Raw genomic sequence first — 573092 nt, 5'->3', positions numbered from 1 at the left:
GTGACTGTTTTGCAAAACATTTGTGTTCAGCCTGCAGGAGCAATCCTACACCTCTCACTGGCTGCCACTGTAATTCTCTACTTCCCCTCTCCACCCAGCTCCTCTGACTTACAAGCCCGAGGCTTCCTGCATTGTTATAGCAACACCCTACACAACCCCAAGAAATGGTACTGCACGGTCTGGCTGGGCAAGTTACAGCCTTCTGGAGCTTTGAGTACTCACTTTGTGACTGTATCAGAACTAATGCAATATTTCTTCAGCTCTTCTCTCTCCCCGTTGTTCACTGGACTTGCTGAGACAGAGAGTCTCCACATTTCTGCATTTCACAGCTTTTACTTTCCTCTGTTCATGTCCTCTATTATCTATTCATCTGTCAGTCTGTTTGTCTATCCATCTATCTGTCTACCTCTCTGTCAGTCTATCTATTTACCTATCTGTCCGTCGATATATACATTTATCTTTCTGTCTGTCTGTATAGTTATCCATCTGTCTATCCATCTGTCTGTCTATCTCTCTATCAGTTTATCTATTTACCTATCTGTCTGTCCATCGATATATGCATTTACCTGTCTGTCTACCTGTATTGTTATCTATCAGTCTATCCATCTGTCTATCTACTCTTTGTCTCCTTTTCACTCAACCTCCCTCTCTAACTCTATATCTCTCTCACTATTTCACTCAAATTCCCTCACATCTTCACCAGCTTATCCCTTTGACAACCCTGGTCTCACCCTATCAAACACACTCTTCACCCTATCAAACACACTCCTCTCCCAACCTTCTCCATGACTTAAAATTGCTTTTCGCTTTCCCCAGTTTTCTCCACCCAGAAACATTAACTCTGTTTCTCTCTCCACAGAAGCTGACTGACTTGTTGAGTGTTTCGGACACTTTCTGATTTAAAGTTATAGAGCACTACAGCATGGGAACAGGACCACTGGCCAACCTAGTCCATGCCAAACTACTATTCTGCCTAGTCCCATCAACCTGCACCTGGACCATAACCCTCCACAGACCTCCCATACATGTACCTATCAAAACTTCTCTTAATTGTTCCAACTGAACCGGCATCCATCACTTTAACCACATTGCTGTGGCTTTGGAGTCTCATACATCTGAGACTTTATTAAGGACGGATGGTAGTGACTCAGACGGGATACAATAACAATCTGATGTTTCCTGCCTGGCTGTTTCTCCTTAAGATCATTCCCTCTTACAGAGCCACTAGGGCAGAGGTGGAGGCCTCTTGGCCGTTTGAGCTGTGTTGGCTTACTCTAAGCAGCCCTGTTCTGCAACTCTTGTCCCGGAGGATGGTTTCCAACTTGTAATTAATCATTTGCCCTTGAAAACGCACAGTCTAATTAACCCTCCCCTGATTTTGACCATCCAATTTCCTGTTAGCTTTCTAGGAAGACAGGTACCACCCTCTGTTGAATCCCTCACTGTCAATCTGTGGGGAAAGTTTCTGGAGAGGCTGAATTACCTCCCCAGGTGTGGAGATACAACCTCCTCCATCTGACATAGACAAACAGCATGATGATCTGGCAGTATTGGGCAATGAGGTTGGCGCAAGCTGAGCCCCTGTAATGAAAGGAGTGGACGCGTTAGTCACAGAGTCACCCGTCGGCCTACCGTGTCTGCTCTGACCGTTAGGCACAGGGAGGCGCTCCCCATGTTACAGTCACTTGGGTAACAGAAACGTGCCTTCACAGAGTTCACAGGTTAATGCCCAAAAAATGTGGGGTCAGGATTGAAATCATGGAATTAATAAGGGAAAGAAAAGAAAGAAGGAAGGAAGGAAAAACCAAGGTAGCACATACAAGGTAAATGGTAGGACACTGAGGAGTGCAGTAGAACAGAGGGATCTGGGAATACAGATACACAATTCCCTAAAAGTGGCATCACAGGTAGATAGGGTAGTAAAGAGAGCTTTTGGTACATTGGCCTTTATAAATCCAAGTATAAGAGTTGGAATGTTATGGTGAGGTTGTATAAGACATTGGTGAGACCGAATTTGGAGTATTGTGTGCAGTTTTAGTCACCGAATTACAGGAAGGATATTAATAAGGTTGAAAGAGTGCAGAGAAAGTTTACAAGGATGTTGCCGGGACTTGAGAAACTGAGTTACAGAGAAAGGTTGAATAGGTTAGGACTTTATTCCCTGGAATGTAGAAGAATGAGGGGAGATTTGATAGAGGTATATAAAATTATGATGGGTATAGATAGAATGAATGCAAGCAGGCTTTTTCCACTGAGGCTTGGGGAGAAAAAAACCAGAGGACATGGGTTAAGGGTGAAGGGGGAAAGTTTAAAGGGAACATTGGGGGGGGGGCTTCTTCACACAGAGAGTGGTGGGAATGTGGAATGAGCTGCCAGTTGAAGTGGTAAATGCGGGCTCACTTTTAACATTTAAGAAAAACTTGGACAGGTACGTGGATGAGAGGTGTATGGAGGGATATGGTCCAGGTGCAGGTCAGTGGGACTAGGCAGAAAAATGGTTCAGCACAGCCAAGAAGGTTCTATGGAAGAAGGAAAGGAACAAAGGAGGAAAGAAAGAATGAAAGAAATTAAATAAATACCACAAGAAACCGCAGAGAGGTGTGAACACAGCTTAGCGCATCACAGAAACCATCTCCCCTCTATGGGCTCTGTCTACACTTCTCACTGCCTTGGGAAAGCAGCCAACATAATCAAAGATCCCACCCAACCTGGACATTCCCTCTCCCATCAGGTTGACGATACACGAACCTGAAAGCACGTACCACCAGGCTCAAGGACAGCTTCTACCCTGCTGTTACAGAATATTGAACAACCCCCTTGTACGATAAGATGGACTCTTTACCTCACAGTCTATCTTGTTGTGACCTTGCAGCTTAGTGTCTGCCTGCACTGCAATTCCTTTGTAATTGTATCACCTTATTCTGCATTTTGTTAATATTTTACCTGGTACTACCTCCATGCACTGTTAGGATGAGTTGATCTGTGTAAACGGTATTCACGGCCAGTTCCTCACTGTACCTCAGTACAGGTGACACCAATTTACCAGCTTACCAAATTACCATCACTTCAGCCCAGCCGCCCACTGCTTTTGGCCTTTCTGGTGCCGAGCACCTTGCTATCCCTGCAGCATCACTGTAGAGTGGGAGCTCCGGGATAGGTGGGAGAGCCCCAGTTGTGGGCCTCTGATCCGATGATCTGCTGTAAGTGTCTGTGCCTCAGGAACGGACATGGGGATGAGATCAGCTGGTGTCTATTGAGTGAGTTTCAAATTGCTACCAGTTCTAATTCTTCAACACCCACATCTTGATACTGATTTAAGTTCTTCTTCAAAGTAACTTTTTAATAACCAATGAAGTGATTGCTCAGAATTATTTAGTGCCAAGCAACAGGGTCAAAGTTTACATGAATGGTCAATATGAAGACTAGTCAACTCACAGAGAGAACTACACAGGGCTTAAAAATATCAATGCATCTTAACATTTGTAGGAATGGACTGTTCATTGTTTAGAAACAAATTTATTGGAAATGAGGGAACGTAGATTGATCGATTGACAGTCAAGGTTATCCAGTCAGCTTTCCAAGACTCGTTTAGGTTTAGGAAGGCAATGACTTCACTAAGATGGGCATAAGGGGCAACCAATGGAGAGAAGCAGGGAGGGCTTCATCAGAGCAGATATGGGAGGCAACCAACAGAAAGAACAGCAGCAAGACTCCTTCATGATTGATGTGTCAGTCAGCCAATGGGATTAGTGAGGAGGATGAGCATTTGGAGAGGGGAGGGTGCACTTGTTATTTTACCTCAGACCTTAGATGGAGACAATATACTTGGTGCCAAAGCTCATGTTGTAAAGGATAGAGTGCCGACTTCAGTAAAGGACTTCCTAGCACAGAATTCAGAACAGCTTTGGAAGTAGATCATTTGCCATTTTGGGCAGGAATGAAGGAGATCAGATGGGCCAAGGTATTCACTCATAAAATCACAAGGAGGTTTGGTTTGTCACCAAACACTCTAACAAACTTCTATAGATGTACTGTTGAAAGTGTTCTGACTGGTTGTGTCAGGGTCTAGTATAGAAGATCAAATGCACAGGAACATACAAAGCTGCAGATAATGGTGGACTCAGCCCAGTGCATCATGGACACATCTCTCCCGCCCGCCAGTAGTATGTATAAGAAGCACTGCCTCAAAGAGGCATCATCGTCAAAGGTCCCTACCATGCCATCTTCAGGCAGAGGGAAAGGGGTGCCTGTTATGCCACTGGGGTTTAGGGCAGCAATGAAGGTCCCCCATCTCCGTCTGTCCTTGGCCATGAAAACCAACTTTGGTCTTGGTCCTGGCAGTGTTCAGGGCTTCCTTCGCCGTGCCAATAGCTTCCTTCACCATGCCAGTAGCTTCCTCTCGGTTTTCACTGCTGTCAGTCATGTAAGTCCCGGGTGGAGACTCAGGAATACCGTCGCACTCAGATGTAGAAGGATTCTTCGTTGCTGTTTCTGTAACAATTTTACTTTACCAGTCAGAGTTGTTAGTCCCAAAATTGTTACCAGTCAGAGTTGCTAACCCCTTGACCTGTTTGGTATGGGTGACCTGCAATCCCACATTACCAGGTTGAAAAACAGCTACTTCCCTTCAGCCATATGGTTCTCGAACCAATCCGCACAACCCTAATCACTGCATCCGTATAACACTATGACTATTCTGATTGCTGCACTAAAATAAATTATGAACCTTTTGTATTGTTGTAAAAATTGTGTAGTTTATGTTTAATTTATGTTTTTCTTGTGAATGTTGTGCATCTGAGGTTATATGCCTCTGATGCTGCTGCAGGAAGGTTTTTCATTGTGCATACACCTGTGCATACACGATAGTTCATCATGGGTAAAGCCCTCCCCACCTCAGTAAATAAGATAACAAACTCGTCTTTGTCTGGCAACACGGCCAATACTCACAGCACGCCCAATTTCAGTATCATCAGGAAGATGTAGTTCATTATCACGCTGAGGATGTTGGCCACCAGCCCAGTGAGTATCTGGGGCATAATGATTCCCTGGAGAGGGAGCAGAGAAACACATTCCCATCAGAGACCAGCACATCCAGCAGTGACCAGCCCATCAGAGACCAGCACATCCAGCAGCCCTTTCAGTGCCTCAGGCTTGCAGTTCAGGCCTCCCCTCCGTGGCCCACATCCTCCTAAGACTACCGATCCGTTCTGCCCCCACCGCCCCACTTCCCTTCTCCAGCCTAGACCCGTCATCCCCCCCCCTCCAGTCTAATCCCAGGCAGCGTTTCGACCTGAAACGTTGACAACTCCTTTCCATCCCACCAACCCCTCCACAGACGCTGCTCGACCTGGGTGAGTTTCTCTGGCAGGCCGTTTGTTATTCAAGGCCTCCTTGCTAGCTATCCTTAGCCAGCTGTGTTGCACGGTCCACATTGAACACCTTATTCTGAGCCCCGTCCTGGGAAGATGCTACCAGATGGACAGAGTGGAGGATTCAGCACTTTGAAGCCTCCTTGAAGGAATTCAACACCCCCCAGTGGACTCCCAAGAATGTCTAGCCCACGACAACTCAGATTGCAGTACCTGAGAACCTCAATCCCTGTATCAGATCCCACAAAAGTTCCGTCTACACTTCTCACCCCCTCGGTAAAGGTGCCAGCATAATCTAAGACCCCACGCACCCCAGATCTTCTCTGTTCTCCTCTCTCCCATCAGGCAGGAGATACTAAAGACTGGAAGCACGTACAACCAGGCTCACAGACAGCTTCTACCCCACTGTTGTAAAACTACTGAATGGTCCCTTTTGGTTTATTACAGTTACTACAGTGAAAAGCTTGTCTTGCATACTCTTCATACCCATCAGATCACTACACAGTGCACTGAGATAAAATGAGATAAAACAATAAAATATAGATTGTGAGGCCAAACCAAACAGGAAGCCCATTCAACAGTCTGATAACTCAACCTTATTGTGATCTTGCATCTTACTGTCTATCTGCACTGCCCTTTCTCTGTAGCTGTTACATGTTATTCTGCACTCTTCTTTTGATTTTATTTGACAAGATACGGGGCAGAATATGCATTTCCTGCCCTTTGAGCCATGCCGTCAATCAGCCCCCAATTCAACCCCAGCCTTATCATGGGACAATTTACAATGACCAGTTTGGACACGTGCCCAGAAGACACAGAAGGAGAATTAGGCCATTTAGCCCATCGAGTGTGCTCCACCATTTGATCATGGCTGATTTATTATCCCTCTTAATCCCATTCTTCTTCCTTCTTCCGTAACCTTTGATGCCTTTACTAATCAAGAACCTATCAACCTCTGCTTTAAATAAACCCAATGACTTGGCCTCCACAGCCGTCTGTGGTAATGAGTTCCATAAATTCACCTCCATCTGGCTAAAGAAATTCCTAATCTCTGATCTGTTGGCATTGTAAGGCCACGCCTCCTGTTCCTAGACTTTCCCACTACAGGAAACATTTCACTGCATCCACTCTATCTAGGCCTCTCAGACCCAGAACATCCCCACAGTTTAAAAGCAGCGTCATTAGGCATACCTGGTTCAGGAGATAGCGGACCTGGATCTGATACAGGAATACAGCCTGCACAACAGGGACACAGTAGTTAAAGCTCAGGGCAGGTAAACATTCCATCCCCCAGGCACACATTGAAAACGACAGCAACAGTAACACTCCAACAATCTGTTGTCCGATCATTGGGAAATCCCACTGCCTCCGTGTCCAATTTGCCGGTGACGCTGAGTAGTGTAAGTGGCAAAGGGGACACAGAGAGGCTTTGGGGGGGTTTTAGAAAGGAAGGCATGTGAAATATTAACAACACACACAAAATGCTGGAGGAACGCAGTAGGCCAGGCAGCGTCTATGGAAAAGATACAATCGATGTTTCAGGCCGAGACCCTTCAGCACATCGTGAAGTATTGTCAAGTGTTGGTGTCCACTGAGACTTGTCCTTATACATGAATTACTAAGATCTAATGTAAGGATACAGCAGGCGATCAGGGAGGTAAGTGCTAATACCAAGGACAGTATATTTCCTCTACCAAAGAATGCTGGTAAGGGACTTCTGTAGTTTGTAGGAAAAGACTCGCTTTATGTTCCAGAGTTTAATCCTCTCGCTGCCATGGTTCACATTTCAGATTTATTTACTTATTGAGATACAGTGTGGAACAGGCCGTTCCACCCATCGAGCCACGCTGTCTAGCAATCCCCCAATTTAATCCTAGCCTAATCACAGGAGAATTTACAATGACCAGTTAACCTACCAACCAGTATGTCTTTGAACTGCGCGGTCACAGGGAGAACATACAAACTCCTTACAGGCTGTTGGGGGAATTGAACCTGGGTTGTCTGTACTGTAAAGCATTGTGCTCACCATTACACCACCATTTCGCCCCAGATTTATTTATCACACGCACATTGAAACACACTCTGAAATGTGTCATCTGCATTAACAACGAATAATTCTGTTGGCCCCTGGACTCTGCAACTCACAGACATCAGCCCTCCAACCTCCCCTCCTTGGCCACAGAGACATCAGCCCTCCAACCTCCCCTCCTTGGCCACAGAGACATCAGCCTTCCAACCTCCCCTCCTTGGCCACAGAGACATCAGCCCTCCAACCTCCCCTCCTTGGCCACAGAGACATCAGCCCTCCAACCTCCCCTCCTTGGCCACAGAGACATCAGCCCTCCAACCTCCCCTCCTTGGCCACACAGACATCAGCCCTCCAACCTCCCCTCCTTGGCCACAGAGACATCAGCCCTCCAACCTCCCCTCCTTGGCCACAGAATCATCAAGCTTCCAACCTCCTCTCCTTGGCCTCAGTCTCTCAGATTTCGGGCCTCCAACCTCCCCTCCTTGGCCACAGAGACATCAAGCTTCCAACCTCCTCTCCTTGGCCTCAGTCTCTCAGATTTCGGGCCTCCAACCTCCCCTCCTTGGCCACAGAGACATCAGCCCTCCAACCTCCCCTCCTTGGCCACAGAGATATCAGCCCTCCAACCTCCCCTCCTTGGCCACAGAGACATCAAGCTTCCAACCTCCCCTCCTTGGCCACAGAGACATCAGCCCTCCAACCTCACCTCCTTGGCCACACAGACATCAGCCCTCCAACCTCCCCTCCTTGGCCACACAGACATCAAGCTTCCAACCTCCCCTCCTTGGCCACAGAGACATCAGCCCTCCAACCTCCCCTCCTTGGCCACAGAGACATCAGCCCTCCAACCTGCCCTCCTTGGCCACAGAGACATCAAGCTTCCAACCTCCCCTCCTTGGCCACAGAGACATCAAGCTTCCAACCTCCCCTCCTTGGCCACAGAGACATCAAGCTTCCAACCTCCCCTCCTTGGCCACAGAGACATCAGCCCTCCAACCTCCCCTCCTTGGCCACAGAGACATCAGCCCTCCAACCTCCCCTCCTTGGCCACAGAGATATCAGCCCTCCAACCTCCCCTCCTTGGCCACAGAGACATCAGCCCTCCAACCTCCCCTCCTTGGCCACAGAGACATCAGACCTCCAACCTCCCCTCCTTGGCCACAGAGACATCAGCCCTCCAACCTCCCCTCCTTGGCCACAGAGACATCAGCCCTCCAACCTCCCCTCCTTGGCCACAGAGACATCAGCCCTCCAACCTCCCCTCCTTGGCCACAGAGACATCAGCCCTCCAACCTCCCCTCCTTGGCCACAGAGACATCAAGCTTCCAACCTCCCCTCCTTGGCCACAGAGACATCAGCCCTCCAACCTCCCCTCCTTGGCCACAGAGACATCAGCCCTCCAACCTCCCCTCCTTGGCCACAGAGACATCAGACCTCCAACCTCCCCTCCTTGGCCACACAGACATCAGCCCTCCAACCTCCCCTCCTTGGCCACAGAGACATCAGCCCTCCAACCTCCCCTCCTTGGCCACAGAGACATCAGCCCTCCAACCTCCTCTCCTTGGCCACACAGACATCAGCCCTCCAACCTCCCCTCCTTGGCCACAGAGACATCAGCCCTCCAACCTCCCCTCCTTGACCACAGAGACATCAGCCCTCCAACCTCCTCTCCTTGGCCACAGAGACATCAGCCCTCCAACCTCCTCTCCTTGGCCACAGAGACATCAGCCCTCCAACCTCCTCTCCTTGGCCACAGAGACATCAGCCCTCCAACCTCCTCTCCTTGGCCACAGAGACATCAGCCCTCCAACCTCCTCTCCTTGGCCACAGAGACATCAGCCCTCCAACCTCCCCTCCTTGGCCACAGAGACATCAGCCCTCCAACCTCCCCTCCTTGGCCACAGAGACATCAGCCCTCCAACCTCCCCTCCTTGGCCACAGAGACATCAGCCCTCCAACCTGCCCTCCTTGGCCACAGAGACATCAGCCCTCCAACCTCCCCTCCTTGGCCACAGAGACATCAGCCTTCCAACCTCCCCTCCTTGGCCACAGAGACATCAGCCCTCCAACCTGCCCTCCTGGGCCACAGAGATATCAGCCCTCCAACCTCCTCTCCTTGGCCACAGAGACATCAAGCTTCCAACCTCCTCTCCTTGGCCTCAGTCTCTCAGATTTCGGGCCTCCAACCTCCCCTCCTTGGCCACAGAGACATCAGCCTTCCAACCTCCCCTCCTTGGCCACAGAGACATCAGCCCTCCAACCTCCTCTCCTTGGCCACAGAGACATCAAGCTTCCAACCTCCTCTCCTTGGCCTCAGTCTCTCAGATTTCGGGCCTCCAACCTGCCCTCCTTGGCGACAGAGACATCAGCCTTCCAACCTCCCCTCCTTGGCCACAGAGACATCAGCCTTCCAACCTCCCCTCCTTGGCCACAGAGACATCAGCCCTCCAACCTCCCCTCCTTGGCCACAGAGACATCAGCCTTCCAACCTCCCCTCCTTGGCCACAGAGACATCAGCCCTCCAACCTGCCCTCCTTGGCCACAGAGACATCAGCCCTCCAACCTCCTCTCCTTGGCCACAGAGACATCAAGCTTCCAACCTCCTCTCCTTGGCCTCAGTCTCTCAGATTTCGGGCCTCCAACCTCCCCTCCTTGGCCACAGAGACATCAGCCTTCCAACCTCCCCTCCTTGGCCACAGAGACATCAGCCCTCCAACCTCCTCTCCTTGGCCACAGAGACATCAAGCTTCCAACCTCCTCTCCTTGGCCTCAGTCTCTCAGATTTCGGGCCTCCAACCTCCCCTCCTTGGCCACAGAGACATCAGCCTTCCAACCTCCCCTCCTTGGCCACAGAGACATCAGCCCTCCAACCTGCCCTCCTTGGCCACAGAGACATCAGCCCTCCAACCTGCCCTCTTTGGTGACAGAGACATCAAGCTTCCAACCTCCCCTCCTTGGCCACAGAGACATCAAGCTTCCAACCTCCCCTCCTTGGCCACAGAGGCATCAAGCTTCCAACCTCCCCTCCTTGGCCACAGAGACATCAGCCCTCCAACCTCCCCTCCTTGGCCACACAGACATCAAGCTTCCAACATCCCCTCCTTGGCGACAGAAACATCAAGCTTCCAACCTCCCCTCCTTGGCCACACAGACATCAAGCTTCCAACCTCCCCTCCTTGGCGACAGAAACATCAAGCTTCCAACCTCCCCTCCTTGGCCACACAGACATCAAGCTTCCAACCTCCCCTCCTTGGCCACACAGACATCAAGCTTCCAACCTCCCCTCCTTGGCGACAGAAACATCAAGCTTCCAACCTCCCCTCCTTGGCCACAGAGACATCAAGCCTCCAACCTCCCCTCCTTGGCCACAGAGACATCAGCCTTCCAACCTCCCCTCCTTGGCCACAGAGACATCAGCCCTCCAACCTGCCCTCCTTGGCCACAGAGACATCAGCCCTCCAACCTCCTCTCCTTGGCCACAGAGACATCAAGCTTCCAACCTCCTCTCCTTGGCCTCAGTCTCTCAGATTTCGGGCCTCCAACCTCCCCTCCTTGGCCACAGAGACATCAGCCTTCCAACCTCCCCTCCTTGGCCACAGAGACATCAGCCCTCCAACCTCCTCTCCTTGGCCACAGAGACATCAAGCTTCCAACCTCCTCTCCTTGGCCTCAGTCTCTCAGATTTCGGGCCTCCAACCTCCCCTCCTTGGCCACAGAGACATCAGCCTTCCAACCTCCCCTCCTTGGCCACAGAGACATCAGCCCTCCAACCTGCCCTCCTTGGCGACAGAGACATCAGCCTTCCAACCTCCCCTCCTTGGCCACAGAGACATCAGCCTTCCAACCTCCCCTCCTTGGCCACAGAGACATCAGCCCTCCAACCTCCCCTCCTTGGCCACAGAGACATCAGCCTTCCAACCTCCCCTCCTTGGCCACAGAGACATCAGCCCTCCAACCTGCCCTCCTTGGCCACAGAGACATCAGCCCTCCAACCTCCTCTCCTTGGCCACAGAGACATCAAGCTTCCAACCTCCTCTCCTTGGCCTCAGTCTCTCAGATTTCGGGCCTCCAACCTCCCCTCCTTGGCCACAGAGACATCAGCCTTCCAACCTCCCCTCCTTGGCCACAGAGACATCAGCCCTCCAACCTCCTCTCCTTGGCCACAGAGACATCAAGCTTCCAACCTCCTCTCCTTGGCCTCAGTCTCTCAGATTTCGGGCCTCCAACCTCCCCTCCTTGGCCACAGAGACATCAGCCTTCCAACCTCCCCTCCTTGGCCACAGAGACATCAGCCCTCCAACCTGCCCTCCTTGGCGACAGAGACATCAAGCTTCCAACCTCCCCTCCTTGGCCACAGAGACATCAAGCTTCCAACCTCCCCTCCTTGGCCACAGAGGCATCAAGCTTCCAACCTCCCCTCCTTGGCCACAGAGACATCAGCCCTCCAACCTCCCCTCCTTGGCCACACAGACATCAATCTTCCAACCTCCCCTCCTTGGCGACAGAAACATCAAGCTTCCAACCTCCCCTCCTTGGCCACACAGACATCAAGCTTCCAACCTCCCCTCCTTGGCGACAGAAACATCAAGCTTCCAACCTCCCCTCCTTGGCCACACAGACATCAAGCTTCCAACCTCCCCTCCTTGGCCACACAGACATCAAGCTTCCAACCTCCCCTCCTTGGCGACAGAAACATCAAGCTTCCAACCTCCCCTCCTTGGCCACAGAGACATCAAGCTTCCAACCTCCCCTCCTTGGCCACAGAGACATCAAGCTTCCAACCTCCCCTCCTTGGCGACAGAAACATCAAGCTTCCAACCTCCCCTCCTTGGCCACAGAGACATCAAGCTTCCAACCTCCCCTCCTTGGCCACACAGACATCAAGCTTCCAACCTCCCCTCCTTGGCAACAGAAACATCAAGCTTCCAACCTCCCCTCCTTGGCCACAGAGACATCAAGCTTCCAACCTCCCCTCCTTAGTCTCAGACTCACAGACATTGAACCTTCAACCTCCCCTCCTTGGTTTTAGTGTCACAGACATCAGGCCTCCAACCTCTAGTCCTGGGTTGGACTCGCAGACTCGACCTTCGGGCTTCTACCTCCAGACTCCTGAATTCAGTTTAGGCTTTGATCTGTTTTTTATTCTTTCAGAAATAAAATAAAATTTCCAGAATCACTCAGTGTTTCCCATCCATCCCTAATACCCAGGCTGGGCAGGCAACCAGTCTAGTGTTGGGGGTAGCACAGTGATTAGCACAATGCTTTACCGTACCAGCGACCCGGGTTCAATTCCCGCTGCGGTTCAGGAGTTTGTACGTTCTCCCCGTGACTGCGTTGGTTGCCTCCGAGTGCTCCAGTTTCCTCCCACAGTCCAAAGATGTGCCGGTTGGTAGGTTAGTTGGTCATTGTACATTGATTGGGCTTGGATTAAGTTGGAGGTCGCTGTGCGGCACAGCTCAAAGGCCGGAAGGGCCTGTTCTGCCCTGCATCTCAATAAATAACTAAGTAAACCTGGAGACACATGTCTGGTAGACTGTGTACGGTCAGCAGAAGGAGTTTGGTGAAGCAGCTGGGTTTTGAGCAGATTCACAGACTCTTAATCTCCACGATCAAATCTGCTTCCACCACTCCCATCAGCAGCCTGTTCCGGGCACCCACCACTCCCTGTGTGTCCCCGCACATCCCTTTAAAACTTACTTCCTCCATTTCACTTCCAATTCATGTCCTCCAACACCTGATATTTCTACCGAGGTTAAAGACTCTGTCTACCCTATCTACAACATTGAATGGTACAGCACAGGAACAGGCCATCCAGCCCACAATACTGTGCCGCACAAATTAACATGATGCCTTATTCCAGTAATCACTTCTCCCTTTACATACCCTTCGGTTCTCTGCACGTTCAGGTACTTTTCTAACAGCCATTTAAACGCTGTTGATCTGCCTCAACCAGCACCACAGACAGCACATTCCGGGCATCCACCTCTCTCCATGTAAAAAAAATTATGCCTCACACCTCCTTTGAGCTAATAAACACAAGAGATTCTGCAGATTTTGCTGTAAATCTTGAAACACACACACACAAAATGCTGGAGGAACTCAGCAGGTCAAGCAGCTTCTGTTGATGGGAATAAACAGTCAACGTTTCGGGTTGAGATCCTTCAGCAAAGTTTGAAGTAAGTTTATTATTAAAGTGCGTACTGTATATGTTACCATATATACAATCCTGAGATTCATTTTCCTTTTCAGTCCTGATGAAGGATCTTGGCCTGAAACGTTTAGATGCTGCCTGACCTGCAGAGTTCTTCAAGAACTTTGTGTGTCTCTCCCTTGAAATATTCCCCTCTCACTTTAAACTCAGCCTCTACGCCTCTCATAATGTTTATAAATTTCTGTCAGCTCTCCTCTCAGGCTCTGACACTCCTAAGAGAACAACACAAGTGTGTCTAACCTCTCCTTATATCACCTGCCCTCTAATCCTTGGTGAACCTCTTCTGCACCCTCTCCAAAGTTTCCACATCCTTACTGTCATTTCTGGAAAACCAGAAATGCACACAATAAGACAAGCAAGGTAATTCATCCAGGAGGTCAACAAATAGAAATATTGATCCTGTTTTCTCTCCGCAGAAGCTGCCTGACCTTCCGGGTGCTCCCAGCGTTTTGTGTTTGTATTTCAGACTGCCAGCATCTGCAGATTTTTCCTTCCAGAGAATTCCTGACAAGAGTGTAGCGTTAACCCCATAACGTAGGGATGAACAGAACGAATACTCACAGGGAGAGCAGGGATAAATATCTTCACATAAAGCTGGCATAACCTAGAAGAGAACATTGTGCATCAATGTAGGTGCCCATGCTATCCTGGTCACTGAGAATATTCCCTTGCAATGGTGCATCTGCACACAGGAACCCCCCATCGCCAGGTTCCCCTCCAAGCCTGACTTGGAAATCAACCTCCCATTCTTTGCAAAATTATAAAACATAAAGTATAGAACACTACAGCATAGTACAGGCTCTTTAGCCCAAGGTGTACCAACATTATAACCTACTCTAAGATCAATCTAACCCTTCCCTCCTACATAACCCTCCATTTTTCTAACATCCATGTGCCTTTCTAACAGCTTCTTAAATGTATCTGCCTCTACCACCTCTCCTGGCAGGACATTTGACACACTCACCACACTTCTCCCTATACTTTCCTCCAATCACTTTAAAAATGTGCCCCCTCCTATTGGCCATTTCCACCCTGGGAAAAGACTCTATCTACTCTGCCTATGCCTCTTATCATCTCTATTAATTCACCTCTCACCCTCCTTCACTCCAAAAAAAGCCCCAGCTCGCTCAACCTTTCCTTATGACACGCTCTCTAATCCAGGCAGCATCCTGGTAAATCTACTCCACACCCTCTCTAAAGTTTCCATATCCTTCCTATAATGAGGTGACCAGAACTAAACACCTTTATTGTATGGCCGTATTTTACTGATATATTACATGTGCTTGCTATCTTATATGTGCTGTGTGTGATTGTTGCTATTGTGTTTTGTATCTTGGTCCCAGAGTAACGCTACTTCATTTGGCTGTAATCATGAGTATTCATGTACAGATGAATGACAACTAAATTTGAATTGAATTGAATACTCCAAGTGTGGTCTAACCAGAGTTTAATAGAGTTGCAACATTACCTTGTGATTCATTAGTCACTGAATTCCTCAGCTAACAAAGGCCAAAACACCACACATCTTCTTAACAACCCTAACAATTTGCACACCAGCTTTGAGAAATCGATAGGCCAATGCACTATATACCTTCTTAATAATCCTGTCAACTTTTAAGCCAACTTTGAGGATCTACGGGCATGAGTCCCAAGATCCCTCTGTTCCTCCACACTGCTACTAAATCCTGGAAGTTCACCTCCAACAGCACTGTGCGAGTTCACCAGAGAGGACTGCAGCAGTACAAGGCAGTTCACCACCACCTTCTCCAGGGCAGTCAGGGATGGGCGATAAATGTGACTTTTCAGTGGCACTCAGATCCTCATAAACAAATATGAGGTTCATGACTAACACGCACAAAATGCTGGAGAAGCTCAGCAGGTCAAGCAGCATCTGTGGAAAGAATTAACAGTCGATGTTTTGGGCTGCGACCCCTCATCATCTGATACATCGGCTCTTTATTCCTTTCCATAGATGATTTGCCTGGCCTGCTGAGTTCCTCCAGCGTTTTGTGTGTCTGTTACTCTAGATGTCCAGCATCTGCAGAACCTTTTGTATTTATAAAAGGTTCCAGACCTTGCAATGGAACAAGGGCAATGGTGGGACACAACAAATTAGGCACAGTATGACAGAGGACAAAAATTCATAGCAAATACCTTCACAAGATGTCCTGTAGGTCAATATTTAAGAAGCAGTCTCACTGACAGTGTTGCACTCCCCCAGCACTACATTGTGTGGGTCATGTTTCTGGAGTGTGACTTGAACAGAGAACCTCTGGACACGGCGACGTAAACAACGGTGGTCTTGTACAGCAGTTCGCACGCGCAGGAATACAAGAAGCTGCAGAGAGCAGTAGGCTCAGCCCAATATATCATGGGCACATTCCTCCACACCATCAGTAGAATCTACAGGAGATCCATCATCAAAGATCCCCACCATCTGGGACATGTTATCTTCTCACAGCTGCTGTTGGGCAGGAGGCCGATAGTCCTACACCACAAGGTTCAACCATTCAGCTCCTCAACCAACTGACATAACATTAACCACCTCCTCAGTACAGCAACAGTATGACCACTAGTTGCACTATAAGATATGATTTTTTTTGTTCCAATTGTATTCATCCCAGTAAAAATTATGTATAATTTATGTTTAATTTACATTTTCTTGTGAATGTTGTGCATCTAGAGTTAAATCCCTTTGATGCTGCTGCAAGTAAGTTTTTCACTGCATCCATGCATACGTGATATCTCCATAGTCCATCACGGGTAAAGCCCTCCCCACCACTGAGCACATCGACACAGAGCGTTGTCTCAGGAAAGCAGCGTCCATCATCAGGGACCCCACCATCCAGGAGATGCTCTCTTCTCACTGCTGCCATCAGGAGGAAGGTACAGGAGCCTCAGGACTCACACACCAGGTTCAGGAATAGTTTACACAAAGTACACTGCAGATGCTGTGGTCAAATCAAGACGTACAAAAAAGCTGGATGAACTCAGCAGGTCGGGCAGCATACATTGACTGCTTCTTTCAACGGATGCTGCCTGACCTGCTGAGTTCATCCAGCTTTTTTGTACATCAGGAATAGTTATTATCCCTTAACCATCAGGCTCCTGAACTAAATGGGGTAACTTCACTCAACTTCACTTACCCCATAATTGAGATGCTCCCACAACCAATAGACTCAGTTTCAGGGACTCTTTATCTCATGTTCTTGATCTTTAGTGCTTTTCTTTTTTTTCTTTTTGTATTTGCACAATTTGTAGTCTTTTGCACACTGGTTAAACACTAAAGTTTTCATTGATTCTATTATGGTTATTATTCTAATATGGATTTATTGAGTATGCTCGCAAGAAAATAGATCTCAGGGTTGTACATGGTGACATATATGTACTTTGATAATAAATTTACTTTGAACTTTGATGTAGCTGTACATATGACAGTAAACTTGATTTTGACTTGGACCCACGGCTGACATTTTGCAACACTGGGACCACAAGGAAAAGGGTTAACTGGTAATATTGTCGTGAGGGATTAGAGACAGAACTTGACAGAGAGTGAACTGCAGGTGGATGTGAAAGATTCTACACATCTGAATCAGAGGTGGCAGTGAGCTACAACCAAATATTTTTTAAAAGATTAGCTTTATTTGTCACATGTATATCAAAACATTGAAACATACAGTGAAATGCATTTGCATCAAATCAAATCAGTGAGGATTGCACCAGGTAGCCCACAAGTGTCACCTCACTTCTGGCACCCACATAGAATGTTCATACCTCACTAACCCTAACTGTACATCTTTTGTAATTAATTATTTGGTAATTAATGTAAAGTCAATGATTAATAAAATGTTTTTGCAATATGTGTTTGCCTGTTGTGTCTTGGTGGGTGAGCATGAAGTACATCTGACCTGGCCACCTCGGGGTCCTGTTTAGCAGCCAATAGGATTTTCTCTGTGTTGATAAAGATGGCCCAGCAGGGGCAGAGGAAGATCATGAGAATCAAGATGGCCCTCTGGATGACAATTCCAATTTGCTTCAGCTTTTTGCTGCCATACATCTGAAACAAGATAGAGATCGACTTAGTTGGCATCAAAGACCATCAGGAGGTGTTTCTAACAAATGTATGGGAGCAGGAGCTGGCCACTTTGATCCAGGAGACAGCAGAAGATCTTCTATCTGCAGTCTCTTCCCCACTTACACTGACTCTGCTTCCTAAAATAACCAAAGGTCCATCCATCTCAGGCCTGAATCTATTCACTGGCCAAGCAGCTGACTTTTCTGCAGGGAGAAGTCCAGAAGGAAGTTCTCATCCCAGATTTCAATGATATAGGAGCAGTATTAGGTCATCAGCCCATTGAGTCTGCTCTGCCATTCGATCATGGCTGATATGTTACCCCTATCAACCCCATCCTTCTGCCTTCTCCCCCCTAACCTTTGACACCCTTACTTTTGAACTTTGACATTTAAAGTGGAAGTGATCAAGAACCTATCAACCAGTGCTTTAAATGTCAAAGTTCAAAAGTTCAAAACTTTAATCTTTTGAACTTTGAACTTGAGAGACTGCTTCAATATCATCATCCTTCCAAATTCTAGATGATTTAGGCCCGTTCAACTCAACTTCTCTTCACACAACAACCCCCTAACCCTCATGATGATGAAAAGTGGCTACTTTTACCCACCTTGCCCGTCTCCCACTCAGTGTTCAATGCAAAGACTCGACTGCAGGTTCCTTCCACACCTCCCCGGTGTGTTTCTCTCTCTTTATCTTACAGAGGTGTCTTAATTGTGAGGGGCATAGATGGGTGAATGTACACAGTCTTTTCCCCCAGGGTTGTGTAATTAAGAACTAGGAGGCTGAGGTTTAAGGTGAGAGGGGAGAGATTTAATAGAAACCCAAGGGCAACAACTTCTCCCAGAGTGAGAGTCGGTTTATGGAACGAGCTGGCAGGGGAAGTGGTTAAGGATTGGTGGTCTGTCACATCCAATAATAACTTTTGAAATCTGTGCAGGAGATCTTCTTAAAGTGGAAAAGCCATTGCACTGGGGCAGTTCCACTCTCTCAACCTCAGAAGTCCAGGGTCCAGTGGGACGAGTAGTCATCACATCTGGGGTCTTCCCTGGTTACAGTGGATGACCAAGGCTTCTTCTGTGCCTTGCCATGCCCTTCGCTCTCCCTGAAGCATTGCAGAGTCACCTTTCTGGCCATTGAATCTCACCTGCCAAATCTGCAGGAGCTGGCTTCACATGCTAGGGTAAGCATGTGCCTATCTCACGGGGGTATGAAGCCCACTGGTTGAGACTGCCTGTCAAAGCGGTGTGGCAAGGTAACAGCCACCCAGAGCCACAGGGGAGAGCTGACTGCCCAGTGGGGGTCCTTGGTTGGCATCTACCAGTTGAGCCAAAGGGCCCAAGTGGGTGCAGTATAATTCTGCCAAATCCCTCCAGTCCATGGAATGTGGGTTCAAATTTGGATGGAAGCCTCTGCCCAGTACACTGAGAGTTCTGCTAAGTCCCAGTTGGTATGAATGTGAGATCTACATCTTTGGATCTTTCCCCTTTCCCAAACCTCCCAACCTCTCTCGCCTCCATAAAGGCATCCTATAACTGCTACTGTGACCTATCTGTCCTAATACCCCTCGTACATGCAGCTGCCCCTGGTCTTCGCCTGTGAACCATCTCCGGGAGCTACGCTACGTCAACATACAAGCTGGTGCAGAGTTTTACCTGCGATATCAGGGTGTCACACGCCATGGAGAGACCAGTTCCCACCGCCACTCCTGTCACACTGATCATCTTGGTCGCCGTTTTAGAAAGGATGGGGGTGGGGGAAGAAGGAGAGAGATAACATTCACTGAAGATGGTCATTGTAATCGATGGGTGAACGGTAGCATAACGCTTCACAGCTCCAGTTCTACTGTTGCCTGTAAGGAGTTTGTACGTTCTCTCTGGGACCGCATGCATTTCCTCCAGGTGCTCTGGTTTCCTCCCACAGTCCAAAGATATACAGGCTGATAGGTTAAGGGGTCACGTGGGTGCAATTGGGTGGAATGGGTCTGAAGGGCCCGTCACTGAGCTGTATCTCTAGATAGAAAGAAAAAGAGTGAGATAAACAGAGAGAAAGATAGAGAGAGAGAGATAGAGAAAGAGAGATGGCAATAAAGAGAGACAGATAGAGATAGAGAGATAGATGGAGATTAAAAAATAGAGAGATGGATATGAAGATGGAGAGATCAATGCACAGTTCTGTCTTGCCTCAGGAGGCTTCCCCAGTGGAGAGCTCACTCTTACCTGATCAAGTCACCAAACCCTTGCCATTCAGACCAAAGCAGGAGTCTCACCGGAGGAGATTTCAGATAGTCTTAACCTTCCTTCCACCAAGAAACAACTGCAGGTGCCACAAGGTCACCCCCCCCACCACCACCACACCTTTCATGCTATGTTTCTTGCCCTTTGCAAATCCCATCTGTAAGACGCTCTGGTACTGAGTCTCAGTCAGCAGTCTGAAGCAAGTCACTCAGCTGAAGCCCCTGCCTAGCACCAATGGAGTATCAGTGAGGGTCTCCACAAGGTGAAAGGTCAATGCCAATCATCAATCACTAAGTAACCAATGCACTGTATATATTGCTTCTGAATATCAAAAGGCTTATATAGAGTAGACATGTGGCAGGTGTTTCCAATAGTGAGAGAGTCTAGAACCAAAGTTTAGAAGGACATCCCTTTAGACCAGAGATGGAGAGGAATTGCTTTAGCCAGAGGGTGTTGAACCAGTGTAATTCATTGTCACAGATGGCTATGGAGGCCAAGTCATTGAGTATATTTAACGCAGAGGTTGATAGGTTCTGGATTAGTAAGGGGGGGGGGGGTTTGAGAGGGATAATAGATCAGCCATGATCAAACGGCGGAGCAGACTCGGATGGCTGAACATCCAATTCCACTGCAATGTCTTGTGGCCTTCAGCAGGAACTCCCCCCCCCCCAATCCTTCCCTTGCCCCGTATGGGTGACAGAGCGGGGCAGGTACCTACTGAAGTGGCAAGGGAGATGGCCCCCAGTTCGCACTTGCCAAGGTGTCCACTGAACACAGAGCTGATGAAGTTCAAGGTGTAGTTCATCACCTGGGTCAACACCTGTGGGAGGACATACAGAGAAGTGAGCTGACCGAGTCATCAACTGGACAAGTGAACATGGAAATCCCGCACCCAGGTAAACCCAACAGCACAGCACCCAGCTGGAGGTGGCCCCATCCACATCTCCCCTCAAACCATCGAGGCAATGGTTTCATAACCACTCAACAACCATATCATCAGCCAGAAAATAGTCTGCCCCTGCTTCATCTACTGACCCTCCAGCCCTCAGCCCATTGAAACTTCCCTCCTCCACTCACTGATGCCTTTCCCCCTCATCCACTCAACTCTCACTCCCTCTGCATTCACTGACTTCATCAACCCTCACTCCACTTACCAACTCCTCAGACCCCACATTCACTCAACACTCACTCCTCACTCTATCTACTGACCCTTCACTTCACTCATTCATTCAACACTCACTACCCACCCCATCTACTGACCTCTCACACCCCACATCCACTTAACACTCACACTCCTATCTACTCACCCACCAGCCACTGAACCCTCCGAATCCCTCCACCACTCACCCTGAACCCTATTCTCTTTCGATCATTCTGCCACATTTTCCAGCCATCTAAACCACCGGGGTAGCCTCATTCCCTCAACCTCATCTGTACGACCCACCTCTCCTCCTCCCTCCTTCCCTCCATTCCCTCCATCTTATTCTCAAGCTCTAGATTCTCTGGCGAATTCCCTAGATTTTAGGTGTGCAAACATGCACCTTGATTAGTAAGGGTTACAGGGAGAAGGCTGGAGAATGAGGCTGAGTAGAAAAATAAATCGGCCGTGAATGGAATGGCGAGACAGACTCGATGGGCCGAAAGGCCTAATCCTGTTCCTGTCTTATTAACTTAAACAACAACACACACAAAATGCTGGTGGAACACAGCAGGCCAGCATTTTGTGTGTGTGTTGTTGTTTGAATTTCCAGCATCTGCAGATTTCCTCATGTTTGCTTATTAACTTAAATGCCAGTTTAGAAGAACAGTTGAGTCGGACGTCCGAATCCTGGAGTACCTATACTTCTCACAACAACACACACAAAATGCTGGTGGAACACAGCAGGCCAGGCAGCATCTATAGGGAGAAGCGCTGTCGACGTTTTGGGCCGAGACCCTTCGTCAGGACTAACTGAAAGGAAAGATAGTAAGAGATTTGAAAGTAGTGGGGGGAGGGGAAAATGCGAAATGATAGGAGTAGACCGGAGGGGGTGGGATGAAGCTAAGAGCTGGAAAGGTGATCGGCGAAAGTGATACAGAGCTGGAGAAGGGAAAGGATCATGGGACGGGAGGCCTCAGGAGAAAGAAAGGGGGGGGGGAAGCACCAGAGGGAGATGGAGAACAGACAAACAACTAAATATGTCAGGGATGGGGTAAGAGGGGGAGGGGGGGCATTAACGGAAGTTAGAGAAGTCAATGTTCATGCCATCAGGTTGGAGGCTACCCAGCCAGTATATAAGGTGTTGTTCCTCCAACCTGAGTTTGGATTCATTTTGACAGTAGAGGAGGCCATGGATGGACATATCAGAATGGGAATGGGACATGGAATTAAAATGTGTGGCCACAGAACCTATACTTCTATTTAGTTGGATCGTCGCTGTATGTGACCCCTCTGTCAGGACAACCAGGACACGCGGGGCTGCCCCATCCACAAACAGCTGTCCCACTCACCAGAGGCCCCGCCATGAGAAACAGCTGCCTGACCTCCTCCCGAATCACCATGGGGACGCAACAGCTCCGGGTCCAGGCGGCGCTCCCGGCTCCCGTCAGCTGCTCTTGGTCGTCCATCCCCGGCTGGAAACCGTCCGGTCAGCTCTGGGGAGAGAAGTCCTTGTCCTTGTTGGGAGGAGTAGAAATGGAATGAGGGAGGGAGGGAGGGAGGACAAACAGCATGGGGGGGGGGGGGCGGGGGGAGAACACAGAAACAGAACTCAAGAGAAATGAGACTGAAGACCTGAATTTCCCAGAAGGATCTCCACGGAGACCACACTTACTTTGGGAGCCACGGACCTGACCGTGCACACCTCGCCTTGAGCGGGGCTGGCAGGCGGTGACCACCCGTATACAGCGAGACTCGCAGTTAATTCAATCAGACATAATCTATTCCTAAATGCTCGGAGTTAAGTATAACAAAGGGTGGCTTCACGGGGGAAAATTCACTAGACCGGGACAGTGAACTCTGATTTTAGAAAAAAAAACTGCACGAAAAATCACAACCTTCGTGCAAGCTGAATGTGGAGAACTGTATTGTGTACAGTTCTGGTCCCCTACCCACAGGGAAGATATCAATAAAATTCAAAGAGTACAGAGAAAATTTACATGGATTTCAGTCATTTTCTTTTGCACATTGGTTGTTTGTCAGCCTTCAGTAAACTTTTCATAAATTCTATTATATTCCTCTATTATCCTCTAAATGCCTGCAAGAAAATGAATCTCAGGGCAGCATATGGTGACTTGAGTGTCATAGGTTAAGGGTGAAAGGTGAAATACGTAACAGGAACCTGAGGGGGGGGGGACTTCACTCAGAGAGTGGCGAGTATGGAAGTGGTAGATGTGGGCTCGACTGCAATATTTAAAAGGAAGTTACCTGGATGGGAGGGGTACGGTCCGGGTGGACTGGGCAGAATAACGGGTTGGAAAGGACGAGATGTACCGAAGGGCCTGTTTGTTCACCGACTCCGTGGCCAGAGAGCTCTTTCAGGTGGAAGGAGTAGGGGGTGGGGAGAGGAAGGGTGGGAAGAGGGAGAGGAGGGGAGAGGGGAGGGAGAGGAGGGGAGAGGGGAGGGGTGGGGTTGGGGAAAAGGAGAGGAGGGGAGAGGGAGAAGGGTTGGGAGAGGGGAGGGGGGTTGGGAGAGGGAGAGGGGAATGGGAGGGGTTGGGGAAAAGGAGAGGAGGGGAGAGGGAGAAGGGTTGGGAGAGGGAGAGGGGAATGGGAGGGGTTGGGGAAAAGGAGAGGAGGGGAGAGGGAGAAGGGTTGGGAGAGGGGGAGACTACTGCTTCATGCCAGACAATGGAACAGAATGCCGGGATAAAGAGATGGTGGATTACTCAATGGGCAGCGAATAGAGTCAGCTGCCCATCTCACTGTTGCTGGTGAATTCCCGAGCGGCTAAATGATCTACTCTTAGGATCACCAGGGTCTTCCCCCGTCCCCCCTATTCGTGACATTGACCAGAAGCGTTGTTGAGGGCCCTTCCACTCATCCCACAATCTCTTTGACCCTCTACCATCAGGAAGGAGGTACAGACTGGGTAACAGCTTCCTTCCCCAGGCTGAGAGACTAATGGATACCCTGCCACTGTGAAGTTTTGTCACTAGGATAGCAAGCTATTTACAGTTTAATTGCACTACACATTTTACATGCATTTGAACTATACTTTATCAACCTATTAGTGGGAATATTTTGTGTCCATGTCGTGTGTGTGATATATGTACTGTGGTGCAGAGGAAAGTTGTTTTGTTTACTTGTAAATATGTAGTCACATGATGATAAACTTGAACTTGAAACAGAACAGTACATGTTCACGACCTTTTTAATCTACTCCAAGATCAATCGAACCCCTTCTTCATCACCCTCCATTTTCCTATCGACCATGTGCCTACTGCAGGCGGGGGGTGCGGGGAGGTCACTCTGCGGAGTTTCAGCACCCGGTGTCTCCACATTGCAAGTCACACAGGCTCATCCATCTTACAGTTTCCTGCTGCTGAGTTATCACTTGTTAGGACAAATCTTGGTGAGCGGCAACCAGGTCTTTGTTTCATAGTCATTCATTAATTAACTGCTACTGTAGTGTGATTGTGTAGAGGGTTCCCCCCCCCCCCCCCACCCCCTTCCACGAGGAAACAATTTCTAAATTGAGGCATTGTTTAATTCAGAATCAGGTTTCATATTGCTGGCAGATGTCATGAAATTTGTTGTTTTGTGCCAGCAGTACAGTGCAATATATAATAGAGAAAAATGTGAATTATACATTTAGTATAGGTACAAGTACAGATACATTAAGTATAAATATATTAAAGATTTAAATAAATAATGTAAAAAATTGAAATTAAAAAAGTAGTGAGGAAGTGTTCATGAGTCCATTTAGGAATCGGATGGCAGAGGGGAAGAAGCTAGTTCCTGAATCGCTGAGTGTGTGCCTTCAGGCTTCTGTACGTCCTTCCTGATGGTAACAATAAGAAGAGGGCCTGCCCTGGGTGATGGGGGTCCTTAATGATGGCCACCCCCATTTTGAGACGTCACTCCTTGAAGATGACCTGGATACTATGGCGGCTAGTGCCGATGAACGGTTGAGCTACAGGAAGCACAGAAGAGATTACTGAGCAAGGTTTTTCAAAAGGGGATGATGAGGTGGGGAGAGTGTCCAGAGATTGTGACTTCCAGCACTCTCTACGTTTCAGTTGTAGACGAACTGCCTCAATAGAAAGCTACTTAATACTGTCTAAGGGAGTTGATGAACAAACAAGCTCTGCAAACCAGTTTAAAGCAACTCAGATTTTCATATCTAACTAATCCCTGATTTCGAGACCTAACGTGGAGAATTTGTGGAATTCGTTGCCACAGATTGCTATGGAGGCCAAGTCATTGGGTATATTTAAGGCAGAGGTTGACAGATTCTTGATTAGTCAGGGCATGAAGGGTTATAGATAGATAGATAGATAGATAGATAGATACTTTATTCATCCCCATGGGGAAATTCAACTTTTTTCCAATGTCCCATACACTTGTTGTAGCAAAACTAATAACTCACTGTCAGGGGAGCTACGCGTGAAATAAGTCGGTTTTGCCGAAGCCAGCAACCAAATAATACCTCGGGTTGTTTAGTTTTGTGAAACAAATGGCTTTATTGTTCAATTGCAGATCGCCCAGGATCATGTGCTGGGCGGCCTAGGGCAAGGTCAAGACTAATTTGATGGGGCAGACATTAATCTGTCATGCAGAGGCTGGGTCACTAGGCCCCTCAGCTGTCTGGGGAAAGTACATCATAGATTCATATGGCAAGCAGGCCTTTCAGCCCATCATTTTCATGTCACTCCTTGTGCCTACCTACTGCAATCCCATTTACCTTTATTAATCCCATGTCCATCTATGCCTTGGCCATTCAGTATGCATCCAGATGATTCTTGTGAGAGTATTTGCCTCCACAAGCTCCTTCCAGGTTCCAGTCACCCTCGATGTGAAAGAAATCCCTCTCAGATCCCTTCCAAACTTATTGCCTCTCAATTAAACCTTTGTACTCTTGTTGCACTTGAAATTGTGACAACCTAAGGGATAATTATAGAACGAAGTACAGGCCCTTCTGGTCCACTTGTGCAGACCCACTAAGATTAATCTAATCCTTCCCTCCCACCTAGCCCTCCATTTTCTATCCTACACTTCTGTATCTAAATGTCCCTAATGCATCTGCCATCACCTGACAGCCCGTTCCACATACCTACCTTTGAGGTCCTCTGCTGGTTGGGCTCGATCATGGATGTTCCATCCCAGCTGTCTGTGTGATACCCAATCCTTGGGAGTGTGATATGGAGAGCAAGTTGTTAACCGTGCAGCAGGTCCCCCTTTTCCACGCAGCCGACAAATCCAAAGGTACATCAGAGACCGATACAGAATTGCACCAGTAGCTTTGCAGGAGTTGCCGATCAGTGACTGTCTCAGGGACTCCAGCTCCGGATGTTTCCCCTCGAGGTTTACTCCCGAAGCCTTCGCTATGAATGGGATAGCTGCAAGGCAGCTGAAGTTTGAGATCAGAGTTTTCCTTCCAGGTGAGCTGCCAACATGGCTGACGAGCCCCATCTGCCCTAAATGACCAGTTTTAAGGTGCCAGTAGCCTGTCTTTGCTCCTTCTCCTATCAGCAGAAACAGTTCCACCAGGCTTAGTGGCTAAGCCACATGTGAAGACCTGGAGCTGGACTTCTGGCTAATTGAGACGTATGCCATTGGGACCATTTACTGGGTAGTGGGAGCTTATCCCCACTACCACCCCCCCAGCTACAACAGCCTTAAGAAACCTTCCTACATATCTACTTTGTATGAGCCATTCCCGCCCTGGGAAGAAGTCTCTGGCAATCGACTCTATCTATGCCTCTTATCATCTTGTACACTTCTATCAAATCACTTCTCATCCTCCTATGCTCCAAAGAGGAAAGCCCCAGCCAGCTCAGAGTTTTCCCATAAGACCTGCTTCACAGAACATCTACAAAAAGCGACACAACATAGAGTGGCCGTTGGAGAAGGAAGTGGACATTTCATAGAGGGGAGTGTGTAATGGTGCAGAAGGGATGAAGGGCTGTGGACTAAATAGTGCCGGTCTAATGGGTGGGAGGTTGGTCTCCTTGGAACGAAAGAAAAAGTTTGGAAGATCCTGATGGCTCTCACATAGGGTGGGCATCGGGAAGCTGCCTCCTTGGTGGTTCAAGGGCCAGGAGATACAGATTTCAAATAGGGACAAAAGATACAGGGGATCATGAGCACATTCGTTTCTTCAGCCTGGTTGTTAAAAGGGTTTAGTATGGAGCAGTACTTGGGGGCCGTTGCTGGAGTTGTATACAGTAACTCATTTCTGTGCTGTAGGACTCCATACAGATTGACCAGGCGTGGTCACAGGATCACTCAGGGCCTTGAGAAGGTGACTGGATGGGCACTCTCTTCAGATAGGTGTAACTGCAGGTCTCACCTATGTAGATAAACCACTGAGGCTTGGGTAACCATGGATTTGGAGCGCAGTGGGGTGATTATGGGTTGAACAGCTTCCCATTAGTTCTTAGCCACTTCCTCTCAGGGGTTTTGTTAGAAGTGAGATAAAGCATTATGGCAGGAACGGCTGGGGAGATGACACAGCTTTGATAGTAGTCCTCACCAACAATGGCCCATTGGTTAACATCACGTCATCCCTATTAAAGGTCACTACAATCAAAAATGTTTTATTAAATTAGTACATAAATGCATGTTACATTATTCAACCATGGAGACATTTTGCTGAAAGCTTGCATTTCCCTTTCAGGGTTCCCAAGGTACTTGCTAGCAAATGAAGCAGCTTTTGCAGTGCAATTGCAATTAGCATCAACCCCCCCCCCAGAATGGTAGACAAATGATAAGCATAGGTTATAAACATGAGGATCTTACAGAGGTGGAAATCCAGAGGAACAAACACAAGATGCTAGAGGAACTCAGCAGGTCAGGCAGCATCTATGGAGATGAACAGTAGATTTTGGGCCAAGACCTGGGCTGATGATTAGTCTCAGCCTGAAATGTCAACTGTTCGTTCTTCATCATTGATGCTGCTGGGCCCACTGAGTTCCTCTAGCATCTTATGTTTGCTCCATAAGCAGAGTTCTGTTATTGAGAGGTATAGGTTCCAGCACACTGGGACAAATTCCCTTGTTTGGATGGAATTCATCATTCCCCCGAGGGTGGAGAGGCTTTTGTGGAGATGACATGCTGAAAGGGAAAGAGTGAGACTTGAACCCACAACCTTCTCACTTTAAGGCAAGAGTTCAACATGACACAAGGGTCTCTCTGGGTTATAACCCTGTGTTTTTTTTTACAAAACCTTGATACTAGATAAAAATATAACTGGACTTTCCACTTTGAACTCCATCAGCTTTCCTTGTAGCATACCACAATAGAATTTGTTTATTTTTTAACAACAGGTTTCTCTTCTTCCCAGTTTCTACAGAAACTCATTTCCAGCTCTGTCCAGTGGAATTGGACAGCATTTGAAGAAATGTATTCTGTGTTAAATCGATGGTAGAAGAGGAGTAATACAGGTATGCACATGTTTAGCACATAAAACGTTTTTAAAATACAAGTTTCTAATTAAGAATGCACAAGAATACAGAGTGCTGACAGAAAGGTCTCGCCGACAGTTTATTCCTCTCCATAGATGCTGCCTAGCCTGCTGAGTTCCTCCATCATTTTGTTCAGGATAACTGGATTCCAAATGACTAAAATTAGTTTGGGATTGAGAGGGAAAATGAATCAGCCATGATTTAATGGTGGAGCAGACCAGATGGGCCAAATGGCCTGGCTCTATTTCTATGTCTCATGGTCTAAGAATGTTAGAAATAGTCAGATTTGCATCAATCATTGCTTGGCAGCTAGTTACAAGTGAATTAACATTACATTCCAAGCATCCAAGGTTTAATTTTAAAATCCTCCTCATAAAGGTGAAAACAAATGTGCAATTAGGTTCCTGTGCAGAGTTTGCATGTTCTCCCAGTGACTCCGTGGGTTTCAAGGCGTGTTGTTTAGGTGGGTTTACTGGCCCTAATGTAGTTGGTAGAAGAGTTCAGGCCTCTGTGAAACAAGGAAGGTTATAAGAAACTTGCTGGGCAATGGGATTGCTGTGAGAGCCAGCCTAATTTCAGTGACCTACTACAACAAATAATACATTTTCAGAAATTCCCCATGACGATTAATTTCATCGAGGACTTTGGATAGTATTGTGGATAGGACCTGCTCCTAAGGAGATTATTTTTAAACACAAAAAAAAATGGTAGAAACTCAGTCTGAACTGAAGTGTAATTAGCACTGGGAATCTTTGATGCTAGTTTATCATAATTGAGGTAAAAAATGCTGGAAAAAATATCAATAAAATTTTTAAAGAACCATCTTCCCAACAGAAGCTCCCAGCTTGTGTTGTGAATGATGATGCAATGAATGTGAAATCACAGCAACCTGGGCAGGTGATCATACTCAGAAGTCAGAACAGTGATTATTAGATTTGTGATCTTATCTTAGAAAAGTAACATTGATATCATGTTGGAAAAATCTGATATTGCAGCCTGGGCCACCATATGGCTCACAAGCCTAATGTTAGTGCTACCTCCTTCATTGCGGTACCCCCATCACAAAAATGTGACAAAATAGTGTTTGTTACTGAAGAGTCCTGCGCTGTAAGTAGTTTCTTTCATTAGTTTTCTAATGAGATTAGTGATTCTTGATTCCATAAATCTGATAGTCCCATGTGCAGTGGCTGGGAGGTTATTGTGATGATATCGTGTTGATTACCACATCAAGAAAAACTGGAAGAAAAGAGATACAAAGTTAGAAAGAGCTGTTCCCCATGCGAGAGAGAGTATCCAAAATCACGCAGATGCTGCAAATCTGAAATGAATAACAGTGAGAAATTCTCAGCAAGTCAGGCAACATTGTGGACTTTAGGAGGGGAAAGTAGAGAGAACACACACCAGTCCTCATCAAAGGGTCAACAGTTCCTAGGTATCAACATCTCTGAAGATCTATCCTGGGCTGAACACACTGACGCAATTACAAAGACAGCACAACAGCAGCTATATTTCAAGGAAATTTGGTATGTCACTGAAGATTTTTTCAAATGCCCACCACCTCCCTATTTTTGCACTACACACACGGTGGCCACTTTATTAGATAAGTTACTTAAGTTACTTTACTTTATTGTCACCAAACAATTGATACTAGAGTGTACAATCATCACAGTGATATTTGTTGCTGCGCTTCGCGCTCCCTGAATACAAATCAAATTAAATATAATAAAAATTTAAATTATAAATCATAATTAGAAAATAGCAAAGGGAAAGTAAGGTAGTGCAAGTCAGGTCCGGATATTTGGAAGGTACGGCCCAGATCTGGGTCAGGATCTGTTCAGCAGTCTTATCACAGTTGGAAAGAAGCTGTTCCCAAATCTGGCCGTACGAATCTTCATGCTCCTGAACCTTCTCCCGGAGGGAAGTGGGACAAAAAGTGTGTTGGCTGGGTGGGTCGTGTCCTTGATTATCCTGGCAGGTACACCACGTTAATGCAAATATCTAAGCTGTCATCTATGGGGTAACAACTCAATGCATAAAATCATGCAGACACGGTAAGGAGGTCCAGTTGTTGTTCAGACCAAATATCAGAATGGGGAAGAAATGTGACTATGACTATGGAATGATTGTTGGTATCAGACAGGTTGTTTGAGTATCTCAAAAACTGCTGATCTTCTGGGATTTTCATGCACAATAGTTTCTAAAGTTTACAGAGAATGGGCAAAAATGCCTTGTTAATGAGAGAGATCAGAGGAGAATGCTCAGACTGGTTCAAACTGACAGGAAGGTGACAGTAACTCAAATAACCACGTGTTACAACAGTGGTGTGCAGAAGAGCATCTCTGAACATATTGAACCTTGAAGTAGATGGGCTACAGCAGGAGAAGACGACACTCTGATCCACTCCTGTACCTAATAGGGACACCACTGAATGGGTGTGTATATCTACTGTCTAAAAGTCTTAGGTACCCAAGATTTTTATACGGTTTCAGATGGTAGGGCCTCCACTGAGCCCTGATCTCAACATCATCGAGGCTGTCTGGGATTACCTGGAGAGACAGAAGCAAGCGAGACAGCCGAAGTCTGCAGAAGAACTGTGACAAGCTCTCCAAGATACTTAGAACAACCTACCAGCCGATTTTCTTATAAATCTGCACAACACAGTACCCAAGAGAACTGATGTAGTTTTAAAGGGAAAGCTTGGTCACACTATCTCACACACACACACACACACACACACATACATACACACACACACACACACACACATACATACACACACACACACACAGTATTCAGGCTGGGAGATGCCAAAAATAGCCAGGAGTAAAAATAAATCAATTTCACTAGATAGATAGATAGATAGATAGATAGATAGATAGATAGATAGATAGATAGATAGATAGATAGATACTTTATTCATCCCATGGGGAAATTCAACTTTTTTTTCCAATGTCCCATACACTTGTTGTAGCAAAACTAATTACATACAATACTTAACTCAGTAAAAAATATGATATGCATCTAAATCACTATCTCAAAAAGCATTAATAATAGCTTTTAAAAAGTTCTTAAGTCCTGGCGGTAGAATTGTAAAGCCTAATGGCATTGGGGAGTATTGACCTCTTCATCCTGTCTGAGGAGCATTGCATCGATGCTTCAACTTCAACAAGTTAGGAACTACGAAGAATTTGTAAGTATCAATAATCATCTTGAATGTTTCAATGAAAATTAAGACTTGGAGGATGCAATCATCGACAGCATTGTATGAATATAGTCCATTATCTGCAGTAGGTGACTGCACTGATTTTACTTATTTAGAGTCTATCAAAGGAACATGACTGCTTACACTGCACTAATTCCCCCATCCAGAAATATTAGGAACCAATACACAGTGCTATAGTAGTGTAGTAGTATTGATAGTGTTCTAATGAGCTCTGTATTTCATTTAGATGCTTAATTTGTTACTCAGTTAAACAATAATTTGTCTTTTTTATACCTTTTTAACAACCTCCGTGAAATTTTGGCTAATTGGGGCAGCCACGTAATTGGGCCAAAATGTACTGGTCCCGATGTGTCCCAATTAACCGGAACCTACTATCGTACATTTTTATGTATTGCACTATACTACTGCCACAAAACAAATTTTATAACATTCAGTACGTCAGTGATAGTAAACGTGATTCTCAGTGTGCTCAGAGAGCCAAGCAGAGTTAATGTTTTGGATCAAAGGCCAGAACTTGGAAGAGTTGGATACAAAGGGAGATACAACAGCCGTCAGATGCCGAGAACGGGGCAATGGAGACACTGCGAGAACAAAAGGCCTGGGGAAATTAAAATGGCAATAAGGTTAAAGAACCATTTGCCTTCCTTGCATTGCTTGGCTGTTTTCACTGACTTGTACACAACAACCTGATCCCTTCAAGCATCCTCTTTCCCCCAGTCGGTGCCGATTTTTCTAAAGTAATGCCTTTTCGTTTTGTGTCTCAGACCTCACAATTTCTTTTACATAGAGTCATGTTGTCACTCACTCAACACAGTTAATTTTCTGGAATATAATCAGAATCAGGTTTAACATCACCGGTATATGTCGTGAAATTTGTTAACTTTACAGCATCAGTACACAATAATAGAGAAAAAACGCTCTAGTCGAGAATATTTGTTTACTTACTTGCGGTGATGTTACTTTAGGTGTTATAGGTCTGAGTTATATGTACTGTGTTGTGAAGGAACACAGTACCTGGTCTGGAGGATTGTTGTTTTGTTTGGTGCTATGCATGTACAGCAACATACAAGCTACTCCCCCCCCCCCCCCCCCAAAGGCTGGTGAGACTAGAACAGAGGTCATAGGCTAAGGGTAAAAGGTGAAATGTTTAAGGGAAACCTGAGAGGGAGTGACTTTACTCAGAGGGAGGTGCGAATGTGGAACTGGTGAATGTTGGTTTGATTTCAACATGTATTTTGGGGACTGATTTTATCCAGATTAACGAATGGGATCAGTACTGGGTTACTATTTAAACAGAGACTCACTGGACTGAAGGGCCCGTTTCTTGCGCATCTCTGACTCTGCTTCAATTGGGAGAAATGGCTGTTGTTTCTACTTCTGCTCTTTGAACACAACCCATTCCCCCCCCCCCGAATAAACCACACCTATTTCCTGCACATTCCAATCGTGCACCTGGTTCTCGGCAAATCCGCTGGGAAAGCCGAAGGTCCGTCCAAATGACTGTGAATCCGCGGGTCTGCTGAGGACTGCGCTTGTGCGTAGGTGAGTGGGAGGGAGGAACGAGGCTTGTTTCGTTGTTGTTTTGTTGCTTGTCATGTTCTGTTTTATTGTGTTCTATGTTGTTCTGCCAAGCATTGTGGGCATTCTATGTTGGCACCGGATTGTGTGGTAACACTAGTGAACTGCCTCCAGCACATCCTTGGGGGTGTTGGTTGTTAACACACATTTCACTATATGTTTCGATGTACATGCCATAAATAAATCTGAATCGGACTCCAACAAGGTACACTAAATTATGAGGACAAATGCAAGCAGGTTTTTTTTGCACTGAAGCTGGGTGACACTATAAATTGGGGTCACAGGTTAAGGGTGAAGGGTGAAATGTTTAAGTGGACCTTGAGGAGGAACACTTTCACTTAGAGGGTGGTGAGCGTGTGGAAGAAACTGCCAACGGAAGTGATAGATGCAGATTCAATTTCAACATTTAAAAGAAATTTGGATAGCACGTGGTTCAGGGGGCTATGGTCCAGGTAGATTAATAGTTCAGCACAGACTAAATGTGCCGAAGAGTGTGTTTCTGTGCCGTAGTGCTCTATGACTCTAACTCATTAGCAAACATATCATTTCAGACTTACCTTCATCACAATGGAAAGCAGAGCTCCCAATGCCACAATCCAAATAAACCCCCATTTCTTCCCACCTCCACGATGCTTCAACAGCAACCTTATCCACTTCATTTTTGAGTCACTGGAGGGCGCGTACCGCATACTGTTCATTTTCTCCATGCCCAGTGACTTCAGCAGACAGGCTCGGCGATGGCTGAACAGTTCAAAGCTGTATCTGCCATGGTATGACCCAAAGCCACTTTTACCTGCGAACAGTACACATTGTGTGAAGGCAAAGATACTGCACAGAAACGCCACAAGTGAACACAAACCGCGATCATTCAGAATTCAGTTTTTTGTTTAAAGTTTTGTAAAGGTAAAATGCCCACCCGGAGCTATCAACCACACGGAGTGGAAACTGAAGGTTCTCATCAGGGGATCAGAGGTGGAGAGGCACCGTAACTTTAAATTCCTCTGTGTTATAATTTCAGAGAACTTGTCCTGGGTCCAGTCGCAAGTGCCTTCACAAAGAAAGCAGGGCAGCACCTCTACTTTGTTAGAAATCTGTGCAGATTTGCCACGTCACCAAAAACTTTGACAAACTTCTCGAGTTCCGCAGTGGAGAATACCCTGACTGGTTAATTCAGGGCCTGGTATGGAAACACAAATGTGCCTGAATGGAAAAGCCTACAAAAAGTAGTGAATACAGGTCAGTCCCTCACAGGCAAAGCCCTCCCCAACACTGAGGACATCAACAAGGAGTGCTGCCACAAAAAAGCAGCCTCCATTAGCAAGGAAGCCACCATCCAGGCCATACTCTCTTCTCACTACTGTAGGAAGTACAGGAGCCTGAGGTCCCACACCACCTGTACAGTGCTGTAGTGTCTGTGCTCTGTTCTAAAATAGTATGTTGGGGAGAAGTCTGTAAACGTCAGTATTACAGGCATTCAGTTTTAGATACAAGTACAATGCTGACTCTGGCAGTATGATCATAGATTTCCACTGATCCCAAAGGAAACTACGGTGTCACAGGACCGTAACTTGGTAACATGCCAAGTTACCTCAAACAGTCTAATAGGAGGGGGGTCATCACTTCCCTGGCTATAGATTCATTATAGAGCCTAGTGGCCAGGTACAAGAATGACACACAGCGCTCTTTGGAGCAGTGCAGTTGTCTTAGTTTATTACTAAAAGTGCTCCTCTGTTCAGCCAAGGTGGCATGCAGAGGATGAGAAACATTGTCCAGAATTGCCAGGGTTTTCCGTAGGGTCCTTTGTTCTACCACAGCCTCTGGTGTGTCCAGTTTGACTCCTATAACAGCCAGCCTTTCATCAGCTAACCAGGCTGCAGTTCAAAAGACACTCCGCATAGTGGCTTGTGAATCACTGGAGATGTGTTAATGCTGGTATTAGTAACAGCTCTCAGAGTTTGAGCATTATTTTGTTTAAATTCTGGAATGGTGCATGTGTGCGCTGCTTAACGTCCACTCGCAAAACGTCTGATCGCATATACATCCGTAGTCCCGATCGGCGAACATGACGTAGCAGACGGAACCAATCTCGAGTATCGCACGTCTCGAGTGTAGTAGCGTTATCGCTCTGTTTAATTTTCTTTCGAAAATATTACCATAAAGTGCATCATGGCTTCCAAACGCAGCAAAACCACTCCTAGCGGTAGCAGCAGCAGCAAGAGGCAAAGGAAAAGTATTGTTTTGGAAGTGAAACAAAAAGATATTGAACAATGTGAAGGTGGAAAACCAGTGCATGCTATTGCTCGGGATTTAGGCACGTCGCACTCGACGATCCTGAAAAACAGAAAAAAATTCTCGAGGCTGTTAAAGGATCGGCTTCACTGAAAACGACAAGGCTCACGAAAATGCGAGAGGGACCTATATCGGATATGGAGAAACTGCTAAGTATATAATATGGTGTTCCCAAAACGTCCGATTTCACAGAACATATCGTGGACGTTAAGCGACGCATACCTGTAATTCAACATAAACTAATCACCACGTTTTTTTACTTAACTGAGGTAACATCTACGCACTTATCATGGGCAAAAGCTTGTGATTGAAATGCCCAGGTAGAGTGGGTGTGGAGAGGATGTTTCCAATAGTGGGTAAGTCGAGGACCAGAGAGCACAGCCTGGAGGACAGTGGTGAGGAGGAACTTCTTTAGCCAGAGGTGGTGAATCTGTGGAATTAGTTGCCTCAGACAGACTGGAGACCAAGTCATTGGGTATATTTCAAGTGGATGTTGAAAGATTCTTGATTAGCAAGGTGTCAAAGGTTATGGAGAGAAGGCAGGAGAATGAGGAGAATAAATCAGCCATTATGGTATGGCAGAGCAGATTCAATGGGCCGAATGGTCCAATTCTGCTCCCTTGTCTTATGGAACCAAGAGGACAATTGTCCTATCAGTAATGGTCTATACCATCTGCCCCTCCCCCTTTACCGTACTTTTCTCTGTGATGTGAAGCCAGCCTGTCAAAGACAACAAGCTGTTCTTCTCACGGAGGAGAGCTTGGTCACATCATCAAAATGAGTTTTGGTAACAAAGGTGCACATCCATAGTGTGCAAAGCAAGATCTCACAAGCATCAATGAGTCAATCAGTTTTTAGCCATGCCAATTTGGAGAAGGGTCGTTGGCCCAGGACCTGCATTTTTAATGATTAACATTTTGTATGAGGGCATGTCTGACAATACAGCACCCCAGAAGCACTATATCAGAACAGAAGCCTGGTTTATATATTCAGCTCCCCCCACTGTCTAAAATCAGGTGCCCGGAGAAATTTCTCAAGATCCTGCGGCTCTTACACAATGATACGAGTGCAGCAGTCATTAGCAACAACAGCTCTGAATCAACACCCTTCAAGGTTGAGACCGGGGTCAAACAGGGCTACATCACTGCCCCAACTCTGTTTGCTGTTCTCATTGCAACCATTCTTCACCTCACAGGCCGAGACCTCCCACAAGGAGTCTCAATTCTCCACAGGACAGATGGGGGCTCTTCAACCTTGACAGATTCAAGGCAAAGAACAAGCTGTCAACCAGTTCCATCGTGGATCCCCAGTTTGCAGACAACACTGTCGTAGCTCACCCTGAGGAGAAGCTGCAGTGCATCATGGATGGTTTTGCATACGAGCTCCTAGGACTTGGTCTAAACATCAAGAAACCCCATGTCTTGCACCGACCTGTTGCAGATCAAGCTCCTAAATCTTCAACCTTCCAATTTGACAACGTCGCTCTGGAGAACACTGATCACTTCCCATATTTTGGCAGCCTTCTTTCTTCAAGAGCCAAAATTGACCAGAAGTAAATAGCACAATAGGCTATGCAAGTGGAGTTTTTGCCAGGCTGAGAAAGAGGGGTTTTTTTTGAAGATCGGGATATCAAGACCAACACTTCTGGTCTATAAAGCTATAGTTCTCCCCCTCCTTGCTATATGGAGCAGAGTCATGGACAACATACAGTAGTCACATAAAATCCCTAGAAACTTACCAAAGGACCCTTTCAAAAGATTCGAAGAGTTAGCTGGAAGAACAGGTCCAGCATCCTGGAGGAAACTAACATCAACTCCATAGCCACGATCGTGACTCAACATCATTTGCAATGGGTCAGCACATCATCTGTATGCCTGACTCCCACCACCCTAAACAACTCCTGTTCAGCCAACTCAAGGATGCAAAGCGCACTCCTAGAGGGGAGAAAAAGTGGTCCAAGGACAATATCAAGACCCACCTGAGGAAGAACCACATCAACCTGATTGGATGGGAGAAATTAGCACAGGTTAGGAAAAGCTGGAGAAGGACTGTCTGTTGACGGGACTGCACAGCTCAAAGAGTATACTGTACCACTAAGACAAGCAGCTTCAACATAAGGAGAGACGGGGAAAGGCCCGACCAGCCACATCCACCACCACCTCAATGACCTACACCTGCCAACACTGCAATAGGACCTGTTGGCCTCCTCAGTCGTCTCAAGACCCACCACCAGACGAATCATACTCGACTGCGAGTGATCGCTGATGATGACCTTGAAAGATCATGTGATAGCAGCCCAATAGGTTCAAAGTAAATTTATTATCTAAATATACATAAGTCACCATTAACAACCTGAAATTCATTTTATATGCAGGCATACTCAATAAATCCATAATAGAATCAATGAAAGACCGCACCAACTTGACAGTTCAACCAGTGTACTAAAGACAACAAACTGTACAAATACAAGAAGAAAATAACAATAATAAATAAATAAACATCAAGAACATAAGATGAAGGGCCCTTAAAAGTACGTCCACGGATTGTGGGCACACTTCAATGATGGGGCAAATGAAGCTGAGTGAAGTTTCTTCCTAGATGGGCTGAACAGCCTCTGCATTTGGTTTCTAACCAGTTCGATGCACAGACCAAGCCCAGAACCAGGAAATGGAATTATCTGTTCCATTTGCATCCCCTGAAGAGAGGCAAAGATGTAACTACAGTTGGTACAACTCCACCCTGTTGCTCAGATAAGAAGGGGACATTAACAAGAGAGATACACACACACACACAATTGATAGTTTGAGGGTGAGTGGTGAGTCTAGAACAAGGGGGAAGAAGCTGGAATCAGAGCTGGTCCTGAGATGATATCAGGTTGGAGGCAGAGTGGGCAGCCCAGAACAAGAGGGCAAGAGCTGGGAATCAGAGCTGGTCCTGGAAGTGATATCAGGAAGTACTTCTGCACAACGGAATCAGAAATGACTGTGCACTGATTGAAAATTTCAAAAACCAGAATAGTTTCCTTCAACAAAAATCAAGTTTACTGTCATTTAACTATATACATGTACATAATGTATATAGAAATGAGCCAACGTTTCTCCAAACCTGGGTGTAAAACAGTAGTACACATAACACACAATAACTTATGACAGGATGAAATCTACAGATGAATTACACATAAATAACAAACTAAAATACATAAATTAAATACTGTAAGGTATGGAACAGATTAACCAGTGACACTTCGAATACCGTGCAGCAGGGAATTCAAGCTTAATGGCCTGAGGGAAGAAACTGTCCCATCCTGACTATTCCAGTTTTTAATGCATCAGAGTCTCCTGCCTGACGGTAATACTGGATGGATGGATGAGAACCTTAATAACACTAAGGGCTCTGTGTACACGGCATTGATAAATGTCCCCGATGGATGGCAGGGAGATCCCTATGATCCTCTCAGCTGTTCTCAGTCTTTCGTAGGGTCTTCTGGTCCGATGTTCAGCTGCTCCCATACCAGATGGAGATGCAGCTTGTCAGGATGCTCTCAATGGTGCTTTTGTACAATGCAGTTAAGTTGGGTGAGGGGGGAAGCCTTGCTTGCCTCAATCTCCTTAGGAAGTAGAGGGCCTCCTGAACAAGTGCAGGTCAGCCTTAATTTAACAGACAGTAGTAGAGCTTAGAAAGGATAACAGGCCTCCTCCTATCCCTAGAAGAGTCTCACAACATTAGCCCCACGTGTTGTGTGATTAACATTTCATGCTCACTCAAACAACAAAGGAATCTTCAGACCCTTCTCCAGTTCAAGCCTCATTTAAGTTTTCATATCTCGATGCCTATTCCATGCACATATACCTCGATTTGCTTTGAAAACACGTAATGCCCCTCTTAGCTGAAGCGCTCCAAAGGTTGACTATCCTCGGGAAGAAGAAATTCTGTCTGAACAGCCAACCCTAATTCCAATGTTGACCGCTCAGTCGCCATTCTGCAGGGCAGACAAAAACCTGAAGGAAGTATCTCAAACTCACCCACGCCCCCAAACGGGAGTGCTGAGATGGAGTACTGGATTAAGCAGTCATTGGCCGTTACCCCACCACTAGATGTCTCTGCTATCATCTTCTTTACCAGCTGCGCAGACAAGAAACACAAACTTAATCACAGCATGCAGTAAATACTCTGATAATCTGGTGCACACAGGGACTCGGTTCTGTGGACTCTCAGACTTTAATGATAATTGAGTGCTAGTCCCATTAACCCGATACATTTTTGACATATTTTTCTGGATAATACACAATGCATTTTTAACACTCTTTTATGGATAATAACCTGGTAAGTTATAAGGAGCCCAGGTGGGTGTTAGAACAGCATGGGAATCATGGCCCAGGTGAGTGTTAGACCATAAGACATAAGACCAGAATTAGGCCATTTGGGTCTGCTCTACCTTTCAATAATAGCTGATTTATTTTCCCTCTTAACCCCATTCTCTTATCTTCTCCCCGTAACCTTTGATGGCCTTACTAATCAAGAACCTATCAAGCTCATCTTTAAGTATACTCGGTGACTTGGTCTCCACAACCGTCTGTGGCAATGAATTCCACAGATTCACCACCCCCTGGGACAATGCAGAAAAAACACCTGTGAGCCAGGTGACAAACATTCGGATTTTCTGAACAGTCATCGACAGGTTTTCAGAATTTACTGCTCCCCTGCCAAAAAGAGCAAAATATTTCTCACTTCTGACATCTGCAACATGAATAAAAAGTGTCAGGAATACAGAGCAGGTCAGAGGGCCACTGTTAGTGCTTCAAATGGACGAATTCTCTTTGCAACCATGTGGGTTTCCTCCAACATACCGGTTGGCAGGTTAATTAGTCATTATAAATTGTCCCGTGATTAGGCTAGAGTTAAATTGGGGATTGCTAAGCGATACGGCTCGAAGGGCCAGGAGGGAGGGATGGATGGATGAATGAATGGTACTGCTACTGAGTTCTGACCAGTGCTTTATATGGTCAGAAACACAAGGGACAGTAGACGCTGGAACCTGGACTGATAAACAAGATGCTGGGGGAAATCAGCAGGTCAGGAAGCAGCTATGGAGGGAAGTGGATAATAGACATTTTGGGCTGAGACCCTTTATTGGTAACATTTACTACACCGGAATGTCAAGACCAAGCACCGGCAATGAGCAGAGACAACAACCCTTACCTTCTTGTTGTGGGAGAAGACGTAGAGAGCCAGAGGCTTGTCCCGCTTGTTGATGAAAGCAATGGCCTTGTCCACACTACTGACCGTGACAATGGGCAACACCGGCCCAAAGATCTCCTCCTGCATAATCTTGGAGTCAGGATCCATGTCAGTCACAACTGTCGGAGCTGAGCGAGTTAACAAGAGGCTCTGGTCACACGCGAAAGAGATAACCGTTGCTGATCTGATTAAAACTGTGCCAGGTCCCCACTGCCCCGGTCTCTGTTGATCCACCAGCCATCAGCAGCAGGCTGTAGCTGCACTGGGTCAGTCTCTGCCAGGTCTCCACACAGGCAGCAGCTTTCCAGGGCAGCGTATGTGACTAGAACGGGTCTCCTTTCACACCTGACCTCAGCACCGGTGACGGACAGTCACCGAGGCAACAGTGGGCAGGGGGAGTCACACAAAGCACAGCACAGCACAGGCCCTTCAGCCCACAAAGTTGTGCTGACCTTCAATAGCAACTTTTTTGTGCTAGATAGCTCTCCATTTTCCCATCATCTATGTGCCTCTGTAAGAGTCCCTGATGTATCCACCTCTACCACCAACCCTGGCAGCGTGTTCCACACAGCCATCACTCTCTGTTTAAAAAAACTTACCTCTAATATACTTTCCTCCAGTCATCTTAAAAATATGCCTCCTCGTGTTAGCCATTTCCACCCTGGTTAAAAGTCTCTGGCTGTCCACAAACATATGCCTCTTATTAACTTTTACACCTCTATCAAGTCACCTCTCACTCTCCTGCACTCCAAAGAGAAAAGCCCTCACTCACCCATCCTTCCCTCAAAGGACATGCTCTCTAATCCAGACACATCCTGGGAAATCTCCACTGCGTCATCTCTAAAGCTTCCTTTCAATAACGAGAGGAGCAGAACTGAATACAATATTCCAAGTGTGGTATAACCAGGATTTTATAGAGCTGCAACATTACCTCTCTTATCTTGAACCCCATCCCTCAACTAATGACAACAAAACACACCACAAGATCCTTAACGACACCATCAACTTGAGGGATCTATGGATGTTAAACCTCACTTTGTCCTCCCATCAGTTCCAACTTCGCACACCCCGCTCTCCCACTATTCCTGACCCACAGACCAGACCTCTTTCCAGCTCCCACCCCTCTATGCCAAACCTAGATCTAGACCCTGCCCGGAGGCCACAGCCAGGAGGCAGACTGAACAGACAACTACACTGCCGGTGAAGTAAGAACTGGAGATCAGACAAAATGAGTTCATCTCCCCCACTGCAGTAACTCAGGAGATTAGAGGAAGGCCAGAGACTCTCAGAGGCAGTAGGGACAGGGGTTCTTCGAGAGCAGAGCAGGGAAGAGAAACGAACTCCCACCAGGGACTAGAGAAAGCCAAAGTCATGGATGAAGGAAGGAAATCAGCAGGAATTATTTCTGGTTCAATTCCTCAACAGGATAGTGACCTGTGCTGTGCCTTGCTAATCAGAGTGTGAACCAAGTAAATATTTGCTTGATAAACAAACAGCATACATCGTTACACTGGTACTTTGCTCCTTGTGGTACGATGTCTGTGTGGTGTAGTAGAATCAATGATAACATGACCTCCCACAGTCACAAGTACCTATGTAAAGATCTCCTTCGTCATTCTGACCGCCGTACGCCACATTCACTCCCTCCAGCAAGGACATAACTCTCCGAAAGTGTCGTTGGTTGATGATTCGTCCGTAGTCCGGGGATGTCTGGGGGTTGGATCCGTAAAATTCCTAGAAGAAAAGGAACCAGGAATATTAAAACAATAATAGTCAAACGGAGTCTAATGCAAAGGATGAATGGTGCCAGAGGCTGGGGAGGGACAATGATAAACCATTGCCCCATCACCAAAACTAGTTTCTTACATGGAAGACTGCACACTTTGAATATATCATGCAAACAGTCTTTCATCTCTTTAAGAATTTCAGTTCCATTTTAAGACAGGCAACCGTACCCAGTCTGGGTCTGTACGTGACTCCAGTCCCACTGCTTCTGAAACACTGAGCAGCTTCACTCTGTCTGTAGGATCAGCCGGCGGGTCACCCAAAACTCCTCAAAAGGTCAGACATCTTGCCACAGTTCATCAGGTCCTGACAAGACCACAGCAAGAATACCAAACAGGTCCTCACCAGTTTACGAATTTCAACCTATGTACACATGATAAATATGAACGAATGTTTAGGAGACGGGAGGGATGGTTTTACTCGCGGCCACTGGGCTGCAGGCACCTTCTGCCAGGTGGAGACCTGGTTCACGGCCACATTTCCACCTCACAAGCTGATCAGGTTATGGATGGTTCACAGGAACCAAGAGCGGACATGAATACAGATCTGGTTTCCCCAGGGATACTGAAGTGCCACAAAAGCTCAACAGATTTGGAATACAGAAGAGTTTCAAGTGGGATCAGAGAAAATTGCATGGTAGGTACTCAAGGATGTTGCTGAAAAATTTCTTGGCACTTACAGAGCACCAAACTACGTACTGTTTGGTTGACAACAGGCTTCAAGCATACAAAACCATCAAGTGCAACATGTCACTAAAGAATCACTCTCTGAATTTTCACTTAGACTTCTTCCCTGCAAATCCTGACACTGTCAGTGATGAGACGGTGAAAGCTTTCACCGGGACATTGTGGTCATGGAGAAATGGTATCAGAGCAACTGGAATCCATCAACGCTGGCTGATCATTGTTGGACACTTAAGTGAGAAGCCTCAGACACTGAGTACAAATGAAAATCATCTTCAAAACATTTTAGTTGAACTACTGCAAAACATCAGCACTGTTATGCAACTAAACATTATATTCAATAAAAGTTCATTTCTTGTTTCTCCAAATTCCTACATGATACAAGCAATCTGAAATTATATTCATGTTCAGCTTCAAGTGGTCTATCACGAACAAAATAGATACTGAGGAAGCAACAATTTTGAAAAACTTTGTTGTCCAGTGTAATAACACAATCGCACGTGCACTAATCTCCGCTGGCGTGGGGACCCAGAGACTGAGCTCGCATCCTAATGAGAATCTCACTCATTTTGTACAAGATGTAGTAAAGGAAGCACCTGCTACAGCCAAGTTGGACTTTCTTCTTTCAGATGCCAACCGCCCTCTGTTCCCCCTCACTTTGCACTCACCGTAATAGTGGAGCTGATCCGCTTCACCACCTCATCTTGGATACTTTTATCACACAGGATGTAGTCCGGGGCGATGCAGGTTTGCCCACAGTTGGTGTACCGACCCCATGCTATACGCCTAGAAGAAAAAAGAGCAAATATTCACAAATGACCAAAGGCGATGTCACTGAATGTTTAGCCAAGCTTGCCCACCTCTTCCTCTAGACCCTGCTCACTCCTATTGGTCAAGACTTCAAACATTGAGCCAATTTTTTATCAAAGGATGGAAGTGACCAACTCAACTACTTACCAGGAGAGTATGGATGCTGTAGGAAATTCATATTCAGTTATTCATCATATGCACAAAGTGAAATACATCACTTGTGTTAACAGCCGACACCCCCAAGGATGTGCTATGGGCAGGCAGCAAGTGTAACCAGGACTGTAAGAGGCTGCAGGTCAGCCAGCTCCATCGTAGGCAAAAGCCACCCTAGTGTACTTAGTAGCAGAATTAGGCTACTGAGCCTATCAGGTCTGCTTTGCTATTCCATCATGGCTGATTTATTATCCCCTTCCACCCCATTCTCCTGCCTTCATCCCATAACCTTTGACACTCTTACTAATCAAGAACCTATCAATCTCTGCCTTAAATATACCCAATAACTCTGCCTCCACGGCCGTCTGTGATGATGAATTCCACATATTTACCACCCTCTGGCTAAAGAGATTCCACCTCATCTCCGTTCTTAAAGGAACGTCCTGGTCTTCTGAGGTGTGCCCTCTGGTCCATCTCTCCATGTCCACTCTATCAAGGCCTTTCAATATTTGATAACTTTCAGTGAGATGCTCCTTCCCTCAACTCTTCTAAATTATGGTGTGTACAGGCCCAGAGCCATCAAACAGTCTTCATACGTTAACCCTTTTACTTTCAGGATCATTCTCACAAACCACAGAGGAAACCTTACCATTAAGGACCCTCACCATCTGGGATAGGCCCTCTTCTCACTATTACCATCAGGGAGGAGGTATAGGTTTACAAAGACCCACATTCAACATTTTAGGAACAGTTTTTTCCTGTCTACTATCAGATTTCTGAACAGTCCATGAATGCTAACACACTATTCCTCTTTTGCACTTTTTTTTAATTGCAACTTACAGTAACTTATTTTTATTTTAATTCAGAGATACAGCATGGTATCAGACTCTTCCGGCCCAATGAGCCTGCACCACTCAATTACACCCCTGTGACCAATTAACTTACTAGCCCCAGTGCCTTTAAAATGTGGGAGGAAACTAGAGAACCTGGAGTCATAGTCTTAGAGAAGTACAGCACAGAAACAGGCCCTTTGGCCCATCTAGTCCATGCCAAAACAATTTAAACTGCCTACTCCCAATGACCTGCGCCGGGATATCCCTACTATCCAGTTACCTATCTAAACTTCTCTTAAATGATAAAATCGAGCTTGCATGGACCACTTGTGCTGTAAGTTCATTCCACACTCACAACCCTCTGAGTGAAGTTCCCCCTCATGTTACCCTTAAACTTCTCACCTTTCACCCTTAAGCCATGATGTCTGATCGTAGTCCCACCCAACCTCAGTGGAAATTCCATTTACCCTATCTATACCCCTCATAATTTTATGTACCTCTGCAGTCTTCTACATTCTAAATAATACAGTCCTAACCTAATCAATCTTTCCTTATAACTCAGATCCTCCAGGCCTGGCAATATCCTTGTAAACTTTCTCTGCATTCTTTCAACTTTGTTTATATCTTTCCTGTAGGTAGGTGACCAAAGCTGCACACAGTACTTCATATTAAATCTCACCAATATCTTATACAACTTCAACATTATATCCCATCTTCTGTACTCAATACATTGATTTATGAAGGCCACTGTGGAAAAATACTTTCTTTATGGCCCTATCTACCTGTGACACCACTTTCAACAACATACCTGTATTCCCAGACACCTTTGTTCTATAATGTTCCTCAGTGCTCTACTATTCACTGTGCAAGACCGACTATGGTTGGTCCTACTGAAGTGCACTGGCCTACTTTAAGTTCCATCTGCCACTTTCAGCCTATTTTTCCAGCTGATGCAGATGCCTCTGCAAGTCATGATAGCGCCCTTCGCTATCCACTACACCCTCTGCTCCAACTAACTACACTATCATCCAGATCATTGATATAATGACAAACAACAATGGACCCAGCACCGATCCCTGTGGCACACCACCAGTCACAGGTCTCCAGTCAGACAGACAACCATCTACTACCACTCTCTGGCTTTTCCCACAAAGCCAATGTCTAATCTAATTTACAACCTCATCCTGAAGGCTGGGAGACTAAACCTTCTTCACCAGCCTCCCATGCGGGACCTTGTCAAATGCCTTGCTAAAGTCCATATAGACAACATCCACTTTCTTGGTAACTTCCTCAAAAAGTTCTATAAGATTGGTTAGACATGACCTACCACGCAAGCAACCATGACTACTATCTTTGATCAGTCCGAGTCTATCCAAATAGTTATATATCCAGTCCCTTTCCGATAACTTTCCCACAACTGGTGTCAGACTCACTGGCCTATAATTTCCTGGTTTATGGTCAAAGTCTTTCTTAAACAGTGGAACAACATTAGCTATCCTCCAAAACTCTGGCACCTCTCCTGTCGCTAAGATTGTTTTAAATATCTTTACTAGGACCCCGGCAGTTTCTATACTTGCCTCCCCTAGGGTCCGAGGGAACATCCGGGGGATCTACCCACCCTGTTTTGCCTCAAGGTAGCAAACACCTCCTCCTCTGTAATCTGTACAGGGTCCATGAAGTTTGCATCACTTCTTCAGACTGCATCTGTATTTATCCGAGACACAGATACAAAGAATGCATTCAAGATCTTCCTGATCTGTTTTGGCTCCATATGTGGATTACTATTCTGGTCTTCCAGAGGACCAATTGTGCCCCCAGCAATCCTTTTGCTCTTAACATGCCTGTAGAATTACTTAGGATTCTCCTTCACCTTATCTGCTAGAGCAGGGGTGTCAAACTCATTTTAGGTCACGGGCCGGATTGAGCAAAATGCAGCTTCATGCGGGCCGGATCAGTCGGACGCGTGCGAACGCAGCTTTCGTTGCCTCCGTTTTTTCAGCCTGCTCTCATGTGTCTCAGTCTCTGCTATAACTACAAGGTGTTTCACTTTACAAATTCCGTTTCTTATGAAGAAGACTGCTGAATAAACACTAAAAACCCTGAAAACCTGGTACCTGAATAAACTCAGCATTAGCCATATCATACGCCATAGGCGCTTCAATTACTGGGGCCAGCTTTAATAGTAATTAGATATTATCTCGCGGGCCAAAGATAATTCCACCGCGGGCCGGATTTGGCCCGCGGGCCTTGAGTTTGACATATATGTGCTAGAGCAACTTATTGCCTTCTTTTAGACTCCCTGATTTATTTCTTAAGTGTCTCTTGCATTTCTTATACTCCATGTGCACCTCATTTGTTTCTACTTGCCTGCTGTGTACCTCCTTTTTTCTCTTAACCGGGTCCTCAATTGTTCTTGAAAACCAAGGTTTGCTACTCTTTTCTAACAGGCACATACAAGCTTTGTACTCTCAATTTCCTTTCTGAAGGCCTCCCACTTTCCAAGCATACCTGCACCAGAAAACAGCCTGTCCCAATCCACACTTGCCGGATTATTTCTGATGCCTTCAAATTTGCCCTTTCTCCAACTATGAATTTCAACCCTCGGAACAGACCAATCTCTTTGTGTATTTTCTTTGAAAATAACTGCATTAGTGTTCCCCTACACCAACTTCTGCCATCTGCCCTGTCTCATTCCCTAATAGTAGATCTAGTAGTTCTATCCCATCTACTCCTTTTACAGTGTGGGATTCCCAGTCAGTATGTGGAAAGTTAAAATCACCTACTGTAACAACCTTATGCTTCTTGCAACACACTGGACCACAGTTACACCACCATTGGAAAGTCCGATCATCTGGCTGTACTTCTACTCCTAGAGTACAGGCAGAGACTGAAGTAGTGAGGACCAAGAAGGTATGGGCAACAGCACTTAGAGGACTGCTTTGAATTGATGGACTGGAGTATACTGGGATTCATCTTCGAATCTGAATGAGTATGCTGCAGTTGTTGCCAACTTCATTAAAACCTGTGTGGATGAGTGTGTGCCTATGAAAACTTGCTGTACATTCCCAAGCCAAAAGCTATGGATGAACCAGGAGGTTCATTGTCTGCTGAGGGCTAGATCTGTGGCACTTAAGTCTGGTGACCAAGTCTGTACTAGAGAACCAGGTGTGACTTGTAGAGGGCTAATTCAAGAGCCAAGAAACAATTCCGAGTGAGATAGGAGGTAACATCGGATGCATGTCAACACTGGCAGGGTTTGCAGGACATCACTTACTACAAAGCCTATGAATGGCAGCGATGCTTCACTACCAGGCGAGCTCAATGCCTATTATGCCCGCTTTGAAAGGGAGAATATAACTACAGCTGTGAAGATCCCTGTTGCAACTAGTGACCCTGTGATCGCTGTCTCAGAGGTTGCTATCAGTTTGGCCTTCAGAAGGGCGAGACCTCACAAGGCAGCAGGCCCTGATGGAGTACCTGGTAAGGCTCTGAAAACTTGTGCATTCAAGGACATTTTCAGCCTTGCAGTGCCATGGTTGTAAGTTCCCACCTGCTTCAAAAGTGCCCAAGGAGAGTAGTGTGAACTGTCTTAATGACCACCTTCCAGTAACGCTCACATTCATGGTGATGAAATACTTTGAGAGGTTGGTCATGGCTAAAATCAACACCTGCCTCAGCAAGGACCTTGACCCATTGCAATTTGCCTATTGCCACAATAGATCAACGGCTGACGCAATCTCAATGGCTCTCCACGTGGCCTTAGATCACCCGAACAATATAAACATCTGTGTTATGCTGTTCATTGATTATAGCTCCGTGTTTAACACATCATTCCTACAATCCTGATCGATAAGCTCCAGAACCTTGGCCTCTGTATCTCCCTCTGCGATTGGATTGTTGACTATTTATATCTGCATTTGCAGAGTTTATAGTTCCTGATGTTTACAGTTTATAGGTACTGTCTTATAGATTTGCTAAGTATTCCCGCAGAAAAAGAATCTCAGGGTTGTACGTGGTGACGTACTTGTACTCTGATAATAAATTTCACTTTGAACTAACCAGAGGACCACAATCTGTGCAGATCGGTAATAATATCAACTGCTCACTGACAATATACACAGGCGCACGTCAGGGACGTGTACATAGCCCACGGCTCTACTCTCTCTATACCCACGACTGTGTGGCTAGGTAGGCATAGCTCAAATGCTATCTATAAATTTGCTGATGATAAAACCATTGTTGACAGAATCTCAAATAGTGACAAGAAGGCGTACAGGAGCGAGATATACCAGCTAGATGAGTGGTTTCACAGCAATAACCTTGCACTCAAAGACCAAAGAAATGGCTGTGGACTTCAGAAAAGGTAGGATGAGGGAACGTGAACCAATCTTCACTGAGGGATTAGAAGTGGAGCGACTAAGCAATTTCAAGTTCCTGGGTATCGATCTCTGAGGATCTAACCTGGTCCCAATATATTGATGCAGCTATAAAGAAGGCAAGATAGTGGCTACAGTTCATTAGGAGTTTGAGGAGATTTGGTTTGTCACCTAAAACACTTGAAAACTTCTACAGACGTACCGTGGAGAGCATTCTGACAGGCTGCATCACTCCCTGGTATGGGAGTGCTACTGCACAGGATCAAAAGAAGCTACAGGAAGTTGTAAAATCAGTCCGTTCCATCTTGAGTACTAGCCTCCGTCTGAGTTGGACAAGCCATATCAGGGGTGTGTAAAAAGAGCTACCTTCCAATCAGGACAGCGATTGAGATTTTAAAGGCAGAGTTATGCGGCAGCTTCTGAGTTGAGGAGCGACCAACCAGCCAGCAAGAGGGATTCATTAGAAAGGGCCAATAAAAATAACTCCAGTGCAAGTGGAGTGGCCAGTTATTACCCCTCAACCATCAGGCTCTTGAACCAAAGGGGATAACTTCACTCAAGTTCACTTGCCCATCACTGAACTGTTCCCACAACCCATGGATTCACTTTCCAAGACTCTTTAGCTCATGTTTATTATTATTTCTTTCTTTTTCTGTCTGCAGTTTGCTGTCTTTTACACGCTGGATGAACGCCCAAGTTGGTGTGGTGTTTCAATGATTCTATTATGGTTATTATTTATACTTTGGTAATAAATTTACTTTGAACCTTGAAGTGGCGCCCTGCAGGGATCTGTACTGGGATATTTGTTGTTTGTGATGCACGTACAAAAGACTTGAATGAAAACGTAGAGGGGTGGGTTAGTAAGCCTGCAAACGTGTAGTGTGGCAACTTGGTAGGTCAAATGTAGAGACAGTACACTGTTAAGGGAAAGACTTGTGTTAATGAGCAAAAGGATTTTGAGGTCCAAGTTCATAGCTCCCCAAAAGTGGCTACACAGGTTGACAGGGTGGTTAAGAAGGCATATGGGTATGCTTGCCTTTATTAGAGGCATCGAGTTCATAAGTCAGAAGTTATGTATTGCATACAGTCTGGTCACCCTGTTATAGAAAGGATGTCGAGGCTTTGGAGAGGTTACCAGGGTACCGTCTGCATCAGAGGGATTGTGCTATACTGAGAAGGTGGACATCCTTGGGCAGTTTTCCCTGGAGCAGTGGAGGCAAGGGCAGATCTCATAGAGGCTTACAAGATCATGAGAGGCACAGATGAGACAGGCAATATCTTTTACTCCAGGGCTGAAATATTTATAATACCACTTTGAAAGAGATGTGAAAAGGCCCAGAGAATGGTGGGTGTGCTGCCTGAGGTGGTAGTAGAGGCAGATGCATTAGGGGCATTTAGATAAACACATGAATGTGAGGAAAAAGGGACAATATGGACATTGCACTGGCAGAGGGGATTAGTCTAGCTGGCCACGATTATTAATGGATTTGGTTCAGCACAACATTGTGGGCCAAAAGGCCTTTTCCTGTGCTGACTTGTGCTGTTCTGTGTCCGCTCCCTTCATCCCCACTTAGAGCACGTGCTCCCAAGGTGAAGTCTGAACCGCACTGTATCAGCCAGAGACCAACCTGCAGGCAACGTCCAGATTGCAGTCCTTATCGATGTAGCACGGGCTCTTCCCGCCGAGCTCCAGGGTCACCGGGGTCAGGTGCTTGGCAGCGGCCTCCATGACAATCCGGCCGATGGCAGCACTGCCCGTGTAGAGGATGTGGTCGAAGGGGTGCTTCAGCAGCTCAGCTGCCTCTTCTGGCCCTCCGGTGATCACGGGGTACAGATCCTTGAGGAAGGAAGTTTCACATCAACTATTTCAAGACGTATTACCCGCCAACTACAAGGCTCCCTTGGAAGTTGCCATTCAGCCCATCGAATGACCGACTGTGATTTTGACCAGTCCACCAACCTATCTTTTCCCAACGTACCCAGTCAAGCCGAGAGGAGGTCTGACAGAGGGGATCAGCTGTGCCCTGTGCCACAGGGCATTCTGGCCTCGTGTGAGACCTGTCACTGCTTTTGTGGAGGTCCCGGAGAGGCTGCAGGGAACAGTTACCAGGATGGTTCCAGGGCCAAGGGAGGCCAGCTACAGGGTTATGGAACCTCAGTATACGAGTGTAAAGGAGAATGAAATGTAAATGTAAATGAGTGTAAAGGAGAATCTGGTTATTCCAGATCCGATGCAGCACAAAAAAAACAAACAACTAAAAAAACCACAATAAATATAAATATCAAAGCAATCCTACAAAACACAGTGTACAAGGGTGAGTACCACAGATGGGCTGAATGGTCTCCTGGGTCACAGTGATTCTGACTGGCCTACACAGAGGCACAAAATGGGTCCGTGCCACAACACCTCAACCCAACCACCACCACCCTCCCACAGGTGACTTCCTATTGCGCCACGATAGGGGTGGGATGTCCTGTTCTTCCGCCTTCCCGGCAGGTGGTGAGCGGTGCAGGGGAGGTGGGGTGACCTGCTGTCCCGGTCGCGCAGTGCCCGCACTCACCTTGTCCAGGTAACGAGGGAGGAGATCCACCAGCAACTGGGCGGTATTCCCACTCACTTCCGACGGCTTCAGGACTGCGGCGTTTCCTGGGGGCGGGGTCACAACACCGATTGTCATTCTGGGTTTACAACAATACAGGCCATTCAGCCCAACAGAGCCGCCGCTGGCATTCCCACACTATTCAAGCCTTCTTCCCACCGTAATCAGCAGTCTTCCCTCATCTCCCTCCACCAGCTCTTCCTCACCCTCTGCTGAAGGCACCACTTCCATTCCCCCGCAATGCTTCCTGCAGAGTGGTGGAGTGAATGGAACTGACACCATAAGTTCCGTGCACTCAACACCAAGTTCCTCCTGAATTCTCCACTGGATTTCTCAGAGACACGCTTACATTTGTGCTTAGCTTTGCACCGTCACATGAGGTGACACCCCTCAAAACCAACAGAAGCCTGTCCCCATTCTACAGACCTCTGTTGCCTCCCCCCCTCCTTCACACGTTTCTTCTCTGGGGAAGGAGCCCCTCCCACCACACCCAGCCCCACAGAGCCTCCCTCGACACAATGAACACAGTTCCCCCCCCACCCCAATCACTCAGCAGAATCCCCTTGTGCATTCTCTTATCCAATTTATCTTTTAACATTGCAAATGATAAACACGCAGAAACTGAACCAAGGAGAAACAAGCCAACATTGCACTTTTAGTGAAAGTCACCAGATCCAGAAAAGCCTAAGAAAACTCGTGGATGTGAAATGGGCGTTGGCCCTTGAAAGTTCATCTTGTGACATCCAAGCTCTCCCTCTGTAATATTCTTAATAAGGCCCAATCTATTTCTGTCCACTGACTTGTCTATAAAGAGAGATCAGCTTTATTTGTCACGTGTACATCAAAACATACAGTGAAATGCGTTGTTGGCTTCAACGACCAACACGGGCTGCAGATGGGCTGGGGGCAGCCTGCAAGTGTTGCCACACTTCCAGCTTCAACATAGCACGCCTACAACTCACTAACCCGACCCGTACCTCTTTGGGATATAGGAGGAAACCCTCACGATCACAGGGAGCATGTACAACAGACAGTGGCGGGGATTGAACCACGATTGCTGGTGCTATAAAGCGTTATGCTAGCCACTATGCCACCGCGTCTGGTCGTTTTCTTTCTTAACTTTCATCACCTTCTATCACTGATTTGGACTTGACATCCTGTGGCTGGACTCACCTGATCCAACGAGGATGTTCAAACCGCTGCCAGATAGTTGACTAGAGTGAGAGAGAGAGGGAGGGAGGCGAGGCCTTCAAGATCAAACAGGATTTCTACTCCTGATCTCCACTGGGGTCAGAGTTATCAGACCCTGGATGAGTGCAAGTGAGTAAGCCGGCATTCCCAGAGGTAAGCAGTACCGGACATGGGTGGAGTGGCCCCCAACACACTCCCTTCCCACCAGAGAGACCAGGACCATCACCTCTGGACTAGACTGAACCGTGGTCCCAACATGGAGTGGTACCTCCCAGAGAAGGGACTGAAATAACTGCAGAATTCCAGGGAAGTTTAAAAAAGTGAAAGAAAACATCAGCAGGACACAAAATGCATCCCTCCCCATCAACAATAATATTATCAACAGAAATGCATGAGTAATTAAACCAAGACATACCTGCCGCGATGGCCCCAACTAAAGGCTGGAGCACGAGAGCCAACGGGTAGTTCCAAGCTCCAATGATGAGAACCACACCCAGAGGCTCTCGGTGGATGTAAACACTGTCCATTAGCGTCAATATGTTCTTTGTCACGTGCTCTGGTGCCGTCCACACAGGAAGCTTGTCTATAGCCAACGTGATCTCACTCAGAAGCCCCAATATTTCAAAAACTTCCACCGCAAACTCGTTCTGGCAATTCACAAAAGAAGGAAGTCATTTACCAGAGCACCTTTCACTCAAAGTCAGGCTGCCCATATCGTAGGCCTCACCCAGCCAATCTGTCCATTAGAGTAATCCCCTCACTTCCTCTGAAGCTAAACTCGGTCTAATGTAGATGTGGACTACAAGACATCGGAGCAGCAGTAGGCCTCTGGCCCATTGAGTCTACACCACCAATCAATCATGGCTCATTTATTTTCACGTTCAACCCCATTCTCCTGCCTTCTCCCTGTAACCTTTAACACCTCTACTTTACATAAACCCAGTGACCTGGTCTCCATAGCTGTCTGTGGCAATGAATTCCACAGATTCACCACCCTCTGGCTAAAGAAATTCTTCATCTCTGTTCTGAAGGGATGTCCTTGTATTCTGAGGCTATGCCCTTTGATCCTAGACTCCCCCTCGATAGGAAATATCATCGCCACATGTTGCTCAGACTTGTATCAGCCAAGAGTGGGTGTAGACCATTCAGGCCCTGAAGCCTGACCTGCCACGTAATAAATTACTGATATGACTAACTTCAATTTCATATACTTGTCTGTTGTTTCATCTCTGAAATAAATGACCCTCAAAGAGAGACAGCTCGATTCCTCACAAGAGAAACCATCCCTTTCATATCTACACTGTCAGAGAGTCAATCAACACAAAAACAGGTGCTTCGGCCCAACCAAGCTAGTCCCATTTCCCTACATTTGACCCATATCCCACCAAACCTTTCCTATGCACGTACTTGTCCAAATATCCTTTCAATGTTAATGTACCTGCCTAACCACTTCTTCTGGCAGCTCAGTCCATATATTGTCCATTCCTCAAGTGGAAAAGTCTCCCCTCTCACCTTAAACCTATTATCTCACCAATACACTAAGCACTAAAGCATACGTCAACCCTGTTTCTTGCTGTACCTGTATACCAACCATTCACAAATCAAGCACTAGGACTTCCAGATCCCTCTACTGTATATTCAAGAGCTTTGCAATCTGTCATTGCTTAGATAATATTCTTTTAACTATTTCCAATCAAAGTGACCAGTTTTACGGTTTCCCACATTATGCTTAATTTACCATATTTGGCCTTTAAATTAACAACTCTATACCCCTTTGTAGCCTCCTTATGTGACCCTCACACCTAAAGATTCAAATTAAAGATTCGCTTTATCATCTGTACATGGAAACATACAGTGAAGTGTGTCATGTGCATCAAATCAAATCAGTGAGGACTGTTCAATCACAAACAGGAGAAAATCATCAGATGCTGCAAGTCCAAGCATCACACACAAAATGCTGGAAGAACTCAGCAGGCCAGGCAGCGTCTATGGAGGTGAATAAGCATCGACTGTTTACTCTTTTGCCTGGATGCTGCCTGGCCTGCTGAGTTCCTCCAGCATTTTGTATGTGTTGCAGTGAGGATTGTGCTCGGTTGCCTGCAAATGTCACTGTGCTTCCAGCGCCAACAAAGCATTTCCAAAACCGTACGCTTACAGTGAAATGCGTGGTTTTACATGAACAACGCATGATCTCAGTGGGCTGGGAGGTCTGGACCACATACATGCATATTCTGCATTGTTGTATTTTAATGATATTCTACATGGGTTTGTTGACGTGTACGTGAGGGGACTGGGCTGCGGTGGCGTGGGGGGAGGGGGTTCGCGTGTTGGGACTCTTATTCCGTGAATGTGTTCCTGTGTGTGGCTGTCATCAGTGTGTTTTAGCACCTTGGCCCCATAGTAATGCCGTCCCGTTTGGCCGTATTCATGTATGTGGTTAAATGACAATTAAATTTGAATTGAATTGAAATGTACTGGGGACAATCCACAAGTGTTGCCATATTTCCAGCGCCAGTAGAGCAGAGCCTTTATTAATCCATTTGGAATGTGGGAGGAAACAGAAGCACCCGGAGAAACCCATACTGTGATGGGGAGAATGTACAAATTCCTTACAGGCAGATGTGGGAATCGAACCCCATTCTTACAACGGACACTGTACAGTGATACACCAACCACTACACTTTCAGGAACCCCCCCCCCACCCCCCCAGCTTACTTTCCCCATAAAATTTTAACTTCCCACCTCACTTTCAAGAACTCTAATTCATGTTCACAATATTTATTGTTTATTTATTTATTTCTATTGTTTTGTTCTTTGTGTATTTGCCCAATTTATTGCCTTTTGTCCATCTGTTTGTCGTGGGCAGTTTTTCTTGATTCTATTGTGTTTCTTTGTGTTTACTCTGAATGCCTGCAAGAAAATTAATCTCAGGGTGGTATACACTGACATATCACTTTGGTAGTAAATTTACTTTGAACTTTAATTTTGTGACTTTTTTTACTTAAGTGACTGTAATAACCTCGAACCTTACGACACATCTTGTCAGCCAGAGGCCCGCTCATACATGCACACTGCTCTCAACATCAAAGGCTGGCCAGCTAATTTGCAAATCAGTGCTATGTGTTCCCACCTACATCCTGAACTTTCGTTTTCCCCTCTGTTATCTTTGATGCAGCACCTTCTGGAAATCTGGAAAGTCAGTTTGGTGTTCAGTGTGCTCTCCATAAGGAATGGGGATAGCTTTTTGGTTAGTCAGGGCGTAAACGATTACAGGGAGAAGGCAGGAGAATGGGTTGAGAGGAAAATGGATCAGCCATGATCAAATGGTGGAGACGACTCGATGGGCCAAATGGCAGTTCTGTCTCCATGTCTCACAGACACTAGATATGTTACAAAAGCAACTGACAATCACAGAGTTAGCTCCCTTATGGCATTGATAGGAAGAGTGTGTAAGAGGCAGGAACCACCCTGACATGAACAGACCGGAGAGCGGGGAGCCATTAGGTGGATCAGCCTATTCGGAACTACTGAAGGACACAGGGGAGGAGGGGCTTTGAGACTCCGATCACACATCAAGAACGTTGTTTCCAACCTTGTGCAAGTCCTTGTAGATCGCCTCTGAGATTTGATCCTTCTTTTCGGCCAGCATCGTCTCCAGAGCCTTCAGCTGCTGAATGCGGAATTCCAGCGGCCGGGTTTTGCCCCGGTTAAATGCGGCTCGGGCACCAGCTACCACGGGCTTAATCCGATCCATGATGTGCCAAGCTCGCGCAGAGCAACAGCAAGGTGTCTCCTCGAAGGTACCACGGACACAGAGCAGAGCCTAGATAAAATCTGGACAGACGACAGGTTGTGTGTTAGATTCTGTTGCAAAACTGCGTTAATGATTCAGTAAGTGACAAAATTATAGAATCGCAATAACACAGGCAGCACAGAAACAGACCCTTTGGCCCATCTGGTCCATGCTAGCCTCAGCATTCTCCCTGCTAGTCCCAGTTGCCCAAGTCCAGCCCGTAACTCTCCAAGACCCTCCGTTCCCTGTACCTATACAACTGCCTCTTTAAAAGTGCAGTTACACCCACGAGGACCCTTCATCTGGCAGCTCACTACCCTGTGCGTCAAGAGGTTACCTCTCAGGTGACCTTTAAACCTCTCCTCTCTTACTGTGCCCTCTCATTTTGTACTCCCCAACTCTGCAGAAAAAGACTACGACCATCCACCTCATGATTTTAAACATCTATGAGGTGCCCTCTCATTCTCCTACATTCAAAGGAATTAAGATCCAGCACGGCCAACCTCGCCCTCTAGTCCAGGGATCATCCTTAGAAATCATAAAACTTGAGCAGGTCCGCAGATGCTGAAAATCCAGAGCAAAGCACACAAGATGCTGGAGGAACTCAGCAGGTCAGGCAGTCCCTATGGAAATGAATCAACAGTCGACGTTTCAGGCCGAGACCCTTCATCAGGTCTGGAAAGGAGGGGGGGAAGACACCAGAAGGTGTGGGGAGGGGAAGGAGGATAGCTGGAAGGTGATAGGTGAAGTCTGGTAGGTAGGTACAGTAAAGGGCTGGAGAGGAAGGAATCTGATTGGAGAGAAGAGTGGACCATAGGAGGAAGGGAAGGAGGAGGGGACCCTGAAGGAGAGGAGGCAAGAGGCGGAGTGGGGAATTGGAGGCTACCCAGACGGAATACAAGGTGTTGCTCCTCCACCCTGAGGGTGGCTTCATCTTGGCACAAGTAGAGGCCATGGACGGACATCTCAGAACAGGAACTAAAATGTTTGGCCACCAAAAAGTTCTGCTTTTGGTGGATCATCGTTGGAAGTCTCCTCTACACCCTCTCCAGCTTGACAATGTCTTTCCTGTACAAGGTGAATTGGACTACACAATACTCCAAGTGTGGCCTCGGCAACAACATACACTACTGCAACATAGTGTTTCTACTCTTAAACCCACTGGATCCTTAAGGTTGTCATGGCCAGGGAAGTCAGTGGGGAAAAGCTCCCACTACTTATTAAATGCTCCCAACTGTGTGCACCTCAGATAGCCTCTGGCAACCAAGTCCAGAATCTGCCCTTCACGTGTAGCTTAGTGACAAACCCCTGCAGAACTGTTTCTACTGACAGGAGAAGGGGCAAAAGCAGGTTACTGGCACCTTAAAGCCAGTCATTTCAGGCAGATGGGGCTCGTAGGCCATGGTTGGCAGTTCATCTTGGAGAAGAAAAACTCTTAGCTTAAACCTTCACTGCCTTGTGGCTCTACCCACTCACGAGGAAGGCTTCAGGAGTAAACCCCGAGGGAAAAATCCAGAGCTGGAATCCCTACGTTGAGTTCAACACTGACCGGCAACCCCTGTGACGCTGCTGGTGCCAAACTGTATCAGTCTCTGCCATTCCTTCAGGCTCATCAGATGCGTGGAGAGGGAAGCTTGCTACATGGGTAACAGTTTGCTCTCCGTATCGTACTGCTAAAGCTTGCATCTTACACACTGAGACACAACATCCATGGTCAACCCTGACCAATGGAAGCCTCGCCTCACCTTACTAAACCTATTGCCCTGAATGATTGTGAAAGGCTGAACAGCTTCTTCAACCCCCTCCCCTGCCTATTTGTGCGGCTGTTCTCAGCAAACTGTGCCTCTACTCCCGGGTCTCTCCGTTCCACAATAAATCAGTGCCAAGCCATTCCCTGTAGTAGAAGTCTTACTCTGGTTTGAATGTCCAGCTTCCGTCACCTCACGCTTAACCAGGCTGAACTCCATACGTCATTCCTCAGCCCATCTCCCTAACTGATCGAGATCTCTTTGCAACTCATTGTAACCCGTTTCATTCTCAATAAGACCCCTAATCAGTGTCATCAGCAAACGTGCATATCAGAAACATAATACGGTTTGATATCACTGGTATATGTCGTGAAATTTGTTAACTTTACAGCAGCAGTACATGATACATAGAGGAAAAAAAAGGGGGGGGTGTAAGCCACACGCTAACTTGAGACATGAGAGCTGACCGACCATTAGTAGAGCAGGCACTTTCAAAAAAGGATGAGGACCTGCAACTGAGGAAGAACCACAGCTCTGCAGGCGGTGAGCACGCGGCGTCACGACATGTCTGAAACTCGGCAGTCTCGTGCAACCTTACCAACCAGACCGACAGTATTGGGGACGCATAAATTAGCAACCAGGGTGCCCAGCAGAACAAGTCAGCTGGTAAGTCAGGTGCACTCAATTTTCTCTACAGATCTACGGAAATCAGGTTGCACAATGATACAGTGCTGGCTGGAACCAATCAGTGAACCTGCCGACCAAAGGATTCCTCTTGAGGTGTTCAAAGCGACCTTGGCCTCATACGTGCGGTCAAGAACCATCTTTGGGAATTATGAGACCTTACATGATTGGTCAACCGCACTAACTAAAGGTAGCTTGCCAAACACCAGTTCTATCCCAACTAACATTCAGATTCCAGTCTGAATCCTTGTCAACATGATTTTCACTGTTGTGATCATCTTCATCGTCGCCTCACTGTTCCACTGCATGCCACTACCGTCGCTCCATCCGTGTCAACCCGCTGTTGTCATCAATATCTGATAGGCATTCCCAGTTTGTGTTCATTTTTAATTTAGCCTCATTAATGATGGATAAATACGTTCAATGCAATCTCTATGAGTCTGAAGGCAGTGAAGCCTTGAATTCCAATCCTTCAAAGAAACAAACTACTGAAAGTGCGTCAATACGATGTTACATACTGGAGTATGGTTTTATTCCATTCCTGTCACATCAGTCTTATTAATAATACTGTACTGTCTAATGAAGCCATGAAATCAACAAGATTGCAGGAACACTTCCGTAAAAGACACCCTGAAAAGGCTACTTATGGTATTACTCAGTTCCAGAGGATGAAAGAGGCATTTGAAAAGTATTGCACACCAGAGTCATTTGCCAAGAAAGCTAAAAATAGCCTTGATAGCCCTATTGTTACTTCTTATAACATTTCCAAAATGATAGCAAAGTGTGGAAAATCTCACACAATTGGTGAAAGATCAATAATGTCTGCTGTATCAAAAGTGCTCACTACTGTTCTCAAAATGGATACCAGTATTTTAAAATCAATTCCTCGGAGTAGTAACTCTGGAGCTCCTCATATTGATGAAATGACTGAAGACATTGATTATCAACAATACACAGAGCTACAAACAACAGGATCTACAATATCACTAGATGAGTCAACTGTGTGAGACAACAAGGCATTGTTAATGACATATGTATGGTTTATCAAAAATTGAAAAGTTTATGAAGAGATTCTCTTGTAAAAAGTTAAAAACAACTATCAACGTAGATTCAATCTACAGCAAGCTCAAAAAGTATACTGAGGATTCAAGTATTCTGATTAGGAACATAACTTCTTTTGCAACAGATGGAGCACCATTTATGACATGTCACCATGCTGGTTTAGAGGCATTTATGAAAAAATAATTCCAAGTCTGTTTGAGTCCATTGTGTAATTAATCGTCAACATCTTGCAGCCAAAAACTCAGCCAGTGACTTTTTTCAAGCATGACTCTTGTAATATCCACTATCAACAAAATTAAATTTAATCTCTCAAATAGCAGAATATTTCGCCAATTATGCCGAGGAAGAGTTTGAATTCGTCACACTGAAGTGCAAGGAAGAGTTCGTCACACTGAACCCTCATTGGCTGTCAAAAGGCTGCTGTTTAAAACATTTCTTTGACCTTTCAGATACTGTGGTTGAACTTTTGCTCAAAGTCAACAAGAGCTTGGGAAACAAAACTGAACTTCTACGTGGAGATGTGGCATAACTAGCCGATCTGTATGACAAAATGAACACTCTAAATATGAAACTGAAGGGTGAGAATTTCAATTTAATCCATGAAAAAAGCACAGAGTCCACTTTCAGTCGGAAAATTATGAAGAATGTTCTCATAGTTTCTATGGTAAGTATGGCACTTTCTTCCACAGACGATTACCTTGCCTGCTGTCTCACGGCTGGCTCGGTCTACATTCTCACCACCCCCTACTCCTGGCACTCCTCTGCCACCTGTCCCACACCCCTCCCGTGGCACTCCACCCTCACCATCCCCAACATCCTTTGCTCCCACCAGATTTACAGACTCGCTCTCCACTCCACATTCACAAATACAGTACTGTGCAAATGTCTTGGGCACCCTCGCTATATATACATGTTTAAAACTTCTGCACAGTACTCTACAGCTAAATGCAAGAAAATTCCTTAGGGAACAAGGTGAAAGACACAGTACACACTGTACAGCGCGCAATAATACTAACGGATAAAGAAAAAGTATTCCACAGATGGATGACTGGCTAATGCTCATTGACAACAGGAACCCGCACCACCTCGTGGCAAGTGCGTTGCCTCAAAAGCAGCACATATCTAACAATATCCAGGGAGTTAACTGTTGCTGATAAACCAACTCGTCCGGGAAAGTACAGGCTCTGCATCTGGCACGGTGCGAGTTAGTGGAGGCTCTGCCTCATGCCTCCAGAGATCCAGGTACAATCCTGATCTCGGGGGCAGCACGCGTGGGATTTTTTCACATTCTCCGTGCGGGTGCCACAGCTTCCTCCCACATCCCACAGACATGCAGACTGGTGGGTTAATAGGCTGGCATAAGTTACCCTCGGTGTGTACGAGTGGTAAAATCTATGGGCGGTTGAAAGATTAAATGTGTTATATTAGGACGTGTAATAAAAGCCCAGACCATAAGATATAGGAGCAGAATTAGGCCATTTAGCCCATCGAGGCTGCTCTGCCATTTCATCACGGCTGATCCAATTTTCCTCTTAGCCTTCTCCCCGTATCCATGCCCTGACCAATCAAGAATCTATCAACCTCCGCCTTAAATATACATGAAGACTTGGCCTCCACAGAATTCTGCAGATTCACCACCATCTGGCTAAAGAAATTCCTCATCGCCATTCTAAAAGGACAGCCACCTATTCTGAGGCTGTGTCCACTGGTCTTAGACTCTCCACTATAGGAAATATCCTCTCCACATCCACTCTATCGAGGCCTTTTACCAGTCAATAGGTTTCAATGAGGTCACCCTTCATTCACTCTTTTGAATTCCAGCAAATCCAGGCCCAGAGCCATCAGACACTCTTCACATAACAAGCTATTCAATCCTGGAATCATTTTCGTGAACCTCCTTTGAACCCTCTCCAGTTTCAGCACATCCTTTCTAAGATAAAGGGCCCAAACCTGCTCACAGTACTCCCAGTGAGGCCTCACCAGTGCTTTATAAAGTCTCAACTTTATATCCTTGCTTTTACTGTATATTCTAGTCTTCTTGAAATGAATGCTAACATTGCATTTTTACAATTTGTTACGTACCCCGTAACTGGGTGTCTAACCAGCAGAGAAAGAAGAATTTGTTGGAGTCTGGTGGTACTAAATGTGTTTATTAATAAAAAAATAAGCAAAACCATATCAATAATGCAAATATACATATAAAACAAGTTAGCAGTAATAAACCTAAAAGTGTAGGAAAAATAATAATCAATAATAAACAAGCTCTATCGATGTCTAGGGGTAAATAAATTGTCATAGAAAAGTATAAAGTTCAGGTCAGTTCATGAGTGCTGATGTAGATATAGTTGTTGTATTGTAGTCGTTGGAGAGAGAGAGAGAGAGAGAGAGAGAGAGAGCGAGATGTAGCAGCTACAGTCAGGCAAACCTTTCTTTGCTTTCTTAATCCGTCATATCGGTGTGGTCATTCAGTTATGACCTCTCCGTCCTTCTGCTAGACTGTTCTTCTGTGGTGGACTCGTCACTCTGGCATGAGTGGACACACACACAAGTCCCCACCGGCCCTGCGTTAACACCGATAGCCTTAATGACCGACCTCCTGGTTCGGTCTTCGAAGCCCCCACCTTTCTTGTGGGTTCCAACACTCAATCAGTGTCCACTGGTGTGTCTGAAGGGTGTCTCTCCAGACCTGTCTTTTATCCCCACTCACGGGGTCTCAGCTATTCATCACTCCTGAATGACTGTGTCCATCAAATAAGGCCACTCCTTCAGTCCACTGAGGAATGTTTATGAGCAAACTATTGTCTTTGCAGCGAAACAGTAAATAATTTAAAAAGGAGTCACAATATGGTTAATCAGCAATTTCCCCCTCTCTCTTATCTGTCGCCGATGTTCTTGCTTGTTTTTCCGTCTCTCTTTCTCATGGTCAGCATAGCAACAGTAATAGTTCGTGTTTCTCATGGTTAACTCTGTACCCTTCCTCACAACCTCAAGCTGCAAATTAACCTGTAGGGAATCCTGCACAAGGACTCCCAAGTCCCTTTGCGTCTCCATTTTTTTTTGTATTTTGGCTCCATTTAGAAAATAGTCAACCCTTTCATTTCTTCTACCAGAGTGCATGGCCTTACACTTCCCGATCAGTACTTTGAAGTTCATCAAACAAACATTTCCATAAGATGTATTTCAGACATTGTACATATATATCATATAATCATATATATCACAAATCTCCACAAAGTATTTATCTGGGGTATACACTTATAGAAAAGAGTGGAAAGAAAAAAACAAGCAAAAGGAAAGAACTGTCTCTCTCCAGACAAGATGTTGGTGAGGGCTAACCAGTATTATACGCAATTTCTGTTCACCTACCTCCAGGAAAGATATTAATAAGATTGAAAGAGTGCAGAGAAGATTTACAAGGCTGTTGCTGAGACTTGAGAACCTGACTTATAGGGAAAGTTTGAATAGGGTTAGGACTTTATACACTGGAGCATAGGAAAATGAGGGGGGGATTTGTTGGAATTATACAAGATTATGAGGGGTACAGATAGGGTAAATGCAAGCAGGCTTTTTCCACTGAGTTGGGTGAGACTTGGTTAAGGGTGAAGTGTGAAATTTGTAATTTAATTTTGTTTAGAGAGACAGTGAGAAACAGGCCCTTCTAGCTCAACAATGAGCTTGGACGGGAGGGGTATGGTCCACGTGCAGGTCAGTGGCACTGGGCAGAGTAATGGCTCACCATGGACTAGATGGGCCAAAGGGCCTGTTTCTGTGCGGTGGTGCTCCATGATTATGACCCCCCCCTCCCTACTCTTTCGCATTTAGATGCCCCTGTCTTGTGGCACTTCTCAATGCTGCGGCCATGCCCTCCCTGAGAACACGATGCTTAAGCAAACGTGGAAAAATTTCAAAACAAGTCAAAGAGCAATATATGAAAATTAAAACGTCTAATCAACCTTGGCTTCAGTTATTGAACAAAAAACCAAATAAACAAAGAAAATAAAATTAAATATGCTGTAACCGTGATTAATATTTGCCATGACAGCAGAAATGGAGAAATCTTGGTACTGGACTAGAATTACGAATTCTTATCAGGTGCAGCTCAGCAAAGCTTCCACATCGAAGCTTGTGGGGACAAAAGGGCACAATAATATCACAGGAAGGTGCTGAGAAAAAAAAAACAGATAAAAGGGAAAACCTTTGGCCGGGGAGAGCACACAAACTGGAAAACAGCAGTGAACGCTGCCAACCTCACTGATATCCATGAAGAAACATGGAAAATCTTTCCCTCCCCCGTCCGAACAAATACGACAGTGCTCTCCAGGAAATGAGGCAGCTCCTAATCACTTGTCGAGCTACCTTCAAAATTCAAAGTGAACTTATTTTCCAACTATGTACAAGTCACCAGATACGACCTTGAAATTTCTTCCAGGCATTCTCAGTAAAAGAAATAGAATAGAATTAATTAAAAACTAGAAAGACTGACAAACAACCAATGTGAAAAAGAGAAAACAAATGCCAAATACAAAAAAAAAGATTGATAACATGAGTTGTAAAGTCCTTGCAAGAGAGCACATAAGTTTTGAAATCAGTTCAGTGTTGAGGTGAGTAAAGTTATCCTCACTGGTTCATATGCCTGATGGTTGAAGAGTATTAACCATTCCTGAACCTGTTGGTGTGGGACCTGAAGCTGATCTTGGTCTGTTTCAGCAAGATGGTGACACATTCATTGAACTTTGACTGTCACTCCTGTGCATCTGTTAAATTTGGAACTTAAAATGAAGAGAACTTAATAAAGCTTGGAAAGCTATAACATAATTTCATTAAAATTTGAGGGGAATGAAAGATGAGAGAGAAAAAAAATCACAGACACCAAAAAAATGTCTCACCTTACACATCAACACTCCCTACTCCATAATGAAACCAAGTTTGCAAGCTTCATCTCAAAGCCATCAAGTAATATTGGTCAACACGCACCGAATGTTGGAGAAATTCAGCAAGTCAGGCAGCATTCAGGGAAAGGAATAAACAATCGAGATCATTCACCAGGGCTGGAAAGGAATGAGGAAGAGGCTGGATTAAGAAAATGGGGGAGGAGAACAAGCTGGCAGGTGATTGGTGAAACGGGGTGAGAGAGGAGGGATGAAGCGAGAAGTCAGGAGGTAATAGGTGGAAGAGTTAAAGGCCTACAGGAAATTTCAAAGCATCTTAGTTTTATGAGATCGACATCTCATGTTGTTACAACCTCCCCTGAGTTTGATCTCCCTGTGGTGAAAACATCTCTACATCTACCCTGTCAAGGGTGCATAGTAGGATATTAATGAATGCCTCTTAATGAAATTTCACAACACATGCCAGTGATAATAAACTCCAATGCCTGTGCACAATTTCTTTAACAGAAGGTAACCATCAAACATTAGTTACTAGGTGAACTTGGCAGAACATTGTCCTTGTGCAGGAAGGATAGAGACTGGGGCCCAACTGCACTTATCCTGTTCAACGTCCATCTGCTCTCTCTCACACTGACAGCAATGTATGATCTGGCTCATGCTTACTCTTACACTTACACACGCACACACACACACTTTCCCTAAACTCCCTCCCTCAAACATTCTTATCTTGGCTTTCTCTTCTCCAAGGACAATAAACCTAGCCGATCTTCAGCGGCAGGTTGCTATCGATGCAATGCTCCTCAGACAGGATGAAGAGATCATTACTCCCCAATGCCATTCGGCTTTACAATTCAACCGCCAGGGGCAAGATATGTTAAAGTGTCGGGGTTAGGACTGAGCTTAAGTTACCATTCAATGTATTTTAGTAAACTATTTAAGAACTTTTTAAAAGCTATTTATTAATGCTTTTTGAGAGGGTGATTTTAGATGCATATCATATTTATACTGAGTTAAGTATTGTATGTAATTAGTTTTGCTACAATAAGTGTATGGGACATTGGAAAAAATGTTGAATTTCCCCATGGGGATGAATAAAGTATCTATCAATCTATCTATCTATCTAGCCTCTCCTTCCCCGCATGGCCACTCTCTCTCTCTCTGCTGATCAACCTCTCTCCCCTCAACCCACGGCGTTCCTATTCCCCACCCCCAACCAATACCAGCCCTTTCTCCAAATCCAACCCAACATCCACGCACTTACCCCCTCCAATCCTGAGCTCTTGTTCCTCCAGGGAATGACCCAATTCTCCCGCTCCTCTCCATTCATTCCCCTCTCCACCACCTTCCTCTCCCTTCCTCTCCTCCTCGTCCCCTCCCCTCACCTCTCCCCAGATCCCATCCCTTCTCCTCTCCACATCCCCTCCCTGTCCGGTTACGTCCCCTCCCATATCCCCCGTCCCTCCCATCCCCTCTCCCTCATCCCTCTCCTCCATCCCTCCCTCCCCTCTCCCTCATCCCTCTCCTCCATCCCTCCCTCTCCTCTCCCTCATCCCTCCCTCTCCTCTCCCTCATCCCTCTCCTTCATCCCCCCCTCTCCTCTCCCTCATCCCTCTCCTCCATCCCTCCCTCCCCTCTCCCTCATCCCTCCCTCCCCTCTCCCTCATCCCTCTCCTCCATCCCTCCCTCCCCTCTCCCTCATCCCTCTCCTCCATCCCTCCCTCCCCTCTCCCTCATCCCTCTCCTCCATCCCTCCCTCTCCTCCATCCCTCCCTCCCCTCTCCCTCATCCCTCCCTCTCCTCTCCCTCATCCCTCTCCTCCATCCCTCCCTCCCCTCTCCCTCATCCCTCTCCTCCATCCCTCCCTCTCCTCTCCCTCATCCCTCTCCTCCATCCCTCCCTCTCCCTCATCCCTCTCCTCCATCCCTCCCTCCCCTCTCCCTCATCCCTCCCTCTCCTCTCCCTCATCCCTCTCCTCCATCCCTCCCTCCCCTCTCCCTCATCCCTCTCCTCCATCCCTCCCTCTCCTCTCCCTCATCCCTCTCCTCCATCCCTCCCTCTCCCTCATCCCTCTCCTCCATCCCTCCCTCCCCTCTCCCTCATCCCTCCCTCTCCTCTCCCTCATCCCTCCCTCTCCTCTCCCTCATCCCTCTCCTCCATCCCCTCTCCCTCTCCTCCATCCCTCCCTCATCCCTCTCCTCCATCCCTCCCTCCCCTCTCCCTCATCCCTCCCTCTCCTCTCCCTCATCCCTCTCCTCCATCCCTCCCTCTCCTCTCCCTCATCCCTCCCTCTCCTCTCCCTCATCCCTCCCTCTCCTCTCCGCGCTCCTTACTTCCGTGCTCCTTACTTCCGTACCGACTTAATGCAGCCGTCAGGGTTGCGTTCCGGCGGCCGGCGAGGGACAAACCAACAGCGACTCAAAACGCGACCGCGATCACTGGTGTTGCTGTGAATGTGCCTCAACTCGGCGCCTCCCACTCTTCTCCGTGGTCTTCACGTGTGGAAATTAATGCACATTTACCTGACAAAACTTAGCGAGACTTTGATTTTTTTTTATACCGACCTCAACGTTTTTTGTAATAAACCTTCCTTTTCCAAATAAACCATAAGGAAGCCTTAGATAACCGGCAGCAGCCGTTTGGGATCACGGTTTTAGGAGGGTTAACATAGAACAGTGATGATTTTATTGTCAAATTCACATGTATATTGCACAGGTGCAATGAAAAACTTAGTTGCACCAGAAGCTCATAATGTTAGAGAGACAGCATACAGGAAGACAGCGTAACTTATTCAAGAAAAGACTACTAGAATTTTTAAAAAGTCCATTGTACTGCAGAGCTGCTATTAAAGTTTCTTTATATTTTTTACTGACATTCAGTACAGAGTAGGCCCTTCTGACCTTTTGAGCTACGCCACCCACAAATCCCCAATTAAATCCTCGCCTAATCACAGGACAATTTACAATGACCAATTAACCGGAATGTCTTTGGACTGTGGAAGGAAACCCTCGGGGTCAAGGGGAGAAAGTACAAACTCCTTACAGGGAGCACGGGAATTGAACCCAGGTCGCTGGTACTGTAAGGCATTGCGCCATGGGGACGGGATGGTTGAAGGGTGTGGTGAACTACATATACCTGTCTGGACTGCTCCTGTGGCTCCTCCCACAGACCCCTGTATAAAGGCAGTTGAGGCCTGAGCCCGGCCTCATTCTCCAGGATGTAGTGTTGTTCATTCTTCCAGTCAATAAAAGCCGATATCTTGCTTCTTACGCCTCAGAGTGAGTTATTGATGGTGCATCAAAGGGAAGTAGCTTTTCCTCAGTCTGGTGGAGAGGGACTTCAGGGCTGTGTATCACCAGCCTGATGGTCATAGAATGCTACAGCACAGAGCCAGACACTTAGGAGAGGGGAGGGGAGGAGGGTGGGAGAGTAGGGTGAGAGGGAGAGGGGGTGAGAGAGAGAAAAAAACTTTGCTGTTTAAAATAAAAACTCAGCTGATTAGTAAGTTAAGCTTGTTCAATTAGCCAATGGAATTTGTCTTAACTTTTTTGCCAATAAGATGCCCCAGAAAAAAAGGGGTCAGCGGGGTAGACATTCTCAAGAGAGAGCAGGATTGAAGAAGGAGAAAAGGAGTGGAAGAACATGGTGGAAATGCTCACAGAATCCAATTTGTAAAGACAAACGAATATCAGAAAATCCTCATTCAGACCACCGACCAGGAATGTTAGCCTGTGGGCACACAATATTGGAGAAATGGACAAGAAGGATACAGTTCACAGCTTTCCTTGGATGTTGTGTGGATATTTATTTGTTTTTAATTTATTTTTGCTTGGGCTGGTTCTTCAGCGCAGAATGGTTTCAGTGCTGTGATTAAACAAAGTGAAGCAAACTGAATTGATTACCCGGCATCAGCTCCAACACTGGGCTCAGTTCTGGTCGCCTCACTACAGGAAGGATGTGGAAGCCATAGAAAGGGTGCAGAGGAGATTTACAAGGATGTTGCCTGGATTGGGAAGCATGCCTTATGAGAATAGATTGAGTGAACTCAGCCTTTTCTCCTTGGAGTGATGGAGGATGAGAAGTGACCTGATAGAGGTGTACAAGATGATGAGAGGCATTGATCGTGTGGATAGTCAGAGGCTTTTTCCCAGAGCTGAAATGGTTGCCACAAGGGGGCACAGGTTTAAGGTGCTGGGGAGTAGGTACAGAGGAGATGTCAGGGGTAAGTTTTTTACTGAGAGATTGGTGAGTGCATGGAATGGGCTGCTGGAAACAGACTTTTGGATGGGTACATGGAGCTTAGAAAAATAGAGGACTATGGGTAAGCCTAGTAATTTCTAAGGTAGGTACATGTTCGGCTCAACTTTGTGGGCCAAACGGCCTGTATTGTGCTATAGGTTTTCTATGTTTCTGTGTTTCTAGTTATAGACTGACCAATATGTGATAGGCCTTTGTGTTAATTTGTTTGTTATAGCTTAAAATATTTTGTCAACACAATTTCAATCTAAGTTTGTACTAGTGTGAGCTAAATTTTTGCTTCCTTGGTAAACATTAAATTTGCTTGGATGCCTGTCAGTATTAATACAGGTAATTGTCTTATTTTCCATAAGATGTAGGAGCAAAATTAGGCCATTTGGCCCATCGAGTCTGTTCCACAATTTCATCATGGCTGATCCAATTTTCCTCTAGGTTCAATCTCCTGACTTCTCCCCATATCTCTTCATGCCATGACCAATCAAGAATCTATTGACTTCTGCCTTAAATATACATAAAGACTTGGGCTCCACATCCACCTGTGTCAATAAATTCCACAGATTCACCACTCACTGGCTAAAGAAATTCCTCCTCATCTCTGTTCTAAAAGGATGTCCCTCTATTCTCAAGCTGTGTCCTCCTCTCTTAGACTCTCCCACCATAGGAAACATCCTCTCCACCTCCAAGGTCTTTCACCATTCATTAGGATTCAATGGAGTCACCCCTCATTCTTGTGAATTCCAGTGAATGCAGGCCCAGAGCCATCAAACACTCTTCATATGACAAGCCATTCAATCCTGGAATCATTTTCATGAACCTCCTTTGAACCCTCTGCAGTTTCAGCACATCCTTTCTTAGATATGGGGCCCAAAACTGCTCACAATACTTAAGTGAGACCTCATCAGTGCTTTATAATCTCTCAACATTACATCCTTCTTTTTATATTCTAGTCCAGTGGTCCCCAACCTCTGGTCGCCTCTGATCTGGGCCGACATTTAAACGCCAGGTGGCACCTAATTAATTAGCTTGTTTATTTTGGCTTTTTTCTTAAAAATGTGCCGGGTGCGTTCCGCCTACCACTGCACCCCTGCATGCTTCGCGGCCCGGTATCGGTCCATGGCCCGGAGGCTGTCGACCACTGTTCTAGTCCTCTTGGAATGAATACTAACATTGCATTTGCCTTCCTCACCACGGCCTCAACCTGCAAATTAACCTTTAGGGAATCCTGCGCAAGGACTCCCAAGTCCCTTTGTGTCTCCGTTTTTTTTGTATTTTCTCTCCATTTAGAAAATAGTCAACCCTTTCATTTCTTCTAACTAAAGTGCATGACCTTTATCCCAAACCCGTATTACATCTGCCATTTCTTTGCCCATATTCCTAATCTGTCTAAGTTCTTCTGTAGCCACTCTTATTTCCTCAAAACTACCTGCCCCTCCACCTATCTTCATAGTGCCTGCAAACTTTGCAATAAAGTCATCCAAATCATTGACATATAACATTAATAAAATCGGTCCCAACACAGACCCCTGTGGAACACCACTAGTCACTGACAGCCAATCAGAAAAGGCCCCCTTTATTCCCACTCTTTGCCTCCTGCCAATCAGCCATTGCTTTATCCATGCTGGAATCTCCCGTTACACCATGGGCTCAGCTGCTTGTCAAGCAGCCTCGTGTCTGGCACCTGTCCAAGGTCTTCTGAAAGTTCAAAAACACAACCTCAACCGATTCTCCTTTGTCTATCCTGCTTGTTATTTCTTCAAAGAATTCCAAGAAATTTGTCAGGCAAGATCTTCCCTTGAGGAAACTGCTCTGGTGACGGTCTATTTTACTATGTGCCTCCAAGTATTCTAAAACCACATCCTTAACAATTGACTCCAACATCTTCCCAACTACTTTGGTTTGACTAACTGGCCTATAGTTTCCTTTCATCTGCCGCTCTCCCTTCTTGCAGAGTGGAGTGACATTTGCAATTTTCTAGTCTTCCGCAACCATTCCAGAATCAAGTGTTTCTTGAAAGATCATTACTAATGCCTTTACAATCTCTTCAGCCACCTCTTTCAGAACTCTAGGGCGTACACCTTCTGGTCCAGGTGACTTATTTACCTTCAGACCTTCTCTCTAGTTACTTCATATCCGCTGACACCTGGAACTTACACCACACTGCTAGTGTCTTCCACAGTGAAGACTGATGCACAAATCCCAGCCGTTGCTGCTCTGCCATCATCCCTGCCTGTGTTCTTTTCCAATCAATTCTGGCCAACTCCTCTCTCTTGCCTCTGTAATTCCCTTTACTCCACTGTAACACTGATACATTTGACTTTAGCTATTCCTCAAATTTCAGGGTGAATTTGATCATATTACGATCACTTTCCCCTAAGGGTTCTGATGCACCATCAATAACTCTGAGACGTGGGTTAAGGTAGGCTTTTATTGGCTGGAAGAAAGCACAAGCAGCAATTGACCACCACACAACATCCTGGAGACGGAGGGAGGGTCTGTGCCTCCAATCGCCTTTATACCGGGGTCTGTGGGAGGAGCCACAGGAGCAGTCAGCGGGGGGGGCGTGTCTTCAGGGGGACAGGTATACGTAGTTCACCACAGGTTCTTTTGCCTTAAGCTCTCTAATCAATTCCGATTCATTGCACAGCATCCAATCCAGAATAGCTGATCTCCTAGTGGGCTCAACCATGAGCTGCTCTAAAAAGCCGTCTCATAGGCATTCTAGAAAGTCCCCCAATAAAAAACATTCAAACTTTCATGTTTTTGTCGTAATCTGAATTATTTTAGACCTATTTATTGACTAGTAATGGCCTTCTCATCATTGTTCCTATGCATCGTAGAGTTATGTTGCTGTTAGCTTGTATTCACAGTAATAGCTAACTCATTTCGGCCTACAGTGTACACATATAGCTTGTATTTTTCATAATATGTGGTGTTAGACTCCACCTACTGGTAGTAAAAAACATAACAGTTGATCACCTTTCATTTCTCATTGGCTAACTGTTAAACATGCTATGTCTGGAGAAATTGTAATAGGAGATAAGGAGATGGCAGAGGAACTGAACGAGTATTTTGCATTAGTCTTCACTGAGGAAGACATCAGCAGTATATCGGACACTCAAGGGTGTCAGGGAAGAGAAGTGTGCACAGTCACAATTACGACAGAGAAAGTACTCAGGAAGCTGAATAGTCTAAGGGTAGATAAATCTCCCTGACCAGATGGAATGAACCCTCGTGTTCTGAAGGAAGTAGCTGTGGAGATTGTGGAGGCATTAGCAATGATCTTTCAAAAGTCGATAGATTCTGGCCTGGTTCCGGAGGATTGGAAGATTGCAAATGTCACTCCGCTATTTAAGAAGGGGGCAAGGAAGCAAAAAGGAAATTATAGACCTGTTAGCTTGACATCGGTGGTTGGGAAGTTGTTGGAGTCGATTGTCAAGGATGAGGTTACGGAGTACCTGGAGGCATATGACAAGATAGGCAGAACTCAGCATGGTTTCCTTAAAGGAAAATCCCGCCTGACAAACCTATTGCAATTTTTTGAGGAAATTACAAGTAGGCTAGACAAGGGAGATGCAGTGGATGTTGTGTATTTGGATTTTCAGAAGGCCTTTGACAAGGTGCCGCACATGAGGCTGCTAAACAAGATAAGAGCCCATGGAATTACGGGAAAGTTACATACATGGATAGAGCATTGGCTGATTGGCAGGAAACAGAGAGTGGGAATAAAGGGATCCCATTCTGATTGGCTGCCAGTTACCAGTGGTGTTCCACAGGGGTCTGTGTTGGGGCCGCTTCTTTTTACGTTGTATATCAACGATTTGGATTATGGAATTGATGGCTTTGTGGCTAAGTTTGCTGATGATACAAAGATAGGTGGAGGGGCCGGTAGTGCTGAGGAAATAGAGAGTCTGCAGAGAGACTTGGATAGATTGGGAGAATGGGCAAAGAAGTGGCAAATGAAATACAATGTTGGAAAGTGTACGGTCATGCACTTTGGTAGAAGAAATAAACGGGCAGACAATTATTTAAATGGGGAGAGAATTCAAAGTTCTGAGATGCAACGGGACTTGGGAGTCCTCGTGCAGGATACCCTTAAGGTTAACCTCCAGGTTGAGTCGGTGGTGAAGAAGGCGAATGCAATGTTGGCATTCATTTCTAGAGGAATAGAGTATAGGAGCAGGGATGTGATGTTGAGGCTCTATAAGGCACTGGTAAGACCTCACTTGGAGTACTGTGTGCAGTTTTGGGCTCCTTATTTAAGAAAGGATGTGCTGACATTGCAGAGGGTTCAGGGAAGATTCACTAGAATGATTCTGGGAATGAGAGGGTTAACATATGAGGAACATTTGACCGCTCTTGGACTGTACTCCTTGGAGTTTAGAAGAATGAGGGGGGACCTCATAGAAACATTTTGAATGTTGAAAGGCATGGACAGAGTGGATGTGGCAAAGTTGTTTCCCATGGTGGGAGAGTCTAGTATGAGAGGACATGACTTGAGGATTGCAGGGTGCCCATTCAGAACAGAGATGCGAAGAAATTATTTTAGCCAGAGGGTGGTGAACCTGTGGAATTTGTTGCCACAGGCGGCAGTGGAGGTCAAGTCATTGGGTGTATTTAAGGCAGAGATTGATAGGTATCTGAGTAGCCAGGGTATCAAAGGTTATGGTGAGAAGGCGGGGGAATGGGACTAAAGGGGAGATTGGATCAGCTCATGATAAAATGGCAGAGCAGACTCAATAGGCCGAATGGCCGACTTCTGCTCCTTTGTCTTATGGTCTTCCAATGGGCCCTCAGGAACTTAGCTTAACTCAATATAAAAGTGTCTGTCTCTGCAAAAATCACCATCCTAGTTCTCTTAGTTCTTACATTCTTTAGTTTCTGTTCAACTGTGCTTTGTGCTTGTTTCTTTGTTTTAAACTTTCAGTAAACTTCCAGTAAATCTAGCCTTTCAGTATTCTATCCTGACTTATGGAAGTGAATGGGACCATTTCCTCAGCAATGGAAAAGAGACTAGAAGCAGCTGAATTATGGTTCTACAGGAGAATGTTATAAGTATCATGGACTACACACACATCAAATGAAGAAGTTCTCAGAAGAGCCCAGGCAGTTAGATCACTCATACCAACAATGAGAGAAAGACAACGCAGATTCCTAGGACACATCATGTGGAAAGATGAACTCACACTCTCTGGAAAGATCGAGGGGAGCAAACCGAGAGGAAGACCTCGGCTGATGTACATCAAAAGCCTAGCCTGGTGGCTACACATCGAGGAAATGGAAGTCATCCAAAGAACGAGGGATAGATCTGTATGGAAAACCATGATCACCAACGTCCACATTGGATATGGTACCTAGACAGACAGACAGAAATTGTCGTGAAGCAACAAGTCTTGACTCATTCTTGGACTCCTTAACAAAACCTGCAGATCAGAAATCACAAGATCCAACACCATGTCGACTATCCCTAATCAGTCGTATATCTGGTCCCTTGGAGCAATAACTTTCCCAAAACCAATGGCAGGCTCACCAGCCTATCATTTCCTGGTCTATTCTTTGGGCCTTTCTTAAACAATGGAACAACATAAATCCTCTGGCACCTCACTGTGGCTAAGGATGATTTAAATATCCCTGCAGTTTCTGCACTAGCCTTCCACAGGGTGTGAAGAAACACATTGTCAGGCCCTGGGGATCTATCCTGCCTAATTTGCCTGAAGACAGCAAACACCTCCTCCTCAGTAATCTATATGGGGCCCATGATCTCATTGTTGTATTACCTTACACCTGTAGACTCTGTACCCGTCTCCCAGGTACATACAAATGCAAACATATCCATCTAAGATCTCCCCCATCTCTTTCGGCTCTGTGCATAGATTGATCTCCCAGAGGACCAATTTTGTTATTTACTGAGATAGGCCAGTGACCTCCCCTAGCCTAATCAAGGGACAATTTACACTGGCCAACTAACCTATCAACTGGAAAGTCTCTGGACTGTGGGGAGAAACTGGAGCACCCAGAGGAAACCCACGCAGTCACGGGGAGAATGTACAGACTCTTTTGTCCCTTGCTGTCCTTTTGTTCTTAATATATCTTCGGAAGCCCTTGGGGTTCCCCTTCACATTGTCTGCGAGGGCAACCCCATGCATTCTTCTTGCCCTCCTGATCTCCCTCTTTCATTTCTTATACTCCTCAAGTGCCTCATTTGTTCCTGCCCTCCCATACCTGCTATGCACTGCCATCTTTTTCTTAACCAGCGACTCAATATCTCTCAAAAACCAAGGTTCCATTACATGTTATCCTTGCTTTTTCTTCTAACAGGAACATACCCCGTACTCTCAAAATTTCACTTTTGAAGGCTTCCCACTTACCCATGTACGCCTTTGCCAGAAAACGACCTGTTCCAATCCACGCTTGCCAGATCATTTCAGATACCACCAAAATTGGCCTTCCCCTAGACCCGGCCTTTTCACTAATTAACTTGAAACTAATGGCATTATGAGCGCTAGATGCAAAGTGTTCCCCTACACAAACTTCTGTCACCTGTCCTGTCTCATTCCTTAATAGGAGATTTAGAATCACTCTCTCTCTAGTTGGGACTTCTATGTATTGATTAAGGAAACATTCCTGACACATTTGACAAACTCATTCCCATCCAGCCCTTTTACAGTATAGGGAGTTCCAGTTAATATGTGGAAAGTTAAAATCACCTACTATCACAATCTCAAACACGAGGAAATCTGCAGATGCTGAAAATTCAAGCAACACACACAAAATGCTGGTGGAACGCAGCAGGCCAGGCAGCGTCTATGGGAAGAAGTTCAGTCAACGTTTCAGGCAGAGATACCATCTCTTCTTTCAGTTACCAAAGCGTCAACTGTACTTCTCCCCATAGATGCTGCCCGGCCTGCTGCGTTCCACCAGCATGTTGTGTGTGTTGCTTGAATTTCCAGCGTCTGCAGATTTCCTCGTGTTTACCTAACTCCCTGAACTCACTTTGCAGGACCTCATCACCCTTCCTACCCATGACCTCTGGCCGCTCACCTTCCCACTGGAGAATGTCGTAGACTCGATCTGAGATGCCTCTGAACCTGGCACCCAGGAGGCAACAAAGTCATCTGGGAATCTCACTGTCATCCACAGAACCTCCTTTCTGTTCCCCAAACCAACAAGTCCCCATCACTGCAGATCGCCTCTTGTCTCCCCTTCCCTTTGGAGTCAGAGAGCCAGACGCAGTGCCTGAAACCTGACTGCTGTGTCTTACCTGTGCTAGGTCATTACCCCCGAAAAACATGCAAACCTGCTGTTGAGTGGAATGGCACACGGGGGTACTTGGCATTGGCTGTCTATCCCCTTTTCCCCTCCTAATTGTCACCCAGTTACCTGTGTCCTGCACCTTGGGCGTAACTACCTCCCTGTATGTCTTATCCGTCAACCACTCAGCCTCCCGAATGATACGGAGTTTATCCAGTTCCAGCTCTAACTCCCTCACTTGGAGTGTTAGAAGCTGCAGCTGTAGTCATCAGGGGCACTGGGCGGTCTACCTGCCTCCCTCATCCCACAGGAGGAGCACTCCAGTACCCTGTCCGACATCCCCATCCCCATCCCCATCCCCATCCACTCCATCCCCATCCCCATCCCCATCCCCATCCACTCCATCCCCATCCACTCCATCCCCATCCCCATCCACTCCATCCCCATCCACTCCATCCCCATCCACTCCATCCCCATCCCCATCCACTCCATCCACTCCATCCCCATCCCCATCCACTCCATCCCCACTACTCTAAATGCGCAGTAAGAAAGAACAAAAGAATAAATAACCAAACAGATCTCCCCGCAGGCCTACTCCCTCCTCACCGAAAACTTCATGAGCCAAGACCTGAACTCCCCACTCTAACACTGGCCCGCTCTCCCACAATGGCAACTACACCTTCTCCTTTTTATTGGTCCTTGCCAAGTTGTCTTTGGTAGCTTATTCTGCATTGTTGTTGATTTACCTTTTTCTAGATCAATGCGCTGTGTAATGATTTGATCTGTATAAATAGTAGGCAAGACAAGGTGTTTAATAAAGCAATACCAATGCCAATCGTACTGTATGGAGAATAGGCCTGTGCTCCAAAGAGCCTACTCCCACTTCAGTTATCTTCCTAAAATGTGCAGTGAGTATGGTGGGGATGTGAAAGAAAGAAATAGATGCAAAACTTCATTCCTCAGTTCTAGTTTAGACATAAAAGCCAGCCTTTCAGCTCCGAGCTGTTACATTGGGAATATTTGATCATGTGACACTCAGTCATGTGACACCACTCTGCCAAAAAGGACCACAAGAGATTCGATCAGCTGATATTTCTTCTCTGTTTGGCAAAACTTCTATTTTCAGTAATTGAGTGTCCCAGGATGCTGAGTCACAGGGAAAATACTGTTTCCTTGCAAAACAGTTTGTAATTCAAAGAAAGAAGCCAGTACAAATATTTAAGAAAGCAATGTTGAAATAAATCGACCTTCTGTGATTTTCCATCAGGACTCAGTAATAACAACCCCACTTTCGGCTTCTAGCTGTGATCTTCCTCCCCAGTGACCTTTCATTTTCTCTCTCTCCCCAACTGCTCTTTGAGTCCGGAGACACTGGGAGATGAGAGACTGGGGACACTGGAATACGGGAGACTAGGGACACTGGGATATGGGAGACTGGGAACACTGGGATACGGGAGACTAGGGACACTGGGATACGGGAGACTGGGATCACTGGGATACGGGAGACTGGGAACACTGGGATACGGGAGACTGGAGACGCTGGGATACGGGAGACTGGAGATGCTGGGATACAGGAGACTGGGAACACTGGGATACGGGAGACTGGCGACATTGGGATACGGGAGACTGGAGACGCTGGGATACAGCTGAAACTTTCCCTTGGGGCTCAGCTGGGACGGGTTCACCCGGACACTAGCTCCTGGAGCCTTTGCAACAGTGCCTCTCTTTCTGGGTGAGGGGTGACCCCTCTGTCCTGGGATCAGAGGCTGCAGTAGCAGCAGTGCCCACCAGGGAGCGGTAGATCACTCCGTTACCCCGGGCCTCGAGTCCTGGACCTGGCTTGAGTGTGAGAGATTAAAGATTAGTTTTATTTATCACGTGAACTTCGAAATCCAGTGCCAACACAGCATGCCCACAACTCACCAGCCCTAATCTGTACGTCTTCAAGATGTGGGAGGAAACCGGAGCACCCAGAGGAAACCCACACGGTCATGGGGAGAACGTACAAACTCCTCACAGATAATAACGGGAATCGAACCTCGATCACAGGACAGGTGCCTGTCCCATGTCCTGTGGTGGATTCACGGCAAAACCTCCACTGCCTCGGGATAGAGTTGAATTTCATGTTGGCACATGGCACAAGTTCACTAATACCATCCCTACCCGAGTCATGTCTCAGCGAGTTTTACCAACTGTGGGAGTAATCACTGTGGTGTTTGATCACTCTGCCCTCTGTCTGACCGTGGGGAGCTGGAGATCGGACATGGGATGCCAAGACACCAGGATTCAATAACGGGAGATATACTCATCTCCTCAGCCTCCATCCATCCCCTCCCCTCCCCTCCCATCACCACCCATCTCCTCCACTCCCCTCCCCTCCCATCTCCATCCATCCCCTCCACTCCCTTCCCCTCTCCCTCCCCTCCCCTCCCATCTCCATCCATCAATCCCTTCCCCACCCCTCCCATCTCCACCCCTCCTCCACTCCCCTCTCCCTCCCCTCCTGTCTCCATCCCTCCCCTCCCATCTCCATCCATCCCTTCCCCTCCCCTCCCATCACCACCCCTCCTCCACTCCCCTCCCCTCCCATCTCCACCCATCTCCTCCACTCCCCTCCCCTCCCATCTCCATCCATCCCCTCCACTCCCTTCCCCTCTCCCTCCCCTCCCCTCCCATCTCCATCCATCCATCCCTTCCCCACCCCTCCCCTCCCATCTCCACCCATCTCCTCCACTCCCCCCTCCCCTCCTGTCTCCATCCTTCCCCTCCCATCTCCATCCATCCCCTCCACTCCCTTCCCCTCTCCCTTCCCTCCCCTCCCATCTCCATCCATCCATCCCTTCCCCCCCTCCTTTCCCACCCCTCCCCTCACCACCCATCTCCATCCATCCCCTCCACTCCCTTCCCCCCCTCCTTTCCCACCCCTCCCCTCCCATCACCACCCATCTCCATCCATCCCCTCCACTCCCTTCCCCTCTCCCTTCCCTCCCCTCCCATCTCCATCCATCCCTTCCCCTCCCCTCCCATCACCACCCATCTCCTCCACTCCCCTCCCCTCCCATCTCCTCCACCCCTCTTCCTCCCCTCCTTTCTCCATCCCTTCCCCTCCCCTCTCCCTCCTTTCCCACCCTTCCCCTCCACCCATCTCCTCCACTCCCCTCCCATCTCCATCCATCCCCTCCACTCCCTTCCCTCCCCTCCCATCTCCATCCATCCATCCCTTCCCCTCCCCTCCCATCACCACCCATCTCCACCCAACTCCTCCACTCCCCTCTCCCTCCCCTCCTGTCTCCATCCTTCCCCTCCCATCTCCATCCATCCCCTCCACTCCCTTCCCCTCTCCCTTCCCTCCCCTCCCATCTCCATCCATCCATCCCTTCCCCTCCCCTCTCCCTCCTTCCCCACCCCTCCCCCATCTCCACCCATCTCCTCCACTCCCCTCTCCCTCCCCTCCTGTCTCCATCCTTCCCCTCCCATCTCCATCCATCCCCTCCACTTCCTTCCCCTCTCTCTCCCCTCCCCTCCCCTCCCATCTACATCCATCCCCTCCCCTCTCCCTCCCCTCCTGTCTCCATCCTTCCTCTCCCCTCTCCTCCCATCTCCATTCTTCCCCTCCCCTCTCCTCCCATCTCCATCCATCCCCTCCCCTCCTGTCCCCACCCTTCCCCTCCCCTCCCTCTCTCCCCTTCCATTGAAACCTACCGGATACTGATAGGCCTGGATCGAGTGGACGTGGAGAGGATGTTTCCATCAGTACAGGACACAGCCCCAGAATGGAGGGTTGTCCCTTTAGAATAGAGATGAGGAGGAATTTTTTTAGCCACAGAGTGGTGAATCACTACAGACACCTGCGACTCTGCAGGTGCTGGAAATCCGGAGTAACACACACTGAGGGCCAGGCGGCCCTTACCGAGAGGAATAAAGAGGCCGAGACCCTTCACCAGGACTGGAGGGGAAGGGGAGGAAGCGAGGATAAGAAGGTGGGGGAGGGAAGGAGTAGGCGCGGGTGTGCAGAGCACATGGTCAGATTCCACATGGACACTGTGCTTTTCCATTAGGGAAAGTTTGGGGGGGGGGGAAGGGAAGCTGGAACCAGCTTGGGGCGCTCTCGTTGTTCTCGGAAACAAGGGCTGACTCGTATCCTCAAAATTAAGTCTATTTAAATGCAAAATGATTGAAGTGTTGGGAATGGTGAGGATAGAGTGCTACAGGAGGAGTGTGGGACAGATGGTGGAGAAGGAGTGTCAGGGATGTGGGGATGGCACAGGTGCAGATACACCCAGCCCTGAGACACCAGGCAAGGTCGACTGCAAACAATTGGTTTATTGATCATTACAGAATGGTGATTCCCACTCCCTCCCCTCTCCCTTCCCCTTTTCCCACTCTCAGTCCACAATAGAGCCCCATTTCAGAATCAGGTTTATCATCACTCACAGAGGTCATGAAATTTGTTTTTTTTCTCGCAGCAGCAGTACAGTGCGACACGTAAGATTACTACAGTACCGTGCAGAAGTCTTAGCCACTCTAGCTATGTAGAGGTGCCTATGATTTTTGCACAGTCCTGTAACATGCCCACAATGCTCAGCAGAACAGCAAAGAACACGACAAGCAACAAAACAACCCCGTTCCTCCCTCCCATCCACCAGCACACAGAGTCTTTTAACCACAGGACAGGCTTCCAGCCTCTGGTGACAAGCAGACATCGGTCCTCGACTTCCTCTCAGACTCTCTTTATGGAAGTAATCCAAAATTAACCCCACTGCTCCGCTCTCCTGGTTGTTGAGATAACATCTTCGAATTCATACCCAGTAACAAGACTTCATAAGTCTTGAGATTGGCTGTGTTCACGCTGGGGATGTTTAAGGTAATAATGGAATCTGACTTATTGTTAAATCCATTTGTTTCTGGGAAGCAAATTTGTTAAAGGGTGTTACAAGATGAGAGAAGGAAAGATTAGCTTTATTTGTCTCAAGTACTACACATTGAAATGTTGAAACTTACAGGGAAATGCGTTTCAACACATGCAAAATGCTGGAGGAACTCAGCAGGTCTGGAAGCAGAGAAATGAACAGTCCATGTTTCAGGGTCTTCGCCCAAGACATCGACTATTTATTCCTCTCCATAGATGCTGCCTGATCTGCTGAGTTTCTCCAGCATTTTGTGTGCGTTGCTCTGGATTTCCAGCATCTGCAGAATCTCCTGTGTTAGTAAGATGTGTTGTTTGCATCACTGACCGACACAGCTGGAGATGTGTGGGGGACGGACTGCAAGTGTCACCAGGCGTACAGCACCAACACATTGCATACTCACAGCTTACTAACCCTAACTCATATGTCTTTGGGACATGGGAAGAAATGGGAGCATCTGGAGGAAACCCACACGATCACGGGGAGAACGTACAAACACCTTACAGGTAGCGGTGGGAATTGAACCCAGGTCACTAGTGCCGTGAAGCCTTACACTAACTGTTACGCTACTGTGTCACACATATAATGCGGCAAGGGAGGGGTGCCCTCGAGTTCTGGGTGCGGAAGACTAATCTCCTGCACTTCTGGAGAACATTTACACAGCGTTAGACTTCCGTTTTATCTTTCCTTCTTCCTCAGAAGTTTACTTGCTCGGGGAGTACGAGGGAGGGAAAAGCAGTTTTACTATACCGAGCCACGAGAAGATCCAGGAGCAGGTCCACCAGGGCCGGGGCTGGGCTAAGGGTTGATTCGTCAGACAGCCCCGAGAGGGGTAACAGCAAACAATTAAAACCCCTCCCGGGCAGATGAGTAGGTTGGGAGTCGAGTTTATTGTCACGTGCACGAGTACAGTGAGGTACAGGTGCGATGAAAACCTAGCTTGCAGAGAGGGACAGACAACACTCAGAACGTAAAGAGACATAGAGCACACCAGCACAGAAACAGACCCTTTGGCCCATCTAGTCCGTGCCAAACTGTTATTCTACCTAGCCCCATTGACCCAGACCTGGACCATATCCCTCCAGTCCATGTACCTATCCAAACTTCTCTTCTTAATATTGCAGTCGAGCCCACATCCACCAGCTCCTTCCACACTCACATCGCCCTCTGAGTGAAGAAAGTCCCCTCAGATACCTCTTAAATATTTCACTTTCACCCTTAACCTAGTTCTAGTCGTACCCAAACTCAGTGGGAAAAGCCTGCTTGTATTTACCCTGTGAATGGCAGTCCTTTCTGCCTGACGACAGGAGATCAGAGAGACTTGTGGGAGGGATGAGAGGGGCCCTTGACAATGCTGCGAATAAATCTGATTCTGATGGAAAACTGTCTGAGATTTTTAAATTTAATCAGCTGGAGATAATTTCCCAGCATTGGGAATTGAATTAGCTTCCCTTGATAATCAATCCAAAATGTTGGATGAGTCATCCAGCCATTGTTTAACCACACCTGGTCCTTGTCATGGAGACTACTGATAAACCAACATTTGGAAATAAAAGTCAGTAAAATGAAACAGTAGGATATTGAATTATTAGTTGGCAGATCTTACAGGCTAGGATCAAGTCTGACTTTTATACGCTGGAGGCAATTAGTCTAAACCAGGGGTTCTCGATGCCATGGACCCCTTGTTTAATGGTATTGGTCCATGGCATAAAAAAGGTTGGGAGCCTTTTTGTGTAGACCTGCTACACAATAAAAGGAATGATTATGTGTGTGGGGCAGTTGCACTTGTTATTGTGTTGGGGTTATGCGCTAGTGTGGTGGCTAGTGGAATCAATTTTCAGCACCAGCAATCGCCACTGAGCTTTGATCCCTGCTGCTGTCTGTAAGGAGTCTGGATGATCTTCACATGACCACATGGGTTTCTCCTTCCAGTTTCCTCTCAAGTTGTACGGGTGAGAGTCGGTAAATTGTGGGTACACTACTGAAAGTTGGCATCGAGAGCTTGTGGGCTGCCCCCAGCATCCTCAGACTGCCTGTTGGTGGCTGATGCAAACAATGCATGTCTCAAATAAAGCTAATCTTTAAAATGCTGTTGAGAATTTCTCCAGAGGACAATTGAGCACGTGTGAGAGAAATGTTTCCAGGGAATTAAGTAGGAAATTGGGACCAATGCGATTGTGTGGGGCTAGTACAGACTCTGTGCTGAATGGACTCCTTTACAATAAGATGGATGCTTGACCTCATAGTCTGATTCATCGTGACCTTGCATCTTAAAATCTGTTCCACATCCCGAAAGGGATGCACCAGTAGATGTTCTGAACATGAAACAGAATAACACAGGCACAGGCCATTTGGCCCACAATGTCTGCGCTAAGTTACTGCTTTTCCCCTGGTGCTACCTCGATGTGCTGATGTGATGAACAGTTTACTTGGATGACATGCCAAACCATGTCTTTCAATGATCCAGTTGAGTTGTTCTCAGATCTTGGCAATTTACCTACGAACATTTTGCCATCTTCGTCAGTGCGCTGTTGATTGTGGGCAAGTCCTCCGAATGCTTGGCCTTGCTGGAATTCTCCATCATCTGACTGGATGTCAGTTGTGATGTGGGGGAGGAAATCCCGTCGCAGATTGGTTGTGTGGCGAGCGGTGGTCCGGAATTTTGCCCACCTTGCCTCGTAAGCAAACCTGTAGACCTCGATCCAAGCATTCGGAGGACACACCACAATCAGCAGCGCGCTGACGATGTCTCCGTGCGTGGCGACGAAACATTTGCAAGTAAATTGCCAAGATCAGGAAGCAGCTCAGCTGGACCATTGGCCAATGCCTTTCACAGTACATTTGACAACAATAAACCATCTCTGCTGCCCTAATGGATACACAACTGACTTCAGATGGCCACAATCTACACCAGGGGTTCACAGACTCCTTACTTAATGGTAGGGGTCCATGGCAAAAAGAGCTGGGTACTCCTGGCATAGAGCAACAAACAAGACTGGAAGAATTCAGCGTTGAGCAGCGTCTGTGGGAATTTGGAGGGCAGGGGAGGGTTGTCGACATTTTGGGCTTGAAACCTAGCATCGGCACAGTCCAGTAGCACTTTCAGGGAAATAGCTAAGTGTTCAGAAGTTTTTGTTTCCTGGCAACACTCGGCACATGCCAAGTTAGTAATGGCTAAACATTGCCAGCTGGGCCGGGTCTGCGTACGGGTTTATTTAACTGAATGGCAGAATCAGGGTGAGTGATGGCTATTTGTGCAAGAATAGGAGGGCTGTGTTGGAGGGAAGGTTGGATTGATCTTACAGTAGGTTGAAGAGCAATGTTGCCTCCAATTTTTTTTTCCCCCATAGCTATGCAGAGAAATCATTGCTCTGAGTTGGTAATTTTTCTATGGCCCGATAAATGTTTGTTTTTATAATATGCAAACAAATACAAACCACAACTCAACACAAGTAAACAGTGTCAGGCAGTCAGAACAACCGACAGGCACGATGGCGAAAGTGAACGGTTTTGACTAGATGGTGTCAGTATTCAGTGAGCCGTTGGTTATTAACAATGAGTTACTGATTTCCATTGTGTTTATTATCACAATTTGTAACATTGTTGTAACTTGAAACGCTGACAATGTAAATACATTGAAGCTCTGAAACGGCGGTTCTTAACCATGGGTATGTGGATAGATTCCAGGGGGTCCATGAACTTGGATGGTGAAAAAATTTACATCTTTATTTTCACTAGTCTCTAACTGAAATTTAGCATTTCCTTCAATGATGAATGCAGGCAACAAACCACAGCAGTACCGGCAACAGAAATCACAGATATTTTCATATCACATTACAGTCATTACAAGTATCTCAAGATATCAACACTATTTTGAAATTACAGTACTTATTTAATACACAAATATCACAAATTAGCTTTTTAATATTTTGATAATAGTATTTCAATACAAAAGCTTAAGAACCCCTGATCTAAAATGTTTCAAAGTAATACTTGTGTTAGATTCATTATTTAGAAAATTTATGGACTTATTCATTAACACATAATTAATTACAGGGTATTTCACAATTATGTTACACAGATTTAAAAATTATACTAACATTATATAAAAGAAAACTCCAGTTGCGTGGCAACAAAGGCTATGTGCACGGGAGCTTTTCCATCACCGTGTGGCTTACAGGGAACAGTGTTAAAGGGTCAGCACATCATCGTAGGCTGAAGTTGTTCTACGTTCGATTTGATTAGGTGTGGGGATGGGACCGATGGGAAGTCCTCAGAGCTAGTAGGGGCTCGATGGGCTACATTGTCTCTACCTTTGTCTTCCTTCATGAGCGCAACAGTATTTAGTGTTCCTTAACAGGGGTGGTGGACGAAATGGACCCAGCAGAGCTCAGATACTCCTTTTAGGGTCACATTGCTTTTGCTAACAAAAACCACTGGGGAGAAACTAATTAACACAGCATTCCATTCCTCCCTGTGCATTTGCTGTGACAAGGATTATCGAATCGGTTCAGAGCTGGCATCAAACTGTCAACACTACATCTACACCAGGGTTTTTAACCCAACAAGTCAGTATGGTGGGCCAACACCACATGTTGACAGAGGGACTGCGGTCTGGGTGGCGTGGTAGCAAAGCGGTTAGCGTAAAGCTTTACAGAATCAGAGTCAGAAGATTGAGGTTCAATTCCCCCCAACGTCAGTAAGGTGTTTGTATGTTTTCCATGGGTCGCCCCTGGGTGCTCCGGGTTCCTCCTACAGTCTGAAGATGTGCAGGTTACAGTTAGTGAGTACTGGGCATGGTGTGTATGAGTTGGAAGCGTGGGCTGTGTTAGTCGTTGATGCAAATGATGTATTTCATGTTTCGATGTACATGCGATGAAGCTGACCTTTAATCTTTAAAAAGGAAACACCAAACTACTTGTTAAATAGTAGAGACGGCATTCGAACGGAGAATTCTGGACAGTAAGAGTGTTTTCATAAGGAACAAAAAAAAAGGGAAGTGAGCATTGGAAAGTAAAATTGATGAAGACGACTTTTTGTTGTTCGTGGGGTGCGGGGAGCCATGAGCTGTAATGTGACACAAAAATACGGAATCATAGGGCAAAGGAAAAGTCACTGTGTACATCTACAAGGAGTGGTGTCGCAAGAAAGCAACCTCCAGCATTGGGGAGCCCCACCATCCAGGCTATGCTTTCTGTTCACTACTATCATCAAACAGGAGGTACAGGAGCCTTCTTAGCACCACACCATCAGTTTCAAGAACAATTATTACCCTTTAACCATCAGGCTCCTGAACCAGTGCAGATAACTCAGCCCAACACTGCACTGATTCCACAGCCTATGCGCCTCGCTTTCAGTGACTCTACAACACATGTTCTCAGTATTATTTGGTATTTCTTTTTTTGTATTTGCATAGTTGGTCTTCTTTTGCACGTTGATTTTCCGTCCGTCTGTGTGTGTAGTTTTTCACTGATTCTACTGTGCTCTTTGTACCTACTGTGAATGCCCACAAGAAAATGAATCTCGGGGTTGTGTATGGTGACATGTACTGTTCATGCACTTTGATAATAAAGTTACTTTGAACATTGAGCAATTAAGGCACTGGGCAAGGACCTATGAACTCCAATCCAAAGGTTAGTAAATAACTAGCCTTGGATGGAATTAAAAACACAATAATTTCACCAACATCCTTCAGGAAGGGCACCGGACTCAATCAACTTGGTGCAATATGTTAGTGGTATCTAGCTGAGTCCTAATAAGACTCTAAGACCATCAGATAGACAATTATCATCTTACAGGGCAGGGAAACCTATTTCACAGAGTTCAGTCCACTATAGTCTTCACCAGCTCAGGATAGCAAATTAATGCAATAAGGTCATAAGAAATAGGAGCAGAATTGGGCCATTCAGGCCATCGAGTATTCTCCACCATTCCATCATGGCTGATTTATTATCCTCTCAACCTGTCTCCTGCCTTCTCCACATAAACTCCGAGGTCCTTGCTAATCAAGAACCTTATCAACCTCTGCTTTAAATATATCCATTGACTTGTTCTCTACAGCTGTCTGTGGCAATTAATTCCACAGATTCACCACCCTCTGGCTAAAGAAATTCCTCCTCATCTCTGTTCTAAATGGATGTCCCTCTTCTGAGGCTGTGGCCTCTGACCCTAGACTCCCTCACTACAGGACACATTCTCTCGGTGTTGTTGAAGTAATGTAACCCTCAGCTGTGTAGGGCTGATTTGATTGAGGTATACCAAATTAAGAGGGGGAGGGTAAACGCAAACAGGATTTTTCCATTGAATCTAGGTGAGACCAAAACTAGAGGTCATGGGTTAAGGGTGGAAGGTGAAATGTTTATTTTTTACTTTTTCACTCAGAGGGTGGTGAGAGTGTGGAATGAGCAGCCAGAGGGTTCAACTTTATAATTTAAGGGTTTGGATAGGTACATGGATGGGAGGGATTTAAAACCATAAGAGCAGAATTAGGCCATTCAGCCCATCGAGTCTGCTCCTTCATTCCATTATGGGTGATTTATTATCCTCTCAACCCCATTATCCTGCCCTCTACCCATAATCTTTAATGCCCATACTAATCAAGAAGCTATCAACCTTCACCTTAACTATAACCAGAGAAATGGCCTGACAGCTCTCTGGCAAAGAATTTCACAGATTCACCATCCTGTGGCTAAAGAAACGTTCCCTCATCTGTTCTAAATGGATGCCCCTCGATTCTGAGGCTGTGCCCTCTGATCCTAGACTGCCCCCACTGTAGGAAACATGTTCTCCACATCCTCAATCTAGGCCTTTCAATATTCAATGATTTGATGAGCTTTCCCTCATTTTCTAAACTCCAGTGAGTGCAAGCCTAGAGCCAAACCCTCCTGATTTTAACCCTTTCATTTCATTCTTGTGAACCCCCCCCCCCCCCCAATATCAGCTCTTAGATAGGGGCCAAGAACTGCTCACAATACTCCAAGTGCAGCCTGAACAATGCTGTATATGGAAGGTGAGTACAGGCCAATGAGACTAGGCAAATGGTTCAGCACAGTCTGAATGGGCCAAAGAGCCTGTTTCAGTGCTGCATGTATTGACAAATGCAAATTGCAGCTCTGTCTGTGCCTCCTCTCCACTACACTTTTTGTTATTCACAAGAGAATAGGTTCTTCTGGAACAGGAGCATGCAGGTCTGAACCTACTTTCCACACATGTGGCATTGCTTCTCAGATGCTGTGTGACAGGTGAATGCAGAACGTTACCGGGTACTCTCCACAAAGAGTGCCGGCTGGCTGCAGAGCGCTTGGCAGGAAACAGCTTCGCCCTTTGTGGGCATCCACCCTTTCCCCATCCAACATACATGTTCAGATTTCATAGAACATAGAAAACCTACAGCACAATACAAGCCCTTCGGCCCTCAAAGTTGTGCCAAACATGTCCCTACCTTAGAAATTACTAGGGTTACCCATAGCCCCCTATTTTTCTAAGCTCCATGTACCCATCCAAAAGTCTCTTAAAAGACCCTATTGTATCCACCTCCACCACCGTTGCCGGTAGCCCATTCCACACACTCACCACTCTCTGCATAAAAAACTTACCCCCGACATCTCCTCTGTACCTACTTCCCAGCACCTTAAACTTGTGTCCTCTTGTGGCAACCATTTCAGCCCTGGGAAAAAGCCTCTGACTATCCACATGATCAATGCCTCTCATCACCTTATACACCTCTATCAGGTCACCTCTCATCCTCTGTCGCTCCAAGGAGAAAAGGCCAAGTTCACTCAACCTATTCTCATAAGGCATGTTCCCCAATCCAGGCAACATCCTTGTAAATCTCCTCTGCACCCTTTCTATGGCTTCCATATCCTTCCTGTAGTGAGGTGACCAGAACTGAGCACAGTACTCCAAGTGGGGTCTGACCAGGGTCCGATATAGCTGTAACATTACCTCTCAGCTCCTAAATTCAATTCCACGATTAATGAAGACCAATACACCGTGTGCCTTCTTAACCACAGAGTCAAACTGCGCAGCTGCTTTGAGCGTCCTATGGACTCAGATCCCAAGATCCCTCTGATCCTCCACACTGCCAAGAGTCTTACCATTAATACTATATTCTGCCACCATATTCGACCTACCAAAATGAACCACTTCAACACTTATCAGGGTTGAACTCCATCTGCCACTTCTCAGCCCGGTTTTCATACAACTTTACTGAAATCTACACTGACAAAAGCCTCAGAATAGAGGGATGCCCCTTTACAATAAAGTTGAGGAGGAATTTCTTTAGCCAGGGGTGGTGAATCTGTGGAATTTATTGAATAGGCCCTTCCAGCCCTTTAAGCCATGCTGCCCAGCAACCTGATTTAACTTGAGTCTAATCACGGGACAATTTACAATGACCAATCAACCTACCAATCGGTAGGTCTTTGGACTGTGGGAGGGAACTGGAGCACCCGGAGGAAACCCACGCAGTCACGGGGAGAACGTACAAACTCCTTACAGGCCATTGCCACAGACGGCTGCGGAGGCCAAGTCATCTGGTATATTTAAAACAGAGGTCGATAGGTACTTGATTAGTCAGGGCATCAAAGGCTATGGGAAAAAGACAGGAGAATGGGGTTGAAAGGAAAATAAATCAGCAATCATGGAATGATGGAGCAGATATGATGGGCCAAAATGGCCGAGTTCTGCTCCTATGGAAATGTGCCCTCTGAATCGAAAAATATATGGTGCCAAGCTAGTAAAATGTAACTAGAACACTCACTGCTCAAAGCAAATCAATATAAGTCAATCTATTAATATTCCAGGTCAATTTTATTTCTGCCTTTTAATGTACATCTATACAGGCCATATTAAAAAGGCTGCTACATAACAAATGACTGTCTGCAACCTGATTTCTTAAAGAGAATGCATGCTGTTATACACAATGAGAGGTAGAAACACTATTAAAGATCTAATAGTACAAATATTTTATAAATAAAAAGTCTTCAAAATTAATGGAATCGCTTACAGATAAATAAATGTACACATTGGTTACTTTTCATAATATAAAGTGTGTGTGTGTGTGTGTGTGTGTGTGGGGGGAGGGAACGAAAGGGGTGACAAGCTTCATAAACAAGCCAAATCCATTGCTACATTGGAAATATTTCCACAAACTGTCTCTGGGAAATTAAACATGATTGTTAATGTTTAATATTCAAGTACTTGAGCAGCTGAGAAACATTAAAAAAAAAGAACAAAAATGCCCAAGGGTGGAAAAGATATTGAACAGCTCTGGAACAGAATGCTGGAGAGGTTGTTCTGCGTGCAGTGGTCAACGCTGCTCCTGGTCTGTTGGGGCAGTTAAACAACGGTATACATTCAGTGGTCACTTTTTAATTAGGTACACCTGAACATCTGCCTGTTAACGCAAATATCTGATCAGCCAATCACGTGGCAGCAATTCAATGTAGAAAATCAAGCTGACGTAGTCAAGAGGTTCAGTTGTTGCTCAGACCAAACATCAGACCGGGAAAGAAATGTGATCCAAGTGATTTTTACCGTGGAATGATTGTTGGTGCCAAATGGGGTGGCTTGAGTATTTCAGAATCTGCGGATCTCCTGGGATTTTCACGCACAACAGTCTCTAGAGTTTACAGAGAGTGGGGCAAGAAACAAAAAAAAAAATCCAGTGAGCAGCAGTTCTGTGGGTGAAAATGCCTCGTTAATGAGGGAGGTCAGAGGAGAATGGCCAGACTGGTTCAAGCTGACAAGATGGTGTTACAACAGTGGTGTACGTTAGAGTACCTCTGAACTCACAACATGTCAAACCTCTCAGTGGTTGGGATACAGCAGCAGGAGAGCACGCCAGGTTCCACAGGAGCGGTAATCGGTGTGGTATTCTGCGGCTCCCTTTGGGTACAGGAGTGTACCTAACAAAGTGGCCACTGAGTGTACAAATCACCGAGAACCCAATTTCAAAAGGTAAGAGTTGATGCACGGACAGAAAGAAACAGAATAGTTGCAATTCTTCTCATTCCCAACCTGAGAAATCACATATCACAAATGTCTATTCCTTTCCTAAGCTACTATTTTAAGAAATAAAATTTATAATCACTACTCTCAGAAACTTCTCCTTTTATAAGTTACACTAGCTAGCTCAGCTGTAGTCCTCCACACAGCTACCCAAGACTGATCCTGATTCATCCTAACTCAATCACACATAATACAAAGAGATGATTGTGCTTGTTGGATTGGTTACCAGAGTCCCAATACTTTTTTCCACCCCTGAAAATACCCAAGGATTATGTTAGTCTGTACAATAGGTTCTCATTCTACAGGAAAAATGCTTATCTACATAATACTGTCTGCAGAAACAGCATCATCAGCAATATTATTAGGCCCAATGGCACAGTCACACTAATCACATGCATAACATAAAGACAGCCAAAAAATATTGTTTAAAAGTCAGCAATCAATGGCAAAATAAGAGGAAAAATACTAGTTTCATTATATACAGATAGTTGCTCTATATGAACTACTCAAGTATTTAATATGTAAAAAAAATGGAAAGGCTTGTAATAATACAGGCTTTTTTTTGCAGTCTTTTGCGTTGAAGTGTCAAGCACTCTGTGCCTTTGGCTCCAAAGCAAACGTTAAAATGTCCTCTGTCGAATGCCTTTCGAGCTTATACTACCCGGATGGTTTACTCTTTTCCGTTACTGTTCATTAACTTTTCTCCATTCCTTTTAAGATGCTCCATTCTGTGAGGAGTTCTGCATAATGTTATGAAAGGTCCACAGTAGTGCAATCAGAAGTGGTTGTCTATAGGAGCACAGTCTTCGCCATTTCAGAAACTCCTGCCCAGGGAGCTACACAAAAAAGTAAAATCAAGGAAGTCCCCTCTCTCCAGTCCATCCAGTGTGGCATCTGGTTTGCAGTTTATGCGATGGGGTGGGCCACTCCATCTCTTACTGTCCTTTTGTTAACTTCTTAGTCACATAAAGTGCTCTTCTCCATCATCAGTTTGTGGGTGGAGGTGAATTTGATGAAACATCTGAAGACACAAGGCACCACGCGTGCCTCTGAACGGCTGTGCAAGGATCGTGGTAAAACATATAAATTCCATAACATCTATTCACTTATCACACCATTAGTGTCTCTTAATAGTTTCAGTGACAGGAGTCCAATCTGTCAGCGTGACCCATGCACAACAGACAGGGCACAAAGTTCCTTTGTAAGCCTTGCTGTTTATTCTGAACACACGTTTCTAAGTACCCCTTGAGTTTTCAATGAACGTGGAGTACAGGCTTCAGCTTCAATCATGCTTATCTTAACAAATTCCAGCAATCGGGTGGCTTTGGCAGCCAGAAGCAGTCACTGCCCCACACGTTACCTCTTTAAGGTAAACTGAAATGAAAGAATATGCTACATGTCTGTGGGGGCTTTCAGAATTATTAATCTGTATTTATACATACATTTCCTTTCTCTTGAAACAACTCCTCCTCTTTGGTAACTCTTCTAAAACAAAAATTGATCGTTCTTCACCTGGTGGATTGGCATAGGCTGTGGAGAACAAAACAAACCCAGTGTGGACCGTTTTCCAAATAACGGGTGGGTGGGTTGTTGGGAGCAGGGTTGGGGAAAAAAGGCAACTCCAAGATTCTAGGAGAGGCAGTGGTCCCTGCATTGTTGCACGTGGTCCATTCTGGAAGGCTAGTTGTCGTACAAAGCCACTGGGGCATGACACAGAGCTGAGAGTCTGCGCTCAATGTTGGCTTTGTCTGCAAAACAAACAGACATTTTTATTTCAACGTTAATTTTTCCAGCAGGTCTGACTCCACATACAACTCTAATTCATGCAGAACTGGTTATATTTTTTCTCAACACAAAGGACTCATCAATCTCCCTGTCCATTCAGGGCAGCACTTTCTCCAGATCACACCTCAGCTGTGTTACCCAAGTACTCCCAGCTGACACAAACTCACAACCCAATTTTACAAAACTTAACATGGTTCCAATAGATCTATAGTATCACACAGCAGACTAGAAGGAAGGCGCTGTCATCGCCGATAACTGGACTCAGAACACAAACACATTTACTTTTCAAGCATACTTTATTTTGCTTGTGCACAAGAACAGCACAGCCCCCGTCACCCACACTGCTCTAAAACCAGGTCGGAAAAATACTATTTTTATATAGAATTGGCCTATTAGGTACAGATATTGACCATTTGGTAAACTGTGGAGTCCTTACGTGCAAGATCAATCGCCATTCGTAATAGAGGTATTAAAAGTCAATGGAAATGACAAGTGGACAACTGATGATACTTTGAAGTTAATAAGGTTTAACTGTCTCTTAGCATTTGGTGTGTTTCATATCCTTCTGCTATATTTCCTATCTTGTTTGTCCTCTGCACCCCCTCAATAAGCACAAAATGCCCGAGAAACTCAGCAGGCCAGGTAGCATCCATGGAAAAGAGTAATCAGTCATCATTTCAGGCCAAGACCCTTCATCAGGACTTATCCCTACTGTATAACAGGAAGTTATATTCTTCAAAGACCTTTCTAGGAAAGGTCTCATTTCAGAGGCTCCCACTTGTCTGGGTTGAAGGCACACTGCCACAGACATCCTCGCTTATCTCGTCTGCAGTAAGCAGGGGTGGCTTTGGCTGGTCTCACTTGTCTGGGAATGACTACACACCTCAGCAGTCATCCTTGCCTGGATGTCGTCTTTAACCCTTACTTTACTGCAACTCCCACTGTGCAGCTGTGAGTAGATTTAAAAAAAAACATGGGATGGACTAGATGAACAAAATACACCATCCTGGACTTTGTTTATCCCACTAATTTATTCCAACTGCTCGGAAAGCGGAACGGCTGACAGGCAGGAGGTAGTCAGTGGGAATAAAAGGGGCCTTTTCTGGTTGGCTTCCCCTTGACTAGCGGTGTTCCTCAGGGATCAGTATTGGGACCGCTATTTTTCACATTGTTTGTCAGTGATTTGGCTAATGGAATTGATGGCTCTGTGGCAAAGTTTGCAGATGATGTGAAGACAGGTGGAGGGGTGGGTAGTGCTGAGGAAGCAATGCGATTGCAGCAGGACTTAGATAAATTGGAAGAACGGGCAAAAAAGTGGCAGATGTAAAAAAGTATTGGGAAATGTACAATAATGCACTTTGGTAAAAGGAACTGGACAATTATCTAAATGGGGAGAAGGTTCAAACATCAGAGATGCAGTTAGCGTAACTCTTTACGATGCCAGCATTCAATTCCACTGCTGTCTGTAAGGAGTTTGTACGTTTTCCCCGTGGCCGTGTGGGTTTTGTCCAGGTGTTCAGCTTCCTCCCACATTCCAAAGACATAAGGGTTAGGTTAGTAAGTTGTGGACATGCTACTCTGGCGCTGGAAGCGTGCTGCCCCCAGCACATCTTTGGATTGAGCTGATCATCAATAAAAAACATATGTTTTGATGTACTGGTGACAAACAGAGCTAATCTTTAATCTTTAAAAACTGCAGAATTAATCTCTTAAGAGTGGTGGAGTGTATAGCATGTCAGCCGTGGTCTTACAACAGAGAGGTACTTGCACTCAGCAGCCATGCAGTTTCAGAACTTGTTTTTAATTGACCCAGCTTTTTGTTCTTACATTTGAGGATGTTGTCAATATCTGCAGGATCTTGTAGTGTCTTCGTTAAGCCTTCCAACAGCAATGCTGCTTTATGGTACCGGTACATAATGTCTTCTGTTTGCTGGAACATTTCGTCCAATGCTGCTGACTGCACCTAGAGTTGCAACAGAGACAGAGCTGACAATTCGAGAGTTTAGTGCACTGTACTAACCCAGTACTGTGCCTGTATACCAGAGCAGATATTGCCATTAGAGATTCAAGCTGTTATTGAAAAAGCAAAGGTGTGGGATTAAACAGAATGGAAGTATGACTGGCTGAATGTTATTGTATGGTGTCATTCTATTTAGAATTAAATTATTGCTTTCGAAATGTACACAGACATACTTTCAGTGGCCACTTTAGTAGGTACAGGAATGGAACCCATTCTGGTCTTTTGCTACTGTAACCCATCCACTTCAGGGTTCGATGTGTTGTACATTCAGAGATGTTCTTCTGCACACTAATGCTGTGTGCATGGTTATCATGTTACGGCACCTTCCTTTTCATGTGTCTGTCTAAATGTTTCTTAGACGTTGCTATCATTATCTACTTACCCACCTGTATGTTGCGAGGCCCTACCACTCTGTGGAAAACCCTCTTGTAAATCTCCTTTAAACTTCTGTTCCCCTCACCCCTCACCTTAAAGCTATGTTCTCAAGTACTTCATATATCTACCCTGGGGGAAGAAAACTGACTCTACACTCTCAGAGTTTTATATACTTCTATCAGGTCATCCTTCAGCCTCTGACAATGCTATATTAAAAAGAAAATTGAGACAAAATTTTAAAACGTAGCCCCAAATTACTATTGTAATACACAAAATGGCATTAGTGACCAACAGTGACATCCTGCTGACTGCTCACAAAACTACTATGTCTTCTTTTAAATTTGTTTCTTCTCCTGAACTGCAATCGGTTGCAGCCTGTAATTTCCATTTTGTTGATGTGTTTTTGAGCTGACTCCTGGGGAACTTGGTGAGGCTGTGAGCGGAGTGTGCGACCATAATTTCTCAATGGCAGAACAAGATCCCACAGCTGGCTCAATTACTCCTTGCCGATTGAAATTGACAAGGACGAGAGCAGAAGACAAGTGGGTGTTCAGCACCGCCTGCCTGCGCTTGATCAGTCTCCCTCTCGCTGCTTTCAGAGGAGGCTACAGGTCTTGTCTGCGGGGACTTTGTGCAACGTGCTCTTCAGCTGTGGACTTGTTTTTGGAGGACTCTGAGGTTCATGTCCCATGTGCTTCTGGTCACTCCTTTTGCTAATTGTGCAATTTGACTGCAGCACTGGGAGTGGACTGGCTCTGCGGCTGAGTCCTGCACTCAATGACACAGTGCAGAACTGAACTGACTCAGTGGCTATCACTCCTGGACCATTTCAGGGTCTCTGTGGTGTTTAATATTCCGTATGTTTTCTGCTTGCTTTGTGCTGTTTCCATGATTTGGTCTTTTTTTGTTGTGCATTGGGTGTTTGATGTTTTCTTTGAACGGGTTCCATGGTGTTTCTTTGTTTCATGGCTGCCCGTGGGAGGACGAATCTCAGGATTGTAAACTGTACACTTTCATAATAAATGTTCTTTGAAACTATTCACCTGACAACTGTATGCATCAGTTCCCCATGCATGATTCTTGGGAGTATCATGAGTCACTGAGAACAGATTAACTATGGATATGTAAGAAAATCTTAAGACACATAGATGATAGAACAATTGAGAGCTATATAGGAGGGAAGAGTTAGACCGGCGTGAGGGTAGGTTACAAGACCAGCACAACACTGTACACTGAAGGACCTGAACTATGCTGCACTGTTCACATCATCCAATCCTTAGTTATATCACTTGTTATAAAAATCAAATCATTCTCTCCTCTGTCAGAACAACACTTGGCAACAGAGATGGTAGCAAAAACACGTGACAATTACCATTTCTACAGCGTAGCTGTAAATCAGTTTCTCTGCAGTGACACTGTTGATTTCATCCACAAACCTCTGCTTGTCGGAGAAGAAGCGATTCAGTTTCTCAGTAAGTTTCTTGCAAAACGAGATGCAACACTTGTAGCGTTCATTCAGATTTTTAACAACTGTCCAAGAAAACACAGGGGGTGAATAGTGCAACACATTATACTAACTTCAGCCAACGAAAACATTTTTAATTTTAAGCCCGTCATTATTACTGTATACAATAATCTATGCACACAACAGTAGTCCAATAAACAGCTTTGATATTAGTGCTTGGCTTTAACGCTGTAACCAATGATTCACCCACAAATCGGCATTGTGCAATGTTTAGCTCTCTGCCTCTCCTGCAGACAGCTGTACAGTGGGAATTAACATTTTTTTCTGCTTCAATGGCAAATGCAAGTAGAGCAAGGTCAGGTGAACCACAAGGGACTGAATATGGAGCTTGTGTTATGCTTCATCTTCTGAAACCCATGGCGTACTAGTTGAGTAAACGACAACAGAAATGAGGGAAGGTATTAAATTGCAAAGCACCAAGTTAGAAGAGAAATTAGAAACCTTTCCCATTTAAGAATAAATCTGGCTTTCGACTTAGTTTTGTCCTTACTTGACAAGCCTACTCCACCCTATTGAAACAGTTCCTTTTCCTTTTGGGAACTTAATATAAAGAATTAAAAACATGTCAATAATCCAATGCTTTGAATTTTCATACGAAGTGCTACCAAATACCTTGCTTAACTGCTGTGGATGGGTTCAGCTTGCCTGATTTAACCCGGTCTTTGGCGAGGTGCAAAGATGACGCCAGAAGTTGTGCTCCTTTCATGTATAGCACCAACTGCTCCACTTGTCTGCAGAATAAACAGCATTAACTTAAATGTAACATTCAGCCAACCCACAAATACCTTCGGGAACCTTCAACTCCTCAGAAAAGTTACACTTTGGCCGTTACTGGCAACAGACTGCAGTAATCTGTTTTTTACACCAATTTCAAATGAACAATAGGACAGAACCACTATGTTTTAACATTTACCAATTGGTCAGAGTGACAAATCCAGAAGAAATTTTTCAGTTAGTTGTTCCTTAAGGTTGTTATAGGTACACTTTCATAATAAGTGTTCTTTGAAACTATTCACCTGACAACTGTATGCATCAGTTCCCCATGCATGATTCCTGGAGTATCACGAATCACTGAGAACAGATTATCTATGGATATTTAAGATATCCATAGGGGGTGGTAGTAGTATGCGTACTGACTACCTAATAAATGCTCCCAATGGTGTGTATCTCAAATAACTTCTAAACCATCAGGTCCAACTCCAGGTCTTCATATGTGGCTTAGCTAATAAGCCAAGCAGAACCATTTCTACTGTCAGAAGTGACAAAGGCAAGTTATTGATGCAGAACTGTATCAGTCTCTGCCATTTCTCTGGATTTATCAGCAGCGTGGAGAGAGGTAGTCTGTTGCATGGGTAACAGCTTGCTCTCTATATCGTATTACCTGGCTTGTGTATCGACTTCGACATCTAGGACACAATGACCACAGTCGACCTGCCCAATGTAGGCCATCACTTAGATAGGGAATGTTGCAATATAAACAGAAGCTTAAGGGTGTTTTTATGTTTTTAAGACGACAAATATTTCAATTACTATCATGTCACTTCATAGGCAGAAAGTAGTTCATGTTTACATAGCTACAGAGAAAGGCTCTATCCATCTATTCGAACCAAGATGCCCATTTCAAATGCTCCCGTTTGTCTCATTTCACTCCAAACCAGGGGTTCCCAACCTTTTTTATGCCATGGACCAATAACATTCAGCAAGGAGTTAGCGAACTACAGGCCGGGAACTCCTGTGTTAAACGTTCCTAATCGTTAACAGCTTCTTCCCCTATGCCATTAGATTTCTGAATGGACAATGAACACCACCTCACTATTTTTGCTCTCTTTTTGCACTACTTATTTCATTTATTTTTAATGTATATTTATTACAATTTATAGTTTTTAATGCATTGCACTGTACTGCTGCTGCAAAATAACAAATTTCACGACATGTCAGTGATATTAAATCTGATTCTGATACATGTCTAAACATCTTTAAATGTTGATATCAATGTCTTGCATAAAAGTTTACAGCACTTAATTCAATCCATAGACTGTAAGACACAGGAGCAGAATCTGGCCATTTGGCCCATCAAGTTTGCTCTACCATTTGATCATGGCTGATTCATTTCCCTCTTAATTTCATTCACCTGCCATCTCCCCATAATCTTTCATGCCGACTCACAAAGAACCGATTAACCTCTGCCCTAACTACACCCAATGACCTGGCCTCCACAGCTGCCTATGGCAATGAATTTCACAGGGTCACCACCCTCCAGCTAAAGAAATTCCTCCTCATCTCTGTTCTAAGTGGACGTCCATCTATTCTGAGGCTGTGCCCTCTGGTCCTAGACTCTCCTCTCGGGTCATTGACCCCCCTTAACTAGAGTTCTTGCGATTTTCACAAAGGAGGGGGCTGGTATCATAACACCTCCCCTCTTAAAAAGGTTTTTACCAGCGGTTAAAACCCAGAGTGGTACAGTCTTACAGAAATTTTGAATCTAATACAATACAGAAGCTTTTCTTTTCACTACAGAGTAATACAGTTATACATTCGATGAGGCGGCAGGAGCAGTCCTATTGCAGCAAGCGGGGGATGGAGTGGAGCACCCGGTAGCATATTTCTCTCGGAAGTTCAATAGACACCAGAGGAATTACTCTACCGTGGAAAAGGAATTGTTAGCGCTTGTGTTAGCGATACAACATTTCGAAGTGTACATTTGTCCGGCGCAAAGACCCCTAGTGGTCTATACCGATCACAACCCGCTGGTATTCTTGAACAATATGAAAAACAAAAACAGAAGGTTATTAAGCTGGAGTCTGATGCTACAAGAATTTGATATTAAGATCCAGCACATAAAGGGGAGTGATAATGTGCTAGCGGATTGCTTATCCAGGTGTTGAATTGAGTATGCGATGTAGGGCACGGTAGGGTAAGGTATTAAAGAAAAGGGGCACTGTACTTGTTAACTGTTTAGATGCTGACTTGAATGTATAACTGTATTACTCTGTAGTGAAAAGAAAAGCTTCTGTATTGTATTAGATTCAAAATTTCTGTAAGACTGTACCACTCTGGGTTTTAACCGCTGGTAAAAACCTTTTTAAGAGGGGAGGTGTTATGATACCAGCCCCCTCCTTTGTGAGAATTGCAAGAGCCCTAGTAAAAGGGGGGTCAACGACCCAAGAGAGAGAGAGAGAGACAGGCTGAATGGACACAGGAAATGGAAAGACATTCCACTGGGACAAAAGCTGGTGACTGTGGCATTGTTCTCAGGAGACACCTGGGGACTGCAGACGTGCCAACTCGCAGGGACATTGTAAAGCCCTCGGGCAAAGTGGGCTGGTTGAGAGAGAGATTGCACCACCTGCAACCTGATTGACACCTGAGATCCCGTGAGGCAGTATAAAGAAGGGTCTGAAAGAGGACGACCCTCAGACGCACCAAGGAGACACCAAGAAGCACGATAACACTTCCCGTGGGAACGGGAAGCCATTTTGAAATAAGCCACGTGCGTTAAATTCCGAATGCGGGGTTTGTGGCTGGAACCAACGGAAGATCGCTTTATTTAACACCAGGGAAGCCAAATCCCCTGAGGCTGAGGATTTGATTCATAAAGACAACGGCAAGTGTTATCTTTTCCTAACAATCTCTCTCTCTCTCCAACACGTGAAACCAAAAAGGGAAAAGCCTGCAGACTTCAGAGTGACTCTTTATATTTCCAATTGGACTCAGTATTATATACCCTAGACAACGAAAGAGCTTATTTCTGATTGATTATGGTTACACCGGTGTTTTAGATTGAGTTTTGACGATTTGAATGTTTTGTATTAACCATACGTTTGTGCCCTTATTGAATAAAACGTTTGAAAATAGTAGCATCCGACTCAGCTGATCCATCTATCTTTGCTGGTAAGTTACCTGGTTACGGGGTTTTCGTAACAAGTCACTATAGGAAACATCCTCTCCACACCCACTCTGTCTAGGCCTTTCAACATTCAATAGGTTTAACTCTTCTAAATTCCAGTGAGTACAGGTCCAGAGCCACCAAGCGCTCCTCATGTGATGAGCCTTTTATTCCTGGAATCATTCTTGTCAATCTCCTTTTAACTCTCTCCAATGTCAGCACATCAATACAATTTTAAAAGCAGTTGTAGATAAGGAGATTTGTAATGATGCAGATACGAACCCCCACTCCTTGCTGAGACGGCTGATCTGGTCAACCACGATGCTCTCCTGGATTTGGTACAGAGAGGCAGCAGAGGTCCCCAGGTCTAAGCTACCTCCTTTTGTTGCTGCAATGTCCATAATGCACTCTGCAAACGTCAGCATTGTATTCAGGTGGCGCAAGGTATCCGTATGCTCTCTCTGTTAATCAAAGGACAAAAGGAAAAGTTACTTTAGTTTCCAATTTTTATTGAAAACAATTCCAGACAAAAGAAATCAGTAATAGTGCATCAACTTCACTTCAATACGTCATTATAAGACTTTAGATCTGAATTAAAGTTATATTGGAGATCATATGTTAAGAACCATAGAGAAGCACAGTACAGAAACAGACCCTTCGGCCCATCTAGTCCATGCCAAACCATTTAAACTGCCTACTCTCATTGACCTGCACCAGGACCATAGCCCTCCATGCCCCTGTCATCCAGGTATCTTAAGAGTACTGCCTCTCAGTAGATAACTATAAACACAGTTTTGACTTTCAACTATTTGGATTTAGATTTAAAAAATAGAATAAACGGAATATTTTAAAATGACCATCTGTATAGTTAACAAAAGGCAGAGGAGTGGGGGGGGGGTTGGTTCTGATTTGGAGCTAAGTGGCACAATGTGGTTTGCACTGTGCAGCCGGAGGAATTTATGCCTGTTACCTATAGAACCAAAATAACTAAGTGGCAAACACGAGGAAATCTGCAGATGCTGGAAATTCAAGCAAAACACACAAAATGCTGGTGGAACACAGCAGGCCAAGCAGCATCTATAGAAAGAAGTACAGGCAACGTTCTCGGCCTGAAACGTCGCCTGTACTTCCTCCTATAGATGCTGCCTGGCCTGCTGCGTTCCACCAGCATTGTGTGTGGATAAGTAAGTGGCACCCATTTTAAACAGGAAACACATGCCAAGAACAGAACAAAAACACAATTTCTCAGATTGGAACAACAATCAACATCAGTTTTATTTTGATGCGTTTTCACTGTCCCCAGAAGTCATTAAGAAACAGTGGAAGTGATAAAGGGCATGGTCCACTATTTTCAGGAAGATCTCAGCTTTCTGAAATAAGACACTGTTGGTTTGCTTATACTCAGCTGTTCTTTATCCTCGTGAGACTGGAAGGATGCAGCAGCTGCTGATGTTCTACACAGCATATGTAATAAAGGTCTCAGGATTGGAGCATGCTCAGGGAGAAAACTCAGCAAGAGACCTGGGAAGAGATCTACTGTTTCTGTCGTATAAACCATCTGAGTCTCTCAAGAATTTAATTGTATGGTCACCTCCATTATTCAATGAAACAGAAACTTTAAGCCTAGTTTTAACACACACAAAATGTTGGAGGTACTCAGTAAGCCAGGGAGACCCTAAGGAAATGAATGAACAGTCAACATAGGACTGATGAAAGATCTTGGTTTGTAACGCTGACTGTTTACTCCTTTCCATAGATACTGCCTGACCTGATGAGTTCCTCCAGCACTATGTGTGCACTATTCTGGATTTCCAGCATCTGATTAAATCTAGTTGTAAACTAACTTATTACCACTTATGGTAATATAAAAGACCAGAACAAAACAATCCAAGCAACAATTTCTCCATATAAGCTTGTCTCCTTCAATTCTGCCTCTACCAAAGCACGTTATTACAGTCCAGAACTATAATTCCACCTAATCTTTTTCGTGTCATGGTGCCACAGAAAGTTATGGTTTGAGAAATGGTTCTGCTTGTGCCTCCTCTAAGACACCAGGAATCCTAGTGCTGCTTGTGCTATAATTGTAAATCACGACAACCTGGGAGGTTGTGGAATTCACATGGCAAACATCCGTTGTTAACCTCAGGAAACCCACAGTGTGTGCGCTGCTCTACCAGCATTTTACTGTGGCGATCCAAGATGTGCACAGTCCTTGCAGCTCGTGTTCTATTTTGCAGCACTGTGGTTGACATAATTCCCAGATATAGTGCAATGAGGTAAACATGACACCACCACAGAGAAGCCTGGGGACATTAACAGGTTTATTTTTGCTGTGCCTTTGGTGGGAGTACCACTTCAAGCAGCTTCATAAGGTCTGCCACTAAAACAGAGCCAAAAATCTATACTGGTTGTATCGGGGGATTCAGTGCAGGCCTATCATAAGAGTTTTTCACACCGTTTGGATGTGTCGGTAGCAACCATTACTAGGCTACCACTGACATTTTGAGCAGTGTGAATTTGTATTTTCTGCACGGGCTCCCAGCCAATATCACAGCACTGTTTCCTGAAGCTCGTCCACATTGAAAATAGGCCAGAAATCTTAGTAACAGTGTAAAGAATATAGGGTCAAACATTTGGAATATTCAAACAGTTCATGGGATTTTCAGACTGTTGGCTTTAATACCATTAAACCTCCCTTTGTCATCCATCCCAACACTATGAGCTATGGCATTGTGATGGAAAGGGGTTTTGGTTTTGTTCATGAACATCAAGACTGACTTGTAGAGAAGTAAACAATGACTTAAACACAGCACAGGTCAGTTTATTAAGTTGGCGTAGAGCAGGCATCAAACTGTGAATACTGCACCTACACTGGACAATTCAAAACAGTATGCCAGCACTATGTATTGAGAGATCTGGGTGACACGGTTGTGTAACGGTTATGGTAATAACTCTTTACAGCGCCAGAGTCAGAAGATTAAGGTTTGATTCTTGCCACTGTCTGTAAGGAGTTTGTATGTTCTCCCCGTGGCCGCATGGGTTTCCCCTGACTGCTGCAGTTTCCTGCCACAGTTCAAAAACGCATGGGTTAGGGTTAGTAAGTTGTAGGCATGCTATGTCAGGGCCAGAAAGATGATACCACTTGCAGGCTGCCCCCATCATGTACTCAAACTGTGTTGGTCATTGATGCGAATAAAGCATTTCACTGTAGGCTTTGATGTTTCTGTGTAGATGTGATATTAAAAAAAAGTTAATTTTTAAATCTTTAACACAGTATCAGGTTGCATTCACTCATAACAAAAGACCAGTTCAACAATTTAGGAATTGCAAAAATAATCTAAATCCACAATCATTAAGGCTCAGCACAGGACAATTATACTTTCTGCTGTAGAGATTATAATGTTTGTTTACACTCAGGTGATGTGAAAATGTACTCTATGATTAATGTTAGCCTGTGTAGATTACAATATGAGCTTTGCTCTGTTACAACACTTAAAACGGAACAAATTTGGAAGTTGGCAGCTCTCACTCACGTTATGGATTAATAGAATGGTTCAATCATCATGGTTTTTTAAATTCAAAGAACATACAGAACAGTACAGGCCCTTCAGTCCACAAAGTTGTGCCAGCTTCCTCTTTCCCTCCTACACGGTCTTCCATTTTCTAACATTCATGTGTCTATCTAAGGGCTTCTTAAATGTCCCTGATGAATCTGCCTCTAACCCAACTCCCCTACATTTTCCTCCAATACCTTAAAATTATGCCCCCTCGTATTAGCTATTCCTGCCCTGGTAAAGAAATCATTGGCTGTCCACGCAATGTATGGCTTTTATCATCTTGTATCAAGTCTCCTTTCACTCTCCTTCATTCCAAAAGTACCTAGCTTGCTCAAACTTTACTCATAAGACATGCTCTCTAATCCAGGCAGCATCCTTGTAAACTTGCTCTGCACCCTAAAACTTCCACATCTTTCCTATAAAGAGGTGACTGGAACTAACACAATATTCCAAATGTGGTCTGCCAGGGTTTTACAGAGCTGCAACATTTCTTCGCAGCTCTTGAACTCAATCTCTTAACCAATGAACCACTAAAATGAGCTCACCTCCATTAAAGTCTCTTCTGGAAGTTCAGGAGCTTCAAATGTGATAAATCCTTCCAAACTGGGAGGCGAGGTTCCAAACGTCATGTACTTCAAACTTGAGGGAGCCTCTGCTCCGGGAGGGGAGGTGCCCATTGAACCACCGGGCGGGGAACCCATGTAAATTCGCCCACTGTTAGAGCAGAGAGATCCCAGCGGGCTTCCCGAGCCAACTGTAAGAAACCGAGGACAAAAAAAAAGGAACAAAATAAAATAAGGTATTGTGGCAACCCACTTTCTGCGCAGGCAAACCGGCTCACAACTAGCCAGCGCGTGGGGGGAGACTTTGTTAATGCACCTCTGATGTCATTTCTGCCCGGACAGGGCGGGTGCTAGGGATTTAAATGCCAGCACCACGAAGTTTGAATAAACTAGTCTCAAAACGACTTACCGACTACGTGTCATTATTTCAGCGCTGTGTGTAGCACATCGCTACATTGGTGACCCCAACGGTCCAAATGGGATTTGGACCAAAGATGACCGACTCTTCATCTGTTCACGCAGTTTCGCTAAAACTGCCGACTTTCTGGACGCTGCGACCACGTGTGTGGTTTAGCCAAGCAGAAGCCCAGTTCCAGATTCGGCAGATATCCTCTGATTCCACGCGTTACTACAACGTGGTGAGCGCCCTTGACCAGGAGACAGCCGCCCAGGTTGCGGATTTCATACAGTCGCCCCCGGAAGAAGGCAAATATGAAGTATTCAAAGCGCTGCTCATTGGGACCTTTGGCCTCTCACGGCGTGAGCGGGGTGCCTGCTTGCTTCACCTGGATGGTTTGGGAGACAGACTGCCGTCAGCATTGATGAACGAGATGCTGGCCCTGGCTGACGGACACAAGCCCTGCCTCATGTTCGAGCAAGCGTTCCTAGAGTGACTGACCGAGGACATACATCTGCTGCTGGCCGATGCAGATTTCAGCGACCCCCAGAAGGTGGCGGCCAGGGCAGACGTGCTGTGGAAAGCCAAGAGGGAGAGCGTGGCGTCCGTCGGTCAGATTACCAGGCCACGCGCCCAACAGCAGATCAGACCAGGCCTGGCAGGGGGCGCACACAACACAGAGGCAGGAGTGAGGAGGCCAGTGAACAGTGGTGTTTCTACCACCAGCGATGGGGCACAAAAGCCCGCCGTTGTCGCCCGCCCTGCCATGGCCAGGGCCAGCTGCCGCTAATGACTATGGCGGCTGGCCACCAGGACAGCCTCTTGTACATCTGGGACAAACAGTCAACACACTGCTTCTTGGTTGACACCAGAGCGGAGATCAGCGTCTTGCCCCCGACGGGGTACGACACCTGCAACAGGAAGCCAGGACCCACCCTGAGGGTGGCAAACAGCAGCACGATACGGATCTACGGCACCCGCATAGTGCAGCTGCAGTTCGGCGCCAGCCGGTTCACGTGGGACTTCAAACTGGCCACGGTGGCCCAACCACTCCTGGGGCGGGAAAAGACTGGTACATGCCGAGACTTTCCAGATGTTGTCCCTGGGTGAAGCCAAGTTGCCGGCCCCACACCTGGACTCCATCACACTGTCGGACAACAAATTCACCAGAATCCTGGCGGACTTTCCATCGATTCTAGCACCGCAGTTCATGGCAGCCATGCCCAGACACGGGGTACAGCACCACATTCCGACCCAGGGACCACCCCTCCATGCCAGCGCACGAAGGCTCCCCCCAGAAAAGCTCCGCCTGGCGAAGGAGAAGTTCAAGAGGATGGAGGAATTGGGGATCGTACGGAGGTCCAACAGCCCTTGGGCCTCCCCCCTTCACATGGTGCCCAAAGCAGCCAGGGGTTGGAGACCATGCGGCGACTACTGCAGACTGAACGAGGCTACCACTCCAGACCACTACCCCGTGCCGCAGATACAGGACTTTGCAGCTAACCTGCATGGGGCAAGAATCTTTTCCAAAGTAGACCTCGTCCGGGGATACCATCAAATCCGGTGCACCCTGAAGACATCCCCAAAACAGCACTCATCACCCCGTTCGGCCTGAAGAATGCCACACAGACGTTCCAGCGGCTAATGGACGTGGTGGGCCGCAACCTGGACTTTGCGTTCATCTACTTGGACGACATCCTTATAGCCAGCAGCATCTGTCCCACCTTCGCCAGCTCTACTCCCGCCTGAGTGATTTCGGCTTCACGATCAACCCGGCCAAATACCAGTTCGGTCTCGATACCATCGACTTCCTGGGCCACAGGATTATCAAAGACGGGGCAACACTTCTGCCCGCCAAGGTAGATGCAATCCACCACTTTGCCCGGCCCAACACGGTCAAAGGCCTGCAGGAGTTCGTTGGTATGGTGAACTTCTACCACCGTTTCCTCCCCTCAGCAGCCCGTATCATGCGCCCTTTGCACACCCTGATGTCGGGTAAAGGCAAGGACATTACTTGGGACGAGGAGGCCGCAGCCGCTTTCGTTAAAGCCAAGGAAGCCTTGGCAGATGCCGCGATGCTGGTGCACCCCAGAACGGATGTTCTGACCGCCCTCACGGTGGACGCATCTGACACAGCAGTCGGTGGGGTGCTGGAGCAGCTCATCAAGGGGCGCTGGCAACCCCTGGCGTTCTTCAGCAAGCACCTACGACCACCCGAACTCAAGTACAGTGCTTTTGACCAGGAGCTGTTGGCACTGTATCTGGCAATCCGGCATTTCAGGTACTTCTTAGAAGGCAGGCCGTTCACCGTGTTCAGAGACCACAAACCATTGACCTTCGCGTTCAGGAAGGTGTCCGATCCCTACAAGCAGTGACATCTGTCCTACATCTCCGAGTACACGACGGACATCCAGCATGTCTCAGGAAAGGACAATGTCGTGGCGGACGCACTCTCCAGACCAGCTGTCCAGGCCCTGTCCCTGGGGGTGGACTATGCAGCACTGGCGGAGGCGCAGCAGGCAGACGACGAGATGCCCAGCTACAGGACCGCAGTCTCGGGTTTGCAGCTGCAGGACTTTCTCGTAGGCCCAGGTGAGAGGACCCTCCTGTGAGACGTGACTACTGGCCAACCTCGCCCCATCGTCCTGGCAGCCTGGAGGCGGCGAGTTTTCGACTCCATACACGGTTTGGCGCACCCATCTATCAGGACAACCGTCTGGCTGGTCTCCAGCAAGTTCGCGTGGCACAGACTTTGCAAGCAGGTCAGTGAATGGGCCAGAACGTGCACGCAGTGCCAAACAGCCAAGGTGCAGCGGCACACTAAAGCCCCGCCACAGCAGTTCGAACCCACCCACCGGAGGTTCGACCACATTCATGTGGATATCGTGGGCCCCCTACCAGTGTCCCGAGGAGCGCGGTATCTCCTAATGATGGTAGACCGGTTCACGAGGTGGCCAGAGGCAGTCCCGCTCACTGACACATCTGCCGATTCCTGCGCCCGAGCACTGATCGCAACCTGGGTAGCACGCTTCGGGGTACCGGCCCACATTACCTCCAACAGAGACGCCCAGTTCACCTCCAGCCTGTTGGGAACGCAGCTGCGCCACACAACTGCCTACCACCCGCAGTCGAACGGACTGGTGGAACGCTTCCACTGTCACTTGAAGTCCGCTCTCATGGCCCGCCTGAGGGGACCTAACTGGGTGGATGAGCTTCCCTGGGTCCTGCTTGGAATTCGTACAGCGCCCAAAGAGGATCTGCACGCCTTGTCGGCCGAGTTGGTATACGGCACGCCCCTGGCCATCCCGGGAGAGTTCATATCAGCCCCAAGGGGGCAAGAGGAAGAACCCGCAGCAGTCCTGGACAGGCTACACAAAAGGCTCGGCAACCTGGCCCCCGTACCAACTTCACAGCACGGACGGACCCCGACCCATGTACCCAAAGACCTACAGAACTGTAAGTTTGTGTTTGTACGAAGGGGCGGACACCGGGCACCGCTACAGCGGCCGTACGAGGGGCTGTTCAGGGTGATCAACAACAACGGGTCCACATACGTTCTGGACATTGGGGGGAGAGAGAAGGTTTGCATGGTGGACCGACTCAAACCAGCCCATGTGGACTTGGCGCAGTCGGTCGAAGTTCAGGCACCGCGGCACAGAGGCAGACCTCCCAAACAGAGGCTGATCCAGACTGTGGACATTGGGGGTTGTATCGCCGGTTCTGGGGGGGGGGGGGGGGGGGTTATGTGGCGACCCACTTTCTGCGCAGGCGAACCGGCTCACAAATAGCCAGCGCACGGGGGGGAAGACTTTGGTAATGCACCTCTGACGTCATTTCCGCCCGGAGAGGGTGGGCACTAGGGATTTAAATGCCAGCACCGCGAAGTTTGAATAAACTAGTCTCGAAACGACTTACCGACTGCGTGTCATTATTTCAGCGCTGTGTGTAGCACATCGCTACAGTATATTTTAATGGAGGTGGAATACAGTTATAAACTAGAGCTAAATTAGCATTATTTCAAATCACACAATTCCCTGAAAACAGAAATAAAGAAAATGGCAAACAGATCTAATCTTCTTAGCACTCATTCTAGGGGCGGTATGGCAGTGTACTGGCTAGTGCAATCGCTTTACAGTGTCAGCTGTAAGATCGGGGTTCAATTTCCGCCGCTGTCTGTAAGGAGTTTGTACATTCTCCCTGTGACCGTGGGTTTCCTCTGGGTGCTCCAGTTTCCTCCCACATTCCCAAAAAGGACAAGGTAGTGCTAGTGAGTTGTGGGCATGCTATGTTGAGGCTGGAAGCGTGGTGACAGTTGTGGGCTGCCCTGTACAAACCTCATTAATTTGATCTGATACAAAAAACATTTCACTCTATGTTCCAATGTATATGTGACAAATAAAGCTAATTTTACAATGTATGAGAAAAATCAAGGCCATTTACAAATGATATTCTTCCTGTAATATTACTGCAAAATAAAGGCTGACTGGTTTACTTGGAATAATGTCAGCTCTCTTCCCCATACCAGTTGGCACGTTCTGAAAGGATGAAGGGCGAATTGCGTGCCACAGTAGCTTAGCCGTTAGCCCTAGGCTATTACATTTCAGTGTGTCAGAGTTCACAGTCTGCTTCCAGTGCTGTTTATAAGGACATGCTCCCTGTCAATGTGTGGGTTTCCTCAAGGAGCTCCAGTTTCCTCTCTCAGTCCAAAGACATATCGGTTAGTAGGTTAATTGGTCATTGCAAATTGTAAAGTGATTAGGCCAGTGTTAAATAGGTGGGTTGTTGGGCAGTACAGCTCATTGGGCTGGAAAGGCTTTTCCGTGTTGCATCTCTAAATACACACCCATGCAAATAAATAATAAATAAAATTAAATTAATGCCAATGTTATTCTTGACAGCAACCAAGGCTTACCTGACATGGTCCTTGCTCTGGTGACCATGTGACTGCTATGGGGAGGGGTGACACTGCTTGGTGGTGAGCCGACAGTGAACACCACAGTCCTTGGGCTCACTCCTATCACTGTGGCAGGGGAACCCATTGCCAAACCGGAAGCACCTGCTGGAGCTGGGCAGTAACAAAAATAAATCACACAAACAGGAATAAAGATTGCAACATACACTAACCATATAACAATCACAGCACGGAAACAGGCCATTCCGGCCCTCCTAGTCCGTGCCGAACTCTTAATCTCACCTAGTCCCACCTACCCGTACTCAGCCCATAACCCTCCACTCCTTTCCTGTCCATATACCTATCCAATTTTACCTTAAATGACACAACTGAACTGGCCTCTACTACTTCTACAGGAAGCTCATTCCACACAGCTATCACTCTGAGTAAAGAAATACCCCCTCGTGTTTCCCTTAAACTTTTGCCCCCTAACTCTCAAATCATGTCCTCTCGTTTGAATCTCCCCTACTCTCAATGGAAACAGCCTATTCACGTCAACTCTATCTATCCCTCTCAACATTTTAAATACCTCGATCAAATCCCCCCTCAACCTTCTACGCTCCAATGAATAGAGACCTAACTTGTTCAACCTTTCTCTGTAACTTAAGTGCTGAAACCCAGGTAACATCCTTGTAAATCGTCTCTGCACTCTCTCTAATTTATTGATATCTTTCCTATAATTCAGTGACCAGAACTGTACACAGTATTCCAAATTTGGCCTTACCAATGCCTTGTACAATTTTAACATTTTAACTAAATGCTGGAGGAACTCAGCAAGTAAGGTAGCATCTGTGAAGAAGAATAAACACTCAATGTTTTGGGCCAAGACTTCTCATCAGGACTGGAAAAGATGGTGGAAGAAGCCAGGAGTTAGAAGATGGGGGAGCGAGAGGGAGGGAGGAGTCAAGTGAGAAGCTGGGAGGTGACAGTGGAAGAGGTAAAGAGGTTAAGAAGTAACACACACAAAATGCTGGAGGAGCTCAGCAGGCCGGGCAGCATCTATGGAAAAAAAGTATAGTCGACATTTTGGGCTGAGACCCCTCAGTAGGACTGGAGAAAAAAAAAGATGGAGTCATCTGCTGAAGGGTCTCAGCTCAAAATGTCGACTGTACTTTTCTTCCATAGATGCTGCTTGGCCTGCTGAGTTCCTCTAGCATTTTACGTGTGTTGCTCTGATTTTCTGCATCTGTAGATTCTCTCTTATTTAAGTAGTAATCTGATCCATGGGAGAGAGCGGAGGAGGAGGGGCACCAGAGAGAGGCGATAAGCAGGTGAGGAGAGAAGGGGTAAGAGAGGAGTCGGAATGGGGAATGGAAAAAGAGGGAAGGGGGCAGGTGTGAAATTACTGGAAAATAGAGAATTTGAGGTGTGCAAATCACAAAAGGCACAGACTTGCCTCAGTTGAACTCTGTGCACTATTACCACTCTGCACATAATTAGAATCTATACTGATTGGGCTTATGTGTGCTCCAAGTACATTTCAAATTATTCTAACATGATGAATTTTTGATGCCAGTCCGTCAGAGAGAGAGAGAGGGGGCATCACCATTGCTGAAAAAAGACCTTTCAGGTGCAATTATGCACTCTATCAAGGTTTTGTGGCTTCAGACTGTCCATTCATTTGGACTGGGTGTAGGAAAGACCCGAAGTAGATTAATTCAGATATCTGTAACAGAACAAGTTTAAACTATCCATTCTAGTTTTTCCACTGGAATTCCTCTCCCCGCCCTATTTCTTCATTCACTTCAGCACCTCCCTCCAGTGCAGGTGATGCACTGAACTCAGGCCAGGTAAGTCCTAGCAGGCTTCAGCCCCAGCCCCCCCCCCCCTCCCCACTCTTTTCTCATTTAGTCATTCCTGATGGCATGTGCAATGCTGGACAGTGGAAGTTCATTCAGGTGGTTTAACAGTGGATGCTAAATAATACACTGCAAGTCTAAAGCTGCCATCACTTTGTGTGCCTGGTCCAACACCAGCAGCAGCGTGGCCAGCTGACCTTCCTTCCTTTCTGCTCCAGGGTTAACCCTAAAACTATATTTCTGACCCAGCTTAGCACTTCACAGGAAGCTGGAAGACAGCCTGTTCCAAAGTACCGCAGCAGACCAAAAAGAAATTGCTGGAAGAACTCAGAAGGTCAGGCAGTACCTATTAGAAAGAATTAACAGTCAACGTTTCAGCCAAGACCCTTCATTACCTACCGAAAGTTTAAAGGACTGGATAGGGTGGATGTGTAGAGGATGTTTCCTGTGGTGGAAGTATCCAGAACTAGAGGGAACAGCCTCAAGACTCAGTGGCGACCTTCTCGAACAGAGGTAAGGAGGAATTTTTTTTAGATAGAGTAGTGAATCTGTGGAATGCTCTGCCACAGACTGCAGTGGAGGCCAAGTCCGTGGGTGTATTTATGGCGGAAGTTGATAATATCCTGATTGGTCAAGTCATCAAAGGATATGGCGAGAAGGCAGATGTATGGGGTTGAGTGGAGTCCGGGATCAGCCATGATGGAATGGCGGAGCAGACTCGATGGGCTGAATGGCCTAATTCTGCTCCGATGTCTTATGGACTCAACCCAAAACAACTGCTTATTCCATCCCATAGATGCTGTTTGACCTGCTGAGTTCTTCCAGCGTTGTGTGTGTTGCCTTGGATTTCTAGCATCTTCAGAATCTCTTGTGTTTACTACAACGGCATACCAGTGTTCTACAGCCTCCTTACCTACCTATCACCTATGCACCAAACAGTGTTTCAAAGACTGTCTTTGCAAAACTCACAGAAAGAAATTGTTGTTAAAAAAACACAAGAGATTCTGCAGATGTTAGAAATCCAGAATAACCCACACAAAATGCTGGAGGAACTCAGCAGATCTGGCAGCGTCTATGGAGAAAAACAGTAAATCAGTGTCATGGGCAGAACAGTCCTGATGAAGGGTCTGGGCCTGAAACATAGATGGTTTATTCTCTCCATAGGTGCTGCTCGACTTGCTGAGCTCCTCAGGCATTTTATTTAGAGATGTACCGCAGTTCAGGCCCTTCTGGCCCAACGAGTCACATCACTCAGCAACCCACCTATTTAACCCTAGTCTAATCACAGGACAATTTACAATGTCCAATTAGCCTACTAACTGGTACATCTTTGGAATGTGGGAGGAAAGTGGAGCACTCATGAGACCTATGCGCTCATGAGAAGGACGTACAGACTTCTTACAGACAGCATCGGAATCGAACCTGAACTGTGCTGGTGTGTGCGCGTGCGTGCGTTGTATTTGCTGCTGCTACCTGTATTGCTCTGCTGAACTTTGTGGGCCTGCTGTGTTGGCGCGCCAGAAAGTGTGGCGACACTTGCGGGCTACCTCCCAGCGTATCCTTGGGCGTGCTGGTTGCTTACGCGAATGCCGGCATTTCACTAGATGTTTTGGTGTACGTGATACATTTGAAGGAAAGCAAACCAGAGGTTTGCAGCAGTTGCTGCAGAATGAATATGGAAAAGGTCACCTCACTGTTCTATTGATGGAGAAAGTCAGATTACAAATATCAGTGACCTTAAACAAGAGGACAGGAAGGAACTTGTAAATATTTGTTGCCCCCAGAGCAGATATAAAAGATGAAACACAAAATAGTCATATCTGAAAGGAGGGGAGAATTGAAGAGATATTATCATAATATTGTGATGAGAAATTTTCTTTACCTATATCCATTGGACGCTCAGTATTCAGACTGTCAGTACTTCCTTGATAGGTCTGTCCTCCAAATGTGGCCTTTGTTGCTTGATCAGATAATTTTCCAGTACTTACAGATCTACAAAAAGGTTCAAAACATATTTTATCAGATGGAGATCCAAAGCAACACACACACACAAAACGCTGGAGGATACCAGCAGGCTAGGCAGCATCTATGGAAAGGAACAAACCGTCGAGCTTAGGGCCGAGACCCTTCTTCAGGAATGTGTTGGCTTAACATTATTTTATCAGGTTTTGAGTAATTTACTTATGGCTGAACAGTGAACTAAAATATGCCAACATATTAGGGTTACTTGGGGCGGGGGCGGATTTTTAGCTTGGCTTTACATCAAGAAATTGATAACTTCAAGACAAAGTTATTTACAGCCAATTAGATGAGGTCACTGTTATAAAGAAACAAGAAACACACCAAATAATTTAAACACGGCTGGCCCACAAACAGCAAAGAGATATGTGACCAAATGACCTTGTTTCAGTATTGTTGGACAGAACATAACCAGAACACCACCACTAAGGACAGTCAGTAGCTGGGTACAAAGTAAATTTATCAGAATTAGGAAAACCCAAGTCAATTATAGCTCAGACTACGTACTCCCTCTATTCCACATCAGCAGACATTACGAGATCGGCACCAACCCTGGGGGCACTTGTCTGTCTTGCCCAGAAAAAATATATATTGTTTGCTCATAATACTAGACATGGGCTACTGTAGATCGCGCAGACACCAGACAATAAGGAGAAGGATACCTGCCAAAAGTAGTTTTGTTCTCAGAGGCTGTTCGTTTAGCACTCGCTTGTGGATGGTAGATGCAGAACTCTCTAGCCTCCAGCATGGCTTTGGACTGTACTGCTGGACTCTCAGTTAATTCTTGCTGTGCAGCCAAGGCAAGTAAATTGGAAGATGCTTGAGTTTTAGGTAGCTTGAGTGGAGCAGTAGTCTATGACAGCACACACATGTTAAACTGAAATTCATCTGAAAGGTATTGGAACACCTATCCCAACCTCCAAAGCAAATTTGAATATAAATTTCATTCTATGGAAGCGACTAATATAACCAAATACATTTACGCACCTTTGTTGGTGACCCAATGATAGTGGGCAAGGGAGTTTTATGTAGCCAGTCAGACGTTCGTGGAGATGTTCCCATATGTTTCGTAGGAGAAGTACCCAGGCTAACAGGTCTACCAGGTTGTGGAGAATGGCTACATCCATAGCCCGCTGATGGAGGATATAACGGCTCTGAGTGCTGCTTACGGAGTTTCTGTTTGCTCTGGTAGATGTCAGTAAGAGTCGGGGCACTTTGGAGTCTTGCACCCATTAAGTGTGATTGAGGGGATGGTGAACCTGGAAACAGTATTCGAGTTTAAGTCTCACAAAATCAACAAAATAAATCTCCAGTGATATTGTATCACAGTGAAAACATAGTTGTATATTTCCTACTGTAACTTATAGCTTCCTTTAATGTATCACATTGTACTTCTGTTGCAAAATAACAAATTTCGTGACATATGTCAGTGACAATAAACCTGATTCTGATTCAGTGACAATGCCCTAAATTCATTCCTTAAACCAAATCTACTTGGTTATCAATGTACTTAACTTACTGTAGACCACATTATTTAACTACATTCCTGAGAATTATCAATTAAAAAGCTGATTTTTAAATATCAAATTATAACCAAGCAGGTTCTTAAATTCTTTCACAGAATTTATCTCCAAAAACAAATTCACAGCAAATGATGGATAATAGCACAAGCAAAAGTAATAAATAGAAGTGGGAGATATTAGAAGGTTAATTATATATTCCAGATACAGCAGAAGAACATCATGTTTAGTTCGGGCAGATAGAGAATATTTTTAGAATTATACATATTGGTTAGAACTTTGAACATTCGTTTGGGAGATCTTCATATTTTTATATCTACGTAGTCCGAACTCCAGAAGCTTCTAAAAAGCACACTTGCAAACACAAAGTACATTATAAGTTGCACAATTTATAAAATCCTCTAATTAGCACCTCCTCAACTAATATCAAAATGTCAGCAAAAACACTTGAAATGCAATTCATCTATAAAAAGTATACAATGTTTTGATGCAAACGGTACCGTATTTGTAAATTCATTTGATCCTGAACTAGCTTACTTCAAACAGACAGCAATAACTTCACAAGTTATTCATAAAATAACTTGTAGGAAAGAAATAATTCTTTAGTATAATCTTAATGAAACATTCTCATTCAGCACTCACACCGGTAAAAGGCTGCCATCAGGTATGAACTGTAATGATAACTACAAGTAGTTTTATTCTTAAATATACAAGGACCAAACTGGCTTAAATGTGCACAATTTCAACGGAACTAAAAACACAAAGTGGTGTCCTCTAAACTGTTTAACCAACATTCCCTCTACTTTGTTTCCCCCCCCCACAGCTGCGGAGACTAACCATTGCACTGAGCAGATAATTTCTACATGGCCTGAAAACTGCGCGGCACTTTAAATGTTTATTCTTGTAATATGCATACTATGAATAGTTAGAATGAAAAAAAAATTACATACTCTTGCTTTTATTTATTAATTGAAAGGTATAATGAAACAGCAAAGAAAATCTTTCACTTTTCATAAACCTTTTCTCATCTATCTTTATTACAAATACGTCATCTATACACAGATTTATTTAGCATTAAATAATTAATAATGTTTTAATCCTCATTAGATCATCTAAATGTTCCACTTCTAGTCTAGCCTATTACAGGAAAGTTACTGGCATGGTTAGAGTATTGGCTGATTCGCAGGAGGCAGCGAGTGGGAATAAAAGGATCCTTTTCTGGTTGGCTGCCAGTGACCAACGGTGTTCCACAGGGGTTGGTGTTCGGACCGCTTCTTTTTATGCTGTATATCATTGATTTAGATGATGGAATGGATGGCTTTGTTGCCAAGTTTGCAGATGATGTGAAGGTTGGAGGAGGGGCAGATAGTATTGAGGAAACAGATGGGCTGTAGAAGGATTTAGACTGATTAGGAGAATTGGCAAAAAAATGGCAAATGAAATAAAATGTTGGAAAATACATTGACATGTACTTTGGTAGTAGAAATAAACGTGCAGACTATTTTCTAATCGGGGAGAAAATCCAGAAATCTGAGATGCAAAGGGACTTGGGAGTCCTTGTGCAGAATACCCTAAAGGTTAACTTGCAGGTAGAATCGGTAGTGAGGGAGAAAATGCAATGTCAGCATTCATCTGAAGAGGTCTAGAACACAAGAGCAGGATGTGAGGCTTTATAAGGCACTGTTGAGGCCTCATGTTGAGTATTGTGAACAGTTTTAGGCTCCTCTTCCAAGTAAGGATGTAATGGCATTGGGGAGGATTCAGAGGAGTTCACAAGGATGATTCTGGGAATGAAAGGGTTATCATGCGAGGAACATTTGACAGCCCTGGGTCTGTACTCACCGGAATTTAGAAGGATCGGGTGGGGGGGGGGGAGGGGAGGGAGGGAGGAGAATCTCATTGAAAGGCCTAGACAGAGTAGAAGTAGAAAGGATGTTTTCCATGGTGGGTGAGTCTAGGACAAGACAGAATAGCCTCAGGATAGAGGGGCATCCATTTAGAACAGAAGTGGTAGTGAATCTGTGGTAGCTGTGGAGGCCAGGTCGTTGGGTGAAATTAAGGTAGAGCTTGATACGTTCTTAATTGGACACGATATCAAAGGTTATGGGGAATCAAAGGTTGGGGAGTGGGGCTGACGAGGGGAGGAAAAAAAAGAATCAGCCATGATTGAATGGCAAGCAGAGTCGATGGGTCAAATGGCCTAATTCTGCTCAAATGTCTTTTGGTCTTGTGATTATGGATAAGCCTTGTCACCTTGATCCTATGATCATCTGAACAGATACTTGCCCCAATATAGTTGATACTTAGTCACATTTCATAAAGCAACTGGCATGAAGGAACTTGACTTCTACTTTTTATAGTGCTCACCTGATGGTGTTCTGGATCGTGAGTCATGTCCTGGGGGCAGACCACAGCAGCAGTGGCTAAGCTGCTCAGGAATCGTGCCAACTGCAGAAACGGAACGATTAATAAGGCAAATTTCCATCATTTTAAATTGATGCAGTTTCATATATGCATTTCTGACTGTCTTGAAAACTTTTCAAAACTAACAGCAATATTTTTATATACAAGTGTACGTGGTAACTACAGATCCACACCAAATGTTGGTGCAAAACCACAAAAGAAAAAAAAAGCATGCTCATTAAATTAGCACTTTCAATGAGATTTCACAGTGAAGGAAGTAACAGATTACTAAAACCAAGGGAACCAAAATAAATCATTTGGAAAAGCATCGCAAAGACTATACAAAGACAGAATGGGAATTAAAATAACTAAATCTCTGCCTGTCACTTTCTATTCCATGGTACTAAAATGAATGAAATAGTGGATGAATTAGGTATAATGTCCAAAGCTCTAAAGGATCAGGAATTTTCCTCTTGGGATTGGAAAATTACAAATGTCATTACATCATTTGATTACAGAAGAAAGGAAATCTAGATTCTACATGCATGGAACCTTAAATTAATAAAGGACCTGCACAGTATCAGATCGACTGCGAGATCGTGGCGAGTGTACACATAACCAATAAATTGCGTGGTGAGTCGACTGGGCCTCCTATTTGCGGGAGGCACTCTCTTTTGGGTGCGCTTGTTTTTCATCTCAGTGGGCTTGGCTCATAGCTCCCACACTGAGTTGCCTAGTGTGCACCACTGCCAACAAGATTCAGTAAAAACTTTTAATCCTGCTACTCCACGCAATATGTAACAGGGCTGTTACATGCATAGAAGAACAAAGAAGTGGGCAGGTACAGACTGATCAAGCAGAGTCAGAATGGATGTGGGTCAAAGACAACATGTTTGAGGATAGGCATTGTCTTTATACAATGTTCTCGACAGATCTGTACCCGAGTAGGCTAAAAATGGACGAGTACTGACTTCCTGCAGCTTGCAACAGAACAGACAAAATATAATACAATTGAAAGTATTCCATTGACACACCTAAAGGTGAAGGGGAATATGGCCTGGAGGATCCAGTGGAGAGTCTGCGGCCTGGGTTTTGTGGTGCATCAGCTGCAGCTGGTGACCCTCCTGTAAGCTTCATGAAACCCATTGGGCTTGTATTAGATCTCTTTACCATTCCAGACCTGAAAGGTTCAAAAGGAAAACAATGAATCACAACAGACATTTGCATTGTGGTGAGACAGGACACTGCAGAAGCTGGAATCTGGAGCAAAATCCAATAAATCCATCTAACTGAGGTGTTGGGAACTTTTGAACTCCCTCATTCCTTCCCCTATCAGTGTCTGCACTCACAAATCACAGGAGCTCAGTAAATGTACATGTTGCACTCCCAAGAGCAGTTTTCGACCTTTGATCTATGACATGACGTGCTGGCATTGGAGATGGTCCAGACGAGGTTTACCAGAATTATTTGGGCAATGAAAGGGTTAATGTATGAGGACTGTTAAATGGCTTTGGGCCTGTACTTGCTGGAGTTTGGAAGAATGGGGGTGGGGGAGAAGAGATCTCATTGAAACCTGTCAAAGATTGAAAGGCCTTGATAGAGTGGACATGGAGAGGATGTCTCCAATAGTGGGAGAGTCTAGGACCAGAGGGCACAGCCTCAGAATAGAAGGACATTCCTTCAGAACAGAGATTAGGAGAATGTTTTTTAGCCAGAAGGTGGTTGAACCTATTGAATTCACTGCCACAGATGGCTGCTGAGGCCAGGTCATTCGGTATATTTAAAATGGAGATTGTTAGGATATTGATTAGTAAGACTGTCAAAGGTTACTGGGAGAAGGAAAGAGAATGGGGTTGAGCAAGATAATACATCAACCAAAATGAAATGCCGGAAGAGACCTGACGGGTCAAATGACTTAATTCTGCTCCTATGTCCTATGGTCTAAAAAAAAATGAGCTGCTGGAAGAACTCAGCACGTGCGGTGGCAGTCTTGCTAAAATCCCAACACAAAATATAAGAGCGAGTGAGGCCATGGAGACAGCTGAAAGTGGATCTGAATTTTAACAGTGAAGGACTGCTGGACAGAAAGCCAATCAAGTTAACAAGCACCAAGAAGATCGGTTAGTAGGGCATAACTAGTTAAGTTCAAAGCATTAGAGTCCTGGATAAGCTATTGATAATCAGTGAAACTCTCAATGGTACTATCATTTTATTCAGCCTGTTTCTGAAAATGAACAATTATTTATACAGCTCCAACTAAATGCTGGCGGAACTCAGCAGGCCAGGCAGCATCTACGGTAAACATTTCGGGCCCAGACCCTTCTATAGTTTGGGAAAAAAAATGAGATTGGAAGGCAAGAAGTACAGGTGGTAGGTGATAGGTGAAACCAGGAGAGGAGGACGGGGTGAAGTAAAGAGCTGGGGAGTTGATTGGAGAAAGAGATAAAGGGGTGGAGAGGGGGAATCTGATAGGAGAAGACAGAAGACCATAGAAGAAAGGGAAGTGGGAGGAGCACTAGGTGGAAGTGATAGGCTGGTAAGGAGATACAGTGAGAAGGGGAAAACAGGAATGGGGAAAGGTAAATGGCAATTACCAGAAGTTAGAATAATCTATGTTCATGCTATCAGGCTACCCAGACGGAATACAAGGTGTTGCTCCTCCAAGCTGAGTGTGGCCTCAACATGACAGTAGAGAAGGCCATGGACTGATGCTGGAATGGGAATTTCGAGCATCTGTAGATTTTCTCATGGTTCTATAGTTCCAAGTCTGACTCCTCAAATACATTACCTTAGTGTAGTCTTATGGACGTCTAGTTTACAAAAGCAATGGGCAAAAATAGAGGGATAGAATCTTGTTTTAATTCCTGTATTACTGCTTGGAAGCACTGAACTCCACTGCTGTATACTGTACAAAAGTAATGAGCAAAGACCCACAAATTGAATATTCTCAGGGATGAGGAGAACATCGATTTACCAGATCACTAGAATTCATTTTCTCTTGGTTCATTTCTAATAACCAAATCTCAGCTGCTCTGAAGTCTAGCTCCTTTATGATATTAAGGGCCTCTTACTCCATCATCTTACTCTTATTCACTTATTCCATCATCTGACTCCTTCTTCAGCCCTTTAGCTCTTCCACAATCAGCTCCCAACTTCTCACTTCATCCTCCTCTCCCCCAGCCACCCACCTTCCCGCTCACCTGGTCTCACCCATCACCTGGCCAGCTTGTACTCCTCCCCCCTCCCCCTATTCTGGCTTCTTCCCCCTTCCTCTCCAGTCCTGATGAAGGGTCTCAGCCCGAAAGATTGACTGCTTATTCCCCTCCACAGACGCTGCCTGACTCGTTGTGCTCCTCCAGCATTTTGTGCTTATTGCTCTGGAATTCCAGCATCTGCAGAATGTCACGTGTTTATGGGCATCCTATATTTATCTCTCAGTTATAAAAGACTTCCTGACTTATGTATAATTATCTTCTACGTAAATTACCAGCTAATGGATAATTTGTCCTATTTATAATCACACCTTTCCATGGATTGACAACTGGTTATAGCATGGGTTTTCAGTAAAAGCCGACCCAGCAGCACAACACATAACTTCCACAACTAAGATTGTTTCTGTCTTTATGATCTATAGTTTAACAGATTTTTACTAACAATGGCTCAAACAGGTATGCCTATGTTGAAATAAAACGATCATTTCCACCTTTATTCTGAACCTCCAGGCAATAGACCCACGAATTCCAATGTCAAGAAGGCTGAAAGACCTGTTAAACAACTATATCTCTGCCAATGTTTTCCTTTGGCTTTGTCATCATGAGCAGGCCAGTTCTTGTAGCAACTTTAAAAATCATAAATGAGACTGGAAAATTGTTAGATTATATAAAACAAGAGAAATATGTAGTCAGTGGCCACTTTATTAGCTACACCTGTACACCTTGTTAATGCAAATGTCTAATCAGCCAATCACGTGCCAGCATCTCAATACATAAAAGAATGCAGGATGAGGAGGTTCAGCTGTTGTCCGGACCAAACTTCAGAATGGGGAAGAAATATGATCTAAGTGACTTTGACCATGGAAAATTGTTGGTGCCAGGCAGGGTGGTTTGACGATCTCAGAAACCGCTAATCTCCTGGGATTTTCACACACAACAGTCTCTCGAATTTACAGAGAGTGGTGCAAAAAAAAATCCCATGAGCAGCTGCTCTGTGGTTAAAAATGCCTTGTTAATGAGAAGTCAGAGGAGAATGGTCAGACTGATTCAGGCTGATAGGAAGGCGACAATAACTCAAATACAACCGTGATGTGCAGAAGAGCATCTCTTAACAGACAGCATGTCGAGCCTTAAGGTGGAGGGGCTACAGCAATAGAAGACCGCACTGGTTACCACTCCTGTACCTAATAAAGTGGACACAGAGTAATTCCTAATAACGTTGCTACTGACTTTGCATACTGCAGTTTGAACAAAACGAAGTCAAGCAACAACATAGAGGCCTATTCAGCCTCAAGGCAAATAAAGGAAACGCAAAGGATGTTTTCTCATTCCTCACATGCTAACAATTGCCCACCATCATATCTTCCAATATTTTAGCAACATGGTGAGAGTGTGTGGAATGAGCTGCCTGCAGGGGTGGTGGATGCGAATTCAATTCCAACACTTAAAGAGAAATTTGGACGGGTACGTGGATGGCAGGCTATGGTCCAGGTGCAGGTTTGGGGACCAGGCAGATTAATAGTTCAGTACAGGTGAGATGGGCCGAATGGCCTGTTTCTGTGCTTAGTGCTCCATGACTTCATCTTTCTCAGCATTTTAGTAACTAGCAGAGACACAATCTAAGCCACAGGATGCACGGTGATAAACTCTGAAATAATTGGTTTACTTTCAGTCTGACTGAGGTTCTGATGATATGTTTGGACAAGAACCTTGCTGGTGGAGGCATAGAGGTCTAAACTCAGTGTGACTTCCTCTTCTCAACTACCTACTCCATCCACCTCGCATTCAAGAGGTATTTCCTCCTCAGTTAGAGATCTAATATTTTAAAATATAGAGTGCAACTTAAACTTTGTCTCCTCAGAAGTGGATTTATTAGAAAGATAACAGGCAACACGTTTAGAATCATAAAACACTACAACACCAAAACAGGCCCTTTGGCCCATCTAGTCTGTGCTGAGCTATTATTTTGCTTAATCCCATTGACCGGCATCAATAAACCTGCCATCCATGTATGTATCCAAACTTCTCAAATGTAGCAATCGAACCTGCTTTCACTACCTCTGCTGGCAGCTTGTTTACACATTCTTATCACCCTTTGAATGAAGAAGTTTCCCAAGTTGCCATTAAACATTTCACCCTTAACCTACGACCACTAAGTCAAGTCTCACCCAACCTCAGTGGAAAAAGCCTACTTGCAATGACCCTATCAAGACCCCTCATATTTTCATACACCTCTACCAAGTTGACCCTTAATCTTCCACATTCCAGGGAATAAAGTCCTAACCTATTCAATCTTTCCCAGGTACTCCAGACCTGGCAACATCCTTGTCAATGTTCTCTGTACTCTTTCAAGCTTATTGATATCCAATACTTAAAAGGCAAGTAATTTTTGGTCACTTTGAGTTACTTTGTCAAGATGGTAGTCGAGACTCTGGAAGCGCTACAAAACTTTGCAGCCTGGTCGTTAACTTCAAATGTAGCTGGAGTCAATCACAATGATATGAGTGTGATACCACAACAGCCTCACTTTCAAGGCCTTTACAACTCATGCTCTCAGCATTACTTCCTTTATTTGTACAATTTGTCTTTTTTTGCACATTGGTTGTTTGTCAGTCTTTATGGATAGTTTTTCATGAGTTCTATTTCTTTTAAATCTCCCTGTAAATGCTTGCAAGAAAATGAATCTCAAGGTAGTAGTTGGTGACATATCAATACTTTGATCATTTACTTTTGACATTTGACTTGAATTTAATCCATCTAGTTTAAGACTTTGCTTCTGTTCCATTCATACAACTGTGAAACAAACACAGAGCACTGCAAACTTTATCAGTTTAGATTGTAACCTAGTAACCTAAAAACTTTTGCCGATAGGAAATTTGGAAGTGGAAACATTTTAGGACCGCACTGTAAGCTACACAGAATACCAACAAACGACATACCTGGGTGATCCATAGGGATTAGTGTTGTGGCCAGAAATGACATGCAGGTTCTGTTCAATCCGCTGGTAGTTTCTAATCTGCGTCGGGACAGGAATTGGAGCTGACTCAGTACGTGGGGACACTGGAGGTGGACACTGCCTGGAGTCAAACACAAGAGTTGGTCATGAAGCAGGATTTCTGGCTGCTCAATATACCAGAACAATTAAAAACCCAGTATTTTGAGTAAGGTAAAAAGTCCTGAGCTGCTGCTGTGTGACATCAATCTGGCAAGCTGCAGTCAAGAGCTGGTTCAGTCTTGTAAACAACATCCTATTTGGAATACGACTATACTTTGCATAAAACCCTCACAAATCTTTCAATTTTGTCTGGGTTAAACAAATGATCTTTACCTCAGAGCAGTCTGGTGTCTACAGGATAGGGCAGCAATACATGTATGTAAGCTTTATAGACCACCTTTCATTCCCCATGCAACTTTAATTACATAAAACCAACAAGTTCTAAGAAAACAAATACAGGGAATGCTACTGGGAACACGTTGTCCAAAGGCAGCAGTGATGGCATTCTAGAAATAAAAGGTGGCAATCAACATAACAAGGGAAATGAGTCACAAGCGGAAAAGAAATCAAAACAACCAACAGTTCAAGAAAAGGTCAGCAGCATATGCTGACGAATTTATCTCAGACTGCCTGTTGACATTCAGTGTCTCGGATTCAGGTTAAACCAGTGACGTCTGCAAAAGCACTCCTGCTTCAAGCTATTCATGGAGTCACCCCTCAAATGAATTTCCAAGAATTTCAGCCTAATGAAAACACAAGCTGGATTCTCAAGCAAAGCAAAGAAACAGTTAACCCTTTGCTGGTCAAATGGAAGATGTATTCTAGACCATAAGACAAAGGAGGAGAATTAGGCCATCTGGCTCATTGAGTCTGTTCTGCCATTCCATCGTGGCTGATTTATTATCCCCCTCAATCCCATTCTCCTGACTTGTAACTTTTGATGCCCCGACTAAAAAATAACTTTGTATTTTCTATCTTAAATTTAGCACAGTAATTAAAAATCCTAAGCAAACATATCAACTTGTGTAGTAGTTCTGATGAGATGTTGGTGAGCCAAAACATCATATATGCTTCTCTCTCCACAGATGCTGCCTGACCAGTTCCAGTTCTTGTTTATGCAACCTTTTGAAAACTGCTGAAATGTTTTGAATCCCTTAACATTCTCTTTGCAGTATCTATCACAGATTGTTCCATACAGAATGTTCTGTTTGCAAAGTAAATCAAATAGGCTTTCAAGGTTACAAATGGGATGGCCTTTATTTTAATGCAACTAGAATATGAAAGGAAGGGTTTTTGGTCTGATGGTACTAGCCTTGGACTAGTGGGAAAATCAAGATTGAAGATTCAATAAAATGATACCACATTTTAAAGGGTGATCAAAAGGTGGTAATGGGGCAACCCAACTTTAACTATCTTTTTCAGAAATCAAAGGAAAAATTCTAATTAGCTACTTTAAGAATTAGTAAGAGATTTAACCTCCAAAGGATCACATCCTTGTCATGGTTTGCAAGCTTGCGTGCCTCAATGACCCAGAGAACCATGTTGGCTGGGGTCAGGGCTTTTATGCTTTGGCTCTTGTAGGGTCACTCCTCCCAAACAGGTCAAAGGGTAGAGGACAGACTAAGAGTGGTCCACCAGTCCTCCAGGTTCGGGGGTTCGGCTCAGGGCTAACACCCCGACTGGTAAAACAAAACTGTTATGGAAACAGCAAAGAAGAATACAGTCACATCTGAGTGTGACAGTATTCCTGACCCTCAGTACTTCCGAGGTTGGAAATTAGATGATAATGGAAAATGCTGGTCACCAGGTTAAACAGTGTTTCTGAACCCATATTGTTTTAGAGCTGAAACATATGCTGCCCATCTTGCTGAGTGTTTCTAGAACACTTGTTTCAGAAGACAGTGACAAGTGTTCAAAAACAACACACACAAAATGCTAAAGGAGCTCAGCACATCAGACAGCATCTACGGACAGGAATAAACAGTCAATGTTTGGGCCAAAGACATTGACTGCTTATGCTCTCTACAGCTGCCACCTGGTCTGCTGAGTTTCTCCAGCATTTTGTCTGTGTTGCTGTGGATTTCCAGCATCTGCCGAACCTCGTGTTCAAATATATCAGGTTCAATTTGCTGGAAATTAGACAGCAACGTACAGAAGTTGCTGAGCGTAATCTTTTATTTCGAACACTTCCATTACCTTTTGACATACTCTGGCAAAGGGAGTGGCCAGTCTCTAATACCTTTATGCTGTATTGTAAACAGCTGCTAGGTATGTACAGTACTGTGGAAAAGGGGAGAGACAGACAGAGCCCAAGACTTTTGCACAGTACTATAGTAATTTTATGAGTGATGATAAACCTGATTCTGATATGGGTCTCCATTGTGGACTGAGAGTGGGAAGGGGGCAGGGAGAGAGAGGAATCATGGTTGGGAAAAGGGGAAGGGAGAGGGAACAGGAAGCACCATGGAGACATTCTGTAATGAACAATGAACACCAATTGTTTGGAATCAAATAATCTTGCCTGGTGTCTCAGTGCTGGATGTGTCTGCACCTGTGCCACCCCCCCGACCACTTCTGGTGCTCCTCCACTGCCTCTTGTCCCACACACCCCTCCTGCAGCGTGCCACCCTCGCCATTCCCAACATCTTCTCCCCCCACCAGATTTACAAACTTGCTCCCCACTCCACTTTGACAAATACAGTACTGTGCAAGTATCTCAGGCACTGTAGACATGTGCATTTTTGTTTGGCACCTTGCCAACTATTTAACCTAAACCTGGAAACTCACCAGTGAGAGTACACATCGCATTTAATCTGTGGTACAATGCATTGATACAACAACCTGCTGTGCCACAGAGTGCTTAAAGGAAGGGAAAATGGTTAGCAGCCTGCACTTTCTCAACTTCCAGTCATAATTTCTCAGCAGCAAAACATACATTATATACATGTGGAAATATTCTGAACTAAAATTTATTACTGAATAGAGCACTAACAGCAGTTTTACTCATAAATTAATGTATAGCTTTATATATCTCAAGAGTATTTAAAATGCACTATTTGCTTCATTAAATTACCCATTTTACTTACATTATAGGGAGTTGTCAAGTTGTACTATGGGAAACAGAACCAAAAAGGGATATAACAACAACAATAATAATAATGGCCAGCCAAAACAAATTTGCAATACTACTGTAGAGGATGAATTCCTGGAGTATATACGATGTGGATTTTTAGACTAAGTTGTTGAAGAGTCAACAAGGAAGTGAACTGTGATTGGTTAAATACAAACACAAGTGATTTTGCAGATGCTAGAAATCTTGAACAATGCACACAAAGTGCTGAAAGAACTAACTCAGCACGGCAGGCAGCACCTATGGAGGGGATTAAACAAACTTTTCAGGCCAAGACCCTTCATCAGGACTGGAGAGGAAGGAGGCAGAAGTTGGAATAGGAAGATGGAGGAGGAGTACAAGATGGCAGGTGATAGGTGAAACTGGGTGAAGGTGGATGAAGTAAGAAACTAGGAGGGGTTAGGTGGAAGAGAAATTTAATAGGAGAGGACAGTAAAAAGGTCAATGGACTGTGGAAGAAAGGGAAGGAGGAGGGTAACCAGGGGGAGGTGATGGGCAGGTGAGAAGAGAAGGGGTAACCAGAAGGTTAGGTTATATGTTGTGCAATGATCTTTATAATTGTCTTTTTATAAAAAAGTTATCATAGTAAGATAGAATTTTTCATTATAAGGCAAAGTAATTCAATCTGTAACTAGAGCTACAAAGATCAAAATAAATTACAAAAGTGTGCTAAGTGTGTTAGCTAAGAGAGATAATGAAGCTTCATTAAAAGTTATGATGTAGTAGATAGGGAGGAAATGCACGCTCTTAGAGCAAGACCATCAAAGTCAAAGTGAATGAATCAGTCCTTAAAGCCACAGCAGCAGATCCAAAATGGAGAAAGGTAACATTGCCAGAAAAAGCAAGGATCAAATAGGACTTTTGGAAGTTACAACTTAGCTAGGAACGAGCTTTAGAATGGACTTGGGAGAGCTAGAAGGGGACATGTGAAAGCTTGGTGAGTAGGATTAAGGAAAACCCTAAGGTGCTCTACACGTAAATGAAGATCTGGAGGACGACTAGAGTGAGGGTAGGATCAATCAGGGATAAATGCAGAAATACGTTTGGAGTTGGAAGAGGCTGGGGGTGGTACTTAATGAAATCTTTACTTCAGTACCTATCAGTGGGAGGGACTTTGATAAATATGAGGTCAGTGTAAAACAGGCTAATATGCTGGAAAATGCCATGGTTAAGAAAGAGGACTGTTATCTCTTCTAGGTAGAACTGCAACAAGATAATGATTTAGAAAACCAATCATTGTTGCAAAAGTTCTAACAAATACTTGATGTCACTCACTGAACTAACATGCCTGTACTAAATAAAAAATTTGCAAATATGATCAATACCAGTGATTTTTATCAACAGTGATGTCATTTGATGAGGACATGAGTTACTTTGATATATTTTTTAAAACGTTTATTCATTTAATAGGGACAAAGTTTTAACATTAAGAGAATGTTATGGATATTGGGTCCTACCTTCCAAGTTCCCTTCCTACCCCAAAAGGTATGAAATTTCTTCTCAAATATTGGGTTAATGGTCAAATCTCTGAAGTATGCTAATTTGAAACACTAATAGTTAACAGAAATTCTTAAGCCACACCCCATTACAAATGTCAGTTAACAGTATCTGTGTACCAATGACAAAAACAAGTTCGAAATTTATTTCTTTAAATCTACTCTGAGGACTTCAGCATCTTAGTGACAATTGGGAGGGGGGGAGAATTTCTGCTGGTTCCAACACAAAGCTTTGTGATTGTGTTTTCCACTATATTTTACAACAGTTCAAGGTTCAATTCTCCAGGTCAGGTCCCATCCACAAAGATCCCAGATCACAAGGTTCTGCTGATTTAAGGTGGTATCTTAAATTGAGTAGCCAGGGCATCAAAGGTTATGGTGAAAAGGTGGGGGAGTGGGACTAAATGGGAGAATGGATCAGCTCATGATAAAATGGTGGAGCAGACTCGATGGGCCAAATGGCCAACTTCTGCTCCTTTGTCTTATGATCTTGTCTTATGGTCTAAATTATGCTTGATTTTTCCATTTTTATTTCAAATATATATTTCAATTTATTAAGAAACCAACCATTGTACAAAAATTAAGCTATTGTATGTTCATATGGTTTTTCTTCATAATAAAATAGTCATCTTCAATTGTTTTACATCTGGTTGTCCACACAGCTGGACTCGACATTATAGAGGACTAACTTTGCTGATGAATACATTGCCAACTCCATGAGTAAACAGAGTAACATTCTTTCATATGTCAAATGTTCTACTGGAAGAAGTAAATAATGTTCAATTACACCACAACTACAGTAGCTCATGGAAGATCATCACAAGTGTACAATGACTTTTAGAGTACTTTGATGTAACTTAAGTAGTGCTAATTCACACAGATTTTGTGTATAGTCTCTTGATTGGGTGCCAAGCTGTTTATCCCTTTATAAACTCGATGTAAGGTCCTACCTGTTGGCTGAGCTAGAAGAGCTTGACCTGGATGAGGCTGAGGAAGGTCTCTGCAGTGCTAATGAGCCCCCTGAAGAGTTTAAAGGTGACTGCCTAACAAGTTTGTGAGGAAAGAAAATCAAAATACACATTTACTCTTCTATTTAGAATTTGCTATAAATTCTTGACTATTTTCAACCCAACACTGCCTTCTTTGGTTGGATAAGTTCTAATACCTTCGGGTGTGTTGGTTGTTAATGCAAATGACACATTTCACCGTATGTTTTGATTTCACTGTGTGTTTTGATGTACAAGTGATAAATAAATTAGAATCTGAATATCTGCCATAACTTCTTTGCAGGATTTACACTACTCTGGTGGAAGTAATAAAGATCTTCATTTTGCAGCCTATTTATGATATTTTATGAGCCGTGATGACTCTGGATTTGGAAAACAATGTACTTCTTTAATATTTCCCACTGACTGTGTTGTTATTTAAACCTCAGAAGTAAAAATAAAATATTTACTAAACATAAGTACATTATTCAGGTCAGAGGTAGCTAAATTATTGGAAGAATAAAACTTTTAAACTATCCACTATTTAAGGGTCTTATTGGATGTTTTCCACTGCAAAGATTCTTTAACTTTCCTCCGATCATCTCCAAGAGACCATTTCGACAATTGCCTCTGCCACTTCTCCTCATCGAACAAATTAGATTTCTAACGTTCATCTTGAGTTAGTCTCATACTTGCATGTTTCTTTGCAAACTCATCAGTCCATGACATACTCCTTTACCTGTTCCTAATAAAGTAGCAGCATTTTACTGCAAAAACAGCCAACATGCTGAAGAAACACTTAGTGGGTCAAGCAGCTTCCATGGGGATGGAGTGTGGTATGACAGCATTATAGCAGAGGATCAGGAGAAGGGAAATTGTCAGTATAAAGAGGAGACGGGGGAAATGGTGAGACAGAGACCAGAGGTGATTGGTGCACTGGTTATGTTGAAGGATACAGGCAGATTGGGCCAGGAAGGGGAGGGGCGATTTCGGCACATGATAGAGGCAAAAAAAATGAGGAGGAAGACACGATCAGAAGAAAGGTGGAAAGATTAAAGTAGCAACAAGTGCTGGATAGTAAGTGTCAGAATGTTTTCAATTTCATGATCCAAAATCCATGACATCTCCTAGGCTGTTCACTTCTGTCTCCAAAGCACCCCCTTATTCAGGAAACAATACCTCACCTGCTGCTGAAACCCTCTTCCATGTTAGCTTCTGACTGCACTTATTCTGATACACCCCTGGCTGGCCTCCCATTCTACTCTCTGTAATACCTCTATCTATAAAATTACACAGTCCACCCATTCCCACTCCTGTGTTACCTTAATTCACTTAACCCTCTGATATACCCGTGGCCCTCCAACTCTATAATCTTGAGCACATATAATTTAAATTATTGTGTTGTGAGGGCTCATCCCTTCAGATGCTGAGTCTAGAACACATGTCCAAGCCCATCTCCTGGTTTTTGCTTTGCTTCTTTAAAATATAAAATCTATTTTTGTACCAAGCACTTAATCACCTGCCCCAGTTACCTCAGTGCCATTTTGCACGACATCATTTTTCTGATAACGTTCTTAAAGATCTGGGAATGTTTTTTGCTGATTCATTCTACAAACATGTTGATCAAATATCATCTAATATAGCACTCTGCTGTTCGCAAGAGTTTGTAAAACAGTACATTTTCATACAGTTATTCAAATAAAACAACATTGTTCGAGCCACACATTTCCTGTCTGTATTGTATTTTGTGCTGTGCGTTCAGTATGGGTAATTTGTCACGTGGTATGGGGCACGGTAGAAGCAAATGAGTATACTTATGTATTAATGCTTTGTCCTAGTATAGTTGAGAAGGAATGAGCCATGGGGAGATATTTCTTTAGACTATTAACTTCGCTTAATTTATTTATGATCTTTGTTATATTGCTAGTTTTTTAAATCACTATAAAATTATTCGTCTTTGCTGGTTTCATAATAAAGGACTGAACAATTTTTTGGACTTGAAACTCAGTTATTTGTGTCAACTCCCGTACTCAGTTTCTCAACGGCTTTGGTCTGTTTTCAAGTAACTGCTACGTGATAATGAACAAAGCTATCACCTTCAGCAAAGTTCACACATGCAAACACAATATGGCATTGGACCTAATACTAACAGGAGACATATTTCTATCAAGTTCATCTACTTTCTTTTTTCATCTAAGGTTGCATTATCAAAAGAAAATGCACCTCACCCAAATGTCAGGGGGCTGAACTTAAATACAGTAAGACGCTGATTAATTGCCATTATATCACAAAACATACCGTCTCTCAAGTGTTTATGGCAAACATTCTGTGGAATTCTAAACTAGACATTTTGAGCTCAGATACAGAATCAGAGTAATTTTGTGGTTGGACATTGAATAAAATCCAATATAAAGGGTCCACTGACCCATCCTGCCAAAGACCTACACCCAAGTATAGTATACCCTTCCCCACTGCTTCCCTTCTCCCCCAATCACTTTGCCAATTCAGTAAAGGAACAAATAAGCCTTGAAGTGCCGGAATTATTAATGGCAATGTATTCAGTTGCATATTTTTATCGTAAACCTATATTGTCATTAGGCCAACACCTCTGTTACAAAATGCAAGAAGGGAAAGTTCATACTAAACAATAAAAGCTTTTTAGGAATACTTTTGACACTTGCATTTCTTCTACCATTTTCTTTAGGGAAAAATAATTTCTCATTTCTCTGATTATTAACATGGGTTGAAGGGTGAAGAATGGACAAATACAGCCCATAACCATGTTTAAATCTTGAACACGGTCACTGTCAAAACTACCCCCCCCACCAAAATAAAACACTACTCAAGTGACATCAACTTAATTGACTTAACTGACCTAAAAGTATATTCTGAAACAACAGAATTCCTCTGTATGAAGCCTGTTTAACTTCATGGCTCTAATGAGTGTATTACTCCAGGTCATTCCCCTCTCAGGTATAACAGTATTAAAGCATAGAATTTAAAAATTTCTACTTACCCTCCACACATCAAGAACTCACTGGAAGCTCGTCTGCCAACTGTTCCCAATGGCATATCATCTAAATAAAATTTCAAAATAGATTAGAGGCATAAACTTTGTTGGAAAAACCAAAATTATTTTCAATAAAGACAAAACAGTTAAGATAACCCACGTATTTACATATTTTGTTTCAAATGAATGCTATAGCTCTTGTAAGAAGTTGGATTTTGAAAATGACTATGCAATTCTGTAAGCACAATCTAATTTTTTTCTACTGATCCTGTAGTTATCAAACATAAGCAATGGTTACTATGGGAAAAAGTCTCGTAACATATTACAGAGTCATAGAAAAGTACTGCATAAAAACATGCCAAAACTATTTAAACTGCCTACTCCCATCGACCTGCTAGAATCATCACTCTCCATACCCCTACAATAAATAAGAATTAGGCCATTTGGCCCATTAAGGCTGCTCCATCATTTATTATCCTTCCCAACCCCATTGTCCTGCCTTCTCCCTGTAACCTTTGACATCCTTACTAATAAAGAATCAATCTACCTCCACTTAAACATATGTGGCAATGACTTGGCCTCAAGTAAAGATAAATCACCTTTCAAGCAGAGGACAGTTCTTCAATTGGTCCACTTCAGACAAAGCCAGAAAGTCTAAATTTAGACCAACTCAACTCACTGTAATTTTTTTTCTATATGCATGAGTTTACCCTTTTGAGCGTCAGCTCTTGGGTCAATAGTTGGCTTTTTACCTCTTTGTGGGTTAAGGGCCAACATGACATTGGTGTCGTACAGTAACAAGAAAGTGGTGTATTGCTGGAGATGCCACCTTTCAGTAATTAAAACCAAACACTCACCCACCCCTCCAAATGAATATAACAGATCCTATGGAACTACTGTATGTGAAGAGCAAGGAGTTCTTCCACTAAGCAAACTATTTTACTGTCTGATTGGATCAGCTTCTACAGCCACTTGAGGACCCAATAACGGACAACCCCTCGAGTCCCAGGGGTTCCAAACCTGGGGTCCACAGACCAGGTGGTTAATGGTTGGGGCTCCATGGCATAAGATAGGTTGGGAATCCTTGCCTTTGAACACCATACTCAAATCGAGTGACTGCACTACTAACAGTACTACCCCTCTGACTGCATTAATGTAACAGATCAAGCAGTTAGTAGGAACTATGAGAGCAGTTAAATAACAGCCTTAATAGAATGAAAAATCCTCTTAAGTAATCATGGTGAATCTTCAATATTTGTCATGGCTCAGTTCAATTTCAAAATAAAGTCAACTGCTGCTTTCAAACTGTAATCAATAATCTTCAAAAAAAAAATCACTCACACAAGGCTGGGAAACATCTACAACCAACTTTATTGCCAGTTCATTCCAAGCCACAGCGCTTACAAAAGGAAGAAACTCTTGCAAATTATTTGGACTTACTAATTTGAAATATATCTTTTAAAACCAGATACTGCTACATTTAATCCAATATAAAAAAATTAACATATAAAGTTTCAAAGGTTTACTTATTATCAAAGTATACAACTCTGAAAATCTTCTTTTCCAGATAGCCACAAAATCAAGAAAAGAACGGCAGCTGATCATCAACCCCAAATCCCCCTCCCTCACACACAAAAAAAACCTGAGAAAGATCAGGCAAAGAACACAGGATATAAAAACTATGTCAGGAAAAAAAAAGTCCATATCCAAAATGCAGAAAAACTGGGTAACATTCTCTGGGAACAGCAGTAGCCTCTCCCCTTCCTGATAGCAGCGCGGTTCCAACAGTGATCCAAAGGTAGCCTTTCCTGTCTGGTAGCAGAGTAATTCCACCAGCGATCAAAAGAGAGTCACCCTTCTCCAGCAGCAGAGTGATCCCACCAGCCATCTAAAGGCAGTCTCCCCTCTCCAGCAGCAGAGTGATCCCACCAGCCATCAAAAGGCAGTCTCCCCTCTCCAGCAGCAGAGTGATCCCACCAGCAATCAAAAGGCAGTCTCCCCTCTCCAGCAGCAGAGTGATCCCATCAGCAATCAAAAGGCAGGCAGTCACCTTCCACATTCGCCTTGATGTTTCAATCTCTCTTGTTGCTTTAATTGGTGGACAATGGAAGCTTTAATCACGAAATGAGGTTGAACATTGGCTCACACAGCCTTCTTAGCACGAGGTTCACCATGCTACCTCTGCCTCCCAGAATCCTCTCAGAGACTGCAAAGTGCTGAAACACCCAAACGATCTCCAGACTGGAGATCACAGGCCTCAAAAGTTCCACAACAAACATAAAAGCGAAATGTATGTTTTCATGACCTATCCAGAAAATGTCGACCGTGGGAGTGTTGTATGCAGCTGCCATCTTGACCAGAGCAGTCAAGTATAGGTATATAGGTAAACATGCATATACTTCGCACAACAGAAGTGTAAATTTGAGCTTCTGAAACCAGCAAGTGATTTGTTTAAAAATAGAGGGATTGGAATATGACTGCACATCAGTCGATGCTCACAGTTGTACAAAGTACCACAATTACATATGAACAAACTAAACTGGATAAATCATGACAATGTAAACATCTATTTGTCATTTACACAGAGTGTTTTGAAGTATTTAGCACTGTACTAATGTGTAATGGAGAATATATTGACTGGCTGCATCGTGGCCTGGTATGAACACCAAAGCCTTTGAATGGAAAATCCTACAAAAGGTAGTGATTTCAGCCCAGTATATATCACAGGTAAAGCCCTCCCAACCATTGAGCACATCTACATGATGCACTGCCATAGAAAAGCAGCATCCATCAACAGAGATCATCATCACCTAGGCCAAGTTCTTTTCCTGCTGCTACCATCAGGTTAAAGGTGCTGGAACCTCAGGACTCACACCACTAGGTTCAAGAACAGTCACTACCCCTCAACCATCGGGCTCTTGAACAAAAGGGATAACTACACTCACTTGCCCATCCACTGAGATGCTCCCACAACTAATGATCTCACTTTAAGCACTCTTCATCTTGTTATTTCATGCCCTCGTTATTTATTGTAATTTATTTACATCTCCATTTGCAGAGTTTGTTGTCTTCTGCACTCTGGTTGATCTTTCATTGATCCTTTTATAGTTATTATTCTATAGTATTGAGTATGTCTACAGGAAAATGAATCTCAGGGTTGGATGTGGTGACATACACGTACTTTGATAATAAATTTACTTTGATGATCAAGTGAACTAAGATGTAGCATTTATTTAAAAATGAATGGAATCCAATTATTAAATTGCCATTAAACATTGCCAATCCTACATAAACACAAATCAGAACTTGGATTATTTAAGTTACCTTTAACCAAATAGATCGATTGCAAATGATTGAATAGCATTTTCAAATCCAAGTCCTAGAATGTTGATAAAAAACCTGAAACATTTAGTAATTCAAAGCTTTAAGCAGACTCACTGGAAATGGTGATTTTAAAAAAAAAAAAAAGATTTTATTCAGCATATTTACATTTATGGAAAACCAATTTGCAGGCAATTTATTTGATTGCTGGGGATTGCATCACTTCTACTTTGGGCATCCTCAGTCATTAGAATGAGGCATTTTAAATTCAATGCAGCTATACACTTTAACCTTAAATGCAAAAGAAATTTATAAAAATATTACTGAGGAAGACAAAATTTTTTACAGTCAGTAAGTAGGATTCCAACAGCCAATGCTGTCAACCTGCTCAGGAATTCTCAGGTTTTCCCAAGAATTATGATGACAATTATAAAGATTCAAAATGAGCAAAACAAAACCAACAAAATAAGGAACAGTTGCTTACATGACTGATCAGAGGAGATGCTATGTGGAACAAGAACAAAGTCATCTGTGTCGCATGAAGAGTTCTTACTGCCACTGCTTGCAGAGTCTTTGGAAACCTGCAGATAGTTAGGAGGACCCAAAGGTGGGGAAGACAGAGTGTCCTCCTGTATCCGTTGCATGTCTGGCAATGACTGAAGGCAGGAAAAAAATCAAGTTGTGAGATATTAATAATATCAGTATACAATATTTGACCTTGGCCTAATAACCTTAAAACTCCACTAACACCACAAATTTCAGCTATTCTACAAGTTTTTTTTGTAGAAAAAAAGGTTCAGACCCTATATTATGGAAATTATCCATCGTTGATTTCAATTACACATTTAATTCATTGTGAAATAAACTCATGAGGTAATGTTAGAATAATCTATTTTCTTTGCAAAACATCATTTATCCTCTGTTCACAGAAGAATTACCAGAAATTATGCTGATCCTGGAAAGGGCAGCAAACAAAAATTGACCAAGAAACCTACAATCTCAAATAGAATAAAAACTATCATTAAAGGAAAGAAGTATTTGGTTCCAATCTGCCTCTATCTGATATGAATTGTTGAGAACTATGTCAATCAAAACGTAGTTTGAACAGAAACATCCATTTTAAGTGTAAAGGATTAACCAGCCAAGAAGATGTGACATCCATGACAGAAAGCTGCTGTGACATTGTCATTTACAATGATAGTCATCAGTCGTGAGATAGGGCTGCTTATACTATTGATCACTGTATTTTCAGCTAATAAAAATCTGAAATATGTAGTTTCTGGAGATCTGAAATGCTGGGACACTAAGCAAGCCAGGCAGCTTCATTAAATGAAAGATATCTGATCTGAAATGCTAACGTGAATTTCCTCCTACATTCCAAAAATGTATGGGTTAAGGTAAGCTTGGGGCATGCAAAGTTCGCACTGGAAGCATGGTGATCTCCAGAGGTCTTGAACTTTTGAACAATTACAGGCCGTCCCCAGCACATCATGGACTGTGTTGGTCATTAATGTGGACAATGCACTTCACTGTATGATTCAAAGTACATATGAAAAATAAAGCTAATTTTTTAAAAAAGACTAAGTCTGTTGCCTATGACGCTTATAGTATTTGTTGTACATTTATTATTTCAATAATATTGTAGTAACCTTGTGTAAATATCTATACACACACACACATATCACACTTCTCCACGATACACGCGCCCCTCACTTAAAGACAAAGTTACACCTGCATTTCTTGGACTCCCGTGTTTCCCTGAATTAATTTAATGTTTTGAGGTTACAAAACATAAGAGTATTAGACAAAGTGCAGCTTTTATCTGCAGATGTTAAAGGAATACAAATCACTGTACATGGTATGGTATAGCTAGCATTTTGGTTTAAAATGTTTCAATGTACATGTGATAAATAAAGCTAACCTTTATACCGTTAAACTCACTGTCTGCATCGTCTGCTGAGCGTGTTCAGCATTTTTGGTTTTTTTTCTATTTTCAAGTTAACTCGTCACACTTTAGAGGTTGCAGCTTAAAAGTGATTGACCTAAAGTTCCATAGGCTGGAATTTCAGCAAAACTGCTCACAAAGTAAAATTTCTTCATTCAGTAAAGTATAACTTTTGTACAAAACCACACCATGAAGAGGCACAGAAACAAAAGGAATCTGCCTCAAGTGTCAGAAATATTTGTCACAAACTATCACAAAAGAATCATAGTTTACCTTACTTTCTAAGCTTCAGGACTGTCTAAAGATGAGGACAATTGGCAGTAAAACATATTAAAGGAGATGGTGAGGATTATGCATCCAGATAATTTAAATTGACAGGAGAGACATCGCCAAATTTCTGTCATTCCAACTGGTATCCAAGCTTCAAAGACAGATCAGCATTAAAGGATGGATGTTGCTTTGGTATGGTGTGACTGATTTGCTTATTCAAGCATCAATAAAATAAAGCCCCTCAGGATAGGTACAGCCATGTTTAAATCACACAATTACAACTTGTAAGCAATTTTAAAATCTAATTTAAAAAATCTGATTTAGCTAGAACACAAGTTACACTGGCATAAAAGAGCATTAGTTTGATGGGCAATAAAGCTGGTGCCCAGCTAATTAAACTTCAAATAATTATAACCCTGCAAACTGGTTCAAGTTTTTGCTCCTAAAACTCAAGGTTAAATGGAGATTTTTTTTTATCAACCTCACTTCTCTAGAATTGACTATGCATGAAAGCAACTAATCTTTACATTGCTTTGAATGATTCATTTAGTGAAGCACAACAGGGCCATATTAACTTATCATTTGACATCAATGACAAAATGTTAATCAGATACAACATGGATGGAACAATGTATCAACAAATAATGCTACTTACTGGAGGAGAGGCAAAATGACAGGACGGAGAGCTGCCGCAAGAACTACCAGACACAGAACCAGGGCACGTGGGCACAGGCATAGGGCATGCTGTAGATAGAATCAATTAGATTCTAAGTACTATAAATCTATTACAGCTCTATATTTGAATATCTAATTTATTTAATTAATGTATTTAAGGCACTCTCGTTATTCAACTGCAGGGCAAGATAAAGTAACAACCATAAAAGAGAAAAATACAATTCCCATCATTTAAAATTTCCTTTTCCATTGAAAAGCCTGTTGGTGGTGCAGTGGCATCTATGCCAGACCTACAGGGAGCGGTCCCGGGTTTGGATTCAGCTGGCTCCTTGCACACATTCCATCCCTGCTGGGTTGAGTGTAGAACTAGCAACTCAGCTCTATAAAACACAGACAAAAATGCTGAACTGAAGGAGCAGCAAGGTTGCCACCTGATGCTCCACAAGGTGCGGGATGGAACAACAGTTACCCTTGAAGTCATTTACAAAGATTTAAAGGGAAGGTTGAACAAAACTGGAAGTAGCTGGTATATATTGCTTTTCCTTGCAACACAGAACTACCACTATACTCACAAAAATAAACTTAACTGTGAAACAAGCCCTTTGCCACCTTCTGTTTCTATGATTCTATCATCAATTTTATTTTGTGACCTTGCATAATGATCTATATTAAATAAAGTGATATTGGTAATTTATATTAGCAACTGAAGCTATAGTTAAGTGTTTGATTACCTTCCCAGATTACAGGAGAATTTACTCATCCAATTTCTGTCAGGCTTTAGGTACTGATACTAGAGATCACATGCAGGGCACGTCACGTAGGAGTTCTTTGTAGTTCTAGGTTTCAAAGCCTGACCAGATCCATTTCATGAATGGTCCATATCAATTGTTTTAATTTCAATGGCTGAAAGAACAAGGTTTAGTTAAACCTTAATGGTTAGGGTTCCCAACTTGCATTATGCCATGGACCCCTACCATAAACTGAGGGGTTGGTGGACCCCAGGTTGGGAACTTCTGCTGTAACCTGTGAAATCTAGCAGTCAGCAGATACAGAACAACTAAATAAATAGATAACCACCAAGGAAAACCCAGTAAAGGCCCTAAACATCATGCCTGATTAATCTCCCATACACATGTACAGTATGCAGACTACTGATGTCACCAGTGGTTTATTCCATCCAATCCAATTATTACCACCCAATGAATTATCCCACTTCCTCCAAACAGAATCTCATACAGAACTGCCTAGTCAGTGTCTAGGCAAGTTGGCTTCCTTTGAACGAGTGTTATTGATCAGGAATGATGAAGCAGCAATGAGAGAGGTACAAGGTTGCAACATATAATCCAAGCATTGAGATATCAATCAATAAAAAGGGTTGAACGATATTAAACTCAATAACCATTTCAGACTGAGATAAAAAAGATCAATCCATACAAGCTGATAGCTTTCAGTGAAACAAAATGGAAGAAATGTTCATCTCTGCAATATCTCCACAAGAGATCAAGTCTTATTCTTACAGGCACTAATTATCTCAATGGTACTCTGGCCATTTCCTTTGAGAGTGAGATAATAAGATGTTTGAGGCACAGTCTCGTTCTCCACAGCAAAGTACAATCTATTACAGTAATCATTAAATGGTAGAATTTTACCATTTTGACATTAATGCCAAAAGCAATATTATTTATGCAGTGCCCAATTTTGCCTGTAAGTTGTTTAGGAGTGGCACAATAGCACAAGGGGAGAACAGACACTACCCCGACTCCCAACATGTAAAAGTTACTAATAAATGAAAGACTTACATTTTTTGACTGATGATGCCTGATCCATGAAAGGATGGTTGAAGAATGTTTCTACAAAATGAAAATAATTCTTTAATGTCAGTCAATTCTGAGAGTTTAGAGTTGCCACAAGCTGCAAGCAATAAACAATTACTGAAAGCTGCAAATCTGTTCGTAAAACATTTGGCTTAAGAGTGTTGCAAAAATACACACTTTCCATTTTAAACTTCCCATTCAATACATTCTGATACCAATGCATATCTATGGCATCATTACACCATAGAAGCCTTTTAGGGTTAAAGAGAAAAACTTAAAAGTAAGTTTGTACTGCATAAAAGTTGAAAGAACTTCCATGTGAAGCACCAAGTTCGCTTCAATGAAGAATTTATGTATAAGCTCCAATACTGACAACCAGAGACATTGATGTCAAAAGCAATATTATTATTTATGCAGTGCCCAATTTTGCCTGTAAGTTGTTTAGGAGCGGCACGCACAGTAGCACAAGGGTTAGCATAATACAGTGCCAGCAACCCAGGTTCAATTCCTGCGATCGCATGGGTTTCCTCTGGGTGCACTGGAAATGCATGTTACCATGCTGTATCTCTAAATAAATAAATTAATACAATAGGTTGACTCACATACAGCAAGGATCCAGGTAGGTCTTATCTCATCTCAAGACTGGAGAAGAAAAGCCCAGGTCATGGGGAAAACTTTCTTCCAAATAAAAATGTAAATCAGAAGGATGGCATCTAAACTCTAATTTGTCAGTATACTGCTGAGAAACAGCACCTTTAACATAGAAAAAAGATTCATGCTGTGCTTCCTGTCCTGAAGTGGTCTGGAGTCAAATTTTGTTCCACAATGTTTCTTTGGGAAATTTTGCTAAACTGGAAATGCTTGTAACAAAGTCTTATCCAACAGAGGGGCCTCTAAAGGTCTTAAAAGCAAGTTGGAGAAGCTGACAGGTTAAGGGAGAGAATTCCAGAGCTTGTAAATTAAACAGATGACAGTATGGTCTCTACAGTGAGGTGAAGACAGCTGAAGATGTACTGGCCCAAAATTGCTGGAACACAAAGACCTTAGAGGACTGAAAAATTGAAGATAACAGATACATACAGATTAAGGAGAAGTTTGAAAATAAAGTCCAAATATTAACTTGCAGACATCAAGAGATCAAGAGTGACCAGTAAACTCATTTGGTGTGAACTGCAATAAGAATGGAAGTGCTCTGAAGGGAGTTTAAATTTACAGAAGGCATAAATTAGATTGGAATTAGTTTATTATTGTCACATGTATTGGAATAGTGAAAAGCTCATCTTGCATATTGTTCAATTACAGATCAACTCATTACACAGTGTATTGAGGTAGAACAAGGTGAAACCATAAAAGAATGCAGGATAAAGAGCAACAGCTACAGAGAAAGTGCAGTGGAAGTAGACAATATAGAATCACTGACACCAGCTGCAACAAGATCCAGACCTTTCTCAACAAATGCCTCCGGCAGATCCTCCGCCTCAAGTGGTACGACAGAGTGTCAAACCTAGACCTATGGAAGAGAGCAAACCAAGAGCCCATTGTATTCCAGATAAGGAGGAGGAAGTGGAGATGGGTCGGCCACACCTTGAGGAAGAGCCAGTCGAATGTCACTCGACAATCACTCGAATGGAATCCACAAGGGAAGAGAAGAAGAGGTCGCCCGAAGCAAACCTGGAGGCGTAGGCTTTTGGATGAACTGAAAGCCACCGGCCAAACTTGGGAGACTGCAAAAACATTTGTTAGAGATCGCAGGAAGTGGAGGACTTTTGTTGAGGCCCTATGCTCCATAAGGAGCGAAAAGGATTAAAGTAGACGACAATATGCTGCAAGATCAAATGGAGGTAGACTGTGAGATCGAGTTCACCTATTTACTAGGGAGCCATTCAATACTGGGATAGGAGCTGTCCTTGAGCCTGGTGGTCCATGCCCTCAGGCTTCTGCATTTTCTGCCTGATATTAGAAGGGAGAAGAATGAAGATTTGGGTTGCCGGCTGCTTTACTGGAGCAGAGGGAAGCATAGACAGAGCCCATGAAATCTGGCTTCCGTGATGTGCTGAGCTATGTACACAACTCTGCAGTTTCTTGCGATCATGTGACCATACCAAGCGGATGTGCATCCAGATACGAAGCTTTCTAAGTTGCATCAATAAAAAAAAGGCCATTAGGAGGAATTAGAATAGTTGAGCCTACACATAAAGGCATAAATGAGGGCTTCAGCATTAGATAAGCTGAAGCAAAGTCAATATTATAGATTAGAAGCAGGTAGCTTTTTAACAATAGAAGATACAAGGACAAGATACAAAATCTGATTAATTGACTTGAAATCTGCTGAATCCAGAATGCCAGTTGTAATAATATCTGAATAGAAAGAAAGCTAACAGCTCACCAAAATCCATCCTGTCCTTCTGGTTTCTCTGAAGTAAGCCGAGTAGAAGCTCACCAAGATGAGCAGAGGTTTCACTTGGGATGCTGTCACCAATAGAAAACAAACAAAAGGAGTAATGCAAAACATAGAACATAACTCAGTGCAGGCTCTTCAGCACAGGATGTTGTGCCGACTTTTTAACCTACTGCAAGCTCAAACTTACAAATCCCTCCCACATTGCCCTCTATCATCCATGTGCCAATCTAAGAATCACTTACCACCCCTGGCAGTGCATTCCACACACCCACCACTGGGTAAAAAAACCTATGGGTGGGGGATGGGGTGCAGACACACCCAGCCCTGAGACACCAAGCAAGGTCATTTGATTCCATACAATTAGTTTATTGATCATTACAGAATGTAATGTGTCTCTGGTGTTTCCCATTCCCTTCCCTCTCCCTTTTACCCCACCATGATTCTCCTCTCCCTGCCGCCATCCGACTCTCAGAACACAATAGAGACCCATATCAGAATCAGGTTTACTATCACTCACATATGTCATTAAATTTGGTTTTTTCCACAGCAGTATAGTGCAATACATAAGTACTGTGCAAAAGTCTTAGGCACGCTAGCTATCTAGGGTTAGTGCCTAACACTTCAGTACTGTGCATCTAAAAATACGATATGTATTTTAAAAAGCAAGTTAATTTAATTATTAAATTTAATTCCTCTTATACTTTCCTCCAATCACCTTAAAGTTATGCCTTTTTAAAAAAGGCATGGGAGTCTTTCAAATAGTAGTGGAGAAAATTAATGCTCTCATTGAAGCTCCCCACACTACACAACTGCATAATTATTATTGATCATCCACCCTATGAATTAGATCCTCAGAATGAACATCAGAACATTATCCATGCAACACACACAAAATGCTGGTGGAACACAGCAGGCCAGGCAGCATCTATAGGGAGAAGCACTATCGATGTTTCAGGCCAAGACCCTTCGTCAGGATATTATCCATTCAGTTTTCTCCAGTTAAGTGAATCATTAAAAGCTCTGATCTTGGATTTAACAGTTTTATGCAGAGTATATGAAATCTGGCTTTAGAGGAAAGAGCCACACATAATTTCTTTCAAATTAACAAACTCACTTAGAAAGACTTTAAGGGTATATGGTGTGAAAGAATGGAAAAACTTAAATGTTGCAATGTGGAGGGTGCTTCTCAGATGAAAGTCAGATCACGAAACTGAAGCTGTAGGAGAGCTTACGGTCTGCATGCTCAATAACGACCATGTCGAAAATGGAGGCATCATGGAGTTAGAGAACTGGACAAGTCTGAATAGTTTGCTCGGCAGCATGCTAATGTAGTGGTTAGTGGAATGTTATTATAGTGCCAGCAACCTAGTTTTGATTCCTGCTGGTGTCTGCGAAGAGTATGTACATTCCCCATAACCGCTTGGGTTCACCCTGGGTGTTCCACTTTCCACCCATATTCCAAAAATGCACAGATTAGTTGGGTAATTGGTCTCATAGCTGTAACTGTGTGGTGTGGATTTGTTGGCCAGATGGGCCTGTTACTGCTCTGTATCTCTAAATAAATAAAGGACAATTAAACAAAAGGCACATGATAGCAGTATAATGCTCACCAGTGAATAAATGAGAATTTAATTCAAAGTAAATTTATTATCAAAGTACATCCATATCTGAAAGTTGCCTCACAGGTAGATAGTGTAGTTAAGAAAGCTTATGGGGTGTTGGCTTTCATAAGTCGAGGGATAGAGTTTGAGAGACGCGATGTTATGATGCAGCTCTATAAAACTCTGATTAGGCCACACTTGGAGTACTGTGTCCAGTTCTGGTCGCCTCACTATAAGGAAGGATGTGGAAGCATTGGAAAGGTACAGAGGAGATTTACCAGGATGCTGCCTGGTTTAAAGAGTATGGATTATAATCAGAGATTAAGGGAGCTAGGGCTTTACTCTTTGGAGAGGAGGAGGATGAGAGGAGACATGATAGAGGTGTACAAGATATTAAGAGGAATAGATAGAGTGAACAGCTAGCGCCTCTTCCCCAGGGCACCACTGCTCAGTACAAGAGGACATGGCTTTAAGTTAAGGGGAGGGAAGTTCAAGGCGGTTATTAGAGGAAGGTTTTTTACTCACAGAGTGGTTGCACTGCCTGAGTCAGTGGTGGAGGCAGATACACTAGTGAAGTTTAAGAGACTACTAGACAGGTATATGGAGGAATTTAAGGTGGGGGGTTATATGGGAGGCAGGGTTTGAGGGTCAGCACAACATTGTGGGTTGAAGGGCCTGTTCTATATCCAACCCTGAAACTCATTTTCTTGTGGGCACTCACAGTAAATACAAGAAACTCAATAGAATCAATGGAAGACCACACCCAACAGGGCAGATAACAACCAACATGCAAAAAAAAAAAGCAGACTGTGCAAATACCTAAAAAAAAGAGAAAAAATAAATAATAAACAAACAAACAACAGGTTTTGAGAGCATGAGGTGAAAAGTCCTTGAAAGCAAGTCCAGTTCGGTGGGAGTAGTTCAGAGATAGGGTGAGTGAAATTGAGTGTAGTTATCCCCTCTGGTTTAATAGCCCGATGGTTGAGGGGTAATAACTGATCCTGAATCTGGTGGCATGGGTCCTGAGGCTCTTGTATCTTCTTCCTGATGGCAGCCGCGAGAAGAAACAATGGCTTAGATAGTGGGGGCCCCGATGATGGATACTGCTTTCCTGTGAAAGTGCTCCGTGCAGATGTGCTCAATGGTGGGGAGGTCTTTAGCTGTGATGGACCGGGCCATATTCACCGTCTTTTGTAGGCTTTCCGGACCAAGACATGGTGCAACAGTCAATATACTCACACAGCATACATCTATAAGAAGTTTGTCAGAGTTTTTGATGTCATGCCAAATCTCTGCAAGCTTCTAAAGAAGTAGAAACGCTGCCATGCTTTCTTTGTAATTGTACACGTGCTGGGCCCAGAACAGATCCTCTGTGATGTAACGTTGCTGACTCTCTCCACCTCTGACCTCCTGATTTCTCCTCAACATCAATAATCATCTCCTTGGTCTTGCTGACATTGAATGAGAGGTTGTTACTCAGCCAAATTTTCAATCTCCCTCCTATATGCTGATTTGTCACCATTCTTGATTTGGCCAAAGATAGTGGTGTCGTTGGAGAATTTAATTACGGCTTTGGAGCTGTGCTTAGCCAAATAGTCATAAGTATAAAGTGAGTAGAGCAGGTGTCTAAGCACACTGCCTTGTGGTGCACCTGTGCTGATGGAGATTGTGGAGAAGCTGTTGTTGCCAATCTGAACAGACTGGATTTGTTAAATTCTGATTTTGTTGGACAATAATCAACATTAGTAGCCACAACTCCTGAAAATATGGACAGTAGAGAGACTGCTGCATATGTAGATTAATGCACAACCTTTCACTTGTGTCTGTTCTACAAAGAAAATGTGGAATTAGCGACCAAGGTTTGTGACTGTAACAGCATCAAAACTGTCATTTTCCTCATGAATGCTGGCACTGTTGGGAGTGGCACATGCTGGGATAAGCCAAGAAAGCTCAAAGGTTGTGGTCAGTGATTTCCAACTGATCCACATGGTAACTGCTGTGAAGCCTTCTGCAGTATAATCCTTAGAAGTCAGCAAACTCAGTACTTCCACATACTTACTTATTCCTGTTGTAAAATACACCCAAAAGGTCACTTTATCTATTCTGATATTTCAGAGTTAAGGTTCTATCTTAAAATATATCTTGTAAAAATATTTATCGCTACTTCTACCACAACTGCATGCTTTGTCATGTTGTTAAGGTTTGCACTATTTTAAAAATGTGTAAATCATGTGTTGGATTGCAGTCAAAGGAAAGTTTTTCCATTATGACTAGATGCCCAGCCAGTTTGCTGACATCACTGCTGCTTAGTGTTGGGATAACTATGAACTGAATCCTCACAGCAACAAGTGTCATAATAATGAGTTCTGCTCAACAGGAGTTTGCTAGATCTGTGTTGGAAGGATTTCTCACGGTCACTGGTGAACACTGGCATTTTACAACTGGATGCAAAATCCAGATCAATACTTTCGGTTCATTCAGGTTCTGTGAACAATTCTGCAGACAATTCTACTAAAATCAATGAAATAATGTTGGTCAATATCTCATTGTTAAAAAAACAAAACCAGAGTTGAGGCCATCTATACTTAGTGGCCACTTTATTAGGTACACCTGCACATCTGTTCATTAATGCAAATATCTGATCAGCCAATCATGTGGCAACAACTCAATGCACAAAAGCATGCAGACATAGTTAAGAGGTTCTATTGTTGTTCACACAAAACATCAGAATGAGGAAGAAATGTGATCTAAGTGACTTTGACTGGAATAATTGATGGTGCCAGATGGGGTGGTTTGAGTATCTGTTGTGATGGAAAATAACTGGTTCTTTGAGTCTCAACAGTAGAGGCCTGGACACACACAGTTTTAATAATAAGGAATTTATTTACAAGGGGAAGTCCGGTCAACACAAGCAACTACAATACACAGGAAGCGGTGTGGGAACAGGGTACGGTTACACAAACAAAGGACAAGGGAAAAGCACTACAACAGCTATCCCCCTTGACCTTGGATAGCTGCAGCTCCCTTAACAGGACAAATGATAGACCTTCCCAAGCATAAATCAATGCACTTACCTCCAATGTGGTAGTCTGTAAGAGAGCTAGCCAAGGGCAAGTCTCACCTTTTAAAGCATGAGGCTGGGCGAGATAATCAATTAAGGTGACCAATAATTTAGGTGTGCATTGATTAGTTGGGAGGGACCAAATGTTGATTGGCATGTGGTGTGTCCTCTGACCAGCCAGGTGGCAGTGCATCTGTCACGTGGCCGGTATCTCTGGATACAGTATCTCACAAATTGCTGACCTCCTGGGATTTTCACACACAACAGGCTCCAGAGTTTACAGAGGATAGTGTGAGAAACAAAAAACATACAATGAGTGGCAGTTCTGTGGTTGAAAACACTTTGCTAATGAAAGAGATCAGAGAAGAATGGTTGGACTGGTTCAAATCGACAGGAAGGAAACAGTAATTCAAGTGACCGCTCATTACAACAGTGGTGTTTAGAACAGCATCTGTGAATGTACAACTGGTTGAACCTGATGTGGATGGGCTACAGCAGTAGAAAATAAAAGAAGTGCGCTCACTGGCCACTTTATTAGTTTAGGAGGTAGCTAATATAGTGGCCAATGAGTGTACAGTGTATTTTCTAAGTAGCCCCATTCTATAATATAAACGCATTTCTCGCAGGCTCAGGCCCTGCCACTTTGACTGAGCCCCAAGCCCACACCAGCAATGGCCAAACATCAGTCATTTTCACTCTTGGGCCCAGTCCCATCGCTCCGATCGGACCTGGTCCCCGCTGCCTCGATCGGGCACCAAGTCTGCCACAGCCGTTCCTGCATTCCTGAAATTCTAGTTCACTGAATCCTTCAGGATACCACAAAACTGCTAGTTGTACAGACTGTTGAAAAGCACAGCCCCCAAAGGGAAATTAGAGGCTGCGGATTGCAGTGATCATTGTCCAGAAAAAGTGTCATTAATAGAACAGTCAGAAGTTTGTTTGCTGTGACTCGCCAGTACTATCTTTACCAGCTGTTTGAATCAGCCAGCCTGCGCTGCTCCAAAGAGAGCCATATGACTTTATTGTTACCCTCAGACATTAGGCTCTATCATGAGTCAACTTACAGCCGGGGATGTGAAACCCCCTCCTGTTAGATTGTTTGAGTTAACTTATTTTTTTTTACTCTTTCTTACTTCTCTTCTAAGATTTGTATATCTGCGCATTTGTAATACTACCGTGATACTGTAATTTCCTTAGGGATCAATAAAGCATCTATCTCCATCTTAGAATGAATTGTACCAGCACCTGGATTAAATTTTATTTTTCAAGATTGTTTTAAAGGAAATTATACAAGGTAAGCAGCCACTTACTTGGGGACCAGACTTTTGTTCTTCTCATAGAAGAGCCTTAAATCCTGTGGGCTGTTTGCCTGCAATAGAGAGTTTCAAATTTTAGAAATAAATTCTGATTTGAACTTCTCGGGCTTCCAGCCAGGTACAGAAACCAATTTTAACTGACGTTTCGATGACAAATTCTATCATCATCAGTTAAAATCGATACCTATATCCAACTGGAAGCCCAAGAAGAACTTATTTGTCATATATCCCAGGAAAGCACTAGATCCTTTTTCAAGTTCTGAATTAGTTATTCAAGAGAATAATATCAAAAAGAAGCTGATCTGGTGATTGTAAGGCAAATAATAAGATACCAGATATTTCCAGTTCTATATTCTAAACAACTGATCAGTTGAACAAACATACAGGTAGCTATATTCATTAGTGTGATACATGACCCACTTCCAATGTCACAATAAACGTATGTTAATTAGCTTTTATTCTGAAGCTAATGCAAACATTTTTAAAAGGCATTATTTTTCTTATTTTGTGCACATGACAGTTTTAAAACAAAAAGGAAATTCAATATATGTTTTGATTTGCCCCATAAGCATAAAAAACAATATGCAAATGGAAATATGCCTGCCATTCACCTACTGCTCATTAGGATGGTATCGGCATCAGCATCTGCAATATAACCCCAATATTTTTCCTGCTGCTACTGCTAGGTTCTTCAGCAATATTAAACCATTCTCTTCCCCCTGAGAATTATCTGTCTCCTATCAGGGCAGTGCTCAACTCGTGTCAGTACTTTGTAGCTAACGAACACCATGAACGAGCCTTAGTGCCAAAAACTTGAGATTAATTTGTTTAAATGGCTAAATGTTACAAGTCACATTTAGTTCAATGTTTACCAGTTGCATTGCAGTGACGCATTTCTTTTGACCAGTCTTGCTCAATATGCTAAACTACCTTTCAAATCAATCAAGTAATTTTTTTAAAAACATTTATAATTTTTTTCCCCTCTCATGTGTACAAATATAAAACCAGAGATTCTGACGATGCAGGAAATCCAGAGCAACACAATCAAAATGCTGGAGGAGCTCAGCAGGTCAGGCAGCACCAATGGTAATGAATAAACAGTCAGCATTTTGGGCAGAGAGGACTAGAAAGGAAGGGGGGAGAAGCCAGAATAAGGGAAGGGGAGAGGGAGAGGAATATAAGCTAGAACAGGGGTTTTCAACCTGGGGTCCATGGACCCCTCAGTTAATGGTAGAGGTCCATGTGAGGCCAGGTTTATGAAGGAGGGGAAATGAACTGAGAAGCTGGGTGGGGGGAAACAGGTGGAAAAGACAAAGGGCTGGAGAAGAAGCAATCCTATAGGAGAGAGTGGACCATGAAAGAAAGGGAAGGAGCAGGGGCACCAGGGGAGAGTGATCAGCAGGTGAGAAGTAGTAAGAGTAGTAAGAGTAAGTAGAAGAAGAATGAAGGGGGAGGGGGAAAAAGAAATTACCCCTGATTGGAGAGATCGCTGTTCATGCTATTAGGTTGGAGACTACCTAGATGGAATAGGAGGTGTGGCTTGTCCAACCTGAGAGTGGACTCGTTGTGGCAGAATATAAAAATTTGTTTAACCCTGGTTGTTCAACTACCAGTATTCATAAAATGTCAGCAGATAATGGGGATTTCTGGTAGGCACTCCACTAACTTCTAGGCCACTTCAAAAACTGTCTGCATCAGTAAAAGATATAACTTAAATTATCTTCTTTTTCTCAAAATCTACCTGGAAAGGAGGCTTGCCAACAAGGCACTGAAATATCACAGTGCCTATACTCCAGAGATCTGCCTTAGCATCATAGTGTTGTGACATGATAACCTCAGGTGCCTGAAAGAAAAGAGAATATTAATAGTATTGAAGAGGGATGAGGCTTTTGAATCTTATTACGGTTCAAATCTTATTTTCAATTATGAATTCTAATAAACTCCGGAACAGCAGCTCGGTGGTGTGGTGGTTAGCACACGTTTTACAGTGCAGGCGACCAGGGTGCAATTCCCATCGCTGTCTGTAAGGAGTTCTCCCCATGACCGCATGGATTTCCTCCATGTGCTCCGGTTTCCTCCCACAGTCCAAAGACATCCTGGACAGTAGGTTAATTGGTCATTGTAAATTGTCCTGTGATTAGGCCAGTGTTAAATCAGGGAATTGCTGGGCGGGGTGGCTTGAAGGACCGGAAGGGCCTGTACTATGTTGTATCTCAATAAATTTAAAAAAAGAAAAAAAATTTGCACCAGGTAGAGTATATTTTCCAATTTGAACGTTTGTTGTCCTGATAAATATCAAAAGATTCACATGGATCCCTCTTTCACTCTCCTGCCATCACTTCCACCATCTATTTCATGTGTATCAAGGAAGAACATTCTTCCATCATTCTCCAGGTTATCTAGAACAGTCCCATAGACAGAAAGTGAGAAAAAAAAGCACTGTTTTTCTAGAAAGCAGAGCAAGGGAAAAAGGGGATCTGTCAACAAGTTTGCCTGATTTCAGTTGGCAACATACTGAAACCTATTTAGGACGCAAAACTTGGGAAAATCATATCAATAACTTTATAAACAAGAGGAAATTGTGGTTGGCAAATGCAAGATTGTTTTTTGAGGATGTAATTAAGGTAAAAGATAAATTGGAATGAATGAATGTTCTGTTCCTGGATCTTAGGGACCTCACAAAAGGCTGTTAGAGAGAGTAAAATATTACATTGGTTGAAGGACAGGGGGAAATACAATAGCTTGATTCACTGTGGCAAGCTTTTATTAAGGCCTTCATTAATTCAGGCTCTGAATTAATCATTTAAATGCAAAGAAAGCTGATACAAAGTCTGGTGCCAGAATAATTTGTGAATAGCAAACAAAGAGGCATAGGCATGTTGAACAAGTGGGCAAAAACTGGCAGTCAAAAGTTGAAAACTTATACAAAGTATAAAGCTGGGCACCATTGTAGGGTAGTGGTAAGTGCAATGCTATTACAGTTTGGGGCATTCCTGAATTCAAAGTTCAATTCCAGTGCCATTCTGTAAGGAGTATCTCCAAGTTCTCCCTGTGGAATATGTTGTTTTTTTCCCCACTGTCCAAAGACATGCTAGCAAGGTTAACTGGCCATTGTAAATTTATTCATAATTAGGTTGAGGTTAATTGGGGGTGTAGGGTTGCATAACTCAAAGGGCCGCAAGGGCCTATTCTGTGCTGTATCGCTAAATAAAATCAGAGGCTAGGAACATTAACAAATTGATGTGGAAGTGACTTTCAAATTTTGACAACACTGTTCTCATTTTCCAACTTTTGCCCTCTCTTTACTGACTTTTTTCTTGCTATTTTGGGGCTATGATAAGTGACTAAGATCCAATATAAACCCAGACTCGATAAAATGAACCAGGCACATGATTACTACTGAACTTGCTGAATGAAAGAGCATGGCAAAAGTCCAGATGGTTTTTCCCTGCTGCTTTTCCATATGTTCAACTTGCTGCCGGGTTCACCAAAAATAAACTGGACAACTCACTTCTGTCTTTTTTTTAAAAAAAAAATATATAAATCTTGACTGCCCAAGAGAAACACTGGAGACACCAATGCCCTTGAATGAAAAAGCCTACAAAAATTAGTGGATACAACCCAGCCCATCACAGGTAAAGCACTCCACCACTGAGCACATCTACAAGGAATGCTATTGTAGGAAAACAGCATCTATCATCCAGGACGCCCACCATCCAATCCACGGTGTGCTCACTTCTCGCTGCTGCCATCAGGAACCTTAGCCCCCATACCACCAGGTTCAATCATCAGGCTCCTGAACCAGAGTGGATAACTTCACTCACTTCAGCACTGAACTGATCCCACAACCTGTGGACTCTCTTTCAAAGTCACTACAACTCAAGCTCTCAATATTACGTCTTTTTATTATTATTTTGTTTTTCTTTTTGTATTTGAACAAGTTGCTGTCTTTTGCAATTGGTTGTTTGCCAGTTATATGCCATTTTTCATTGATTCTATTGTGTTTCTTTGTACTTACTGTGAATGCCCACAAGAAAATGAATCTCAGGGTTGTACATCATGGGCCGAAGGGCCCGTACTGTGTTGTATTGTTCTATGTTTTATGTTCTATATGGTGACATACATGTACTTTGATAATAAATTTACTGCGAACTTTGAACATTACACAACATTTGCTTCAATAATGAACATGAAGTACACATGGAACAATATGAAGAGGGGAATACAGGGAGTGCTGGAACTATTTCTCACAGATTTTTTTGCCACCTACAGGGGATAAGAAGGTTGGATAATATATGCAAGACAAGCACAGATTGTAAAAACAAGTGTACAGATTTGCTTAAAGCAGATTGCTGCATCAGATATACAACATTTTCACAACAATCTCCACCAATTTAGATGAAAACAAATGGACTCTTCACTCACCATGTACATGGGAGAACCACAGAGTGTGGCAGCCATCATGTTACTCTGTAAATATCGGGCAAAGCCAAAATCAGCTGCAAAGAAATAGAAAGAAATGTATTGCAATACTTAAAAATGATTTTAGCAACCTTTTATCAAAAATACCTTATGAAAAACAAATCTGAAGGAAGTGTAGAAGTGCATTATGTGTTAATACCTTTTATATACAGTAAATTATTTTGAACTGCAGGGAGTTTAAAAGACAGTTGAACAGGTACATAAATTGTAAAGTTTTAGAAGAATATGGACCAAATGGAACTAGCTTGCATGGGCATTTTAAAAATGAAGCAATGCCAAGAGTGTACATTTAAACAGCTTCATTTGTAAATGTTCAGAAGCTATCGCCCTTTTAAGAAATCAGCCACTTCTTTTTGGACAAGCCAGATAAAAGAAAATGAATTTGAATAAAAACAGAAAATACTGGATATGCAAAACCAGTTCAACAGCTTGCAACGGGGTAAGTGAGTACCTTCAGCAAGTGGTCTGGAATTGTGTTTAAACTGAACAGAGTATTTACTTCAGTTAATCCAGTATGAACCGAATGACTGTTTACTAAATAATTGCCATAAGTGGAGCATAACATTGCTTCCTGCAGGATGAGCGTGTTCTTTCCATCAGGGTGCTTACACCCCCAATAAATTCACACTTGTCTTTTAGCGAAAGTTGTAAATAACATGTGCTTGGAATTGCTTGGCAATGCACATGAATTCTTGGAACATTTCATTAGGATGTCTAGTGCAGTAAAGAACAAATAATAAAGTGTTTGTGTCAAGTTCTCAGAGAGAATTCCAAATCACTTGCTTTAACTGGTGGCAAAATATCCATTCCCTTAGTGATTTTTTTTAAATATAAGTATCTACTCTCCTAAATGTCATGAACAACCATTTGTCATGAGTGAGAGCCTGTTGCAAAGTTGTTGGGACTTTTACACCCAGGCAGTCCTGCTGGTCGCCAGATAACCTAAATGTTTTCTAGCATAAGTCACTGAACACAAAACAGTCACAAGAATTCAGTCTGTTGGGGCAGCACAGTAGCCTAGCTGTTACAGCATCATCAATCAGGGTTCGATTCTCGTCGCTGTCTGTAAGGAGTTTGTGCGCTCTTGTCGTGACCTCCGGTTTCCTCCCACATTCCAAAGGCTTGCGGGTTTGAATTAATTAATAAGTTGTGGGCATGCTAAGTTGATGCCAGAAGTGTGGTGACATTTGTAGGCTGCCCACAGCAGATCCCTGGACCGTATTTGGTCACTGCTTCAATACACATGTGATAAGTAAACCTAATCTGTTTTTAAAATCTCTTCCTCACTAGTGGACTGGGAGCATTCAGCTCCAGGGTTCCCCAACCTGTGGCCCACAGACCACTTGGCTAAAGATAGGGGTCAATGGCGTAAAATAAAAGGTTGGGTACCCCTGATTTAAGCAATGGCATTGCACTCCACTGCTACTAAAACTAACTTCCTTCTAAAGTGCTTCAGGCATTTGAGAAGCACTGCAAGATGACTTTTAAAAAAAAACACACCCCCCGAACTCAACACAAGCAACAAACTCACAAGCTTTTGATAGTACTCTGGTTTCACTCAAGGTGAGAAACACCCACATCATAACTGCTAGCACATTTGACCTTAAATCTAACAATTCTGTCTGTGAAACCCACACAGTTCAGTAGTTTAATTCTATATTTCTTGTTAAATTATTTTGACCTATTCAAAGCTTGAAAGCTCTGTCCTCTCATTAGTGGATACAAATCCAAGCATAGTACCACAAATGGTTGCAATCAGAGGTCAAGAACTATATATAAAAAAATCTAGATAACATGGAGATTTACAGCAGCTTAGACTTAGAACAATCTTGTGCAAAGCTGTTTGGAAACCATTTGGAATACTCTGAAACAGGACAGTGCAATGTCATATTCTTTAGTACATTGACTGGAAGCAAACACACAAACCAATTTTGCAACAGACATCAATCTTTTAGCTTTACCTATTTTGACACGAATGCCATTCATATTGGACTTTTTCCGGCTAACATAAGAAAGTAGGATATTCTGTGGTTTCAAATCACGATGGATTATTCCCTTGTTGTGAAGTATTCGCATCGCGGCTGCAATCTGCTGGAGGAAGATTCTAATGGTGTCTTCACTAAGTGTTCCTTTGACTATTTAAAATGGAAAAAAAAAATACAAGGAACTGAGTTTTCATAAAATCATTATTGAACAGACTGTGAGGCTTCAGTGCCATTTACCGAAATGTAAACATTTAATTAAATGAAGCAAATAGAAATCTCTATAATTGTACGAAATCTGAAAACAAGAGTCAGGCCAGCCAACACCCACTGAAAGATCAGAATGTTAATATTTTCAATGGGAATGATTTGATGAGGACAAATCAGAAACATCAACTCTCCTATAGCTTTCATGTGTGCTGCATGACTTGTTCAATATTTTCAGATTTTCATACACCCTGCACACGCAATTAATCAGCACAACACTGGCTCCAATGGCCTGTCCAGTGCCGTTCCATTCTTTGGAATTTGCGACAAGAGTTTAAAAAGCAGGTCAGGAGTAAAGATGTGTTTCCCTATCAGTTATTGAGATGAAGGATTATAGAAAGAACATTTTTAGCTCTACAGAATGATGTACGATTTACAGGTTAACTTCTAAACCCCAAATAAATACATTGAGTCCCAAAGAAGGGTCACGGTCCAAAACATCGACTATCTATTCTTTTCTATAGATGCTGCCTGGCCTGCTAAGTTCCTCCAGCATTTTGTGTGTTGCTTTAATTTCCATCATCTGCAAATGTTATTGTGTTTATAATAAATGCATTTGACCTGAATGGCCAGAAAAAGTCTGTCTCAATAATTATTCAATTTTGATTCAGGCAGAGGATCAGTCATGAAGAGGAAGGCAAGTCCAATGAAGACATGTTTCTGGCTCAAGGTTTGGGGGAAATTGCACATCGTGCTTCAGTTACCCTGCTGTCACTATTAGGTTCATTTAAGGATAAATATACTCAAGCGCCATGGCATGACTGGAACTCAGAATGGAAACAACATCCATAAAAAGATTTCAAAAGTACTTTGTGATTAACATTCTATTGCAGAGCGCCAGCAACTGCTGAACAATTAGAATGTGGAACATTACAGCACAGTACAGCCCCTTTGGCCCACAATAACGTCTCTTAACCTACCCAAAGATCAACCTAACTCTTCCCTCCTACATAGCCCTCCATTTTCATATCAAACAAACTTAAATCATAAAAATGGAGTACAGCAAAAAAAAGTGCAGTATTTTGCTCACATGACACATTCTACCTCCTTATGGTAATTGAAATTGGACTAGAGGCTGTTACTATTGCAGACTCAGATTAGCTTACAGATCATATGCTCTGACCTACTAACACTGCCATAAGGTGAAAGTAAGTGTGTAACTGACTCCTAGTTGAATTCGATTCACATAAGCAACCTCCACTTGCTCTCAGGGAAGTTAAGGAACAGGGCTGAATCTTGACACCAATGGTGTCAGAGGATAAACAAGGGCCCAGCGTTACAAACAAAACTCATTTACAAACGGGAAACTGAAATCAGAGGGTTTTTCAACTAAATACTTAAATCACTACATTTCAAACTCAATGACCACCTCCCCCCAGTGATCTCAAGTTTTTGATGTTCAGCTTCAAAGTTCCATCATATGAACAATTGTACACACATGGTGATGCTGAATATATTACTTGTACTTTAATGAGCTCAGCAGCCACACTTTATGGGAGCAATTCTTTGAACACCACTCAGAGAAAGGAATGAATACATCAACACCTACATTCAAAAATGTTTCAACTTACCTTGCAGATAATCTGCCAGGTCACCACCATTGCAGTACTGTGGGGAATTAAAAAAAATGAAATCAGCACAATATGTTCAAACCACTATTCTTCAGTAAATAGTATTAAATACCATTTATTATTGACACAATAAAAAAATTATACTTTTCTCTTCCAGTTCTACCCAAGAGAATGAAATTACCATTTACAAATTTTAAATTTCTAATTTCACTGATCACAATAATCTATCCAAAGTCTAAGTAACACAAGTTCTAAGTAAATTTATTATCAAAGTACATTTATGTCACCATATACAATTTTGAGATTTATTTTCTTGTGGGCATACTCAGCAAATCCATAATAGAATAATAATCATAATAGAATCAATGAAAGATTGTGTCAACTTGGGGGTTCAACCAGTGTGCAAAAGACAACAAACTGTGCAAATACAAAAAGAAATAATAGTAATAAATATCGAGAGCATGAGATGAACAGTCCTTCAAAGAGAGTCTGTAGGCTTATTTCAATGCTGGGGCAAGTGAAATTATCCCTTTGGTTCAAGAGCCTGATGAGGGTTCCTGATGACGAAGCAGTTTATGGCTCTGAATACTCGGCATGTTGCATCATGCCTTTTGGACCAAGTAATACCCCCACACCATCTAGGCCATGCTCTCTTCTCACTGCGACCATCGGGCAGGAGAGGTACAGGAACCTTAAGTCCCACACCACCAGGTTCAGGAACAGTTACGATCCTACAACCATCAGGCTCCTGAACTGACATGGATAACTTCACTCACCTCCATTCTGAACTGATCCCACAACCTACAGATTCATTTTCATGGACTCGACAACTCAAGTCTACAAACTCATGTTCTTAGCAATATTTATTTTTGTTTGCACAATTTGTCTTCTTTTCCCATTAGTTTTTTTTATTAGTCTTTGTTTATGTGTAGTTTTCATAAATTCTACTGCATTTCTTTATTTCCCCAACAGAAAATGAATCTCAAGGTAGTATATAGTGATGTACTATATAGTCTATGTACTTTGACAATAGATTTACTTTGATTTTGAAGAATGAATGCATCCTATGGAGGATTTAGAGCATAACAGGGAACCACAGTTAAAAGATCAATTCTCCATTTTCATCTTACCCAGCAAAACGTATAATTAGATGAATGTATTTGAATATTTTTAGATCAAAAGATACTTCCCAATTCTAAAAACTGCTGTACTTAAAAGCAAAACACTGCAGATGGAAGAAATCAGAATTAAAACCAGAAAATTTTAGAAAAATGCAGCAGCTCAGTAGCATAGGTAGAGAGAGAATCATTTCAGGTCAATTATTCTGAATGGTCATCAAGATTGAGACACACTTCTCCACAGATGCTGCCTGACTTGCTTTGTATTTTCAGCAATTTTATTGTCAGTTAAGATTTCAATATTATAATAAAACAACACTCAAAAATACAGACTTGAAAAGGTGCTGTATTACAACCCTCATTATTTTGGTGGTGTGTATATTTGGAATGAGCTGCCAGAATTAATGATTGAGGTGGGTGCATTAGCAAGATGAAAAACCCATCTAGTTCAGCACATGGACAGCAGAGTTGCAGAGTACCAAGGGCCAAACACAGACAGATTGGCCTGGATCACTGGGTAACAGAGTCAGCATGGACAAGTTGGGCCGAAGACCCTGTTTCCATGCTATATAGCTCTACAAGTTGGATAGCAAAGCAAAAGAAATCTAGCTCCCTAGGAAGACATAAAAAGCAGCAAAGCGTAACAAACCGTGACTTGAAACTCTAACTTTCATCAGCGTTACCCTGAGTGAAATTAATAAGTCTACCTCAGGGAAGACCAATGCAACACAGAGAAGTAAGAATAGGTTGTGGGCTTAGTAAATATCGAAACTAATTTTTGCATTGATCATATAATACGAAAGGAAAAGAAATAGCTGCAATTGCCAAAATTCATGTTGGTCAATGGTACTGAATCACTGGATGCAATCTTTAACCTCTTTCTGCTGTTTTAAAATGAAATAGTGGATTTCAAAATGACTTTAAAGCTAAGTGTGAGAGTAAAAGTCTTTCAATTTTCTCCTGTACTTGAAGGCAAGTGACCTGCATCCAGGCCCACGAGTTTTCCATGTTCTGACATGTGCTCGTTAACAGGATTTACTTGCAATGTGGCAGACTAAAGTGTTAGGAGTGATGAACAGACCTGATGGAGAACTCTGTTATTTTGGCCAACTTTGCTGATAAAGTCAGTCACTTGGAGCCTGAACAAAGAGAGCAACTGACACAGCTAATTAACCGGCATGCAGATTTATGCCCAGATGTTCCTAGGAGGTGCAAAGTAACAGAGCATGATGTTATTGTTACCTCAGCCCAGCCGATTAAACAATCCCCTTAATCGGATGAATTTGGAAAAGCACAAGTTAGTGGAAAAAGAAATTGAGCGCATGCTAGCTGCTGGTATCTTCCTCTGCATGGGCATCTCCATGCGTGGTTGTACCAAAGCCGGACGGTAGTATAAGATTCTGTACAGATTACAGAAAGGTGAATGCCATCACACAATCAGATACTTATCCTATCCCCAGGGTGGATGATTGTATTGATAAAGTGGGTAAAACGAGATACGTCACTAAGAAAATGGATACTGGTGTGTTCCTTTGACAGGGCTCGAGAAATTTCAGCCTTTGTCACACCATCAGGGTTTTATGAATACAGTGTGTTGCCATTTGGAATGGAAAAACTCTCCAGGGACATTTCAAAGAATGATTGATGCTGTGATTAAAGGGTTAACAAACACAAAGGCTTACATTGATGATGTAGTAATTTGGAGTGATACTTGGGATGAGCACATTGAAGCTGGGGAGAAACTGTTTAAAAGAATGTCTGCAGCCCACCTCACAGTGAACCTCGCAAAAAGCGAGTCTGGCCATGCCACGATCACGTACCTGGGGTATGTGGTAGGACAGGGGCAATTGGCTCCTGTGCAGGCTAAAGTACAGGCTATTTCCGAGGTTCCTGTCCCAACAAATAAGAGGGCATTGAGAAGGTTTTTGGGCATGGTGGGGTACTATCGAAAATTTTGTAAGAACTTTGTGGACATTGCCCTCCCGCTTACAAAGCTCCTAGAGAAGGAAGAAAAATTTGAGTGGAGCAGTCCTTGTCAGGAAGCTTTTGAGAAGTTGAAAACCATATTGTGCCACCACCCTGTGTTAAAAGCACCTGATCTCTTGAAACCTTTCTCCCTGGCGACTGATGCAAGTGATGAGGCTGCAGGGGCAGTCCTATTGCTGAAAGCAGGGGATGGAGTGGAACGCCCAGTGGCGTATTTCTCTCGAAAGTTCAATGTGCAGCAGAGAAATTACTCCACCGTGGAGAAAGAATTGTTGGCACTTATCTTGGCAATTCAGCATTTTGAGGTCTACATCTGTGCAGCACAGAGACCATTCATTGTTTATACTGATCACAACCCTTTGGTATTCTTGGCTAACATGAAAAATAAAAATAGGAGGTTATTAAGTTGGAGTCTGTTGTTACAGGAATTCGATATTAAAATACAATATGTAAAGGGGAGTGACAATGCAGTTGCTGATTGTTTATCTAGATGTTAATTTGAAAGTGTATCTGTACTATTCTTGTAGTTAAGACCACTTCTGTATTTTGTTAAACTCTGTAATTCAGTAATATGCTTTATTAGTTAATTTTCACTCTGGTGAAAATTCCCAGAAGGATGGGGGTGTTATGAGTGATGAACAGACCTGATGGTCAGTGGGGTGCAGAGTTAACCATTCCCAACCCCCCTCCTGAGAACTACGAACTATTGCTGTTGCTATGCTGCTCATGAGAGAGATAGAGATGAAACACAGGCGAGAACATCTGCTACAGATAAGAGGGGGGGGAGAGACTGTTGATTTACAGTATTTTGACTCTTCCTGGATTATATACCTTCCACTACAAGGATTTTACTTTGCTCGTTAACATTCCTCAGGAGATAGCAGGAGTGGCCTGATTTGATGGACACGATCATTCAGAGTTGATGGATAGCTGAGACCCTGTGAGTGGGGATAAAAGACAGGTCTGGAGAGACACCCTTCAGACACACCAGTGGACACAGTGTTGGGAACCCACAGAAAGGTGGGGGCTGCGGAGACCGAATCAGGAGATCGGTCAGTAAAGCTCACAGTGTTACAGCAGGGCCGATGGGGACTTGTGTGTGTGTCCACTCATGCCAGAGTGACGAGTCCACCACAGAAGAACGGTCTAGCTGAAGACCAGAGCGGTCATAACTGAATGACCACAGCGACACGACGGATTAAGAAAGCCACAAAAGGTTTGCCTGCCGCAGCTGTTGCTGTTACACCTCGCTCGCTCTCGCTCTCTCCCCAACGATTTCAATACAACCATAACTACCCTCAGCATTTATGAACTGAACTCTATACTTTCCTATGACAATTCATTTACCCCTAGACATCGATAGAGCTTGTTTATTATTATTCCTACACTTTTAGGTGTATTACTGCTAACCTGTTTTATATGTATATTTGCATTGTTGATATTGTATTGTGTAGTTTACTAATAAACACCTTTAGTTTGATACCACCAGACTCCAACGGATTCTTCTTTCTCTGCTGGTCAGACACCCAGTTACGGGGTACATAACAAAAGCAACATGGAAGATTGAGCCATTGGGGCAAATGCGGAAGGTGAGCAAAAGTTCAATGCTGACTGCCTTCCATTTATTCGCTGCTGAAGAGGGAATTTGTGAGTGGCCTGTCGCTGTGTGGCTCGCTGTGGCATGCGGGTAGGCCTCAGCACTCGTGTGATGTCCCTCTCTATCAATGAATTCGGTGATACTGTAAGGTGGTATCGTGGTTCTGTGCTTATAGATTGGACTATTGCATTTATGGACTATGGACTTTTTTCCCCAGACTTGATTTTTATATTTTGTGTTTTTTTTTTTTAAATCACCAGTTCCTTTTCCATATTGTTGTGTGGGGGGAGTGGGGTTGATGATGGGGATGTCTTTTTTTGTGCGGGGGAATTGTTGTTTCTATATGAATGTCTTTTATGTTTTCCCTTTGATTCATGGCTACTTGGAGAAAACAAATTTCAGAGTTGTATATGGATACATGCTTTGACAATAAATGAACCTTTGTGACATCAATGACTGAGTGACGAGGAGGGAATTCTTCTCTCTGATATGGAAATACAGTTTCATACATCAGTCACTATATTGTGTTGTTACAGCTGGTGACATTACAGGTTCAGGTCCCCTGCTTTACGAATGTTTGCTTTACACCACTTCGCTTTTACAAAAGACCTACATTAGTAACCTGTTTTCACATTACAAAGAGGATTTTCACTTTTATGAAAATTTTCCCCACATAAATTAATGTTTCTTCGCTTTATGCCGTTTCAGCTTAAGGAAGGTTTCATAGGAACGCTCTACCTTTGTAAAAGGGGGGGGGCACCTGTATTGGCTAATTAATGGGTTAATCCAGCATGATTAAAATGGCAAGTAGCTTTGACCAGAACTAAAAGAGCACAAGAATATCCAAGTGTTTTACTCGTCAACTTGCTTGTCAGAGTTGAGCCTTTGAACTGCCTGTACGACCTGGTACTTTTGCAGTGTGAACTGAAGGTGCAGGACAATGGTTGCGTTGCAACGTGTACGGGCCAAGTCAAGGTCCAGGCTGGGGACTGGGGAATGAACCAATGTATGGCGCTGCTGGAGTGGATACGACAGAACCAAGTTGAGGCTGAGCCTGGGCCCAAGAACGGGGAAAGACCAGACGTTTGGCCAATTTAAACGGTCAGATACGGGCCGAATCAGTGCGGTGGGCTTGGGCCCATAAACGTTATCAAAGCGTCAGGGTCTGGGCTGAGAGCAAAAAATGACCTGAGGTTTGGACGATTTAAGCGCCAGACCAGATTGAAAAGGTCAGGATGTCGGGACTGGAGGCGAAGACAGGCCATTCAGCTCGCTGCTCCACGAGGTTTACTTGTCACTGCACTGAACTGAGATGTGGCCTGCACCAAAATGGGCCCCTATAAACAGGCCTGAGTGAAGCCTGGAACTTCCGTTCTCAATGCTATTTGCTTACTTCTATTGTTTGCACAATTTGATTATTTTCTCTCTCTGCACATAGGGTGTTTGATGGCCTCATATTTTTAATGGCTTCAGTTGCATCTCTTTTGTTTCGTGGCTGCCTGTAGGGAGATGAATCTCAAGGTTGTATAAAGAATACATACTTTGATAATAAAATGAACTTTGAATATAATTACCAAGACAGCTGAGTGGCCACTTATAAAATTATGCAATGCACTGTAGATTGCACTGGTATGATAAATTTATAGCCAAAGTCTTTTTTAGGCTTACCTCCATCACCAAATGAACAGAGTTTGGAGTCTCCTAAAATGAAAAGAAAACATCCAATTAATGACTTCTGTGGCAGGTTTTCCCCTTTATGGGACGGAAAATGCTTACTCCTGAACATGCTGCATAGGAACAAATGTTACAAAAAAAACAGCTTACTTCAGCTGATTTAAACCATACACAGCTGAGCACCACTAAGCCAACTCCACAACACTCCTAAAGAATAAGTGTTTGTATTAAGACCCAAGAACAATACTGAACGAGGATTTGCTCTGGCATTTGTAAGCTACACATTCAGATTTTAAAATTTTCACAAAGCCAGTTGCTGAAAGGGCTAATTGATAATAGCTGCTAACTTTGCCAACTGCATGTCCCGGACTGTCCCATTTGCTGTTTGTTGTATTATTGCCTCCCTTAATTCCAACATGAGACATCAATCTTCCAGCCATTGTGCTCTCTGGAATTTTAACATGAAACTATTTCAACTTAGCTATTTTCCTCACCTGCCTATAAAACTCTACCAGGGGTTTCCAAACATTTTCATGCCATCGAGCCTTACCATTAACCAAAGGGTCTGTGGACCCCAGCTTGGGCGCCTTGCAATACTTGGCTTTTGTTCTTTTATTTTACATTCTCTCCTTTGGGCTAACCCCCACCCTCTCCATTCCCCTCAGTACTCATTCATTTCTTTGACTAGCAAATACTTCTTTTGATCAAATGTTCTTTTTCACGAACTCCGTGAAAAGTATCACTATACATTGCGGAGAATCCAAACCACCCAGTCCTCAAATAACAGACTGTAGGAAGATACAGTCAGGATGGTTTTTATTACATGTTTGCTTCAGACAAATTAATTCAAATATTTTAAACAGCAGCTATAAAATCAAATTGAACACTTATCACAAATATTTGTTTTAACTGACAACTATTTACATTTATGCCACTTTGCTCACCACTGATTCTATTAGACAGTGAACATAGTGATAAATCAGAATCAAAATCAGGTTTAATATCGGCACGTCGTGAAATTTGTTAACTTTGCAGCAGCAGTGCAAAGCAATGCATGATAAATATTGGCAAAAGGCTGAATTACAGTAGTATGTATATGTATATTAAATAGTTAAGTTAAACAAATAGTGCAAAAACAGAAATAAAAAGTAGTGAGGTAGTGTTCACAGATTCGGTGTCCATTTAGAAATCGGATGGTGGGGGTGGGGGGAAGCTGTTCATAAATTGCTGAGTGTGCACCTTTAGGCTTCTGTACTTCTTCCCTAACAGTAACAATGAGAAAATGACCCCAAGTCAGGGGTTCACCACCTTTTTTTATACCATGGACCCCTACCATTAACTTGAGGGGCCCGTGAACCTCAGGCTGGAAACCTCTGAATCAGAATCAGGTTTATTATCACCGGCAAGTGACGTGAAATTTGGTAAATTTGGTAACTTAGCAGCAGCAGTTCAAAGCAATACATCATCTAGCAGAGAAAAAAAACAAGTAAATCAATTACATATATTGAATGTATTTTTTAAAAAGTACAAAAACAGAAAGTGTATATTAAAAAAAAGTAAGGTAGTGTCCATTCAATGTCCATTTAGGAATCGGATGGCAGAGGGGAAGAAGCTGTTCCAGAATCACTGAGTGTGTGCCTTCTGGCTTCTGTACCTCCTACCTGACGGTAACAGTGAGAAAAGGGCTTGCCCTGGGTGCTGGACACCCTTAATAATGGACACTGCCTTTCTGAGCGTCCTGGGTACTTTCGAGGCTAGAACCTACAAAGGTGGAGGCTCACCTTTGGAGCTGACTAGATGGAGTTGACTAGATTTACAACCCTCTGCAGCTTCTTTCGGTCCTGTGCAGAAGCCTGTCAGAATGCTCTCCACAGTACAACTATAGAAGTATTTGAGTGTATTTGTTGACATGCCAAATCTCTTCAAACTCCTAATGAAGTATAGCCGTTGTCTTGTCTTCTTTATAACTACATCAATATGTTAGGACCAGGTTCGATCCTCAGAGATCTTGACACCCAGGAACTTGAAGCTGCTCATCTTCTCCACTTCTCCTCTATGAGGATTGGTATGTGTTCCTTTGTCTTACCCTTCCTGAAGTCCACAATCAGCTCTCTCATCTTACTGATGTTGAGTGTCAGTTTGTTGCGGCAGTACCACTCCACTAGTAGGAGCATCTCACTCCTGTACGCCCTCTCATCACCAACTGAGATTCTACCAACAATGGTTGTATCGTCAGCAAATTTCTAGATGGCATTTGAGCTATGCCTAGCCATACAGTCATGTGTATATAGAGTAGAGTAGTGGGCTAAGCACTCACCCCTGAGGTGCACCAGTGTTATCGTCAGCGAGGAGGATATGTTATCACCAACCACACTGAATGCGCCTACAGAGTGTAGAAATTCAGGACTGTTTCATAGCTCTACAAAGTATAAGCTGGCACAATTCCTCAACTACTTCTCTTGGGTCAGCACAGAAAAAAAGGAATATGTTTCTCAGTAGATTCTGTCTCTGAAAAGCGGAAAAAATATAACAACCCAACAATCTTAAACAGTTGGGAGTCAAAAATATCCACAATTGAACGAGTGACAATTCATTCTGGACAGTGTTAACATTTGCTAGTGCAAACAATTCTTACTGTCTTTAGACTTGGGTTATGGAGAGGAAAATATTGTTTGCATTTGTTCACAGAAAGAACAAACTAAACACAAAGTGCTCACATTTATTTTCAGTATCTGTAACACTCTAAAATTAAATCAGCCATGCAACTTGGTCATATTTAGAATTTTTGAAAAAATAAGAACACAATTTTTTTCTCTGTTTACAAGCATTAATGTTTTGCAATCGAGTCTTGCTCAGAGAAGCAGGCAAAATACCAAAAGCCAGCAGCTGGCAACCAACTATAAATATTCCCAGTGTGCATGCACATGATTAGTCACATGGCAGAAAGTACAAAGTTCTTCCGAGTATTGAAACTAAATCCATTTACATCAAGTATCAGCAAATAGAACACCAATGTTATTTATCTGTACTATGTCTCATTTTAAAGTCTGCATTCTGAATTTTAATTCCTATGTAAGCAAAGCTGCTAATGAATCCATGAGAAACAAAAAAGAACATCAAAGCCAATGCTTTTCTCGTAAAACAACTGAACAAAATAAAACAAATCAAAATGCATTGTTCAACACCAGTTCAGATTAACACAGTTTCAAAACTCAAGCTCAAAAAACATTCAGAACCAAGTACCTTTCTAGACTGGTAACCCATCTATTACCCTAAACATTCATTCTCTCTGCCAGATGGCTGCAATCTATCACCTGCAAAATACACAGCAGTTACTTCAGAATCAGGTTTATTATCACTAACATATATAACAACCCAAACTTGTGAAACTTGCTGCTTTGTGGCACCATTCAATCTTTTACCAAACCCTTCAATCATTGCTACTAAGGACAAGGGCTTCAGATGCACGGGAACAGAGATTGTAAATTCCCATTCTTTAATTGTTGCTCGGTTTGGCTCACCACCGCTTTCTCATGGGTAACAACAGATCCGACAATAAATGTTTGCCTTACCAATGATCACAAGATCCCCAAAAACAGATAAGTAAAGGACCCTGACCAAGGCAAACTTTAGGAATAAAACAAAGTTATACATGTCAAGTGGATAAGGAATGACACAGAAGATTTCAGTGGAACACCCAGCAATTTGGTGCATTGTCAGACATCAATCATTGGATCTTTCTGCAGGTTTCCTCAGGGAAACATTGCCAAACCAACATTCTTTAGTTATTTCATCAATAGCTGCGAAAACAGTAGCAAATGGAAATAGCAATTGGCTGCCTAAGCTGAATTCAATACCTAACTTCCATCACAGACCAGGACAAAATACATGCTATTTACATTATGAATTCCAACAACTGATTATTTTGAGAACATTTCAGCTATGTCAAAGGAGGGAAAAAGCAGAAGAAATAACCAGTTGATATCAATATACACAAACCCAAGACACTATACTCTATTATTGCTTTTGTAGTTCAAAGTAAATTTATTATCGAAGTACATACATGTCATCATATACAATCCTGAGATTTGTTTTCTTGCAGGCATTCACAGTAAATCCAAGAAACATAATTGAATCAATGAAAGATTGTGCCCAACAGGGCACACAAACAAGCAATGTGCAAAAGACAACAAAATATGCATATAAATAAACAAATAAGCAATAAAGATCAAGAATGTGAGATGAAGTGAGTCCTTTAAAGTGAGCCAATAGGTTGTGGGAACTGTTCAACGATGGGGCGAGTAAAGTTATCATCTCTGGTTCAACAGCCTGGTTGAGGGGTAATAACTGTTCCTGAACTTGGTGGTGTGGGTCCTGAGGCTCCTCTACCATCTTCTTGATGGCAGCAGTGAGAAGAGAGCATGGCCTGGATGATGTGGGTCCTTGATGACGGATACTGCTTTCCTGCAACAGTGCTCTGTGTAGATGTGCTCAATGTTGGCAAGGGCTTTATCCATGAAGGACTGGACTGTATCCACTACTTTTTGGTTTCAAATCAAGGGCTTTAGTGTTTCCATATCAGGCCATGATGCAATGAGTGAAAATACTCTCCAGCACACATCTATAAAAGTTTGCCAAAGTTTTAGACATCATGCCCATTCTTCGCAAACTTCTAAGGAAGTAGAGGCATGCGATGCTTTCTTTGTGATGGATTTTACTTGCTGGACCCACGACAGATCCTCCGAAATGATAACACTGAGGAATTTAAAGTTGCTGACCCTCTCCACTTCTGATCTCCTGATGAGGATTGGCTCTTGGACCTCTGGTTTCTTCTTCCTGAAGTCACTAATCAGCTGCTTGTTCTTGATGACATTGAGTATGAGGCTGTTGTTCTAACACCACTCAGACATTTTCAATCTCTCTCCTATATGCTGATTCATCACCACCTTTGATTCGGCCTATGACAGTGGTGGCATCAGCAAACTTATATATGGCATTGGACGTCACATGCCGGTGATAGTAAACCTGATTCTGAGCTGTGCTTCGCCTCAGTTATTAGTGTAAAGTGAGTAGAGCAGGAGACCAAGCACCTGTGCTGATGGAAATCGTGGAGCAGAAGTTGTTGCCAATCCAAACTGTCCAGGATCTGCAAGTGAGGAAATCAAGGATCTAATTGCACTGAAAGGTATTAAGGCCAAGGTCTTGAAGCTTATTGATTAGTTTTGAGGGGATGATAGCATTGAATGCCAAGCTGTAGTAGATAAAGAGCATCCTGATGTATGAATCTTCACTGTCCAGATGTTCCAGGGTTGAGTGAGGAGACAATGAAATGGCATCTGCTGTGGACCAGTTGTTCTGATAGGCAAATTGAAGCAGATCCAAGTTGTTTCCCAGGCAGGAGTTGATATGTTTCATCAGCAACCACCAGTTGGAGGTTGAATATCCTAGAAGTCTTTACCCAATACCTTCGAAGAAGCAAAGAATGTAAGGTTCAAAGAATATTTATTATCAAAATATGTATGCAGCATACAACTTCGTGATTTGTCTTTTGAGGATAAAATGTGCCATCACATTTTCACTAACCTCATTCATACATGAAACCTGGTCATAATTCCGAATTCAGAAAATCTGTGCATGAATTACCAGGGATTAACCAGTCAAGTTTGTCATCATCACCAATATTCAAAAAAAGCTGACTTCCAAGTCCACTTATAACTTTATTCCAACTTTTGAAAGCTTGTACACATTCCAGTCTTCCTTCAGCCAAACTGCTTTTAGTGTGTCTGCTTTGATCAGATTCTGTTCTAGGCCACACAGTGGTGGAGCAAGCAGCAACGGTACCTTGCATCTTCAGTCAGGGTCGAACCAGTCCTATCAGTGTGGGGACTGGCCATGTGGGCTTGCTCCAGATGCTCCAGTTTCTGCTCACATCCCCAAAATATGAGTTGGTGGATTCATTGGTTACTGTAAACTAGTGGTCACCAACCTTTTTAAGCCCAAGATCCCCTACCTCAGCCTTAGTGAAAGGCGAGATCAACCACAGAGCGATTAGTTATACACATGTGCACTGGGGCAGAAAAGACCGGAAGTAAAACCCCGCAACCTGGAAGTAGAGATAATGCATAAACACCAGGGGTACTCAACCTTTTTTTGCATCGCGGACAAGTTTAATATTGACAATATTCTTGCGGACTGGCCGATGCGGGCCAGTAGCATTGGCGGTTCTCACCAGCCACGCAAGGGTATCACGGCATTTAGGCGACTGATGACCTCGCGTGGGTTCAAGTTCAACAGTGGCCGTGACAGGGAATGAGGAAAGGTGCAACTGACTTACATTGTTTCCTCGCGGCCCGGTGGTTGAGGACCACTGAAGTACACTGTGCAGTGCGCACTGGGCAGAAAGAACAGAACGAAAACCCCGCAACCCAGAAACAATCTCTCAACAGTATTTGTGTATTTATTTTTGGGGATCTACTGGGAATGTCTCAAAGATCGACCAGTCGATCGCGATCAACGGGTTGGCGACCATTACTGTAAACCATCCCTAGAGTAGGCAGGTGGTAAGAGAATCAGTAAGGAGTTAATGGGCATATGGGGAAAAACTGGATTACAGAGAAATAGGTGGGATGATGACATTGACTGAATCGTTCATGGTGCTGGCATAAACTTGATCGAATGGTCTCCTGAACCGTATGACAGTAAAGAACCTACCAGAGGCTTCTTTGCTAAAATTTAGAATCCTCAAAGTTCCAGTGGATTCCAGTTAATTCAGATATCAGTTAATCAGGGCAGCTGCTTATTTGGGCCAACTCTTAAAGAACAGAAACTAATCAAAGAAACAGCCAGGATTCTCTTCATTTATTTGAGATACTCCGCTGCTTAATTGGGACTGGAGACTGCTGTCAAACAGCTTTTAACTATCTTCAGATGTGTGCACTTGTGTGGCTATTAGTAACTACACTGTGCTTGGAGCAAACAGCTTTTAAATAGTGACAGTTGAGAGTGTTTATGTTCAAAAAAGCAGTGATTTCAGTTACTGATTGTTGGTGAGAAATAAGCAGTTAGATAATTCAGAATTATTTTGCTCACCACAGTTTTAGGCACTCAAGTCAGAGATGCCAGAAACAGCCAGGAGTGAAAATTAAACCATTTCACTGCAAACAAGATAGGAACTACAAAGCATCTGGAGATATTGGCAACCATCTTGAATATTACCATGAAAATGAAGATTTGGAGGATGCAGTTGTTGGTAGCATTGTATGAAGGCAGCCCATATTTGCACTAGATGTCTGCACTGATTTTGTTCATTTACAGTTAATCAAAAGAACACGACAGCGTACGCCAAATTATTTTAGGAACTAATAGTTTTACAGCACTGTAGTAGTTTTGATAGTGTTCTAATTTGTTCTGTACTTCATTTAAATATATAATTTGTTACTCAAACTGTAGTTTGTCTTTTTTTATACCTTTTTAACCATTTCCATGAAACTTCAGTTAATTGGGCGAGCTGCTTAATTGAGCCAAAATGTATTGGTCCTAATGTGCCCCAATTAACCGGAATCCATTGGTATACTGCCTTCTTGACAACATGCAATGTCCTCTTAATCTCTCTCAAAAGTTAATCTTCCAACTGTAATTTTAGAGATCACCAGAATGACGAAGTGAATAGGATAAATTAATTTGTTTTAAAACAAATTAAAAACTCTGACAATTATTGTGCCAAATGTACAAATGGTACATTTTTGAGAAAATAATATGCTATCTAGGGGAAACAAAATATTTCTTCCTTAGACATTCTGAACCAGCATTCACACATCTGTCACAACTCACCATATCGGCTACCAGATAGCTATTGATTACCAAGCTGTCAGATAACCATAGATAACCAAGACGCCAAATAACTATTGATTACCAAGCCGCCAAATAACTACCAATTACCAAGCCGCCAAATAACACTCGATTACCAAGAATTCATTACTTGGCTACTTTCCACCTGTCTACTGTTTGATGATAGACTGAATGTAATACGTTATGATTTATCTACTTTGTGCTGAAAAATATCCCACTCCATCATTGGTTTCATCCATCCAAGACTTACAGATGTGTCACAACATTTACTGAGTGCACTTTTCCAGATTACTGAACATATTTGAAATATCAAACTAAAAGAACATTAGAACAATGCCATCCAATCAGCCTTGGAGAAATTGGCTGCCAGCCATCTTGCTGCACTATCATCAGCACTGGAGTCTAAGCTAATGTAGGAGAACAAATTAGCAATAATATGATTTACAAAGTACAGCTCGAAATACACTGATCTCACACGATATGGAATTCTAAAAGTGGTCAGTGAACACTGAATAGGTTTATCTTTGATAAAGTAATTCAGAAAAATGTTCCAAGTCAAATGAGTCCGTTAGCTTTGAACCAGTGCTTAGTTTTTTCAGGATTTGCTTTGCAAATTAATTGCATATATCTGTCAGAAGGGACATCTGCCTCCTGCACTGCATGTATAAATGTGCAGGGCAAGAATGGGTGTAACAGGGCAGAGGTCAGCTGGAAAGATGGGCAAGGCACTTGCAGGGAGAATTTAATCCAGACATGTGAGGAATTGTGTACATTGTGTAGTTTTCTGATTGCACACTAGAGCAAGGGTTCCAACCCTGGGGTCCAAGGGGTCCCTTAATGGCACTGGTCCTGGCATAAAAAAGGTTGGGAACCCTTGCTCTAGAGAAAGGATATGGCAGAAATAGAGAGAATGCAGAACAGGTTTCACCAGGATATTACCTCAAATAAAGGGTTTAGTTATAAGGGGAGAATGGATAGTCTGGATTTGTTCTCACAGTAAGATAAGAGGGAAGAAGTGATTTTATGAAGGTCTACAAAATTATGAAGGGCACAGAAAAGACAAAATTGGTAGTTTCTTTTTCCTCATGGCAGGGGAGTCTAGAGAACTGGCGGGCACAGGTAAGTGGATAAAAATTTAAAGGAGATCAGAGAGATAGGTTTTTCAAGCAGAAGATGATGGGTTTCTGGAAGGAGCCGCCAAAGTAGATAGAAGAGGCAGATACAATTACAATAGTTCAAAAGGCATTTGAACAGGTACTTGTATTTAATACTGATAATATTTTGCAAGGAAAGGCCGAAAGAGGAATATGGGTATTATGCTGGCAAATAACATTAGCACTGGCATCAGTCAGCATGAGTGAGGTGGGCTGAAAGTGCAATTCTGTGATTGTTTATCATGCATGAGAATATCTCACTATGTTAATGTCAGTAGGATTAGACTCATTACATCAAAATAAATTAAAACATTGCCTGTACTAGCTAAAATAATGTTTGCAACATACTCTCACATGGAAAGTATTCATTACTCTGGGGTTAGGGTATAACAATCAGAACACCATTTCTACTTCAGATCACTATATATTTGTTCTTCAAACTCTTAAAAGTTTTGCCTGCTTCAAAATACAAGCATAAACAAATAATGAATTTGCAAACCCATGTAAAGCTTGCTTCACCATGTAATAAGATCCAATGTGATTGTAACCTCAACTCCCAACTACCTGTGGTAATCGTTCACTTTGCTGTTTAACAAAAACCCAATAACCTCTGACTTGAAAATATATTCAAATTCATTGTTTCCACCGCCCATTGGGGAAGTTACATTATTTCAGAGTGCCTCTCTTAAATTGGCAATACTTTATTTTTAAACAGTGCCTACCCGTCCATTCAGCATTTTCCCACAAGATAATCAGAATCAGGTTTAATATCACTGGCATATGTTGTGAAATTTGTTGTTAATCAGCAGCAGTACGCTGCATTACCTAATAAAAAAACTAAATTACAGTAAGCATATGTATTTTAAAAAGCTAAATTAAATAAGTAGTGCAAAAAAAAAGGAAAAAATTACTGGGATAATAGGGCAGGGAAACACCGTGTACATATGGTAAGGTTGTGACTCACAGAAACACCGTGCGCACACGGTGAGGTCGCAGATCACAGGAACACTGTGCGCACACAGTGAGGTCGCAGATCACAGGAACACTGTGCGCACACAGTGAGGTCGCGGCTCATGGAAACACCGCGGTGAGATAACGGTTCTCCTCTTCTGAACTGCATCGTCATCGTGGCTATCCCTTGAGGTCAAGGATGATGGTTTTCGTTCCGTTAATCTACTTACAGGCTCTCAAGTGGCTTTTATGAGTCCAATCTTGGCTTTGAATGTTCTTCTGCATTCAGGATAGGTAGTTCCAGATGGCAGATCGGGCTTTGGTTGTTGCTGCTTCTCTTTCCATTTTCTCCTCTTTTCTTCTAATTCTGCACATCTGTTGGCTTCGAAAGTTGCTGTTCCTTCTCGGATGATGGCTTGCCAGAGTTTTCTGTCCTTGTCATTAGTTTCCCAATTGTTGATGTCGATGTTACATTTCTTCACATTGGCTTTTAAGACTTCTTTGAATCTCTTCTGTTGTCCATCTCTTTTACGTTTGCCTTCTTTAAGCTGGGAGTAGAAGACTTGTTTCGGCAGACGTTCATCTTTCATCCGAACAACATGACCGCTTCATCTTAGTTGGCTCTTGATGACGTAGGCTTCAATGCTTGTTGTTTTTGCTTCATTTTACACACTGACGTTGGTTCTTCTACCTTCCCAGCTGATATTTAAGAAGTTTTGAAGACAGCGTTGATGGAACTTTTCAAGTGCCTTCAGAAGGGAACTCCTATCCACCTATGGATGCCCTGAAAAGTACATTCGAATCCTGAAACTCCTCCACAATGGCATGGTTGCCACAGTCATGGTCAGCAACAGTAACTGTGAGCTTTTTCAAGACAGATCAGGAGTAAAACGGGGATGCGTGATTGCCCCAACTTTGTTCACCATCTTCACTGCGACAATCATCCACATCATCAAGGACGACCTACCCCCAGGAATCAAAATTGTCTACAGAACAGATGGCAGACTTTTCAATCTTCTCAAACCTGAACTGCAGATGTTATATAAAAGTAGCTGTCCAACCCTTTCTCACGAGACAACCCACCCATTCTAGTTATTAGCTTAAACTTTTCTCTGAACTGCTTTCTCCGAACTCTCTTCCTTAAAAATGGAGAGCAATGTTGCCTCACTGCTGCCCTATATAATTGAAGTATAACCTCCCTACTTTTATATTCTAATCTCACAGTAACAAATGAAAACACTTTACAATCACGGAATCCATATAAACAATCCCACACCCCTGAAACTCATCTAGTTTTAAAATAGATAAACATTAGGTAGTGGGTTAATAAACAATTACATTAAAATAATAAATTTAATAAACCAGAGAGAAGCTGCACTTTGGTTTAATCACTGCAGTGTCTTTTAATATTCCAATCCAATTCTCTTAAACCAGCGTCAGATCTGTGCTCATTAGGAAAGTACTTTTCTTGTGGACTGGGAAATGTTCTGGAAGAAAATAGCTTTCAATATCAGAATCCATGAGGGGGCTAAAACTATGAATTTAAAGCTGAGAATTTTATTACCTGATTCAGCTAAAGACATTTTATGGAAAATGAGGGTTGGAGGAGAGGCAAGAACAACTAATTAAAATGAGGAACTGAATTGTGATTTAAAACTCACAGGCCTTGCAACACTGAGGGGAGAAAAACCTCTAATGCTGTATTACCTTACAATTTCACATGTTGAGCAGTTGTATGAACAATTTTGATAGTGTCCTAAATTTGTTTTGACAAATTTGAACCAGTTTCATACTCGCCTGGGACAACTTAACTTGTAAGTATTTTACATTTACCTTTACAAGTATAGTTATTCAACTATATCAAGTACATTCCACATCAGTTAATGGCACAAAGTGCTAGCTAGATACAAGTCTTTTTAAATACTGCAGCTACAAATCCACACATTTCATGGACAATTATCAGATTGTATTGTCAATTAGATGCAGAGTTTGTTAATAGGTACTCATAACATACTACGTATATTATCAAATGTTTGGCACAGCATTGTGGGCCAAAGGGCCTGTATTGTGCTGTAGGTTTTCTATGTTTTTCTATGCTTCTATCACAATAACTCAAGACAAGTACGCTCATTAAAAAAAATCATCTTAAATGAAACTGTAATCCAATAAATGTAATAATATTCTTAGAAACAAATATTAAACCACTGGTTGGTGTCATAAACACAATTAGTTTTGAATTACCGCAAACAATTTCACCCACAACCATGGTACTTTAAACGCATCTCATCCACTATAATTTAATCTGGTTTAACAGTTGAAATTGTTGTTTTACGGCACTGAGCAAAAGTTGCCCAAACTCACTACCTGCTGTTGCCTAACGACTGTATAATGCGAAATTAGAGCATTCACAATACCAAAACATTGGTCTGCCTAACTAAACTTGAACTCCACCTTCACCTCACTACAAATTACATGTTTACACCATCATCCATCTTTGTCTGATAGCGAAGCCATTGTGCGTACCTTAACCATCACTAGACTCAACTGCTCAAATGCTTTTTAGCAAATGCTTTTTAGGCTGAATCTTAAAGTATATGCCACATATCTCACCTAACTCATGCACCCCATCCAATTTCAAGTTCAACTTCCCCATTATACTTGCCCACTCTGATAGTCACTAATTCCTAGTAACCATGCACCATGCCCAACTTTAGCTTTCCATGCCTCATACAAAATGCCTCAGTTTTTGTTCATGGGTTTAAATCTCCCTGCAATTTCAATCCAATCCACTCCCTGATCCACTTCCCCAGTATCCTTGCAAATGGAGACTTAGTAGCAGTCCCCCATTTGGCATTTGTAAAACTAACAAAAACCAATCAATAATTAGCCATAAGCTATAGTTACCAAACATATCCATTCTTTTGTAATCACATCTGCTTTATTTTAAATATACTCTTCAAAAGGCCCTCTGGTTACCTTCGCGTTTGGTAAAGTCCAGGCTGTAAAGAAGTAAAGGTAAAGTCCCCCCCATGCCTTGTTTGGCAAATTGGGTGGCAGCCTTACCAATTCTTTAGCATTTGTTTCCTTACAAGGCTGAGTTACTAGTTTTTCACTCTACCCAGCAGACGGAAAGCTTGCAAGGAGCCAGCTGGGTTTGAACCCGGGACCACCTGTTACGAAGCTTGGGTGCAGGTACCACTACACCACCAGTACAGACAAAAATCCACACTGTAGAGGGCCAAAGTTCTAGTCCCCAAATTAAAAACTGCTGTACAAATATCCTTATGTAGCTTAGGAGATAAAATTGAATGCCGACACATGAAATTTGGAATTTTAAGAGATTGATCAATCACTCTGCCTGTTCTCCATCTCCCTCTGGTGCTCCCCCCACCCCTTGCTTTCTCCCGAGGCCTCCTGTCCCATGATCCTTACCCTTCTCCAACTCTGTATCACTTTTGCCAATCACCTTTCCAGCTCTTAGCTTCATCCCACCCCCTCCGGTCTTCTCCTATCATTTCATATTCCCCCCTCCCCCAACTACTTTCAAATCACTTAGTATCTTTCCTGTCAGTTAGTCCTGACGAAAGGTCTCAGCCCGAAACGTCGACAGTGCTTCTTCTTATAGATGCTGCCTGGCCTGCTGTTCCACCAGCATTTTGTGTGTGTTGTGGGAAGAATAAACTTGCCACTTTCACTAAAATAACCATCTGCTGTGGTTACAAGTGTGGTAAATGTACAAAAACATAGTTGCTTTACTACGTACTTTACAGCTAATAAGATTATGATGTTGACATCGGTGTAAACTGCAAAACAATCCAGTCATGTACAGTAGCCTACTTTTAAATGGCAGTCAAGGGTAAGTATTGACTTAGAACACCAGAACCAATTCACTGACTTTCTTGCAAAACAGCACTGTGATTTTTTTTGAAATTCACCTCACCGAGGAGATGGACTATGTTAGTCATTTCATCTAATATAACGCACCCTCATGTGGCATTCCCTTATTACTGTAACGGAGAATCAGCCTGTATTTTAGTGCAGCAGGTTCTTAAGTAGAACTTGAACCCAAAACTTTCTATTAGAGTATAAGACACAGAAGTAGAATTAGGCCATTTGACCCACTGAGTCTGCACCACCATTTCATCATGCTGATCCAGTTTTACTCTTATTCCCAATCTCTGGCCTTCTCCCTGTGTCCCTTCATGTCTTGACCACTCAAGAATCTATCAACTTCAGTCTTAAATATACATAAAGACCTGGTCTACACAGCTGCCTTCGGCAAAGAATGCAACAGATTCACCTCTATTTGGCTAAAGAAATTCCTCATCTCCATTCTAAAAGGATGTTCTTCTGAGGCTGTGTCCTTTGGTCTTAGTCTCACACAAAGGTAACACTCTCTCCACATCCATTCTATCAAGGCCTTTCACGATTTGATAGCTTTCAATGAGGTCACCCCTCATTCTTCTGAATTCTAGTGAATACAGGCCCAGAGATATCAAAGGCACTTCATATGACAAGCCATTCAATCTTGCAATCATTTTTGTGAACCTCCTTTGAACCCTCTGCAGTTTCAGCACACACTTTCTAAGGGGCCCAAAACTGTTCACATACTCCAAGTGAGGCCTCACCAGTGCTTTGTAAAGCCTCAACATTACATCCTTGCTTTTATATTTTACTCCTCTTGCAATGAATGCTAACATTGCCTTTACTTTCTTCACCACAGACTCAACCTGCAAATTAACCTTTAGGGAATCCTGCACAAGGACTCCCAAATCTCTTTGCAGCTCAGTTTTTTGTATTTTCTCTCCATTTAGAAAATAGTCAACCCTTTCTTCTACCAAAGTGCATGACCGTACATTTCTGAACAAAGTATTCCAACTGCCATTTCTTTGCTTATTTTTCTAATCTAAGTCCTCCTGTAGTCCCTCAACTTCCTCAAGACTACCTGCCTCTCCATCTATCTTCATATCATCTGCAAACTTTGCAACAAAGCCATCAATTCCATCATCCAAATCATTGACATATAACGTCAAAAGAAGTAGTCCCAACACAGACCCCTGTGGAACACCACTAGTCACCGGCAGCCAGCCAGAAAAGGCTTCCTTTATTCCCACTCTTTGCCTCTTGCCAATTAGCCACTGCTTTATCCATGCTGTAATCTTCCCTGTAATACCATGGGCTCATTGCTTGTTAAACAGCTTCATGTGTGGCACCTTGTCAAAGGCTTTCTGAAAATCCAAGTACATAACATCAACCAATTCTCCTTTGTCTATCCTGCTTGTTATTTCTTCAAAGAATTCCAACAGATTTGTCAGGCAAGATTTTCCCCTTGAGGAAACCATGCTGACTATGACCCTCTTTTATCATGTGCCTCCAAATACCCCAAGACTTCATCTTTAATAATCGACACCAACATCTTCCCAAACACTGAGGTCAGACGAACTGGCCCATAGTTTCCTTTCCTGTGCCTCTCTCCCTTCTTGAACGGTGGAGCGACATTTGCAATTTTCCAGTTTCTGGAACCATTCCAGAACCTATGAATTCTTGAAGGATCATTACTAATGTCTCCACGATCTTTTCAGCCACCTCGTTCAGAACTCGGTGTACACCATCTGGTCCAGGTGTATGGACTGTCTTACGCAGAGGTTAGAGAGACTGGGCTTGTACACGCTGGAATTAAGGAGATTGAGAGGGGATCTGATTGAAACATATAAGATTATTAAGGGATTGGACAAGATAGAGGCAGGAAATATGTTCCAGATGCTGGGAGAGTCCAGTACCAGAGGGCATGGTTTGAGAATAAGGGGTAGGTCATTTAGGACAGAGTTAAGGAAAAACTTCTTCTCCCAGAGAGTTGTGGGGGTCTGGAATGCACTGCCTCGGAAGGTAGTAGAGGCCAATTCTCTGGATGCCTTCAAGAAGGAGCTAGATAGGTATCTTATGGATAGGGGAATCAAGGGATATGGGGACAAGGCAGGAACCGGGTATTGATAGGAATTGATCAGCCATGATCTCAAAATGGCGGTGCAGGCTCGAAGGGCCGAATGGTCTACTTCTGCACCTATTGCCTATTGTCTATAGTTACCTACCTTCAGACCTTTGTTTCCTAAGAACCTTCTAATAACAGTAACATCACACACTTCATGATCCCTGACACCATACTGCTAGTGTCTTCAACAGTGAAAACTGACACAAAATACCATCTGCCATTTCATTGTCCCCCATTACTACCTCTCTAGCTTAATTTTCCAGTGATCCGATACCCACAGTTGCCTCTCTTTTACATTTTATTTATCAGAAGAAACTTTTGGTATCCTCTGTAATATTACTGGTTAGCTTACTTTTTTATTCCACCTTTACCTACTTAATGACTCTTTTAGTTGCCTTCTGTTGGTTTTTAAAAGGACCCCAATCCTACACAACGTAAGAAATAGGAACAGGAGTAGACCATCTGGCTCATCGAGCCTGCTCTGTCATTCAATAAGATCATGGATAATCTAGCAATGGACTCATCACCACCTACCTACCTTTTCCCTATAACCTTTAATTCCCCTACTATGCAAGAATCTATCCAACCAATTGATTCACAAGTAATACATATCTCTGATTACACCTTCAGTACATCATGTACAAACGTAAAATTCTTTATAGCTGGTTTTAAATAGGATAAAGCCTTCCATTGTTAGAAATGTGTATATTCTACCCTTGTAATATTTCAATGTCAAAGCTATAATTTGACCAAAATTTACAAAAGATGCCAAAATAAGCAAGTTAAAAGAACATCAAATATGCTTGTAAAGGACACTGGGTCATTTCAGTGATTGTTTTATTACATACACTGATAAAGCAAAGTCAAACTCCATAAGTTAGTTTTAAATTTGGCCAACAAATTAAGATGAGTGACAAGGCTCCTAGCAGCTCAACTCTACATACACAAGTCATAGGAGCAGAATCAGGTCATTTGGCCCATCGAGTCGGCTCTGCCATTCTATCTTGGCTGAGTTGTTATCCTTCTAAACTCCATTTTAATAAATTTGTATAACTTGAAATGTGAGAGTTGAGAAATAAAGCTGGATATTACATAACATTTAATTCAGTAACAGTTGGGAAAAGAAGTTATTAACTTTCAAAGCGATTTGTTTGACTGATTTGAACATTTCTTAAATATTACAGCAGCAATAAGCTCCATGCTCTGATGAAAGGTCTTCCAACTGGAAACATTGGCTTTTTTTCTCTCCCCACAGATGTGGCTTGGCCTGATGAGTATTTCCAACATTTTATGTTTTTTTGTTATTTTAGATTTCCAGCACTGCAGTTCTTTATTTTAATTTTCAGATACAAGCTAACTAGATTTTCAAACATCCTGACAAGGTTCCACATCAGTGATTAGAAACCAGTTCTCAAAAAGACTGCATGGGTTTAAAACAGACCATAACCAGAACTCAAGTGTGTTCAAGCAGGGTTAACTAGGGCTTAGTATGGAAATTTGCTTTTGTACAGCTGGGATAAAATATGTCGGGTTACAGAGTCTGGATAAATACAAAAATCAGGAAAGGGTAATGAATGGTGATAATAATAAGCTGACTCGTAGGATTTGACAGTACAAGACAAAGAAATAGATTGAGGACACTGGACAACAGATCAATGAAGCCATTAGTACAAGAGTATATTTACAGAAAAGATGAATGACAGAGATTAACAGTGTTGATAATGAATTGATTATGAGTTCATGGACTTCTGATCTGACAGCATACAATTCTATAACAATACCATGGGAAACTAACCTAGGTACTGAAATTAGCAATGTTAAAAACTACTATCTCCATTAGGTACACAAGTCATTGCAAGAGACTGCAGAGTTTATACAGGAGAAACCCAAGATTAAATGTGACTGAATTACTCAAGAACAACATTAATGATTAACATTTTTGTTCACTTTGAAATTTTTTTGAAGGCTTTGTTTAGCCTTTGAAAAATATTGTTCATTTTGTTCATTCAGCTACATCATCAATGGGTCTCTAAAATTACAATTAAATGCAAATAACCACTTGTAAGTCTGTTATAAAGCTGATAAAAGATTGAGGATGAATGGATACAAATAAGTACAGAAAATGGTGGAAATCCTGTCTGCAGACAGGCTGCATCAATGGAAAAGAAAGCAGACTGCTTAATGTTTCAGATTGCTGATCTTTCATGTTATAAGTTGAAACAATAGTCCAGATCTTATGGGAAAATGCCAAGAGTTTAGCACAGAAATGCCATCAGTTCTCTACACAAGTTCCTTCAAGTTCAAATGATGGCACAAAGTGCCAAACTTCTGAACTTGCTGGACACAACTTTGTTGGCAATTTTCCTACTGTCTAATGGAATCTAGCGACAGAGGCCAAACTTGCTACAACTCCCCAGCAGTTATGCTACGGAATCTGTCCTTGAACTGGCACAGGTCTAACTTGGCATGGGTGTAGCAACTCAATTTATTTGGACGGGGATGAACACCTTAAGGGAAGCATGTAGTATAGATCTTTTTTTTTTGCTTTCAGTTGCAAGGGTTCTTTTAAAAAGTTACAAATTTACATTTTATACACAAGAGATTCTGCAGATGCTGGCAATCCAGAATAACACCCACAAAATGCTGGACAAACTCAGCAAATCAGGCATCATCTGAATTAGATCACATTAGATGCTGCCTGACTTGAGTTCCTCTAGCATTGTGCGTGTTACTATGTATTTGCATTTTTTTAAATTGTTAATGATATTTAATATTTAATGGTTGATTTTTGATTGCTTTTGTACATTTCTGTATGTCAGAGAAAGTGTTAACAGTAGGCCAAGTCAGAACATGAAATAGCCTAGCTAATTTCATGGACAAGTTTATTCTGTTCTCCTGTCTCTATCCTTCCTATTATCTCACACAGGCTCAGTGCCAAGCAGAAACTGGGGATCAGATCAGCACACAAAATGCTGGAGAAAATAAGAGGCCCAGGCAGCATTCACAAAGGGGAAGAAGCAGTCAACGTTTGGGGTGAAGACCCTTCATCGGGACTAGAAAGGGAGGAAGGGAGTGAGATGAACTTCAACTACATGATGATATCAGTCAACCATAAGAGGCAAGATCATACTTACCAAATAAATCAACAAGTACAGATAGCTCATCGCTAGCAATAAATCCTGGTCAGTTGCCCAATAGACACTACTTAACCTGCAGTTTTTCCAGGCATTTTTCCCCCCATTATTGTTCCTAAATGGCTCAGATCCTCAAAATGAGGATAATTATATTTGTCCTTTTACTCAAACTGAACAATTAATCTTTCAGGATGAAAACCATATTAAAGACTAATGGCATTGGTCAAAAGCACAGGAAAATGAAACAAAATTGTAATTTTCTGAGCTGGTAAAGCACTCACAAAAAAACTGAGAAAAGGAATAAAGCAGCACACGTCCATCTCTGGGACCTAATGCACAGGAAGCATTCATAACCAACTACTGTAGGAATGGAGAGAAATTTCAAAAATCTGAGGCACAGAATGACTATGGAGTCCTTGTGCACAATTCTCCAAGGTTAATTTGCAGGTTGAGTCTGTGGTGAGGAAGGCAAATATGATATAATTTCAAGAGGATTAAAATATAAGAACAAGGATGGAATGTTGAGACATTATAAAGCACTGGTGAAGCCTCACGGAGTATTGCAAGTAGTTTTGGCCCTTTATCTTGGAAAGTATGTGTTAACACGGGAGAGGGTTCAAAGGAGGTTCACGAAAATGATTCCAGGATTCAACAGCATGTCACATCAAGAGCATTTGATGGCTCTGGGCCTGTATTCATTAGAATTCAGAAGAATGAGGTGTGAACTCATTGAAACCTATTGAATGGTGAAGGGCCTTGATAGAGTGGATGTGGAGAGGCTGTTTTTTTATGATGGGAAAAATCCCAAGACCCGAGGACACAGAATAGAGGGGCGTCCTTTTAGAACAGAGATGAGGAGGAATTCCTTTAGCCAGATGGTGAATCTGTGGAATTCTTTGCTACATGCAGTTGTGGAGGCAAAGGTTTTTATGTATATTTAAGGCAGAGGTTGATAAGATTCTTGATTGGTCAGGGCACAAAGGGATATGGGAAGAAGAAAGGAGGCTGGGGCCAAAAGGAAAAATGGATCAGCCATGATGAAATGGTAGAGGCTCAATGGGCCAAATGGCCTAATTCTGCTTCTATATCTTATGGAATATTTGCATCGAAGTTCAACTATGAGTAACATAAACCTGATCTAACTCTACTGCAATACTAAAACATGTTCAAGAATTTTACTGTATCTGTAATGTAAAACGTGTCACCAATTTCATAAATTAGAATAAATAAGATTTTTCAATTCTCCATTTTGATTCATACTATGCAGCTAAGCAGCATTAGAATCCTAAATTTATAAACCTACTATTGCTGCATTGGTAAAAAAAAAATATTTTGAAAACTAGTAAGGGTTCTGCATCATGATTTTTTAATACACAAAAAAGGAAGACACTCATTGTACATAATGAGAAAAAACTACATTAATGGAACCCTGAAAGCCAAACTGAACAAAATCTGTGCAGACACTAAACTTAATTGGGTCGATGCTTTACCGTTAGCATTGATGAGTTACCGCATGCAAACTAATCGAATGACATGCCTGACACCGCATGAGATGCTCACTGGGAGGCCCATGCCAGTGCCCCAGTGGAGAGGGTCGTATAAAGGACCTAGTTTGGAACAATTGGAAATAGAATTGAAACAATACATACAGCAGCTAACTATGATATATAGGTCTACTTATGCACAGGAAAAACAGAAAGAGCCGGAGACCGTACAAGGGGAAGGACCGATCAAACCAGGAGACCAGGTTTATGTGCGAATTTTTCGGAGAAAGTGGAACGAGCCAAAAATGGAAGGACCCTTTACGGTGACCAAGGCATCATCCACCACAGTTCAAGTAGAAGGACGCTCCACCTGGTACCATCTGAACCACAGCACGAGGGCAGTCCTGCAAGGGCAATCAGGTGAGGTGTCCGAGGTAAGTGATGCGGAACAGCAGTTAGCAGGAGACAGACAGGAGGAACAAGAAGCTGACACTGCACCTCAGGACTTTGATCAATTAGTAATGGAAATTTTTGATTCTGAGGACGGGCCTGAAGACCCTCAGGATGTGGTGGTGGAAAGTAGTGCTTCTTCAGATAATGGGGATGAGCTGGGAACGACCAGTCGTGCCCCTGGGGTCAAAGCACCCACATACTCCAGTGCAGACTTGGAAACCATTGGTGTGGCAGATATGGAATGGGACTGTTAAGTCCCCACAGAACCTACAGAAAAGAAGCAAGAGGAGCACAACACTTACCTCCTCGCCATGGTTACAGACACGTACTAGTCAGTGGTATCAATGGGCAACTTACACGGCAGGAATGATGAAGAGACAGAATTGTTACCTGTGCTCAAGGGAAAGCCCCACTCAGCATGTAGTTCCCATGCCTTGTAACTCCTCCACTTGCACGTGGTGGCGAAGAGAGTATAGGGAGCAATGTGAACGACAGTGTTCAGGTTCGATTAAGGCATGCTTCCTGAAGCTTTGTGTTAAAACAGATCCCTGCTATCAAAGCTGTATGAGAAACGCACCAATGCGCCCATATTGGTGTATGTTATATCAGGCTTCCTCGCAGTTTGACCAACGCAAGCTTGCCTCTGACTGCAACTACAGCAGACCATGGGCTGTAAACAAAAAGCAAGACACCTACACTGGAACAGCTTATAATGCAGTATAAGTTGAGTTATGAATGTTTTATGAGGAAAGGTGCTCGTCCAGTGGGTCATTTCAGAGGTAGCTGCACTCAGATGTGGGATGTAACCCCAGGCGAAAGACACATAGTAGGTTCCCCTCCACCCGAAGGTGCATTGGACGCTCAGACCATCCCCTTAGCGGACACCTGGTGGCTATGTGGTAAGGAAGGAGGTCTAAGATCCACGCTTCCCATCAATTGGGCAGGTACGTGTACACGTGTTATGCTACTTCAAGAAGTTATAGTATCCCCTGAAGTACACTTCAACACTGATATTTCTGAACAACAGACACTATTGCGGAAAAGGAGAAAATATGAACCCGACTTGACGATCTGGATAGATAGTATAGGACAGCCAAGAGGTAAACCTAACGAATTTAAGGCGAGAAATGAGATTGCTGCAGGCTTTGAAACATTTCTACCCTTGATAGGAACTATTAAGAATGTTGAATGGATAAATTATATATATTACAATCAGCAAAGATTCATCAACTACACCAATGATGCACTGGAGGCCTTGGGAGAACAGTTAGATGCAACTAGCAAAATGGCGTGGCAGAATAGACAAGCATTGGACTGGCTGTTGGCAGAAAAAGGAGTTTGTGTGATGTTTGGAGAGAAGTGCTATACTTTTATACCAAATAACACTAGTCCAGAAGGATCGTTTACTAAGGCAATGTATAAGTTGAAAAGTCTAAGAAAGGAAGTTAAACAGAATGCAAGGTTCGGACATCAGTTATCTGACTGGTTAGAAAGTAGACTCGGAGGATGGGGAGCATGGCTGACTAAAATGGCAATAACTGTCAGTATTGTATTGTTGAGTTGTGCGCTTGTGCTGTGCTGTTTTCTTCCTTGTCTCGATTCTCTTGTAGTGCATGCTGCAACCAAACAATTTCCGATGCTCGTGGCAATTACTGAAGCAAGCTTAGTGGAGAAAGAAGCACCGAAGATGTATTGTTACAGCCTACAACACCTGCAGGATGAACAAGAGCAAAACGACAGTGTGGGAGTAGATTGTAAGGGCTTCTGAGTTTTTTTTCCCGTCTCAGGTACAAAGGGACAGGTTTTTGGCTCAGCGGCCCAGTGTAACAGGGAGAGAATACTTTGAGGTCTTGGCGCAGAAAATTATAGTTTAACGCGAGATTTGGGAATAAGTGCTTGAGTTTATTGGGCTTTTGTGTGCGGACTCTTAGTCTTCTTTCTGTGTGAGACCCTATGGGTCTCAAGGGGGGATATATTGGAGTATAAAGTTGCACTGTTTGCTGTGTAACCAAAACTTTGTAGTCAGCTTTGTATTTGCTATGTATGTATCCAATTTAGTAGAATGAAATCTCTATTGTCTCTGTACTATTGAACACATCAGTGACTTAAGAATGTAGCCAAATAAGAAGATAATGGTGTGTTAATGAGAGGGGTAACCAAAACTATGTAGTCAGCTTTGTGTTTGCTATATGCTATGTACGTATCCAATTTAGTAGACTGAAATCTCTGTATTGTCTCTGTACTATTGAACACATCAATGCCTTGAGAATGTAGCTAATTTATACTTACTATGTATCCAAATTATCAGCCAGAATGAAATCTCTGTATTGTCTCTGTACTATTGAACACATCAGTATCTTAAGAATGTAGCCAAATAAGAAGATAATGGTGTGTTAATGAGAGGCTAACTGTGTTAATAAGAGATAACTGTGGCCAGGGATGAGGTAACACGTGGCCCAAAAAGTAGATTAGAACATGATTAAGTCAATGGGTAGAAACAATAGTGGCGGATGTACTTGTGATACGCAACTATAAAAAAATGCTATGCACAAGGATCGGTGGGCAATCAATGACTAGCTCACTGACTGCCTCAGCTTTGATTTGCAAATTAAAGTTTAACACTTCTTGAAGAATCTTCTGCGTCTCCTGGTCGTTTGTGGGGCACAAGAAACCACGACACCAGCTGGTATCAGCAGTGCTTGGCCACTAACAAGAGGGTGATAATCCAAATTTATTCATAAATTTAGTAACTCCCTTTTGCTGGATTGAAAAATCTTGTAAAGAAATAGTACTTGTGGAATTGACAGGTTAAGTTTAGATTCCACATTCAATTTGTAGAGCTCCCCAATGTTATAAGAAATAATCCCTGTTGCTTTCATCAGGATAATTACCACAATTTATCATCTCGTGGAAAGTGGAAGACTGCCAGTTTCACCAGTTCTCAACACTGACATTGTGCAACTAGAAATTCAGATGTCTTATTGACGCGAGTTTCCTCTAAAGCTTCTTATATATGCAAGAAATTGCCAACTGCAACAACGAAAATTGCTGACCTTGTTAGTTGTACCCGACATCAATCTTGGAAACATTGAAGTCACACAAGTACAAAGCATGAACACAAACTTCCATTGCCATAAGAGCTACGTGATAGTCTCTGAACTTTCCTTTGTCACACATTAAGAATATTGCAGTTTAGTTTAGGAGGACTGGCTAGTTATTTTACTCAAGAATTATTTACCATTACTTTAACATGGAGGTTCAAAAATTACTTAAAATAATTCTGTAGTAGCATCTATCACTAAGAACCCTCAACATTTGGGACATGCCCTCTTCTCACTGTCACCATCAGAAAGGCAGTACAGGAGCCTGAAGAACCAGACTCAAAGATTCTGAAATGGCTTCTTTCCTTCCACTATCAGATTCTTAAACAGCCCATGAAGTCATAAGGACTACTACTTTGTTATTCCTTTTTATTTATTTTTGTAATAGTAACTTTGTCTTTGCACTGCACTGTTGCCACAAAACAACGAAGTTCACATCATCCACGTCTGTGATATTTAAATTCTGATTCAAAATGTCAAGCTAACATAATAACAGATAGAAATCAATTAGTATATTAATTTATTAGATACTAGAAGACCACAAACTCCCACCTTGTAATTATATTGCACTGATCACAATTATGTAGATTGTAATCAAACATGAACTAAAGTTGAATGTTTTTGTTTTGCAGGATTACTCACAAGGGTGTGGTTACAGTATGAAACCCCAAGTTAACATCTAACATCTACTCAGTACTACAGTATACTTTGACACACCTGTGCTCCGTATAAGGGTTTCAAAGGGATGAGCAGACACAGCAGAAGGCACCAACTGCTTTTTATTTGGTTCACTGTGTCAGATGCTGTGAAAGCATTCTAGGGTGATGGAGCAGGAAGTTTTTATTTAAAGAAAATATGTTACTGTTAAAAGAATATTTAGGATTCCAAATTAACACATCTTTAATTTAAAAGAATGACATAAAGAACAACATTTGTAAAATAAAAAGGCCAAATTAAACTGGACAAACTTGAGTTGTTTTCTCTGGAATGGAAGAGGCCAAGGTTTATGAGATTATAAAATAGAGTTATGAGATAGATGAGTAGCCATTCAGTATCTTTTCCCCATGGTTGAAATGTCCAATACCAGAGGGCACACATTTCAGGTGAGAGGGGTCATTTCAAAGGAGATGGGAGGGGCGTTTGCTTATTTTTTAAAAATATGTAAGGGGATTTCTTCTTTTTCTTTGCTACTGTGTATGTAATCAAAATGGCTGTTTTGTTAAAAGTAGGAATGCTTCTTTGTTGCGAGAGAGTGCTGGAAGCTTGTTTGGGTTAAAATTTACTGATAACGAGAATTGTATTCCTTTGTAAACCAATTGGGATTAATGTTGTTCTTTCTTCTGAGTCTGTAAGCTACTGTTGGAGGGCTTTTGGGGAGATTGGCGCGAGGGGTTGAGAGAGAGAGGACGCGATGCTGTAAGCTGGGTGAGGAACGGACCCCAAGCGGGGGTCCAAGGCCAGGAGGTACTCCGAGGAGAGGAGATAAAGCGAGATGTGCTTGGTTGACCACTTCAGGTGGTCCTAAGCTGCGAGACGAGGAGTTCAAAGGGGATCGAATGGTGGCCAGAAGACTTCAGTAATTGAGCTCCAACGGTTGTGCACGAAGTGGTTTGGACTTTGATAAGTTTGGCACCTTTTCTTTATTGTTTTCCCTTCACATATATTGTATCATTATTAATCACTTATAGTAACCTTTATAAATTGTACTCATTTACCGTAGATTCCGGATTTTAAGCCGCTACTTTTTTCCCACATTTTGAACTGCTTTGAACTTTGCGGCCTTTAATACAGAGCGGCTAATGCATTATTTTTTTTCATGCCGCCTCGTAAACATTTTGCCTCGTAACAGTAGACCAATAAAATTGATGAGTAGTTCACAGAGGTCCAATGAAATTGTACGATAAATCAAGCGCACTTTCACAATTAAATTATTGTAAATCAGTCATTTGTACTCACCCTCATCAACATGGAAAACACTCGAAGAAAAGCATTGTGCTGCCTTTATGGCAGTTATTTAGTTTATAATATTTTCGCTTAGTAATTCATTTTCTAGTTAAAGTTAGAAGAGTTTTAACTATATTTGTTTTCTGTACTACATCGCGGGATGCTATGACGTCACACCCGGTTTCGCCGCGTCTTGTGGGATACCAGTTTGCGATAAACGGAAAGGAGAGGGGGAGCGGCGGAGCCAAAACGCTGCTTTTAAGTTAAAGGCAATCAATAACTTTTCCTGGTAGGCTGCAGTATATATATTTTTTACCAGTCGTTAGGAGATATTGGAATGTTGTTCAGTAAAGAAGTATACGCAACGTATATTTAAAAGTAGCCGCGTTACGGGCACGGTTCGAAAAAAAGCATTTGCAATATGTATTTGTTTTTGTTACCATATGGATTTAATTAAAAGTTAAAAAATCCTCACGTGTAATATCTTTCTGTGTAAATATCTCATATTACAACGTGGGACACCTGCGGCCGAAAATCCGGTGCGGCCTTTACAAGTAAAAAATTGATTTTATTTCTAAAATTAGAGCCAGCGGCTTTTAATCAGGTGCGCTCTGTAGTCCGGAATCTACGGTAATCGCATATGGTGTACTGTCTGTTTTTGGGCGAGGCAGGGACATCACACAGCATCCACACCAGCTGATTACCCAGTTTGGCGGGGCCGAAGGCTGCTCCCCCTAGACGAGAACGAGCCTGAGGCGACCCAGAGGGTTACAAATATAAACACAGAGTGGTAGGTGCCTAGAATGCCCTGCCTGGGGTGGTGGTAGAGGCAGATACATTAGAGACTTTTAAGAGAAGTTTAAATATGCACATGAATTTGAGGAAAATGGAAGGATACAGACATTGTGTAAACAGAAGAGATTAATTTAAGTTGGCCATTGAATTGGTTTGGCATCACACTGTGCACCGGAAATGGACACGTGTACTTTGATAATAAATTTACTTGACTGACGATCATTAATAATTAAGCTTACAGTGTACATGCTTAATTACAGGACAATTTCTATGGCAAGTTTAGTTTATAATTTTTTACGACTGCAGCAACTTCATGAAAATCAAAAGGAACTTAAAGGTAGAATGTCATTTCTAGGAAGAAAATGATGACAAACATAATTGTCCAACAACTTTCGGGAGTTTGCAATTCACAGTTATTTGATTCTACTCACAAGTTGCTAGCTAGTTTACTCATTGTCAATGATATTTCTTGACACTGTTTATTATCTATCTATTTATTTAGTGTTACAGCATGGAACAGGCTCTTTCGGTCCAACAAGCCACACTATCCAGCAAACCACCGATTTAACGCTAGCCTAATCAGAGGACAATTTACAATGACCAATTAACCTACCAACTGTTATGCTAGAGAAAGCCTGTGCGGTTCACAGGAAGAGCGTACAAACTCCTTACAGACAGCATTGGAACTGAACTCTGGAACGTCCCGAGTTGTAATAGCATCACACTAACTGCTATACTACCATGGCACCTTGGTACTTTGCTATCTATGTAATTTTGTACTCTGTTTAATATCATTCTTCAAATGAAATACAGTAGAGTGGAGTACAAAGTCAAATGTGATATTAGCCAATGGAAATCAAAGGTACTGCAGACGCTGAAAGTCTAAAATTAAAAATAAAACAGGGAATGCAGGAAACACTAAGCAGATCAGGTTTTTCCCTCTTTTGTTCAGTTCTCATGAAGAGTGTAGGATTTGAAAAGTTAACCATTTCTCTTTCCACAAATGCTGCCGGATCTGCTGAGAACTTATGGCCTCTTCTGTATTCATATGATGCTTACAATGTTCAGCTTGTTGATAATCTAACACAACACGAGTGAATCTGCAGATGCTGGAAATAAATTAAAAAACACGAAATGCTGGCAGAACTCAGCAGGCCAGACAGCAACTTATGGGAGGAGGTAATAACGATGTTTCGGGCCGAAACCTTTCATCAGGAGTGAAGTGTTACTTCCCATGTTCCCATAGATGCTGTCTGGCCTGCTGAGTTCCACCAGCATTTTGTGTTTTTTTGTTGATAATCTAATTCGTTGGGAAGGTATACAAGGATGCTACCAGGACTTGTGGAATAAGATTGAATAGGTTAGGACTTTAATTCCTTGAAAGTGCCGTCACAGGTAGATAGGATCGTAAAGAGAGCTTTTGGCACATTGACCTTCATAAATCAAATTGCTGAGTACAGGAGTTGGGTTGTTATGTTGAAATTGCATAAGATGATGTTGTGGTCTAATATGGAGCACTGTGTGTAGTTCTAGTCACCTACCTATAGGAAAGATATCAGTAAGACTGAAACTGCACAGAAAACTTACAAGCATACTGTTGGTTAGTTTACTCATTGTCAATGATATCTCTTGACATTGTTTATTTTGATTTTATTTAGAGATACAGCGCGCACAGACTCTTGAGTGATAAAGAAACGTTGAATAAGTTAGGACTTTACTTACTGGAGCATGGGAGAATGAAGGGAGATTTGATAGAAATATACAAAATGTTGAGGGGTATTGATAGGATAAATGTAAGAAGGTTGAAAACTCAGGTTGTGAGTGAGGGGTGAAATATTTAAGGGGAATACCTCTTCAATCAGAGATTATGCGAATGTGGAGCAAACTGCCAGTGGAAGTGGTGGGTGCAGGATTGATTACAACATTTTAACTGAAGTTTTGCAAGTACATGAATGGGAGGGTATAGAAAGCTGTGGTCAATGGTACTAGTGAGAATAACAGCTTGGTATGGAATAGGTGGACCAATGAACTTGTTTCTGTGCTGTAATGCTCTATGACTCTGCATGCTTTTCTTCTACCAGGATTGTATTTTGGTAGTGCGACTTACAACAAATATGTTCATGTTCACACAATGGTTTGTAACTGCAGTTAAATGATATAATTCAAGTCAACAATCAAGGGCAACATTGGACAAAGTACAATTAGACTACCGTAGATTCCGGATTATAAGCCGCTACTTTTTTCCCACATTTTGAACAGCTTTGAACTCTGCGGCCTATAATCCAGAGCGGCTAATACATGGTTTTTTTTTCATGCCGCCTCGTAAACATTTTGCCTCGTAACAGTAGACCAATAAAATTGATGAGTAGTTCACAGAGGTCCAATGAAATTGTACGATAAATCAAGCGCACTTTCACAATTAAATTATTGTAAATCAGTCATTTGTACTCACCCTCATCAACATGGAAAATACTCGAAGCAAGACCCGAGCGCGTCAGACCCGATTAGACCCGATCGCAATGCGCAAGCGTCAGACCCGATTAGACCCGAGCGCATTGCGCAAGCGTCAGACCCGATTAGACCCGATCGCAATGCGCAAGCGTCAGACCCGATTAGACCCGAGCGCATTGCGCAAGCGCGTCAGACCCGATTAGACCCGATCGCATTGCGCAAGCGTGTCAGACCCGATTAGACCCGATCGCATTGCGCAAGCGTCAGACCCGATTAGACCCGATCGCATTGCGCAAGCGTGTCAGACCCGATTAGACCCGATCGCATTGCGCAAGCGTGTCAGACCCGATTAGACCCGATCGCATTGCGCAAGCGTCAGATCCGATTAGACCCGATCGCAATGCGCAAGCGTCAGACCCGATTAGACCCGATCGCATTGCGCAAGCGTCAGACCCGATCGCATTGCGCAAGCGTGTCAGACCCGATTAGACCCGATCGCATTGCGCAAGCGTCAGACCCGATTAGACCCGATCGAAAACGCTGCTTTTAAGTTAAAGTCGATCAATAACTTTTCCTGGTAGGCTGCAATATATATATTTTTACCAGTCGCTAGGAGATATTGGAATGTTGTTCGTGCTGTTCAGTAAAAAAGTATATGCAACGTAATTTGTGTTACCGATACGTATGTATATTTAAAAGTAGCGGTGCGGCCTAAAATCCGGTGCGGCCTTTACAATTAAAAAATTGATTTTATTTCTAAAATTAGAGCCTGCGGCTAATAATCAGGTGCGCTCTGTAGTCCGGAATCTACGGTAAATAACGTATACACATTTTATTGCTGAAAATCTGCCATTAAAACACTGACATTACTAACACTGTTATAGTACACATTATTAAAAACAGTCCTGATTATAAAACATCTTACAGATAAAAAGTGAAAAGGTCATTCCTTCCTTAACAAATTTATACTATTTAGTACAGAAATTCCTAGTGATGAAATCAATTTAACACCTGTCCATTATTCCTCGGTACATGTATATTAAATTTTTGCACATTTAACTAGTTCTGGCAATAAACAATATTTACAATAAATTATCTTTGAAAGAATTATGTGAGTGAAAGAAACAGACTATTAACTTACCTGAACATCATAAAGTGCAACGATGTTTTCATGTTGAAGCTCCTAAAATGAAGAGCACAAAATTATCTTTGAAATTATATTGCTACATTCCTACCAACAGATCTGTTCATCAGCCATCAGAAAGGACATAGTACATTCCAAAGTTCTCTTCATATTTTCCACATATCTCACACAGCTGAAAACTCTCGATAAAAGTGCTTATTGCTTCTAGTTAGCAAGTTCCAAACATTTTAAATAAAATTTATGAAAGGTACACAAAATATATGAAAGAATTCAAAACTTCGTTTCAATACTTTTAGCACTGTATCCCACTACTTCGGGAATAAGGCCCAAAAAAAGATATCGCAAAGTTTAATTGACTATCTTCTCATTCTGTGCACCATGAAGATGTATTAGAGTCAGAAACTGGAATTAAAACTAGATAAAGGGGAATTAATACATCAGACTAATGTCACAACATGACAAATTTTAAAAGAAAGGTTATAAAAAGAATATATCTGAACTAAAATAGTTGGCCAAATATGAAGAATGTTTGCTCTGGCATGTCCAAAAACTTCAGCTCTGCAAACATTTTACCAAGTCTGCAAAGAGAAGTAACGGCAATAGTACTCTGGTCTCCACAGCTCTAATGAATCTGGCTGTTCAAACTACTTCTAGGCACAATACCAATCACTCAACTGAGTTTATCAGTCATGGTGAATGGCACTTGTACGTAATTTGTTAGATCTAATTTATGTAGAATCAAAATCATTGTCGGAACCACTAAAGTACTGGGCATCAATTCTGCATGAAGGCAATATTCCCTATCTTTTCAAAATAATATTGAGAAAGATTTATCACCAAATAGAAAACTATCTTTCTTTTCAGTGTGATTATCGATCCATTTATTGCTCTGTTTACAACTGTGCATTTGAAAAGGAATTTGAAAACATAGGTTTATATAAAGGCATCTAAGATTGCCTAAGGATTTATCAAATAGGGTCCTGCAAGCAACATACACAATGTATGTTGTGACTGGGTAACTGACCACAAGCCATACTAGCTTCAAAAGTCAACTTTTGCAGTACTGAATTTGATTAACTTCAAACGGCAGAAATATTGAATTAAAAATGAACCTGGGTAATGAACACAGTATCACTGATGCACTTGGATTAAAAAAAATCACATCACATGCCCGATATTACTTAACTAACAAAACCAGCTGCTGACTCCTGACATTTGAATTTAAATATCAGAGTGGGCATTCAGATTTAATTGTCGGAGGTCAAGGGAGGTACAGTGGTGTTACAAGTTAACGCCCATTGTTTCCAGAAGCCCGGATTCAATCTTGACCTCAGATGCAATGTGGAGTTTGCATGTTTACCTGGGGCCACATGGGTTTTCTCCAGGAGCTCTGGTTTCCTCCCACATACCAAAGATGCATTGGTTAATAGGTTAAATGACCATTGTAAATTGCCACAAGTTCAGAAGGTTAGAAAAAAATGGATTAATGGGTGGTATGGTAGTGTAGCAGTTAGTGTTAACTTTACAGCAGAAGCAATTGGGATACAATTCCTGCCACTATCTGTAGGGAGTTCGTATGTTCTCCCATTGACCATATAGGTTTCTTCCCACATTCCAAAAGTGCTTGAGTTAGGTCAAGTAAATTGTGGACATGTTGCCACTGGAAGCATGGCGACACTTGCAGGCTGCCCCCAGCACATCCTTGGACTGTGTTGGTCATTTGGGAAAAATAAAACATTTGTTTGTTGCGATGTAGATGTGACAAATAAACCTAAGGCATATGGGTGCTTAAAGGCCAGGATGAACAGGTCAGTGTCTGTTTTCATGTACAGGAGAGCAGGATCCAATCTTGACAGTGCTATCACTGCAGTTTTGGCGTGATGGTAGTGGCACGAAAGGTAGTAGATTCAGCCCAATACATCACAGGTAAAGCCCTCCCAAGCATTCAGTACATTTACATGAAACCCTGTTGTAGGAAAGCAGCATCAATCATCAGAAATCCTCACTGCCCAGGCCTTGCTCCTTTCTCGCTGCTGCAATCAGGTAGAAGGTACAGGAGCCTCAGGACTCGCACCACCAGGTTCAAGAACAGTTACTACCCCTCAGCCATCAGGCATGTGAACAAAAGGGGATAACTACACTCACTTGCCCATCCTTCGAGATGTCCCCACAACCAATGATCTCATTTTAAGGACACAATCTTGTTATTTAATGTTCTCATTAGTTATTGCTATTTATTTATATTTGCATTTGCACAATTTGTTGTCTTCTGTACTCTGATTGATCTTTCATTGATCCTGTTATAATTACTATTCTATGGATTTGCTGAGCAGGCCCGTAAGAAATGAATCTCAGCGTTGTATATGGTGACTTTGATAATAAAATTTACTTTGAATTTTGATGAGACAAACAACTGTGTACATTTGGAGAAACCCAAAATCATATTTTGACTGCAATTTATCATTTTTACCAACTATTGACTTCAAACACAAGGAGTGGTCGTACCTTTAATATCTTTATTTCTTTACCCAGCAAGATTTGAGATTTTGACAAATTTTTCTTGTTTATACATTTCACTGCTACTTCCCAATCCGCTTTCTGAGGGAAGATAAACAAAAACATTTATAAAAGCAAATGAGATTAAACTTAATTCAGTAAAAACATGTTCCAACACTTTGACATGCACAATATTAATTTTCTTCACTTAAGTAACATGCAAGGAGATTAGACTGAACAAGACAGAATTAATAATGACCATTGTTGGTTCTCACTGAACATCTGCAAAATTATGCTAACAATTAGTCCTGAGCCTTTGACAACCAGACACAACATTAAGTACACTTAAGAGACCAGAGGACTGAAATAACTAAAATAAATAGTTTAAAATTAGTTTATCCCAAAAACTGGTAAGAGTTAAAGAAAATTATGAGAAGTTATAGTTTAATCTGAAAATTTCATATTTCAAAAAACACAATGTCCTCCCCACCATTGAGCACATCTACAAGCAGAGAACAGCATCTATCATCAAGGATCCCACTGTCCACCAGGAAGGAGGTACAGGAGCCTTAGGTCCCACACCACGAGGTTCAGAAACAATTACCCTAGATTCCTGAACACCAGCATGGATAAACTTCACTGACCTCAGCACTGAACTGATTCCACAACCTATGGACTCGCTTTCAAGGACTCTACAACTCACGTTTCCAATATTAAATATTTATTTATTATTTGCACAGATTGTCTTCTTTTAAAACCATAAGATATAAGAGCATAAGTGAGCCTCAGAAATGTGGCCTCATCACAACAGCAGAGGAGGCCATGAATGGATATATCAGAATGGGAAGTGGAATTAAAATGGGTGGCCCCTGGGAGATCCCGCTTGTTCTGGCAGACGGAGCATAGGTGCTTGGGTCTCACCGATATACAGGAGGCCATATCAGGAATACCAAACACAGTAAATGATGCCAACAGACTCACAGATGAAGCGTCACCTCACCTGGAGGGACTGTTTAGGGCCCTGAATGGTAGTGAGGGAGGAGGTGTATGGGCAGGTGTAGTACTTGTATCGCTTGTGTCACTTGTGGGCAAGTGCCAGGAGGGAGCTCAGTGGGGAAGGATGAATGGACAAGGGAGTCGTGTAGGGAGCAACGCGTGTGGCCTGGCCTGCTGTGTTCCTCCAGCATTTTGTGTGTGTTGCTCGGATTTCCTGTATCTGCAGATTTTCTCTTGTTTGAGATTTATGAAAAGTATAAGCAAATAGCATTAGAGATGTACCAGAGATCATCGTTTGTGGTGCCAGAGAGAAAGAGGTTTTGGAAAGTTGTGAACAAATAGGGGCTTAGTGGGAGGGGTGCTTGTAGAAGGAAAGAAAGTATCAGGGATGGATGAGGCCATGATTCGAAGGTTGTGAGCTTTAAGCTTGAAAGGCCTGACACTAGTGAAACTAGCAAGTCTAGGAGGGATAAGTAAACAAGAACTGATAATCACTTTAAGGTAAGGATGGATTGGATGAGAATTCAGCACACTGAACAGAAGTCATATAATCCTACCAAATTCACACCTTTGATGATGCATCAAAAGTTTAACTCAGGGTAAAATAGGATATCTTAATTGTGATGTAGTACAGCAGTTACAGTACTTGAAAGGAAAGTGATTATTCATCTGTAGAACCTGAAGTTTCTAATACAATTATGAGCACCTCAATGGTCAGGAACAGTCCTACTGGAATCAATTTGGAGAATAAGTGTTCAGTTTCAGGTGATTCAGTCTGAAAGAGTTACGGTGAATGCACTTGCTATTTTGTTTAGCTGTATCTCAGAAACCAACTAACTGTGGATTTGCTCCATACACAAGCTCATCATTAAGTTACTGTGAGGAGAACTGGACATCACATTTTTCTTACACTAAAAGATCTCTCAACAGATAACACTCAGTGTCCACTTTATTAGATCCAGAGGGTACGTAATAGAGTGGCATGAGTTCTTCTGCTGCTTTAGTCCATCCACTTCAAGGTTCGACATGTTGAGCATTCAAACATGCTCTTCTGCACAGCACTGTTGTAATGCATGGTTATTTGAGTTACTGTCACCTTCCTGTCAGTTTGAACCAGTCTGGCCACTCTCCACTGACCTGTCTCCTTAAAAAGGCACTTTCACACACAGAACTGCCACTCACTGGATGTTTTTGTACCATTCTCTGTATAAGAACATAAGAAATAGGAGTAGGCCATCTGGCCTGTCCAGCCTGCTCTGTCATTCAATAAGATCGTGGCTGATCTGGCCATGGACTCATCTCCACCTACCTGCCTTTTCCCCATAACTTAATTCCCCTACTATGCAAAAACCTATCCAACCTGGTCTTAAATAAGTTTACTGTGGTAACCCACACTGCTTCATTAGGCAGAGAATTCCAAAGATTCACCACTCTCTGGGAAAAGCAGTTCCTCTAGCGAGTACAGTCCCAGGTGACTCAATCTCTCCTCGTAGTCTAACTCTTCATCTCTGAAATCAACCTGGTGAACCTCCTCTGCACCGCCTCCAAAGCGCCTTATAACCGCCTCCTTCCTCAAGTAAGGAGACCAGAACTGCACACAGTACTCCAGGGAGCAGGGAGGTTACAGCATAACCTCCCTGTTCTTAAGTTCAATCCCTCTAGCAATGAAGGCCAATATTCCATTTGCTTTCTTGATAACCTGCTGTACCTGCAAATCAATCTTTTGTGATTTGTACACAAGCACTCCCAAGTCCCTCTGCACAGCAGCATGCTGCAATTTTTTAATCATTTAAATAATAATCTGTTCTTCCAATTTTCCTTCCAAAGTGGATGACCTCACATTTACCAATATTGTACTCCATCTATCAGACCCTTGCTCACTCACTTAACCTTTCTATGACTGTGTACTCTAGAGACTTGTGTGTGAAAATCCCAAGAGACCAGCAGCTTCTGAGATACTCAAACCACCCCATCTGGCACCAACAATTATTCCATGGGGGCAAATTCACTTAGATCTCATTTTTTCTTCATTCTGGTTTGTCTGAACAATAACTGAACCTCTTGATCACATCTGCATGCTTTTATGCATTGAGTTGTTGCCGCAATTGGCTAACTAAATATTTGTGTTAATGAGATGCATACAGGTACACCTAGTGGAGGCCACTGAGTGCACATTGGATGCCTTCTTTAAAAATTAATCAGGACGAACAAAAGAAATGTTTACAAAGGCTGAACTAATGCCTAATAAATAACATAACAATGTGGAATTGAAATTGTTGTCACATAAACCTAATACTTCAAATACAACCTCAGCTGACACTATTCCATATCGTCCAATTGCTAAATTGAATGTCGTTTAGTGCCAAAAGAAAGTTGAACCTTGTCTAGCTGAGCCTGCAAAAGTACAAAGCTTGCAACAAGGTTAAATATTTTCCGTGCAGATCCATATACTGCACAAATCCTAAAAGGTACTTAAGCTCACTGTTGGGATACAGTAATTGGGAACTGAATAGGTGTTCTTTAACACAAAAGATTCTGCTGTTGCTGGAAATCCAGAGTACCACACACAGATTCCAAATATCAGTGGGGCAGGCAGCATCTACGGAGGGGAATAAACAGTCAACGTCTCAGGTTGAGACCCTTTATCAGGGCTGGAAAGGAAGGGGACAGAATCTCAACTCTGCATTTCCTCAGGCTTTTTCTCCCTCACTTTCCAGTCCTGATGAAGAATCTTGGCCCAAAACGTCTACTGTTTATTCCCAACCAAAGGTGCTGCCAGACTGACTGAGTTCCTCTAACATTCTGTGTGTTTAACAGTGTTCTTTCTTTTCTGGAACCCCACTTTGAAATCCAGATCATTAGAAAAGATGGTTTTATTTCCCATGACAGTTTACGTGAGTCAATACTAAAAATCAGTTACACACGTAAGCAGTCATTCCAAGTAAAATGAGACCACGCCAGTATGAAATATTCTTAAAGAGAGCCACAAGTCTGCAGCTTACATTTAAATTCCGAAAAATTGTAAATTTAATTGAAGATTTTCAAAGTTATTCTGAAGTTAAGGAATATAAATAGGGTTAGCTAAAAGGTTCCCCGAGCCCTTTAATAAGATCAAATCCAATCCTACATTTTGTCTTCTTCACCCTATTCCCATATTCCCTAACTTGCTCCATATATTTACTCCTAACAGCCTTGAATAAGCTTTATGACAAAGCATCTGCAATTTTTTGAGGCAAAGAATTCCAGAGGCTTACAATGCTCTTGCACTGAGTTCCAGATTCTCTGTTACAGTAAACAGGCTCTTGGCATCTACCCAGTCACTCCTCAAAATCAATAATGTCTCAATGAAGTCATCCATCATTCTTATAAACTATGTGTATATAAATCCATTTTATATCTGTTACTTAACATAGGACAACCACCCAGGAATCAATCTAGTGAATCTACAATACACTGCTCCAAGGCACACAAAATTCTTCTTTAGATATGGAGACAAAGCTATACAGTACTGTTGATGAGGCTTTACTGAAGCAATTTTAGCAAGCTCACCTTATGTTTGTATTCCTGCTCCCTTGAGATAAAAGCAAACTTTTCTTCACCACATTATAATTCATCTGCCATCTTCTCGCCTCCTTACTTAACTTATCTATTCCCCTTTCGGTTCTCTACCAAGTTTTGCATCGTCATCAAACATCAATTCACTGCAGAAAGCCTTTTCATCCGAGGCTTCAACACTAATTGCAAATAGCTAAGGGTACACAACAGTAAAGCAGCAGATGTCTAAAAAGTTGTCATTTTAATATACATCTTCATCTGATTTGAGAAATAAACACACACACAAATGTGAAACATTTACCCACCAATCAGACTCCCGTTAAATTACAAAGCCCAAAGCTGTAAGAAAATTGAATGCAGCACAGAACCTTTAGAAATATTGTTTATGCAGGCCTCTAAGGTTTTGAGAAATTCTCTGCAAGATGTTAACTCATTCATTCTCTCTGCTGAATGTTGTCGGCACCTGCAGGCAATCTTATTCATTTAGATTTTACAGAAATAGATTCAATTTCAGTAGCATCAAAATGAAAGAAGAGAAGCCTTGTGTTTGCCCAACATTCTGTTCACAACTAACAGCATATTTCCAAAGGTAGGAGAGAGGGGGCAGAAGAGAAGTGATATAGATAGAAAATGTTTCACAATGACTCTCTGTGTCTACACTGTCTCTGTCACAAGCTGCATTCTGTAGCCACTGATTTCATCCTTTCCCCAACAACACAAAGACTCTTCTCATGAGTTTCTTTCCACTGTTTTCCTGTCTGATACAGGAATTTACAATGTGGGCATTTCTAGTCATTCTGTGGCCCATATTTTAAATGAAATGAAATTGAGTTTCCAACCCAATCAGTCCATATTCTTGCCCCACCTATGTTAATTGCTCTCTCCAAGGGTGTTGGCATGCCCAATTTTATTCCACAACTGCAATTACTTCACTGGGGAACATTACTAATGACAGTGCTGGAAAACGCGTCAACAGATAACATGCCATTGTGGGCTGGCAAACAAAAGCAAGAATTACACAAGAATCTTAAAGATCAAATAGGATTGGAAATATGGAAGGAATTACATTCCTAGGGAATGACAGATATTAAATGCATCCAATCATGGAATATAGACATAGAGGTTGTTCTGCACAAAATGGAACATTAAGTTAAATGATTACAAAAACAAAAACAGAACAAGCATTCCCAAACCTTAAAACATTGCAGTAATTTGTAAAAGAAATAGGAATGTTGCAGGCTGGTGTTAATTAGAAAAGGTAATTTCCATCCTCTAATAACAGCAAATCAATTATATTGCTACAATGTGAATTAATAAACTACTAAGTCCTTGCAGCAGCCTTTATAATGGCTTGGCACTGTCCATATGGACACACAACTACCTGTATACACTCACTGGCCATTTTATTAGGTACACCTGCTCATTAATGCAAATACCTAATCAGCCAATCAAGTGGCAACAATTCAATCAAAAAAGCACTGGCCAAGAGGTTAAGTTGTTGTTGAGACCAATCATTGGAATGGGGAAGAAATGTGATCTAAGTGACTGTGACCGTGGAATGATTGTTGGTGCCAGACGGGGTGGTTTGAGTATCTCAGAAACTGATCCCCTGGGATTTTCATATACAACTGTCTATAGAGTTTACAGAGAGTGGTGTGGGGGGGGGGGGGGGGGGGGGGAGAGAGAACCATACAGTGACAAAACAAGAGAAAATCTGCAGATGCTGGAAATCCAAGCAACACACACACAAATGTTGGAGGAACTCAGCAGGTCAGGCAGCATCTGTGGAATAGAGTACTTTCAGCCCGAGACCCTTCATTAGACAGTCCCGAAATGTCAAATGTACGCTTTTCCATAAATGCTGTCTGGTCTGCTGAGATCCCCCCAGCTTTTTGTGTGTTGCTGACATACAGTGAGCAACACATCTGTGGGTGAAACACCTGGTCAATGAGAGAGGTCGGAGAAGAATAGCCAGACACGTCACAACGGTGGTGTGCAGAAGAGCATTTCTGAATGCACAACACCTCAAACCTTGAAATGGATAGGCTACAGCAGTACAAGACCGTGGCCATACATTCAGTGGCCACTTTATTAGGTACAGGAGGTACTTAAGTGGCCACTGAATGTATATTCTCACCTCTCACATTACTCATCTCCTTCACCAAGGTGTTACGTTCTATATGGAATTGCTTTCCTAGCCGTAGAGTTATACACCAAGATAGAATCAAATAAAATAAAATCACTATTTCCCCATGTGCCTCTTTGAATGACTGAATACACTAAACTTAGGTACACCATACAATTAAATCCACACCTTTCTTTTCTTGTGAGGTCATTCCAAGTATCACATGTTCCTGTTTTGAAAAGATCTCATCCATTGCTGCTGGGTCTGATATTTTCTTTAATTTTATCTAGTTTTCAAAGCAGGGGACCAGTGGCAAGCTCAGTAATCATCACTAATTTCCCCATGACAACACTGTTCTGAGGAACTCCTGCAGTGATTCCCTTGGGCTCCAATAACACTGGACAACACAGATTTTACTTCCTGAATATTTTTGGGTGTATCTTCTGCAGTTTGGGCTACTGGTCATGAAATTTCCCTATCACGCACCATTTTAAAAAATCACCTGTATTTATTACAATTCATAATTGAAGTCAATTAAAATGTTGCCCACAATGTAAGCTGAAAAGTTTTCAATCTTGTCCAGGCATACTTTGCCAGGTGGAGGCTGCAAAACAGGTTTTAGAAAAGCTATAAATTTCCATGAAGGATTTTGATATTTGAGACAGCTGTTTTCCAGAATAACTGATGCCAAGATTAAGGAAGACACATTTCTGTTGGTCCACAAATCAAACAGATCATCAATGAACAGACAATTTAAAAAACAGTGGAACGAGAGAAAATTTCACAGAAGGCATTCAAGAATGTTGTTGAAAATTTTCATGCCAAGTACAGATCATCAAACTACATGCAGCAGCTTGACAACATGTTTCAAGCAGTGTTTCCCTGCTGTCAGTGCTAAAATGTTTCACTAAGACAATGTGGATATGGAGACACTGTCAGGGCAACTGTAATCCATCAATGTTGGCTGATCATTGTTGGGACACTTAAGGAAGAAGTACACCAAGTACAAATGAAAATCATCAACAAAACATTTTAGCTTAGTTGAATTATTACAAAGCGTCAGCACTGTTATGGAATTAAATACATTATATTCAATAAAACTTAATTTCTTGTTTCTTCAAATTCCCAAGTGATACAAGTAGTCTGAAATTATATTTGTGTAAAGCTTCAAGCAGTCAATCATAACCAAAAACAATTTCTGAGGAAGCAACTCTTCCAAAAAAATTTGTTTTTCAGTGTAATCACAATCATCAGACTTCTGTGAAGTCCCACTCCATCTTTCTTTTCCCTTTGGCTTCAGTTTTGCCAAGGATCCTTGATGAAATACTGACTTGATGTCAAGGGTCTTCATGTTCTCTAATTCAGCCCTTTGGTTTGTATTTGGACCACAGTTGTCAGGAGGTCCAGAGCCTGGTGCTCCTGGTCAAGCCCAAATTGGGCAGCAGTCAACAGTTTATTGGTGAGTAGGTGCCAGTTCAGAGCAATATCAGTTACAGCTTTTATCACCGGTGTTTGAGAAGTGACCAACTGGGCCAGGTTTATCCTTAAGGACAGAATAGGGTACCCGCCAGAGTAGTACAACTGCAATTCGCTCACCATCACCTTCCCAAGATAACCACCTACAGCAATGCCAGTGACATTCATATCCAGAAAAATTAACAAAAACAGTTCCCCTCAGTTCCTCAAATAGTACCAATGGTAATGTAGAACTGCACCACAAACACATCCAACAGTATATAAAAATGTCTGAAAAATCTAAAACACATTTTGTTAAAAGTCAGCAGATCAGGCAGCATCTGTGGAGAAAAATAAATTGCTGATGAGGGTCTCAGTTTGAAACGTTGGCTCTTTTTTATTCCCCTCCATAGGTGCTGCCTGACCTGCTGAGTTCCTCCAATATTTTGTGTGTGTTGCTCTGGATTTCCAGCATCTGCAGAATCTCGTGTTTAAGTTTTGCTATAAACAGGTTCTGTTTTGGTAAATGCAGATAGTATTCAAACTGCAGTGCTTATCCAAACTCTCTTGTGACAACTCTGTTAACTGCTTTAACTTTAATAAGTTTACTACAATCTAAACTATGTTTCAGCAAAACCACTAATGGACTGAAATAAATATTTGCCACACTATTACAGAGCTGTGCTGCAATGTCAAGTCAACCTCTCAGGTTTACAACTTTAAAGAAACATTAGTTTCTTGTAACAATTCAGAGCTTGTGGAAAAAGTCACCATTCACTGATAATAGATAAAGTTAAGTGAGCCATTCTTTACAATTCATGAAGCGCAACACACACTTCTGGCACAGCCCTACAGAAGGAAATGCTGATCCAAACTCTGCTTCATCTACCCGTACACACAAATCTTGTGCTCTCCCTGCTTCAGTGATTTTTGTCCCAATGTCTGTGCCTGGAAGAACTTGAACACAGTTTATGCATTCATACAGTTCATCATCTCCTCCGAGAACTCAGCCAGTACAGTGAGGCGCATCACAAGTCAAATTGAGCACTGGTGATATCTTCCTTCTTCAAATTAGCTTCTTTCAAACAATCCTGGAAATATAACATGGATGTGGCCTACACGTACACTAGGAGAGGAGGATTTTGTGGTGTAACACAGGCAAAGTGCTGGAGGAACTCAGCATGTCAGACAGCATCTGTGGATAAAGAATAAAGAGCCAATCTTCCCAGCTGAGACCCTTCACCAAGACCAGAAAGGAAGGGGGAAGAAAAAGGATCTAGTGCTTTCTCAGTGTATATGATAAATAAACTCTTCTTAGGCTTCCAGTCAGATACAGATATTGACTTTAGCCAACATTCAATGAGAAACTCCACCACCTTCATCAGGGATGATGCCTGGGCATGTCTAGTTGTGTGTGTGTGCATGCGTGCACACACACACACCCCCACCCCCCTATCGTCTATCCCTCCTGATTGGTTAGTCCTCATACAATCAGGTTTCTACTGTCCCACCTTGTTTACAATTGAATTTGAGTTCTTACTTACAGCGAGACCTTCATATTTGTTAAAATTCTCATTCACTAGACTCATTTCAATGGCTTCCTTCAGCATTGGCACTGCACGGAACAGAAGCACAACATTATATTCGCAATGGTCATACGATTGATTGACTTCGACAGCACAAAACTACCGTGCCATGCCAATGGCTTTAGGGATCACCTGGTAAAGGAAGGCACTGAAATAAGACCAGAGTATAAGAACTTTAACAAAGATGAAGGTTTCGCTCTAAGAACTGAAACTCGATTATTAACAAGATGGGACAGCAGAAACCTGACTGGTTGAGAACTAATCAGTCATGAGGGACAGACGACAGGGAGTATATATGTACACCACCAGGCTAGACGTACCTAAGCAGCATGCCTGATGAAGATGGCGGAGTTTGTCCGAGAAACATTGGATAAAATTGATACTTGTACAGACATACTTTATTGATCCAGAAGGAAATTGGGTTTCGTTACAGCCGCACCAACCAAGAATAGTGAAGAAATATAGCAATATAAAACTATAAATAATAAGTTAATCATGCCAAGTGGAAATAGGTCCAGGACCAGCCTATTGACACAGGGTGTCTGACACTCCGAGGGAGGAGTTGTAAAGTTTGATGGCCACAGGTAGGAATGACTTCCTATGACGCTCAGTGTTACATCTCAGTGGAATGAGTCTCTGGATGAATATAATCCTGTGCCTAACCAGTACATTATGGAGTGGATGGGAGTCATTGTCCAAGATGGCATGCAACTTGGACCGCATCCTCTTTTCAGACACCACCATCAGTTATGTCCAACTGGAAGCCCGAGAAGGTTTATTCGAAGGGGGAAGAAGCCAATATAAAAAGGTAAGGTGAGGGAAGGGGAGGGGGAAGGAGTTGGAACTGGAAGGTGATAGGTGAAGCCAGCAGAGGCAGGGGGAAGATAGGTGAGTTTGAAGTAAGAAGGTGGGAGGTAATAGGTGCAAAGGTATAAGGGCTGAAGAAGGAATCTGATAGGCGAGGACAGTGAACCATGGGAGACGGAGCACTAGAGGGAGGTGACTGGAGAAGGGAAGGGGAGAGAGAATGGAGAATGGAAAAAGGGGGAGAGGGAAGAAATGACCATAAGTCAGAGAAATCGACTGTGATAGAGGACATGGGTTCTACAGTGAACAAAAGATATAAACTGCAATTGCTCTGGTGAACACATTTTGGGAGCAGTGCAGCAGAACCAAAAGAATATCAGCAATTAGCACTCACGATCCAAAATATCTAGAACCTTGCAAGGAAAGGCCATTGTTAAGTAGAGCCAGTTACACTGGCAAAGGATCTTCTTCACCCAAAGAAATTAAAGCAATTCTTGAAGCTCTGTATAAACAGGCTCTGTGATGCATAGCTGCAAAAGGAACAGAAAAATCACAGGCTGCAGAAATGGGAATTATGCCTAAAACCAATGTTTCAATTATATCTATTCCAACAAAAAAAAAGCAAATACCACAAAGGAATTTTACCTCTGTGAAAACTCACTAAGAAGCTCGAAGAAATTCATTGTCGTTTCAAGGCAAACGAAGATGGACAACCTACTTCTATTCCAATGCCATTCATACATTTGATTATAAGATGCAGGAACAGAATTTAGCAATTCAGCCCAGCACAAAGAATCACAAAGTAGGAGTCTACACCTCAGTGACCCCCAAAATGGTGGATGCTTGTCTTCAGCCAATTTGATTCACTCCATGTGATAGCAAGAAACGTCCAAAAGGCTGTGAGCCCCAACAAGATTAGACCAACAGGACTGAAGACGTGCTGACCAGGTAGGTCCTGTTCACACGAAACGGTGCATGTTTAAAACCAAACAACCACTATCCAGTTCATCAATACATTCCAATTCAAGTGAAGGGAGGGACAAATGATGGTGCTATCAAGCAGCACTTGCTTAGCAGTGACCCGCTCCCAGAGGTTCAGATTTTGTTCTGCAAAAGTCACTCAGTTCCTGACCTCATTACTAGCCTTAGTCCAAGCATGGACAAACGAGCTGAACTCCACAGCGGAAGTGAGAGTAACTGTCCTTGACAGCAACTGAGGGAACAAGTAGCACATCAAGAAGATCTGGCTAACATGAAGTCAATGGCAATCAGGGGAAAACTCACTGCTGGTTGGAAACACACCTAGCAGAAAATAAGATGGGTGCAGTGGCTGAAGGACAATAATCTCAAGTCAAACCATCTTGGGCAGGGATGTTTGCTGTTGACTGAATAATGTTCAGAGCTATTACATCTCTTCAGATAATGAAATAGATCACATCCAAATGCACCAAAATCTGCACAGCCCTGGGTTAATGGGTGGCAATTAACATTTGTGGCACACCAGTACCAGGCCATGACAACATCCAGCAAGTGAAAATCCAGCCATTACCCCCCCCGACATTCAATGGCCTTATAATGTTGCTAGTGGAGCACTGAGTGATCACAAGTGTTACCACTGATCAGAAAGTGTGGAGACACAACAAGCCTCCCCAGCATACCCTCAGGGTATGCCGGTTGTTAGTGCAAATGACATTTCAATGAATGCTTTGAAGTCCACTTCATAAATAAACTTGAATCTTGGGTATAGTTAAGGCAGAAGTTGATTAGTCAGGACATGAAGATTACAGGGAGAAGGCGGAGATTGGGGCTGAGGGGGAAATGGATCAGGCTTGATCAAATGGCCTAATTCTGCTCCTATATCTTATGGCCTAAACCACAATGTGGCTGCAAGAACAGGCCAGAGACTAGGAATTCTGTAACAACTAACTCACCTTTTCTTACTCCTCAAAACCTGCTCACCTTCTACAAGACTCAAGTCAGGAGTGTGTTGGATGTAGTAAGAAATAACCACTTTCAATGACTGGACTGTTTCACTCTGGATTGACAATTAAACAATAAAAATCTTTAGTTTTTCTTATTTTTCCAAAATTATATCTTCACATGCAAATCCATGGATCAGAAAACTCCCAGGAGTGGTTCAACACATCCAAGACAGGATATCCCCAAGGTCACAGTATTTGATCTCTATGTCTGACTAAAGTGGTGACGTGGGAGGAAGAAAAACAGATATTACCCCAAGTCTGCAATGGAAATTGTGTACAGAAAAACTCTGAGGTTGACTATTGCTGCTCTCTACATAACCAAACATCCTGTCAGTGTGCATCATCCAGGGTCACCTTTGAAGAACAGTCATTTGGCAGGAATACCAGAAACAACCAGTGAAACCATATCCCAATGCAAACTGCTATGCTCAGGAGAAACAAAGACACTAGCTTAATCTTTTTTGCTAAAAATAATATATGAACCTTCATGCTATACATCACTTACCTTAAACCAAAGAAACAAACAGGAAGCCAACTGGACAGCAGAACAGTTCACTTGCGTGCCAGATTTCCCTTTACTTATTAGAGCTTTACAGCAGGGAAACAGGCCATTTGGCCCAACCGAAGGTTCCCTTATAAGCTAGTCCCATTTACCTGGGTTATGTCCAGTCTCCCATATCCTTCTAAACCAGGGGATTCCCAAACTATTTTGTGCCATGGACCAATACCATTAAGCAAGGGGTTCATGGACCCAGGCTGAGCTCCTCTGTTCTGTTCTATCCAGTTACCTGTCCAAATGTCTTTAACATGTCAAATGTTCCACACAGGCATCATCCGTCCGTTCGAAAGAGAGCTTGGTTTGATATCCTGGCACTGAGGTTTTCATAGATGCCAGTACCCCTGTATGTGATCCTTGATAACAAGTGCTAGTGAGGAGGGAGGGGTTTAGTTACTGAAACGCTGTAAAAATCCTGACTCACCCAACATTTCACTAACAGCAGCAATCAGCTAACAAGAGCAAGAGCTCAAGGTGATATGACCCAGGGAATGTGTGCAGGCAATCAATACAATCTTTTAACTCTGTCATTCAGTGCAATATCATCTTACATACAGAGGAGGTAGAAGCCAGCACTTCCTGTTTACTATTTCAAAATATTTGTGAAGACCAGTGCCAGAGTGGACATTCAGAATTCCAGTCACTTGCCCAAAAAAAAAGGGTAAAATGCAAACTCTCCCTGTCATTCAGTAACTAATGAGAAAGTTGTTTCAGAGCATTGAAGTCAGCTGACAGGGGAGCAAAGAAATAGAACATAACCACACACAGTACAGGCCCTTCGGCCCACTGTTTAACCTACTGCAAGATCTAACCCTTCTCTACCGAAGAGCCTCTTTTTTTTCTGTTATCCATGGGACCATCTAAGAGTCTATTAAATGGCTAACGTGTCTGCCCCTCTACCACAAACCCGGGCAGTGCATTCCATACACCTCACCAACATCTCTGACATCCCTCCTGTACCGTTCTCCAATGACAGTGTCACAGAAAAGTACAGCGCAGGATCAGACCCTTCAGCCCATCTAGTCTGTGCTGAACCGTTTAAACTGCCTACTCACATCGACTTGCACCAGGACAATAGCCCTCCATTCCTCTACCATCCATGTACCTATTCAAACTTCTCTTAAACATTGAAATTGAGCTCATATACATCACTTGTACTGGCAGCTCGTTCCACATTGTCATCCCCCTTCGAGTGAAGAAATTACCCGTGTTCTCCTTAAACTTTTCTCCTTTCACCCTTAAACTATGATCTTTAGTTGTAGTCCCACCCAATCTCAGTGGGTAAAGCCTGCATTTACCTTATAATTTTGAATACCTCTGTCAAATCTCTCTTCAATCTTCTATGTTCCAAGGAGTAAAGTCTAAACCTATTCAGTCTGCTTGTAACTCAGGTCCTCCAGTTCCGGCAACATCCTTGTAAATGTCTTCTCTACCCTTTCAAACTTATTTACATCTTTCCTGTAGGTAGGTGACCAAAACTCCACACAGTATTCCAAATTAAGCTCCCCAATATCTTATACAACTTCAACATAACATCTCAACTCCAATACTCAATACTTCAATCTATGAAGGCCAATGTGCCAAAAGTTTTCTTCATGACCCTCAATTACATTAAAATTATGCCCTTTATTGTTACCTTTATCTACCCTGGGAAAAAGTCTCTGTCTATCCACTCAATATAAGCCTCTTTCTTGTACACCTCTCATCCTCCTCCTTTGCTCCTCATAAGATATGCACTCTAATCCATTCAGCAAACGATCACACGCTGCTTTAAAGTACACTGCATCCGATTTGTTTTTTAAAAAATTGGTTAATAATAACCAATGTCATGACGAACTAAGAGTCATTCGTCTGTTCTTCAGACATTGAGATCATAGCTCATCTTTTACCTCAGAGTTACATTCCTGTACTAAACTTTGATGTTAAAAATACCCCAACCCTGTTGACCTCTGTCTTGGAATCAAACACGTGTGGTGGACGTCTATCTGTGAATAACCCTTCTTGCTCATTTTAATCAACTGTTTAACACTGGCTTTAAACTACTAAATCAAGGCATAAAAACACATTTAATGCAATGTACTTATTTTAAGAAAAAAAGAATGAAAAGGAAATAAAGCACACTTTAGCAAAATGGCATCTCTATTATTCACGAGGTATACTGCACCACCGGAGAGAAGGCGTCAGATGACAAAACACAAGACCACAACAGTGCAAAAATAGTTAGCACGAACAATCAGCAATGAAATGTCACAACTCCTGGCAGCAACGAGTTCCACAAAAGATCTGTACGTGCACTCACGAACATGCAACATTAGAGCCACACTCATACAACATTCACTTGATTGTAATTTACAGCAAATTTGTATGCCGTCGAGTCTGCAAACGAGCCCATAGTTGAGGGTTCGAATACCGATGCCGGCTGAAGTTTGCAAAAGCACATCAACTCACAACCCAGCAAGCGATGGATTATTACCTTCCTGTGGCGGCCTTTAAAGACCACAGCGAAGGCTCCGTGTCCTATGAGATCTTTCCTGTTGTACTCGAATTCCCCCACTACCTCCATAGCCGGCACTGCCGAGGGGCTAAGAGGAAAAAAAGGACGAGATAGAAGTGGTGATTGAAGCTGCTGCTGCTGCTGGCAGTGTTTGTTGCTCTTTCATGAAACAGGCGGCACGGCAGAGCCCGAGCTTTCCAGCGAGCGGCATCAGCTGTGAAGGAGCAGAGGCGGCTCTGCCACCATAATCCCATTCCACTGGCGCTCGGTTGCTGCGCATAGTTAGCAACTATGCGGTGTATGGAGAGGGGGGGGAGTTACATGCGTGTGTTAGAAATCAGGCTGATGTGGAGGAATCCACCTTCCTGCTACAGAGCTTTTGCAGCATTTTTGTTTTATTGTTTCTTTTGTTCCGGCAGCGGGACACCCCCGCGTCGCTCCGCCCGCCGCCGACCAACTAACTCTGCATTGCCAGGCGGCCGCGGCGCCCTTTATAAAGAGCGTGGCACACCCGCCCTACGTCACCGTCTCCTTGCCCGTGCCAGCAAGAAGTGCAGCCTTTCCCCCCCCACACCTCCTCCGAAAGCGCTGGGAGGCGGCTGTGCCCCTTATTTTCTGTCACAGTTCGGAAAATGACGACAAGACACTGCCCGCTTCGGGCGGCGGCGAGACTGGAAGCGGACACCGAGCGGAATAACGGTTGGTTTTATTCCACCCCCGCCCCCCCCCCCCGCCATCGCTACCTTCGCACTCTCCGTCCAAAGCGGTATCGATCCGCGCGGTTTGTTTACATGGCGCACGCGGTGCACTCCGGCCCGTGCCCATCCGCCCGTTACAAAGTAATCCGCCCCCCCCAACTCCGTTTTCAGTGAGGAGCATCCGAGCCGGTCAGCTCACCAACCTGCTTCAGCGCCTTGCTGCATTCTGCGGGCGGAGTGGCAGGAGTGGAAGCCTAAGAATCTTCGTGTAACTTAATCCTAGCATGATTTGTTTTTATATAAAAAAGCGATGCTCTGTGTATTACGTTCCCTGGTTCCGTGCGTCACTTCCGGTCCTTATGTAAACGCGCGACTTGATTGACAGGCACCAGAGGCCACTCGGCCTTTGCATTGGGCGATTGCTCCCTCTGTAAGGGCATAAGACTAGTCAGCCTTTCCCCACCCCACCCCCCAATTCCTATCGCGTATTTTCTAGGAACAAACACGCAAGCAAGACCATGTTGCACAACTTGATACAAGAGAAAAGTATTTTGCTGAACTTGCTATTATTAAACTTAACAACTTTCATAATGTAGCTGAGATACAAGACCATCCCATAGGTTATTAGAACTACTATTATTTCTGCTGTCTTATTGAGTCCACTGCTGAGCAACGTCAGAGCCTGATTTATTATTACTGAAGCATGGAATACTTTGCAGCAGCAGTAGTGCAAAAACATAAAAGGGATAAAGTACAAAATTAAATAGTGCAAAAATATAATCAGGTAGTGATCATAGGTTCATTGTGCATTCAGAGGGCAGGGAGCTGTTCCTAAATCATTGTGGGTGGGTCTTCAAGCTCCTCCTCTCTGGTGTAACAAGAGAGCATATACCGGGATAGTGAGGATCACTGTCTTGTGGCACCATCTCTTGAAAATGTCTACAACCTTACATTGCAATCCCTGTGGCTAGGAGGGTCCAAACCAGGCCATGATGCTCTGCACCTCACATCTGTTGAATTGTGCAAGAGCCTTTGGTCCTGCACCAAATCTCCTCAAACTCTCAAACAAAGTTAAGCTGCTGGCATGCCTTCTTCATCACTGCATCAATGTGCTGGACCCAGGACAGATACTCTGAGATGTTGATACCCAAGAACTTGAAGCTGTTCACCCATTCCACCAATGACTGTCCATATAAAGACTAATACAACATGTATCAATGCTTCACACATGTATCACCAGACAAAATACAGCAAATGGTCACCTAATGGGTTATTAGGATAGATAACCCAAAGCTTGATTAAAAAGACTGATTTTAGGGAGACTCAGGCAGACTAGGGAGAGAAATGTTCAAGTTCAACCATACATGAATACCCTTCACAAACAAGAGAAAATCTGCTGCTGTCAATCCAAGCAACACACACAGATTGCTGGAGGTACTCAGCAGGCCAAGGCAGCATCATTTCAGGCTGAAACCCTTCATCAGGACACATGAATACAGCCAAACGAAACAGCATTCCTCTGAATCCAAGGTGCAAAACACATTACCAACAGTCATGCACAGCACAAGACAACAAGTGAACAGCCAGTCACACAAATTAGATATGTAGCCTGTCCCTGAGTGGCATGTCCTGTAAATTGACAGTGCGTAGGTGTCATCAGCAAGAACAAGCAGTTCTCAGCAGTACACAGGCGTAAGTACATACTAACTCAATCCAACTTGTCATTCTACTGAGCAAACACTAGAGGGCAGCACAGATGGAAGGGGGCCAACCCCACCCCAACACCCCAGTCTCCTATGTCTCTCCTCTTGGACTGCTGCAACAGGCAAGCCTAATCTTCACTACAACAGAAGCCACGTAGCTCCCCTGCCATCTGTCTCACCAAAAAAAAACAGGGGTTAAGGACTTGCAGCATTGTACATTATCTTGCAATCGCACGAGAAACAACCAAAACAATCACTCACAGTTGGACTGCGCACCGACTCCAATGCCTTCCTACAGCGGGCAGTGACCTTCCACACCAAATCCGGCTCCTCCGCAAACGAGCAACTCGCTGGAGGGGTAGACCTGCAGTACCTGAAGTTCTTAATGTTCAGCATTGTCCTGTGATCATAAAAAGACTTTAAAATAAAACATTAAAACCTTTAGCTGACCTCTGAACACGCTGCCTTACCACCAGAATTCCCAAAATCGAGGACATCTGCAAGGAGGCACCCATCCAGGATGTGCTGACTTGTGGCTTCCGGCTCGAGAGGAGGTACAGGGGCCCACACTCAACTGTTCAGAAACAGCTTCTTCCCCTCTGCCATCAGATTTCATGAACACTGTCCCTTAAGAGCATGGTTCCATTTTTAATATTACTTTTGTATTTTATAGCAAGTTTATCTTTGCACTCCAAAGCAACAATCAGAATCAGGTTCATCATCATGACATACACTCAATGCTCACTTTATTAGGTACAGAAGTGGAACCTGGTGGGGCCTTCTACTGCTGAAGCCCAGCTGCTTCAAGCATCAACAAGTTGTGCGTTCAGAGATGCTCTTCTGCACACCACTGTTATAACGTGTGGTTATTTGAGTTACTGTCGCCTTCCTGTCAGCTTGAACCAGTCTGGCCATTCTCCTCTGACCTCTCCCATTAACAGGGTGTTTTCAAACACAGAACTGCTGCTCACCAGATTTTTTTTTTGTTTTTCGCACCATTCTCTGTAAACTAGAGACTGCTATGTGTGAAAATCCCAGCAAGTCAGCAGTTTCTGAGATACTCAAACCACCCCATCTGGCACCAACAATCATTCCACAGCCAAAGTCACTTAGATCACATTTCTTCCCCCATTCTAATGTTTGGTCTGAATGACAATTAAATCTCTTGACCATGTTTGCGTGCTTTTACGCATTGAACTGCTGCTCCATGATAGACTGATTAGATATTTGCATTAACAAGCAGGCATACCTAAAAGTAGCCACAGTTGTGGGGTGGAGATACATCTCTACCAAAGCAGTAAGGTGCTCTTTCCCTCCACTAGCCTGCAGGTCACCCTTGGGCAAGTTGTAGCACCTGCTTAGCCAACCACCCCCACCCTCCCCCCACCAAATCAGGGTCACATGAAGCCACGGGAGCAGCTGGTGCACATCACAAGTCCTGGTTATGTGACCACTGAGGCCAGGCAGACAACCTCTGAAGAGTATTGATAACGGCTGGGGGTCACCCTTCTTGTAAAGACACTGCCCAGAAGGCAGCAATGGCAAACCACCTCCGTAGAACAATTTGCCAAGAACACTCATGGTCATGGATAGAGAAAAGACCATATCATCCACATCACACGACACAGCATGTGATGATAACGACAGCGTACAATCTGAATGGCAACTTATTAGGTACAAAGTGTGTAATCTTTGGCCTTTGCAATAGAAGAAACAGTCGCTAAGAGTAGAGAAATTAACAAGGATATAAAACAAAGGGAAATAGTGGCAAGAGGAAGATTCTTGGCTCTTTTTCATAACCTATAGAATTTAGGAACAAGACAGCTGCTTCTATGGCCACCTCTTATAGTACTGTGAGATGCAGGTTATTAATCCTTTACAATTTACTGGTGGCTCTGCAGCAATTTTCCAGCACCATTTTAAACAAATTTCCTTTATTTGTTCTTTTTCAAATTCAAGGTCGGGTTTAATTGTCATTGAACCATACACTTGAATACAGCTAAACGAAGCAGCATTCCTCTGGGGCCAAGGTGCAAAACACAGAACTAAGTCACACACTGCACATAATTATGATAGCAGATATACATAGCTACAAAATAGATATAAAATAATAACGTAGTCTAACTCCCTGAGTGCCATGGCCTGCAGATTGATATACCAATTTATTGGAGTTTTTGTTTGAAAAATCTCTGGCTAGGGGCCAGCAGTGGAGGATCGTTAAGTCTCAAAAGGTAATTGGAAAACGTTTCAGAGATGGTGAAACAGGAGAGATTGTGAAGAGGATTAAAAATTCTCATACCTCCCTGTGTGCCTTCACGCAAAGCTGGCATGTGTTGCTATCACAAAAACACTAAATGTAAACACTTTTGTCATTGAGGTTGAAATTAATCATGAGAATTAATCTAATTTTCATTTGAAAATTACAAATTAACTTGTTTCACCACACCTTCAGGCAACTGACTCCTGATTCTTAGAAGCTCATAACTCTTGCTAATGCAAGCCAAGTATTTTCAAATATAGTAAATTAAGTTCAGGGCTAGTGCCACTTCAAGCCTTGATTGGACCATAAGACATAGGCCATTCAGCATATCAAGTCTGATCTGACATTCCATCATAGCTGATTATCCCTCCCAATCCAATTATCCTGCCTTCTCCCTGTAACCTTTGATGCCATTACTAATCAAGAACTTATCAAGCTCTGCTTTACATACGAGAGAAAATCTGCAGATGCTAGAAATCTGAGCAACAGACACAAAGTGCTGGAGGAATTCAGCAGCTTCTATGGAAAAAAGTACAGAAACACTTCAAGCCGAAACTTCAACTGTACCTTTTTCCATAGATGCTGCCTGGCCTACTGAGATCCTCCAGCATTTTGTGTGTGTTGCTCCACTTACATATATCCAATGACTTGGCCTCCACAGCCATCTGTGGCAATGAATTCCATAGATTCACCATCTGGCTAAAGAAATTCCTCCTCATCATTGTTCCAAAGGGACATCTTTGTATTCTGAGGCTGTGCCCTCTGGTCCTAGACTCTCCTGCTATAAGAAACATCCTGTCCACGTCCACTCTATCTAGGCATTTCAATCCTGTCTTCCACAACAAACCAATGGTGTCCTGTATTGGTCTTCCAACAGGTTTCTCAATGAAATACATGCATGATGCCAAGTAATTAAGTTCACATGTGGGACAAAGGAAGAATATAAGAATGCTTGTGCACAGGGTATTAGTTCCATTAACAGCTCTGAATCCCAACATAACATTGCAGGTGAAGCCAGAAGGTTGATGGGAAGTCCTGAAATAGAGACCCATTGGCCACAGCCCCAACTCTGAGAATTGAATTAATTGAAATTAACTTATTTTGGTCAGCATAAACACAAGTCTGCCCGTGCTGGGTTTGGAGGGCTGTGTATATGTGCGTGAGGCCCACTTTGCTGCTGCCCGTCTGTTACTTGTGCTGTGTTGTTCGGCCGAGCACCGCGGATATGCCATGTTGGCACTAGAATGTGGCGCCCCCTGCTGCTACCTCCAGCGCATTCTCAGGTGTGTTGGTTATTAAAGCAAATGGTGCATTTTACTACTCTATGCTTCAACGTACAAGTGACAAATGAACTTCAATCTTGAGCTTGTAATTCAATCTAGCTCCAGCTATTTCACAAAATGCAGTTAATTTGCTGTAAATACATACTGTTGACACTCATAACTGTCCTAAAGTTGAGAGTTTTTAAAACCATAAGACAGATGGAAATCCTTAGTCTGCAGCAAGCCTTTTGAATATCATTCTACATCTGAGCAATTACTATTATCAATGGAGCAGTTAGAAAGGCTGAGACAGCGGACTCGGACACACAGACACTGGGCCTTCAGCAACTCCATCAGACTTGCAGAGTTTCGCAATGCACTTGCAAGAGAAGAGAACCGTCTACATTTGATCACATTACAGTTCGCAGGAGCTTGGTGTACACACATTGCCACGCCTCCAGAGTAATGAACATACAAATAGGGAGGAGCAGGCCACTTGGCCTTTCAAGCATGCTTCACCATTAAGTGAGACCATGGCCAATCTGACTGCAACTTTGAGCTTCCACTTATTCCGGTAACCTTTCACCCTATGCTTCTCGAGAATCTGTCCACCCCAATCTTAAAAATATTTGGAACCTGCTTTCATTGACCGCACAGAGAGATTTCCAAAGACTCACAAGTTCGAGAGAGAATATTTTTCATAAAGACAATTAGAAGTGAAAAAACAGGTATGCCACCCTCAAAGCCTGCTCTGCCACTCGATAAGATCGTGGTGATATTTCCTTGCAACGAAGGAGGCAATTTCAGCTCATCACCCCCCCCCCCCCCACCCCAGATTCTATCACACTTACACCCAGGTAAAAGTTGCACATCTTGGCAAAAGCCAAGCTGTCACAGGGAGAATGTGTAAACACCATACACCTGAAGATATTGGAGTATAAAGTTGCATTGTTTGCTGTGTAACCAAAACTATGTAGTCAGCTTTGTATTTGCTATTTGCTATGTATGTATCCAATTTAGTAGAATGAAATCTCTGTATTATCTCTGTACTATTGAACACATCAGTAACTTAGGAATGTAGCCAAATAAGATAATGGTGTGTTAATGAGGCTAGCTAAGAGATAACTGTGGCCAGGGATGAGGTAACACGTGACTCAAAAAGTAGATTAGAACATGATTAAGTTAATGGGTAGAAACAATAGTGGGAAGTCGGGAGCTGATGTACTGGTGATATGCTAATGCAACTAAACCAGGAGATTGCTATAAAAAATGCTATGCACAAGGATCGGTGCGTCTCCTGGTCGTTTGTGGGGCACAAGAAACCACGACAAAAATTGGCGTAGTCGGCAGGATCGGAAAGACACCCGCGGAAAGGAAACGGCAGATTGGGGACGCTTCCCAGTCCTCTAGGGAACCCCACAGGGCTAACAGAATTAAGGGTGCACCCAAACAAAAGGTAAGCGCTTTTTGCGACAATTTGGACTAAGAATTCTGTTGGTTTTGGGGAGGTCTTGGAATCTCAGAAGTGTGGAACCACTGCTGAAGGGTCTCTCCAGTCCAAAGAATCTGGCAAAATTGGGGGTTATCAGGAGGCTCAGAGGATTGATCAAGAACACTGCAGTGAGGGTAAGTACAAATAAGTTATAAGTTAAGTGAAGAAAAATTCCATGTGGTGTTGATAAGTCCCTGCTTCGTATGAAATGAAGGTCTGAACGGGCAGGGAAAGGGAAAATAGAGAAAATACTCGTGGATACCGCCTTAAGAGATAAGAGTCTGAATAGATGAGGTGCAAAGAGAAAGTTCTGTGGATACGTAGAGGTCTGTACAGGCAGAACAGAATAGGAAACAAGGATAGTCCAATATATAGTAAATAATATTTTCCAGTAAACGAACTGTGAATCTCTGAAATACCTTAAAAAGAGAGAACAACATGACAGGTAAAGGAATGGCAGTAGAGATTCTGAGCAAAAAAATCCCGGTAAATAAATGAGATCACAAAAACTTCAGAACAATGGGAAAAAAGAACGAAAAACCTGGTCACAAAATGGCCAAGAGAAGGAACGTTTGATGTAAGCTTGTGTGAAGAAATGGAGGCACTAATTAAAAATTACAAACCAAAAGATAAATCTAAAAGAGGGCAAAAAAGAGAATAAAAATGGAAGTGCTAAAACTCTTCAGAACGGAGGGAGAAAGGCTGAGTAGGACAGATAGAATATTGATTACAAGCGAGGAAGACACTAAGGTGCTGGAGAAACAGCCTGTTAAAGAGAAAGAAGGGTACGGTGAGAAGCTGGCTTCAGCTCCGTACCCGGACGTGAAAGAAACAGTAAACCCCCCTCCCTATAATGAGGAAGGAACCCCTAAGCAGTGCCCCTTGCTGACGGGAACAGTAAACATGCTGGGAGAAGTCCAAATTTGGGATAATGAGGAGGAAAAAAGACAATACGAGAAGGAAAAAGCGGCGATATGGAAGGAGATACAGGCAGAAAGGATAAAGGTGGAACAGGCAAAGAGAGAAATGAAAGAAGAGATTGAACGGATGAAATACTTGAGAGGAAAAGGAGAATGAGGAGTATCGGTTATACCATAGAAATAAACAGACTAGAAAAGAAAGTGGCTCATCAGGGCAGGAAGAGATGAGGCATTCAAGATGAAGTGGAAAAAAGATAGGAGATGAGAGTCTTGGAGAAACACAAGAGAAGGGAATCAAGCATGAGTAAGGATCATGAGGAGTCCCTGCCACAGGTGTACAGACACGGACAGGAAGAAAGAGAAGGTGACTCATTGGAGGAACAAGAGTTAAGTGGAGAGAGAGGGGATGCAAGAATTTGTGGGGAAGAGGTAGGAGGCAGAAGCCTAGAAGAGCAGAAGGAGGCGGTAGGGAAGCGACTTGCGGAAGTAGAGAGAGAGCTAGATAAGTTACTGAGAGGGGATTGCCAGAGGAGATGTGAAAAATACTCCAGGGGCCAACCAAGTATTGAATCAGGACAGAAAGGAAGGACTCCACAGGGAGACCGAGGGAAGAAGAGGACCCCGGAGAAATTTGTGTGGGAGGCAGTAAAGACATACCCTGAGACAGATGGGGAGTCAGGTGAGGAGGAGAGCCAGGGCAGGTGGGAAGAAGGAGGAAGAATGATGCCGTTGTTAGTAAAAGGATCAGGACAAGTGCAGTATATCCCTTGGGGATCCCAGGACCTAGAAGGGCTGAAAAACACTCTGCCCAATCTACATGAAGGAGCAGGGAAATGGATTAGAGCCTTTGAAGAAGAAACGGCGGGACGATTATTGGCTATGGGAGATTTGAAGGCACTATTGATAAGGTTGATGGGAACCTCCAAATTTAACGAACTAATGGAAATGGCTGGCATGGTAAACTCGAACGACCCAAGAACTGATGGAGACTGGTTACACAGAGTGAAGCAGAGGGTATGGCAGGCCCTCAGGAAGCTTTATCCACCCAAAGTGGATCCCAAAGCCTTAAAGTGGGATCCACTGAAAACCCAGCAGCCTACGTAGAAAACCAGTTGAAAAGGTGGAGACTGGAGACTGAGCAACAGGTGGAAAATAGCTTATTTATCACCACACTGTTCCGACATAGCATTTTGGATGCAATGCCTCCGCAAGTAAAATCCAAACTGGAGGAAGTGGTTGGGCTGACATCAATGACCCCACAAGAATTTAGAGACCACGTAGTCCATGCGGTTGAGAAATACCAGAAAGACAAACGAAGGTTGGCTGAGCAGCAGGAAGAGGTGCAAAGAAAGTTAATACAAATGCAGCTCGAAGAACTCAAAAAGGAAAAAGAGAAAAGCAAAAAGATGCTGCCGGCAACCACCGGTCCGAGTACAGCCATCGAACTGGATGAAGAACCGTTATATGGAGGAACCGATCATACTGTAAGACAAGGGCCGGAAAACCCCATGCCAATAATCAACGTCTTTGGAGGAGCATTCCCACAAATGCCCTATCAGGAACAGACTAAATTCAAACAGCCCAGACAGGACTGGAAGTTCCAAGGAGGGGGACAGAGGAGCTATGGGCAGAGGGGACCAGTGAGGAAACGGGGAAAGAGGTGGAGAGACTGTGCTGGGGATGTAATCAGCCAGGTCACATGAGAAGAGATTGTCCGTTTACACCATGGCCTGTCACACACCAGCAGGAACTGATTAGAAGGGAACTAAAGTTTAGCCAAGGCGCCATATTGGGACCACAGCTGTTTACAATTTACGTCAACGATTTAGATGAAGGCATTGAGAATAACATCAGCAAATTTGCTGCTGATACTAAGCTGGGTGGCAGTGTGACATGTGATGAGGATGTTAGGAGAATTCAGGGTGACTTGGATAGGCTGGGTGAGTGGGCAGATACTTGGCAGATGACGTTTAATGTGAATAAGTGTGAGGTTATCCACTTTGGGAGTAAGAACAGGAAGGCAGATTATTATCTGAACGGTGTAGAGTTAGGTAAGGGAGAAATACAAAGAGATCTCGGAGTCCTTGTTCATCAGTCACTAAAGGTGAATGAGCAAGTGCAGCAGGCAGTGAAGAAGGCTAATGGAATGTTGGCCTTTATTACAAAGGGAATTGAGTACAAGAGCAAGGAAATCCTCTTGCATTTGTACAGAGCCCTGGTGGGACCACACCTGGAGTATTGTGTTCAGTTTTGGTCTCCAGGGTTAAGGAAGGACATCCTGGCTGTAGAGGAAGTGCAGCGTAGATTCACGAGGTTAATTCCTGGGATGTCTGGACTGTCTTATGCAGAGAGGTTAGAGAGACTGGGCTTGTACACGCTGGAATTAAGGAGACTGAGAGGGGATCTGATTGAAACATATAAGATTATGAAGGGATAGGACAAGATAGAGGCAGGAAATATGTTTCAGATGCAGGGAGAGTCCAGTACCAGAGGGCATGGTTTGAGAATAAGGGGTACATTTAGGACAGAGTTAAGGAAAAACTTCTTCTCCCAGAGAGTTGTGGGGGTCTGGAATGCACTGCCTTGGAAGGTAGTGGAGGCCAATTCTCTGGATGCTTTCAAGAAGGAGCTAGATAGGTATCTTATGGATAGGGGAATCAAGGGATATGGGGACAAGGCAGGAACAGGGTATTAATAGTAGATGATCAGCCATGATCTCAAAATGGCAGTGCAGGCTCAAAGGGCCGAATGGTCTACTTCTGCACCTATTGTCTATTGTCACCCTGTCTGGCACCATCATTCCACAGCCACGGTCAAAATCACTTAGATCACATTTCTTCCCTCTTCTGTTCTGACCAACAACTCTTGACCGTGTCTGCGTGCTTTCCTGCATTGAGTAGCTGCCACATGATTGACTGCTTAGATATTTGCAGTAATAAACAGGTGTACCTAAAAAACTGCTCACCGAGCGTAGGATCACATTGTACGTATAACTGGTAGCTTCAAACTTTAAACAGTAACAACACTTCAGTACAATAGAACTTTACTAACTCAAAAGTGTTTTGGGGAATCGCAAGAAGAATACTGCCAGAATGCTCAGTAACAATCTGTTTTGTATCCCTTCAGGGTGTTGTTCTCTGCTGATTTCTACTATTCTTGGAGCAGCTCGAAGTGTGCTGGGTTATGTGTTCACCACTGACAAGTTAGTGAGAGCAAGTTTTCAAACTTCAGATTTGAGTGAATGTCTCTAGCCTGTCCGGACAGCCCTGTGACACTTTCCCCTCTCCGTCCTGCAGAGAGATTGTTCAGCTGGTTGCCAATGTGGACCCAGTCATTGCCACTTTCCACTGGTTTGAAGCCATTGCCGTGAGTATTTCAGCACAGCTGTTTGAGAAATGGAAGGAACAATCTTTATAGAAAGTAACAGTGGCGATGGGGAACAGAATAGTTTCTGCTAAATTGGAAATACAGTAGGAGAATGAATAGCTCCTCCTTGCCAGAACGTGTCTGTGTTAGTGCTGACCATCACACAGTCTAACTCATCCCATCTGTCTGCATGTGATCTACATGCCTCCTAAACATATAGAGTCATATAGCAGAGAAACAGACCTTTCAGCCCATCTAGTCCATGCTGAACCATTTAAACTGCCTACACTCATCGACCTACAGGGACCATAGCCCTCCATACCCCTACCATCCCTAAAGATCCAAACATCTCTTAAGTGTTGAAATTGAGCTCACATGCACCACTTGCACTGGCAGCTCGATCCACACTCTCACAACCCTCTGAGAGATTGTTTCCCCTCATGTTCCCCTTAAACTTTTCACCTTTCACCTTCAACCCATGACCTCTAGCTGTAATCCCACCCAACCTCAGTGGAAAAGCCTGTCTGTCTATACCCCTCATAATTTTGTATGCCTCCATCAAAGTTCCCCTCAGTCTTCTATGTTCCAAGGAATAAAGCCCTGACCTATTCATTCTTTCCTTGTAACTCAGGTCCTCCCGTCTTCTTCTTCCCTGAGCTTTTACGGCAGTTGGCATCCACACTGTTGCATTACTGCCATCTTCAGGATTTACTGTCCCTTGTCCAGTCACTTGACTGCCAGGTCCTCCGGTCCGGGCAACATCCTCGTGCTCTTTCAACCTGATTCACATGATGATTCACACCGTCTGGAAGGAGGACACGTTACTCACTGGGTAAAATTCTCAGCCCGAGTTCAGAAATCGAAATTCATGTGCAAGGCAGTGCGAGGGAGTGTCGTGCAGTTACAGGGGCTAAAGTCGGGGGTTTAAACTAATCCATTCCCAAGAATGTTCCCCTATGGCGCAGCCAAACACGTTGGCATGTGCTGGAGGGGATGCAAATCCCTTTCTCCTTAAGCAGATGGTTAAGGTATCCCTGGAGTGGCTGGTGATGATACTTTAGAGTCATAGAGCAATACAGTATGGAAACAGGCCCTTTGGCCCATTCAATTCCTGCCAGTCTGTAATTCTTCCTACTCCCCATCCGCCTGTGTTTTTGCACGGGGCAGCCTGCATCACTTCCCTGGCTCTCAGAGGAGGGAGGTCTTGTATTATGGGTCCAAGTTCGTTCCCACATAATGTTGCTGTGGTGACTGGTGGCAGGGCCTATCTATAGTTGGACTGTCCGTCGCAGGGAGTCCCTAGTCCAGCAGACGGGCCTCTGTGTTCACTGCACTGTTCCGCCTTTGCAGGTCTTTGGTCTGGGTTCTTCGTCTGTGTGGTGGTGCAAGCTGCTTTCTTCTTGGTTGTGATCTACAAAATGAACTGGAGGAAGGCCTCTGAACAGGTAGCTAGCCCTCCCCGAGATTGGCTGCTGCACCCTTGGCAGCTCTGTGCGTGGCTTTCTCTGCTCTCGTTGTCTGTCCTGATGCGATGCTCCCACGACTACACCCCGACTGGGGAGGAACTGGCCACCCCATCCCACTTGTCCCTTCCCCTGTAAACTTACCTGGTTCAAAACTTCATACGCTAAATCACAGCAATGAGTTTTCTCTAGACCGCTTAAACGGTTGTTACATAGAACAGTACAGCACAGGAAACAGGCCATTTGGCCCATGGAATCTGTGCTGTATATGATGCTAAATTAAACTAAAACATACTGAGAATGCTGGAGGAAGCCAGCAAATTGGGCAGCATCTACAGAGAGCAATAAAGATTCGATGCAGGCCAAGATGATGAAGGATCTCAGCCCAGAACCTCGACTGTTTACTCCTCTCCATAGATGCTGCCTGACCTGCTGAGTTCCTCCACCATTTGTGTGTGTTCTTCTGGATTTCCTGCCTGTCTTATTCTGGATTTGCAGAATCTCGTGTTGAAAATCAAACTAATCCCTTATCTCTCCAATCACTACCTAGTCATGTGTCTGTCGAAAAGCCTCTTAATCTCCAATATTGTGTCTGCTTCCACTACCACCTCAGAGAGTGAGCTCCAGACAGTGTTTAACAAAGAAATCTTTCCCCCTCCCACCTCAAAATGTATGCCTGCTTAGTATTTAATATTGCTACCCTGGGGGAAAAAAAGATTCTTACTCTCCGCCCTATCTACTTTATAAACTTATCTCCAGTCGTCGCTCTGCTTCTGATGTGCCAGAGAAGGAAATCCAAGTTTGTCCAACCTCTCCTTACAGCTGATACCCTCCAATCCAGGCACCATCCTGGGGAACCTCTGCACCCCCTCCAAAGTGTCCACATCCTTCCTGTAATGGGGGCGACCAGAACTGTACACAACACTCTAAGTGCAGCCTAACCAGACTTCAATACAGCTGCTGACCCTTACACTCCATGCCCAGACTGATGCCATAAACCTCCCTTTACACTTGTGTGGAAATTGTCAGGGAGCTATGGACTCTCTACATGAACACTGTTAAGAGTTCTGCCATTAATTATATCCTTTCCCACTGGGCAGAGGATGCAAAAGCTTGAAAACATATACCACCAAGCCCAAGGACAGTTCTTACCCCACTGTTATAAAACTATTGAATAGTTCCCTGGTATGATAAGATGGATTCTTGACCTCACAATCTACCTCATCATGATCTTGCACTTTATTGTCTGTCTGCACTGCACTTTGTTCTGCATTGTTATTGTTTTACCCTGTTCCAGCTCAATGCACCGTCTCACAGTGGATCCATGTTAAATTATTTGTCTGCACTTCGTTTTATTCGCTGTACTCTCTGTAAATGTAACACTACACTCAGTGGCCACTTTATTAGGTACACCTGTATGCCTGTTCATCAATGCAAGTATCTAATCAGCCAATCATGTGGCAGCAACTCAATGCATGAAAGCATGCAGACATGGTCAAGAGGTTCAGTTGTTGTTCAGACCAAACATCAGAATGGGGAGGAAATGAGATCTAAGTGACTTTCACTATAATTGTTGGTGCCAGACAAGGTGGTTTGAGTATCTCAGAAACTGCTGATCTCCTGGGATTTGTATGCACAACAGTCTCTAGAGTTTACAGAGAATGGTGCAAAAAAATTCAGTGAATGGCAGTTTTGTGGGCAAAAGTGCCCTGTTAATGAGAGAGGTCAAAGAAGAATGGCCAGAGTGGTTCAAGCTGACAGGAAGGTGACAGTAACTTAAGTAATCTCTGAATGCACAACACTTTGAATTTTGAGGTGATGGACTACACCAGCAGAAGGCCACAAACATACACCCAGTGGCTACTTTATTAGATACAGGCGGTACAGAATAAAATGGCCACTGGGTGTAGCTTCAGCATTCTGTGATCGCTTTTCCCTTTCCATTATGTTTGTAATGATCAGTGCGGGAGGCACACAAGCAATAGTTTTTTTACTGTATCTTGGTACATGTGACAATAATAAAATGATTCCCAGTTAATGAGAGTGGAGACCATCAAGTTCCTCACCCTTGGCTTATTTTACTGTAATCCCCTCTGCCTGCCTGCCTTCCTGCCAACAGCCACACGTATAATCCTCCGTAACTTCCGCCACCTCCTACGGGATCCCACCACCAGACACATCTTCCCCTCCCCCCCACTCTCGGCTTTCCGCAGGGATCGCTCCCTACACGACTCCCTTGTCCATTCATCCCCCCATCTCTCCCCACCGACCTCCCTCCAGGCACTTATCCCTGCAAACGGAGTAAGTGCTACACCTGCGAGTCAGCTGGGGTGATATACTGTATCCGGTGCTCCCGATGTGGCCATTTATACATTGGGGACTGGGAGACCGTTTCGCCGAACACCAGCGCTCGGTCCTCCAGCAGTGGCAGGATCTCCGTGGCCACACACTTCAATTCCACAGACCACTCCCACTCCGACATGTCTGTCCATGGCCTCCTCTACCATCAAGATGAGGCATCACGCAGGTCGATGGAGCAATACCTTATCTCCCGCCTAGGTAGCCTCCTACCTGCCGGCATGAACATTCAACTCACAGACCTCCGTTGATACCCCTGCCCCCCCCCACCCCATCCCTATCTATAATTTTAGTCTGGTTCTCTTTCTCCCTCTTTTTCCCCCCTCACTACCTTTCTTTCTTTTATTTCCCATAATTCTCCACCTTCCCCTAGCCCATTTCCCTTCAGCCTATCACTTCCCTGCTCTCTACTTCATCCCTCCCCCCACGACCATCCCATGTTACTTCACTCCTGATGAAGGGTTTCGTCCCGAAACGTCGTCACTACCTCCTCCCATAGATGCTGTCTGGCCTGCTGAGTTCTGCCAGCATTTTGTGTTATTTATTTCCAGCATCTGCAGATTCACTCGTGTTGCCTAACAAAATCTGTCTATTTTGTACAGTGGGGAGTATCCTAACTGATTGCATCACAGCCTAGTGTGGAAACACCAATGCCCTATGAATGGAAAAGCACAAAAAGTAGATGATACGGCCCAGTCCATCACAGCAGAGGCCTTCCCACCATTGAGCACATCTACATGGAGGGCTGTCACCAGAAAGCAGCATTTACCTTCTAGAACCATCCATGCCATGATCTCTTCTTGTCATAGGAAAGAGGTCCAGGAGCCTTAGGTCCCACCGCACCAGGTTCAGGAAGTTATTATTCTGTAACCAGCAGGCTCCTGAACCGGTGTGGATAACTTCACTCACCTCAACAATGAACTGATTCCACAACCTACAGGCTCACTATCGAGGACTCTATAACTCATGTTCTTTGTATTTATTTGTTATTATTTTGTATTTGCAGTTTGTCTTCTTTTCCATAGACTGATTTTAATGTGTTTAGTTTTTCATTGATTCTATTGTATTTCTTTATTCTACGTTGAATGCCTGCATGAAAAGGAATCTCGGGATATTATATGCTGATATATGTATGTTTACTTTGAACTTTGAGCCATTTGCTTTCAACTCCATGAGCAATATAACACCTGCATTTATCAGACTGCAGATGGATCGTTCCTTTGCACAGAAAACTTGTTCTTCTCTTCTAATGAAGCTTTTCTGTTCCCCTTGAAGGCAATGATCAACGCTGGTATGAGGCTAAATGTGGACACTACTTACAGCTCCAGTAACAGCCAGGCAAACGATATTCCAACAGGTACCATGAATTTAGTCACTTACCCTTTGAAAAGTGATTGCCTGAGCCCATCAAGATTAGTTTTGTCACCTGAAATTGAAACTTTGAAACATACAGTGAAATGCGTCGACTTGCATCAACATGGTCAAAGGATTGTGCTGGGGGGCAGCCCACAAGTGTCGCCAAGCTTAGACGCCAGCGTAGGTTGCCGACAACTCACTAACCCCAACCTTTCTTCCAAACTTTCTTTGGAATGAGGGTGGAAACCCACGCAGTCACGGGGAGAACGTACAAACTGCTTACAGACAGTGACGGGAATTGAACTGAGGTCATTGGCACTTTAATAGTGTTATGCTAACCACTAGACTACCGTGCCACCCCTAGCATTTTTCTGGTAAAAGGCAATGCAAAGAAATAGCAGTATCGTTGTATCTCTTACTCAACAAATAGGAGTGGAATGCCATTCAGCCCATCAGCTCTGTACCTGTCTAATCTGCATCTTTACTTCTGTATCAGCTCTCCATAGCCTTTGAATTGATTATCTTTCTTAAATTTATCTGCCTTCACTCCAGAAAAGTGTATAGTGATAGATCTTGGAAGGTTGAACTTGAAGACTGAGTACAGGAGTAACAGCAGGATTCTTAACAATGTGAAGGAACAGAGGGACCCTGAAGTCCTCATCCACAGACCCCTCAAAGTTGCCCTGCAGTTTGATAGGGTGGTTAAGAAGGTGTATGGTGTTTTCATTAGTCAGGAAATTGAGTTCCAGAGCAACAGGGTAATGTTGCATCTCTATAAAACCCTGGTTAGACTGCACTTGGAGAATTGTGTTCTAGGAAGGATGTGGAAGCTCTAGAGAAGGCCCAGAGGAGATTTACCGGCATGCTACCTGGTTTACAGAGCACGTCTTCTGAGAAAAGGTTGAGCTAGCTCGGGAGCAGGGGAGCAGGAAAGGTCACTTAATAGAGGCATACAAGATGATGAGAGGCATAGATTGAGCATACAACCAGAGACATTTTTCCAGGGTGGAAATGGCTAATATGAAGGGGCATTATTTTAAGATGATGGGTTGTCCGAGGTAGGTTATTTTAAAAACACAAGAGTGGTGGGTGCAGCATGGAATGTGTTGGTAAATGCAGATACTTTAGGGGCATTTAAGAAACACTTCAAAAGGTAGAGGATGAAAGGAGAATGGAGGGTTATGGAGGAGGGAAGGGTCGGATTGATTTTGGACTAGGTTAAAAATTTGGCACTTCATTATGGGCAATTCTCTGGGTAGGGAATTGCCGAGACTCACTGCTCTCTGCAGGTGGAGGTTCCTACACACCCTGGGCTCACCCAGCTCACCTGGAGCTATATCATTATAACAAGGTATAAATCATGAACCACCCTTCCCAGCAGAACTAGCAGGCCACCTTCACCAGACAGGACACAATGGCAAGTTACTTTTCAGTGATTGATTTGTGTTCGGCTTTCTTCAGCATTCCTCTGGCCGACCAGTGTCAGTATCTGTTTGCATTTACTTACAGAGGTGCTCAGTATACCTATACCAGAATGCCACAAGGGTTTAAACATTCACCACATGTTTTTAATCAGGTGTTGAAGGCAGACCTGCAGGGCATACCATTGGAAAGTACATTGTTACAGTATGTGGATGACCTGCTGATTTGCTCCCACAGTAAGGAACAGTGTGAGCAGGACACTATAACTCTGTTAGAGAAGCTAGCGCACGGAGGACATAAAGTATCCAAAAAGAAATTTTGCACACAGCAAGTGGAATACTTAGGCAGGGTAATATCCAAGGGAGTGAAGGCGGTAGCACCAGATCAGATTGAGGCAATAACTAAGGCCCCAAAACCCCAGACTGTAGGGCAGATGACGTTTTTGGGAATGGCAGGGTACAGCTCAGATTGGATAGGAGAATATGCTGAGATTGTGGCACCTTTGAGTAAGATAATGAAAGCAGGACATACAAATTTGAAGAATGGCTTACAGTGGAATGGAGAGGTGGAGATAGCTTTCAATACTATTAAGCAGGAATTGCAGTCAGCACCAGCATTAGCTTTGCCTAACTACGAGAAGGTTTTTCATTTGTATGTATCCAACCGACAGGAGGGTTATGTCACAGCGGTTCTAACACAAGAGACAGGCACAGGAAAAGCAAAGCAGCCGATAGCATACTACAGTATGAGACTAGATGAGGTGGCTCAGGGGATCCACCCTGTTATCAGGGATTGGCGGCGCTGTACTATGCATATGAAAAGGCATCATCTGTAACCCTGGGCTATCCTGTGACTCTACACACACCACAAAGTAGCAGAATTGCTGGAAAGAGGGAAATTTGTGCTGACGCCAGCCAGGATAGCAGCGTATCAGATGCTATTGACATTTCCAGACATAACTATACAGAGATGCACTACCAGTAATATAGCCGATTTTGTCCCTTTGGGCTATGAAGGAGAACCCAATGATTGTGTAGGGAAGACGATGGCATTTGCCAAATTGAGAGCAGATTTACGGTCAGAACCACTAGAGGATGCAGATAAAAAGGTTCTGTTCGTAGATGGCTCTTGTTATAGGGATTATGATGGAAATCACGCAGGATTCTCAGTGGTGCAGCAGGATTAGTTGAGCTATAAGATTATTAGGATGGAGTCCTGTCCCCAACCGTGTTCCACCCAACTAGCGGAAATCAAAGTCCTGACAGCTGCGTGTGAAATGATGGAAGGTGAGAAAGTAGACATACTGATTCGGCATATGCTCACGGAGTATGCCATTTGTTCGGGGCAGTGTGGTGGAGATCCCATACAACATTGTCAGCAAATTCTAGACTTAATAAAAGCCATAATGAAACGTAAAGCATTGGCTATAGTAAAATGCCAGGCACATAAAAAGGGAAATGATGTAATAACAAAGGGAAATCAAGCTGCGGACGAGGCAGCCAGAAAAGCGTCTGAATGTACATCAGCTGTCATTGCCCCCCAGGTAAGCCTAGCTCCAGAACCTGTGGTAGAGGACCTAATTGAAATACAAGGCAAGGCAACTTTGGCAGAACAGACAATGTGGAGACGAAGGGGGGCCAAGCAGAACCCAGAAGGCTTGTGGAGCATGGAAGATGGTTTGTTGGTAGCGCCCCCCTGCCTCTACTGACGATTCTGATTTCAGAAGTGCATGGGATCGACCATTGTGCAAGGGGGGATGTGATAAAGAAAATAAAGGATGGTTTTTGGTCACCATATTTACAGGCTTCAGTGGACTTTGTCTTGTCACAGTGCGAGGTATGCACACAGAATGCAGGGTTCGGACATCAGTTATTTGACTGGTTAGAAAGTAGACTCGGAGGATGGGAAGCATGGCTGACTAAGATGGCAATAACTGTCAGTATTGTATTGTTGAGCTGTGCGCCTGTGCTATGCTGTTTTCTTCCTTGTCTCAAGTCTCTTGTAGTGCGTGCTGCAACCAAACAATTTCCGATGCTCGTGGCAATTACTGAAGCAAGCTTAGTGGAGAAACAAACACCGAAAATGTATCGTTACAGCCTACAACACCTGCAGGACAGTGTGGGAATAGATTGTAAGGGCTTCTAAGTCTTTTTCCCTGTCTCAGGTACAAAGGGACAGGTTTTTGGCTCAGCGGCCCAAGGTAACAGGGAGAGAATTCTTTGAGGTCTTGGCGCAGAAAATTATAGTTTAACCCAAGATTTGGGAATAAGTGCTTGAGTTTATTGGGGCTTTTGTGCGCGGACTCTTAGTCTTCTTTCTGTGTGAGACCCTATGGGTCTCAAAGGGGGATATATTGGAGTATAAAAGTTGCATTGTTTGCTGTGTAACCAAAACTATGTAGTCAGCTTTGAGTTTGCTATTTGCTATGCATGTATCCAATTTAGTAGGAGAATGAAATCTTAAGAATGTAGAAGATAATGGTGTTTATTTAAAAACTTTTTTTATTGAGTTTTCAAATGACAGAAAAAATATATACCCTTCCCCCTCCCCCCTATAGAAAAAAAAGAAGAGTGCCTGGATATCGGAAGATCCCCACATGCTCCACGGAGTTCATAATAACTTTAGTATATATATTTATTTATTTCCCCAAATAACCAATTATTTTATCTTCGGAGCACCTATATATTTAATCCTGTCTTTTGTAAATAAGGGCGCCAAATTTTCAAAAATGTTTCATATTTATCTCTTAAATTATAAGTAATTTTTTCAGGTGGAATACAGCTGGAAATTTCATTCTTCCAACGATCTATACTTAAATATGAATCTGATTTCCAAGTAACTGCAATAGCCTTTTTGGCTATTTGCAATTGGCCAGTTACAATTTTTATAAATTCTTTCTGATATTTATTCAATTTGGGTTTCGATTTTATCCCTTCAATATGCCTAATAAAAATATTGGATTATGTGAAAGTTGTGTTCCAATAAAACTCTTAAATTTGTCCAAAAAGGTTGGATTTTAGAACAAGACCAAGTAGAATGTAAAAAAGTACCGATTTCTTGTATTTGTTACATCGGAAACACTGATCAGATAAATTTGGATTTAATTTATTTATTTTTTGTGGTGTAATATATCATCGATGTAAAAAATTATATTGCACTAATCTTAACCGGACATTTATTGTATTTGTCATACTATCAAGACATAGTCTTGACTAATTTGTTTCTTCAATTTTAATATTCAAGTCACTTTCCCATTTGTCTTGACTTATGGATTCCTTGTATAATTGCCTGTTTTTGAATCAAGCTATTCATACAAGAAATAAATTTTTTAGTTTTTCCTTTTTGAATTAAAGTTTCTATTTCATTAGATTTTGGCAATAACATTGTTTGACCTAATTTTTCTCTTAAATAAGCCCTTAATTGGAAGTAACAAAAAAAGTTGTTTGATACTTTATATTTATTCTTTAATTGATCAAATGACATTAATATACCTCCTTCAAAACAATCTATATATCTAATCCCTTTTTGAAACCAATTATATAAAAGTTGATTATCCATTGTAAAAGGAATAAGTCTATTTTGAATTAAAGATCTCTTTGTTAATAAAGATTTCTTTGTCTCATCAACATTTATTTTATTCCACAAGTCAATCAAATGTCAGATGGAGAAGGTGTCGTGATGGAAAATAACTGGTTCTATGAGTCTCAACAGTAGAGGCCTGGACACATAATAAGGACAAATAATAAGGAATTTATTTACAAGGGGAAGTCGGGTCAACACAAGCAACTACCATACACAGGAAGCAGTGTGGGGACAGGGTACGGTTACACAAACAAAGAACAAGGGAAAAGCACAACAACAGCTATCCCCCTTGACCTTGGATAACTGCGGCTCCCTTAACAGGACAAATGATAGACCTTCCCAAGCATAAATCAATGCACTTACCTCCAATGTGGTGGTCTGTAAGAGAGGGCTAGCCAAGCGCAAGTCTCACCTTTTAAAGCATGGGGCTGGGTGAGATAATCCAATTAAGGTGACCAATAATTTAGGTGTGCATTAATTAGTTGGGAGGGACCAAATGTTGATTGGCATGTGGTGTGTCCTCCGACCAGCCAGGCCTATCAGCTGGCATGCGCAACATAGTATAGAAATGGCTATGAGTACAGGAATGAGTGGGATGGACCAGTGAATGACAGTTGCCCACCACCCCCCCGAGGGACCCAAACGGCCACCAATTGCCCCATGAGGTGTTGTGCTGGAGCAGCTGGTCCCTTGATTTTTGAATTTTAGCCACTGAGTCCCGAATGTGAGCGGCCAAGTGGGTGATGTTGCTGGACTCATCAGGGATAAAGGTACAGCATTCCTTACCAACCACCGCACACGTTCCACCATCAGCAGCGAGTAGGTAGTCCAGTGGCATTCGGTTCTGCAGGGCGACCATCCTGACAGCTGTCAGTTCTGCCGCCGTTCGGGTGAGGGCATCCTCCGTGTGTTGCAGTGCCACTGCTGTCTCGTTGGCCAGAGTCTCGAGCACGTTGGTCATCTGGAGCACCTCCCGGGACAGCCATAACTGGGAAAGGCTATCATCCAGAACCTCTCTGCCTCTGTAATGGCCCTCTTGTCCCGGTGGCCGCTGTACGCCGGATGCTCCCCAAGGTCATTCAGGGGGTGGATGAAGGGCACCACATATGCTGGAAAGCAGCAGCCGTACCAGCTGGTGGGGAGCCACGGTGGTCGCAGATCCAATGGGTCCCGTTCAGGGTCCAGGGAGCTCCCAGCTTAGCGGCATCGGCGGCAGTGGTCACTGGGGCACCCAGGTACCAGTTTCGCTGGCAGTTGCTGTGACCAACGGAAAGGTTAGAAGTGTGCGCATTGCGGAGTCTGCACCAGCATTCGTTACGTCTACTCAGTGGCTGTGGAATAACTCTGAGGGTGGGGACTCGGGTGGAGGTCAAATTGTAGGGAGGGAAATACCAGTTCCTGAAGCACCCACCCCATCGGGGGTCAAGGGAAGAGATGTTGTGGAGTGGGGAGGAGAGTGGTGGGGGACTGCCAGCAGGCCCCCGCCCAAACAGATATACCAAAACCAGCAGGAGCAAACAGTCTGTGTAAACAGTTCATCTCAATGTCATCCAGCGGGGTCGGCGTGAGTGGCAGCGCATCATCAGCGTGTGCTGGGGCCCGCAAGCAGATCCAGCAGTCCGATCTGTTGGTGTTGCCGGCAAACTCGTAAGCGACCCTGAGGAAGGTGTTGGCAGCTGTCACGGAGCCGAGCATCGCAGCGACCAGGAGGGATGACTGGAGTCGCACCATTGTCCTGTAGAGGGGTGGGGGTAGGTGTAGGAGGAAACTCATTCCCATCTGGTTAAATGCTGGGTATGTATACAGGACAAATCAGATTTGCCCGGAATGGACCCCTGGAACACGCGAGACAATTTCTCCCTTTCTGGGGAGGCTCTGCGGCTGTCGGATCCATACTCTGCCCGAGTCCTCGGTCTCGGGGGGTTCGGTGGTTTCCCAGTCGGGAGATGGGGACTGTGCCAGGTGGCGGGCCAGTGGGGATCCCCCTTGGCTAGTGGGCCGTGTGTTTAACTGGTCGACGGCCTGCTGAAGGACACTTAGCCACCCCTGCAGCGTGCGAGAGGGTGTCAGAGTGCGGATTTGTCCTTGAGCAGGCTGTTCATTCTTTCAATTAAGCCCGATGCCTGGGGTTGGTGGGGTATATGGAACAGCCACGAGATCCCCTCCTCAGCCGCCCAGGTCTGGGCTTTGGTCCCAGCAAAGTGTGAGCCCTGATCGGATTGTACCTCCCATGGGACCCCAGAGAGAGAGGAGAGGTGCTGTAATCCTCTGATGGTGCCGTTCCGGTCGGCCCTCTCACAGGGCACCGCCACCAGGACACCCGAGTATGTGACCACCATCGTGAGGACATACTGCTTCTTATTCTGTCGCGGGAGCGGTCCGATATAGTCAATTTGCCATACCTGACCCGCTCCCGTGCCGCGACGAATGTGGCCCGGTGGCACTATCGGCCAGTCCCGTGGCTTGACTTGCTGGCAGATGGGGCAGTTATCTACAGAGGTTTTACACTGATCGAGTGTCAAGGCGACATCCAATTGTTCAGCCCAGCACCGCGTGCCATCGGGGTCGGTGTGCCCACGCAGCTAGTGCACTGGGGTCTGTGTGCCCACGCAGCTAGTGCACTGGGGTCGGTGTGCCCACGCAGCTAGTGCACTGGGGTCGGTGTGCCCACGCAGCTAGTGCACTGGGGTCTGTGTGCCCACGCAGCTAGTGCACTGGGGTCTGTGTGTCCACGCAGATCGTGCACTGGGGTCGGTGTGCCCACGCAGCTAGTGCACTGGGGTCTGTGTGTCCACGCAGCTAGTGCACTGGGGTCGGTGTGCCCACGCAGCTAGTGCACTGGGGTCTGTGTGCCCACGCAGATCGTGCACTGGGGTCGGTGTGCCCACGCAGCTAGTGCACTGGGGTCGGTGTGCCCACGCAGCTAGTGCACTGGGGTCTGTGTGCCCACGCAGCTAGTGCACTGGGGTCGGTGTGCCCACGCAGCTAGTGCACTGGGGTCTGTGTGCCCACGCAGCTAGTGCACTGGGGTCGGTGTGCCCACGCAGCTAGTGCACTGGGGTCGGTGTGCCCACGCAGCTCGTGCACTGGGGTCTGTGTGCCCACGCAGCTAGTGCACTGGGGTCAGTGTGCCCACGCAGCTAGTGCACTGGGGTCGGTGTGCCCACGCAGCTAGTGCACTGGGGTCGGTGTGCCCACGCAGCTAGTGCACTGGGGTCTGTGTGCCCACGCAGCTAGTGCACTGGGGTCTGTGTCAGGGGAGGAAGTGGTGGCAGATGATATTTGGGCAGCCTAGTCCACAGCAGCATTAAACGTTGCCTCTTCATTATCGTTCCCGGTATGGGCATCCACATGGTGGACAGAAATTTTTCTGTGGGTAGCCTGGTCCCAAATGAAACGCCAGTGGTGCTGTCCCCAGAGGGGACGTCCGTGTATTTCCCATCCCATGTCTTGCCACCGGGCCATCCACACTGCAATGCCGTTAGCTACTGCCCAAGAGTCAGTATAGATGTGGACTGGTCCGGTAGTGTTTTGGAGCTACTGCCACCAGCTCGGCAAGTTGACTGGAACCCCCCTCTCCCTTGGTGGTTAAAATTCTACCCGTGGCGGGATGAAGTGCTGCCGCTTTACAAAATTGTTTAGCCCCTTTCCAGCGGCTGGAGCCGTCTGTGAACCAGGCACGCAGTTTGCTGTCGGGGTCGAGGGAATGGAAGGGTGGACGCCAACATGCTGGGGAGGGTTGTACCTCGGGGATGTCCGGGGTGGGGTCCTGGGACTGGGGGAAAGCCACGACTTGTTCATGGAGGCAGCTGACCCCTTCAGGACCGGGCTCAGCCCGGTCCGCAATGTACCACTTCCACTTGACAATGGAGGACCTCTGGGCACGGCCCTCCTTGTGGGTAGAATCGGGGGACTTGACCCATCGCATTATGGGGAGGTGGGGGCGAAGGACGACAGGGTCGGTGCCTGTTTGGTGTTCTGTGGTGAGGAGCGCCAGGTAGCAGGCTAGTAGCTGGCGCTCGAAGGGGCTGTAGCGCACTGCCGCTTCAGGTAGGGACTTAGTCCAGAAACCGAGGGGGACTCTACGCCCTGGGGTCTTCTGCCAGAGGCTCCACTCGGCGACCGTCTCGCTCGCTGAGACCTGTAACTCAAAAGGCAGACCCGCCTGGCGGGAAGAAAGTGGCATGGCTTGTTCCACCGTATCAAAGGCAGCCTGTTCCGCTGGCCCCCAGAGAAATGTGGATTTTGTCCTGGAGATCCTATAGAGCAGCCGGAGAAGCATGGTCAAGTGGGGTATCTGCTGCCGCCAATAGCCCAGGAGCCCCACAAATCTCTGTGTGTCAGTTTTATTCGAGGGGACAGCAAAATTTAAAATTTTATTTTTGGCGGCATCTGGCATGCTTCTGTGCCCGGAGTTCCATTGTACTCCAAGGAAAGACAGGAGGTCGGCAAATAGGTGACAGTCAAGAGAGGCAGGGGGAACAGACAGAGAGAGAAGAGCACCCCTGTGGCCTTTCCCATCAAAAATAAGTATGCCGTTTTGGATACTGTTGGTGGGGATGACCTACCAGGAACAAGCTGCAGTGGTCCTGTCTCTGGCACTGAGGTTGGACCCTTGACTAGGAAGGGGAGGAGGGAAGAGAAGAGAGCGGTATTGATAGGGGATTCTATAGTCAGGGGGGCGGATAGGAGATTTTGTGGGGAAGATCGGGAGTCTCGGATGGTATGTTGCCTCCCTGGTGCCGGGGTCCGAGACATCTCAGATCGGGTGCAGGTTATTCTCGAGAGGGAGGGCAAGAATCCAGATGTTGTGGTCCATGTAGGGACCAATAACGTGGGTAGGATGAGTGAGGGGGTCCTGCGTAGGGAGTTCAGGGAGTTAGGTGCGAAGCTGAAGAGCAGGACCTCCAGGGTAACAATCTCAGGATTGCTACCTGTGCCAGGTGTGAGTGAGGCAAGGAACAGGAGGATTATAAAGATTAATACGTGGCTGAGAGGATGGTGCAGGAGGGAGGGCTTCAGGTTTGTAGATAATTGGGCTTTGTTCCAGGGAAGGTGGGATCTGTTCCGAAGGGACGGTTTACACCTGAACTGGAGCGGTACTAACATTCTTGCAGGGAAGTTTGCTAGAACTTCTTGGGGGGGTTTAAACTAAATTTGCAGGTGGCGGGGATCCAGAATGTGAGAGAGGATAGCGAGAGGAAGAATAAAGGACAGGTGGGGACTACACGGTTCCGGAATATTAAGTGTGTAGTAGAGGAAGGTGGGGCAGAACAAGTGATAAGGAGGACTCATGTGCAGAGGGATGGTCTGACGGAACATGGAGTTAAATGTGTTGAAAGAATAAGTAAATTTAGGAAGGACAACAAAATTCTAGGGGCGTATAGCCCGATGGGAGTTCGGGGAGCTGGGTTAAGCACGATAGGCAGCGATTTAAACAGAGAGAGGAGAAATGGGCTAAAAATTATATATCTGAATGCATGAAGTGTCAGAAATAAGGCAGATGAGCTTGAAGCCCAGGTGCGAATGGGTAACTATGATGTTGTTGGGATAACGGAGACATGGCTGCAGGGAGATCAAACCTGGGAAATGAATGTACAAGGGTATACGTGCTATCGTAGGGACAGAAATGTGGGCAGAGGGGGTGGGGTGGCCCTGTTGGTGAGGAATGAGATTCAGTCCTTTGCAAGGGGGGACACAGGGTCAGGAGAAGTAGAGTCTGTGTGGATAGAACTGAGGAACAGTAAGGGCAAAGGGACCCAAATGGGTGTTGTCTACAGGCCACCAAACAGTAGCATGGATATTGGGTACAAGTTGAATAGGGAGTTAACATTGGCATGTAGCAAAGGTAATGTCGCAGTAGTTATGGGGGATTTCAACATGCAGGTGAACTGGGAGAATCAGGTTGGTGCTGGACCCCAGGATAGGGAGTTTGTAGAGTGCCTACGGGATGCATTCTTGGAACAGCTTGTACGAGAGCCGACCAGGGACAAGACTATTCTGGATTTAGTGTTATGTCATGAACAGGATTTGATAGGCGATCTTGCAGTAAAGGAGCCATTAGGAGGTAGTGATCACAATATGATAAGCTTTTATCTGCAATTTGAGAAGGATAAGGGCAGCTCGGAGGTGTCATTGTTGCAGATGAACAGGGGAAACTATGGAGCCATGAGGGAGGAGCTGGCCAAAGTTGACTGGACGGATAGCCTAGCAGAAAAGACAGTGGAACAGCAATTCCCAGTATTCTTGGGAATAATGCACAAGGTGCAAAATCAGTTCATCCCCCAGAGAAGGAAGGATTCAAAGGGGGGAAAGGGGCCACAGTGGTTGACAAAGGAAGTCAGAGATTGCATAGCATTAAAAAAAAGGAAATATAACAGAGCTAAGGTGAGTGGGAGGACAGATGATTGGGAAGTGTTTAAGGAACAACAGAACTTAACTAAAAAGACAATACGGGGAGAAAAAATGAGGTACGGACTCAAGCTAGCCAGGAATATAAAGGAAGATAGCAAAAGCTTTTTTTAGGTATGTGAAGAGAAAGAAGATAGTTAAGAACAACGTTGGGCCCTTGAAGAATGAATTGGGTGAAATTGTTATGGGAAACAGAGAAATGGCAGAAGAATTTAATGAGTACTTTAGATCTGTTTTCACTAAGACACAAGCAATCTCCCAGATGTATGGATGGGCTAAGGACATAGGGTAACAGAGGAAATGAAACAGATTGAATCAGAATCAGAATCAGACTTTAATCGCCAAGTACCTATGCACATACAAGGAATTTACTTCCGGCAGATGTTGTCTCTCTGCTCATAACAATAATAATGATAAATATAAATGAAAATATAGATTCTACATACATTCGGAAGGAAACAGTGATGAGAAGGCTGATGGGACTGAAGGCTGACAAATCCCCAGGTCCAGATGGTCTGCACCCTAGGGTACTAAAGGAGGTGGCCCTGGAAATTGCGGATGCATTCGTAATCATTTTCCAATGTTCCTTAGATTCAGGATCAGTCCCTGAGGATTGGAGAATGGCTAATGTTATCCCACTTTTTAAGAAAGGAGGGAGGGAGAAAACAGAGAACTATCGACCTGTCAGCCTGACATCGGTGGTGGGAAAGATGCTAGAGTCCATTATTAAGGATGAAATAGTGGCATATCTAGATAGCAGTGATAGGATTGGGCCGAGCCAGCATGGATTTACCAAGGGTAAATCATGCTTGATTAATCTGTTGGAGTTTTTCGAGGATGTAACCAGGAAGTTAGGCGGGGGAGATCCAGTGGATATAGTGTACCTCGATTTTCAGAAGGTATTTGATAAGGTCCCACATAGAAGATTGGTGGGTAAAATCAAAGCTCAGGGCATCGGGGGGAAGGCATTGACATGGATAGAAAACTGGTTGGCAGATAGAAAGCAAAGGGTAGCGGTGAATGGGTGTTTCTCGGAATGGCAGGTGGTGACTATTGGGGTGCCACAGGGCTTGGTATTGGGACCACAGCTGTTTACCATTTACGTTAACGATTTGGATGAAGGCATAGAAAATATCAGCAAATTTGCTGATGATACTAAGCTGGGTGGCAGTGTGACATGTGATGAGGATGTTAGGAGAATTCAGGGTGACTTGGATAGGCTGGGTGAGTGGGCAGATACTTGGCAGATGGCGTTTAATGTGAATAAGTGTAAGGTTATCCACTTTGGGAGTAAGAACAGGAAGCAGATTATTATCTGAACGGTATAGAGTTGGGTAAGGGAGAAATACAAAGAGATCTCGGAGTCCTTGTTCATCAGTCACTGAAGGTGAATGAGCAAGTGCAGCAGGCAGTGAAGAAGGCTAATGGAATGTTGGCCTTTATTACAAAGGGAATTGAGTACAAGAGCAAGGAAATCCTCTTGCATTTGTACAGAGCCCTGGTGAGACCACACCTGGAGTATTGTGTACAGTTTTGGTCTCCAGGGTTAAGGAAGGACATCCTGGCTGTAGAGGAAGTGCAGCGTAGATTCACGAGGTTAATTCCTGGGATGTCTGGACTGTCTTACGCAGAGAGGTTAGAGAGACTGGGCTTGTACACGCTGGAATTGAGGAGATTGAGAGGGGATCTGATTGGAACATATAAGATTATTAAGGGATTGGACAAGATAGAGGCAGGAAATATGTTCCAGATGCTGGGAGAGTCCAGTACCAGAGGGCATGGTTTGAGAATAAGGGGTAGGTCATTTAGGACAGAGTTAAGGAAAAACTTCTTCTCCCAGAGAGTTGTGGGGGTCTGGAATGCACTGCCTCTGAAGGTAGTGGAGGCCAATTCTCTGGATGCTTTCAAGAAGGAGCTAGATAGGTATCTTATGGATAGGGGAATCAAGGGATATGGGGACAAGGCAGGAACCGGGTATTGATAGTAATTGATCAGCCATGATCTCAAAATGGCGGTGCAGGCTCGAAGGGCCGAATGGTCTACTTCTGCACCTATTGTCTATTGAAAATGACACCCTGGCTGGGGCCCTGTATTTTTTCCATATTAATGGCCCAGCCCCGTCCCCTGAGGGATTCGATTAGCATGTGAAGGGCCTTGGAGAAAGATATCGTCTATATAATGGGCAATCGAAATCTCCGGTGGGAATTGGATGTTGTGTAAATCGCGGGAGACAAGACCATGGCAGATTGTGGGGCTATGAATATAGCCTTGGGGTAAGCGACAAAATGTGTATTGTCTGCTATCCCAAGTAAAGGCAAACTGGTCTTGGCTATCTGAGTGCAGGGGAATCGAGAAAAATGCATTCGCTAAATCGACAACAGCGTACCAGGGTTTCTGGGGACGGCCTGCGATGTCTTCAGTAAGGGTGACAATGTCAGGTACAGCGGCGGCGAGGGTGGGTGCAGCCTTGTTCAATTGCCTATAATCAACGGTCATCCGCCAGGAGCCGTTCCTCTTACGGACGGGCCAAATGGGGCTATTGAAAGGCGAGGCAGCGGTTCTAATAATTCCCTCCCGTAACAGGGCTTGAATGGAGTCTGCGATTTCTTGGCGCACCCCCCCCCCCCCGGCACTCTGTACTAACTGTTACAGATGATCTTGGAGGGAGGGGGATAACAATTGGCTCCCACTTAGCCGCCCCGACGACAATAGTGGCTCGCGCGATGCCGAAGGTGAACTTACCCGTTTGTTTCAAGTGATTGTCCCTTTAAAACGTTGATCCCGAGGATACATTCTGGGGAGGAGGCAATAAGGACTTGTAAACGTCTGGGGGAATGGTTGCCTATGGCGAGGCGAAGGGTGACCTCCCTAGCTGGTAACAGGGAGCCCCCCAATCCCTCTATCTGCATGTCCGTACCCCTCCATAAGGCAGGATTGCCTGGGATAATCGTGTGCTGGGCGCCTGTGTCGACAAGCGCCATCCACCTCTGTGTGTTTCCCTTTCCCCAATGTACTGTGATCGGTATATGTGGCCTCAGGTCCCCCGGGCGGGAAAGGGCGAGAGAGCAAATGCGCCGGGGGCCCTAGCCTTCATCCTATGGGGGGGGGGGGGGGGGAGGGGAGAAGAGGGCTGCCACGCCGGGGGTGAGGCACTTTGCTGGTGGAGGTGGGACATTTCCTGCCTGACGAGCTGTCTAGGTTCTGCTTCGAGGGCCTTCGAGACAGTTTCGGGCAGGGGAGGCGCGGAGGGTGGCTCCGTGTGGGTGGTCTTTTTGTAAGTAGTCTTCCCCCTGCAATGCTCCTTCCACAGGGCATATAGGTTGGGGGTGGGGATGCCATCTATCTGGTTACGATCCACCCCTGCACGCAGCAGGTCCGTGTACAGCTGTCTGCGTGTGTATCTGAGAGAGATAGTGTCTAGGGTCCTTGTCTCGGTCTTCCGGACCTGCGTAGGTGCCCCCCTCTGCATATATTCTAATCCCTCCAGGAGGGTGATGGCATCCCGTATGGTCCTACCGCTGGCTGGTGCCATGAGGGGCAGGATTACCGACTTCAGATCGGGGCGTGCGGTAGTGACCAAGTATCCCGCTAGGGCACCGGTCACTCGTGTGTTTTCAAGGAAGTTACGGTCGCAGGCACCTTGATAGATGCCGTTGACCAGTGCCCATTCCCTGATAACCCGGGTGCCCTCACTGACCGTACCCCATTGCGGCCGCCCGTGTAGATCCCACTCCACAAGTGTGGGATAGCGAGCTCGTACCGCGGTCACTACCCGATCCCACAGGGTTGTGCCGTCGCGAATTTCTGCTTGTGGCGCCCGCAGCGCATTGTTTATGTTCTGCGGGTCAGAGAGGCTTCCCAGGGCACTTGCCTCCTGATGGGAGAGGCTGAGGTTGGGCCCCCCCTCGTCCCACAGCCGGAGCAGCCAGGCCGCGAGGTGCTCGCCTGGTTGTTGGCTGTAGCGATCCGCCAACTGGGTCAGCTCCTTGGGGGACAAGTCCCGGGTCTCCGAGTGACTAGGGGAAGGTCCGAGCGTCTCCCCCTCGTTCCCTTCCTCCCTGCGGTGAACCTGGGACCGCGTGGTGACGGGTCGGGCATGTTGGAGCTCGGGTGAGAAGGGGGAAGGGTGGTTGTGGGACCTTGGTTCCTCGGGCACCCCATCGTCGTCACTATCCAGCCAGATGTCCCCATCCCCCAGCCATGTGTCCAGCTTGTCGCCACACTGGACTAAGGCTCGAATCTTTAATGGGTCCGGCTGCCAGCCAGACCGACGGGCTGCCCTGGCCTGCTGAAGTTTTATGAGGCCACAGGCAAGTTCAGTTCCCCTAACTTCAAGGTCATTGGCTCGGGCCTGGGCAGCCTGTGCTGCTTCCTTCAGCGTGCAACATCGCTGACTGAGGTCTTCAATTTCCCTGTCCTTCTGACCACACAAGTGCTGCAGGTGATCAGTAATTCTAACCTGGGCAAACAACCAGAAGGCACGCCTTTGACTCCCCTTGGCTTTGGGGAACCCTGATTCCTTCAGGAGGGAGACCACATGATGGCCCAGCTTCTCTCCACAGGGGCTCTAACTGCTCAGACCAGTCCACTGGTTTTCCGTAGTCTGCCAGCATGCTGGCCAGACTCTCAAATCCCTCCCTTTCATCAGCCCACCCGGGGATCTTATCCTGGGTGCCTGCACTGGCTTTCTTCCCCTTATTCCAGAACATTATCCCCTGTGCTTGTGTCCAGCCAAAACCTATGAGACCCTGCTCGCAGCGCCAAATGTGATGGCAAATAACTGGTTCTTTGAGTCTCAACAGTAGAGGCCTGGACACACACAGTTTTAATAATAAGGAATTTATTTACAAGGGGAAGTCAGGTCAACACAAGCAACTACAATACACAGGAAGCGGTGTGGGGACAGGGTACGGTTACACAAACAAAGAGCAAGGGAAAAGCACTACAACAGCTATCCCCCTTGACCTTGGATAGCTGCGGCTCCCTTACCAGGACAAATGATAGACCTTCCCAAGCATAAATCAATGCACTTACCTCCTCTGTGGTGGTCTGTAAGAGAGAGCTAGCCAAGGGCAAGTCTGCATCTATAGGGAGAAGTGATGTCAACTTTTGGGCCAAGACCCCTGACGAAGGGTCTTGGCCCGAAAGTCGACCGCTTCTCCCTATAGATGCTGCCTAGCCTGCTGAGTTCTACCAGCATTTTGTGTGTGTTCTTGTTTGAATTTCCAGCATCTGCAGATTTCCTCGTGTTTGCAAGGGCAAGTCTCACCTTTTAAAGCATGGGGCTGGGTGAGATAATCCAATTAAGGTGACCAATAATTTAGGTGTGCATTGATTAGTTGGGAGGGACCAAATGTTGATTGGCATGTGGTGTGTCCTCCGACCAGCCAGGTGGCAGTGCATCTGTCACGTGGCCGGTATCTCTGGATACAGAAGGATATCAGGCTAATTTGTCCTTATGGAAGAAATTGACAACAATTGGTAGTGAGTGGTTATAACCTTGACCACTTGGAGAAGGAATGAAGTATGAGAGAGAAGGAATAAACCAGAATGGGTAAGATTCATCATGGGTGCCAGAGAGTCCTGCACAAATCCCAATATAGACCAAGACTCTATAAGTGCAGTAACTATATTTCAATGCACTGATCATGAATAATGAATTTATTGCAGGACTATAGTGAAAAGGTTTTTCTGCCGTGATATTAATAGATGCGTGTAGGATTCCAACATGCCTCTCTGTGGATTATATACTATGTAAGTCATTCTAACTGTTCAAGGAACCCGTCCAATTCCTGCCCTGGACTCCAGGACAATCATTTCGACTTCAAAAAATAATCCACAATGAAGTATTTCTAGTACAGTGAGTAAAAGCTTTCCCACTGTGGGTGAGAACAAAATTAATGTCAGAAAAATTAGGAATTTCTTCCCAAATCTCTTCACCTTTCTCCTGTAAGATGTTCCTCAGAACCTGCCTCCTTGATCGATATTCTGGTCACTTGAACTACAAGCTCCTTCTTTGTCTCTGTTATATTTTGTTTGACACCTCTCCTGTCAAACACTTGGGGATATGGTTCCATCAAGACCATGCCAAAGGTGAGATCACTGTGTCATTTAATTAAAGTCAAAATTGAGATATATCTCCTAACTATAACTTCTCAACCTTCTGCTTCCTTTAACTCCATAATCCATAGTCATCCTATAAAATGCTTTATCAATAGCATTTTAAAATAACAATTTTTAAATTCAGAGATTTAACTTATTTTGAGATACGGCGTGGAACAAGTCCAGCAAGCCATAACACCCAGCAACCCACCTATTTAGCACCATCCTAATCACAGAACAATTTACAATCACCAATTAACCGTCACGACTTTGGACAATGGAAAGCAGCCAGAGCACCCAGACGAAACTCACATTGTCACGGGGAGAACTTTATGGAATTCTGATGCTTCAAAGTGTAGTAGCATTGTGCCAACTATGCTACTGTGTTTATTGAAATGTTGTGCTATTCCTCTGAACAGACTGTAGAGCACTGACGTTCTCAAGAATAAGGGGAAATAACCTTTATTTTCGCCCTTGCTCTTCTTTTGGAAAATGTCCTTCCTGCAGAATTGTTTCAGCCCAGCTGAGAATCTCTTGATCAGCCTCCACTCGCATTGCTCTAACACTGGCAGCACGTTAACTCTGAATCAATGAGCGATACAGGTCCTTCAGCCCCCTGCATCCACACCAGCACCAAACATCCATCTACAATGATACCATTTTGTCTCCCGCATCATCTACTAACTCCTGACCCCACCGATTCCCCTGCCACCCATTTACACTTAAGTCAACTTATAAGAGCTGGTATCAACCAACACAACTTTGGGATGCCGAAAGAAACCCAAGCACCGGAGGAAATCCATATTATCTCCACACAGCCAGCACTCAAAGCCAGGTCACTGAAGCCAAGGCTGCTTCAACTGCACGTCCTCAATGAGACCAATCAAAAACAACAACAACTCCTCGCCTAGATATTATTTGGTGACCACCAGCAATATTGAGGTAACAACAACTACCTCTTCCAGCCTTCAATGGAGAAATTTAATTGCTCTCTATCTGTTGGAAAATCTGAATTTGAACTTAAACTGAACTTAAACGCAGACATATAATCTTCTTCCTGACTGTTTTGTCCAAACAAATTTGTGGTTGATTGACACAATGGAGTAGCAGAGAGGTTGGAGAGATAGATGCAAGCAGAGAAATTTGTCCTAGGTCAGCACAGCTAAATCTGTGTGCCGAGGTCAGCCTCAGGTTACAAAGGCAGAGACCATTCGCTAATCGGCAGAGTGCGTTTCTACTCTCTCAGTAATGAAGCTCCCAAGCAGTAACATTGCAAAAAGGTCCATGTTTCCAAGTGTTTGGCCACTGACTCGAGGCTTTCTTGGAAGTGGGCGATGGGACAGATGATAGATGAAATTAGGGAATGATATCTCCTCTATCCCCACAAATATGCTGGCATAACTCCTGGAATCGCACATGGTTAAAAATGGACTTTGGTTTATTTTGTCACTGTGAGTTCAGGAACCCATTTCCTTCACTGAAAGTCAGTCTGGTGAAGTTGACATCCAGGCAGAAGTCCATGATTGCTTCAAAACGGTGGATCTGTTCTACACCATCACCATCTCCAGCTGTAAAATAGGATACACAGTGCAACTTGAGTCCAGGTATTCTTCTGGGCATTACATTATGCACTGACAAGCAAATTAAATATTCCCTTAAACCTGGATCCCTCTTTATATTGAACCATGAAGTGTCATTTATATCTTAAAGCCAGATATACCCATTGCAACTTGTGTCCATATTTTTTTTGAATCCACTGAAAGAATAACCCAACATTTTGGCTGTTAATGGTTAGGAATATGTTACACTAATTTGTGCTGCAATTCAACACATTGCAATATTTTCCCAGTTTGGCTACCCCTAAACACTTCTCCTCTGTTGATATCACCATTTACCCATGGACTGCAATAGTTTCAATTCTATTTTTAACACAGAGGTATATCCACCCTAGTTTCCAACAAGGCCATTTTGCCTGGGCTCCAAACATTGTCAGTTTAGCACTAATTTATGGAAGGGTTTCTTTAATCTATTTAGGTTTAACTTTCACTCAACTCCGCTTTTTTAAAAAATCTACCCTCGCTTACTGCCATCATGAGGCCAAACTCAGGCTGGAGGATCAACACCTAATGTTCAATCTGTGTAGCCTCCAACATTGGCATGAACATCGATTTCTCCTACTTCCAGTAATTTCTGCCCCCCTCTTCTCTCTTTTTCCATTCCCCATTCTGGTAACCCTCTCTCCACTTCCCTGCTCATCTGAACATTACCTCCCTCTGGTGCCCCTCTTCAGCTTCGGAATCAGAATCAGGTTTACTATCACTGACATATGGTGTGAATTACATTGTCCTATATAACCATATAACAATTACAGCACGGAAACAGGCCATCTCGGCCCTTCTAATCCGTGCCGAACGCTTACTCTCACCTAGTCCCACCGACCTGCACTCAGCCCATAACCCTCCATTCCTTTCCTGTCCATATACCTATCCATTTTTTTTTAAATGACAATATCAAACCTGCCTCTACCACTTCTACTGGAAGCTCGTTCCACACAGCTACCACTGTCTGAGTAAAGAAATTCCCTCTTGTGCTACCCTTAAACTTTTGCCCCCTAACTCTCAACTCATGTCCTCTTGTTTGTATCTCCCCTACTCTCAATGGAAAAAGCCTATCCACATCAGCTCTATCTATTCCCCTCATAATTTTAAATACCTCTATCAAGTCCCCCCTCAACCTTCTACGCTCCAAAGAATAAAGACCTAACTTGTTCAACCTTTCTCTGTCCTGTGGCAGCAGTACATTGCAATGCATAATTAAAATGATAAATTATAACACAATATAAATATATAAAAATTAAATAAGTAGTGCAAACAGAGCAAAGAAAGAAAAAAAAAGTACACGAGTTCATTGTCCAGAAATCTGATGGCAGTGAGGAAGAAGCTGTTCCTAAAACACTGAGTGTTGTCTTCAGGTTCCTGTACCTACTCCCTGATGGTAGCAATGAGAAGAGGGCACGTCCTGGGTGGTGCGGGGCCTCAATGATGGATTCCACCTTTTTGAGGCATTGACTTTTAAGGATATCTTCGATGATGCCATGATGCAACTTTCAGCATCTTTTTCTGATCCTATACTGTGCCCCCCCCCCCCCGTACCAGACGGTGATGAAATCAGTTACAATGCTCTCTACAGTACATCCTAGAAATTTGCAAGAGTTTTTGGTGATATACCAAGTCTCCTCAAGCTTCTAATAAAATATAGCTGCTGTCGTGCCTTCTTTGTAATTACATCAATATGTTGGGTCACATTAGATCTTCAGAAATGTTGACACCCAGGAACCTGAAACTGCTCACCCTTTCCATTGCTGATCCCTCAATGAGGACTGGTGTGCGTTCACTCGATTTTTGGATACTTCATATGTAGAAGTATCCTTCCCTTCAATTCCTTTGTCTTACTGAGGATGAGCGCGAGGTTGTTGTGACACCACTCCACCAGCTGATCTACCTTGCTCCTAATGCCTCCTCATCACCATGTGATACTCTGCCAACAAGAGTGGTGTCATCGGCAAATTTATAGATGTTTGAGCTCTACTGAGTCATACAATCGTGGGTGTAGAGAGAGTAAAGCAGTGGGCTAAGCACGCATCCTGAAGGTGTGCCAGTGTTGTCAGCAAGGAGATGTTATTTCTGATTTGCACGGACTGTGGTCTCCTGACAGGGAAGTCAAGGATCCAGTTGCAAAGGAAAGTACACAGACCCAGGTTCCCTTTCTTACGTAGTTCACTGTCCACCTATCCATCTAAACTTCTCACTGTCACCCACCTACCTTCTCCCTCACCCGGTCTCACCCATCACTTGCCAGCACATACTCCTTCCATGCTAACCCCCATTCTTATTCAAGCTTCTGCCCCTTCCTTTCCTATCCTGATGAAGGGTCTCTGCCCAAAACATCTCCTGTTTCATCCTCTGCGTAGATGCTGCCTGACCTGCTCAGTTCTTCCAGCACTTTGCGTATTGTGCTCAAGAGTTCCAGCATCTGCGGAATCTTGTGTTCGTAAAAAGTTTTCGTTTGCTTTGAAAGCAAGGCAACAATTCCTCATTACAAATTCAACTTGAAACCTACAAGAAGGAATTGGTACTATATACGTTACAATTATGCAAAGCAAGTATTCTGTTTTGGGTCAATGGCTTTTATCAGGTGGTGTGAAATACTAACTCTGCTTCTTTCCAGTGATGCTATCTGGTGCAGTGTCCCCGGCATTTCTGTGCTCTACTGACGCTTATTTCAACTTTCAGCCACTTATTTCATGACATTACAGAGGCACAGGCACAGACGTCTGAAGACATCTAAAACTGGATTAGCAAAATGACATTATTTTTATGAAAAGGTTTGATAGGTCCAGTAAGTTTAATTGATAACCCAGTCCTAATTCATGCAAACTGTTCAATGGACCACTCAGTTCTCGGTCCTTACTTACATTCTCAACACTTTGTCTTTTCCACCGCTTGCCACCCTTTGTCCATCAGGACTCCAATCAACAGCGAAAACCTGAAAGTTTAAATCAAGCATTATTGTTCTCTTGAGTACTTACAGATCAACACCAGGTACTGAAATGGTTCAGTTTTTACAGATGTCGCTAAGTTGATTTTGTCCATAAACTGGAAAATACACAACTTTTGTTTGAAATAGTAAATACACCTTCATAGTGTTGTTTTGAATAGCAAGGAAAGTTCATGAAACTAATGAGAATAACTACAGAAGGAAGGTGGAGGGGGCACAGATATATCATGGAAGCTTGATCAAATGTAGAAGTTTCCAAAAGCTGTGATATCCTGTATTGTGGATCACCCAATTGCATAGAGTTAGATGATTTAATAAATCCGACTGACATAAAGAGCTAATTGATCTATTATTGTCCAAAAACATTATATTTAAACAACAATTACAAATGGCAGATCAGTATCAACAGCTCTGAACTCATTCATATGTTTTAACACAAAGTTCTTAGACACTTACTTCAACACTAAGAGTTTCCAGTTTTCTTTTAATTTATATCCAGGTATCAGAATTTAAGAAACAGGAGCAGGAGTCAGTCACCAGAGCCGTCAACCCTGCTGCACCATTCAATAAGTATATGGCTAATCTAGCTTGAGACTCAACCTCCCCCCCCCCCCTTTTCTCCATAACTCTTAATTCCCCTGCTATACAAAAATCTAACTGTCTTAAATATGTTTAATGAGGCAGCTTCTACTGCTTCCCTGGGCAGAGAATTCCAGATTCACTGCTCTCCAGGTTATTCTGGTTTAATGGGTAATTGCATCTCCTGCTGGCAGGCCACCTTACCTCATCTGCATGACCAGGCAAGTCCACGGACAGCTTCTGTGCCTTCACATCCCACACTTTCAATGTGCTGTCACTGCTGCCGCTTGCCAGCAACCGACTGTCAGCTGACCACGCAATCTGATACACAGCCGACACATGACCACGGAGAGATGCCAAATATCTGGAAACAAGCAGTGAGCTCAATCACTTCTGCGTCCTTTTTTAAATGACACAAAAATGTCTTGCCTCTGTAGAGCAAACAACTAGCGTCAGCAATAAAACAATGCCAGGATCAACAACAAATCGCATTTCTGTGGCATCTTCCAAACTAGAAATATGCTGAGGAAATCAAAGGTAGGTTACCAAACAAAATCTGAGACTGCATCATGTAGAAAGGTTTTGGGATTGCTGACTGTCTTACTGCCCATTATGCTGCTAGTGTCTACAGACAGACAGACATACTTTATTGATCCCGAGGGAAATTGGGTTTCGTTACAGTCGCACCAAGAATAGTGTAGAAATATAGCAATATAAAACCATAAATAATTAAATGATAATAAGTAAATTATGCCAAGTGGAAATAAGTCCAGGACCAGCCTATTGGCTCAGGGTGTCTGACACTCTGAGGGAGGAGTTGTAAAGTTTGATGGCCACAGGCAGGAATGACTTCCTATGACGCTCAGTGTTACATCTCGGTGTAATGAGTCTCTGGCTGAATGTACTCCTGTGCCTAACCAGTACATTATGGAGTGGATGGGAGTCATTGCCCAAGATGGCATGCAACTTGGACAGCATCCTCTTTTCAGACACCACCGTCAGAGAGTCCAGTTCCACCCCCACAACATCACTGGCCTTGCAGGTCCTCCACTTCTGGCAGTGTTCAGTCCTTCCTTCACCATGTCAGTAGCTTCCTCTCGCTTTTCACTACTGTCAGTCATGCAAGTCCCGGGTGGAGACTCAGGAATACCGTCACACACAGATGTAGGAGGACTCTTTATGGCTGTTTCCGTAACAATTTTGCTTTAGAAAGATAGATAGATACTTTATTCATCCCCATGGGGAAATTCAACTTTTTTCCAATGTCCCATACACTTGTTGTAGCAAAACTAATTACATACAATACTTAACTCAGTAAAAAAATATGATATGCATCTAAATCACTATCTCAAAAAGCATTAATAATAGCTTTTAAAAAGTTCTTAAGTCCTGGCGGTAGAATTGTAAAGCCTAATGGCACTGGGGAGTATTGACCTCTTCATCCTGTCTGAGGAGCATTGCATCGATAGTAACCTGTCGCTGAAACTGCTTCTCTGTCTCTGGATGGTGCTATGTAGAGGATGTTCAGAGTTATCCATAATTGACCGTAGCCTACTCAGTGCCCTTCGCTCAGCTACCGATGTTAAACTCTCCAGTACTTTGCCCACGACAGAGCCCGCCTTCCTTACCAGCTTATTAAGACGTGAGGCGTCCCTCTTCTTAATGCTTCCTCCCCAACACGCCACCACAAAGAAGAGGGCGCTCTCCACAACTAACCTATAGAACATCTTCAGCATCTCACTACAGACATTGAATGACGCCAACCTTCTTAGGAAGTACAGTCGACTCTGTGCCTTCCTGCACAAGGCATCTGTGTTGGCAGTCCAGTCTAGCTTCTCGTCTAACTGTACACCCAGATACTTGTAGGTCTTAACCTGCTCCACACATTCTCCATTAATGATCACTGGCTCCATATGAGTTACCAGTTAGTAGTGTTCATCCTGAGCTGAACCTCCGAATCTGGAGATCCGGTAGACCACTCTTAGTCTGGCTTCTACCCTTTGACCTGTTCGGCACGAGTGGCCCCACCAAGAGCCAAACCATAAAGCCCTGACTCCAGCCAGCAGAGCCCTCCAGGTCATTGAGGCATACAAGCCTCCAAAGCATGACAAGGTTGTGTTCCTCTTAGAGGATTGGTGATCAAAAGCTTGGTTAAAGAGATGGGAAGTGTCGAGAGAGAGAGATGGGAGTAATTTCAGAGCTTTATCCACTGGGAACCTGAGGCACAGTTACAGATTGAGTAAACCAAGTCAGAAGGGTCCTGACGAAGGGTCTCGGCCTGAAACGTCGACAGTGCTTCTCCTTATAGATGCTGCCTGGCCTGCTGTGTTCCACCAGCATTTTGTGTGTGTTGTTTGAATTTCCAGCATCTGCAGATTTCCTCGTGTTTGCTCTGTGAATCCAAGTCAGAGTTTGCAAGAGGGTGAGATGAGAAGAATGTGGAGATCTCAGCAGGCTATTGGGTCAACTGCAGAGTAGATAAATTCCATCAATGCTTCCCCCCCCCCCCCAAAAAAAAAATTTACCTTCATGTCTAATTTCAGGAGAGCAGCCCCCTGGCCCCGAGTCATTATTTTGTTTCCTTTTCCATCACCTGTCACTCTCACCATGGCCTCCCTGAGTTAGCAAATTGGAAATTTCAGTCTGCAGGCAGTTAGGACTGGACTGAAAATGCCAAAGTTCACATCACTCTGTGGCTGCCATGGAAAAAGATCAACACAATAAGCGGTGTTTGAATGAGTACTGCAAGAACATACAGTGTACAGTACAGAAGTAGGTCCTTAAGATCACAACATCTATGCCAACCAGAATGTTAAATCAACTAACCCTACGTGCCGGCACATGTTCCGTATCTCTCCACTCCCTCATTTTCATAGGCCTGTCTAAAAGCCTCTTAATTTTACCAACAGCTGTGGCAGCACATTTCAGGCACCTCCCCTTTAAACCACCAACCCCCCCCTCCCCCCCCACCATATTAAAGTTATATCCTATAGTATTTGACATTTCTACCCTGGGAAAGAAGACTCTGAATATCTACCCTATCTGTACCTCTCATCATTTTATACACTTCTAGCAGGTTGCTGAGGCCCCAGAGAAATCAACCCAACTTGTCCAACACACAAAATGTTGCAGGAGCGGAGACCATCAACTGATTACTGATAAGTTCCAGTAAGATGGCTGCACGCTCTGATGCTTCAGTTCCTACATGGCCTATCAAAGGTGTTGTTGTCTTTTTTAGACTTTTTTTTGCGATTGCAAGACCCTGTTGGACATTAAGAACTTAAAGTACTCCAGGTTTACCCCTTCAGCAAGTGGCTCGCTGTCAGATATATACTGAAGGAGCTGGACTGGTGCGGATTGTGCTGTTGCCTGCGGCAGAGGAGTCAGTGTGCGAAGGTGGCGTGCAGTCTAACAGCAAGCGATCATCTTAGCCACTTGAGCTGTGTCCTGCTGGGCACTGTTAATGTGGAAGGCCGCCAGTCCGTTTCACTGATTTTTGGCAGAGGAAAGGGCTCACGGCGGGACAGCCACGTTGCCTCAGTCATGGTGAGGACAAGGCTTCAAGCCGTGGGGTTACCTGTTGCTCAGGAGAGAGGAGTTGGAGTCACTGCGTTCCACCAGAATGCCAGGTGCATGTGGCACGGTGCCCAAACTGGAGTTGGTGCTGCCTCCCAGTGTTCACTTTGCAGAAGAAAAGCTGCATTGTGTTCGACTGTAGACCTCTGTAAACATTCATGGACTCAGGGTCTTGGACTATATTTTTTTTGTATGGCTGTGTTTTACATGTGCTACATGTCCCTTGAGCTGTGTCTGACTGCTGGTACTGTGTTTTGCACCTTGGCCCTGGAGTTTTGCACCCCGGCTGTATTTGTGAACTTGAACTTGATGAAAGGTCTTGACCCGTTGAGTTCCTCCAGCAGTTCGTGTGTACTCCCGATTTTCAGCATCTGCAGTCTGAAAGGTTATTTGGGCAGTGGGAAAATCATCCCTCTTGCACTCCTTGATCTCTTCACTCGAGATTCAGCGTCACGCAACCCTGCCACTTTGATCTGGCCCACGCCTTCATTAACCAGGTCCAACACTTGCCTTTATTGCCTTCCTCTTCCTTACACAAGTCAGTGGGTTTGTGGGGGTGTGTGCCCCCTTGACATTAGGATTAGGTTTGAGGGTAAAGCTGGTGGATGTTTATGTGGGGCTGGGAGAGACAAGGTTCTGGAGTTTAGTGTGGTGAGGTATGTTGGACTGTGGTGAATAGGGTAGTGGAGCCACTTTAGTCTGGTCCATGCCTGGTCCGACACCACTTGGCTTAATCAGCCGGGTGTGCACTGGGACACATCATCAGTAATGGAAACTGGGATCGTCAGGTGTTCCAGGTCTTTAATCGTTAGACATCCTCACCCAGGTGACCCCGCAGGGCTGATCAGACCCGGCTTGTGTTTATCCCATGGTTCAAGATAATGAGAGGCATGTAATTTTGAGGTTTATTGTGTTTTAGACCTCGTTACTTGGCTTTAATTTCACCATTTGGGGAGTAGAATGTTCTGAGGCCTAGTTATGAGGCTTCATCTCAAAGGAAGGTTCAACTTCCCTACTTTAAACTTACATTGGTCTTTATTTTGCATCTGTATGCCTGATTTCCAGCACCTGCAGTCTCTCGTGTCTCCAAGCTTGTCGAACCTCTCCTTATACACTTTCTATTGTTCACTGTCCTGCTGAACCGTTCCTACACTTTCTCCAGAGCCTCCCCATCCTATTTGTAATGGAGTGGGGGTGTAACCAGAATTGCACTTATTTCTCCAAATGCCACCTACTCAAAGCTGCAAAGTGACTTCTTGCTGTATGCTCAGGGCCCTGACCAATGAAGACAAGCATGGCATATGCTTTTTTAAAGCACCCTATCTACTTCTGTTGCCAATTATAGGGAACTATGAACTTGGACCCCAAAATCAGTGGATTTTTCCATCCTACCTTAGTTCTATTTATCCCTTAAGCATGTTTACCAAAAACTGAAAAAAAGAGTTATCACATTACTCAAGAAGTACTGCATTGGATGTAATATGCTTTGAGATAACGTGGGATAGATAGCAAGAGGCAGCACACAAATGCAAGTTCCTTTTGTTTTGAGGTTTGCCAGCAGTAAACCCACAAGATTTCCAAAAGTTCCATGAATACTACCTCATTATTCCTTTTCCTGCACTATTTGTGTAATTTATAAAAATGTTACATCTTTGCATTGTTCCGCTGCCACAGAACAAGTACATTTCATATAATTCAATTCAGTGGTAATAAATCTGATTCAAAAATATCCTCCATGCAAAGAACCTTCCCTCCACAATAAGCTTCGGATCGCTCCCAGTACACCTTTCATTTCGTTGCCTCTTCACCACCCTGCTAACTATTTCAACAAGCCACTCAGCTGCAGTAGGTATAGCAGCACTCTGATTGTACCGTCAGGAAGGCAGCCAGCCCTCAGCTTTGCAAAGTTAGCCCACAGGTAATAGATAATTTAGATTTAGATACATGGCATGATAATGTGCTTTTCCGGCTTTAGCCAGTGCCACTCAATTACACCCACGTGACCAATTAACCTACTAACCCGTATATCTCTGGAATGCGGGAGGAAACTGGAGCACCTCATGGACACAAGGAAAACGTACAGACTTCTTACAGAAAGCAGAGAGAATTGAACCCGGGTCGCTGGCACTCTAATAGCATTGAGCTAACCACTATGCCGGAAATAAATGCATTGATAAATGCTGAATTTACCAGTGACACTCAAATCCCACCATCCCACCTGGGAACAAACAAAAACTATTAGCGTGCTTACTTGCCAGTCCGGCCATCCCACAGTTTTACTGACTTGTCGAATGATGCGCTGGCAATAAGCCTGGTGTCTGGAGAGAAGCAGACTTCATTTATTAGAGCCTGGTGGCCCGTCATTCGGGCCAAGGGCTTCTTGTCCTCCGCGGGCTTCCAGAGAAAAAGGGTGAAGTCATCTGACCCCGAAACCAGCCGCTCATGCCCCTGCCCCTGAAAGAAAACCCAGCTCATTAGGATCAGTTCACCAACACAGAAATCAGTATAAAAAGTATATTCCAACATGGGACCTCAGAAGATCTTCGTTTGGTCCTTAGAAAGAAACTTAACTCAGACCTGCTCTGATGTTTCTCCTAACAAGCACACAGGACTGGTCAAAAGTGGAACCCGGCCTCTACTCCCTAAGTGCAATAGTGCAGGAAGCTTTGAGAGCACTTTGTAACCTCTGGCATACCTGTGGCACAGTGGTACTACAGGTAGCACTGAGCAGCTTACAGCTCCAGTGACTCAGGTTCGATCCTGACCTCAGGTGCTATTGCCACATAGGTTCCCTGTGTGCTCCAGTCTCTTTACACACCCTAATGACGTGCTGGTTGGCTACTGTAAATTACCCCTAGTGTCGGAGAATTAGGGTGGAGTTGATTAGCATGTGAGATCATCTTCAGCACCCTCTCCATAACCTTCATCCTTTCAATAACAGGATGACCAGAACTGAATGCAATACCCCAGATACTGTCTAACCAGTTTTATAAAGCTGCAACATAACTTCCTGACTTGAATACAAAGCCTCAACTAAAAAAGGCAAGCATGCCATACCCCTTTCTCTACCACTCTATTGACCTGTGAAGTCACTTTCAGGGAGCCATAGAATTGGACCCCAAGATCCCTCTGTGCATCAACACTGTTGGGGGTCCAGCCATTGTGTACTTTCCTGTGCACAGATTTTCCTCAAGACGGCCAGAGGCCGTGTTGGTGCGCTGAAGATAACGGTGAACATGACCTGTGGTGCACGATGACCAAGGGAAATGCTTTCCTCCTGGTGTTGAGTAGACCACAGCAGTATTTCTTTAAGCAACCGATAGGTGTGATGAAACGCTGTAGGGGTGATACAGGCCACTGGGTGAATGTCACTTATAGCACCCCCGTTTTTCTGCCTGGTGCCTCCCAACCAATTAACAATTCATGGCTTCATGTCATCTGGAGCTTCGGCTTTATTTTAAACTAATAACCAAGTGCCGAGCAAATCAAATAAAGCTTAAATGTCAGACCACCTCCTGCAGGGCTCGGCAATCAATAGCTCTGAACTTTTATTCTCTTTTGTTCGCTTACCCGTGTTTGCTCGTATCGCTGCAAAGCTTTGTGCTTCAGTCCTTCCACTGCAAAATAAACCAATAAGAGGAAGTGAGAGCAGTGGCTTTATCTTTTAATCAACAGATCTTTATCTGCTTGATGGCCATTTGTTAAGCAACATCGCAGATCTTCAGATTAATTCACAAATGCACTAACTCGCAGAGAAGGGTGGCCTTCCACCTGCATTGTTTCCTAGCTCACTGCCTGACCTGACTACCATGAACTATATTTAGAACATCTTATGAATTGTGGGAAGAACAGGCTTTCGCTTTTGGCTGCCTTTCATACAAGGTCTGCGCTGGCTCAACAACAAAGCTATCTTTATAAAGTCTTTGAATATCATAAAACATCCCTAGTTATTTCACTGGAACAATAAAAAAATGAAATTTGGTAAGAAGTCACATCAATCCGTGGTACGAGGGGTGATTGATAAGTTTGTGGTCTATGGTAGGAGTCAATTTTAGAAAACCTAGCACATTTATTTTTCCTACATTTACACACTTAGTCCAGCGGCCGTGGAGCATACGGATCCCTTCTTTGCAGAAGTCGGTGTCTTGGACCTCCAGAAGTGGTCCACAGCATGGGGTGATTGATAAGTTTGTGGCCTAAGGGAGAAGGAGATGAATTATTAACTTCAAACTTGCTGCATTTTCACTCAAAGAGTTGAAATGCATGTGCATGTAATGAGAGCTGTACAACTCATCTCCTTCTACCTTAGGCCACAAACTTATCAATCACCCTGCTGTGGACCACTTCTACAAAGGGATCCGTATGCTCCACGACCTCTGGACTAAGTGTGTACATGTAGGAGGGGACTATGTTGAAAAATAAATGTGCTAGGTTTTCTAAAATTGACTCCTACCATAGACCATGAACTTATCAATCACCCCTCGTGGTGTAACGGTTAGCATAACGCTACTGCAGCATCAGCAATCCGGATTAAATTCCACCGCAGTCTGAAAGGAGATTGTCCGTTTTCCCCAGCGCTGTGTGAGTTTTCTCTGGGTAATCCAGTTTCCTTCCACATTTCAAAGGTGCATGGGTTAGTAGGTTAATTGGTCACATGACGGTAACTGGACAGTACGGACTCATTGGGCTGAAAGGACCTTTTACCCTGCTGTATCACTAAATAAAATAAATCCTGTTCCACCCTTTAAAGAATTTATAACTGTTTCTCCATTTCTTATACCCTCCTGACCTTATGACATGGCAGCAGAATTAGGCCACTCGACTCATCGAGTCTGCTCCACCAAACTATCATGGCTGATTTATTATCCCTTTCAACCCCATTCTCCTGCCTTCTCCCCATAACCTTTGACGCCCTTTCTAATCAAGATGCTATAAACCAACGCTTTACAAATACCCTATCACTTGACCTCCACAGCCATCTGTAGCAATAAATTCCACAGATTCACCACCACCTGGATAAAGAAATTCCTCCACATCTCCGTTCTAAATGGACGTCTCTCTAATCTGAGGCTGTGCTCTTTGATCCTAGACTCACCCACTATAGGAAACATCCTCTACACATCCACACTAATTAAGCCTTTCAATATTCAATTGGTTTCAATGAGATCCCCTCTCATTCTTCTAAACTCCAGATAGTACAGGCTCAGAGCCATCAAATGCTCTTCATATGTTAACCCTTGCATTCCCGAAAGAATTCTCATGAATTTCCTCTGAACTCTCTCCAATGTCAGCACATCTTTTCTTAGATAAGGGGTCCAAAACTGCTCAGAATACTCCAAATGCAGTCTGACCAATGCCTTATAAAGTGCCAGCATTACATCCTTGCTTTTATATTCTAGTCCTCTTGAAATGAACGGTAACATTGCATTTGCCTTCCTCACCACTGACTCAACCTGAAAGTTAATCTTTAGGGAATCCCGCACGTCCCTTTGCAGTTGATTTCTTACAAATTTTCTCCGTTTAGAAAATAGTCTTCGCCTTCATTCCTTCTACCAAAGTGCATGACCATACATTTCCCTATATTCTATCTGCCACTTCTTTGCCCACTCTCCCAATTTGTCTAAGACCTCTGCAGACTCCCTGCTTCCTCCACCTATCTTTGTGTTGTCCACAAACTTGCCACAAAGCCATCAAGTCCATAATCCAAATCATTGACGTATAACGTGAAGTGGTCCCAATTCCTGCGTAACACCACTAGTCACTGACAGCCAATCAGAAAAAGCCCCCTTTATTCCCAGTTTTTGCCTCCTGCCGGTCAGCCAATATTCTATCCATGCTAGTATCTTTCCTATAATACCATGGGGCTCTTATTAAGCAACCTCACGTATGGAACCTTGTCAAAAGCCTTCTGAAAATCCAAGTAAATAACATCCACTGACTCTCCATTGCCTATCTTACCTGTTACTACGTCAAAGAATTCCAACCAATTCCAAAGACTTGTCAGGTAAGATTTCCCCTTCAGGAAATTATATTGACTTTGACCTATTTTATCATGTGCGTCCAAAAACCCTGAAACCTTATCCTTAATAATGGACTCCAATGTCTGTCCAAACACTGGAGTCTGGCTAACTGACTTAGAAGTTCCTTTCTTCCCTCTCGCTCCCTTCTTTAACAAGATTCAATAATTATATCTCCAAGTGCTCTAAGTGTTCGAAGGTGTGCCAGTCTCAACCTTAGATGCATTCAATAACTAAGCATACACAGCTTACTGGGGCAGGAACTTCAAGGATTCTTAACCCTTTGACAGAAAAAAATTCTTTCATCTGGATGCTGTATCAGTCAATTACTAACTGTGACATTTTGACTTTTAAGTTGTGAACTTTCCAGCTGGAGGAGACAAATTGCTAAGCAAAGGTTGGATTAAAGTGGCTGCTTTTATGAGATTTGTTAAAGGAAAGTGAGGTAGGAAGATTGAGGGAGGGACTTGTTGAAGAGCTGCCCTTGATAGAGTGGCAAAAAACTGGTCAGGTGCAAGAGGTCAGAAATGGAGTAGAGAAGTTTCAAGAGGATTGTTGGGGCTGGAAGGTGACAAGAGAGAGGGTGGAGCACACAGGAAGGAGGCATAAGTTGAGTTGTGCATAAAGAATGAGTGTTTTAAATGAGAAATAAGATCAGCAGGCCTATGGCTAGCCATGATGGATAAATAGGATATACTTGAGTGAACATGCAAGCAGTAAATGTCTAAGGAATAGTCTTGTTGGGAGAACATTCAGCTTGTTATTTTTAACTGGTCAGCAGACTCTACCCTTCTCCACAGAAATGAACTTTTAGTTGGGTTTGCCGTTGGGAATGAAGTGAGATGGATTTAGCAGAACAAGCTCTCAAGTTAAAGAGCACTGATGTGAAACCAACCTGATTTACAGAAAATTGTATGAGATCAGAAACTGTGTCCTTAATCCCTGTGATGGAAAATGCGAGAGTACTTGGCAAGGGTATGAAAAAAGGTTTACAAAAATAATAAAAATATGGAACTGTTATTACATGGAAGAGATGACAAGGTTGTAAGTTTGTTCTGTGGGAACTAAGATGCTTCAGGATTGACCGATTGTTATTAATATAATGAAGGGTTTGATTCGGAGATATAGGGAAATCGGCTATTTAACTTATTGAGCCTATTAGTTATTGAGTAAAAAACTCCTCGTAATTGCCCCAAATCTGTTTGTACCTTTAATTTACATAGACACTACAGTACAGGCCCTTCAGCCCACGATATTGTACTGATCTTTTAATGTACTCCAAGACCATTCTAACCCTTCCCTCCTACATAATCCTCGGTTTTTCTATCATCCATGCACTTCCCCGATCTTTCATTAATTCATAATTGAGTTTAGAATATACGATTCAGCATCAATTGTTGTTCAGAAGACAGCCCCACATTATTACCATCGTTTGTACATAGAAATGTTTCTAAATGTTACTCCCAAGCAGAAAACACCCAAACCACTCATGAGACTTGAATACGTATAAAGTGCAGAGCATCAACTTAGTTTACAGAGCAACTGATACTGGCAGTAAATGTCAGACTCCGAGATAACATCTAATGCTTGCTTTTAGTATTTTGGAGTGCAAAGGACATGAAATCCTAAACATAACAGATTCTGCAGATGTTGGAAATCCAGAGCAACAAACATACAAAATTCTGGAGAAATTCAACAGGTCAGGCAGTATTGAAAGAGAAAAATCCTGACATTGTGGAACAGTAGTAGTAAAAACAAGATTTGCATTTATAGAGTGCATTTGTGACATGATGGTTATAAAATAGGAAATGTAGCACTAAATTTATACACTATTGTACAATTTTATGAGAACTTTATTCTCACAAATAGCTATAACAATATGATCTGCATTAATGAGTTTGATTTAAAGATAAATATTAGTTATGGGAGATAATGCCTGTTCAGAATATTGTCATGGGATCTTTTCGTCCATCTGCCTTAGTCTAAATCTCATCCAAAAAGATGGATCGTTCAAAATGTAGCAATGCTATGCTGGTAGCATCAGCAAAAACGTTGTGCTGAAGTGGTTGGTGTGTGGTACGCTCTGCCGGGGTGGTGGTAGAGGCAGATACATTAGTGGCATTTAAAAAACTTAAATAGGTAGGCCAAATTTTACAGACAATTGTACAAAAGTTGCAAAGCACTTATCTATGAAAAGATCTTCAAAGCACCTAATGCCCTTCCTGTGCCAGTCTAGAAATGTTAAATCCTGCATAAAAGGCAGAAAAAGACGATTATGTAGAATAGGACTAGAGAAGAGAAAAACCGTGAAGCCCGTTCTTATTTTCTGAACTGAGCCCATATTCTCAGAGTGTGTCTGATAACCGGATTAACAATTGATTTAGGCAAATGGCAAGGAAGTGCGGAGATGGAGAGATTTTATTAAGAGTCAGCTCCATTGCCACCCATCAGACCGATTATAAAAGCAAGACCAAAAGACAAGACAATGTATGTTGGCTGCCCGGTAATATAAATGAAAATTGGGCAAGGCCATACCAACTACCCTTTTAGGTTTCTGTTAGTCTGGGATGTTTGCCCTTCCATAGATAGGATGAAGTAATAGAATCTAATGAATCACAAACAAGCTTTAGAAACAAAAATTGGTAAAGATTGAAATAAGTATAAAAATTTAGGAAGGATATACATTTTTACATTAATTCAACCTGTCAGAGACATGGACAAAGGTGACCACTGTGCTAAACTGTTTTGTATGATTTAAAAGATTAGTGAAATTTTCTCCAAAAAAGATGCTTATAATTTCTTGTTACTGTAATGCCAAGGTAAGTAAATTGATTATTTACTACTTTAAAAGGGAGGTTATAAATTCTAGTAATTGTGCCTCTCTATTTATTGGGAGAGAGTTCGCTCTTATGTAAATTAAGTTTCTCATTTCTTTAAGTATCTCCAAATTAGACATTTTATCAACCCTTTAATACCAAACTTTCCTGAGGTACCCATTAAAAATGTTGTGGATTTGTTTCTTCATGTGAATCCATTGGGTAAAGGTTTAATTTCTACCATTCGAGATATGTTAACGATGTTGAGGCGAGCCCTCTTCCACAAAATTAAAACTACCTGGGAGCATAATTTAATTTAAATCTTTCTTTGTCCAACAAGGTTTGGGATTCAATTCTCAAGTCAGAGATTTTTTTTAAACTTTATCTCATATACTTAATTGCCATTTGGAACCTAACCCTCTGATTGCTCTTTTCAGTACTTCGGGAGAAGTTGACACACATCTGACTCCGACCAAGCGTTGTACATTGTCTTTTGCCTCTCTTTTGGCCAGACGTGCGGTCCTTCTTAGGTGGACAGATGCTGCCCCACCCACTCATGCTCAATAGCTCAGAGATATTATGTCCTGCTTAGACCTTCAAAAGATTCATTATTCACTTCTTAATTCGGACATAAAGTTCCAAAAGGTGTGAGGACCTTTTCTTGAATATTTTCATAATTCCCATTTAGATTAAGGGTGCATCCCTCCTTTTTTTTTCTCTTTTGCATTTAAATTCCTTACTTCCAGCTTCCTACGGTTAAGATTTATGTTTTTTTTAATGTGTAAACATATTATAGATTAGGTAGTAGGCAATATACCCTCTTTTTATAAATACAGCTCTGTGGTGATAAAGTTCTGATGAACTTATTTTATACATCGTAAGGTTGGCTTGGAGTTGGATAGTGGGGGGGGGTGGGGTGGTAACTAACTTTATATGATTCTACTATGGGTGCTTTTCTTAATTGTTATGAACTGTACTTTTGATATGTTTATTTTGCACTGTATAAATCTCTTCTTTTTAAAAACTTTTTTTTTGCTTTGTCGCAGTGTAGAAACTTATTTTAAAAAAACTTAAATAGGCATGTAACTCCACCACGGATGGTCCCAAGTTCAGCTGCAAAAGGAAGAGGGTTGGGTTGAGACTAGCAGACCCCATCCCATAAAAACCCAGAGCTACAGAAGCTCCAAAGGCTTGAAGCCTGGGACAGAAAGGTTCTTTGCCCAGAACACACCAAGAAGATGGGCTACATCTGGGAACAACTTGAAAGACAGTCCCAGTTCAGAAGATTCTAATGCACTGCTGTCAGTGACATATGCCCCAGTAGGGGTGATATGTTTAACTAACTAAATCAGCACAGGGATGATAGAAACATGGAGGGCAATATAGGAGGAAAGGTTGGATTAATCTCAGAGGAGGTTAAAATGTTGACACAGCATTGTGGGTCAAAGGACCAAACTCTTCTATATCGTCTAAGTCTCTTGAATCAACAACCTTCCACAGCAGTGACAAGAGTGCTACTCGCTGCACCTTGGCTTACACTATGAACAGCATAAAGACAACAGAGTTTCTAACAGTTTCAATATAAACAGTGGTTAAGAAAACAGGTTGAGTAAGGTTAGCAACATCACCCACAAGAATCATTCGCGTCCCGGGGTACAATGGTGGCTTCAGCAGGTTCAAAGGCTCCAGTTCGCAGTACGTAGTCTGTACTAAGTGCCATTGTGTTTACCCAGTGTGCATGACCCTGTAACGTTCGACACATGACCCCCTGAAACCAGAACAGAGCAACAGTTACCAAATTGATGTGAATTAATACCTTGACTTCCTAAAAGAAACAAAAGTGTTATTGAGACACAACAGAGCAGATGCATATCATCATGCACACAATTGATAACATACATTTTTTATTTCGATGTTTTAGCACTAAACACTCTGAACAGCAGCTCCCAACAAGTTAACCCATAAACCATATCAACATTTTGAAGATAGTCTGTAAATGCACCTTTGGGAGTGAAAGGACCGAAAGGTATTAGAAAGGATCAGAGATACTCTGCATTTATGGAGAAGTCTGAACTAGAGATCATAAAAGGGCTTGTTCGTTATGTGCTGTGTTGTATGATGTGGACAATCATGGTCTTTCCATGGCCATGGATGTTCTTGGCAATTTGTTCTATACAGGCAGTCCACGGGTTACGAACGAGTTCCATTCCTGAGTCCATCTTTACTTAAGTCGAAACAGATACATCCAGTATTATTTAGCGTCAGTTAGTCAAATGTTTGTCTTAATATATAGTATATATTTTACCTTTTTATGCATATACAACACTAAAGAAACATATGTATTTCAATAATTAAACCACTGTGTTGCTTAGTAATAATTGTAGCTTTCATCGGGGCAGGGCCTTTCACATGCTCCAGTATTCTCACTTTATCCTTTACCTGTATCCTTTAAAATTGTTCCGATCATTGACCGACTGTTGCCTAACGCTTTTCCAATGACTGATGGCGTTTCGCCTCTTTCTGATCGCTTTATTATTTCCATTTTATTTTCAATCGTGATCGTTTTCCGTCAAGGGAACAGAAAACTGCAGATAACTGCAGATTCAGCAGCAGCTGCGGGTGGTGGGTCCTCTTCTCCCCTGGGTCCTAAAGTCCACCTGCACTGAGACAGGTTAAATGGGACAAGTAGAGGCAGTGCTGACTGGGGGGGGGGGGGGGGGGGGTCAGGGTGAATCTTGCTAAGAAATATTTAAGCCAAATACAAAGTTACACACTCAACACAGTGTTAATGGCAACGATATAAAGTGGCGGACGGCGTCGTGATCCGACTTAAAATGGCGGACGGCATTCTCCTCCCTCCATTCATAAGTATGAGTTGTTTGTAAGTCGGACGTTCGTAACTCGGGGACTGCCTGTATTCTACGTAATTGGATTGCCATTACCTTCTTTTGGGCCAGTGTCCTTACAAGACGGGTGACCCCAGCCATTATCAATACTCTTCAGAGAGATTGCCACCTGGCATTAGTGGTTGCATAACCAGGATGTGATATGCACCAGCTGCTATTTGACCATCCACCACCATGGCTTCATGTGACCTTGATTGGCTTGAATGGGGGGCACTAAGCAGGTACTACACCTCGCTCATGGGTGACCTGGAGGCTAGCGGAGGAAAGGAGCACCTTACACCTCCTTACATAGAGATGTACTGTACCTCCACCCCGCCACCCACATCAAAGGGTAGCCCCTAATAAATCCAATCCAGGAGAAAGGTTGTTGCTCTAGGGTTAGTGAGAAAGTGGAATTCACCACCACAGGGAGTACAGGTGAATTTAAGGATAAAGGAGTGAATAGATATGTTGATGAGTGAGATGAGCGTGGAGGGAAGAGGCTCATCTGGAGCACAAATACTAGCATGGCTAAGATGGGCAAAATGGAATAGATTGCACATAAATCTATATAGAAATCAAAGGAGACTGCACAATACTTCTGTACTTCCATTTATTTTGAATCGGAATCAGGTTTAATATTACTGAGATATGTCATGAGATTTGTTGTTCTACGGCAAAAGAAAAATCAAATTATAAGTTACAATAAGAAACAGTAAAAATTTAAATAACTAGTGCAAATAGAGAGCAAAAAGAGTGGGGTAGTGTTCATGGGTTGCTTTATTGTCCATTCAGAAATCTGATGGTGGATGGGAAGAAGCTGTTCCTAATAATGTTGAGTATCTTCAGTCTCCCATATCCCCTCCCTGATGGCAGCAATGAGAATTGAAGTATTGCCTCAGTTTTGTTGAATTACAACCATCAAAAAGGTCAGTGCTTAGAGCCAATTCTCACAGCAAATACTTATTCACTTCAGGCTGTTTTCTGTTGCATCAGATTCCTGCAAAGATAGTTCAGGATCCTACTTACAGTAAACCGAAGCGACACACACAAAATGCTAGAGGAACTCAGGAGGTCAAGCAGCATCTATGCTGGGAAATAAACAGTCCATGTTTTGGGCTGAGATGCTTCAACATGTCTCTGTGGTTAAGAAGGCACACAGTGCACTGGCCTTCATTAATCATGGGATTGAGTTTAGGAGCCAAGCAGTAATGTTGCAGCTATACAGGACCCTGGTTAGACCCCACTTGGAGTACTGTGCTCAGTTCTGGTCACCTCACTACAGGAAGGATGTGGGAACCATAGAAAGGGTGCAGAGGAGATTTACAAGGATGTTGCTTGGATTGCGGTGCATGCCTTATGAGGATGAGTCAACTCGGCCTTTTCATGTTGGAGCAATGGAGTATGAGAGGTGACCCAACAGAGGTGTATAAGATAATGAGAGGCATTAATCATGTGGATAGTCAGAGGCTTTTTCCCAGGGCTGAAATGGCTAGCATGAGAGGGCACAGTTTTAAGGTGCTTGGAAGAGGTACAGAAAAAATGTCAGGGGTAAGGTTTTCTTACACAGAGAGTGGCGAGTGCGTGGAATGAGCTGCCGGCAATGGTGGTGGAGGCAAATACGATAGGATCATTTAAGAGACTCCTGGATAGGTACATGGAGCTTAGGAAAATAGAAGGCTATGGGTAATACTAAGTAATTTCTAAAGTAAGGATATGTTCAGCACAGCTTTGTGGGCCAAAAGGCCTGTTTTGTGTTGTAAGTTTTCTAACATCAACTATTTATTTCTCTCTGCAAATACTGCCTGGCCAGCTGTGTTCCTTCATTATTTTGTGTTTGCAAGATTTCCAAAATCTGCAGTCTCTTGTATCTCAGAAAATCAACAACATCCAGGAAACCAGTGCAAAATGCTGGAGGAACTCAGCAGGTCAGGCAGTATCTATGCAGAGGGATGAACAGTCGGCATTTTGGGCTGAAAGCATTTCATCATGGCCCAGAAAGGTGGCAAGCTGCACAGAAACATATGCTCAGTGGCCATTTCATTAGATACCTCCTGTATATATCCGTGGTTATTTGCTGTGTAGCCCATCCACTTCAAGGTTTGATATACTGTGTGTTCTGCACACCACTGTTATAACACGTGGTTATTTGAATTACTGTCGCCTTCCTGTCAGCTTCAACCAGTCTGACCATTCTCCTTCCTGACTTCTCTCATTAACAAGGCAGTCTCGCCCACAGAACTGCTGCTCACTGGAGGGTTTTTTTGCTTTTTGCATCATTCCCTGTACACTCCAGAAATGGCTGTGCATAAAAATCTCAGGAGATCAGCAGTTTCTGAGGTACTCAAAGTACCTCATCTGGCACCAACAATCATACCACGGTCAGTCACCTAGATCACATTTCTTCCCTCTCTTGATGTTTGGTCTGAACAACTGAACCTATTAAACACGAGAAATTCTGCAGATTCTGGAAATCCAAAGCAGTACACACAAAATGCTGGAGTAACTCTGCAAGTCAGGCAGCATCTATGGAAATGAATAAGCTATCGCCGTTTTGGGCTGAGATCCTTCTTCAGAATTGAACCTCTTGACCATATCTACATGCTTTTATGCTTTGAGCTGCTGCCACATGATTGGTTATTTAGATATTTGCATTAATGAGCAAGTGTGCCTAATAGAGTGGTCACTGAGTGTATGACTTCTCTTCAGCTAAAATTATCATTTGGTCTAAACCATTAACTACCTTTTCAATCTGGACACAAACAATGCATCAATTCAACAATAAATTTTATGCCAGCTACGTATGCTTTTTTTTGAGAAATCGTAAAAAGTCAATTCTACTCACATCTTCGGCCCGCCACACTTTAATAGTCCTATCTTGCGAGGATGAATAGAGGAGACCATCACCACCCCACTTCACGCAGGTTACTGACTGTGTGTGCCCAGTTAGGATTTTATCGCAACGCCCCAGCAATGTGTCCCATATCCGGATACTGCAGTCCTTTGATGAACTGGCCAGGTAACGACACTGTGGATTCCTAACAGCACAAGAAGAGACATTACCTCATTACAAAGTCAATTCAGAGCAGCAAATGCAAAATATTTAATAAAATTTTAAGCATTTGAACCATGGAATGACAGATCTTCAGCATATCTGGCTGACAATTCATGCTGTCTATAAGCAAGATTTCAGCCTTACCCTACTTTCCAGTTGTAGCTTTGGAAGTTATAGTTCATCTCATATTCTAGATATTTATTGCTCATCTATTATTATTATTTCTTTTCGTTTGTTGTCTTTTGCACACGGGTTGTCTGCCCTGTTGGTGCAGTCTTTCATTGATTCTACTATGGTTACTGAATTTATTGAGTATGCCCACAAGAAAGTGAATCTCAGGGTTGTATATAGTGACATATATGGACTTTGATAATAAATTTACTTTGAACTTTGAACATCCAAGGACTTAAATTTTTCCAAAGCCACTTCTTTCCAGGCAGTGAGCTGCAAAATAATCTGTTGCTTTGATCATCAGCTCTTTCTACCTATTAACTTAAATAGTCCCCCTCGTTATTGGCATATGTCCCCACACATCAAATGGAAACACTAAAGGCTCAAAGGATTGAGAATTTAGGATGCGGCCGCTCCAAACACCAAGCTAATGTATTCTCTGTGCTCAAACAAAAGATTCCAGCAGGTGCATAATAATATTAAAACATTCATTGTAGAGGATTACAATTTGTGTTTTTTTAAATTTATTTAGAGATACAGCACAGAGCCCTTCTGGCTCAACAAGCCTGCACTGCCCAATTACACCTATGTGACTAATTAACCTGAACATGTAGGTCTTTGGACAGTGGGAGGAAACCGGAGCACCCAGAGGAAACCCACATGGTCACAGGGAGAATGTACAAACTCTTACAGGCAGTGGCAGGAATTGAACCTGGGTCACTGGCATTGTAGTAGTGTTACACTAACTGCTACGCTACTATGCCACCCACAGTAGATTTGTTATAAACACAGAAAATACTAATAGTTCTCAGGTCAGACTGCATCTTATCGAGAAAGAAACTAAGTTAAAACTTCAGGCAATTAATCTTTCAAATGAACAAGTAAATGTGCAACATCAGAAGTGTTTTTTAAGTCATGGAGGGGTGTAAAGAGAATAAAAGGAAAGTCTTTTGATAAGGTGTACACTAAGAGAGACTGAAGAATACAAATCATGGCGTTACTGGCTGAGGAAACCAAGTTAATGGAGTCGATGCGGAAGAGTTTTGATGCCCATTCACTTAAACCAGGTGCAAGGCTGGATCATTCCAAGCGCCGAACCGATTTGGTGAGATCGAGAATAACTTCGGGCTGGGAGGCCCAACTGTATTGTGGCACTGGGATCCAGCCCCAGAGCAAGGCACTACCCAGGGCTTGGACAATTTTAATGCTGGCACAGATAATGTGGAAGCCCAAAGGTCAGGCTGATTTTCACTCACTCTCCACAAAGGTACAATTCCTTTCTCTGTGGAAGAGGCTGTGAACTGATCTGGCTGTTCTGCACTTTTGCCCCGCAGATCTGGGTCTCAGTCTGGTTAAATGTTGCTGGCTTTTATTGTTTGCATGATTTGTGTTTTCTCTCTTTCTCTGCACAGTGGCTTTTGGTCTTTCTTTTTTTAAATGGGGTATTTCAGGTTTCTTGCTGTGTAACTGCCTGTAAGGAGACAAATTTCAAGCTGTGTATTTAATGCATTCTTTGATAATAAATGTGCTTTGAATGTTTGAATATTAAAATATATATGGGGGGGGGAGGAGGAGGAGGGGGGAGGGAGAGACAGAGCGCTAAGCAGGTGGTACACCTTGTCCAAGGGTGACTTGTAGGCTAGCAGAGGAAAGGAACAGCTTACACCTTCTTTGGTAGAGACGTCTCTCCGTCCTGCCAACCAAAGATTGGGGAAGACTGGGAAGTTATTCATGAGTTAATGGTGAATGGCAGAGTTCTTTTTAAGAGAAACTGGAAAATACAAGAGGAAAAGGAGAAGAAAATGCTGAAAGTGTAAGATCCTTGTGAGGAGTGTAAACACAAGGATAGACCAGATGGGCCTCATAACTTGCTTCTCCACCATAAATCTAACATCAAAAAGAACCTGCATGCAAGTTACTGTACCTCAATATTGAATTTTGTCTGGGGTTGCTGACTGTTAACAGTGAAACAACTGCTTACAGAATAACACACACAACAATGATGAGGCTTTATAAGGCATTAGACAGATCATACTTGGAGCACTGTGAGCAGTTTTGGGCCCCTTATCTAAGAAGGGATCAGTCAGCATTGGAGAGAGTCTTGGGGGGGGGGGGGTTCATGAGATTGATCCCAGAGCTGAAAGGGTTAACATATGAGGAAAGTTTGATGGCTCTGGGCCTGTACTCGCTGCAGTTTAGAAGAATGGGGGGGGGGGGGGAATATCATCGTAACCTTTTGAATATTAAAAAGCATAGACAAAGTGGAAGTGGAGAGGATGGCATGAGTCTAAGACCAGAGAGCACAGCCTCAGAATAGAGGGACGTCCATTTAGAACAGAGATAAGGAAGAATTTCTTCAGCAAAGAGTGATGAATCCGTGGAATTCATTGCCACAGAAGGCTGGAGGCCAAATCATTGAGTATATTTAAAGCGGAGGTTGATAGATAGAATCTTGATTAGTCAGGGTGTCAAAGGTTACAGGGAGAAGGCAGGAGCAAAGGGTTGAGAGGGATAATGAATCAGCCATGATTGAATGGCGGAGCAGACTCGATGGGACAAATGGCACAATTCTGCTCCACATCATTGTCTTTAAAATGCTGGAGGAACTTAGCAGGTCAAGCAGCATCTAGAGGGGAATAAACAGTTGACATTTCAGGACAAGACCAAAAAAAGAGGAGGGAAGAAGCCAGAAGGTGGTGGTGGAGGGAGTCGGAGGAGTACAAGATGGCAGGTCACAGGTGAGTGGGGAGGAGACTGAAATAAGAAGCTGAGAGGGGATAGGAGGAAAAGGTAAAGGGCTGAAGAAGAAAGTGGACCATGGGAGAAAGGGTCCCATGAGAGAGGTAAGCGAGAATAAGAACAGGGGCAAGAGGGGAACTAGAAATTGGAATGGAAAGAGAGAAGGGAGAGGGGGAGGAATTCTGGAAGTTAAAGTTGTTGATGTTTATGCCAACAGGATGGCAGGAGAGATTGGGAGAGGCTAGGTCTGCTTTCGCTGGAGTGAAGGAAGCTGAGAGGTGATATACAAAACAATGAGGGGCATAAAAAGGGGACACAGGTGGAGTCTGTTCCCCATGATACAAGAATCTAAAACTACCGGGTAGCAGTTTAAAGAGAGAAGGAGGAGGGTTACAGTGGATTGGTGTGTGTCCAGAGGAGGTTCATGAGAATAATCTCAGGAATTAATGGGTTAATAATTGAGAAGACTTGATGGCTCCTGGCCTGTACTCAACGGAGTTCAGAAGAATGTCAAGAATATCACTGAAACCTACCGAATATTGAAAGGCCTAGAGCAGATGTGGAGAGGATAGTGGGCGAGTCTCGGACCAGAGGACATAGCCTCAGAATTTAAGAACAGAGATGAGGAGGAATTTCTTCAGCTAGAGGGTGGTGAATTGGATGAATTCATTGCCACTTGCCGTGGAGGCCAGGTCATTGGGTATATTTAAAGCAGAGGCAGATAGGTTCGTGATTAGTGAGGATGGCAAAGGTTATGGGGAAATGGCAGGAGAATGAGGTTGAGAGGGATAATAAATCAGCCATGATCAAACAGCAGAGCAAATTGGATGTGCTAAAATGGCCTAATTCAGCTCCTATATCTTATAGTCATATGGAATCAGGAGAAAATTTTTCTCCTGATTGTCATCTGTAATGAGTTGCCATAGGTGGCAGTGGGAGCAAGAACAGTAACAAAATTTAAGGAGGGTCAGGAGGGGTAACTGAATGAGTAAGGCTCAGAGGGACATGGAATTTATGTCAATATTAGTACAGGCATGGTGGTCAGCACCAATGCGATGGGCTGAAGAGCCTGTTGATATGTTGTATGATTCTATGAGCACTGGTGAACTTGACCTTATGAATTATTCACTCACACATGTAGCGGTTCCCAGCAGAGATACGTGATCCACTTAGAGTGTCCCGTCAAAACCTTTCCAATATGTTTTCCTGTGCTGGGATCCCATAGGAATATCTGAAATTACACAGGGAACATTTAACTTTATCTAGAAAAATATATATGGCCTTTAATTAAAAATACAAACTCTGGTAATGATTCAACAGCAACTAGTTACAAAGATCTTCAGCTAGCCCACACAGACAATGCTTGGCTGCCTCAAGCTGTTCAACATTAACAACTGTTTCTCTGAGAATGCTCACGTCTGAGGCAGGGGTTTCCAACCTGGAGTCCGCAGACCGCTCAGTTAATGGTAGGGGTCCATGGCATAAAAAAGATTGGGAACCCCTGGCCTAAGGGAATCAAAATGGCAGTAAGTAAAAATTTGCCCCCATCCGATATCCAGATGTTTTAACAACATCTCCCTTTTCTGTAAACGTACTGCAGGAAGATTAGGGATGGTGTGGTATTCAAGAGTAAGATGACAAGCAGAGGATAAGCAAGATCTGTGGTCATTAGCGTAGCATTATTACAGTGCCTGCAACCCCAATGCAATTCCCACCGCTGTCTGTAAGGAGTTTGTATGTTCTCCCCCATATGGGTTTCCTCTGGATACTCTGGCTTCCTCCATATTCCAAAGACACAGGAGTGAGTAGGTTAGTTAGTCACATGGGTCTAACTGGGCAGCACAAGCTCATTGGGCCGGAACAGCCCAACACCGTGCTGCATCTCTAACAATAAAATAAAAAGATGAACTTCATAACAGGCAGCCGAGATGAGGGGTCTCAACCCAACACGGTAACTGTCCGTCTCCTTTCAGCCTGACCTGCTGAGTTCCTCCGGCTTTTCATGCATTGAACAGCCTGATAAGTATAAATAAGTCTAGGAGAGGAGTTATTAAAAGCTTCAATACCTGACTATTCTTGCATCCAGATGCTAGCCGTTTCCCGTCAGGAGACCAGGCTATGCTCAATACCCAGTGCTTGTGACCTGAGGAAAGAAATTAAATTCACTGTAGACATGTTAACTCAAAATGATTCCTCCAACCCCGAATTATTAATAAAACACATCACTCAAGTGGAACACTATTGCATTCATGGTAATTTATTGAGGCTTTTTGACAAGTTATTGGTTGATAGGATTATATTTCATTACATTTGCAAAAGGAAGTTTCATAACAGGAGTTGGTCAGCTGGCATGCAGAGGAAGCTCAATTCATTACCACACAGAACTGTCTTCAAATTCAGTTAGTCAGACAGCAGCACAGACAAAACTAATGTAGCCCACTATTTTAAATAGCTTGACGCATCCCTTATATGGTAAAAAGATCAGTAGATACCAATTATGACCTTGGATGGCAAAGTTCAAAGTGAACCGATGTTTATTCATGATTATTAGCTGGAGCAGAACAGTTTCAGAGTTGAAGATAAAGGAGTAATTTGCATTTCAAAGCTCACGTCATAGCTTCAGGGTGCCTCAAAGTGATGGTTTTAAAGCACTGAAGTTATTTAAGTGTTGATATTGTTGCCATCTGGGAATGGTGATGAGCAATCCTTGTAATTAAGATAATCCTGTTAATGACACCTCATATTCCCATATTCCTGGGTGATCTCCAATGTGATGGCATGAACATTCATTTCTCTAACATGCGGTAATTTCTCCCCCTCCCCTTTCCCTTTTTCCATTCCCCATTCGGCCTCCCCTCTTACCCTTCTCACCTGCCCATCTCCACCCTCTGGTGTACCTCTCTTTCCCTCCCCTTTCTCTCAAGGTCCACTCACTTCTCCGTTCAGATCCCTTCTTCTTCAGCCCTTTATCTTTTCCAACTATCTCCTCCCAACATCTTCCCTTCCCCACCCACCCACAACTTCTTCCTAAACTGGCTTCACCTATCTCCCGCCAGCTTGTACTCCGTCCTCCCTCCAGACCTTCTTATTCTGACTTCTGCCCCTTCCTTTCCAGTCCTAATGAAAGGCCTCTGCCTGAATTATCAACTGTTTATTCCCTTCCATATATTACCTGACCTCCTGAGTTCCTCCAACATTTTGTCTCTCTTACTCTGGATTTCCAGCATCTGCAGAACCTCTTGTGTTTATTAAGTCATTTAAGTGTTGATCAGGTTGCAATTTGAGAACAATGATCTTTGGAATTACAATAGTCCTTTTTTTTTGGTGTTGGCAGAGGGGATAAAGTACTGGAATCCTTGTACTCTTAACTTTTAAAGAGAAAAAAGATGAAGATCGGCTTTATTTGTCACATGTACATCAAAACATACAGTGAAATGGGTCGTCTGCATCACATCAAGTCTGTGAGGATCCTGCTGGGCAGCCTGCAAATGTTGCCACACTTTTGGCGTCAACGTACCATGCCCAAGACTTACTAACCCTAACACGGGCATACTTTGGAACATGGGAGGAAACCAGAGCACCTGGACAAAACCCAGCAGCAGGAATTAAAACTTCAATCACATCACAGCCAGCACTAACTGCGACGGTAGAGTTGTTAGTCCTGTAAAATGATTGCATTAACTATTACACTACCTTGCAACCCCTTTTACGCCCACCTTGGAAAGCAGATAAGCTGGAGTTTGACATCTCACCCAAGAGCTGACATGGTGCTCCATCTGTAGTGCACTGGCTTGCTCTCTGCACTCAAGTCTCCATGAGGGATATGAAACTGCAAATCTCGACTTAGAGGTTAAATTCAACCAACTGAGCCACAGCTGACACAGATTCTATGTTGCAATAATTAGCTTCTTCGGATGAATAAGTACATTTCTCCCCCCTCCCCTGATAACTATTGCAGTCATTACAGTGAACTCGGTGTTGGGAGATAAACTGCTCAGTATTTCCTCTGCATCAAGTATTCTCAGACTGACTGTGGAGCCACTGTACCGAAGTTAGCTCTCGCCCCACGGGACTTCAAACTCAAATGGAGGAAGAGCACGCCATCTGTTGCTTCTAGCCTGTCATTGTTCAATTTTATCCCATTATCATCAACCAAGCTTGCCAATTGCAATTTCATGCTATCGTAAAGCATTTATCAGCCAATAACATAATTCTGAACTGTAGCCAACGTTATAATACAGGAACTGCAGCAGACAGCGAAGGATGAACATTAATTGATGGCTTGTCCAGCATGAGCCACAAGCTATAATATCAGCTACTGATCCTCATTGTAATGCACCTTGTGTTTTTGTACACAGAGGGTGTGTGTGCACGCACACACAGATTTGTATGTGCCTACATTATGGAGACACTAGTCATACATCTGTACACAAAGTGGTGCAAACTCATCTACAGATGGGTATGTACGTGATATACATAAACATGTGAGTTTGAGTGCACGAGTACACGTACATGCGTGCACTCACACACACACACTTGCTACTGGGGGAGGGGGAGAAATATACTTATTCATTTGAAGAAGCTGATTATTGCAGTATAGAATCTGCTGTGTTAGCTGCGGCTCAGTTGGTTGAATTTGACCTCCAGGTCAAAAGTTGCAGTTTCATATCCCACTTGGAGACTTGCGTGCAGAGAGCAAGCCAAACCTGCCACTGAGGGCCTTAAGCCTACATAAACAAGATTTTGTGTGAATATGCTTCTTTGCGCGCTATTTTGTTCCTTTTGCACCTTGTTCCAGAGGAACACTGTTTCATTCACTGTATCTATTAGAGTTGAATGATAATTAAACTTCATTTGATTTGAGTGCATTTTTTTGAAAAGTCTGGAAAGACAGACAATTTGTTAAAAAGCAAGTGGTTAATAGCAGCTTAAATATACAGCTGTACACAACAAACCAAGTTAAACAGCATGTAGGTGTATTTCTGAAAAGAAATCTTGTGTTCTTTACTAAACAAGACTAATTTGGACTTGGATCCTACTTTCATGCATTTTTAATTAATACATTTATGAATCCAAATCTTTAAGGAGACACTCAACTCCCAGCTTTGGGTCTCAAGCTATTTATTTCATTTCTTACTTCAAGATACAGCATGGCATCAGGTCCTACTGGCCCAACAAGCGAGCACCACCCAATTACACAGACTGAATGTCACCAATTAATCTACTAACCCAAATGTCTCTGAAATGCGGGAGGAGGAAACCCACAGGGAGAAGGTACAAACTCCAGACAGATAGTGGCCAGAATTGAATCCATTATGTTAGCCACTACACAACTGTGCTGACCTGAAGTTGCACAGCACCATTGAGTCACAAATAGGAGAGATGAGAATTACATTGGCGCTGGCGATTCACGTGATGCTTTGCAGACAACACACAAAACTTATATATATTACTTTGAAAGTTTTGTGTAGGGAATATAAAATTAGCATAATCAAGATGAACTTGCCTTTGGCCGTAAATTGTGGAGTTTCTGTCGACAGATCCCAGAACCGCACAGTGGTATCTCCTGATCCACTAGCTAGGTACCTTTAAAATCAGAGATATTTGGTCAAAAATATGCACAACAACTATTCACAATAAAGCAGTACAAGAAAAAGAAGAATGACCAACATCTTATACAATAAGCAACACACACAAAAATGCTGGAGAAACTCAGCAGCCCAGGCAGCATCCATAGAAAAGTGTATAGTCAACGTGTCGGGCCAAGACTCTTCATCAAGACTGGGTTAAAATAAGATGAGGTGTCAGAGTAAGAAAGTGGGGGGGGGGGGGGAAACCACAAGGTGAAAGGTGAAACCAGGAGGGGGAGTAGTGCAGTAAAGAGCTGGGAAGTTGATGGGTGAAAGAGATAAAGACCTGGAGAAGGGGGAATATTCCCTGAACATTTGGCACATCTGTTCCCAATTAATTAATGCTTCCAAGTTCTTGCCTCATATCTCCCCTCACTCCAAATAAAACACTTTCCTAACTTGTCTGTTCCTATCCTTCTCCAATGCTATGGTAAGAAGATGGAATTGTGATCACTCCTGTATCTTCAAAATGCTCTCCCATTGAGAGACCTGACACCTGACCAGGTTCATTTCCCAATACCAGATCAAGTACAGCCTCTCCTCTTGTAGGCTTATCTACATATTCTGTCAGGAAACCTTCCTGAACACACCTAACAAATTCCACTCCATATTATCCTCTTGCTCTAGGGAGATGCCAATCAATATTTGGGAAATTAAAATCTCCCACCATGCCAACCCAGCTATTACTACGCCTTTCCAGAATCTGTCTCCCTATCTGCTCCTTGATGTCCCTGTTACTATTGGGTGTAAATTGATGATAAATTTATTTTGAACATTAGCATAGGTAGGCAATGGCCAGTATGAACGAGGTGGGCTGCACGTTTCAATGACACTCAGGGACGTGGGCTATATCTTTTGTGTCACTGAATGTCTACTGATATCTTATGTGTTCAATGTGCCTTGCACTATGTATGACAGTTGGTACTGCATTTTGCACTTAGGACCTGGAGGAACACTGTATTGTTTGGCTGTATTCATGCATGCTTGAATGATAATTAAATTTTAACTTGTACATCACCTCTTACCACATAGATGGAGGCCAGTTGATTGTGTTAATGTTGGCAGGAAACCAGCCCCAGGACTTTCTTCAGAAAATCTGGGATATAAAATAGGAGGATAGCTGAACCACCTCCAGTGCCGTCACTGAGGCTGGTACAATCAGCACAGAGAGTCCGCTTATCTGCAGCATAGAACAGTTACAGTACATCCAGCTTTCAGTTTGGGTGAGGAACTAAGGAAGCCAAAAGAAATAAGGAACCCTCAGAACAAATGTGAAACATTACAGCCTGGGGCTCAGAACAAGGCAAAATGACAAGTATAGAATAATTAGCTGCAGAAAGGGTGGACATCATGAAGGGATCATTGACTGAGTCAGTGGGGCAGAAGTCAAAAACAGGAAGGGAACAACACTCTATTGGGACTATTCTATAGAACCCCACCCCCCACAAATAACAACAGAAACAATGAGTTGCAGATCAGGAAGCAGATTTTGATGCAAAAGTAACAGGGTTGTGGTCATGGGGATTTCAACTTCACTAATTTTACTGGCACCTCCTCAGTGCAAAAGGTTTAGATGAAGCAGAATTTGTTAGGTGTGAACAGGCCGATTACAGGAGAGAACATACAAGGCAATGAACCTGGTAAAGTATCAGGTCTCTCAGTGGATAAGAACTTCAGAAACAGCGACCAACACTCACTGATGGAGAAGTCCAGGAAGGATAAGATTGTCAGTCTTTATGTATAGTTTTCATAAATTCTATTGCATTTCTGTATTCCCTGTAAATTTATTTTTCCTGCAAAAAAATGCAAGGTAGCATCAAGTGACATAATAGTACTTCGATAATAAATTTATTTTGACTTTTAGGGTCTGTACTGCTCTATGTTCTAAAGAGATCGCTATAGTAAAAAAGTGAAGGTGATACACAAGTCCAGCTGTAAAGTTACCGCATGATGGAGGAGACTCCAGCAATTGTACAACGTTTTCAAGTTTCTTGCTCTTCAGTCATCTCCCACCTATCTGGTGTGTGTCGGGGATGCAAAGTCAAGAGGCATTTCAGATTCAAAGAGGTGATTATCGGTGCCCTGGTCAACAACAACTATTAGGTCTATTGAATCCAGGCTGCCCCCTAAAAATCCAAATATCTGTTCAGTCCCATTCCTTTGCTGTTTTCCTGACTCCCTATGAATTAGTTTCCTTCAAGTACTTTCCAAATCCCCAATTGACTTCAAACAGCCCTCCACATAATGTTTAGATCATCAGTACTCTGTAAGGCTAAGTCTCTACCTTAAATATTTCTCTCTTACGCTTACATTTGTCTCTTCTAATCAAGCACAGACTCTGATAATGTAGAAAGAGTGATGCATTAAAAAGATCTTAACAGTTCTTAGAACTAAGTTCTGTGTTTGACCAGTCTCCCTCTCCCTCACTGCTGCTGGAGGAAGGCCCAGGAGTCTTGGGTCTTGGGCAAGGTTTGATTGGCATGGTTTGTGGATTGGACCTGTTTTTAAAAGAACTGCAGTTCATGTTATATGTGTTTCTGGCTACTATTTTAAAAATCCCTATTTTGCGCGATTTTTATTAGGGTGGACTGGCTCTGCAGTCAACAACTTACACAGTGCTAAATTGAACTAAACTGAACCCACCAAGACTGTTTCCAAGAACTCTGTTTAATATTTTGTGTTATTTGCTCATTTCATTGCGTTTGCATGACCTGTTTTTTTTCACGTTTTGGGTGTCTGATGTTTCTTTGTTTCGTGGCTGTCTGCAGGAGGACGAATCTCTGGGTTGTATATTGCATACATAGTTTGAAAGATTCAAAAATCAAAGTACATTTATTATCAAAGGACTTACTTTCCAGAGGGACTAAAGGCCACAGAAATGACAGCCTCCGTGTGTCCTTCCAAGGAGCTTGTACATCGTGTCACTGCCCGAACCCGAAACACTGCTTGTGGTTGGTAAATTATGTCAATAATCTTTTCAGTCTCCACTTGCTGCTCTTGCAGCGTCTTCTCGAGTGAAGTGACGATTTCAGTTTCATTCACGTAGAAAGCCAAAGGCAATGGATCCTCCTGAAGGTAAAAGAGCAAAAGGAAATTTTCCTACTTAGGCTGTTCATTTCTGTACCCATTCCCAATGGAATATTCTATTTTTACAAACACAACAACGACAAAGGGTAAAGGCTCTAATAATCCAGCCCGACTGACAAAATTTGTGAAGTTTAGTACACTCTGTGCAAAGGTATGCATTTAGGCTATGGTCTTGGGTACAGGTCAATGAGACTAGGCAGATTAATAGTTTGGCATGTACTAGATGGGCTGAGGGGCCTGTTTCTTTGCTGTAGTGTTTTGTGATTTCCTTCAATCTGAGGAGGATAAAAATTTAGAATACTTCTCAGGTGATCAGAACTAGATCTGACCTTGATTACACTTTCTCAGAACCGACCCTGCACCCAAATTGGAAACTGGTCCAACATTTGATTGAAGGAATTCAGTGTACCTGTGTCTAATGTACCAAGCTTGCAACTTGGGTCACGTGGCCACTATTTGCTGTGGAGAAGTAGTAGCTCCCAATGTCTTAACTAATCGCTTGGTAAAATTGTGATCTTGTGCTCACTAAGCAGTTTCATTCCAATAGTCCACTCGAAGCAAACATGAACTTATAAAATTTACTCAGGTTTCAGTTCCACAAGTCTCAGTAAGATGTTTTATACTGGGAATTAGTCTTTTGACCTTCCTTTTCATCTTTCCCATCACATCACCATCTTGCAAGATTCAAACTGACCTTAGCAGTTTGATAATAAAGCTCTAAATCATTGCACAAACAGAAACCCTTGCACTTACCGAACACTTTTCATGATCTCAGGAGAGCTGAGTATTTTTGCTATTTCACAATTCTTTATAACATGGGGAGGAGGCCATTCTGCACATTGAGTTCATGCTGCCTGTCGTATATCCATTCAACCCCTCTCACCCATTCATTTCCTATATCTTATTATCCCAAAATACACACCACCTCGATAAAGGATAGCTTCTATCTCATTGTTATAAGACTCTTGAACAGACCTTTTATTTTTTTATATTTATTTAGACATACAGCACAGTAACAGGCCCTTCTGACGCAACAAGCCCACACCCCCCAAATACACCCATGTGACCTATTAACCCTTTCTTTGCACTGTGGGAGGAATCCGGAGCACCCGGAGGAAAACAATGCAGTCACGGGGAGAACAAATGTCTTACTGACGGCGGCAGAAATTGAACCCACATCACTTGGCGCTGTAAAGCAATATGCTAACTGCTACGCTACCACACCACCGCCGTGTGAAGAAGAACTCTTGATCTTTCAATCTACCTCATCATAGGCTTTGCGCCTTATTTGGATTCATGACTGCACTTGCACTCTAACTGCAACACTATATTACAGGACGGGCACAGTAGCATAGCAGTTAGCATAATGTCATTACAGTGCCAATGACCTGAGTTCAAGGAGTCATGTAAGGAGTTTGTACATTCTCCTCCTCCCACATTCCAAAAATGTACTTTTAAAAAAAACCCAAAATGAACTTTATTCATAATTAACAATTACAATAATAAACCATTCAAAGCCTTTTCAATTTTTGCATGCATAGCCTATGCTTTCCATACTACATTCATACAGATTACTAGCGTTGCTGCCACTCACATGGCTCTCTGGGGAGGTATACTACCAACCACATTAACTGAGGGGCTTCCTCCTCCCACTGGCCCTCCCCTTCCAGTAGAAGAACCCCACACCATGATCCTTCCCCACCAAACCCTCCGAAGTCGTACGGATTAGTATGTTAATCGATCACATGGATGTAATTGAACAGCATGGTTGCATTGGGCTGGAAGGGCTTGTGACCATGCTGTAACTGCTTTTACCTTTGGTCTATTTCAATGTACTTATGTTTCGAATGATCTCTATGAATGGCATGTCGAAGGAAGATTTTCACTATCTCAGTCCACCTGACAATAACAAACCAACTACACCACAACCTCCCCACTGATTCTTCTACCGTCCATCTTAGCTGGAAATAATTACATTTTGCCAATTGATCAACCAAATCTGTGAGTAACAGGAAACCAAAGTACCTGAGGGAAAGCCATATGGTCACAGGGAGAACTGCAGACAACATCTAAGGTCAGAATCAAAGACAGGGTGCTGTGAAACCTCAACACCACCTTTACTGCTACAGTTCCACTCACTGTGCTGTTGAAATGTGGATTAAGTGTGGAAAAGACTGATTCCCAGAAATCTCTCTCCATTATCCTAAGCAGAGCGGTCAACTATAGAGCAAATACCCTGTCAATGTTCCTGCTATAAGGTACTACCAGTTTTTCAGTGCACTTTGCCTCACTTCAGCAAGGTGCCTCACCAAGAAAGGACTCGTCGCTTTGTGAACCCAACTCCCATTGTGACTGTGTCAGCTGTGGCTCATTGTATCATCCTCTCATCCAGACTGGTACGTTTCGGATACGAGAAATTCAGCACAAAGACCCAGGTTGACAACTGAATGCAGTACTGAGGGAGTATTGTATTTCTGATGGCGCAGTCTCTCAGGATTATTAGTCCTGATGAAAGGTCCCAGCCTGAAACATCAATTGTTTATTCCTCTCCATATATACCTGCCTGACCTGCTGAGTTCCTCCAGCATTTTATGGGAGTTACTCTAGATTTGCAGCATCCGTAGAATCTCTCATGGTTAAAAAAGACTAGCTTTATTTGTCACATGTATATCAATACACACACTGAAATGCATCGTTTGTGTCAAATTAAATCAGCGCGGATTGTGCTGGGCAGCCCACAAGTGTCTCCAAGTTTGGGGCACCAACATAGCATGCCCACACCTTACTAATCCTAACCCATATGTCTCTGGAATGTGGGAGGAAACTGGAGCACCCAAAGGAATCCCACATAATCATGAGGAAAACATACTAACTCATTATAGGCAGTAGCAGGAATTGAACCACAATCGCCGATCTTTGATTGGAGCTGTAAAGTGATGCATTAACTGTTATGCTACCATGCCGCCCACATTTAGAATGGAGATCTAACAATGAAGGTAAACCATCCCAGTATTTTAAACATGAACGGGAAAGCCATCCAACATTCTTTCTAATGTTAAATTCTTACTTGGCATCATTTTAAAAAGGTTTAACTGGTTATAATTGCCTGTATGGTAGCAGAGCTATTGTCTCTGAGCTCCAGTGTTCCGTCTGAGCAATACACAGAAAGTGCTGGAGGAGCTCAGCGGGTCAGACAGCATTTATGTCCATATGAAGGGTGTTGGCCCGAAACGTCGACTGTTATTCCCACCCATAGATGCTGCCTGACCTGCTGAGCTCCTCCAGCACATTGTGTGAATTACTCCAGATTTCATCTGTGTTTATGTTCTTCCTATTATCGCTTTCCTCTCACCTCTTGTGTTTATTTTTTTCCTGTGATCGCTTTCCTCCCACATCCTATGGACAGCAGGTTAATCTGAATGAGTGGTAGAATGGGAGGAGTAGATGGGAACGATACAGTGAAAATTAGTAGCAAATGGCATTACGGGGGGGGGGGGGAATCTTAGACTCGATGGACTAAAGTTACTACCTTCTATGTCATGAGAAAAGTTGATATTATAATACTGGCGTATAGGGAAGACACAGCGATCTATAAACAATATAAATGGGGTCGTGTAGTGGTTAACACAATGCTTTACAGCAGCAGTGACCCTGGTTCATTTCCTGTCGCTGTCTGTAAGGAGTTTGTATGTTCTCTTCCATGATCACCTGGGTTTCCTCCAGGTGCTCCGGTTTCCTCCCACAGTCCAAAGACGTACCAGTTGGTAGGTTAATTGGTCATCGTAAATTGCCCCTTGATTAGGCTAGGGTTAAATTAGGGGATTACTGGGCGGCACAGCCCATTCTGCGCCACATCTCAATAAACAAATAAAATCCTCAATGTACAGTAGTAGCTAGCTTCGTTGCAATAATGAACACACCAAAAGCACTTCATGGCTCATTAGATCTGTGGGATGTCCTCAGATCAGGGGAAGTGCTATATTAATGCACGTTGATTTCATAACAAGTTTGCTTGTCTTCATTTTCCTATGGGGACTAAAGAAATGAAATCATCTACCCGTTAATAATTTTAAAGTAATAAAAACTGCACCAGTGTGTTTCACAAAATAAATCTGGACACCAGACCTTGAAGACTTTGGGTGAATAGACAACTAAAGGGCAAGTTTTAAAGAATCATCTGATAAAATATAGAGACAGTGATGTTCAGGGATGAATTCCAAACCTTGGGACAGAGACCTGGGGAAACCTCAGGCAGTACTCAGAAAGAAAGATTAGCTTTATTTGTCACATGCACGTGAAAACGTACAGTGAAATCCACTGCTTGTGTCAATGACTAACACAGTTGAAGGAGGTTCTGGGGGCAGCTCACAAGTTGCCATGCTTCCAGCGCCAACATAGGATGCCCACAATTTACTAACCCTCTATCTTTCGAATGTGGGAAGAAACGGGAGCACCCGGAGGAAAATTGCGGTACGATCTCTTTACAGACCGCGGCAGGAATTCAAACCCAATTGCTGGTGTTGTAAAGCATTACATATGCAGTGAACTTAATTAACCCTCAACAACTATCACTACAAAAATCTGATTATTACCACATTAATGCTTGTGGGAACTTGCTGTCTTCAACCTGGCTGCCATTATAATAATGACAAACATTCATGGAAGATTTTATTAGCAGCAAATTACTTCAGGACTTTATAGAAAGGGATGTGAAAGGCACTCAGGAAATGCAAGTCTTGGTTTGCTCTTAAGACAACGAAGGCCAGTTGCCATTCGAAGGATGCCAGAGGCTGCATGAGACATATAAAGGCTTTTACCTTGGGCAGCAGAACATTGCACACGAGTTGCAGTTTGTCAGGTGTTATGTCAATGGGCACATCGAAAGGTGACCCCAGAACCTCCCCACTCTCATCCTTGAACTGCACCAGCAGTCGCTGAATTTCTTCCTTCATTGTCAAACAGTAAAAAATCTGGGGGGAGAAATAACGGTAAAAGATTATTAAACTTATAGGTCTGGACAGCAGTCCTCAACATCAATGCTATTCACCTGCACAGAATAATGAGTTAACAAATATGGACACTGACAAAAATTTTAAAAACCCCGACTTACATACAGGTATCCCCCACTTTACAAATGTACACTTTACGCCACGTCACTTTTTACAAAAGACCTACATTAGTAACCTGTTTTCGCATTACCAAGAGGATTTTCGCTTTTATGAAAGTTTCCCCCTAATAAATTAATGGTTCTTCGCTTTATGCCATTTCAGCTTAAGAAAGGTTTCATAGGAACGCTCTACCTCTGTAAAGGGGGGGGGGGGGGAACACCTGTATTAAGCACAATAATAACCTGTTTAACTAGTTTCCACATCTCTATTTATTTAGATATTATGCAGAACAAACCTTTCCAGCCCAATGAGCCACTACACCAGTGAACCAACTATTTAACCCCAGCCTAATCACAGGACAATTTACAAGGACCAATTAACCTACCGTAGATTCCGGATTTTAAACCGCTACTTTTTTCCCACATTTTGAACAGCTTTGAACTTTGCGGCCTATAATCCGGAGCGGCTAATGCATGGTTTTTTTTCATGCCGCCTCGTAAACATTTTGCCTCGTAACAGTAGACCAATAAAATTGATGAGTAGTTCACAGAGGTCCAATGAAATTGTACGATAAATCAAGCGCACTTTCACAATTAAATTATTGTAAATCAGTCATTTGTACTCACCCTCATCAACATGGAAAACACTCGAAGCATTGTGCTGCCTTATGGCAGTTACTTAGTTTATAATATTTTCGCTTAGTAATTCATTTTCTAGTTAAAGTTAGAAGAGTTTTAACTATATTTGTTTTCTGTACTACATCGCGGGATGCTATGACGTCACACCCGGTTTCGCGGTGTCTTGTGGGAAAATGCCGGTTTGCGATGAAACGGGACGGAGGGAGGGAGCGCATTACGCAAGCGGCTTTGGATCTGAGCGAACGCTGCTTTTAAATGCCGGTTTGCGATGAAACGGGACGGAGGGAGGGAGCGCATTACGCGAGCGGCTTTGGATCTGAGCGAACGCTGCTTTTAAATGCCGGTTTGCGATGAAACGGGACGGAGGGAGGGAGCGCATTACGCGAGCGGCTTTGGATCTGAGCGAACGCTGCTTTTAAGTTAAAGGTGATCAATAACTTTTCCTGGTAGGCTGCAATATATATATTTTTTACCAGTCGTTAGGAGATATTGGAATGTTGTTCAGTAAAGAAGTATACGCAACGTATATTTAAAAGTAGCCGCGTACGGGCACGGTTCGAAAAAAAGCATTTGCAATATGTATTTGTTTCTGTTACCATATGGATTTAATTAAAAGTTAAAAAAATCCTCACGTGTAATATCTTTCTGTGTAAATATCTCATATTACAACGTGGGACACCTGCGGCCGAAAATCCGGTGCGGCCTTTACAATTAAAAAATTGATTTTATTTCTAAAATTAGAGCCAGCGGCTTTTAATCAGGTGCGCTCTGTAGTCCGGAATCTACGGTACTAACCGGTATGTCTTTGAACTATGGGAGAAAATTGGAGCACCTGGAGGAAACCCAAGCACTTATTAGAAGGACATACTGAATCTGCAGACAGGTCAAAATTGAGCTATAATAGTGTCACGCTGACTGCTGCACTGCCGTGGCACCCCATACCATATTAACAAAATGTCGATAGGAATTTTATAACTATACAGGATTTTGTAATAATTCATATTGAACATTTGTTTACACACTAATGTTGCTACTTAACAAAAAATCTCAATGTATAGTAGTAGTCTTTGGCTATAATAAGTCCCAAGCAAACTGAGACCTTGGTGTCATTCCACTGCAAATATGAAATTAATACCCAAAAATTGGGGGATGGGATTAAATTGCAAGGCTACAAAGAAAGAGCAAGAAGTGGGACTAACTAGGCAATTCTTTCAAAGACCCAAAGACATGTTCTCCTATTTATATTCTAATGTATTATTTTCCATTAAACAGGAATCTGATGGATTGGAAAATGTGATACGTCTGATAATAATATTTAGTTATCAGTGTTCTACTGCACCACATTCCTGTGTCATCTTATATATTCAGAATTTAATATTCTATGGATCCATACATGGATGAGAGGTGTATGGAGGGATATGGTCCAGGTAGTCAGAAAAATGGTTTGGCACAGACAAGAAGGGCCAAAAGGCCTGTTTCTGTGCTGTAATGTTCTATGGATCCATGGGGTTGCTTATAGTTTAACTTGCTATTCAGTACAGTATTAAACCAGATGTAATAGGATAGGATGACATGGTAGCATGGCAGTTGATGTAATATTATTGCAGTGCCTCTACGTTGGATTCAATTCCTGCTGCTATCAGTAAGGAATTTAAACTTTCTCCTGTGACTGTACCGGGTGGTCAGATTTCCATTCACATCCCTAAAACGTACTGATTAGTAGGTTAATTGGTCAAAAGTGTAAATTGGAAGTGCAGGTTTGTTGGGCCGGGAGGGCCTGTTACAGTGCTGTTTCTCTAAATGAAAAAATTGCTGTAAATTGCCTAAGCACCACAGGATCTGTAAACTAAACTATCTGCTAGCACAGATTACCGTAGATTCCGGACTACAGAGCGCACCTGATTAAAAGCCGCTGGCTCTAATTTTAGAAATAAAATCAATTTTTTAATTGTAAAGGCCGCACCGGATTTTCGGCCGCAGGTGTCCCACGTTGTAATATGAGATATTTACACAGAAAGATATTACACGTGAGGATTTTTTAACTTTTAATTAAATCCATATGGTAACAAACAAATATATATTGCAAATGCTTTTTTTCAAACCGTGCCTGTAATACGGCTACTTTTAAATATACATACGTATCGGTAACACAAATTACGTTGCATATACTTTTTTTACTGAACAGCACGAACAACATTCCAATATCTCCTAGCGACTGGTAAAAATATATATACTGCAGCCTACCAGGAAAAGTTATTGATCGCCTTTAACTTAAAAGCAGCGTTTTCGCTCGGGTCTGATGAGCTCGCGTAACGCGATCGGGTCTGATGTGCTCGGGTCTGACGCGCTCGGGTCTGATGAGCTCGCGTAATGCCCCCACCTTCCCATATATCGCAAACCGGTATCCCACAAGACGCGGCGAAACCGGGTGTGACGTCATAGCATCCCGGGATGTAGTACAGAAAACAAATATAGTTAAAACACTTCTAACTTTAACTAACAAATGAATTACTAAGCGAAAATATTATAAACTAAGTAACTGCCATAAAGGCAGCACAATGCTTTTCTTCGAGTGTTTTCCATGTTGATGAGGGTGAGTACAAATGACTGATTTACAATAATTTAATTGTGAAAGTGCGCTTGATTTATCGTACAATTTCATTGGACCTCTGTGAACTACTCATCAATTTTATTGGTCTACTGTTACGAGGCAAAATGTTTACGAGGCGGCATGAAAAAAACCCATGTATTAGCCGCTCTGGATTAAAGGCCGCAGAGTTCAAAGCTGTTCAAAATGTGGGGAAAAAGTAGCGGCTTATAATCCGGAATCTACGGTAATACTGATTGGACTGAACTTTGCGGCAAGATGGCACAAGTGCCAACAAGGTTGGGATGCTGTTTACACATCTTAATTTAAAAAAAAAGCCCTCAACTTGTTCACCCATGATTGACCGTCTTTCTTGGATACAGTGCCACCTGAAACTGGACTTCATCTGTTGGGATGCTACAACAGTGAGACCTGATGAAGGGAGTTATCATCTACTTAAGAACAGCTTGCAGCAAGCTTTTCAAAGGACAGAGCAGTTATTATATTGCACTCCCAAGCCTTTTACCTTTTCGAGTTTTATATTAAATTTAACTGAAGCTGCAATGTGTGTCTGTTTTCAGGTCAAGAGTCAAATTTAAATATGACAGTCCTTGGTGAGGAATGTTAAAGATGAATACAAGACATATAACACTCATATACTCACTCACACGTTAGGTATACCTGTTCATCAATGCAAATATCTAATCAGCCAATCATTTGGCAGCAACTCAATGCATAAAAGCATGCAGACACGGTCAAGAAGTTCAGTTGTTGTCCAGACCAAACATCAGACTGGGGAAGAAATGTGATCTAAGTGACTCCGATTGTAGGTGCCAGAAGGGGTGGTTTGAGTATCTCAGAAACTGCTGATCTCCTGAAATCATCACACACAACAGTCTCTAGAATTTACTGAGAATGGGGTGAAAAAAAAATCCAGGGAGTAGCAGTTGTGTAGGCAAAACCACCTTGAGAGCGCAGAGGAGAATAGTCAAACTGGTTCAACAGGAAGGTGACAGTAACTCAAATAACCACATATTACAACAGTGTTGTGCAGAAGAGCATCTCTGAATACACAACACATTGAGGCTTGAAGTGGATGGGCGGCAGCACAGGAAGACCACACTGGGTTCCACTCCTGTACCTAATAATGTGGCCACTAGGTGCATGCACCCATCTTCAATGCAAGTATGTTTTTGTTATCACCTGTGTCTCTATTGCTTCCCTCCCCTTGAGCATGCCTATTTCTTTTCCCCTATACTCAGAAAACAAGGGCACAGGAGATCTACCAGGACATTAAAATCATGCCATACAGACTGAGCATTCAACAAGAATTTGCCACATCTACCAGAGCTGCTGTCTCATAGTTCCAGTCACCTGGCTTTAATCTTGATCTCAAGTGCTGTAGTTAGGGAGTTTGTATTTTCTCCTTGTGAGCACGTAGGTTTCCTCTCGGTACTCTGGTTCCCTCCCACCTTCCAAGGATCAATTGGCCATCAAGTATGTAATTAAGTGGGAGAATTTGGGGAAGTTAATGGGAATGAGTAGAGAATAAAATTGGATTCAAACAATCTCAGTCAATATAGATATAATTAAAGTCCTTCAACTCTGAACTGATATAGACTCACTCCCAAGGACTCGTCAATTCATGATCTCAGTATTTTTATTATTTGCACAATGTCTTATTTTGCACATTGACATATATTGGAGTATAAAAGAATAAACTTTAACTATGAAGTCAGTTATTTGCTATGCATGTACTCAATTTAGTAGAATGAATTCTTAGGAATGTAGAGGTAGCTAAAGAGCTAAAGAAATGTAGATTAGAACATTGCTCAGTTCTGAGTTTCCTATTTGCTATGCAGGTACCCAATTTGGTAGGAGACTGCAGTCTTAAGATGACAATGGTGTGTTAATGAGAGGTAGCTAAAGAACTAAAGAAATGTATATTAGAACATTGCTCAGTTCTGAGTTTATTATTTGCTATGCACAATGTACGTGCAGCACGTGTAAAATGCAACTAGAGATGGCTATAAAAAGCTGCTGTGTCCGAGGATCGGTGGGCAATCAGCGACTAGCTCAATGACTGTCTCAGCTTTGATTTGCAAATTAAAGTTTAACCCTTCTTGAAGAATCTTCTGCGTCTCCTGGTCATTGGTAAGGCACGAAAAACCACGACACTGCTTGCATTTGTTATTTATGATCTTATTATGAAATTCAACTGTATTCTATTTTCCTGTAAATGCCCACAAGAAAATTAATCTCAAGGTAGTATATAGTGACATATATTGTATACATTTTTATAATAAATTTACTTTACCCTAACCTTTCTGCTGTCTGCTTACACATCTGTACCTCTTGTTGCTGTTGAAAATTGGGAGGCCGAAAGAATAAACCAGATTAAACCCAGACAACTGATTGTCCATCTTTTATTCCTGAATTCTATCCAAGAGGACTCATTGGATGATCATTGAGTACTATAGCTATGCTCTCCCTAATCAATAGAGTGACACCCCATCCTCTTTTGTAAACCCCCTGTTATATATGAAACTTCCATACCCCAGAACATTTGCTGTCAGCCCTGTCCTTCCCACAAACACATTTTTGTGACTGGAATATTATTATTCCAAGCACTCATCCATGCTCCAAGTTAGGGGTTCCCAATCTTTTTTTTATGCCATGGACCAATACCATTAAGCAAGGGGTCCATGGACCCCAGTTTGGGAACCCCTGATCTGAGCTGACGACGCAGACTCGAGATTTTGGGAACAGCTTCTTCTCCTCCACCATAAGATTTCTGAATAGTTCATGAGCACTATCTCATTATTCTTTTTCTACATGTTATTGATTTTGTAATTTATAGTAATTTTATGTCTTTGCCCTGTTCTAGTGTCACAAACAACAAAGTTCACACCACGCAAAACAGTGATAATAAACCTAGTTCTGATATTGAGAAACAAACACGAATACCTGCATTACAAGCAAACAATGACATAATTTTGGAACCCCTCAAGATCTACACCTTAATTCCATTTCCACAACACGACTTTGCACCACAGCCAAAGAGAAACCTACTTCGCCGACGCTCACGTCCTTCACGGAGACATCCTGTGAGCAGCCAGTGCTTCAGTTTCCTCTCACTATCAAATTTAGGGGGCGGCACAGTAACAGTGGTTAGCACAATACTTTATCACACCAGCTATCATCAACTGGAGTTCCATTCTTGCTGTTGTCTATAAGGAGTCTGTGACACACGTGGGGTTTTTTTCCTGGAGTTTCCTCCAACATTCCAGATGTATGGGTTACAGTTAGTAAGTTGTGAACATGTTATATTGGCACCAGAAGCATGGCAACACTTGCGGCCTGCCCCCAGCACATCCCTGGACTGCTAAATAAAGCTAATCTTTACTTCATGATTGAACAGCATCGGAGAGAGGTCCGAGGATGAATCATAGCCGTGAAGTCAGCGAGATACAGCATGGGAATAGGCCCTTCAGCCACTGAGACCGTCAATTACACTTATTTACCCTACACTCTACCAGCCACCTATTCTCTTGAAGTGACTGAAACAGCATGCATGCTCTTGACATATGGAAGGAAAGAGAAGGACTCAGGCGAAACTTCTGCAGTCAAAGAAAATGGGCGAGTTCCACACAGACAAACCCAATGCCTCTCCTTTCCCAGGAGGCCAAAGGAATTCAGCATGTCCCTGTTGACTGTTAACAACTTGTATCAAAACACCATGGATGCATAACCGCTTGGTATGGCATAACTGCTCTGCAAGTGACGTCAAGAAATTGCACGGTAGTGACAGAGCACAGCACATGATGGAAACCAACCTCCCTTCTATGAAATCTGTCTATACTTCTCGCTGCTTCTGTAAAGCAGCCAGCATAATCAAAGACCCCAATCACCCTGGACATTCAAAAGCCTGAAAGCATATACCAACCAGGTTCAAGGACAGCTTCTATCCAGTTAGATAGATAGATAGATAGATACTTTATTCATCCCCATGGGGAAATTCAACATTTTTTCCAATGTCCCATACACTTGTTGTAGCAAAACTAATTATATACAATACTTAACTCAGTAAAAATATATGCATCTAAATCACTCTCTCCAAAAGCATTAATAATAGCTTTTAAAAAGTTCTTAAGTAGTTTACTTAAATACATTAAATACAATCAACCCCGGCACTTTAACATATCTTACTCCTGGCTGTTGAATTGTAAAGCCTAATGGCATTGGGGAGTATTGACCTCTTCATCCTGTCTGAGGAGCATTGCATTGATAGCAGCCTGTCGCTGAAACTGCTTCTCTGTCTCTGGATGGTGCTATGTAGAGGATGTTCAGGGTTTTCCATAATTGACCGTAGCCTACTCAGCGCCCTTCGCTCAGCTACCGATGTTATACTCTCCAGTACTTTGCCCACGACAGAGCCCGCCTTCCTTACCAGCTTATTAAGATGTGAGGCGTCCCTCTTCTTAATGCTGCCTCCCCAACACGCCACCACAAAGAAGAGGGCGCTCTCCACAACTGACCTATAGAACATCTTCAGCATCTCACTACAGACATTGAATGACGCCAACCTTCTAAGGAAGTACAGTCGACTCTGTGCCTTCCTGCACAAGGCATCTTGAACATACCCTTTGTTTTACAAAGTGAACTCTTGACTCCACCATCTACCTCATTATGAACTTGCACTTTGTAGCTGTTACACTTTATTCTGCACCGTTTTTGTGGTACCTCAATACACTGTGTAATGATTTGATCTGTATGAACATTGTTCAAGACAACTTTTTCCCTGTATCTTCATTACGGCAGTATAGCAGCTAGCCTAACGCTTTACAGTGCCAGCCACTCGGGTTCAATTCCCACCGCTGCCTGTAAATTTGTACTTTCTCCCTGTGAACGCATGGGTTTCCTCCGAGTTCTCCGGTTTCTGCCCACATTGCAAAGACATACAAGTTAGGGTTACAAATTGTGGTCACCGGAATGCTACGTTGGCATTGGAAGCATGGTGACATTTGCGGGCTGCCCGAAGCACATCCCTGGAATGTACTGGCACACACACCCTATGTTTTGATAGACAGATGACAAATAAAGCTCATCTTTATAACGTAGATACATGCGACAATAAAACCAATCTCAAAACCAACGTCAGGTTTGAACGCGGATCTCTGGTGCTGTGAGGCAATGCTCCATCAGCTGTGCCATTGTACATCAATACAAAACTTCAAGAATTGTCTGAATTTGCTTCAGTAACGTGCTGTAAGCTTACACAAAGAGTAGCAGAACCAATCTGTGCAGGTGATCAACTCACCCAGATCAGCTAGGTAGGGAGAGCACGATCTCGGTAATCAGGATCTGGTTTCTAACCTCTGCCAAACATCTACTAAAGGGCTTATATAAATGAGGGCATGATTTGGACAGTCTATCCACGAGCTACCAGCTACTTTGGGGAAAAGAGACAGCAACATCTTGTCTGCCATGGTCCCCAGGGAATGAGGTTGGGGAAAATCTGACCAAGTGGAAATACAGATAGGGAACCTGTGGAGGTCCTGATTAGTATTGTAATGGACATTTCAATCCTTCAAACAGTTGAAAACCATACTCATTCTAAGCACTGAAAGCAAAACACACTCACACCACCAGCAAAGAGTGCTTAAAGCATGGCAAGGGACCTGGGGAACATAATGAGTGGACAAACTGTGGAGCTTGGAGTCATCCTGTGGCCCAGTCTGCAGAGGGGCTTATTACAGACCCCAAGACCCTAACATAATACGATCCTGTACCGTGGGGTTTCTAACGTATTGCAGAGCCCCTCACCCCAGAGCTGTCCAACACCATACAGGACCCCACACAGCTCCCAGACAGAGACAGACACCCCAGACACAAGCTCCACGACCCCGGCCTCCTTTAGCCACTGCCCCGTGCTCTGTAACAGAGCACCGACTACAACCCACCCCGCGGCCGCAGGTTTCATACCGAACATGACACTCAAAGCCCCGCCACAGACGGACGCCCGGGCCTGAGCACGAAAAGACATCGGAGCCACCAGTTACTGACCTAAGGATGCAGCGGGCCGCCGTCACTCGCGAAGCCGGGGGGGCGAAGCGTGTCCACGCGGTCGGCCAGTAAGCCGAGCAGCCGCCTCGCTGGCAGACCCGCCACAGCGCCTCCTGCGGCCGGGAGGACGCCAACAGTGGTGGGACAGAAACCGCTATACATGACTGCTTTTCTCGGGATTTCTCAGCGCACGTCAGGTGGGAAAGATAAGCTAAGTAACAAGAAATAACCGGACCCATTGAACAAGCGCTTCTATTTCAGGATCGTGGACCGAAAATTAGATTTCAGCTGTTGCTTGCACAGATGTTGTTTGATCAGCTGAGTACTTCCAGCATATTTATTTTTCGTTGAAGCTTTAGAGCAGTAGTGGAAGGTAGGAACGTAAGTAGAGAGAAGCGACAAGCGGAGCACAGCCCCGGGAATGGGGTGGAAAGCGAGATGATGGTTGCAGGAATATACCTCAGCCCGACGTTTCGGAAACACACAGAACTCTTAACCAAGTTCAACTGGGTAAATGGGGAGGAGGAGGAGGCTCCCCTGGACTGACTACCCTAGAATTAGGGTTTGCATTCTAAACATTAAGGGTCACCCAGCTCCCGGGCCGTGCGCACTGTGACTTCCAGCCAATCAGGTGGCACGGGGCGTGATCGCGCCCAGTGGGCGTGCACGCGGGGTCGCGCATTGATGAGTCGGGATCCTGCAGCGCAGCGGTTGCATCCGCGATCACGGTGAAGCGGGTCAGGCCGCGGATCGACCCCGGTCTCCCCTCAGGCTGCCGGCGGCCTCTCCCTTTCCCTCCCGAAGCGGTAAGTCCCGCCGTTAAATAGCGGAAGGTGCGCGGTCTGGGAACGCCGCCGGTCTCAGAGCAACTAGTCATCTACATCAACAAGCATCTTCTGTTAACTTTCCGAATGGCAGGTGTTGTTTGGGCTTGATAAGAGATTTTAACTGTATCCCACTCTGGGGCAAGGCAATCAAGCCTTACAATTTGTCTCTGGTGTTGACTCAGTGAATACTACAGGATAGTTCAAGCCCATACTCCAGGAAACATCCTAATTCATGATCAGATCTGCTGAAAACCGCGCTTCTTATTGTCTGTGAGAACATCGCCTCTCACCTCCTCCAAGTTTTAATCGTGTTAGAGATCCAACAAGTATCCCACCTCTAGCTCATTCATCTCGCAGGTAGAACTTCGTCTCTGCTCGTCCTTCCATCCCACTCCACTTTCCCCCGATCAGAGGTGTAGCTCTGGGACACCTCTCTATTGTGGGATGTGCGCCTAGGGTTCTTTGTTTCGATGCTATTCATGTTCCCCAACACACCCAATGCCTCTACTCTCAAACTGAACTCAAAATTATCATCACTTCAGTCGCCAATTTCCACCCTGTTGGTGTAATATGGTGCAACTCAAACTACCTGCGTCTTAATATCACCAAGACCAAGGAGATGGTGGACTTTAGGAGATCTAGGCCTCATATGGAGCCAGTGATCATTAATGGAGAATGTGTGGAGCAGGTTAAGACCTACAAGTATCTGGGAGTACAGTTAGACGAGAAGCTAGACTGGACTGCCAACACAGATGCCTTGTGCAGGAAGGCACAGAGTCGACTACTTCCTTAGAAGGTTGGCGTCATTCAATGTCTGTAGTGAGATGCTGAAGATGTTCTATAGGTCAGTTGTGGAGAGCGCCCTCTTCTTTGTGGTGGCGTGTTGGGGAGGCAGCATTAAGAAGAGGGACGCCTCACATCTTAATAAGCTGGTAAGGAAGGCGGGCTCTGTCGTGGGCAAAGTACTGGAGAGTATAACATCGGTAGCTGAGCGAAGGGCGCTGAGTAGGCTACGGTCAATTATGGAAAACCCTGAACATCCTCTACATAGCACCATCCAGAGACAGAGAAGCAGTTTCAGCGACAGGCTGCTATCGATGCAATGCTCCTCAGACAGGATGAAGAAGTCAATACTCCCCAATGCCATTAGGCTTTACAATTCAACCGCCAGGAGTAAGATATGTTAAAGTGCCGGGGTTGATTGTATTTAATGTATTTAAGTAAACTACTTAAGAACTTTTTAAAAGCTATTATTAATGCTTTTTGAGATAGTGATTTAGATGCATATCATATTTTTTACTGAGTTAAGTATTGTATGTAATTAGTTTTGCTACAACAAGTGTATGGGACATTGGAAAAAATGTTGAATTTCCCCATGGGGATGAATAAAGTATCTATCTATCTATCTATCTATCTATCTATCTATCTATCTCAAAGGATAGACCAGGCACAATAAACCCATAGATTTCCACAGCTATCTCCAACATACTTGTTCCCACCCTAGCTCCTTTTCATTTCCTCTGCTGGTGAAGGCTTTCCACTGTAGGTGTCAGTTAGATATCGTCTTTCTCCCTGAACCATGGCTCTCAACTACATATAATGACATATTTTACACATCTTTGTTCTCACTTCCTGGCCGAAGCAAGGCTAGAACTCCCTGGTCTGATACCCCCTCCTCTACTCCTGTTACCCCAAGCACCCCTCATACAAACTCTTCTTCCTCCTGTCATCTGGCAAAAGGTACCGAAGCATTCGGGCTCTCACAACCAGACTGTGCAACAGTTTCTTCCCCCCAAGCCATCAGACTCCTCAATACCCAGAGACTAGATTAACATCTACATTATTTATGATAATATTGAAATTTGTCCTCTACTGTGCCTATTGTTTGTTTGTTTATTTATTAATTATTGTACTGCCCTGCACTTATTTGTGCACTTTACATTGTCCTGTGTAGGTCTGTAGTCTCGTGTACTTTTGTGTTGTTTCATGTAGCACCATGGTCCTGGAGGAACGTTGTTTCATTTTTACTGTGTACTGTACCAGCAGTTTATGGTCAAAATGACAATAAAAAGTGACTTGACTTGATCTGACTTGTTACACCCTCGACTGTGCTGCCACACACAGCTGCAATCTGCTGATCAAACCTGCAGATGACACGACAGTGATCAGCTTTATTTCTAGCGGTGACGAGACAGCCTGCAAAGGAGAGGTTGGCATCCTGACACTGTAGTGCCAAGATAACAACCTCTCCCTCAATGTCCAAAAAACAAAAAGAGCTGATTGTGGATTACAAGAGGAACGGAGACAGGCTTGCCCCGATCAACATCAATGGGTCTGCAGTCGACAGGGTGAGTAGTTTCAAGTTCCACAGTAAACAAATCACTGAAGATCTGACCGGGACTGTACACACCAGCTGTGTGGCAAAAAAAACACAACAAAGTCTCTTCCACCTCAGGTAACTGAAGAAGTTCGGCATGAGGCCCCAAATCCTCGAGATCTTCTACAAGGGCCCCTTTGAGAACATCCTGACTCTATTGTTATGAGTGATGAACAGACCTGATGGACAATGGGGTGCAGAGTTAACCATTCCCAACCCCCCTCCTGAGAACTATGAACTATTGCTGTTGTTATGCTGCTATTGAGAGAGAGAGAGATAAAGCCCAGGCAAGAACATCTGCTACGGATAAGAGGGGGAGAGAGACTGTTTGATGTACTGTATTATCACTCTTCCTGGATTATTTACCTTTTACTACAAGGACTTTGCTCGTTAACATTCCTCAGGAGACAGCAGGAGTGGCCTGATTTGATGGACACGATCATTCAGAGTTGATGGATAGCTGAGACCCCGTGAGTGGGGATAAAAAGACAGGTCTGGAGAGACACCCTTCAGACACACCAGTGGACACAGTGTTGGGAACCCACAGAAAGGTGGGGGCTTTGGAGACCGAACCAGGAGATCGGTCAGTAAAGCTCACAGTGTTACAGCAGGGCTGGTGGGGACTTGTGTGTGTGTCCACTCATGCCAGAGTGACGAGTCCACCACAGAAGAACGGTCTAGCTGAAGACCAGAGCGGTCATAACTGAATGAGCACAACGATACGACGGATTAAGAAAGCAAAGGAATGTTTGGCTGCTGTAGCTGTTACCTATTGCTCGCTCTCTCTCTCTCCAATGCTTTCAACACAACAACCATAACTACTTCAGTATTTATGAACTGAACTTTATACTTTTCTATGACAATTCAGTTACCCCTAGACATCGATAGAGCTTGTTTATTATTGATTATTATTATTCCTACACTTTTAGGTTTATTACTGCTAACTTGTTTTATATGTATATTTGCATTTTTGATATTGTATTGTGTAGTTTACTAATAAACACCTTTAGTTTGGTACCACCTGACTCCAACGGATTCTTCTTTCTCTGCTGGTCAGACACCCAGTTACTGGGTACGTAACAGTATCATCGCTTGGTACGGGAACTGCACCAACATTGATCACTGGGCACTACAGAGTACGGACAGCCCAGCAAATCTGGGGATGTGAACTTCCCTCCTTTGAGGACTTTTACAGCAGCAGGTGTAGAAAGAAGGCCTGGAAGATCATCAGGGACTCCAACCACAAACTGTTCCAGCTGCTTCTGTCTGGCAAATGTTACTGCAGCATTAAAGCCAGGACCAAAAGGCTATGGGACAGCTTCTTTCTACAAGCCATTTGAGGTAGAAATTCACGTGTCTGTACATTGCGACGGAGTCATAACACAAACATTTTTACTCCCTCACGTTGTGGGATGGATGTAAGATTTAAATACATTCAAATTCATAAATACAAGAGATACTGCAGTTGCTGGAAATCGTGGGCAAATCACACAAAATGATGGAAGAACTTAGAATCTATGAAGGGGAATGAACAGTCAATGTTTCAGACTGAGACACTTTGTCAGGACTGGGAAGAAAGCAGGCAGAAGACTGAATAAGCAGGTTGCTAGAGGGGAAGGATAAGACCAGGTGAGGGGGAGGTGGTTGGATCAGGGTGGGGTTAGGTAGAAGAGATATAAAGAATGGAAGATAATATCTAATAGGAGAGGACAGTGGACCGTCGGAAGGTGGAAGGGAACCAGAGGGAGGTGAGGACGGAGAAGGGGTGAGAGGGCAACAAGATCTTCTCCTCACCTTCTGGTTTCCCTCCTCCTTCCCGTGATCCACTGTCCTCTCCTATTGGATTCTTCTTCAGCTCTCCCCCTCTCCAATAATACAGTATTGCCTCAGTTTTTCTCTTTCCTGTAGAGCAGTCTGGCTTTTCGTAGCATTTTATGCTCTTTTTTTGCTCTCTCACTGTTCCATTAACTGACCAACTAGATGACCTTTTATCCCCCTGGGCAATGCTCACTTCATCTAATCAGAGGTCAGATGCATCTTCTCTCTCCCTTTTCTGCAAATTTAAAATTAATGCATTTTCTCTCTTTCCAGTTCTGAAGAAGAGGCTTTGTCCTGAAGCATTATCACTGTTTCTCTTTCTGTGAATGGTGCTCGACTTACTGAGTCCTTTGTCCATATTTCACGTTTCCAGCATATGTAATTCTTTTTGATTTTTATTTAATTTTGATAGGTTATTTAGAACTTAGAACACTACAGGACAGTACAGGCCCTTCAGCTGACAACATTATGCTGACCTTTTAACCAACTGTAAGATTAATCTAACCCTTCCCACCCCCCCTGACATAGCCCTCCATTTTTTAAAATCATTTCACAGTTTATTTAAGTTCCTTAAATGAAACCTCGATTTTAGAGACGTGGCCTTAGTGGTTTCCTGGAGTTTTAAAAGGAAATCAATGGAATGTGAATAAAAAGGGAGTTTGTATTACCAAGGCCATTGAGGCGGAGCGTTGGTTTAAATTTGATACTGAGGAAAACCTGATTAATATTTAGGAGTTGGTTTGTTTCCTGGAGAAAGTTGAATTTCAAGAAGAGGCTTGTGGTTGAAGCAGTGATTTGCTAATCTCCTGTTTCCTGTTCGGGCTAAGTATCATTTCAAACAAAAAGCAGGTACGAATTGATCTTTGGGATAGTTAGAAACAACGAATTATTTGGAGAAAAATAATCTGGTTTTATCTGAAAGGTGTGGTCGTCTAATGTATCTGGTGCTCCCGATGCAGCTTCCTCTACATTGGTGAGACTGTCGTAAGTTGGGGGATTACTTCGTCGAGCACCTCTGCACCATCTGTCACTTTCCGGTGGCCGAACATTTTAACTCCAATTCCCGTCCTGACGTGTTGATCCATGGCCACGTTTTGTGCCAAGCTGAGGTCACCCTCAGGGTGGAGTAGCAACATTTTATATTCCGCCAGGGTACACTACAACCTGATGGCATGAATATCGATTTCTCCTTCCAGTTAACTAATTCGCCTCCCCCTCGAATCCTCACATTGACCTTTCACTTCATCTCACCTGCCTATTACTTCCACTCGTGTCCCTCCTCCTTCTTCTCCTTGACCTTTTCCACCCACCTGGCTTTACCTGTCACCTTCCAGCTAGCCTCCTTCCCCTCCCCTCTCCTTATAATTCAGGCATCTTCCCCCTTCCTTCTCAGTCCTGAAGAAGTGTCTCGACTCGAAACATCGACTGTTTACTCTTTTCCATAGACACTGCCTGACCTGCTGAGTTCCTCCAGCGTTTTGTGTGTGTATGCTTTGGATTTCCAGCATCTGCAGACTTTCTTGTGGTTGGAATCATAGTTGTTTCTGCTGTCTCATAGTACAAATTTGAGCTGGAGCTGGGAATCCATAGGTTTATATGTGTTCCACATTGGAAACACTATAGGGTATTGAGAGGATATAAATGATTGAGACTATAGGATACATAGTTTAAATAATTTGCATTTGCTGCCCCCCTTTCAATCCCAAGTGCAGAGATTTCTGTTCATCACCATTTTAAGCAGCAAATTAAGAATGACTCCTGTTCAAGGTCCTTGTGTCAAAGGAAACATCTTATCAAGATCTGGGAAGAACTTTGTTTCAGTAAAATATTTCCTTCTCTTGACAATCACTGTGAAGCTTTCTTCTTATCTATAACATTTTTAACATCTGTTCTTTATTGTTCCTTTTGTTCTTTGGATTTGAAATTTATGCAAAACATCTTCCAGATAAGAATTAAGAATTAGCATTAGCTGCACAATTTGCCACACATTCCTATTTATGCCTCAGTTCCATACATTCTGCTTCTGTTGCCATGGTGAACTTTTCTGAAAGGATACAGATTTATTTATTTAGCTTCACTTGTTTTGCTTCTTGGCAGAGGATAACAGATGATGCGTCAATTAATTAGCTCCATTATTCTGATAAGTAATCATGGGCTTCCACATCAAAATGTGACCAACAACATTTCTAAGCATTTCTGGCTGAGAGTGAAAGCATATATGGACTAGCTCTATTAGCCTTTAGAAATTCCAAATAAGTAATCCTTTCTCTTCTTTAATTATGTGCAGTACTTTTTGTATTGTTTTGCATTATAAGAACTTACCTGCAACAATAAAAAAGTAAAGTAATGATACTGGTGCCTGTTGCCTATAAATGTTTTCTATAAAACTGTAGTTGGAAAAAGTCTGAAATAAAAACAGAAAATGCAAGGTCAGGCAGCATCTGTGGAAAGAGAAACAGACTGGAAGTCTGTCAAGTGGAAGCCTCATTGTCATAACTGAGAAGTTGAGAAAACAAGTTAGTATTAAGATATGTGGAGATGGGGAGGAGGGATGGATAGAACAAAGAGAATATTTGTGATAGGATGTCAAAGGTTATGCAGGGGATATGCTGTAAACAAGATCAACTGCTGGTAGGCTACTGAGAGTAGTTAGGGGAGAGAGAACTTTTGGGAGAATATGTAGAGCAGTGTTTAGCCCTGGCAGGACTCAGCTCCAACACATGGCATGTGGAATGGCATCTAACCCTGGGGAAGGAGTACGGAACACAGCTGTCCGTTCATGAGGGCAATGAACTGATGACAACTAGAGAGATGGAACACAAAGAAGAGTCACTCAACTTTCAGCATCTTCTGCTGATCAGATAGTTCATTGTTGATTGATAGCTTGGATTCTAGCTGGGTAAATGAAAGTGATCTACCATGAATTAACTAGACCCTTCATATAGAAACATAGAAAACCTTTAGCACAATACAGGCCCTTCGGCCCACAAAGTTGTGCTGAACATGTCCCTACCTTAGAAATTACTAGGGTTACCCATAACCCTCTATTTTTCTAAGCTCCATGTACCTGTCCAAAAGTCTCTTAAGAGATCCTATTGTATCTGCCTCCACCACTGTTGCTGACAGCTCATTCCACGCACTCACCACTCTCTGTGTAAAAAACTTACCCTGACATCTCCTCTGTACCTACTCCCCAGCACCTTAAACCTGTGCCCTCTTGTGGCAGCCATTACAGCCCTGGGAAAAAGCCTCTGACTATCCACACGATCAATGCCTCTCATCATCTTATACACCTCTCATCCTCTGTCGCTTCAAGAAGAAAAGGCCGAGTTCACTCAACTTGTTTTCATAAGGCATGCTCCCCAATCCAGGCAACATCCTTGTAAATCTCCTCTGCACCCTTTCTATGGTTTCCACATCCTTCCTGTAGTGAGGCGACCAGAACTGAGCACAGTACTCCAAGTGAGGTCTCATCGGAGTCTGACCAGGGTCCTAAATTCAGATCCACAATTGATGAAGGCCAATACACCGTATGCCTTCTTAACCACAGAGTCAACCTGTGCAGCTGCTTTGAGCATCCTATGGACTTGGACCCCAAGATCCCTTTGATCTTCCACATTGCCAAGAGTCTTACCATTAATACTATATTCTGCCATCATCTTTGACCTACCAAAATGAACCACTTCACACTTATCTGGATTGAACTCCATCTGCCACTTCTCAGCCCAGTTTGCATCCTATCAATGTCCCGCTGTAACCTCTAACAGCCCTCCACACTATCCACAACACCCCCAAGTGGACATCATCCAGGTCGATATCTAATAAGGTTCAAGCCCTTAATCAGAGGATGACCTTGAGTTAGTCTTTGAATTTTGGATTCTGATCAATGAGTTTAGAGTGGGAAGTTTTACTGTTTTATTACTCTATGCTTCAGCATTATCTGTTTATCTAAGTTTTCTATTTTCCTAATCATGCAAGCATGAGAAACTGGACCTGCAGCAGGCCTTTTAGCCCCTTGAACCTACCTCAACATTCATCAAGATCATGGCTGACCTTCCTTCTCAGCACCACCAGTTCCTTTCAGTCTCTTAATTTTCAGAAATCTATCCACTTCTGCTTTGAATTAACTTAGTGATCCCCTCTCCCCATCCCTTCAGAGTAAAGTATTCCGAAGATTTGGACTACCGAGGGGAAAACATCCCTTATGCTGAAGCTGTGACCATGGTCCTGGAAGATTCAGCCAGGGGGAGGGATTCTCTTTGCATCTAGCTTGTTGACCCCTGTAGGGATTTTGTAAGTTTCAATAAGATCTCTCAGCTTTAATTATACTGAATCTAAGCCTTGCCTGCTCAAATCCACCATCCCCTCGGAGAATCTTCATTGCACTCCCTGCATAGCAAGAATGTTAATGAGCATAAGTTAATGAGTAGCTAGGGAAGAGAGAACTTCTGGGGGAATATGTGGAGCGGTGCTTTTGATTTACTTTTTGAGGCAAGGAGACCAAAACTTTATACAATGCTCCATGCTTTGTCTCACCTTGATCCTATTTCAATAATGTGTCTTAATTCCTGTACTTAAAACCTTTCACAATAAAGTTATTAAGCTAACTTTATGATGGCAGAATATAGTATGAAAGGTAAGACTCTTGACAATGTGGAGGATCAGAGGGATTTTGGGGTCCGAGTCCATAGGACACTCAAAGCACCTGTACAGATTGACTCTGGTTAAGAAAGCATACGGTGCATTGGCCTTCATCAATCGTGGGATTGAGTTTAGGAGCCAGGAGGTAATGTTGCAGCAATATAGGCCCCTGGTCAGACCCCACTTGGAGTACTGTGCTCAGTTCTGGTCGCCTCTCTACAGGAAGGATGAGGAAGCCATAGAAAGGGTGCAGAGGAGATTTACAAGGATGTTGCCTGGATTGGGGAGCATGGCTTATGAGAATAGGTTGAGTGAACTCAGCCTTTTTTCCTTGGAGCAACGGAGGATGAGAGGTGACCTGATGGAGGTGTATAAAATGATAAGAGGCATTGATCATGTGGATAGTCAGAGGCTTTTTCCCAGTGCTGAAATGGCTAACACGAGAGGGCACAGTTTTAAGGTGCTTGAAAGTAGGTACAGAGGAGATATCAGGGATAAGATTTTTATGCAGAGAATGGTGAGTGTGTGGAATGGGCTGCCAGCAACGGTGGTGGAGGTGGATATGATAGGGTCTTTTAAGAGACTCCTGGACAGATACATGGAGCTTAGAAAAATAGAGGGCTATGGGCAACCCTAGGTAATTTCTAAGATAAGGAGATTTTCGGCACAGCTTTGTGGGCTGAAGGACCTGTATTGTGCTGTAGGTTTTCTATGCTTCTATATTTCTAACTAGCAACTCAAATGGTCAAAACTAACTGTACTTCACAATCCCCATGTGGTGTACAAATTTCCAGATCTCAAAAGAACACTGGCTGTGTTGTATGATTGAAGTGGGTTGAGACTAATTGAGACTGGATGAGAGTTGTAGGAATCTGTAGGGCAATTACAACTCCTTCTAAGGAGCAGCAGGTGATGTCACCATGCCCCTTATCCTGATGCATGTGCTGCTTGGAGGTTGTAGGGACAGTGTGGAGGCTGCGGCTGAATATTTGAGGTCAGAACTTGACTTTGTTTGATCCACCCAATGTAGGACCAAGTCTTTCATGCCTGGGTCCCCAGTACCCAGCTGTGATCTATGCAACTTACCATCTTGAGGCTCGCTCCCAAACAGCAACATGAGTGGACCCAGACTTCAAAGAGTGCAGCAGTTCAGGAAGGCAACTCACAATTAAACACTGGCTCATCCTGTGAAGTCCACACCTCTTGAATAAATGCAAAAAATAACATACAAATGACAACTATACTAGTCAGTGCAGGACTTTTATTGTATAACCCTAGGGCAGGGGATTCCCAACCTGGGGTCCATGGATTCCTCGGTTAACGGTAGGGGTCCATGGCATAAAAAAGGTTGAGAACCCCTGCTAGGTTATAACTCTGAAGTAGAGACCTGTCACTGTCTAACATACTGTACATATGCTTCTTTTTCTGAATAACCTGGAGCTTTGACTTGAGACTGCATTATTTTCAAAAAGTAGATTAATTCTAGAATGGACAAATAGCAGCTCTTGTGTTATATATTGTATGTTCTTTGTTTATTATCATTTTCAAACAGTATCTTTGCAGACGTGTGTGGCGGGGTGGAGATACGTCTCTACCAAAGGTGTAAGGCGCTCCTTCCCTCTGCTAGTCTGCAGCAGGTTACCCTTGAGCAAGGTGTTGCACCTGCTTAGCCCCCCCCCCCCCCGCCACATCAGGGTCACGTGAGGCACGGGAGCAGGAGATGCATGGTTGAATAAGCAGCCGGTGCATATCGCAACTCCTGGTTATGCGACCACTGACGCCAGGCAGACTGTCTCTGAAGAGTATTGATAATGGCTGGGGTCACCTGTTTTGTAAAGACACTGGCTGGAAGAAGGCAATGGCAAACCACTTCTGTAGAAAAATTTGCCAAGAACAGTCGTGGTCATGGAAAGACGGTGATCACCCACGTCATATGATACGGCACAGAATGATGATGATCCTGCCAGACAGCAGACCACTTGGCATTTGAGACTGTACAATTCTTCTGTCCTTCGTGAAGTTTGTTATGGCTCTGTGCACCACATGCCTCACCCATAACCCATTGCTAAATTGTTGGAATACAGTGCTGGTACCTAGAACTCTAACACACAACCTGTTGTATGTTCATATTTTATCTAGATCTTGTTCTGCGCTCGTGGTACCTTTGAGGAGACACCTTGCTATTGGTCTGTGCGAGCTTGGCACATCATGGATCAGATTAAGCCCGTGGTAGCTGGTGCCCGAGCTGCGTTTAACCAGGGCAAAACCCAGCCACTGGAATTCCGCATTCAGCAGCTGAAGGCTCTGGAGAGAATGCTGACCAACAAGAAGGATCAAATCTCAGAGGCGCTCTACAAGGACTTGCACAAGGTTGGAAATAAAGCTTTTGATGGGTGATCTGAATCTTAACAAAGCCCTTCCACTGAATATGGTCCCCTGTCCTTTTGAGACTGTATAAGGCACTGGTGAGCAGTTTTGGGTTCCTGATTTAAAGGATGTGCTGACATTGATGAGGGTTCAGAGGAGGTTTACGAGAATGAATCCAGGAATGAAAAGGTTATCATATGAGCGGTGATTAAAGGCTCTGTGCTGGTACTTGCTGGAATTTAGAAGAATGAGGGGGATCTCATTGAAATCTATCGAATGTTGAAACGCCTGGATAGAGTGGATGTGAAGAGGATGTTTCATTTGGTGGGGAAATCTAGGACCAGAGGGCACAGCCTCAAAATAGTGGGACGTCCAGTTGCAGCAGAGATGAAGAGGAATTTCTTTAGCCAGAGGGTGGTGAATCTGTGGAATTCTTTGCCACAGGTGGCCTTGGAGGCCAGGTCACCAGGTGCATTTAAGCCGGAGGTTGATAGATTCTTGGTAAGCGTTGGTGTGAAAGGTTATCTGGAGAAGGCAGGAGATTGGGGTTGAGAGGGAAATCGACTGGCTATGATGAAATGATGGAGCAGACTCAATGGGCTAAATAGCCTAATTCTGCTCCGAGGTCATATGGTCTTTGTCAAGTGGATCAGGTTTCTTCTTGGGTCTTGAGTGTGCCGACCATGGAAAGTGATTAGGGTCATATTGTTAGATCCCGGCAATTTGAGTGTCAATGTGAGCAAGAGATGATTGTGGACTTTAGGAAGTTGCAGGCTGACTATTGCTCACTGCACAGAAATGGCTGTCCTGTGGAAACATTTAGTAGCACTGAGTTTCTGGAAGTGCACGTAACAATCTCACCCGATCCCTTAACACAACATCTCCACTTCCTGATGAGATTGAGGCAAGTGTGGCACCCCCCCCCCCCCCCCCATCCCAAACGATTCTTTTTACAGGAGCCCCATTGTGAGGCACACCATCTAGTATGGGAAATGTAAAGCATCTCACTGCAAGTCTCTACAAAGGATTGCGAGTACGGCAGAGAGGATCATCAGGGTCTCTCTTCCACCCATCCAAGATATTTATCAGTAGTGCTGTATACGCAGGGCCACTAGCATTGTCAACAATTCCTCCCATCCGTCCAACAATCTTTTTGACCCACTACCATCAAACAGGAGGTACTGTAGCATTAGGACAAGAACTGTTGGGATGGGACAGGAGCTTCTTTCCCCAGGCTGTGAAACTGTTGAACTACCTGCCACCACCCAGGTCTAACTGTGTATGAAGTGCCAGTAGATAATATTGTTTACTTTTTAACTTGTGTCATAAATGCACCTCATTATTTGTGGTAATATTACCTGGTGTTGTGTGTGGGTTATATGTTCTGTGTTGTGCACCCGGGTCCGGAGGAACGTTGTTTCATTTGGTGATATACATGTATATGGTTGAGTGGCTATGAACTTGAACTTGAACAGATGTATTAAACAGCTAGTGTCCTTATATTCCTGTTGCATGTGGGAGAGTGGCAGAGCCATTGAGTGAGATGTTCCAGGCAATTGTTAAATAATGTTTTTCTCTTCAAAGTGAGAGATACCCGAGACCATCAAATTTTCCTGGCCCTCTTGAGGGGAGGAAGGGAAAAAGGAAAAGGTGCTAAACAAAATGACTTTCCTCCTGTCTGAATTTGCAGGAAAAATTTGAAGCGGAAATATTTGAAATCTTGGGCATTCTGAATGACATTACTGTGACTTTGAACAAGCTCCCTGAGTGGATGGCACCAGAGTATGTGTCAAAAAGCATGACAACGCTAATGGACAGTGTTTACATTCACCGAGAGCCTCTGGGTGTAGTTCTCATCATTGGAGCTTGGAACTACCCGTTGGCCCTCGTGCTCCAGCCGTTAGTTGGAGCCATTGCGGCAGGTATGCCTTGGTTTAAAAAATTACTCTCACATTTCTATCAATAATAATATTGTTGATGGGGAGGGATGCACTTTGTGTGCTGCTGATGTTTCCCTTCATTTTTAAAAAAAACTACTGTGGAATTCTACGGTTACTTCAGTTCCTTCTCTGGAAGATAGCATTCCATGTTGGGACCACGGTTCAGTTTGTGGTCCAGAGGTGATGGTCCTGGTCTCTCTGGTGGGAAGTGAGTGGGTTGGAGACCGCTCCACGCTTGTCTGGTACTGCTTACATCTGGGGATGCCAGCTCACTCAATTGTACTCACCCAGAGTCTGATAACTAACCTGGAGTCTGAATAGAGATCAGGAGTAGGGACCCTGGCTGATTTCTAAGGCCTCACCTCCCCTCTCCCTCACTCCAACCAACTATCTGGCAGAGGTTGAACAAGGGAACATCCTTGTTGCATCAGTTCACTGTTGACATACCCCTTTTATCCAGGTGAGTTCAAACATAAGATATCAGAATAAAGTTTATTATTACTGACGTATACCATGATTTTTGTTGTTTTGCAGTAGCTATACAGGCAGTACAGTGCAATACATAAAATATACAATAAAATATACTAAGGTATATCGTAGTGTCAAGAAGTCCTAGACACACTTAGCTGGAGAGCCTCACACTTTTGCACTGTTCTGCATTTGTAAATGCAGAGCAGAGAGCGAGTTTGTAAATCTGGGAGGAACAAAGGCCTTTGGGAATGCAGAGGGTGGTGTGCCGTTGGAGGGGTGTGGGGCAGCTGGCAGAGGAGGAGTGTCAGGGGCAGGGTATGCTGCAGGTACAGACAAACCCAGCCCTGAGACAAGGTCATTTGATTCCATACAATGGGTTTATTAATCATTACAAAATGTCTCTTTGGCGCTTCCTGCTCTCTCCCTCTCTCCCCCTTTTCCCAACCATGATACCCCTCTCCCTGCCCTCTTCCCACTCTCAGTCCACAATGGAGACCCATGTCAGAGAAGAGAGCATGGCCTGGATTGATGCTGGTTTGTGTTTTCTTGAATCAGTTTCTGCATATTTATCATTTGGAATGTTTAAAGGTAAACTTGATAAGCTCATGAGAGAGAAAAGATGAGGGGATTCTGTTGAGTAAGTAGGATGGAGAAAAGGAAGTTATGCTGATTGTGTCAAGGAAGGCTTAGTGGGGCTGATGGTGGCGGGAGGAGCTCTTTCTCCAGAGAAAAGATGGGGGAAGGCGACCAAACAGAGATCTTCAGAATGGGGACAGGCTTCTTTTGGTTTTGAGGGGGGTTGCCACTTGTGACAAACATACTAGGCACAAGTATAAGTGTGTCTCTGAAAGATCCAGTGGGGAACTCAGGAGAGTGTGGAGCTCCACACCACACAGAGTGTTGGCATAAATGGAAAAGACACCTTCAACTGAACAACTGTTGGAAGAGAATGTATTGATGGGATGTGAGGAGGCTTGAATGGAACAGGAATGCTAGCATGATTGCTTTGGGCCAAAGTGGCCTGCTTAGAAGTTCTAAATCCAGTGTAACTAGAGTTATAATCCTGTCCCCAGGAAACGCCGCCGTCCTGAAGCCGTCGGAAGTGAGTGGGAATACCGCCCAGTTGCTGGCGGATCTCCTCCCTCAGTACCTAGACAAGGTGAGTGCCGCCAGAGCTGTGCATCCAGACAACGCAGTAACCAGGACAACATGACACCCCGACTCCCTCGCACCGCTCACGCCAGATCTCAGGAAGGCAGAGGTGTTGCAGAACAAGAAAACCTGACCCACTGAAGTTACCAGTCACAGATGGAGGTGGTAGGGGTGGGCAGCAGATGCCAGATGCAGTATGGAGCCAGTTTCTTTCAGCTTGTTCCTAGCTGTATGGTGGAAACTGGAAGAAACTGTGAATCCAAATGAGTAACTGTCAGAAACGTCCTGCCCCCGAATAATGGCCAAGGACAAATTCAAGGAAACAAAGTTTATTAGAACAGGTCTGCAGAGCTGGGTGCCTTTAAAAAAAAGGAACCCCGAGCCTTACACAGTTCCAGAGCTGTTTGATTTGTTATTACCTCCACCACCGCCTGCAATCTAATGATTCGGTTTAACATGTAGACAGGAGTGCGATACCCCCACGACCCATCCTGGGCCCAGGTCGCTGGCCCATAGTATTCAATGGCCACTCATCACCCCACTCGCCCACCTTTACTTTCCCTTTCCTTTCAACACATACTTGTCCCTCCGGGTAATTGGGCAATTTCCACTTTTGCTTCTTCCGGTCTGGGACATTTGTCCAATTGTGCGCAAGCAATTCCCACACACTCAAGCTCTCACCCCTCCACGGCCACTGTTCACTCATGTGCGGTCCCCCACAGACCCAACAACTACTCACATTTAGGCTCGTGGCAATCCGAGTCGCTAAGTCTATAAAGAGGTTCTCTTTAATATCGGGGAGGACTATATCTTTCTCTATCTCCTGATATATAGACGGGTCCGTGGAGACCACTGCTGCCTTCCTTTGCTTGCGCTCTTCCACCTCCTTTTTCTTCTCATTTTGTATTATAATCTCCTTTACCTTATCTACATGTTCCTTCACCAGTGTAGATGGGATGTCCCACTGCCCTCCCTTGTTTATACACAACCACCGGTCTTTCCTGGGACAGCTGAGACTTCTCATGATTCCCCCCTGTCCCATGTATCCTTTATTATAGACTTGGTAATAAGGTTTACTATTCTCCCAACATGTTTCTCTCTTGCTTAGATCATAGCATCGATCATTCACATGCGAGTGGGACACAAATGATCCTGGGAACACCATCTGCCCCACTCGTACCATGGTTCTACACTTGTCACATCTCCCCTTCAATTTCCCCGACATATAGAATCAAATATATTACAGTCAATAATGTTACAGTCCACATAGAGTTCATTTTTGCTGCCTTTTTTGCTTCACCACCAACAGTTCTTCACCGGGAACACAGGTCCACTCAGTGCGGCTTTCGGGCTTCACCGGTCCTTTTACCCTGGATGCTTGTGTCCACCCTTTTTCTTTTGTCCGTACAGCCGCCTCTGTTGTTAGCAGGACCTGGAAAGGACCTTCCCACTGTGGCTGTAACTTCTCCTGCTTCCAGGTCCTTACCAGAACCCAATCTCCAGGCACGATCTGATGTAAAGCAAAGTCGAGCGGCGGAGTCTGGGCCAAGAGACCCTTTTTCCGCAGTTCTGCAAAGGAACGGGACAAGGCCAGTAAATTGTTCTTTACAAATAAATCACCCCCCTGTAGTGTGGGATACCCCTCTATTTTATTCCAATATGGCAGTCCAAAGAGCATTTCATAAGGAGATACTCCTATGTCCTTCCGGGGCGCTGTACGTATTCTCAGGAGAGCGATCGGCAAACACTTGGTCCATGGTAGCTTGGTTTCCAACATCAACTTGGTCAGTTGTGCCTTTAGGGTGCTGTTCATTCTTTCTACTCGTCCCGAACTATGGGGTTGCCACGGGGTATGGTATTTCCATTGGATACTCAGTGCATCACAAATTAACTGGTGCGTCTTGGAGGCGAAGTGTGTCCCCCGGTCAGAGTCTATGGACCCCATGATCCCACATCTGGGGATTATGTTCTCAAGTAGTATCCGGGCTACCGTAGGCGCATCAGCTTTGGTAGTCGGGTATGCTTCCACCCAGTGGGTAAAATGATCCACTATTACTAACAGGTACTTCCATCTCTGCACTGGGGGTAGCTCGGTAAAGTCAATTTGGACTCTATGGAACGGTCTCATAGCCAGAGGCTGGCCACCTTTTGGAGTAGATCGCATCACTTTCTTGTTTATTCGCTGACAGGTCGGGCATCCAATTACCTCTTGCTGGGCCAGTGTGTATATTCCTTTGCATACATAGTCCCTCAGAATTGTATCACACATGGCCTGTACTCCCCAGTGGGTTTGATGGTGCAACTGTTGGAGGATGTTGCGGGTTACTTCTAGGCCTCATATGGAGCCAGTGATCATTAATGGAGAATGTGTGGAGCAGGTTAAGACCTACAAGTATCTGGGAGTACAGTTAGACGAGAAGCTAGACTGGACTGCCAACACAGATGCCTTGTGCAGGAAGGCACAGAGTAGACTGTACTTCCTAAGAAGGTTGGCGTCATTCAATGTCTGTAGTGAGATGCTGAAGATGTTCTATAGGTCAGTTGTGGAGAGCGCCCTCTTCTTTGTGGAGGAAGCATTAAGAAGAGGGACGCCTCACGTCTTAATAAGCTGGTAAGGAAGGTGGGCTCTGTCGTGGGCAAAGTACTGGAGAGTTTAACATCGGTAGCTGAGCGAAGGGCGCTGAGTAGGCTACGGTCAATTATGGATAACTCTGAACATCCTCTACATAGCACCATCCAGAGACAGAGAAGCAGTTTCAGCGACAGGTTACTATCGATGCAATACTCCTCAGACAGGATGAAGAGGTCAATACTCCCCAATGCCATTAGGCTTTACAATTCTACCGCCAGGACTTAAGAACTTTTTAAAAGCTATTATTAATGCTTTTTGAGATAGTGATTTAGATGCATATCATATTTTTTACTGAGTTAAGTATTGTATGTAATTAGTTTTGCTACAACAAGTGTATGGGACATTGGAAAAAAAGTTGAATTTCCCCATGGGGATGAATAAAGTATCTATCTATCTATCTATTTAGTACCTGTCTCCCATCAGGGACCGTCCATTTACCATCAGCGTCACTTTGGGCTCCTAGTTGGTTCATGTTATCAATCTCCATTCGAGTAAACACTGGTTGTTTAGTAAGTCCTTCCCTCACTGGTATCAAGGTCAGGAGTTGGATCGGTTCTTCAACTGCTGCTCATTTGGCCTCCCCGTCTGCTAGACGGTTCCCCACCGCTTCAAGTGTTGACCCTTTTTGGTGTCCGGGTACATGTACTACTGCAATCTCAGTTGGTAAGGCCAGGGCTTCCAGTGTCATACTTTTCATTTGTTCATGTGCCAGTCCCTTTCCCCTGGCCGTTATCAGTCCTCTTTCTTTCCATATCTTCCCAAAGGTATGTACTATCCCATAGGCATACGAGCGCACTTCCCGTCGGTATCTGGGGCACTCGCGCCTGAAGTGTCCCTCTTCGTTGCAGTGAAAACATCTTAAAGCCTTCCTTAGCCCTCCTCCTTGCTTATCCCAGCCTGGGTCCACAAGAGGGAATTTCTGTTGCGGCTCTGCTTGGCCTGGCTGTTCCCTTTCCTACATTACCATGGCCGCCTGTCTTATCATTTGTCTTTCTTGGGTGGAAAACAAGGTTCCCATAATTGAGTGCATTTCATCCCAGGTATATGTGTTGGGTCCTAGAAATTGATCCAACTGTTCAGCCAGGCCCATGGGGTCTTCAAATAGGCCTTTCATTTCCTTTTTAAAATTCCGTACTTCAGTACTAGTCAGGGGAACATTAACATACCCCGTCCCTCCAACTTCTCCCCCCATGGGCACTTCTCTCAGAGGAAATAGTTTGCTGGTCTGTCCGACTTCCTCTTTGTTAGTTTCAGCTGTCTGTGACCTGGTTTGCACCCTCCTAGCTCCTGTAACCTGCAGTTTTGCGCGCTCCGTTTGCACTTCACCCTGGTCTGCATATCCTCCAGCTGCAGCTGCCGTCTCATTTTCACTTCCCCTTTCCTCGAGGTCCTCGATTTCTGGAGCGGTAGGGGGCACATAGGGGGGCGGCAGATGGTCGAGCACCTCCCATGCATTCTTTTTCTGTTCCCCTTCCTTTATCATTTTCAACTTATAACTATTTGTCGTTGGTAACCAGCATAGGGCATAATCACTTTCTTCGGGTTTAACGTTGGGTTTTGAATTCACGTACAGATTAAGGGCTTGTTGTACCCAATCCTCGCTAGACCCGAACTTAGGCCACCACACAGCCGACCCTTGGATCGGCTGGCGGGACCAGAATTCACAGTACTGTATCATCTTTTTCTTTGACTTCCCTTTTCGCCTCCCGTAATTCCAATTTTCTAACATCCATCCCAACGGACTATCAGGGGGTACCCCGGGGTATTTTTCATCGTTGGCGCCTGGATTTCCTTTACCCTTTTCTCGTTTAGACCCCTCATTCCCCATCTCGAGGACTTGCCCGGTTCCAATCCACCCGCAGGCACCCCGTAATTCCACAATTTTCGTGCACTACATCTCTGCAGGAATTTAATTTGAATGTGACCCACCTAGCTCGGTCACTCCTGTCCAATTCCGGAACCTGTATTCCCGCGATTGCCCAGGAATCCACCTGCAGGCACCCCGTAATTCCACAATTCTCGTGCACTACGTCTCTACAGGAGAAATTACCTGCAGGAACCCTGCAGCTCCACGATTCTTGTGTACTACGTCTCTACAGGAATTTAATTTCTTACCTGGGTCCTGTGCACAGGAATTACTCGATCGCACACTGTCTCGACTGCCTCGACAACCCCTCTTTGTTTCCTTGAGTCCGCCGGATATCACTCACTCAAGCCGCACGGGGCGATGAGCAAGGAATCAGGGACTGCCGAACTCGGCAGGGTACACCTTCTCCGATGTCCTTCCTTACCCCCCTCACGGCCGGAGTGTGGATCCCGGACGAGCCCCCAAGTTGTCAGAAACGTCCTGCCCCCGAATAATGGCCAAGGACAAATTCAAGGAAACAAAGTTTATTAGAACAGGTCTGCAGAGCTGGGTGCCTTAAAAAAAAGGAACCCCGAGCCTTACACAGTTCAGATTTTTATATGTCTCTCTTAACTCCTCCCCTCCCGGCTCAGAAGAGCTAGGAGGTGCACAATTTTGAGCTCAGTACTTTTCCATGCCATACTTAGGGTTGTCTTTTGTTAGGACCCACGATCAACCGTTACATCCTTTATTTTATTATCAGTAACTTACTTCACCATCTTTATGGTTACATGTCTGGAATTCAGCATTTTGGCTACAAGCAGTTAGTCACGTACGTATTAACAGTTTAGCAGAAGCTTAAAATTTTAACTACGTGTTAATTTAATGCACATCTTAACAGCTTAATCACCTCTTACAGTAACAATGGGAAAGCCAATAGTAACTAAAAAGATGATAGATTGCACTGTCCATCCAGGAATAGTTTGTGCCTGAGCCTAAAGGGATTGCAGCTGAAAACTTTCCTGCCCCCAGCTCTTAGCTCCCAAGTATCTGTAGCATGTTCAGTTTTCACACAGCTGAGTAGATATGTTCTGGAGGTGCTTTAAGTGCTCCTATACTGTATAATTCAACAGCAAAGGACTGGTGGAAATAATAAACTACTATTTTAAGTAATTTCACTGTTCATAAAAGCGGCTCTGGCACCCATCTATACTCACTTGATCCATCTCTGCTGTTAATGGTACATAATGCAGTAACTTTTCTTCACTACACCAATTTTATATTTTTCAGCCTGATGGCCATTGTTTCATTTTGTAACCAATCCCACAAGATACTATTGATCTATATCTGATAGCTCCAAAAACTTACTGTTCAGAATATTTGGGCCCCTTATCTAAAAAAGCTGGCATTGGAGAGGGTCCATAGAAGATTCATGAGAATGATCCTGGGAGTGAAATGGTTAATGCTGGAAGTTAGAAGGATGAGGGGGAATTTCATTGAAACCTATCAAATATTGAAAGGCCTGGATAGAGTGAACGTGGAGAGGCTGGTTCCTATAGTGGGAGAGTCTGGGACCAGAGGACACAACCTCAGAATAGAAGGATGTCCCTTTAGAACAGAGATGAGGAGGAATTTCTTTAGCCAGAGGGTGGTGAATCTGTGGAATTCATTGCCACAGCCAGCTGTGGAGGCCAGGTCATTGGGTATATTTAAAGCAGCAGTTGATAGGTTCTTGACTAGTCAGGGCATTAAAGGTTATGGAGAGAAGGCAGGAGAATGGGGTTAAGAGTAATGGTAAATCAGCCGTGAAGGAATGGCAGAGCAGACTTGATGGGCTGAATGGCCTAATTCTGTTCTAGTGTCCTATGTTCTTGTGTTTTATTTTCTTTGTGATATGGCCATTTCCTGACTATCCATGACTGTCTTGGGAAGGTGGCAGTGAGTCTTCATAAAACAGTTTGAAACTACTGAATGGCTGGTTAATAACTTGTTCAATTATTCACATAACCAGCATTTCTAGTCAGCTTTCAAACTATCTAGATTAGATAGATCAGCTTTATTTGTCAAATGTCCTGTGCATCAAAACATCCAGTGGCATGCACCATTTGCATCAATGACCAATGCAGTCTGATATACGCTGAGGGCAGCCTGCACGTGTCACCGTGCTTCTGGCGGCAGCTTAGCATGCCCACAACTCAGTATCCCAAACCTCATGTCTTTGAAAAATTGGAGGAAACCAGAGTACCCGGAAGAAATCCACTCTGTCATGTGGATTATGTGGAAATTCCTTACAGGTGCAGGAACTGAACTCTGATCACTGGCACTGTAAAGCGTCATGTTAACTGCTACACTACCATCCTACCCATCCTGTCTGAAGTAAGGTTATAAACCTGTGACATTAACACCATTTTTTCTCTCCATAGAGATGAAAATATTTTAGTTTCATTACTGGCTGTTTCCTTCATCTCACAGCTCCCCCATTTCCTTTCCCCCTGTCATCCTCCTCACCCTCCCCCCTATTTCCACTCCTCCAGACAGAGCAGCTGCAATAAACAGTCCTTCATTCCTCTCTCAGCACCATCTGTAACAATCACTCTTCAGAGATTCTCCTGCTGATCGTGCATTCCCTCCCACTTCACTGCAACTTACTTATCTTCCAGTTCTTCCTAGTTCTGTTGCAGGGTCATCGACCTAAAGTTCTGTTTCTTTTTGATTTCACATTCCTTTGATGGTCACAAGGGACGGCAGATGCCACAATCTGAAGTGGCAAACAATCTGCTGGAGAAACACAGTAGGGTGAGCAGCGTCATTGGGAAAGATTTGGGTGGGGGGAGGTCAACGTTTCAGGTTCAAACCCTAGATTAGGACCTTGCATTAGGAGTGAAGAAGGGAGAATGCTGTATAAAGAAGAAAGGGGAAGTTGTGATAGTCACCGGTATAGAGAAGGGAGTGGTGGGCTGGGGCCAGTGCATGTTTGATGGATCAATGAGTTGTGAAAGAAACTGTTCCTGGTTCCAAATTTGTGTTGCTTTAATCAGCTATACACACCAGGTGGATGGGAGCTCTTGTTTTAATGTCACATAATTTGATGAGAAGGCAGCAGTCTAACTGTGGCTTTCCGGGCAAGTTGAGGCACAGCTCATCGGGCTGGTTTGTTTTCATTGAACCAAATGTCTTCCTTCTTCAAGGAGCTCTACCCTGTAATTAACGGAGCGGAAAAGGAGGCCACTGAACTCCTGAGCATTCACTTTGATCACATCTTCTTCACGGGCAGTGCTACCATCGGCCGGATTGTCATGGAGGCCGCTGCCAAGCACCTGACGCCAGTGACCCTGGAGCTCGGCGGGAAGAGCCCGTGCTACATCGATAAGGACTGCAATCTGGACGTTGCCTGCAGGTCCCTGTGGTGGTGGGGGGGGGGGGGGGGGGAGGGATGTGTAAAATGTCACATTTGTAACACTGTAGAGACAGCTTTGCTTCAATATGACTGCTGAGAGGTTAGTTAGCTCGGCATGAGGAAACCTCTGGGCAGAAGGATTCATTAAGTGACGAATAGCCTTTGTTGAACAGAGCAGAGGTTGAATTTTTCAGCCATCACCTTTGGCTGTTTATGAATAACGCACACAAAATGCTGAGGAACTCAGCAGGTCGGGCAGCATCCTTGCATGGGAATGAATATTCAACGTTTCAAGCAAGACCCTTTATCTGGTCTGGAAAGGAAGGAGAAAGAAGATGAGGAGGGGAAGAAGTACAAGCTGGCGGGTGATAGGTGAGACTGGGTGAGGGAAAAGGTGTTTTGGTGGGGGAGGGGATGAAGTGAGAAGCAGGGAGATGATACGTGGAAGAAGTAAAGAAGAAGAAGAGGTAAAGGCTGAAGAAGAAGGAATCTGATAGGGGAGAGGATGGTGGACAATGGGAGAAAGAGAAGAAGGGGGAGATGGGAAGGTGAGGAGAAGAGAAGGGGTTGTTTATGAATAACTGGTTGTCCTTTCTAGGCGTATAGCATGGGCCAAATACGTTAACTGTGGCCAAACCTGCATCGCCCCGGACTACATCCTGTGTGACAAAAGTATCCAAGATAAAGTGGCAGAGAAGATCAGCTCCACTACTGCAGTGAGTGCAAAGGGGAACAGCAGGTCAAACAGCATCTGACCTACTTGGGTGTGGGGGGTGCTTTCGTTTAAGCTTAGCAAGATGAGTGAGATCCTTGATGGGATGTGAATTTGTTCTGGTAGCTGGATCCCCAGTTTCTCCACTCACCTTTTCATGCAGATATTTGGTTGTTGTGAGTAAGGTCAGGGTTCCTGTCCATCTGTACATCTCCTGTTGGGCTTCATCCCTGAGTCTGTGGCAGAACTTTTATGAGCCCAGCAACTTGCTATTCCATTTCAAAACAGTAGTTGGGGGTGGTGATGAGGTGTGGAACTGTTGTCATATATAGACATAGTCTGGGCTAGGATGGCAGGTCTTAAAATGGAACTCGGATTCTCAGTCCCATGAAATGCTAAAGAAGATTCAGATTCAGATTTATTTATCAGATGTACATCAAAACATAGAGTGAAATGCATCATTTGTGTTAACAAGGGTGTGCTGGGAGCAGCCCGCAAGTGTTGCCACACATTCCGGCGCCAACATAACATGCCCACAATGTTCAACAGAACAGCACAATCAACAACAACAATAATGTTACAAGACAACCCCTTTCTCACCCTCCCACTTATCCACCCACTACTCAGACAGACCTCCAACCCTGAGCCTGCGGCCCTTGGCCCTGGAGTCACAGACTTGCAGACAACGGGCCTCCAACTTAGGATTTTGAGTTCAGATGTTGAGTGCAGTCTGTACTTTGTCTTCCACTTAAGAGATTAGTTTTGGTGATGGGGCAGTGGTCTATTGTTTATCCTTCCCAGCCTCTGGTACCATTGATCCTTTGCGTTAGACTGTTTCCTCATGGTTTGACCACTAAAGTATTGTTTTAATATTCCTGTTTCCTTTTCTTCTAGGAATTTTATGGATCCAACCCCCAGACATCCCCGGACTATGGACGAATCATCAACCAGCGACATTTTCGGAGAATTATGTCCTTGCTGGAGGGAGCGAATGTGGTGTACGGCGGTCAGAATGACGAAGGAGATCTCTACATAGGTACTTGTGGCTGTGGGAGGTCGTGTAATCATTGATTCTACTACACCACACAGACACCGTACCACAAGGAGCAAAGTACCAGTGTAACGATGTATGCTGTTGGTTTATCAAGCCAATATTTATGAGTTCACACTCTGATTAGCAAGGCACAGCCCAGGTCATTGTCCTATTGAGGAAATGAACCAGAAATAATTCCTGCTGATTTCCTTCCCTCATCCATGACTTTGGCTTTCTCTAGTCCCTGGTGGGAGTTTGTTTCTCTTTCCTGCTCTGCTCTGAAAGAGCCCCTGCCCTTGACCGTCCCTGGAGAGTGACTGCCTCTGAGAGTCCTTGGCCTTCCTCTGATCTCCCAAGTTACAACAATGGGGAGATCATTTTGTCTGATCTCCAGTTCTTATTTCACCAGCAGTGACTTTAGAAATGGCTGTGCAGTTGTCTGTTCGGTCTGCCTCCTGGCTGTGGCCACGATTCGGGCAGGGTCCAGACTAGGTTTGGCGTAGAGGGGTGGCAGCTGGAAAAGGGTCTGAGCTGTGGGTCAGCACTGGTGGAGGGGAGACGCAGAATTGGAAGCAGTGGGAGGACAGAGTGAGGTTTAACATGTTGTCTGTACGTCCCTAATGGTTACACACATCCTCACTTTGGTGGCTATCTAAGACAATGCTGAGGTCAGGAGTGAAAGGAGACCCATTCCATTCACCTGCCAGTCCTACATGCGCTACACCAGGGAGGTGCTGAGTGGAGAACTGCCCCCTGTATGGGCACCTGGCAGAGACTGACCCAGTGCAACCACAACCAGCTGCTGAGGGCAGGTGGATCAACACAGGCTCAGGTGGGCCTTGGCATGGTTTTAATCAGCTCAGCAACAGTTCACATCTTTTGCGTGTGTGACCGGAGCCTCTTGTTAACTTGCTCAGCTCCGACAGTTGTGACTGACGCGGATCCTAACTCCAAGATTATGCAGGAGGAGATCTTTGGGCCGGTGTTGCCCATTGTCACGGTCAGTAGTGTGGACGAGGCCATTGCTTTCATCAACAAGCGGGACAAGCCTCTGGCTCTCTATGTCTTCTCCCACAACAAGAAGGTGAGGTTGTTGTCTCTGCTCATTGCTGGTGCTTGTGCTTGCCATTCCTGAAATAATGAATGCTACAGACCAATCACCATTTAGAACATAGAACATAGAATAGTACAGCACATTACAGGCCCTTCAGCCCATAATGTTGTGCTGACCCTCAAACCCTGCCTCAATATAACCCCCCACCTTAAATTCCTCCATATACCTGTCTCGTAGTCTCTTAAACTTCACTAGTGTATCTGCCTCCACCACTGACTCAGGCAGTGCATTCCACGCACCAACCACTCTCTGAGAGAAAAACCTTCCTCTAATATCCCCCTTGAACTTCCCTCCCCTTAACTTAAAAGCCATGTCCTCTTGTACTGAGCAGTGGTGCCCTGGGGAAGAGGCGCTGGCTATCCACTCTGTCTGTTCCTCTTAATATCTTGTACACCTCTATCATGTCTCCTCTCATCCTCCTTCTCTCCAAAGAGTAAAGCCCTAGCTCCCTTAATTTTTTGATCATAATCCATACTCTCTAAACCAGGCAGCATCCTGGTAAATCTCCTCTGTACCCTTTCCAATGCTTCCACATCCTTCCTAAAGTGAGGCAACCAGAACTGGACACAGTACTCCAAGTGTGGCCTAACTAGAGTTTTATAGAGCTGCATCATTACATCACGTCTCTTAAACTCTATCCCTCGACTTATGAAAGCTAACACCCCATAAGCTTTCTTTACTACCCTATCTACCTGTGAGGCAACTTTCAGGGATCCGTGGACATGTACCCCCAGATCCCTCTGCTCCTCCGCACTACCAAGTACCCTGCCATTTACTTTGTACTCTGCCTTGGAGTTTGTCCTTCCAAAGTATACCGCCTCACACTTCTCCGTGTTGAACTCCATCTGCCACTTCTCAGCCCACTTCTGCATCCTATCAATGTCTCTCTGCAATCTTCGACAATCCTCTACACTATCTACAACACCACCAACCTTTGTGTCATCTGCAAACTTGCCAACCCACCCTTCTACCCCCACATCCAGGTCGTTAATAAAAATCACGAAAAGTAGAGGTCCCAGAACAGATCCTTGTGGGACACCACTAGTCACAGCCCTCTAATCTGAATGTACTCCCTCCACCACGACCCTCTGCCTTCTGCAGGCAAGCCAATTCTGAATCCACCTGGCCAAACTTCCCTGGATCCCATGCCTTCTGAATAAGCCTACCATGTGGAGGGCCTTACTAAAATCCATGTAGATCACATCCACTGCACTACCTTCATCCTTATGCCTGGTCACCTCCTCAAAGAACTCTATCAGGCTTGTTAGACACAATCTGCCCTTCACAAAGCCATGCTGACTTTCCCTGATCAGACCATGATTCTCTAAATGCCCATAGATCCTATCTCTAAGAATCTTTTCCAACAGCTTTCCCACCACAGACGTAAGGCTCACTTCACTGGTCTATAATTACCCAGACTATCCCTACTACCTTTTTTGAACAAGGGGACAACATACGCTTCCCTTCAATCCTCCAGTACCATTCCTGTGGACAACAAGGACATGAAGATCCTAGCCAGAGGCTCAGCAATCTCTTCCCTTGCCTCGTGGAGCAGCTTGGGGAATATTCCTTCAGGCCCCGGGGACTTATCCATCCTAATGTATTTTAACAACTCCAACACCTCCTGTCCCTTAATATCAACATGCTCCAGAACATCAACCTCACTCATATTGTCCTCACCGTCATCAAGTTCCCTCTCATTGGTGAATACCGAAGAGAAGTATTCATTGAGGACCTCACTCACTTCCACAGCCTCCAGGCACATCTTCCCACTTTTATCTCGAATCGGTTCTCCCCTTACTCCTGTCATCCTTTTGTTCTTCACATAATTGAAGAATGCCTTGGGATTTTCCTTTACCCTACTTGCCAAGGCCTTCTCATGCCCCCTTCTTGCTCTTTTCAGCCCCTTCTTAAGCTCCTTTCTTGCTACCTTATATTCCTCAATAGACCCATCTGATCCTTGCTTCCTAAACCTCATGTATGCTGCCTTCTTCCACCTGACTAGATTTTCCACTTCACTTGTCACCCATGGTTCCTTCATCCTACCATTCTTTATCTTCCTCACTGGGACAAATTTATCCCTAACATCCTGCAAAAAGATCCTTAAACATCGACCACATGTCCATAGTACATTTCCCTGCGAAAACATCATCCCAATTCACACCCGCAAGTTCCAGCCTTATAGCCTCATAATTTGCCCTTCCCCAATTAAAAATTTTCCTGTCCTCTCTGATTCTATCCTTTTCCATGATAATGCTAAAAGCCAGGGAGCAGTGATCACTGTCCCCCAGATGCTCACCCACTGTGACCTGACCCGGTTCATTACCTAATACTAGATCTAGTATGGCATTCCCCCTGGTCGGCCTGTCAACATACTGTGACAGGAATCCATCCTGGACACACTTGACAAACCCTGCCCCATCTAAACCCTTGGAACTAATCAAGTGCCAATCAATATTAGGGAAGTTAAAGTCACCCATGATAACAACCCTGTTATTTTTGCACCTTTCCAAAATCCTGCCTCCCAATCTGCGCCTCGGTATCTCTGCTGCTACCAGGGGGCCTATGGAATACCCCCAGTAGAGTAACTCCTCCCTTCCTGTTCCTGACTTCTACCCATACTGACTCAAAAGAGGATCCTGCTACATTATCCACCCTTTCTTGCACCTTCAGTTCCCAAACCTTAAGCTCTGCAAATTCCTCCCTAAGCATCTCCCCCTCTGCTCTTTCCAGATGCTCAGTTAAGCTCAGATCTCTGAGCAAGCTTTCTGTCTCATCCCTAACACCTCCAAATGTGGCTTGAAATCAAATTCTATTTAGCAATGCTCTAAGAAGTGCTTTGCTCTGTTAAAGATGTCATTTAACTGGAAATGGATGATCACAACTCTTGTTCTAGAGTGGGAGGACGAGACTTTAGAAGCCAGTTAATCCCACGATTGGTTGAGAGAGATTAACCAGGAAAAGGGTTCAGCCTTAATTCATCGCGCAGTGGGGCATGATCAGAGCAAAGGATAAAGGTGAGTCCCTGGTTGTAATCACTGCTTGATAACAGACAAGGGACACACACCTGCCAGAGTCCAAATGAGTAGGGTGAGTTCCCAGGGACCGTGGTGCCGAAGGGCACTATCACAACAGGGTTTCACCACTTTGGGATGGAAGGGAGCGGGAGAAGAAGCCTGATGGAGATCACTTTTTATTCCTAGTTTCCTCCAAGCCTATTTCTTTAAGTCCAGAGGATAGTCTCTCAGTCCTGATCAGCCCATAAAGCTGCTGTGTCAGAAGACCCGTTTGAAATCTAAGAACCTCCTCATTCTTCTTGCCTTCCTCCCATCGAGAAAGTACCTGACCTAGAGCTGATAGCCTCCCTGCAGTGATAAGGAAATGGCTGAACATAAATGTTCCCACAAACTGCAAACGTAAAGCTAATTTGAACATGGCCTTTTCATTTGGGAGATGGAGATAGAAAGGGTGGGGCAATTTCTTCTGCATTCTGTGTAGTAAATCCTAACCTTAGACGTTTATCATGCAAGTCCATAACCCTGCTGCTGTAAAGTAGCTTTGTGGAAGAAGTAGGGTTGACAATATTTCTGCAATAACAATCAAATTCTATTTAGCAATGCTCTAAGAAGACCTTTGCTCTGTTAAAGATGTCATTTAACTGGAAATGGATGATCACAACTCTTGTTCTAGAGTGGGAGGACTAGACTTCCCACTGGACTTTATCCACTGGATTTCCCTTTCCTTTGCCGAATCACTTTTATCATCTTAAGCTGATGATATTAAAATTCTTGGTAATTAACCCCTTCAAAGAAATGGGCAAGAAAATCATTGTGGACACTTCCTATCCTGCAAACCGCCTTTTCCAAAAGCTGCCTTCTGGAATGCACTATAGGGCTATTAAAACAAAAACATCATGCCATCTTTAAAGTTTCTTCTCCCAGGGAAGTTGATCTGATCAACCATTCTAGTTCACAACCCTCCCCATCCATCACCCCATCACTGAACTTTGCATCATCAGTGGGGACTGGAGAGGTTCTGGAGGATTGGAGGGTTGCAGATGTTGTTCCCTTATTCAAGAAAGGGAGTAGATAGCCCAGGAAATTACAGACCAGTGAGTCCTACTTCGGTGATTGGTAAGTTGATTGAAAAGATCTTGAGAGGCAGGATTTATAAACATTTGAAAAGGGATAATATGATTAGTAATAGTCAGCATGGCTTTGTCAAAGGCAGGTCGTGTCTTATGAGCCTGACTGAATTTTTTGAGGATGTGTCTAAACACGTTGATGAAGGTAGAGCAGTAGATGTAGTGTATGTTGATTTCAGCAAGGCATTTGATAAGGTACCCCATGCAAGCCTTATTGAGAAAGGAAGGAGACATGGGATCCATGGGGACCTTGCTTTGTGGATCCAGAATTGACTTGCCCACAGAAGGCAAAGAGTGGTTGAAGACGGGTCATATTCTGCATGGAGTTCGGTGCCCAGTGGTGTGCCTCAGAGATCTGTTCTGGGACCCCCTTCTCTTTGTGATTTTTATAAATGACCTGAATGAGGAAGTGGAGGGATGGGTTAGTAAATTTGCTGATGACACAAGGATTGGGGATATTGTGGATAGTGTGGAGGGCTGTCGAAGGTTACATTGATAGGATGGAAAACTGGGGTGAGAAGTGGCAGATGGAGTTCAACCCAGATAAGTGTAAGGTGGTTCATTTTGGTAGGATATGATGGCAGAATATAGTATTAATGGTAAGGCTCTTGGCAGTGTTGAGGATCAGAGGGATCTTAGGGTCCCAGTCCATAGGACATTCAAGGCTGCTGCGCAGGTTGACTCTGTAGTTAAGAAGGCATTCAGTGCATTGGCCTTCATCAATTGTGGGATTGAGTTATAAGAGCCGAGAGGTAATATTACAGCTATATAGGACTCCGATGAGACCTCACTTGGAGTACTGTGCTCAGATCTGGTCACCTCACTACAGGAAGGATGTGGAAACTATAGAAAGGGTACAGAGGAGATTTACAAGGATGTTGCCTGGATTGGGGAGCATGCCTTAAGAGAAAAGGTTGAGTGAACTTGGCCTTTTTTCCTTGGAGCGGTGGAGGATGAGAGGTGACCTGATAGAGGTGTATAAGATGGTGAGAGGCATTGATCATGTGAGTAGTCAGAGGGTTTTTTCCCAGGGCTGAATTGGCTAACATGAGAGGGCATAGTTTTAAGGTGCTTGGAAGTAGAGACAGAGGAGATGTCAGGGGTAAAATTTTTACACAGAGAGTGGTGAGTGCATGGAATAGGCTGCCAGCGATGGTAGTGGAGGTGGATACGATGGGGTCTTTTAAGAGACTCCTGGATAGGTACATGGAGCTTAAAAAAATAGAGGGCTATGGGTAACCCTACGTAATTTCTAAAGTACATGTTTGGCACAGCATTGTGGGCCACAGGGCCTGTATTGTGCTGTAGGTTTTCTATGTTCTATGTTTGTATAGGCACTGTAAACACTTTAAACAACTTTTTATAAAGCTGTTTACATGCTGGTATTTACATAATTATTCGTATTTTATTCCATATTATATCTGTACTATAACAGAAGTTTTATCTGTACTATAACCTCTAACATTTTTAATATAATTTTTGATTATTATTGAATGTTGTTGATTTTGTGGCATATCTCGCCAACACACCACAACAAATTCCTAATACATGTAAATGTACAGTATATGGTGAATAAAGTTGATCCTTCATCCTGAAACCCAACATCTCCTGCTTTGGCTCACAATGTAAATGCTCCTGTCCAAAGCCTTGCAATGTTGGAGTGGCTCAAGGCGATGATGGAAAGGGTGCACAGTGGCTAATCTCCAGCTCTGGGATAGATCTAACCAGGCAGTGCATGTTCTAATTGTGTTTTGCATGTTCCTCTTTTTCTTTATGCAGTTGATAAAGCAGATGATCACAAAGACGTCCAGTGGTGGAGTCACAGCCAACGACTGCCTCATTCATTATACTCTCCACACTCTGCCGTTTGGAGGCGTGGGTGAGTTCAAGATATGCACTGAGCCTCCAGTTCATAGGTTGGACTTGACAGGCTGCACTGGGAAGGAAAGGGAATATGTTTCTCCAGGGACAAACCAGGGCCTGTAAGGAAGCAGTAGATTTATAGATTTGTACAGCACAAAAATAGGTCCTTTGGTTCAACAGGTTGTCCATCTACACCAGCCTCAGTATATTAGTACATCTTTCAGCTGAGGTAGCCGAGATCAGTCGTTATGAAAGATGCGATGCAATAAATTAGAGGAAATTTTTTTTTCTGAAATGCCATTCATGGAACCTTGCCATAGACAAATTGTCTGCCTTTCCCTTCCTATATTGTAAAGTTGCTCATTTGGTTTGCTTTCTCCCACTTTATTCTCCTTCTTTGGAATACCTGGAGTAGGAATAGTGATGGGTGAATTAGCAAAGAAAGCTTACTATTTGTTCCCATGGAAGAGTGCTACAATTCATTACTCATTATTCAACAGAGGACCATCTTTGCTCTTGTACTGCCCAAGTTCAGAAGATCAATGGGATTGACCAGTATAGGACTATAGCTACTTTTTGCCCCCTCCCCTTTTTAATACATAGAGTCATAGAGGTTTAGAGCACAGCCTTTTCAGCCCAACTCATCCATGTTGACAAAGAAGCCTATCTACACTAAACGAATTTGCTTGAGTTTCGCCCACTTCCTTCTGAACTTTTCTTAACCGTGTACATGCCAAAATACCTTTTAAATATGGTAATTGTACCTATCCCTACCAGAACATACCCAGCACTATCAGTGTGGAGGAACATGCTCCTCAGATCCCCTTTGCATCTTTCTCCTCTCACTTTAAAGATATACTGATTATACCAGTTTACTCGATTTTCCTTGTGACCTTGGATCACAGAATAAATATGGATGATTGAATGGCAGAGGAGACTTGATGGGCCGAGTGGCCCACTTCTGCTCCTATATCGTATGGTCTTATGGATGAAATAGGCCACTCAGTCCATCTAGAAAACAGCTCTTCTATCTTCTAAATAAATATTGCAACACTCCAGAATTCATAGCACTTCTGTATCACAAGCTGAACCCAGAGGCATCTTTCAATCTGCTACAGCGCAAAATAACCTCTGGTTCAAATCAGTCAGATTTTATTTACTAACTTGTACATCGATCTTAAAGGGATTAAATTACACTGTAGCAGCATAATAATTTATGTCTCTAGTAATGATAAGACCAATGACATAGGAACAGAATTAGGCCATTCAGCCCATCAGATCTGCTCCACCATGGCTGATTTATTATCCCTCTGATCTCATTCTCCTGCCTTCTCCTCGTTACCTGCCTTTACTAGTCAAGAACTTATCAACCTCCGCTTTAAATATACCCAATGACTTGGCCTTCACAGCTATCCATGGCAATGAATTTCACAGATTCACCACCCTACGGCTAAAGAAATTCCTCCTCATCTCTATTCTAAAGGGTCATCCCTCTATTCTGAGTCTGTGCCCTCTGGTCCTAGACCCTCCCACTGTTGGAAACATCCTCTCTACATCCACCCTATCTTGGGCCTTTCGATATTCAGTAACTTTCAATGAGATTCCCTCTCATTCTTCTAAACTCCAGTGAGCACAGGCCCAGAGGCACCAAGCGTTCCTGGGGAAGGGAGATCCAGGGAATTCAGCAATGGGTTTCCAGAGTACAAACAACACTTACAAAGATACTGTCAGGACTCAAGGGCCTGAGTTATAGGGAGAGGTTGAAGGCTGGGACTTAATTCCTTGGAATAAGGTAGAGGTGTACAAGATCACATGGGGCATAGAAAAGGTGAATATACACAGTTTTTTCTCAGGGAAGGGGAAATAAAAACCAGAGCACATCGGTTTAAGTTGAGATGTGAGGATTTAAAAGGCACCTGGAGGGAACTACTTCACACAGAGAGTGTGGTGATATATAGGTAATGAATTGCCAGAGAAAGTGGTTCATGCAGTTATCATAACAACATACAAAAGATATTTGAATAAGTACATGGTTAGGAGGAGTTTATAGACCATATTGTAAGGGTGCAAAATGTCTAAAAACTCACATATATCACTAATGGTTTGCTTCAGAAAGAAATATTGATATTTCAGATATTGATGTCATGTGAATATTATGTAAATTGTGTACAACTTGTAAAGTGATGTGGGGATGTGTCCTGAATTGTATTTTGGCAATTTTTACAAATAATGCATAATCTTGCAAAGGTAAGTGTTCTGCCTGTTTACAGGTACAAGTGGCTTTGGGGCATACCATGGCAAATACAGCTTTGAAACATTCAGTCATCGCCGAGCATGTGTGCTAAAGTCACTGGGCATGGAAAAACTTAACAGTGTCCGGTACGCGCCCGCTACTGAATCAAAGCAAAAGTGGACGCACTGGTTACTGAAGAAGTAATGAAAAGTGTGGCATGGTAAGTACTGGTTGTCGTTGAGATTCAAAGGTAGTTTGTTTAGTTCTCTAGATGCCGGCAACTCTGGCTTTACTGCCCACATCTCCCATTTTTGCTTCTGTGAAAGAGGACAGAATAGCTCTTGAAGCCTTGCCCATATTTCCATCAAGGTCTCCCCAAACAGCTATTGAATAGGAAATGCTAAGATCCTAGCCAGAGGCAAAGGAGGAGAGGAAATGTGTTTTAAAATGGGGAGATTAAGGTGGTTCCATTCCAACATACCTGTAGACGTAAAGAATTCACATCAACCCCTTTTCAATTCACTTCAGAACAAACAGTCTCTTTATTACAAGCTGATGTCAAAAAGGGGGTCACATGCCCTAAAATGAATATTCCCCAATCCAAAGCTTTTATTAATCTTATACTATTTCCTGTCTATTTTTCTCCCACTATCTCTATCCCACATGTGCTGTGTATACTTTTTCTTTGTCTATAATTGAGATTTAGCGTGGAATAAGCCCTCTCAGCTCTTCAAGCCGCACCATGCAGCAATTCCCCCGATTTAATCCTAGCCTAATCATGGGACAGTTTACACTGACCAATAAACCTACCAACTGGTTTGTCTTTGGACTGTGGGAGGAAATTGGAGCACCTGGAGGAAACCCAGATGGTGTTTGGGAGAACGTACAAACCTCTCACAGGTAGCAGCAGGAATTGAATCCCGGCCGCCTGTACTGTAGAGCGTGGTGCTAACCAATATGCTACGGCGCCATCCTATACATAGAGCGAAGTAAGCCTTTTGCAATATCAAGCTTCAGCACCTATGTTTGATGTGGGCTGTGTGCAGTTCTGCTTTTACCTGGTACTGTATGTACAATGGCGAGCTTCTGTCCTGGAGTTTTAAGAAACTGTTGGTAGGCTGGTATCCAGAAATGAGTTTACTCCAGTTCACCTTGTACTACAGATTGTGGCTTGATTCAAGCCTTTTGCAGACTTTTGCTGCTTGCTACCAATCTGTTTGGGTCTCCTTTATCTCTCTACAACATGCTCATTCCTCCATCATCGTACTCTGAATATCCTGTCCCTACTACAATACTGTACTTGATCTCGCTTGCTAGCTTTGGGAGATGCTACCAAAGAACTTTGGGAGATGCTACCAAAGAACTTTGGCAAGTTGCCACAGAGCCATTTGGAGGTGGAATGGTAGTTGGGACACTAATCAAATGAATATCTTTATGGTTTATTAGTGCCAGGAGGCTAAGGGCTTACTTTTATATTTTATAATCTATTGATTTCCTAGTCTCCAATGGAAGGATGGGTGAGGAGGCCATGAATGACAGACCTGTATTTACATGTGGCACACATGTTGGTTTCCTGTGTTGTCATTTGGTTAGTAAGGAAGAGAATACAAGGACATTCCTTTAGAACAGAGATGAGGAGGAATTTCTATAGCCAGAAGGTGGTGAATCTGTGGAATTTATCACCACAGGCCAAATCATTGGGTATATGTAAATCGGATGTTCATAACTTTTGATTACTCAGGGCATCAAAGGTTACTTTGAAGGCAGGAGAATGGAATTGATTGGGAAAATAAATCAGCCATGATAGAATGGTGGAGCAGACTCGATGGGCCAAATGGCCTAATTCTGCTCCTATATCTTATGGTCTTAATTGGTTCTTGAGTTGGGTATTCCCATGTGTGAGATTAGAATGCGTGATGCGGAGTTGGAAAGATTTAGGAATAGGATTGACTGGTCCAGGCTGTGTATAGGGAACCAAACTTCATTTCTAGACATGATCCATACTTGCTACCATGTTGGAAGTGCTGAACCAAAAACACATTTAATGGAGGAGGGAGGTTTGCGGTTAATTTCCTATGCCTATTTTTCAAGACGTCTGTCACCAGCTGAGGTAAATTACGACATCAGGGATGAAGAACTCTCGGTGGTGAAGTTGGCACTAGAGGAGTGAGGGCTTTGGCTTGAGGAGTTAGATACCCATTCATCATCTGGATGGACCTTAAGAACTTAGCTTATATTCAGGATGTGAAAAAGACTGAATTCCCTGCTAGCACACCGGTCATTGTTTTTAAATCGTTTTAATTTTATTATAACATATCGTCCTGGGTCTAAAAATCAGAAACGTGATATATTATTGAGACAATTCGGGTCCCCCTCAGATATAGTGGAAAATTTGGAATCCCTTATATTTGGCAAAAGGTTAATGGCCCCCTTCTTGTAGGGTGTAGGTTCCTAAACTAGACAAGCACCAGAAGGGATTAACCAGGTTGCAGAAGGAGGTCCCTCGGTCGGTTATTTGTTACGCCTGAGTTATGACCTGGGGTTCTTAGCTGGGGTCACACTTAAGATAACAGGTCACTCTGGTGTCTTGCGGACTGTAGAGTTCATTAAAGGTAGGTACTGGTGGGCCGGTATATATAAGGACATTAAGCTTGTGACATATGTGTTCTTTACGAAGATGCTACTTCTCCTCCTCAAGGCCTACTTCAACCTCTACCCATTCCTTCACACCCCTGGTCTCACCTTTCTCTAGATCAGTTTCTTTAACACTATTTTAGTTGTGGTCGATATGTTTTCAAAGGCTTGCAATTCATTCTTTTAACAAAGCTACCTTCAACCTGAGAGAACACAGGAACGATCATGCACCAGGTTTTCCACGTTTTCTCAGAGGTCCTCAATTCACCTCAAAATTCCGGCAGTCCGGTCTTTCCTTGGGGTTCCATCCATAGAGAATAATGCACAACAAACCAGGACCTGGAGCAAACTCTTTGCTGCCTAGTTTGCGGTAATCCGTCCTCTTGGAGTGACCGTTTAGTCTGGGCGATTTCGCCCACAACGTTCATCATTGGGTGTGACCCCTCTTGAATGTCAATTTGGGTTGCAACTCCCTCTCTTCTCTGATCAGGAGGCTGAGGTTGGTGTTCCCTCATCTGAACAATTTATTCCAAGGTGCAAATAAAGGTGACTGAAGGCCAAAGGGACTCTGGAAGCAAGTTCAGCCTGGCAACAGGCCAACAGAAAGAGGCGGCTAGATCCCTCTTTCTATATCGGTCAGCAGGTCTGGCCTTCAACTAAAGACCTTCCACTCAAACTAGAATCATACCACCTAGCCCTTCACTTTATCAGTCCCTTTAAAGTCATTAGGAAAATTAACCCGGTAACATACAAGTTACAACTTCCCCGTTCTGTGAGAATTCATCTCTGCTTTTGTGTATCCAAATTGAAACCTTTACATTGTAGCCCCTCGGCCCTGATTCCCAAGCCTCCACTCCCACCAAGGATCAAGAGGATGAAACTGCTTAATTCAAGGAAATTAAGGGGACATCTACAATACTTGGTAGACTGAGAGGGATATGGTCCAGAGGAACGGTGTTGGCTTTCTTCCAGGGATATTTTGGATCTTGACTTCATTTCAGAATTCCATTATTTACATCCAGATAGTCCTGTGCCATCAGATGCTGGCTGTAGGGGGGCAGGGGTTCTCTCACGACCTTGGGTCATCGGTACATTATTCTGAGGGCTATGAGCTTTTTTGTTGTGGATTTTTTTGTATTCTCTGTGTTTTATTAATTGTATTGTTGCGCTTTGGGATTTTTATGTGTTGTTCAGTCTTCTTCAGTTCAATAATTCCATTTAATATTGGAGAATGTATACAATACACAACCTGAAATTCTTACTCTCCACAGACACCCTCAAAACTGAAGAAAAAGCCCCAAAGAATGAATGGCAGAAAAAAGACTTTAAGAACCCCAAAGCCGCTTGCCTCTCCCACACCCAAGCAGCAGCAAACAACATCAACTATCCCCCCCTTCCCCTCTCCCAAATTATTCTACCATAAAGCATCAGCATTCCCACCACCCACCATGCAAGCAACAGCAAAGCCCTCGAAGAGAGACCATGGTCTACAGTCCATCAAAACTTGTTCACTTCAACATTTTGACATCCCTCAGGCTCGCTCTCTCTCTCTCTCTCTCTCTCTCTGTCTAACAAGAGACAGATACCGCTCCTTCCAGACTGACTGATTGTCCTTGAATATTTACAATTAATTCTCTGAGACTTTGCAGGTATTCTATATTGTTGCACTTTATGTTTTATTTTGTGTTATTGTTGGATCTTCTCTAATTTACATTTAAATTGCAATTGTCCTTGATTACTTTCAATTAATTCTCTGAGACTTTGCAGGTGACCAATTAAGTATCCTTGGACTTTAGTCTCTTATTAGAATAATTACATATTAGACTCTGGGGTTTTATCAACTGAGCACAGATTCTTTCGTGCCCTGGAGTGTATTTAAAGGGGCAGTGTTTGACCCTTGCCTTGTGTGGTTCTGGCTGAGTTATCCAAGACCTTGTAAGTTCAACTATTCTGTTTTGTTAAAAAAATTCCTAGATTTATTTAACCCTTCCAAATCTCTGTGTGATCCTGCACTTGGGTCCAAAGATGCAGTGTGACAGTTATATTCTACAGACTGACAACTCATTCTAATGCTGTATGTTTCTTCTTTCTTTACTTCAGATGATAAACAGGCCAACTTCATTGGCATTGACCTTCTGACAACCTTGGAATTGAGGCCTAATGGGATTCTTCCCATTATTTTGTGGGAAGAATGGGCTGAACAAACTGCACAGAAATCCAACCAAATCAGCAACCGGCTCTTGGAATCTAAACTCTTCCATTGGAGCATCCCAATCAACTGTGACAAACTTCTGACATTCTTAGTGACTAAGATGCACGATGGAGGAACGAGTGCCAGCAATGGCAAAGTAAGCCAAATGGCCTCCCATAATCTAACTTCTGATTCAGCATTTAATTTTTTAACATTGAATCTTTTGGACTTTACAACTACATCTTACTTATTTTAATCATATAATGTGTTCTTATTTACTAAGGTTGAATCATATACAGAAATAGACTATCTGTCTCTAAATCAGCTACTGAACTGTTATACAGTACACACAAAATGCTGTGAGGAACTCAGCAGGTCAGGCAGTATCTATGGGAAGGAATAAAAAGCCACGCCCTGATCAAGGGTTTCGGCCCAAGATGTCAACTCTTTATTCATTTCCATAGATGCTGCCTGACCTGCTGAGTTTCTCCAGCATTTTGTGTGTGTTACTCTGGATTTCCAGCACCTGCAGAATCTCTTGTGCTTAACTGCTATCACGGCCTATAGACTTTATCCCCCTGAATGCATTAACATGATGAATAGATGTTTTAATGATGAGAATTCAGAGAAGTATTGAATATAGATGAGTTGTGCACGAGTTTCACTCTTCATGCCTGCTTGTGCACTTTCTCCTCTACCGCGTTCCTTCTTGACCTCTTTTTTTTCTTTCCTTCCTTTTGACACTCAGTGATTGTAATTTCAGAATGTTCTGATTTACCCATGGGAAGTGTTTGGGACTTCCTGAGGTTATGAAAGGTGTTCCTTAGGCAATACACATTGTTTGTCTGACTCGAGTCTCCAAGAACAGACACTACTGCAAGTTCTGTCATGTGAAGAGTCAAACAGGTGGGGAAAGAAAAAGGTTCAAGAACGTGCCTTTTTCATGAAATGCACCTTTTCTCAGGGGAATGTCTGGCTCCTGGCCACTCAAAGTGGAGGAAGGGAATTTGGGATGGTATTGAGAACCTGGTAGTCATAGAAGTCTACAGTTGGTGGAAGGAGTGCATCAACTCACAGATTATCTACCTGGTCAGTCATCCCTGCCTCATCTGAGGAAGAGCCTGCAGTTTCCATCTGAGTCACTGAACCCGAAGTATGAAATAGGACTAAGTCAAACTCAGTCTCGAAGGAATGCAAGGGGTTCTCTCAATTAAGAAGAAGGGATGCGATGTAAAGGAGGAAGGTGACAACGAAACATCCGGGAAAAAGGGATCTCAAAAAGGATTGTGGAATGTTCCTGGATTTCTGTCGGACTCCCTGATCTTGGTACCCAAACTCTCTTCTGAAGTCAGACTCAAAACTGCACGTAGCTGTGGCCACGCGGAAAAATCCATGTTCCATCTCTCTTGGATTGATACATCTTTTCCAGGGAGAAATCTTCCCCAGTATCAGGCCCAAATATATTAGGGAGTTCAATTTTATTTCACTGCTTTGTTTACTTAGGACAGTCATTCTATTTCATTTAACTGAACACTTGATTTTGCCATTAAATTTCATTATCTCAAGTAATGGATCTTGGTGGTCTGATTTATTATCTGAAAACAGCCTGCAGTCTCTTAAAAAAAAATCCAAAGAACTGCCTAGTTGATTAGACTGAAGATCCTCTCCTCACCTCCTGTCCGTCACTGAGCTTTACTACAAATCAAAATGATATTTTTAAAGAGTAAATAGTCTTTGATGGAAGTAATCTTTCAGGCTGGTGGCATGTGTGCACAGTCGTGACCAACATGAGTTAATGAAGTCAGAAATGATTTCTGCTCTGTTCCACGTTTTAGACTCGAGGCTGGTCAGGTGGTACATTTCTCCCCAGGAGGTTGGAGCCTTCGGCTGCCATTCCCAGAGTGATGGGGACAAGTGTTGCACAGCCAGGGAGACCTCTTTCAAACAGGATATTAAACTCAGGCCCAATCTTGCCTATTAAGACCAAAGACATAGGAGCAGAATTAGGCCATTCGGTCCATCGGGTCTGCTCCACCATTCCATCACTGCTGATTTACTATCCCTCTTAACCCCATTCTCCTGCTTTCTCCCTGTAACCTTTGACACCCTGACTAATCAAAAACCCATCAACCTCTGCTTTAAATATTCCCAATGACTTGGTCTCCACATCCATCTGTGGCAAAGAATTCTACAGATTTCCAATTCAGGTTGGTGTATTTTTTGGAAAAGAAATTCAAGTTGGTTGGTGGAAATTCCCATGATCCATAAGACACGGAAACAGAATTAGGCCATTCAGCCCATTGAGTCTGCTCTGCTATTCTATCGTGGCTAATTCTTTATCCCTCTCAAGCAGTAACATTTGATACCTTTATTAATCAGGAACCTATCAATCTCTGTTTAAATATTAAATGACTTGGTCTCCACAATTGTCTATGGTAATAAATTCCAGTTTCACCCACTCTCTAGCTAAAGAAATTCCTTCTCATCTCTGTTCTAAATGGACATCCCTCTATTCTGGGGCTGTGCCTTTTGGTCTTAGGCTCCCCACTATAGGAAATATCCTTTCCATATACACTGACTCTCCTGCTTGCTAAGTAGATGTGTTTACAAACGTCTTGCTATACTAAGCAACGTCACTAAAAATTGATCATCTGATTACTCCCACTGTACAGATCGGGGGAGTTTGTTGGGTACAGGCTGATATTCCCTGTATTATAATAGTGACTACACTTCTTAAATCACACTACCTCACTATGTTGCATGATTTATTTTTATATATTATTGTAATTTACAGTAATTTTAAAAATGTATTGCCTGTACTACTGCTGCAAAACAACAAAGTTCACACATCCGTCAGTGATAATAATCCTGATTCTGATCCTGAGCACTGGTGGCAAGCCCATTATTTTTTTTACCCATCCCTAATTGCCCCAGAGGAGATATTGAGCCACTTTGAGTCTCTACAGCCCTTTTGGTGAAGGTGCCATTGGGAAGAAGTGAGCTTCTAGATTTAGAACCAGTGACCATGAATGCGCAGTGATACACTTACAGGTCAGGGTGACATATGACTCCAAGGGGAACCTGCAGAGGATGATTGCCTTGCTTGGGAGGTATTGTCAGAGTAGCTGCGGCACATAACTGCAGTGCATTTTGTCAGTGGTACATTGGGCAGTCGTGAGCCAGTGGGAAAGGGGATGAATGCTTAAGGAGGTGGATGCAGTGCTAATCAAGTGTGATGCTGTTGAGCTTCTTCAAGAGTTCAGGAAATGCAAGAAACCAGGCAAGCAACGAGGTTTTCTTCATACTCTGAATTCTTGATGATGAAAAGGTAGCAGGAGGTGAGTTGCTTGCCACAGGATCAGAATCACCGGTATTTGTTGTTCAGGTGTTTAGTCGAGTCCAACTATTCATGTCCTCATGGACCATACAGTCCATAAGGTTTTCATGCAAGATATGGAAGTAGATTTCCAGGCCTTTCTTCCACACAGGTACTGCTGCTGCCCAGGTTGGGACCCAGCTGGCTTTGAACTCAGGACCATCTGCCTTGAAGTCCAGTGCTGATACCACTACACCACCAGCCAGCCCATCACTGGCATATGTCTTGAACTTTGTTAACTTTGTGGGAGCAGTACAATGCAATACATGATAATATAGGAAAAAAAAACGAATTACAGTAAGTATGTATATATATATATATATATATATATATAAAAAAAGTTAAAATAAGTAGTGTAAAAACAGAAACAAAAAGTAGTGAGATCATATTCATGGGTTAGAAATCAGATGGCAGAGGGGAAGAAGCTGTTCCTGAATCACTGAGTGCATGCCTTCAAGTTTCTGTATGAAAAGAGGGCATGTCCTGGATGGTGGGTGTCCTTAATGATGGACGCTACCATCCTGAGGCACCACACCTTGAAAATGTCTACGATACTATGGAGGCTAGTGCTCATGATGGAGTTGACTAATTTTACAACTTTCTCACCTGTTCTCGACTCCACAAAATTTATGTGGCTGCCCCAGATGAGTTTCAGGTTAATGTTAAACTGGTGGATGTTCATGATAGGAACTGAGTAATGGTGATGCTATTTGATGTAAAAGGTAAGTGGGGAGACTATCTGGTTGGAAATGGTCAGTGCCTGCCATGTTTGTGGTGATTTATTCATTGCCATTTCCAAGCCTATGCCTGCATGCTGTCTAGGTCGTAATACATGCAGGCATGGGCTGCCTCATTTGGGTGGAGTTGAGCATTGTGCAGTCAGATAGAAGGAGGGTCACTGATGGGCCAGGGACACTGCCCTGAGAAACTTCTGCAGAGATGTTGATAAAGTTATTTTTCTTTGTGTCACAGTTGCATTTTGTTTTATTTATTTAGAGACACAGCACAGTAATAAGCCCTTCTGACCCAACAAGCTCACCCTGCCCAATTACACATATGTGACCAGTTAACCTACAAACCCATGAGCCTTTGGAATGTGGGAGGAAATCCACAAGGTCATAAGGAAAGCAGACAGCAGTGGTGTTAAACCCAAGTCCCGAACGGAGCATTTCTTTCCTTGGTGCTGATTGACTTCAGTTATCCAGGGTTCCCTAGCATCCCATCAGTCTTAATGCCACTCTCGCCTCATCCTGAGGATTTTGATCCATGGTGGAACCAAGATATGTGGATACACAGTTGTAACAATGAGAAGAGGGCATGTCCTGGATGGTGGCGGTCCTTAATGATCGATGCCACCATCCTGAGGCACCTGAGGAAAACCCAGACTGACATTGGGTGAGCAGGTTATTCATGACTTGAGTGCCCGGCGTGACACGTTAGTGTTACTATGGCTCAGTTTGGAGTTCAATTCTGGCACCGTCTATAAGGAGTTTGTTTGTCCCCCACTGTGAGTGCACCGATTGCCTGTGGGTGCTCCGGTTTCTCCCCACAGGCCGGTTAGTAGGTTAAATGGTCATTGTAAGTTGTCCTGTGATTAGGCTAGTGTTGAATAGGTGAGTTGCTGGGCAGGGTGGCTCATTGGACCAGCAGGGCCTGTTCCATGCTGTATCTCTAAATGGGTGGCGGGGCGGAGATATGTCTCTACCAAAGGAGGTGTAAGATGCTCCTTCCCTCCACTAGACTGCAGGTCACACTTGGGCAAAGTGTAGCATCTGCTTACCCCCCCCCCCCCCCACCTTGATCAGGGTCACTTGAAGCCTTGGGAGCAGGTGGTGGATGGTCGTATAAGCAGCCGGTGCATATCACAAGTCCTGGTTGTGCGACCACTGACACCAGGCAGACAATCTCTGAAGTGCATTGATAACGGCTGGGGTCGCCCATCTTGTAAAGACACTGGCCCAGAATAAGGCAATGACAAACCACTTCTGAAGAAAACCTTGCCAAGAACAATCCTGGTAATAGAAAGACCATGATTGCCCACATTATATAGCATGGCATATAAAGATGATGATCTTTAAGTAAAGTAAAATAATAATAAATGCTCACTGAATAAACTAAGTGCCTCTTTCTAACATTGCTGATGACAAATTCTTTCACGATGCTGATAACTGAGAGGACTGATTGGCTTTATCCTGCTTGTTGTTATCAGGAAGTATCCGGGCAATTTTCCACGTTGTTGGGTGTTGTAACTATTGGAACAGTTCAGGCAGGGCGCTGCAAGTTCTGAAATGCTGATCTTCATAGGATGTTGCTTGGTCTTGTCACCTATGTTGTATCCAGTTCTCTCAACTATTTCTTGATATCCTGTTAAGATTCTGATTCAGATTCATTTATTTATCACACACATATCAACATACAGCTTAATGCGTCACTTGTGCTAGCAACCAACATGTACAGATTTGCTGGGGGCAGCACGCAAGTGTTGCCACACAATCATTCAGTGCCAGCGTACCTTGCCCACACTGCTCAGCAGAACAAGCCAGGCAACGACAACACCACCAGCAAAACAAGCTCTTCTTCCTCCCTTCCACCCTTCCACCCACCCACACAACCCCAAGACAGGCTGCCTCCAGTGCACTCACAGATCCAGCACTTCAGCCACCCTGTAGACTGATGTAAGACATATTATGGCAGCCGAGGTAGATGACCCTGCATTTCCAGCCTCGGCTGCTTCTCAATTTCAGCACTTGTACACCGGCCCTGTCTCTTGAGGATAGAGGTGTTCTTAAAGCCCCCTGCTGTTATCTGTAGAACCATTCCTAAATGGGTGTGACAGGACTGCAGATTTCCAACCTGATTCACTGAATATAAAGTGTATTGAAACATTCTGCCCCAAAAGTGTTTTTTGATACAAATGAAAGTCCTTTTCACTTTTCCCAGATGGTCTGGCTGTTGTTGATCCTTTGATTTTGGTTACACAGAGTACAGCATCATCATGATTATTTGATTGGACTGGTGATCAGGGACTTAAGTATATTATTTACAGTGGTACATAGTTGAGTACACAGGGAAGGGTGACTTATTAGTTATGGTGACCTTGAGATCAAATGTATTACTTATTGAGATACAGTGTGTAATATGCCCTTCTGGCCCTTCGAATCTCGCTGCCCAGTAACCCCACGATTATCCCTAGCCTAATCACGGGGCAATTTACAAATTAACCTACCAACCAGAAAACCCATGCATTCCAAAGGGAGGACATACAAACACTTTACAGACAGGGTCTGAATTGAACTCTGGACTCTTGACGCTTTGAGTTGTAATAGCATTGCACCAGCTGCTATGCTACTGTGGCACCTAGATTGTAATATAACCATATGGCTGACAAGTGCTGCTCTTGCCCAGTCTGGCTGACCCTACTTTCCCCTCAGTTTTGAGCCATACTATTTTATATATGTTAAAGACATTGATACGACATCCCATAATGAACTGGAATAAAATCCCTATGCTCCCAGAAGAGAATAGGTTTTCACCCTATTATGTTACTTCTAATACCCCACATAGTTCACCTCACAAATACAAGGTAGGCACAAAACAAATTTATGTCTGCAGATAGTCTGGTGATTCTGCATTGTACCCTATCCCAATCTATTGTACTTGAGTCCAATAAAGATTAGGACTGCTGGCGGCATCTAACACCCTGAGATATCTCTTCAGAAAATGAGTGACATGCACAACTCTGCCACCGGGAGGGAGTGAGCAAACTAAGAGCCCACTGATAGTGGAATGCTGTGGCCCAGCAGCAAGTCGCCTTTCTTAGATAGTCAAAGATCCAGTAGCACCGGGTAAAGGACTGAGTTCAAAGATCAAAGAAAAATTATTATCAAAGTACCTGTATGTCCTGAGTTTCCTTTTCTTGTGGGCAATCACAGTAAATATAAGAAACGCAACAGAATCAATGAAAGACCGTACCCAACAATGCGGAGTTCTTGTTCCTCAGCCAACAGGAAATAAAGTTATATAATCACTTATTCCACGGTTGGTGGGTGGTTTCTTGAAGGCATTTGTTCTGCTCTGTCATCCAACTTCACCGTAACTTAGAGTTAGAGTTAATGTTTCAGATTTGAAAAGCTTCATCAGAACTGCAGGACCGTGAGTAACGTGGAGAAAGGGAAGGCAAGGATGGAGAGTTATTTGAAGTAGGTATGCTGAAGCAGGCAGAGCTGGAAATGGGTAATCCTTGGTAATGGAGCAGATCTTTGCTCAGGAGCTCATCTCCATGTCAACTAGGATACCAAAGGTTGTGAAAGACACTGTATTAATCCATGTATATTGGCCGTCCCTCAGGGTCAAGAATGACTGACTTCCACCGCGGTTCTGTGGGTTCCGAGCAATGTTCCCTCTAGTTTGTGATGACCAGTGTGTGCAAAAATCTTGTGCTGTGCAAATTTTTGCACAGTGACAACAACACGTGCACACTGAATAACTTCTTCAATAAAAATAGAGCAAATAAGCCAGTTCTTAAATCTGCAGACCAATCATCGCAAGCTCCACGTTGTCAACACCATCCGAGTCAGAAACCAGAAAAGAAAATATTATGTATGATTGTGAAATATACTTAATATGCTAATGGAGTAGAGGATGATGACCTTTTGTGCACAGCTTAAATGTCTTTGTGCGTTATAGCAAAAGATGGGTGCACGCACACCCTAAAGGGAACATTGGTTCCAAGGTGACTAACGAATTTAATATGGAACTGCAGGCTCTTGCACAATTGGGGCAGGTGGGTTTTTAATATGTGGGGTAATCCATTCCAATTGCCATTTATGGCAGACTTCTGGATGGTTTGGATCACAAACACGAGAACATTTTCAGATGCTGGAAATCCAAACACGCAAAATGCAGGAGGAACTCAGCAGGTCAGACAGCATCTATGGAAAAGAGTAAACAGTTGACATCTCTGGTCAAGACAGTCCTGAAGAAGGTTTCAGCCTGAAACGTCGACTGTTTATTCTTTTCCTATAGATGCTGCCTGGCCTGCTGAGTTCCTCTGGCATTTTGTGGATGGTCGGGATGCCTGGTCTTGAAGTTCTCAACACCATCACTAACATTCCTCCACCCCTTTGAGTGGCTGTGCACCACAGATCCCCAGGAATCATGTTCCTCTGAGGAAATACGAACGCATGCTTGAACTCCAGGTCTCAGAAACACATGGGAAGGCAGGGATCTGGTCCTTCTTTGTTAAAGCATACATATCTTGTACTTCTCCACGAGGTGGCAGTGTCCACTAAGTTTTGTGCTTTATTCAGCCAAGCTTTGACTAGGAGTAGATGTCAAGACGCAAGACTATTTATTGTCATCAGTACTCAAGTGTAAAGGAGAACGAAATGATTGTTACTCTAGATCCAAAACATTAGAAGCTTAAAGTACACAATAAATATAAATACATATGGTTAGCTTATATACATAGACTAAATGTGTTTGGGTTGAGTTGTTCTCCAATCTCAGCAATCCATTTGCTGTTAATGGATGAAGGTGTTGATCAGCCTGACGGCATAGGGGAAGTAACTGTTTTTGAGTCTGGTGAACATGACGTGAATGCTACGTAGCCTGTAAAGTTCAGTCTGAGACCTGCACCGATGACAGAGGAAGCTCCCATCTTCCTTCTGGTGACAAGATGGCATCCTAACTTATGTTACCAATGACCGCTGATCAAAGTCAGTCACTTGTGGATGAATTGAATGCTTTTGAGTTCTGAGCCTGAAATCACACACTCTGCGTGTGTTCAATAGGTACATTAAATGTCAGAGAAATGTATTCAATACACATCCTGAAATTCTTTTTCTTCACAAACATCCACAAAAACAGAGAAGTGCCCCAAAGAACAAATGATAGTTAAACATTAGAACCCCAAAATCACCCCTAGCTGCCCCCACCCATGCACAAGCAGCAGCAAAGCAACGATCCTCCCCCACCAACAAAAATGCATCAGCACCCCCCAAGAAGCGTGCAGCAAAGCATCAGTAAAGATACAGACTTGCAATACCCCAAAGACCACTCGTTCACCCAGTAGTTCGACATACCACAGGCTCTCTCCCTCCCAAATAAGGGAAAAAGAGGTGTCCCAGTTTCACAGCGAGAGGGGAGACATAACAAACAACTCGCTGATTTATGATGTTAAAAGTCTGTTGCGTCACTTTTCCTGAGCTCCGCGCCCAGAGAGTCGGCCCCAGGGCTCAGGTCTCTGGACACACAGCCCACGGCAGCTAACCCGCTGCTCCTGACATTCCGTAATCTCCAGCGACGCCTCAGTCAGGGGCACCGGCCATGAATCAGCCCGTCACCAGAGCCACGGAAATCCGGCACCCTGAAGGTGTGTTAAATTACTGTTTGATTTTAAGAGCTGATTTATTTGCTTCAATTAATTAAAATAAATAAACTCGAGGTTATAATGCTGCCACCTTTCACAGGAGATCCTGAATCCTCTCCCAGCCATTGAAATTCTCCCAATGTTTAGTGGGAAACCTTACAGCCAATAGTATTACTGTAAGCTTCTGCAAACAGAATTATGAAAATTACCACATAATATGCTTTTAGTAATGGCTGTGGAGATTTATATTGGTTAAGTCATTTAACCCTAGCCCTCTATCTCCTCAGTGTTTTTCAAACTAAATGGATATTATAAAATATATAATTTTAGGCAGTGTCACTAATGGCAGGATGATACTTTAACCCCACTAATGCAGCTGAATGTGAATGAAATTTGGTCTTTACATTGGCCTGCTTCAGATTAACATATCAATTGAATTTAAAGGGAGCAATACTTCAACCAATGATTAAAGAACAGAAAATCAGTCCTGGTTTCCTTTTTATTTTGTTCCATCCCTCAATTTATTAAGTGATATTAAGTTAGCTATCCCCTGACCATCTCCCCTCTTCTCCTGGGCTGCTTTTATACTTTTTGAGGAACACACACACACACACAGAGAATGCTGGAGGAACTCAGGAAGCATCTATGGTGAGGAATAAACAGTTGGCATTTGGGGTCGAGATCTTTCATCAGGCTTGGAAAGGAAGGGGGCAGAACCCAGAATAAAAAGGTGGAGGATGGGAAGGAAGGAGTTCAAACTGGTAGATGATAGGTGAAACCAGGTGAGGGCAATGAAGTAAGAAGCTGGGAGGTGATAGGTGGAAGAGGCAAAGGACTGAAGAATAGGATTCTGATAGGAGAGGAGAGTGGACCATAGGAGAAAGGGAAGTAGGAGGTGATGGGCAGGTGACAAGGAGAGAAAGGTGAGAGGGGGACCAGAGTGGGGAATGGAAAAAGAGAGAAGGGGAAGTCCTTTATACCTTCTTCATTTAACATTAATATCCATGGATCCTCAGAAACTGTTTCTGCATGGGGCCACGTCCCTCGATTAAGTCCTGACGAAGCCTAAAATGTTGGCTGTTTATTCCTTTCAATAGATGCTGCCTGATCCACTCAGTAGCTCCAGTATTTTGTGTGTTGCTCTGGATTTCCAGCATCTGCAGAATCTCTTGTGCTTATGATGTGCGTGTCCCCTGTGCAGTGTGTGTACGGACTGGACACCATATTGCCCCATCACCACCAACTCCCCCAATCATCAAGTTCCTAATTTCTGTCCCCAGATCGTTTGGTTGTCTTTACTTCATATCCCTTTGTAATGTCGAGAAACACGAGTATCAGTGCCCGTCTTGAGAGCACCAATTAGCAGAACTTGTAAGAGATTTCTACACATGTTAAACTTCGTCCAGCTTCTGCTCCTGGATGTCTGTCTTTAATTAATTGAGTTACGCCATGGTAGTGCGGCAGTTAGTATAACCCTGGTACAGTTCAGGGCGTTAAGAGTTCGGAGTTCAATTCCAACGTTTTCTGCAACGAGTTTCCACATCCTTCCCATGGGCGTGTGGGTTTCCTCCAGGTGCTGCGGCTGCCTCCCACAATCCAAAGATATACCAATTAGTAGATTGATTGTTCATTGTAAATTGTCCTGTGATTAGACTGGAATTAAATTGGTGGGCTGCTGGGTGGTATGGCTTGTTGGGCCGGAAGGTATCTATACAGACACCTTTAAATAAATAGAAAGACTGTATTTTCTCTTCTCTTTGATTTCCCACAGTAAGAGTAAACAGTTCCTCGCCATCCATTGTCAATCCCTCAGCATTCCTCAGAAAAATCTCCCAATAGGAATCTATGCCTAAAGTAAGTTGGAAGATTTCCCAAAGAGGAACACCTATGTAAGCAAAAGGGTTTGTTTCCGCTACACTAAAAATGAACAGCTGTGTGTACAATTTTTCCTTAATTATGTTTTCTGAACCAATTTACCTTCAGTGCTCGGAGAAGTCAGTAAATTCGTGGATTCAACTCGTTTATTGCTACCTTTAGATTTCTTTTTGCAGAAAACTATTTGTTCCTCCTGCGCCTTGTTTTTGACTATGATGAGATCAGCAGAGGTCCAACCAAATGACAGCATGGGATCAAAGGGCCGAACAGCCTCCATGTGACAGAGAAAATTTACAAGGATGTTCACAAAGTTCAAATGAAATCGATCTATGTCTCCGTACACAACCCTGAGATTTGTTTTCTTGCGGGCATACTCAGTAAATCCAATAACCATAATAGAACAGTGGAAGGCCACACCCAACAGGACCAGAGTACAAAAGACAAGAAACTGTACAAATAAATAAGCAATAAATTTTGTGGAATGAGCTTCCTGTAGAAGTAGTAGAGGCCAGTTCAGTTGTGTCATTTAAGGTAAAATTGGATAGGTATATGGACAGGAAAGGAGTGGAGGGTTATGGGCTGAGTGCGGGTAAGTGGGACTAGGTGAGATTAAGAGTTCGGCACGGACTAGGAGGGCCGGAATGGCCTGTTTCGTGCTGTGATTGTTATATGGTTATATGGTTATATAAATATCAAGAACATGAGATGAAGAGTCCTTGAAAGTGAATCCTTACTGTCGCCAGGACTTGAGGACCTGAGTTATAGGGAAAGGTTGAATAAGTTAGGATGTTATTCCCTGGAGAGTAGGAGATTGAGGGGAGATTTGATGGAGGTATACAAAATATAGGGGAATTGGGGAGGGTAAATGCAAGCAGGCTTTTTCCACTGAGGTTGGCTGAGACTAGAGCTAGAGGTTATAAATTAAGGGCAAAAAGTGAAATATTTAAGGGAAACCTGAGAGGAAACTTCTTCACTCAGAGGGTGGAATGAATTGCCAGTGGAAGTGGTGGATAAGAATTCAATTGTAATGGTTAAGATAAGTTTGAATGAGAACATGGATGGAAGGATTATGCAAGGCTATGGTCCAGGAGCAGGTCATTAGGACCAGGCAGAAAAACAGTACTTTATGCCAATGTCTTTAGCACCAGCACAAGTGTGGAGAAAGGACACAAGATCAAGCTGCTGCAAATCCAATTTCTGAGCACAGTTGGATTAAGACTGGATCCCTCTTCCAGTAAGGGTGAGAGGATCTGTCTGGCACTTAGGATAGAGTGGTATTGATATTGGTTTATTGTTGTCATGTGTATCAGAATGCCTGTCTTGCATAGTGTTCATACAGATCAGAGCATTACACAGCAGAGCAAGGTAAAACGATAACAATGCAAATAAAGTGTAACAGCTACGAGAAAGTGCAGCGCGGAGCAGGTAGACAATAAGGTGCAGATTATAACGAGGTGGATTGTGAGGTCATGATCCATTTTATCATACAAGGCGTCTGTTCAAGAGTCTAATAACAGCGGTTTTGAAGCTGTGCTTGAGCCTGTTGGTATGTGCTTTCAGGTTTTTGTATCTGTATTGTGGAGATGTTAATCACAGCTACTGACATTACCAGGAGACAAACTAATTACAGGAGGGACAACAGTCTCACCCTGCTCTATCATTGTTGTTCTACATTGATGCTACTTTCCTGCTCCATCTCCATTTCCCAAGATTCCTGTTGAGTGCATTGATCTTGCTCCTGAATATATTCCACGGAAAATCATACGATGCCCTATTGGAACAGGAATCCCAAAGATTCAAGGTCTCTGGATGAAGAAATTCCTCTTCACCTCAGTCTTATTCTGAGAGTGAGTTCTTCCTCGACTCAACGGCAAGGTCTTTTGAAAATGGTGTGCAATGTTAAGATCAAGCTGTTGACCAGAAACACCTTGTGGCAAAATGGTTTGGGTAATGCTTTACAGTGCCAGTGATCCGGGTTCAATTCCCGCTGATGTCTGTAAGGAGTTTGTATGTTCTCCCCTTGACCGGATAGATTACCATTGTGTGCTTCAGTTTCCTCCCACGTTCCAAAGGCATATGGATTAGAAAGGGTTAATATATTGTGGACATGCTATGTTGGGGCAGAAGCATGGTGTCTGCTTGTGAGCTGCCCCCAGCACATATTTGGAAAGTGTTGGCTGTTGACGTAAATGATGCATTTCACTGTATGTTTCCATATTTTAAAATTCAAAGTTCAAAGTATGTATATGTCACCATATTCAGAATCAGAATCAGGTTTAATATCACTGGCACTTGTCATGAAATGTGTTGTTTTGGCACATTGCAATACATAATAACAAAAACTATAAATTACAATGAGAAGCATACGAGTAGTGCAAAAAGAGAGGGAGAAATACAGAGGTAGTGTTCATGGGTTCCTTGTCCATTCAGAAATCTGATGGCAGAGGGGAAGAAGCTGTTCCTGAAAATTTGAGTGTGTGCCTTCAGGCTCCTGTACCTCCTCCTTGATAGTAGCAATGAGAAGAAGGCATGTCCTGGATGATGGGGGTCCTTAATGATCGATGCTGCCTTTTTGAGGCATCACCTTTTGAAGGTGTCCTTGATGCTGGGGAGACTAGTGCCCATGATGGAGCTGGCAGAGTTTACAGCTTTCTACCCTGAAGTTTATTTTTTTCAGGCATTCACAGTGGAACAAAGAAACACAATAGAATCGATGAAAGACTACACACAATAGACTGACAAACAACCCATGTGCAAAAGAGACAGGAGACATTCTGTACAAATACAAAAATAATAGCAAATAAATATACTGTAAATGGGTTTTGATGTACACTATATGTAACAAATAAAGCTAATCTTTCTTTCTTACAGAGTGATAATGAGACATGGGACGTGGTGTTAGTTGACCAGTGGCCCAAGATGTCCTCACTTTACAAAGGGGTGGAGTGAGAGAGGGTGAGCTGGAATGCATCGGATTAGTCGAATTTGACACAAATGGAAGTTTTGGCGTATGTAAGTTGAACCAAAGCTAAGTCACTGACACAAAGAGCAACAGAAGTCATTTTAGAAGTGCAGAAAACAATGATAGGAGTGATTAATTGACCTTTGGTAGTATTAAATAAAGAAGGGGAGAAATATTGCTCAGGCCACTGAGAGATTCGCACTACTCTTCATGAAGCACCATGACCTTCTTAAATTCACTTGTAGTGTTGGAATAAGTATTGATTTACCTTAAATTCAGGCTCTTCCTCAACACAGTGAAACTTCAATATTTCAACACCCTTGCGACATTGGTAATATCAGACTAGCAGATTTTTTGGACTGTTACCATCAACACCCAAATATATTTTGATTTCATTTTATTTTAACAATGCAGAACTAGTATAATAACTTTAAACACAGGCATTCTGCGGATGCTGGAAATCTAGAGCAGCTCACATGATTGCCTTGGTGACCACCCATTTCATTTCTATCTCCCATTCCTATTCTGATACATCGGTCCATGGCTTCCCCTACTGCCATGATGAAGCCACTGTCAGGTTGGAGGAAGAACACCTCATATTCTCTCTGGGTAGCCTCCAACCTGATGGCATGAGCATCGATTTCTCTTAACTCCTGGTAATTTCTCCCCCCTCCCTCTTCCCCTTCTCTCTTTTCTATTCCTCTTTCTGGCTCCCCTTTTACCCCTTCTCTTCTACTCACCTGTCCTCTGGTGCCCCTCCTCCTTTTTCCCATAGTCCACTCTCCTCTGCTATCGGAGACCTTTTTTAGCCCTTTATCTTTTCCGCCCATCACCTCCCAGCTTCTCATTACAAACCCCCTTCACCACCTCACCCCCAATACACGTCTTCCTTCTCAACTGGCTTCACCTGTCGGCTTCTAGCATGTACTCCTTCCCCTTCCCCAGATTTGTGGATCTTGGGTAGGGGGTAGAGCTGAGCAGTGCGGGGTAAGAGAGCTATGTTGTTTCAGTAGGTGTGGGATCTCCAGATTTGATTAACTTATTGATGATGAAGTGATGAGTTGCTGAGGTTGAACTGTGTGTGTGTGTGTGTGTGTGTGTGTGTGTGTGTGTGTGTGTGTGTGTGTGTGTGTGTGTGTGTGTGTGTGTGTGTGTGTGCGCGCGTGTGTGTGTCTGCGTGTGTGTGTCTGCGTGTGTGTGTGCGTGTGTGAGTGTGTGTGTGTGTGTGCGAGTGTGAGTGAGTGTGAGTGTGAGTGTGTGTGTGTGTGTGTGAGAGTGTGTGTGTGTGCGAGTGTGAGTGAGTGTGAGTGTGTGTGTGTGTGTGTGTGTGTGTGTGTGTGTGTGTGTGTGTGTGTGCGCGCGCGCGCTACTGGACCTATAGCCCGGGGTTCAGACAATGATGTTATACACTGTGCCAAGCTGAAACATATCAGAGTCAGGAGAGAGGAGGAGAAACAAAACAACCACATTGGAAGCCAATAGAAATCTCATAGCTTCTTGTAACCTGTCAAATTACAAGGAGGTAATCATCCCTTAATTCCCACTGGCATAATCAGGAGCATCTTCCTGACTAATGTATCAGCTGTCAGCACTTAAACCCTGGTAATGGCAGATACTGTCAATAGATGATTTATATTTCATTATACTCCATTACGGCCTTTGTTAACCTATTGTACTTGAAGCAATTAACCTATAGAGAAATGCTTACATGGATCCTGCACTCAGAGGTGCTGTTTATTGAGTAAATTATTAAACTCGGGCCCTAGCTGCCCTCCCAGGTGCTGCCACTCAGAGCGATGGTGTTCATTCAGGGTCCAGGGTCCAGGGTCTCTGGTGCCATCACTCTGATCTATGGTGTTCATTCGGCGTCCAGGGTCTCTGGAGTTCATCCAGATGGATATGGAATAATGTCTGGTGCCATCACTCAGAGCGATGGTGTTCATTCAGCGTCCAGGGTTGAGGGACTCTGTTGTTCATTCAGGATCCATCTCTCATCCAATATCACCCTGGCTGAGAATCACAATTAGGCTGATTGTCTCTGACAGTAGTCATGATTTTTCTTGTGGCAGCAATACAGTGCAGGTATAACAAATTACAATAAGTTACAATCATCAATAAACAGAGAGATAGATAGGCAGTGCAAGAGAGAAATACTGAGGTAGCATTCATGGGTTCGTAGAATGTTCAAAAATCTGATGGTGGAGGGGAAGAAGCTGTTGCTAAAACATTGAGTGTGTGTCTTCAGGCTCCTGTACCTCCTCCCTGATGGTAGTAATGAGAGGAGGGCATGTACCAGATGGTGAGGGGCATTAGAGATGGATGCCAGCATCATTATAAAAGGGAGCTGCTTTCTTCAACCACTGTATTGCTTCCGGTGAAGGTACATGCACAGGGCTTCCTCGAATTAGACCCAGCAACAGCGAAAGCCCGGCAGTATATTTCCATGTCAGGATGCTGCAAGCCTTGGAGGGCAGCGTGCCCGATCTTCTCTTGTACCTGCTGCCCTTGTCTGTGGCAGAGGTCGCAGGTTTGGGAGGTGATGTCGGTATCTGCAGTGCATTTTATAAAATGTATGCTCTGCAGCTGGTGGAGGAAATAAATGTTTGCGGTGGTGACTGGAGGGTTGGCCTTGTTTTTGAGTGTTATTGGAGCTGTACTCATTTAAACAAGTGGAGACTACCCGGTATTTGATCGCCCACTTGATTTGTGCTTTGTAGATGGTCGAAGTTTCAGGAGGTGAGCCACTTGCCACGGACCTCCCAACTTCTGACCCCTCCTACGTTCATGGCCATTGTACAGCTCACCTGGTCAATGATAACCCCAGCACGTTGATGATGCTAACACCATTAAACATCAATTGGTTAGACTCACTCTGTGGTTCACAGAGAGAGGAGAGGAAATAAAGAAGAAACACTTTGATTACAATCAGTGTGAACACCATCCTGGTTCTGTGAATGGAGCGTTACAGCTCAGTACAGGCCATTCTGCCCACAATGCTGTACTGACCTTTTAACTTAGTCTAAAGTCAATCTAACCCTTCTCTCCCACATACCCTCCATGTGCCGATCTAAGAGTCTCTTAAATGCCCCTGAAGTAACTGCCTCTATAGCAGAGCAATCCAGCACTCTTGTGTCCAAAACCCAACTCCAACATCCCTCCTATACTTTCCTCTAATCACCTTAAAATTATGCCCCCTTCTATTAGCTATTTCGCCCTGGGAAAGAGTCCCTGGGTTTCCACTCTATCTATGCCTCTTATCATCTTGTATACCTCTATCGTCACCTCTCTCCCTCCATTGAGGATGAATGGTGACTTACAGAGGCGTGTGAGATGATAAGAGCTATAGATATGCCTCTATGCTCAGAAAAGCTCGCTCAGTCTTTCTTCATTCGGCATACTCTCCAGTCCAAGCAGCATCTCTGAACCCTCTCTAAAGCTTCCACATCTTTCCTATAATGAGGTGACTAGAACTGAGCACAATGCTCCAAGTGTGTCTAACCAGGGTTGTATAGATCGGCAACATTGCCTCACAGCTCTTGAACTCAATCCACCCCACCCCACCCCAACTAATGAAGGCCAACACGCCATACTCATTCTTAACAACCTTTTCAGCTTGTGCAGCAGCTTTGGAGGATGTATGGACGCGGATCCCAAGATCCCCCTGTTCCTCCACACTGCTGAAACTCCTGCCACTAACCCTGTACTCTGAGTAGGTGATATACATCAACACGAGAAAAATTGATGTGTGGAACTGAACGCAGGAACTGTTTACTGCCCGGGAGCAAGAGAGTTATTCAAAGTGATCTGCTCAATATTTACCTGCCAAGTAACATAAATAAAACAGACAGTCACATTAAGCAAATTGCTACGCTTTTTTTGGTGGGAATTGGAAAGAAGGATGGAGGGTTCTCAGTGGCTGCAGCCGGTTTTGCCATTCAGTGAGATCGTGGCCGCTCTGTAAGGCTCCGATCAGGCCCCTTAACCATTAGTGCCTTTGGTGCGCAGAAATCTGTCAAGCCAGATTTAAAATTAACAGGGGTGATACAACCGAGTCCAAGACTAGAGGGCAGAGAGGGGAAAGATCTCAGAGGACCTGAGGAGACCTCGTCACACAGGGGGTGGTGAATAATTGGAATGAACTACCAGAGGAAGTGGTTGAGGAAGGTTCAATAGGAACACTTAGAGGGGTACATGGAGGTGAGGGACTTGGAGGGATATGGGTCAAATGCAGGAAGTTGGGACTAACTAGGTGGACAGGGTGATTTATTTGTTGGGCTAAAGGGCCTGTATCTGTGCTATACTGCTCTATGACTCTATGATTGCAGTAGAGAGTTCCAAACTTACATAAACACAAGAGATTCTGCAGGTGCTGGAAATCCAGAGCAACACACACACACACACACACAATGCTGGTGACACTGCAAGCTCTGCCTGCTGAGTTTCTCCACAATTTGTTTGTGTTGCTCCAAGCTTCCATCCTCCTTTGCTTTTGGAACTGTCTCTAGACTCCAGTCTTGGAGTTAAATTTGTGACTGTGCAGCCTAATTCCAGCATCCCTAACCAGCAATAAATAGTTCCTGTCTCTCCTGCCTTTGACACTTCTACAATATATTGAATGGCTCTCATTTTCAACCTCAACTGTGTTTAAGACCATAAAACATAGGAGCAGAATTAAGCCATTTGGCCCACCAAGTCTGCTCCACCATTTCATCATGGCTGATTCTTTTTCCTTCTCAGCCTCATTCTCGTGCCTTCTCCCTGTAACTGTTCATACCCTGATTAATCAAGAACCCATCAACCTCCATTTTAAATAAGCCCAATAATTTGGCCTTCACCCCTGTCCGTGGCAACAATTTCCACAGATTCACCACCCTCTGGTTAAAGAAATTCCTCCTCATCTCCGTTCTAAATGGACGTCCCTCTATTCTGAGGCTCTGCCCTCTGGTCCTAGACTCCCCCACTATGGGAAACATCCTCTCCACATCCACTCTATCTCGGCCTTTCAACATCAATAGCTTTCATTGAGATCTCCCCTCATTCTTCTAAATTCTAGGGAGTACAGGCCTAGAGCTATCAAATGCTCCTCATGCGATAAGCCTTTCATTCTTGGAATTTTTCTCGTGAACCTCCCCTGAACCCTCTCCAATGTCAGCACTTCCTTTCTTAGATACAGGGTCCAAAATTGTTCACAATACTCCAAGTGAGGACTCACCAGTGTGTTATAAAGCCTTAGCGTTATAGCCCTGCTTTTATAATCTAGTCCTCTCAAAATGAATGCTAACGCTGTATTTGCCTTCCTCATCACCAGCTCAACCTGCAACCTGCAAGATGTTGCAGCTTTGCACAATTTAGAAAGAGCTCTGATTCATCATTATTCAGATTTAGATTTAGATTCAGATTAATTTATTTATAACATGTACATTAAAACAACTGGTGAAAGGCATTGTTTGCATCCTCAACCAACTCACTTAAGGATGTGCTGGGGGCAACCTGCCAGTGTCACCACACATCCCGGTGCCAACGTAGTTTACTGACCATGTTCGCAGATCAACACAAGCAACAACACCAGCAACAATAAAAACAGCAGCAGAACAAGTTCCTTACCTCCATACTCACACTCACAGTCCTCTAACCCTAAGAAAGGCTGTCTTTGGGCCTCCAGTTTCCAGTAGACTTGCAGACATTGAGCCTTCAGCTTTACCTGTGGAGTTACAGTCTTGTAGATCCAGGGCTTTGGCCATTAGGCCTCGACTAGAGTACTTCCGATCGACCTTCAGGTTTCGATCTTTGGTACTGTCCCCAGGACTCACTGATGACAATTAATGAGGACCCTGGAATATGACCCTGAACACTAGTTTTCAAACTCTAGACCCACCAATGATGGGACTCTGAACACCAGGCCTTAAACTCCAGACTCGTCAATGATGGACCCTGAACACATGGCCTCAACCTCCAGACTCAACAATTATGGGACGCTGAACACAAGGCCTCAAACTCCGGACTCACCAATGACAGGATCCAGAATGCCACGCCTCGAACCCTGGACTCACCATTTACAGGACCCTGCACACCAGGCCTCAAACTCTGGACTCGCCAAAGATGGGACCCCAAACACTAGGCCTTGAGATCCGGTCTCACCAACTAGTGGGGTCATTGACCCTTGTGACTCCTGTCCGCACAGAAATCTGATCCTAGAACCCGCCAATGTCTCTCGACCTGCGGTGGGGGTATCAGCCCTTATCCTCGCAGGTCTGCCGGCCAAACATCCGACCACTGATATGTGGGTCCAAAGTGGATAACCTGATCTCTGATTTCAATAAAATCATTTGTGTCAGATTTGTCCATTCACTTCATCAATCAGTATGATTTTATATTTTTCTGTGTTTATCGTGCCGGTATTTGAGCTTGCTCTGCAATCCAATACGATTGTGGCTATTTTTCTTCTCAATGTCACGATCCTGCACCCTCCATAATCCTTAGTCCTTTCTGTGGCTGGAAGTTGATTTGATAATAGGCATCCGTTAGTCTTGAGAGGCCATGGATTTGCGCCTTGGAAAGTTTCCAGGGCGCAGGCCTGGGCCGGGTTGTATGGGAGACTGGCTGTTGCCCATGCTGCAAGTCTCCCCTCTCCATGCCACCGATGTTGTCCAAGGGAAGGGCAAGGGCCGATACAGCTTGGCACCGGTGTCGTCGCAGAGCAATGTGTGGTTAAGTGCCTTGCTCAAGGACACAACACATTGCCTTAGCTGAGGCTCGAACTAGCAACCTTCAGATCACTGGACCAATGCCTTAACCACTTGGCCATGCGCCAACACAGAATTGATCTAAATGGTCCTATAATTGGGGCACCATAGAGGCACTATACATTGCTCAAGCATTGCAGAGTTCAGAGTTCAATTCCAGTGCCATCTGTAAGGAGTTTGTACGTTCTCCTCATGGCCATGTGGGTTTCCTCAGGGTGTTCTGGTTTTCTCCCACAGTCCAAAGACATACTGGTTATTAGGTTAATTGATCATTGTAAGCTGTCTTATGTTAAAAAGGTGGTTTGCTGGTTGGTGTGGCTCGTTGGGCCGGAAGAGCCTGTTTCTGCACTGTATCTCTATCTATCTATCATCTAGTGAAATAAATAAATAAATAAATAAACACACACACACACACACACACACACACACACACACACACACACACACACCCACACGCACACACAAATATATATATTTGTGCATTTGGCAAACTTAGAAATGATTGTCACCAAAGATTTGCAAATTTGTATTGATCTACTGTGGAGAGCATTCTGACTGGTTGCATTGTGGAAACTGCAGCAAGGTAAGGGTTAACACACTGTCCAGGCAAGGATAGAGTGCAGACAGCCCAGGCAAAAAAAGAGTCTTTGAAGAGCAAAGATTCCCTTTGCTCAGCAGAGGGGCTGGGTCATTTCACTTCTGGAGACCAGATAAGCGGTTTGAGGAACACAGACCATCCAAGGCACACTTGCTTTGCTGACTTCGAAGTACCATCTGTTGTTAGCTTGTCATTTCTATTGATTTTTAACACCGGTACTGTGAATGGCGACTGAGTAAGGAATTCAAACAGTTTACCAAATGGTCAATATCCGTAACTGCTAGTCAATTCTGTATAAAAATGGGATTTCTCTGTTCAGAATTAAGAGCAGAGTAGCGACAGGGGCCATGCTGTGCTCCCTGTGCACAAGTAAAATAAAGTAGGATTGAGGAGTGAGTGTGAGTTGTCAGAGGCCAAGTAGTCGATGACAACAGCCAGGTATTGATGCTGAAATGCATAGGGTGCAAGGTTGCCAACTCCACCATGAACACAACCCTCCCTACCATCAAGGACACCTTCAGAGTAAATTTATTATCCAAGTACATGTATGTCTCCACATACAACCCTGAGATTCATTTTCTTGCAGGCATACTCAATAAATCCATAATAGAATAATAACCATAACAGAGTCAATGAAAGACCGCGCTGACTGGGCGCTCAACCAGTGTGCAAATGACAACAAACTGTGCAAATATAAAAAGAGAGAAATAATAATATTAAATAAATAAGCAATAAATACCGAGAACATAAGATGAAGAATCCCTCAAAGTGAGTCCATTGGTTGTGGGAACAGTTCAGTGATGGAGCAAGTGAAGTTATCCCCTTTGGTTCAAGAGCCTGATGGTTGAGGGGTGATAACTGTTCCTGAACCTGCTGATGTGAGTCCTGAGGCTCCTGTACCTTCTTCCTGATGGCAGCAGTGAGAAGAGAGCATGTCCTGGGTGGTGGGATCCCTGATGATGGATGTTGCCTTCTTGTGACAGTGCTCAGTGATGGGGAGGGCTTTCCCTATGATGGACTGGTCCATATCCATTACTTTTTGTAGGACTTTATGTTCAAGGGCTTTGGTGTTTCCATACCAGGCCATGATGCCACCAGTCAATACACTCTCCACTACATATCTTAGAAGTTTGTCAAAGTTTTAGATGTCATGCTGAATCTTCACAAACTCCAAAGGAAGCAGAGGGACTGTTGTGCTTTCTTTGTAATTGTGCTTGTGTGCTGGGCGCAGGAGAGGCCCTCTGAAATGACAACACTGAGGAATTTAAAGTTGCCGACCCTCTCCACCTCTGATTCTCCGATGAGGACTGGCTCATGGTCCTCTAGTTTCCTCCTCCTGAAGTCAATAATCAGCTCCTTGCTCTTGCTGACATTGAGTGAGACGTTGTTGTTGTGGCACCACTCAGCTAGACTTTCAATCTCTCTCCTATGTGCTGGTTTGTCTCCACCTTTGATTCGATCTATGACGGTGGAGTCGTCAGTAAGCTTGAATGTGGTATTGGAGTGGTAGTTAGCCACAAGGGACAATACCTCAAAAATGTGGTATCCTTTACTAAGGGTGGCACAGTAGTGTAGTAGTCAGTTATCAGGGTTCAATCATCTCCATTGTCTGTAAGGAGTTGGCACGTGCTCCCCACTTCCAATTTCCAGTACATGGTGACACTTGCAGGCTGCCCCCATGCATATTCAGAGCATGTTGGTCATTGACGGATATTACTCGTTTTTCTGCTTGCTGAGATGGGTCTCTGCCTCTTCCCCTCTCAACTAACATGCCACTGAGGTCAGTCATTTCCTTCAATTACACGAACTCCAGCTTTGACAGTGAGGGACTTCATCAAAGGGCTTCTGGTGCCGATATAAATAACATCCAATTAACTACAATTAGTACCATCTCCATAAAATTCATCTTAGCTCACCACGTGTAACCTAATCATGTTAGCTTTCTCAGATCAGTTATGAATTTTCAGAAGTGTTTAGTCATTCTAATTATAGACGTTAGTAATCTCCCAACAACAGATGGTAAACTAGCTGGTTTAGAATTCCCTGTTTTCCTTCTCTTGCTTTCTTAAGCTGCACAGTGGCATGGGAAATACTCATTCTGATGGAGAACATTATTCATTGGTGGAACAAAGGAAAACCCCGAAAGTGAATTTGTACACAGAAAGCTCCCACAAATAAAAAATTTTAAAAAACGGTTCACTACTTTTAAATAATGCTTGGTGATTAAGTGGTTACTGAGATTTCACTACTCTCTATGTAGACCAAAGGAACACGATGACAAATTAAACTAAGTCCCTTCTGCTTCCACATGATCCTTACCTCCATTCTCTGCATATTCATGTGCCTAATGTATCTAAAAGCACTAAACATGACTATCTACCCTGGGGAAAAGATTCTGACTGTCTATTCTATCAATGCCTCTCATTATTTTATAAACTCCTGTCAGGTCTCCCCTTAGCCTCTGATGCTCTGAAGGAAACAACATAAGTTTGTCCAGCCTTGCTTAAAAAGTAGCAGGGCATCGTTTACATCCTTCCTCAAAGGGACGTGGCATACTCTAATATTCATCCCAAAACCTGTATCTCGGACAGTGGAACCTCAACAGGCCAAAGAAGTTTGGCATGGCCCCGTCGACCTTTCCCAACTTTTATCAATGCACCATGGAAAGTGTCCTATCTGGATGCATCAGACTTGTAGGACACCTGCTCTGCATATGATGGCAAGAACATGCAGTGAGTTGTGGACACAGCTCAACACGTCATGGAAACCAGCTTCCCTCTATAGAATCTGTCTACACTTCTCAGTGCCTCAGTAATGCAGCCAACATAATCAAAGACACAACCACCCCAGTCATTCCAGAATGGCCGAGAGGATCATGGGGTCTCCCTACGATCCTTCAGGGACATTTAACAAGAGAACTGCGTACACAGGGGCCTTAGTATTATTAAGGATCCCACCCATCCATCCAGCATCCTCTTTGACATTCTACCATCAGGCAGGAGACTCCGATGCATAAAGACAAGCATGGTCAGGATGGGAAACAGTTTCTTCCCTCAGGCCATTAGGCTTCTGAACTCCCGGCTGCATCACATTTGAAGTGTCACCAGGTAATTTGTTCTGTTCTACAAAATTTGATTTATGGACTTTACCATGTTTATTTATGTGTAATTCATTTGTAGATTTTATTCTTACTTTCCTAAGTTATTGCGCGTTATATGTGGCTTACACCCTGGTCTGGAGAAACATTGTCTCGTCTGGCAATATACGTGTAAGGTATGTCGCATCCGGAATTACCTCCAGGTAGCGGACCATTTCCTTCCACGCCGCTCTGACGTGTTGGGAAGTCGCGTACGAGGCAAGTTACAGCAGTGGTTTGCCATGCCTTCTGCCGGGTGAGTTTTTTAAAAAGAGATCACCAGCTCTTAACAGGAGCCGGCTGGATTTGAACTCGGGAAGTCCAGCGCTGATGCCATTACGCCACCAGCCGGCGTATACGTGTATATAGTTAAATAACAACAAACTTGACTGAACTCCCATCGGGCAGAAGATACAAAAGCCTGAAAGCACATACCACCAGGCTCACGGACAGCTTCTGTCCCACAGTTATAAGACTATTGAATGGTCCTCTCATACTACTCTTTTGGTATTGGTTTATTATTGTCAGATGTACAGAGATACAGTGAAAATCTTGTCTTGCATACTGTTCACACAGATCAAATCATTACTCAATGCATTGAGGTAGAGTAAGGTTAAACAATTTGCGGAATGAAGAGTGACAGCCACAGAGAAAGTGCTGTGTAGGTAAACAATGAGGTGCAAGACCATATTGAGGTAGATTGTGAAGTCAAGAGTCCATCTTATCATACATAGGAACTGTTCAAGAGTTTGATAACAGCAGGCTAGAAGCTGTCCTTGATGCTGGTAGAACGCGCTTTCAGGCTTTTGAATCTCCTGCCTGATGGGCGAGGGGAGAAGAGGAATGTCCGGGGTGAGTTGGACCTTCAAGCATTCCCGCAGTATCTTTAGTGATGCCTAAAGAGCAAGTTAGAAGCCGCAGGCAAGGTATGACACAGTAGATCACGCCGCTGTCTCACAGCATCAGGATCACTGTTTCAGTCCTAAACTCCCACTCACTCTGTCGGTGTAAATCCCTCAGGTTCTCCTTGTGAGTGTGCTTGAGTTTCCTCTATTGCCCCAGTTTCCCCCTGCATTCCAAAGTTGGTAGGGCAACTGGTTAACTTATCAACTTAACCACTGTAAGTTACCATTAGTGTAGTGTAACTGCAACAGAAGTCAGAGAGACGTGGATGCATATGTAAAAGAGAACACGTTGCAGGGATATTGGGAATTGAGTTGAGCGTAAATGGGTCAACTCAAGTGGTTTTGCAGATTCTGGAAATCCAGAGCAACACACACAAATTGCTGGAGGAACTCAGCAGGTCAGGCAGCATCTATGGAAATGTATAGATACATTACAATGCAAAAGTCTTTGGCACATACTGTATATATATAAACGATGTTTAAAATACACTTGGACAGGTATGTACAGTATTGTCCAATAATCTTAGGCACATATATAGAGCTAGGGTGCTGAAGACCTTTGCACAGTCCTGTAGTAATTTTATGTATTGCACTGTACTGCTGCCACAAAAAAATACAAATTTCATGGCATCTGTGAGTGATGACAAACCTGATTCTGAGCAAACACGAGGAAATCTGCAGATGGGTAAACTCAAACAACAACACACACAAAATGCTGGTGGAACACAGCAGGCCAGGCAGCACCTATAGGGAGAAGCGCTGTCGACGTTTCGGGCCGAGACCCTTCGTCAGGACGATTCTGATTCTGATCTGGGTCTCTACTGTGGACTGAGAGTGGGAAGGGGATGGGGAGAGGGGAATCATAGTTGGGAAAAGGGGAAGGGAGAGGGGAGGGAGTGGGAAGCACCAGAGAGACATTCTGTAATGGTCAATAAACCAATTGTTTGGAATCAAATGACCTTGCCTGGTGTCTCAGGACTGCACACGCACCAACCCCTGCCCCGACACTCTTTCTCTGACACCTGTTTCACACCCCTCCCGCAGCGCTCCACCCTCAGCACTCCTTGCTCCTGTCAGATTTACAAACTCGCTCTCTGCTCCATATCGACAAATACGGTACTGTACGTGTGCATGTGTGTATGTATATGGATATGTGAGGGTGTGGATATGTGTATGTGTGAAAATATGTATTTACATGCATGTGGATGTGTGTGTTATGGCATAATCTGGAGTTAGGGTATATACAAATATCAGTTTCACCAGCAACCAATCTTCAGACCTGAATATGGATTGTAGATTGGATTTAAAATGCAGCTCAGAACAATTAAACCTCAGATGCCTGCATATGTATGACTGCATATTAACATTCATTTTGTCTGTCTGGAATGTGGGCACAAAGAAGGAGATAGTGAAAACTATATGTCATTCAAAGGAAGCATTATGGATGCATTGTAACTATGGAATCATCCTGCTGTTACCTTTGATCTTTGGCGTATAAAAGTGTCATGTAATGTTGGGTTGGGAGGCCTCTTCTTCCTAGAGTTTCTCAATATAATGCCTGTTGTTGAATAAGACACTCTATATCCACGAGCTTCAGTGTCTCTCTGTGAATTTGTTCATGTTGCAACAGTGCGTGTGTGTGTGTGTGTGTTTGTGTGTGTGAGAGTGTGTGTATATGTGCGTGTACGTATATATGCAAGTTTGGATATTGGTCTGTAACTATTTCTATGTACGTGTGAAGGCATTTGTGAATGTACGTGACTGCACTTGTGTGCAGGTGTTGATGTGTTTCCACTGTACGTGTGTGTGTGTGTGTGTGTGTGTGTGTGTGTGTGTGTGTGTGTGTGTGTGTGTGTGTGTGTGTGTGTGTGTGTGTGTGTGTGTGTGTGTGTGTGTGTGTGTGTGTGTTTATCCATGTGGAAATGTGATTGTATTTATATAAGGCTGCGGTTTTGCGTGCGTCACCGTCTGTGCTAGTGCGCCGGATTGTGTTTACTGTGGTAATGATCGGAGTGACTGTGATCTCTCACACCGTCTCCCTGCCTGCACACAGGCACTAACTGACCGAGACCAGTACCTGCGTTTGCCTGTGCGTGGATGTGTGTCCAGTAACGGGGTGCGGGGGGAACGGACAGAAATTTGAGGGGAGACGACTCTCCTTATTTCCCATATAAGTAACAGTTGAGTTCGATGCCAGTAATAAATCATGGGATTGAAATCCCTGATACAAAGCAGACATCATCTTAACCCTTCAACATGTTATATTGCCTTTTGTCGGTCTCGCGAATAGCTGTATGCAGCCTGTTCTCCACAGATCCATTACTCTCCGTAGAAAGGGGGCTATGAAGCTTAGCAGCTTAAGATGCCTGTTCAGTGAGATAAGTGTTATCAGTCCGGTACTCAGAAGATTATCGATCCCGGCTGATAAAATAATGAACTGAGCAGCTGGTCAATTCACTCCTTTTTCTAAAGCTGCTTTGAGTTCACTGTTAATTCATTGGAAGGCAGCATTCTTCTGTTTCGTCTGCCTCTTATCCCGCCGCATCTCACTCTTATTTTCCACCAGATGCACTTCTTGGCTGCCACTAATGGAATCTGGCAGCGCGGCGGACACATGAATAAATCTATCTCCCGAGTTCCCCCGGGAGTGGCAGAGCCTGGAAGAGAACCTATCCTGACCCTCAGCAGAACAGACCCTCATTCTGAAGGGTGCTTCCCATAACCTTCAGCAAAAGAACCCACAAACACCAGAGATTCTGCAGAGGCTGCAAGTCCAACGCAACACACACAAAACGCTGGAGGAACTCAGCCGGCCAGGCAGCATCTACGGAAATGAATAGACAGTCGGCATTTCGGACCGAGATGCCTCTTCAGGACTGGGGGAAATGCCTAATTAAATGGCGGGGGGAAGGGGGAATGAGGTTAGCTGGAAGGCGATAGGTGAAGCCAGGCGGGAGGGAAAGGTCAAGGGCTGGAGAGGAAGGGATCTGATAGGAGGGGGGAGTGGACCATGGGAGAAAGGGAAACAGGAGGGGCACCGGGGGAAGTGATAGGCAGGTGAGAAGAAGTAAAAGGTCAGAGTGGGAAAAAGAGGGTGGGGGGAATTTGGTTCACCAAAAGAAGACATCAATATGCAGAGATGTTGAAACTTTCTCAAACTCAGCACTCACTCCCACCACTGGCCCAAATGACTGACTTCTATTGGATTTCACTCACCTTTCCTCACAACCACAACAATCAGTGCCAAGGACGTAACATCAGCATCCCCTTGTGAGCTGGGACTAGATGTGTGCCGATGTTTGTTTTCTTTCAAGATGGACCAAGTTAACACTTGGTGAGGCATGGTTGATTAGAATCATTAAGCTGCTTCAGTCTACTTTGCCTGAATGTATTCTTACAATGACTTTCATTTATTTCAATCAATACCCGCATCTTTCCCCACATCGGGCTTGGCGTTGCCTCGTGCACTTTGCTGCTGTTTCACACCTGCCTGATTTGTGTATCATCCTCCTACACTCAAAGTTCAAAGTCGATTTATTATCAAAGTACATTCACCTCACCGAGCACTGCTCTCAAATTCAATTTCTTGCAGTCATCCGTGGCTAGAGTGGAAGTGTCCATGCCTGTGAGTTGTAGGTTCAAGGGTCGCCACGGTTGGTGTGTCACTTGGGCGATGTCAGAGTGCAGTTCCGGCGCTGTCAGTAAGAAGTTTGTACGTTCTTCCTGTGAGCACATGAGTTTCCTCCGGGTGCTCCGGTTTCCTCCCGCAGTCCAAAGACGTACCGGTTAGTGGGTTCATAGGCCAGTGTAAATTGTCCTGTGACTAGGCTGGGGTTAAATAGGTGTGTCGCTGGGCAGTGTGGCTCACTAGGCCGGAAAGGCCTGTTCCATCTCCGAACTGTATCTCTAAATAAATAAATAAAGCGAGATGTGGGGTAACATTGCTGGTTAGAGAGGAGATTAACGCAATAGAAAGGAAGGACATTAGCCTGGAGGATGTGTAATCAATATGGGTAGAGCTGCATAACACTAAGGGGCAGAAAACGCTGGTGGGAGTTGTGTACAGGCCACCTAACAGTAGTAGTGAGGTTGGGGATGGCATTAAACAGGAAATTAGAAATGTGTGCAATAAAGGAACAGTAGTTATAATGGGTGACTTCAATCTACATATAGATTGGGTGAACCAAATTGGCAAGGGTGCTGAGGAAGAGGATTTCTTGGAATGTATGCGGGATGGTTTTCTGAACCAACATGTTGAGGAACCAAATAGAAAGCAGGCCATTCTAGATTGGGTATTGATCAATGAGGAAGGGTTAGTTAGCAATCTTGTCGTGCGAGGCCCCTTGGGTAAGAGTGACCATAATATGGTGGAATTCTTCATTAAGATGGAGAGTGACATAGTTAATTCAGAAACAAAGGTTCTGAACTTAAAGAAGGGTAACTTTGAAGGTATGAGACGTGAATTAGCTAAGATAGACTGGCAAATGATACTTAAAGGGTTGACGGTGGATATGCAATGGCAAGCATTTAAAGATTGCATGGATGAACTACAACAATTGTTCATCCCAGTTTGGCAAAAGAATAAACCAGGGAAGGTATTGCACCCGTGGCTGACAAGGGAAATTAGGGATAGTATCAAGTCCAAAGAAGAAACATATAAATTAGCAAAAAAAGCGGCACACCTGAGGACTGGGAGAAATTCAGAGACCAGCAGAGGAGGACAAAGGGCTTAATTAGGAAAGGGAAAAAAGATTATGAGAGAAAGTTGGCAGGGAACATAAAAACTGACTGTAAAAGCTTTTATAGATACGTGAAAAGAAAAAGATTGGTCAAGACAAATGTGGGTCCTTTACAGTCAGAAACAGGTGAATTGATCATAGGGAACAAAGACATGGCAGACCAATTGAATAACTACTTTGGTTCTGTCTTCACTAAGGAGGACATAAATAATCTTCCGGAAATAGTAAGGGACCGAGGGTCTAGTGAATGGAGGAACTGAGGGAAATACATGTTAGTAGGGAAGTGGTGTTAGGTAAATTGAAGGGATTAAAGGCAGATAAATCCCCAGGGCCAGATGGTCTGCATCCCAGAATGCTTAAGGAAGTAGCCCAAGAAATAGTGGATGCATTAGTGATAATTTTTCAAAACTCCTTAGATTCTGGATTAGTTCCTGAGGATTGGAGGGTGGCTAATGTAACCCCACTTTTTAAAAAAGGAGGGAGAGCGAAACCGGGGAATTATAGACCGGTTAGTCTGACATCGGTGGTGGGGAAAATGCTAGAGTTGGTTATCAAAGATGTGATAACAGCACATTTGGAAAGGGGTGAAATCATCGGACAAAGTCAGCATGGATTTGTGAAAGGAAAATCATGTCTGATGAATCTTATAGAATTTTTTGAAGATGTAACTAGTAGAGTGGATAGGGGAGAGCCAGTGGATGTGGTATATTTAGATTTTCAAAAGGCTTTTGACAAGGTCCCACACAGAAGATTAGTGTGTAAACTTAAAGCACACGATATTGGGGGTATGGTATTGATGTGGATAGAGAATTGGTTGGCAGACAGGAAGCAAAGAGTGGGAGTAAACGGGACCTTTTCAGAATGGCAGGCAGTGACTAGTGGGGTACCGCAAGGCTCAGTGCTGGGACTCCAGTTGTTTACAATATACATTAATGATTTAGACGAGGGAATTAAATGCAGCGTCTCCAAGTTTGCGGATGACACGAAGCTGGGCGGCAGTGTTAGCTGTGAGGAAAATGCTAAGAGGATGCAGGGTGACTTGGATAGGTTAGGTGAGTGGGCAAATTCATGGCAGATGCAATTTAATGTGGATAAATGTGAGGTTATCCACTTTGGTTGCAGGAACAGGAAAACAGATTATTATCTGAACGGTGGCCGATTAGGAAAAGGGGAGGTGCAACGAGACCTGGGTGTCATTGTACACCAGTCATTGAAGGTGGGCATGCAGGTACAGCAGGCGGTGAAAAAGGCAAATGGTATGTTGGCATTCATAGCAAAAGGATTTGAGTACAGGAGCAGGAGTAGGAGGTTCTACTGCAGTTGTATAAGGCCTTGGTGAGACCACATCTAGAATATTGTGTGCAGTTTTGGTTCCCTAATCTGAGGAAAGACATTCTTGCCATAGAGGGAGTACAGAGAAGGTTCACCAGATTGATTCCTGGGATGGCAGGACTTTCATATGAAGAAAGACTGGATCGACTAGGCCTATACTCACTGGAATTTAGAAGATTGAGGGGGAATCTTATTGAAACGTATAAAATTCTAAAGGGATTGGACAGGCTAATTGCAGGAAGATTGTTTCTGATGTTGGGGAAGTCCAGAATGAGGGGTCACAGTTTAAGGATAAAGGGGAAACCTTTTAGGACCGAGATGAGGAGAAACTTCTTCACACAGAGAGTGGTGAATCTGTGGAATTCTCTGCCACAGGAAACAGTTGAGGCCGGTTCATTGGCTATATTTAAGAGGAAGTTAGATATGGCCCTTGTGGCTAAAGGGATCAGGGGGTATGGAGAGAAAGCAGGTACAGGGTTCTGAGTTGGATGATCAGCCATGATCATACTGAATGGCGGTGCAGGCTCGAAGGGCTGAATGGCCTACTCCTGCACCTATTTTCTATGTTTCTATGTGAGTGTGGAATGTGGGCCTGTACACTCATACATCTATTACTGGAGTGTAAATTGGAATATTGGCTTATAATTGTACTAAGATACGGTGAAAAACTGGTCTTGCCTACTGTTCCTACGGATCAATGCATTCAAATTGTGCACTGAGCCAAATCAATAATGGAATGTAGAGTAAAGTGTAACAGTTACGGAGAAAGTGCAGTATTGTTACTGCCCTATTGTCCAGTTTATTATTTATTGTAATGCCTGCACTGTTTTGTGCACTTTATGCAGTTCTGGGTAGGTCTGTAGTCTAGTGTAGTTGTTTTTTCTCTCTGTGTTGTTTTTTTACGTAGTTCAGTCTAGTTTTTGTACTGTGTCATGTAACACCATGGTCCTGAAAAACGTTGTCTCATTTTTACTGTGTACTGTACATAGCAGTTATGGTCGAAATGACAATAAAAGTGACTTGACCTGACTTGACTTGACAGTGCGGGTAACCAATAAGGGGCAAGATTATTTTGAGGTCAGCTGCTCTGCACACAACTGCAGAGAGTTGTGGACACAGCTCCGCACGTCACAGAAACCAGCCTCCTCCCCTCCTGGACAGACAAAGTGAGGAGGTGGTGAATGCCGTCGGGGCCACGGGGAGCGTGACCTGCCGTGGTCAGGGTAACACTACTACAGCATCAGCGACCCAGATTCAGTTCCTGCCACAGTCTGTAAGGAGTTTGAAGGTTCTTGCTGAAACCGCGTGGGTTTCCTACGGATATTCTGGTTTCCAAAGATGTTCAGGTTAGAGGTTAGTTGGTCACATGGGTGTAATTGGACAGTGTGGGTTCATTGGGCTGGGAGGGACCATTATCGCACTGTATCTCTAAATAAATAAAAATTCCATCATAAACTTGATGGGCAGAGTGGCCTGTTTCTGTGCTGTAGATGACAAAGCCCACACTGTATAAACCATCTTATGACATTGAAGGTAGCGTAGTGGCTAGCGTAAAACTTCAGTGATTGAGGCTCAGTTGCAGCCACTGTCTGTAAGGAGTCTTTACATTCTCCCTGTAGCTGCTTGGAGCTGCTCTGGGTGCCCCCTTTCCTCCCACATTCCAAAGACATATGGTTCGGGTTCAATCGTAAAAATGAGAAAATCTGCAGGTGCTGGAAACCTGAGCAACACACACAAAGTGCTGGAGGAGCTCGGCAGGTCAGGCAGCCTCTGTGGTAAAGAGTAAAGAGTCAACATTTTGGCGCGAGACCCTGCAGCAGGTTAGGGTTAGTGACTGTGGGCACTTTACGCGTGGCAGTGAAAGCATAGCCACCTTGACGACTTGTTGCAAACGACACATTTGTAGGTTTCGATGTACATGTGATAAATACAGCTCTTGCTTATAATCAGAATCTTCTTAATTTTATTCCTGACTGATTAAGGATCTGGAACAGGGGCGGCTCCTGTTAATGTGCAGAAGTCGCTTGGAATCGCTCTCCCTCTGAATACACGACTTGACCAATTTTCTTGCCCTCAGGAAGTCTGGAACATCTGATACCACACAGCAGCCTGGCTTTTTAATCTTGGGTGGACGATTGTTAACAGACTGTGCGGGCTATTCGATGTGACTTTCACAGCCTTCTGTTGAAACATTTAAAAGTCTTGCACTGTATGAATCACAGGTCATCATAAAGTACTTCACAACCGATACAGTTGACTAAAGATACCAATGGGACTCTCTCTCTGAAAATTATTCTGTAAAATTTGTTCTAAAGAGACTGTCAAAACCGTGCCAAAGTATTTGGCCTCTGTTTTCTTTGTTTTAGGCACAGTAACTACGCCCCACACATGGAAATGGTTAGCGATGGAAAAAAAGAGAGCTGCAGTTTATTCAAGCCTGCTCTAAATGTTAGAAACATTTGAAAACAAGGAAGCATTCTGTGAAAAGAGTGCCTAGACAGGTCTTACGCCGATTTTAATTAATCGCAGCGTTTTGGCATAGTTTGGGGTATCCTTCAGTGCCTGCGTTTAACCTTTGGGATTTATTTAGCCTACGGGGTCACCTCATACGGTGCAGCAGCTGTTACTTAAAAAATAAATCCAAGATAATTTGGGAAGTGAAGCATTTTCAGTTCTGCTTCATGCTGGACGGAGTGGAGCAATCTCTACCTTTCTCTGCTTAAGCATAGTTTCTTCCCCCCTCCCAAAAAAAAAACTACTGGCTTCTTTTCCTAATAGGGTTGCCGATAACTAGGATAAATGTTTAAAAAAGGTATAGTTATGTTTTTTTCATTTTGGTTTCTGCTGTGTGGCTTCTGTTTTACCAACACCATAGCAGTTCCTGCTCGTCTGGAGACTGGGCATGTGATACCCATTGAAAGCAACACTCTGACCAGAGAGTTCAATGTCCCTGAGTTAGAGGAGGATGACTACACTGAACTTGAGGACTACGAGGATGAAGAGGATACCTTTGGCTTTCCTGAGGATGCATTTGTAAATAAGGAACAATTTGCCACTCGTAAAACTTCAAATTCCATACGTAAAAAATTCAAGGGCAAGTCTCGGATCCAACGACTGGCTTTGGTCAACACTGACTTTGCCTTCAATTTCTACAGGGCCTTGCTGAAGTCCCAGTCAAGTGACAAGAACGTGGTCTTCTCTCCATTTGGACTCTCCAGTTTGATGGCGATGGTCATGGTGGGGGCTGGTAACAGGACCCAGCAGCAGATCTCCCGAGCTCTCGGCTTCGATCAGTTTGTCAATACCAGACCAGGGACGGGTGACGAGGTCCTGCACAACGTCTTCCACAAGCTCATCCACAGGCTCTTCCGACATGACTTTGGATACACGCTTAAAGATTTCTCTGGCATCTACGTCAGAGAAGGTCTGGAGATCAGGAAGACGTTCAAGGAGTGGCTAAGACAGTACTATGGGGCGCACGCACGCTCTGTGGATTTCTCGGAACCCCAACTTGTCACCAAATTCAACCAACTCATCTTAAGGGCCACCAAAGGGAAACTCCAGGCCGTGGTGGAGGACATTGACCCACAGACTGTAATGCTCGTCTTCCAGGCACTCCATTTCAAAGGTCAGTGCGCTGATACATGCCATTATCATAATGAGGCAATTTTATTTTTATATCACTAGACTAATGGTGCTTGCGTTTAATTATGCTCGAATGGCGCAGCAGTATCAAGCGAGAGGCAGATTCACAGTTGAGAGCAGGTCTCCGCACTTGTCATCCTCCACTGTTTAGCAAATGAGTGTATCACTGGGCTCATTACTGACGAACATCTGAGTAGAATGAAATTACTTGTGCAGTAAGATCTGAACAAAACCTGCCACAGAAGGTGAACCTTTGTACATTTCAGTCTAATATCACCAAAGTTGTCAATTATTGTCTGTGAACCTCTCCAGCTCTGCAAAATGAGCTCTTCCAAGAGTAGAGGCCATTTCCTACACCTAATAATTGTTGTAAGTTTTATATATATCTTTCATCAGTTTTATCTTCTGCCTCTTTGCACACCCTCTTAATCCAATCTTCCTTTCCCTTTCTGTGCGTGATTTTACATTGAGATCCCTGGCTCTAATTCACACTTGAATCTCAGCCCTTGTGCTGTTTCACCATTCCAATTAGTGGCGCATATACACAGCTACTTCACTCTGGTTACTGGCACCCCTGTTTCTCCCCGATGTAATTGCTTCAGCTCGTACTTTCAGGAACCTGCCATGCAAATAAAAGCAAGAGATAAGGCGAGCATAATTAACGACGGCCACCATTAGGTGACCTGGATAATAAATAAAGACCATCATTACTGTGACATATTGATCTGTTGTTGGATTCACAATAAGTATATTACACTGTGAGGAAGGAGACATCTCCAAATATTACAGCAGCATTTTAGTGTTCCATCATGTTGAGCCCCATGGTAAAACATGATGCTGTGTTGAAAAATTAATTACGTACCAATTAGAAGCCGGATCCTCCAACAGGACCACAATCTTGTCGTAGGGTTTGGAGGCTTGCGTGCCTCAATGATCTGGAGAGCTGTGTTGGCTGGAGTCAGGGCTTCATGCTTTGACACTTGGTAGGGTCACCCATGCCAAACAGGTCAAAGGGTAGAGGCCAGGCTAAGAGTGGTCCACCGGTCCTCCAGGTTTGGGGGTTCAGCTCAGGGCCAACAGCCCTGACTGGTAAAGCAAAATTGTTACGGAAACAGTGAAGAAGATTCCTTCTACGTTGGAGTGCGATAGTTATTGTGTACAGTTCTGGTCACCAAATTATAGGAAAGATGTTGACAAAATAGAGAGAGCACAGAGGAGATTTACTAGAATGTTACCTGGTTAGTTACAGAGAAAGGTTGAACAAGTTAGGTCTTTATTCTTTGGAGTGTAGAAGGTTGAGGGGGGACTTGATAGAGGTATTTAAAATTATGAGGGGGATAGATAGAGTTGACATGGATAGGCTTTTTCCATTGAGAGTAGTGGAGATTCAAACAAGAGGACATGAGTTGAGAGTTAAGGGGCAAAAATTTAGGGGTAACACGAGGGGGAACTTCTTTACTCAGAGAGTGGTAGCTGTGTGGAACAAGCTTCCAGTCAAAGTGGTAGAGGCAGGTTCGATGTTGTCATTTAAAAAAAATTGGATAGGTATATGGACAGGAAAGGAATGGAGGGTTATGGGCTGAGTGCAGGTAGGTGGGACTAGGTGAGAGTAAGCGTTCGGCACAGACTAGAAGGGCCGAGATGGTCTGTTTCCGTGCTGTAATTGTTATATGGTTAATCCTGAGTCTTCACCCGGGAATTGCACGACTGACGGTAGTAAAAGTCCACGAGGAAGCGACTGACATGCTGAAGGAAGGTCTGAACACCGCCAGGGATGGACGACCTTCATTGCTGCCCTAAACGCCAGTGACATAATGAGCAGTTTAAAAAAAAGATGCCAGATATTTCACTTATCAGGCAAGAGAAAGGGAAAGGCGGGGGCACAGCAGAAATGATAAGAATTAGCTTTACTTACCACACGTACCTCGAAGCATAGAGTGAAATGCGTCATTTGCATCGATGGCCAATACAGTCGGAGGATGTGCTGGGGGCAGCCCACGAGTGTCACCGACACAGTATGCAGCACACTTACTAACCCCAGCCCGTACGCCTTTGGAATATGGAAGGAAACTGGAGCACCCAGAGGAAATGGTGAAGTAGTAGCCACATTAAGTTGTTTAGCACTGAGGGGCTGATAAGAATTAGAGCGATGCCCGTCTGCTATCTTTTATTTTAAAGATTAAAGATTAGCTTTATTTTTCACCAGTATGTCGAGGCACTCTTTGAAGGCAGCGGTGAAATTGAACCAGGGTCGCTAGCACTGTAATAGTGTTACACTAACTGCTACACTACCATGCTGCCCCGGGCAGTAAGGGCAAATATGAGACGCCGTAATTCTAAGGTAATTGGAGGAAAGTACAGGGGGATGGCAGAGGTCAGTTTTTTTCACACAGTGTTGAGCCCTTAAAAGGTCACCACAACATCAGTGCCCAAAGAGTCTGTACTGTTCTATGTTCTAAACTCACTCACTCCCTCAGTCCTATCCTTTTTATGCCCAATTTGCTTTCAAATTCCTCTTCCCTTTTCTGTCCCTTCTCTAACCCCCACCCCTCTAGCTTCCCACCACACTACATGCACCAACCGCTCGTGGTCTCCAAAGCTAAGGCCAACCCCTATCACCCTCTCCGCAGCTCACAGCCCAAGGATAAACCCTGAGGCTGTTCTGAGAAATGCCTCATGGCGTTCTAATGTGTTGAAGGTGCTGTGTAAATTAAGATGTTATTAGCGTCCAGCAGGGAGGATGAAGTTTGGCTCATTGTGTCTTTCTTGGCTGCGGGGGAAGTGTCTGGTTTACAACTTAGGGACAGCCTCTGTGTTTAACATTGGCTCAGAACAGCATAGTTTCTGACACTAGACTCGTCTTTGCTCTTGTTCTGAGACACACCATCCACAGTCTATGTAACTAGAGAACTTACAAACACAGTGTGATTAAAGAGAGGAGCCGCTAAACTGCACCAATTAAAGCCACGTGGTATTTCCAGAAACTTGGACACAGGAAGAGAGAAGAAGGTGGCAATCAATTGAATCCATCTGTTTATAGAGCATATCAAAATCATGGAAAATTCCAGTCATAGCTTACTGTTGGAGAAGGTCCAAAATTCGCAGATGTTATTTCAATATACATTATACAGTACGTAACTGTATGTCCCTTCCTTTTCTTCTTCTCCCTCTTCTCTCTTTTATAGCCTCCTCTCTTTCTCCATTCCCCATTCTGGTTCCCCTCTCACTCTTTCCCTTCTCCTCACCTCCCCTTTCTCCCATGGTCCACTCTCCTCTCCTATCAGATTCATTCTTCTTCAGCCCTTTACCTCTTCCACCTATCACCTCCCAGCTTCTTGGTTCATCATCATCACCTCCCCCACACACCCGCCATCCCCCTCACTTGGCTTTACCTATCGCCCGCCAGCTTGTAGTCCTCCCTCTCTCCCATCTTCCTATTCTGGCTTCCTCTCCCCCTTCCTCTCCAGTCCTGATGAAGGGTCCCGGCCTGAAACGTTGACTGTTTATTCCCCTCCATGGATGCTCCCTGACCCGCTGAGTTACTCCAACAGTTTGAGTGTTGTCCCTCATCTGCAGAATGACTTGTGATTATAAATATACGTATGTACTGTCTGCGGTAAAATTTATGAGTCAGCAGCTTTGATTATTTTTCCTTCTTGCTATCCAACCACATTCTCTCCTCTCCTAAAGCCAATGAATCCTTCTGGGGCTTCACAGTTCATCCCGCACTCCAATTCTGCTACCTTAATTATGTGTCAGGCAACGTGGTCGCCCCTCACCTCCGACACAGAATGATTATAGCTCCATAGCAACAGGCCCTTCAGCCCAACTGGCCCATGCTGACCAAGATTCTCATTTGGCTGCATTTGGTCCATGTCCCTCTAAACTTTTCCTAACTACAGAACTGGGCAAAAGTCTGATATACATGTACATAGCACAAGTGCCTAAGACTTCTGCACAGTACTGTATTTGTCAACGTGGGGCAGAGAGCGAGTCTGTAAATCTGGCGGGAGCAAAGGATGTTGGGAATGGCGAAGATGGAGCTCATGGGAGGGGTGTGGGACAGGTGGCAGAAAAGGAGTGCCAGGGGGCAGGGGGTGGCATGGGTGCAGACACACCCAACCCTGAGATGCCAGACAAGGTCACTTGATTCCAAACAATTATTTATGGATCGTTACAGAATATCTCTCTGGTGCTTCCCACTCCCTCCCCTCTCCCTTCCCCTTTTCCCAACCATGATTCCCCTCTCCCTGCCCCCTTCCCACTCTCAGTCCACAATAGAGACCCATATCAGAATCAGGTTTATCATCACTCACATATGCCAAGAAATTTGGTGTTTTTTTGCAGCAGTACATAAAATGACTACAGTACAGTGCAAAAATCTTCAGCACCCTAGCTCTATATATGTGCCTAAGATTTTTGGACAATATTGTACATACCTGTCCAAGTGTATTTTAAACATCGTTAATGTACCTGTCTCACCCACTTCTTCTGGCAGCTCTTTCCATACAGGGATCATGCTCTTGGTGAAAAAGTTGTCTTTTGTTTCCTACACTATTACAGTGCCAGCAACTCAGCCACCACCTGTAAGGAGCTTGTACATTCTCCCCGTTACTGTGTGGGTTTCCTCCAGGAGTTATGGTTTCCTCCCACAGTCCAAAGGCATGTGGGTTAGTTGGTGAATCGGTCACATGAGTGTAATTGGGTAATGCGGGCTCATTGGGACAGAGGGCCTTTTACTTTGCTTTATTTCAAAATAAGAAAGTAAAAAGAAAGTAAAATAAATCTTTCCTGAAGGGTCTTGGCCCAAAACGTCGACTGTACTCTTTTCCATAGATGCTGCCTGGCCAGCTGAGTCCCTCCAGCATTTTGTGTGTGTGTGTTGCCTGACAGATCTCTCCCATCTCACCTTAAAAATATGCTTTCTAGTTCTTGATTCCACAACCTTGGGAGAAAGACTGAGTACATTCACACAATCTATGCCCCTCATTGTGGGTTGAAAATACCTGTCAAGATTAGAAGCACTTAAGTTCTCTCATCTATTACTAAACACATCCATGTTCCAGAGGGGAGATCACCAAGAATTTTTCTTCTCCTTGAGGAACACAGTTAATTGTGATAATAAAGAGTTACTCGAGTTTAGCACAAACACAAGAGTTTCTGCTGATGATGGAAATCCAGAACACCACACACACAAAATCTTGAAGGAACTCAGCAAGTCAGGCAGCATCTATGGAGATGAATGAACAGTCGACGTTTCGGGCCAAGACCCTTCTTCAGGATTGGACAAGAACAGGCAAGATGCCAGAATGTGTCAGTTTAGTCCAGGCTTTGTCACCCACAGTCATTAGAATAACCTTTCGATCACCCGTGTTCCAGCCATCTTCATACGGTTTCTTTACCTGAATTCATAAGGTGACATTCTATATAATACTAATTCATTACATCAATAAAAGGCAAAATATTCATAGCACAGACAGGGGATTCAGACTGACTGGTTTCTGTGAATGGTACCACAGGTCCTTACCCAGTTCTTCAAATAATCCAGTACTTTCTCTGTTAGAAGCTACACCACACTGTTCCTTTCTCTCCCCTCCATATTTCTCCCTCCCCTCCCCCTCTCTTTCTCCTTTTCCCTCTCTCTCCCTATCTCTCTCACTCTCTCTCCTTCCCTCTCCTCGTCTCTTTCACATACTCTGTCTCTCCTGGCCTCTTTCATTCTCTTCCTCCTCTCTCTGCCTCTTTTTTTTCTCTCTCCCTTCTCCCTGTCTTTCATTCTCTCTCCTGGTCTCTTTCACTCTTTTTCTCCTCCCTCCCTCTCTCTCCTGGTCTCTTTCAGTCTCTCTCTCTCTCTCTTCTCTCTATCCCCCCACCTCTCTCTCTCTCTCTCTCCTTTCCCCTCTCCCACCCTCTCCTCCTCTCACCCTCTCCCTTCCTCTCTCCCACATTCTCTCTCCCTCCCCTTCTCTTTACCCTCTCTGTCCATCCCTCTTCCTGTCACTCTCTCTCTTTTTCAAAGAGGAAGCGAGAGATTATATTAACCTTTTGCATTTTTTATGTATTATGTTCCATTTAATGTAAGTATTGTAATAACTTAGTTTGTACATGAAACTATTAAGAAGAACTGCAGCGAAACTTGTCCTAACAACAAAGTTATACACAGCTACAAATACACACAATGTAAATAAGCACTGTGTTTTAATTTGTCTAAGGATGGTGACAGAAGAGATAGTTTCCTATGTCATACAATGCAACTTCATTGTGGGAGCTTCGCCTGCAGTCTCTTGCTGTTATGTATGTGAGTGTGAGGTTCCCGTGTCATACACATTTCCTGTTCGATTGCTTGCTTTACCAGAGATTTCACCTCAGGATGAGCAGCAGCCGAAGCAGTTGCATGCGGTCACCCCGCTGCTACTGCGGCTCTCAGCAGAGTTTTCAGGCGACATTTTAAAGAGATCGAAAATCCAAGATTTAAGAGGCAGGATACAGATTTCAAAGGGTGTGGCAACAGTGAACGTTGCTGAATTCTTGTATGGAAAGTTTCTTTTCAACAGCCATCTCACTAAAACAGCTTCTGTTTTAATTGGATGTACCCTGGCAATGTTCTCAGACTTCTTTCCAAAGCACTGCAGAACACATTAGAGCCTCAAAGAGTTATACACACAGTGGCCACTTTTTTAGATACATTCTGTACCTAATAAAGTTACCACTGAGGGTACATCTGTGGTCTTCTGTTGTTGTAGCCATCCACTTCAAGGTTCAACATCTTGTGTATTCAGAGATGTTCTTTTGTACACCACTGTTGTACCGTGTGGTTATTTGAGTTACTGTCACCGTCCTGTCAGCTTGAACCGGTCTGGCCACTCTCCTCTGACCTCTCTCATTAACATCTTCAGAACCACCACTCACTGGATGTATTATTTTCACACCATTCTCTGTAAACTCTAGAGTCTGTAGTGCATGGAAATCCCAGGGGATCAGCAGCTTATGAGATACTCAAACCTCCCCATCTGGCACCGACAAACATTCCACGGTCCAAGGACACAGATCAATTTCTCCCCCATTCAGATGTTTGGTCTGAACATCAGCTGAACCTCTTGATCACGTCTGCATGCTTTTATGCATTGAGTTGCTTCCACATGATTGACCACAAGACCATAAGACATAGGAGCAGAATTAGGCCAATCAGCCCATCAATCCTGATCCACTATTCTATCATAGCTGACTTATTATCCCTCTCAACCCCATTCTCCTGACCTGTAACCTTTGGCACCCTGACGAAACAAGAACCTATCAACCTCTGCTTTAAATATACTCAATGATTAAGTCTTCACACCCATCTGTGGCAATGAGTTCAACATATTCACCACCCTCTGGCTAAAGAAATTCATACTCATCTCTGTTCTAATCACAAGTCCCTTCATGTTGAGATTGTGCCCTCTCATCCTAGGCTAGCCAACTATTGGAAACATCCTCTCTACATTCACTTTATCTAGGCCTTTCAATATTCAACAGGTTTCAATGGAATCCCCTCATTCTTCTGAACTCCAATGAGTACAGGCCCAGAGCCATCAAAGACTCCTCATATGTTAACCCTTTTCATTCCCAGAATCATTCTCATTAACCTGCCTGGATCCTCTCCAATGCCAACTCATCGTTTCTCAGATAAGTGGCCCAAAACTGCTCACAGTACTCCAAGTGTGGACTGACCAATGTCTTGCAAAACATCAGCTCTGCATCCTTGCTTTATATTCTAGTCCTCATGAAATGAATGCTAACATTCCATTTGCTTTCCTTATACCGATTCAACCTGCAAGGTAACTTTTAGGTACTCTTGCATGAGCCTCGTTGCACCTCTGATTTTTGAATTTTTTCTCCATTTAAAAAATAGTCTACACCTTTATTATTTCTCCCTATGTGCATGATTACTCATGACTACTCTACTTCCCTCCTGCCAGTCAGCCAATCTTCTAACTTCATGGGCTTTAATCTTGTTAAGCAGTCTCATGTGTGGCACCTTGTTAAAGGCCTTCAGAAAATCCAAGTACACAACATCTACCAATTCTCCTTTCTCTATCCTGCTTATTGCTTCTTCAAAGAATTCCCACAGATTTGCCAGGCAAGATTTCTCCTTAAGGAAAACATGCTGACCTTGGCCTATTTCATCAGGTGCCTCCAACTACCATGAAACCTCATCCTTAATAATGGACTCCAACATCTTCCCACTCACTGGCACGTGGCACAGGCAGCAATCTAAAGATTATTCCCCTGGATGTCCTGCTTTTCAGCTTTCTACCAAACTCCCTATATTCTCTCTTCAGGACCTCCTCCCATTTCCTACCCATGTCGTAGGTACCAATATGGATCATGGCTTCTAGCTGTTCGCCCTCTCCCTTCAGGAATGCCACTGACCCAGTCCCAGACATCCCTGACCCTGGCATCGGGGAGGCAACATACCATTTGGGTGTCTCTTTCCCATTTGCAGAATCTCCTATTTGCTCCTATAGCTATGGAATCCCCTACCACTACAATACTCCTCTTCTCCCCCTTTCCCTTCTGAGTCACAGATTCTGACTCAGTGCCAGAGGCCCCCTGGTAGGTGTAGAGTGCAGAGAAAGACTGTTTAACCCACTGTATCTGTGCTGGCTCTTTGACAGACCCCTTCAATAGACTTCAGACCCTCCTGATTTCTGTGTAAAATAAGTAGAATGTGTTCCCTTTATCTGTTTACACTCAGTGACGACTTTATTAAGTACACCTGTGCACCTGCTCATTAATGCAAATTCAAATCAGCCAATCATATGGCAACAACTCAATGCATAAAAGCAAGATACGATCAAGAGGTTCAGTTGTGCTGGGTGCCAACCGCCGTAAAACAAGAAGGAGAGAGAGAGAGGTTCAGTTGTTGTTCAGATCAAACATCAGAATGAGGAAGAAATATGATCTAAGTGACTTTGACTGTGGAATAATTGATGGTGCCAGATGGGGTGGTTTGAGTATCTCAGAAACTGCTGATCTCCTGGGAATTTCACGCACAACAGTCTCTAAGAGTTGACAGAGAATGGTGTGAAAAACAAAAGAACATCCACTGAGCGGCAGTCCTGTGGACAAAAGCATATTGTTAATGAGTGAGTCAGTGGAGAATGGCCAGACTGGTTCAAGCTGACAGGAAGGCAATAGTAACTCAAATAACCGCATGTTACAACAGTGGTGTGCAGAAGAGCATCTCTGAATGCACGACACATTGAACCTTCAAGCGGAAGGACTACGGCAGCAGAAGACCGCCCCGGATTCCACTCCTATACCTAATGAAGGTGGTGACTGAGCATAGAATTCCCTTTTGAACATCACTATTGAATCTGCTTCTACTAGTCTTTCCAGATCACTTCATGAAGCTGCACAAAATAAATGTCTCCCAATCTAATTATCTTCACTTTTATTTCTCTGGTTAGTGACACTCCCCACCACTCAAAACCAATCTTGATCTTGATCAAATTTAATGATATCACTGTGTGCTGTGGAGGAGCCGGGCCACTGCACAGGATCGGAGAAAGCAGCAGAGGATTGCAAACTCAGCCAGCTCCTTCATGGGCACTAGCCTCCCCACCATCGATGGCACCTGCAAAAGGCAGTGACTTAAAAAGAAGGCATCTGTCATGTAGGACCCCCATCACCCAGGACCTGCCCTCTTCTCATTACTACTATCAGAGAGGAGGTGCAGCAGCCTGAAGACACACACTCAATGTTTTAAGAAGAGCTTCTTCCCCTCCACCATAAGATTTCTGAATGGACAATGAACCAACCCACGAACACTACCCCACTACTTTTGATATCTTTGTGCACTACTTATTCAATTTGTATTTTAAAAATATATTTCATATTTCTTATTATAAGTCATGTATTGCACTACACTGCTGCTGAGAAACAATAAATTTCATGGCATTTGTCAGTGATAATAAGCAATGTGATTCTGATTCTGATAATTTTATACAGTCCTAATCAATCTCCCGTTGACCTCCCCTGTTCTGAGGACGAGAACCTTGGCTTGTGCGATATCTCTCCCTCCTCAATCTTAGACTTAGGCTGGAATCCATGGTCCACTCATTGTTGTTAGCAACTTCCAAAACACGGCCCCACCCATTTCGCCTGCACATAAACATCGGAAGAAATTACTTCATGTCTGTGATCTGTGACAACAGCAATGAGAAATGTACCCATGTGATTGGAAACACAAGAATATTTCTGAAACTATTTATTTTTAAAATATGTTGGCTTCAGTGGATGGAGCCAGACATGCAGATCAATAAAAAAGACATTTTATATCAAGGCTTCCCCAAAGTTCCAAAGTTCTTGACAGCTAATAAGGAACTTCAAAAGAGCAGTCACTGTTATAAAGTAGAAAATGCAGCTGCTAACTGGCACACAGCAGATGTCCTCAAACTGTAATTTAATTACTGGCCAACCTGGTTTAGTGATATTGGTTGAGTCCTGATGTAGGGTCTCAGCCCTGAATGTGAACTGTTTAATTCCTCTCCGTAGATGCTGCCTGACCTACTGAGTTCTTACAGCATTTTGTGTGAGCTTTCCGCCTGTTGTGCCACTGGTGTTCAAGGCAGCAATGAAGGTCCTCCATCTCTGACGATGTTCAGAGCTTCCTTCATCTCGTCAGCGGCTTCCTCTCGGTTTTCACTGTGACTGTCGCACACGTCCCGGGTGGAGACTCAGGAATACCATCACACACTCAGATGTAGAAGAAGTCTTCATTGCTGTTTCCATGACAATTTTGTTTGAGCAGTCAGGGTTGTTAGCCCTGAGCTGAACCCCTGAACCAGGGGGACCTGTGGACCACTCATAGTCTGGCCTCTACCCTTTGACCTGTTTGGCATGGGTGGCCCTTTCAAGAGCCAAAGCATGAAGCTCTGACTCCAGCCAACACAGCTCTCCGGGTCACTCCAAACCCTACAACAAGGTTGTGGTCGTCTTGGAGGATTTTGTCCATGTTGCTCTGGATTTCCAGCATCTGCAGAATCTCTTGTGTTTATTTATTGAGAAACAGATGTGTTTTTATGACACAGAAGGAGGTTAATTGGTCCATTGAGTCTCTACTGTCCATCAGAGAAATCCTAGTCATCCCATTCCTCCAACCTGTTTCCCTGTCTCGCAGTCTCCTACTGGAATCAGAACACGTAGGGTGGGGGTTGCTACCTCTTTGATGAAATAGTGATCAGAACCAAAATCAAGTTCATTGTCACTGATAGTAACTGTGAAAGGTGTTGTTTTGTGGCAGCAGCTGTAAGATTGGGGTTTGATTCACACTGCTGTCTGTAGGAGTTTGTACGTTCTCCCCATGACCGTGTGGGATTCCTCCAAGTGCTCTGGTTTCCTCCCGCATTCCAAAGACAAGCGGGATAAGGTTAGTGAGTTTTGGACATTCTACGCTGTAAGGAGATTGTGTAGGTTAGTGAGTTTGGGGCATTCTACACTGTAAGGAGTTTGTATAGGTTAGTGAGTCTGGGGCATTCTATGTGAAGGAGATTGTATAGGTTAGTGAGTCTGGGGCATTCTACATGAAGGAGTTTGTACAGGTTAGTGAGTTTGGGGCATTTTACACTGTAAGGAGATTGTATAGGTTAGTGAGTTTTGGGCATTCTATGTAAAGGAGATTGTATAGATTAGTGAGTTTGGGGCATTCTATGTGAAGGAGTTTGTATAGGTTAGTGAGTTTGGGGCATTTTACACTGTAAGGAGTTTGTACAAGTTAGTGAGTTTGGGGCATTTTACACTGTAAGGAGTTTGTACAAGTTAGTGAGTTTGGGGCATTTTACACTGTAAGGAGATTGTATAGGTCAGTGAGTTTGGGGCATTCTATGTGAAGGAGTTTGTATAGGTTAGTGAGTTTGGGGCATTTTACACTGTAAATAGATAGATAGATAGATACTTTATTCATCCTCATGGGGAAATTCAACTTTTTTTCCAATGTCCCATACACTTGTTGTAGCAAAACTAATAACATACAATACTTAACTCAGTAAAAAAATATGATATGCATCTAAATCACTATCTCAAACAGCATTAATAATAGCTTTTAAAAGTTCTTAAGTCCTGGCGGTTGAATTGTAAAGCCTAATGGCATTGGGGAGTATTGACCTCTTCATCCTGTCTGAGGAGCATTGCATCGATAGTAACCTGTCGCTGAAACTGCTTCTCTGTCTCTGGATGGTGCTATGTAGAGGATGTTCAGAGTTTTCCATAATTGACCGTAGCCTACTCAACGCCCTTCGCTCAGCTACCGATGTTAAACTCTCCAGTACTTTGCCCACGACAGAGCCCGCCTTCCATGAAGGAGTTTGTAAGGGTTAGTGAGTTTTGGGCATTTTACACTGTAAGGAGATTGTATAGGTTAGTGAGTTTTGCATATTCTACACTGTAAGGAGATTGTATAGGTTAGTGAGTTTGGGGCATTCTATGTGAAGGAGTTTGTATAGGTTAGTGAGTTTTGGGCATTTTACACTGTAAGGAGATTGTATAGGTTAGTGAGTTTTGCATATTCTACACTGTAAGGAGATTGTATAGGTTAGTGAGTTTGGGGCATTCTATGTAAAGGAGTTTGTACAGGTTAGTGAGTCTGGGGCATTCTATGTGAAGGAGATTGTATAGGTTAGTGAGTCTGGGGCATTCTACGCTGTAAGGAGTTTGTATAGATTAGTGAGTTTTGGGCATTCTACACTGTAAGGAGATTGTATAGGTTAGTGAGTTTCGGACATTCTGCGCAAAGGAGTTTGTACAGGTTAGTGAGTTTGGGGCATTTTACACTGTAAGGAGATTGTATAGGTTAGTGAGTTTGGGGCATTCTACATGAACGAGTTTGTACAGGTTAGTGAGTTTGGGGCATTTTACACTGTAAGGAGTTTGTATAGGTTAGTGAGTTTGGGGCATTCTACATGAAGGAGTTTGTACAGGTTAGTGAGTTTGGGGCATTTTACACTGTAAAGAGTTTGTACAGGTTAGTGAGTTTTGGACATTCTACATGAACGAGTTTGTACAGGGTAGTGAGTTTTGGGCATCCTACATGAACGAGTTTGTACAGGTTAGTGAGTTTTGGACATTCTACATGAACGAGTTTGTACAGGGTAGTGAGTTTTGGACATTCTACATGAACGAGTTTGTACAGGGTAGTGAGTTTTGGGCATCCTACATGAACGAGTTTGTACAGGGTAGTGAGTTTTGGGCATCCTACATGAACAAGTTTGTACAGGGTAGTGAGTTTTGGACATTCTACATGAACGAGTTTGTACAGGGTAGTGAGTTTGGGGCATCCTACATGAACGAGTTTGTACAGGGTAGTGAGTTTGGGGCATCCTACATGAACGAGTTTGTACAGGGTAGTGAGTTTTGGACATTCTACATGAACGAGTTTGTACAGGGTAGTGAGTTTTGGACATTCTACATGAACGAGTTTGTACAGGGTAGTGAGTTTGGGGCATCCTACATGAACGAGTTTGTACAGGGTAGTGAGTTTTGGGCATCCTACATGAACGAGTTTGTACAGGGTAGTGAGTTTGGGGCATCCTACATGAACGAGTTTGTACAGGGTAGTGAGTTTGGGGCATCCTACATGAACGAGTTTGTACAGGGTAGTGAGTTTGGGGCATCCTACATGAACGAGTTTGTATAGGTTAGTGAGTTTGGGGCATCCTACATGAACGAGTTTGTACAGGGTAGTGAGTTTTGGGCATCCTACATGAACGAGTTTGTACAGGGTAGTGAGTTTTGGACATTCTACATGAACGAGTTTGTACAGGGTAGTGAGTTTGGGGCATCCTACATGAATGAGTTTGTACAGGGTAGTGAGTTTGGGGCATCCTACATGAACGAGTTTGTACAGGGTAGTGAGTTTGGGGCATCCTACATGAACGAGTTTGTACAGGGTAGTGAGTTTTGGGCATCCTACATGAACAAGTTTGTACAGGGTAGTGAGTTTTGGACATTCTACATGAACGAGTTTGTACAGGGTAGTGAGTTTGGGGCATCCTACATGAACGAGTTTGTACAGGGTAGTGAGTTTTGGACATTCTACATGAACGAGTTTGTACAGGGTAGTGAGTTTGGGGCATCCTACATGAACGAGTTTGTACAGGGTAGTGAGTTTGGGGCATCCTGCATGAACGAGTTTGTACAGGGTAGTGAGTTTGGGGCATCCTACATGAACGAGTTTGTACAGGGTAGTGAGTTTGGGGCATCCTACATGAACGAGTTTGTACAGGGTAGTGAGTTTTGGGCATCCTACATGAACGAGTTTGTACAGGGTAGTGAGTTTTGGACATTCTACATGAACGAGTTTGTACAGGGTAGTGAGTTTTGGGCATCCTACATGAACGAGTTTGTACAGGGTAGTGAGTTTGGGGCATCCTACATGAACGAGTTTGTACAGGGTAGTGAGTTTGGGGCATCCTACATGAACGAGTTTGTACAGGGTAGTGAGTTTGGGGCATCCTACATGAACGAGTTTGTACAGGGTAGTGAGTTTTGGGCATCCTACATGAACGAGTTTGTACAGGGTAGTGAGTTTTGGACATTCTACATGAACGAGTTTGTACAGGGTAGTGAGTTTGGGGCATCCTACATGAACGAGTTTGTACAGGGTAGTGAGTTTTGGGCATCCTACATGAACAAGTTTGTACAGGGTAGTGAGTTTTGGACATTCTACATGAACGAGTTTGTACAGGGTAGTGAGTTTTGGACATTCTACATGAATGAGTTTGTACAGGGTAGTGAGTTTGGGGCATCCTACATGAACGAGTTTGTACAGGGTAGTGAGTTTGGGGCATCCTATGCTGGCGCCAGAGCATGGTGATATTTGTGGGCTGTCCCAAAAACCATCCTCACTGATCTGTTTGACTCAAACGACTCATTCCACTGTACGTTCTGGTCACCTCACTACAGGAAGGATGTGGAAGCCATAGAAAGGTGCAGAGGAGATTTACAAGGATGTTGCCTGGATTGGGGAGCATGCCTTATGAAAACAGGTTGAGTGAACTCGGCCTTTTCTCCTTGGAGTGATGGAGGATGAGAGGTGACCTGATAGAGGTGTATAAGATTATGAGAGGCATTGATCATGTAGATAGTCAGTGGTTTTTTCCCAGGGCTGAAATGGTTGCCACAAGAGGACATAGGTTTAAGGTGCTGGGGAGTAGGTACAGAGGAGATGTCAGGGTTAAGTTTTTTACTCAGAGAGTGGTGAGTGCGTGGAATGAGCTACCAGCAACGGTGGTGGAGGTGGATACGATAGGGTCTTTTAAGAGACTTTTGGATAGGTACATGGAGCTTAGAAAAATAGAGGGCTATAGGTAAGCCTAGTAATTTCTAAGGTAGGGACATGTTTGGCACAATTTTGTGGGCCGAAGGGCCTGTATTGTGCTGTAGGGTTTCTATGTTTCTATCATCACGAGGCAGACTGCAAGGCCAAGAGTCCATCTATGGCCTTCCGCAGGCTCTTACGGCCCAGTGCATCGGCGTCTCCACACCAGACAGTGATACATCCAGTCAGAATGTTTCATCTTTTACTGTCAAGGTCTGACCTTGCTTGAAGGCAGGAGTTTGCAACCTGGAGTCAACAGACCCCTTGCTTAATGGTATCGGTCTACGGCAGAGGAAAGGTTGGGAACACTGCTGTAAGGTCACTGTCTTCTGTGGTACTGGAGCAGCAGCTGATGTTGAAGATTTTGGGGAGGGTTAGGGAAGAACAACCTTCTGGATCAGTACCGGGAGATTCACCCTCTCCCCCAGAGCTCGACATTCAGGTTTGTGTGGCAACAGCTGATCCTGCTCAGATAGTGCTAGCTTCAAAACTGTGAAGGAAACAATAGCGATTTAGAACTTCAATCTTTGCATTTGACCCTGACAGAATCTGGCCATTAGGCGTGTCTCATCCTATTACCCATCTGCCTATCTAAGGGTCCCTAATGTATCGAGCTCTACCACCACACTGGGAAAATGTTCCACACACTCATCACTCTATGTAAAAACTCTTACCTCTGACATTGCCTCTATACATTCCTCCAAGCTCCTTAAAAATCATGGCCCCTTGTAGCACCCTGGGGAAATGTACCTGGCTGTCCATTCGATCTATGCCTCTTTTCATCTTGTACACCTCTATCAAATCACCTCACATCGTCCACGTTTGGGATGTGGGAGGAACCCAAAGCATATGGGGGGCAGCCATGCCCTCACAGAAAGAACCTGCAAACTCCACACAGACAGCGTCTGGTGAGGGCAGAAGCAAATCAACCATCTGTACCATTCCACTGCCTCAACGTGCTGGATGAATTGATTCAAAGAGAACCCCTCACCTGCAAATCTGTCAGGGTCATATACGGTGCTACCAGTGCGGCCTCCTTTATATTAGCAAGGCTAGACGCAGATTGGGGGACCACTTTGTCGAGCACCTTCGCACTATCTGCAACAAGCAGGATTTCCCGGTGGCCAACCACTTTAAGTCCGATCCTATTCCATTCCGATATGTCGGTCCATGGCCTCCTCTACTGTCACGACCACTCTCAGGTTGGAGGAGCAACACCTCATATTCCATCTGGGTAGCCTCCAACCTGATGGCATGAGCATTGATTTCTCGAACTTCCAGTAAATTTTCCACCTCCCCCTTCCCTCTTCTTCAATTCCCCTCTCTGGCCCCTCTCTTATTAGAAAGGCTAGCTCTGTTATAGGAGTCCGACTGGGCCCACTGGAGGCTGTGGTAGAACAAAGGACCCTATGGAAAATTCTGGCAATTCTGGACGATGTTTCTCGCCCTCTGTATGCCACCTTGACGATGGAACACACTTAGTAATAGACTAAGACAACTGTGCTGCTCCAAAGAGTTCTATATGAGGTCATTCTTACCCTCAGCTATTAAGCTCTATAATGAGTCAAACTATAGTTGGGGAAGTGATTAACTTCTCTTGTTAGGCTGTTTGAGGTAACTTATTTTTTATTCTTTCTTACTTCTCTTCTAATATTTGTAAATTTATATATCTGTGCACTTGTAATGCTACTGACACTGTGATTTCCTTTGGGATCAATCAAGTATCTCTCTCTCTCTATCTCCTACCTCTTCTCTTTGTCTGCCCAGCACCTCTCTCTCTCTCTGGTGCCCCTCCTCCTCCCCTTTCTCCCATGGTCCACTCTCCTCTCCTATCAGATTCATTCTTCTTCAGCCCTTTACCTTTTCGACCTATCACCTCCCAGCTTCTCAATGCATTTCCCCCCATCTTCCCCTTCATCTGACTTCACTTATCAACTGCCAACTCTCCCTCCTCCTTCTTGTTCTGGCTTCTTCCCCCTTCCTTTCCAGTTCTGATGAAGGGTCTCGGCCCGAAACATTGACTATTTATTTCCCTCCATAGATGCTGCCTGACCTGCTGAGCTCCTCCAGCTGTTTATATCTGTTACTCTATTCAGTCCATCGTGTGCACGAAAGAGCTACTTAATTAGTATCACTTACCTGTTCTTTCCCAATAGACCTTATTTTTTATTGTACGGAAGCAGCAGTCAAATACTTTCATACAACCAAGAACAATGAATTCAAGGATCCAACTACCCTGGGGTTTCTTCTGTATCACAAAACAATTCAAAAATGCTTGAGGGATTCTCCAACTGTGATCAACCTTAGACATATCTTTTGAACAATACGTGTAGAGGGAGATGTCTCTGCTATCATTTGGATCAGCGCAGTAACTAATGTGATCATTTTCCACTCTGTTATCAACCTTGCTAGTGCCATCAATCTTAACTCGCAGCCTGGTGCTACAAGGCTGTTATTACTCTGCTTACAGGCCTGTGGGAGCACAAGTTTATCAAACGAAAGACCGCCATGCTCCAGTTCCACACCAGCAGGACAGCGGCAGTGAAGGTGCCGATGATGTACGTCAGGGCCACTGTGCTGGCTGCCACGGATCACGTCTACGCCTGCGATGTCATCAGCCTGCCGTACAGCACCAATGCCAGCATGCTGGTTGTGGTTCCCCACAGAACCTCCGGCCTGAGGCACATTGAGAGAGCACTCAGCTGGGAAATGGTCGACGACTGGCTCAAGGACATGACCAACAGGTAGAGTAACCATTGTGCTGAAAGTGCACCCTCTAAATGATCTTGATTGGTTGGAAGGCGGGGCAGTCGTGTGTGTTTGTCTATCTGCAGGATTTTGTTTCTCACTTGATTCCTGATTCCAGATCCTTGGGTGGGCAGCTAGAACTAAATGAGCTGCTATATTCTGGTTTCCTTCTCCACCCTTTTCAATTCTGGCAAAAGGTCTCTGCCCAAAGCATCGGCTGTTTATTCCTCTCCATAGAAGCTGCCTGACCAGTCGATTTCCTCCAGTATTTTGTGTTTGTTGTATGCAATATCAGTATTTTTCTATACTGTATTCATTTTTCAGGATCTGGAAGTGTTGGCCAGGCCAGTATTGATTGCCCATCCCTAGTTGCTGCTAAGAAGATGGTGGTAAGCCACCTTCTTGGACCATAGCACCCTTCAGGGGAAGGCACTCCCGCTGAGGTCCAGTATTTAGAATCAGTGATTGTGTAGGATTGGCCATAGATTTCCAAATCAGTTCCATGTATCGTTTGGAAGAGAAATTCAAGGTGGTTTGGGGGAAGCTGTAGTGGGAAATGGACAGTTAATGTTTCTTGCTGAGACCCTTCACCAGGACTGAATGAGAAGAGGGGAGATAACTGGACTGAAGAGGACTGCAACAGGAGCTGGCAGGTGCTAGGTGGATCCAGGTGAGGAAGGGTGATTGGCAGATAGAGTCAGAAGGGCAAAGGAAGGGTGGAAATGGCGACGGAGGCTGGGAGGATTTAGATAGAGGCAACGGAGATGATGGAATCTGATAGGTGGAGCATGGAGCCAAAGGAGGCCGGTGTGGTGGGCAAGCAGAAAAGACGAGTGCAGGGGAACCAGTGGGAGGGCGTTGACTTCATATGCTGAAGGATGGAACATATTTCAATATTTTTCATCCGTTATCCACCCTCTCAGATGAATGATAAAGGAGCCATGATACTGTCATGAACAGCAGTAGAGAGCTGTTGTTGGCACCCTGGCAATTGAAATTGTTGAGGCAAATGCCTTACCTGGGCTAAGAACACAATGTTCCCCATAGGAGCTGGTGGTGAGCTCATTGAGTTGTATATTCAATTTGTGTATATTTATTGCCTTGGCTGTATAAGACTGTAAGACATAGGAGCAGAATTAGGGCATTCAGCCCATCGAGTCTGCTCTGCCATTCCATCATGGCTGATCCGGATCCCACTTAACCCCATACACCTGCCTTCTCGCCATATCCTTTGATGCCCTGACTGAACAGAAAATGATCGGCTTCCACCTTGAATATACGCACGTACCTGGCCTTCACAGCATTCCACAGATTTACTACTCTCTGGCCAAAAAAAATTCCTCCTTACCTCTGTTCCAAAGGGTCCCCCCTCAATTCTGAAGCTGTGCCTTCTAGTTCTGGATACCCCCACCATAGGAAGCATCCTCTCGGCATCCACCTTATCTAGCCCTTTCAACATTTGGTAGGTTTCAATGAGACTCCCCTGCATTCTTCTAAATTCCAGTGAGTACAGGCCCAAAGCTGCCAAACACTCCGCATTTGTTAAACCCTTCATTCCTGGAATTGTGAACCTCCTCCGGACTGTCTCCAATGACAACTGAGATATGGTGCCCAGAAGTGTTGACACTACTCTAAGTGCAGCCTGACCAGTGTCTTATAAAGGCTCAGCATTATAATTGGGTGGCGTGGGCTTGTTTGGCCGGAACAGCCTGTTACTGTGCTATATCTCTAAATAAACAATATTCATTGTTGTAATGATCCTATTATACAACAATGATAATGTTCCAATGTACATCATTGACACAAACTGCTATGGAGCATTCTAAAAATACTTTAATAATTTTACTTCTTCTATGTTAATGGGCCCTTCAAATGAGCCTCTGCTGCCATACACCCATGTGACCAAATAACCTTCTACCCCGCGGGTTTTTATATAACCATATAACAATTACAGCACAGAAACAGGCCATCTCAGCCCTTCTAGTCCGTGCCGAACGCTTACTCTCACCTAGTCTCACTAGCCTGCACTCAGCCCATAACCCTCCATTCCTTTCCTGTCCATATACATATCCAATTTTTTTTTTAATGACAAAATCGAACCTGCCTCTACCACTTCTACTGGAAGCTCGTTCCACACAGCTACCACTCTCTGAGTAAAGAAATTCCCCCTCTTGTTACCCTTAAACTTTTGCCCCCTAACTCTCAACTCATGTCCTCTTGTTTGAATCTCCCTTACTCTCAATGGAAAAAGCCTATCCATGTCAACTCTATCTACCCCCTTCATAATTTTAAATACCTCTATTTAAAATTTTGGAATGCAGTGGGGAACCAGAGCACCCGGACTAAACCCATGGGGTCATGGGGAGAGAGCACAAACTCCTTATGGACTGCGGCAGGAATTGAACCCTGGTCAATGGTTCTATATAAGACCAAAAGATGTAAGAGCATGATTACACCATTCAGTCCATTGAGTCTGCTCCATCATTCCATCTAGCCCCTTAACCCCATTTTCCTGCCTTCTTTCTGTAACCTTTGATGCCTTTGCTAACCAAGAACCCATTTATCTCTGCTTTTAATATACTCGATGACTTGGTTTTCCAACTGTCTGTGTGAGTGAATTCCACTGATTCACTGCCCTCTGGCTAAAGATATTCCTTCTCATCTCTGTTCTAAAGGAACATCCCTGTATTCTGGTGCTGTGCCCTCAGGTCCTAAACTCCCCCACTATAGGAAACATCCTCTCCACATCCACTTTATCTGGGCCTTTCAATTTGGTTAGTTTCAATTAGATAACAAGATGCTAACCAGTACAAGGTATTTTTGAATAGGTTGGATGTGGGTTGAAACTATCGTTACTGCAAACCATTGATGTACTTTGAGGCAAACCTCATCTTTCTCGTCCCTCAAGCAACACACACAAAATGCTGGTGGAACTCAGCAGGCCAGGCAGCAACTATGGAAAAGAATCTTGGCCCGAAAAGTTGACTGTACTCTTTTCCATAGATGCTTCCTGGCCTGCTGAGTTCCTCCAGCATTTTGTGTGTGTTCTTGGATTTCCAGTATCTGCAGATTTTCTCTTGTTTCCTCTTCCCCCATTTCTATTTCTTCTCACTTGTAGCCCTCATGAGCAAAATTACCCACCATGATTTATTCCAAATCACAGCCCCTGGAAACCAGGCATGCACAGGCATTAAATCATCTTACAGCCTTCAGTGAATGACTGAATTTCATCGGGCCGAGCTGGATTTGAACTCAGTTTCCAGTAATGAAAGGATTTACGGCTGCACCTGTTGTAAGATTGAAAACACGAAATCTGATGCAGACAACATGCTTCCTAGTTATCGCCAGCAGTAAAACAGGTCCATTACGCTTCACCACTGACCTTTAAAGGATAGTTGGAACTGTGACAATGTCAGGCTTCTGTGCATCGCATTCATTCTCACCACAATCTCTCAATGATACTGGAAGTCTGCACTTATCATCTATGATTACATGCCTTCTTCAGGGACTAAAGGATAAAGGGGAGAGCAAACTGAACTCTGAAGTCATTTCAGTAATCAAGTTAAAGTTTGTTAAATTCCTCACAACCGAACAGTAGAACTTGAGCACAATGCTCATAATCAGGACAGGAAGTATCTAGATTAAATTTTACAGCCAGCCTTGGTCACTTGTGTAAATATTTATCTTCAGCAATAGGTATTAACTTTCTTTGGCCACTGGTGAGGTGCTGTTTTATGGGCGCGACATCAAAGCAAACTGCTGTCGAAGCGTTAAAGCAATCCAAGTGGAAGGTCTCAGCAAGAAACGTCAACTGCTAATTCCTCTCCATCGATGCTCCCTGACCTGCTGAGCTCTCCCGGCATTTTGTGTGCTCGTTCCTCTGGTTTTCCCAGCATCTGCAGAATCTCTTGTGTTAGGATTTGAGCCTCCTGCCGATTCCTTCAGGTGAAAGAGAAGGTCCCACACTCCATTTTGAAGAAGGTCAGGAAAGTATCCCAGGAGATCTAGTGAACATTAGGGGACTTACCAGATTCTGAAAGGCCTAGACCAGGGGTTTCCTACCTGGGGTCCACGGATCCCCCACCCCCCCAGTTAATGGTGGGGGTCCAAGGCACATAGTAAATTTGGAACCCCTGGCCGAGATAGAGTGGACGTGGAGAGAATGCTTTCTATAGCTGGAGAGGCTAGGATCAATGGACACAGCCTCAAAATTGCAAGGACATCTCTTCAGAAAAGAGATGAGAATGGACTTCTTTAGCCAGATGGTGGTAAATCTGTGGAGTTCATTGCCACAGATGGCTGTGGAAGCCAAGTCATTGGGTATATTTAAAGCAGAGGTTGATAAGTTCTTGTTTGGTAAGGGTGTCAAAGGTTACAGCGTGAATGCAGGAGAAAGGGGTTGAGAGGGATGTTGGATCAGCCATGATGGAATGATTGAGCAGACTTGATGGGCCAAATGGCCTAATTCTGCTTTTGGTCTTATAAATTAACATTTCAAAAAAAGGCAGGTGGTTATCATATTCTGCTTGTGGGACCTTATTGTGCACAAATTCACTGTACCGTCCCCACACTCACTTTAAATTCTCTGGGGCCCAGTCCCAAATCCACTCTAAACACCCCGAGGTCCATTCCCACACTCACTTTAAACACTTTGAAACCCTTACTTCACAGTCACTTTAAACACACTCAGCACCAATTTTCATAATTAACTTAAACACACTGGGGTTCATTCCACACTCTAAACCCTCGGTGGCCCATCACCACACTACCTTTAAATACTTCGGGATCCTGACCTCACAGTCACTTTAAACACACCCAGCACACAATTCTACACTCACTTTAAAATTTCAGAGATTCATTCCCACAGGTACATGGTAATCCAGTCTACACAGTCACTTAATATAATATACCCAGACCCATTTCCATAATCACTTCAAACACATTGGGACCCTGTTCCTGTTCTCCCTCAAATTTAGCCATTTACTAGAAAAGTTATTATATTGGAACTAATTCAAAAAATGTGTATCTTGAGTGGGTTGGGTTGAGTTGTTCTGCGAACTTGGCAATTTACTTGCAAACATTTCAGTGCACTGTCAATAGTGCTGTGTCCTCCGAATGTTTGGTCTTGATATACTTACCATTCAGCCGATTGGTCATCATATTGGAAACTCATTCCGATGTCGGGAGGAAATTCCATCGCTGATTGGTTGCGTGGCAAACCTTGTGCAATTTGGTCTGGATTTTTGCCCACGCTAGCTTATAAATAGGACCAAGGTCTACATGAGTGTTTACAGAAGGTGCGTTCTTGGAAAACCATACTTCTAGGAATTCTCTTGTGTGCCACATGTTTGCTTGCACCATGACTTTCACTGAGTTTGTTAAACACCTAAGAGATGGCTTTTTAGAGCAGTTTGTTATTGAGTCTGCTAGGGGATCAGCCACCCAAGGCAGGAGAAATGGGTTGAGAGGGATATGGGTGTTATGTAATGAACCGGAGGTGATTAGGGAATTTAAGGTAAAAGAACCCTTAGGAAAAGTGATCATAATATGATTGAGTTCGACTTGAAGTTTGATAGGTCTGACATAGCAGTGTTTCAGTGGAGTAAGGGAAATTACAGTGGTATGAGAGAGGAGTTGGCCAAAGTAAATTGGAAGGAGTTGCTGGCAGGGATGTCAGTAGAGCAGAAATGGCATGTGTTTCTGGGAAAAAAATGAGAAAGGTCCAGGATATGCGTATTCCAAAAATGAAGAAATATTCAAATGGTAAAATAGTACAACTGTGGCTGACAAGGGAAGTCAAAGCTAATGTTAAAACAAAAGAGAGGGCATACAACAAAGTGAAAAATACTGGGAAAATAGAGGATTGGGAAGCTTTTAAAAACTTACAGAGAACATCTAAAAGAATCATTAGAAAGGAAAAGATTAAATATGAAAACAAGCCAGCAAATAATATCAAAGTGGATAGTAAAAGCTTTTTCAAATATGTAAACAATAAAGGAGATGAGAGTGGATATAGGACTGCTAGGAAATGAGGCCGGAGAAATAATGATGGGGGACAAGGAGATGGCAGGTGAGCTAAATGAGTATTTTGCAGAAGTTGAAGACAAGCTGTGTGCCAGATGTTGTAGTGTGTGGAGGAAGAGAAGTGGGTGCAGTTACTGTTACAAGGGAGAAGGTGCTCAAAAAGCTGAAAGACCTAAAGGTACATAAGTCACCCGGACCAGATGAACTGCACCCTAGGGTTCTGAAAGAGATAGAATTAGAGATTGTGGCGGCATTAGTAATGATCTTTCAAAAATTGCAAATGTCACTCCACTCTTAAGAAAGGAGGAAGGCAGAAAGGAAATTATAGACCAGTTAGCCTGACCTCAGTGGTTGGGAAGATGTTAGAGTCAATTGTTAAGGATGAGGTTATAGAGTAGTTGGTATCACAGGACAAGATAGGACAAAGTCAGTATGGATTTCTTAAGGGAAAATCCTGCCTGACGAATCTGTTGGAATTCTTTGAGGAGAGATAAAGGGGATGCACTGGATGTTGTATATTTGGACTTTCAGAAGGCCTTTGACAAGGTACTGCACATGAGGCTGTTTACCAAGTTAAGAGCCCGTGGTATTACAGGAAAGTTACTAGCGTGGTTAAAGCATTGGCTGGTTGGAAGGAGGTAGTGAGTGGGAATAAAAGGATCCTTGTCCGGTTGGCTGCCAGTGACAAGTGGTGCTCTGCAGGGGTTGGTGGTGGGACCACTACTTTTAATGCTGTATATAAATGATTTAGATGATGAAATAGGTGGCTTTGTTGTCAAGTTTGAAAATGATACGAAGATTGGTGGAGGGGCAGGTAGTGTTGAGGAAACAGGTAGGCTGCAGAAAGACTTAGACAGATTAGGAGAATGGGCAAGAAAATGGCAAATGAAATATAATGTTGGAAAATGCACGGTCATGCACTTTGGTAGTAGAAATAAATATGTGGACTATTTTCTAAATGGAGAGAAAATCCAAAAATCTGATATACAAGGGGACTTGGGAGTCTTTGTGCAGAACACTTTAAAGGTTAATTTGTAGGTTGAGTCAGTTGTGAGGAAGGCAAATGCTAGCATTCATTTCAAGAGGTCTACAATACAAGAGCAGGGATGTGATGCTGAGGCTTTACAAGGGACTGACGAGGCCTCACCTTGAGTATTGTGAACAGTTTTGGGCTCCTCATCTTAGAAAAGATGCGCTGACATTAGAGACAGTCCAGAGGAGCTTCACAAGAATGATTACAGGAAAGAAAGGGTTATCATACGAGGAACATTTGATGGCTCTGGGTCTGTACTCATTAGAATTTAGAAGGATGAGGGGGATCTCATTGAAACCTTTCGAATATTGAAAGGCCCAGACATATTAGATGTGGTAAGGATGTTTCCCATGGTGGGGAGTCTAGGACACGAGGGCACAGCCTCAGGATAGAGGGGTGTCCATTCAAAACAGGTGGGAGAGTCTGGGACAAGAGGACACAGCGTCAGGATAGAGGGGCGTCCATTCAAAGCAGAGATGCAGAGAAATTTCTTTAGTCAGAGGGTGGTGAATTTGTGGAATTTGTTGCCACATGCAGCTGTGGAGGTTGCTGGGGGTACTTAAGGCAGAGATTGATAGATTCTTGATTGGACATGTCATCAAAGGTAACGGGGAGAAGGCTGGGAAATGGGGTTGAGGAGGGGGAAAAAAGGATCAGCCATGATTGAATGGTGGAGCAGACTCGATGGGCCAAATGGCCTAATTCTGCTCCTATGTCTTATGGTCTTAAGATGCCCCGTTGAATTAGTGCCCCTCCTGATCTTCATGGGTAGAGACAAGGGAGAGTTGATCATGCCACTTTACAGCCAGTTGATGCTCATGGATTCTTGTGGATAGTTTTCTCCTAGTTTGGCCAAAATAGTATTTGTTGCAGTCCCTGCATCGGATTTTGTAGACCACATTAGCCTTGTCCAATAGCTTGGTTCGGAGAGCTTATTTGTAAATCTGGTCGGAGCAAAAGATGTTGGGAATGGTGAGGGTGGAATGCTGCGGGAGGAGTGTGGGACAGGTGGCAGAGAGGACTGCCAGTAACAGGGGTTGCAGTCCCTCAGACCTGAGACACCGGGCAAGATCATTTGATTCCAAACAATTGGTTTATTGATCATTACAGAATGTCTCTCTGGTGCTTCCCGCTCCCTTCCCCTTTCCCCAACCATGATTCCGCTCTCCCTGCCCCCTTCCCACTCTCAGTCCACAATAGAGACCCAGATCAGAATCAGGTTTATCATCACTCACATGGGTCATGACATTTGTATTTTTTTGTGGCAGCAGTACAGTGCAATACATAAACTTACTACAGGACTGTGTAAAAGTCTGAATCACCCTAGCTATACAAATGTGCCTAAGACTTTTGCAGAGTACTGTATATAGTTCCTACAGCAATGTGTAACTTTATTATTATTCTGTAATGCACTGTCCTGCTGCCTCAAAGCAACACATATCAAGACATATGCCAGTGACATTAAACGTAATTCTGACTCTGATTCTGAACAGAGGAAGAGAGGCTGGATTCCTCTTCGTTTCTGGCATTCCATGACAATGATCGCTTTGGGTATGAGTGGAATGGTTATGAGGTCAGTGCAGGAAAGCAGCACAGTTACACTCGGGGGGGATTGAGTTCAAGAGCCGTGAGGTAATGTTGCAGATCTATAAAGCCCTGGTTAGACCACACCTGGAGTATTGTGTTCAGTTTCTGGTCTCCTCATTATAGGAAGAATGTGGAATCTTTAGGAAAAGTGCAGAGGAGGTAGACCATATGACCATTAGGTCTATCGAGTCTGCTCTGCCATTTCATCATGGGGAATTTATTATCCCTCTCAGACCCCATTCTCCTACCTTCTCCCTGTAACCTTTGGTGCCCTTCCTGCTAGGGAATCTGTCAACCTCCGCTTTAATTATACCCAGCAACTTGGCCTCCACAACCATTGTGGAAATGAACTGCACAGATTCACCGGCCTATGGCTGAAGAAATTCCTCCTCACCTTTCAGCGTCATTATTAAATCTCCACTTAGCAGGATGCTGGATTAGACAGCATGTCTTATGAGGATGGGTTTGGCAAGGTAGGACTTTTCTTTTGGAGTGAATGAGGATGAGAGGTGACTTGATAGAGGTGTACAAGATGATAAGAGGGTTAGCTAGAGTGGATAGCCAGAGACTTTCTCTGAGGGCAGAAATGGCTAATACGAGGGGCATAATGTTAAGGTGAATGGAGGAACGTATAGGGGGGATGACAGAAGTAAATTCTTTACACAATGAGTGGTAGGTGCATGGAACACTCTGGTGATAGAGGCAGATACAATAGGGGCATTTAAGATGCCCCTAGTTAGGCACATAGATGCAAGATAAATGGAAGATTATGTTGGAGGGAAGGGTTAGATTAATGTTAGAGTAGGGTAAAATGTTGGCAAAACATTGTGGGCCAAATGGCCTGTATTGTGCTGTAATGTGCTAGATTCTATACTGCCTTATTGAATGATGAAGCCAACACAAAGGGTCAAATGGCCTCCTTCTGCTTTGAAGTCCTTGGGCCTGATGATGCGTGGATGTGGGTCAAGCAGAGGAATGGGTTTGGCTTCAATCATCTGTATGTCTGACAGCTCCCATTGCCGCATGGCCAAGTCTGTGGGAAACTGAACAGTATTCTTTACCGCAGTGTCTGGCTGGCCACATAGAACATCAAAGTCTGAAAGTCACGGCTGAAGCCAAAGTGTGTGTGTGTGTGTGTGTGTGTGTGTGTGTGTGTGTGTGTGTGTGTGTGTGTGTGTGTGTGTGTGTGTGTGTGTGTGTGTGTGTGTGTGTGTGTGTGTGTGTGTGTGTGTGTGTGTCTGCCAAGCATCATGGTGGGCAGGCTGTGTTGGCACCGGAATGTGTGGTGACAATTGCAGCCTGCCCCAGCCTATCCTCAGGTGTGTTGGTGTGAGCACAAATGACACATTTCACTGTACGTTCTGATATACTGCTATAAATAAACAAATCTGAACCTACTGAGAGTTAGACCATAAGACATAGGTGAAGAAACAGGCCATTCGGGCCATCAAATCTGTGCCACCATTCTATCATGCCTGATTTACTATCCCTCTCAACCCATTCTCCTGCCTTTTCCCCATCACCTTTGATGCCCTTATTAACCAAGGATCTATCAATCTCCACTTTAAAGATACCCAATGACTTGGCCTCCACAGTCATCTGTGGCAACAAGTTCCACAGATTCACCACCCTCTGGCAATAGAGTTATGATGTATAGCATTCAATTCCATAGTTCAATGCAGAAATTGTTTTATGCTGAACCCTAGTGGATGGAGGGAAGCAGAGACTTGAAGAACATGGGAACGAGAGAGGCTTTATGTCATTCGGGGTTGGCCGTGGATATTGTGTTGTAGGTCTATACGCAAGCCAGGGCAGTGCAACATGGAGAGCAAGCTGTTGCCCATGCAACAGGCTTCCCCTCTCCATGCAGCTGTTGAATCCAATCGAAAGGCGGAGACAAATACAGTTTAGCACCAGAGACATCACAGGAGTTGCCAGTCAGCATTGAACTCAAAGCAGGACTGCCTGAGGGACTCTAGCTCTCAATTTTTCCCTCGGGGTTTACTCCCAAAGCCTTCCCATGAGTGGGTTTAGCTGAAAGGCAGCAGAGGTTTGAAATCAGAGCTTTCCTTCTCCTAGACAAACCGCAAACTGTAGCTGACGAGCCCCATCTGCCTGAAGCGACAGGTTTAAAGGCACCAGTAACCCACCTTTGCCCCTTCTCCTGTCAGTAGAAATGGTTCCACTGGGCTTAGTAGCCAAGCCATATGTGAAGGCCAGGAGCTGGACTTGGTTGTCAGAGGCTATCTAAGAGCATGGCATTGGGAGCATTTAATAGGTAGTGGGAGCTCATACCCTCTACCTCTCCCTGCCCCACTATAACAACATGGGAATAGGGTGGGACAAATATGATTCAGACTCTTTGTTCCATTGGATTGAAAACAGTAAAGATAACTAAATGGGCTGAATGGCTAGTTCCTCTGCAGCCTTACTGATCAGAAGAGGTGAGGGAAATAAAGAGATAAAGAGCACAAGAATTTCATATAACCCGACTATTCCCATGCAAGGTAATTTGTAGCAGGTCCCTGTAGGGGGATAAATAAAAAATTTATAATTTTAACATTTAAAATTTAGAGTAGTCAATTGAAATTTAAAACCCAATTAACATTTACAATCTACTTTAAAATAGTACAGATAATAATGTGGGACTAAATCTAATAGGCCAACATCAGGCTGCTTGGAGCAGGTATTTTATTAAACATTTTTTTAAAGGATGAGCAATGGAAAGAGATAATTCATCTTATGGTTACAGGCAATTTTATTCCTTTCTTCAGTTCCCTGAACTATTTAAAAAAATACATATGCTATTAGAATCAGTTTGTGATTGGCTCAATAAGTCTTCCGCTGTTTCCTTGTATGATCTCCGCTCCTTCAGAGCAGGAATTGTTGGGTGTTTATTTATTTTGAGATACAGTGCAGAACGAACCGCGCTGCCCAGCAACCCATCTATTTAACACTAGCCTAATCACAGGTCAATTTACACTGACCAATGAACCTATCTACCCGCACAGCTTTATTGGAGAAAACTGGAGCCCCAGGTACTGATGGGAAGAATGCACAAACTTTCTTACAGAGGATACCGGAATTGAACTCCAAACTCCGAGGCCCTGAGCTGTAATAGTTTCTGCTACTCCACCATGGTGCCCGGATGTTCTAAAGCAGGGGTTCCAAACCTGAGGTCCATGGCGTAAAAGAGAATAGAAACTCCTGTTACAAAAGATGAAGCTGCATGTGTATGATTATGTTGGTTCATTCTGGAAAGCTTGAATGTACTTCAGAACTGGCAATTTATATTTAAAATATAATTACTGTTGATGCATAGATTAAAAAGGAACGGTATGATCATCGGCAAGTTGAATATTTAATTGTCTAAGTAGTACCTGGCACTGATTAAAGGCGCGGCACTGTCACACAAAGGTTAGCACATTGCTTTACAGAGCCAGTAATCACCAAACCAGGTTCAATTCCTGCCAATGCCTGTAAGGAGATTGTACATTCTCCAGGTATTCTGCTTCCCTCTTTCATTCCAAAAATGGAGTGAGGTTTGGGCACTCTATGCTGGCGCTGGAAGCATGGCAACACTTGCGAGTGCCCAACACAACTCTCGCTGATTTGATCTGACGCAAATGATGCATTTCACCGTATATTTCGATATTCGCGTGACAAATAAAACTTATGGTAATCTTTTAATGCAAGAATGCTTGCAGTCACACTGGGACATCTCCTGACTGGATCTTGATTTACTGGATAATTTGAAAGATTTCATTCTAACCTGCGGTATTTCGCCTTGTCATGGAGGAATTGGTTCGTGAGTTCCTGAGAGTGATGTGGCCTGGAGTTTAGCCCCTGAGAGGGTCACCCATGGTGGTAAGGTCAAGGGGGAAGTTCCCGACAAACAGCTATATAACCAAGATCTCAACAGTGGAGGTGGCGGAAGATGATGACGCATCACAATGGCTGTATCATGTCATCATCTTCTCTCAGCTCCATGGAGGAAGGTCACAGCAGTGAAGGGGCTTCCTGGCTTCCATTCCATGCCACTGGACCCAGACCCTGGTCTGCCAAGGACAGTATGGTGGCTACCTGTGCATCAGCCTCCACACCTTAAACAAAGTGACACACAGGTATTCTTCATCAAGGGAATCCATCCCAAAGACAGCTTCTTAGGAGATCATCATATTCAACTCGAGTGACTGCATTTCTATGACTGTACTAAAGGACCAGCTTGGATTATACGGCCCAGTCCCAGAGTAGGACTTGACTCTCTAAGTACAATTAGTGAGCCAGCTTGCCACAGGAACTGGCAGATCTCTGTTAACCCACTCAAATCTTTCCTGAAGTGACAAGATAATGAATGAATGTAATATCATTACAACTGCTGTTTTCCTTTGAGGGCTTCCACAACGCCTTATCAGACAGTGTAGTTACAGGTTGAAAAGAAAGGTATTCAGAGGTTCGTTAATCATCAAAGCATGTATCCATACACAACTCTGAAATTTGTCTTTTCCAGACAGCCATGAAACAAAATAAAAGAACATGAAAGTCGTTCAGAGAGAAACATCAAACCCACCCCTTCACTCAAAAAAGAGTGGAATCCCGATCACCAAACCCCAGAACCTCCCACCCTCCCACACAAAATGGAACAGGAACATCAACCCTCCAAAAAAAAACCCTCCCTGCACAAAAAGAACACCACAGAACATCAAACCACAAACACTCTCCCCTCGCACAACAAAATGGAAAAGGAACAGGTGATAAAAACACAGAATATAAAAACCATAAGTCTGAAAGAGTCCACAGTCTGTAAACGCAATAGCCCAATCCATAAACACAGAACCATGATACCATCCTACTACACACATCAGAAGAGAGGGACACCACACGAGGCAGAGAGGCCTACCCGCCTGCCACACCGGGCCACACAGCGAAGAGCTGCGTGATCAGAAGGAAGGTAGTCTGCATTCGCCTCAAAGTCTCAATCTTCCTCAACGCTTTGCTCAGCGATTAATGGACACTTTAACTGGCAAAATGGAGTCAAACGTCAGCTGTGCAAGTCGAGGCGCGTTCTTCCCAGAATCTTGTTGGAGATTCAACCCACTGGATCAGTCATTCGATCTCCAAACTGCAAATCACAGGCTCTATCAGTCCCAGAAACACTCTTGAGGGGAAAAACGAACACAGAAAAAGTTAAAAGGATATTTTTAAGAGCTGTTTGGAAGATGTCAACCAAGGGAGCATTGTATACTGGTGCCATGTTGACTATCATGATAAGACCATAAGACCTAGAAGCAGAATTAGGCCATTCAGTCCATCGAGTCTGCTCTGCCATTCCATCATGGCTGATTTATTATCCCTCTCAACTCCATTCTCCTGCCTTCTCCCTCTAACCACTGATGCTATTCCTAATCAAGATCCTATCAACTTCCACTTTAAATACACCCAATGACTAAAAATCTGTAACAGAGACAGAAAAGGTGGAAATTAGGTTAGTTATGATTGTACTGAACGGCAGAGCAGGATCAGGGGCTCCATGTATGGAAGTATTCTGTGCTAAAGTATGAGTTCACAAACCAAAGTATAAACTCCCCACAACACTGAACTGCTCAACCAAGAGAAGAAAGGGAGGTCAGTTACCAAGTTTTTTGAGCCTCGTGTTAAATGTAATAAATGTAGTGAGCATGATAGAATCTGAGATTTTGCTTTTTTTCTCACTGTGAGAGTGTTTTGTTTCCCTAAGAGCAGGGAGCTGAAAATGGAGATTCAATATTCACAGAATCACTGATATGAATCAATATTCTCAACTTCTGTAATGTCAAAGTTTTTTTTCATTCTGGCGAAACAATTCAGTGCCTGTAATTCACATAATAACCCACAGAAAATGCAGAGATGTCGAAACTTTCTCAAACTCAGCACTCACTCCCATGGCTGGCCCAAATGATTTACTTCTATTGGATTTCACTCACCCTTCCTCACAACCACAACAATCAGTGCTAAGGATGTAACATCAGCGTCCCCTTCTGAGCTGGGACTAGATGTGTGCCGATGTTTGTTTTCTTTCAAGATGGACCAAGTTAACAATTGGTGAGGCATGGTTTGATATGAATCATTAAGCTGCTTCAGTCTACTTTACCTGAATGCATTCTTACAATGACTTTCATTTATTTCAATCAATACCCGCATCTTTCCCCACATCGGGCTTGGCATTGCCTTGGTGCACTTTGCTGTTCTTTCACACCTGCCTGATTGTGTAACATCCTCCTACATTCAAAGTTCAAAGTCAATTTATTATCAAAGTACATTCACCTCACCGAGCACTGCTCTCAGATTCATTTTCTTGCAGTCATTCACAGTAGGACAAAGAAATACCATAGAATCAATGAAAAACTGCACACAAAGACTGACAAGCAACCCACGTGCAAAAGAAGACAAATTGTCCAAATACAATAAGTTACTAAGTCGACAAGAAATAAACAAACAAGCAAACAACTAAATAAATAATAAACACAAGAAGTTCCGCAGAGGCCAGAAATCCAAAGCAAGACACACTGGAGGAACTCAGCAGGCCAGGCAGCATCTATGGAGATGAATAAAAAGTCGATGTTTCGGGCCAGGACTCTTCTTCAGGACTGGAAAGGGAGGGGGAAGACGCCAGAATAAAAAGGTGGGGGAAGGCGGAAGAGAATAGCTGAAAGGTGATAGGTGAAGCCAGGTGGCTAAGAAAGGTAAAGGGCTGGAGAGGAAGGAATCTGATAGGAGAGGAGAAAGAGAAGGAGAAGGGGACCCAGGAGAAGGAGATAGGTAGGTGAGAAGAAGTAAGGGGCCAGGGTGTGGAATAGAAGAAGAGGGGAAGGGGAAGGGAGAATTGCTTTCATGGGTTGGAGAAATTGATATTCATGCCTACAGGTTGAAGACTACCCAGACAGAATATAAGGCGTTGCTCCTTCTCGTAAGTAATACCGAGAAAATCAGTCGTAGAGTCCTTGAAAGTGTGTCCACAAGTTGTGGCAACACACACAAAATGCTGGTGGAACACAGCAGTCCAGGCAGCATCTATAAGGAGAAGCACTGTCGACGTTTCAAGCTGGTTGAGGGATAATATCTGTTCCTGACCTTGGTGGTGTGGGACCTGAGGCTCCTTACATAAACCTCTTTAAATCCACATAGATCTTTTTCCACAAAGTACAGTGAATACAATATGGACCTCAATCCAGAGAAGTGTGAAGTGATTCATTGTGCAAGGTTGAACTTGAAGGTAGAGTACAGGATTAATGGCAGGATTCTCAGCAGTGTGGAGGGACAGAGAGATCTTGGCATCCACATCCACAGATCCCTCAAAGTTGCCATGTAAGTTGGTAGGATAGTTAAGAAGGTGCACGGTGTGTTGGCCTTCACTATTTGGGGGAAATTGAGTTCAAGAGCCACAAGATAATGTTGCAACTCTGAAACTCTGGTTTTGACTCTGCTTAGTCCATTGTGTTCAGTTTTGGTTGCCTCATTATAGGAAGGATGTGAAAAGAGGGTGCAGAGAAGGTTTACCAGGATGCTGCCCAGATAAGAGAGCATGTCTTATGAGGCTAAGCAAGCTAAGGATTTTCTCTGTGGAGAAAAGGAGGATGAGAGATGACTTGATAGAGGTGCACAAGATGATAAGAGGCAGAGATTGAGTGGACAGCGGGAGAATCTTTCACAGAGTGGAAATGGTTAATGCGAGATGGTATAACTTTTATGTATTTGGAGACAAGTATAGTGGTGATGTGAAAGGTAGGTTTTTCACACAGACACTGGTAGGAACGTGTGCTGTTTTTATGATATACTGGTCAAGCTAAAAAAATCTCTTGTTGCTCTACCCTCTAGAAAAGAAACTGTTACTAATTAGCATTTTTAATTTTGTCCAGAGTCCTTCTTTCCAAATGAGAGAATATGCCTGAGATTGAAGATTATCTCAGATATGACTGTATTTTCAAATCCCTTCTATCATTAAAATGGTTAGAACACCACAAAACATGAACTAATCAAACTGAGAACAAGATACTTTCTGAAAGAAATAAAATATCAAAGGACAAACTTTTCTGAGCATTCTTTAGAATGATCACAGGTCTGGCAAAATGTACAACAATTCAATTTCTTTACCTGAAAATCACGCATAGATCAAACTAGTCCTTTCACAACAGGCATGTAAATATATTATTAATCAAGCTTACCTGTCAATCTGTTACACGATTCTCAAATCTCCAACAGAGTATTCCTCCTGACACCGTAACATCAAGAAGTTTTCTTTGTCCTCAATTGATCATCTGGGGAAAGATGCATCAAAAGAATGAAGGCTCGCATACATTATCGTACCACAAACATGAAGGAACCTGCCAGGACTATTAACATAGAAGACCATAAGACAAAGAAGCAGAATTAGCCCATTCAGCCCATCGAGTCTGTTCTGTCATAGAATCATGTCCGATTTATTGTCTCTCTCAACCCCATTCTCCTGCCTTCTCACTGTAACCTTCGATGCCCTGACTAATCAAGAACCTATGAACCTCCACTTTCAATACACTTCCAATGACTTAGCTGTCGTTTGCCATGAATTCCACAGATTCACCACCTTCTGGCCAAGGAAATTCCTCCTTATCGCTGTTCTAAAGGGACATCCTTGATTTCTATTCTGAGGCTGTACCCTCTTGGTCATAGACTCCACTATAGGAAACATCCTCTCTACATCTCCTCTGTCTAAGTCCTTCCCCTTGTTGTTCTTGATGGTAAATTTTGTGGGTTGTGATGGTGCTTCAGAGTCGCTTAGTAAATAATTCCACTACAATTTGGAGCTTCCTCACATTGGTGTGTGGAAACTATTTCAATTAGCTTTATTTGTCACGTATATATAGAAATCAGAGATGTCCTCCTTCTTCAAAGAACAGGGTTTTCCTTCCTCCACTATTGATGTTGCCCTCACCCACATCTACTCTGTTTCCCAATCATCCGTGCTCAGCCCATCTTCCTGCCCCCTTAAAAATGATAGAGTTCCTCTTGTCCTCACCTACCACCCCATGAGCTTCTGCATCTAGCTCATCATTCTCCGCAATTTCTGCTGTCTTCAATGAGACCCTACCACCATATACCTCCCCCCACTCTCTGCTTTCCACAGGGATCGTTCCCTCCGTAATTCCCTTGCCGTTCATCCCTCCCCACTAATCTTCCTCCTTGTACTTATCTCTGCAAATGGCAGAAGTGCCGCACCTGCCCATTCACCTCCTCCCTCGCCCTCATTCAGGATGAGGCAACGCTTCACCTGCAAATCTGCGGAGGTCGTCCATTGTATCCAGTGCTCCCAATGCAGCCTACTCTACATTGGTGAGACCTAATGTAGATCAGTGGAGCGCTTTGTCATGCACCTCTGCTCCTTAATTTCAATCCCTATTCCCATGCCAACATGTTGGTCCATGGCCTCTGCTTCTGCCATACTGAGGCCACTCTCAGGTGGAAGAGTAACACATCACAATACCTCTAGGTAGTCTCCAACCTGATGGCATGAACATCTAACTTCCAGTAAATTTTGCCCCCTTCCCTCTTCTTCAGTTCCCCACTCTGGCCCAGCTCTTACCTCTTCTTTTCTCCTCACCTGTCAATCACCTCCCCCGCTGCCCCTCCTCCTCCTTGCCTTTCTCCCATTGTCTCCTCTCCTCTCTTCTCCATCCTCACCAGGTCTTTACCTTTTCCACCTATCGCCTCCCAGCACCTTATTATTCGCCTCCCCCATCCACCTGGCTTCACCTATCACCTTCTAGCTTGTCCTTACTTTTTTATTCTGGATTCTCCCCGTTCCTTTCCAGTCCTGAGGCAGGGTCTCATCCTGAAACGGTGACTACTTATACATATCTATAGATGCTGCCTGACCCGCTGAGTTCCACCAGCACTCTGTGACAGTGAAGTGTGCCATTTTGCTTAAAGGACCAGGACAGTCTGAGGTTTGTGCTGGGTGCCAACATGCTTCTGGCACCAACATAGCATACCTGCAACTCACTAACCCTACAGAACAGAGAGCTGGCATGAACCATGGGCTGTATATCGACTTCCTAGGTTGGAAGAATAATATGGCCTCTAGCTAGGAGCCCTCCTGTCACAGGAATTGACTCACCTCTTCAACTATCAAAACCCTACGTGAAATTGAACTCCTTTATCTTGCCTGTTCTAAGATGTACAACTCCACCTATTCCGTTTTCTCTGCTTAAATCCTTTATTCTGGCACAATTCTGGAAACTGTTCTTCAACCTTCGGAGGGCGGTGTGAGTGCAGATTGAGTTGCCAGCTGAAGTGATGGATGTGGTTTCGATCACAACATTTAAGAGAAGTTCGGATAGATATATGGATGGGAGGGGTGTGGAAAATTATGGTCCAGATGTGGGTTGATGGCTCTAGGCAGAATAACAATTTAGCAATGACTAGATGAGTCAAAGGGCCCGTTTCTGTGCTGTCATGCTCTATGACTTGACTTTCCAAAGTTGCAGAAACTTGGGACTTGGGAGTCCTTGTGCAGGATTCCTAAATGTTAATTCGCAGGCTGAGACTGTGGTGAGGAAGGCAAATGCAATGTTGGCATTCATTTCAAGAGGACTAGAATATAAAAGCAAGGATGTAATATTGAGACTTTATAAAGCACTGGTGAGGCCTCACTTGGAGTATTGAGAGCAGTTTTGGGTCCCTTTTCTTAGAAAGGATGTGCTGACACTGGAGGGGGTTCAAAGGAGGCTCACTAAAATGATTTCATGATTGACTGGCTTGTCATATCAAGAGCATTTGATGGCCCTGGGCCTATATTCACTGGAATTCAGAATAACGAGGTGTTACTTCATTGAAACCTATTGAATGTTAAAAGGTCTCGATAAAGTGGAGAGTGTTTAGGACCAGAGGACACAGCCTCAGAATAGAGGTGCGTCCTTTTAGAACAGCGGTGAGGAGGGATTTCTTTAGCTGGAGATTGGGAATCAGTGGAATTTTTTGCCTCAGGCAGCAGTGGAGGTCAAGTCTTTACGTACATTTAAGGCAGAGTTTGGTAGATTTTAATTGGTTAGGGCATGAAGGGATACAGGGAGAAGGCAGGAGATTGAGGCTGAGAGGGAAAATGAATCAGACATGATGAAATGGTGGAGCATACTCAATGGGCTAGGTAGCCTAATTCTGCTCCTATATCTTATGATGTTATTGTCCGAATGGACGGGTTGCCTTTATCCCTGGAGTGCTCCACAATTTTTAACCTGTGTTGGCCACTCATTTCTCACTTGGTTTCTTGGTTTCTGGTGGCATTTTGCTGACTCTGCTCGGAATTTCCTCAGGGAACGCAGGTTGCAAGTCATGATAACGTGCTGATTTTCATAATAAACCACTGAGGCAGCAATCCTTCAAAGCTGAGTTCTTTGTACGAGCCTCTAAGAATGGTTAAACATGCCACGATTGCTTCCTAATAAGGAGGTAGCAAAGTCTGGCTCTTTTGTCCGGTAATGAATTTGCCCTCGATGCAAACAAATAACTCATGACGCAAGGCATGCAGATATTCCTGAGAGACGTGATTAGGTACGAAAGTCTTTCAATTTATTTATAGTTTAACTCTGCTGCCTGGTTCCTGAAATCTACTCGTGCAACATCAAAGGTAGGATTACTCACCATGTATACTGTTCAGAATCTTAAACGTAGGCACCACCTCATTGCCATTCTGAAAAGGAGAACAGAAACAAGGGAATATTATGTCTGAAAATAGGATTTCTGAAGAATGTATTTTTATTTGCTATCTGAGCAATAATTCACAGACTTCTAGAACTAACTTTCAATCCAAATTGGGAAACAAAATTCTCACATCAAACATTAGGCAATGGTTCTGGATTGCTGGTGTGTTGGTTGAGTCCTGAGGTAATGCTCATGTTGGAGGAGCAACACCTCATATTCAGTCTCCAACTTGTCGGTATGAATGTCAATTTCTCTAACTTCCAGTGATTTCTCCGTCTTCCCCGTTCACTCTTTTGTCATTCCCCATTATGGTTCCCTCCTTCCCCTTTCATTTCTCCTCACCCGCCCATCAACTCTGTCTTGGTGCCCCTCCTCCTTCCCTTTCTCCCACGGTCTCCTATCCCCTCCTATCAGATTCTATCTTCTTCAGCCCTTTACCTTTTCCACCTATCACCTCCATGCTTCTTACTTCAACCCCTCCTGCCCACCCACCTTCCCCCTTACACCTCTCACCTACCAGCTTTGCTCACTCCACCTTATTATTCTGGCTTCTTCCCCCTTCCTTTACAGTCCTGATGAAGGATCTTGGCCCAAAATCTTGATTGTTTATCCCCCTCCATAGATACTGTCTGACCTGCTGAGCTCCTCCAGTGTGTTGCTCAGGCTTCGAACATCTGCAGAAGATGTACTGAATTTTTTCTTTTGGAAACTTTGCCAAGTTATGAAGCAGTTCACTTAATCAGTGCACTTCACCCGAAACACTGGTCCACTGTGGCCCAAGCATATACAATCCACAGGATGCATGTATGTGAACCTATATTAAATTTTACCTAATTTAAACAAGTGACAGCAGAACAAATCGTACAGTTTCTATCTTGAGTCCTAGAATACAAAATTGTAATAAAAATTGTAAATTCTGGAACTGCAGTCAGTATTTGTGGAGGTAGTTAACATTTAGTGTTAATGTTTTAGACTTCTTGCATCTCAGCTTCCAATGTATGGAAACGTAACGGTACAAACATCACATTGCAGACCCATGGCTTTCTACCAACTCCAATTACGAGATGTGCCTTTGTAATTTGTACATTGCCGGTTGCGAAATTAGCTGACTGTCCTTCTCTCAAATCTCTCCCAGTGTCTTTGTGACAGGTAATTAGGTAGGGCAATGAACACAAAACATGTTTAGTTGAGAAGGAAGGCCTAAAGTAATGACTCAAGCTGCAGAATGGAAGACACAAAGAAGGTTAAAAAGATGACGTAAATCAGGAAGTGAAACCAATTTGGAGATAACACACAAAATGCTGGAAGAATTCAGCAGGTCAGACAGTATCTTTGGAGAGGAATAAAGAATCAATGTTTCAGGACAAGACACTCTATCAGTACCTATTCTTTATTCCTTTCCATAGATGCTGCCTGACCTGCTGAGTTCCTCCAGCATTTTGTATGTGTTGCTCTGGATTTCCAGCTACTGCAGAATCTCTTGTGTTTCCATCTTGGGGGTAAATTCCTGGATGGAGATGGACAGATTCAACATCCTGGGAAAGCCCTTGCTGCCAGTTATGATTTCAGCGGAGTTAAACATTTTCTGTGAGTAGTAACGCTACACTGCCCTCCCTCTGTCCAATCAGTGTCACTGGGTGAGGGAAGGGCAACAAAACAAAAAATAGGCAGGGAGCAGATTCAGAAATCAGAAGAGCAAAGGGACTTGGGAGTTGCAGTGCAGGATTCTCTAAAACTTGCAGGTTGTGTCACTAGTAAGGAAGGCAAGTGCAATGTTGACATACATTTCTAGAGGTCTAGAATAGAAAAGCAAGGGTCTGAAGATGAGGCTTTTCAAGACATTGGTCAAACCACATTTGGAATAAGTAAGCACTTTTCGGCCCCATATATAAGAAAGGATGTGCTGACATTGGAGAGGGTCTAGAGACCATAAAACCATAAGACACAGGAGCAAAATTAGGCCACTCAGCCCATCGAGTCTGCTCCACCATTCCATCATGGCTGATCCCAGATCCCACTCAAACCCATACACCTGCCTTCTCACCAGGTCTTTTGATATCCTGACCAATCAGGACACGATCAACTTCCATCTTAAATATACCCACAGTTTTGGCATCCACAGCTGTCTGTGGCAGACCATCCCACTGATTCACTACTCTCTGCCTAAAAAATTCCTCCTTACCTCTTTTCTAAAGGGTCGCCCCACAATTTTGAGGCTGTGGCCTCTAATTTTGGATATCCCCACCATAGAAAACATCCTCTTCACATCCACCTATCTTAATATCATGATATGCTTAATATCACCACATCTATCTAGTTGTTTCAATATTCGGTGGGTTTCAATGAGATCCCCCCCACATTCTTCTAAATTCCAGCGAGTACAGTGAGAGGAGGCTTATGTGGATGATCTTGGGATTTAAATGGTTAAGGTATGAGGAGCATTTGATGGTTCTGGACCTGTACTCACTGGAGTTTAGAAGAATGGGCGGGGGGGGGGGGGTGCTACCAAATATTGAAAGGCCTAGGTAGAGTGGACGTGAAGTGGATGTTTCCTATAGAAGGGTACCTAAGACCAGAGGGCACAGCCACAAAATACAAGATCATCCCTTTAGAACAGGGATGAGACAAATCCCTTTAGCCAGAGGGTGGTGAATCTGTGGAATTCATTACCACAGACTGCTGCAGAGGCCAAGTAATTGGGTATATTTAAAGCAGAAAGTGACAGGTTCTTGATTAGTAAGGACATCAAAGTTTAGAGGGAGGAGACTAGGGCTGAGATGGAAAATAAATCAGCCATGATTGAATGGCGGAGTAGACTTGATAGCTGAACAGCCTAATTTCTGCTTCTGAGTCTTATTGTTCTGGTTTATCAAGCAATGTCTGCTGGGGCCGTATTAGGTTTTGTTGAAATGCAGATCACCCCAATTACTGTCAAGACATGTACATCTTCTGTACTGTTTGGAGCATCCCGGTGCTTTGGAGATTCACCTTGAGCCTTTGGAATAGGGGATGTAAGAATGAACACCCAGTAATGGTTAGAGACATGTGGAAGAACTGGAAATAAAGATTTAAAAACAGAGGGTCCAAGAATAAATTAAAACTTCAAAGTGTATCATTTTCTTCAAATAAAGTATTTTATAAAATGCTTGTACTCCTAATGAGTTTGCAAACTGAATGATTTGCATTTACTGTATAACAGGACAAGAGAGGTCTATATTCCAAAGTTCATTCTCCAAGGTGACTATGATTTAATTGAAGTCTTCCAAGACCTGGGTGTGATAGATCTCTTCCAGAATCAAGCTGATTTGACTGGTATATGTGAAGAGGGAAATCTCCACATTAGCATGGTAAGTCGTTTAGTCATATTTTACCATTTATTTGGGAATTTGAAAAATGATTTGGATATTCTGTTGAAGAGTCTGTGATTTATCAATTCAGGGATCGAACAGATTGTAATTTGTAAGCCTCCCAAGCGCTAGCATGTTTTTTCAGTGACAGTGGTCATTTCATTAAGTGACGAGTTTCTACTTCCAGCTAAAGGTTTATCCATGTATTGATAATGTTTCAGAGAATTGTAAGGGATGATGGAGCATGCGATGGGATGGGTGTATGCCCAATACTATATTCAAAGTTTAGGTTGAAGATGAATTACATAGATGGTGTCTGTCCTCAGCAATTAACTCACGCTGAGAGGAATGGCATGAATCCCCATTGTCATCCTGTGTGACTTCCATATCAGACCACATGGGATGACAGCGTTCCTCTGCTTGTTCTGGAGCCTCCCGGGGGATCTTGGCGCACATCATCCCGGGGACATCCCTTACTGGGCATTCCAAAGGAGACATTTCCACTGAGTCACAGTAATGTTGTGGGGGATCTGCAAGGTCCCTACACTGCTAGGAGCACCCCCAACACTAGCACAACCATCCGTCTCCGATTGGGCACCTCGCTCATCCTATAATTTCCCCATCCCTTTGCTGTAAGTTGTACCCACATCAACAATCTGACAACCACTGCTCTCCTCAAATCAGATCTCCCTGACTGCTGAATAAAGCCAGGAAGCATTTGTGGAAAGAGGAAGATATAATGTTTCAAGTCCAGAACCCGATCAAAGGCCATTGAACTGTTATGTCAATGGTTTCTCTCTCCACAGATGCCGCCTGACCTGCTGAGTGTTGCCAGCATTTTCTGTTTTTATTTCGGAATTAAAGCATCTGCAGTTTATTTGCTTATTTCACCCCTCCCCCTACCTGCCCCTGCCCTGGTGACTGTGTAGCTTCCAATCATCCCCACCCTCTCACTTCATGCCACTTGAGACTCAGATTCAGATTCATTTGTTTATCACGTCTACATCAAAACATACAGTGACATGTGTCGTTTGCAGTAACAACCAACACAGCCTAAGCATGTCCTAGGGGCAGCCCGCAGGTATCACCACACATTCTGGCACCAACATAGCATGCCCAGAATGTTCATCAGAGCACCACAAACAACACAACAACAGCAAAACAAGCTCCTTACACACACACACACACACACATACACAGAGACGCACACACACACGCACACACACACATACACACACACACGCACACACACATACACACACAGAGACGCACACACACACACACACGCACACACACACATACACACACAGACGCACACACACACTCACACGCACACAGACACACACACTCACATGCACATAGACACACACAGACACACAGACATGCACACACTCACAGACAGACAGACACACACACATCTCCAAATCCCAGGACAGGCCGACAAGCCGCCTCTGAGCACCAAAGCTTGGCCCCAGTCTCTCAGAGTCCTAGGCTCCCAGGAGCCAGCCCTCCATCCTTCCATCCCTGGCCCAGACTCACAGACCTCCAAGCTCCGTTCATGCCAAACAGGGGGATTCGACACCCGGACATGCCAAGCTCACTAATATCCTGACCTCTGATCGAAACTCCAAGTGATCGGGAAGACCACCCCACTCCCATCACACACACACTCACACAAGTGCTGTTTCCAATGACATCCTCCTCAGATCCCACCCCCCCCCCCCCCCCACGCACACACACACAAACCACTCTCAACCAAAGCTCGTCAAACCTGCAGTTAAAGTCCTGGCTCGGCCTCAGGTGAGGAAGTGGGAAGCTGTACAAGGTTTAGTACGTGCCAGTCACCCTGCTCGCTGACAGCTGAAGCCAGGGCAGAGTGTCACTCAAACATGGTAAATTGGTTAAAGTTTGTTGCATTACTGAGGCAGAGTGAGTAAGTTGCCTTGCATACTGTTCATACAGATCATTTCATTACCGCAGTGCATTCGGGTCATACAAGGTAAAACAATACAGCGTTACAGTTACAGAGAAAGTGCTTGTAGACAATAAAATGCAAGGTTACAGCGAGGTGGATTGTGATGTCGAGAGTCCATTCTTATCATACTAGGGAACTGTTCGATAGTCTTATGTGAGTGAGTGAGGCCTTCGTCAGTCAGAGTCGACCATGGACATTGCGTCCCAGCAAGAACGGGCCGTACGATATGGAGAGCAAGCTCCCCCTCTCCACGCACCCAAAGGAACGGCAGAGACCGATACAGTTTGGCACCAGCAGCGTCACAGGAGTTGCTGGTCAGCATTGAACTCAACGTAGGACTCCATCTCCAGATTTTTCCCTCAGGGTTTTTTCCCGAAGTCCTCCCCATGAGTGGGTATGGCCCTACAAAGATTAGTTTTACAATGAATCGGTAATCGTATAGCGAGGAGCCTGGTGGTACACATTCTCAGGCTCTTGCTCCTTCTGTCTGATGGTGGGGGGAAGAAGAGGGAGTATCTGGGATGGGTGGGGTCTTTGATTACACTGGCTTCTTTACCGAGGCACCAAGAAGCGTAGACAGAGTCCCGGGAGGGGATACTGGTTTCTGTGATGTTCTCAGCTGCGTCCACAACTCTCTGCAGTTTGTTGTGGCCATGGGTAGGGCTGTTGCCACATCAAGCTGTGATACGTCCAGATCAGATGCCTTCTAGGGCCCACTGATAAAAAGTAGAGAGGGTCGGAGGGGAAACATCTGATTTCTTCAACCGCCTGTGGAAGAGGAGGCACTGATGAGTTTCCCTGGCTTTGGTATCAACATAGTTGGAGCAGGACAGGTCATTGGCTCGGAACCTGACCCCGTTCACTGGCCAGATTTGGATTCAGGTTTGTTGATCACATGCACATTGCAACATACAGTGGAACGTGTTGCCTGCACCAACAACCAAAGGGCTGCGGCAAGGTTCACCAAACATTCCGGTGACCGTTCAGCAGAAGAAACAACAAAACCCCCTCCTGTGGCGACCCACTTTCTGCGCAGGCACAAATAGCCCGTGCGGGGGGGGGGAGACTTCGGTAATGCACCTCTGACGTCATTTCCGCCCGGAGAGGGCGGGCGGGCGTCGCGAAGTTTGAATAAACTAGTCTCAAAACGACTTACCGACTGTGTGTCGTTGTCTCTCGTTCTGTATGTAGTACTTCGCTACACTCCCATCATCAGCACCCTTCCTCCAATCAATGACCAGCTCTTTGGTTTTACTGATACTTGAATTTTTGGGCAAATGAATGCTGAGGGGTGACCTATCTGAGAAGACGGAGAGAGGACCGAGCTTGACCCAGTTAGCACCCGGTATTGGCAAGGTTTTGCTTTGCATTGGGAGCTACTGGCAAGAGCCCATAATCAGCAGGCATGGATTTCGTACGAAGAGGAAGGTGGAACGTGTTTGCTACATGTGGAGTTGATATTATCTGAAGCACACTGCCTGAGAGAATGCAGGAGTAGCTCCCAATGTAACTTTGATAAACTTGAGAGGAAAGTTTGCAGACAGGTGGAATTAGCTATTCAGAGAGCCGCCAAATCATCATATTCTATGTTATCTAATGAAGAAAATGAACCTTTGTTCATTTTTATCAATTTCAGTTATTATCATTCAACCATACATATGTACACTGCCAAACATAACAACATTCCTTAGACCAAGGTGCACAGCACAGTGCAGTGAATTCTGGTTAATTGGGACACACCTGGACCAGTGCATTTTGGCCCAATTAAGCAGCTGCCACAATTGGCCGGTTTCATGGAAATTGCTAAAAAGCTATAAAACAGGCAAACTACTGTTTAACTGAGTAATAAGTTATGTTTTAAGATGAAATACAGAATAAATTAGAACGCTACCAAAATTACCACAGTACTATAAAACTGTGTCTTAGTTCCTAACACAGGCTGAGCACCCCTTATTCAAAACTCTAAAATCCGAAAACCTCTGAAATCTGACTATTTTTTGACCACTGACATGACATCACGAACGGAAGATTCCAGAAGGCGCTGGGAAGGTTCCCGGTGATGCACAATTCTCTGCGCACAACAGACATTTCTGAGAAGTGACCCCACATACGAAGTTAATAAAAATTAGAAAACCACTGCATCGAGTGAGAAACGAAGATTTCAATCATGTATTGAAATAATAAATTCATCAGCGTTGGAGTGAAAATATGCCGCTTAACGATATGCTGATCATGAAACACGCAAAGATCTATCACGACAAACTGAAAATTGGAGGTAATTGTGAATATTCAGCAGGCTGCTTGCAGAAATTTAAGAAAAGGCACAGTATTAAAATTTTAAAGATTTGTGCTGATAAAGAGTCTGCTTATCACGAAGCAGCAGGGAAATTCATTGATGTGTTTGCCAAGATTGTTAATGATGCAAATCTACCACACTGAACAGCAGCTTCAGTACATATGTCTGATGAACAAGTATAAGACTAAGGCTGCTTACTGGTAGCACGTAATTTCAGACTCGGGAATGACGGCAATGTCAAACAGCCATGACTGTCCACCTGGGTGACCAAGGTAGTGACAACTATTAAAAATATGATTTTAAACTACCTTCAGGGTATATATGTATAAACTGTACATTATGTGTAATGGAAATGGATTTCGTGTTTAGACTTGGTTCCCATCCCAAGGTATCTCGTTATATAGATGCAAATATTCCAAAATCCAACAAAAATCTGTGATCCAAAACACTTCTGGCCCCAAGCATTTCAGATAAGGGGTGCCCAACCTATAGTTGTTGATGGAGGAATTCATATGGTGTATGCTGACGTGTTCTTCTGATAGACTGTAAATGAACAAAATCAGGGCAGTCATCCAGTGAAGATAGTGGACTGCCTTCAAACAGTGTTATCAACGACTGCATTCTCCAAATCTTCATCTTTATTGTAACATTCTAGATAATTGTCGATATCTTCAAATTCTTCGTAGTTCCTAACTTGTTGAGTAGTGAAATCATTTCTGTTTCACTCCCGGCCGTTTCTGGCATCTCCAAGCCTGAATGCTTGACACCATAGTGAGCGAAACAGTTCAGAATTGCCTTACTGTTTATAGCTCACCAATCACCAGTGCCAAAAATCACTGCTTTTTGAACACAAACACACAATTGACACTGTATAAAATCTGTTCACTCCAAGCACAGTGTGGTATTTGAGGCCACCCAACGTGCTCATGAGTGATGCTAGGTAGAAACTATTTGGCAACAGTCTCCCGCCCCCGTAAAGTGGCAGAGTGTCCCAAATAAATTAAGGGAATCTCGGCTGTTTTCTCAATTTGTTTTTGTTCTTTAAGAGGTGTGCCAAATTAGCAGCTGCTTATAAATCAATGGCCCAATTAAGTGGAATCCGCTGTACAAATAACCCACATGAACAGCACATGAAGTAATATTACCACAAATAAATTAACATTATTTTCCTCAATCCAGGTGTTCTCCCAAATGAAAGTAATTAACTCAGTGAAGTGGACTCAGAAACCTGCGACTTCGCTGTTGCAGTTCCCTCCAGTCGGTGGTGTGTATCAGTTGATGAATGCAGAGAGCTGAGGCTGCAGTCTAGTACTTGCTGGCTTTTACCCTTAGCCACCTCAAATCTGTCTTCTTCCTTTCTGTCCTTCAGATGAAGCAACGCGTTGCACTGAACGTGGACGAAGATGGAAGTGAAGCAGCTGCCGCCTCCCTTTCTGGGTTCATGCCCCTTTCCGCACAGGCCAAGTTCATGGCTGACCGCCCCTTCCTGTTTCTCATCCTGGAGCATCACACCAGGTCGCTGCTTTTCATGGGAAGAGTGGTGAACCCTTTGAACCAATAAACGGAGGCAGCCGGAGTTCCAGCAGGAGTACTAGCGCACTACTATGTCAAACAGATTGCCAAATTAAACCTAATTGTTCACAGTCTGTCATTCATTCTTAAAGCCTGTATTTGGTTTAATGTTCAGATGTTATCTATTACTTTCCAGACCTTTCATTAAGTACCCTGCCACATTCACACTTGAGCACCTTCGCTCCATCTGCAAAAAGAGGAATTTCCCGATGGGCAACCATTTAAATTCCGATCCCCATTCCTGTTCCGACATGTCAGTTCGTGGCCTCCTCTTCTGCCTTGCTGAGGCCACCCTCAGGGTGGAGGAGAAATGCCTCATGTCTGCTCAGGAAGCCTCCAACCTAATGGCAAGAACATCGATTTCTCCAGCTTCTGCTAATTTTTCCCCTCTCCCTTCCCTCTTCTTCTATTCCTCACTCTGGCCCTTTACCTCTTCTCCCCTCCTCCCTATCGCCTCTCCCTGGTGCCCCTCCTCTTTCCCTTTCTCCCATGGTCCACTCTCCTCTCTTATCAGATTCCTTCTTCTCCAGTCCTCTTCCACCTATTATCTCCCAGATTCTCACTTCATCCACCACTCCTCCACCCACCTGGCTTCACCGATCATCTTCTATCTTGTCCTCCTTTCCCTCCCCCTACTTTCTAAATCTGGCATCTTCCCCCTTTCTTTCAAATCCTGACAAAGGGTCTCGGCCTGAAATGTTGTTTATTCATCTCCATAGATACTGCTTGACCTGCTGAGTTCCTCCAGCATTTAATATGTGTTGCTTTTACATAGAGTATTTGTGAATGGGAATTAAACCAGTATCTGGGCACTGCTGGCAGGACAATGCAGATGTTTAATTACGCTGTTGAATGAGTCTCTCTCTGTTTGATTGCCTTCAAATCTTAATCCTTTTTAAAAATTTTGCAGAGTTTTGCCATATGGTTTAGGGTGTGTTACAGAGTATATATGATTACACACACACACAACACACGGTGGCCATTTTATGATGAACACCTCTCCACCTGCTTGTTAACACAAACATCTAATCAGCCAATCAGCTGGCAGCAACTCAATGCATAAAATCACGCAGACATCGTCAAGAGGTTCAGTTGTTGTTCAGACTGAGGGTCAGAATGGGAAAGAAATCATCAAAGTGACCTTGACCGTGGAATGATTGCTGGTTGAAGTATCTCAGAAGCTGCTGATCTGGGATTTTCACACACACAACAGTCTCTGGAGTTTACAGAGCATGGTGCAAAAAACAAAAGAACATCCAGTGAGCGGCAGTTCTGTGAGCGAAAATGCCTTGTTGATGAGGGAGGTCAGAAGAGAATGGTCAGACTGGGTCAAGCTGACAGGAAGGTGACAGTAACTCAAATAACCATACATTACCACAGTGATGTGCAGAAGAGCATCTCTGAATGCCCAACATGTCGACCCTTGAAGTGGACGGCCACAGCAGCAGAAGACCGCACCGGCTTCCACTCTTGTACCTAATAAAATTGCCGCTGAGAGTATATTGTAAATAAGTACATAAATGCTAAAATATTCAAAATCCAAGATTCAAGCTTAATTAATGCCATTTCCAGTACACAAGTGTAAAGGAGAATGAAATCATTGTAATTCTGGATCTGATGCAGCACAAAAAAAAACACAATAATAAAAAAAACAACAAATATAAACACATAAAATAGCTTGTATACATAGATTGATTGTAAGTGACTCTAGGCATAGGAGTGTCTGTACATTAGGTGATACTGACAGGAAATAATAAAGTAGTGATGGAGGGGTGGGTTAGTGGGTGGAGGTGTTGGTCAGCCTCACTGCTTGGGGAAAGGAACTGTTTTTCAGTCTGGTGGTCTGGGTGTAGATGCTAGGCAGCTTCCTTCCTGATAGGAGTGGGACTAACTGTGCAGGTGGATGGGATCCTTCATGATGTACTGGGCTTTTTCTGGCACCTTTCTGTACATACAGTCTGCCTTTGATGGTGGGCTGGCTGGTACTGGTGATGTGTTGGGTGGTTTTGACTATCCATTGTAGAGTTTTCCTGTCTGCCGCAGTACCAAGCAGTGATGCAGCAAGTCAGGATGCTCCCTGCTGTGCATCGGCAGGAGGATGTGAGCATCGATGTGCACAGTCCAGCTCCCTTCAGCTTGCCCAGAAAGCAGAGGCGCTGGTGAGCTTTCCTGATTGTGTAGGGTGTGTTCTGGGACCATGAGAGATTGTGCGATATTCACACGACCAGGAGTCTGCAACTACTCGCAGCTGTGTAGATGAGGTAACGAGGGGTTACTGAAGTCGATAGCTATCTCCTTTTTCTTGTTGACATGCACCAGGCCTTGAGGTCTCCCATCTCCTCTGTGTAGGCCATCTCGTCGTTGCCGGTGATGATCCCCACCAATTGGAGAACTTGACAATGTGATTACTCGGGTGTTTGGCCGTGCAGGTCTTGTGTGAGCAGGTTAAAATGCATCCACACAGAGGCAGAAGGGTTAATAGCTGAGCTTAGGCAGTAGCACTAGTCACGAGTGTTTGCTGACATTGTTCTGTGCAACTGTCAGCAACTGGGGATTGTCATGCATAGACAATAACCCCAGAAATCCAGATGTTACCATCAGTGACTTGTATGCCTGAAAGTGGCATGAAAACCCTATTCCGTGCAATCAAGCTGAAATCACTTGAACTGACATAAAGTTAGCTTTTTACAAATTTACTCCTACCACCAATTCCCCTGAAAATCTTATGCTTAGTTACACAAGATCCATGTGGGATTTTAATGGCATACTAAACTATATTTACTCCTTGGTAAACTACCTACTCCTAAAATATTAAATTTACCTATCTGAACGGTGAATTCATTACATGAATATTTTAAAATTAATGGGATTTGGAAATATTTTAAAATATTATGAGTGCATTTATGACATTTCAGCCTCTAATCATACATGTATCCTAATCTTTAAATAGTACTCTCTGTAACATTAGAGATTCTGAAGATGCTGGAAATTCAGAGCACCACACACACACAAAATGCTGGAGGATCTCAGCAGATCGGGCAGCATCTATGGAGGGGTATGAACAGTCTCCCCCAGGCAGCTTGGTTTGGAGGCTCCTTCTTATACGCGGTCATTGCCTGTTGTAAAGATGGCTGAAAACAATCAAAGTTGCAGTATCCCTTTCATTTCTTTATAGAAACAGGCACAAAGTACATTGAAGGCTGGAAGAGCCAGTCACTCCCTCTCCCGCTTCCTCACTCGCAAACGCAAGAGATTCTGCAAATGCTGGAAATCCAGAGTAACAAACAGAAAATACTGGAAGGACTCAGCAGGTCAGGCAGCATGTATGAAGAGGAATAAACAGTCAACATTTCAGGCTGATACGACGACAGTTTATTTCTCTTCACAGTAGTCTCTGCGATGTTTAGAAAGATAATGAAGCAGTGCTTTCTGCATCCCCCTCTGTGGGGTGTGTTTAATGTGATCGGATGCTTAGAAACCCTGATTGTGCCAATGCTGGTGGGCACCAGGGATCCTACTGATGCCCGAGAGGGGACATTCTCACTAGAGATCATTTGATCTTTTGAGAACCTTTCTTGTGGGCAGTGGGAGGCACTGCTTTATCATCACCAAGTGCCAACTGTAGTACTAAGACTTCAGCTCAGTGACCTCCAGCCTTGCATTGGAGTTCATCAGCCTGAAGATGGCTGCTTCTCTTACTGATAATCTTACCTGATCTGTTCAGAGTTTCCAGCATTTTGGGGTCTTATTTCAAATATCCAATATTCCATTTTTGTATCAGAGCATAGAACAGTACAGGCTCTTTGGCCCACGATGTCATGCAGGCCACTTAACCTACTCCAAGATCAATCTGACCCTTCCCTCCTACATAGACCTCCATTTTTCCATCATCCATGTGCCTATCTGAGAGTTCCTTAAATGTCGCTAATGTATCTGTCTTTACCACCACTCCACACCCACCATTCTCTGTGTAAAAAACTACCTCTGACATCCCTCATACATTCTTGTAATCACCTTCAAGTTATGCCCCCTTGCATTAGCTATTTCCACTATCCACTTGAACGATGCCTCTTATCATCTTGTACGCCTCTATCAAATTGTCTCTCATCCTCTGTTGTTCCAAAGAGAGAAGGCCTAGCTTGCTCAATCTACCTTCATAGGACATGCTCTCTAATCCCGACAGCATCCTGGCAAATCTCCTCTGCAAAGCTTCCACATCCTTCCTACAATGAGGTGACCAGAACTGAACACAATATTCCAGATGTGGTCTAACCAGGGTTGTATAGATCTGCAATGTTATTGTGTTGAGTATTAGTATATACAATATATATATATATATATATATATAACAATTGAATAGGATTCACTGACTGCCTGTATGTTCACATTTTTATTCAGTATCTTAAAAAGGGCACCAAATATAATGGTTTTATAACTGGGGAGAAGCCTGCATCTGAGTGATTCCTTTAGGAGTATGGTGCTGAGGTATATCCTCAGATGTGCTGGGACACATCGTTAGTGATGTAACCTGGGGTCATCGGGTGTTACGGATCTTTCAACATCAGACACCCTCGTCCCGCGCCCAGGTTGATCAGGCTGGGGCTCGTGTCCCAGTAGCATTGGTCCACGGACCTACAGAATTCCCAATGAACAGGCATTTTATGTGGTAGTTCAAAAAGTGATGGGTAAGAATTTTCCGACTAATCTTCTCAGTGGAAGAAAATTAATAATTATAGCAGGAGGAATGGAAATGAGTGTCTATTTCTTATAATTCAAAGATGCTTATCAAATTATCAGGTAACATGAACTGAAATCCTTGTAAAAACATGCTGTTTTTATTAAAACTGCCTAATTAAAACTACTGGGTAATCCTTTTTTCTTCCACAAACAGCAACCAACAACAGTGGACCAAGAAAGAAGAGATGGTATCATCAGCGGATTGTTGTAGAACAACTTGCATTCCCACTTCAGCAGAACATTCCGAGGTGCTTCTGAGAAGTGCCACCGAGTAAATAATAATCCTAACCCACGTAAGGAAATATTAAATGGATGACTGGGTGACTTCAGAGAGTAATACACTCAGTGGCCACTTTGTTAGTTACACTCAAAACTTGGAGTGTATGGGCCACAGCAGCAGACGACCACACTGGGTTCCACTCCTGTGGCCGTTTTATTAGGTAAACTCCGGCACCTAACAAAGCGGTAGCTGAGAGCAGGAAAGAAGGTGCTGGTGTTCGGGGAAAGAATTTCAAAATTAAGAACTGCTGGTGCTGTGACAATGGTGGAGAGTTCGAACTTGGAGATGGAATGGATGAGTGGAGAGAACTCAGTGGGTTATAGGAGATTACAGTGGCATAGAAATTGATGTTCAAAACAGCACTTTCGTTTTTCCAAAGCTCCAGCTTGTACTTGACAATTTGCACAACTTATTGTTTTCCTTTATTTTTTAAAAGGGGCCCAGGGGCAGCTTCTTGGAGCAGAGGGTGGAGTGTTATGTGGAATGAGCTGCCAGAGGAAGTGGTTGAGGCAGGTACAATAGTATTATTTAAGAAGCACTAGGACAGGTACTTGCAGGGGCAAGGCCGAATGCAGGAAACTGGGGTTGGCTGGGTGGGCACCATGGTCAGTATTGACTTGTTGGGCCGAAGGGCCTGTACCTGAGCTGTACTATGGGGGGGGGGGGGGGGGGGGGGGTGTGTGTGTGTGTGTGTGTGTGTGTGTGTGTGTGTGTGTGTGTGTGTGTGTGTGTGTGTGTGTGTGTGTGTGTGTGTGTGTGTGTGTGTGTGTCTAATTTAGAATCAAAAAGCAAACTCAAGTTTTAACATTGAATCCATTTAACTTTTCATTATTTTAAATCCCCAAACATCAATTTAATGGAACCTGCTGAATACAGCATGATTTACATTGGATTTACATTCCAAATTAGATGAGATTTGCAGAGAAGTGAAAACTGAGTTCTTCCTTTCAAGACCCATGGGTTGATCTTAGCTTGCTAAAATTAGGGATGGTTGGAGAAGTTTGTTTATAACTGCTTGATTTTGCAGGGACAAGGGTCATTGTGAGAAGGTATATAGCAGAAAGATGTATACACCGTAAGCACTAGATAGCATGTAATTCCCATTGCTGTAACTGGGACAGCAATATCAGCAGAAATAGAAAGGGAATTCATAGAGGAGAAATGAGGAGAAATTTTGTTATCCTACTCAGCGATGAGGAATCTGAAACTCATTGAACATAGAACATTACAGCACAGTACAGGCCCTTTGCCGACCTTTTAACCTACTTTAAGATCAATCTAATGATTCCCTCCTACATAGCCCTCCAATTTTCTATCATCCATATGCCTATCTAAAAGTTTCTTAAATGTCCCTAATGTATTTGTTTCTAACACTACCCCTGACAGGATGTCTCACCCACCCATCATTCTCTGTGTAAAAGCCCTACCTTTGACACCCTCCTATACTTTTCTCCATTTGTCTTAAAATAATAACCCTTCATGTTAGCCATTTCTGCCCTGGGAAAACGTCTCTGACTGTCCACTCAATCTATGTCTCTTATCATCTTGTACACTTCAAGTCACTTCATATTTCTTTCTCTTCAAAGAGAAAAGCCTTAGCTCGCTCAAACTTTCCTCATAAGACTTGCTCTCTAATCCAGGCATCATCTTGATAAATCTCTTCTGCACCCACTCTAAAGCTTCCACATCCTTTGTATAATAAGAGGACCAGAACTGAACACAATATTCCAAGGGTGGGCAAGCCAATTCTGAAACCACGTGGCCAAGTTTCCATGGATCCCATGCCTCCTGACTTTCAGAATGACCCTATGATGGGGAACTTTATCAAACTCCTTACTGAAATCCATAGACACCACATTCACTGCTCTACCTTCATCAATCTGCTTTGCCACATCCTCAAAGAATTCGATCAGAACCAAAGTCAGGTTTAATATCACTGGAATATGTCGTGAAATTTATTGCTACGCTGGAAAAGTTCATTTCAGTACATAATAATAAAAACTGTATATTACAGTATATATAAAAAATGTAAAATTAAATATGACGTGCAAAGAGAGAGAGAAAAGACAGCAATGAGATAGCGTCCGTGGGTTCAATACGCATGAAGCAGGATCTAGCTCTTCCAAAGCCGTGCTGAGTATCCCTGAACAGACTATGCTTCTCACATTTCATAGTCAGAATAAATGTGGAAGCAGGAATTCTCATTTAATTTAAAAGCTCTAAATACGCCTTAATCTACAAATTCATGAATCAGCAGCTGAGAAGGGAGATTATAGTTTTTGGTCAACGTGGATTAATGGTTGACTTCACTGGGTGCAAACGTCTACGATCAGAATCAGATTTATTATCACTAACATAGGTCAATTAATTTTTTTGTTTTGTGATGACAGAACAACAATCAAACGACAACAAAAATGCAGAGCCTTCCTCCTGTTATGTAATCAATGTTAATTTACTTTCTGCATCATTCTGAGAAGAAATAAAGTTACTCATCTTCTGCTTTTTAAGCCCATCACCCCCACCCAGGCATAGACCACTGACAGCAGCTTGCCAGAGTCCTGGACCAAAGGCCGATCGGCCCCGTGGTTCTGTTTTCACCACATGACTTCATACATCTTCTAGGCGAAGACCTTTCCTCGCCCAGGGATGAGGACTTTAGAGCTCCTGTAGCTGTAGGTTTTTACAGGATGGGGTTCTTAGCCCCATGTCCGACCCTCTTCCTTTCATGGCCAGGCTTGGGACCATCCATGGCCAAGTTACAGTTACCCATACTTCACTGCAAGTTCTTTACCTTTAATACAGTTTTACATCTCAGGTCACAACGGGACAACTTTACAGAAAGAAAACATAATGCCAAAACGGTGTAAGTCTCCCAAGTGGAAGAAATGCCTAATTAACTGTGAGTTTAATGTAACTTCAGTGTATTGAAGTCAAAAAGCGTTTTGTCAGGAATTTGAATGGGGACTTGGCAGAGTGGAAAAGTTAGCCTGTGAAATTAGAAATTTGATACTGAATAGAGACAGCAGTGGAGGTGAAGGATACAGCTAAAGATGAGCAAAGGTTATAGATTGAATAAGCACACAAACCACAAGTAACTTTGTACCAGGAGGCTTTGAAAGGGAGGTAATTGGAATGTTTCTGTCCAGGTAATAGCATATCAATTTTAAACTGTACTACATGGCTCGTACAAAGAGATTGTCAGAGCAGTGGGGTGACTCTCAATTGGGACTCTCTCTCTCCCTTTAGAAGTTGGTGGTAAACTTCCTTCTTAAATGGCTGCAGTCCTTTACCTTTTCCACTGATCATCTTCCAGCTCCTCACTTCATCCCAACTTCCCCCATCCACCTACCATCCCCCTTACCTGGTCTCACCGATCACCTCCCAGTCTGTCCTCCTTCCCCTCACCCACCTTCTTGTTCTGGCTTCTTCCCCCTTCCTCTCCAGTCCTGAAGAAGGGCCTCGGCCCGAAACGTTGACTTTTTATTCCACTCCACAGATGCTGCCTGACCTGCTGAGTTCCTCCATCACTTTGTTTCAAGGTTTTCAAAGGTGCATTTAATGTCAGAGAAATGTATACGGTATACATCCTGAAATGCTTTCTCTTCGCAACCATCCATAAAAACAGAGGAGTGCCCCTGAAGAATGAATGACAGTTAAATGTTAGAACCCCAAAGCTCCCCCCCCAGCTCCCCTCCCTCCCGCGCGTATGCGGCAGCAAAGCAACGATAACCCCCTCCCCCCACCGGCAAAAAAAAGCATCAGCACCCACCACCGAGCACTCAAGCGTGAGCAAAGACACAGACTTGTAGTACTCCAAAGACTACTCGTTCACGTGGTATTCGACATACCACAGGCTCTGTCTCTCCCTAACAAGGGAGAAAGAGATGCCTCCGTTTCACAGCGAGAGGAGGGAGATAACAAATAACTCGCTGGTTTACGCAGCGTCGCTTTTTCCGAGCTCTGTGCCCAAAGATCTCGGGTCTCTGGGCACGCAGCCATAGAACCTCCGACACCCCCTCGAGAAGTTGACTCCCCACACACTTTTGTGTGTGATGCTCTGCCGATGATCGTCGTGGGGACGGAGGATTTGGGATGGCGTTGTGAATCTCGAGGACATGCTTCAGGAGCACTGCGTCATGGCAGAAACGCACCATCTCACAAGCTATCCACCTACCACCCCCTCAGCACCCAACTGCCCAGTCAGCCACAAAATGGCAGAAGCAGCAAGTCATCCTCAATCTAAAGAGGAAGAATGTTTAAAACACTGATAACTAAAAGAAGAAGTTGGACAAACTTGGTTTGTTGTCTCTGGGAATATCAGGCGGAGGTTTATACAATTATGAGAAGCATAGATAGGGTCATCATCACTACGTGTTGTGTCTCATGATGTGGGCGATTGTGACTTTCCACGACCATGATTGTTCTTGGCAAATTTCTTGACAGAAGTGATTTGCCATTGCTTTCTTTTGGGTGGTGTCTTTACAAGATGGGTGGCCCCAGCCATTATCAATACTCTTCAGAGATTGTCTGCCTAGCGTCAGTGGTCACATAACCAGGATTTGCGATACGCTCCAGCTGCTCATATGACCATCCACCACCTGCTCCTGTGGCTTCACAAGACCCTGACTGGGGGACTAAGTAGATGCTACATCTTGCCCAAGGGTGACCTGCAGGCTAGCGGAGGGAAGGAGCACCTTACACCTCCTTTGGTATAGACATATCTCCACCCCGTCACCCGGATAGATAGTGTAGATAATCTATTTCCCCAGATGGAAATGTCAAATATCAGAGGACATAGTTTTAAGGTGAGAGAGAGAAAAGTTAAAGGTGATTTACAAGGCAAATTCCTTCTTACTAAGAGCGGTTGGTGCTTGGAATGTGCTGGGGGTAGCTGCTATGATAATCATTCAGACAGACACTTGAACGGGCAGAGAATGGAGGGACAAAGACTGTGTGCAGACAGATGGAAGTAGTTTACAATGGCATTATGGTTAGGGCAGACAGCAAGGGTGTTTTCCTCTCCCTATGATCTTGTTTTCAGCTGATTGTTAAGTCCCAGAAAACAAAACACATTCAGGAAAGGATAAGCAGAAGAACAACAAATCCAGCTCCAGGGAAAGGATGCACTGGCCCATCAACTGTAAAATGGTTTCTGGTTTTGGCCGACAAGAGGCATCTGTCATGTCAACCTGGAGTCCAATCTGTCTCCCTCCAGGAGTTTATGTTCACCTCAGGCAAAATGATGCTGACTCTATATCACAGATTTTATTTGTTTCGAGATACAGCATGGAACCAGGCTCTTCCGGCCCAATAGGCACACAGCTCCCTCCCGAATTACACCCTTGTGACCAATTAACCTACTGACCTGTAGGGAGGAAACCAGGAGAACATACACACTCCTTACAGACAGTGACTGGAATTGAACCAGGCTTGCTGCTGTTGTAACGCCATTAACATTAACCACTACGCGACCGCACCGCCCCTTCAATTTAGTGCTGCAGTCAAGTGAGATATTTTATGCAGCTATGGAACAGTGAAATGTTTCCCAGAGGGGAGATGAACTGCAAGACAGGATTAGAGAAGCTTAATTTGAAAGTCTGGAAAGTAGTTGGTTAAAAAGTGATTTCACTTAAGCATATAAAATCTAAAATGGTATGCACAAAGTAAATACAGATTACCACTTCAAAGTAAGCAAAGAGAGTGGACCGGGAACATAACTAGACATGAAGGGAATGGAACTATAAAAGATATTAGAAAGAAGTTCTTTATTTTTATGTCAGCTGTGCCTCACTGATAGCATCTTGTTTCTGAGGCAAAAAGGTCATGAGTCCAGTCGAGATTCCTGTCTCACAATCGGTCCAATGCTCTATCAGAATCCTGTGTGAGCAATGCATGGTCTTACAGATAAAATGTCAAACCAAACCCTCTCAGGTGGATGCAAGTCATTCCACTGCATTTTTGAAAAGTCATTTAGGGCACTTCTCCATGTATTCTGAAAACTTAGCTGTTGGTCTTTCTTCACTTTGTACCAGTCTGACACCAAACCCCCAAACGAGACCTCTGCACTGTGATCTGCCATTGGGATTACCGGGCTGGCAGATGAGAGGACTTAAGCAGCTCAATGGCTCCTGGCGGAAATACAACATCCCTGTCAGAACCCTGAATTCTGGGAATCTCAGTCCTATGACCAGTGGAGATGGAGCATGCAGCTTGACATTAAGAACCTTGAGTCCTGGCTAAGTGGCAGAAAGGGTGCATCACTTCACCAACTACCCAGTGCCTGGCGCTTCGAGCCCCATATAGGGAAGATTTTGTGGTTCTCATATTGGCCTCATCTCCGAACCCCTGAAGCAGAGTGGGACTAATGAACAAGAAGCATATCACTGTCCACACTATAAAATTCCTTTATTGGGTGTGAAGTGCTTCTTCAGATAATGCAAGTTGCTAAGAAAAACTCTTTTAAAATATTCAACAAGTGATAATTCTTTAGGATGAATGACTGAGAGCATAGTAAAGATAAATTACATTAGTTCACAGCAGATATTTTCATGAGAACCAAAGTAGCAGTAGATTTCGAAATGCTCCACCTTGGATTTGAACTGTCAAGGACCAAGAATTCACAAGGAGTCAGTGTCATTAACCAGCTCCTTTGTTTTGCCTTATTAATAGTATGCAATAATTTCAAATGTTCTTCAGAAATATTTACCCATCTTACAAAGAAGGTTGAGGCAGTGGATTAGAACCCCACAGATCATAAGGAGGCTTGTTCAGATTTATTTGTCACTTCTACATCATAGCAGGCGGTGAAATGCATTATTTGCATTAACAACAAGCAAGGCTGTGCTTGGGACAGCGTGCAAGGGTCACCACACATTCTGACCCCAACATAGCAAGCCCACAACGTTCCAGAGAGCAATACCAGCAGCAGCAAAATGAAACAAAACATTCCCATCCCTCCCACCCACTTGCAGTGGGAGCAATGAAATTCAATAAATGTATTGTATTGTGGGTGGCACCATAATGAACATAGAGACTTCCTAAGCATAAAAGCCCAACTACTGCACTAACGTCCTGCAGAGAAATACTTCAGCACTCCAGTCTCACACTACGTGATTGATTCCCAAGGTCCTTTAAAATGACAAGCTCTTCAGTGGTTCAGCCGACTGGGCATCTCCACAAGGTGACCTGTTGGTAGCACCCAGTTCCCAATCACCATCTGAACCTTTTGCTTAGACCCATGACCTTTATGTCATTCTCAATAGTTTTAGACTTTGTGCTGTGATTCTAAAGACTTTTCAGTGAATGGTGGCTTGAGAAATAAAAGGTCTCTCCAAGAGTGTCCAAAGTCTCAGGTTGAAATAAGAGCATGACACCACAGCAGAATAAATTTCAGGTTGACTGGCCATTATAATGATATTAGTTGATGCCTTAGCCTGAGGAGGGCTAAAGGCACCTGTGACCCCTGTTTCCATCCAAGGGGTCAGTGTGGACGTGGTGGAGTATTACAAATACCTGGGGATACGAATGGACAATAAACTGGACTGGTCAAAGAACACTGAGGCTGTCTACAAGAAGGGTCAGAACCATCTCTATTTCCTGAGGAGACTGAGGTCCTTTAACATCTACTGGACAATGCCGAGGATGTTCTACGAGTCTGTGGTGGCCAGTGCTATCATGTTTGCTGTTGTGTGCTGGGGCAGCAGGCTGAAGGTAGCAGACAGAATCAACAAACTCATTTGTAAGGCCAGTGATGTTATGGGGGTGGAACTGGACTCTCTGACGGTGGTGTCTGAAAAGAGGATGCTGTCCAAGTTGCATGCCATCTTGGACAATGACTCCCATCCACTCCATAATGTACTGGTTAGGCACAGGAGTACGTTCAGCCAGAGACTCATTCCACCAAGATGTAACACTGAGCGTCATAGGAAGTCATTCCTACCTGTGGCCATCAAACTTTACAACTCCTCCCTCGGAGTGTCAGACACCCTGAGCCAATAGGCTGGTCCTGGACTAATTTACTTATCATTATTTAATTATTTATGGTTTTATATTGCTGTATTTCTACACTATTCTTGGTTGGTGTGACTGTAACGAACCCCAATTTCCCTCGGGATCAATAAAGTATGTCTGTCTGTCTTTGGCTGTACTTTCGCCTTGTTCTGTTAGAGACAAGGCCCTCATTATCTATTTCCTTGTTTTCTATAGCCTATTATGAATGAAGATCTTTAAATGCCTACCTTGAACTTGCTGCACTTCTTAATACATTATAGAAGTTTAAATTTGTTGTTAAATGTTGCAGCTGACAAAGGTAGTGTAAAATATTTGCTTTCTCAGAGCATTGCTGTAAGCTTTGCTCCTTAGTTCAGAGGACTCTGATAAAGATGAATGGTTCAAAATCAGTCCAGTCACTTCCTTTGTCAACTCACATATAATCTGATCAATAAAGAGAAAGAGATTCCATCCTATTTATCTGTAGATGATTCTTTGAGCTGTCAGGGTAATTTGATAAAGATTGTTAATAAGGCATTTGGGTTTGTTGGCATTATAAATAAATGCATGGAGTTCAAAAGTAAGGAAGCAAGAACGTTTTCTAATTCATTGATTCAGCTAGAAAATTGCACCCAGTATGTGGGCACCACACTTTCAAAAGGACAGTTAGGTCTTGAACAGTTCACAGAGGCAATTGACTGCTGTAGTCCCAGGTAGGAGGGCTTTCAGTTATCAGGCAAGAATTAGTGGTTCAGCTTCTCCTTTTTAGAAAAGTGGTTAAAAGGGAGATTTAATAGAGGTGCTCAAAATCAGTAAAGGTTTAACCTGGAGTACAAATGGAGAAACAATTTACGCGCAATAGTGGTCCGGCAACAAGACACTGATTTAAAATAATTGGCAAAAGTAGCTTGGAGATGCAAAAATATTTACTCAGCAAAGTTTATGATCTGCATTGCCAAAAGGGTGCTAGCAATAGTAACAATCAAAGGGGAATTGGATCACTGCTTAGAAAGGCTAAAAAAATATTGCAGAGCTCTGGGGAAAATTCAAGATTCAAGATTGTTTAAGGTCATCTCCAGTATACAAGTGTAATGGAGAACAAAATAATTGTTACTCCGGGCCCGATGCAGGACAAAATACACAATAAGATATAAGAAAACAATAATAAATACATAAGATACATAGATTGACTGTATATCTGTAATATACATAGATTGACTGCGTGTCTGTAAAGCGTCGATAGGCACAGGAGTGTCTTTACGTAAGATGACTGACAGGAAATGATAAAGTAGTGATGGAGGGGTGGGTTAGTGGGTGGAGGTGTTGATCAGCCTTACTGCTTGGGGAAAGGAACTGTGGTGGTCCTGGCATGGATGCTACGTAGTCTTCTCCCTGATAGGAGTGGGACAAACAGTCCATGAGCAGGGTGGATGTGATCCTTCATGACATCACTGGCCCTTTACCAACACCTTCCTGTGTGTATGTCATTGATGGCAGGCAGGCTGGTGCCGATGATGTGTCAGGCAATGTTGACTGCCTGCTGTAGTGTAGTTTCCGTACCAAGCACGTTAGGATGCTCTCTGTCGTGCATCTGTAGAATGACCTGAGTATAGATGTGCACAGTCCAGCTCTCTTCAGCCTCCTCAGAGAGTAGAGGCGTTGGTGAGCATTCCTGACTGTGTCGGGAGTGTGTGATGCTCACTCCCAGGAGTTTGAAGCTGCTGTGCTGCTGATGTTGAGAGGAGTGTGAGTGGTGTGAGCTCTCCTGAAGCCAATAACTAACTCCTTTATCTTTTCTGATGTTGAGGAAGAGGTTATTTACCTGGCACCAGGATGCATGGATGTAGAACTAATTGGTACCTACACAATGGGCTGAATAAGCTGCCACTATGACCCACAATTTCACGTCCTAAAATAACCACAGGAAGTGTGGGGAGGATATCTCTGATCATCATTTTTGTGACCTGTTAGCTGAAACAACAATAAAGCTGAATTCATTGGTCCTGTTGCTAAAACCAACATCAATTCTGTTGAGACCAGATTATAAAAGAACTTTACTCCATCATCGGCATTGATTCTCTAGCCTTTAGTAATTTTGACATTCCAAATGACTTTGTATTTCAGCAACACGGGAATGAAACAACAAAAAATGAATGTGTTTGATTACATGCCTGCACAGAGAAGCAGTGCTTCTATATTTTAAAATCTGAAATATTTATTAACAGGCAAATCATTTTGTTTGTTTTGCACTGATGTTATGCAACTAATACATCCATTGTAGCAAAATAGTCTGAATGTAGTTTTATATAAAAATATTGGCAATATACACTCAGTGGCCACTTTATTAGGAAGTCTTGTACACCTGCTCATTAATGCAAATATCTAATCAGCCAATCATGTGGCAGCAACTCAATGCATAAAAGCATGCAGACACGGTCAAGAGGTTCAGCTGTTGTTCAGAACAGACATCAGAATGGGGGAAGAAATGTGATCTAAGTGACTTTGACGGTGGACTGATTGTTGGTGCCAGATGGGGTGGTTTGAGTATCTCAGAAACCGCTGATCTCCTGGGGTTTAACAAGTTTCAGGAGTTTACAAAGGATGGTGTGCAAATCAAAAAATATCCAGTGGGCAAAAATGCCTTGTTAAAGAGAGCAGTCAGAGGAGAATGACTGGACTGGATGGGCTCCGGTAGCAGAAGACCATGAACATGCACTCTGTATTCGCTCTATTAGGTACAGGAGATACTCTACCTAATAATGTGGCCCCTGAGTCTATCTAATCCATAAAGTGTGAATACAGTATACTTGCCATAGGGCTTACTAAGCAGAACAAAGTACTAATGGACATTAAATGTGAACATAACAAGTCAGAAACAGCATACGTGAAAAAGAAACATTATTAGCCAAGCAGTAAATATCTGCTATAGGCAGCAGATAATAAGGATACAAAATTAATGAATCATGGGTTGATCTTGAGATTCTAGCATAGAAACAACCCCCTGCAAACTGCTATTTAGAACATCTTCATTGAGCTCAGAAGGCCTTGTGATAACCGGAATGTAACACAGATTCCACCCATTCGAGGCAATACCCAAAACATATTCACAGTTCTGCAAAACCAGAGCCAGTGAGTTTTAATTAGGATAATATTGGCAGGAAGGCAATACAAAAAGATGCCTCTGTTGGGAAAAGAACAAATTAAAAATATATGAACCTTTCTAAACAAGGGCTTAGTAAGATAATGAATAACAAGGTCAGAGGTCATGCTGAGTTGGAAATAAAAGAGAAAACACAAACGTTCAAGTGTGTGAGTGAGTGAGTATGTTTGTATGTGAGTGTGTGTGGTGTGTGTGTATGTGTGTTTGTATGTGAGTGTGTGTGGTATGTGTGTGTTTTTATGTGTGTGTTTTTATGTGTGTGTGTTGTGAGTGTGTCAGTGTGTGTATTTGTGTGCATGTGCATGTGTGTGTTGGGATGGTGGGAAATTTTTCAGAGAAAGCATGCAGGTTGCTAAATGTAACAGCTTAGACAGACAGAAAAGGCAAATGGCATTCTCGTCTTTGTGGGTTGCAGCACAGCTTGTAAACATTGGGACATCATGTTGTAATTTTACAACACACTGGTTTAACTACATGGGGCTTTATGGGCAATTCTGGTCCCCACGCCATGTCGTAGTGTGAATTCACTGGACAGAGTGTGGAGGAGATTCAGTAGGACGTGGCCCAGATTGGAGGTCTTTAGCTAAGGGGAGAGATTGGATAGGCTGGACTTGCTTTCCATGGAGTGAGAAGGCTGGGACACCTGATAGAAATATAAGCAATTATGAGGAATATAAACAGGCAAGAATTTTTCCCCCTTAGCAGGGGTATCAAATACAAGGGGGCACCGTTTTAAGTTGCGAGGTAGGAGATTTTAGCTTTACGTTTTTTTACACACAGTAACAATTGATATCTGGAGCACACTACCAGAGCAGATGCTGGAATTGAATGTAACTACTATGTTTAAGAAACATTTAGAATGCACTTTAAATTGGCTATGCGTAGAAGGTTATGGTCCTAATGCAAGGAAATGGGATTAGCCTAGATGGGCAAAAAATATCAGCAGGGATATGATGGGACGAATGGCCTGTTTCCATGCTGTGCAGTTCTGTGACACTAATAGCTAATAGTAGATAGCTGGATGATGCTTGGGTAAGTGATTGTTATTGGAAGCAGGTGGGCAGAGCCTTCAGAATGTCACAGCTAAAGTTGCTTGATCTTAAGTTCTTCATGCTTCCATGCCTCGCTATAATTTCCAGTCATGAAAATGGGAAAGTGAAGAGAAAATTGAATCAGGACACTGCTTTTTCAATATATGTATGATTCAGAACAATAGGATCCAAATCTTCCCTTTGCCGACTCCAAATGTTTGATATTAAGTTCACCTGCCTGGTTAAATATGTATCTAATCGCATCCAAAAATCAATTAACCAGAGCTAAATGTGTTCAACAAATGATCATCTGGAACTCTGTTGGGTAGAAAATCCCAAATGTATACTATCTTCCATACATCACAAAAATACAGCTGGCAAGAAGAACAGTAAAGCTCAGGATTAGGTCATTCAGACCACAATGTTGTGCCAAACTAATTAAACCAGTAAGTATCTAACTAAACCAATTCTTTCTGACTACACAAAGTCCATATCCACCATTCTACCAATCTCTTCTGACTATACATATCTCCATTTTCTGCATATTCAACTGTGATGGTGTTGGGTTTGCTGACCATGAAGTTCTAAACTCAAACTAAGACCTTATTGTATATAAATAGCAACAAGTATTCTCACTAATACTGTAGCTACCTAATCTTCCAAAACTAGTTTACTTCCCTGATAATGCTCCCCAGTGAGCTTACCGGCCTATACCCACTATCTGAGTGGTGGGTCACCCCTCCCTACCAAGGAGAAGATACTTCCAGCTAATAACATAGTTTAAAACACAGTTCATTTATTTTTAGTGATACATGTTAAATCCAAACAACATTCTTAACCCACAGAGGATCTCTATCTTAAACATTTCCAAATTACAAACTATTTCTGAAACTCAAAGGATTTACAAAATGTAGGTACAATTCCTATAAGCTAAAAAGACATACCAATGATACAGATGAACAAATTATCGTCGCAGATATTGAAGTCAGAGGAATGGACTCTAGTTCACCTCATATTTCTTCCACGTTTCCTGATTTTCCTTACCCCATTCCTAAAAATTCTGAACTGCTCTTTATATTTATACAGTTTCCTTGCCACTGGGGTGACTTCACGTGTACCTACAGTATATGATATTTCCTCAGATACTCTTTCTACACAAGGGGCCTAAAAGCTTTTTGGAGACACAGTTCCCAGCTACCTACAATTAATGCTGCATAGCTAACTTCTCTGAGTAGAACCCCCAGGTTATGAATAAGTCAGTTATGCTAAGTGATATTATCCATCAGGTCTGCAAGCTTCCTTGAACTAAACAACTTAGCCAGATTATCTGTTTGGAAACAAGCCAAATGAAATAACCCATTGTCTTATGCACCTCTTGAGCAGCAATAGACCAGGTGCAGTGCCCCAACATCCTGCTTCCTACAGACAATGTGTCAGCTATATGCAATGCTTGTCTGTAAAGCTGTATTTTCAAATTTCAAACTGGTTACTGCTTGCCATTTACATTTTAGGAACTGAAGACTTGCTCCCATTTATGACCAGAGGCTGAACAACTATAGTTGGCAGCTTAACTTATGCTCTTTGGTCTTACAGGAGGCAGCTGCTGTGTTTAGAAAGTTAAACACATGCGGCCACTGGCCCAGGAAGCAAGTACCCACCACACAATGCCTCTTAAAACCCCTCTACCGTATTTGACTCCACTACCACTTTGACATTACATTCCAGGTATGCACCATTCTCCATGTAAAAAACTTACCATGCTTTCTGTTGCCTTTGAATATCATAAATGCATGCCCTCTATTATTAGTCATTCTGACCAATAGAAGAAGATACCTCTTTTCTTCTCTTAATGCCTCTTAAAATGTTATAAAGTTTGATCAAAGCTCCCGTCAGCCTCCACAGCTCCAGAGAAGATAACTTAAATTTGTCCAATCTCTTCTTTTAGTTCATGCCCTCTAATCCAGGTGGTTTCCTTAAGATGGATGCCAAGGTGAAGATATGCCTCTATCGAAGGATGTGTAAGATGCTCCTTCTCTCCGCTAATATGCAGGCCACCCTTGGGCAAGGTGTTTGATCTGCTTAGCCCCCCACCCCCCTGACCAGGATCATGTGAAACCATGGGAGCAGGTGGTAGATGGTCATATGAGCAGCCGGTGCAGATCACAAGTCCTGGCTATGCGATCACTGATGCCAGGCAGTCAATCTCTGAAGAGTATTGATAATGGTTGGGGTCACCCATCTTGTAAAGACACTGCCCAGAAGAAGGCAATGGCAAGCCAAAGGCAATTATCAAAGACAATCATGGTCGTGGATAGAGAAAAGACCATGATTGTCTGCATCATATAATGTGGCACATAATGATGACATTGATGATCTTGGAAAACCTCTTCCTTACCCTCCCCTGAGCCTCCACATCCTTCCTGTAATGAAGCACATTCATCTACCTTTATTTCATTTAGAATACTCAGAAAATGTGCAAACCATCCACCAAAGATTAATCAGAATTTTTAAAAAATGGTTAACTTTTCAGATTACCGAAAGAAGAAACTTTTAGATAGTGATTCATCTGATTAATAAAACTGGGATGATGTAATCCTTTGTTAACGAGCCTCAACGTTGCATTTTGCAAAAACTTTCACTTTCTGGAAAATTACAATCCAAAGTAGGTTGCTTTAAAAAAAGATCTAAATACAGAATTTATTCAACTTTCAATGAGATTAGTTTTATTTTTAGAGATTATCTTAATCTTTCTCACAAACTTTGAAACATACAGTGAAATCCATTGCTTTTATGTGTCAATGACCAACATGGTCTGAGAATGTGCCGGGGGCAGCCCACAAATGTCACCACAATCTGACACCAACATACTGTGCCCACAATTTACTAAATCTAACCGATATGCCTTTGGAATGTGGCAGGAAACCAGAGCACCCAGAGGAAACCCACATGGTCACAGGGAGGATGTGCAAACTCCTTTTAGACTTTGGGAGTAATTCAATACTGATTGCTGGACCCACAAAGTATTATGCTAGCCCCTACACTACCAGGATGAAAATTCTTAGATTAGGAGTTGGGGCCCACAGGCCCCAACTGTTAATCCACAAGCCTGCTGGAGGCTGGAAGCTGCACACGGGCTGTCCTGTGTTAAGAGGATTGTCTCTATGCCTAGGGAGGAGCAACTGGGCTTGTTTTGCTGCTTTGCTTTGTTGCTTGTAGTGTGTCCTGTGTTGTCCGGCTGAACATTGTGGGCAGGCTACATTGGCACAGGAACGTGTGGTGACACTTGCGGGCAGCCCCAAAGCACATCCTTATGTGTGCTGGTTGTTAACACAAACAATATATTTCACTGTACATCTAATAAATAAATCCAAATCTAATCACCATTTTTTTCTGTTTTGAAAATGAATTCACAGGGGTGCCAGTGAGCAGAGATAATTTGCAAAATTGTACAGGAAAAAATAACATCTTAATGATGCGCAGTTTTATTAATCTGCGTAATATCGCATGTTGAGGAATACTGATGGGAACTTGAAATGAAATAAGAAATTAGAGGGAGCAGGGTAATAAAATAAATTAAAACACGAGGTAATTTCACCTTTGTGTTTGGAACCTGAATTCTATTTGTCAGATTAAAAAAATAACTCAGTGAATATGCGGCACACTGGTTTGGGGCAGCTCCTCTCTGCAATGAGAGTGGACATGGTTTATGGATCAGACATTAGTCAACTTGCGCTAAAAGCACGTAAAATGGCCGCTCTGTTGATTTTTATACATGGGAGATTTGATGGCTATGGAAGTCAGACACATGCAGGAATTTATGGAATTTGTGAAACAGCTGGTTCGGATAAAAAATCCATCTGCTTTCCCTCCCCAGATTACTTTAATCAGAAAGCAATTCATTTAAATCTGCCCCACACACAAGGTCCATTTCGAATAATTTGAAATGGAGCAGAGATAAAGCACAAAGACAACAAAAATCAATCTTCATAAGTTAAGATGGCACTGATATCCCTTAGTGACAAAATTCAAAAGGAATTCAATGTTTTAAAGCCCTTATCACAATGAGTGAACAAAATATAAGGTTGAAAACTAAAATGAAAAAAAGTTAATGAAAACTTTATCGTTTCCATTTAGCGTGATGCTATTATGCCTCAGCGCATTGGAGTTCAGAGTTCAATTTCAGTAGCGTCTGTAAGGAGTTTGTACGTTCTCTCTGTGACCATGTAGGTTTCCTCCAGGTGGTCTAGTTTCCTCCCATTGTCCAAAGACATACCAATTAGTGGGTTAATTGGTCATTGTAAAATATCTTGTGATTAGACTAAGGTGGGTTACTGGGTAGCGTGGCTTGTTGGGCCAAAAGGACATGTTCCAGGTTGTATTTGCACACACAAAATGCTGGAGGAGCTCAGCAGGTCAGGCAACATCTATGGAAAAGAGTAAACAGTCAACATTTTTGGCCGAGACCTTTCTTTAGGACTGAGAAGGAAGGTGGAAGATAGCAGAATAAAAAGGTGGGGGGAAGGGAAAGAGGCTAGCTGAAAGTTGATAGGTGAAGCCTATCACTTCCTCCTGGGTCCCCTCTTCCTTCCCTTCCTCCTTGGGTCCACTCTCCTCTCCTATCAGATTCCTTCTTCTCAAACTCTTGACCTTTCTCACCCACTTGGCTTCCCCTATCATCTTCTAGCTATCCTTCTTCCCTTCCCCCCACCTTTTTATTCTGGTATCTCCCCCCTTCCCTCCCAGTCCTAAAGAAGGGTCTTGGCCTGAAGCACCGACTGCTTATTCATTTCTATATATGAGGCCAGATTTGCTGAGTTCCTCCAACACTCTGTGTGCATTGAAATGGAATTAATGTTTCATTGTTATCCCTTCACATCAGAACAAGAAATATTACAGAGGTAAACATTGGATGTGATGGGAGGTGAGGACCTCAATACAATAGTTATCTCTAAAGAGGTAGTGCTGAGCAAACTTGTGGGCCTGAAGATAAACAAGTCCCCTGGTCCTGATGGAATGCATCCCAGGGTACTGAAAGAAATTGTAGAAGTTATAGTAGAGGCTTTGATGATAATTTACCAAAATTCTCTGGACTCTGGGCAGATCCTGGCAGATTGGAAGACAGCGAGTGTCATGCCACTGTTCAAAAAAGCACGTGGGCAAAAGGCAGGTAACTATAGGCCAGTTAGTTTAACATCTGTAGTTGGGAAAATGCTTGAAGCTATCATTAAAGAAGAAATACTGAAGCATCTGGAAAGAAATGGATCCATCAGGCAGACGCAGCATGGATTCAGCAAAGGCAGGTCCTGTTTGACAAACTTACTGGAGTTCTTTAAGGATATAATGAGTGCAGTGGATAGAGGGGAATAGATGGACATTACTTACTTGGATTTCCAGAAGGCGTTCGAAAAGATGCTGCATTAAAGACTTATCCATAAAATAAGGTTGCATAGAGTTGGGGGTGATGTATTGGCATGGATAGAGGATTGGTTAACCAATAGAGAGCAGAGAGCTGGGATACATGGGTGTTACTCTGGTTGGCAATCAGTGGTGAGTGGTGTGCCACAGGGGTCGATGCTGGGCCTGCAACTGTTCATGATATACATTAACGATCTGGAAGAGGGGACTGAGTGTAGTGTATCTAAGTTTGCATATGATACTAAATTGAGTGAAAAGCAAATTGTGCAGAAGATATGGAGAGTCTGCAGAGAGATATAGATAGCTTAAGCGAGTGGGCAAGGGTCTGGTGGACGGAATACGATGTTGGTAAATGCAAGGTCATCCACTTTGGAAGAAAAAAAATGGAAGAGCAGATTATTATTTAAATGTTAAAAGATTGCAGCATGCTGCTGTGCAGAGGGACTTGGGAGTGCTTCTGCATGAATCACAAAAGGTCATTTTGCAGGTGCATCAGGCTATCAAGAAGGCAAATGGAATCTTGACTTTCATTGCTAGAGGGATTGAATTTAAGAGCAGGGAGGTTATACTGCAACTGAATAGGGTACTGGTGAGGCCGCACCTGGAGTACTGCTTGCAGTTCCAGTCTCCTTTCTTGAGGAAGGATATACTGGCTTTGGAGGCAGTGCAGAGGTTCACCAGGTTGATCTCAGAGATGAGGGGGTTAGACTATAAGGAGAGATTGAGTCGCCTGTGTTACGAACACCGTAACTGGGTCACTTACCAGCAAAGATAGAGAGGTCCGTTGACGTCTGATGGTACTATTTTTAAAAGTTTTTATTTATAAAGGGGCACAAAAGTAAGGTTAATACAAACATTCAGATAATATACGTCATCAATACTCAATCTAAAGCGCGGGTATAGTAATAATCATCAATAAGAAGTAGCTCTATCGTTTTGTCTAGGGGTAAAAATATTGTCCGATGGAAATATAAAAGTCTCTCAAGTTCATGCAGGCTTTAGCCTTTTGGGACCACTGGGCTTTTCCTTGTTGGAGAGAGAGAGAGAGAGGTTTTGTGAGAAAAGAAACTTGCCCAGTCTTTTAGGACCGCAAAACCGTTGAATCGGGAACGTTGGTTCCCCGTTGTTAGTTCGAAGTCCTTTTCGGTGTTATCAGCCACCCACTTCCCAGGCCAGGGGAAACGGAACGCACGTGGCTTCCGAATAGCTTCCCGTTATCACGGGAGCGATGAGCAATGGTGTCTCCTTCTGGTGCGTCGCTAGGGGACTGCCCCCTGCAGCCCCTCTTTTATCTTGACTTGCAGGGTTGTAGATGTCAATCAGGGTGGGGTGATGCAATCCCCAGCCCACATTGCCCGAGGGTGTGCACGTAGCCCAGTCCCCAATCCACAAAGGTGTCTCCAAGAAACAATGGCCAATGTCGCGTTATTTTGCATCTCCGGGGGGAACGAGGCATCCAGCACGTTGCTCTCCCATTTCCTGGGTCTACTGACCCCCCCCCCCCCCCCCCACTAGGGCTCTTGTGATTCTCACAACGGAGGGGGCTGCGGTCATAACACCTGGGACTGTACTTGCTGGAATTCAGAGGAATGAGAGGAGATCTTATAGAAACATATAAAATTATGAAAGGGATAGATAAGATAGAAGCAGGGAAGTTGTTTCCACTGGTGGGTGAGACTAGAACTAAGAGACATAGCCTCAAGATTTGGGGGAGTACATTGAGGTCAGAGGTGAGGAGGAACTGCCTTTCCAAAAGCATGGTGAACCTGTGGAATTTGCTGCCCAATGAAGCAATGGACAATAGACAATTGGTGCAGGAGTAGGCCAGTCGGCCCTTTGAGCCAGCACCACCATTCACTGTGTTCATGGCTGATCATCCACAATCAGTACCCCATTCCTGCCTTCTCCCCATATCCCTTGACTCCCCTATCTTTAAGAGATCTATCTAACTCTTTCTTGAAAGCGTCCAGAGAATTGGCCTCCACTGCCTTCTGAGGCAGAGCATTCCACAGAAGCTACCTTAGTAAATATACTTAAGACAAGGTTGGATAGATTTTTGTAAGGTAGGGGAATTAAGGGCTATGGGGAAAAGGCAGGTAGGTGGAGATGAGTCCATGGTCAGATCAGCCATGATCTTACTGAATGGCGGAGCAGGCTCAATGGGCCAGATTCCTACTGCTGCCCCCATTTCTTATGTAGGTGAATTTTAGTTGCTACATCATGAAAATAAGGTATAGAAGAAGTATTAAAGTGAGCATAATAAAATGAATAAAAATAAAACCTGGACAGAGAAAGGAGCTGGGGTTCTTTAAGGTGATTGCTCTTAGAAGAAAAGTGACAGTTAATGTCTTAGGTTAGAGAATTGGAAAACATTGGAGATGTGAGTGAGATTTAGTAACTAATCTGCTTGCTGCTTGTAATCACCTCCTAATGCCATACTCTGTGAATAATCTACTTCTCACAAAATTAGACTTTCTGGATGCCTTCCTGACTGTTGGCCCCTAAATAACAGGGCTAACCTTATTTGCTCAAATATTACTGCTTGAGTTGTTGGTGCTGTGTGAATCAAATTAACCGTATTAATATAGGATCATCCACAATTTCAGAAAGTCGGAAAGCAATTAACAGAATCAGGTTTTAATATCACTGGGATATGTCATGAAAATTGTCATAAAAATTAGCTTTATTTGCCACAGGTACATCAAAACATACAGTGAAATACTTTGTGTTAACGACGAACACAGTCCAAGGATTCTGCTGGAGTGTTGCCAAGCGCCATGTCAACACAGCATGTCCACAGCGTACGAACCCTAACCTGAACTTTTTTGGAATGTGGGAGGAAATTGGAGAGTCTGGAGGAAACCCGTGTGGAGAAAGTACAAACTCCTTACAGACAGCAGCAGGGATTGAACTCCGACCTCTGGCGCTGCAAAGCGTTACGCTAGCCACTACGCTACCATGACGCCATTTTAATACCTTTCAACTATTGTTGTCGTGTAATGATGGAAAATTAGCAGCTACTTCATACACATCAACAACGTCATTAAAGAATAAAGATATAGAGGAAAAGGTCATTAGCTCTCCTTCAAAGTTGAGCTTTGGGACCTTCCAATCCACCTGAGAGGGCAGACAAGGGCTGAGGAACTTACTACTTCCGATGGATTTTCACATGCTTGTATCATACTGGGAGTGTCTATCAGGATCAATCGTACCTCCAGGTTTCTGAAGTGGGACGCAAGCAGGCATAGAGGCATAGGCTTGAATATAAAAACTGACCACTGAGGAAAAGTACAGTCTGATGTTCTCGTCTCCGCTAATGGCCCCCAGTGTACAAATTAACATACTAAGGAGACGAGGGAAAAATAAGGAAGCAGAGAATTAATAAAAACATGATTTCAGCCTTCTGCTGCTCTTTGGAAACATTGCTTGTTTATTTTTTTCAGGAAATTAAGTATTTTCCCATTTTACGCTTTTGTTGGAATGGAAACATCAAAAATCGGAGGTTGATCGAAAGTCCATACCGAGCCTGAAGGTTAACCGGAAGCTCAGATGTAGAGGCTCAAAGCCCAGAGCCCCAAGTCTGTGAATGTCTGTGAGTCCACGGGAAAGTCAAAGGCCCAGTGTCTGCAAATCTACGAATCCACTGGAGGCCAAAGGCAGCTTGTTCTGGATTTGAGGACTGTATATGTTCAAAGTTCAAAGTAAATTTATTATCAAATTGCATATATGTCACATATATAGCCCTGAGATTCTTCTTCTTGTGGGCATACTCAGTAGATTTTAATAATAGAATCAAAGGAAGACCACACCTACAGCGAGAGTGCAAAAGACAACAAACTGTGCAAATACAAAAAGAAAAAAAATAATAAATAAGCAATAAATAGCAAGAACATAAGATGAAGACTCCTTGAAAGTGAGTCCATTGGTTGTATGAACAGTTTAATGATGTGGCAAGAGAAGTTGAGTGAAGTTATCCCCACTGGTTCAAGAGCCTGGTAGTTGAGGGGTAACAACTGCTCCTGAACGTGTTGATGAGTCCTGAGACTCCTGTACCTTCTTCCTGATGGCAACAGTGAGAAGAGAGCATGCCCTGGATGGTGGGGGTGCCTGATGATGGATACTGCTTTCCTGTGACAGCTCTGTGTAAATGTGCTCAATGGTGGGAGGGCTTTACCCATGATGGACTGAGCTGTCTTCACTAATGTTTGTAGGTTTTCTGTTCAGGAGCTTTAGTGCTTCCATACCAGGCTGTAATGCAACCAGTCAATATACTCTCCACCACACAGCTAAAGAACTTGTCAAGGTTTTAGATATCGTGCCGAGTCTCCGTAAAATCTTAAAGAAGTAGAAACACTGCCATTCTTTCTTCATACTGGGCTTGGGACAGATGCTCTGAATTGAGAACACTGAGAAATTTAAAGCAGCTGACTCTCTCCACCTTTGATTCTCCAATGAGGTCTGGCTCATGGACTTCTGGTTTCCTCCTCCTGAAGTCAATAACCTGCTCCTTGGTCTTGAGGCACCACTCACCAGATTTTCAATCTCCGTCCTGTATTGTAATTTGTCTCCACCTTTGATTCAGCCAACAACAGTGGTGTTGTCAACAATCATAAATATGGCATTGAAGCTGTGCTTAAATGTGTATAAACCAAGTAGAGCAGGGGGCTAAGCACACAGCCTTTGGTGATCCTGCGCTGATGGAGATTGTGGAGGCGATGTTGTCGCCAATCCGAATTGATTGAGGTCTGCAAATGAAGAAATCGAGGATCCAGTTGCACAAGCTGGTATTGAAGTCAAGGTCTTGAAGATTATTGATTAGTTTTGAGGGGATGATAGTATTGGATGCTGAGCTCTAGTCGATGATGAGCATCCTGATGTGTGTGTCTTCGCTGTGCAGATGTTCCAGGGTTGAATGAAGAGCTGAATCAGGGTTGAATCAAGATGGCACTTGCTGTGGACCTGTTTTGCTGGAAGGCAAATTGGACTGGATCCAAGTCACTTCTCAGGCAGGACTCGATAAGTTTCATCACCAACCTCTGAAAACACTTCATAGCTGTGGATGTAAGTACTACTGGACAATAGTCATTCTGCCAGGTTACCTTGTTCTTCTTAGGCTCTGGTATAACTGAAGCCTGCTTGAAGCAGGTGGGTACCCTAGACTGCTAACGTGAGGGGTTAAAGATCTCAGTGAATTCTCCAGCACAGTGATCAGCACAAGTCTTTAGCACCTGGCCATGTACCCCCATCAGGGTTGGATGCTTTCCGTAGGTTCACCCTCCTGAAGGATGGAGGAGCAGGGTTTACATTTACTCTTGTTGCTATGTTGCTTCTGTTTTGTTGTGTCCTGTGTTGTTCTGCTGAGCATAGTGAGCCTGTTATGTTAGATGATGTGTGGCAACATTTGCGGGCTGCCTCCGCACATCCCTGGGTGTGTTGGTTGTTAATGCAAATGACACACTCCACTGCAACACTCAGTGTTAAAGTAGTTATAGTCGGGGTGATATTGGGGGACAAGCTCCCACTAACTATTAAATGCTCCCAATGGCGTGCGCCTCAAATAGCCTCTGACAACCAAGTCCAGTTCTTGGTCTGCACGTACTGACAGGAGAAGAGGCAAAAGCGGGTTACTGGCACCTTAAAAGCAGTCACTTCAGGCTCGTCAGTCGTGGTTGGCAGTTCATCCAGGGGAAGGAAAACTCTGACTTCAAACCTCTGCTGCCTTGCAGCTATGCCCATACGTGGGGGAGGCTTCAGGAGTAAACCCCAAGGAAAAACTCTGGAGCAGGCGTCCCTAAGGCAGTCCTACGTTGAGTTTAATGCTGCCTGGCAACTCCTGTGACGCTGCTGGTGTCAAACTGTATCGGTCTCTGCCATTCCTTTGGATTTATCAGATGCGTGGAGAGGCGGAGTTTGTTACATGGACAACAGCTTGCTCTCCATATCGTACTGCCCAGGCTTGTGTACCTAGACAGGTAGGACATAACATCCGATGGAGTCCTCACTCTCTCACTTCTCCTTTCCTACCCATCTGGCTTCACCTATCACCTTCAGGATAGCCTCCTTTCCCTCCCCTTACTTTTTCACTCTGGCATCTACCCCCTTCCTTCTCAGTCCTGAAGACGGGTCTCGGCCTGAAACATCGACTGTTGATTTATTTCTATAGAATCTGGCTGACCCGCAGAACTCCTCCAGCATTCTGTGCCTGTTGATGTGAAATGCATCGTCTGAGCTAACGACCAACACACCCACGGATGTGCTGAGGCAGCCCGCAAGAGTCGTGACACATTTCGGTCTAACATAGCATGCTCATTATGCGCGGCAGAACAACACAGGACACAACAGCTGAAGGAGAAGGAATCTGATAGGAGAGTGGGAAATAGAGAATGAGGGGAAGGGAGGGGGAATTTTTTTTTTACCAGAAGGATGAATCAATTTTCATGCCATCAGGTTGGAGGCTACACAAATGGATTATAAGGTATTGCCCCTCCATACTAAGGGTTGCCTCACCTTGGCTCAAGAGGAGGCCACGGACCGGCATGTTGGAAAGGGAATGGGAATGGGAATTAAAATGTTTTGCCACCAGGAAGTTCCACTGGAGCAGGGGTGTTCAGTGAAGTGGTTCCCCAATTTACGATGGTCTCAATAATGTAGAAGAGGCCACACAGGGAGCACCAGACACAATAGGGGAGCCCAGCAGATTCAGAGGTGAACTGTTGCATCACCTGGAAGGACTGTTTGGGACCCTGAATGGAGGGGAAGGAGGAGGTGTATGGACAGATGTAGCACTATTGGCTGTTTGCAGGGATAATAGCCGAAAGGGAGGTTAGTGGGAGGGACGAATGGGCAAGGGAATCATGGAGAGAGTGACCCCTGCAGAAGGCGGGGGCTGGGTAAAGATATCTTTAGTGGAGTTGGCGGAAGTTGCGGAGGATGATGGGATGGTAGGGTAGGGAAAAGAGGAACTCTATCCTTGTTATGGCAGCAGGAAGGTGGGGTGAGTGTGGATGTATGGGAAATGATGGAAATGAGGGTGAGGGCAGCATCATTGCTGGAAATGAGGGAAGGAAATCCCGTTCACTGATGTCCTGGATTGGGAAGATGCGGTGGAGGCAAAGAAACTAGGAAAAGGGAATGCATTTCAAGGTGCATGTGATAAACAAATCTGAAACTGAATCCACAAAAATGAGGCATCAGGGAGAAAATATGGATAATTTGTTGCTTCCACATAGACTTCTGACTAAATATTACAGTCTCTTTGTAAATATGCAAAGCAGACTTTAAGATTTGAAACTGACAATAAAGCGAATCTTTACGTAGAATTTCTTCCTGCCTGAAAACTTGGTCAACGGTGTTTTATGGAAGCTTGCAACTCTCAGGAATGACTACAAGTGGACTTTGACAAAGAGGAGCATATTTTTTCTGAAGAAGGATCTCAGCTTGAAACCGCAACTGTTTATTCCCCTCCATAGGTGTTGCCTGACCTGCTGAGTTCCTCCAGCGTTTTACACGTGTTGCACAACTTTTTTAGATTTTCCAAAGTACAGCAAGATGTCTTTTTTTCTTAAACTATCCAAAGTCACAAGTCACGTTCAGCTTTCAGACGTCAAAGTTCTAAGTAAATTTATAATTGAGGTACTTATATGTCACCATATACTACCCTGAGATTCTTTTTGTTGTGGGCATTCTTAGCCAATCTATAGAACAGTAACTGTAAACTGTAAACAAGTGGTGCAAATGCCAATATAATTAAATAGCAAAAAATAATGAGCCTGAAATAACAATAGAGTCCTTAAATGAGTGTAGTTTTCCCCTTTTGTGCGAGAGCCTGATGGTTGAAGCGTAGTAATTGTTCTTGAACCTAGCGGTGTGAGTCCTAAAGCTCTTGTGCCTTCTATTTGATGGTAACAGTGAGAAAAGAGCATGGCCTGGGTGGTGAGGAACTCGGATGATGGATGCTGCTTTTCCACAGGAACATTTCATGTAGATGTGCTCGATGGTTGGGAGGGTTTTACCTGTGATGTACTGGGCCAAATCCACTACCTTTTGTAGGATTTTCTGCTCAGAGGCATTAGCGTTCCCATTCCAGGCTGCAATGCAGCCAGTCAATACACTTTCCACCACACTTCTATAGAAGTTTACCAGGGTTTCCTATCACATGCCGAACTTCTGCAGACTCCTGAGGAAGTAGAGGCATTGTCATGCTTTTTTTTGCAATTATATTTACATGATGGGTGTAGAACAGGTCCTCTGAGATAGTGACACCCAGTAATTGAAAGTTACAGACCCTCTCCATCTCTGATCCTCCAATGATTACTGGCTCATGGACCTCTGGTTTCCCTCTCCTGAAGTCTACAATCAGCTCCTTGGTCAATAAAATCAATGAAAACTTACAGAGAAACAAAGACTGACAAACAACCAATGTGCAAAAGTAGACAATCTGTGCAAATACAAAAGGAACCTCAAATGATAATAATAATAGATAAATAATAAATAATACTGAGAAGATGAATTGAAGAGTCATTGAAAGGTTGTGGAATCAGTTCAGTGTTGAGCTGAGTGAAGTTATCCAGCCTGGTTCAGGAGCCTGATGGCTGTAGGGTAATAACTGTTCCTCAACATGGAATCTGTTTCTAAACATTTGGATTGCCGTTTCCTAGTTGTGAATCCATCCTGTTTACCTCGCAGACAGTTTCACAGGAAAGGCGAAGGAGGAGGGAGTGGGAGTGGTGTGCATTTTTGGGAGTTAATATGATTGTACAGAAAAAAGGAAATGGTTACAGCCGTGACTGTCATTGAATCAGAAATATCTCCGCGGTCCTGTCAGTGTCTGACCCAAAGTGGAACATTTTTAAAAAATTGTGACTCTTTTCAAAGTCAAGTTCAAAGTAAATACATTATCAAAGTCACCATTTACTATCTTAAGAGATATTTCCAGGAAAATAAAGAGATATCATAGAATTTATAAGAAAATAAGATCATAAAAAATTCAATCAGGAGTAGACCATCTGGCCCATCGAGCCTGCTCTGCCATTCAATAAGATCATGGCTGATCTGGCCATGGACTCACCTCCACCGACCTGCTCTTTCCCCATAACCCTTGATTTCCCTACTGTGCAAAAATCTATCCAACCTTGTCTTAAATGTATTTACTGAGGTAGCCTCCACTGCTTCATTGGGCAGAGAATTCCACAGATTCACCATTCTTTGGGAAAAGCAGTTTTGCCTCATCTCCATCCTAAATTTACTCCCCTGAATCCTGAAGCAATGTCCCCTAGTTCTAGTCTCACCTACCAGTGGAAACAACTTTCCTGCCTCTATCTTATCTATCCCATTCATAATTTTATATGTTTCTATAAGGTCTCCTCTCATTCTTCTGAGTTCCAGCAAATGCAGGTCCAGGTGACTCAATCTCTCCTCATAGTCTAACCTCCTCATCTCTGGAATCAACCTGGTGAACCTCCTCTGCACCACCTTCAAAGCCAGTATATCCTTCCTCAAGTAAGGAGACCAGAACAGCACGCAGTACTCCAGGTGCAGCCTCACCAGTACCCTATACAGTTACAGCATAACCTCCCTGCTCTTAAATTCAATCCCTCTAGCAATGAAGGCCAACATTCCATTTGCTTTCTTGATAGCCTGCTGCACCTGCAAACCAACCTTCTGTGAATCATGCACAAGCACTCCCAAGTTCCATGCACAGCAGCATGCTGCAATCTTTTAACATTTAATTAACTATAAATAACTAAATTATGAAAAACTATGCATAAACAAAAACTGACAGGCAACCAATGTGCAAGGGAAGATAATTTGTGTAAATCGTAAATAAATAAACAAATAAATAATACTGAATAAATAAATAAATCACTTTCCAGATTCTCTCCTTAATGTTGCGATTAAGAAAACCTCTGTAGCGTTAAAATTATGACAGAGGGTTATGTTTTAACTAACTGTGAAGTTGTGTCCCATCAGCACCCACAGTGATGGGGATCTTTTAGCTCAGCTCATGAGTGATGAATGAACGATGAAGGATACTCATTAAAGCTGCAGATTCCAACACTAATAGAATCTATTAATTTTTATTTTGTTGACTTGGTTCCTAGTTCTCCTTTAAAAGGGGTGCAATCAAAGTACTGTTGGCAACATTACAGATTACCAGCTTCCTCATTTGTCATATTCCCATTTTCTATCTCTGGAAGCTCAATGTCATTTTAAGTAAAGTTGTCAGTTCATCGTTGAGTTATTGCCAGCTTTGTACTCTGACCCATATCCTTTGGGAAATGAACAGAGACTGGCCCAAACTAATTTCACAAGCCAAAGCCTCTTGGAGCCACCAAGGAGAGACACTTGTTGAACTTTGATCACACAGCTGAAAAGCCACATTATACCAACTAGCTCCACTTCTTAGTAAAATAAAGAATAATAAAATCAAAACTATGTGGGACTCATGTAGGGTAATGCTCAGTACCACCCAGGTCATGCTCTCTTCTTGCTGCTGCCATCAGGAAGAAGGTACATGAGTCTCAGGAATCACACCACCAGGTTCAGGAACAGTTATTATCCCTCAGCTATCAAGCTCTTGCACCAATGGAGATAACTTCACTCAGCTTCACTCACCCTATCATTGAAAGGTACTCACAACCTATGGACTCACTTTCAAGGACTCTTCATCTCATGTTCTTGATATTTTTTGCTTATTTATTTATTATTATTTATATTTTTCTTTCTTTTTGTGTGCTTGCACAGCTTGTTGTCTTTTGTATTTTGATTGTTTGCCTCTCCTGCTGGGTGGGGGGGGGGGATGGTCTATCACATTTCTTGTATGTACTGTGAATGCTCACAAGAAAATGAATCCCAGCATTGTATATGGTGACATATATGTACTTTGAACATGGATTTCCAAAATGTTAAGGGTTCATTGTCCACTTATGAATCAGATGGCATAGGGGAAGAAGTTGATCAGGCTTCTGTACCTCCTACCTGATGGTAACAATGAGAAAAGGGCATGTCCTGGATGCTGGGGGTCCTTAATAATGGACACTGCCTTTCTGAGACACCGCATTGAAGTGGAGAAGAGAAGGGGTAAGAGGAGAGCCAGAATGGGGAATGGAAAGCAAAGAGAGAAAGGGAAGAAACATAGAAACATAGAAAATATACAGCACAATACAGGCCCTTCGGCCCACAAAGCTGTGCCAAACATGTCCCCACCTCAGAACAACCTAGGCTTTACCCATAGCCCTCTATTTTTCTAAGCTCCATGTAGCCATCCAGGAGTCTCTTAAAAGACCCTATTGTTTCCGCTTCCACTACCGCCACCGGCAGCCCATTCTACGCACTTCCCACTCTCTGCGTAAAAAACTTACCCCTGACATCTCCTCTGTACCTACTTCCAAGCACCTTAAAACTATGAACTCTTGTGCTAGCCATTTCAGCCCTGGGGAAAAGCCTCTGACTATCCACACGATCAATGCCTCTCATATCTTGGAAGGAGGGAGATATTACCAGAAGTTAGAGAAATCAATAGTCATGCCAGGCTGGAGTCCACCCAGACGCAGTATGAGGCATTGCTGCACCAACCACTAAAGTCTTCCACAAACACCAGTTACTCACTTAGGCAGGAAAGACCAAATGACAAACGAACTAACTAAACATAACAAAGGTGTCAGTGAGTGATAAGACAAGAAAGTATAAATGAAAACATAAATAGCTCTGGAGAGAATACCCAATGCTATAATACTACTAACAACTGTTGTATCAAAGCAATGGGGGAGTGATTATGACTTGGATTATTGTAGTGTTAAGTAATATATTGATAGATGAAATATTTTCCCAAGCTTTGGAAAATTATGCAAGATTGAGGATAAGTTAGAGAATGTTCAGCGGAGTATTGGATTGAGCTGGAATTTATGCAGGCTGGAAGCTGAGAGGTTGGACAGGCAGGTTTGAAAAGTTTGTATTTGGAGTAATAAAAATCTATTTGAGTATTTCAGTAGCAATTAGCCTGAGGCGTGAGCCAATTAGGAACTTTTCTTCCCAGAAACCAGGAACCGACAGGTCTTAGAACTATTATTACTAAGTCCTTTCATCACAAAGTAGACCAGTCAAATACTATGCACTATAATTTGATAGCATGCAACCACCGTGTAACTGATAATTCATTTAAAATAAACTTTATAATAGAATAATCATGAAAGAAAAAGAAGTTGGAACAAAAATAGGTCAAAAAACCAGTCATAAGCCAGCCTGGTTCTGCTGAAAGGTGCTGATGTGAAGCTTTTATGAATGAGGGAGAGCCTATGGGACATTGAACTGCTGGGTAAACGATCGTTTTATTGACTGCAGAACATGGTCCCTCTTTGGGGGCTTTGCTGTTACTTGTTGGGTGGTGAGAGCTGACGCTTTCTGCTGAAATGGGTGGGGGGGGTAGTTTGATACTTTGCTGCTATTTGCTGGTGGGAGAAGGGAGAGGGGTCTTTGGGGTTCCAACATTTTCTGTGATTCTTTCTTTTGGTGTTCTGTTTTTTGTGGATGTCCGTGAAAAGCAAAAATTTCAGGTTGTATACTGTATACGTTCTCTGATAATAAATGGAACCAGCTGAACCATTTGACAAAATCAAGTTGAACCAATTTAGCTGTAATAGCTATCTTTGCTTTACATTGTACCATATGATATCCCAATATTAGTACTTTCAATTTAAAGGCTTGAATTCCACTGAAAATATAATGATACCTGAAACTGTTTCTTCAATTAGTAATATATCAAGGATCTATTTTAAATGAAAGGAGTAAATAACTGCAAAGAATGATTGGTATCATAAAAATGCTTACAAAATAGATTTGGTAGCATAAGAAATGCTTAGAAAATAATTTCATTCTGGAATCATTGCATAAATCTTAGATGAGCAGACAACAGTGTGCAGATATGATGAAATTAAGTTAGCTCATGTACCTAAAGATAGTAAAAGGAAGGTGGGTGGAGAGAAGGATAAAGATAAATCGGTTGAAAATAGGAAACAGAATTTGCAAGTTGGAGATGAGTGCTGATCGAGACAACTCTTTAGCAACTCTGCATGAAATCAATGCTGATACTGATGAGATCAATTAAACCCTCAGTCATAATTAAAGAACTGCATTCACGTTAAAATTCATAAAGTATTCTAATTGCAAAGAGCTGTTACTGATACAGTACATTGGTTAACCACAAGAAAAAAATAAATTAACATTTATACATAATTTCTGCAGAAATGTTTTTCTAACTTAAAATCCAATCTTCATTTTACAGATCAGTAATAAAACATGAAAATGTATTTATGTATGAGGTTATGAAAAATTAGTAATAATGAATGCTTAATTAACAGAATAAACTCCATGTCTTCACATTAATGCAATCAGAGAACTGATGTGTGTCATATAACTGACATGTTTAGTATTTAATTTTTATTCCTATATTAACATTTTGGAAATGTTCACTCTTTATCAATACTGAGCATTACCCTACATAAGTCCCACATAGTTCTTTACTTTATATGAAGAAGTGGAGCTAGTTGGTATAATGTGGCTGTTCAGCTGTGTGATCAAAGTTCAACAAGTGTCTCTCTTTGGTGGCTCCAAGAGGCTTTGGCTTGTAAAATTAGTTTGGGCCAGTCTCTGTTCATTTCCCAAAGGATATGGGTCAGAGTACAAAGCTGGCAATAACTCAACAATGAACTGACAACTTTACTTAAAATGACATTGAGCTTCCAGAGATAGAAAATGGGAATATGACAAATGAGGAAGCTGGTAATCTGCAATGTTGCCAACAGTACTTTGATTGCACCCCTTTTAAAGGTGGAATAGGAACCAAGTCAACAAAATTAAAATCCATAGCTTTAATGAGTGTCCTTCATCCTTCATTCATCACTCATGAGCTGAGCTAAGAAATTCCCATCACTGTGGGTGCTGATGGGACACAACTTCAGAATTAGTTGAAACATAACCCTCTGTCATAATTTTAACACTATAGAAGTTTTCTTAATCACAACATTAAGGAGAGAATCTGGAAAGTGATTTATTTATTTATTCAGAATTATTTATTTGTTTATTTATTTACTATTTGCACAAGTTGTCTTCCCTTGATCATTGGTTGCCTGTCAGGTTTTGTTTATGCAGTTTTCCATAAGTTCTATTGTATTTCTTTACTTTTCTGGAAATAGCTGCAGGAAAATGAATCTTAAGATGGTAAATGGTGACTTTGATAATGTATTTAATTTGAACTTGAACTACAGGAAAACTTTTTAAAAACGTTCCACTTTGGGTCAGACACCAACAGGACAGCTGAAATATTTCTGGTCCTACGACAGCCACGGCTGTAACCATTTCCTTTTTTTCTGTACAATCATATTAACTCCCAAAAATGCACACCACTCCCACTCCCTCCTCCTTCGCTTTTCCTGTGAAACTATCTGCGAGGTAAACAGGATGGTTCACAACTAGGAACTGGTAATCCAGATGTTTAGAAACAGATTCCAGGTTGAGAGACAGTTATTACCCTACAGCCATCAGGATAACAGAACCAGTGTGGATAACATCACTCAGCTCAACACTGAACTGATTCCACAACCCATGGACTCACTTTCAAGGACTTTACAATCAACTTCTCAGTATTATTTATTATTTATCTATTATTATTTTTTATTAACATCATTTGTGTTTTTTGTATTTGCACAGATTTTCTATTTTTGCACATTGGTTGTTCATCAGTCTTTGTTTCTGTGTAATTTTTGATTGCTTCTATTGTATTTCTTTGTTCTACAGTGAATGCCTGCAAGAAAACGAATCTCAGGGTAGCATATCGTGGCTTATACGTGCTTCGATAATAAATTTACTTTCAACTTTGATGTCTGGAGGCTGAATGTGACTTGTGACTTTGCATAATTTAAGAAAAAAACTTGACACCTCTGCTATACTTTGGAAAATCGAAAATAATTATGCAACACACACAACATGCTGGAGGAACAGTGTGTTAGGCAGCATCAATGGAGGGGAACGAACAGTTGATGTTTCGCAAGGAGCCCCTTCATCAGGTCATGAAGAGTCTCGGCCCAACACTTCAACTGTTTATTCCTTTTCATAATTGCTGTCTGAACTGCTGCGTTACCATCTTCTCACCTGCCCATCATCTGCCTCTGGTGCACCATTTTCCTTCACTTTCAACCATGGTCCACTCTCCTCTCCTGTCAGATTCCTCTTCTTCAGCCCTTTATGTTTTCCACCTATCACCTTCTAGCTGTCCACTTCATCCCCCTTCCCCTACCCACCCAACTTCCCCCCCTCACCTGCCTGCTTGTACTCCTTACCCTCTCCCCACCCCACCTTCTTATCCTGGCTTCTACCTCCTTGCTTGCAGACTCAGAATCAGGTTTAACATCACTGGCATACAGCATGAAATTAGTTAACTTTGTGTAGCAGTACAGTGCAATACATGATAAATATAGAAAAAGACTGAATTATAGTATGTATATGTATGTTAAAATAAGTAGTGCAAAAACAGAGCTAAGAAAATGTAGTGAGGTAGTGTTCGTGGATTCAGTGTCCATTTAGGAATTGGACAGCAGAGAGGAAGAAGCTGTTCCTGAATTGCTGAATGTGCCTTCTGCCTTCTGTACCTCCTAGCTGACAGTTACAATGAGAAGAGGGCATATTCTGGATAGTGGCGGTCCTTGATGATGGATTTTAGAGACGCTGCTCCTTGAAGATGTCTTGGATACTATGCAGGTTAGCATTCACTCTCTGCAGCGTTCTTCAATCATGTGCAGTCGACCCCATCCCCACACCAGACGGTGATGCAGCCAGTCAGAATGCTCTCCACAGTACATCTGTAGAAGATTTCAAGTGCTTCAGGTTATAAACCAAATCTCCTCAGATTCCTAATGAAATATAGCCACTGTCTCAGTTTCTTTATAGCTGTATCGATAGACTGGGACCAGGTATTGGCACCAGGATAATGACACCGGGAAGTTGAAATTGCTCACTCTCTCCACTTCTGAGCCCTTGTTTAACCCTTTCTGAAGTCCACAGTCAACTCTTTGGTCTTGCTGACATTGAGTGCAAGGTTGTTGCTGCGACACCACTCAACTAACTGGGGAGCCCCACCCCCACCTCGGTTACTCAGACCACATCTCTGTTATGCTAATCCCAGCATATAGACCACTCCTCAGGCGCTCCAGACCAGTTCAGAAGCCGGTGAGAACCTGGCCAGCAGGTGCCATCTCTGCTCTTCAAGACTGCTTTGAACACACTAACTGGCACATGTTCAGGGAGGCGGCAACTGATGGCGACTCCACCAACTTAAGAGGAGTACACAGCATCAGTGACCAGCTACATCAGCAAGTGCATCGACAACGTCACTGTGTCCAAGACCATCACTACACACACTAACCAGAAACTATCATTTGAATGATAGTTAAACTTGTTTTGATTTGAAATGCTGAAAGAAGTGAAATTGTGTTTGGTGGTGGAATATCATTGGAATTGGTGGAAAATGTAGAAAATAGTGTATTGAAAGTGGAGATTGTGGGGTGAAGGGTGAGGACAGGAAGAACACCGTTCTTGCTTTGTTCTGAATTCCAGATCTGTGGTCTCTTGTGTCTCTATTGCAGGGATCAATCTGGTGAACCTTTACTGGATTTCCTCTACTATAATATGCTTCCTCAGAGAGAGCCAGAACTTTACACCATTTTCTACTATGGTCCTTCTAATTGGAGAAAGACACCTACCCACTTACACTCAGATACTCTTGCAATAAAGAGCAACATTTCATTTGCTTTCCTAATTCCTGATGATGCAAATGAAAATGCCATCTGGTGGATAAAGCATAATCTGCAACTCTAGCATTTAGTCACATCAACTGAATGTGGTCCACTCAACCACTGACAAGTTTCAAAAGCACTAAAGTTTTTACTTTTCTTTTATTTATTTAGGCACACAGGCCCTTCTGGCCCAATGGACCTCATTGTTTAGTAACCCACCTATTTAATACTAGCCTAATCACAGGACAATTTACAATGACCAATTAACCTGCTACCCCAGGAGAAGCCAACCAGGGGTCCATGGACCCCTCGGTTAATGGTACGGGTCCATGGCTAAAATAAAGTTTTGGAACCCCTGTACTAACTGGTACATAAGGCCATAAGACCATAAGACATGGGAGCAGTATTAGGCCACTTGGCCCATTGAGTCTGCTCCACCATTCAATCATGGCTGATCCTTTCTTTTAAATCTCCTCCACAACCCCAGTTCCCAGCCTTCTCCCCATTACCTTTGATGCCATGTCCAATCAAGAACCTATCAATCTCTGCCTTAAATACTCCCAACGACCTGGCCGCCACAACTGCACATGGCAACAAATTCCACAAATTCCCCACCCTCTGGCTAAAGAAATTTCTCCGCATCTCTGTTTTGAAAGGGTGCCTCTCTATCCTGAGGTTGTACCCTCTTGTCCTAGACTCTCCCACCATGGGAAACATCCTTACCACATCTACTCTACCTAGGCCTTTCAACATTCGAAAAGTTTCAATGAAATCCCCCCTCATCCTTCTAAATTCCAGCGAGGACAGACCCAGAGCCATCAAGCATTCTTCTTATGATAACCCTTTCATTCCTGGAATCATCCTTGTGAACCCCCTCTGGACTCTCTCCAATGCCAGCACATCTGTTCTAAGACGAGGGGCCCAAAACTGTTCACAACACTCAAGGTGAGGCCTCACCAGTGCCGTATAAAGCCTCAGCATCACATCCCTGCTCTGGTATTCTAGACCTCTTGAAATTAATGCTAACATTGCATTTGCCTTCCTCACCACCGACTCAACCTGTAAGTTAACCTTTAGGGTGTTCTGCACAAGGACTCCTAAGTCCCTCTGCATCTCAGATTCCTGTGTTTTCTCCCCATTTAGAAAATAGTCCACACATTTATTTCTACTACCAAAGTGCATGACCAGTCTTTGGACTGTGGGAGGAAACCAGAGCACCTGGAGGAAACCTATGTGTTCATGGGGTGGGACATCAAGTATCTTACAGACGGCGCAGGAACTGAACTCTGCAAGCCCTAAGCTAGGCTATGCCACACCAGCACTCTTCCTTTTTTTTCCAAATATTTAATGCATCATTGGTCGACTTCCAAATCAAACTTTATTACTATCGTTAAGAATAATTCAGTGAAATTCAACACAGAGGAAGACCTGTTTTTTTTTTAGATTTTTGCCATTTTCATTTTTTTTAGTTTGTAAAATTGATACAGTAGAAACTGCTATTTTGCAAATAAAAAGTCTACTATCCAATGGTCCCAAATTGTGGAGCAGATGGTTTAATTATCTTGCACTTATTTCCTCCCTTTCAAATCACACAATGCTGTGCTTTTTAGTTGTGGTCTTCTCCTGGGATATACTTCCAGGTTGGTGAAATATTACAATCATTTGACAAATGAAAAAAATGTTCAATATTTTCTAATTTGCATACTGCACCAGACTGATTAGACACAATCTGGCAATAGACTTTTAAATCTACTATGCGAAAAACATATGCTAGATACCAAACACACACACACATATAGAAATATGTGACCCTACCATTCCATATTCCTCTTTGGGTGCAAAGCCACATACCAGCTCACTTCCAGGACCTATATTCCTGTCCAAATTAATGCCACAACTTGATTTGATTTCCACCTAGGGAGAGGTGAGGCAATGACAAAACCCAGGTGAGATGAACTTTTTTGAGACTGTGTGCCCAAATTGATGACAATCTTCTAAAAAAAATTCTTGTGTGCCACAGTAATTTTAAGAAGAGTTTATTATTGATTAATGAATTAGTAGCAATAATTATGGGCTTCTTAAGAAATGAGTGAGAGTGCAGAGGAGACTTACCAGGATGTTGTTTGGATTAGAGAGCATATCATATGAGGATAGGTTGAATGAGCTGGGCCTTTTTCTTTTGAGTGAAGGAGGATGAGAGTTGGCTTGATAAAGGTGTCCAAGATGATAAAATGCATAAGTAGAATGGACAGCCAAACACTTCTTCCCAGGGCAGAAATGGCTAACACAAACTGACATAACTTAAGATGATTGGAGGAGTACATAGGGAGGATGACAGAGATAAGATTTTACACAGAGAATGGTGGGTGCATGGAGTTCATTGCTTTAGTGGCAGAGGAAGATATGTTGGTGACATTTAAAGGACTCTTAGATAGGTACATGGATGAAAGAATAATGAAGGACTCTGTGGGAAGGAAAGGTTAGATTTACTTTAAAGTTGGTTAAAGGTCACTATAACACTGTGGGCCAAGGGCCTGTACTGTGCTGTAATGCTCCATGTTCTGCAAAAGATGAGTCCTTTGCTTCTTATTTATGTGTTCTCATTGTTTTGCTATTAATAAAAATATAACAGATTGTCTATAATGGAGATAGATTGAACTAAATAAGCATTTTAGAAAACCTATTGAAAATTATTAGTATTAATCTTTTAAAAACAGTTGACTGTAACATCACTTCTAAATAGTATCATTATTGTACCTCATACATAACCTAAGAAATTTGAATGTGAAATTATAAGCTTTGGTGCACATTCATAAAAGGTCAAGGAAAGTAAAATAAACATACTTTACTCTCATTGAGACTTCTGTTGCTGCACTAACAATGACAAATTTTTCAATCTGGCTTGTATTTGTTTTTTAAAAAAATTTTATTTAGAGATACAGCACAGTAATTTTGGGAGCTGATTGTTTTATGAGTTATGCACGTAGCTCTAGTTCCATCAGTAAAGCTACTCCTGCTATCCAAATACTGATCCATACTCCAGGACTGAGAGGATTTCTAACCATACCATCCCATGTCATGTGTTCTTGCAACCACCTAGCTGGCCTGAAACATTGCCTGTGAAAACATGTCACTACTCTTGGGTTGTAAAAAAATCATTCGCTGCTTCACTTGGCAGTAAAGATAACAACTTCTTATTCTGGGTGGGGTTTAAATAACCTCAGGGCAGCACTGCAAGCCGTGTGTCAAATTTTTTGGCATGTGGCATAGGTTGAGAATGAAAATAGCTCATTCTCTTTGTATGCTTAAAGGCACTGCAAAACATACAAAGGGAAATAGATAAACTGCTAATGGGAAACTTGTGGAAAAGAGAGGTATGGAGCAGTGGAGGAATTGGGATTGCAATGATTTGTTTAGCCAGGGAGTAGTGAATCTGTGGAATGCTCTGCCACAGATTGTGGTGGGGGCCAAGCCGTGGGTATATTTAAGGCGGAAGTTGATCGTTTCCTGATTGGTCAAAGGATATGGCGAGAAGGCAGGTGTATGGGGTTGAGTGGGATCCGGGATCAGCCATAAGCAGACTCGATGGACTGGATGGCCTAATTCTACTCCTGTGTCTTATGGTCTTATGATCAACTCACTGGTGTGTGGACCTCCTGGTGAAGTAAACCTGCAAGTCTTTTTTGATCAGTGAGTTCAAGGATTTAGATCATGCAATAATGAAGAAAAAGCAACTTCCCCACCCAGTTGGATGGTGTGTCTGCATCTGGTGGAGTCCCTTTGCCTTTGATAGTGGAAACTGCAGACTTAAGAGTTTTAATCAGGAGTAGCCTGCTCTAGGAACTGACATAGGTATGATAGGTGGGATGGTTTGTTTTATGGTACTACTGGACAACTTTAGGTGTGCTTTTGTTTCAGAAGTGCTCAGTTCATGTAACTCAACGCTACTTAAAAAAGGTAGAACATTCGACTGGCATTCAGGAAGTTGGATACATTCACATTTCTGAAAGCCTCTTTATATCATCAAAGGTTCACTTATTATCAAAGTATACAACTCTGAAATTATTCTTCTCCAGATAGCCACAAAACCAAGAAAGAAAAGAAAGGTAGCATGATCATGAACCCCCAAATCTCCCCTCCCAAGCAAAAAAATGAACAAGCACATCACGCCCCCCCAAATCCCTCTCCCCCACACACAAACAAAAAAAAACTATAAGACTGAAAAAAGTCCATATCCATTGTCCAAATCCAGGTCCATATTCAAATATCTATATCCAAAATGCAGAAAACCTGGGTAACATTCTCCAGACACAAGGGCAACCTCTCCCCTCTCTGGCAACATCAAAAGGCAGTCTCCCCTCTCCATAGCAGAGCGATCCCATCAGCGATCAAAAGGCAGTTTCCCCTCTCCAGTAGCAGAGCGATCCCACAGCGATCAAAAGGCAGTCTCCCCTCTCCATAGCAGAGTGATCCCATCAGCGATCAAAAGGCAGTCTCCCCTCTCCATAGCAGAGCAATCCATCAGCGATCAAAAGGCAGTCTCCCCTCTCCATAGCAGTGATCCCATCAGCGATCAAAAGGCAGTCTCCCCTCTCTATAGCAGAGTGATCCCACCAGCGATCAAAAGGCAGTCTCCCCTCTCCATAGCAGAGTGATCTCATCAGCGATCAAAAGGCAGTCTCCCCTCTCCATAGCAGAGTGATCCCACCAGCAATCAAAAGGCAGTCTCCCCTCTCTATAGCAGAGCGATCCCACCAGCGATCAAATGACCAAGCAGTAGCAAATTCATTGATAAACCAAAGGAACTGCCTCTGCTGTCCCACCCATGACATTCACTACTTCACAACAATGGACAGATTTTAAAGTTCAAAGTAAATTTATTATCAAAAAACATATATTCTATCCTGAGATTCACTTTCTTGCAGACATTCACAGTAGAAGAAAGAAATACAACATAATCAATGAAAAACTATACACCAACAAAGACTGGAAAAAGAAGGCCAACTGTGCAAATACAAAATAAATAAATAATCAATTAAATAAATAGATAGACAGATGAATGAATGAATGAATGAATAAAAAAAAGACTGTAAATGTGAGTTGTAGAGTCCTTGAAAGTGAGTCCATAGGTTGTGGAATCAGTTCAGAGTTGAGGTGAGTGAAGTATTCCGCACAGAGGAGAAGTCGAGGCAGAGGAGATTCGATGCCTGTACAACTGGCCCAGGTGCGAGTTTGGATTGCTCTGGGTGCCGAGCTAATTTGAAGATCTTCAGAGCAGCTTCAGGTCAGGTGGTGAAATCACGGACCGGAGTGAGTCGCTGGGCAGCGTGGTCTAGGTCTAGGCCCTGAGCCATTCACAGTAACTGGGTCCTAGTGCAACGTATGATCCGTTGTTTAGGCAATTTAAATGCCGGCCCAGATCGGAGATGAGAGCCGATTTTGCTCACTCTCCTTGATGTTCACTCCTCTCTCCAGGGTGCCAGAGCCTTTTGCTGTTCCATTTTCAAAGGTTTCAAAGATACATTTAATGCCAGAGAAATGTATACAAAATACATCCTGAAATGCTTTTTCTTCGCAACCATTCATGAAAACAGAGGAGTGCCCCAAAGAATGAACAACAGTTTAATGTCAGAACCCCACAGTCCCCCCCCCCCCCACAGCTCCCCTCCCTCTCGCGCAAAAGTGGCAGCAATCAACAATCCCCCCTCCCCCCACAGGCAAAAAAAAAGCATCGGCACCCACCACTGAGCACTCAAACATGAGCAAAGTAACAGCAAAGTCACAGACTTGCAGTTACCCCAAAGACATCACGTTCCACCCGGTATTCAACATAATACAGGCTCTCTCTCTCCTAATAAGGGAGAGAGTGATGCCTCTATTTTCACAGCAAGTGGGGAGACATAATAAACAATTCACTGGTTTACGATGTTAAAAGTCTGTTACATCGCTTTTTACGAGCTCTGAGCCCTAAGATCTGAGCACACAGCCGTAGATATTCAGACTCCGTGGGCAACACACGGGTCTCCTGCTGTAACACCGACCTTTGATCTGCCCTTCTCAGAGCCACAAGACCCTAGGCCTCCAAAGCCAAATCAGACTCTTAGGCCGAGCCCTTGGCATGCCGTACAACAGTGGCCAGTTATGAAACCCCAAGAGCGGGTCCCATTCCTGCTAAGAACTGCAGTCAGCGTGTAACTCCAGGTCAGGGTCTTCAAAAGAACCCTGAAAGGGAAAAATAGAGATATTAAAGATGGAACTAGAGCTGTTTCTGAAGACGCAAGCAAAGGAGTCGCCCATTTAGCGCCATCTTCACTCTGGCCAATTTAAACATCAGCCAATATAGACTGAAAAGACAGGGATTCAGGATATGAGCTGAGAGCTGATTTTGCCCACTCTCTGCAATGGTCATTCCTCTCTCCGTGGTGCCGAGGCTAAGAAAACTGTCCCAGTTGCAGTGCTCCATGCTGCTAATATGATGAACTGATAAGAGAGGTTTCAGGCCTACTCCGGGCTGCTCCAAGGTTTGGATCTGAGGACTCAGTTTTGCTTTGGAATGTTGTTCACTTCAATTGTTTGCATGACTTGTATTTTTTTTCCCTTTTTCTTGCGCATCGGGTGTTGGTCTTTTGTTTTTTTTCTTTAATTGGGTTCTTTTGGGTTTCTTGCTTTGTGGCTACCTGTAAGCAAACAAATCTCAAGGTTGTATAATTTATACACTCTTTGATAACAATAAATGTACCTTGAATACTTTGTACTTTGAAATTGGTGGTGTGAGACCTAAGGCTCCTGTACCTCCTTCCCAATGGCAGCAGCGAGAAGAGAGCATAGCCAAACCCAGTCATTATGACACAGTGTGAGAGATGTTAGAAAATCTAAAGGGGAAATAATGAACATAAGAATTAATGGATGCTAGAAGATGTGCCGAAGAGAAAGTAGGACTGTGCAGAATCAGAAAGAAGTAGGTTTATAATCAATAACACATTGTGAATTGTGTTGTTTTGCGGCAACAGTACAATCCAATACATCAAATGACTATGTACCAGTAAGAAATATATTAAAAAAAATCAATACTGCAAAATAAAGCAAAATAGTGAGGTAGTATTCAAGAATCTAATGGTGGATGGAAAGACGCTGTTCCTCAAATATTGTGTGTGCAGCCTCGGGCTCCCGTACCTCAATGTCATCTCATAAAAGACAATCAACTGAGAATAGATAATGCAGGTTGGATGTTGTGGTCACAGTAATTGAATTTAGCAAAAGGTTCCCCTCTAATTAGATAGGGTATGGGTAATATTAGAGAAAGAGCAATCTGTGTAGAACCATTGGGGTTTTCTTATTTTGTGCCTTACATTGAACAAATAGCACAACTTGACAGATCATCTTTAAATTATCTTAAATTATGGGTCTAGGGAATTTACAGAAATCCAAAGACTAACTGGATAATGATCAATTTCACGTCAAGAATTCGAACAGATAAATTGTCCCTCACCTTTGTTCCAAAAAAACAATGCTTGCAACTATCGTCACTTCAAAAGTACTGAATGAAAAATTATCTCCTTCCTTCTCAGGCCCTGTAATTTCAGAAGCCAGTGTTAGAGGTAATTTCTTTTACTAAATTATTATATCAAAAACAGTTGTATGTGCAGCATGTAATGATGGATAGAGTCTTGATAACATTCTGGGTGCAATAATGAAGATGTATTCCAGCACCAACCGGATCTCCAGACATGCAGATTTTGATACAGTTATAACACCAACACTAGATAGATGATAGATAGATAGATAGATACTTTATTCATCCCCATGGGGAAATTCAACTTTTTTTCCAATGTCCCATACACTTGTTGTAGCAAAACTAATAACATACAATACTTAACTCAGTAAAAAAATATGATATGCATCTAAATCACTATCTCAAACAGCATTAATAATAGCTTTTAAAAAGTTCTTAAGTCCTGGCGGTTGAATTGTAAAGCCTAATGGCATTGGGGAGTATTGACCTCTTCATCCTGTCAGAGGAGCATTGCATCGATAGTAACCTGTCGCTGAAACTGCTTCTCTGTCTCTGGATGATGCTATGTAGAGGATGTTCAGAGTTTTCCATAATTGACCGTAGCCTACTCAGCGCCCTTCGCTCAGCTACCGATGTTAAACTCTCCAGTACTTTGCCCACGACAGAGCCCGCCTTCCTTACCAGCTTATTAAGACGTGAGGCGTCCCTCTTCTTAATGCTTCCTCCCCAACACGCCACCACAAAGAAGAGGGCGCTCTCCACAACTGACCTATAGAACATCTTCAGCATCTCACTACAGACATTGAATGACGCCAACCTTCTAAGGAAGTACAGTCGACTCTGTGCCTTCCTGCACAAGGCATCTGTGTTGGCAGTCCAGTCTAGCTTCTCGTCTAACTGTACTCCCAGATACTTGTAGGTCTTAACCTGCTCCACACATTCTCCATTAATGATCACTGGCTTCATATGAGGCCTAGATCTCCTAAAGTCCACCACCATCTCCTTGGTCTTGGTGATATTGAGACGTAGGTAGTTTGAGTTGCACCATATCACAAAGTCCTGTATCAGTTTCCTATACTCCTCCTCCTGTCCATTCCTGACACACCCCACTATGGCCGTGTCATCAGCGAACTTCTGCACATGGCAGGACTCCGAGTTATATTGGAAGTCTGATATGTCTACAATGTACAAATTTGTCCTAGATTCTCCAGAGAAGGAATCTGTTAGGAGAGGAGAGTGAACCATAGGAGAAAGGGAAGGAGGAGGGGACCTAGGGGGAAGTAATCGGCAGGTAAGAATAAGGTCACAGTAGGGAATTTGTTTACTAGAAGGAGAAATCGATATTCATGCCATCAAATTGGAGGCTACCCAGACGGAATATAAGGTGTTGCTCCTCCACCCCGAGGGTGGCGTCATCTTGGCACAAGGGAAGGCCGTGGATCGACATGTAGGAATGGGAATAGATATCAGAATTAAAATGTATGGTCACCAGTCAGTCCTGCTTGTGTCGGTTGATGCGGAGGTGCTCAAAGAAGAGGTCAACCAATTTGTGATGGGTCTCACCATTGTAGAGGAGGGTGCATTGGGCTCCTCTGCTGCTCAATACGTGGCATCGGTGAGCGTAACCAAAACTCAAGTCGGTAAGAATCAGGGAAAATATCTTCACTGGCTGGAATCGTACCCAGCACAAAAAATATATCCGAGTTGAACAAATGATGGACATGGAAGATTTAAAGGTAACATTGAAAGTTAAGTCTTGCCCTCTTCAGGAGTTCAATATTAATTTCATGTATATTGATTAAGTGTAAGAAAATAAAATCACAGTGCTGTAAATTTTTTTTTCTTTCATTATGTTTACACTTCACTTCTTGTAGAAATAATTAGATTTGGGTAAATGATTTGCTTGACAGGTGGGAATGACTCGAGGCAGAAAGTCAGCTGTTGAAATCTCTAGAAAGAGCCAATGATATTTGCAAATCAGATCATTGAAGAAATGTAGAACAGGTTTGGCAGTTTATGATTGAGCAATGCATCATGCAAGACAAAGGCAGCGGAAAATCAAGTGTTCTAACATAAAACATAAAAAACAGAATCTATTTTGGGATTGAGAATGCAGGAGAAGTCTGTTGCACTAATTACTGTGCAACTTAGAGCAACTTTTACATTTTGCTCTGTACTGCTGGGATAAAACTGCAAACGTCACATCATGTGTAGGTGATACTAGCCTGATATCTGAATATACCACACTCAAGAGTATTTTGCTCTGTTATGATCAAGCCATCTGGTATGGCGGTGGGGGGGTGGGGTGGGAGTGTGGTTGCTACTGCACAGGATCGAAGTAAGCTGCAGAGAGTTGTAAACTAATTAGGTCCATTATGGGTGCTAGCCTCCGCAGTACGCAGGACACCTCCAAGGACTGATGCCTCAAAAAGGTGGTATCCATCATCAAGGATCACCATCACCCAGGACATGCCTGAAGGCACTCAATGATCAGGAATAGCTTCTTTCCCTCTGCTGTCTGAATGGACATTGAACCCATGAACACGACCTCACTACTTTTTAAATTTCTATTTTTTGCACTACTTATTTAATTCAACTATTTTATATATATACAATTCCATTTTTTTCTATTATCATTTATTGCAATGTTACTGGTGCACCAGTGTTTCATGACATATGCCAATGAAATTAAACCTAATTCTGATTCTGGCGATCATAGATTTACAATGATGGGATCAGAAATTCAAAGTTCAAAAGTTTAAAGTAAAATTTATTATCAGAGTACATACATGTGACCACATATAACCCTGACGTTCCTCTTCTGTGGGCATAGCTAGCAAATCTAGAGAACAGTAATTGTGAACAGGAAATTGTGAATTACTGGAAAATTTGAAGCATTTTCCACTAGAATCCTGATAGAACTCATCAAAGATAATGCTGAAAAGGCTTAAGATAAAGTATATCAGGTCTTGTTCCAACCATGTAGATGCCATGGCCAAGGAAGCTCACCAACACCTTTATTTCCTCACAAGGTTAAAGAAATTTGTCACACATGTTTGACCCTTACCAATTTTTAATTATGTATTATAGAAAGCATCCTATCCGGATGCCCAACTGCTCCTCATGTCTGCAAGAATCTACAAAAAGTTGTAGACACAACTGACCACATCACAGGAACTAGCCTCCCCTCCATGGGATCTTGTCTATATTTCTCACTGCCTTGGTATAGATAGATAGGTAGATAGACACTTCATTGATCCCAAAGGAAATTACAGTGTCACAGTGCATTATAAGTGCACAGATATAAATATTAGAAGTGTAAGGAATAAAAAAATAAGTTATCACAAACAGCCTAACAGGATGGGGTCATACTTCCCTGGCTATAGGTTGACTCATTATAGAGTCTAATGGCCGATGGTTAGAATGACCTCACATAGTGCTCTTTGGAGCAGCACAGTTGTCTTAGTCTATTACTAAAGGTGCTCCTCTGTTCAGCCAAGGTGAAATGCAGTGGGTGAGAAACATTGTCCAGAGTTGCCAGGATTTTCCGGAGGATATTTTGTTCTACCACAGGCTTCAGTGTGTCCAGTTTGACTCCTATAACAGTGCCAGCCTTTCTAATCAGTTTATTGAGCCTGTTGGCATCACCCATGTTGATGCCATTGCCCCAGCACACCACCGCATAGAAGATTGTACTGGCAACAATAGACTGGTAGAAAATGTGAAGGAGGTGCCTGTGTACTCCAAAGAACCTCAGTCTCCTCAGGAAGTAGAGGTGACTCTGGCCCTATTAGTACACAGTCTCTGTGTTGGTGCCCCACTCAAGTCCGTCATCCAGGTGCGGTCCAGGTATTTGTAGGTCCTCACCACATTCACATCCTCACCATCAATAGTAACAGGGAGCAGTTCAAGCTTAGTCTTCCTAAAGTCCATTATCATCTCCTTTGTCTTACTGATGTTGAGCTGCAGATGATTCAGCATGCACCATTTGACAAAGTCCTCCACCAGAGACCTGTATTCATCCTCCCATTATACACCCAACTATTGCTGAGTCGTCAGAGAATTTCTGCGGATGACATGGCTCAGTGTAGTATCTGAAGTCCGAGGTATACAGGGTAAACACGAAGGGAGCCAATAAAGCACAAATACCCCACCCACTCCAAACATTTTCTCTTCCATTGAGCAAAAGATACAAAAGCACATATCACAGGATTCACGGACAGCTTCTACCCTGCTGTTACAGACTATTAAGTGGTTCATTAGTACGAAAGTTAGACTCTTGACCTCACAATCTACCTTGTTAAGAATATGCACCTCACTGCCTACCTGCACTGTATCTATAGCTGTTACACGTTAATCTGCATTATTTATTTATTTTAATCTGCATTATTTAATTATTTAAATCTGCATTATTTATTTTAGAGAAACAGCTCAGAACTGGCCCTTCTGTCCCAATGAGCAACAACACCTGGCAACACACCAATTTAACCAGGAGTTCCCACGCTGGGGTCCACAGACCCCCTGCTAAATGGTGTTGGTCCATGGCATAATAACATTTGGGAACCCTGAATTTAACCCCAGCCTAATCACAGGACAGTTTACAATGACCAATTAACCAGTATGACCCTGGACTGTGGAGGAAACCAGATAAAACCCGTGTAGTCACGGGGACAATGTACAAACTCTTTACAGATGGCGCCAGAATTGAACTCTTGTGTAGTAGCATCGCACTACACTAGCCGTGGTACCTCAAACCACTGTTCTTATTTGGCCTTGCTCGACCTCAGTGCACCGTGTAATGATTTGCTCGGTACTAACAGTATGCAAGATGAGCTTTTCACTGTCTCTCGGTACTTGTGACTGTTGTAATGTATTATTAAAAGTAAGTTAATACTAATCGGGAAGCCGTTGGTAACAAGAAGCTGGTTCCGGGGGTTGGCAGGTTTTTACTTCCGGATTGCATTGTATATAGTTCCACCACCCGTGCCGCACGAGGTACCTGAAAGCCTCTGTATTGTAAATATCATTTGCTGCCCCAGATACAGATGTTCTTTTGGCCATGAACTTGTCGAGTGGTCCTTTAGTAAAGTAGAAGTTACCACAGTGACCATAATGAACCGACTCCAAGTGAGAGGATACTTTTGAGGACTATACAGCAAAAATCCATACAAAGCAGTTGGAACAATGAGCCCTAAATTGATGTCAACTTGTTTATGCCCTAAATTCTGTCTACTTGTGAGCTTCCAAAATGCATAACGCTGAGTCGTACCCAGTTCCATGTCCAGTACAGAGAGCGTGCCGCACTGCCACAAGTACTTCTTTCCTTTGGGATTGATCAAGCCAGGCTCTTTCAGGTGGCAAGTACAACATCCGAACGGGCTATTTAAAAGAGCGAGGGAGTTTACCGTAGTTCATTGGTTCTTATTTATCATACAACCAGTGTAATCAACAGCAAACCCACTGGAGAGGTGCCAGCTTGCTGTTAGTGGGATAGGACCGCTCTCCCGAAGCGCCGTCGTCGCCCGGGACCCGAACGTCATCACGCAGCCTTCGGGTGAGGTCGTTGCACATGCGCAGGGAGGAGAATGAAGTCGCGACACTTTGGCGGTGATGGCAGTGCGCTTGCGCCTTGACCGGTACCGGCGACGTTGACGTCGTGGGGGCAAGAGAGAGCGCGCGAATTGCGGAGGTATTTTTGGCGCCACGCTGCCAGTGCAAGCGGCTGCTGGAATATTAAGTCTGTTCCAAAGTCGGGGGAATGGCGATCAGATTGTCCGAGGGGGCCATTTCGGTACGTATGCATCTTTCCAAACCAACCTCACCGAAACGTGTCTCCGTTGCCTCTTGTATAACCTGTCAGCATCAGCGTGCGTAGTTGCTTTTTTACTGGTTTGTATTTTACTGCCGTTCTTTAAGGGTAGTTTGGGGGTAAAGAGAGAGAAGTGAAATGTAAAGCAGCCTTTAGAATTGGAGTGACGTTCCCTGCATGTTGTTGTAAGGAATGGAAAGGTATCAAGCCTACACACACTGGGCCCCAGACTCAACTCACTGAAATAAAACGCAATGCAAGCCTGGAGTTCCCATGTTTCTTCACGCAGAATAAATAGAACATGAATAACAGTTTCTGTTAAGGGAGAAATATTTCAGGTCAATGTTCTGTTTAGAAAGGAGAATTTGCGTAACGCCTAACCCCTACCCCTTACAGAAAATGTGTATTACTCTAGTGTCTTTTATGTAATTTGGAAGTGCTTTGTGGTAAAGATCCCACTCCTGAAGTATATTAACTTTTGCGTTGTGGGAAACCAGTTGGCGACCTGCTTGCATGGCAAGATCCCATAAACTGCAGTAAGAATATTAACAACCTGCAAGGTTGACCTGTACAGGTCCTGAAGAAAGGTTGACTGTTTACTCTTTTCCATAGATGCTACCTGACTTGCTGAGTTCCTCCAGCATTTTGTGTGTGTTGCTTGGATTTACAGCATCTGCAGATTATCTCTTGTTTGTGATTTGGTCTCTATTGTGTGTGTGTTGATTTTGACCTTTAGACCTCTGGTAGCACTTGTCAATGTGAATAAAGAGGAAAATATGAGGCAAGTCTACCCCCTTTTTCCTGTGTGCAGGTAATTGTGTCCCTCCATAGTGAAAGGTTATTGGAGCTCCTCCTGATCAGTATGGTTTGGCTGAGCTGGGTTAATTAATGGACCCAGATTAGATTGGATTGGCAAGATCTTGGATAGAATTAGTGATCTGCTTTGATCAGAAAACAGCAAAACATCTTCCTCTTGACCCTTCTACTGGCAGCAGAGAATGATGGTTCCCTTTTTCTAAAGTTTTTGAAGTGCTACCAGTTAGAGCGTAGTTCTATGTTTCCATTACTTGCAGCCAAATACATCCCAACTAGCAAGCTATAATTTTCAAGTTCAAGTTTATTGTCATTCAGCCATATACATGTATACCACCAAATGAAACAATTTTCCTCTGTACAAGGTGCACAACACAGTATTTGTCTGGTAAGGTGTGTGGTGCGCTCAGATGCAGTGGCTTCTATGGGATCGACCAAAGGTGGTGTCTGTTTTTTAAACTTATTTTTTTACGATCACAAGACTCTGCTGGACATTAAGAACGTAAAGCACTGCAGGTCTACCCCATCAGCAAAATTGTTCATTGGTGGACAAACTGAAGCAGCTGGACTTGGTGCGCTGAGACAGAAAGGTGTGCAGTCTGACAATGAATGATCGTCTTAGTTGCTTTTCTTGTGATTGCAAAGCCCTATTGGACTTTGGTGTGGAATACTGCAAGTCTAATTCATTGGTTTATTGGCGAATGACAGGGAGGCTCAGTGGCTCCAGTCTTAGCAAGGGTTAAGCATCAAGCTGCGATGTCACCTGTTTGCTGCCACCGCTGAGGGGGGAGCATTGGAGTTGGCACTCCACTGGAGTGCCAGAGGTCGTCTGTGGCATGCTCCCAGTGTTCGCTGGGGGGGGGTTGTCAAAGTGATTGTTGAATGGATGGGAAGGATCACTGAAATGCTAAGGGCCTTGCATGCCTTGTTGGAATGCACTGACATTGTCAGTTCATCCAGGGTTAATGGTATGAGCAGATTCTCCTGCTTGTCATTTAAAACCTCCAAAATACAAGAGGTTATGGGATGCTGGCCTGCCTGGCTTTTTGATTGTGGGGCTGTAGGGTAAAGTGAACAATGGAACTTGTGTGTGACGACTAGCCTGCCAATGGTATAATGAAACTCGAGGAGAGCCCTTGCCATTTCTGTGTATAAGGTAAAGGCAGAACGTGCACAGCTCATGTAGCACATAGGTGCTGAAACTTGACACTGCAGAAGGCTTACACAATGCATATCGTTCAGAGATAGTTGGGTGGGGAATAGTGATTAGGAAATGGTATAGGACTAATGAAAACTTTGGATCATAGAGACTTCATTCTAGGCTGAGCAAGCTGATGCCAGCTTGCAATATACAGAAAGGTTTTTTTTCCAGAAGGTAAACCCTGGACTCTTGAGACCTTTCCATCTGCAATGGTTTGGATATGATTTGGAGTTTTCTGATGTCTCACTGCCCAGACAACTGGTCTAGTGGTGTTAGGACCAATGGGAGCTGCTGGAAAGTAGATATGATCGTTGAATGTCTTTGGTGATAAAGATGTTTCCGCTCGGTAGAGCACCCAGGTCGAAGCAACCTTTGTTGCCCCCGACCAGAGTGATGTATGACTACCGTCAGCAGATACTGAAGTGGGGTAAGCCACGCCAGCAAAAACGATTCACACGCACTTCATCTTGGTGACGTTACCTGAAGTTGCAACATATTGCAAATGCTTTTGGCACTGCACTAACTAATGGCTGTAATCTTCAAAGCCATGTTTAGTGATTGAAATTGCAGTATAAAACTGCATCACGGTTAGTATCTTTGTTTCAGCTTGCCCAAGCATTATGAGACTGTACTTGCCATTGACTGTGATACAAGGCTTGATCTACTCCAGTGGCAGATTTCCACTGTGAATAAGCAGGGGTCTTGGGGGGGAAATCCAAGAACATTTGAATTGTCTTGATCTTTGATTACAAAATTTTGTGCTCCAAAACCTGGTGTGCAATGTTTTCTATGCAACTTGCAGTTTCCCTGAGCTACGGCTGCTTCTCTGCAGCTTCTTGACTGCACTGGTTGGTTGCTGAAGGTTCATACAGTATCTCAAATGGTATGACAGTGAATGTAGGATTACTGTCATTTCCAATTTTCTAAATATCCTATTATATCTTTTATGATAATTCCAGCATATCCTCAATAACATACATGACAGGTGAAAGTCAGCAGATGCTGCAAATCCAAAATGCTGGAGGAACTCAGCAGTTCAGGTAGTATCTATGTTTCAGGCTGAGACCCTTCTTCAGGACTGGAAGCGAAGGGGGAAGACACCAGAATAAAAAGCTGGGAGGGGTTGGGGAGCAGGTTAGATAGGTGATAGAAGCCAAGTCGGTAGAAAAGGTGAAGCCTGGACAGGAAGGAATCTGATAGGAGATGAGTGTACAATAGGAGAAAGGGAAGGAGGAGCAGAGCCGGGAGAAGTGATAGACAGGAGAAAACAGTAAAAGGCTAGAGTGGGGAAGAGGGGAGGGGGAGGGAAAATTTAATTTTACCAGGAGGAGGAGTTGATATTCATGCCATCAGGTTGGAGGCTACCCAGATGGAATGTAAGGTGTTGCTCCTCATATTCAACCTTTCACTATAATTCAGGTCCTCATTCAGCCTGGTCTATAGTTTTCTTGCTTTGTCTCCAAGCTTGTGATTTTCCAAAACCCTGGGACTTTGTCAGAACCGATGAAATTTTGCAAAGTTTTAACTAAAGGTTTCCCTTTCATACCTATTCATAATTGAAGGTGTGTGAGATGATATTCTTGCATCTAAAATTTCCTGGATGTACTCAACTTATTGGACTTTGTTTCCTTAATTTTCGTTGAACACCAGATCCCTCTTATTATATGATCGAGCTAAATTTGATATTGAACAGTTCACCAGAAAATTCCTCAGAGGAAGATTTGAGTGGTCTAAGGGAGCACGAAGGGTAAACTTGGGAGTAAATTCCAGAGTCTAGATACTAGTCACCTACCTACAGGTAAGCTATTGATAAGATTGAAAGAGTACAAGGAAAATTTACAAGGATGTTGCTAGGACTTGAGGACCTGAATTATACTGAAAGGTTGAATAGGTTTGTACTTTATTCCCCCGAGCAATAGAGAAGAATGGGTGATTTGATAGAAGGGTCAAAATTATGAGAGGTAGAGATAGGGTAGATGCAAGCAGGCTTTTCCCATGAGGTTGGATTAGATGAAAACTAAAGGTCATAGATTAAGGTGAAAGATGAAATGTATAAGGGGAATTAGGGAAAACTACTTCACTCAGTGATGCGAGAGTGGAACAAACTGCCAGTGCAAACGATGGATGCAGGTTTGATTGCAACATTTGGATGAGTACAGGGGAGCTGGAAAGTTTGTGAACCGTTTAAAATTTTCTCTATTTCTGCATAAATATGATCAAAAATGTGATCAGATCTTCACTCAAGTTCTAAAACTGGGTAGAGAATCGAATTAAATAAATAACACAGAAACATTACACTTTTTATTTATTGAGAAAAATGATAAACAACATGTATTTGTTGGAAAAACTATGTGAACCTTTGCTTTCAGGAACTGATGTGACCACCTTGTACAGCAATAACTTCAACCAAATGTTTCTGGTAACTTGATCAATCTTGCACATCGGCTTGGAGGAATTAAGCCTCTGTAACAAAACTGCTTCAACTCTGGGATATTGGTGGACTTCCTTGCATGTCTGCTTGCTTCAGGTCCTTCCACAACGTTTCTGTAGGATTAAGGTCAGGACTTTGACATGGCCGTTCCAAAATGGGAATTTTATTTTTTGGTTTAATCATTCTTGATAGACTGACTTGTGTGTTTATGGTCATTGTCTTGCTGTGTGACCCACTTTCTCTTGAACTTCATGTCACGGATGATTTTCCTGCAGAATTGCTGGTACAATTCAGAATTCATAGTTCCATCAATGACAGCAAGTTGTCCTGGCAACAAAGCAGGCCCAAGCCGTGCCACTGCCACTGCCATGTTTCACAGATGGCTTGAGGTTCTTGTGCTGGAATGCAGTGTTTGCTTTTCGAAAAACATAACACTTCTCATTTAAGTCAAGAAGTTCTATTTTGGACAAATCTGCCCACAGAACATTCTTCCAATGGCCTTCTGCATTAAACCATTAGCAAAGTTTAGACAGGCAGCAATGCTCTTCTTGGGAGAGTAGTGGCTTTCTCCTTGCAATCCTGCCACACACACCATTGTTGTTCAGTGTCGGCCTGATGGTAGACTCATGAACACTGACATTGGCCAATGCAAGAGAGGCCTATAGCTCCTTAGTTGTTACCCTGGGGTTCTTTGTGACTTCCTGGAATATTACTCGCCTTGCTCATGGAATGATTTTTGTTGGTCAACCATTCCTGGGGAGAGTAACAATGGTGTTGAATTCCCTCCATTTGTTCAGCATCTATGGTATGGTGGAGCCCAATCTCTTTAGGAATAGTTTTGTATCCTTTTCCGGCATGGTAAGCATCAACAATTTCCTTGATTGTGGCATGGCACACTTCCAAAAACCTGTGTGGTGAAGATCAGACTTTGATAGTGAAGACCCAGGTTTATGTTCTTTAAATAGGGCAGGGCTCCTCTTCTCACACCTGATTGTCATCCCATTGATTGAAACACCTGACTCTAATTTCCTCTTGACATGAACTGATCAATCCTAGAGGCTCACATACTTTCTCCAACAAATACATGTAATATTGGATCATTTTTCTCAACAAATAAATGAACGTATAATGTTTTTTGTTATTTAATTGGGTTGTTTATCTAGTTTTAGGACTTGTGTGAAGATCTGATCACATTTTAGGTCATATTTATGCAGAAATAAAGGGAATTCTAAAGGGTTCACAAACTTTCTAGCTCCACTGTACATGGGAGGAGTGTGTAAGACTATGATCTAGGTTTGAGTCAGAGTAACAGTTTGGCTCAAACTAAATGGGCTGAAGAGCCTGTTTCTGATCTATAGCACTCCATAACTAGGCAATTAAAGGGACATAGTTCTGTTTTTATTAAACGGGCATTATGCTTACTGTGCCAACACTTGAAAAAACAAATTTGTCTTTTGAAGATGCTCAGTGGAATGTGCAATACTTCAGTGAGGTGCTATGCAATAAAAAGAATTCTATGATCAAAATGTCTTGCTACTTTTGTTTAGACATTGTAGATAAAAGTACACTGATTTATGAAACATTTGATGTATGCTTAGGGAGCAGTTATTTGCTGTGTAGTACGTCAGATGTAAAAAAAACAATATGTACATGCCTGACATTTCAGTAGGAAAATAACAATAATGCAATAGGGAATACAACTGTAAAGAAAACTATACCTGTAATTTTGAATTTTAATTCATATATTCTGGCACATTCTATTGCTGGGAAAATGTTTTTACCGCGTTTTCTGCTACCTATTAATGGAGAAGATTCACATTGGATGTGGTTGTCTCTTGTCTCTGGGAAGGCTGGCATTTGTTCTTCATCCCTAATTGCTCCTGAATTGACAATGCATTGGTGGGTCTAGTGCCATAAACAACAGACTAGGAAAGGTTGGAAAATTTCCTTAATGGAAACAAATAAAAATGTTGGAAATATATTGCAGATCAAGGGGCCTGTGTGGAGAAACACAGTTAATGTTACATTGGTACCCTTCAGCAGAATTAGTAAAGCTGGTTATAATATTTAAGTACTATTTATGTAATCTTCCTTGTCAGAATCTGAGATGCTGTTCTCTGAAACAGAGTTGAGCTTCATTCACATAGCATAGAAGACCGAAGTCAAAAGTGGGAATGTGATGGAGAAGAGAATTAAAATGCAAGCCCAGGATCTCCTGTTGTGGTCTAGATGGTGATCTGCAGAATGATCACCAAATCTGCATTTGGCTTCTGGTGTAGAGGAGACATAATTGTGAGACTTTCAGTCTGTTCTGGGAGTCTCTTGTTGGGCATGTAAAATAATATTGTCACTCAATATCATCAACTGAGTGTCTCAGTACTGGGGTTGTCAAGTTGGGTGTTGATGTAGGACATCTTATGGAATTTGGCAAACTTTTGCAGAGTTGGTATTGATGCAATTTTTACATTACCTTGATGTATGTTGTAGAAGGCCCTCTCTATTACAAGCCTGTTCATGACAAGAGATTCCAGGCAAATAAAGGAAACGGTTCAAGAGTATTCACAAAGCCCCTTGGAATTGCAACATTCCCATTAACTCCTGGGGATTTCTGGTTCATAACTGCTCAAAGCAGAGAGGGAGTATTTCCAGTGATATGGAGGCAATGTATCAGTAGCACAGAGTCTCTGCATAAAGGGATGGACCACTTCATAACTACCCATTCACTCCCCCCATCTGCAAAAGGGTATGCAGTTTTCATGTTGGCCACAAGCATCCCCTCATTTCTAATCAACAAGCTCCAAAACTTTGGCTCTGTACTGCTCTCTGCAACTGGATCCTTGAGTTCCTCACTGAGAGACCACAATCAGTGCAGATTAGAAATAACATCTCCATGCTGACAGTCATCATTGGCGCACCTGAAGGATGCATGCTTGGCCCACTACTCTACTCTTGCTACACCCATGGCTAGGCACAGCTCAAATGGCGCAACTATTTCAGATGATGATGAAGAGGCATACAAAAGCAAGATTGATCAGCTGGTTGAGTGTTGCACCAATAACCTTGCACTCGGTGTCAGTGAGACCATGGAATTGATTGTTTACTTCAGGAAGGGGAAGTTGAGAGAACACATACCAGTCCTCATCAAGGGATCAGAAGTGGGAAGGGTGAGCAGTTTCAAGTTACTGGGTGTCAACTTCTCAAGATCTATCCTGGACCCAACATATTGATGAAACTACAGAAAGTGCAGGGCAGCAGCTGTATTTCATTTTGTATGTGAGGTGACTTGGTATGTCACCAAAGACTCAAATTTCTAGAGGTACACCATAGCATCACCATCCGATATGGAGTGACCACTCCACAGGATTGAGGTAAAAACTGGAGGAAGTGTATACTTGGCCCACTCCAACGTGGGCACTAGCCTCCACAGCATCGAGCGCACTTTCAAAAGGTGATGCCTCAAAAACGTGCCATCCATTTTTAAGGACCCCGATCACCCAGGACAGGCTGTCTTCTCGTTGCCACAGAAGACACACTCAACATTTCAGGAACAGCTTCTTCCCCTCCATCGGATTTCTAAACGGACAATGAATCCATGCACACGATCCCACTACTGTTTTGGTTCTCTCTGCTCTTTTTGCACCAGGTGTGTATGTATCTTGGATGAGGTAAAAGGGCATCTGTGCACCACATCTGGTTGTATGAAAATGCACTGAGAGAAAGGAGTGGAGGTTCATAGGAACAGAAATGTGAACCAGAGATTTGTAGAGAAAATTATCTTAGACTACTGAAACGCCAGGAGAAAATGTCTCATGGTAGCATGGTGCCGAAGGCAGCAGAATCAGAATTGGGCTTGATATCACCAGCATATGTTGTGAAACTTGTTAACTTTGCAGCAGTGGTATAGGTTTCAATAGGTACTGTATTTTTAAAATCTGAATTACGGTATGATATGTATATTAAATTAAGTAGTACAAAAACAAAAAGAGTGAGGTAGTGTTCACAGATTCAGTGTCCATTTAGAAATTGGATGGCAGAGGGGAAGAAGCTGTTCCTGAGTCACTGAGTGTGCATTCAGGCTGGCTTCATGGTAGCAATGAGAAGGGGGCATGTCCTGGGTATTGGGGGTCCTTAATGATGGATGACACCTTCCTGAGGCACTCCTTGAAGATGTCATCGATGCTATGGAAGCTGGACCCATGATAGAGCTGACGGATTTTTACAAGTTTCTGCAACTTATTTTGATCTTCTGTTGTAGCCCCTTATCTTCTACTTCCCCCCCCCCCCCCCATACTAGACGGTGATGCAGCCACTCAAAATGCTCTCCATGGTACACCTGTAGAAATTTGAATGTTTTAGGTGTCAAACCAAATCTCCAAACTTCTAATGAAATACAGCTGTAATCTTGCTGCCTTCATAGCTGCATCGATACGTTGCGACCAGGTTAATTCCTCAAATATTGACACCCAGGAACCTGAAATTGCTCACTTCACTTCTGATCCCTCTGACAGTTGGTTTGTGTTCCCTTTCTGAACTCCACAATCAGCTTTTTGGTCTTGCTAATGTTGAGTGCAAGGTTATTTCTATAATGCCATTCAGCTAGCTGGTCTTTCTCCTGTATGCCGTCTCGTCGCCATCTGAGATTCTGTCAACAATGGTTATATCATCAGCAAATCTATACATGGCATTTGAACTATGCCTAGTCTCACAGTCATTAGTATAGAGTAGCAGGCTAAGCATACCTCCCTGTGGTGAGCCAGTGTTGATTATCAACATGGTGGAGATGTTATTTCTAATCCACGCAGATTGTAGATTTTGGGTTAGGAAGTGAAGGATACAGTTGCAGAGGGAGGTATAGAGGCCCAGGTTCTGTAGCTTTTCAGTCAGGTCTGTAGGAATGATGGTGTTAAACACTGAGCTGTAGTCAATAAATGGCACCCTGGCATAGGTATTTGTATTGTCCAGGTGATCCAAGGCTGTGATGTCTGCCATAGACGTATTGTGACGATAGGTAAATTGTAGTGGGTCCAGGTCCTCGCTGAGTCTAGCCATAACCAACCTTTCAAAGCATTTCATCACTAGATGTGAGTGTTACTGGGCAATAGTTGTTCAGGCAGTTCACTGCTCTTTTTTGAGCACTGGTATATTTGTTGCCTTTTGAAGCAGATGGGAATTTCTGACTGTAGCGATGAGAGATTGAAAATGTCTTGAGTACATTATGGGGATGTTTAATGAGGCCAGGTGAGTGGAAAGTAAAGATTACAATATTGTGTCTTTGATCACAGAGAGAGGAAAGTGGATGAGAAAGAAGCCTAGCTATTGGACCAGATGTGGGTAATATCTCAGTCAACTTGGTGGAAAGATATTTAGTTTATTTTTTTAAAAAAGAGAGACTGGTTTCTCAGACTGTGGAAACTGCAGTCATTAGAATAGATAGCCAGAAGAATGAGAATGGACTAGGATCATTAGAGGAATATAACTGTGAGAGACTGAGGTAGTAATGAGTATTGGATGCTGACTATCCTCTGAAATGGTGGTAGAGACGCTAATGAAGTAGACAGAGGAAAATTCAGGGATAGGTTATCCAAAGGTGAAACCAAGATTGAGATTGGCAGAATTAGTGGTTGAAAAAATACACATTTCTGCCTACCCTTGCTCTCAATTTCCTTCCTTGAAGGAAGTCGATGAGCTGGATGGGTTTTCAATAACAGTCCAGTACTTCCATTATTTCAATTCTAGGTCAATTTATTTCCTTGAATTTCAATTTGTATTATGATTTGAACGTGTCTCTGGATCAATTGTGCAGGCTTTAGATATTAATCCAGTAATGTAATCACAATATGACTATCTTTAAATGGAAAGGGTTCAGTCACATTATGCCTATGCAGTGACTTTGATTTTTGTCTGCAATCTGAATTCAAAATGTTTGTTGGGGAGCTGCTAAATAGAACAATCTTCTATCAATATAAAGAAATGCTGCAACAGCTGTAGCAGTGAAGTGCAATGTTTGTGGATGATCTTCTCTTGCACAATCTCTTTGAATTTAAGTACAGAATACTTGAAGCTGGCTGATGGTGTAGTGGCATCCACACCATTCTCTGAGGTGAGTGGACCCAGGTTTGAATCCAGCTGGCTTCTTGCAAGCTTTTCATCTGTGCTGGGTTGAATGTTGAGCTAGCGAGTTGTCCTAAAAAAAAAACAACCAGACAAATGCTAAAGAAGCAGCAAAGTTGCCTCCCCCCCCCCCCCCCCCCCCTGAAGCGCCACAAGGCATGGAAGGGCACGACAACAATACTTGGGTATCCAAATGTTCATCTTTGTAGTATATCGAAGGCCTTGGATTGTTTTTTTACACAAGTGTTTCTAATGCATTTCTCTTTAATAATAACTCTTTCACTTGTATTTTGCAGTCAATAGTTCAAGGGGGAACTCCTTCACAGCCACTTTTACAAGTAATTGTAAGTAACCTATTTTTTTTAGTTCATGACTGGTAGTTGGGTCCACTGAGTAGCCTTTATAGAAGTTAAATATCTTGTACAATATGATTCCCCACACTAAGTATATTTGCATGAAAATAATTCCCATAGCAGTAACTGTCACACAAATCTATTGCCTAGTCTTCCCATTGTTAACTTGATCCACCTTTGTTGCAAGGGACTTTTGTTCTTTTTTTTTAACAATAAAATTCTTATTTAAGAAATAACATGAAAATACTTTTTGGCTCCTTGGAACCTTTCTGCAATAGGTAAGATAATAGGCTGATCTATGACATCGGTGTCACTTTGCTGTATAGATTGCATATCCATTAATTCCTTTAATGTCCAAAATCTATAGTTAATATGTATTCACAACTGATCCTCTGCTGCCGTTGGCTTGAGAATTCTCATGATTCACTGTTCTTAAATGGTGAAAGTTTCTTCTCATTTCTGTCCTGAATTGTCTATCTCTGACCTCAACTAGGAAAAACATCACCCTTGTAACTAAGCTAACAAGTGCTATAAAAACTTTGCATGTTTCAATGAGATCACCTTCCCATTCTCGTATTAGACCATAAGGTATGGGAGCAGCATTAGGCCATTTAGCCATTCAAATCTGCTCTGCCATTTCATCATGACTGATCCCGGATCCCATTCATCCCCATACACCCGCCCTCTCACCATATTCCTCAATGCCGCCTGCCAATCAGGAATCTATCAACTTCTGCTTTGAATATAACCACAGACTAGGCCTCCACCACAGTCCATGGCAGAGAATTCCATAGATTCATCGGTCTTTGGCTAAATAAATTCTGCTTGCCCTGTGTTCTAAAAGGTCGCCTCCACCAGAGGAAGCATCCTCTCCACATCCACGTTATCTAGTCCTTTCAACATTTGGTAGGTTTCAATGAGATCCCCAAGCATTCTACTAAATTCCAGCGAGTACAGGCCCAAAGCTGCCAAACATTCCTCGTATGTTAATTCCTTCACTCCTGGAATTATCCTCATGAACCTCTGGACTCTCTCCAATGACAGTACATCCTTTCTGAGATGAGGGACCCAAAACTCTTGACAATACTCCCAAATGCAGCCTGACTGGTGTCTTATAAAGTTTCAGCATTATCTTCTTGTTTTTATATTCTATTCCCCTTGAAATAAATGCTAACATTGAATTTGCTGCCTTTACCACATACTCAACCTGTGAATTAACCTTCTGGGAGTCTTGCATGAGGACTCCTAAGTCCCTTTGCACCTCTGATTTGAATGTTCTCCCCATTTAGATGGTCTGCACCATTGTTCTTTTACCAAAATGCATTATCATACATTTCCCAACACTGTATTCCATCTGCCACTTTTTTAACCATTCTTCCAATTTGTCTTGCTGCAATCGCATTGCTTCCCTCAGCAAGACCTATCCCTCCACCTGTCGTCGTATCATCTGCAAACTTTGCCACAAAGCCATCAATTTCACTATCTAAATCATTGACAAACAATGTGAAAAGTAAGGGTTCTAATACTGACCCCCTGAGGGACACCACGAGTCACTGGCAGCCAACTGGAAAAGGCCCCCTTTATTCTCACTCGCTGCCTCCTGCCTGTTAGCCATTCCTCTATCCATATCAGTATACTTCCTGTAACACCACTGGATTTTACTTTGTTAAACAGCCTCATGTTACTGGTTGTTACTTCCTTGAAGAATTCTAACAGATTTGTCAGGCAAGATTTCCCTTCACGGAAACCATGCTGGCTTCCACTTATTTTACGTCTCTGAGTACTCCGAAACCTCGTCCTTAATGGACTCGCAACACTTTCCCAACCATTGAAGTTAGGCTTCTTTAAGAGTAGAGTGACGTTTGCAATTTTCCAGTCCTCCAGGACCATGCCAGAATCAACCAGACACAGGTCCAATATGTTTAATGTTTTGTAGGATAAAGATGAATACTCAGGATTCCATTATCTGGTGAGCCTTAATAACACTAACCCTATTGCATATGCAGAAAGACCAGAAAGCTATTCTGGATATGGCCCTGTAAAATTTAACTAAGCTTCTTTGGTGGATTGTCTCCATTGCTCAGTCTACCCTAATGTCCACCATGGTTTAGTACTTGTGAAGAGACTCTTTGCGGTTTTACTTGTGAAGGGATTTTACGATGAAGAGTGACAATAAATCAGAGAAGTTCAAATGGTGGAGCAGACTCAATAGGCCAAATGTCCTGATTTTACTCCTATATCTGTAAAAGACCAGGGCTTGTGATGACTCAGTATCTTCCTGGAGTGCTTCTTTCCAGTGACTGAACAGTCGCTCCCTAACTCATGGATTCTGGAGACACAAAGCACGTTACTTTCTCCATGTAACAATTCCACAAGAAATGCAGACTGTGACATTAGCCACTATATGTAGTTGTTTTTGACCAGGTTATTTTTTCATTCCATTTAAATTTGCTGCCCTTGCCTCCACATCTAGAAGCTAATTTTACCCAAAGAGATCACAATAGAACATAGCTTCACAGAGTGCTGTCAGATAAGGCTGCTCATTGTTCCAATATTTTCTCAGTCTTGCCTTAATGTTGTAGCTCACCTCCAACAAGCTTGCCAGTACAGTGGAGCTAAACTACAGGATGTATGGGGAGCCATTCAACCTGTGGTATTTCCAATGCAAAGATCATCATCAAATTGGAGTATGCAGATGATGTGTGTGCATGCTGCTATTTGGTCATTGACTTTTTTAGTGAAGCATACTCAAGAATGTGGATGTTTATAGCAAGTCCAAAAGATTCTGTATTGGCACAATGAAATCCTGAGAAGTGTGGACTATTCATCTCTTTGGAACTACCCCTCAACAAAGGATCTCTTTGGAACTACCCCTCAACAAAGGAAGATATTAGAAGATCAGGATATCAAACCCAACACAAGTGTTTGCTCTGCCATTTGAGCATGGCTGACTTTGTTTTTCCTCTGGTAGCAGTGATCTCTTGCCTTCTGAAATAAGGAAAACTACCAGGCACTTCAAAAGCATTGGTAGACCCAGTGTCGGGATATGAGACGCAATATCAAAGTTTTCTGCCTGGTAGATAAACCTAACCTTCAGGCTTAAAGTGTATTTGGTCCAGTCCAATGGGCAGCGCATACGTATTTTGCGCATGCCAGACACCAGACTGCTGAAGTAGGCACTCCCTGGTCTGTCTTGGCAAGGTATTGCCAGAGGGAGGGCAAAGAAATTAAATCAATGAAGTTCTGAAAACTGCCTAAAGGAAGCATTGACATACCCACTGACTCATGGGGATCCTTGCCTTGTACTGCACAGAATGGAGAAGGAGCATTTGTGAAGGAATTGAGAGCCACTGAGTCCCTTTAGGATCCCAATAATAATGCATTACTTTGCATTTCTACCTATCCCAATGACCACATTTGCCCTTGCTCTGCCTTTTTCAGAGTGGAGTTTCAACATTAACTGCATCAGCAATGGTTTGATTTCCTTATTACATGCCGTGACAATAAGTAATCTTCCAGTATATCATGCACAAAGGGGCCCGAGTCCCTCTGATAGTTAACATTTTTCAATCACTAACCATGTGAGATCTGCAAGAAGATGCTTCCTATTCATGTAAAAAGTACTGTCATTACTGAACGACTTCATATTTTTCACTTGGCCTATTCTCTTGAAGCCTCTGAATTTTCTGAAAACCCAATGAACTTTTGTATATCAGAACGTTAATCTATTACACATGGACTTGCTCACCAAATATTGGCCTTTAGTACAGATCCCCATGGAACACTACCAGTTATAGCTTTCTGATTTGAAAAGTGACTATTTATTCATACTCTATTTACTGCTTGTTACCTCCAAACCTATGTGCTCTAATTTCACTAATAATCTCTTGTATAGGCTTTTTGGACTTCCAGTGCATCAAATTCCCAGCCTTATTGAAAGTGCAAAGATTTGTCAGACTTAATTTCCTTTTGATAAATCCACATGATTCTCCTTTGTTGTATTATTTAGTTATGCTGCCCTCTCAGCACTTAATAGATTCTGGCAATTTTGTTAACTACATCAGGATGACAGGACTGTATTTGCTTTTTTTTGTCTTCCTTTTGCGGTGCTGTTGGCTACCACAAAAGTATATTTTAATAAAAGCGGATATAGCCTTCAAATAATGAAATTCCATAGAATGACAGCTATTGCATCCTCTATTGAAAGTAAGTGCTTTATTGCATATATAACAGTAACATCTGATGGTGAAATCTGCCACTGTAGCACCACCACAAGTGTGCCAGAGTATTAGTTTTACTGTAATATTTTATTATACGATTGATTTTGAAGGGAGGGAAGAGGGAAGAAGGTATTGCTCTTAACGCATTTACTGAGCATTTTGAGGAGCTTGGTATACTTATGAGATGTCTTTTTTTTAAAAAAAAACCTTTGATCTCTTTGAAATGTGCTATATTAATAATGATATGCAATCCCTTTAAAGTCAATGTAAAGTGAACATGACAGATTTAATAATATAACATTCAATACTGTATGTTTTAATAAAGTGTGATACTACTTTGATTTTGACACTTTGAATGTTTTGCAGTGATAGGAACGTGGAAAAATGAGTTGGCTACTCTCTCAATATCATATTCTTGCTCTGTTCATCCCCCTAAATGCCTCTTTGTGCTAGAGAATTTCAGTTTAACTATTCCTTGAGTGACAATAGGGATTCCTTGAGTTCAAATTGTAAATTTTAATTATCAAAATAAATATGTCGCCATATACAACCCTGAGATTAGTTTTCCTATGGGCATGCTTGGTAAATCTGTAGAATAGTAATTAGAGCAAGATCATCTAGAGTGCTGAAGACAAATTGCAAGTGCAGATATAAATAAATAGCAATAAATAACAAGAACACAAGATGAGATAAAGAAAACTTAAAGTAAGATCATTGATTGTTGGAGTATTTCAATGATGGGGCAAGTGAGCATTGTTATCCCCTTCTATTCAAAAGCCTGATGGGTGTAGGGTAATAACTGTTCTTGAAACTGGTGGTGCGAGTCCTGAAGCTCTTATACCTTCTACCTGATGGCAGCAGTAAGAAGGAAGCAAGTCCTGGGTGGTGAGAATCTCTGCTGGACGCTGCTTTCCTACAATAGCGTTTCATGTGGATGTGCTCAGTGGTTGGGAGGGCTTCACTCATGGTGTACTAGACAGAATCTACAACCTTTTGTAGGATTCACTGAATCTAGAGCCTAGCCAGAAAACATCTCCAAACATGTCAGATTTTTGAAATTTCAATTATATTTTTCATTCAAGTCTTTCCATCCCAGGAATTTGGTGAACCTGCATTGTATTCTTTCCAGACCAAATATATTCTTCAGTGTGGAAAGCAAAACTGCACTGTACTTCCCTGTGGTCTTGTCAAGATCTTGTGCAATTTTAGCAAGACATCATTTTTCCTGTATTTGCTCTTGAGCAATGATTGACATACTTTTTGCTACTGTAATGATTTACTGAACCTATTTGTTTTCACTGACTAATGCACAAGGATGTTGTGATCCATTTGTACACCAATATTTCCCAAACTATTGCTATTAGATCTCTTTTTAAACTTGGGTGATTTCATGTTTATCCACATTATACTGCATCTGCCATGCTTTAGTCCACTTTTGCCACCTAATCACCTTGGTCTGTTTGTGTCAATCCCACATCTCAAAACCACCCAGCTTTGTGTTGTTGCATTCAGTGACGTTTGTCAAATTGCAGATGTATGTCTGCATAGATAGAGCCCGAGCAGAGATTTTTACTGTACCCTAGTCGCCATCTGCTTCTATGAAAAAAAAATCTTCCTGCTCTATTTTGTCTGTCAAGCTATTTTCATTGGGTACCAGTATATACCCCTAATTCTATATGCTAATTTTGTGCCGTTTCCTCTAATGTTCAACAAAGGCATCCTGAAGATCCAAATAGACCAAATCCACTGGTTCATCCCTATTCTCTGTACCAGTTACAGTCAACACCATATCCTCCTTAAATCTATTTGGGTTCTCATCCTGTTGATGTTTTCCAATATTACACCCTTTATAATAGAATGTAGCATTTTCTTTGCTATTGATGTTAAGCTGATGTCTGTAATTCCCCGTTTTCTTATTTTTTTAAAAAGTAGATAGATAGATAGATACTTTATTCATCCCCATGGGGAAATTCAACATTTTTTTCCAATGTCCCATACACTTGTTGTAGCAAAAACTCATTACATACAATACTTAACTCAGTAATAATATGATATGCATCTAAATCACTAACTCAAAAAGCATTAATAATAGCTTTAAAAAAGTTCTTAAGTCCTGGCAGTTGAATTGTAAAGCCTAATGGCATTGGGGAGTATTGACCTCTTCATCCTGTCTGAGGAGCATTGCATCGACAGTAACCTGTCGCTGAAACTGCTTCTCTGTCTCTGGATGGTGCTATGTAGAGGATGTTCAGGGTTTTCCATAATTGACCGTAGCCTACTCAGCGCCCTTCGCTCAGCTACCGATGTTAAACTCTCCAGTACTTTGCCCACGACAGAGCCCGCCTTCCTTACCAGCTTATTAAGACGTGAGGCGTCCTTCTTCTTAATGCTTCCTCCCCAACACGCCACCACAAAGAAGAGGGCGCTCTCAACAACTGACCTATAGAACATCTTCAGCATCTCACTGCAGACATTGAATGACGCCAACCTTCTAAGGAAGTACAGTCGACTCTGTGCCTTCCTGCACAAGGCATCTGTGTTGGCAGTCCAGTCTAGCTTCTCGTCTAACTGTACTCCCAGATACTTGTAGGTCTTAACCTGCTCCACACATTCTCCATTAATGATCACTGGCTCCATATGAGGCCTAGATCTCCTAAAGTCCACCACCATCTCCTTGGTCTTGGTGACATTGAGACGCAGGTTTACATTTTTCTGTCCTCCATTCTGTGGGAGTACTTACATTATCAATAGGACTTTAGAAGATGACAGCCAATACATCCATTATTTCTATGGCACTTTAAGTGCTTGGATGTAGATCATCAGACTCTGAAGATGCATTAGCTTTCTGTGCCATTCATTTTTCTAGTGTTATTTATTAATTGATACTAAGTTTCTTTAATTTCTTTGCCTTAGAACCTTGGTTCTATAAATTTCCCAGAACTTGTGCCCTCTTGGTGTAATTATTCTACTACTTTGTTCTCCATTATAAATTCTTTATTTTTTAGATTAGAAGGGAACTATATTTGTTTTCACAAATCTTGTTTTGCATATTTGTAGAATATCAGTAATATAGGAAGATATTTCTCCAACATATGAACACAAATCTGTTTTCATGTACCTTACAAGTCACTGAAGTGGAGTGCAAAAATTGCCTTTGTCTTTCCTGTGGGGAAACTTGCTTCCATAATTACACAAAATAACCTCTTGAGTTGGGATCAGCGACTTGTTTTGCAAGGCTCTCTGACCTAAACATTGATAACCTTCTGATTTTTTAAAAAAAAATCATTTTGTCTTGACAGCTGGTGGAGCCATGTTACATTAAAGAAGCTGAAAGAATAATTTTTTCAGCTGTAGCATTTGAATATGAAATTAAACTAATGGAATTTTTAAAATTGAAATAATTTATTCAATTCAGAAAACAACATAAATTGCCTTAAAGCTACATCTTTTGCAACCGTTCCTCTCCAATGGTGGTGTGAAACCTGCACCATGTCAAAATGACATGTGATCAGCAGCCAGATTTTTCAGCAGAACTACTGGGGACCCTGCAAGGGAGTACAGTATTTGGTCCAGAGACATGATGGATTTAATAGGCTCAATCAGAAGTTCAGGGTTGTGTGCATTCTGAGCAGTTTCTTGTACTTACAACCTATTACTCATTACAGCTGTGCACTCTCCTGCCAGAACTTGGATAGAATTCCCTATGCAAATCTTCCTACCTCTGAAATACATCAGCTCTTGTCTAAGAAGTGACTTGAATCTGTTTCAATTTGCCTACTAGCACCACAGGTCCGCAGCAGATGTCATTTCATTGGCTTTTTACTTAGCCCTGGAACATCTGAATAGCTAAGATGCAGACTTAAGGATGTTCTTTATCAACTATAGCTTGGCATTCAATACCATCATCCTCACAAACTTCTGTATTTGTGTACTGGAGATTATATTGTTACGAACCCCGTAACTGGGTCACTTACCAGCAAAGATAGAGAGGTCCGCTGAAGTCTGATGGTACTATTTTTAAACGTTTTTATTTATAAAGGGGCACAAAAGTAAGGGTAATACAAACATTCAGATAATATACGTCGTCAATATTCAATCTAAAGCGCGGGTATAGTAATAATCAACAATAAGAAGTGGCTCTATTGTTTTGTCTAGGGGTAATAATATTGTCCAATGGCAATATGAAAGTCTTGCCAGTTCATACAGGCTTTTAGCCGTTTGGGGACCGCTGGGTTTTTCACTGGTTGGAGAGAGAAAGAATTTTGGTGAGAAAATAAACTTGCCAGCCTTTTGGACTCAAATCGTTGAATCGGAAACGTGGGTTCCCCGTTGTCAGTTCGAAGTCCTTTTCGGGGTTAGCAGCCACTCGTTCCCCAAGCTAGGGGAACCAAATCACACGTGGCTCCCGAACAGCTTCCCGTCCTTACGGGAGCGATGAGCGATGGTGTCTCCGTCTGGTGCGTCGCTGGAGTACCGCCTCCTGCAGTCTCCTTTTTATCGTGACTGGCAGATTTGTAGATGTCAATCAAGGTAGGGTGATACAATCCCCACCCCACATTGCCCGAGGGTGTCCATGTCCCTGATAGCTGGCACGTAGTATAGAGTCGCAATTCACACAGGTGTCTCTAAGAACAATGGTCAAATCCGTTGCATTGTCTCTCATTTCCTGGGTCCAAGACCCGAATTAATAGCGATCTTGCGATTCTCCGGAAGGAGGGGGCTGGTCCCGCACCCTTCGGCCCCTCAGAGCTGTGGTACATTCATAACAATATTGACCGACTACATCACAGCCTGGTATGCAAACACCAACGCATTTGAACAGCGTATTCTACAAAAAGTAGTGGATGCAGCCCAGTCCTTCATTGATCCATGTACGTGGAGCACTGTTTCACGAAAATAACATCTATCAGCAGTGATTTCCCCCACGGCCCAGCTCATGCTCTCTTCTCATTGCGGCCACAGGAAGAAGGTACAGGAGCCTCAGGGCTCACGCCACCAGGTTTGGGAACAGCTATTGTCCCACAACCAATGGGCTATTGAACCAGTGGTGATAACTTCACTCAACATCACTTGCCCCATCACTGAGCTGTTTCCACAACCTATGGACTAGCTTCAAAGCCTCTTCATCTCACGTTCTAGATGTTGCTTATTTATTATTTCTTTTTCTTTTGTCTTTGCACAGTTAGTTGTCTTTTGCACATTGTTTGTTCACCCTGTTGGGTGCAGTCTTTCATTTATTCCATTATGGTTCTTCGATTTATTGAGTATGCCTGCGAGAAAATGAATCTCGGGGTTGTATATGGTGACGAACATGTACTTTGGTAGTTTTACTTAGAACTTCGAACTTTATGATGCTTGAGGAGCCTCACATGAGGCTGCTTAACCTGGCCCCACCATTTCCGATAGAAGAACACCATACTGGTCCTTCCCCACCAAGCCATTGCCATGGCTGCACCAAGCCTCAGTTTGTCCCTCAACATGTACAGCCTGGAATGAATGTGCCAGTCGGCAGCATTCCTTCATGAACATCTCGATGGAATCAAGTTGCAAATTTCAAGTCTTAAAGTACTTTTTTTTTAAACCTCACTTTCCATTCAGACCTACTTGCAAGTCGATACATGCAAAACTTCTGATGATCCAATGCAGTAAAATATTTTTTAAAAATGTCCTTGATACGTTTTGTGGTTAATTACACTTTGATTAATACAACTGAAAATAGATTGTATGTAACTTAATTTTGTATTGTTGAAAACAGTGTTTTTAAAAATGTATATCCATTTGCCAGTTCTGTTGGAGTCCAGTTGTCATTTTCTTTTCAAATTAGATTGTTTCTAAAACCTATCTTTTCATGTCTTTGTGCCAGAAAGAGGCAGCTTAATTTTTTTAAAGCTGCTTCAAAGACCCACAAACAAACAGCAAACATAATTAACAGGAATTCGTTATGGTGATTAATTCCTCTCAAGAGCATGCCATATTTGTGGGTGGTGTTGCCTTTAAGCCAAACATTATAAACTAGCACATAAGATTGTAGAAATTCAATTTGCACTTAAGAATCTGCGGTGTTGTTATGGTAAATCAAGGTGAATTGCAACAAAAGTAATATGTAATCTATCCTGTTATATTACACTGTATGCACTATATGGAGGTGCAGCACACCTGTTGTGACTGCAACGATGAATTGCTTAAATTTTAATGGTCACAGTCCATTTGGGTGACTGCACTGGAAAGGGTCCCTTTTGTGTGCCGTTGCATTTATTGTAATAGTTATTAATGGACATTATTGCCTCTGCACTGTAAGCAATTCATTTTGTTGTTCATAGAGTATTCGAAAAATTACAAATGGGCCCCCAAGGTACCGCGTGCTAATGAGTGATGGAATCCATACACTGTCATGTAAGTATTGAAGAAAGAATTTTGTTGCTTGCATTAGCCAAGTAAAAAAATGATTTAATTGTTCAACCAATTTATGGAATTTTATGCAAGGTATTAGCATGCTAATTATGGATTATGGATATATTCCAATTTTACACTGGAACTACTACAGCCACTTGTATGGTGCTCTTAATGTAATGAAAAGTTATTTCACAGTTGCACAGCAGGGATTAGGGATAAGTGGAAGATATGGGTATTGAGTAGGCTTTTAAATGGAGGGCTATGTGGAATTTCTGTCCCCCTCAGTGATCGGCAGGTTTACATTGGAAATAGGAGAAGAGAAGTATAGATGCCTAAACCTAAAAGACAAAGATCTTGGATGGAATGGGGAAAATATAAGGTCTTGGCCTGAAACATCAACTGGACTCTTCCATAGATGCTGCCTGACCTGCTGAGTTCCTCCAGTATTTTTTGTGTGTTGCTTGAAAATATAGAAAGGTTTGTTTTGTTTTTAAACAGAAGTTTTGAAACTGTAGCATTGGTTTTGGGTAATCACACTTTCCCAGATGTTGGTCTGATCATTTGTGATAATTAAATGTTTTCGGTCAATTAGAATATTATTTCCTACCTATGCTTAAGCAAGTTTGTGTAAAAATGGAGGAACAAGAGGGTTTTTCAGAACTATTGAATACCTATTCCTTGTGCAGGAAGTGGCATCAGCTTGGGCTCTTGGTTCTGCGGAATGTGCTATAACTGTCGTTGCTGAGGTACCCTTTGTGATGTTGGCATTTTATTTTGGGATGAGGCCTGGTAACAGGCCTTCTGGCCTGACAATCCCATGCTGCCCAATTATACCCATGTGACCAATTAGCCTGCTAACCCTTATAATCATAAGACACAGGAGCAGAATTAGGCCTTTCGGCTCATTGAGTCCACTCTGCCATTTCATCACGGCTGATCCCAGATCCCATTCAACCCCATACACCTACCCTCTCACTGTATTCCTTGACGCCTCAACCAATTAGGAATCTATCAGCTTCAACTTTGAATGTAATGATGGACTTGACCTCCACCCCAGGCTGTGGCATGGCATTCCAGAGATTCACCACTCTGGCTAAAAAAAAAATTCTTCTTACTTCTGTTCTAAAAGGTCAGCCCTTAATTCTAGTTCTGGATGCCCCCACCAGAGGAAACATCTCCACATCCACGTTATCTAGTCCTTTCAACATTTGGTAGGTTTTAATGAGATCCCCAAGCATTCTTCTAAATTCCAGTGAGTGCAGGCCCAAAGATGCCAAACGTTCCTTGTGTGTTAACCACTTCACTCCTGGAATTATCCTCGTGAACCTCTGGATTCTCTCCAATGACAATACATCCTTTCTGAGATGAAGGGCCCAAAACTGTTGACAGTACTCCCAAGTGCAGTCTGACTGGTGTCTTATAGTTTCAGCATTATCTTCTTGTTTTTATATTCTATTCCCCTTGAAGTAAATGCCAACATTGCATTTGCCTTCTTTACCACAGACTCAACCTGTGAATTAACCTTCTGGGAGTCTTGCATGAGGACTCCTAAGTCCCTTTGCATCTCTGATTTGAATGTTCTCCCCTTTTAGATAGTCTGCACCATTGTTCTTTTACCAAAATGCATTATCATACATTTCCCAACACTGTATTCCATCTGCCACTTTTTTGACCATTCTTCCAATTTGTCTAAGTCCTATTGCAATCACATTGCTTCCTCAGTGCTACCTACCCCTCCACCTATCTTCGTAACATTTGCAAACATTGCCCCAAAACCATCAATTCCACTGTCTAAATTATTGACAAACAGTGTGAAAAGTAGCAGTCCCAATACTGACCCCTGAGGAACACCATAATTACTGGCAGCCAACCAGAAAAGGCCCCCTTTAATCCTACTTGCTGCCTCCTGCCTGTCAGCCATTCCTCTATCCATGCCAGTATATTTCCTGGAACACCATAGGATTTTATCTTGTTAAGTAGCCTCATGTGAGGCACCTTATCAAATGCCTTCTGAAAATCTAACTAAATGACATCCATTGCCTCTCCTTTGTCCACCCTGCTTGTTACTTCTAACAGATGTCAGGCATTGTTTCCTTTAATAGAAGCCATGCTAACTTTGACTTATTTTATCATTAGTCTCCAAGTACCCAGAAACTTCATCCTTAATAATAGACTCCAACACTTTCCCAACCACTGAGGTTAGGCTAACTAACTTATAATTTCCTCTTTTGTCATCCTCCCTTCTTTCAAGAGTGGGGTGACATTTGTGATTTTCTAGTCTTCTGGTAGCATGCCAGAATCAGATGATTCTTGAAAGATCCATAGTCTCTTCAGTAACCTCTCTCAGGATTCTGGGATGTAGTCCATCTGGTCCAGGTGACTTTTGAGTGTGCCTAGCACTTTTTTCCTTTGTTATAGTATGGCACTCACTCCTGCTCATAGACCTCTGGCATATAGCTAGTGTCTTTCACAGTGAAGAGTACTTATTAAGTTCACCTGCCATTTCTTTGTCCCCATTCCTACCTCAGCAGTGTCTATTTCCAGTGGTCCAATATCAAATCTCACCTCCCTTTTATTCTTTGTATAACTGAAAAAACCTTTAGTATCAAGCTTTATATTATCAGCTAGTTTGTCTTGTAGTTGATCTTCTCCCTTTACCTTTTGTTGGATTTTTAAAAGCTTCTTAATCATCCAACTTACTTTTGCTACCTTGTATGCCCTTTCCTTGGCTTTTATGCAGTCATTAACTTCCCTTGTCAACCACGCTGCCATTTGAGAACAACTTCTGTGGGACATGTCTATCTGTCTTGTGAACTATTTCCAGAAACTTCAGCCACTCTGTTCTGCCATCACCCCAGCCAGTATACCCCTCCAATCCACTTAGGCAAGTGCCTCTGAAATTCCCTTGATTCCATTGCAATACTGATGCATGTGACTTGTGCTTTTCCCTCTCAAGTTGCAGTATGAATTCAATCATAATCACTGCCTCCTAAGGGTTCCTTTACATTAAGCTGACTAATAAAATCGTGGTTGTTACACAACACCCTATCTAAGATGGCCTTTCCCTAGTAGGCTCAAGAACAAGCTGCTCTGAAAAGCCATCTTGGGGGCATTCTACAAATTTCCCCTCGTGATCTGACCTCAAACTGATTTTCCCAATCCTCTTGCAATTCATTACAATTGCGGCACTACACTTATTACATGCCCTTTCCAGCTCCTTTTGCAATCTCAACCCCACAGCTTGACTCCTATTTGGAGGCCTATATAGGATTCCCATAATGGTTTTGTTAACCCTTGCAGCTTGTTAATTCCACCCACAAAACAAAATCAACATTCTCTGACCCAATGACACGTCTTTCTAAAGATGTAATTCCATCTCTTACCAATAGTACCACACCACTGTCTATGCCTTTCTGCCTGTCCTTTTGATACCAAGCAAATGCTTTGATGTTAAGCTCCCAACTCTGGCCTTCTTTCAGCCATGACTCAGTGATGCCTACAACATCGTACCGACCAATCTCTTATTGCGCCATGTGCATTTAAATATAGCGCCTTCAGTCCTGCATTCTTTGCCCTTACAACATTTGCCTCTGTGGTACAACTTAACTCTGCTCTGTCTTCAGTTGTACCCAATCATGGGCTTGTCCTTCCTTACATTCATATTACATATTACATCAGTACTTGTAAAACTTGCTGGCCCATCCTCAGCTCTATTATACTGGTTCCCTTCCCCTGTTGTATTAGTTTAAACCACTCCCAGCAGCTCTAGCAAACCAGCCTGCAAGGATATTGTGGAACATGGGAGAAAACAGGAGGAAGTCTACGTGGTCGTGGGGGGAACATGCTAACTCCTTGTAGAGAGTGGAGGAAATGCCGCTGCCACTGTAATAGTGTCACACTAACTGCCATGTTAGTAGATAACATCTTTCGAGAGATGGTCACTGCACTGCTCTAGGGTGTGAGTAGAGCAAGAATAAGTGATGGCCAGGAGATGGAACATGTGGGTAGCTTGAGGGGCTCCTGGGGTTATCTTGTTCTCTCACTATTATTCATTCCTGATTATTGATGGTTGTTAGATCTGCAAAGCGTATTGCAAGTTCAGAATGAAAAGGAATAGACAGTTGATGATTCAGGCCAAGGCCCTTCAATAGGACTAGGTGGCTTGCCCTAGAATGGAGTCCTTTTGGACTGTAAACCGAGTCTGTAGACGTGGAAAGGAACATGTTCACAGTACTGATGAGATCAATCTGCATCCCATCTGTTGGTATAGTAAATGATATCCAGCAGTGATTGTTGTCCATATTGACAACTCACACCTTGAAGGCTGAATGCTTTATTTTGCTTCCTGCTTGCAGCCTCTGTTCTCACAGTGGAATCTATCCCTTTCCTCGCTGTCTGAGACTCAATAAGATAATTTGCTGCTTGTTCTACTTGACTGAGAATTGAATTTCTGTCACAGTGTATTGTCGCAAAAACGTTTTTTCTACCTCTTTAACGTTGTCCACATTAACGTTCTTTCCTGAACAGTCCAATTCACTATTTTTAGTTTTTCCTGTTTGTGTTGGTCATTAAGTTTACATGTAGCTCAAATTGCAAAGTATCATCCTTGAGCTTAAAGCTCTTTCTATTCTGCCACTCTCCTTAATGCGTGCTAAACGCAGTCTTATGCTCTAATTATTATTTTGCCTTCTCTCTGAATTAAACCATAAGATATAGGAGTAGAAGTAGTAAGCCATTCGGCCCATAGAGACCGCTTCACCATTCATCATGGGCTGATCCAATTCTTCCAGTAACCCCTACACCCTTTGATGTCCTGACTAATCAAGAACCTATCTATCTCTGCCTTAAGTGCACCCAATGATGTGGCCTCCTCAGCATCTCATGGCAACAAATTCCACAGATTTACCAACCTTTGACTGAAGTAATTTCTCCACATCTCTGTTCTAAATGGATGTCCTTCAATCCTGAAGTCATGCCCTCTTATCCTAGATTCCCCTACCATGGAAAATAACTTTGCCACATCTAATCTGTTCAGGCCTTTTAACATTTGGAATGTTTTTATGAGATCCTCATTCTCCTGAACTCCAGGGAATGCAGCCCAAGAGCTACCAGACGTTCCTTATATGGTAACCCTTTCATTCCTGGATTCATTCTCGTGAATCTTCTCTGAACCCTCTCCAATGTCAGTATATCCTTTCTAAAATAAGGAGCCCAAAACTACGCACAATATACCAAGTGTGGTCTCACGAATGCCTTACAGAGCCTCAACATTACATCTCTTGCTCTTATATTCTAAACCTCTAGACATGAATACCAACATTACATTCGCCTTCTTCACCACTGATTCAACCTAGAGTTTAACTTTTAGGGTATCCTGGATAAGAACTCCCAAGTCCCTTTACATCTCTACATTTTGAATTCTCTCCCCATCTAAATAATAGTCTGCCTGTTTATTTCTTCCACCAAAGTGCATGACGATGCACTTTCCAACATTGTATTTCATTTGCCACTTCTTTGCCCATTCCCCTAAACTATCTAAGTCTCTTTTTCCTCAACACTACCTGTTCCTCCACCTATCTTTGTATCATTGGCAAATGTAGCCATAAATCCATTAATCCTATAGTCCAAATCATTGTCATGCATCATAAAAAGCAGCAGTCCCAACACTGACTCCTGTGGAACTCCACTGGTAACTGGCAGCCAGCCAGAATAGGATCCCTTTATTCTCACTCTGTTTTCTGCTGATCAGCCAATGGTTCACCCCGGGTAGTAACTTTCCTGTAATTCCATGGACTCTTATCTTGCTAAACAACCTCGTGTGGCACCTTGTTAAAGGCCTTCTGAAAATCCAAGTACACCATGTCTACTGCATCTTCTCTGTACCGTGCTTGTACATTTTTTCCTCAAAAAATTGCAGTAGGTTAGTCGTGCAGGATTTTCCTTTCAGGAGATCATACTGATTTTGGCCTATTTTGTCATGTGCCTCCAGGTACTCTGTAATCTTATCTCTAACAATTGATTCCAGCAATTTCTCAACCACTGATGACAGGCTAACGGGTCTATAGTTTCCTTTCTGCTGCTTCCCACCCTTCTTAAATAGTGGAGTAACATTTGCAGTTTTCCAGTCATCCGGTACAATGCCAGAATCTATCGATTCTTGAAAGATAATTGTTAATGCCTTCACAATCTCTCCAGCTACTTCCTTCAGAACCAGAGGGTGCACTCCAAGAGATTTATCCACCCTCAGACCGTTAAGCTTCCTGAGCACCACCTTAGTCGTAATTTTCACTGCACATACTTCACTTCTCTGATACTTTTGAATATCTGATATACTGCAGATGTCTTCCACAGTGAAGACTAATGCAAAATATCCATTCAGTTCCTCTGCCATCTCTGCGTCTCTCATTATAATATCTCCAGCGTCATTTTCTATTGGTCCTATATCTACCCTCAATGCTCTTTTACCCTTTATATACTTAAAAAAAGCTTTTAGTATCTTTTATATTGGTCACCAGCTTCCTTTCATAATTCATCTTTTCCTTCCTAATGAGCTTCTTAGTTTCTTTCTGCAAGTTTTTAAAAGCTTCCCAATCCTCTATCTTCCCACTAGCTCTGGCTTCCTTGTATGCCCTCTCTTTTGCTTTTACTTTGGCTCTGACTTGTCAGCCACGGTAGTTCGCTTCTTCCATTCAAAAATTTCTTCTTATTTGGAACATATCTTTCTTGCACTTCCCTCGTTTTTTTTATAGGAACTCCAGCCATTGCTGCTCTGCTGTCCTTCCTGCTAGTGTCCCTTTCCGGTCTGCTTTGACCAGCTCCCCTCTCGTGCCAGGGAAGTTTCCTCTATTCCACTGAAGTACCGACACTTTGGAAATTAGTTTCTCCTTCTCAAATTTCAAAGTGAACTCGATCATATTGTGATCACTGTTCCCTAAGGGTTCCTTAACCTTAAACTCTCTTATCACCTCTGGTTCATTACACAACACCCAATCCAGCACAGCCAAAACCCTCGTGGGCTCAGCAACAAGCTGTTCTAAAAAACCATCCCTTGGGCATTCTACAAATTCTCTTTCTTGAGGTCCACTTCTGGCCTGGTTTTCCCAATCCACTTGCATGTTAAAATCCCCCAACAATTATCATGACATTGCCCTCCTGACACGCCTTTTCTATCTCCTGCTGTAATTTGTAACCCACATCCCGGCTGCTGTTTGGAGGCCTGTGTACAACTGTCATTAGGGTCTTTTTTACCCTTGCCATTTCTTAACTCAACCCGTAGACTCTACACTTTCCGATCTTATGCCATCCCTTTCTAATGATTTAATATTTCTTATACACAGGGCCACACCACCACCTCTGCCTAGTAACCTATCTTTCTGATACACCGTATATCCTTGGATGTTCAGTTCCCAATGGCAGCCATCCTTTAGCCGAGCTTCAGAGATGGCCACAACATCACACTTGCCAATCTGTGGCTGAATTTCAAGATCATCCATTTTATTTCTTATGCTACGTGCATTCAAATATAACATGTTTCAGTCCAGAATTTGTTGCTTTCTGTTTTAACTACACCATGCCTCTAAATTGAAATTTTAATTCTTGATTTAAAGTCCAATTCTTTAATCAAGGGTTTGACTTCGTGTGATTGTGAAGTGTCTGAGTAGTTGTGTATTTTAAGTGCTTATGAAGATGAGCAAAATTTACAGGATTGATGTTTCATAAAATCCTGAAGAAAGGTGGGGTGATCATTAAAATGTTTTGTTGGAATTGCCATAGACATTCATTTGCATTGCTAGAAAACTATCTAATTAGTTGCATGTGTATTTGTCTGCCAATATGCAAATTAGATTTTTAACAATTCTAAATCATATTCAGTTTTGTAACTACCATAGGAAACTCATTTACTAACACATTTGCTGAACATTTTTGAAAAGTTAATCAACATTAGAGGCATTAAGTTATCTGTGATATCCTAAAAGTGAGGTGATAGATTTGTAAGATAAAATAACATTACATTTTGAAATATGGGTGTAAATTTAAAAAAAATTTCTTTTAGCTTTCCTCCTTGCAACTCAGCTGAACTACATGGGAGATGACGGCCTTATTGCAGTAAACTGCGTCTGCCAAATCAACAGGTTCATCTGTAACACAATGAAGGATGGAAGGTACAAAGCATAAATTTTCTAGTATTTGTAAGCAATGAAAAATTTCAGAAATACTAAAATGATGAAGACTTTACCTTTTAAAAAGGGGCCTTTCTCAAGCTAGGCGGAGAGGTGAAAATTGATGCTGAATAGTATGGGGAGATGGTAACTTCTTCCTCCAGGCCCATCGCCACTCAGTTCTCTTCACTTATGAAGTACCAGTCTCATTATAGTGTTTACTTTTTGACTTCTGTCATTAATGTACCTAAGGCTAAATATCAATCTTCTGAAATACATTTTATTGTTTGTGGTAATATTACTTTGTGCTGTGAGTTATATATACCGTAGATTCCGGACTACAGAGCGCACCTGATTAAAAGCCGCTGGCTCTAATTTTAGAAATAAAATCAATTTTTTAAATGTACAGGCCGCACCGGATTTTAGGCCGCACCGAATTTCCGGCGGAACGGATTTTCGGCGCACTGGATTTTCGGCGCACTGGATTTTCGGCGCACTGGATTTTCGGCGCACTGGATTTTCGGCGCACTGGATTTTCGGCGCACCGGATTTTCGGCCGCTTGTAATATGAGATATTTACACAGAAAGATACTACACGTGTTGGGCTTCAAATTCTGCCCTGTGTTCGTTTTGGAAGAGAGACAACCAACACCGGATTACAGTGCAGCGTGGCTTTATTGCAGAACGCGTTTTGCCTTCCCCTTACATTCTGCTCTTATTTATACTCCTTTTTCCCCCAAACCAAACCCTCGCTACACATATTTGGTAAGGCTAAACTTTGTTATACCTACCGGTATTTGGTAACATCGGACACTTGTGTCCTTATTGGCCCGATACCATTCACACACGAGTTTTACTGTTTTTTTGTTTACTGAATCGCTAGCAGTTTCGGTGCAGCGGAATCCTCAGTTTCGCTCCCTCCCTCCCTTGTACTGCTGTCTAATATCACGTGAGCCATTCCTGACCTGAAGCGGCAGTCCCAAATTAAATCCTAACACACGTGAGGATTTTTTAAACTTTTAATTAAATCCGTATGGTAACATAAACAAATACATATTGCAAATGCTTTTTTTCGAACCGTGCCTGTAACACGGCTACTTTTAAAATACATACCTATCGGTAACACACAAATTACGTTGGGTATACTTTTTTATTGAACAGTGCATGAACAACATTCCAACATCTCCTAACGACTGGTTAAAAAATATATATATTCTGCAGCCTACCAGGAAAAGTTATTGATCGCCTTCTTCATCTTCCTCCTGCGCACTAAAACCATCAAAGTCCTCTTCTTCAGTGTCTGAATTGAACAACCTCAGGATCTCATCACTCACTTCAATCTCTTCGTTGTCGCTCTCACTTGAGCGCACGCGATCCTCTTCATCACGCAGCAGTCCAGCCTTTCGAAACCCGTTGGTGATGGTGGATGTTGTGACATGGCTCCAAGCATTTAGGATCCACTGGCAGACGAGTTAAAGATGCTCTTCGCATGTGGCCTGTTTTGGTAAAGGATTTCTCGCCGCTCGTCATCCAAGTCTCCCACTCAATGCGTAGTGCCACTTTAAATGCCCGGTTCACGCTGATGTCCAGTGGCTGCAAATACTTCGTGGTGCCCCCAGGAATCACAGCTGGAATTGAGTTTGTACTCTTGATGGCAGCTTTCACTGAATCTGTTATATGAGCCCTCATGCTGTCCATAACGAGCAACGCTTTTTTTATGTGAAAAAATCCCCCCGGTCGCTTGGCGTAGCACTCTCTGAGCCAATCCTTCATTAGACTCTCCATCATCCAACCTTTCTTATTGACTTTCACCATGATTTCTTTTGGGAATTTTTCCTTTGGCATTGTCAGCCGCTTAAAAATCACCATCGGTGGAAGCTTTAGTCCGGATGCTGTGCAGCTCAGAACACAAGTAAAATGCGTTCTCTCATGGCCACTTGTTTTCAGTATGATGGACGAGTCACCTTTTTTATTAACAGTCCGAGTGAGAGGCAGGTCAAACGTCAAAGGTACTTCATCCATATTTATGATTTCATCTGGCCCGATGGAATTCTCCGCTATCTTTGTTTGAGTGAATGTGCGGAAGTTAGCAAGTTTTTCCTCATGGTCGGGAGGGAGCTGCTGACAGAGAGTCGTGCGTACCCTGATGGACAGGCCTTTTCGTCTCATAAATCTAAAACACCACGATGGCCCACCTCTAAAATCTTCGATTTTCATTTTGGTGGCGATTGCTTTAGCCTTCAGTCTGATCTGCACGGTGGAAACACCGCGGCCGCCTGCTCTCTGTGTGTTAACCCAGTCTTCAAGAAAGTTTTCAAGTTCGGGCCATCTGCTGTGATTACCTCTGAAAGCTTTTGTCGTCTTTTTGCATTGATTCAGTTCTTCGCGCTGGTGTCTCCACCGTCTCACCATCGATTCATGTATGCCAAGATTACGCGCAGCAGCTCGATTTCCTTGTTCAACCGCCAGATTGATTGCCTTTAACTTAAAAGCTGCATCATATGCTTTTCTTCGAGTGTTTTCCATGTTGATGAGGGTGAGTACAAATGGCTGATTTACAATAATTTGTGAAGTGCGCTTGATTTATCGTACAATTTCATTGGACCTCTGTGAACTACTCATCAATTTTATTGGTCTACTGTTACGAGGCAAAATGTTTTGGCGGTATGGGAAAAAACCTTCTATTAGCCGCACCTTATTATAAGCCGCTATGTTCAATGCTGTTCAAAGCATGGGAAAAAAGTAGCGGCTTATAATCCGACATCTACGGTACTGAGTTGTGCACCTTGGTCCAGAGGAACATTGGCAGCATACTTGTATTCAGTTGAATAACAGTAAAGTTACTGTACTTCCCAATGCCTGATTCAAAAACTTCAAAGAAAATCTAGCGTGGACAAGTGGAGCATAATTTTGCCCACTTGTAGCCTCTTTCAAGTTCTCTGTCTCAAAGCTTTATGGTAGCAGTTTTGCATCTGAATCAGGTGGTGTGGTTCTAAATTCAGTAGCTGGAACAAGTGCATAATCTAGGCTCAATGCGGTACTGAGGGAATGGTCTACATAGGAAGTTTTGTTGGAGGCATTAGGCAAAAGTCATGCCAGCTGATTTGAGTCGATTTAACAGATCAAGTTAACACTAGTTTAAAAAAAAAAATTCTCCATTATGTCATGGCATGAAATTTATCCTCAAACCTATTCAGTAAAACAATTCGTCATGCAATTCTCATTTTTGGCTGAGAACTAGCTGTGTCCAAAGTGGTTGCATTTCCCCACATCACTTCAAGTACCGTAGATTCCGGACTACAGAGCGCACCTGATTAAAAGCCGCTGGCTCTAATTTTAGAAATAAAATCAATTTTTTACTTGTAAAGGCCGCACCGGATTTTCGGCCGCAGGTGTCCCACGTTGTAATATGAGATATTTACACAGAAAGATATTACACGTGAGGATTTTTTAACTTTTAATTAAATCCATATGGTAACAAAAACAAATACATATTGCAAATGCTTTTTTTCGAACCGTGCCCGTAACGCGGCTACTTTTAAATATACGTTGCGTATACTTCTTTACTGAACAACATTCCAATATCTCCTAACGACTGGTAAAAAATATATATACTGCAGCCTACCAGGAAAAGTTATTGATCGCCTTTAACTTAAAAGCAGAGTTTTCGCTCCGCCGCTCCCCCCCGCCGTCCCGTTTATCGCAAACGGCATTTAAAAGCAGCGTTTCGCTCGGGTCTAATGCCCCCTCCTTCCCGTTTATCGCAAACCGGTATCCCACAAGACGCGGCGAAACCGGGTGTGACGTCATAGCATCCTGCGATGTAGTACAGAAAACAAATATAGTTAAAACTCTTCTAACTTTAACTAGAAAATGAATTACTAAGCGAAAATATTATAAACTAAATAACTGCCATAAAGGCAGCACAATGCTTTTCTTCGAGTGTTTTCCATGTTGATGAGGGTGAGTACAAATGACTGATTTACAATAATTTAATTGTGAAAGTGCGCTTGATTTATCGTACAATTTCATTGGACCTCTGTGAACTACTCATCAATTTTATTGGTCTACTGTTACGAGGCAAAATGTTTTTGGCGGCATGAAAAAAATAATGCATTAGCCGCTCCGTATTAAAGGCCGCAGAGTTCAAAGCTGTTCAAAATGTGGGAAAAAAGTAGCGGCTTAAAATCCGGAATCTACGGTACTTAATTATCGATAATATAATCTGGAAGGCTTTAAGATTATGAGATGCACTTGTAAATTGATTATTGTCACATGTACTGAGGTACAGTGGGAAAACTTTTGCATGTCATTCATACCAATCAGTTCATCAATAATAATGCATTGAGGGATAACAGTAACAGGACAGAATATGGTGTTAACAACTGCAAAGAAAATGCAACGTAAGCAGACAGTGAGATGCAAGGCTGTGACACGATAGATTGTGGGGTCAAGAGTCCATTTTACCATGCAAGAGGCATTTCAGTAATTATAACAGTGATATAAAAGCTGTCCTTGAGCCTGGTGACACATGCTGTCGGGCTATTGCATCTTCCTAATGAGAGAGGGGAGAAAGAATGGCTGGTGTTCGTGGGGTCCTTGTATTTGTACAAACTTGTTTTGGCTACTTTACTGAGGAAGAATAGCATAAATTACAAAGCAAATGAGGAAGGCAGGTGATTTGTACTTGGTTAAATTCCACAAAGAAAAGGTCACTCTGGCAGCCTTTGTTAGTAAATATAAGAAGGTATTTCCTTTTTAAACAGAACTGTAGTTTTATAATATTATTGCACTAGTAAACAATTTGGTTTAATATCTTTTAACTGGTACTTTGCCACTGAGCACTGATGTTTCAATATTGCATTGAAACATCAGCCTGTGTTAAGTATTAAGTTCTAGAAGGGTCATGTAGCATTGAAATGGGCCATTTGGTCTGCCATGTTAACACTGTTCAGTGGGCACTTGTCCAAATTACTTCAAAAAAGCTTTGTGCTAATACGGCTAGCCAAATTTAATTGAGGCTCTTGACCTGATCTGTAAAATAACACAATTGTTCAAATTCTGGGTAATGGAGATGCATCATGTCTCTGTTATTTCCACTATTCAGCCTTGGAAGAACTTCCCAAGTGTAACTTCAAAGGTTTGTTTGTTGTCAAAAATTATGTAGTGGAATAATGTTTTATGGCGAGATAGAAGTGCATTTGTATGCACAGACATAATTTGCCACTCATTAAGTCTATATGCAAATTCCATTATACCATATTGTGGTTGGGAAGCACTGAGCCAAGAGCTGATGTGTGGTACAGACTTTATTTGCTGCTGAAGTGTCCAAGAATTGTGCTCTGCGTGGAGATATTGTTGAATAAAGTGGAGGTAATTGTGCTCTTATCACTAAGTACCCAATCATTAACATCCGAGGGTAATGAAAGTTATTGTCGATTGGCTGATTAAGTGGATTAATAATATTTAATGAAAAAAGTGGTTTCAAATGCTGAGTATCCCTCAGTTTCAACAGTGTTTTTAGCACAAGAGCTTGCATCATCACCATTTTCTGAAGGATGATTTTAAATAGTAGCTTTGCCTAACAAATTCTTGTCTAATAAATAAGTATTTAAAGAAAAGTAGATCAGTTATAGTTATTCAAGTCATTGAATAAATTGGATAATTTATTTTAAATCTGGAAATCAATATGTCAATGGTGTCCTCTGTACAACTTGCTTTATCAGTTTGAACATATTAAGGAAATGGTTTTCTATGCTATATCTCCTGTGTTCTAATGGCTTGGGTTATACGATCTTTCTTTAAATCTGGGTAACAACCTGCAATCATCAGCTTCATGTATATTGTGAATATTTTCTCAGACGAGCTGTGTAGCAAAGGCAGAGAGATAGTTGAGCACATGAATTTGAAATTCTCTGGTGTGCTAGAGTGGAGTTTGGATTTGTTCGATGCCAGCTCAGTGAAAGGTGAGGCAGATTGCAGCAGACAATCAACATAGCATTTGTTGAGTACCACTGAAAATGGGTAAATACACCAGACAAGATTTTGTTTTTGATTTGGTTGAGTTTTAATTTGCTGCATATTGCCTTTTTAATTTAGAAATCATTATTTAGATTTTTTCTAAGATTTTGTAAGGAAGAGCAAGCCACAGGTGAATGACATGCCCAATCTTAATCTGTAAGACTGCGCCACAACATGCCATGCTTAAGAGTGAGCTGTTTCCTTGGTTCTTGCTGTTCGATCCCTGTTCATATATTTACTGTTGATTCTTATTTACTCCATCGGAGAGGAGGTACAGAAGCCTGAAGACCCACACTCAATGATTCAGAAACGGCTTCTTCTCCTCTGTCAGATTCTGAAATATCCATGCACACTTTGTGCACTATTTGTTCATTTGTGTAATTTACAGTAAATTTTTACTTTGTAGCAACAACACACTGCAAAAACGTCAAATTTCAATTCATTTAAATTGCTGAAGATAGTGGCACATCCAGTTGCGGCAGCCACTTCAACTTCAACTAATGTTGCAATTGTTCGTCCTTTACATCTTTCTTATGATCACAAGACACTGCTGGGTATTAAGAACAAGAAGTATTGCAAGTCTACCTCACTAGCGAGTTGTTGGATAGCAGTTGAACTCTGTAGCATGGGCTTGTTGCGTTCTGTGTTGTTGTCTGCTACAGCCACCCAAGGGAAATGCCGTTGGAAGCGCATGCACAAGGAAACAAAAGCGTGCTGGTATTCATGCAAGACTTAAGGTGACACCCTTCAGGCCAGCTCTTCTGGCAATTCTGCTTTCAAACATTTGATTGCTAGAAAATAAACTAAATTACCTGCGTTTGAGACTGAAACAACTTGAGGTGAAAACAACCGTGCAGTCGTTCTGACAGAAACGTGGCTTCAGGATTCCACCCCTTTATCTCCGCTCGAGACAAGCTGTTAACCAACATCTTTTATAAACCTATTGGTTCTCATGGCTATCTTCTCTCTCCTCCTCTCCCCCCCACTCCACCCCACCTTCTAACCATGTCCTGTAAAAATGCTAGTGTTTTTTCAGTTTCTTCATCTATGTTGTATCAGTTCCCAGGATGAGGCTTGCCTTTCCAGGACATGTTCTCCTTCAGAGAATGAGGCTTCCTCCACCATTGATGCCGTCCTCAAGCTGTCTTCCCTGAGTCCTTACAGGATAGAGTTCCTCTTGTCCTCACCGATCACCACATGACCCTCTGCAGCCAACACATTCTCCGCAACTTCTGCCAATTCCAAAGGGATTCTACCACCAAACACATCTTTACCTTCCTCCTCTCCCACTCTCTGCTTTCAGTAGGTATTGCTCCCACCATAATTCGCTTGTCCATTCGTTGCTCTCCATTAATCTCCCTTCTAGCACTATGTCTGTAAGTGGCCAAGGTGCTACACCCGTCCATTCACCATCTGTCCCATTGAAAATGGTGGGACAGCTTTGCCAAGCACCTCCACTCCATTCCCCGAAAGCCGACCTTCCTGCCGGCCAACCATTTTAATTCCTATTCCCATTCCTATTCTGACTTGTCAATCCATGGCAGCCTCTCTTGTAACGATGAGGCTACCTTCAGGATGGAGAAGCATCACCTCATATTTCATCTGGGTGACCTCAACACGATGGCATGATCATCAATTTCTCCTTGCAGTTTAAAAAAAAAATTGCCCTCACCTACCCTTTTCTATTCCCTACTGTGGCCTCTTACCTCCTCTCACCTCCCCATAATCTCCCCCAGTGGCCGCCCTCCTTCCCTTCCATCCATGGTCCACTCTCCTATCAGATCCCTTCTTCTCCAGTCCTTTACCTATCCCCTTCTCCCCACCTTTATATTCTGGCTTCTGCCCCTATCCAGTCCTGAAGAAGGGTCTCTGCCTGAAACATTGACTGTTTATTCCGCTCCATAGATGCTCCCTGAGCTGCTGAGTTCCTCCAGCATTTTGTGTGTGCTGCTTTGGATTTCTAGCACCTGCAGAATTTCTTGTGTTCGTGAATGTCTTTTGCATTCAGTTTGAATCACAGACCAAGTGCAGCCAACAATAAACCAATTCCAATAAGAGGTTGGATGAGCTGCTTTCTCTTCAAGCAGCAGTGGTCTGGATGAGTACTGTCATGCCCTGGCTTGTGTGACAAATTTATCTGATCTTAGTTGATGTTAACTGATGCAGCTACACAGACATTTAACAAGCCCGTAGGTACATGGGTGATAGAAAAGGAAGAAAGTGTTAGATTGATCTTAGAGGGTTAAAAGGTCAGCATAACATTGTGGGCCAAAGGGCTTGTAATGTGCTGTCATCTTCTATGTTTCTATTTTTGCTGGTGATCAAATTGTGGGTCCATGCTTTGTACTGATCTCCCAAGAGAGGTTCTTAAATGTCATAGGGTAATGGATAACAAGACTATTAATTTCCCTTGATTTCTGTCAGTTTTCTCACATTTTCTTTCACTTTCCCCCCTTTCTTTTGCTCTCACACTCCTTTGCCCTCTAAGTTTAAGTGCAAGGATCCAGGATTTTAAATATTAATAACATAAAGCTAAATACTGCAATTATAAAGTAGAATTTCTCTGCACAAAAGTCAAAAAGCTTGTGTGAATTGGCACACAGTGTGAAGGTAGAAGAACAAAGGGTATTATCATTTTCTCTGGACAGTGCCACAGGAAATTCAACTTGCACATAATGTTGCTAATAATATCTCACACGTTTGATTTTCTGGAATGGCCTTTCTCCGGTATGTTGATCCATACCATTACTTTGCTGTCATAATTTTCTGTAAGAAATTTACTCCCTTGGTGTCAAGCCTAATTTTAAAAAATCATCTTCTGCTCAAGTAGTTATAATTTGTAAGTAGGCTCATCTTACCAAAGAATTTCGATCTTCTGATGAGACACTCTACTTGTCTGGATTTGACAAAATTAGATGAAGTGTGACTATCCATATAATTAATACATTAGAAATGTAACAGGTTAACGAGAGGCTTTTAATGTGCTGTATTTGTTTTCATTCCAGACGTGCAGTGGTGATTGTCGACTTAAAAGTTGTTAGAACGGCTGATCAAGTGAATGGAAAGATTGGTAATCCAGTGCCAATCAATGAAGGCAAGTGATGCCTAATCGCATTTTTCTTTATGGTTCAGTTTGTATTTCAGTGTGAGCGCTTGAAAACAAGCTGTTGTCGTGGTTTTTAGAGATATAGCACTAAGCAGACCCCACAAGCCTACAGAGCTGTGCCACCAAGCAAAGTATTGATTAAACCTAGCCTAATCACAGGACAGTTTACAATGACCAAATAACCTGCTAATTGGTACGTCTTTGGACCATGGCAGGAAACCCAAGCGCACACAGGAAGAAGATACAAACTTTCCAATGGCAGATTTCAGAATAGAACTCTGAACACTGCCCCAAGCTGTAATAGCATCACACGGAACTGCTACACATCCGTGGCGCATTCTGTTTTTATGTGCTGTATCCACAATTTCAGAATTATTGTTACATGATCTAATTGTAATCTAAGCCTGTGGAAAAATGTTGTGTGCTTTTGATTCCTGATTGATTTTTGATCCAAAGCATTCACTGTTTGGTTTGCACAGGTCAGACACAGCAGTCAGCTGCTGTTGCCAACTTAACGACAATCAAACAACCTGTGCAAAATGACACTCCATCCGATGCTGCTTCAGGTAAGAGGCTGTTGTGTCTTGATCCTTGCAAATGCATCTTTTGGGTGCAGTACAACTTTAAAGTGTGCTCTTCTCCTTTGATTTTAATGATGCAAATGCTGGAGCTTCTTTTGAAAACCACGCTAGTGAAGATTTTGCATCTTTACCCTAATTAATAGGAATTCCATATTTTTCAAAAAAAATTTGAAAAGTGAAGGAATAAAAGCAAATGAACAACTCTTGGGGGGGCGGGGAGAGAGGGAGAGAAAATGAGTGCTGTGTTGGTGCCGGAAGCATGGTGATACTTGTGCGCTGTCCAACACAATCCTTGCTGATTTGATTTGATGCAAATGATACATTTCACTATATTACCTGACAAATAAAGCTAATCTGATTAGATTCACAAGTGCACCCTTCAGAGTAGTGGAGTGCAATAGTTCCTGTAATAAGGAAAAAGTTAATACACAAAATGTTTGTAGTTCACAGTATTCCAGCAAAAATTGAGAACAAGCTGCCAAGTAAATCTGGTGGCATGCGAGGACCACCAAACAGCATTGGAGCATCACAGACAAAAGTAGTGCCCATCGCCTGCCTGAACCCCTACCAGTCTAAGTGAGTAAATTTAGCTTGTTGAATGATTGAGTTTGTGCCATGTTTCTGCTTATAGGTATACTTGTATATTTGGTAAACTACTTGGTTTGATCTTCATTTAGATGCTTTATTGTATAAGCGTTTCTCTAAGCTATCCAATGATCGTTGATATCTGCCCTCTCTTAAATGCAAATAAATTAATGCAGATGCACAGTTTAATCCTCATTTGTGTTTCCCTACGTTAAACTTCTAATCTATTTATGTAATTCTCAGCATTGTTCTACTTTGAATTATTTAAGCTTTTAATACAATTTGTAATGAATGCTGTATTATCAAACGTGAAATGCTGTAATAGGAAAACTGCATTCATCATCAGAGACCTTTCCCACCCAGGTCATGCCTTTTTCTTGCTGCTGTCATGAGGTAGAAAGCACAAGTGCCTCAAGGCTCACGCCACCAAGTTCAAGAACAGTTATTACCCCTCAGCAATCAGGCTCTTGAACTAAAGTAGATAACTACACTCACTTGCCTATCCATTGAGATGTTCCTACAGCCAATAATCACCCTTTAAGGACTCCCATCTTGTTTCATGTTCTCATTATTTATTGCTATTTATTTGTATTTCCATTTGCACAGTTTGTCTTCTGCACTCTGGTTGATCTTTCATTGATCATGTTATAGTTACTATAGTACAGATTTGCCTAGTATGCCCACAGGAAAATGAATTTCAGGGATGTGTATGTCATAAATAACAAAATTTGCTTTGAACTTTGAAGCATGTATTGTAATAGTTGCAAAATCTATATCATAAGTGAAAACATAAGATGCAAGAAGAGGCTGATGGCCTCATCAAGCTTAATCTTTCACAGAACCAGATATCATTTGCTCTTTCATGGATTGTATGAAGCTTATTCTCACAAGGGATATAAAGAATAGGTTAAAAAAATTAGAAAAATCAATGTGTCTGGCTAATGACCAAATCCCCAAGCATATTCTTACAGAACTGTCGGAAATAAATATGGCATTGTATCATTTGCAGATGACATTTTCATGATCGCAGCAGTACAGCAATATATGGCATATTTGATCACCTTTGTCTGTACTTGGCCCTGTAACCTTAACTGTCGTTAGCAAATATTTATCCACTTAATCAAATTTGGCATTTGGTTTTTGCTAGAGGGTAATTTTTGTGTAATTTATCTTCTAGTGCCCTCTAATTATGTTATTTCCATTTCTATGTTTTATAGCGCTGGAGTGTTGCTCTTGATATTTGGCCACACCTGAATTATGCAGATAAGTTATGCTGGTTTCTGTTGACCTGAATAGGCAGACTTTACCCCAAAGAGCATTTCAACATCAGTTTCATCATCACTGTTGTTTTGTGGCAGCAGTAGAATGCGCTATGTTTTTAAAAAAAAAAAATTAAATAAATAAAATGTTAAATAAAACAGGTAATGCAAAATTAGTGAGGTAATTCATGGACCCTAAAGGGTTGGAATGGAGTTAAACATCCTAGCAGCAGACACGGCTTTGCTCAAGACAGGCCTTTTAATGCTGCTGGGGAAAAGGTGATGAAGACGTACATATCCTTTGTTATATAATGTGGAACATGACACAATGCAACTGTCATTTATAAAGTGGGATAGACAGCACCAAGGGAAAACTGCTAATTTAAATTTAACATCCATATCACCCAATAATGTAATTGCAGCTACATCATCTTTGCCGTCAATCTGAAGGCCTTTTTCAAACCTCCCCACCGACAGTACTCAGCATTTCCCCAGTGATGAAATGTATTTGTCATTCTCTGTTTCTTGATTCATAAATTCTTGTTACTTTCCTGAGCCACCTCTCATACATTGGTGTAATTTTTGAAGAGAATGTGCCTTACAATTGAACCATTCATGTGGTGTCACTGATTATATTTTGATGGTCTCCTATATTGAACTTCTATTCGTGGTTTTTAAGTATGAGAATTCCACATTTCCACAGCACTTTATTGCTAAATACCTGAGTTGTAACTTTGAGCTTGGAGAGGGTCAGTAACTTTTTAAGTTCCTTGGCATTATCATTTCGAAGAATCTGTTCTGGGAATGGCACATAAGTGCCATTACAAAGAAGGCACAGTAGTGCCTCCACTTAGAAGATTACACAGAATCAGTGCATCATCTTAAACTTTTAACAAACTTTATTAGATGCGCAGTGGAGAGAATACTGACTGGTTTAGCCTGGAATGGAAACATTAAAAAGCAGCATCCATCGTCCTGGACACCCCCCCCCCCCCCCCCCCCCGCTGCCCGCAGCATCCAGGCCATGTCCTCTTCTCGCTTCTGCCATCAGGAAGGAGGTACAGGATCCTTGGGTCCCACACCACCATGTTCAGAGACAGTTATTACTTTTCATCAGGCTCCTGAACCGGTGTGGATAACTTCATTCTTCAGAACACTGAACTGTTTGCACAATCCATGGACTCATTTTCAAGGACACAACAACTCATTATTCTCAGTATTTTTTGCACAGTTCGTCTTTTGTACACCTGTTGATTGCGCTGTAGGTGTGGTCTTTCATTGATTCTATAATGGTTCTTGGATTGATTGAGTATGCCCACAAGAAAATGAATCTCTGGGTTGTCTATAGTGACATATATGTACTTTGATAATAAATTTTGAACTTTGCAAAATACCTGAACTCTTAACTTTTGGGCTTGGGTTCCTTTGGAGCTGTGGAGTTGTATGGCACAAAAACAAAGATATTAGCCAACAACATTACACCAACCTTTTTACTGTTGACAGTACTCCCACTTGCCCACGTTTCCTTTTTGTTCTCGACTCCTGGTAGAGATAGTATTCCTTTGCATCTGCCTTTTATCATCAAATTATTTCGAAGACCCCAAATATACTCATTGTTGAAGCTAAAGGAAAACACCAAATTAATTGGTCCTCTTAGTTTAATATATTGATATTTTTTGATAAATGCAAATGAAGACTTCTGTTACCTTCTGAATTGTATAATTAAGCTGGTTTGCAATTCATCTAGCTGATTCCAAGGTAAATCTGAGTCTTGTAGAGATTATCTAATACCCTTTGCAATTCCACATCTATGGTTATCTGATGATTTAGTTGCGAGGAAAAAGTTTCAGTAATTTTAAGCTCTGAATTAAAGATTTTGTACCTAATCCTAATAGGTAAATTACAGCAGCACTGCACTGAAAGCATTGTTTTAATTGTTTAAGATGCCCACATATCTCTGGGAATGTGTCCTTTTGGAAAGATGTGTGGTTACCTATTAATATTAAAAAGGTGACTATGCATCTGCATTTACTCCTTCTGTGGATGACTCTATTCTTTCATAGTCATATTTGTGTTTCATTAATATCTCTGCTGTTTTATGTAACAGTATTCTCCAGAAGTTTATTCCTCATTATTTAAATCTGTCCTTTCCTCACTTCTAATCTGAAACTTTTCCATTTGTATTTTTTTAAAGATCTTTTCAAACTTGTTTTTTAAAAAAAAAATTCTTTACATACCAAAAATTCGAAGTACATTTGTTGCCAAGGTACATTCACAGTATACAACACTGAGATTTGTCTTCCTGCAGGCAGCCATGAAATAAAGAAACACCGTGGTACTGTTCAAAGAAAAAAAATCAAACGCCCACTGTGCAAATAATAAAAAAAATCTTGCAGGCAGCCAAAGTGAGAGAATAACGTGTGGAGTATTAAACATCAAATCACAAAATCCTTGAAATGGTTTAGAAGAGTTCAATTTAGTTCAGTTCAGTTTAGCACTGTCATTCATGGACTGCAGGCCATAGACCCAAAGCACTCTGATCAAATCACACAAAATGGCAAAAAAGAAAGGGTAACCAGGAACACAAACTGCGGAGTCATCCAGGGATAAGTCCACAGACACAAGCCATGCTGATCAAGCCTTACAGCGTGAAGGCGACTCCTGCGCCTTCCAGCAGCAGAAGGGGAGAGGGAGACTAGTCAAACACAGATGGCGCGGAATGTCAGCTTGCCTTCTATTGTCCTCATCAATTTCAATCTTGCTCGACGCTTTAATCAGTGAGGAGTAGTGGAGCTGATCATAGGTTCGCACTCCACCTTTAGGCTGCAGACTCTGCTCTCAAACATTACCGAATTCCCCCAGAGACAGTGAAGGCACCAGATCGCTCAGATGGCCCAAGAATACATAATCAAAATGTAAATTAGACTCCAATCGCATGCAGTGTTGTAGTATTTTTAAAAAAGAATATCATTTGCAATTGGCTAGCACAGTGCTTTACAGTAAAATAGCTGCAAGTTTGATACCTGCTGCTGTCTGTAAGCAGTTTGTGCGTTCTCCCCGTGACAACCTGGGTTTCTTCCAAGGGCTCTGATTTCCTCCCACATTCCAAAGAGGTAAAGGTTAGGTGTTAGTGTGCTGTGTTGCTGTGGAAGGCTGGCCACACTTGTGGGCGGTCCAGCACAATCTTGGCTGATCTGACTGAATTGAATGATCTTTGTTGTTATTATACATAGGTACAATGAAACTCTGTTTGGCTTCCTCTCAGGCAATCAAAGTGGTAGATAAAAACAAGACAGTGATAGAAAAACAGTATTAAATGGATATAAAATAGTATTAAATAGATATGATTTAATATGACTTTGACTCTATTTCTTTTGCTCCACCATTGGTGTCAACTCTAGCTGTTTAGACACCATACAATGGATTAATGCTTGGATCCAAAACAATGCATTTCACTATATGTTTAAACATGATGAAGCTAATGTTTCTTTTTTTTAATCTTTATCCAGGAATAACTGTTTAACACTTCATTGTGTACTTTTTGAAATTCAGGCCAAGTAATAACGTGGGCAAATTAAGAACTAATTTGCACTTAAAAACAGTAATGAGATAATGTCATATTATATTTCTGTTAAGCAATAAATATTGGCCAGAGCACCAGGGAGAATCCATTCAAAGCTGTTATTCTGGGAATTGTTACTTCTTTGTGAAAATAAGTGGGTCATCCAAAAGACTCCCATCTCCAATTAAGCATATTGGTACAATGCAGGTTATTATGCTTATTCTGCAAAGGGACTTGGACTCACAGCTCCCAGTCTCTGATGCAGAAGTGCTGCTACTGAGCCAAAAGACCATCAAATAATGACCTGTTTCTTAGCTGGGTCTCAAATTTTAAATAATGCTGATTCATGGTTTTGAGTTTTTCCTTTTGCTGAGCTCACAATATTAAATTCTCTTTTATCCATTTGTGACATTAACTTCTATTTCTGTAGCTCCTAAAGAAAAAATACATACTTCACAAATGCATGACCAGACAAAAACAAAATGACAAAACAACAAGGAGCTATTAATACAGGTGACCAAATAGTTGGTTGAGGAGGCAAATTTTAAAAACCAGCTGAGGTGGCAGGGGGAGAAGGAGCCTGTATGGTGTCTAAGCAGCTAGAGTTGACACCAATGGTGGAGCAAAGGAAATAGAGTCAAAGTCATATTAAATAATATCTATTTAATACTATTTTATATCTATTTAATACTGTTTTTCTATCACTGTCTTGTTTTTATCTGCCACTTTGATTGCCTGAGAGGAAGCCAAACAGAGTTTCATTGTACCTATGTATAATAACAATAAAGATCATTCAATTCAGGTAGAGAACGTGGAGGAAAATACAAGATTGGAGAAGTGGGGTGTTATATTAATAGTTCTGTTGGAAGTGGCAAGTAAGCGTAATGGGCTAGAAACATTGGCACAAAATTAGTGAACATTGCCTAATGTAAATTTTAAAGATTACTAAGAAAGCTAGGACTGTTATACTTTGTCTCCTCAGCATCAATTACCATTTATACACCACAGAATGGGCCACATCCATACTAACCCTTGTGCCTCTTTTCTAAACGCATTTTCTCCCTATTAAGTCTATACCTTGCCTTTTCAAGTGCCAAGATTGTCTTCACTTCTGGCAGCATGTTCTGTATATCAGCATCTCTGTGGGAAATCTTTCCTCCTCCCTTAAACCTATAACCTCTCTGTTATACATCCCCGTGCCTTTGCAATTCTACAGACCACTTTTTCAAAGCTACTAAAAATGTTGCATTGGTTACTTTGCCATGTACAGTACTTTGGCACATGTATATAGCTAGGGACTTTTGCATAATACTGTATTTGTTAAAGTGGAGTGGGGAGCGCGTTTGTAAATTTAACCGGAACAAAGGATTTGGGGGATGGTGAGGTGGAGCGCTGCAGGATGGATGTGGGACAGGTGGCAGAGAGGCAGTGTCAAGGGTGGTTGGTGCGGTTGCTGATGCATCCAGCCTTGAGACACCAGGCAAAGTCATTTGATTCTCAACAAATGGTTGAGGAACAGCTTCTTCCCCTCTGCCATCCGATTCCCAAATGTTCATTGAACCCATGAACACGACCTCACCTTTTCGATATATCGTTTCTGCTTGATTTTTAATCTCCAATATACATATACTGCAATTTATTTATTTATTTCTATATTATGTATTGCATTGAACTGCTGCTAAGTCAACAAATTTCACAGCACCTGCTGGTGATAATAAACCTGATTCTGGTCATTACAGAATGTCACTCTGGTGCTTCCCTCTCCCAACCATGATTCTGCTCTTCCTGCCCCCTTCCCACTCTTCAGTCCACAGTAGAGACTCCTATCAGAATCGGGTTGGCCAACTCGCATGTCATGTAATTAGTTTTTTAAATGGCAGCAGTAGAATGCAATTCATAAAATTACTACAGTATTGTGCAAAAGTCTTGGGCACCCTAGCTCTGTCTCTTGCACAGAACTGCATGTATTTCATTGCAGCTATTCTTGGAGTGGTGCATAATGATGCAAAGAAATGTGAAAAAATATATAGGAAGAGATTAAAATATGGATGAACCACACACCAAAGGGAAATTGTGCTAGTCTTTTTCTTTTGGTCACAGACTCTGTGGCAGCTTTATTAGGTACAGAAGTGGAACCCAGTGTGGTCTTCTGTTGTAGCCCATCCACTTCAAAGTTTGGCACATTGTGCGTTCCGAGATTATTTTTTGAATAGCACTGTTGTAAAGCATGATTATTAAAGTTACTGTTGCTTTCCTGTCAGCTTGAACAGATCTGGCCATTCTCCTTTGACCTTTCTCGTTAGAAAGGTGTTTTTGCCCACAGAACAACTGCTCACTGGATGCTTTGTTACTTTTTGCAGCTTTATTACTTACTGCCGTTATGCTGCTGGCATTTAGGGCAGCAATGAAGGTCCTCCATGTCTGGTAGTGGTAAAGGAACCTCTGAACATGTCCGTAGTTACCTCCTCAGTTTTCACTACTGTCAGTCATGCAAGTCCTGGGGTGGAGACTCAGGAATACCGTCACACTCAAATGTAGAAGGATTCTTCATTGCTGTTCCCGTAACAATTTTGTTTTGCCAGTCAGTGTTAGTTGGCCCTGAGCTGGAACCTGGAGGACCAGTGGACTCTACCCTTTGACCTATTTGGCATGTGTGACCCTACCAAGAGCAAAGAATAAAGCCCTGACTCCAGTCGACATGGCTCTCTGGGTCATTGAGGCACACAAGCCTCCAAACCATGACAAGGCTGTGGTCCTCTTGGAGAGCTTTTCATACCTTTCTCTGTAAACGCTAGAGACTGTTGTGCATGAAAATCCCAGGAGAACAGCAGTTTCTGAGATACTCAAATCACCCCATCTGGCACCGTCAATCATTCCACGGTCAAAGTCACTTGGATTACGTTTCTTCCCCATTCTGATGTTTGGTCTGAACAGCAACTGATCCTCTTGACCATGTCTGCATACTTTTATGCATTGAGTTGCTGGCATATGATTGGCTGATTTGGATATTTGCATTCACGAGCAGATGTACTTAATAAAGTGGCCACTAGATGTATATTGAAAATTATGCAGGTCTGAGGCACTTGGGGTATCTTAATAAGAAGGTATTTTGTAAAATTCAAGATAAAATTGTGTTTATGGGGTGATATATCTTTCATTTGCCTATACATTAGGTAAAATCTTCCGTCATTGCTGGAAAGTATTGTTATAAAATCATTTCCTTCAGGAAAAGCTAAGCTTCTGGTAAGGATCAGAGCTAAAAGTGAAGGACACCTCCCACCCAGCCATGAATTAGCAGAGGATTTTTATTTGTTGCCTCATTGGTGCAGTGTCTGGTCGAGAGGCTTGTTGCTGTGCTGTGCTAGGGCAGCATTGTAGCATCACAGTTAATGCAATGCTTTACAGCAGCTAGTTGTAACACTGGGTTTGATTCCTGTCACTGTAAGGAGTTTGCGCTTTTGCCCCATGACCATGTTGATTTCCTCTAGGTGCTCTGGTTTTCTCCCAGTTTGACAAGCATGCAGGTTTGTGAAGCTGGGGGAAGCGTACGTAAACAATCACAAAGGTACGGAGCTGTGGCCATGCTATGTTGGCATTGGAAGTATAGTGACACGTGCAGGCTGCCCAGCACAAGCCTTGCTAAGTTGATTTAACGCAAAAATAATGCATTTCACGATCTTTCAATGTATATATTACCAATAAAGCTCATCTTTGTAATAAATCTTTGTTCTATTCATTTTCAGGATTGGCATGCAGGCAAAACTAGCTTTATTTTAGTTCATTCATGTATATGATATACTACAGAATCTTGAATTTGATATTTTTATCACTAATATTATTCTAATTAATGCTAGCATAACCTTATGATTTTTACGCATATGTATAATGGAATTTTAATGCAGATCCTAGCCCTTACTGTACTGTCATAGAATGACCTTGAACGGCATTGTCCCCATAAAATGGTAGCACACAGCTTCAGAGCATCTTTCAGTACATTGTCCTGGACTTTGCTACAAATGGCATGCTCTAATCGGATGTCAGCAACATCAAAGTTGGTGCTTTCCAAAAATATACTTAAGTGGGACAAAGTGTGACTTTCATTCAATGACTCATATTGTAGAACACTTACAATATATACACATTCACTAATGTGAAGAGGGATCTAGTGCTTTCTCAGCGTAAGGAAGCTCAAATCACAGCTTATGCTGATCAGGAATGACCTGGGATGGCTGACGTTCACAGCATTCCCTGTGAATGTGGAGCAGCATATATTGGCCAGGCAGGATGCATGTTGGAAACTCTCATCGAGGTTACCCAGGGAAATGGGCGATAGCAGAAAATTGCATTTGTAACAGCCACAAGTTTTGCCTTTGGCACAAAACTATTGTGCCGCACAAATGGCTTTTGGAACTACCTGGTGAAGGAAACCATTGAAATAAAACTAGAGGAAAAGAATTTTGACAAAGACAAAGATCTCACTCTGAGAACTGGAATTCAATTATAAGCAGGTTAGGACAGTGGAAACCTGATTGGGTGAGGACTAACCAATCAGGAGGGATGGGTGACGGGGTAAAAATACCATTGGACTAGATATGCCTAGGCGTCACTCCTGATGAAGATGGCAGGGCTTGTTATTGAAACATTGGTTAAAATCAATACCTGTTTCCAACTGGAAGCTTGAGAAGAGTTTATTCATTCACTAATGTATCTTTTGCCAAAATTTTCATTTTTGGGCAAACAGGAATGTTTGGGCAGCGCAGATGTCCAAGGTAGGCTGTTGCCTTGCTAGTTTGTCCATTCTCCCTCTGCTCATGTGGATTTCCTCTGATGGCGCGTTTCTTCCTCATGTCTCAAAAAAGTGTGAATTAAGTTAATTTGCTACTGCATTATCCTTGGTACTTGAGCTTTAGAAATTAGGAGGAAGTGAATGTAGTGAGAGTTGATGGAAATATGAGATTAGTATAAATGGGTGCCGTAGGTTGAAGATAAACACGAGAATCTGCAGATGCTGGAAATCCAGAATAAAACACACATGAAGGAACTCAACAGGTCAGGCAGCATCTGCAGAAAGGAATAAGCAATTGACTTTTAAGATTGAGACCCTTCAACACTGGAAAGGAATATTGAAGAAGCCCCAATAAAATTATTGGGGGGGGGGGGTTAGGAGTACAAGCTAGAGGATGGGTGAAACCAAGTGGGTGAGGGAGGGGTTTGAAGAGAGCAGCTGGGAGGTGATTGGTGAAAAGGGTGAAGGGCTGAAGAAGGAATCTGTTGGGAGAGGAGAGTGGGCCATGGGAGAAAGGGAAGGAGGAAAGGCACCGGGAAAGGTGAGTAGAGGTAAAAGGGAGCCAGAGTGGAGAACAGGCATAGGGGAATGAGAAAGATTACCATTGTTAGAAAAATTGATGTTCATGCCATCAGGTTGCTCCTCGAACTTAAGTGACCTTGTAAGGTAATATAATTGGTGGAAACGTACGTAATTCACAACCACTGACATTGAATTGGAGTCCACTTTAAGAGGCTGATCTGGCATAATTATGTAAAGTACTTTTACCACGCTTTGTGTTCAGTGTTTGGAATTCAGTAAAGAAGTTGTTACGTTTTTCTTAAACGTAAACCCCTCCAGCATTTTTATTTGATAAAACCTACAGTCTTGGCAGTAGAGGCCAAGAACTGACATGTCAGAACTGGAGTTGGGAATTGGAATTAAAATGATTGGGCACCAGGAGATCATGCTTGTTGTGGATGGAGTGAAGACGCTTGATAAAGCAAGCATTCTCTCCCCACCCCCCCCAATTTACACCAGGTCTCAATATTTTAGAAGGGGCCCTATCAAGAGCACTGCATACACAAGACAGATTCGTAGTTGAAGATTCATTAGCTCACCTGGAAGGACTGTTTGGGAGGCCCTAAATGGAGGTGAATGTGCAGGTGCAGCACTTATTCTGTTTACAGGGATAAGTACAGAGAGGAGATAACTGCTTGCAGGGGAGGGATGAACGGGCAAGGGAATCACAGAGAGTGATCCATGCTGAAAGCAGAGAAGCTGGTGGGGAGTGGGGGTAGATGATGTGTTTGGTGATAGAATCCCATTGCTGATGGTGTAAGTTGCAGACAATGGAATGGTGTGCTGGGTGCTGAGGCTCATGGGATGGTGGATAAAGACAAGACCAGTGATCTCTGTTAGGGTAGCGGGAAGATGAGATGAGGGCAGATGTCCAGGAAATGGAGATGTGAGTGAGGGCAGCATCAACGGTTGTTGAAGGGAATCCTTATTCTTTGAAGAAGAAGAGCCGCTGATGTCCAGGAAAGGAAAGCCTCATTCTGGGAACAGATGCAACAGAGCTGAAGGAACTGGAAAAAATTAATGGCATTTTTACTGGTGACATCATGGGAAGAAGTATAGTCAAGATGGCTGTGAGAGCCAGTAGGTTTATAAAATGTCAGTAGACAGTTTCTCTCCAAGAGATGGAGACAGAGGTCAAGGAAGGGAGAGTGGACAATGTGAGAATTATTAAGTTCTTCATTGGTGCATGAAGCAATTGGGGAGCATTACTAGAAAAGGCTTGGAATATGGACAATGAAAAGGCAGGCTTAGCTGAGGCCCATGTAGATGCCCGTGGCTATACTTCGGGCTTGGAGGGAAGTGGGAGGAGCTGAAAGAGGAAATTGTTGAGTGCAAAGACCAGATCCGCCAGACAGGAGGGTAGTGGTAGAGAGGGGAGCTGGTTGGGTCTTTTGTCAAGAAAGAAGTGGAGAGCTTTAAGGTCTTCCTGTTGGAGGATAGAAGTGGACATCCATGGTGAAAATGGATCCCTATTGCAGTCATTTCAAAGACAGCATTTACTCGGATTGAGATCTTGGACTTGTCATGGAGGAAACTTCTTCCCACTAGCTTGTTTGAGAGATCTTATGATGAGACTTTTTGCCAAAGGCTTCCATTGTTGCCTCTTTCAGAATCTGAAGGGCATTCCTTGCAGACCAGTCTGACTGCTCGGAGCTAATTGCCTTGGTTTAGTAGGCCATTTCAAAGATAGTTTAAACTTAGCCACCGTGGGAACAGTCTGGAGCCAAAGCCTGGATGGACTTTATGGGGGGAAAAAAAACAAAAATAAAAAATCCTTCCCTTAAGGGAAGAAGGTGCCAGAGTTTGTCATTGAAACGTCAGTTATAATCAATACTTGTACCCAGTTGGAAGCCTGAGAAGAGAATAAAACTATTACAGGCTACCAATATGCACTAAGATACTATGCAAAATATATATTTTTCTCCTTTCAGTGCAGTTTTGCTGAGTACCATAATTCAAATCTAACCTGGCCTTGGTAACATTGAGATGAACAAATATCTTTCAAATGCGTTGCATACTCGGGGAGAACAATATCTGTCTATTGAAATTATTCCTGAAGTAGGTAAAAATAGTAGAAGCATAAGCATTGGCTAACCAGATGGATTGATTGTAATACAACCAGCTCAGGCAGTTTAAAATGCAAGTTGAGTTTTTGTTATCGGGAGCTCTAAATGTTTTCAGTGTGCAGTGCGCAAAAGAATCAGTCAGGTTTGATATCACTGATTTGTTGTAAAATCTGTTGTTTTGCAGTAGCAATACAGTGTGATACATAAAGAAATGCTCAAATTACAATAGGAAATGTATTTAAAAAGTACAAATTTCAAAGTAAATTTATTAGCAAAGTACGCATATTTCACTATATACAACCCTGAGATTCATTTTCTTGAGGGTGTACTTAAAGCTATAGAATAATAACCATAACAGTCAAAGAAACCACCCAACTTGGGTGTTCAGCCAGAGTGCAGAAGACAAGAAACTGCAAATATAAAAATAAGTAGTAATAAATAAAATTTAGAAAACAAGATGAGTCATTGGAAGTGAGTCCATTGGTTATGGGAACACTTCAGTGATGGGGCAGGTGAAGTTATCCCTTGTGGTTCAAGAAGCTGGTGGTTGAGGGCTAATAATTATTTCTGAACCTGGTGGTGTGGTTCCTGAAGTTCTTGTACTTTCATCTTGATGGCAGCTGTAAGAGGGCATGTCCTGGGTGGTGTGGATCCCTGATAATGGACGCTGCTTTCCTGCCACAGCATTTCATGTACGTGTGCTCAGTGGTTGGAGGCTTTACCTATGATGGACTGGGCAAAAAGAGAGCAAAACTGGGGTTGGGCTCATGGTCCGTTCAGAAATCTGATGGCAAAAAGCATGAAGCTATTCCTAAAATGTTGAGTGTGTTCCTCGGAGGAAACGTGGATGCTGCTTTTGAGTTTGCTGCATCAGTTCTTTCCAATGTTTCACAAGTAGCTAAACAGTCTAGAATGGTTTACAAATTGATTTTCATTTGCCGTGCCAAAGTATTAACAAGATTGTTACGTATAATCTGCAGAGTCTACTCTGTTGAATTGGCTTAACTTTCAAAATAACAGGTCTGTATTAAATCTTGTTTCTTCCACCCCCAGATGGACAATCCGGGCTCGCGTTACCAATAAAAGCCAGATTAGAACGTGGAGCAACTCCCGTGGAGAAGGAAAGCTATTTTCTATCGAGTTACTGGATGAGAGTGTAAGAATCCTTCCCAGCATGAATATTTCTGTTCAATCGGTTTTCTGCTTTGTTCACTCACCAATAGGGGGTGTTTTTGCCAAACAGCTTCATCTGCACCAGCCAACCTTGCAATGGGCAGCAGGGGGCAATCTTCAGTTGGTGCTTGAGGGAGGTCATTCTCAAATGGTAACCAAACCAATCCATCTTTGTTTGGTCTGTTTATACTTCTCATTCTAAGTCAACCTATTGATTGAGTTGATGGACTTGGGTTTTATTAAACTTTTAAAATTGTATATTGATTTGTTTTTAAAAAAATTTATTAGCCACGTTAGATTCATCATTAAAGCTTTTCAGAAGGGGTGGAATTAAGTTCTGTTTAAAATTATTGTTTGTAATAGATTTTCAAATATTTGTTTATATGTTCACGGGCTGCACAGGCCAGAAATTTCACAGCCTGGCACCAGGCTGTCCCAGGCTTCTTGAATACTTGCCATGATCTGATTTTTCTGTGGTTGGCACAACCTGCACTGATCCTACATTAAGTTTCAGGCCATCTTGGTGATAGCAGTTAACGGAGGGGTTTGGAGCTATTCTGTAATTGATTTGACAAACCGCCTTTCAAATATCATTTTCATACTGCCATGCTAAAAATAACAGCAAAAAAAAATCGAATACTTGTTAGCTGATCCAGTGTCTTTGCCTGCCTGCTCTGTTTCTGAATGCTAGTGCACATACTGCATTAATGTATCCCTGATGCTTTAGAATAAAATTTTTACGGCTATAAAAATTATCAGTTAACTCTAACTATATTTTCAAGAGGAGCTTTTAACCCTTCTGCTAATACTAGAATGGTTTTGAGTAATGTAATTATAATGGCCTGTCACACCGTTTTTGGGGAGGGGGGAAGATTTTGTAAATTGATTTCAGCTGCAGGCAGCTTGTGGATTGAGTGAAAATGTTTTAACTGACAAGTGGCATCTGTTCAGAACGCATGGCAGAGCAGTAATGTAAATCTTAGTAAACTCTGCTTATCTCACCTGAAATCATAATATGGAAATAACTCGTAATACTCCATTTATTATTTATCCTGATTGAAATTTTATTTTGAAAGAAGTCTTTCCTCCGACTGAAAGATTAAAAAGAAAATGACTGTTCCAATTAAAATGTGCATCTTGTAAGGCTGGTGATGAGACTCCATGGTTGTACTCATTGCCATGGTAATGGGCTGGCATGGCTAGATATGTAGCCGTGCCTGGCTCTTCCAGAAGATCAGAAGGTGCTGCTGCTGTTCCAGTCCTAGATTGGGACTTCTGGCTGGAGAAACCACAATTTGAACAACACAGCCATCTGCCTCCGCATTGCTTCCTTGGCAGGAGGCACTACTCAAGCTGTTTCCGAGGCACAACCTGTTTGATGTCTTTTCTTCTCTTCCAACTTTATCCTCACCTTCCAGTGTATTTGGTGCTCAAGGTATGAAATGATTGAACTAGAATCAAACCACAATCTGTCTTTCCCAACAATCCCAGTTCCACAAGATGGAGGAGCAGAATTAGGCCATTCGGCCCTTCAAGTCTGTTCTGCCATTACATCATGGCTGATTTATTAAACCTCTCAACACCATTCTCTTGCCTTCTCCCACTAACCTTTGACACCCTGATTAATCAAGAGCCTTTCAAACTCTGCTTAAATGTAACCAATAACTTGTTCAACTGTGCAGCAAGAGGTTATAACTCCTACTAAGGGGCTGGGATCCTTTTATCAAGAAGTGAGAAGGCTAATTGTATGATTTAATTAATAGGGTAAACATTAAGAAGCTGACTGTCTAGTGGCATAAGCACAAATTTGGGGATCTTAAATATACACAAGGGACAAAACAACAGGGCAGGCTGTTGGGGCTAATGGGAAAGATGGGAGGAGGCTTGTGTGTAACAGTAGTACTTGGAATGAGCTTCCCCCTTCTATTTCCCCACTCTGGCCTCGTACCTCTTCACCTGCTTGTTTTCTCCCTCTGGTGCCCCGCCTTCTCTCCTTTCTCCTAGTCCACTCTCCAGTCAGATTCCTTCGTCTCCAGCTCTTCACCTTTTCCACCCACCTGGCTTCACCTATCACCTTCTAGCTATCCTTCTTTCCCCTCCTCCCACCTTTTTATTCTGGTGCCTGCCTCTTTCCTTTCCAGTCCTGAAGGAGGGTCTCAGCCTGAAACATCGACTGTTTATTCACTTCCATCTAAGCTGCCTGATTTGCTGAGTTCTTCCAGCATTTTGTGTGTGTTACTTGGAATGAGCAGCCTGTTTCTCTAGATGAGATGCTCTAAGGATATGTTCATCCAGTCCTATAATTTATTCTAAAGTTTGTTCCTTTTGTGTCTTGAATCCTGCTGCGGTGACATTGAAGTTCTATCTCTCATAATTTCTGAAGTTTTAAATTATTTTTAAAGGCAGTATACACTGCAGAAGTGCTTAGTTAAAAGAACATAGTCTCCACTAAACAGTTGACCTTAGACCCTGAAAGAACTTGTGAGATGAATTTTGTTCTTGGCTCTTCCAGTAATTTTCATTAATTATTCAGATTGTGATCATTAGTGAGGCCAACATTTATTGCTTATTCCTGATTGCTTTGCTTTGTGGTGAAGTGTCTTAAATTGATGCTGCCCAAGTTGGGTCAGTACCAGCAGCACTTTGTCCTAGTGACGATAAAGGGAAGGGCAAGAGGGCACTCTGCTAGTAGCTCGGGACATTGTGCAATTTGGAGGGGATTGGTGAAGTAACTGCTTTCTCATGTGCCTGCTGACCAAGTCCTTTGGAGGTGGTGGAAATCGGTCAGGAAAACGTTGCTAAGGGAGACTTGGCAAGCTTTAGAACTGGAAATGTACACACTTTACAACCACCGACATTAAGTTGGGGTTTTACTTTAAGAGACTGATCTGACGTGGTGATGTATTATGTGATGTATTCTGTAACTGCTCTTCATGTTCAGTTTTCAGAGTTCAATTAATGAGTTGTTAAGGTTTTTCATAAACCTAAAACTCCTTGCATTGTTTTATTTACAAAAGCCTACAGTAAAAGTTTAGAGTGGAAAACGGTGTGCCATCAAGTTGAATAATTTTTCCTCAAAAGGATGTCTAGCTTGTTGAGTGCTAATGGTTCTGTACACATCCAGGCAAGTGGAAGAACATTCCTCTTCCGATATGCCTTGTGAAAAAGCTTTGGAGAGGCAGAAGGCAAAACATTATCTGGCTGGATCATTTAAATTTCTGGTCTGTGGTTAGGGACCCAGAATTTCAATTTGGGTGTGATAAAGCCATTGAATATCATGGGAATGTCATTTGAGCCCCTTTAGGTTAAGATGGCCATAAATGTGACACGTACCCAGTGTAATCAACTGCCTTATAATTTTGTCACCATACTGGTTTTAATCAAATACTATTCATCAATGAACATACTCATGTTTAATGCTGTGATGAAATGAACATTACTGATAAAACGGTTGAAGGTGATCAGGGAGAGAACACAAACCTGAATATCTCCAATATCCAATGCTGAGATAATTGACCTCCAAACTTTGTTGTCATCTTTCTCTTCACCATACTTGATATGCAATATTCTAAGGCTCAAACCATTTCTATTCCCATTAACTGCAATTTTACAGGGATTTCTTAATACTATTTCTAGTCAAATGGTGATTGAAAACTTAAATCTGAATAGTTAGATGAGAATCCTGTTATCTATTTTTGTTGCTATAGGAAGTACAAATAATTTGTCTAATTTTGGTTCTTCCAATTGCATATTTAACAAACTGTAATAAATTACAGATGAGGTTAATATTTCCTGGAGCAATTTGAATGTTAATACAATCAAGATAGAGGAATGAAAATGTCATGTTGGGAAGGCACCTGAGTCTGATAATCCTTACCACAGTATGAGATTCTAAATGTATTAGCAGGGTTTTGATTAATCCAACAAGGTAAGAGCGTGGAAGTAAAGTTGCATACTTAGAATTTACATCCCAGAACTGTTCTGTGCAGGTGTTTATCTTCAGAGGAAGACTCCACTTACTGTAATTACTAATTCCAGCTGCTCTCTTCAACATCTAGTCTTGTGTATAAATCAAACCACCTCTCGCATATCTGAAATGTTTCACCCATTCCCCATAGAAACAGATGGACTAGCTGACCAGTGGGATTTCACTGTATGACTCGGGTAGGGTGCCTTGTATAGACACTACTTGATTGTTTTGAGTTCTCTTGAGTCCAGGCTGAGGGTGCCATTTTGGGTGTGGTGGACACTAGGTGTCAGTGCAAGCTATCTCTGAGTTATGAATGCCCAATTTATTGGCATCGATAAAGAGGAGTAAGCTCCTGATTATTACATTCAAAAGACTTGTCTATATATGTGCGCTAATTTGTTTCTGTGAATAACAAGCAGTTTGCTCCTTCTCTCCGCTTTTAGTAATTGTTTTCGTCAGTCTTGTGTGCTTTTGATGCCATTCATTATGGTAGTGTGGAAGTATGGTTACTGTGTCAAGTGACCTTTGTGTATTTACTGAGTTGCAAAATAATGAACACATGGACATCTATAAAACCGACCCTGTATATTATGCAGGAACAACCTGCATTTTGGGCAGTTTAATGCAGATATTATAAAATAAGTGGTTCATGTTTTAGTTGTTTTATCTGCTGAAGGAAAGCTCTAGTGGCATATAGATGTCCTGTCATGCCTTTAAACTCTCTTTAAAAAAAAAACCATGCCAAGACACTTTCTTTAAACAGCGTCTTCCTAACTGAACTCCCTAAATTCTCATCATTGCTGATAAATTCCTCTTAAATCCTTTAATATGATCTGTAAGTGGCTAACTTGCATTGATGCTTTTGTACAAATTTCTTTTTTGCTTTTATCTATGACAGCTGATATAATGCAAGTTACAAGTCAATAGAGAAACTAAATAATCCAGTGCATTTATAGTGCACTCCTCTGAAATCTAAGTAGGCTTGAAGTATTCTTAATGTTAATGTTCTAAATGTGTTCACAGTCAGTTTAACACCTCTCCCTGTGACGAACCTTGATGTATTACTTATTCTTGCTGTTTTGAGTTCGGCATTTAAGCATTTTGACACGGTTATCAACTGAATTATAATTTTTAAAAGTAGATTCTATGCCTTTCATAAACCTTCCAAAAATTGTTAGCTTCTATCAACCTGAACTGTTAGTTCTGTTTTCCTGCACAGATGTTGCTGATTGGTGAATGTTTCTGGCATTCAGTTTTCACTAATTTTTTTTTTAGAATTTGCTTTAAATGGTTTTTCGTTTGTTGCTTTTAATATGCTGTATAACTGCTACTCTAATATCTATATAGCTTCATTCACATAATGGATCTGACAGATTGCAACATTAGCAGTGTTATAATACCTTTTCTTTTTTTTTCTCTTAAAATGTCCTTGCTTTTCACAAATGCTGCTTTTAATTTTTGTAAACCACTTTGGCACTGCTGTGTGAGGGAGAGGAAAATGTTACTTTGAATAATCCAGAGATATTCCATTGCTACTAGGAACATGCTCCATCTTAATTAGAAGTTTCCAACAGGAAGATTTAGTGATCAGGTCTGGATACTGTCCTTTTATGCACTAGTGATGGCAAGGATCAGTACTTTAGCTTTTGGAAACTCTGGTCGTTATTTGTGCTCCTTTAAATTATTTCTTATTCCCTCAATTTCTACCATTATTTGCAAGAAAAGTATGTTATCCATTGGAACATAGAGTACAGTGCAGAAACAGGCTACTTGGCCCACACTGTTGTGTTGAACCAGCTTTAAAAAAAAAAGCAAATCAAGCAATCAACACTAATCCCTCCTACTGACATGTGGAATAATCCCATGGAATTACAGGGAAGTTACTAGCGTGGGTGAAGCATTGGGTGGTCGGCAGAAAACAGACTGGAATGAAGGGATCCTATTCTGGCTGGCTGCCAGTTAGCAGTGGAGTTCTGCAGCTTTTTATGATGTTTGTCAATGATTTGGAATATGGTATTAATGGGTTTGTGGCTAAATTTGCTGATGATACAAAGATGGGTGGAGGAGCAGGTAGTGTTGAGGAAACAGAGACTTAGATAGTTTAAGGGAATGGGCAAAGATGTGGCAACTGAAATACAATGTTGGGAGGTGTATGGTCATGCACTTTGGTGGAAAAAATAAACGGATAAACTATTATTTAGATGGGGAGAAAATTCTAAATGCAGAGGTGCAAAGGGACTTGGGTGTCCTTGTGCAGGATACCCTAAAGGTTGACCTCCAGGTTGAGTCGGTGGTGAAGAAGGCAAATGCAGTGTTGGCATTCATTTCTAGAGATACAGAATGAGAGCAGGGATGTGATGTTGAGGCTCTATACGGCACTTGGAGTATTGTGTGCAGTTTTGGGTTCCTTATTTTAGAAAGGATATGCTGACATTGGAAAGGGTTCAGAGAAGATTCACAAGAATGATTCCAGGAATGAAAGGGTTACCGTATGAGGAACATCTGGCAGCACTATGCTGTAGTCCCCGGAGTTCAGGAGAATGAGGGGGATCTCATAGAAACATTCTGAATGTTAAAAGGCCTGAACAGATTAGATATAGCAAAGTTATTTCCCATGGTAGGGGAGTCTAGGACAAAAGGGCATGACTTCAGGATTGAAGGGCATCTATTTAGAACAGAGATGTAGAGAAACTACTTCAGTCAGAGGGTGGTAAATCTGTGGAATTTGTTGCCACGAGTAGCTATGGAGGCCTAGTCATTGAGTGTATTTAAGGCAGAGATGGATAGGTTCTTGATTAGCCAGGACATCAAAGGGTATGGGGTGAAAGCAAGGGAGTGGGGATGACTGGAAGAATTGGATCAGCCCATGATTGAATGGTGGAGCAGACTCGATGGTCCGAATGGCCTACTTCTGCTCCTATATCTTGTATATCTTATTGTCTTATGGACACAGAGTCCATATCCCTCCATCTTCCTTGCATCCATGTGCCTATCCAAATGTCTCTTAAAAGCCTTTAATGTGGCCTCAACCACCTTACCAGGCAGCGTATTCCAGGTATCCACGGCTCTCTGATTAACAAAATTTGCTCCCCACGTCCCTGTGAACCTACCCCTTCTACCTTTAATTCATGCCCTATGGTATTAGTGAACTTGAGGCGGGAACAAACTTGCATTTATTTTGAATATTTTATGTTTTTGTTTTAAATGCTCAATACAGCAATATCATTTTGGTTATTGCCGTTCTTTTAAAGTTCACTATTTAATTAGAGTAAAACTGATAATTTGGCACCCTTGGGTCTCTGGTGCTGGACTAAGTTTCACAACCATTGATTCACATTATTGAATGGCACACTTCTATTCACTTTTTTTTTTAAAAACTTGTTTTACAATGGCAAAATTAGCTTTTCAAGTAAATTTGGTAAGTTTACAGGTAGCAGGAAGTGCAAAAGCTCTCTGATGTTTAAAGCTCTGGCCCTCACCCAGCCCAACAATCCAGAACCCCAGCACCAGCCACTTTGAATCCACAGGACTGGCTGAACATGCTGGAACTACTCATTGCCCAGATGTGAACTGGTGATCAAATAAGCCAGATGCCAAACAATCAGATATCACAATATTGGAATTTTACTACGCTTTGGTAATGTTGATTTTGATTTCAATGAACAGTCTTAAAAATAATGTTGGGTTTGTACTTCATTACACAAACGGAATGTGATTTCACTGTGCTGGTGACACTCACACTGCGATTTCTTTGTCTTGGCCAAAACAGAGACAGTTCCTGATGGAGGAATTATGTTTTACACACAGTTGGAGCACTGTGGCGAGGAATGAGATGAAATGCCGTTGAGTCGGCTGGTGGTTATTAATGGCTACGATAAAATTTAATTAATTTTGCAATTAATTCAAACCAGAAGTTTTCGTTAAATGGATGCAGAGTCCCTATTGATTTGAATTGCTTTGTTTTGCAGGGTGAAATTAGAGCCACAGTTTTCACTGACCAGGTGGATAAGTTTTTCCCACTCATTGAAGTGAATAAGGTAAAGATACTTTTAAAAAAAATATATATATATATATATATTTATAGCATCATTGCTGAATTTCTGAAGATTGTGCAATCATTGTACCACACCCGCTGAAAGATATGGCAGATTTGTAAATTGGATAACTTCCAAAGTGAAGGCGACTTTGGAAGGGGGGGGTGGGGTGAAGAAGAAAGATATAGTCACATTGGAAGCAGTGCAAAGGAATTTAACCAGACTAATTCCTGAGAGGAGAGGCTTATCCTACCAAAGGTTTAGGCCTGTGCTCCTTAGAATTTAGAGGAATGGGTGTTTACCTTTTACGTGAAAGATCCTAACATGGTAGATGTTGGGATGTTTTCACCAGTGGGAGTGTCTGAAACAAAAGAGGCGTAACAACCAGGGAAGGGACTGCTCTTTAAAACCGAGGTATGTAGGAATTTCTGCAGAGGGTCCCAGCTTCTGTAGCTTTTTCATCAGGACTGCAGGAATGATGGTCTTAAATACTAAGCTATAGTAGTGTGAATCTTGTGACAAAATGAAATGTCCAACTGGAAATTTCAATATTATTGCAAATGTTATAAGTAACATTTCTTGGGGGGAGAGGGGTTCTGGCTCTATCCAACATCACATTTGTGTTGGTGGACTTCCTTGGAAAGCCAGAAGTACACAGTTAAATGTCTAAGGGGGTGGGTAGAGACCTTGGATTCTTTTGTCTTGTGCCCCAGTACCTCATCATAAAAACAAATGGTGGTTTAATGATTGGGCAACAGAATTGAAGCTGAAATTGAGAGTTAAATTCTGAAGCCTTGCTCCAGTTGACTGCATTGGAGCTACTACTCAGATTAGAATATAAATCAATGTGGTTTAAAGAGTTTTTCATTCAACTTTACATAGAAACATAGTTTATAATGGAAGCTTAACAATGAGACAATGTGACTTCAGAATCTTAAAGGAATCACACATCTCAGTTTAGTTATCCTCTGTTCTTGGCTCGTCCAACCAGAAGTTGAGTTGTAATATTTGTCTTGTGTATTTATTCGGAAAATGATTCCTCTTTGGAGTTTAACTCCTGGAATAATGAGTTACAACGTGAAAAGAGACTTGAGGGTAGTGAGGTATTTTTTTCAGAGTGAAGGTAAAGGAGGTCTAAGGCTTGAAGCAGTCAAAACAGAGGTGGATTGGATCTATCACTGCCATTACTAAAACAGCAGTTACTATTTGGGTACTGACTATGTATGTATCACTTTAAAGGAATTTCATTAAATGTGAAAAGGAAAAATAAGAGGCTGAAAGGATATATTTCTAGAGAAAACTAGTGTGGCAATGGATGGAATAGACCAAATGCTACCTTAATGATTTGTCATTAATCTTTAATTTGCCTTTCCTATTGTAAATCAGAAAGCAAAGATGAAAGTTTTCCATCTGAATAAAAATTCACTTTATTAAACCTAGAAATGGTTTTTAATATAAAGTGCAAGATGAGTTTTGTCAAAAGAGCTGCTTTAATTATTTCCCAAAAGTTTTCTTGTGGGCGTCTGAGTTTATTTTAAAATATTTTCATGTTCAGATACAATTACCAGGAAAATGCTTTGGCCTTGAAATCATTATCCAGTGTTCATTAATTTCTACTTGTGTGAGCTAATGCAGGAAGTTTAAATACACTACAGTGATAATGAGGATGTTATGTTATGGACGAGCTGCTTGACCATTTTTTTTTCCATTCCACCTGCTTTCCCATGGAAAGAAAATTGCAAGAGATAAAGTGATGTGAGCAATTATGCTCACTTGAACAAACTTTCACCTCGTGCTGTGCAGATAGTTGGTAAATTATTAAGTTGGTTTATTGTTGTCACACATACAGCAGTACAGTTGGGGAAAAAAACCTTGCATTCTATCCATACAAATCAATTGATTACAATGGTGCATTGAAGTAGTAGGAAGTAAAATAACAGTGCAGAATATAAAGTGTTACCGTACAGAGAAAGTGCAGTGTAGGTAGACTTTATTTATAACCTGCATGCAGGTTTTCTATTCTTTCAAAAAATGAGAATTGGAGGTGTAAGATCCTACTTTATTAGCAGTGCAAAAACAGTTGCGTATAAATGTGAACTCGTTTTGTCATTCCAGGTATATTTTGTGTCAAAAGCAACTCTGAAGACTGCCAACAAGCAGTACACATCTGTGAAGAATGATTATGAGATGACATTTAACAATGAAACCTCTGTGATCCCTTGTAGTGATGGAGATGACTTGCCCACAGTACAATTTGAGTTTGTACCGATTAATCAGCTTGAAAGCAAGGACAAGGATACTATGCTCGGTGAGGGTTTTCTGTTGGGGGATATTGGTGCAGGGCAGTAATTTGTAATGAATCACTAAAGTTCTGCGTCTGGTCACTGGATGGTGCTGTCTGGAAACAAGTTGACAAAAATTCTTTGGACGTTCCATCTCAGTAGTCTCTGTTAAAACAATTTTATGTGTAGGTTGGGATATGGATTAAATTGATGGGAAATAATTTGGCAGCTTGATCTGGTAAAACAGAGAACCAGAAGTACCATTGTGACTTGAATCAACAGTTTTCAATACATATTGTGAAGTATTAATTCCTTAGACAATTTCCATTGTCTTTATTAGAATTTTTGTTTGTATGCTGTACTTAATTAACATTTTTTTACCTTTTTCTCCAAAAAAATCTCATTTCAGATATAATTGGAATCTGCAAGTCGTTTGAAGATGTCACTAAGATAACAGTGAGGTCAAATAATCGTGAAGTATCCAAGAGAAATATTTTTCTGATGGACACGTCTGGGAAAGTTGTCAGTACTACGCTGTGGGGTGAAGATGTAAGCATCTTTATTTTCCAGAATTGAGCATCAGTTCTGTAGAACTTGTGATATGAATATTCTTGCAGCTGAATTTATGATAATCAGCTATATTCACTGAACTCTGTGCATACTTTGTGCTACAGACTTTGAGGGCAGCAGTCTTCTGATTGTATCTTAAACTAATTTTCCAAGGCAGGGTTGGGACAGTGTTGGCATAACGAGGAATTTCTTACCTTTGCATCTCTTACTGATGCCTGTCTTCCATCAGAATTAAGTCATTGGAAGTTAACTTCAAGCAATCTCAACCGGAGATGGTCTTGCTCTGTAATACAAGGGAGAATATAACTAATCACCAATCAGAATATGGTTTATTGTCACTGACTTACGTCGTGAAATTGCCCCACTGCCTTATGGCAGCCTCAGGAGAGACGAAGGCAAGGGAAGTAAACCCAGACAAAAGATCTGGAATGGCACCACTAAGCTGGCTGGGTGTCACCGAATATTCTTCTGACAGCCCTTGCGGCCAAACTGGTGCCAAACGTATTGCGTCACTTTCCTTTGGACTGCACTGGTGAGGCCAAGAGGCGGATCTTGATGATGGGGGGGGGGGGGGGTCCCAGGATCTTCATACCTTCCACTCAAGCTTGTGCCCTGAAGAGGTCACTCCAGTGCTCCATTGTTGGAAAATGCATGATCATGCACTATGGTAGTGAAAAAGGAAGGGTTCTGGTGTAGCATAGCGGTTAGCTCAGAGCTCGTGGAGTTCAGTTCCAGCGCCGTCTGTAAGATGCTTGTATGTCCCAACCCATGAACGTGTGGGTTTCCTTCAGGTGCTCCGGTTTCCTCCCACAGTCCAAAGATGCATGGACATGCAATTTGATAGTAGAAATAAATGTGCGGACTGTTTTCTGAATGGGGAGAAAGTGCACGATTCTGAGATGCAGAGGGACTTGGGAGTCCTTGTGCAGAACACACTGAAGGTTAACTTGCAGGATGAGTCGGTGGTGAGGAAGGCAAATGCCATGTTAGCATTTTTTTCAAGAGGTCTAGAATACAAGAGCAAGGATGTGATGCTGAGGCTTTATAAGGCACTGGTGAGGCCTCACCTTGAGTATTGTGTATAGTTTTGGGCCCCTCATCTTAGCATCAGAGAGGGTCCAGAGGAGGTTCACGAGGGTGATTCCAGGAATGAAAGGGTTATCGTATGAGGTACTCAATGGAATTCAGAAAGTGGGGGGGGGGGGGGAATTCATTAAAACCTTTTGAATGTTGAAAGGCCCAGACGGAGTAGATGTGGTAAGGATGTTTCCCATGGCAGGAGAGTCTAGGACAAGAAGGCACAGCCTCAGGGTAGAAGGGCGCCCTTTCAAAACAGATGCGGAGAAATTTCTTTTGCCAGAGGGTGGTGAATTTGTGGAATTTGTTGCCACATGCAGCTGTGGAGGCCAGGTCATTGGGAGTATTTATGGCAGAGATTGATAGGTTCTTGATTGGACACGGCATCAAAGGTAACGGGCAGAAGGCCAGGAACTGGGTTTGAGGAAAAGGTAGAAGATCAGCCATGATTGAATGGCAGAGCAGACTCGATAGGCCAGATGGCCTAATTCTGCTCCTATGTCTTATGGTCCTTTGAGACAGGCAGATGCCATCATCATGTCATGAGGGAGGCCACCAAGAGACCTATGATAACTGGAGGAGGAGTTGTAAGCTTCAGTGGCTGAGGTGGGGGAGTAATCACAGCTTTATGAGAGAGTAGCAAAGAGAAAAAGCCATTGTTAGAAAAAAACTCTCATGAAATCTCAGCTAGAGTTTTCCAGAAGGCATACAAGAGATCCTGAAGTCAGCTGGAAGAAGGTTCTATGGTCTGGTGAAACTAAAATTGAGCTTTTTGGCCATCAGACTAAATGCTATGTTTGGCATAAGGCAAGCCCCACGCATCATCAAAAACACATCATCCCTATCGTGAAGGATTGTGATGGTTGCATCGTGCTGTGGGGATGCTTCACTGCAGCAGGCCCTGGAAGGCTTGTGAAGGCAGAGGATAAAATGAATGTCGCAAAATACAGGGAAGTCCTGGAGGAAAACCTGATGCAGTCCGCAAGAGAACTGCGACTTAGGAGAAGATTTCTTTTCCAGCAAGACAATGACCCCAAGCATAAAGCCAAACCTGATGGTTGAAGGGTAATAGCTGTTGGGCTGAGGCTAGATCTTTAAAAATGTTGACACCAGGTACTTGAAGCAACTTGGTGATTTTTCTAAACCATTGCTTCAATATTATTTTACCACATGTTTATATACTATTATAGGTTCTGTTGAATAAAATTTCAATTTGTAACATGTCCTTTTTGCAATCAATGCTGATATTCTAGCTTGCAAGAATATCAACATCAGGACATTTGTTTTAAGGATTAGACAGGGAATATGGATTATATGTAGCAGAATTGATAGTACAGTTCCAAGTGTGTTCTGACATGCAATACAGGAGTATAATGGATGCAGAAATAAGATAAACAGATAGGGGGCAAAGGGAGAAAAGGCTTTGAAAAGAAACACACAAATTACTGGAGTAATTCAGCAAGTCAGGTGGTATCTATGGAGGGAAATTAACAACTGATGTTTAAGGCTGAGACCTTTCATTGGGACTTATTTTTATTTGGAAATAGCAATGGGTAAAACATTAATTTTTCAAATGGAGCAGATTTCAACTGGGGGATAAAGTGAGTTTGAGCTGACAGACTCAAGTAGACTGTGGGTAAAAAGATGGCCAATGGATTGTAATTCCAATGGGATTTAATTTTCTGACAGGAAAAAAATAGGGAAATAAAATGTTTTTAAAATGTCAGTAGTTGAGGAATCGTCCATATCCACGGGAGTGTGGATGTTATTGTACGTGCATTGTAGGACAATGGTGCTGGCTCAGTGAGCAGTTTGGAAAACTGTGTGTTTGCTGCAACACAAAGATTGAAAATTGTGTAAGGAACGTCATGTTGAACAATTAACACAGTTGTATGCAGAATTTGACATTCCATTAAAGAAACGGATTACCATTGTCAACATGAAGGGACATAGTAGTTTAAAGAAAGAATTTGAAGGTGAGGCTTTTGTTATTTTGGAATAGAGTGCACAATGGAGTGCCTATAAAGCAGTATACATCCTGTACCTATTAAAGTAGCCACTGAGCGTATGCTTGTGGTCTTCAAGGTTTGTATTGTGCATTCAGAAAGACTCTTCTGCACACCACTGTTGTAACATGTTATTTGCATTATTGTTGCAATCCTGTCAGCTTGAACCAGTCTGGCCAATCTCCCATGACTTCTCAGTAACAAGGCATTGTCGCCCACAGAACTGCTGCTCACTGGATGTTTTTTGTTGTTGTTTTGTACTATTGTACTTGAAAATCCTAGGAATCCGCAGTTTGAGCTATTCAAGCCACCCCATCTGGCACCAAGAATCATTGCTCGGTCAAAGTCGCTTGGATCACATTTCTTCCCCATTCTGATATTTGGTCCAAACAACAACTGAACCTTTTGACCATGTCTGCATGCATCTGTGCACTGAGTTGCTGCCACATGATCAACATGATGAGATTGTATTAACGTAAAGGTGTGCCTCATGAAATGACGAGTTGTATACTGATGTATTATTTCCACTGATTAGTGAGCTCCTGATTTAAGATTACAAACAACCCCTACTTTCTGGGAGAGGGCTGCAGTCCTAGAAGATGGGCTGCATTGCTGTTTTCTGTACTTAAAGACATACCATGTGCGTGTCCGTCGAGAGACAAATGTTTTGTAGCAAAATGTTTATTTCTTTTTACATTGTGTGAGAAGGACTTTTATCCTGCATGTCAAATGGACTGAATGTTGGCAACTGGGTCGAGTAGGGAGAATGCTGTGGTGACCTGGAGGAATTTGGTTGAAGGGTCTGTTTCTGTGCTGTATTACGCTATGACTGTGGTTCCATTGACATGCCTGGTTCCACAGTCTTCAAAGAAAGTTAGAAACTTATGTTTTCTTTCCCCCTAGGCTGAAAAGTTTGACGGATCAGGACAGCCAGTGGTGGCCATTAAAGGAGCCAGACTTTCAGATTTTGGTGGCAGATCTCTATCTGTTTTGTCGTCCAGCACCGTCTTGATTAACCCTGACATTCCAGAGGCTTTCAAACTAAGAGCATGGTGTGTATTGTGTTCGCTTTCCTTGAGTATTGTTAATATTAAAATGTTCTATGTTTATATTATATGAATCAATGTCTTTGCAATTTTTTTTTTTTTGAACTTGTACTGAATCTCAGTATAAATCTACCTGATACTGGAGTGATTTGCTTTTCATGTTCAGTAATGCATACACAATGCTGGAGGAACTCAGTAGGTCAGGCAACATCTCTGGGGAGGAATGAACAGTTGATGTTTTAGGATGAGACCCTTCATCAGGACTGGAAAAGAAGAGGTGAAGAAGCCAGAATAAGAAGTTGGGGTGGGGGGGGGGGGGGGGGGGGAAGAAGGAGTACACACTGGCAGGTGTTGGGTGAATCCAGGTGAGGTGGAAGGAAGGAGGGTGGGGGAGAAATGAAGCGAGAGGCTGGGAGGTAATAAATGAAAAAGATAAAGAGCTGAGGAAGGAATCTAATAGGAGAAGAGAGTGGTCCACTGGAGAAAGGGAAGGAGGAGGGCCAGCAGAGGGTGGTGATAGGCAGGTGAGGTGAAGAGAAAGGGGTAAGAGGGAAGCCAGAAGTTTATATTCAGTAGTTTTGGTTATGGTATCTAACTTGTAACAGGCGCCCTATTGAAGCTATTTCACATAAATATGTTTGCCTAAGTGAAAGAAGAAAGAGGAATAAGCTACATGTCCAGAATTTGTTGGAACTGTGAAATAGAAAATGTAATCAGATGTTGTGCCTGGTAGATAAAGTAGAAGCTTTTGATACTGTACATCATCTGTTGAAAACAGTTTATAGAAGTAGCTGTGCAGTACCACAGTCATCCAGAGTTACACATGCAAAATGCTGGAGGAACTCAATAGGTCAGGCAGTATCTATGGAGGGGAACAGACAGCTGACGATTTGGGCTGAGATCCTTCATCAGGGCACACCACGATCATCATATTGTCTTGTACATTTGATGCTAAAAGCAGCTTTTACTGGATTGTTTCTATGGAGTTCAGTTTTCAAGCCATGTGCTCGTGAAAAAGGGGCACGCATAGGCCACTCTGCCCTTTGGGCCAGCTTGCCTTTCAGCAAGTCTGTATCTGATCTAATTGTAACCTGCTGGACTTTCTCACCTTAATGTTTACCAAATTCCTTATCAAGAACCTATCTATCTCTACCTTAAACTCTGCTTCTAATTCCAAGAACCTGTGCTTGTCTTGCTGGCTTTTTATTGTTGCCCACAGGAACTAATTTTATGAATAACACAAAGCCAAGAACAGAAATGCGCCTCCCTTATTTCAGAGTAACCGGCAAAGTTATTGAATTTTGCATCAAATTTTACAACTTTAAACAATGAGTAAAGGGAATTGATTTAATAATCTGAATTGCATTTTTGGATTAGATCTGCAGTTGGCCCATTTGTTTGGCCAGTAGGTCTATGAAAAATGCCTCCAACTAGCAGTTGGTGTCAATAGTGAAAGTCTTTACTGTAGTTTCCTATCAATAATTCATCTTACAGGCACACAACACTGGCTGTTTTATTTATCCTCTTGCTTGCATGCAACAGTGGGGGTAGGAAAATTGTTTGCAATTTGTATAATGCATTATATTGATGTAAACATGGAAATCAAATGTGCAAATGATGCTGTCTTATTTTGGAAAATGCACTTAAAGGGTACATTAATATTTTGGAGCCAGACATTTTAAAATTTGGATGACCCTAATGTGAACCCAGCTTTACTGAACATAAGTGTGATTGTGAAAGGTTCTAGTGGTTTTATTAATGCTGTTGGCACCAAGCTGTGTCCATTCCTAATGGCTTTTGTAAGATCTGTTTTCGAAAGAAGCACAGATTATATGTGTGTAGATCAAATGTTAGCTAAATTGATTCAAGTAAATTAAAATTATTTCATCTTAAATTTTATACTGAACATTTTCCAAGTTAGTGGTGGTAGATTTTCGTATTTGGCATGCTGACTTGCTGCTTGATGCACTCCTAGATCTGGTATTACACAGTCTAAGCTGAGGACTCAGCTCCATAAAAGTATGACTGACTTTTTGTAGGGAGCATTGCCCGCTGTTGTTTTCCACAGCCGTGAAACCCAACAAACCAGGTAGAGGTTCCTGCTGACTTGTGGACAGTTTTATGTTGTGAATTCCAGGGATTTGGGTGATGATCCATGAGACTAGCATTGTGCCACCTTGACTGGCTTCATGCACTGGTACCCAGTGATAAAAAGCTGCCTTTTATTTACCATCATCTATATATGAATAAAAACAACCAGTCTTTCGTGGATTATGTGTGCTGAGGAATGTATTTGAATCTGTAAAAGGAGTTCTTTCATATTGAAGTTGCACTGAATTTCTTTTCTTCCTTTCTCTCCCACCCCCTGAAGAATTTTTCTGGGCACAACTGGGGCAGGTCTTCCTATTTATTGCATGATTGTGAAGACAGTATGTAGACCTTCAAAAACTAGACTTGCTCATGAATGCTGGTTGGACAGAGTGCTGTAGGATGCTAGTGCCTGTAGAGACATGTTGCATTAAAGACTCGATGTCATAGGGCATGAAGCAAATTGTTAACAAAGTCGTGTTATTTCCCCCCATGGTGCTCTACATCATCTGCTTGTGTCAATTGCTCTTGGCCCTTCATGTAGATTAAATTTGCCATGTAGTCTGTCCAACATGGGCTTTCAAGAATGATTCCTGGAATAAGAGATTTTTTCCTTTACAACCTGGAACTTGAAAGACTGTAGGTGATGTGTTAAAGTTATAAAATGTTTAACTTCTGAAGCCTTCAGAATGTTTGAATGCTTAGCATATTCAGGGCTGAGATAGATGGTGAATTCTTTGCCACTAGTAGAGAATGTGAACTTGTGGTTATACCACAATCTTACTGGATGGCGCATCAAACCCACGGGGTGAATGGAATGCTACAGTTACTACGTAGGAGGTTTCTGATGGTCAACTGTTTGAAATGTCAGAGAAATGCAGCTATACTGGTGTCCACCAGTTTCTGAAAAATCTTTTGGACTGTAGAAGCAGTTAACAGCCAGGACTTGCCAGTCCTTCCTCGCTACTCCTCTTTATCACCTCTCCACTTTCAACCCTGATTTAGGGTTTTGACCCAAAACATCGATGCATTTCCTCCCAACAGAAGCTGCTCTGCCTGCTGAATGCTTCCTGCAGATTGCTTGTTGAGTCAAATCTTACCTTATTGTTGTAATGCACATCTCCACTTAAAATATCATTGGTTTGAAGTATTCTCGTAGATTTAATGCCCTCTTACCAAGTTTTTCTTTTTAAAAGGTTGATGTCTACATCTGGCACTTGTTGGATTAAATGTGACTGTTCACGTGTGTTATGTTTGCTGTGCAGGTTTGATACTGAAGGCCAGGTGATGGAAGGAACATCTATTTCTGATATGAAGGGTGGTTCCACAGGGGGGAACACGAACTGGAAAGTACTACTTGAAGTTAAAAATGAAAATTTGGGTCACGGAGATAAGGTGAGTTCAGACGTGGGTTGACAGGAGCCCCAGCTTGGTAGAATAGTATTCCAAATATTCCATTGTCAATGTTATTTTGTCTGGCATTTCTGTTGAATGCTTCTAGTAAGTTGTATGACATATTCAAAGCTTTTGCTATGCCAGAATGCTATCATCCAGCTTTTTTTTCCTTCCTCTCCCTTCAACTTTACTTGTGCCCTTCCCTCCTGAATGTTATACTTGGTTTTTTTTAAATCCGCATTTTCTATGTATGCCCTTGCACATTATTTTCTTGATGGAGGCAGTTTGGAGTCTTGCATGTTTGTTTGAAGAACCTTGTAGTCCTACTGAATCATTTTTTTACTTCAACTGCTTTTTTTAAAATCCACCCATCTTTTAAAAATACCTGGTGCTGATATCTGGCAGGCTGGCATCAAAATTAAGTTTTTCCAGATTAGTTTTCAGCTAATAAATTGATTGGGATATCCCGTAGGGAAGTGCTACATGGATTGTTATGCTTAATCTCATTCCATTTGATTATTCTTCCCCCTTTTTGTTTAAGAACTTGGGATACGTAATATCAAGTAATCCAATCCAGCTGACAGGTGGTGTGTTGGTTAAGTTGATGATGTGATTAGACTGCACTGGAGAGCAGACTGTATTCCATCCTGAGATTCATTTTCTTGTGGACATTCACAGCAGATGCAAAGATCCACTACAGAATCAACTAAAATCAATAGAATCAATTAAAGGGTTCAAAGGAAGTTCACAAAAATGATTCCAGCATTGAACAGCTTGTCACACGAAGAGCGTTTGATGGTTCTGAGCCTGTATTCTCTAGAATTCAGGCTTCAGTGAGATCACCCCTTGTTCTTACGTTGAATGGTGAAAGGCCTCTCCCACCATAGAAAACATCCTCTCCACATCCACTAAGACCAGAGGACACAGCCTCAGAATAGAGGGTGTCCCTTTAGAACAGGGATGAGGAATTTTTTTTGGCCAGAGGGTGGTGAATCTGTGGAATTTGTTGCCACAGGGATGTGGAGGCCAAGTCTTTATGTATGTTTAAAGCTGAGGTTGATAGATACTCGATTGGTCAGGGGATAAAGTGATACAGAGAGAAGACAGGAGATAGAGTCTGAGGAAAAATGATGACAGAGCAGACTCAATGGACCAAATGGCCTAATTTGGCTGCAATATCTTATGCTCTTTAAAAACTACACACAAACAACGGCAAGCAAGCAATGTGCAAAACAAAACTGCAAATACAGAAGAAAGTAATGATTAATAAATAATACTGAGAACATGAGTGAAGTTATCCATACTCATTCAGCAGCCTGATGGGTGAAGGGTACTGACTGTTCCAGAACCTGCTGGTACGGGACCTGAGGCTCCTGTACCTCCTGCCCAATGGCAATGAGAAGAGAGCACATGGAATTGTAAACTCTCTTGAGGGTTCATGATCAAGTTTTTCAGCATTGGTATTATGGAGCAGATTATTGACATGGGGCAGCAAACCTGAAATTTTGTGTAACTGGTATTGAATGTGGCATTTGATTCATGATTTCTTGTTGCTCGGTAATTCACTTGAGGCATATTATCTGTACGACGGCACCTGATGCAGGGTTCCTATATCTCTCAGCACTATATTCTGAGGGAGTTTTGTTCGTCATAATTGGTTCCTGTCAATCTGATACCTGGCAGCTGTTTGAAAATCTAGTCTATAAATTTATCAACTCAAGATGAGATTTTTAGTATTCAAGGTTTAGCTTTTATTTTGGGGAGAATGAGCTCATGATGATGCAGGTTGTTATATAAGTCTGCTTTTGATAAGTAGATATTTACATATTCTCAACATAAAACCAAAGTGATTTAACAGTTGCTTCAAAATTCAACTAATTTATAATAAATTGGAGGGCCGTTGTTTGTTACTGCAGCATGTTATACTTTGCCTCTGGCTCTCATCGGTGCTTCCTTGGCTAATGTACATTCTGAAGCATATTTGGTAGTTTTTACAGATGCCTACTCCTCTAATTCCATTAAAGTTTAAATATTTTTTGAAAAACTTCTCCAAATAAGCTCCTTAAAATTTGTTATCCAACTTTCCTCCAGATAACTTGGTAAAAAATGCGTCCTGATCAAGGGTCATGGACTGAAATTTCAACTGTTTATTCTCCTCCATGTATGCTGCCTGACTCACTGAGTTCCTCCAGCATTCTGTGCGTGTTGCTGAAGAATTCCAGCATCTGCATATTCTTGTATTTAACTTTGTAAAATAAATAAGCGTAAGTTAATAGGCCACAGACATAGGAGCAGAATTATACCATTCGTCCCATCGCATCAGCTCTGCCATTCGATCATAGCTAAATTATTATCCGTCTTAACCCCATTCTCCTGCCTTCTCCCTGTAACCTTTGACACCCTTACTAATCAGAAACCTCTGCTTTAAGTAACTTGACTTCCACAGCCGCCTGTGGCAACGGATTCCACACATTCTGGCTAAAGAGATTCCAAAGATATGTTCTCCTCTTCAGTTGTGTCCTCTGGTCCTAGACTGCCCCACCATTGGAAACATCCACTCCAGGCCTTCCAATATTTGATAGGTTTCAATTAGATCCTTCATCATGCTTCTAAACTCCAAGTGCAGTCCTGAGCCATCAAACATTCCTCATATGTTAACCTTAAAGAGTTGGCCCAGTGTGATTTATTGAAGTCTGTTAAATTGCAGACAGACAACTTTATATTTGTTTCTCTGCTATAATTGTAGACATTGGTATTAATAATGGATGAAGTTGATACAAGTGCAGGCTAAGTGATGGGGCTGCGGGAAGTAGTTTTATAGATAGAAAATCCATGTAGGTGTGGTGTTATTGCTTTTTTAATGCTGTGCGCCCCTAACTCTGATTGAACTTTTTCCACTTGGGTTGGTTTATTTCATGGAAGATATTAATTGTACTCACGCTTTGCGGAGAGGATAAATCAGAAATTTTTCCAAACCACGCTGCACACCTTACAACACATTTATGGATGATAACTGCATGAGGCAATTGCATTTATTCATCTCAGCTGCCCTGGAGAAAGTGGAAATGAGTTTTTTTTTTGGAAAGAAATGAAGTGGAAGAAAAGGCTCTGCAAGAATAAGGCCCGAGTATATACAGTACTGCTTGAGTTAGAACCCAACGCTGTTGACCAAGCTTGTCTTGTTGTACACAATTTCTGTTGTCTGCTATTTCAAACCTTTGCTCCTTGATGGTCCTTAGAAAGTGTGTATATCCTATTGGTCCACGCTGATGACTCAAAAAATTGACGGACAAAAAAGTATTTTGTAGTGTGTATACATTCACAATGGATCATTTCTGCTCTAATCATTTAGGGAGCCACAGTAGCTTAGCGGTTAGCACAGCACCATTAGAGATCAGGGTGTTTGGAGTTTAATTCCGGGGCCATTTGTAAGGAGTTTGTACCTTCTCCCCTTAACCACGTGAATTTCCTCTGGGTGCTCCAGTTGCCTGCACAGTCCACAGATGTACTGGTTGGTAGGGTAAGTGGTTATTTTATGTTGTCCTGTGATTAGGCTAGAGTTAAATCACTGGGTTACTGGGTGATGTGGTTTGGGCTGGTGGAGTTTGTTCCATACTGTATCTCTAAATAAGTAATCTTTTCTTTAGCCTGATTATTACACGACTGTCGGTACCATTGTGTACCTAAGGAAGGAAAACTGCATGTACCAGGCGTGTCCCACTGCAGACTGCAATAAGAAGGTTGTGGATCAACAGAATGGCCTTTATAGATGTGAGAAATGTGATCGCGAGTTCCCCAACTTCAAATATCGAATGATCTTGTCAGTAAGTGAACTCTTGAGAGCATGATTGAAAATTTGGTTTCTATTCTTTCACAAATAATAATTTCTTGCACAGCACTCAAATTTTAAGTTTTAGAATGTTCCGTGGTGATGAGTACACATAACTGAAAGAATAACTTATCAAGCAGAGTTCAAGAAGCTCACTGATTTTACTCAGCAGGTCAGGCAGCATCTATGGAGAGGGATAAACAATCAATGTTTTCGGCTGAGACCCTTCATTTGGACTGGAAAGGAAGGTGAAAGGTGCCAAAGCAAGGTGGGGGGGTACAAGCTGACAGGTGATTGGTGAGACTAGGTGAGCGGGGAAGGTGGGTGGAAGGGGGGGGGGGATGAAGTGAAAAACTGGGAAGTGACAGGTGAAAGGTCAAGGATTGAAGAAGGAATCTGATGGGAGAGGAGAGTAGCCCACAAGAGAAAGGGGAAGAGGAGGGGCACTAGAGGAAGGTGATGGCCAAGTGAGGAGAAGAGAAAGACTCATGTACAAATATTTAGTTTTCTGCTTTCTAGGTGTATAGCATGGGCCAAATATTAATTCCATGGATACTACCTGACCTGCTGAATTTCTCCAGCATTTTGTGTGCATTATTCTGGATTTCTAGCATCTGTAGAATCTCTTGTCACGATTGTGCTGTCACCTGAGACCTGTAGGGTGGAGGTGTTCTCTACAGATGATTGTTGAGCACACTAACACTTGCCATGTAGTTTGTTGACTTGATAGAACCAGTACTGGAAGTTGTAAATGCTTACAGTAACTGAGGTAGTCTTTCGCTATTTTTCTTAACATTAAGTCGTTTAGAATTTGTGATAAATGTTTTTTAATGATTTAAACTATTGCTTTCTGGAAGGATTTTAAAATATCAGGTAACTTTCTGCGTGCAAATCAGTCTTCAATTACATCCTCAGGTAAATCTGGCAGACTTCGGAGAAAATCAGTGGGTAACGTGTTTCCAAGAGACAAGTGAGGCAATCCTTGGGCAGAATGCCAATTATCTTGGAGAGCTGAAGGACTCGGTGAGTGTTTATTTGTTTCCTTAAATGTATTTCAGTTTTAATATCTGGACTTGATCAGCTGAATATCAATTTTTCCTTTTTCCATATCTTTTGTTCTTCTCTGAAGAAACTGATAATTTGTGATTTGTACCATCTGCCTATCTCCAAGGTAGTGAATTCTAGTGATGAAAATTAAGCTGGCATTATTCTTCTTCATTCATCACCCCTACTGGGGTATAGGCTGCTGACAGCAGCTCGTCAGAGTCCTCCCACCTGAGCCAGTCTTTCAAATTGTTGCCAGGTGTAGCCCATCTTCACAGATCCTTCCTCTCTCAGGGATGAGGTCTTTAGAGTTTCTGTAGCACTGGGTTTTTACAGGATGGGGTTGCTAACCCCATGCCCAAACCACCATCTCTCACAGCCAGGCTTGAGACTGTCCATGGTGAACAGTTGGGATTCTTGGATTAAAATATTTGCTTTTTAAATCCTACTTCCATTGAGCTAGAGAAGTGTATCTTTACCTTTCCCACACACATGGCTTCACCTATCACCTTCTAATTTGTCCCCCTTCTCTCGCCCACCTCCATTCCCACCCCACCCCCAACCTTTTTATACTGGCATCTTCCCCATTCCTTTCCAGTCTTGATAAAACTGTCTTAAACGTCAGCTGTTTCACTTCATAGATGCTGCTTGACCTGTTGAGTTCCTCTAGCATTTTCTTGTATTCCTCTAGAGAAGTGTTTTCAGCTTCTCAGGTTTTAGTCCAGATTTGCCCCTGCCATTTTAAAATGTTTCACAAGTTGCAATTTACTGAAGTCCAGGGGTAGTGCACATGAAAATTTTGTAAATGAGTGAATAACATTCTATAGCAATGTGGCAATTCACCTGTGCTTTTGTACTTTAAAAGCCATAGACACCATCTACTTAAGACAGTAATTTAACCACAAGAGATGGGAGCAGAATTAACCTGGGACTTCAGGTTAATTCTTGAGCACCAATCATAGTTGAACTTCACTAAATTACTTAACCTCAAGACAATATTGCTATCTATCAACACAAATCTATTACATTTTCATTGCTTTCATCTGAACTTCTGTTATTGTGGATTATTGCTTGAATTCCATGAAGCATCAAGTACTGAGGTTACTCAACAGAGCATTCAGCATCTACAAAGAGAAGCAGGTTAATGATTCAAATCAGTGGCATTGTTTTCACACTTATCATTAATTTTCAAGGTGCTAATGTTAAATGGTATTTGCATCCTAATTGAGACTTTATCAGTGAAGAATAGCCGTGGGCAAAAGTGAATATCTTTTGGAATGGTTGGATTGCTGACAATGTTAGCCACTTTCTTTCAGGCTTTTCACCTCCTGGGAGCAGCCAACTCTAATCTTCTAAACCCACAAAATTCAAACATTGGAAACCAGTGCAAACAAAATAATATTGCTTGGTCTTTACAATTAGCCCTTTTAAGGCTCAGGGTACACAGATGAGGCACTGATGCCAAGCTTGCAATGTACATATGATGCTGTGCCTCCAGTGAAATAGTATTCTTTCTTGGTACTTATTGAATTTTTCCCTGACTAATTCAATCAGGTCTCTAGCCAGATTCTTTCTGAGAACATTTCTTCCGCTGAATTCTTAAAAACTGTAATAGTAAATGAAAATAAAAGCACTAATGAATGAACGGTTTGTGGAATGAGCATATTCAATGCAGTTCTTTGTCAACTTCTCTCTCCCTTTCACAAATGCAATGTTAGTGTTCATTTCGAGACTGCAATATACAAGCAAGGATACAATGCTGAGGATTTATAAGGCATTGGTCAGACTGTACTTGGACCCCTTATCTAAGAAAGGATGTGCTGACATTTGGAGATGGTCCAGAGGAGATTCAGGAGAATGATCCCAGGAACGAAAGGGTTAAAATGAGGAGTGTTTGCTGCCTATTCTCACTAGAGTTTAGAAGAATAGGGTGGGGTGGGGGCTGGATTTAATTGGCCACAGATGACTGTGAAGGCCAAGTCATTGGATATATTTAAAGCGGAGATTGATAGGTTCTTTATTATTCATTTATTTGTTTCGAACCTGTGTGGAGCAGGTTCTTCTGCCTGAGCAAGCTGCATCGCCCAGCAAACCAGCTGGTTAACATTAGCTTAATCACAGGACAATTTACAATGACCAGTTAACCAACTTACCAGTATGTCTTTGAGCTGTGGGAAGAAACTATGCATGGTTCATGAAAATGTACAAACATCTTGCAGATGACACCGGAAGTGAATTCTGAACTTCGGGATGCTCCGAGCCGTAATAGTGTTGTGCTAACCACTACACTACCATGGAGGGTGTCAAAGATAATGGGGAGAAGGCCTAATTCTGCTCGTGTCTTATGGTTATTGTATAATGTCTAGCCTGTGTTGTACACTTGCTTTAACATTTTCAATACTGGATTCTTGTTGTGGATCATCTTGTAGAGTGAATATTGTTTGAACAGTTTCGGACTCGCGTGATTTTCTTCCCACAATTATATATCAGCTTGTTATTTATAAGGCAACTTCCTATTTTACATTTTCCCATTTTAAGTCTTGGGCTTGTTTTTTCATCTATGCCTTTGCATTTGAACAATGCCAAAATAGAAAGAGATGTGATGGGTTGGAAAAGATTCCAGATAAGAAAATGGCTATTTATATAACATTGACAGGAATTCACATTGCCTGCTTAACTAGTGAGTTACTTTTATAGCCAAGAGAAACAGGAAAGAAATTTATGTGGCTAAAGTTTTCTACTTAGATAATGCATTTCTTTCATTTATTTGAACAATCAGGAAGAAATATTCAGTAATGTTTTCTGGCGTCCAGGAAAATAGTTAGATTTTATTTTTAGCTCAGTGGCATTACTGTGTGGAATAACGGGTGTCAGTGTGATCTTGAATAATAGTTTCTGCATTCAGCACTCATGCTCGTATAAATACAAAACCAACGAGGCAGAAATGACAAGGTAATAAATAAAACACAATTAAAGTGAAATATGATTGTATTGTAGTGGGTGCAGGAGAAGCATATCCAGCTGCTTGGTGATGATGTTCTAGTTTGGGGCTGCAGTTGGAGTCTTTCTGACTATGCATAAAAACAGCTTGTCTCATGAGGAGCGGAAGCTGGCCTTTGTAGCTTTCTGCTGTTGATGGAGGTGTACAAGATAAGAGACGTAGATCTTTTTCACAGCAAGCAGGCAGCGGAGTAAGTCGCCGTTTTTCGGGAGAAAATTCAGATTTTTTTTAACTACTTGGGATAAAAGAGGCACAACTGCGCAGGCGCATGACCTCAGAGCGCGGAAGGCTTAAAAAGAACACCGCCATATCCAGCGGGCAGCGGAGTGAGAGGGCTTTGGCTCAACGGGCTTAGGCGGAAACAGGAAGAGGCTTCCTGTGACCGTTGAGTCTTATAGTAAAGGGGTAAATTACAGATTTATTTATTTATTTAGTAATAGCAGTATACATTAGAGGTATGCATCTAGGATTAGTGTTGTGCTTGGATTGCCAGATGTGGGGACCCTGGGAGACTCCCAGCCTCCCCAAGGATTATATCTGCACCAGGCGCATTGAGATGAGGCTCCTTAAGGGCTGTGTTTGGGATCTGGAGCTGCAACTTAATGACCTTCAGCTAAGTAGGGAAAGTGAGGAGGTGATTGATAATACCTATAGAGAGATAGTGGACGGCAACTCTGTGACAGTCCCCCTCAGAAATTGATATATCGTTCTAGATACTGTTGGAGAGGTTGACCTGACAGAGGAAGACCACAGCGAACAGGACTCTGGCACTCTGCCCAGTGCTGTGATCAAGAGAGCCAGCAGAAATGCAGTAGTTATAGGGGATTCCATCGTGAGGGGAACAGACAAGAGATTCTGCGAGCCGGACAAGGATACCCGGATGGGGTGTTGCCTCCTTGGTGCCAGGGTGCGGGATGTCTCAGATCGGGTCGAGTATTCTCAGGAGAGAGGGCGAGCAGCCAGAAGTCTTGGTATGTGTTGGTACCATTGACATAGACAGAAAAAGAGAGGAGGTGCTGAAGGAAGATTACTGGGAGCGAGGAAGAAAATTGAAAAGCCGGACCTCCAGAGTAATAATCTCAGGATTACTGCCTGAGCCACGCGCTAATGATGGTAAGAATAGCTGAATTAAGCAGATGAATGTGTGGCTAAATAACTGGTGCAGGGGGCAGGACTTCAAATTCTTGGATCATTGGGATCTATTTTGGGGGAGGTATGGAAAATAGAAATAAGTCAAAGATACTGTGCAGCAAAGATGGCAAGAAGGACAGGCAAGTGAATAGACAGGATAATTTGCTGTGCGATAGAAATATAGCAAAATCGGTAACAGATACTGATTTAAATGTACTGTACTTAAATGCACGCAGCATTAGAAATAAAGTGGATGACCTTGTTGTACAGCCACAGGTTAAAAGATATGACATTGTGGTCATCACTGAGTCATGGCTAAATGATGGATGTGATTGGGAGCTGAATGTCCAAGGACACACAGTGTATAGGAAAGACAGGAAGGTAGGTAAAGGGGGTGGTGTGGCCCTGATGGTAAGCAACGATATCAAATCACTAGAAAGAAGAGACATAGGATCAGAAGAGGTAGAATCCTTATGGGTCGAGTTAAGAAATGGCAAGGGTAAAAAGACACTAATAGCAGTTATATACAGGCCTCCAAACAGCAGCCGGGATGTGGACTACAAGTTGCAGCTGGAAATAGAAAGAGCATGTCAGGAGGAAAATGTCAAGATAATTATGGGGGATTTTAATATGAAAGTGGATTGGGAAAGTCAGGAAGGTACTGGATATCAGGAGAGGGAGTTTGTAGAATGCCGACAGGATGGCTTTTTGGAGCAGCTTGTCCATAAGCCCACCAGGGGATCGGCTGTTTTGGATTGGGTGCTGTGTAATGAACCTGAAGCGATTAGGGAGCTAAAGGTAATGGAACCCCTTGGAAGTAGTGATCATAATATGATTAAGTTCAGTTTCAAATTTGAAAAGGAGAAGTTGGTATCAGGTGTATCGATATTTCAGTGGAACAAAGGAAATTACAGTGGTATGAGAGAGGAACTGGCCCAAGTTGATTGGAAAAGTAAACTAGATGGAGGGACGGTAGAGCAGAATTGGATGAAATTCCTACTAAAAAAATAAGGAAAGTGTAGAAAAAATATATTCCAAGAAAAAAAGAAAATCATGAATGGAAAAATGGCACAAATGTGGCTAACGAGAGAGGTTAAGGCTAAAATAAAAGCAAAAGAGACGGCGTACAAGGAAGCAAAAACTAGTGGGGAAACTGAGGACTTGACGACTTTTAAAAACTTACAGAAGGAAACTAAGAAAGTCATTAGGAAAGAAAAGATGAATTATGAAAGGAAGTTGGCAATTAACTTAAAAAAGGATGCTAAGTTTTTTGTTAAATATACGAAGAGTAAATGAGTGACATGGGTAGATATAGGACTGATTGAAAATGATGCTGGAGAAATTATAATGGGTAACAGAGAGATGGCAGAGAAACTAAATGAGTATTTTGCATCAGTCTTCACAGTGGAAGACATTAGCAACATAACTGATAGCCAGAGGTCTCAGGGAATAGAATTAGGTACAGTCAAGATGACTAGAGAGAAAGTGCTTGGGAAGCTAAATGGACTAAGGATAGATAAGTCTCCCGGACCGGATGAAGTGCACCCACGGGTTCTAAGGAGGTGGCTTTGGAGATTGTGGAGGCATTGGAAATGATCTTACAGCAATCAATAGACCCTGGCATGGTTCCAGAGGACTGGAAGGTCACAAATGTAGTTCCGCTGTTTAAGAAAGGGAGGCAGCAAAAAGAAAATTACAGACCTATTAGTCTGACATTGGTAGTTGGAAAGTTATTGGAGTCAATCCTCAAGGACGAGGTTATGAAATACCATGAGGTACATGACAAGATAGGCCCAAGCCAGCATGGTTTCATGAAGGGAAGATCCTGCCTCACCAAACTATTGGAATTTTTTGAGGTAATCTCAAATAAGATTGACAAGGGAGAGGCTGTGGATGTTGTGTATTTGGATTTTCAAAAGGCCTTCGATAAGGTGCCGCATAAGAGACTGCTTAATAAGATGAGAGTCCATGGAATTACAAGAAAGATATTGGAATGGGTGGAGCATTGGCTGACAGGCAGAAAGCAAAGAGTGGGAATAAAGGGATCCTATTCTGGTTGGTTGCCGGTTACTAGTGGTGTTCCGCAGGGGTCGGTGTTGGGGCTGCTTCTTTTTACACTGTATATCGATGATTTAGATTATGGATTAAATGGTTTTGTGGCTAAGTTTGCGGATGATACCAAGATAGCTGGAGGAGCAGGAAGTGTTGAGGAAACAGAAAGGTTTCAGAGAAACTTGGTCAGTTTAGGAGAGTGGGCAAAGAAATGGCAGATGAGATACAATGTTGAGAAAGGTATGGTTGTACATTTTGGAAGAAGAAATAATCGGGCAGTTTATTATTTAGATGGGGAGAAAATTCAAAAATCGGAAGTGCAAAGGGACTTGAGGTTCCTCATGCAGGATACCCTAAAGGTTAACCACCAGGTTATCGGCAGTAAGGAAAGCGAATGTTGGCATTCATTTCAAGAGGAATAGTGTATAAGAGTAAGGTGTTGATGAGGCTCTATGGGACACTGGTGAGACCTCATTTGGAATACTGTGTGCTGTTTTGGGCCCCCTATCTTAGAAGGGATGTACTGATGTTGGAGAGAGTTCAGAGAAGATTTACGAGGATGATTCCTGGAATGCAGGGGCTAACATATGAGGAGTGTTTGTCGGCTCTTGGACTGTATTCATTAGAGTATAGAAGAATGAGAGGGGATCTCATAGAAACATTTCGAATGTTGAAAGGGTTGGACAGAGTAGATGTGGAAAGGCTGTTTCCCTTGGTGTGTGAGTCCAGGACAAGAGGCCACAGTCTTAGAATTAGAGGGTACCCATATAAAACAGAGATGAGAATTTTTTTTTTAGCAAGAGGGTCGTGGATTTATGGAATTCATTGTGACATACAGCTGTGGAGGCCCGATCATTGAGGGTGTTTAAGGAGGAGATTGATAGGTATCTAATTAGTCAGGGTATTGAGGGTTATGGGGAAAAAGGTGGAAATTGGAACTAGATGGGAGAATAGTTTAGCTCATGGTGGAGTGGCGGATCAGACTTGATGGGCCGAATGGCCTACTTCTGCTCCTTTGTCTTGTGATCTTTTCCCAAGGCAGAAAAGGCTAACAAGAGGGTGCATAATTTTAAAGTGATTCAAGAAAAGTATATTGGGGGGGGGGGGGTATCAGCGGTACGATTTTAAAAAAAAATTCAGAGTGGTAAGTGCGTGGACTGCCCGGCCAGATAGAGGTGGGTACATTGGGGCACTTCTGTAACTCTTAGATAGGCACGTGGTTGATAGAATATCAAACAGTACAAGTCCTTCAGCCCATGTATTGTACCAACCTTTTAACCTACTCTGAGATCAATCTAATCCTTCCCTCTTACATCACCACCATTATATGTCGTGTCGTATGACATGGGTGATCATGATCTATGTAACCATGATTAGTCTTGGCAAATTTTTCTACAGAAGTGGTTTGACATTGCCTTCTGGGCTGTGTCTTTACAAGATGGGTGACCCCAGTTGTCATCAGTATTCTTCAGAGACTGCCTGGCATCAATGATCACAGAAGCAGGACTTATGATCTGCACCAGCTGCTCATACGACCGTCCACCATCTCATGGCTCCCGTGGCTTCACATGACCATGATTGGTGGGGGGGGTTTGGATTAAGCAGGTGATACACCTTACCCAAGGGTGACCAGCAGGCTGGCAGAGTGAAGGAGTGCCTTGCATTTCATTTGGTAGAGTCATGGCTATTCACTTTTCTATCAAGAGGATTTTCAAGATGTATGATTTTTTTTGGTTCCCATCTGTTTTCTGTTCTCCCTTCCCAAGCCCCTCTTTCCAGTGCTGTGGAGACTCAGAATGTCACTTTAACAAAATTAAAGCTCATAGTGATGGGATTTGCTTTCACTGTACTTTATTTTTGTTTTCATTATAGAATGAACAAGCCTTTGAAGAAGTTTTCCAGAATGCAAACTTCCGGTCTTTCACCTGCAGAATCCGTGTCAAACTTGAAACATACAATGTAAGTGACTTAATCTGGAATCATATTGACTAGATTTTGCTTCACTGGTCAGCACAGTTAGTAATTTTTGGAAGAAGTAGTGCAAAAGGAGCCCTGTGATGCTTAAGTGTGATGTTTTAACTTCCCACTTGAAGTTACAAGGAGTGACTGTGAACTGAATCAAATCCAGATTGTATTTCTGTTCAACACCTGGTGCCACAATTATAGAGGGTAAATACTCAGCTCCTTTGCTAGTTCCTTTTAAAGTCTGACATACATCGACTTCCCAAATTCCTTCAGTATTTCTGTTGCTGAGATCTTCTTTGTAGCTCCTGAAACAAGCTAGGAGTATATCCAGGATTTTAATTGCATTAATTCCAACTTGTTTATTCTGATTTAATGCCTTCCTATTGTTCTATGAGGATTATTTCCAAAAATGATGCTCTGTGCTACTATAGGGGAAGAATCCTAGAAGTGAAAGGTTATCAAATGCCCTCTCTGCTTGACCCTCACTGCCAATCCTAATAATTGAGGATTACTCTGAGAGGTTGTATCATTATTCATACCTGAAAAACCTTGTCCCCTTTTAGCAAAAGCATTAGAAGCAAGTGGAGACTGCATTACTGCTTTAGTTTGTTCCTGTGTTCAAGTACGAGTTATTTGATTCTTAGCCTCATTCCCTTAAGTGTGAACATCCTCTAAATGACATCCATCAATCTCTGAGGTTTGAATTCCCAGAGCTCACAAATCTCTGTGGATAGTGGGGGGGGATTGCGAGGAAGGAAAGGGGCTGGATTTGATATTGTTTTCTTGCTTCTTGTGTTCCGTTGTTCTGCCACATATTGTGGGCATGCAATGTTGATGCTAGGATTTGTGGTCCCCCAACACATCCTTGGGTGTGTTGGTTCTTAACACAAATGATGCATTTCATTGTTGCCGCGTGAATAAATCTGAAAATGAAAAACTCACCTAGTCCTAAATGGATGGTATTTTACCCTCAGTACGGCCCTTATTCTCCAGCCAGAAGAAATCGAATCCCAGCACTTTCTCTGTCCAGCCCTAGGAATCTTGAGCATTCCATTCTTCTAAACACATTACTATCTCCCCCCCCCCACCCTGTTCACGAGGGAGCTCTGATATGATGTGATTTGAAAAGGCCATTTTTGGTACAAAATATTAAATATGAAGGTACTTTAAAAAAATTAAACTGCACTATCATTCAAGTATTTAATTAAACTGCAGTTTCCACCACCTGCTTGGAAATCTTATCTGTTCTGCTGGATTGCATTAGCTTTGCTGGAGAATCCTGCTGAATATTTTGTGCCAGCAGCTGTCCTTGAAATTGTTTAACAGAAGGTAGCCAAAAGACAAAGTGATCTCAGTGAAACATAAAGGATAAGTATATGAGCCTAGTACTAGTGGAGACTTGAAATAAAGGTTAATTGTTTATAACTGGGAAATTTAGTCCCTCTTTAGCATCCTCTGCTTCAGGACAGGAGATATGAATATATTATTTAGAGATGCCGCAGGCCTTTCCAGCCCACTTAGCCGACTCACAGGACAATTTACAATGACCAGATTAACCTACTAACCAGTACATCTTTGGAGTGTAGGAGGAAACCCACAAGCTCATAGGGAGGTTGTATAAATTCCTTATAGGCGAGGTTGAAATTAAACTCTGAACTACTATTGCATTGCACTGACTGCTACACTACCGTGTTGCCCCATCTAACTACTGTAATCAAGAGTTTTTGATGGCAGGGGAACAGAATAATTTTGAAAGAGAGCAAGAAGCTTATAAGATTAGCATTGATCTCTTTGAGTGGCACACAAGACTCAAAGCAGCCGGCTTCTTGGTTAAAAAGAAATGAGGGAAATAGACTTCTCACATTTAACCTCAAATATTGAACCATTCGGAGAAAGTAACCTATTTAAAAGTTGAGATTCTGCAATTTGTTTTCCACTCTACCCTCAAACTTGTCTATGGCTGATGCTCCACATCTTTTATCTCCCCAAGTGCAATTAATTGCATTGATCTTTCAGTTTTCATACAGCGTCTCTTCTCTGCAGTGCATCTAGGTGCTCCTGTCTTTTCCAGCCTCTCTTTTGCTTGTACTGGTAATGACTTGTTTTATCTTCTTCTGCTTTCTGCACCCCTGCCTGCATTGTCACCATATGTCTGTCACCTCCAGGTTTCCATCACTGGTCTCTGTATCAAATTCAGGCTTTTATTCTTGATTTATTCTGTTGTAGAATTCAGTTTTTTCCCTCTTATATTTATGCATGCCCAGATTGCATGTAGTTGAGGAAAGAATCCTTCTCTGTAATTTTGCCTTCCTGTTTTGATGCCCCCAAGTGATTTAAAAGGCACCACCACTACACTAGACTATAATTTCAGCTTTAACTATCATATATTTATTAAACTGTTGCAAAAACATAAATAAGTAAACATTTTTGAATATTAAATAACTAAAAATCTAACTTCCTCCAACTTAACTGTGAAAAAAGTGGCAGTTCATTCCAGCTTTAATACATCCACGAATACTATCTGACCAACTTGACCGTAAGACATGGGGCAAATTTAAGCCATTCAGCTCATCGAATCTGCCCCATCATTCCACTTAACACAAAATCGGCTGAAGTAAGAATAAATTTCCAGGGAGCTGACTATAAAACACCCCCTTGAGTAAATTAAAACCTGTAGCCCCTCCTTTAGTCAGCTAATTGAAGCAAATTTTAAAATTAGTAGTAATCTATCAAGATAACTTGCAATATGCTATACACTTTTTAATCCCATTTAGAATGGTGCTATTGCCATAGATATAGATTAAGGAACTAGTTTCCGTACTGTCTTCTCTCCAAACAAGGGCTGTCAGCTTCGGGATGTACTGTTCATGATGCCCAATTAGCATGAAATGGGCTCCATGTTTATCTTGATGTCCACTTTAATTTTGACCTTTTAATTCAAAGGCTGACCCTCAGCTGTCAAAATGCAGTCGATAAATCAAAACCTTCCTTTCACTATTCTGTCACTTCCTACATATGCCAGTTATTAAAGTGCATCCATATCCCGAAAGCCTCTCTTAGGCTAAGCCCGTTAATTTGGGACTTTGTTGTTTAATTTGGAGTTTGGCTATCTAACCGGGTCTGTTTAATCAATGTATTTTCACATCCTTTAAAAAGTTTCCTGCTGTGCCTCTAGCCCTCTTCCTTTCCTTTGCTCTTTTTCACCCTACTTGCCTCACTGCAGCCTTGACTCTAATCCATGCTTTAAAACCAAGATTGTTTCTGTAATGCCTTGCTAACTAGTCCCTCTGTTTCCCCTTTCTTACAACACAACTCATTCTGAATACTAATGCTGTCCACGTCTTTACTCACTTGCAATCCTGCATTTCAGCTCATTTATTTATGTATCAGTTTCAGAATCCTTTTACTTGCAAGTCCTTCTGGGGTCTCAATGTAACTTAACTCTGTTTTTACCCAGTTCTTTGCCTCTGCTAGTTTTTCTAGTCATCTGTTTTTATTCCCTGTATGCCTCATTGATCAACATATACCCAACGGTCACTTTATTAAGTATACCTATACATATTGTTGGTGCATATATCTAATCAGCCAATCACATGGCAATAACTCAATGCATAAAAGCTTGCATTGGTCAAGGGTTCAGTTGCAGTTCAGACCAAACATCAGAATGGGGAGGAAATGTGATCAAAGTGATTTTGACTGTGCAATAGTTGTTGGTGCCAGGCAGGGTGGTTTGAGTATCTCAGAAACTGCTGATCTGGGATTTTCTCATACAGCGGTCTCCTAGAGTTTACAGAGAATGTTGTGTTAAACAAAAAACACTGAACGGCAGTTCTCTGAGTGAAAGTGCCTTATTAATGAGAGAGGTCAGAGGAGAATGGCCAGAATGCTTCAAGCTGACAGGAAGGTGACAGTAACTCAACTAACCACACTTTATGACAGTTGTGTGCAGAAAAGCACCAATGCTCAACCTTGAAGTGGATGGGCTACAGCAGCAGAAAACCACACTGAATTGTACCTCTGTACCTAAAGGTGGCCACTGGGTGTATGTTTACCCTCTAGAACAGAGGTTCTCAACCTGGGCTCCACAGACCCCTCAGATAATAGGCTCCTTGCCAAAATGGTTAGGAACTCCTGCTCTGGAAACCCCTCTGATCTGTCACCATCTCTTTGAAACTGGTTTACTGGCACATTAGGGACTTTGATATTGGACTGGCAGATTTTCTAGACCACTGACTTATTAATATTCCAAAATAGTTGATTCACTTTTTAAATGTTAGGCAATATTGTATATTTTCCAATGAGAACAAAGTTGAAATGAACACTGAAACCTGTGCTGCTTCTCCCCCCCCCCCCCCCCCCCCCCCCCCCGGGTCAGTTGAAAGGTAGCTTGAGAAGCAGGCCTCTGAATTGAAAGCGAACACGCATTCAGCAGATGCTGGAAATCCAGAGCAACACACAAAAATGCTGGAGGAAGTCAGCAGGTCAGGCAGCATCGATGAAGAAGAATGAAGAGCCAATGTTTTGGGCCAAGTCCCTTCATCAAGACTGGAAAGGAAGGGGGGAAGAAGCCAGAATAGGTGGGAAGAGGGGATCTGGCAGATGATGGGTGAGACCGGGTGAGTGGGGATAGGTGATAGGTGGAAAAGGTAACAGGTTGAAGAAGGAATCAAATAGTAGAGTGGATCAGGAAACGATTGCCTAGTGAACAATCAGAATTTCTAAAAAGTTTGATTGTAGATAATCAGATTACTGCTCTTCTATCCTGCCATATATGCATTTCTTTGCATAACCCAAGTAGTTTGTGTGCTTAGAGGATCTTTGTGACAGGTGCAGGCTGTATAGTTATTTCTAGGGATTTGACTAATAAAAACATTTTTAAAATATTTCTCCAGGGTATCATTTATTAGGGTAAACCTTGTCAGACTGGCCTTTTCTCTTCTAACTGTGATGGGTCACGCTGAATAAATAATTGTTATGAGCCAGAAGTCCTCAAGCCAGACCTTAAAATCCCTTTCTTGTCGCTCGTGCCATTATGTCCAATAATAGTTATGAGTTGATTTTTTTGTATGCTGATTCATAAGTATCCTGAAAGTTTATATAGACATATACAGGCTATAGGACAGCTCTGTGCAAGGTTTTACCAGTCTTGCAGGCCGAACAATGACAAGAATATCCTTAATGTTTAGTGAGAAACTGCTGTTAATGTTATAGAAGGTTCAGAAGTTGTTACTAAATACTAAATTTGCTTGAAATACTCAGTGTATGTGGAGAGAGAAGTTTATCAACCTGAAACACTTTCATCAGAACTAGTTTCTGGTAAGTGTTTCACCTGGCTGTGTACTAGGATTGGCTGTTGATGGTCAAGCAGAGAGGGTATTTGATAGTCTTTCAGTTCTAGGCTTCTTTCCACAATCCCTATCTGTGATTTTTAGTGATTATGTACAGTATTGTGTAAGTACCAACACAGCAAATGCTGGTAAAGGGATGGGCTTGGTCCCCATGCTGACTGGAGACTCTGTCCAAGAAGACATTAATGGCACTTGATCTTAAAGCAAGAAATGTGTGAAGGATCCAGGTTTTTTTCTTACTGGTGAGTATCTTCTGGATTCAACAGAACAAGTCAGAATGCTGAAATTATAACACTTTAAGGTAAGCAGTGATTTAGTTCACCTCGTTAAAGTGTAGCAGCTTGCTGGAACATTTCCTACCAGCAGCCATTCTTTAGAAGTAGATTGAGTGAGAGAAAACACCACTTGTTATCTGTTATGTGCATTAAGAAGATTTTAATGCAAGTTGAACAACTGGAGTGATCTATGATAATAAGGCAATGAGAGCAAGTCTGTGATATAGATTTTAATTGTTTCTGGTTCATATTTGCAGGATGAATCTCGCATCAAAGCGACAATGATGGATGTGAAACCAGTGGACCATAAGGAGTACAGCAAGAGGCTGATAATGAATATTAGGAAACATGCAGCTACACAAGCTTTCTGAATGCTGAATAGATGTGAAGAACGAGCGCCAGTGGAAACCGGGTGCTTCAAATAATCAATTAAACACACTTTCTTTTGGCCTGTGAAAATGGAAGACAATTTTAATTTGGAATCACTTACAGAATTCTGCATTTCTAGAACTGCTGTAGAAATGCTGGCTGTGTGGATTATAGAAATAGAGCTTGTTGAATTCTGGTCAACTTGTGCTAGATGACGAGACTGAATATGCGTCTATGTAAATAGGCTTTCCTACCTTAGTACAGTTAATCACAGGATGGACAGTAAAGCCATTTACATCCAATGTCCCCCTTCCACTTTTGCACAAATTATTCTAGTTCTACATTCTAATAAACATTGACAAAGAACATAAATTCGACTGCTTTAGTCCTATTTCAGAATGGAAATTGGTGATGAAAATGATGTCCAACCATCTATTTGATAATGCTCACTGCAGATTTTCTGTGGCATCAAAAATGTGTTTTCTGTTTGATTTGTTCTTTCGTACTCAATCTTCCCACTGCTCTCCTGTTTGTATTCAGCTTTATTTTCTCTGGTGTTATCAGTAGCTCAGTGAATCAGAAAGTTGTGATTTCAAGGCTGCTCTAGAAACCTGAGCAAATAATCGAATTTCCGGTCCATTGCCACACTGGGAGAGTGTTCCAGTTAGTTGCAGACTAATTGTTCCCACTTGAAAGTGTGAACATGATGAGGGGCTTATCTTCTTTGACCTTGTACAAGCTAGATCCTTCAAGCATGGTCTAGAATACATAGGATTTGTATGCTCACCCCACCCCCACCCAAAAAAGCCAATAGCTTTGCCTTGGATCCAGGTGAGGAATTAACATAGCAGATCTGATCATAAAGTCAGAATCAGGTTTATTATCACTGACATAAATACCAGAGATTCTGTAGGTGCTGAAAATCAGAGCCACACACACAAGTGCTGGAGGAACTCAGCAGGTTAGGCAGCATCTATGTTAATGGATGTTTATTCACATTCAAAATCAACATTTCAAGCTGAAACCTGATGAGGGGTCTCTGCCCAAAATGATGACTATTATTCCGCTCCATAGATGCTGCTTGATCTGCTGAGTTCCTCCAGCATTTTTGTGTGTTGTTATCACTGACATATGGCATGAAATTTGTTGTTTTATGACTGCAGTACAGTGTAAGACTTTAAAGAAAACAAGCAAGTTACAAGATAGCACAAAAATGAAAAAGACATAAAATTACTCTATTGTAAAATAAATAGGTTGTGTACTAAAACGAATAATGAGGTAGTGTTCAAGAGCTATTCAGAAATCTGATGGCAGAGGGGAGGAAGCTGTTCTTAAAAACATTGAGTGGGTCTTCAGACTCCTGTATTTCATCCCTGAAGATAGTAACACAGAGGGCATATCCCAAATGGTGAAGGCCTTTAATGATGGAAGCTGCCACCTCGAAACGCTGCCTCTTGAAGATGTCTTCAGTGGTGGGAAGGGTTGAATCCATGATGGCTGAGTCTACAGCCTCTTGTGATCATGTACTTTGGCACCTCCATACCAGGCTTTGATGCAACAGGTCAGCTATCTGTAGAAATTTGTTGGTCTTTAATGACATGTCAAATCTCTCCAACTCCTCATGAAGTAGAGCCACCGGTGTGATTCTTCATGATTGCAATCAAGGAAGACTTCATGTAAGCTTTATTCTATGTCATAATTAGGCAGCTTGTATCCTTTTGCCAAATACAAGGAAAAGTTTAAAGCTTGAAGCCATTCGACACTTGAATTGAACCCTGGGGTTCACCTTATAGATTTGATGTTACTACCTTTGTATCTAAGCGAGTCTGCCAGAATTTGACCTCAGTTGCATTGTTTATAGCTATTTCTGCTCCTTGGATAATCTGCTAGTTAAAGATGTCCAAGTGCTTTCAATGTGTCAAATTTGGTATATAGCAAAAAAGATATTAAGATCACAAGGGATTCTGCAGATGCTGGAAATCCAGGGCGCAAAACAAAAGTGCTGAAGGAACTCAGCAGGTCATGCACTAACTATTGAGGGGAATAAAGAGTAGACATTTCGGGCCATGATTGTCTCAGCCCAAAACGTCAACTCTTTTTTCCTCTCCATAGATGCTGCCTGACTTGCTGTGTTTCTCCAGCATTTTGTGTGTAAGATATTAAGATGCTGGTCAGGAATGAAAATACCAGCAATATATGAAGCAGTTTGCTTTTAAAGCTTAAGTGTTGAGCTTGGCCCTTTTGAAGGCCAAAGCAACTGCTTGGTGTGTTTATTAATGTAGTAGTATGGGGTATGTTATTTGTTTTAATATTTAGGAAGCAGTTATAATGTAAAAATGACAGGCAAGAGTATTCAAGACCAAGGCTGGTAAAGTTTTAGAGAGCAAGTCACGTTCTACTTGAATGGCTGAAAGCCTGAGATGCTAAGTACCTGCTTGTGTTCTGCTAGTTCACTCTCTATTACTCAAGAGTTCTTATATATACTGTTATTATACTGTTCAGTATCTTTGCCATTGTCAAGGACTCCTAATGAAGCAAAATGGCCAGGACATCTAGTTAATGCCAGGTTGATACCTTGCCCTGGGGCTTCAGAATGTCAGCCCTGTCCTTGATGTGTAGCATAATCGTAATAAGAGACTGCAGATACTGGAATCTGGAGCTATAAACAAGATGCTGAAGGAGCTCAGCTGAACAGATGAAAACAATCACCCCGAACTGTTGACTGTCTATTCCCTCGACAGATCCTGCCTGACCTGCTGAGTTCATCGTGTACCTTGGTTGTCGTATAATCTTGTCGGTTTGCAGAAAACTGAAACAACTATTTTGTCTAATTGAATAGATGTACATAATTAAACATATGACTTCTAAAATTCATTTTGAGACAGATCGGTTGTAAATGAGGAGGAATTTCTTTAGCCAGAGGGTGGTGAATCTGTGGAATTCATTGCTACAATCTACTGTGAAGGCAAGTCATTGGGTATATTTAAAATAGAGGTTGATGGGTTCTCGATTAGCAAGAGCGACAAATATTATAGGAAGTAGGCAGGAGAGTGGTGTTTGGAGGGATAATAAAACAGCCATGATGGAATGGTGGAACAGACTTGATGGGCTGAATGGCCTGATTCTGCTCCTACGTCCTGTGGTTGAGTATGCTGTACAGGCTGTATTGTTCACTTGTTCTGCCCTCTGTGTTTTCTGGCATAGGTAGTTCTTTGTCCTTCAAATGAAATCGGTGTAAGAAATTGTTCTGTGTTGCATTTTTAATGCACAGGATTTATCTGTTGTGTTTTTGTTTAAAGAGTTGGCCAGTGGCACATTTGGACATCTCCATTTAAAGAGCTTTGGATTTATTATTAAGGTGATAGTGGAGACTTCTTGTGAGGAAAGTTATTATCATTTAAATGGCTGTTTTTAAAAAAAATTTCCATTTAGAGATGCAGCACAGTAACAGGCCCTTCCGGCCTGACAAGCCCACGGTGCCCAATTACTGCACTAACTCGTATAAAATGTGGGAGGAAACTGGAGCATTCAGAAGAAACCCATGGTGGAAGAATGTATAAATGTACAGATAGCGGCAAGAATTGAACCCAGCTCGCTGGTGCAGTAGTATGTGTAGCATCTGTCAGCCTCACGAGGCCATGGATCTGCACCTGGAAAGTCTTCTCCAGGACGCAGGCCTGGCCAGGGTTGTGTGGAAGACCAGCTGTTGCCCAAGCAGCAAGTCTCCCCTCTCCACGACACCGATGTTGTCCAAGGGAAGGGCAAGGGCTGATACAACTTGGCACCGGTGTCATCGCAGGAGTTGCCAGAGCGAGGTTGAAGGCAACGTCGGACTGCCTTAGGGACTCCAGCTCCGGATTTGTCCTCGGGGTTTACTCCCGAAGCCTTTCCCATGAGTGGGTATGGCCGCAAGGCAGCGGAGGTTTGAAATCAGAGTTTTCCCTCTCTTAGATGGACTGCCTCCCCAGGCTGACCAGCTCTATCTACCCAAAGTTGCAGCAGTATTGTTGCACTAACTGCTATGTTACTGTGCTGCCCCACCCCTTTTTAGGTAACATGTATGCAGTACTGGGATCCAGCATGGCATTGGAATGTGCAGATCTTTGGAGTAGCGAAAAGTGCTGTGACAAATAGTAAAATAAACTAAGTATAAAAACAAGCATTGCCTGAGTCTGCGTGACTTGGTTAGGACTCCATACGGCTATAGATTGGCATATAAAGTATGTTTTCATTGAGTTGTGTATCAATATCCAGTGTAGAATTACATAGACTTTATAGTACAGAGCAGGCCAGTCAGCCCAACTGGTCTGCACACTGATGTCCCAACCAATCAGCGGTGCTGAGGTTGGAAGGGTTGAAAGCTTCAAGTTCCTAAGAATGGACGTCATCTCCTGCTCCAATCACAGAGATGCCATGGCCAAGGAAGCTGGTTAGTGCTGCTTTCTGGGGAGGACAAAGGAATTTGGCATGTTCCCTTTGAGCTTCACCAATTTTATCCATACTCCACAGAAGGCAACCTATCTGCATGCATCATAGCTTTGATACGGCCACTGCTCTGCCCTTTAATGCAAGGAACTGCAGAGTTGTGGACACAGCTCAGCACAATCACGGAAACAAGCCTCCCTTTCAGGGGCTTTGTCTACACTTCTTGCTGACAAAATGACTATTGAATGTTTCCCTAGTATAATACGAAGGGCTCTCGCCCTCACAATCTTTCTCATTATTGCCTTGCAAGTTTTTATCTACCTGCACTGCAGCCAATCTTCTAACTATTCTAGTTTCTTTCCTGTAATATGGGCTCTTGGCTCTTGTTAAACAGCCTCATGTGTGGTACCTTGTCAAAGAACTTCTGAAAATCCAAGTAAACACATCCACTGACTCCTTTGTCTATCCTCTGTTATTTCCTCAAAGAATTCCCCTTAAGGAAACTATGCTGACTTTGGCCTATTTTATCATGTGCCTCCAAATTACCCGAAACCACATCTTTAATAATAGATTCCAACATCTTGCCAACCACTGAAGTCAGGCTAACTGACCTCCAATTCCCTTTCTTCTGCCTCTCTCCCTGCTTGAGGAGTAGAGTGACATTTGCAATGTTCCAGTCCTCTGGAAACATTCCAGAATTTAGTGATTCTTGAATGATCGTTACTGATGTCTTCAGCCACCTCTTTCAGAACCCTGGAGTGTAGTTCATCCTGGCCCAGGTGACTTAGCTACCTTCAGACCTTTCAGCTTCCCAAGCACTTTCTCCTTGGTGACAGCAACTACACTCACTGACACCTGACACTCTGGGATGCCTGACACACTGCTAAAGAAGACTGATGCAAAATACTTGTGTGTTTGATATTTCTTTGTCCCCCTAGTATTACCTCACCAGTGTCGTTTTCCAGCTGTCTGATATCCACTCTTGCCTCTCTTTTGTATCTGAAAAAAATGTTGGTGTCTTATTTTGTTGGCTAGCTTTCCTTCATATTTCATCTTTTAAAAACATAGAAAACCTACAGCACAATACAGGCCCTTCAGCCCACAAAGTTGTGCCAAACATGTCCCTAACTTAGAAATTACTAGGCTTACCTATAGCCCTCTATTTTTCTAAGTTCCGTGTATCTATCCAGAAGTCTCTTAAAAGACCCTATCGTATCCTTATGGCTTTTTAGTTGCTTTCTGTTGGTTTTTAAAAGCTTCCCAATCCTCTAACTTCCCATTAATTTTTGCTATTTTATATACCCTCTCTTTTCTCTTTATGTTATCTTTTATTTCCCTTGTCAGCCTCACCCTCCCTTTAGAATATTCCTTCACCTTTGAAATATATCTCTGCTGTGCCTTCGGAGTTGCCCTGAGAAACTCCATCCAATGCTGTTTTGCTGTCATCCCCGCTAGTGTCCCCTTTCAGTCAACTTTGGCCAGCTCCTCTCTCGTGTTGTTGCTCCCTTTGTAATACTGATACATCTGACCTCATCTTCTCCCTCTCGGCTGCACAGAGATGAGGACGAATCTGTGAAATTCATTGTCATAGATGGCTGTGGAATCCAAGTCATTAGGTCTATGACTTGGCTTCCACAGCTGTGTTGGCAGGACAATGGGGTTGAGAGGGATAACAAATCAGCCATTATGAAATGGCAGAGAAGTCTCTATGGGCTGAATAGCCTAATTCTGCACCTGTCTTGTGATCTTCTATTAAAGCGGAGGTTTGTAGGTTCTTTATTAGTCAGGATGACAAAGGTTATGAGAAGGCAGTAGAATGGGGTTGAGAGGGATAATAAATCAGCCATGAAGGAATGGCATGGCCACAACCTTCATGAGGAAGTGTTGAATATGGATTGGACATGTGATGAGTAGAGAGGCCAACTCCAAGATAGCACTTCACTGGACCCATGAAATGAGGGAGAACTTGGAGCCATACCTTAAAGGCAGAAATGAGGACCCTGGTCGCATTGGAAATGATGGCCAACAGAGATGGGTGATCTTCATTGCTGCCCTAAATGCCAGCAGTGTAACAGGTTGTACGATGATGGAATAGCAGAGCAGATTCAATGGGCCATATGGCTTCCTAGATCTTATGAGGCAACATGGTGGGGGAAAGGGCCTGTACCATGCTATACTGTTCTACTTTCTAATGGAAAAAGAAGTAGTTAACATTTCAGGTGGAAAGTCATTCAATTAAAATATGCCCTTTTGTTTCCTGTCAAAGCTGTGTTCAAGAATCTGCAGGGTTTTTTTTTCACTTTTGAACACTTCATTTGTGTTAGTCTATACAGAAGAACCCAGAAATTTTAATCTACAATCTATAGAGGGTTATGTTTGTGTTAGCATAACTTTAAAGTTCGTTTTATTTTGTTTAGAGGTACAGCACGGTAACAGGCCTTTCCAGCCCAACAAGCCTGTACCACCCAATTGTGCCCATGTGACTAGTTAACCTACTAACCCCTACGTCTTTGGACTGGGAGAAAAGCAGAGCACCAAGAGGAAACCCACACAGTCACCAGGAGAACGTACAAACTCTTAACTGACAGTAGCAAGGATTGAACCCAGGTCACTGACACTGTAATAGAGTTGTGCTAATCTCTACACCACAGTATCACTCTGGTTCTTGCAAAATGCCTGCGTTGCTTTGAACTGATCATAATGTATGTAAGCATAGTTTTACGCACTGTCAGTGATCAGCCAGAGCTGATGGTGTGGAGCTGTGTAAATAGTACATATTCCCTGTAGCATTCTGTTGTTTTCACTACTTGCAAAGTTACAACACTGCCAATAAGTAATTGAATAGGTAACTGATTTTTGGATGGAATTTTCTGCCTTACTGTAAGATAATGGCTGCAGTCCATCATAATACAGTATCAGTGCCCCATCTCTTGTAGCACTGCTCCCTAGGAGATCCATCAGTATATTATCACTGCTGTGACTGTAAGTCTATGCGAGTACATTTAATCTATTTTTTTTTAAATGCATGTATCACATTTCTTCTGTCTCTGTATTGTGGAATGTGAAATGAATTGAAGATTCCTTCTTCAGCCCTTCACCTCTTCCACCTGTCAGATTCCCACTTCATCCTCCCTCTCCCACCCACTTACCTTTCCCCTCACCTGGCTTCATCTATCACCTTCCAGCTTGTACTCTTTCCCTTCACCCCACCTTCTTATTCTGGCTTCTTCCCCCTTCCTTTCCAGTCCCGATGAGTCTCGGCCCAAAACGCTGACTCATTTTATTTCCATAGGTGCTGCCTGAGCTGCTGAGTTCCACCAGCATTTGTGTGTGTTACTAACAACTCTTGAATTTTTTTATTTATTCATTTTCGAGATGTGGGCATCACCAGCTAAGCCACCATTTATTGCCCATCCCTAGTTGCTGTTGAGAAGGTGGTGATGAGCTGCCCTCTTGAACCTCTGAATTCCTTGAGGTATGGGTACTCAATGGATTGGATTCTCAATATTCCTGGATTTCAGTGCTTTAAAAGGGATGGGGGGGGAGGGGGAAGGGGAGGAGGAGTGGCATTACTGGTCAGGGATACTATTACAGCTGCAGAAAGGGTGGGTAATGTAGCAGGATCCTCTTTTGAGTCAGTATGGGTGGAAGTCAGGAACAGGAAGGGAGCAGTTACTCTACTGGGGATATTCTATAGGCCCCCTGGTAGCAGCAGAGATACCGAGGAGCAGATTGGGAGGCAGGATTTTGGAAAGGTGCAAAAATAACAGGGTTGTTATCATGGGTGACTTTAACTTCCCTAATATTGATTGGCACTTGATTAGTTCCAAGGGTTTAGATGGGGCAGAGTTTGTTAAGTGTGTCCAGGATGGATTCCTGTCATAGCATGTTGACAGGCCAACTAGGGGGAATGCCATACTAGATCTAGTATTAGGTAACAAACCGGGTCAGGTCACAGATCTGTCAGTGGGTGAGCATCTGGGGGACAGTGATCACTGCTCCCTGACCTTTAGCATTATCATGGAAAAGGATAGAATCAGAGAGGACAGGAAAATTTTTAATTGGGGAAGGGCAAATTATAAGGCTATAAGGCTAGAACTTGCGGGTGTGAATTGGGATGATGTTTTTGCAGGGAAATGTACTATGGACATGTGGTCGATGTTTAGGGATATCTTGCAGGATGTTAGGGATAAATTTGCCTCAGTGAGGAAGATAAAGAATGGTAGGGTGAAGGAACCATGGGTGACAAGTGAAGTGGAAAATCTGGTCAGGTGGAAGAAGGCAGCATACATGAGGTTTAGGAAGCAAGGATCAGATAGGTCTATTGGGGAATATAGGGTAGCAAGAAAGGAGTTTAAGGGCCTGAGGAGCAAGAAGGGGTCATGAGAAGGCCTTGGCGAGTAGGGTAAAGGAAAACCCCAAGGCACTCTTCAATTATGTGAAGAACAAAAGGATGACAGGAGTAAAGGTAGGACCGATTAGAGATAAAAGTGGGAAGATGTGCCTGGAGGCTGTGGAAATGAGTGAGGTCCTCAATGAATACTTCTCTTCGGTATTCACCAATGAGAGGGAACTTGATGACGGTGAGAACAATATGAGTGAGGTTGATGTTCTGGAGCATGTTGATATTAAGGGAGAGGAGGTGTTGAAGTTGTTAAAATACATTAGGACGGATAAGTCCCCGGGGCCTGACGGAATATTCCCCCAGGCTGCTCCACAAGGCGAGGGAAGAGATTGCTGAGCCTCTGGCTAGGATCTTTATGTCCTCGTTGTCCACAGGAATGGTACCAGAGGATTGGAGGGAAGCGAATGTTGTCCCCTTGTTCAAAAAAGGTAGTAGGGATAGCCTGAGTAATTATAGACCAGTGAGCCTTGCGTCTGTGGTGGGAAAGCTGTTGGAAAAGATTCTTAGAAATAGGATCTATGGGCATTTAGAGAATCATGGTCTGATCAGGGAAAGTCAGCATGGCTTTGTGAAGGGCAGATCATGTCTAACAAGCCTGATAGAGTTCTTTGAGGAGGTGACCAGGCATATAGATGAGGGTAGTGTAGTGGATGTGATCTACATAGATTTTAGTAAGGCATTTGACAAGGTTCCACACCGTAGGCTTATTCAGAAAGTCAGAAGGCATGGGATCCAGGGAAGTTTGGCCAGGTGGATTCAGAATTGGCTTGCCTGCAGAAGGCAGAGGGTTGTGGTGGAGGGAGTACATTCAGATTGGAGGGTTGTGACTAGTGGTGTCCCACAAGGATCTGTTCTGGGACCTCTACTTTTCGTGATTTTTATTAACGACCTGGATGTGGGGGTAGAAGGGTGGGTTGGCAAGTTTGCAGATGACACAAAGGTTGGTGGTGTTGTAGATAGTGT

General features: G+C 43.2%; 8 protein-coding genes across 26 annotated transcripts in view; 4 read left to right on the top strand and 4 right to left on the bottom strand.

Moving 5' to 3' along the window:
- The window catches only part of LOC140731626 (multidrug and toxin extrusion protein 1-like), a 50566-nt gene extending 23041 nt beyond the window's left edge, over window positions 1–27525 (bottom strand). The window contains exons 1-9 of one of the 3 annotated variants that reach the window (XM_073053204.1): window positions 26174–27525; window positions 22406–22570; window positions 20634–20735; window positions 19334–19402; window positions 17518–17666; window positions 14171–14213; window positions 6561–6605; window positions 4948–5045; window positions 1484–1581 (exon numbers count right to left, since the gene is read on the bottom strand). In XM_073053204.1, coding sequence (XP_072909305.1) covers window positions 1484–1581; window positions 4948–5045; window positions 6561–6605; window positions 14171–14213; window positions 17518–17666; window positions 19334–19402; window positions 20634–20735; window positions 22406–22522 — 721 coding nt within the window. In that variant the 5' untranslated portion in view covers window positions 22523–22570; window positions 26174–27525. Of the gene's footprint in view, window positions 1–1483; window positions 1582–4947; window positions 5046–6560; window positions 6606–14170; window positions 14214–17517; window positions 17667–19333; window positions 19403–20629; window positions 20742–22405; window positions 22576–26173 lie in introns of those variants that run through there. The other 2 variants (XM_073053205.1, XM_073053206.1) reach the window with 2 other exon arrangements.
- A 114-nt stretch (window positions 27526–27639) lies between these two features.
- On the bottom strand, window positions 27640–67940 carry LOC140731627 (aldehyde dehydrogenase, dimeric NADP-preferring-like). 7 transcript variants are annotated; one of them, XM_073053208.1, is made up of 11 exons: window positions 67811–67940; window positions 56874–57115; window positions 53697–53928; window positions 52052–52137; window positions 51119–51327; window positions 43987–44104; window positions 42443–42584; window positions 40812–40978; window positions 39635–39734; window positions 33881–34116; window positions 27640–29758 (listed from the first exon to the last, which is right to left on the bottom strand). In XM_073053208.1, exons 2-11 carry the CDS (start codon window positions 57033–57035, stop codon window positions 29741–29743), a joined length of 1470 nt encoding a protein of 489 aa, XP_072909309.1. In that variant the 5' UTR covers window positions 57036–57115; window positions 67811–67940; the 3' UTR covers window positions 27640–29740. The 7 variants fall into 7 exon arrangements, with proteins under 7 accessions (XP_072909309.1, XP_072909310.1, XP_072909311.1 ...); XM_073053209.1 differs by having other exon boundaries at window positions 67788–67901; XM_073053210.1 differs by lacking the exon at window positions 67811–67940 and adding an exon at window positions 66719–66807.
- Window positions 67941–90658: 22718 nt separating this feature from the next.
- ulk2 (unc-51 like autophagy activating kinase 2) lies at window positions 90659–214108 on the bottom strand. 4 transcript variants are annotated; one of them, XM_073053188.1, is made up of 29 exons: window positions 213989–214108; window positions 213067–213175; window positions 197541–197633; window positions 195033–195074; window positions 164582–164614; window positions 158213–158249; window positions 156354–156527; window positions 154336–154409; window positions 151652–151753; window positions 149905–149963; window positions 143918–144000; window positions 141517–141567; window positions 139698–139786; window positions 137312–137483; window positions 133513–133573; window positions 130461–130553; window positions 124829–124966; window positions 119712–119857; window positions 118642–118722; window positions 115742–116013; window positions 115417–115607; window positions 114618–114727; window positions 110898–111050; window positions 105571–105779; window positions 101751–101929; window positions 98195–98313; window positions 97430–97587; window positions 95490–95625; window positions 90659–93625 (listed from the first exon to the last, which is right to left on the bottom strand). In XM_073053188.1, the coding sequence occupies exons 2-29, from the start codon at window positions 213154–213156 to the stop codon at window positions 93558–93560; spliced, it is 3213 nt and encodes a 1070-aa protein (XP_072909289.1). In that variant the 5' UTR covers window positions 213157–213175; window positions 213989–214108; the 3' UTR covers window positions 90659–93557. The 4 variants fall into 4 exon arrangements, with proteins under 4 accessions (XP_072909289.1, XP_072909290.1, XP_072909288.1 ...); XM_073053189.1 differs by lacking the exon at window positions 213989–214108 and having other exon boundaries at window positions 115417–115541; window positions 213067–213641; XM_073053187.1 differs by lacking the exon at window positions 213989–214108 and having other exon boundaries at window positions 213067–213640.
- LOC140731624 (multidrug and toxin extrusion protein 1-like) lies at window positions 213651–277301 on the top strand. Of its 4 annotated transcripts, none has more exons than XM_073053197.1 (6): window positions 213651–213786; window positions 224549–224624; window positions 224719–224777; window positions 226139–226233; window positions 229885–229966; window positions 233945–234971. In XM_073053197.1, the coding sequence occupies exons 1-6, from the start codon at window positions 213720–213722 to the stop codon at window positions 234001–234003; spliced, it is 438 nt and encodes a 145-aa protein (XP_072909298.1). In that variant the 5' UTR covers window positions 213651–213719; the 3' UTR covers window positions 234004–234971. The 4 variants fall into 4 exon arrangements, with proteins under 4 accessions (XP_072909298.1, XP_072909299.1, XP_072909302.1 ...); XM_073053198.1 differs by having other exon boundaries at window positions 233383–234971; XM_073053201.1 differs by lacking the exons at window positions 226139–226233; window positions 233945–234971 and adding an exon at window positions 277212–277301 and having other exon boundaries at window positions 224719–224788.
- Window positions 246204–297125, bottom strand: nle1 (notchless homolog 1 (Drosophila)). 2 transcript variants are annotated; one of them, XM_073053195.1, is made up of 13 exons: window positions 296994–297125; window positions 287412–287564; window positions 282359–282576; window positions 279384–279463; window positions 275944–276020; window positions 275011–275108; window positions 270758–270950; window positions 266660–266795; window positions 259765–259811; window positions 258446–258648; window positions 252823–252982; window positions 251957–252027; window positions 246204–249050 (listed from the first exon to the last, which is right to left on the bottom strand). In XM_073053195.1, exons 2-13 carry the CDS (start codon window positions 287544–287546, stop codon window positions 249038–249040), a joined length of 1431 nt encoding a protein of 476 aa, XP_072909296.1. In that variant the 5' UTR covers window positions 287547–287564; window positions 296994–297125; the 3' UTR covers window positions 246204–249037. The 2 variants fall into 2 exon arrangements, with proteins under 2 accessions (XP_072909296.1, XP_072909297.1); XM_073053196.1 differs by lacking the exon at window positions 296994–297125 and adding an exon at window positions 296913–296933.
- Window positions 297126–297138: 13 nt separating this feature from the next.
- Window positions 297139–337954, top strand: LOC140731621 (aldehyde dehydrogenase family 3 member A2-like). 4 transcript variants are annotated; one of them, XM_073053193.1, is made up of 12 exons: window positions 297139–297190; window positions 308796–309026; window positions 310714–310945; window positions 312508–312593; window positions 313997–314179; window positions 320253–320461; window positions 321060–321177; window positions 322068–322209; window positions 323124–323290; window positions 329244–329343; window positions 331598–331780; window positions 336295–337954. In XM_073053193.1, the coding sequence occupies exons 2-11, from the start codon at window positions 308865–308867 to the stop codon at window positions 331762–331764; spliced, it is 1566 nt and encodes a 521-aa protein (XP_072909294.1). In that variant the 5' UTR covers window positions 297139–297190; window positions 308796–308864; the 3' UTR covers window positions 331765–331780; window positions 336295–337954. The 4 variants fall into 4 exon arrangements, with proteins under 4 accessions (XP_072909294.1, XP_072909292.1, XP_072909295.1 ...); XM_073053191.1 differs by lacking the exon at window positions 297139–297190 and adding an exon at window positions 297648–297799; XM_073053192.1 differs by lacking the exon at window positions 297139–297190 and adding an exon at window positions 302767–302864.
- Window positions 337955–370868: 32914 nt separating this feature from the next.
- On the top strand, window positions 370869–424576 carry LOC140731619 (heparin cofactor 2-like). The gene is made up of 4 exons (XM_073053186.1): window positions 370869–372049; window positions 389895–390168; window positions 413728–413875; window positions 419516–424576. Exons 1-4 carry the CDS (start codon window positions 371221–371223, stop codon window positions 419705–419707), a joined length of 1443 nt encoding a protein of 480 aa, XP_072909287.1. The 5' UTR covers window positions 370869–371220; the 3' UTR covers window positions 419708–424576.
- Window positions 424577–472222: 47646 nt separating this feature from the next.
- rpa1 (replication protein A1) lies at window positions 472223–563671 on the top strand. Its single transcript, XM_073053184.1, has 17 exons — window positions 472223–472418; window positions 483289–483336; window positions 493886–493958; window positions 502012–502120; window positions 511144–511232; window positions 511724–511810; window positions 512269–512401; window positions 525698–525800; window positions 533756–533824; window positions 535937–536129; window positions 536513–536652; window positions 540660–540808; window positions 544156–544285; window positions 547933–548109; window positions 549030–549137; window positions 557215–557301; window positions 563188–563671. Exons 1-17 carry the CDS (start codon window positions 472386–472388, stop codon window positions 563299–563301), a joined length of 1842 nt encoding a protein of 613 aa, XP_072909285.1. The 5' UTR covers window positions 472223–472385; the 3' UTR covers window positions 563302–563671.
- Window positions 563672–573092: the final 9421 nt, after the last annotated feature.

Source organism: Hemitrygon akajei, chromosome 8, assembly GCF_048418815.1.
Source record: "Hemitrygon akajei chromosome 8, sHemAka1.3, whole genome shotgun sequence".
Lineage (NCBI taxonomy): Eukaryota > Metazoa > Chordata > Chondrichthyes > Myliobatiformes > Dasyatidae > Hemitrygon > Hemitrygon akajei.
Note: the sequence above shows the minus strand (reverse complement) of the source record. Positions and strands in the feature narration are given on the sequence as shown.

Coding starts and splice junctions, on each gene's coding strand:
- LOC140731624 (XM_073053197.1), top strand. CDS start 213,720: ATGACGACAAGACACTGCCCGCTTCGGGCGGCGGCGAGACTGGAAGCG. Junction 213,787..224,548: donor GGACACCGAGCGGAATAACG/GTTGGTTTTATT, acceptor GTATCCCTTCAG/GGTGTTGTTCTCTGCTGATT. Junction 229,967..233,944: donor GGCAAACGATATTCCAACAG/GTACCATGAATT, acceptor TCCCCCCTATAG/AAAAAAAAGAAGAGTGCCTG.
- LOC140731619 (XM_073053186.1), top strand. CDS start 371,221: ATGTTTAAAAAAGGTATAGTTATGTTTTTTTCATTTTGGTTTCTGCTG. Junction 390,169..413,727: donor CTCAAGGACATGACCAACAG/GTAGAGTAACCA, acceptor ACTGTATAACAG/GACAAGAGAGGTCTATATTC. Junction 413,876..419,515: donor GAAATCTCCACATTAGCATG/GTAAGTCGTTTA, acceptor TCTGTCCTTCAG/ATGAAGCAACGCGTTGCACT.
- nle1 (XM_073053195.1), bottom strand. CDS start 287,546: ATGAAGGAAGAAATTCAGCGACTGCTGGTGCAGTTCAAGGATGAGAGT. Junction 275,109..275,943: donor CTGGATGCAAGAATAGTCAG/GTATTGAAGCTT, acceptor GTGTAATTTCAG/ATATTCCTATGGGATCCCAG. Junction 252,983..258,445: donor TGGGATGGCCGGACTGGCAA/GTAAGCACGCTA, acceptor GCTTGTTTCCAG/ATATTTGGCATCTCTCCGTG.
- ulk2 (XM_073053188.1), bottom strand. CDS start 213,156: ATGGAGGTAGTGGGGGAATTCGAGTACAACAGGAAAGATCTCATAGGA. Junction 156,528..158,212: donor CCTGGCAGATTATCTGCAAG/GTAAGTTGAAAC, acceptor CATTTTAAATAG/TCAAAGGAACACTTAGTGAA. Junction 114,728..115,416: donor AACAAAACTACTTTTGGCAG/GTATCCTTCTCC, acceptor ACCTTTTTGTAG/ATCTGTAAGTACTGGAAAAT.
- LOC140731627 (XM_073053208.1), bottom strand. CDS start 57,035: ATGGATCGGATTAAGCCCGTGGTAGCTGGTGCCCGAGCCGCATTTAAC. Junction 40,979..42,442: donor CGAAGGAGATCTTTACATAG/GTACTTGTGACT, acceptor TAACTCGCTCAG/CTCCGACAGTTGTGACTGAC. Junction 39,735..40,811: donor TCTTCTCCCACAACAAGAAG/GTAAGGGTTGTT, acceptor TTGTCTGCGCAG/CTGGTAAAGAAGATGATAGC.
- LOC140731621 (XM_073053193.1), top strand. CDS start 308,865: ATGGATCAGATTAAGCCCGTGGTAGCTGGTGCCCGAGCTGCGTTTAAC. Junction 309,027..310,713: donor TCTACAAGGACTTGCACAAG/GTTGGAAATAAA, acceptor CTGAATTTGCAG/GAAAAATTTGAAGCGGAAAT. Junction 323,291..329,243: donor TCTTCTCCCACAACAAGAAG/GTGAGGTTGTTG, acceptor TTCTTTATGCAG/TTGATAAAGCAGATGATCAC.
- rpa1 (XM_073053184.1), top strand. CDS start 472,386: ATGGCGATCAGATTGTCCGAGGGGGCCATTTCG. Junction 511,233..511,723: donor TCCAGTGCCAATCAATGAAG/GCAAGTGATGCC, acceptor TGGTTTGCACAG/GTCAGACACAGCAGTCAGCT. Junction 548,110..549,029: donor AATATCGAATGATCTTGTCA/GTAAGTGAACTC, acceptor TTACATCCTCAG/GTAAATCTGGCAGACTTCGG.